We start from the raw sequence: 576,716 nt of genomic DNA, 5'->3' as shown, positions 1-576,716 counted from the left end.
TGTGTGCAGTCTTCAGCACTAGTTGTATGTATATGACCCCACTATCAGACTCTCTACTCTGTCCTATGGGGTCGCTATGAGTCAGAATCGACTTGACAGCAACGGGTTTGGTTTTGGTTTTATCAGACTTTTTCAATGGGAAAAGAATCCCTAATGAGAACTGTTGCTAAATCAAGCTTTAGTTTATCATTTCCATTTCCTGTTCTGCCATATTATTTGGTTTACTTTCTCATCTAGATTTTATTATCACACCCCAGGTAATTTCTCTCATCTTATTTTATCCTAATATTTGTTTCTTCTTTAATTTAACCCCTTAGTTTCTTATATGTAACCCCTTTATATGCCTATATAACCCGCTGGTGACCACCCAAACCACAGAAGAGTTCCCATAGTCTGACATATACAACTGAGGCAGAAGGATTTCAGATTTTGGCCTCATGAGATCTGGGCTTGAAGCCCAACTCCATGACTGACCACATCAGCATGCTTGAGCCTATCTCGGCCACTGTTTTCTCACCTACATGATAATGTAAACCATGCAGAATTGCTGTGATGATTCAATTAAATACTGTATTTGCTAAAAGCCCAACACGTAGCATGGCCCTTGGCTTGGTGTTAAGTCCTCACTGTTCCATTTTTTCCCTTATTCAGCGGTGGTGGGAGAGGGAAGGCGATGAAAAGAGGAACAAAATATTTGAAATGGAAATTATCCCATGAAATTTGGGAAACATTGCCTCTATATATGTGCCATAAAAAAAAAAATATGTGCCATAGAAATAATAAACATTATTAATATAACTCTACTAGAACGTAATCCTATTGTAGTCCAAGTTGTAGATAATTAAAAACACTGTTCAACAACCAGTTGAGGAGATTGTGGCAAACTGAATGAACTGAAAGTGTCACAAAATCAGTAAGCTTTTTAGGTCCATGAAGGTGGGAAAGGAAACCTTCAACAGCCCAGGTCACTTGGTCTGGAAACAACTTCCTGATCTGGATACGCATTATGCTACTCTTCTCAGTGGGGTAAGACTAGCGGGTTTTCTGAGGTAAAGGCCTTCCTTTGGGAATAGAAAAAGGAAAAAAAAAAAATAGAAAAAGGCATTTTTGGATAATGAACAGAAGTTTGCCATCAACTTGATGCATGTCAGATTCTCTAAAGATGAGTTATGTGCAGCAAACTCACTTCTTTCAAGTCCTGTTTATGGTTGGTTAAGTAAGCAATGGGGTGATCTGTCACCTCTGCTTTCCAGCCGGTGAGTGGAGAGAGCAACAAGCCAATGCTGATGTGAATGATTTGGACAGTAAGTAAATAAATCCCACCTTGATAAGCTGGACTCTGCTGCTGCTCTCCCACAGGCCCCAAACATTTTGATTAAGGACTGATGAGGGCTTCCCAGGGGGAGGCCAGAGACTCCACTTCACTGGAGGTCTCTGCAAATAGAACCAAATCTCATTTGTTGGGGATAGTTTAGGTGGAAGAGGGTATGTGGGGAAAGGGGTGAACCAGGTGACCTTTTAGGTCTCTTCCACAAAGGAGCCTTGGAGACAATATCCAATTCCTGTCAAAGCAACTTCTCAACTTTGGAGTATGGGTTGGGTATAGGACTTGCACCAAACTGGTGCTCAATCAATGCACTGATAGATAGATGCATGGAGAGAGGGAGGGAGTTTCAAGGTGGCTTTGTCCAAGCAATTTTCATAAACCTAATGACATTGTCTGAAAGGCAGATTACCGGAGCTGGACATATAAAATCAAAATCACTTTATTGGGAAAGGAGTACCTCTTCCCATTCAGGGGAATCTCCTGTGTTCTTTGTGAATTGTTTTTTTTTTTTTTTAAATGAGAGGTGGCAATGTTTTATTTATGTTCAGCCTTTCCCAGCTTTATACCTATTCCTAGCCATTAAACACTCTAAAACATTGCCCCAAACCAAGAAACTACTTCCTTTAAAATGTCCCAAACTAACAACTTACACATTCTTAGTGTTTTGAACTACTTCAAGTTCTTTCCTGTATTGTAGTTCGCTCAAAGCTGAGACATGTCCTTTGGCGTAATGTTTACCAACACATACAATTCACTAGACAGCCAGACAGCTTGAGTTTGAATCTTTGCTCTACACTCATCAACTGTATGACCCTGGACAATTTATTTAACTGCTCTGTGCCTCAGTTTCCTCATCTATACAGTGAGGATGATAATAATGTCTAAACTTTTGTAAAGGGTTGTCCTGAAATTTAAATGAGTCAATCTATGTAAACCATTTAGAAGAGTTAGGGTTCGCTGTTTTCTTGCAAACCACAGCAGGTTTCAAAGGAAGGGCAAGCAGGTATGCATGCTGCATTTTGACAGATTGAGAAACAAGAGATTCTCCAAGGCACACGGCAAACTTGGGCTACCTGTTGTTGTCGAGTCAGTTCCAACTCATAGCAACCCTATAAAACAGAGGGTTCCAAGGAGTGGTTGGTGGATGCGAACCACTAACCTTTTCGTTAGTAGCCGAGCTACAGCCCGGGATATCTTCTCCATTCAAGTCAAGGTTTTTCCCACCATGGTAAAAAACTGAATTTATGCTCAACTACTACAGACATCACAGGTCTGCCAGTTTGTCATCCAGTGGTGGCTTCTTGCGTGTTGTTGCGATACCAGAAGTTTTGCCATCAGTATTTCAAATACCAGCAAGGTCACCCTTTGCGGACAGGTTTCAGCTGAGCTTCCACACTAAGACAGAATAGGAAGAAGGACCTGGCTGTCTACTTCTGAAAAAATTAGCTAGTGAAAACCTCATGAATAGCAGCAGAACACTGTCTGATATAGCACCAAAAGATGAGCCCCTCATGTTGGAAGGCACTGAAAATACGACTGAGGAAGAGCTGCCTCCTCAAAGTAGAGTGGGCCTTAATGACGTGGATGGAGTCAAACTTTCAGCATCTTCATTTGCTAATGCAGCGTGACTCAAAATGAGAAGAAATAGTTGCAAACATCTATTAATAATAGGAATGTGGAATGTACAAAGTATGAATCTAAGAAAATTGGAAGTTGTCAAAAATGAAATGAAACACATAAACATTGATATCCGAGGTACTAGTGAGCTGAAATAGACTGGTAATGGCCATTTTGAATCAGACAATCACATGGTCTGCTATGCCGGGAATGACAAATTGAAGAGGAATGGTGTCATGTTCATCATCAAGAATATTTCAAGATCTATTCTGAAGTACAACACTGTCAGTGACAGGATAATATCCATGTGCCTACAGGAAGACCACCAGTTAATATGACTATTATTCAAATTTACACACCAACCACTAATGTCAAAGATGAAGATTTTACCAACTTCTGCAATCTGAAATTGATCCAACATACAATCAGGATGCATTGATAATTACTGGCAATTGCAATACAAAAATTAGAAATAAAGAAGAAGAATTGATAACTGGAAAATAGGGCCTTGGTGATAGGGATGACATCGAAGATCACATGATAGAATTTTGCAAGACTAACGACTTCTTCATCACAAGTACCTTTTTTCAACAACATAACAGCAACTCTACACATAGACCTCACCAGATAGAATACACAGGAATCAAACTGACTACATACGTCTGTGGAAAGAGATGATGGAAAAGCTCAATATCATCAGTCAGAACAAGGCCAGGGATTGACTGTGGAACAGACCATCAATTGCTCATATGCAAGTTCAAGTTGAAGTTGAAAATTAAAACAAGTTCACAAGAGCCATTCCTCCTGAATTTAGAGGCCATCTCAAGAATGGATTTCATGCGTTGAACAGTAATGACCAAAGACCAGATGACCTGTGGAATGACATCAAGGATATCATACATGAAAAAAGGAAGAGGTCATCAAAAAGGCAAGAAAGAAAAGACTGCAATGGATGTCAGAAGATACTCTGAAATTTGCTCTTGAACATAGAGCAGCTAAAGCAAAAAATGAAGTAAAAGAGCCTCACAGAATATTTCAAAGGGTGGCTCGAGAAGACAAAGTAAAGTATTATAATGACATGAGCATAAACATGTGATGAACATCTGTACATATTTTTTTTCTTTTACATAATTTGGATCTTGGTGGTGGAGGTGGTGATGGTGGTAGTGGTATTGTATGTAACATGTTGAAAGCATTGAAAGCATTTTGTTCATTTAGCTTGTAAGTGCTTTGGGAGCTAATATAGTTAAAAAAGAAGAGCGCAAGGGATGAAAGCAAGGACTGCCTGTGTTTGAATCCTGGCTCTGGCACTTGCAAACCGTGTGACCTTACTGTGTCTCAGTTTCCTTTGGGCAAGGATGGGATAATAATAATACATACCTCATAGGATTGACATGAGAATTGAATGAGTTAATTTTTGTAAAGTCCTTAGAAGTCTGACACAGAATAAGTACTCGGTAAGTGTTAGCTTGAAGCAGTAACAGCATAACCTTAGAACTTAATGCTTTTATTTTGTTAGTTGGGGCTGAAGCTACATTCCATATAGGATTTTGGTTGAAAACAACAAAAACACAGGCCAACTTAAACAAAAAAATAATAATTTAAAAGGACATTGAATAGGACGTGAGTCTTTCAATGGGAAGGACTTTCAAATAGGAAGGACATTTGGATGATGACAGCAACAATTTCCTAAGTACCTACTATGTATGAGACACTGTCATCTTTCAGCATCGTTGTTGTTGCTGTCGAGTCAGTTCTGACTCATGGCGCAGTCAAGCACTCAACTACTAGCCAAAAGATTGGTGGGTTGAACCCCCCCATAGGCATCTAATAAGGCAGGCCTTGCAATCTGCTTCCAAAAGGTCTTTAGGCACTAAACCCACTGTCACTGAGTCAATTCCAACTCATAGTGACCCTGTAGGACACAGCAGAACTGCCCCACAGGGTTTCAAAGGCTGTAACTCTTTACAGAAGCAGACTGCCACATCTTTCTCCTGCGGAGTGGCTGGTGGACTCAAACTGCTGGCCTTTCCTTTAGCAGCCAAGCTCTTAACCACTGTGTCACCAGGGCTCCTAATCTTTAGGGATCACACTACAGTTATTTCATTTGTCCTCATAAATTCCTATGAAAAAAGGTATTAGGGATTGTTCTCCTTCTACATATTATGAAACTGAGTCTCAGAAGGATTAAATGACTGTACCCAAGTTCCCATAACTATGAAAGTAGTGGAGACAAGATTCAAACCCAAGTCTGACTTACTCAAGGGTGTAGCTCTTTTATTCATTCATTTAAATATTATAGAGTGCTCACAAATGCCCAGGCAGGAGTTCACTGGTGAACACACAGGCATGATCTCTGTCCTCATGAAGCTTGCAATCTAGTGAGGGAGAAAGATGTTAATTCGGTTATCATACAAATAAATGTGAGATTGCAGCAGCGATAGGAGCTCAGAAGGAGAGATCTGTGGTACTCTGAGAACCTGTATTGAGGATTTGACCTTGACAGGAGATATGGAAGATATCCCTGAGGAAGTAAAGCTTGCGCAGAGATGAGAAGAGTGAGTGGAATTAGTAGGCAAAGACCTGGGAAGAGGGAAGAGTGATTCAGGCAGAGGAAACAGCAAAGGCTTTATGAGGGAAGGAAGCATGGGGTTGTGAGAGATTGAAGGATGCCATGGGGAGTGTCTGAAATAGGGGAGGGAGAGAAGAGGTATGATGAGAGGGAAGACTAGAGGATGGAAGGGACTGGGCTGAGTGAGGCTTTGAGGTTAATTAAGGAGTTTTCATTTTCTCCTAATATCAATGTAAGTCATTAAGGAGTTGAAAACAGGGAGATGACATGATTAAATTTCATTTCAAAGTGATTAGCCTGTCTTCAGTGGAGAGAATACACTGAGATGAGGTGGGAGCAAAAGTGTGTACTGGTTCACTAGTCAGCAAGTTATAGCTATAGCCACGGTTGGCAATGATGGTAGCTTAGATCAAGGTATTTTGAGATTTAGAGAGAAGAGGACCAATTTGGGAGAGCTTTAGGAGGTAAGAAGTTCCTGGGTGGTGCCAATAGTTAACACATTCAGCTGCTAACCAAGAGGCTGGAGGTTTGAGTCTACCCAGGGGTGCCTCAGAAGAAAGACTTTACAGTCTACTTCCAAAAACCAGCCATTGGAAACCCTATGGAGCACCCTTCTACTCTGACACACATGTGGTCACCATGAGTCAACTGATTAGGGGGTAAAATTCACACAGCTTGGTGATGGGTTGGCTATGGAAAGAGAGGGAGAGGGATGAGTTGGAAATGACTCCAGGGTTTCTGGCTTGTGTAACTCAGACAGTGGTGGTGTCCTTCACCGATGTGGTGAGTATCGGGGAGGATCAGATTTGCGAAGGGTGAACATCAGTTCAGTTTTTGGACATGTTGAGTCTGAGGACCCTTTAAGACATCAAAGATACAGTGATCTGGAGCTTACAAGAAACATCTGAGCTGGATATGTATGTCACCTATTGTGAAGGCTGGTGGGCATCTGTCATTCTTTTGGGTTGTCCAACACCTGAACCTCCTACCCATGTTTGAGAAATCACTCATCTTATGAGGCAAAGCCCACCGCCCACTGTAGAATCTGAAAAGACCAACTTTGGAGCTGACCTATAAAATTTAGATCCAGGGCCATATCACCCAAGCTATCGGTGGTCCCATAAGCTCCTGGTCTGGCTTGGCATTGAATTATCTCCTTCTGCATGGCAAGTCTTTTCTCCATTATATAGATAAGCAAACTGAGGCTCAAAGATCAAAGAGAGAGGCTGTATGTTGTTTGTTAAGGAGAATGAGCTGGAGGGTAGTCAGGAGGACTGGCTGTGCCACAAGCTAGCTATGTGGCTTTGGACGAGTCCTCCCACTCCCAGGGCCTCAGTTTGTCACCACTACATTAGGTTGTAGACCTCAGGGATCTCCAAGGTCTTATCTGCCTCTAATAGTCTCTGATACGCACTTGTCTTTAGCAGCATCTTGGAAGCCCTGGTGAAGTGGTGGTAAGTGCTACATCTGCTAACCAAAAGGTCAGCAGTTTGAATCCACCAGGCACTCCTTGGAAATTCTATGGGGGCAGTTCTGCTCTGTCCAATAGGGTCACTATAAGTCAGAATCTACTCAGCAGGGTTACAGCAAGCACAGCAGCCAGAGCAATTACCTGTTTAATTCAGACAGATGAATTGTCTTACTGGAATGAGAAAGCAGATTTTGTTTTCTGGTTCTGAATAGTCAAGATTGTTCATCCCCAAAGCTGTAAATATACTACCCAAAATAGCAAACAGTTGAGAGAAAACGAGCACATCAGCAATTTAAAACAAAGTTCCCCCTTTTTTTTCGTTAACAATACGATTTCTTTTTAATCTAAAATTTTTTTTTTAAGTATGAACTTCAGTTCATGTTGCTTATCTAGACTAATGCAATAAAATACTCCCAAGGGAGGTACGGTTACTGATAATTGAGACAAAACAGAAGCAATCTGGGCCCTGAGAGGTTTTGCCTGAATAATGGACCAGAGCTGTCCAAGAGAACTTTCTACAATGATGGAAATGTTCTATCCTGTATTATAATTCAGCAGCTACTAGTTACACGTGACTCTTGAGCACGTGAAATGTGGCTAGCGCTGAATTTTTACTTTGAATTAACATATATTTAAATTTAAATAACCACGTGTGACTCCTGACTATAGCACTAGACCAGGCAGAAGACATGTGAGGCCAAGTGGTCCTTACGCACCATGGCCAAGTCTTCTGTCCAAACAAGAAGCCCAGGTCAATCTCCATTTCCTGAAGCTAATCATTTGGAGCTTGCTTTGGGAGGGGGTTAGGGGACAGGGGCAGAATACACCCTTTCCCAGTGCTGTGTGTGGGTTTATTGATTGTCTACATGATTGCTTTTGTAAAGGGACTACCTCTGTGAACCCAGAATTAGGAACTCTGAATTTGAAGCCATTTATTAGGCTTAAATTTATGTGGTGTGAAATCTGTTAGATCATTTGCTCGTCAGTAGGTTGTCTAGAATAAAGGCCCATCTACAAAGGGTTTTCAGGGTGAGGGTCACTGGTGTAATCAGAAACATACCAACCTGGCCTCCAGCAAAAGAGTGTGGGCTTTCAAGTAAATTTCGATTTTGCAAAGTGGCCTTTTGAAGACCTTGCCATTGGTAACATTTCCTCTCTTATTAAAAAAAAAAGAGCAATTATTTTTCACTATTGTTCAACTTAACAAACAAAAAGGTAGAAGCCCCTAGTGGTTCATATTTGAAAATATGAAGTACAAGGACCTGCCATGTGGGAATGAAACCTTCAAAGCTAATAGACAGATGGTGGTTTGATTAAAATTTGGACAAATTGTGCAGCAGGGCCGAACAACCAACCCCAGCAGTCAGAGGCACAGCTGACATTTGCTGCAGCTTACGAGAGGAAATCTTCAGTCTTAGATTTTCAGATCAATTTGTTCATCTACCAAACCCCAGCCATGCGCCGCACGCAGGCCCCGAGCTAGGTTCTGGGGAAGCAAGATGCAGAAGAGAGAGTTGCAGGCCTCAGGGGGCTCACAGTGCAGGGAGAGAAAGCAGTAAACCATGTGTGCTCTCTCCTAATTCATCTGATTTTAAGAACCATCTACATTTTGAAACACAGATTTCCTGGACCCTTCTCTCAAAACATTTTGATTCCATAGGACCGTAGTAGGTCCTGAGAAGGTGTATTTTTATACAGTGTCCTTAGAAGATTCTTATTATCAGGCAGTTTGGGGGAATTTAACATATCTTACTCCAACGAGGAGCCAGAAGCCATTCTAGACCCTCTCTGTCTCTTTGTCCACATCACTAAATCTAGCAGATTACATATCCTGTCATTCCTTGAATCCATCTTTCCAGGTCCCCTCATGACTGAATTACTGCAAAAGCCCTCAGCTTCTCTCCCCAGTCACTACTCTTACCTCTCTGAATTCATTCTCTGGAGAGCTGTGATCTTTCTAGAACATGGAGTTCAAGGTGTCTCATTCTTGCTTAAAACCGTTCTGTGGCTCCCACTGTCTTGAGAATGAAGTCCAAGCTCTTAGCAACGCATCCATGGCCCTTAGTGATCTGACCCCTGTCCTCTTCCTCGACTCATTTCCACTTCTCATGTTTTGGGTGTGGGTATCATTGATTCAAGGAGCCCTGGTGCCTCAGTGGTTAAGTGCTGAACTGCTAACCAAAAGGTCTTCAGTTGGAGCCCACCAGCCGCTCTGTGGGAAAAAGATGTGGCACTCTGCTTCCGTAAAGATTGCAGCCTCGGACACCCTAGGAGGCAGTTCTACTCTGTCCTATAGGGCTTCTATCAGTTGGAATTGACTCGACAGAAATAGGTATTCCTGATTCACCTCCAAAGCTCACCTCCTATGTACTGTCTTGTCTGCTTGCCTCCGGACAGAACAAAGGAAGAGAGAAAGGAAAGTGTGAATTGAGATTGAGAACAGCATCCGGTCCAGGGTGGCCAGAGCATAGCTCAGGGGCAGGGTCACAGAGGGACACAAGCCTAGACATAAAGGGAATCTGGGTTGTGAAGGGCATTAAAGCCAGGCTGTGGAGGCTGGGCTGTATATTGTAGGAATGGGGGTGAAATGTGGGTAAGAGGAGCTTCACTTGGTAGAGGTGGGGGAACGGAAAAGGCAGCCCTAGAAGGGTCTTTGTTATTGTTTACTTATTTTTTACATTCTATTCTGGAAAATGTCAGAAAATAACATAACGAAACTATTTCTTTGTCAGGAATTAACTGTACTAGAAGCATTCTATTCATGCAAGGGACGATAAGGGGGAGCCTCAGACTGATACGTTATAATAATTATCACCGATGCCCAGGCATTTCTGCCCTTTCTCTCTAGGTAGAAGCACTCCCTCCTGACTCACACCTTCTTCCTGGGGCTTCTGCTTGATTCAGGAAACTGCTACCCAAGGAGAGAAGAAGCAACACACCTCACACTATCTCCCAAGATGCTTCTGGCCAAGTGGGCAGTACCAACATGGGCACGCTTCCACTCCATCTGATCATACAATGTCTTAAGGGCTAGGAGGGATATGTGCTGAGAGCACAAAAAATAGGGAAAAATCCAGCGGGGCTGGAGGATGGGCATGTGCTGGAGAGAGGGGGAGGGCTAGGCTGAAGAGACAAGAGCTTTCAATGCCCGGCCAAGGAACTTGGAGGCTGTAGGCAGCCATTACAAACAGACTTTAAACAAGGGCTTCAGTGACAACACCAGGCTTTTGTTTTGGGAGGAGCACCATGGCAGACTGGAGGGGCAGGAGCCTGGAAGTCTAGTCCCAGGGAATTTAGGGTAGTGAGAAGTGGTGTCACTTTAAGCCAGGGCCGTGACAGAGTTGATGGGAGAAGAATGAACACAGGTGGAAGAAAGGTAAGAAGATGAAATCCACAGGCCTTGGTGACCATGGCTAAGGGGGCAGTAAGAGTCAGCAACTGCTCCCTTCCCATAAAACCTCCAGAGTCAAGCCCCTCACCCCCTGCAGAAACTCCATTAATGCTAACCACCTGGCACCTGCCATTTGGTGGCCTGACGCTGGCCAGGCCTCCTTGGGCACCTTTCATGTGACATTCCTCCCTCCTCGGCTTTCACAGGACGAAGGGTTACTGCCTGTGGCGCTGGGAGATGAGAAGCAGGCCCCCAGGGGTGAGAAGGGGTCGGCCGGGGATGCCCCTGCAGGCAGGAGCCACAGCTCTGGTTCCCACACAAGTCAGGCACTCAGAGCTGCTGGGGCAGGGACAGGAGGTGTGAGGGCCACAGAGGGGCCAGGTGCTCCCCAGGGCTGATTTGTGCAGTCACCTCAATTTGGGAGCCCAAGGAGAGCTGGGACTCCTGGCTGCCAAATCTGTGGCAACTGGTATATCACCAAAGGGCCAGGAGAAGAACCGGGTATAGGCACTCCCTACTTCTGCAGAGCACATTTGCAAAACTGTCTGGTCTTCTGTCTCTCGAAACAACTGTGAGTTCAATGTATTAGGCATCACAATCAATGCTATTACTTTAGGGGGAAAAAAAATGTTCAGAGGTTTATTAATAATTTTGTACATAAATCTCTTACAGCCAAAGTAAACCATGAAGCAGGAAGAAAAGAGGGAAATAGGGTCAGGCAGCTAAAAAAAAAGAAAAAGAAAACCATTGCTATTGAGTCAATTCCTACTCATAGTGACCCTACAGGACAGAGTAGAACTGCCCCACAGGGTTTCCAAGCAACGCCTGGTGGATTTGAACTGCTGACCTTTTGGTTAGCAACCGAACTCTTAACCACTATGCCACCAGGGTTTCCAGGTCAGGTGAAGCCAGTTTCAAATCTTGGCTCAGGTGCTTACCTCCCAAATGACCTTGGCTTAACTGTGGACCTTTAATCCCTCAAAGGGACAGAAACGATAATACCTATCATGCCAAGAAGGAGCCATGGTGGCACAATGGCTAAGTATTCAACTGCTAACCGAAAGGTTGGCAGTTTGAACCTACTACCTGCTCCTTGGGAGAAAATTGTGGCAGTCTGCTTCTGTAAAGATTGCAGCCTTGGAAATTCTATGGGGGTTCTACTCTGTCCTATAGGCTTAGTATAAGTTGGAATCAACTCGACGGCAATGGGTTTGGGTTTTTTGGCTTATTGTGCCAAGAGTCATGAAGTTTAAATGAGATAATGGTTGTGAAAACATTTTGTGGAGTGGTAGAGTGGGGTAGGGAACTGACACCTAAACGTCAGCCATACATGAGAAGATTCACATATACTCCAGAAAAGAAAACCAAACCCGTTGTCCTTGAATTGATTCCATCCGATTCATAGCGACCATATAGGCAGAAGCATAGCTAAGGTATGGCAGGTAGGGTGTGTGCCCTGGGCATTGCTTGAGGAGGGGCACTTATGAGCAGTGTCTATTGTCATCACAGCAGTTACCGTCACCATCTGTGAGAGGTCAATCAGCAACTTAAAACTAATTGCCAAAGGCACTCTTTTCTGTAGATTGGCACCTGCCTATAGGACTGAGTAGAACTGCCCCATAGGGTTTCCAAGGCTGTAATTTTTATGAAAGTAGATTGCCACATCTTTCTCTTGCAGAGTGGCTGGTGGGTTCAAACCACTAACCATTTGGTCAGCAGCTGAGCACTTAGCCACTGTGCCACCAGGACTCCTTCACACATATTATGTCAGTATGATTCTCATAACAACACAGGTAATTATTTCCATCCTATATTATAAAAGAAACACTGGTTGTGTAGTGGTTAAGAGCTATGTCTGCTAACCAAAAGGCTGGCAGTTTGAATCCACCAGGCACTCCTTGGAAATTCTATGGGGCAGTTCTACTCTGTCCTATAGGGTCACTATGAGTCAGAATCAACTCGACGGCAATGGGATTGGGTTTTTTTTGTTGTTGTTGTAGTACAAAAGCAAAAAAGAGGAAGACCCTTAATGAGATAGATTGACACAGTGGCTGCAACAATGGCCTCAAGCATAACAATGATTGTTGAGGATGGCGCAGGACCGGGCAGTGTTTCTTTCTGCTGTACATAGGGTCGCTATGAGTGGGAACCGATTCAATGGCACCTAACAACAACATACTACAAATGGAAAAGCTACAAGGAAGTTAAATAATTTGTCCCAGGAAGTAGCAGGAAGTTTTGAATCTGGGTGTGCCTTACTCTACACCATTTCTCAAGCACTGTGGAGGTATTAATTACTGCAGAGATCCTCAACCCTAACCTTGGTTGCAGAATCCTAAATTGAGAGACGAGGCCTGAGAGGGCTTGGCACACCTGGGTTCCCATGGTTTTCGAGGCCTCTACCCACAGGACAGCGGGGAGGAATGCGAGGGTAGTGTTGGATGTCTGTGAGAATCTTCGAGTTACTGGTCATTTGGAACCATTTCTCTTTGAGGGGGTGATTTATACGTGTGCATCTCTCATTGCTTGTCCATTTGATCTCCAACCTGAGGGCTGAGTGCATTGGTGCGTTCATCCCACCCCCAACCCATGGGGCCCCCATTACCAGCCCATGGTTAGCTTGGCCTGCTGGGGCTGGGCATTGGGACAGAGTCTGACTTACGGCTGTGCTGGGCAGGCAGAAGGGACAGGGCTGGGAGGAGCAAGGATGTTCGTTAGTATTATTTCCAGAGGGCAGAGCAGTGTAGCAGAAAGAGTGTGATCTCTGAACCAGGGAAACCAAGGTTCTAATCCCAGGCCCATAATTTGCCATCTGTGAGACTCCAGGACATTTTATGTAGCTTCCCTGAGCCTCCTTTTCCTTATTTGTAAAGTGAAGGTGATACAACCTACTTTGCAGAGATTTGGGGGCAATAAAAATAGATAATGAGTCCAGAACCCTTGGTAAAGTATACCTATAGTTTTTGTTACTATTAGCCAAGAAAAGTAACCCTGTGACAATAGCCCAAACCCTAGAGAGAACATCAGACCATGCTTCAAGTTTGTATTAGTTAACTGAAGCGAGAGTTCAAGGAACTTTTTTTTTGTGGTGGCAAGTTAGTGAGTCCCATCACTGAGGACCATGAGTCAGACAGGACGAGAGCAGTGGGCCTGTAAGACAAGCCCAAGCCGGGGGGCTGGAGAACTGACTTTTGATTCTAACTCTGCCTCAGACCTGCTGTGCAACTTAACCACTCTGAGACTCAGCCAGGGTGGCAGGAAAGTAGACAAGGAAGGGGGTAAGAAGGCAGGTAAAATTCCTCCAGCCTCAGGCTAGAGAGAGGCTCTCCATGGCTAAAGCATCTGTCTTACCTGGCAAGGGTTCTCAACAATCATCATGTATTTAAGGCCTACATTATTTACAGAAGCAGGAGGGGAGCTTCACTGAGCAAAGCTAGAGCCCAGGCTGGGGATGGTAAAATGGCAAAAACTGGGGGCATAACAGCACTGGCAAAGCAGGTACCATAAAACCACCACAAACTACCAAATCAGGACCTACTGTATTGGGTGACAAATATATGGGGCACTTCTAGCCTATGTGGTAAAAATTAGGAAAAGCCCCTCTTTGCTCCAGGATAAATTTGCTCCCACTTGTTACCTTGGCTGGACACACTTGTACAGGATACAACACACACAAAAGTAGACTTCAGTCCTGCATACACAGTCTCACTTCATTCATTTGTAGCCCAGGATTGTGTCAAGACCCAGGTCTGTCCTTAACTCACTGGTGACCAGAGGTGTTGGGACAAGACGGTCCCTCCTGGCCTTTCTGGATCTGATATTCTAGGTTTCTGAGCTTTCCCATGAGTTACTAATGTCTTTGACTATGTCCTCTCTCCATGTGGCAAGCCCTTGGAGATGATAAAAAGAAGGGAAGGACCCAGTCCTTGCCTTTGAGCACTAGCAGAATTCTAGGCACAAATATGGTGTTTGATAAATGAACGGGCAGCAGAATGAATGTGCTTCTGAGCTGGGAGAGACAGAGCTAAAATATGACAAAAATAAATAGAATAATACAAGAGAGAACAGAATTCATATCCTGTGTAAGAATAAGACGGGAACAGCAGCCTTTAAGGGAGAGAGGGATAGAAAGAAGGAGACCCCCCTAACTCACTGCCTGAGGCTGCCGGATGTCACTCTGCAGGAAAGTGTGTCCCACTGCTCAGAGTCAAATAAGTGCTGGCTTCTCCCACGAAAGATGAGGCATTAGCCTTAAAGTCAGATCATTGGAAATGGGTATATGGGGAGGGGAACCACTGCTTTTCATGAGTTGAAAAACAAAATGTTGGAAGAGAGGACAGAATCAGAACTGTGCAGCTCCTAATGTGTTGGAAGCAGCAATGCAGTATTGAACAGGTTAAGCCACAAATTTGGGCTCAAGAAGCCAATTATTGTCCAAGAACAGGATGGACCTAAGGGCTGGGGAAAAAGAAAAATAACCGCTGAGCTTCTCCTAAGACTTGACGGCTGCCAATACTTAAGGCCACCCAAGGCTACATTAGCAGGAATCAATTGTCCAGTTCTGGGGAGGCAAAGATCTTGCTTCTTTCTATACCAGACAGATCACACTTGCAGCACTGGGTCAGTCTTGGTTTCCATCTTTTAGATTTTGGACATATCCAGAGCAAAGTAACCAGGAGAAAGTCTTATTAAAAGAGCAGAGGTGAAGGGGCACTGGCTCTTTTGTCTGGAGAAGAAAAGGCCTGTGGGACATATTTCTGAAGGACTTCATTGGGAAGACAGAGACTTACCTGCTTAACACCAAAGGCGGGAATAAAGAGCAGTGAAGGGAATGACAGGAACCCATATTTCAACACAGCATAAGAAAGAACTTGTAAACATTTAGAGCTGGTTCAGCAGTGGAATCATGGCCTCCCACAAGAGTGAGCTGCCCACTCCTGGAAGTAGACTTGGGATGAGTCAGTACCACTTGGAAGGCTGGAGGGAGTGTGCCTGCATGGGGTGGAGGGTGAATCCCTCTTTTTTTCTCCATCTCAGAGATTCTATGACTATACGGACTCTTCCAGTGGTGAAACTCATAGGTTCCAATATGAGCGTACTTGTCTGGATGTAGAAAACATCAGCTGCTAGATATGTCCTTTTGATGATATGGACTTTGCCCATTTGCTAAGCACATGGTGCTCAGCCTCAGGTTCAAACCAGAGGTAATGTCACCATGGAAACAAGAGCATTCTGGCCCACACCTCTCCAGGTCACTGAGCTGTCCCTCCCGCAGGAAGAAGCATTTCCTGGCTCTGGTCTCCTCTCAGGGGTCCCCGGCCCAGTATCCTGTTTCTGGTCTGGCAGAGCATCCTGTGATGATCCCTGGGGCTGCTGGCGCCTCATAGGGGAGCCAGCTACACAGAACCCTCAGTGCTGGTCACAGAAACGGTTGTGCTTGGGTCAGCTGGGGAATCAGGCAGGAACCCAGGGTTCTGAGGCAGCCACATATAGAAGAGCCAGAAGAACCTGAGGTGTACCGCTTTCCAAGACAGGAGAAAGTACAGCCCATATTCCAAAAGGGGGGCCACCAGGACTGCTAGGAAGGGGACTGACAGTGGGTGGGATTCCAGGGAAGGCCCTTTTGCCCTCCTGTCACCACCCTTATTTCTCCTCAACTACTTCTTAATAAAATTCTTTCCTTGGTATGTTCAACACTGCCCCTGAAAGAGACCCTTAACAACTACCTTCTGTATGCCAGGCCACACAATCAGTAGGACGTTAACTTGTAAGGCAGTGCTCTGTGTGGAGGGAGGCTCAGGCCTGTCTCCCCAGGAAGAGAGTAGAGTCTGAGCGTAGCAGCAGGAAGCCACATGAACTGTTCTGGGTTGGCACTGTCAGCATTGGAGTCCCTATCTGAGGGGGGTCAGTTGTCAGGTCTGAGCTTAGGGAATGTGGATTTGACTGACCACGGTATGTGGTTTGACTGACCACAGGTGTTGAAATGACCAAGCTCATTAAAGACAAAAAAATACTCTATGTTGATAGTATAAATCTTTCAGATCATTTTGTTTAACGTACAAATGGGGAAATTGAGGCGCTAATCAGGCAGGCTTTTCTTCCTTTAGGGTCTAAAGCCCATTTCATTACTTCCCTGAGCAGAACCAGGCTATGGGCCTCCATGGTATAAAAGCCATTCCTGTCTCACAAGGGCACAGTCACCCTTCCCTGCAGCTTTAGTCCAGTTCCTGATGACAGCAGCGCTTGTCCTTCTTGACTTCCCACCAGCTCTAGTACCTGGGATGGGTACCATTACTCCTGGGTAATATATTTGCCACGTAGTGAGTATTATCAGGTAGGGGTGCTGCCTTGACCTATCTCCAAAGAAAATTCCAAATCCCAGAAGAGTCCAGTGTGACAGGCCTAGCTAACCATCACCTTTATGAGGCGACCCTGCCCTAGGCCACAGAGAGGTTGCTGCCAGCCTATGGTCAGGCCACCTTTGGAACACTGCCTACCTTGGGTCCAACCATGGCCACTCTGGACAAGAACAGCCTAGCGTAGCTCCCCTTAGTAGAGGCTGTGGATAATATAATTTCATCTAAAAGGGCTAGTTCAAGCATAAACTGACATGCCCAGGATACTGCCTTACCACGTTGTTTTGAACATAAAATGGAAAGCTTTCCTCTCCCTAGTCAACAACTACTGGTCTCTCAAGATTCAAACCAGATTTTACTTTTGGAAATCTTCCCTGATTTCCAGGCCTGGTTAAATACCCCTATAACACGACCTCATAGTGCCATGTGCTTACCAATATCTTAGCATTTGTCTTAGTCTGAGTTCTCTAGAGGAACAAAACCGGTGAAGTGTATATATAAGTATATATTTACTTCAAGGAAATGGCTCACACAATTTGGCTGGCAAGTCCCAAATCCGTGGGTCAGGTGGCAGGCTGAAGACCTCTGCTGGCTCACGTGGTAGCAGAGGCTAACGAATCCAAAATTTGCAGGTCAGGTGGCAGGCCAGAGACTTCTGCAGGCTTAGCCCAAGAACCGGAGGTCAGGCAACAAAAAGAGTGCAGGGTTGAGAAAGACAGTAAGCTTTGCCAGATTATCCATTTACATGCTGGAGGCAGGCCACACCCCGAAGGAAACTCCCCTTTCCACTGATTGGCTGATCATATCATGGAGGAGATCACATCATATTACATTATGGAAGAGCAATCGGTCCAATGTCTGCCAAACCACTGAGAATCATAGCTTAGCCAAATTGACACGTAACATTAACCATGGCAGCATTTATAACCCTGTTTTAATTATTTTACTTGTCCATGCCCCACACTGTTGAAAACTTGGTTTCCTTCTGTTATCTCCAATACAATGCAACAAATGTTCCCTGAATGGTGAATAAATGACTGAACACAATAGAGGCAGAGTACAGGCCTTAGTACATAATACATAATAGATAGTCAATAAATACTATTGAACTAGAATTTTGGGTAAGTGTAAATAAACACCATGAGACACGCAAAGGTAAGTAAGATACATCTAGTCTCTGTCTTTGAGGAGTTGATACCATACAGTTAAACACATGCAGATAGCAATGACTCAAGGTGAAAGGCAGTACACATGCCACAAAGGCAATGCAAACAAGGAGTCATGGATACATGGGGAGGGACAGGTTAGTTCCAGATGAAAAGGTCAGGGTAGTTTCCTGGAAGATGTGGCATTTTATCTAGTCTTTGAAAGATTGTTAGGGTGTTAAGGAAAGCACTTGCAAGAAAGCAGAGAAGGGCATCCTAGGTGGAGGGACCAGTGTAAGCAAAGGCATAGGGAAGGAGCAGTTCAGGCTGTGTCTTGGAATGGGGGGTACTACGGTGCAGGTGCAGCACAGGCTTCATGCGAGGGAGAACTGGGGCACGTGCTGAAGTAGTCTCAGCCTTTTCAGAGAGCTCTTTCGCTTGCCCACACTTAAACTCCGCTGCTCCTTCCGGAGTTCCTGATCCGCTCGTCCAAGGCAGGCTGACTATCTCTACGTGGGTACCTCGCAGGCGCCTCAGACTCAGTATGTGCAACATGCAACTCCAAACCGGGGCCCCTATGGTGTTGGCAGCCTCAAGGAGTCGCTGAAACAGCTGTCCAGTCTCCTGAGGAGCCATCACTGATTCCTTCCTCTGATCTTGTCCATCTCCATGGTATAGCCAGAAATATCTTGTAAAAACACAGATTGGATCACTGCCCTTCTTAAAACCTTCAACGGCTCCCATTTCCCCTAGAATAATATCCAAATGAACATTGCTTGTAACCAGAATGGAGCCCTGGTGGCGCAGTGGTTAAGAGCTTGGCTGCTAACCAAAAGGTCAGCAGTTTGAACCCACCAGCTACTCCTTGGAAACTGTATGGGCCAATTCTACTCTGTCCTACACGGTCGCTATGAGTCGAAATAGACTCGAAGGCAACAGGTTTATAACTAGAATGACAATGTAATTTATTGTGTAAACCAGGGCATTTCTGAGGATGAAAGGAGCCTGTTAAGAAAAAGGCCAAGACAATTGGTGTTATGTAGAACAAATCCAGGCATATGATCATGCTACTTAGAAGGCCCTCCATGACCAGCCTCCCCTCACTCCGTTTCCATCTTCCCACTACCAAATAGCAGGCAGGTGAACTTTTTTTCATCTCCTTCAATGTTCTCTCAGAATTCTCACCTTCTTGTACACTGTTCCCTCTGAAACACACTTCCTCTTCCTCTGGTTGAGTATTTTTTCAGGGCTCTCTGAAAATGTCAGATTTTCACTTTGTCTGGAAATCCTTGTTGCTTATCTGCCTCTCTTCCCTCTAGAAGTCCCTGGGTGGCCCAAACAGTTAAGTACTTGTCTACTAACCAAAAGGCTGGCGGTTTGAACACACCCAGAGGTGCCTCCGAAGAAAGACCTGGCAATCTACTTCCAAAAGATGGGAGCCTTGAAAACCTTACGGACCACAGTTCTACTCTGCAATGCGTGAGGTTGCCATGAGTCAGAATCAACTCAACAGCGACGGGTCTTTCCTCTAAGCTACTTCTAACTTGCTTACCACTCTATCCCTGGCACAGTGCCTAGCACATAGTAAGTTTTTTTGTTTGTTTCTCTTTGCTTTTTTTTTTTATATTCACTGAGTGTTGGAATGAATGAGAGATGGGCAGAAGCCAGATCATGTAGAGCCTTGAATGCCACGTTTGAATTAGGACTTTGGGCAGCCATGTGAGCATGGGCGTGCCATTTGTTTCATTTTTCGTTATAAATAGAACTTAGGACAACCACGAGAAAGCAGAGGCCCAGGACGTAAAAACATGTGATGGATATCCAGGTGTGCTGCTAGTCCTCATGACTACTCTCTGGCCTGACAGCTCTTCATCAGCACCTGCCGTGACCCAATGAGCAGTACATTCAAATGAACTTAAGAAAGGAGGCGAAGTGCTGTAATTGACAGTTCAGAGTGCCAGGTGATAATCATTGTTCTTGAAAAGGCACCCAAATTTCACTTTTCCTGTCTCTCTTGTGACTTTACAAAGTTCAAATAAACTTGTGATTATCAACTCCACACCCAGCACTAGCGTTTCCGGCACAGGTTGAGAATGCAGTTATTACATGAGTAAGTTTCATGGGAAATTTAAAAATGCAGTTTCTAAAGCAGGTTCCTAAGAGGCAAGGGTATGGCAGAAAGAACATTGGACTTGGGAGTCAAAAAAACCAGCAACTTCTACAGGCTTCATCAGCTCCTCTGCAAAAAGGGCAAATAAGCTGCACTCTGCCTTTCTCGCAAAGCCATTATAAGGCTGAGGTGACATTTGTGAAGGCACTCTGTCTCCCCCCTTCTCCCACCTCGTCTCCCAGGACAGGTGCCATGTCACTCCAGCCTGAACTTGTGGTAGCATTCTGGTATGTAATCTACCTGGGATCATCCTCCCCTCCCAGCCTTTCAGGACATATCAGCATGCACTTGGGTTAATTAAAGTCAACATTCCTTACATTTCACTCTTTATACGTCAGAAAGCTACACTCCACGTGGATCCCAGTCTGGCTTAACTAGGTTGCCATTGCTGAACCTTTGTTCCCAATCTTTCAGTCTCTGAACAAGATTCAACATCTGTGCTCTCTGGGATCAGCTGTTCCCTCTGAGCTGGGCCAGTCCTCGCTACAAATGGGAACTAGCCTCCACGGCCTAGGATGGAGGAGAGGGGAACACAAGCAGGCCCTCTGCGTGCAGGGACAGGTCAAGGTGATGGAGTTTCTCACTGCAGTCAGAAGCCTCATTCCCCTTGGCTCCAGGGTAATGAGCTCAGTCTCAGGGCCTGAGCTACAACATGGTTCATTTCTGGGCCAAATCCCTGAAGCTGAAGGGTTTATTTTTAAGGAGAGGCAGTTTACTGTTTTCAGCTTTTCTCATCAGAAATAGTGCAATTCAGCTCAATCTGCATTGGAAGCATAATTTATCATCTCACACAGATGGTTGACTAAGGATGGGGAGCAGAATTACTTTTCATTTTAGTTCAGCAAACATTTCCTGAGCCCTGCGATGTGCCAGGCGCAGAGCAAAGCAATGGAGATGCACAGATGAGTAAGACATGCTCCTGATCCTCACAGTCTAGGTACGGAGACAGATGTACAAGCCGAGCTTTGACATCAGTCCTAGTTTGGAGTCCTGGCTCTGCCATTTACCATTGGAGGCGCCTTGGGAAAATTACCTCACCTCTTTCTTGGTAAAGGTTTGTCAATTTTGTTGATTTCTAAAACAAAAGGTTTGGTTTTGCTGATTATCTCTATTGTTTTTCTATTCTCTATTTCATTAATTTCCATTTTAATCTTTATTTCTTCCTTTCTGCTTGCTTTAAGTTCACTCCCTCCCCCTCTTTTTTCCAGTGTCTTAAGGTAGAAGGTTATGTTGTTGAGATTTTTTTTTCCATTTTAATATGGCCAGTTACAGCTATAAATTTCCCTCTAAGCACTGCTCTACCTGCATTCCTTAAGTTGTAGTTTGTTGTGTTTTCAGATTTAATAATCTCAAAGTATTTTCCAATTCCTCGCATGATTTCTTCTTAGATCTATCTGTTAATTAGGAGTTGTGTTATTCAACTTCTACATATTTGTGAATTTCCAAAAGTTATTCATTTCTAATTTCAATCCATTGTGGTCAAAGAATATACTTTGTATGATTTCCACTTTTTTTTCTTTTTATGACTTGTGTGTGTGTGTGCTTTAGATGAAGGTTAACAGAGCAAATTAGTTTCTCACTAAACAATTTACACATATGTTTTGTGACATTGATTGCCAACCCTGCAACGTGTCAGCACTGTCCTCTTCTCAATCTTGGGTTCCTCATTTCCATTCGTCCAGCTTTCCTGCCTCATCGTCCTTGCCTCAGGGCTGGTGTGCTCATATATTCTCCTATACATAGTTGTTCGTTTTATAGGCCTGTCTAACCTTTGGCTGAAGGGTGAAACTCAGGAATGACTTCAATACTGAGTTAAAAAGGTGTCTGGGAACCATACAGTTAGAGTTTCTCCAGTCTCTGTCAGACCAGTAAGTCTGGTCTGTTTTTGTGAGTTTGAATTCTCCAGCTCATTCCAGGAACCTCTATTGTGATCCCTGTCAGAGCAGCTGGTGGTGGTAGTCGGGTACCATCTAGTTGTGCTGATTTCAATTTTTTAAATGTATTGAGGCTTATTTTATGGCCTAGCATATCATCCATCCTAGAGAATGTTTCATGTACATTTGAGAAGAATGTGTGTTCTGCTGTTGTTGGGTGGTGCATTCCATAGACGTGTTAGGTCTAGCTGGTTTATAGTATTGCTCAAGTCTTCTATTTCCTTGCTGATCTGTCTAGTTGTTCCATCCATTATTGAAAGTGAGGTATTGTAGTCTTCAACTATTATTGTTGATTTGTTACCTTACCTCTTTAAACCTGTTTCCTTCGAGGAAAATAATTCCTGTCTTGCAGGGGACTACAGATAAAAGAATGCAAAGCACACAGTAGAGCCTACCATACAGTGGATGCTGGCTGCTGTGTCTCAGAACAAAGTGACAGAGTAAAGTACAGTGGTGGTGAGGGGGATTTCTTCCTGAAGTAATCAGGCAGTTCTGGGCTAAGCCACCACAGGCGTGGTCTGAAAACATAAACCTTTCTTAAAGATCCAGAAGTGGCTCAGAACCTGTTTTTGTGGCCTGATTTTCAGGATATGCAGATCTCCTGTCCAAAAAAATCTTTAAGCCCATAACTAATCCTAACATACCCTAATTTTGCTCGTTGATGCCTAAAATTCCTTCGTAGTATTTTCTTATGATAATCCATTCATCCATCCATCCTTCCAACTCCACAAATGTTTACTAAATCGCCTTCTCTGGGCCAGACCCTCCTCCAGGTTCCGAGGATACTGAAACCAGACCTGCCCTAAAGGATCTTTCCTACCTAGCACTGACATACAAGCAGGCAAATATAGGAAAATAAATGCTGTAATAAAAAAAAGTCTGAGTGGCACTAAAGAGGAAAGTGACCTGCCTGGTGGGCAAAAAAGAAGAGGTCAAGGAGGCTTCCCAACAAATGTTAACAAAACTGAAAAGAAATCATCAACAGTAGCTTGGCTTTCATAACCCCCCCTGCCCCTGCTAATCCTCTCAGGGAAGCCTCCGGGAGAAAACAAGAGGATGTTACACAAAGTGAGTCATCTAGCCTCAAATAATCGAGAACTGCAAAGGCAGAGAGTTCTTGACTTGGAACTTTGCCAACTCCAAGGCTTCAAAAACAACCATGATGAATTCACATATTTCTGTGTAAGTGTTGGTCCACTTTAACACTGAAGTCTCAGCCATATGAAATTGGAGCTTTTGGTCCCATATGCTCATGATTCTTAAAGATTTTGGTCAAGATTTTCTTGAATAAGCTAAAAGCTTATTTTTCCACTGAATGTGGCCCTGGCCTTCGTCCTACACTACACGGAGTAATAATTCTTGCCCAGGGTTAAAAGTTACTAGGTATCTTTCTGTTTTCAGTCTCAGTCTCGTCACGAAAGTTTTTGTTGCTGTCAGATAAGTTGACAGATTTTCTCTACAGCATGAAAAACAAATCAATAGCGTTTGTTATATACTCACTAGGTACACTGTAGGGAAAGAAAAGAAGTATAACTCAGAAGCCTTTCATTGGAAGGCCTTTGATTCATCCAGAAACATAGAGGGGGGAAAAAAGAGCCATGAAATAATTTTTAAAAATTAAGAGCCGTATTATAACATGAAAGGGCAAGAGTAAGAATAACATGCTAGAAGGCTTGTTGGAGGCAGAGCAGTAGACCAGAAAAGCACAGGCTCTGGGACCTGACAGACTTATCCTATAGAACTTCTACCGAATCTCTATGACCCCTGGATTTCCTTATATGCAAAAAAGACAGCACTGGCTATCCTATGAGATAGAATATAAAATACCTGGCTCATGGTTGACTCTCAAAAAGGTGATGCTCTTTTGCTCTCAAGAAGAAGGCAAAACTGGCTCAGGTCCCCAGTGACGGGTGGAATCTTGAAAGGCAAAGGGCAAGTGGGAAGACCTTTCAACAGGCACAAGCAGCCACATAATCCCAGCAGCAAGAAAAAACAAGATTCATTAAACCTGAATTTAAGTTCTGGCTCAAATGTTTACAAGCCATGTGACCTTAGGCAAATCATTACCCTCTTGCTGCCTCAGTTTCCTCATCCTTAAAATGGGAACAGTAATGAAACCTATGTTCTGGAGTTGTTGTGAGGACTAAGATGGGTAAGACACTTAGAACAATACCTGGCACATAGTAAGGGGTCAATACCTGATATGGAGGACAGTGAGGAGACCAGGCTCGATATGAATGGAGGAAAAACAGAAATAAGACTAGGAAGGCTGGGGCCACATTTGAGAGGACCTTAAGTGCTTAAGTTAGTCTGGGCTTAATTAGACAACAAAAGCCCATGACGGGTCCTTCGGCTGGGTTTAACATGGATTAATTATAAATTTTAAATGGCAGTAATCAGATGAGCTCCTATTGTACCTTTAAATTATACAGGAGGAATCTGCTCTTGAACAGAGACTCAGGTCTCCTCCTGCTCCCACCCTCCAGAATGGTATTCCTTGGAGAAAAATCGAAGGCAAAGGACAGATTACACCTGGTTGTTTTTATCAGGTAACCTCGTAATTTACAAACCCATGAATTTACTTGGCCAGCAGAAAGATCCTGGAAGACACTCACTTGGGGTGTCCATTCATTTTGGCGTTTCAAATAACTAGCCACAAGCTCTTTTCTGAAGTGACTAGGCTCATTGTCTGAGCTTCTGACTAAACCCACACATCCTGCCCTCACCCCCACCCATACCCACCCACAGGCGGGCAGTGTCAATTGGTGACCATTCCACAAATCTCCCGCATGCTCTCAAAAGGGCAACGCCATAATTCCTAGGATCAGCTGTATAAGTAGCAGGAAGACTAGTGGGCGTCAGTGATTTGTTAACATGATACTTCATCTCGCTTCATTCAGATCTGGGCTTTCAGAGACAGGCAGAATCAAAGGAAGTGACTGAGAAAAAGCATTCTGAGTTCTGGAAATGTTAATCAGAATGGCAATTAGCATAAAAGCAATTTTGACATGTGTGGAAGTTCTTTGTACAGAGAACTCCCAAATCCTGGGCCCAGGAGAAAGCTGGTGTGGTGGTCCTTTAAATGTTTTGTGACAGCAGAAACCACTGAAGCACTAGCTGTGTGGGGCCAACTCATTACAAAAAAAAAAAAAAAGCACATTTCTTGGTGTTCAGGGTACATAAAAAAAAAAAAAATCCCACAGCCTCTGACAGATGTAAGGAGAAATAATTTCTCTGAATTCTATGATTTACTTAGAAGAAAACTAGGAAGTCAGATAATCCTCAACTGACCCCAAGTGGTAAAAATACACCAGCACAAGTGTTCAGGTCTTTGTGGGTATTCATGGTGTAACCTTAGCGCCACCTGGTGTACCCAAGTGGGAAATGACAAGCCACCAAACCCACAAGAGGTTTTGTGGGTAGGCCCTACTACATCTGTATAATTTTGTAGGAAAGTATTCAAATGGTGCTGGGTTGTAAGCCAACAACAGTGGGGAAAGAAATAACAAATTATGGATGGAAGAATACGATAGAGTTTGTTATTACAACCAATAGAGCTAACACCACATTTTAAGTGGATGGTATTTAATGATATGTGTATAATCCAGTATCTCCAAATTGCTAGCCTCTTAAAAAAAAAAAAAAAATGCCAAACAAAATACCTCAAGCTTCTAACTTTGCATTGCAGGCTAGCCAGTGCCCTCTCAACTATGTCTAAGAATTTTTGGGAGTGCTTGCTAAGCCTGTCACCAAGCCTAGTTGTCACTTTTCCAAACTTTAGACCCCTGCTCCAGGTAGCTTTCTTGTCCCCTCCTGCCATTGTGACAATTTCTTGCAGGATGGGGTCCTAACCAGCTCCCACACACCCTTCAACACCACTTTGTCCAAGCACAGAAACAACCCTCCTTAATACCCACACCATACTATTGTACTGTTACGGATTGAATTATGTCCCCCAAAAATACGCATTGTAAATCCTAACCTCTAAACTTGTGGTTATAATCCCATTTGGGAGGGGGTTTTCTTTATTATCTTAATGTGGCAGCAGTAGTGTAGGCTGTGTTTTAAATCAATTCTTTCAAGATATAAAAGACGCAGATCGAACAAGCACAAAAGCAAGTAAGCAGAGAAGGGGAAAGATAGATGCCATACCAAATGAAATCTCCGAGGAACCAGAAACAGAAGCTGAAAAGAGAAAAGGCCTTTCCCCTAGAGCCTATGCCCTGAATTCAGACTTCTAGCCTCCTAAACTGTAAGAAGATGAACTTTTATTTGTTAAAGCCATCTACTTGTGGTATTTCTGTTAGAGTAATACTAGATAACTAAGACACATACCTAACCTAGTTGCTAAGATTTGAGGATATCACAATACAGAGAAAGAAAATTTAAAACTCATTATCAGACATCATTGCTCCGATATTCAGCTGGCCCTATCCTGACTCTAACCTCCATCTTGCAAATTCCCATTCTGATCAGGGTTTTCTAACCTAGGTTCCCTTCCCTGCGGCCCTGACCCACCACAAAAAAAACTGAAAAGCCCTTAACATCCAATTCTTGCCCTACAGACATGCGTCCTCTGGCTGCCTCTTCTGAGTCCTACTTTGGCAGTAGCAAATATCTGTCCTTCAACTGGGATTTGGGTGGAGGAAACAACAGGGAACATCCAACCAGGGCCATTTCTGGTGAACAGGATGAATTAAAAAGCTGGGGAACTAGACCTGAGGTAAAATACTGGGTTGAACCAATGATTTCCAAAGGCCTATAAAGTGGCCCTGTCAAAAACAATGGCAATGTTTCAAATAAAAACAAAGTGGTAATGTCTAAAACAAATAAAAAGAAAAGGCCAAATAGATACTGAAAAATTGAAGCATCCTTGAAAGCCTTGTCTAAATTTGCAAAGTGACTATTTTGAAGTGAGTTAAACTCAACTGGCTACAAAATCTACTTTTAAAATAATTTTATCAGTTTCTCCAAAATTATACATCATGCCATTTTTATCAAAGTATTTCTCTACAATAACCTCTACTACATAGTTCTATAGCAAGGGTTCCAGCTTGAGCCTAAACTGTATTTTACTTTAAGATGTATTATTAGCTTAGGCATGTGTAGAGGACATACAAAGGTTTATGACAGGACCAAGAAAAATCAAGTCAGGCTCAGTCTACAGCAGAAGTTCTCAACCATGGCAGAACATCTGCATCACCTGGGGCACCCAGGTCCCACCCCAGAACAATTAAATCAGAATTTCTGGAGGTAAAGCACAGACACTGGTTTTTCTTTTAAAGCTCCTCAGGTGACCCAGTGTGCAGCCAGCGTTGCAAACCACTAATCTATGAGGAGGGGACTAAGGTGAAAATTTTTGGTAGAAAGGCAGTGGGCCAGCACCAGAAGATAGGTGATCTAGTATAGCAAGCTTCTCTCTCTCTGACTGTCCCTCTACATCATATTGCCTAAGTCTCAGGAGGAAACCCTGGTGGCGTAGTGGTTAAGAGCTATGGCTGCTAACCAAAAGGTCAGCAGTTCAAATCCACCAGGTGGTCTTTGGAACTCTATGGAGCAGTTCTACTCTGTCCTGTAGGGTCGCTATGAGTGGGAATCGACTGGACAGCAACGGGCACGGGTAAGCCTCAGGATAAAGGACTGCAGCGAGAATAAAAGCTATAGTACCTAGTTCTCCCTAAGTGTTTCTCGACTGGACAGCAACGGGCACAGGTAAGCCTCAGGATAAAGGACTGCAGCGAGAATAAAAGCTATAGTACCTAGTTCTCCCTAAGTGTTTCTCAAACAGTGGTACAAGGACCATCTGCATCACAATCACCTGAAGAACTGGTTAAAATGAAGGTTCCCAGCTGCCACCCTAGGCGGGGTTACCTCTGTAAGTGATTCAGCTTTAACTAGAAGTCAGTCACTATCCTTGGGATCATAGCCAGGCCTGCTTGACTCTTAAAAGAAAAAAAACCACGTCTGTTGCAGTCGAGTCTATTTCGACTCTACAGGACAGAGCAGAACTGCCCCACAGAATTTTCAAGGACTGCCTGGTGGATTCAAACTGCCGACCTTTGGGTTAGAAGCCTTAGCTCTTAACCACTATGCCACCAGGGTTTCCACTTGACTCTAAGTTCTTTCAAATTCCCCTCAACTCTTCTGATCAGTTAAGAGTGTAAACTTTACCAGAAAAACTGGAGTTTTAGATGATTTTTAAATGAAAGGTGATTATTTAAAGCAACAGAACAGACAACAATAGCAAAAATTTCCCTTCTAATCCTCCCTCCAAAGGAATTCTCTATCAACTACTTTTGGAGTAGCAAAATAGTACCCCTCCCTTTCCTTCCTGTTCCACTGCACTTTTTCCCTTCTAACAAATACTCCTTTTCCATCAAATAAAGGTCACTTAAAAAAAAAAAAACCTCTGGGAGTATTTCTGAAATTGTCAGCATCTATAGGGAAATGATAAAATTATGAGAAGAGAATCTACCCAAGGTAGCCTCATTTTTGTATTTACTTACACATTTTTCTTATTTTATGTATCTCATTCAAACTGCAGTAAAGCACATAGTTCCCTTTTAAGTCAGGAGAACAAGGTGAGAAATGTGATTAAATGGTTCTATCCATATGAAATTGGCAAGGAATCAATTTTTTTTTTAATCTGGGCAGTTCTCAGTCACTGCCATATGCACTTCCACCATAAAAAAGCAAAGAAAAAAGAAAGAAGCCGCAACCTTACCTAAAACAAGTCTGGATCCTCGTTTGTAATAGAGTAGGATGTGGTGGGGGAGGGGTGTGGTGCACGGAACGTGCGGTACAGACTTTTTGCTAGGCAGCCAGCACTAATTCATACACCATAGGCGGAGACTGTAAGAAAACAAACTACATACTGCAAGTTATACTTGTTAGGTGTTGATGAGTCAGTTCTGACTCATAGGGACCCTCCGAACAACGGAACGAAACACTGCCCAGCCCTGCACCACCCTGACAATCATTGCTATATTTGAGCCCATTGTTGCAGCCACTGTGCCAGTCCATCTTGTCGAGGGTCTTCCTCTTTTTTGCTGACCCTCTACCTTACCAAGCATATGTCCTTCTCCAGGGAATGGTCCCTCCTGATAACATGTCCAAATTATGTGAGATGAAGTCTCGCCATCCTCCCTTCCAAGGAACACTTCCAAGATATACTTGTTTGTTCCTCTGGCAGTCCGTGGTATGTTCAGTATTCTTCGCCAGCATCACAATTCAAATTAATCGATTCCTCTTCGGTCTTCCTTGTTCACTGAGCAGCTTTAGCGTGCATATGAGGCAACTAAATGTATCACAGTTTGGGTCCGGTGCATCTTAGTCCTCAAGGTGACATCATTGCTTTCTAACACATATAAAAAGGTCTTTTGCAGTAGATTTGCCCAGTGCAATAATACATCATTTGATGACTTGACTGCTATTTCCATGGGTGTTGATTGTGGATCCAAGTAAAATGAAATCTTTGACAACTTCAATATTTTATCACGATGTTGCTTATTGGTCCAAAATTGTAAGGATTTGTGTTTTCTTTACGTTGAGGTGTAATCCATACTGAAGGCTGTGGTCTTTGATCTTCATCAGTAAGTGCTTCAAGTCCTCTTCACTTTCAGCAAGCAAGGCTGTGTCATCTGCATACTGTGGGTTGTTAATGAGTCTTCCTCCAATCCTGATGTCCTGTTCTTCTTACAGTCCAGCTTCTCGGATTATTTGCTCAGCATACAGATTGATTAAGCATGGTGAAAGGATACAACCTGACGCACACCTTTCCTGACTTTAAACCAAGCAGTATCCCCTTGTTCTGTCTGAATAACTGCCTCTTGGTCTAAGTACAGGTTCCTCAGGAGCACAATTAAGTGCTCTTGGTCTAAGTACAGGTTCCTCAGGAGCACAACATAATTTGTAATGATCCACACAATCAAATGCCTTTGCATAGTCAATAAAACACATCTTTTTGCTAATCTCTGCTTTCAGCCAAGATCCACCTGACATGAGCAACGTTACCCCTCGTTCCACGTCCTCTTCTGAATCCAGCTTGAATTTCTGGCAATTCCATGTTGATGTACTGCTGCAACCACTTTTGAATTATCTTCAGCAAAATTTTACTTGTGTGTGATATTAATGATACTGTTTGAGAATTTCCGCATTCTGGCGGATCACGTTTCTTTGGAATGGGCCCAAATAGACTCTCTTCCAGTCAGCTGGCCAGGTACCTATCTTCCAAATTTCTTGGCATAGATGAGTGAGCACCTTCATTGCTGCATCTGCTTGTGAAACATCTCAATTGGTATTCTGTCAATTCCTGAAGCCTTGTTTTTCACCAAAGCCTTCAGTGCAGTTTGGACTTCTTCCTTCAGTACAATAGGTTCCTGATCATATGCTACCTCCTGAAAAGGCTGAACATCTACCAATTCTTTTTGGTATAATGATTCTGTGTATTCCTTCCACCTTCTTTTGGTGCTTCCTGTGTCCTTCAATATTTTGCCCATAGAATCCTTCAAAATTTGCAGCTCGAGGCTTGAATTTCTTCTTCAGTTCTTTCAGCTTGAGAAATGCTGAGCATGTGCTTCCCTTTTGGTTTTCTAACTCCACGTCTTTGTACATTTCATTATAATACTTTATCTTCTCAAGCCACCCTTTGAGATCTTCCGTTCAGCTCTTTTATTTCATCATTTCATTCACTCGCGTTACCTACCCCACGTTTAAGAGCAAGTTTCAGAACCTCTTCTGACATCCATTTTGGTCTTTTCTTTCTTTCCTGTCTTTTTAACAACCTTTTTTTGCTTTCTTCATGTATGATGTCCTTGATGTAACCTCACAAATTATCTGGTCTTCTATCATTAGCAGTCTGGGCTTCTATCATTAGCAGTCTGGTCTATCATTAGCAGTTTGGTCTTCTATCATTAGTGTTCAATGTGTCAAATCTATTCTGGAGATGGTCTCTAGGTGGGATATACTCAAGGTCATATTTTGACTGTCGTAGACTTGTTTTAATTTTCTTCAGCTTCAACTTGTACTTGTATATGAGCAACTGACGGCCTGTTCCACAGTCAGCATCTGGTCTTTTTCTAACTGCTGATATTGAGCTTTTCCATTGTGTCTTTCCACAGACGTAGTCGATTTGATTCCTGTGTTTTCCATTTGGTGAGATCCACATGCACAGTTGCCATTTATGTTGTTGAAAAAAGGTATTTGCAATGAGTAAGTCGTTGGTCTTGCAAAATTCCATCATGCCATCTCTGGCGTCATTTCTAACACCAAGGCCATATTTTCCAACTACTGATCTTTTTTTGTTTCCTACTTTTGCATTCCAAGTTAAATTTAAGTTTGTAAAGCCATCACACAGAATTCCTATATTATTAGTGTGATATAACCAGTACAACCCTTTCTGAAAACAATCTGGTGATGATGACCCTTAAAAATGTTTGAATTCAGTAACCCCACGTTTAGGAATGTAGTCCAAGAAAACAACCCACAGATGTTCATGGCCGCATTATATGTAACATGGGAAAAATGTCTAGTCTGAATACTATAAAATACAGAATGAGTATCTCCAATCTACTGGACATTTCACTAAATGTTTTACAATATCCTGAATGAAGTGAGTTATTTTCACCATTTTTATGAACAAAGACACTAAAGTTTAAAGATCCTAAGTACCTTGCCTTCTGTTATACTGCTGGAATGGATTAGAGCTGGGATTCAAATCCAGGCCTAACACTCTGAAGTTCGCATCCTTTTCAATTCCCCTCAATGTCCATGAGCAGGAAAAGTTCAATGGTTACATAAACCATAGCATCCTCAATGGATTAGGCAGCCATTAAAGTATTTATAGTAAGAAAAATGCTAGTGTTAAATAAAGATACAAATTTATATATGCAATATGATCTAAGCTATATACCAAAGCATTTATAGGAAAAAAAAAAGGAACCAACATGTAAGCAGTGAACTTCTCTGGGAATGTGACTATAAAAAGTAGAGGGGGGGGAAATTAATCTGAAGTCTCCAATTTTTTCAAAAGATATATTAAAAATGAAGTACAGAAAAGTTTTGGTGATCTTATAACTAACTACAGGACAACTAGTTAGAATCCTTTACAATCCAGTTCTCTTCAGGCAAACATCCCTAGGCAATGAAAGCATTTGATCCTTTTATTTGGTTTTCTATACTTTCTCAAGTGGGTCTGTCCCATTAAGGGGCTCGAAGTATATGCCACATGAGCAATACAGTGAATACATAAAGCTGTTCATATAAGTTCATTAAAATTTGAAACAACCGAAGGGGGAGAAAAAAAAAACCCAAGCAAAAAACCACTTCAGTCACTGTGAAAGAGTAACTCTTTCATACGAAAACAATCAAAGCTTAAAGGTAGGGGAGGAGCAGTGAGTGGAAGACAACATAGGTAATAAGGAGGAATGTGCCATGACTCACAAAGACCTCAGGCCACATCTATTATATGTTGAAGTTGAGGCAAGTCTTGGCACTTCTGTTTAGAGAAGACCTATAGAGCTACTGACATGGGATCTATGAGTACACTTATAAATTTTTATACTATACAATGGACCAAGCTAAAGCTATGAGTCAGAAATACTAACATTTGATGGTTAACATTTAACATTTTTTGAACTTTCAAGCACCTCTAGCACTCTGTATTAGTTAGGGTAGAGGCTAATCTTCTACAACAAAGAGACCTAAATATACAATGGTTCAGGTAAGATCAAGCCACTGCAACAGGCAGTCCAGACAGAGTAGGCATCTCTCTTTGAAAGGTCACCTGGGTTCCTTCTGCCTTGCTGCTCTGTCATTCCCTAGGTGGAAACTGGATCACTAATACCACATCCAAGTTCTAGCCTGAGGGAAGAGGGAAAGAACAGATGGAAGTATGAGTCCCAGAAAGTGTACGCATCACTTGTACTCATACCGTACTGACTAGAACCTAGTCACTAGCTGAGCAATCTAGTACTAGCTAAAACTCAGAAGGTGCTATGATTAAAAGGGAGAAGGAGGCCAATCGGCACCTCTAATGGCTCAGTGACCATATCTTAAGCAGACTTTGACAAGTCTTCACAACTTTAGCATTAATATAGAGGCCTGAAGGAATCAGCATCTAGAAACACAGACTAAGAGTTAAAGGGAGGATTGATGGAGATATGCGTCAAAAAAAAAGAAAGGACAAATCAGGCCTTCAAGCAACCCCTCTCCTGGTCTGGTTACACGTGGCTTCCTCTTTTGACAACTGGTCTCTGAATAATTCCATTTGGACAGTAATTTCAAGAGGAAAAACTCAACAATCCCCTCCAGTCACCCATCTCTATCCAGCGTTCCTCTGGTCAACCCACTTGGACCTGAGAATCATCCCGAAAAAGCTGAAACTAGGAAACCCAACTTCTATTTCCAGTCCTACCAACCAAGCCATGAGGACTTGCATTTTTGTAAGGTCAACTTGTAAAACGAGGCCACGAGTAAAATGACCACGCAGACTCTTTCCAGCTCTAAGTTTTAAGTGGTTTGAATCTGAGGTTTTTATTTGTTTTTACGTCAGTTCAGAACTCACTTCTAAAGCACGGATTAATGTGTGTAAACACTGCAAAGAACTGTCATCAAATATCTTTCAGATTTGTTATAACACTTCTAGGACATCTTCAAAGAAAGTGGTCGAGAGATAAGAACGGTATCGTCATAATCATTTCACACAAACTATGAACTCGATATATTAGGTAATGGTTTTTTAGAGCTTTTATCTGTTCATACATTGAATTTCATTAAAACTTTGTTTGAAGAAAATATCTCAGTGCTAAAAGGTTTGGAAAACACCATATGAGAGACTTTAATAGCTTGTGTGCTTAAGGAAACTCTAGGACAAGAATGTTTTTTTCCCATAGAAGCTACTTTATAAACTAAGAGTCACAAAAGGCACAAAAGAGCAATCCAATTGTATTTAAATTTTCCTTTTTCCTTCTGGTATTTTAGGCATGAGTCACTATTTGAGGAAATATATTCCAAAGAACTGAGTTCAAGTTTTATACGTTAAAGACCTAGAGGAATAGTGTGGAGCCCTGATGGTGTAGTGGTTAAGCGTTTGGCTGCTAACCAAAATGTCAGCAGTTCGAATCCACCAGCCGCTGCTTGGAAACCCTATGGGGCAGTTCTACCCTGTCCTATAGGGTTGCTTTGAGTAGGAATCGAGGCAACGGGGTAGAGGAATACCAGAATAGTTTTAGCTTTATAGGTATATATCAACTGGAAAGAAAGGGTCTCAATGGGAAGGTAATCCTTCAGAAATACATCTTTACTATCACTAAGTAAATCAGTCATCAAGCCTTAGATACAGAACCTTTTCTGACTCCCTAAAAAAACTCCATGCTTCCTAACAGTTAGGAAGCATGGAGTTTTTCTACCTCGTCTTTCTACCCCAGGATCATCCAATTTTCTTTCACAGCAAGACTTTCCTCTAGTGTCAATATATATCTAGGCAACCTTAATCATCTTATGATTGTCTCCATTTAGGAGTTGTTGTTAGCTGCCGTTGAGTCAACTCTGATGTACAACAGAACGAAACAGTGCCCAATCCGTGGTGCCATCTCCACAATCCTATGCGTGAGTTCACTGTGGTCGTTTAGAACTATCTCCTATGAAATATTCTACTTTTGGGATATTCACTAGTGGTTCCACATAGGTCCTCTGCCAAATTCATATACCACAAACTCCACTTCATAAGCCCAGAAATTAAAAAAAAAAAATCAAGAAAGCTTTAAAACAAGACACAAACCTTCATGAACATATAGTACTCATCAAATTTATTATTTTCATTAGACTGCCATTTTATGAAGAATTTTTAAGACTAATGTTTCTCGACATGCAAGAATTAGCACTAATGGCTTAAGTTACTACAAGTACTGCTGCTTGGAAGCAGTACAATTGTTTCAGAGTTTTAAGACTACACACTTTCATTATGCAAATCTTACTTAGTGTATGTTAAAATCAGAAGGTTCTGAACAGCTGGTTAGGAAGGTAGCCAAGATGCAGGAAAGATGTCTGTGCCTCCTTTTCAAGGGCAGCCAACTCTTGAACTGTAGGTGCCAAAACATCCACATGGCCTTTATAGTTTCCACCTGCATCACACACAAATTACAAAGTAATATAAGTGACATGCTTGAAATAACTTGTCAGCAATACTTTGGCTCAATTATATTAGTTTAGACATTGCTTCTAGCAGTAATGATGTACTATTGGGCAATCTATCTCCCAAACTTTGAGTTTTAAAAATGTTACGTTAATTACTCAATATAAATAAATTAGGTCTCACCAACAGCTGCCTCTGTACTCCTACCTACCCTTTCTCCACTGTCTTCTTCAGTCTGGAAACTAGGTTAGCCTTAATCTTAAAAATTTTTCCAGAACAAGCTAAGGAAGGGCATTTCAGGGAAAGGGAATAATATGATGAAGGTCCCAACCTACTTGAATAAAGAATGCTAAAAGCTTCTGATTCCTTGTTTAAAATTATCCATTGTACTCATTTCCAAACAATTCCATAAAACATTCAACTATCCTCATGACAATAATACCTTGAGAAAAACAGCTAAACTGTTATTCTTTATTTACATAAGATCATGCAGTTAAAACGCTACAAGACAGGTATGGACAAAGTGCTAAGAGAATAAAAAGGAGGAAATGATTAATATGCCAATAATACACACTTAACGAAACAGAATTACTCTCTTCTTAAGCTGTAGCTTAAACGGTACACTCACACTTAAAAGAGAGTTAGAAAGAATTCAAAGCTTACCACCAGCGGCCCTTTTTTGACCATAGGTAACTTTCCCATCAAATTCATCCACTGGGACCTTTATATCTGGCTCAACCTGAGAAATGGTACAGTTCAGGTGTTCTTCTACCTCAGATAGCAACTAAGAAAGGGAGAGGAAATTAAAGCATTAGAAAAAAAAAATCATTTTGACAGAGTTGCATTTTAACAGTATTAAATGAAATCAGGCAGGCTGTAATATTTAGTATAAATGGAAGTTAGATTTCTTAAGTGATGAACCCACAAGCTACAGTTTACAAACTACAACTAACATTAAAACCAATTACTCACTATTTTTCCTTATAATAGATAAGTAGATAAAAGCTGCGATCTAACCTGTTTCGATAATTCCTTAATTCAGCCGTCTATCTGACCAATTTGAGTAAGATTTTTGTGAGTCCACCCCAAGTCTTACCTGCATCTCATTGTACCATATTGTACAGCCACCATCCTCCTTGAGTCTTGTGTTGTAACACCCCTTTCCACGGCTGCTACATACATGGTACCAAACCTGTATTACAGAGGGAAAGAACATTAACACATCTTACAGAGATAGCCTTACTCTAAACCTGTATTTTATGGTTTTCAAAGCTGAAGAAAAACAGACTACAGGTGTAGCACACTACCCAATCTTCACTACTATTCAGTAGTTCTTTCTGAGAATAAACCAAACATTTCTGTAAACTGCCTGTAACAGGAAGGAATTCCCAGCTGAAACGGGCCTGGAAAAGTGAACACTGGGAGCGCTGTGTCAAGATTCCTCCACCACTGGCTGCCTTCACGTCAGTTCTGATGCACAGCAATCCTACATGTGTGAGAGTAAAACTCTGCTCCACAGGGTTTTCAATGGTTGAGTCTTTGGATGTAGATTGCCAGGCCTTTCTTCCAAGGTGCCTATGGGCAGACTTGAACTTCCAACCTTTTGGTCAGCAGCCAAGTGCATTAACCAGTTGTACCACCCAAGGACATATCAAGATTAATATCAAAAATAAATTTCAAATGTCTCCTGTAAGGGAATAATGAAAAAACAACCAAAAAATAAACTGGTGAATCTGAACAATGGGTATATGGGTGTTCCTTATTCTTGTTTAACTTTTCTATAATTTTTTATCAAAATAGTAAGTTATTCCCTCCCCCACCAAAAAAATCTTCTATACCACCATGCCAGAGAGGGTTTAAATACTTTTTGAAGAAAATGATTACATTAAAGCTATTGAGGGAAAATTATATTTTCCATTTCCCCTTTCTAAGTTTCATACTGCTATTTGTTCATTCAATGACTACAGAGAAAAAGATACCATTAAAAAGCTCATTTATATTCCATAGGCACCTGAATTCAATTTCAATGGAAAAATGAAACTGCTTTTATTTCCAGCATCTAAAATCACAACACACACACTGAATATAGCAGAGTACTGAAAAGGTTACCTTCTCTTTTTCTGTCGCTACCAGAGAAATGGCCAGACCCATCCTGAAAGAGTTTAAAAGTCTTTATTAGATTTTATTCTTGAAGTGTGTAAGCTTAAAAAAAAAAAAAAAAATTACAGCAGTACCTTTCAGCCCTTCCTACCCTGCCAATTCGATGTACATAGTTTTGCTTTTCATCCGGGAGGGTGACATTTATAACTGTAAATAAAAACAATTTTTGCCAATTGGAATTAATTTGTAAATATTTCAAACATACTAGAGTGCTTTACTTTAGATTCTATAAAATTCAAACTATAGGCATAAAAATTCTTTTTACCATAAGGCACGCCATGGATATCAATTCCTCTAGCAGCCACATCTGTGCAAATCAAGAATCTTACATCTCCTTTCTAAAGAGATCAGAAAGAAGACAAAGGGATTTGTTAGTACCTATGCTAAAATAAAAACACAAATTCTACCTTTCCACTAAATGAGATGTTTAATAACCCATGTGTTACTACCAGATTATAGGTCCAGATGCTCATATTTCCTGGATCATCTTCCCAGTACTTCCCACCTTTTTTCACATTATGGGGCCTAGAGAAAATTATACCGGTATTATACATTGGGGGGAGCCCTGATGTTCACTAGTTAAGAGCTATGGAGTTAACCAAAAGGTTGCCATTAAATCTACCAGCCGCTCCTTGGAAACTGTAAGGGGCTGTTTTACTCTCTCCTACAGGGTTGTTATGAGTAAAAATCAACTCCACAGCAACAGGTTTGGTTTCGGTTTTTATACTCTGGGGTAAACACACTGCGGTAAACAGACGAGATTGCTTGTGGGTAGAGGCTACCGGCCCTTAGCTCCAAATGGCTCAAGCCCTATCCACCTTCGCCAAGGGCTATGCAACCTATTTGTGTGCTGCCCCCAAACAATAATAAAATGTTTTTAATTCTACAAAAACATACTGACGTCTTGCTTAAATTAATCTGTAAATTAAGTTTACTATAAATATCATTATAAGCTATTTCATCTCATTACTACATTTTTTCTCCATCTTTCTTCTTTTTGATGCCATGTGTTTTCAGTATTGAAATTCATGCTTACTAATTGAGTGTGTTTAAATTCTTGTTTGATAGTATGGATTTTGAGAAATATGATCTGGTAATACAAGCCACCAATGAGGTGTGCGGCACTGTGGCTCCAACGATTTGTGGTATAAGAATATACCAACAAGAGCTATATAAATAATTTACTGCTGGCACCTTTCCACTAGGTTACATGGGGAACTTCTGGTTTTCCATTTATGACACAGAAAAACCAAAACAAACCCATCAGGCTCCCTAACTATCACACAGGAAAGCCATAACTATGCTTGCCAGCCTTATCTCACAGAAATAAAGGAAAAAAATGCAAAAGTTTACAAAACTAACACATCCAGGAGCATCACTGAATGGAACGCTCAACTAACTCCCATCTGCTGAGCTTCACGCCTTCCAAGAGGGATCCACCTTGACACTAAATGGATTAAAAAATGGAATAATGCCTTACCTCTAAGGTCCAGAGGCCTAAGAAGCGGCTGGTGTATCTTTAACTCAATGATCTAATGAAAGAGTTAAAAATGTCTTGCAAACACTGTTTAACTTTCCAATGATGCTTCTCCTAAAAGCATCCACCTGAAAAAAATGACTAAAACTTTCTTAAATTGAAAATTCTAATTACAGTAGTGTTGTGCAATTTACCATTTATCATGGTGTAATTTTTTTTTATTTTACTATTTGAGTGTCAAAGCTGACTAAATCCTGCCATAATGAAGATGGATCAGTTAGGGCAGAAATATTTTGAAATACCTGCGACAAGAATTGCTTTAATAATGTTAACTGGGATTGATCAAAACTATATATACGTTTCCTCTTAAGGGTTAAGAAGATATAGCTAACTAAATATCAGTACCTTAAATCTTTCCAAGTTTTGCTTTCTCTCATGAGGCTTTCTGTCACCATGAAGACAAACACAGGAGAACTGGTGTCCTTTTTTATCTGGTCCTAGCAAAAAACACATTAAACGTTCAACCTTGGAAAACATTACACTTAAGACAAAAAGCCAATAAAATTCAGACTACAATATTACCACACAATTCTATGAAAATCTATACCCCAACTTGCCATAAACCAGGGTTAACACAATTTTGGTCATAGGAGAAATGTCATTAAAATGAATTCCATGTAGCATTAAATGATATTTATTTTTAGGAATATTTTAAGAGTTGCCCATACTCATCTGCTGGAGCAGTGGATAAAGCAGTACGCCAGCTAAAAAGTGTTAGTAAGGGGGAAATGTATGTGTACAGAACTCTCCTATTTCATACAAAGCTAAGAATGAAAAGACAGTCAAAAGAGATCATTCTTAGAAGAACTGAAAACAGTTTTAAGCCCATGCCCCACAAGCCTGCCCTCCTTGGCTGTTCTTAGCAACTTAGTTATCTGGTTTTCATGCTCCAAGTAGATTAGAAGCAGCAAAAGGACGAAGAGATGCCACTACAGAAGCAGGCAAAGCGATAGCCAGCCCTAAAAAAGACACTCTTCAAGACGACACAGTAACAAAAAGCAGTGTTCGAGAACATTCAGAGAAGTGGACAACAAACGGCCTTCTAAATCTCAACAGAACCTGTAGACACCACCAGGAGATAGGCTAGAATAACAATTATGCCAATAATTATTCTCCATAGTAAATTAGGTTCAATAAAATATACTTGAGAATTCAAGGAAACAGAATACATTTTGAAATATATCCACCCAAAATGACTAACACAAAAACTAATTATGCAGGAGTGAAATAACAGCTAACTGGAACTTCCAGATGCATACAGCTAAGGTTTCTTTATATTCTGGATTCAAGTGGATTGGGTAAGTATCATATATACAATGCCAATCCCTGGTCAGGATATGCGGCGGGGAGGGGAGTACAGTGATTGGGAACCTTTTACTCCTTTCCTCTAAATCCCAGGAATCTGGCATATATTGTGTTATTTCGGTTTTAGTAATGGTTTGGGAAATTTATTTTCTAGGTAGAAAAACCAAACTAAACCAAACTCCCTGCTGTTGAGTCAATTCCGACTCATAACGATCCTATAGGACAGAGTAGAACTGCCCCATAGGGTTTCCAAGGAGTGGCTGTTGGATTCAAACTCCCAGCCTTTCGGTTAGCAGCTGAGCTCTTAACCACTGGGCCACTGGGCTCCCGAGGTAACCCAAATGTTTGAGGATAAAAGAAACTAAGAATATTACTACTACTTGCTCAACAGCTCTCCTAACCACACAATCAAATCCTCCATTCAGAAACAACATGGACAGAAAGAAAATATTTATTAAAAAACAGGGACTATAACTAAAACAACAAAGTAAGTCTGTCTGCCAGGACTTGAAAACATAAATGTGCTACTGAACTGTTCCCTGTAATGAACAGTTTTAATGTGTTCTATATATAATTACTGGCTCAGACTTTTAAGTGTTGTTCCAATTTTCTGCATCCTTTTAAATTTTCTCTCTCTTTGATGTATGTCAATTATAAAGGAGATGTGTTAAAAGTCTTCCCCCACTATAATGGGGGATTTATCCATGATACCTTGTGTATATGTCAATTTTTACTTTATACATTTTCTCCAGCACTTGTTATGAATATTTTCAAATATAGAAAAACTAAAAGAATTTCAACAGTGAATAGCTATATACCCACCACCTAAATTCTACCATTAACATTTTAATATACTTGCTTTACCATATATCTCTTTCCATCCCTCCATCCTTCCATCAACTCATCCTTGTATTTCTGATGCATTTCAATGTAAACTGCAGACATCAGTACATAATTCAGTATGTATATCATTAACTGGAGTTAAGTAGTTCTCTAGTTTTTTTTTTTTTTTTAAGGTAAAATTTACATACAAGAAAATGCACAAATCTCAAGTGTACATTTGCTGAGTTTTGACAAATGCAAATGCCAGTGTAGCCCAAAGCCCTATCAAAACAGAGGATATTGAATATTACCCCGCAGAGTATCCTCATGTCCTCTCCCAGTCAATCCCTGCTCCCACCTTCCCAGGAAAAGCTGCTGTTCTGATTTTTCTCCACCAAAGATTAGTAGTGATTGTTCTAGAACTTCATACAAATGGAATCACACAGCGTATACTCTTGTGTAAGGCTTCTTTCACACAGTATAATGTTTCTGAGATTAATCCATGGTTGCTGCATACATCAACGTTAAGGAGTAGTCAGATGCTTCCAGGGTCCCTCTTACAACAAAGACCCGAAAAAAACAAGTGAATCGATCACATATATGACAAGCTAAGAGCCCTGAACATCAAACGCAAAGTTAAGAAATCAAACTGAGCAGCAGGGGGAGGAAGAGACAGTTCAGAAATGGTGAGGAGCTGCTGGACCTGACTTAGTGGGAACTGGCACCCCACAGGCCTGATCCTCCAGCAAGACCAGCAGTAGTGTTTGGGACACATTTTCCACAGCAGGTGTGAGCAGCAGAGTCTACTCAGGCCTCCAGAATCCGCAAAGAACAGTGCTCTCAGCAAAAGATAAGTGCTTGAGTCTAATTTATCATGTGGACCGAAAAGCACCCCTTTTCAAAGAACTCCTTCCCATTTATCTGATCCCTCCTCCCTCTGTTCCAGCTTCCGAGCAGGTTTCAGTGATGGTCACTTTCCCTGCACCTAAGATAGGTCATGCTGCCGGCTGTGAGCCATTCTCCCGGCCTTGGAGAAGGAACAAATTAACAAATGGGGAAAAAATAATCTACCAGCTCCCCTAAGCTGGAAACTCAGAGCAGAAGCAGCTCCTTTGCCTGGGCACGAGCACAAGCGGTCCAGTCTTTGAATAAGTTTCACCCCTGTATGGACCTGTGTGGGCCCATTTCAGCAGCGTAGGCCCTCCCTGGCACAGTGCAACAGTGTATGTGCCTGAGGTCTGACTTCAACCGTGTCAGCTGTGTGGTGGGCAGGCGGATTTTTGATGTTTGACACTGCTCTACCTATTAAGCAGGGTCCTCACCTACCCACATCAGGGGCCTGAGGACTGGTGGCTTCACCCATGCCACCTAGCCACCTGTGACAGGAGTCCAAGGAAGTGGTGCCTCCCAGTCCATACAGCCGAAAGAATTGGGTGCCCAGGGTCCGGCTGCAGAGCACTCTAGGGAACAGGGATGTGCTTTCCTCACAGACACTCGGGGGGTGGTTGTCAGCCCTCTGCCTTGCTCAGAGCATGACTCCCTGCTGCAACTAGATACCTGTGTCTACACTAATCACTCCTGTTCTTCTAAGACTTTTGGTGAGAGCCTGCACCACACACTTGGTGACCAACTACCTGGACACCTAAGCTGAATTCATACATGAAAAGTAAATGGACTCCTGGGCTCAGGTACCTGATAACAGCTCTAGCCATCTGGTGACAGGATGTTAGAGCTTCAAAGCCACCAATAATCAAACTAGCTCACTCGGGCAGCCTACTTGGGCATAGCAAAACAAAACAAAGGAAGAAGCTAGGAATTAGTAAGCAAACATAAAAATAAATCAATACAATAACTTCCATAGATGGCTTGGAGACAACAGTCAATATCGAATCACACAAAGAAGCAGACCCTGATCGCTTCAACAAGCTCCCAAGACAAAGAATCAAGGAATCCTCCAACAAAGAGATATTCCTAGAATTACCAGAGGTAGAATACAAAAGATTAATACACAGCGCTCTTCAAGATATGAGGAAGGAGGTCAGGCAAAATGCAGAACAAGCCAATGAACACACACATAAAGCAGTGGAGGAAATTAGGAAGGTTATTCAAGAGCATAATGACAAATTGAATAGGCTGCAAGAATCCATAGAGAGGCAGCAAACAAAAACTCAGAAGATTAAGAATCTGATTTCAGAATTAGACAACTCAATAGAAAGTCAGAGGAGCAGAACTGAGGATATGAAAGTTAGAATTAGTGAGATTGACGATGGAACACTTGGCACCAACACATTCAAAGAAAAATCAGATAGAAGAATTAAAAAAATATAAAGAAACCCTAAGAATCATGTGGGACTCTATCAAGAGAAATAACCTACCAGTGACTGAAGTACCAGAACAGAGAAGGAGAACAGAAAATACAGAGAATTGTTGAAGATTTGTTGGCAAAAAACTTCCCTAATATAGTGAAAGAAGAGAAGATATCTATCCAAGATGCTCATTGAAACTCACACAAGGCAGATACCAAAAGAAAGTCACCACGACATAATCAAACTTGCTAAAACCAAAGATAAAGAGAGAATTTTATGAGTGGCTAGAGATAAAGGAAACGTCACCTACAAAGGAAAGTCAACATTAAGTAGGAGTATTCCATTGTATAAATATGCCAGTTTGTTTAGCCATTCTCCTACTGATGGACACTCAAGGTGTTTTTGGTTTGGGTCTATTATAAATACAGTAGTTATGAACATTCTTGCATATATCTTGTCATCAATATATGTTCATTTATCTTGGGTGAATAGTTAGGAATTGAATTGCTAGGCCCTAAGATAGGTATGGGAGCTCTGGCGGCTTAGTGGTTAAGAATGCGCTGCTAACCAAAAGGCTGGCAGGTCAAATCCACCAATTGTTCCTTGGAAGCCCTACGGAGCAGTTCTACTCTGTCCTCTAAGGGTCACTATGAGCCAGAATCCACTTGACAGCAACAGGTTTTAATGGGTAAGACAGGTATGTGTTTAATTTTATAAAAAGCTGCAAAACCTTCTACCAAAATGATTGCTATCATTTTGCATTCTGACCAGTGACATATGAACATTCCAGTTGCTCCACATCCTCACCAAAATTTACTGTTGTCAATCTTTTTAATTTAGCCTTTCTGATGAGTATACAATGGCATCCCACTGGGATTTTAATTTGCATTTTCCTAATGACTGATGATGTTGAGTACCCACTGGTTTATACACGTAAAGTTGTATTATAAAAACAAAACTTTTATTTAAGGAGCATATAAATTAGAATCATTATTATCTTCTGTGTAGACTGAATAGTTTATTATATAGTGGCTCTTTATTTCTAGTAATTTTTTATCTTAAAGTCTACTGTGCTTCTTATTAATATAGCTAAACTAGCTTTTAGTTAACAAGAGATATTTATATATAGTCCTGTGCGCCAACGAGTTAATTCCAACTCATAGCGACCCTGTAGCACAAAGAAAAATTGCCTCATAGGGTTTCCAAGAAGCAGCTGGTAGATTCGAACTGCGAACCTTTTGGTTAGCTGTCAAGCTCTTAACCACTGTGCCACCAGGGCTCCCATACACACACACACATTTTTTTTCTCTCATTCCTTCACCTTTCAATACTTCTATGTCCTCAGATTTTAGGTATGTTCCTTTTAAATGGCATATAGCTAAATTCTATCCAGTCTAACAACCTATGTCTTTTAACAGAAGACTTCAGTCTACTTATATTTACAGTGTTTACTGATATATGCAGATTTTTCCACCATCTATCTTATTTTATAATCTCTAACCCTCCTTTTTCTTTTTTTCTCTTTCTTTCTTACCCTCTTTTAGATTAAGGAGGAAACCCTGGTGGCATAGTGGTTAAGTGCTATGGCTGCTAACCAAAGGGTCGGCAGTTCAAATCTGCCAGGGGCTCCTCGGAAACTCTATGGGGCAGTTCTACTCTGTCCTGTAGGGTCACTATGAGTCAGAATCAACTCGACGGCACTGGGTTTGGTTTGGTTTTGGTTTAGATTAAGGACTTTTTTCTCATTCTATTTCTCCCCATTTACTGGCTTAGAAGATAATCATTTTTTTATTTAATGGTTACTCTTGAAAATTTAACATGAAAGTTACTAATACTACCCTTCTCTCAAATGCAATAAGGGCCTCAGAATGCACTGAATCATCTTCACAGTAATGAAAACATACCTATGTGGGAAATCTCATTGTTTTCCTAGGGCTTATTACAGGAAAAAGCAATGAATAAACCTAGATACTTACAAGGTTCCATCACTGTTTTAAATTCTATGCATGTATCCTAGACTGTATCAACACAAGACTATGTAATAACCTTTATTAAATGAGGAAATAAACACAAGCTATTTCAAGTGAGGAAAAAGTACCTCCTCCTTGTTGCATAAAATACTGCTCCAAGTTATCACAGTCAATTTTGGTTCTACAGAAGATAATTGCTTGATCCATCTTGTGTTCCTTGATTGCCCGGACAGCATACTCCCCCTTCAGGATTTTAATAGCTTCAGACCACATCTCTTGAATATCACAACAAAAAAAAGAGAATTCGATCTCAGGTTGTTATGAACATAACATAGTCATGGACTTACTGTTTAACTTTCTTTAAAAAAAAACAACATTTTAAATATAGACAAGGACAAGAAGGAATAAGAGAAGGTGAAATAGTGAGTTAATCCACTGTTCATTTTTTTTTTTCTAATGTTAATTTTTTATGCCAACCTATGGGGTACAAAAACACCCATAACCATATCTCATAGGGGGAAAAATATACAAATGCACAGAAATATGTATCTACACCAAAACTTTGTTCTACCTCTCATGGAGAAAAAACTAATGACATTCTGCCTTGCATTAACTATCTCTAAATGCTCAAAAAATGTTTATTAAATTATTTTAACTCCTTTTTAAAAAAATAACTAATGTACTTTCTAAACACCAGCAAGTTCAAACTTGACTCTATGGAATAAAAAACCTTAACACCAAACCTAGTTAATAATTCTTTAGTTATTACCCTCCAAACTGTCTATTTTTCAGCGTGGAGCTAAGCTATAGTTATTTCTCAACTACTTAATGCAAGGTTTTAATTCTGTAATCCAACATATCCAAGGTTTCTCTGGTCATCTCTAATTGTAAAGATGCAAAAAGAACAAAACTTTTATAAGGAAAGTATATCAAGCAGTAAATAATTTTATACCATAAAATGTATTCCCAAAGGGTTGTGATACATTATTTTGAACTAATAGTGTCTCTCCTCCTCTCCAGCAATAAGGTTAGTTGCGCAAACATCTTGTAAATTTGAAGCTAATATAGGACTCAGTTCAAAGGAACCCTCTTTAACCAAAATTTCATATAATTCACATTTTAGATACTTGTCAAAGAATTCAGCCATGAACCAAATGCATTCTAATCCTTGCCAATGATTCCCTTGAGACATCTGACGTCAGACACCCAACTTAATGGACTTAATATCCATTCTTCCAGGTTCTCTGAGCACTATCTTTGTATCATGTTTCTTCATGTATCTTCAAAAACACTATGTACCTGAAACAAATTGGCTCAGCTCTGCATAGATTTATCTTCAATACATCAACATTTACTGTTATGCTTTTAAAAATCCATAAACTATTTGAAGATCATTTTGGTATCTTTTGCAAAACTGTAGCTAAAGACATTTTTGTTAACCAATTTCGCTACGTGAAGAGCCTACATAACATTCAAGGCCAGTACAAAGTCTGTCTCCAGAGAAATCTGCTGGTTTCCTACGACAGTGAGAATTATATATACATAATCCAAAATATTTGTGATTTAGATGCCAGGAGGCTAAGAACTAAATTCAGTGATTAACTACAGTAACTAATTCCCCTAAAGTGGACAGGTTCCTTTTTTATTATTTTTGCTTTGTTTTTTTTTATTTTCAATTTTCCTAATTGTTCTAATTTTTTAAGTCACCTCAAATCCTTCATGAAAGTAAGCAGGACATAAATTCAATGAAACAAAACAATTCCTTTTCAAAATCTTTGAACACAGTTTGTTGACTCTTTTAACTTACCTGGACTGTTAGCACCAGGTCTAGTGTTGTCTTTTGCGTGTACTTCGTCAGTCTACGAAAAGCAAAGAATAAAAAAAGGTAGGGGATAATTAAATAATGACTCAGAACAGGTGTCATTTTTTACAAAAGAGAACTATCTATGTCTTTTGACTGCATTCCAGGCCTGTATCTTCAGATCCATTCAAAAGAACCCTTTATTATCTATAGGTGTGTGGTGAAAAACCAATTCTAAATACAATAATAAAAATGTAAAGTGGTTTTCAGGAAACTGTGTATTTGTAATAAACATATCCTTATTATAGAAGGAGTCCCTGGGTAGTGCAAACAGTTAATAAACTCAGCTAACCAAAAGGTTGAAAGCTTATGTGTCTACCTGGAGATGTCTCAGAAGAAAGGCCTGGCGATTTACTTCCGAAAAACCAGCCATTAAAAACGCTATGGAGCACAGATCTACTTTGACACACAAGGGGTTGCCATGAGTTAGAGCTGGCACGAAGGCAACTGTTTGTTTTTAATTATAGAATTGTAAATCTAGCAACAGTGGGAAAAATAACAAGACAGCCACATGAAACTAATTTTCAGAGAGCAAGGAACATTAAGAGGACACAGCTGAGGATTCCTACTAAAATGTTACTAAGAATGAAAATCACTGTATCTGAAATTAAGTCTATATATAGATAATCCTATTTATTTATAGAAATTACATCAAAGATGCTGATGACAAAATGACAAAAATGAAAAAATCCATCACTTATCCAGTGCCTTAAAGCTCTAAGCATTCACTGACAGTGAACGCACCATCCGCCTCTCTTCTTTGGTACAATATCGAGTTGCTTTCAGCATCACTAAGAAGAATCACTAGGTTAACCTAATTTACGAGTAGTTTCTATTCTACACAAGTGGCAACGTTATCAAGTACTTACTCGAATGTGATTTTTTCCAAGCCTCTCCCAGAGTCTGTCAGTTTTGGGATTCACTGGGACAACAACATGATGTACGGTATCAGGAACGGAATCTTCTCCTTTTAAATCAACCCAAGTGGGAAAGTGCATAATCTTCTCAGACAGCTTCTTTACATCAAAAGAATGCAAAGTAGCAGAGCAAACAATCACCTAAGAATAAAAAAATCAAACTTTAAATAAAATTTTATTTTATAATAATAGTAATTTTATCACATGAATACTGACAGAGCATGTGGCCACAAAGTGTGCTAAACCTGGAATTTACAGACAAGCGCAACACCTGGCTCTAGGCAGCAATAAGCAGGGTTGTGGCTTTGGGCAGGTTAATCACCCTGAGCTTCGGTCCCCTCACTGTCACACAGAAACCTTGCCACCTATTCCTATAAGGAATACAGGTCCTGTAAGAGGTCCTACGAAAAACTAAGTCAGATGAAAAGGTTTTAAAAATTCAAAATCCTATGTTACTATCTGGAAACCCTGCTGGCGTAGTGGTTAAGAGCTATGGCTGCTAAACCAAAAGACCAGCAGTTCGAATCCACCAGGCGCTCCTTGGAAACTCTATGGGGCAGTTCTCCTCTGTCCTATAGGGTCGCTATGAGTCAGAATCAACTCGACGGCAGCGGGTTTGAGTATGTTACCATTTAATCCCCTTCTCCCAAAAAGTTTCACCCTTTTGAACTCTTCCGAAGAAGGAAGAGAAAAACACGAGTAACATTTTCAGAGATAATTACTAAAGAAGCAACTGTTTTTTAATATGTCAAGACAATTGTTTCCTTCAAACAGGAAGCAGTACTAATAGTCTGAATATAAACGCTCTGCGGGAAATAAAAAACTAGAATTTTTTTTTCCTTACAGTCTTTGCAACACCTAAGTAATTTACTCGAAAAGTCCTTCTCTCTTATTTCTAAAAGCTTTTAAGATTGTTTCTTTTGTGTGTACTATTTAATCAAGTAACAAAGCAAATGTTTTATACGGCAGTTAGAGGCACTAAAACAAAAAACTCTGACCCTGCTCACAAGCATAAATACATAAACAATTGTCTACACGTATTTTAAGATGCGTTAGTCTTCATTTTATACCTGAAGTCGTTTCCCATCAGAGGTAATCTGAGGAATCTGACTGTGAATCCTATTTATAAAATCAGAATAGCCTTGAGAAAGAAGCCCATCCTGTAGGAGAAGCAAAGAACATTAATTTTTAATCAGTACCTAAACTTTTCTTTTCCAAATCCAATGTTAAACATAAAGAAAATAATTTATACACTTACATACCCCATGTTTTTACAATAATTATTTTCAGATAGATATTTAAAGATAAGTTATAAATTCAACTTTAGAGTTCATGTGACTAAAATATGAAAAAGCTGACAAGAAACAATGCAAAAACTAATATTCTAATTTTCTAAAAGGACTTCTACCATTTCTACAGTTAACAGTTCCTACATGTCTTTAAGGATGATTTTAATTAAAACAAACAAAAAACCCTCAGTGCTAGGAAACTAGTTCATCTTGAAAATAACATGTCTGAAGAGCCTTGAACACATTAATGCCCTCTCATAGTCCACATTTCCAGCTCTGACATAAAGCAATAATTCGTAATGTGGGGAAAAAAATGTATGTACAAACAAAAGTAGACATTTGGAGTAAAAAACAAACCTACATATCTAATAATGGAAATGGTTCAATGAACCATGAAGTATCCTTACGACAGAGCACTAGACAGCCTTTAGAAATTGTTAACAAACAATCTTTCACGGAAGGCATAAATACTTATGATATTACATTTTAAAAAAAGATTTTTCCAGATTCTTCATAGTTTGATTTCAACTACATAAAGTAACAAGTATATAAATAAAAGGAATAGGTGAAACTATACCAAACTGGTTACAGTAATTATCTCTGGGTAATGGGAGCATGACTGAATTATATTTTTAATTCACCACTTTACATATTTTATCTTAAAAAACATAAACAAACTTCTTTTTAAAGCATGATTATATTTCAACATACAGCTTCATCCAGGACCAGGAATCTAACTTGAGATAAGTTCAGCTTTCCAGTTGACACCAAATCATCTAGTCTTCCCGGGGTGCCTACAACTATATCTACCTGAAAAATATCAAAAGATACACCTAGTAAAAACTGAAGAACTATCACAATTACCTTAAAATAGCAACCAACAACTATTTAGTTACAATAAAAACACGCACACTAGAACGGTCACCAAACCAACATCTCATATTGTCAAGTTGATTCTGACTCACGGTGACCCTGTGGGCTACAGAGTAGAACTGAGCTCCATAGGGTTTTCTTGGCTGTACTATTTATGGAAGCAGATCTCTAGGCCTTTCTCCCACAGTGCCACTGGGTGGATTTGAACTGCCAACCTTTCAGTTAGTAGTTGAGAGTGTCTGCACCACCCAGGGACCTAGGAATAGTCACAGTCAATGGTAAATTATGCATAATTATATAAAAAAGGCATTATAGATAACACCATATATCAAACTTGTATTTGGCTTGAATTAATGTGAAGGTTTTTGCAATTGATTTGATATCTTAACTGTTATATAGTCTTATATATAGTTTTTAAATTTTCCAAATAAATGTCAGAAGAATTTACAGAAACTCTGAAATTAAATCAGGATTCGAATCCTAGTTCCACTGTTAATCAGCTATATGACCTTAATTTAATTTCTTTCAATTTCAATTTTCTCATTTTTGAAATAGGGTAATACCTCTTGCTTTTTAAGATGCTTGTGATAATATAAGAGATAAGATACATAAAACAATGCCAAGTTTCAGATGCTGAGTAAATTTGGTTATAATTAGTAACAAAAACAATCTGATTATTCAGGAAAATGATAATTACTATTTGCCAATTGTTTATAATGAACAGGCACTGTGTTAAGTATTTTGCAGGTATTATATCATTTCGTGTTACCTCTAAGGTAAATACAAAAATAAGTATTATTACTCTGTTATTATTCCAAATATATTACTAGTATTATTTAACTAGCAAGTCTAAGTTCTACCTAGAGAATACTGTCTCAAAATGTAAAGATAAAATTACCCCCATGCATTGAGCATTCACAATTTGCCAAGCACTGTGAGAGGTACAGAGAGCAGTAAACAAAATACGATTCAGGTTTTGTATATAACCTCTCTTTTACACAGGATTCTAACCAATCATGGGAGTTTCCTCTCTCCCCAAATTGAGTAGGTTAAAGTCAGTGTAGAAACAGACATAAGGCCTCTCAGTTAAAAAAAAAAAAAAACAGGTCAGTTAGATTGGAAAAAGCTCAGAGAAATATTTATCTGATCGACACAGCACTAACTATTCCGTCAGGCCTCAGCTGCATACACTGCATAACGCTGCACGAGACTGAAACGCTCAAACAGTTCTCCTTTCTCATTCCAAAGCTGATTTTTTTCCCCAACATCAGGCACAACACAGGGCTAAAACTGAACCAGAGGATGGTGGAAGATGAGAGAAGTAGGGAATATAATAAAGGTAAGAAGAGTAGAAAGGGGACATATTATATCCTCTAAGAATTAAAATGGAATTAAATCCTGTCAAGAAAGCTATGGAATAGCACTGTCTTTACTTTGTCATTGGCATCATCAGCCATTGCTAAACTCTGATATACAACTGAGGAAAGCGTATCTAATTCCCTAAACATGAGCTGAAAAACTTAATATCTTACATGAAAAATGGGTTTGGGTTTGAGGGACCAAGATTGGGAATGAACACATTAAAACTCTTTTACATCCACTAAACTAAAATAAACATACCACACTACATGAAAACCCATCAAAGCAATATTACTCGTATTTTTTTTTTTTTAGTACTGAAAAGTACAATAATACTAATTTCAAAGAGTGATTCCTTATTCTTAACACTCCCTGTCAGGTCAAATCTGAAGTCCACTCAGCAAAAACTGAACTTGACAGAGGCATCAGTGGAATCGGGGGGCAGACACTGTTGCTGCCATGACACAGGATCAGGTGGTTTAGATTAACGAATAAGCTACACAGGAAAGAGAAGGTTGTAAGTAGAAAGTTACCTGACATAAACATGCTTTATTGAGTCCTATTTTGTATAACCTATATTTAGCTATAGAGTGGCTGAGCATAGCTGAGTTAGAATTTCTCAAACTTCTTCCCCAATCACAGGGATCACACAGTCCTTAACTTTGCCCTTGATAACTGTATGCCAGAGCACAAGCCTTTAATCCTTCTCCTTAAGATATCTGAACTCATCTTCCTCCTCACTGGAGCCACTATTTACTGTCTTGTCATTCTTCCCGAGAGTTACTGAAAAAACATCTACCCTTCTCTGCAACCCACTTTACCCCCATTTCTTCACTCAGTTTTCTCTTTTAATTATCCAAAAAAAAATGACTCTTAATTCAAGAAAACTAGAAGAAAATTCTCAGGTCCTCAAAGAGTAAACAAAAAACAAAAATTTATGTATTCTGGAATTTCGCATGAGGGATTTGTAAGAGACTAGTGCTCTATTTCTGAGAAGTTGTACTTATATGGCATAGCTGAGCAAATAAATACTCTTCTAAACTTGTATTAATTTTAGCCTCATTGGATTTTTCTTGAACCACAACAGAAGTATATTGCCAAAACACAACAACCTGTAATGTAACTTTTTAAAATTAAAAGTACAACTTACCCCATTGTCCAAAACAGAAAGCTGATCCCGGGCGGCAACACCTCCAATTATCAGAAGCTCCCTGAAATATACACCAGAGTGATAAAGTGGAAAAAGAATTAAAGGCTGCTTTACATTGTTTAAAGGAGCCGTGGTGGTACACTGGGTAAGGCTCTCGGCTGCTAACCAAAATGTCTACAGTTTGAACCCACCAGCTGCTCCGCAGGACAAAGACGTGGCAGTCTGCTTCCACAAAGATTTACAGCCTGGGAAACCCTACAGGGCAGTTCTACTATACTTCTCCCTATAGGCTGCTAGGAGTTGGAGTCGACTTGAAAGCAGTGGATCTGGTTTTGGTTTACATTGCTTGACCTGTATCCGTATCTTTTGGGAGGAAATTAAGACTGACCTTCAGGACTGGACTAATAACTGAATAAATGAAGATAAAATTGAAGTTGCCAATGACTTCATTCTACTTGGATCAACAATCAACTCAAATGGAAGCAGCAGTCAAGAAGTCAACATATTGTAGTGAACAAATTTGCTGCAAAAGATCTCTTTAAAGTGTTAAAAACCAAAGGTGTCATTTTGAAAACTAAGGCGCACCAGACCCGAGCCCACCAGACCCAAGCCGTGGTGTTTTCAATCACCTCATATACATGCAAAAGCTGGACAATGAAAGCGGCAGATAAAAAACAACTGATGCATTTGAACTGTGGTGCTGGCAAAGGATACTGAATACACCATGGACTGACAGAAGAATGAACAAATCAGTCTTAGAAGAAATACAACCAGAATGCTCCTTAGAAGTGAGGATGGTGAGACTATTATTTGCTTAATTTGGACACATCATCAGGAAAACACTAATTCCTAGAAAGGGACATCATGTGTGGTAAAGCAGAGGGTCAACAAAAATGAGGGAAACCTTCAATAAGATAGACTGACACAATAGCCACATCAATGAATTCAAAGATATTGACATCACGAAGACGGCACAGGACCGGGCAACCCTTTACTCTGTTACACGTAAGGTCGCCGTGAGTCGAACTGATTCAGTGACAAATAACAAGAGAGTAATTGAGAAAGAATCCACAACAAAGTAAGTATGAAGCAGGACAGAAACAAGCACTTCATCCAGTAGCCATATATAATGCAAAAGCTAGGTAAACTAACTGAATATAATGTGGAACTTGGAACGCAAAGAAAATTACTCCTTATCTACATATCCTTCCATATTAGGATACATTCAAAGTTCTCAAAAACCTGGTTTCAACCTCCCTTTGTAGATACATATGCTTGTATTTGTATAAATTATCTCGGCAAAGCAACAAAAAAGGGTTGCCTTTGGGAAGATAACCAGAAACTGGGGGGACAAGGTAAAAAACAGACTTACTTTTCACAGAATACCTTTTTTGGTTGTTTGAATTTTTCTTATTCCAAATACTTAAAAACTTTTTTCAGATTAAAAAAGATGGCCTCGTGTCAAAACAATTCAATGGGGAGAAACAGCATTTTCAACAAATGGTGCAGAAACAACTGGACATGCACATGTAATAAATGACGTTAGACTCCCTTCTTGTATTATACACCAAAATCAATTCAAAATGGATCACAGATCTAAATGTAAGACATAAAAATATAAAACTCTTAGAAAACATAGCAGTAAATATTCACGACCTTGGGTTTGGCAAAGGCTTCTTAGATACAACGCCCAAAGCACAAGTAACAAAAGAAAAATACAAATTGGACTTCATCAAAATTCAAAACTTATTTGCTACAAATAATGTCATCAAGAAAATGAAAGGACAACTCAGAAAAGAAGAAAATTTTTGCAAATCATTTATCTAATATGGGACCTGTATCCAGAATATATAAAGATTTCTTACAACTCAACAAATAACCCAATGGAAAAATGGGCAAATGATTTGAACAGACACTTCTCCAATGACATACAAATAGACAATAAGCACATGAAACACACTTAACATAATTAGCTATTAAAACCAGTAAAAACCCAAACCAGTTGCCATCAAGTAGGTTCTGACTTACGGCGACCCCATGTGTGTCAAAGCAGAGCTGTGCTCCACAGGGTTTTCAATAGCTGATTTTTTTGAAATTTCTTGAGTAGATGTGAACCGCCTACCTTCCAATTAGCAGCTTAGGGCATTAACTGTTTGAACCACCCAGGGACTCCTAATTAGCTATTAGGGAAATGCAAACCAAAATCACAACATACCCATTAAGACGTCTATAATCAAAAAGAGAGAAAATAACAAGCATTGGTGTGGATGCGTAGAAACTGGAACCCTCCTACATTGCCACAGCTTGTTGCTCTCTAGTCGAATCTGACTCACAGTGACCCTACAGGACAGAGTAGAACTGCCCCGCAGGGTTTCCAAGGAGCAGCTGGTGGATTCAAACCGCTGACCCTTTGGTTAGAAGTCAAGCTCTTATCCACTGGGAACCAGGGCTCCCACATTGCCACAAGGAATGTAAAATGGTGCAGTAACTTTGGAAAACAGTTTGGCAGTTCCTCAAAATGTTAAATATGAAGTTACTACATGATCCAGCAGTTCCACATCTAGTATTTCATTCAAAAACTGTATACACAAATTGTTTTGTGACATTGGTTGCAATCCCCACAACATGTCAGCACTCTTCCCCTTTCCCCTCTAGGTTCTCTGTATCTATTTGTCCAGTTTTTCTGTCCCTTCCTGCCTTTTCAGCTTTGCTTTTGGGCAAATGTTGCCCATTTGGTCTCGAATACTTGATTGAAGTAAGATGCACACTCCTTATGTGTGTTATTATCTGCTTTATAAACCCAAACCAAGCCCAAACGCATTGCTTTGGAGTCGATTCCAATTCACAGCAACCCTGTAGGACAGAGTAGAACTGCCTCATAGAGTTTCCAAGGAGTGCCTGGCAGATTTGAACTGCCAACCATAGTGATAGTGACCAGTCTGAAAGCCCAAACGGAAGAAAGTCACCACTGTGAGGCAATCTAGAATCAATCTTGTCAAGTTAAGTTTACAAACACGCTAGAAGTAGAGAAATACATTTTCTGTGCAGATGAACTGATAAAATGAATCAAACATGATAATAAAATGCTCCCTTCAAAAAATTAATTTTTACTGGTACTGTTTTGCAAACTCTAACTCTTCACAGGAAGAGACACAGAAAAAATGCCTATTTCCTTTTTTTTTAAAAATCAAATTTATCACTTACCAAATGAACTGGAGTTTTATATAGAAACTAATTGTTTCTATATCAAAGTTGGATGTATTCGCACATTCACGTGTCTACGTGCATACACACACTGAATTTCTACCTTATTTTTTCTACCTTACTCTTCTAAAATACCTCAAACCTAAACTACAGACCTTTGAGCACAAAAGGAACTTTACCTTAATTTAGGATTATCAACGTATTTCTTAAACTGCTTGACGTTATTCAGGGTTTGTTCAGCTAACTCCCGGGAGGGTTCGACGATGAGAGCTTTTGGAGCGTTGGGGAGGAACTTCGTTTGTGCCACCTGTGCACTACCTTAAGAGAAAAAAAACACTCATTCAAATCCCATCTCAAAATACCTTTATTTTTAAAACACAAGCGCAAATATTCCAATATCAAAATTCCAAATAACTGTTAAAAAGTATGGGAGATGGTCAAACAAAATGAAATAAAAAGTAAGATTCCTAAAATGAACCAAGGCTTCGCTTCTCTAGTTAAATCTACTTGGAATAATTGCATTTGACTTGGTAGCTCTGGAAAAATTATTCACTTGTTTTGTGATAAAGTAAACAAGTTATGAAATGTCTCTACTTTAAGTAATTAAAATATACTAGACAGTACAAGGGTTAAGAGTCTGAGCTTTAGAGTCAGACTGCCTGAATTTGAACTCAGCTCTACCACCTACTTGGTTTGTGACTCTGGGCAAGTTACTTCAAGTCCCTACTCTTCAGGTTCTTTGTCTGTAACATGGGGAGAGTACTGCCTTATAGGGTTGTTGTGAACATTAAATAAAATAACCCACATAAGGCACGTACATAGCATGGTGCCCTGACAAATAACAAGCACACGTTGTAACTATTAGACACCATCACCATCAAGATCTAGATCCCCAAAATGCCTAAATGAAACCAAACACTTAGAGTTTATGAATCAGGTTTTGAAAATTAATTTTACTGTGTTAAATTAAAACGTGTAACTAAGTCAGCAAGGGGGGGTGTATGTAACTAACTCACTTTAAGAAGCCTTACTGAGAATTTTCACCAATATCTCATTCTGGAGATCCTTATCCTCTCAGTTGCAATACCTGTGTGCTGCGATTTGGTAACGTAACTCTCCAGTGCTTTGGAAAGAGCAACAAAACCATCTTTTGGCGGAAACTTAAATTCTTCTTCACCAAAGTTGAATTTTAATTCAGCATTCTAGCATTAAATAAAGGAGAAAATTAAAATTCTTATCTCTAAACAATACACAAATAACAAACTAAGCAAAATAATGTATATCAAAGTAGCTTATAATCACAGCAAAATTTTTTCAACTAGCTTTTTAATTACCTTCAAAACACAGGCAGGAAAGAGGGCTTGGTTCTTTATATGTGATGGTATTTCAAATGCCAGACCAAGGTCTTTTCCTAAAAAAAAAAAAAAAGAATTTCACATGCTCATACCACCAAATCTAGCAGCCCACCTGCATTCCCGCTCTCCCTCCTGTTACCACAGATAAATTGTACTGCCTCCTCTCTAATGCCAATTCTTTCATGTCTTTACTTCCAAAATTGCCCCCTCTGCTCCTCTACATTTTTGATTATTCCCTGTCTGAGGAGTCCTGGTGGTGCACTGGTTAAGCGCTCGGCTGCTAACTGAAAGGCTGGCGGTTCGAATCCACTCAGCCACTTTGCAAGAGAAATACCTGGCAATCTGCTTTCGTTAAGAAGCCTGGAAAATCCTATTGGGCAGTTCTACTGTCACATGGGGTTGCTATGAGTTGACAATCGACTTGATAACACCTAACAACAACTGGATCATTTCTATCAGCATACAAACATACTATATAATAGCACCATTAAAGCAGATAAATCTCCCTTGAACCCACACTTCCCTCCATTTACCTTCCATTTTTCTTCTCCCTTTTGTATGTAGTAAGACTCCCTGAGTTCTCCATTTTCACTGAGTCCATTTCCTCTCATCCCATTCTCTCTTGAAATGACTCCTAATCAGGCCTCCATACCCACCCCTTGCTCCAACAAAAAGCTATTTGTCAAGCTCATCAATGGTCTCCACTTGCCAAGTTCAATGGTTAATTCTCAGTCTTCATCTTTCTAAACTAGACCCATCTGCTGCATTCCACATAATTTGTTCATCCCCACCTCCTTGAAACACTCTCTCCACCTGGACTGCAGGACCCCATTCTCTCTTTGTTCTTCTCCTACCACGATGAATCTCCTCCTCAATTTGCTAACTTCTAACCCAAGAATACCCCAGGCCTCCACTCTCTCCTGTTCTTTGTCTACTCTGATTCCCTAGGTGATCATACCTAATCCTGTGGCTTTATATATCATCTATAACTGACGGCTCCCAAAGCCATATCCCCAGGTTTAATCACTTCCCTGAACTCTTGACTTGCATATACAGCTCCTGACTTTTACTTCCTGAGTTACATTTAGTCACTGTTTTCACCACTAGATGTCTAACAGGTAATTCAAACTTAATATGTCCAAAATCAAACTGCTAGCTTCTACCTAGCTCCCTGCATATTGCTACTCCATCCCGCCTCCCAGTCTCTTCAACACAGCAGTGAAACTATCCTCTTACAGGTAAGGTCAGATCATGCCACTCCTCTCTCAAAACCCTACTGGCTTCTCATCTCACTCAAAATGAAAGCCAGAGTTTTTATTATGGCCTACCAGGCCCTGTGCGCTCTAGCCTTACTACCTCCATCGACCTAATCTACCACTCTTCCCCATGCCCGGTGTGCTCTCCTGTTGCTCAAATACCGCAAGCTCGCTTCCATCTCAGGGCCTTTGCATTAACTGTTCCTTCTGTCTGAAATGCTCTCCCAAAGGTAGCTGCATGGTCCACCACCTGACTTATTCAGACTTCTCAAATGCCACCTTCTCAGAGAAGCCTTCCCTGACACCCTATATAAAAAAAATAAAAAAACTCCCAGATTGCTATCACTCTTCACTCCCTACCCTGCTTTATACTCTCCTCCACAGCACTTATTACCACTTGACATAGTACTATTGTCTGTCTCCTCCCACCAGTATGTAAGCCCCACAAAAATAAAGATAAGGTTTTGTCTACTACGTTTTCTCAAGCCCCTACAAGAGTGTCTGGCTGACAACAAGTGATCAATAATATTTGTTCAAAAGAAAGTCAGGGAAAGAGGGAGAGAGGACTGAAGAAGAGGATGAAAGGATAAAAAATAAACACTGAATATCATATATTTTTGTTCTTAGTACTAAGACCCATGGAAAGCTTACCATTTTTGGAGAACTTGATATGTCCTTTATCTATATCGAGGTAACATCCAATGGTATCATGCATAGTGAATTCCTAGGAAACCAGAAAGTCAAATACTGTTAACAGAAAGCAAAATCTTAAACATGGTTAAAGTTCAAATATGCTACATCAGAAGTACGCTGTTGTTGCTGTGTGCCACTGAGGTGATTCCAACTCATACTAACCCTGTATGACAGAGTAGAACTATCCCATAGGAGTTCCCAGGCTGTAATCTTTTGTTTCAAAATAATGCCTTACAGTTTAGTGTAGGTTTTAAAAATGCTTATAATACATATAAGATCATAAAAGCATCTGACAGGCTTTTTAGAATCAAGATGATATTTTGGCTCATTATATATCACTATATATTTAGGCTCGCCAGAACAACTACATTTACATCAAAAATAAGAAATGAGTGCTGGGACAACAGGATTTCTACATGCAAAAGAATGAAGCTGGACTGCTACCTCACATCGTATATAAAAATTAACTCAAAATGAACCAAAGACCTAAATAAAAGAGCTAAAACCATAAGACTCTTAGAAGAAATACCAAACCAATTGCCACAGAGTCAACTCCAACTCATGGTAGCCTCATATATTTAAGAGTAGAACTGTGCCCCATAAGGTTTTCAATGGCTGATTTTTTGGAAGCAAACTGCCAGGCCTTTCTTCTGAGGTACTTCTGGGTGGACTCGAACCTCTAGCCTTTCAGTCAACTGTATGTACCACCCAGGGACTCCTCTTAGGAGAAAACATAGGGGTACATCTTGTATTTGGCAATAGATTCTTAAACATGACATGAAAAGCACAAGCAATAAAGAAAAAATTGAACGTCAAAATAAAAAAACTCTTGTGCAACCCATGTTCATTGCAGCACTGTTTACAACAGCAAAATGATAGAAGCAACCAAGGTGTCCATCAACGGATGAATGGATAAATAATGGTACATTCACACAATGGAATACTACATAATGATAAAGAACAATGATGAATCCATGAAACATCTCATAACACGGTGGAATCTGGAAGGCATTATGCTGAGCGAAATTAGTCAGTTGCAAAAGGACAAATATTGTATGAGACCACTATTAAAAGAACTCAAGAAATAGTTTAAACACAGAAGAAAATCTTCTTTGATCGTTATGAGGGTGGGGAGGGAGGGAGGGAGGGAGAGGGGTATTCACTTATTAGATAGTAGACAGGCAACACACAATAAAAGAGAGGTCAGCACAACTGGACTAAACCAAAAAAAAAAAAAAAAAAAGAAGTTTCCTGAATACAGCTGAATGCTTCAAAGGCAGAGTAGCAGGGATGGAGGTCTGGGGACCATGGTTTCAGGGAACACCTAGGTCAACTGCCGTAACAAAATATATTAAGAAAACATTCTGCATCCCACTTTGGTGAGAGGCATTTGCGGCCTTAAATACTAGCAAGCAACTATCTAAGATGCATCAATTTGTCTCAACTCACCTGGAGCAAAGGCGAATGAAGAACACTAAAGACACAACGTAATTATGAGCCCAAGTGACAGAAAACCCCCCCAAAAACCAAACCCATTGCCGTCAAGTCGATTCCAACTCATAGCGTCCCTACAGGACAGAGCAGAACTGCCCCACAGAGTTTCCAAGGAGCGCCTGGTGGATTTGAACTGCTGACCCTTTGGTTAGTAGCCGTAGCACTTAACCACTACGCCACCAGTGTTTAAATCAGAGACTACAACAGCCTGAGACCAGAAGAACTAGATGGTGCCTGGCTACAACCGATGACTGCCCTGACAGGGAACACAACAGAGAATCCCTGATGGGGCAGAACAGTGGGATGCAGACCACAAAAGAAAGACCAGACTTATTAGTCTGACTGAGACTAGAAGGACCTCAGAAGTCATGGTCCCCAGACCTTCTGTTAGCCCAAGACAGGAACCATTCCCAAAGGCAACTCTTCAAGACAGAAAATGATACTGGTAAGGAGTGAGCTTCTTGGCTCAAGTAGACAGATGAGAGTATGTGTGCAACTCCTGTCTGGAGTCGAGATGAGAAGGCAGAGGGGGACAGGAGCTGGCTGGACGCACACGGGGAATACAGGGTGGAGAGCAGTGTGCTGTCTCATTAGGGGGAGAGCAGCTAGGAGTACACGGAAAGGTGTATATAAATTTTTGTATGAGACTGACTTGATTTGTAAACTTTCACTTAATGCACAATTTAAATAAATAAAAAGTAAAAAAAAAAAAACTTTTGTGCATCAAAAGTTGACATCATTGAGAAAGTGAAAAGACAACCTACAGAATGAGAGAAAATAATTGGAAATCACGTATCTGACAAGGGTTTAATATCCAGAATATATAAAGAACTCCTACAGCTCAACAAAAAGACAACTCCATCAAAAAATGGACAAAGGACTTCAACAGACATTTCTCCAAATAAGATACACAAATAACCAATAACAACATGAAAAAAAGCTTAACATCATTAGCCATTAGAGAAATGTAAATCTAAACCACAATGAGATGCCACTCCATACCATCTAGGATGGTTATTATTTAAAAACAAACAAATAAAAACAACAACAGAAAATAACAAGTGTTGGCAAGGATATGGAGAAATTGGAACCTTCACCCATCGAAGGTGGAAATGGAAAACATTTCAGCTACTATGAAAAAGCCTGGCAGTACCTCAAAAAGTCAAACATAGAATTACCATATGACCCAGTAATTCCACCCCTAGGTACATACCCAAAAGAATTGGAAAAAGGGATTCAGATATTTGCCCACCAATCCTCACTGCAGCATTATTCACAATAGCCAAAAGGTACAAACAACCCAAGTGTCCAGCAACAGAATACATGCTACAACATGAACCTTGAAAACATGATGCTAAGTGAAATAAGCCAGACACAAAAACACAAATATAGAATCCCATTTATATAAAATGCCTAGGATAGCCAAAGGCACAGAGACAGAAAGCTGTTCAGTGGTTACCACAGGCTGCAGGAAGGGGCTGAGTTATTCCTTAACGGCTACAGATTTTATGTGTGGAGCCATAAAAAAGTTTTGGGAACAAATAGCAGTGACCGTTATACAACATTTTGAGTGTGAAAACGGTTTAAATGTCAAATTGTATGTTGTATACCTTACCACAATTCAAAAAAGAAAGGAGAATATCATATGTATCAAAGCCAAAACCCAAATCGATATGAGGTAAAAAGAGAAGACAAATTAATATACATCAGAGGGGCTAACAAACGGCATAAAATATCCACCTATTTTTGAGAATCAAGTCTATACCCACAAGTCATATCATGACTGATCATGTAAATATGCTATGTTGAAGGCAATAATACAATAACTTACCTCTCCATAATTATCAAACTGTTTATTATGGGATTTCTTTCCCGTTCCACCAAAGCCAAATCCAAACTTGTCAGTACCTGGTTTTAAAATGTGGTAAGAGTAAATATAAAGTCAAAAGCCCTCTAAAAGAGGCAAGTCTGTTTGCACTACACTACAATACCTCCATTTTGAGAAACCACAGGAAATTTTTCCCTTAAGTTTCCAAATCTTGCAAACAAGTGAACTGTTTTTAACCTACAGCGATTATGTGACACTATGGACACAAGTGACACTGCATTCCTCTTTGCTTTGCCAGAAAGAAATTCAGAATTTACAATAACTGCAAGCATCTAGGCAGCGCTCTACAGTACTTACTCATGAACACTAACTTTACGCTGATTTCATTCACGTTCTTAAACTTATTCTGCCAATTTTCTACTATAGTAATATATGCATTTTCTGTACGTTGTTCCAAATCTTTTTTTGGAATAGAGCGGGGTATACATAAGGTAACATTATTCCCATGTCCCTCACACATAAACTTTGTATGGTTAAGTTTGCATTGCTTCTGAAAATGAAATGTTAACAATCTGCAGACATAAATCAATAAATTCAGTAATTTTAGAAATACTTACCTAGGTCTAAGGAAGCCTGCATTGTAGACCAGCCAACTCTACATAATCCTTGGTCATGGCAGGATACTTCATAGTAGTGTTTCCCTATAAGGGCAAAATACTTTGAAAGTTATATAAAGTACCTCACGCACATGATTCATTTACCATGCAACTACCTTTTTTCTGAATTACAATTTCCTATGTGCCAAATGAAGAGTTTTAGATCTTTTTGTACCATTAAAAATCTCAAAGTTATTTAAAGCAAAGTCCATGTAAATAATACATTGCCACAAAGTTTCTACAAGTACAAATGCTGTCCAAATACCTTTCATTAATCCTTTAGTAGCTCTACATCCATGCCATTCCTTCACTTCTCTGCTTTGACAACAAAGACCATCAGACCCAATTGCTGGATTTGAGGGAAAGAAAAAACAAACAGAAAAACATGTCAGTACAGATTGTATAAATCACGCATTCTGAAAAAAATATCATTGAGTCTCATTAATAAGGTAATTCTTTCACTTGCTACCATGTTCCAGAAACTGACTTGCTGATTCCTGAGTGATGGCAATATCTTCCCCAAGAGTAACTGCTCTAAATCATCCCCTGGCCCTCCTCGGCCATGTCAGGGGTTAGCTTCTATAATGTTATCTGTGAACTAGGGCAAGATTTTACAGCAACAAGTCTGAATAGGAATCAATACAGCCTCTAACATGGCTTACGCTAATAACAGATGCATCACCAACACAAATATGTTTAGACAACTGTTCTCTACAGTCCTTTAAAGAAGGGTGATGCAGGTATATTTGTTGCTTTGATACGATGCTTAAATTAGAATGTGAGTGAATATTGTACTAAAATATAATAGGAACTGTCTCTGGTCTGTTCCCCCATCCATGGATCCAGAAACCATAATGCCGACATACTTGTTATTTGCTAACATGAGGACTCCACAAGATAAGGTACAAAACTCTGTAAGGTGATGATATTCTACATCATCGTCAGTCACGGTGACATCCACACAGTAGGTGCTTCTTGGCAAGCATTTAGCTTTTGTTTGTATTGAAAAAAAAAAACTATAATTTCTGCCCTGGTTCATGTCTGCAATTCATATTCAGCACCTGAGTGTCAAACAAACTTCAGAAATCATTTCTTAATGCTTAAAAAAGCACCTCATTACACACCTTACTTCACTTATCAGAGATCAAGTTATAAATTCTCTCTCATATGGGCACTGCGTTATATGAAACTTTGAACTTTTGAAGTTCTCTATCAATGGCAATATGGATTTTCATTTCTCTACTATCTCACGAGTTTACTGGCCATTTGGATTTGCTCTTCTTACTGGCTGTTTATCTTTCTCTTACCAACAGAGATAATACTTTATCAGTTATCTACTTAAGAATTCCTACTAATTTATAAGGATTCTCTATCTTTGCAAATACTCTTCCATATTATTTGTGTATTGAATTATCTATATCTTTTCCCATAATTTTATATTGGAATATACCTTTTATTTCATAATTTCTGAGTTTCCTGTTTCTTAGCGAAGTTCCTCCACTCATAAGTTGTATGTGGTTTTCTGTATGTTAAAATTTCTTCTTTCTTTTATATATATACATGAATCTTAAATATATCTAGAGTTTATTTTTAATTATGGAATAAGACATCAGTTAACTCTGGACTGTTCCAGATGGACTGTCAATTTGTGCCAGCTCCTAACAGATCATCCTTTTCCTACTGAGATGAAATGCTATTTTCTCCCTGCACGCTAATGTCTCATATATATTTGGATTTATTTCCATGATATTCCTCTGACCTATTTGTCTATTCCTATGTCAGTTCTATACTGTTTGATTGGAGTGGCTGTATTCCAGCGTCACAGCAACACGCAAGCCACCATAATATGACAAACTGGCAGATGAGTGGTGGAACTGTATTCTAACATCAGTAAATTAAATCTCCCTTTACTATACCTTTTTCAAAATTTTCTTGGTATTCTCAAGCCTTAGTAAAGATAAATTTTCTGAATTACAAAATCAACTGGAAAATCTATCTACTTACCAAAAGCAGATCCTCTGTCATACGGGTTCATTTGCCATTTGTTCAGCACTAAACAAATTAAAATAAGAAAAATTACCTACATACATGTGAAATTAAAAGCTATAAAAAGTAAAGCAAGTATCTTTTATATGATATCTAGTTCCTCTAGATTCAATATGCTTTTACACATTTGGAATATACAAGTATAACTTCTGTTTTCATTAAAGACATAACTAAAAGGGAAAATTGTAACAATACGCGAAGGATGATAACCTTATCTCCTCACTTGCTTCAGAGCATTTTGCATTAGATGACACTGATCTCTGTCACAGCCACTAGGATGTTGATAAAATGAAGTTTAGGTCATTAAACAAACTGACTTCAATCATACTGGAAATAAATGACCTTCAATATTTCAGGGTCTCATTAGTTACCTTATAATCACTATTAAAAGAAAGCAAGTCCTTTATCTTAATTCAAAACTCACAATACTTTTTCCTTCTCACTTCTGTGGGATCTACATTTTCCTTTTCTGGGACATCTTAATAGTCTATGGATAACCAAAGAACCAGATGCTGTCGAGTCGACTACGACATATGGCAGCCCCGTGTGTTGCAGAGTAGAACTGTGCTCTGGGGAAGCAGGTCACCAGGCCTTTCTTCCAAGGTGCCTCTGGGTGGGTCCGAACTACCAACTGTTTAGTTAGCAGTCAAGCACTTAACCATTTATTCCACCCAGGAGCTCCTGCTTAAAGAAAACACTACATGTTTTCTATTCAACTTGCCAAAAGGCAAAATCCTTTCTAGATTATTTCTGGTCAAAAAATATCTACCACCTGCATAAACACTTTGAATGACAGTGAAGTAAATTTCTTTTGAGATTCTCCTTTCCATTACTGTCTCAGTCTAGCTATTAGAATATAGTTTATGTTTAAACCTTCAGCTAGATTATTTCTAATTAGTCCTGGTTCTGCTTTCTAGAACAATTATCTCTCTAGAACCCTTGAATGATTTAATAGTTATCTCCTTTTTCAGTGCTTCTCCTTGTTTAAATATCTAGTTTGTTTATTCACCATAGGACACAATTTTTAGAACCTTACCATTCTTGTTCCCTTCTTTTCAATGCATTCTCTTTTATCAGCTTTTCTCATAAATGATGGCATATAGTCACAAGTTATGAAACTATTTTGGGATAGCCCAATAATCTAAATAGTTTATATTCTATTATCTAATCTCACAATTCATTGAAAATGAATCCACTCTATGAACTGTGTAACACTCATTACTTTCAGAGAAGAAAACGCTGATAAGCCAGCTCACTCCACTTTAAACTTGCTATTTTGTCACAATCCTTTTTTTTTGTATCATGAAACAAGAATGGCTTACAATGTGGAACAAATTGTGTTAAAATATAACAAATCCGTAGATAAAGATAGAATGGAATTTAGAAGCCAAAAGAAACAACACAATTCACAGATGAGGAAAATGAGGTAAGATTACATGGCACAGATAGGACCGGAAACCCTAACACAAGGGCCAATCTCTATGGAGACTAGACTGAAAATAAGAAACTGAGTTTAAGATTTACACTTTACATTTTAACTTCCTGGGCTCCTTCTCTCTTATCTGACAGGACACAAGTATGCCTCTCTTCCCTGCATAAGCAATGCTTCCCACCCATGGGTTCCTACTTACTCCATCAATTATTTGTAAAATCCTTCATACCTCTGCAAAAACTGTATCAATTTACCTTTAATACTAGGCAGATGAAGTTGTCAGGTTAAGAAAACATCAAAAATAACTAAATATAAATTCTAAAATGGCAGAATTGAACCTTTCATATCAATGTTTTTCATAAGGAGCACTACTAGCAGTTGAGGAGGAACAACTCTTCATTTCTAATGCTTTAAATCACATTTCGATGGTCCCATCCTGTCCACAGCAAGCAGAATGAAGAAAACCAAAGACACATGGGAAATGTTAGTTCAAAGAACAGATGGGTCACAAGTACCACAGCCTCCACCAGCCTGGGCCCAAAACAACTAGATGGCACCCAGCTACCAGTACTGACCATTCTGACAGGGATCACAATAGAGAGTCCTGGACAGAGAGGGAGAAAAATGTAGAAAAAAATTCAAATTCACAAAAAAGGACCACACTTATTGGTCTGAAAGAGACTGGAGGAACCCTAAGACTATGGCCCCCAGGTGCTCTTTTAACTCAGAAATAAAGTCACTCCCGAAGTTCACCCTTCAGCCAAAGATTACACAGGTCTACGAAATAAACAATAAGACACGTGAGGAACATGCTTCTTAGCTCAATCATGTAAATAAGACCAAATGGGCAAAACTTGCCCAAAAGCAAAGCTGAGAAGGCAGGAAGGGACAGGAAGACGGACAAATGGAAAAGGGGCAAGTGTTGACACACTGGGGGGACTGCAACCATAGTCACAAAACAATTTGTGTACAAATTGTTGAAAGGGAAATTAATTTACTCTGTAAGATTTCACCTAAAGCACAATTAAAAAAAAAAAAAGAAGTGAAATACTAAGGAGAGGTGATTGACAGAGCCGTTAGAATATCTGGGAAGAATTAACAATTGGTTCCTAAAAATAAGCAGATGGAAAAATAATTATTTTCTCCAAAAAAAGTTGTATAGAAAAAGAAATACAATCTAGTTTACCAGTTGGCTCTGCAGTGAATAATCAGTCATACTAAAGTACGCAGAATATTGATTTAATACATATTGTGATTAAAAAATAAATCACACTTAGAGTCCCTGGTGTCATGGATTGGACTGTGCCCCTCAAAAATATGTGTCAACTTGGTTAGGCCATGATTCCCAGTACTGTGTGGTTGTCCTCCGTTTTGTGATTTTCCTACGTGTTATAAATCATTATCTCTGCCTGTGGTTAAAGAGGAATAGGGCAGGATATAACACCCTTGCTCAGGTCACATCCCTGATCCAATGAAAAGGGAGTTTCCCTGGGTTGTGGCCTGTACCACCTTTTATCTTACAAGAGATAAAAGGAAAAGGAAGCAAGCAGAGAGTTGAGGACCTCCTACCACCAAGAAAGCAGTGCCAGGAACAGTGCATGTTCTTTGGACCTGGGGTTCCTGCACGGAGATGCACTTTGCCCAGGCGAAGGTTGATGACAAGGACCTTCCTCCACAGCTGACAGAGACAGAAAGCCTTCCCCTTGAACTGATACCCTGAATTTGGACTTCTAGCCTACTAGACTGTAAGAATATAAATTTCTCCTTGTTAAAGCCATCCACTTGTGGTATTTCTGTTACAGCAGCATTAGATAACTAAGACACCTAGTTTCCAGGGCAATGCCAAAAGAAGCTACAGATACTGACAATAAAAATGGGCAAACGCCTCACATTTCTAAAGGCCAGAGAATCAAGAATCACTGACTGACACAAAAAAGGAAATAGTAATATAAAAAAATTACCTGAACCACCAGTTTTAATTGTTGCCTTTCCCTTCTTGCCTTCCTGTTGATCTTTCAGAGTTTCATAAACTATCTGAATAACTGGAATACTGAAAGCCTATTGAAGAAACAAACATTCTCTACATTAATATTCAGGTATTAAATACAACAACAGTTTAATAATCTGTATAAAAAAAAAACTATATAGATGACAAAAAAGTTAGGCTCGACATTAAATAATTACACATATCCTACATTGTGCCCAAACACAAAATACTACTTAGACAAGAGAGTTGACAGAATAAATGAAATAGGAGCCAGATGACAGCCCAAAACAGTAAGCCAGGGGTACTGCCAGAATCAACCTAAAGAGAAAAAATATCCAGTCTAACGAGAGATCTGCCTTCATCTGCAACCTCTTCATTACCACAGCCAATGTATTAATATTTCAGAAGTGAATATAAATACTAAAGATTCTATAACCTCTTTCTCCAAAACCGGTTTAAAGGTATTCTTAAAGCCATACTCCTTTGATCTTACTTCAGAATCAGATGGCAACAAAAACAACAATAATCAACACCAGCGCTAGGCAATCAATTCATTACAGTTGGGAGGTAGTTGTTTTATTAAATATTTCAAAGTAAAAACCACTATTCAGAGCTGCTTTAAAATTCAAGTGTTTTACAAAGTCAATTTAAGTTTATCACTTACACCTGTTTTTCCACTTCCTGTTTCTGCAGCCTGTGTGAAAAGAAAGTTTACAGTTTAAGTTGTCGATTAAAGAAGTCTAATTAACATGATACCACGTAGAAATCTTTAACACTTGACTACTTGTATTTTCAGTGCCTCCAGATTACCCACGTTTTTTTCAGTCAACTCTACTGTCAATCCTGTCACTTCTCTTCCTGTTCCCTCTAGAATCTGCTCTCTCCTTCCTTTTCCCATTGCCACCATTCAAGTTTAAGCGCTCATCATTCTAACCAAATTATTACAAAAGCATCTTAACAGCACCTAATGCCTCAGAGCTACACTACAAACTGCTACCAAATTAATCTTCATAAAAACACAATTCTAACCACGTAACCTCCATGCTTAAAAACTTACAATGCTTGCCATTGCCAACAAATACCAAATTCTTTTACATGACACTTGAGAAAGTGCCCAAATAATCTGACTCAATATATATTTCCTATCTTAAGTTGCACCCCACCCTCAAACACACGTATTTTATGCTACAATCTCACTGAATTACTCCTGGATCATATCTTTCATTCCCTGTTTTTGTTGATGCTCTACCTAGACAGCATTTCTCTTACATCTTTCCTTGTTAAAAATCTACTTCCTCTAGGCAGAGTTCTTTACGCTCTTTTGAGCAGAAAGATAAGTGAATGTCTCCACCCCACCCCCTTGAATCCTGTAGTACTTTGAGTATCTTTTGCAGGTGTCACATTGTCTTGTATGACATTTAGTTTTGTATGCACCAAGCTGCCGTATTGGGTTTATGCTTCTCAAGGACAAAGACTGAATCTTCTTCACCTTTGTATTCCCCCCCAGTTTCTATACAGTTCCTTGCATACAGTACATATATCGTAAATGCTTGTGAACGAATAAAATTTGGAGAAAATATCAATTTGAAGCCTATGGAGTTCTTAAAGTACACTGTAGACAGCCCCAGAAATGTGTCCCCAGATCCCGACCCCCTTACCAAATTTTAACATACCATAAGTACATCACCTCCTCCAAGGATCAAAGGGATAGATTCTGCCTGGATATCAGTTGGGAGACTAAGAGAGACATATTTTGAAAAATTTTAGTTAGTAATAAACACATAGTTTAAAATAAGTCATCCAGTTAATTTAGAGGAGCTCTGGTGGCACAGTGGTTAAAAGTGCTCAGCTACTAACGGAAAGGTTGGCAGTTCGAACCCACCAGCTGCTCCACAGGAGAAAGATGTGGCAGTCTGTTTTTGTAAAGATTCACAGCCTTGAAAACCCTGTGGGACAGTTCTACAACTGTATCCTACAGGGTCACTATGAGTCAGAATCAATTCGGTGGCAGTGGATTTGATTTGGTGGAAAGCTAACTCACTCATGTTAAACAAAAAGCCTGTTGTAGTTGTTAGTTGCCATCAAGCTGATTCCAACCCATGGTGACCCCATGTGTGCAGAACAGAACTGCACTCCAGGGAGTTTTCAAAGCTGTGACCTTTTGGAAGCAGATCGCCAGGTCTTACTTTCAAGGCACCTCAGGGTGGGTTTGAATCCAGCACTTAATAATTTGCACCACCCAGGGACTCTTTAAACAATAAGCTTAAAAGAGAATTCTATTTGGTCAATATGACCAATCTTTTTCAGTTGGAAATATATCAAAGTTTAGAAAGCAAGCTTTCTCTAACTTAGGGACTCACGAGAAAAAAAATTTTTATTTACCCAACTTGACCCAGTAATACTTGATAAAAGTAATAACTGTTTAAATTGTAAAACACAGCTGTCACAGGTATGTTTACACTTCATGTACTTACAGCCAGTCCATTTCTTCCACAGCTTGTGCAATCTCAGGCATAACACCCATCTCTGAAAACAAAAAAATAATTTAAAAAACCACACATATTAAACTTAACATAAATCATATCGCCCTTAAAATGACGGTTCATAGGGTAAAGGCGCTGAAGCTTATCCCAGCTGTATACTACCTACTCAGTGTGGCACTGTTTAAAAGGACAAGTTTTGAAGAAAGACGAGTTTAAAGCAATGTGATCTTGGGTAAGGCACTAAGCCTATTTCCTTACACAAAGTGAGGTCAGTATTACCTACCTGCTTGGGATACTGGATGGTTAAATAATAGAAAATGCATCTGGCACTAGTTGTCACTTAATACAAAGCACTTACTAGTGAGTGTTAACCTCCTATAACTAGTAAAAACCCTGCCACCTAGGATTCTATACCAGGACTTTGGTTGTTTCATCTAAAGACAGAGCCATGTATCTTGGCTACTCAAGGACAACGTGAATACCCTCAGGGATCTAAGATAAATGAATAGACATGAAAAGAAAGCCCACATTTACTGGCAGCCATACGTCAAACTCTGGTTAACAGAAAGAGGCGCCAGGGACAAAAACTTGAGAAATTGGAAATGTCAGCTGAAGAACTGGCCTGCTCTTAATTGTACACATATTCAAATAATTCTACTTCAAGGCCAGTCCTAAGTGAGTGCATTGAGTTGTTCCTGGCTGGTGTTTGTCATTTCATCATTTCTCAAATGAACATACAGGTAGTTATACATGAAGCATTTAAATGGATTACTTAAACTTCCTTTCCAAATGAGAAATTTTTATTTTAAAGTCTGCATTTACAAAATGCAGCTTTTATTAATGACCATTATTTTAATTAAAAAAGTATATATTCCTATAAAAATGGAACAGTTCTTAAATATTCCCAAGCCCCAAAGATAACCAGTTTGGAAATTTTGTACTTCTTGGAATTGTGACAAGGCATAAATGAACTCTACAAATTGAATATATCCTTTTCCAAAGTAACCTCTCCTTTGCATCAGGTGAGAAGAATCATGCTAGCAATTAATACAAGACACGCAACACTAGTTTCCAAGGAGCACCTGCTGGATTCAAACTACTTGGTAGATTCAAACTGGGGACCTTTTTTGGTTAGCAGCCGTAGCTGTTAACCACTACGCCACCAGGGTTTCCCATAGTAAATTAGTTAATATAAACATTGATGATATGGGAAGTATAAAAATCATTTTCAAAAAAGAAGGCTCTCCTACCTCTAAATCTTCCCCAGGAAAATCCATATATGTAAATCAACCAATATCTAAAGTTGCATATCCAGGCAGACCTGTCTAACAAGTGCCCCTTTAAAAGGTCTACCTGTACTCTCTCTCTTAAAATGCAAACTGCTTGAAAACGGGAGCGATGGCCTTAAGTATGTTGCATATAGAATTCTGCAAGCTGGAATTGCTTGCAAAAAAAAAATTGTATTACATGCAGCAACCCACGGATTGCTTTGAGCAAATTTCAGGCAACTTCTTGTTCTGGTCACGTTTTCTACAAATATCACTTTTACACTTAAGGGGAAAATAGAAATAGAAATATTCTTTATTTAATTCTACTTGTGTCTTTATTTCATCATATCACAGACTCTTCTTCCAGCCCTTTGTCCTGACATTCCTGAAATTTGAGCAGGATTCCAAAAGACACAAACCCATAAAATGACAGCCTAGAATTCCCTACAGACTTTGGCTTTAAAACCTTGCTTTAGGAGAGAGCTGGGAAAAGGAAAAACAACCAAAACAAAACAAAAAACAGCAATCACTTGAGTAATTCCCCCTTGACTCCTATTATGAGACGCAATTAAAATAGTCAGAATTCCTCTCTCATGACCAGAGATTTGGAATTCCTACTATTCTTACAGGAGAAAACCGAAGAACATACGATACTATGTTATAATATCTCAAGTCATCTTAATAGGTTAAGATTATTAAAAAGCAGTAAGCCTAACTTAACTCTATGGGGCAGTTCTACTGTGTCCTATAGGGTCGCTATGAGTCGGGATGGACTCCATGGCACCGGGTTTGGTTTACTGGGTTTAAGCCTAACTTGATACATCTATTGCTATGTGAATTTAGTATATTTAAGACTGATGACAACTTAGTGAAATCATGGGCACATAAAGGAACGACAACAAAGGAAAAGGGAAAAACGACAACTGTTGGGTCAGATACCCAACCCACCGCCCTCCAGTGGATTCCGACTTAACAGTGACCCTACAGGAAGCAGACTTTAGGGCAGACTGCCACATATTTCTCCCGCAGAGCCCCTGGTGGGTTTCAATCGCCGACCTTTCAGTTAGCAGCCGAGCGCTTTCACCACTGTACCACCAGGGCTCTCTGTGTTAGATAAAAAAAAATCCAAAACCAAATCCGTTGCCTTCGAGTCGACTGCGACTCACAGCGACCCTATAGGACAGAGTAGAGCTGCCCTATAGAGTTTCCCAGGAGCGCCTGGTGGATTCCAACTGCTGACGTTTTGGTTAGTAGCCGTAGAAAAGCCAACTCAAATCCTGATTGGAATAAAGCAGGGTATGATACGGTAAGTAAACAGTTTTCCAAATTTATGCTAGACTTTTTAGTATGCATATGGATGAAAACAGCTTCAACATTTAATGTGGCTATAAAGCCGTTTAACGATAAATATAGATCGTTTATATCTGGAACTTTTATTTTTGGAAGGATTTGGGGAAAAAAAAAAAAAAAAAAACCACGATCAGAGGCAGAATCGCAATTTCCCCAACTGATGCCTCCTCTCGCCTGCTGCTGCCCAGCCTGGCAGCCCGTGATCGGCCGCGGGCGGAAAGGGGGTTCCCACCGGCCACCGCCACGTCCCAGGGGCAGGAGGCCTCGGCGTCCGAGAGCAGCCAGGGCAAAGCCGCCACAGGCTTCGCGCAGCCGCGGGGCCCCTGGCAGAAAAGCCAAGTGAAGGCTGGTGGAAGAGCGAGGGCAGAGGATGGCTTCGGCCAGCGCCTGGGCAGAAACGCACACCCGCGACACCGAGCCGAGCCGAGCCGAGCCGAGCCCCTCAGCCGCCGCCCCTGGTCCCGCAGGGCAGATCCCGAGGGGGCTGCAGCGGACAGCGCACTCCAGCACAGCGTGCTCCCCGTCCGCTCCGGCCTCTAAAGCTCCCTGCCCGTTGCCTGAGGACTGAGGCGTGGAACGAACCGCCCACACCACCCCCACCTTCCACGAACGCACCGGAGAAGGCCGCCATCTTCGCACTGTCCTCCGCACTTTGCTCACTCTCTTCCACCCTCCCTCCCTTCTCAGTGACACGCTTTGGCTGTGGCTGCGCGCGCTTCCGGCTCTCGGGCTTCTGCTTTCAAAGTCCGTGCAGGGACTCAGCCCCGGAAAAAGGGTTCCGGACATAGAAAAGACCCCAGGAACCTTCTTCCTTTCCCCACCAAGCACCCTCACCTGACCTGGCAAGCCTGCCGAAATCAACTGGACGTTGCCTTCTGTAAGTAGCCAGGACCTGTAATTATTAGAGATACTGTTAACTATGTGTTTAGAGCACCCTATACGTCATCATTATCACTTTTCCCACAGGCAGGGAAGCAGAAATGAGATGATTAGGGTTACACGATGGGTCCAAGTTGATCTGACAACAAAAGTGTGCACTTGGTTCCTCACCTCACAAAGATAAGCAGGGCTTTGAGTTGACTGATGAATTCATTGCCCAGAGAAGCAGTATTAGTGAGTACCTGTCACCTAGTAGGCATTTACTAAATATTTTCATTGAAATAAGTAATTATTTAGGTCTCCTTCTTCCCCTCCCCTCAATGATGTATCATGGACAATTTGAGTTTTATTTGACTTCCATGTCTTTTTATTTTTAAGCTCCTTTCTCTTTGCAGAGAGATAGGAAAAGTTAATGAACACTTAATCCTCCCAACAACTCTGTCCAGTAAATACTATGTCTCCTCTACAGATGAGGGCACTAACATTCAGGAAAGTTAAATAACCTGTCTTAAGCCAATCTGAACCACGTCTGCCTAAAGCTAGGGCTCATGCTCCGTACTCTCTGCAACCTGCTTCAGGATGTCAAGGAGCAGAGTGAAACCGCCATTTAAAAAATAGGAGGAATGGGCTCAGAAAGGCAAGATGCATCATGTAGGGTGAAAAGTGAAAATTCAGGAGCCATATTACCTGGGTTTGAATTCTAGCTCTGCCACTGGCTGTGTAACCTTGAAAAAGTCATGAATCTTCTCTGAGCTTCAGTTTCCAGAACCAAAACCATTGCTGTCAAGTCGATTCCAACTCAGAGCGATCCTAAACGACAGAGTAGAACTGCCCCACAGGGTTTCCAAGGCTGTAAATCTACAGAAGCAGACTATCACATCTTTTACCTATTGGTGGGTTCAAACCACTGACCCTTCGGTTCACAGCTAAGCAGTTTAACCACTGCACCACCAGGGCTCCTGAGCTTCAGTTTATTCATATGTAAAATAGGGATAAGCATATAAGCATCGTACCTATCTCATAGGATTCCTATGAGGATTAAATAAAATATGTAAAGCACCTAGCACAGTACATTGCACATAGCAAGTATTAACTCTCTTATTACTATTGCATGTAATAGGATTCCCATAAAACTCCGAAGGTCAAGGACAATACATTCAGGCCTGCAGCAGTGCACATCTCCAGGGGTCACTGACACCATTCATGATATGTTCTGTATTCTCATTGTATTTTGTATTTTAATGATACTGGTACCCCTGAGAGTTATGCAATATAGCAGTTCTGAATAGATGTCAAGTACTCCACATCCCAAAGAGATGTTCAAGACCATATATTATTTAGGATTTACAAAAGGGATTTCTAAAATCTAGCGTTAAGCCCTTAACCAATTCCCACCTCAAAAATAGGAAAGGATCAGAGGTAAAAGTCAAGAGAAAGTATTTCCCTAGATAGTGCTGTTGAAGTGCTGTGGCATTTTCCCTCTATGAAGGAAGAAAGAAGTTTCCAGGGGACCACTCAAAGAGTATTTGATCTCTGACATTTGGGAAGCATAAGGACTGGTATGACGAGCTATGGCTAGAAGGACCTGAGGTGCCAGAGCAGAAAGAGAGACAAAGGGAGAGAAGGCCTCTGTGGGAGCAAATGGCATTCCCAACAACTGACCATATCCTCCACGCTATTGGAAGCTTCTGGCTTAGAACAGGCCAAGCTGGGGATGGAGGAAGCTATAAATTCAATTAAAATTGTGAGTTTGGATAGTTACATTGGCCTGTATAGTTTAATTACAGAATTGAGGTTATGATTGTAAAGAAAGTATCCAGTTAGCTTATCATCATCTGAGAATGATGGTCAGTGATCCGAAAAGCTCTGAAACAGGCCTAAGACTTCATGTAGGACAGGGAAAGAAATAGCACATAAAGGGTTTCAAGATAACATAATGTTTTCTGCTAGGCCCTATCAAGTTCAACTCATTTAATATATTGTTTTAGTAAATACAAACACTTAATTGTGTGTGTTGTAAAATTCTCCATAATGTTAATTAGGATATAATGTGATTGGCTCCCCTCCTGGGGAAGCAGGCAAGGCCAGACAGAGAAGTGACAGGCAATTCCTCCACGATGCCACCAAACCAGAGATAAGGGGCTGGATGTGGCCCAGTACAGTCTCCTAGTACAAATTTCCTAGAGCAGGCTGAAGATTCCTGGAATCCCTCCCTGTCTTTGTTCCAAAAACCCAGCTACATAGATATTTCGGTCTGAGGGACAATTACCACCAGGTGGCGCCAAATTGCAGCTCAGGATTGCAGCTCAGGTAGAAAAGATTGGCCTGGATTGAAAGCACTCCCAGCAGGGACTTGACCTGGACACTTCATTAACTTTACATTAACCCCACATTTTGTGCTATTGATCTTTGGGACCCTACTTATCGTGTTATGGTGGAATTTTATATGTTATCCACGCACCCAGAGAGATCATACTAGGTATTTTCAAGTAAGCTGTGAAAAGACGGTTCGGCAACTGCCAAAAGAAGCTTAGGAAAAATGCCCTTCAGACATCCAGGACAGCGTAGAGAGGACAAGCCCTGTGAAGGTTTCTGTGTTTTGGCCACCAAAAGCCCAGTCTCCTTTCCCCTTTCCTTTTTCTATTATGGAGGCTAAGAAGAAAAAAATCACCTTTCCAGACTCTCTTGTAGAAACAGACTCAGTTCTGCCACAAGACCTAGTTCTGTGTACGGGAAAAAAAAAAAAAAAACAAAAAAAACCAAACCCACTGCCGTCGAGTCGATTCTGGCTCATAGCAACCCTGTAGGGCAGAGTAGAACTGCCCCATAGAGTTTCCAAGGAGCGCCTGGCAGATTCGAACTGCTAACCTCTTAGTAGCTGTAGCACTTAACTCATGAGTCGGAATCGACTCAACGGCACTAGGTTTGGTTTTGATTTGGTAGCACTTAACCACTAGGCCACCAGGGTTTCCTAGTTCTGTGTAGAGAGACATAAATGGAAGGGGGGGGGGGCAAGATATCTCTTTAAAGGGGAAAGACTTGACTGGCATGTATTCTTCTTCCTCCTGGAACATGACATGATGCCTGGAAGGGCAACAGTCCTCTTGCAACTGTGATGATGAAAAGCTTCATGCTAAGGATATTGAAGCAGAAAGATAGGAGGAGATTATACCCCTGGTGATGCGGCTGAGCTCAGTTGCTGGCCTGTGTCTGTCCCCCGCTAGATTTCTTGTGGCATGAAAATGTCTTACTTAGTTAACCAACAACCAGACCAAACCAACTGCTATCACGTTACCCCATGTGTTGCAGAGTAGAGCTGCCCGTCATGGGGTCTTTAAGGCTGAGACTGTTTAGAAGCAGATCGCGAGGGCTTTCTTTTGAGAAGCCTCTGGTGGGTTCAAACTGCCAACTTTTCCACTAATAGTTGAGTGCTTAACCGTTTGCATCACCCAGAGACTCCTTAATCAAATTACTCTTAAATTTTCCCATTTGCAGCTCAACACATTCCTAATACGTACAGAAAAGAAATAAGATGGAACACTCGGTATAGATTTTGTGAATGAATTACTCAGAAAAAAAAAATTAAAGTGCTTCAATAGAGCAATAACAACCTGTTGTGGCTGCAAGCAGGACAGGACATGTGGTCTGGGTCTTGCAGACACCATCAAAACCAGTCCTTAATGGCATCTAACTATCATTACTGAACATTTCGATCAAAGAGTCTATAGCAGAATCCTAATCAAAAGGGGGAAAATACAGAACAGAATTTCAAATTCTCATGGACTGCAGACTTTCTGGAGCCATGGAGACTGGATGAACCCCCGAAACTATTGCCCTGAGTAAATTTTTCAACCTTAAATCAAAAAAAAACCCCTGAGGTCTTCTTAAAACCAAACAATAGCTTAACTGGTAAAAAATATCTGCCTTGAACATTATACTCTTTTAAGAACTATCTGTATAGGATCAAATTGACAAGAGCAACTTGAAAGATTAGATAGGAAACTTAGGGGGCGTTGAATTTATGTTCGCTGGGGAGGAACAACTCAGAAAAGGAGGGTGAGAATGGCTGCACAAGTCTAAGAATGTAACCAACATCACTGAATTGCACCTGTAGAAACTGTTGAATTGGTCTACGTTTTGTCTGTATGTCTTCTACAAAATAAACAAAATTATTTCCTAATGACCAAAAATGAAGATGAAATGCAATAAGGGATGTGACTCTGAATTGAGCCTAAAAAAAAAAAAAAAAATCATTGCCCTCAAATGGATTTCGATTCATAGCGACTCTATAGGGAATACAAATCAAATCAGATTGCTTACTTTGTCCTTTTGTTGACACCCAACTTCCTCCCCAGTCCTATTCCAGCTGCTTCTAGAACCAGATAAAGCAAGCTGCCTGGTTCCTTCAGAAGAAGAAAGCAGCAAGAGAAAATTGTTTTAACCTAAAACAGGTTGATTAGAAAATACAATGTTTTACTACATGAACCACAAAAAGTTCTTCACAATACATGATCAAAACACACCAATAACTCCACACAAGTAGCCATAACCTTCTTCCTCCTCAAAGGTTGCCCATGAAGTTTGCCTAAACCTGAAGCCTTTCAGATCTATGTGTTAGGGAAAAAGAGGACTCGGGAGGACTTGCTCTGGATCGTGAATACTGCTATGAGTGGACCTGATATGTGACAAACTTTCCATTAGTAAGTCCTCTCCCCTTTGATATAGCTCTTAGCTGGCAATGCTTCTGAATTCACCCCACTTAGGATGGCACATGGAAATCTTGGTGGTATAGTGGTTAACAGCTATGGCTACTAACCAAAAGGTCAGCAGTTCGAATCCACCAGGAGCTCCTTGGAAACTCTGTGGGGCAGTTCTACTCTGTCTTATAGAATTGCTGTGAAGTGGAATAGACTCAACGGCAATGGGTTTGGTTTTGGTTTTTAGGATGGTACATACGGTTTTCATTGACTAATTTTTGGAAGTAGAGCAACAGGCCTTTCTTCCTTGTTTGTCTTAGTTTGGAAGCTCTGCTGAAACCTGTCCACCATGGATGACCCTGCTGCTATTTGCAGTATCAGTGGCATAGCTTCCAACATCACAATAGCACTCAACTCACCACAGTACAACAGAGAGTCAGATTCAGAAGAAAATGTGGAACGAGGGATATCATTGCTGATGTCGGATAGAGCTTGGCCTAAATTAGAGAATTCCAGAAAGATGTTTACCTGTGTTTTATTGACTATGCCAAGACATTCAACTGTGTGGACCATAACAAATTATCAATAATACTGTAAAGAACAGGAATTCCAGAACACTTAATTGTGCTCATGCAGGACTTGCACATAGATCAAGAGGCAGTCAGTCAAACAGAACAAGGGGATACTGTGTTGTTTAAAATCGGAAATGTGTGTGCTGGGGTTGTATCCTTTCATGTTGTTCAATCTGTATGCTGAACAAATAATCCAAGGAGCTTGACTATATGAAGAAGAATGTGGCATCAGAATGGGAGGAAGACTAATTAAGAACCTGTGATATGCCAAACAACCTTGCTTGCCGAAAATCAAGAGGACTTGAAGCACTTACTGATGAAAGTAAAAGACTATAGCTTTCAGTATGGATTACACCTGAATGCAAAGAATACAAAAATCCCCATATTTAGGCTGATAAACAATATCATGATAAAGGGTGAAGAAATCAAAGTTGTCAAGGATTTCATTTTACTTGGATCAACAATCAGTGCCCATGGAAGCCACAGTCAAGAAATCAAATCCACCGCAAAAGACCTCTTTAAAATCTTAAAAAGCAAAGTTGTCTCTTTGATGACTAAGGTGTACCTGACCCAAGCCATAGTCTTTTCAATTGCCTCATATGCATGCAAAAACTGAACACTGAAAAAAAGAAGACCGAGTAAGAATTGATGCATTGAAATTGTGGTACCATCAAAGAATATTGACATGGACGGTCTTAAGTAGGAACAAATTAGTCTTGGAAAAAGTATAGCCAGAATACTCCTTAGAAGTGAGTATGGTGAGACTTTGTCTTATTTACTCTGGGCACATCATCTGGAAAGACCAATTGCTAGAAAAGGATATCATGTTTGGCAGAAGTCCAGCGAAAAAGAGGGAAACCCTTAATGAAATGAGTTGACACAATAGGTGCAACAATGGGCTCAAACATACCAGAGATTGTGAAGATGGCGGAGGACTGGGCAACGTTTTCTTACACATAAGGTCACTATGAATCAGAGCTGACTAGACAGCAGCTAACAACATGATGGGACATAATCAAGCCCTCCATGTCCAGGCATCTGCTTACTTCTAGCCTTTTTACTTGCCACTCTCCTCCACAACATTTTCCCTCAAGTATATCAAACTATATAGAGTTCCTTGCATACACCAGGTTACTTATCACTGCTGTGTATTTTCTTATGCTGTCCCCTCTGCCTAGAATATCCTTCCCTTTGTAGTTTTTATTATCTACTGCTGAGTAACAAACACCCCAACACCTAGTGGCTTAATACCACCATCAATTTATTTTCTTCTAACTCTTAGAGTGAGGAATTTGGGCAAGGCTTAGCTGGGTGGTTCTTTTGCTCCATGTGGCATTATCTGAGGTTATTCATTCAGCTGCATTCAGCTGGTGTCTGAGCTGGACTGGGAGATCTGAGAAGATTTCACTCCCATGTGTGGTATTATGGATTGAATTGTATCGCCCAAAAAGATATGTTGAAGTCTTAATCCCAATATTGGTGAATATGACCTTGTTTAGATACAGGGTCTTTCTTTGAAGGTGTGATGAGTTAAGTAAACATGGTCACACTGGAGTTAGATGGGTCCTAGTTCCTTCTGAGTGGTGTCTTAAAAAAGGGGAGAACAGACATGGGAGGAGATGATATGTGAAGCTGGATCTAAAAGCCAAAGAGTGTCAAGAAACACCCAGGCCCACTAGAAGCTGAAAGAAACAAGGAAGGATCTTGCCCAGAGAAGGCATGGGCCTGCTCATGCCCTGAACACAGACCCCTAGCCTCCAGAACTGTAAGACAATAAATTTCTGTTCGTCAAAGCCACCCGCTTTGTGGTATTTTGTTATTGGAGCCCTAGGAAACTAAGATATGTGGTAACTTGGTGCTTCCATACATGGTCTCACTCTCACCACGTGGACAATTTGGACCCTCTCTCAGGGTGACAGGGAAAACAGACTTCTTACATGGTAGCTGGATCCTGAGAGGGTATGTTCTAAGAAAAGAAAGCAGAAGCTACATAGCTCTTAAACCATCCTTGGAGGTTGTACAGTGTCACTCCTGCCACATTCTGTTGGTCAAAACAAGTCACAGGAGCAGCCCAGATTTGTGGGGAGGGGATATAGACTCTACCTCTTGATACAATGAGTGGCAAGGAATTTTTTTATAGCATACCACACCTTACACTATAACATACCACACCTGTCTTCTTGGCAAACTCCTAATTATTACTCAGTTTCAGCTAAGGTAAGCACCTTGCAGCAAATGCTATTATTTGCCAATCCCATGTAGTAGATACTGCTAGTTTGCCCCAATATTTATTTCTCTTTTGTCATAAATCTCTGACTCCTAGCTAGGCATACAGATGCACAGAATAAAGACTCCATTTCCCTGTCCCTCTGGTAGCTAGGTATGGCCATATGCCTGTGTTCCGGCCAATGGCATGTAATCAAAACTGCTATTATGACTTCTGGGAAGTGTCTGTAATGTAAGGGAGATGGTACACCCTTTTTGCTCTTCCTCCTTCCTATTGGCTGGAATGGGGGTATGATGGCTGGAGTTTGATCAGTTATATTGGGCCATGATAAGAGAGACACATAGTGAGGATGGCAGAACAATATGAGAGAAGGAGCTTGAGTCCCTGACACCGTGGAGCACCACAGCAGCCAAAACTATGACTCTAAATTTCTTACATGAGAACCTTGGGTTTTCTGTCCCACATACCCAAATCTAATCTTAATTTATATACCCACACTAGTTATCTAGAGGGTCAGCAAAAAAGAGGAAGATCCTTAATGAGAAGAATTGACACAGTGGCTGCAACGGTGGGCTCAAACATAGCAACAATTGTGAGGATGGCACAGGACCAAGCAGTGTTTTGTTTTGTTGTACATAGGGTCACTATGAATCAGAACCAACCCGACGGCACCTAACAACAACAACAGTGGTTATCTATTGCTGCAAATCCAGTTACCCCAGAATTTAGTGACTTAAAAACAAGAAGCTCTTTTTATCATCACAGCTTCTGTGGAACAGGAATTCAGGAGCAGCTTGGCTCGACAGTTCCGCTCAGAGTCATTCTTGGGGTTCCAGTCAAGCTGCTGGCCAAGATTGCAGTCACCTTGGGCTGGAGCTTAAAGGTAGCTCCCTCACATGAGTGGCAAGTAGGTACTGGCAATTAGCGGGAGGCCTCTGTTCTTCTCCACGTGGCCGTCTTCCAGGGCTGCTGGATGTTATGCTATGGCAGCTGACATCCCTGTACCTCCACCCCTACCCTGAAAGCAAGCAATCCTAGAGAACAAAGCAGAATGGGTGATATCTTTCATGGCATAGCCATCAAAACCACACACTGCTAGTTCTGCAGTATTTTATTGATCACACAGTTCAGCCCTATGAATATGGAAGAGGAATAACAGTAGACAAGGATCATTTGGGAGCCACTTTAGAGGCTGGCTACCACACTTCCCTTATTCCCTGACGTACTCCTTATTTGTTCAAGTGGTGGTGGTGGTCCCTTAATTTCAGAAGAACACATGTTCATACAGCATCCCCTGGGATAAATCGTCTTTCCTCTAGACCAGCCATTGCTGTCGTTAAATTTGTTTGCTTAGCTTTCTCAGTCTTTTACAATTTACCTAACTCAGAGAGCAGTTTGGTAACAGGAAGGCTCCCATTTAAACAATCCTCTTTTTCCCCAGAATTTCCTACAGCTTTTTTTTTCTGAGCTGAGCAACAATCATTGAATTTTATGCTTTTATCAAAATCAGCTGTCAGAAACTGGCCTAGATCTATTAGAATGCAACATCACTCTCCCTGCCCCGGCATTCACCTTATGGTGCAGGGACCAGAGGGGGCCCAGCAAACAGACATAAATCCAGAGATCTATAATTCTGTATTCCCTGAAGAAGTGGCCATAAAGTCCATCACTCCAGATATACGGGGAGAGGGAGACAAAGGGCAACTCGGATGAGTTTCAGCGGGACTGTAAAACAGAAAAAGAGACTTCACTAACTGTGTCAGTCTCCTTATAAGCAAGCCAGGCAGGAACTTGATTTATGGTTGGGTACTGGCTGGCCGGCAGGCACCAATGTCACTCTCTCTCCCACACCCGCCATCTTGAGTACTCATCAGCCCCTGTGAGTGAAGCTGATGGTTCTTGGGGAAGTGGTGTTGCACTTGGAGTCTGAGCAAAAGAACATGGCCTGGAGGTTGTGGGTATTTTCAGAACAGACTATGTGCCAGGCAGATGTTCTGAACCCCGCTGTTTAGAATCTGTCAGGATCCTCGAGCCTCATTTCCTGTGGTAGAGAGCCATTTTGAGTCTGCTCACAGGGTTCAGGCTTGTTTTCTCAGTGTTCCTCCCAGTGTGTTTGCTTTACTGCACTTACTGTCTGTGAAGGTGATCTCATGTCTTCTTTAGCAGGCTGAAGCAAGACAACTTGCTAAAATAAAAAAGGGGTGGGGGAGAAGGGTGACAAAAAGGATTCTTTAAAATACTGCAGAAAACAATTCTTAATATGGAACTTTATACTGCCTGGTCATAATCTCCTGTTATGTTACAATACTGAGAATGGAAATTCACAAAGGCTGCTTCAAGGGTACCTTTGAATAGTGATGTTCCAGTTACTATGGCCATGCAACAAATTACCAAATTTAGTGACATGAAGAAACATCCACTTATGATGTTTATCAGCTCTGTGGGTAAGGAAGTTCAACAGGACACAGCAGGAATGGCTTACCTCTGTTCCACAACACCTAGCACCACAACTGGTAGGGGCTGGAATCTTCTGAAGGTTCACTCACTTACATGTCTGGTAGTTGATACTTGCTGTGAGATGAGACCCCAGCCGGGTCCGTTAGCCAACTGCGGCTTCTCCAGGTGGCTTGGCTCTCTGACAACATGCTGATTTCATTACAAAAGTGAACATCCCGAGGGCCACGTGGTCTTTAATGACCAAGCATCCCAGAAGTCAAGCAGTGTCATTTTTCTCCATTCAGTTAATCAATACAGTTACAAAAGTCTGCCCAGGATCAAGGGGAGATATCATAGCTCCTGCCACTTGAAGGGGGAGTGTCAACATTACATTGTAAGAAAAGCAAGTAGGATGGGCTATAAGTTGACATGGCCATCTTTGGAAAATGCTGTCTGTCACAAGTGAATAGATTAAGTCTACTAGTTTGGAAACCACTCTTTACTGAGGCCAGAGAATGAATAAGACATTATGTGTTAGGCACATTCTATGAGCCATTACTGACATCTTCATAAGGATCCCTTATTTACTATTGACCCAAAACAACTTATTGAGGGCCTCCTATGTGCTGAGGACTGAGGTAGTGCTGGGGATATAAATATGAATAACACATGCTACTTTGGTTTCAAGATGTTCTAACTGAGACAAAACACAGTTATAATAGAAGGAGGAAATGCAATCACAGAGATATGCTCAGAATATCATGGGAATTCAGAGTGGACAGCTAATCCAAAATGAAAGGGCCAAGGAAGGCATTTTTGAGATTATCTCTCAGATAAATCTTAATAGGTAGACTGATTTTAACCAGATGAAGAGGAATTTATGGGGGTGAAAGGAGGAGAACTTTTCCAGGTAGAAGAGTCAGCATAGAAAGTAGCCCAGGAGTGAGAAATAGAATAGTATAAGCTGTGTATTATTAGTCATCTATTGTTGTATTAACAAATTATACCAAAACTTAGTGTCTTAAAACAATAAACACTTATTATCTCACACAGTTTGTGTGGGTCATAAATCCAATAGTGACTTAGCTGGATGGTTCTGGCTCCAAATCTCTTATGAGGTTGTAATCAAGGTGTTGATCAGAGCTGTAGTCATCTGAAGGTCAGATTGAGGCCAAAAGATATACTTCCAAGGTGGCTCACTTACATGCCTAGCAAGCTAGTGCTGGTTGTTGGCAGAAGATCTCAGTTTTTCACCACTTGGACCTGTCGATATGGTGCTTGAGGATCCTTATATATGGCAGCTGTCTTTCGCTAGAGCAACTGATCCAAGACAGAAATTGACCGAGCCACTGAAGTCACGTGCCATCATTTCCACAATGTCCTACCAGTTACATGGTCTGCCCTGTTCAGTGTGGTAGGGAACTAGACGAGGGCATGAATATCAGGAGAACAGGATTCTTGGAGAGCCATCTTGGAGACTGGCTAACACACGTGAAAAGAATAAATACTTCTCCATTCCTAGGATATCAAGTTTGAATCATAGAGTGGACAGAGATAAGGCTAAAGCATTTGGGCCTGGGCTAGATCATTAAAGACTTTGTGTGCCAGATTAGGAAGATTGGCTTAATCTGGTATATCTTATTTTAATTATAATTAAAATATCAGTGGGTCTCAAATTCAGAGTGCATCATATTCACCTACAGAACTTGTTAAAAACACAGGGATGAGGTCCACCTCCAGAGTCACTGATTCAGTAAGTCTGGGGTTAGGCCAATCATTTAAATTTTCCCAAGTTTGCAGGTGCTGCTGGTGCTACTGGTCTGAAAATGACACTTCAGGAACCACTGTTATGGGTGAAGAGTCCCTGGGTGGCTGTGCTGTTTAAAGGACTGTCTATAGGGGATCAAATTGACAACAGGAACTCGAAAGATTAGATAGGAGCCTCCGGAGGTAGTGAGTTTATGTTAATGGGGGAGGAACAACTCAAAAGGAGAGTGGAAATTGTTGTAGAACTTGAAGAATGTAATCAATGTCACTAAATTGTACATGTAGAAACTGTTCAGAAAAAAAAATTAATCTTCAACTATAAATTGATTGTTTTCCCAAAAAGAATAAAATATTAAGTCCAAAAAATGGTTGGGTTTGGAACAAATAAATAATGCCCATTACTTGCAAAAAAAGAATCCCTGGGTGGTATAAATGGTTAATGTGCTCGGCTGCTAACCAAAAGGCCAGAGGTTCAAGTCCACCCGGAAGTGCCTCAGAAGAAAATTCTAGGGACATGCATCCGAAAAATCAGCCATTGAAAACCCTGTGGAGCACAGTGTTGCTCTGACACACACAGGGTTGTCCTGAGTCAGAATCGACTCGACTGCAACTGCCGTTTTTGGTTGTAGGTGAGGCAGATTTTAAGCAAGACCATGAGATGGTCAGATTTTTATTTTTATATTTAGCTTTCTGGTGATTGTGTGAAAGATATATTTGCATCCAAAAACCCGTTGCCATCGAGTCAATTCCGACTCATAGCGATTTGAACTGCTGTCCCTTTGGTTAGCAGCTGTAGCACGTGACCACTATGCCACCAGGGTTTCCATAGATTTGCATAGGCTCCATTAAACAGGATACCACAGCAGTACAAATGAAGATGTAATTGAAAATTCAACTAGAGCAAAGAAACTGTCAGACAGGAGAGGAAAGGTAAGAGAAATATCATTAAATTGACAGGGTTTGATGATTCATGGGATTTGAATGAGGGAGATGAAGTGGGGGTGGAGTAAACGAGAGAAGGAGATGAATTATTACAACTCCAAGGTTCCTAGTGCTGATAACTGGATGAGTGGCGTCAATGGAGAAGAGATTAAAGAAGGGATAGCAGTTTGACAGGATGTAAACATGTTGGATTTAATGTGAATATAGGACATTTAAGTGGAGATGGCCAGCAAATAATTGTTTATATGAGTCCAAAGCCTGGAGTAGTGATGATTAGTGTTAAATATTTGGACAGTTTAGTGGAGGGGTAGAATTTGAAGGAAATTGCAGTAGGTTAAAGCACTTACTGATGAAGATCAAAGACTACAGCCTTCAGTATGGACTGCACCTCAACATAAAGAAAACAAATATCCTCACAAATGGACCAAGAAGCAACATCATGATAAACAGAGGAAAGATTGAAGTTGTCAAGGATTTCATTTTACTTGGATCCACAATCAACGTCCATGGAAGCAGCAGTCAAGAAATCAAATGACCCATTGCATTGGGCAAATCTGCTGCAAAAGACCTCTCTAAAGTGTGAAAAAGCAAATATGTCACCTTGAGAACTATGGTGTGCCTGATTTGAGCCATGGTATTTTTAATTGTTTCATATGCATGTGAAAGGTGGACTGTGAATAAAGAAGACTCAAGAAGAATTGATGCCTTTGAATTATGGTGTTGGCAAAGAATATTAGATATACCACGAAAGGCCAGAAGAATGAACAAATCTGTCTTGGAAAAAGTACATCCAGAATGCTTCTTAGAAGCGAGGATGGTGAGACTTTGTCTCATGTACTTTGGACATGTTATCTGGAAAGACTAGTTCCTGTAGAAGAACATCATGCTTGGTAAAGTAGAAGGTCAGTAAAAGGAGGAAGACACTCAATGAGATGGATTGACACAGTGGCTGCAACAATGGGCTCAAACATAGCAACAATTGTGAGGATGGCACAAGACCAGGCAGTGTTTCGCTTCTGTTGTATGTAGGGTTGCTATGAGTGGAAACCAACTCAAAGGCACCTAATGACAATCTTTATGATTAAAGACTGCCACCTCTTTCTTCTCCCTTGGAGTGGCTGGTGGGTTCCAACCACTGACCTTTCAGTTAGCGGCCAAGCCCTTTAACCATTGTATCATCAGGCTTCTTTGTCCTCAGACTCAAATAGATCAGAATTACAGCAGCTAGGTCTCTCAGATGCAAATTCCTAGGCTCAGCCCTCAGAAATTTTGGAGCCCGGCGGAGCAAACAGAAACCCTGGTGGTGTAGTGGTTAAGAGGTATGGCTGCTAATCAAAAGGTTAGCAGTTTAAATTCACCAGGTGCTCCTTGGAAACCTTGTGGGGCAGTTCTACTCTGTCCTCTAGGGTTGCTATGAGTTGAATCGGCTGGATAGCATTGGTGGTTTTTTTTTTTTTTTGGTGGCACGTATGATTAAATGCTCAGTTGCTCACCAAAACATTGGCTGATGGGACCCACCCAATGCTCCAGTGCTCCAAAAGACCTGGTGATCTGTTTCTGTGAAGATTACAGCCCAGAAAACCCTATGGGGCTGTTCTACTCTGTCACTTGGGGTAGCTAGGAGTTGGAATTGACCCAAAGGCCCCTAATAATAGTAAGAAGTCAGGGCTGGAGCCCAGGAATCTGTATTTAAAACAAGTTTCCTAGATGATTCTGATGCAGGTGGCCCTCCATGAACCACGTTTGTAGGAACATTATTTTGGAATTGATTATTCTTTTAGGGCTTGCCAATTTGATCATGTTGGTTTCATGGTTTTATTCTCAGATGACAATCTTATTTCCCACTTTTTGAACAAGGCCATGTTTTATATTCCTGAATTCCCTTTTTAGATTTAGGAACCAAAGCCCAGAGAAATTAAATAATTTATGCAAGGCAATAGAGCTGGCCAGTAACAGAGCTGTGATTCAAACCAAGGTCTTCCAGACTCTCCAGTCTTTGGAGGAGAAGGAACTGGAAGGTTGCCCAAGTCCAGATCTACGTGCTACAGCAAAACATGGATTTGAGCCACCTGCCATCAAAGCCGATACTGAGACAGGTGTGAGGTAAGCACCAAGAGGGCTTTACTGTATATCAGTATACAAGAGACAGAGGTGAATGGGCTTCTCCAAAGTCTGTCTGTCTGCTGGAGACCACCTGGCGGGTTTTATAAGGTTAGGGCTTAGGCTTGAAGAATCTGGAGAATGGCAGTTCTCCTTTGAGTGGGGGCATGTTGACCACATTTCAGACATGTTGACCTTCTGTGGGTATTCTTTAGAGGTCCTCTGATGCCATCCTGGTTTTGGTCATAAGACAGGCCTCCGTTGTCTGGTTGTCTTGTCCCAGATCTTATTGATCTTTGTTCTGCTTGTTCAAGAGGAACATAGATTAATTTTGAACTTTATAGAATCATGGAGAATGGGAGAGGAAAGGGAGGAAACAAACCACAAATCACAAAATCACCAGGGTATGCAAAAGCTACCTTTGCAAGCCATGTAGAAACAATGCTACAATACCAGGATGTTAGGCCCCTATAATCCCTTTCTCACACTGCCCTTTCATGTGGGGGTAGAAGACATGATATTCTAGAAATGTGTACTGACAGCAAAACTGTTGAGTTTTATCTCTTAGGTTCTATGTACATTCTAGAACAATTTCTAGCATAGTAGTACATTTGACTTTAACTACTATTTTCTTACTTGGTTACTTAAGCTTGGTAAAGATTTGAGTCTCCCCTTAAATGCCCTTCATTTTTCTTGTGGTTAATTCTATCTGAACTTAATTAGGTTGCACAGCTTATCTTTTAATCATTTATCTCATATTTGTATCAGAATATAACAATTTAAATTTTAAAAACTCTTAAAGTTTTAAAACATTAAAAAAAGAAGTCTTTAACATTAGGTATACATTTTTATCTAACAGGAGACCTGAAAAGAAAAGGACTTCAATAGGAAACAGCTTACTGCATGAAATTCCACTGAAGAGCTAAAACCATTAAGACTAAGAGTCATTTAGTAATTCCTTCTCAAGTGGCTTGTAATCCTTTGAGTTTAATTTTTCTACATAGCAGAGGGTGTCTGATCTCCACATTTTAATAGCTTCTACAGTTTTAGTCAGTCCTCTGCTCTATCAAAACACATTGCCAATTACTTGTCAGCTTCATCGAACCCTTGTTCTGTTGGTTAATATTTCCACTGCAGTTTTTTTTTTTAATTAATTTTTATTAAGCTTCAAGTGAACATTTACCATTCCAATCAGTCTGTCACATGTAGGTTTACATACATCATACTCCCTTCTCCCTCTTGCTCTCCCCCATTGGGTCAGCCCTTTCAGTCTCTCGTTTCGTGCCAATTTTGCCATCTTCCCTCTCTCTCTATCTTCCCATCCCCCCTCCAGTCAAGAGTTGCCAACACACTCTCCAGTGTCCACCTAATTTAATTGGCTCACTCTTCATCAGCATCTCTCACCCCCCCGCTGACCAGTCCTTTTCATGCCTGATGAGTTGTCTTCGGGGATGGTTCCTGTCCTGTGCCATCAGAAGTTCTGGGGAGCATTGTCTCTGGGATTCATCTAGTCACATTCATATCATTAGGTATGCTCTTTTTATGAGAATTTGGGGTCTATATCCCATTGGCATCCTGCTCCCTCAGGAGTTGTCTGTTGTGCTCCCTAGCAGGGCAGACATCGATTGTGGCCGGGCACCAACTAGTTCTTTTGGTCTCAGGATAATGTAGGTCTCTGGTTCATGTGGCCCTTTCTGTCTCTTGGGTTCTTAGTTGTCGTGTGGCCTTGGTGTTCTTCCTTTGCCTTTGCTCCAGGTGGGTTGAGACCAATTGATGTATCTTAGATGGCCGCTTGTTGGCATTTAGGACCCCAGGCACCACAATTCAAAGTGGGATGCAGAATGTTTTCATAATAGAATTATTTTGCCCATTGACTTAGAAGTCTCCTCAAACCATGTTCCCCAGACCCCAGCCCCTGCTCCGCTGACCTTTGAAGCTTTCATTTTATCCTGGGAACCTCTTTGCTTTTAGTCCAGTCCAATTAGGCTGACCTTCCTTGTATTGTGTGTTGTCTTTCCCTTCACCCAAAGCAGTTCTTATCTACTGATTGATCAATAAAAAACCCTCTCCCTCCCTCCCTCCCCCCTTTGTAACCACAAAAGTATGTGTTCTTCTCCTTTTTTTCTATTTCTCAAGATCTTATAGTAGTGGTCTTATACAATATTTGTCCTTTTGCAACTGACTCATTTCGCTCAGCATAATGTCTTCCAGATTCCTCCATGTTATGAAATGTTTCAGAGATTCGTCACTGTTCTTTATTGATGCGTAGTATTCCATTGTGTGAATATACCACAATTTATTTACCCATTCATCTGTTGATGGACATCTTGGTTGCTTCCAGCTTTTTGCTATTGTAAACAGAGCTGCAATAAACATGGGTGTGCATATGTCTGTTTGTGTGAAGGCTCTTGTATCTCTAGGGTATATTCCGAGGAGTGGGATTTCTGGGTTGTACGGTAGTTCTATTTCTAACTGTTTAAGATAACGCCAGATGGATTTCCAAAGTGGTTGTACCATTTTACAATCCCACCAGCAGTGTATGAGAGTTCCAATCTCTCCGCAGCCTCTCCAACATTTATTATTTTGTGTTTTTTGGATTAATGCCAGTCTAGTTGGTGTGAGATGGAATCTCATGGTAGTTTTAATTTGCATTTCTCTAATGGCTAATGATCGAGAGCATTTTCTCATGTATCTGTTGGCTGCCTGAATATCTTCTTTAGTGAAATGTGTGTTCATATCCTTTGCCCACTTCTTGATTGGGTTGCTTGTCTTTTTGTGGTTGAGTTTTGACAGAATCATGTAGATTTTAGAGATCAGGCGCTGGTCGGAGATGTCATAGCTGAATATTCTTTCCCAGTCTGTAGGTGGTCTTTTTACTCTTTTGGTGAAGTCTTTAGATGAGCATAGGTGTTTGATTTTTAGGAGCTCCCAGTTATCTGGTTTCTCTTCATCATTTTTGGTAATGTTTTGTATTCTGTTTATGCCCTGTATTAGGGCTCCTAGGGTTGTCCCTATTTTTTCTTCCATGATCTTTATTGTTTTAGTCTTTATGTTTAGGTCTTTGATCCACTTGGAGTTAGTTTTTGTGCATGGTGTGAGGTATGGGTCCTGTTTCATTCTTTTGCAAATGGATATCCAGTTATGCCAGCACCATTTGTTAAAAAGACTATCATTTCCCCAATTGACTGACACTGGTCCTTTGTCAAATTATCAGCTGCTCATACATGGATGGATTCATATCTGGGTTCTCAGTTCTGTTCCATTGGTCTATGTGCCTGTTGTTGTACCAGTACCAGGCTGTTTTGACTACTGTGGCTGTATAATAGATTCTGAAATCAGGTAGAGTGAGGCCTCCCACTTTCTTCTTCTTTTTCAGTAATGCTTTGCTTATCCTGGGGTTCTTTCCCTTCCATATGAAATTAGTGATTTGTTTCTCTATCCCCTTAAAATATGACATTGGTATTTGGATTGGAAGTGCATCATATGTATAGATGGCTTTTGGTAGAATAGACATTTTTACTATGCTAAGTCTTCCTATCCATGAGCAGGGTGTGTTCTTCCACTTAAGTATGTCCTTTTGAATTTCTTGTAGCAGAGTTTTATAGTTTTCTTTGTATAGGTCTTTTACATCCTTGGTAAGATTTATTCCTAAGTATTTTATCTGCTTGGGGGCTACTGTGAATGGTATTGATTTGGTTATTTCCTCATCGGTGTTCTTTTTGTTGATGTAGAGGAATGCAAGTGATTTTTGTATGTTTATTTTATAACCTGAGACTCTTCCAAACTCTTCTAGTAGTTTCAGTAGTTTTCTGGAGGATTCCTTAGGGTTTTCCATGTATATGATCATGTCATCTGAAAATAGTGATAGCTTTACTTCCTCCTTACCAATCTGGATACCCTTTATTTCTTTGTCTAGCCTAATTGCCCTGGCTAGGACTTCAAGTACGATGTTGAATAAGAGTGGTGATAAAGGGCATCCTTATCTGGTTCCCGTTCTCAGGGGAAATGCTTTCAGGTTCTCTCCATTTAGAGTGATATTGGCTGTTGGCTTTGCATAGATGCCCTTTATTATGTTGAGGAATTTTCCTTCAATTCCTATTTTGGTAAGAGTTTTTATCATAAATGGGTGTTGAACTTTGTCAAATGCCTTTTCTGCATCTATTGATAAGATCATGTGGTTTTTATCTTTTGTTTTATTTATGTGATGGATTACATTAATGGTTTTTCTGATATTAAACCAGCCTTGCATACCTGGTATAAATCCCACTTGATCAGGGTGAATTATTTTTTTGATGTGTTGTTGGATTCTATTGGCTAGAATTTTGTTGAGGATTTTTGCATCTATGTTCATGAGGGATATAGGTCTAAAATTTTCTTTTTTTGTAATGTCTTTTCCTGGTTTTGGTATCAGGGAGATGGTAGCTTCATAGAATGAGTTGGTTAGTATTCCGTCTTGTTCTATGCTTTGAAATACCTTCAGTAGTAGTGGTGTTAAGTCTTCTCTGAAGGTTTGGTAGAACTCTGCAGTGAAGCCGTCTGGGCCAGGACTTTTTTTTGTTGGAAGTTTTTTGATTACCGTTTTAATCTCTTTTTTTGTTATGGGTCTATTTAGTTGTTCTACTTCTGAATGTGTTAGTTTAGGTAGGTAGTATTTTTCTAAGAATTTATCCATTTCTTCTAGGTTTTCAAATTTGTTAGAGTACAATTTTACGTAGTAATCTGAAATGATTCTTTTAATTTCATTTGGCTCTGTTGTGATGTGGTCCTTCTCGTTTCTTATTCGGGTTATTTGTTTCCTTTCCTGTTTTTCTTTAGTCAGTCTAGCCAATGGTTTATCAATTTTGTTAATTTTTTCAAAGAACCAGCTTTTGGCTTTGTTAATTTTTTCAATTGTTTTTCTGTTCTCTAATTCATTTAGTTCAGCTCTAATTTTTATTATTTGTTTTCTTCTGGTGGCTGATGGGTTCTTTTGTTGCTCACTTTGTTCAAGTTGTCGGGACAGTTCTCTGATTTTGGCTCTTTCTTCTTTTTGTATGCTTGCATTTATCGATATAAATTGGCCTCTGAGCACTGCTTTTGCTGTGTCCCAGAGGTTTTGATAGGAAGTATTTTCATCCTCATTGCTTTATAAGAATTTTCTTATTCCCTCCTTGATGTCTTCTATAACCCAGTCTTTTTTCAGGAGGGTATTGTTCATTTTCCAAGTATTTGATTTCTTTTCCCTAGTTTTTCTGTTATTGATTTCTAGCTTCTCTGCTTTGTGGTCTGAGAAGATGCTTTGTAATATTTCGATGTTTTGGATTCTACCAAGATTTCTTTTGTGACCTAATATGTGGTCTATTCTAGAGAATGTTCCATGTGCACTAGAAAAAGAAGTATATTTTGCAGCAGTTGGGTGGAGAGTTCTGTATAAGTCTATGAGGTCAAGTTGGTTGATTGTTTTAAGTAGGTCTTCCGTGTCTCTATTGAGCTTCTTACCGGATGTCCTGTCCTTCTCCGAAAGTGGTGTGTTGAAGTCCCCTACTATAAATGTGGAGGTGTCTATCTCACTTTTCAATTCTGTTAAAATTTGATTTATGTATCTTGCAGCCCTGTCATTGGGTGCGTAAATATTTAATATGGTTATATCTTCCTGATCAATTGTCCCTTTTATCATTATATAGTGTCCTTCTTTATCCTTTGTGGCGGATTTAAGTCTAAAGTCTATTTTGTCAGAAATTAATATTGCTGCTCCTCTTCTTTTTTGCTTATTATTTGCTTGATATATTTTTTTCCATCCTTTGAGTTTTAGTTTGTTTGTGTCTCTAAGTCTAAGGTGTGTCTCTTGTAGGCAGCATATAGACGGATCGTGTTTCTTTATCCAGTCCGTGACTCTCTGTCTCTTTATTGGTGCATTTAGTCCATTTACATTCAGCGTAATTATAGATAAATAAGTTTTTAGTGCTGTCATTTTGATGCCTTTTCATGCGTGTTGTTGGCCTTTTTATTTTTCCACATACTTTTTTGTGCTGAGACGTTTTTCTTAGTAGATTGTGAGATCCTCATTTTCATAATGTTTAACTTTATGTTAGTTGAGTCGTTACGTTTTTCTTGGCTTTTTTCTTGAGTTATGGAATTGATATTCCTTTTTGTGGTTACCTTATTATTTACCCCTATTTTTCTAAGTAAAACCTAACTTGTATCCTTCTATATCGCCTTGTATCACTCTCCATCTGGCAGTTCAATGCCTCCTATATTTAGTCCCTCTTTTTGACTATTGTGATCATTTATCTATTGATTTCCATGATTTCCTGTTATGTGTATTATTTTCTTTATTTATTTATTTTTTAGAATTAATCTTACGTTGTCTTTGTGCTTTCCCTATTTGAGTTGTGTTGGTATCAGGACGTTCTGTTTTGTGACCTTGTATTGTGCTGGTACCTGATATTATTGGTCATCAGGCCAAACAACCTTCTTAAGCATTTCTTGCAGTCTTGGTTTAGTTTTTGCAAATTCTCTAAACTTGTGTTTATCTGTAAATATCTTAATTTCTCCTTCATATTTCAGAGAGAGTTTTGCTGGATATATGATCCTTGGTTGGCAGTTTTTCTCCTTCAGTGCTCTGTATACGTCGTCCCATTCCCTTCTTGCCTGCGTGGTTTCTGCTGAGTAGTCTGAACTTATTCTTATTGATTCTCCCTTGAAGGAAACCTTTCTTTTCTCCCTGGCTGCTTTTAAAATTTTCTGTTTGTCTTTGGTTTTGGCAAGTTTGATGATAATATGTCTTGGTGTTTTTCTTTTTGTATCAATCTTAAATGGGGTTCGATGAGCATCTTGGATAGATACCCTTTCGTCTTTCATGATGTCAGGGAAGTTTTGTGTCAGGAGTTCTTCAACTATTTTCTCTGTGTTTTCTGTCCCCCCTCCCTGTTCTGGGACTCCAATCACTCGCAAGTTATCCTTCTTGATAGAGTCCCACATGATTCTTAGGGTTTCTTCATTTTTTTTAATTCTTTTATCTGATTTTTTTTCAGCTATGTTGGAGTTGATCCCCTGGTCCTCCAGAAGTCCCAGTCTACATTCTAATTGCTCGAGTCTGCTCCTCTGACTTTCTATTGCGTTGTCTAATTCTGTAATTTTATTGTTAATCTTTTGGATTTCTACATGCTGTCTCTCTATGGATTCTTGCAACTTATTAATTTTTCCACTATGTTCTTGAATAACCTTTTTGAGTTCTTCAACAGTTTTATCAGTGTGTTCCTTGGCTTTTTCTGCATTTATCCTAATTTCATTTGTGATATCTTTAAGCATTCTGTAAATTAGTTTTTTATATTCTGTATCTGATAATTCCAGGATTGTATCTTCATTTGGGAAAGATTTTGATTCTTTTATTTGGGGGGTTGGAGAAGCTGTCATGGTCTGTTTCTTTATGTGGTTTGATATGGACTGCTGTCTCTGAGCCATCACTGGGAATCTAGATTTTCCAGGTAATCAGCTAAAAAAAAATGCAGTCAGATTCCTATCTGAATTCTCCTTCTGCCTCAGGGTATTCGGATGTTAATGGAGCCGCCTGGGGAGGGTGGGGGAGGGATCAGAGAGCTAGGTGTGTAGCACCACAGAATATAGAGCTGATCCCCGCGTTCACGCTCCGCCCCCATCCGCCAGAATCCCGGCAGGACGGCTCCCTGGCTGGGACACTACTCTCCCCGCTCCAAGATCAGTCACTTCCGGGGATTTCTTCCTCCGGTGCGCCACACCGCTTGCGTGAACTGAGTGGGCGTGGCCCTCGCGAACAGCTGGGCCCGCCCCCGGGGTCTATTCAGGGGAATGCGCTCACACCCCGCCCCGCCAAGATCACAGCGGGATGGCTCCCTAGCTGGGACGCTGCTCTCTCTGCTCCGAGAGCAGTCACTTCCTCCCGTAGATTTCTCCCTCCGGTGCACTGCACTGTTCGCGCGAACTGGGTGGGCGTGATCCTCATGAACGTCTGGGCACCCCCCCCGGGTCGCTTTAGGGAAATATAGGTGATCCCCACACTTGCGCCTCGCCCGCCTCCCGCCAAACTCCCGGCGGGATGGCTCCCCGGCTGGAACGCTGCTCTCCCTGCTCCAAGATCAGTCACTGCCTCCCGGGTGCTTCTCCCACCGGCTGTGCCGCTACGCCGCCCGCGCCAACCGGCTAGACTTCCTTCCGGGATGGGTTCGGGGGGGTAGGGCTGGGCCCCTTGTCTGTGCCGTCTGCCCCCCTGGGCTCTGCCCCAGCCCGGGCTCCGGAGGTCACCTGCCTGGTACGCTGGCTCTTAGTTCTGAAAATGATCGCTGTCTGCCCCTATTTGTTCATTCTCCGCCTCTAAGTCTGTGTTTGTTGTTCAGAGTTCGTAGATTGTTATATATGTGATCGATTCACTTGTTTTTCTGAGTCTTTGTTGCAAGAGGGATCCGCGGTAGCGTCCACCTAGTCCGCCATCTTGGCCCCGCCCTCCACTGCAGTTTTTAATAGATGAAACTGAAGGACAAATTTAAGGACTTGGCCATAATTTCAATACAATAGTAGGAAAAAATCGTAGCTCAGAAGTGGTCTACTCATTGAGGAATTTTCCTTGAGCCTCTATCGTTTTGCTGGAGAAAATAAATGATTTTTAGAAGTTGCAATTTCTCTTTGAAACAAGAAGAGTTAATATATAATTGCACCAACACATGCAACCATGAAGAATTCATGCAGTCAGTAAAAGGTTATTCAGGGCCTACCTTCAAGCTGGTTTACAGAGATAAAAAGCCTTTGTCCCTGTCCACAAAGAATCAGAGTAGTTTGGTTTTATAGTTGTCTTTTGAATTATTACTGTTTATTTGAGACTTCCAGGCCTCCCCAGTCTGTGGACATGAATCCTAGTCATCGTAATATGAACATCTGTACTTTCACTGGCTCTTGCTCCCATTTGGTGACACAGGACCCTTAGTCATTTGTAAACTCCTACCGGATATTTCTGGGTCGCCGCAGAGGTCTCTGATACATGCTCTCAAACAAGTCCATTCCTTTTACATGCTGCCGATCTTTTCCCATTGGAACCACTGCTAATCCGTTGTCTGTGGTCTGTGCTGTCTGCAATTGGCATGCTGTCTGTGGCAAAACTGGAGGGAATGCCTTCTCTCTTTGTTTTTCCCCTCTGTTAGTTTCAGAGTGTTTCAGGCAATTTGTCAGGCAAGACATCCTGAGAGACTCCCACAGACACCAAGAGTGCTAGCTAAAATATGAAAATAAAAACACAACTTCTTAAATTAATGGATCAGTTTGTAAGAAAGAAAGGAAATCCTGAGAGGCCTGGAAAAAGGCAGACAAATCCATGGAAGAAAGCAAGCACTGAAGTCACCAACTGCTCTAGGGCATTAAGCCATCCAGATGGCCAGGGCTTTGATGTGGCTGTAAATAGAGGTGGCGTGGGATGGGAGGCTAGGGACAAAGCCTTGAGCTTTGTAGGGAGGGGAGTTTAATCACTGATCATCCTACAAAAAGTTAGGACACATGAACAGCCACACAATTAGAAAAATACCCCATATAGCAGAGGTAGACAGCAAATAAATTTGTCTGCTCAGCCTTGAATCTAAGGAGATATATAAGATCTCATTTGAGAATTTGTGGCCATAGCCTGACCCTCTTGTACATTTGGGGCCTAAATTTATACTATTTGTATGGTATGAAATAATTTAAAACTTTTAATTTAAAGTAGATGTAAGTTTCACAGGTGTCTTACAGAGAAGTAAAGGTAAGTCTTCCCTGAGGGAAGGCATCCTTCAACTTGGGTTCAAGAACTGCCCGTGATATAATTCCAAAGCACGTGAGCTAACAATATAGTACACACACACACTCACTCACCTACTTCAATATGTAAAAAACAAGCTACCATGAGCAAGAGTCAGCAGAAAAAAACAAATAGATCCTCAAAGACTATAGGTATTAGACATATCAAGGAGAGAATAAAAATTATGTTTGATATGTTTTTAAAAGCAGAAATGGAAACACAAGTAAGAAACTAACAAAAATGACCAGCATATTTGATTTTTCAAAAAGGAACTTCTAAAATTTAAAATATATCTATCTATATATAAATATATGATTTTTACATATTAAAATTTTTACATATTAAAAATCATATATTTTTACATATTAAAAATCATAATATTCTTACATATTAAAAATCATATATTATTTTTATATATTATATATAGATATATTTTTAATTTTAGAAGTTCCTTTTTGAAAAATCAAATATCCTGGTCAAAAATACATGTGTGTGTGTATATATATATATATATATATATATTCACCACTTGTCTTGCCAGTTTGTCATACTGTAGTGGCTTGTGTGTTGCTGTGATGCTAGAAGCTCTGCCACTTGTATTTCAAATACTTACAGGGTCATCCATGGTGAACAGGTTTCAGTGGAGCTTGCCGGGTAAGATAGACTAGGAAGAAGAACCTGGCCATATACTTCTAAAAAAATTGGCGAGCAAAAACCCTTATGCATAACAGCGGAACATTGTCTGTTACAGTGCTGGAAGATGAGCCCTTCAGGGTGGAAGGCACTCAAAATATGTCTGGAGAAGAGCTGTCTCCTCGAAGTAGAGTTGAACTTAATGACATGGATGGAGTAAAGCTTTAGGACCTTCATTTGCTGAAATGGCACAACTGAAAATGACAAGAAACAGCTGCATATATCCATTAATAATCAGAACATGGACTGCACAAAGTATGAATCTAGGAAAACTGGAAGTTGTCAAAGATGCAACAGAACATAAATATCCTAGGCATTAGTTAGCTGAAACGGACTGGTACTGGCCATTTTGAATCAGATAATCATATGGTCTACTATGCCCAGAGTGATAAATTGAAGAATGGCATTGTATATTTTGGCAAAAAGAACGTTTCAAGATCTATCCATATGCCTAGAAAGAAGACCAGTTAATCTAGTATTGATATTTACGAACCAGCCACTAATGCCAAAGATGAAGAAATTGAAGATTTTTACCAACTTCTCTAGCCTGAAATTGATCCAACATGCAATCAAGGTACATTGATAATCACTGGTGATTGGAACTTGATAGTTGGAAACAAAGAACCATCAGTAGTTGGAAAATATGGCCTTGATGATAGAAACATTGCCAAAGATTGCCTGATAGAATTTTGCAAGACCAATGACCTAGTCATTGTAAATACCTTTTTGCAACAACATAAACAGTGACTATACACAGTACACATGGACCTCGTCAGATGGAATACAGAAGAATCGAAGCGACTATATCTGTGGAAAAAGATGCAGAAGCTCAATATTGCCAGTCAGAACAAGGCAGGCGCTGACTGCAGAACAGACCATGGAACAGACCATCAATTGCTCATATGCAAGATCAAGTTGAAGCTGAAGAAAACTAAAACAAGTCTGTGAGAATGAAAGTACATCCTTGAGTATATCCCACCTGAATTTAAAGATCATCTCAAGAATAGATTTGACACATTGAACACTAATGATTGAAGACCAGACTGTTGTGGGATAACATCCCACATGAAGAAAGCAAAAGGCCATTAAAAAGACAGGAAGGAAAGAAAAGACAAAAATGAATGTCAGAAGAGACTTTCAAACTTACTGTTTAACATAGAGTAGCTAAAGGGAATGGAAGAAATGATCACATAAAACTGAACAGATGATTCCAAAGGGCAGCTTGAGAAGACAAAGTAAATTATTATAACGAAATGTGCAGACCTGAAGTTAGAAAATCAAACGGGAAGAACACACTCAGCATTTCTCAAGCTGAAAGAACTGAAGAAAAAATTCAAGCCTCTAGTTGCAATATTGAAGGATTCTACAGAAAAATATTGAACAACATAGGAAGCATCAGAAGATGGAAAGACTGGCTAAGGCCGGGCAATGTAAATAAGCTGTGGGTGCCTGTGCAGCACCACCCTCAGTGGGGCTCGAAAAAAAAGAAGATGGAAAGAATTGGCCGACATTCAGCCATTTCAGGTGGTAGCATATGATCAAGAACCAGTGGTATTGAGGAAGATGTCCCAGCTGCAGTGAAGGTATTAACGAAAAACAAGGCTCCAGGAATTGACAGAATACCAACTGAGATGTTTCAACAAATGGATGCAATGCTGGAGGCGTTCACTCATCTATGCCAAGAAAATTGCTACATGGCCCAATAACTGGAAGTGATCCATATTTGTGCCCATTCCAAAGAAAGGTGATCCAACAGAATGTGGAAATTATCAGACAATATCATTAATATTACATGCAAGTAAAATTTTGCTGAAGATAATTCAAAAGCTTTTACAGCAGTGTATGGACAGGGAATTGCCGGAAATTCAGGCCGGATTCACAAGAGGATGTGGGATGAGGGATATATTACTGATGTCAGACGGATCTTGGCTGAAAGCAGAGACTACCAGAACAGTGTTTACCTGTGTTTTATTGACTATGGAAAGGCATTTGGCTGTGAGGATAACAAATTTTGGGTAATATTGTGAAGAATGGGAATTCTAGAACACTTAATTGTGCTCATGTGGAACCTGTGCATAGACCAAGAGGCAATTGTTTGAACAGAACAAGGGGATACTGTGTGGTTTAAACTCAGGAAAGGTGTGTGTCAGGGTTGTATTCTTTCACAATATTTATTGAATCTGTATACTAAGCAAAAAAAAAATCAGAGAAGCTGTAGTATGTGAAGAAGAACAGGGCATCAGGATTGGAAGAAGACTCATTAACAACCTGCGATATGCAGATGACACAACCTTGGTTGCTGAAAGTGAAGAGGACTTGAAGCACTTGCTGACGAAGGAGAAAGACTACAGCCTTCAGTATGGATTACACCTCAACATAAAACAAAAACCTTCACGACTGGACCAATAAACAACATCATGAAAAATGGAGAAACGATTAAAGTTGTCAAGGATTTAATTTTACTTGGATCCACAATCAATGCCCAGTGGAAGCAGCAGTCAAGAAATCAAATGACATATTGCATTGGGCAAATCTCTGCAAAAGACCTCTTTAAGTGTTAAAAAGCAAAGATGTCACTTTGAGGACTAAGGTGCCCCTGACCCATATCATGGTATTTTCAACCACCTCATATGCATGCAAGGAATGGACAATGAGTAAGGAGGACAGAAGAATTGATGCCTTTGAATTATGGTGTTTGCAAAGAATATTAAATATACCACGGACTGCCAGAAAAACAAACAAACCTGTCTTGAAAGAAGTACAGCCAGAATGCTCCGTAGCAGCGAGGATGGTGAGACTTTCTCTCACGTACTTTGACATGTTACCAGGAGGAACCAGTCCCTGGAGGAGGACATCACTTTTGTTGAAATAGAGGATCAGCAAAAAGAGGAAGACCCTCAATGAGATGGATTGACGCAGTGGCTGCAACAATGTGCTGAAGCATAGCAATGATTGTGAGGATGGTGCAGAGCTGGGCAGTGTTTCGTTCTGTTGTACATAGGGTTGCTATGAATGAGAACCAACTAGATGCCACCTAAAAATAACATCAATTATATATATACACAATTGAAAGAAAATATTTGGTGGAAAAATTAAACACAGGCAAAGGTGAAAATTGAATTACTGGACTGCAACTTATCTGAGGAAATTATACCAAATACATATCAAAAAGACAAAGAGATACAAAGCATGATACAGACATTGTGGCATACAGAGAATAAAATAGTCCATCGCGTGTCTAAAAGAATGGTGAACAGGCAATATTTGAAGATGTAATGACTAAGAAGCTTCCTTAAGTGATTAAAACAAATGAAAGGAGGATGGAAGAACTTATATTCTAAACCTCTAAAATTTACCCTTTGTGAGACAAGGCAAGGTTAGAAAAGAGAATGGTGTTTGTGTGTGTGTGTGTACATGTATGTAGTGTACATGCATATGCATACGTGACTATTGTGTAATTTAAGATTATTGTACCATGTTACTCCAGTGGTGTAGTGGTTAAATGCTATAGCTGTTAACCAAAAGGTCAGCAGTTTGAATCTACCAGGCACTCCTTGGAAACTCTGTGGGGCAGTTCTACCCTGTCGTATAGGGTCACTATGAGTCAGGATCAACTCAATGGCAACAGGTTTGGTTTCTTTTTTGGTTTTACTTCAGTGGGAAAAATTTTCTCTTTACTCTGTCGAATACTTACTTTGGCCTTCTCTACCTTAATTTGATAAATTTTTCTTTATTTGCTTTATTACACTGTAGTTTGGAAGATTTTTTTTTTTCTTAAATATACAATTAACGGTAAGTTTTTCTACAAAAATATGATGTTTTGTAATATCTTAATCTTCCTCCCAAGTCAGAAGGAACTTTATCACACCATTTATTGGATGCCTGCCTCTCATAGCCCTTGTTTGTGCTGTCTAAAATGGCATATTTATGTTTTTTTCCCAGTATTTTATTATGACAGTTTTCACATATAGCAAAGTTGAAATAATTTTCAGTGAGTACTCATATACCCCTCCACTTAGATGCTATCATAAACATTTTACTGGAGTTGTTTTATAACCTATCTTTCCATTTGTTCATTCCTCAACCTGTCCATCAATCTATCTTATTTTCTGATGCACTTCAAAGTAAATTGCAGCTTACCTAACTTTGTTTTTAAATACAGTAAACAAAACTTAAAAAGAAAACAAAAAAGCTATCTTCACTTTAAAGTCAGTAATTGATTAATTTACCAATGTGTTTTTACCAATTTCTTTGCTCACCCCTTGCACTTGCTCCTGCTTTTTGCATGTGTCACTGTGTTTGACTCTGATAGGGCCTATCCCACAATTTGTTGTTCTATGCAATTTTTAAGTGAGGAAATTGGGAAAATATGGCCTGTTTGAAGAGTGTAGCAAATGAACTTTAAGGGGCTGGAGATTGCTTCCAGGCTAAAAATATGCATGAACTTTATGGTGCCTATTTTGGCTACTAAGAGGTATTACGGGAGTCCCTAGGTAGCACAAACAATTAAGCATTGGACTACTAGCTGAACAGTTGGTGGTTTGAACCCACCTAGGGGTGCCTCAAAAGACAGGTCTAGCAATCTGGTCCTGAAAGGTCCCAGCCTTGAAAACCCATGGAGCAGTTCTCCTCTGTACATATGGAGTCACCATGAGTTGGAATTGACTCACAGCAACTAACAACAGCAACAGAATATTTATGGAAGGCTTGGTTAGGATTCTCCAGGCTTTCTAGAGGAAATACAGTTTCTTAAAATGTACAATGTTCTCAATGTTATTTTATTATTATGATTAAAAAATATATTCTTCATAAAAGTTAATATACTATTCGGTCAAGCACAAATGTGTGAAGCCTATAATAGATAGCATTTAAATGCCCCAATTCAATTTTATTATGCAATATCAAATTTAAAATGGAAACAACTTTGTGTAATGAACTAATCTCTTTGGTCTCTAATGCACAGAGGTATAAAAGAGTTAAATGCTGAATCATTAATGACTTTTGGCTTAATGTGCTTTGTAGCTGATAGGAGATAAAATGCTGAGCTTGTGCAAAATGAATCTCTCAGTGATGGTTCTACCTGGAGAATTAAGGGAAAATTATTATAATAGTGTGATTCCTTTATGTGAGATACTGTTAAGTAATTTTTGCCTAATTCTAAACTAGAAATGTCTGTGCCCATCAGCAAAGTAAATGAGAATTTATTTCAGGTCCGTTGAAGGATACTTGATATGCTGTGAGTATAGGAATAAATGGGAAAATTTTTCTATTTTTTCCTTCCATTCTGCAAAGACTTATCAAAACATCAGATCACTACTCTTTAAAATGGGTATATCATAGTACCTTCTCTACTAATATTTGAACACTAGAAAAAAATTGTGTTTCAATTCTGGCTTCAGTATTACCAGCTTATGACCTTTGTTGGGTCACACAATGATTCAGAAATCTGTTTCCTCATATATAGGGATATTAACCCTTTCCTTGTAGCATTGTAGAGAGGAGCAGGAACAAGGTATAATAAAGTACCTGGCAGTGCTTTTAGCACAGTAGATACACAAAATGTAACTATAATTTTTATTAATATTATTATACCAATTTTGGAATTGTTTAAGTTTTCAGTTCAGTCTTATTTCCTTAAAGGGTTCACAAAGTTACTGTTTGTGTTGGTTATTTGAAAAGCATAATTAATAGTTCTTTTTTAAGAATGACTTGTTCATGACTTAAATTATCTTCAAACCACAGATAGACTTTCACCTAAACTAAGGAGTGGCTTAGATGACCATGGGTTAGATGACACAACAACCAAACTCTTATATGTAATATATTTAATTTTCCCCCTTTTCCCTGACAGAATAAGTCAGTAATACCTCAATTCCACATGTTGGTACGCCTGGTCCTCCAAAACGGTTGATTTCCACCGTCAACCATCTATGTCCTCCATCTACACCTACTCCTCACCTATAGACTATGTTTTTATCTGACATTTCACATTTCTATCAATAGTAAAATTTCTACTATCTATTTTGTGCATTAACGATATACGTCCAGCAGCAATGTACGCTGAGGTGTAAGGCAAGAGTAACAGTTACCATCGAGAGAATGGAGGCCCTCTGGACTCAATGGGTCCTTGTCTTTCTCTTGTAAGAATACACAGAGGAGACAGTTTTGGGTTCAGCTCTAACAGGTTTATTTTACTTGTGACAAGTAAAAGGAGTCAGCGGGGGCTTATGCCTCTCTACAAGACTGACTCAAAAAGGGAAGCAAGGCTAGGGCTTATATGGGTTTGGTGGAGGCAATAGAGTAATGAATATTTAGTGGGTTTCTTTCAAGGAATGGGTAGTTATAGTTCTCAGAATGGCAGTGCATACTAATTAGTTTGCACAGGCATCTGGAATCTGAGATGGAACCAGCAGATATTCAAGATGGAGTCCCCTCGGCAGCCCTTGGCATCACTTATTATGGGATATAGTGCAAGTGTACTGATTTTTGGCACTACATTGCCATCTTTGGCGGGCTAAGGAAGGTTAAACAGTGGTCACACTCTGGTCTTCTGTGTATGCAGAGCCTGTAAAGGGGGAAAACCAAACGCACTGCCGTCGAGTCGATTCTGACTCATAGTGACCCTATAGGACAGAGTAGAACTGCCCTGTAGAGTTTCCAAGGGGCACCTGGTGGATTCGAACTGCCAACCTTTTGGTTAGCAGCCGTAGCACTTAACCACTATACCACCGGGGTTTTCGTAAAGGGGGAAGGGACTAGAAAAACACTAAGAAGGAGATAGTAGTTCATGGGCTGTTTCAACCTTATCTCATGTTGACAGGGTGTGGTTCCTGTTTACCCAACTCCTAGGTGGTAATCTTTTAACAGCTCTTTTGTTCTGCCAGCACAGTTAACCCTATCTGTCTCATAACTAACTGGCTGGCTGTGATAGTTAAGGTTGTGTGTCAATTTGGCTAAGCCATGATTCTCAGTGGCTTGGCAGTTATGTAATGGTGTAATTTGGTACTTATGTAATGTTGTGGTCATCTTCCATTTTGTGATCTGATGTAGTCATCTTCCATTTTTGCATAATGCCGATTTTTGCGTATCAACCTGGTCTTTGGAACTTTGCCATGTTGATAAGTGAGGGGTGGATGTATTTTATTTAAAAATTCCTTAGCATAAAATCCTCTGTGACATGTTGTGTTGTGCTGAAAATAGATAGCATCTGGACCTAAAGAACCGTGTTTGAATTTTGGCCCTGTCATGCACTGACTCTGCGATCTTGGATTTCTCTAAGCTTCAGTTTCTTTATTTGTGAAATAAGGATCAGAATCTCTCTCCCCATTTCTGTCTGTCCATCTCAGCAGTGGCTGTGGGGATGAAAGAGTACTATAAGCCAGGAATATGATGCATGCTTTATTAACTAATAATTTTAGCCTGTCATCTCAGAAGCAACATTGCAGACATCTATACACTTAATTATACATTCTAAATTAGGTAAATATATAAAATCCACTAGTAGAAATGTTAAGAGAGGAGTGGTTTCAATCCACAGAAACTCAACTGAAACTAGATAAAACATTAAAGGAAATGTCCTGGCTTACTTAACTGGGAAAACAGAAACACACAGATGTCATTTATTACAGGCATGCTTATATCAATTATATCAAACTCCCTCTTTCATGCTTGCTCTTGTTCTAGCTCTTGTTCTTGTGCTCACTCTCTCTCCACCTCTCTTCTCTCTTTTGTTCTGTCTCTCATCTGGTTTTCACGATGTATTGGTTTCATTAGAAACCCTGGTGGCATAGTGGTTAAGTGCTATGGCTGGTAACCAAGAGGTTGGCAGTTCAAATACACCAGGCACTCCTTGGAAAATCTATGGGGCAGTTCTACTCCGTCCTATAGGGTCGCTATGAGTCAGAATCAACTCGATGGCAGTGGGTTTTTTTTTTTTTGGTTTATTGGTTTCATTCTGTTATCAAACAGATAGACTTTATATGGTAGAGAAGATGGCTGCTGAGAACCCCCAATTTGTATTCTTCAAATTATGTGACCCCAAAGTCAAGGTGCCTTTTCTTCTACTTCCATCTTTAAAAAAAAATGCCAGGGAAGCACTTTCATTGGTCCACTGTCAAATCACTTCCCCACTTTCAGCACAGTCCTTGAAGTCAGAGGAATGAAGGTCTTTGATTGGACAGGCTTAGGTCACAGGATACAAAGTTTGGGGGTTGGCAGCCTCACTACAATCACATGACTTGAGTGAAGGAAGAGGGGTTTGAATAATTCCCCAAAGGGCACGAAGGGTCTGACCAGACAAAAATGATAGCTGTCATTACAAGTGTGAGGGAAGAAAGGAGAAGAGAATGATAGTGAAGAGACTTACTGTCTGTCTTAGTCATGTAGTGCTGCTATAACAGAAATACCACAAGTGGACGGCTTTAACAAAGAGAAATTTGTTCTCTCACAGTCTAGCAGGTTACAAGTCCAAATTCAGGGTATCAGATTTCTCTCTGTCGGCTCTGGAGGAAAATTTCTTGTCCTCAATCTTCCGCTGGTAGAGGAGCTTTCCAGGTGCAGGGACCCCAGGTCCAGAGGACGTGCTCTGCTCCCAGTGCTGCTTTCTTGGTGGTATGAGGTCCCCGACTCTCTGCTTGCTTCTTTTTCCTTTTTATCTCTTGAGAGGTAGAAGGTGGTGCAGGCCACACTCCAGGGAAACTCCCTTTACATTGGATCAAGAATGTGACCTGGGTAAGTATGTTATAATCCCACCCTAATCCTCTTTAACATAAAATTACAATCACAAAATAGGGGACAACCACAGAATACTGGGAATCATGGCCTAACCAAGTTGATACACAGATTTTGGGGGGACATAATTCAATCCATGACACTGTCCATACGAAACATCAAGGCCTCTTCGTTAGATCAATGGCTGTGCTGTTTAAGACAAAGGTGATCATCATCCTAGTTTGTCCAGGACAGCCTTGACTTATGCCTGTTGCCCTAGCATAATTATTAATACCACCCCCTTTCACTCTTAACAGTCCCAGCTTAGACAATTTACTATATTGTCACCCTAAATAAGACCACTTAGCAATTTGGTTCCAGCTGCCCAGTCTATTCCAAGTCAGCCTACTCCTTCGACCCGGTTCAGCTGAACTTGGATTTGAACTTTGATCACTACTCTGCCTTTTATTTTCCAACCTAGCATCTGATACTCTACATTTGTAGCTCTCTTCATAACATCCATATTTTTCCCACCTTCTTTTCTTTTATTGGTCATCTCATATTCTTCCCCTTCTGAGAACTGTTCTAGATTTTAAGTACCATAATGGGGATAAAAGTTTAATAAACTGCCCATCTGCACAGAGCATCTCTGATAATAGAATCTTCCTTCCAGGAATCGCTCCAAGGTAATGCACAGTCGCCCTCCAAATAGTGTAGTTTCAGCCTGTACTTTTGCGTCTTCAGAACATAAGCTCCTAGAGGTCAACGAGGCATGGCCGTGTGTTTCCCGCTTGTTGTACGAATTTTTGATAAATGGGATAAGGGTGAAGATGGATAAAAGTGTAACAATGGTAAAAGCAAAAAAAAAAAAATTCTTAGTACTATAATTGCTTGCTGAAAGTGAAGAAGACTTGAAGCGCTTACTGATGAAGATCAAAGACTTCAGTATGGATTGTACCTCAAGATAAAGAAAATAAAAATCCTCACATCTGGACCAATAAAAAACATCTTGATAAACGGGGAAAAGACTGAAGTTGTCAAGGACTTCATATTACTTGGATCCACCATCAATGTCCACGGAAGCAGCAGTCGAAAAATCAAACGACGTATTACATTGTGCAAATCTGTTGGAAAAGACTGCTTTAAAGCATTAAAAGGCAAAGATGTCACTTTGAAGACTAAGATGTGCCTGACCCAAGCCATGGTATTTTCAATTGCCTCACATGCATGTGAAAGCTGGGTAATGAATAAGGAAGAATTGATGCCTTTGAATTATGGTGTTGGCGAAGAATACTGAATATACATGCATGGACTGCCAGAAGAACAAATGAATCTGTCTTGGAAGAAATACAGCCAGAATTCTCCTTAGAAGTGAGGATGGCAAAACTTTGCTTCGTAGTTTGGACATGTTATCTGGAGGGACTAGTTCCTGGAGAAGGACCTCATGCTTGGTAGAGGGTCAGAGAAAAAGGAGGAGACCCTTAAGGAGCTGGATTAACACAGTGGCTGCAACAATGGGCTCAAGCATAACAATGATTTTGAGCATGGCACAGGACCGGTCAGTGTGTCATTATGCTGTATATAGGGTTGCTATGAGTTGGAACCAACTCGACAACACCTAACAGCAACAATGTAATTGCAATGGTTCCTCTAACACACCACCTGAGAAGGAAGCATCCTTTGCCAGCTTGGCCAGCTATCTCTTAGCTGTGGTAGTGCTGGTCAGTGGGGGTGTGGTGAAGAGAATGGATGAAGCAGAAAGCAATCCAAATTTCTACCCAAGAAAGGATGGAAAGGGAAGGAGAGTAAAGGGTCAAGTAAAGGAAGGGTGCAGGAATTGGTGGGGCAGTACTGAGGCAGTGTTAACTGCAGGGCTCACCCTTCACACCGTGTTCTATGTGAATGGTGTTCCTACCATGTCATATTTTACAGCATTCTACGTGCAGTGTGCTCTCTGGAGTTCTGCAACTTGTCAGCCCTAGTGGAGTAGGGTGAGGAGATGTTTGCAACTGGGGTTTAATAAAAAAAAGACACAGCTGCTGTGACGAGAGATACTTTGGGGAGACAGTATATAAAAAAGGTTTTTTAGAAAGTCTTCATTTCTTTATATATATATGAATGAATAATATATATATTAGTCCTAATATAATACATACATACAATATACACACATATATGTATACATAACCAAAAACCAAAACCAAAACCAAACCCAGTGCCGTCGAGTCGATTCCGACACATAGTGACCCTATAGGACAGAGGAGAACTGCCCCATAGAGTTTCCAAGGAGTGCCTGGTGGACTTGAACTGCTGACCCTTTGGGTAGCAGCTGTAGCACTTAACCACTACGCCACCAGGGTTTCCAATATATACATATTCCTCTGCTATGCTTTGTGCCAAGCACTATTATAAGCTCTGGGGATATAGCAGTGAACCAAATAGACTACCCTGGCCTGGAGTAGCTTACATTGAATAAATATAATAGAAAAGTAAATTATATAGCATTTTAGATGATAAGTGTTATTAAAAACATAGAGCAGGTAGGGGGGATCTGGAGTTGGGAAAAGGTGTTGGCAAATTTAAAAACGAGCAGTCAGGGTAGGCTTCAGAGAGAAAGATGACATTTGAGCAAAAACTTGAAATGAGGGAGAGAGCCGTGCAATTATCTGGTAGGAAGTGCTCCAAGCCAAAGGAACAGCCATTGCAAAGTCCCTGAAGTGGAGGTTGTCTGGCCTGTTCAGAACAGAAGGAAACCAGTTTTGCTGAAGTAGTAGGGAGTTGGGGGGAAGGAGCAGGAAATGAGGTCAGAGACTAAGGGTGAGCTGGCAAATAAGGTAGGGCCTTCAAGTCATTTAACTTTAAGAGATATGGGGAGCCATTAGAGGCTTGTGAGTAAAGGCTTTAATTGAATCACTGCCTAATGCATCTTGATGGATATTATGCAATATAATTCCCTCAAGAGATCTTCAGAATATGCATTTCTTTTGAATGCGACACAGTGCTAAGATCAAATCAATGAACAAATGAGAGCATTTCAGCTCTCTCCCTGGTCTACCCTTAACTTATTATTTCAACTTTATTGCCTCTTCCACTCCCTCCCTTTCTCAACTTGGTGTGGGGAGAGAGCCTGCTTACCCTCTCAATTATATTTTTTGGCCTCTGTCTTTGCTCACTCCACTTGAAATGATTTTCCCAAAACTCCATTTGATTCAAATTCTACCCATTCAGGTCCCTAGGTAATGCAAAGGGTTTGCACTCAGATGGTTACTGGTACTGGAAGGTTGTCGGTTTGAACCCGTGCAGTGGAACCGCAGAAGGCCTGGTATTCTGCTTCTGTTAAGATTTTGCTGCTGTCAAATTGATTCTGACTCATAGTGACCCTACAGGCAGAGTAGAACTACCCTTTAGTGTTTCGAAGTCTTTAAGTCCTTTTTTTTGGGTTAAGTCTTTATGGAAGGCGACTGCCACATCTTTCTCCCTCAAAGTTGTTGGGGGGTTAGAACTGCCAAGCTTTCAGTTAGCAGCTAAGCACTTAACCACCGTGACATCAGGGCTCCTTTTGTTAAGATTACAGGCAAGAAAATCCTATGGAGCAATTCTACTCTCCAACACGTGGGGGTTTCCATAAGTTACAATCCACTTGAAGGCAACTAACAACAACAATCAGATACAGGGTTCCAAATTCTACCCATTCTAGAAGCCCTTCCAGACTCTGTGGCCTTCACTGGCTTTTCTGAGATCTATAGTATTTAGGATTTGCATCATTCCTTTGATATATTTGGTTGTGTTCTCATGAAGTCACTGGACCATCACTCCAATCTGATATTTAAACAAATTAAATTGAAAGAATGAATCTTGGGAGAGCATGCAGTTAGTTTGGCTTTAGAGGTATGCTCTGCCTTACAAGCGAAACAAAAGATATTTAACAAGTAGAGTACAGATAACAGTTTCACGTCAGAGCAAAGGCAGGAAAGAAGGTGAGATTTACAAGAGTGGCAATTAACTGTGAAACTTTCTTTACATCAGTTTCTAGTCTAACACAGATCTCTCATACTCCATACATTTAAACTAAGGCAGTATTTCTTAAATGAAAAGTATAAACAATTCCGACATGAAAGTTTAGTGATATGGAAGTTAGTGATATAATTGCAGCTGGGCCAACTTGATTGGAATCTTTGGATACAGAACTGACCATTAGTTCAAAAAACCTGTTGCCAACAAGTCAATCCCAGCTCATAGTGACCCTGTAGGACAGAAGAGAACTGCCCCATACGGTTTCCAAGGAGTGGCTGGTGAATTCCAACAGCCCACACACCTTTTGGGCAGCCGAACTCTTAACCACTGCACCACCAAGGTGTCGACCATTAGTTAAAACAAAACAAAACAAGACAAGACAAAACCAAACCAAAACAAAACACACCCGTTGCCATCAAGTCGATTCTGACTCATAGCGACCCTATAGGACAGAGCAGAACTGCCCCATAGGGTTCCCAAGGAGCGCCTGGTGGATTTGAACTACCGACCTTTTGGTTAACAGCTTAGCTTTTAATCACTAGCCACCAGGGTTTCCTACCATTAGTTAAAACCCAAAAACCAACCCCCCTGCCGTCAAGTCGATTCCGGCTCATAGCGACCATTAGGGAAGTGTAAATAAACTGCGTATTTAGCTAACAGAAAAGAGATAATGCCTAGGGGCTTGCTGCGGAACTTCTTTAAGGTAATTAGAACAATGTTTTTGAGCTCTGTTATAACAACCGAGTGAAGGTTTTTCTAAGGCCAGCTGTGGGAACATTCTTAACATAAACACAACTCAGCTTTGTTTTTCAAAGGGGCAACTTTCACAGAAGCCTAATGTTAGCCTTATGGTTACTGACACAGTCTGCAACAATGGGCTTAAGCAAAACAATGATGGTGAGGATGGCGCAGGACCGGGTAGTGTTTGGTCCCCTTGTACAGAGGGTCGCTACCAGCCAAAACCAGCTCCACGGCGCCTACCAACAACAATGGCCATCAGGAGTGTAGAAGTAAAGCCCTCAGTTTAATTTCCGAATGGAGTGCTTAATTTTAGTTCTGAAATCTCCCCAGTTAGACTTACTGGCACCTCAAAATTTAAAAGTTCCTCACACGGCTAGATGACTTTTTCATTTAAAAACCAGTGTTTTAATCTTTCAGCGTGCTAGGCAGCAAATACATAAATGAACCTCAGTACTTCAGGGAGGTGCATTAAGATTTCTGCCTTATAGAAGCAGAGTAGGAAAAAAAAATTTTTTTTTTTTCCTACTCAGAGTGTGGAAAAAAGAGTGGATAAGAGAAATTCCATGCCTTGGCTGGTCTCACAGATTAACAAAGTGCAACAGGACCGTGATCCAAGCTGTATACCTTCCAATAGGCTTTGCTGAATCTACCCTAGAGAGGGACCTTCAAGATTCTCCCCTTTTCCGCTGGTTGCAGTAGTCACGGTCCTCTCTGTTCACAAAAGGGTTAATCTAGCCTTTCCTTTCCGCGTCCCACTACACTCCCGGCCCCGTGAAGCAAAAACGGCCGCGGCTGGGAAAGCTTGTCCACTGCGGGATGCCGTAGTGGCACTCTCTCAGCTGCTACTGTCCCGGGCGAACATGGCGGCCCCCGAGTCTGGGCCGGCTTTGATTTCGGGCACCGCATCACCGGAGGGGGAGGAGGAGACAATTCTCTATGATTTGTTAGTTAATACCGAGTGGCCACCGGAGACAGAAGTACAGGTAACCTAGGCTCATTTAGGACTGCGGGCAGCTTAACGCGGGCACTGCGCGGACAGAGCCACGTAGCAGAAGCCACGTAGGGGAGTCGAGTTGGGTGAGCGTAGGAGCTGGGCTGGAGCCTGTGCGGTCGTCCTGGCAACGCTGCCTCGGGCTAGCGCGTGGGCGGGGGGGCGGGTGGGCTGCAATCCCTTAGGGGGTCCCAGCGATTCCTTTTGTGCTCGGAATTCGGTTGTCGGGAGGCAGATTATCGTGCTCTGGGCTACGTACCTTCCCGTTCTGTTTCTCAGTTTTCGCTGCCTGGACTTGGAGGGGAGGCCACATCGTTGGACCTGAGGGTCCTTCTCGCATGGAAACTCTTGTTGATCCTTTTCCGCGGGCTGCCGAGGGCTGGTCAGGACTGACAGTCATCTTCTGTGGCAGAATTTTTCAGGATCCGACAGTAATCTTAACATCTGGTGGGCTGCCGCGGAGCGCGGGTTCTAACCGTGGGGCTAAATTGCGCTACTTCCTGTGTGTTTCAGCAAACACGAGTTTGACAATTGTGTGTGTCTGTCCATGTCGGTGTGCCCGTGTCTCAGATACTGTCCTAGGCGCGGGGGTACAGAGACGAATAAAGCTTACCTGCTTTCTTGGAGATTGCAGCCCAGAGGGGAAACAATAAACATTTCTCATAATGTAGTGTAATATGCGCAGTAACAGCCGTGTGTGAGTAAAATGCCTTCGGAATGAAGAGTTTGGATGCTTTGCTAGGGCATGAGTTAGTGGGGTTGGTCACTTGTGAAACGGATCTTGGAGGTATTAGTTGTCCGATAAGGAGAGCCTCCCAGGCACAATGTGAAGACTTGTGTGCCTCCAATCGATTCTGACTCAAAGCTACCCTGAAGGGGTGAGTGGGCGAAGAGTAAGAACCACGAATCCACACTATTCAACGAATATTTGACTGCCTAACGTGCAAGTCACTGTTTATCTGTGAGGATGCAGGAAAGACATGGTGCACCCTGGAGTTCTCTTTTAAAAACATCTTTTTAAGTGTTTCTTTACTGGAAAAACTACTCATTCTCCCTCTCATTTTCCTGTAAGGTTTTTGGTTCTTTAACCGTCTTCCCACTGGTGTTTCTGCTTGTCTCAAATAATGTGTTTTGTAGGCGGGCAGAGATCTGCATATATTATTTTTCAAGTATTGACTTAGTTTTTTGTCTTGAACAATGTTAATGTTTTGTAGGGTGTGCAGCTAAGATGCTGCTGCTGTTCCTGTTGGTTGGATCTCTATCCAATTTCTTGGATCTTTTATAAATTTCCATTCCTTTGAACTAGGTAGTTAATTACAATAATGTTTCAGGATATTTATGTTATGAATTAATTAAAAAAACTGCATCAATTTACATTGGAACCTCATAACACTTGCTTTTTTTTTTAGTACTTATATCGATTTCTATAGTCTATTGACTTAAATTGTTTTAGCCCTTGGAAGGCAGCTTCATCTCATTCATCCCTCCCAAGGACCAAATTGTGACTTGCATGTGGAAGATCAATTCATGTTCAGTGAAACTGTCTTTCTGTTTTTTTCACTGTATGTATAGAATCACTCAGAGTTGGGATTGACGCACGGCAATGGGTTTAGTTTTTGTTTTGGTACTTATTTTATATCTCTGTTGTACCTTTCTTAACAGCATATTCATGCGTTTTACTCATTGTTTGCAATGCCTAGTGTTGTTTAAACTACACATACAAAAAACCCAAACCCAGTGCCATCAGTGTTTAGTATATACTTACAGAATTATGCAATTATTTTTCTGTGAACAAAACTTAGGCCTCTGCAGTCCACGCAAATTGGCTTGTGCTGAACTGGCAACCTGGTACGGTCTTTGCCCTTGACAGCTCATGTCTTTGGACTGCATTTTGATTTGGAAACAGTTTCCAGTCTCCTGCCTCCCCTGCAAGGTTCATGATGATATCTTCCTATAACTCTGCCATGCTCACTTGAAATCCCACCGTCCCCAGGCCTGAGTCTACTTTTTTTTGTTTCAGTCCATAAGTAGCTTTTAAATACTGCAGTCTTGAACCCAATACTCTGAGTATAAGAAGCACAAGTTTACATGCGGTATAAGTATTACTGGAAAATCCCCAACTGAAAGTTTATTTATTTATTTTTAATAATTGCAGCCTAGAGGCAACCGAAAACATGGTGCATCCTTTATCATCACAAAAGCAATTAGAGGTAAATACAGCTTATTTATTTTTACACCTATGATTATATAGTTAACAGCTTTCCTCCCACTATGGTTGTAACTTTGCTGTTTGAGAAAGTTTAGGGATTTTAAAATGTGTTCTTTAGATTTCTGATGTACTGAGCCTGATAAGAGTAGTAGCATGTGTGTTACTTGAGCTTAATTTATGTGTATTAATTTATACACACACACACTCATTTTTAATATGACTTGGAGCTAAAAGTACAGCCTGAGTTTAATGATAATGGGTGCGTTTTCTACAAGGAATAAAGAAGATTAAACTCAATATGAATCTCAATATCTATGGACATTGAAGGTAAAAAGACAGCGAGAGGCCATTTTAAGTGGTTTACATGATATTTCAGATACATCTGGTCAGCAGTATTCTTATAGAAAGAACAACATAAATTTGATTAACAAGGGCATTATTTTAACTTCCGACAGATTTTACATATGAGCTGACAAATGTCTGAGAAAGTATTGCATACTAGCCTCGTTGAGCTAGAGCTATGAGGGCTTTAGGTGCCCTGGTGGCACAGTGGTTAAGAGCTCACGCTGCTGATCAAAAGGTCAGCAGTTTGAATCTACCAGCAGCTCCTTGGGAACCGTATGGGGCAGTTCTTCTCTGTCCTGTAGGGTTGCTGTGAGTCGGAATTGACTCAATGGCAATGAGTTTTTTTTTTTAAATGAGGGCTTTACGTATATTAATTAATGGAATCCTTTCACAGGACCAGAAAGATGGGTACTGCTACTGTTTTTAGATGAGGAAACTTGCCCAAGGTCATTTGAAATTTGACTGTAGGACTTTCTGGCTCCAAAGCCCATCCTTATTATTGAATTTGAACTGCTTATAAAGAGAACATTCAGTTTCAAAGGGTTAGAGTGTTTTAAATTAACTCTAATTTTATCTTCTGATACAGGAAGCACTAGCATATTAATTTTTCATGATCACGAATACTTTGAACTTTTGAAACTTTAGAAAATGTATAAAAGTAATAACTCATTTTAGAAAATTGAGAAAATATAGGTAACCACAGATTACAATGAAAAAATTGTACCTCATCTCACTTCCCAGAGGTAATCATTGATATCCTTCCAGACCTTTTTCCACTGATGTGTGTCTAACCGTGTACACATGCGTGCATTTTAAGTGGAAGCATATAAAACATTATTTTGTAACAGGCTATTTGAGATTTTGTTTCCCACAGACTTCCACATTTTAGGTATTTGTTTTTAAAAATCTTTGCTATTGATAGTAAAATGGTAGCCTGTTTTAATTTTTACACAGATACTCTGGCTTTAAAGGGTGATTGCTGTGACTTCTAATCCAGGATTTTATTAAAGCTTCTTAGATTAAATTTAACACCTCAAATCACTTTTACTTTTTGTACTGTTTGGAGACATTTCAAATTTTTTAATAAAGCACAAACTTAGAACTTAACATAAACAAATATACGACCTTGTAAAGTTATGGTGTATACTAGGTTATATTTATTTCTCATATTTAAAAGTTGTTTTCTCCATGTTTTGTTTTGTAATGACTCAGTCTACAGTATATTTTAAATTTCTGGCCAGTAAATCTAATTGGAAAATAATTCTTTAAGGACAACTAATTTATAATTGGCTTTGCTATTTCTTTTTACAGATCGTTTATTATTTTTACGCCAATACATCTGGTACAGGTGAGTCTTCAGTTCCTCAGAGAAACGGTATGAGCATTAAGTACAAAGAATATTATCCTGTTTATAATTTAAGTTTTCATAATTGAATCCCAGATCATGATATAGATGCTGACATTCAGGTGAACCCAGTTTATAAAACAGACATTTCAGACTTTGGCAGAACCTGACAATGTATCTCAGTAGGTTTAGGGTAATTTTTGTTCCCCCTGTCATTATTAAGAATATCTCTTGACTTCTGCTTTCTCTGATGTGTGTCCTCAGCCTTGTCTTGAAGGCCCACCTGCTGGATCTGTAGCTTGCATAGCTTTTAAAAGACATTTTTGTTCTTATTGTTATATTGACCCTCTTGTGGTCAATATTCAATTGCTCTGTGTCAAAGAAAGTTCTTTAGGTTTCAGTTCTTGGGCACTATTAAGTTCTTTTTAGTATTAAATATATTTGCAGGCATGGTGCTAATTTTCAGCTTTAAAACGAAAAAGAAAGAATTGTTCTGAAAAAGGAGATAGTTCTGGTTGTGTAGGAATTTTTATAGAATTATTCACCACAGATTGCCTTTTCCTTGAGGATATCTAATCTTAAAAGTTCCAGAGATAATATAGTTTATAAAAAAGACCTTTGGTTTTTATCTAGGACTAGCTCCAGTGTTTTTCTGCTTTTACTCTATGTATGTGTATATATATACATGCCCATATCTACATATTTACAATTTTTTACTTGTTTTATATTTTGGGGAAAGTGGGTATGATAGGGTAGAAAAGTGAGTGAGGAGAGAGGGTGGCAGAAGACAAAAGGGAGTATAAGAAATAGGCTTCTTTTTCTGAGCTTGCTGAACGTAATAGCTGCAGCTGGCTAGTCCTGCACACCCTTGATAAAAACCAACCAAACTTTTTGCCGTTGAGTCAATTCTGAATCCTAGTGACACTATGGGACAGAGTAGAAGTGCCCCATAGGGTTTCCAAAGAGTGGTTGGTGGATTTGAACTACAAACTTTTGATTAGCAGCAGATCTCTTAACCACTACACCACCAGGGCTCCCATGCCCTTCATAGGGCAGGTATACTATATGTTTGCTCAGTTTGCTGCTTGAGAGTCAGTTCTCTTGGTTATCTCTGTGGAAGGAGAACTCAAAAAGAGTTAACTGATAGAAGCCTCATCCTATGCGTAAGCACCATAAGATCAGACTTAAGTAGTTATCTTTCTGTCTCCCTTTTTCCTGAGCAATTTATTTCATTGAATTGGCCATGTTCATCATTGTACAGGTTGTGAATGTACCACAAAGTGGTTATCTAATCTCCCTCATGATGTGTTACTTTAAAAAAGGTTGTAGTTCAGTTTTTGCTCTTGAATTTGTGGTAATTAAGCCTAAAAGTTTTCGGTCCAGTATTTATTGTTCAGTGCCTTGTTTTTTGAGTATTTTTTTAAATTGCGAAATATAAATATACTGAGATTTACAAATAATAATATATTAACCTGTATGTGACCTTATCTCATGTAAATTAAAACAGTTGTTGATATTTTGCTATACTTACCTCAGGTATCCTCTCTCTTTTTATGCAAAATGTTAAAGCTCAAATCCTGTCTTCTGAGTCCTTTTTTCTCCCTTCTCCTCCAGAGGAAACTGTCACCCTCACGTTGATGGTAGCATTCATGTACATGCTTAATACCTGTATTGTAAAATATTTCTGTATCTCTTTTTATAATTTTGTTTCTATTGTTGAGAATATACACAGCAGAACATACAGCAATTCAACAATTTCCAGTGTACAAAATTCAGTGACATTGATTACATTATTTGAGTTGTGCAACCATTCTCACCCTCCTTTTGCTAGTGTTCGTCCCGCATTAACATAACATCACTGTTTCCTAAGATTCCCATCTAATCTTTCAAGTTGCCATGGTCAACTTGATGCTATATAGATAGATCTTAAAACAGCACAGTGCTCCAGGCAGGCATTCTTTACTGGTTAAGCCAAACTATTGTTTGGTTTTGAGAAGACCTAAGGGGATATTTTTGGTTTAAGGTTTAAAGAAGATCTTGGGGCAGTAGTTTCAGGAGTTCATCCAGCCTCAATGGCTCCAGAAATTCTGGAGTCCATGAGAATTTGAAATTCTGTTCTGCATTTTCCCTCTTTTGAACAGGATTCTAACGTAGAATCTTTCAGTAATGGTAGCCAGGCACCATCCGGGTCTTTCTGATCTCATGGCAGAAAAGGCAGTTGTTCACAGAGGCAGTTAGCCACACATTCCATTTCCTCCTCCAATTCCTGACTCTCTTCCTCTGCTGCTCCAGGTGAAGAGAGACCAATTGTTATGCCTTAGATGGTCACTTGCAAGCTTTTAAGACCCCAGGCACTACACAATGAGCTAGAGGTAGAACAGAAGTGCTGAACATGTTACTTAGGCCAGTTAACTGGGAAGTGCCACGAAACCATGACCCTAAACCTCCAAACCAAGGAACCAAATCCCATGAAGTATTTGGTTGTGTATAAGCAGCCTCAAATGCTCTCTTTGTTGTTGATTCGTGTCAGATAATACGGTTTCCAAAGATATTTTCCATTCGGTAGTTTGTCTTTTCGCTTTTTTGGTAAAGTCTTTGATGACCAAAAGTTTTTAATTTTTATGAGGTCCTATTTATCATATATTCTGCTGTTTGTGCTTTTGCTATTATATCCGATAATCTATTATGAAAAGCTAGGCCTAAGTTCGTGTCCAAAATGCCCTGCTGGGCAGGAGCTGCGTGAAGTTAGGCTGGCGGAGGCAGTGTGAGACAGTGGTGGTGACAGCCCTTTCACTGACCTGAGCGATAACGATGAGGTGGAGGTGGAGGACTAACAGAATGATGAGGACTCAGAGTCTTATTTCTACCCTTGCCCATTTGGCAATAACTTTTCTGTCACCAAGGAAGATTTGGAGAATGGAAAAGATGTAACACCGTGTCCTAGCTGCTCTCTCATTTTAAAAGTGATTTATGATGAAAATCAATTTATGTATGGAGAAATAGTCCCAGCCCCTTCCTTCCACCAACAAATAATTAGTTAAATGCTGAAGAAGGCCTTAGGAATCCAAATCTTGAACAGTTGGGAATGAGCCAAGATGGAAAAATCAAATGCAAAATTACAGGCCTCTTCATGGGAACACTTTTTTTGGCTTGCTGTTCCGTTAGAGTGTGGATTCTTTCCGTTGACAGCTACTTTATCTTTAATTAAAGAAGCCAGCCATGACGTGGCATGCCTGGTTTTCATGCTTATGACTTTGGATTACAAATGTTCCTAATTTTCCATCTGAATTTTAAAGGGAGATAATTTCAAACCAATACTTTCTTTCTCTCAGTTTCATCATTTTTATATTTGAAACCTAATTACTTCAATATCTGATAATTGCATCACCTACCTCAAAGTCATTGGCATTCCTTAACAAAAAAGGACTTGATAATTTAGATTATTAGAAGTAGCCCTTCCTTTGAAATTTGACACCACCTTCCCTGTTCTAATCTTAAGAATATTAGCGTCCTTGTCAGGGCTGTGCTTCTGGTTCCCGCACCCAGCCAGCCTTCTCAGTCTTGTCATTAGGAAAATGTTCATGTTCTAATAAGCATGCCTTGTCTGTTATACTTCAGGCATAGAGAGCTGAGTGTGGTATTAAAAAGAAAATACAGTGAGTCATGATTTCTTCAGAGCTGAAAGTTAGTTGGAAAAGAAAAGTCAAAAAGTAAAATGATCAAAGAATGCAGAGTTTTCTTGTCAATAATCTGTACATTCCTTGAAAATCAGGCAAGATAAAAAGCCAAGGGAAGAAGGAGAGGAGCCAGACATGCCAACTTAGTAAGTGAAATGCTTGCGTCTGCCAGATGGGAGCAAGTAATATTTCTACGTCTGGATTTTTGTTTGCTTGTTTTTTAGAAAAGGCTGATGAAGCTGCAGTCCAGCTGGAGGTTAAGGTCGAGTCTTTATGATTTCAGCATTATCACAGTTTCAGGTCACTGCTCCTGAGAGGTGAAGCATCTGTAAGAACTCTTCCATTTGCTTAAGATGAGCTTTTCTGAGTACATGTGCACTTCTAATGAACCTATAACCTAAATCCAAACCAAACCCAATGCCTTCGAGTCGATTCCAACTCATAGCGACCCTATAGGACCGAGTAGAACTGCCCCATAGAGTTTCCAAGGGGCACCTGGTGGATTCGAACTGCTAACCTTTTGGTTAGCATCCGCAGCACTTAACCACTACGCCACCAGGGTTTCCGAACCTATAACCTGGAACCAAATACTACATAAACCCTTACAGAGAAATATTGCCCTGGAGAAAAATAAATACATAAACATAGGCCACCAGCCTTCCTTTAGTGCAGTGCTTAGAGTAGCAGAAATTAGAATCACATATGGAAATTTGAAAATTCCCTTTAACTTTCTTGTGTGTATAAAAAGTGAAAAAAAAGTATTGTCTAGCAGGATGTATAAGGAATGACCCCTGCAACTAGAAAGAAAAATGACTTGACAGAATATGAACATTCTGTAACTGATTGATAAGTGTGCTGCACATACTCGCTAGCAGTTAAAGTAAAACAAGGGTGTGGCCTTTTGTTTGTCTGCCAGCAGCCTGGCTATGTTTAACCATTAGGCAGAGACAGTAAATCACTGGAAGTTGTGTGCTAGAATGCTTGGGACATTACCAGAAGCATCTATGGCATATTCTTTCTTTTTGCATACTTTTTTTTTTTTTAATAATTTCTATAGTGCTTTAAGTGAAAGATTACAAATAAAGTCAGCCACTCACACAAAAACCCATATACGCCTTGCTACACACTCCCAATTACTCTCCCCCTAATGAGACAGCCCACGCTCTCCCTTCACACTCTCTTTTCTTGTCCATTTTGCCAGCTTCTAACACCCTCCACCCTCTCATCTCCCCTCCAGGCAGGAGATGCCAACATAGTCTCAAGTGTCCACCTTATCCAAGAGGCTCACTCCTCACCAGCATCCCTCTCCAACCCATTGTCCAGTTCAATCCATGTCTGAAGAGCTGGCTTCGGGAATGGTTCCTATCCTGGGCCAACAGAAGGTCTGGGGGCCATAACCACCGGGCCTTCTAGTCTCAGTCAGACTGTTAAGTCTGGTCCTAAGAGAATTTGGGGTCTGCATCCCACTGCTCTCCTACTCCCTCAGGGGTTCTCTGTTGTGTTCCCTGTCAGGGCAGTCATCGGTTGTAGCTGGGCACCATCTAGTTCTTCTGGTCTCAGGATGATGTAGTTTCTGGTTCATGTGGCCCTTTCTGTCTCTTGGGCTCGTAATTGCCTTGTGTCCTTGGTGTTCTTCATTCTTCTTTGATCCGGGTGGGTTGAGACCAATTGATGCATCTTAGATGGCTGCTTGCTAGCGTTCAAGACCCCAGACGCCACTCTTCAAAGTGGGATGCAGAATGTTTTCTTAATAGATTTTATTATGCCAATTGACGTAGATGTCCCCTGAAACCGTGGTCCCCAGGCCCCTGCCCCTGCTACGCTGGCCTTTGAAGCATTCAGTTTATTCAGGAAACTTCTTTGCTTTTGGTTTAGTCTAATTGTGCTGGCCTCCCCTGTATCGTGTGCTGTCTTTCCCTTCACCTAAAGTAGTTCTTATCTACTATCTAATTAGCGAATGCCCCTCTCCCACCCTCCCTCCCTCCCCGCCTCGTAACCACAAAAGGATGTTTTCTTCTCAGTTTAAACTATTTCTCAAGTTCTTATAATAGTGGTCTTATACAATATTTGTCCTCTTGGAACTGAGTAATTTCACTCAGCATAATGCCTTCCAGGTTCCTTCATGTTATGAAATGTTTCACAGATTCCTCGCTGTTCTTTATCAATGTGTAGTAGTCCATTGTGTGAATATACCATAAATAATTTATTCATTTTTCTGTTGATGGGCACCTTGGTTGTTTCCATCTTTTTGCTATTGTAAACAGTGCTGCAGTAAACATGGGTGTGCATATATCTGTTCGTGTAAAGGCTCTTATTTCTTTAGGATAGATTCCAGGGAGTGGGATTGCTGGATCATATGGTAGTTCTATTTCTACCTTTTTAAGGAAGCGCCAAATCGGTTTCCAAAGTGGTTGTACCATTTGACATTCCCACCAGCAGTATATAAGTGTTCCAATCTCTCTACAGCCTCTCCAACATTTATTATTTTGTGTTTTTTGAATTAATGCCAGCCTTGTTGGAGTGAGATGAAATCTCATTGTAGTGTTGATCTGCATTTCTCTAATGGCTAATAATCGTGAACATTTCCTCATATATCTGTTAGCGACCTGAATGTCTTCTTTAGTGAAGTGTCTGTTCATATCTTTTGCCCATTTTTTAATTGGGTTATTTGTCTTTTTGCAGTATCATGTGGATTTTAGAGATTAGGAGCTGATCAGAAATGTCATAGCTAAAAACTTTTTTCGAGTCTGTAGGTAGTCTTTTTACTCTTTTGGTGAAGTCTTTGGATGAGCATAGGTGTTTGATTTTTAGGCGCTCCCAGTTATCTAGTTTTTCCTCTGCATTCTTAATAGTGTTTTGTATACTGTTTATGCCATGTATTAGGGCTCCTAACGTCCCTATTTTTTCTTCCATGATCTTTATCATTTTCAATTTTATATTTAAGTCTTTGATCCATTTTGAGTTAGTTTTTGTGCATGGAGTGAGGTATGGGTCTTGTTTCATTTTTTTGCAGATGGATATCCAGTTATGCCAGCACCATTTGTTAAAAAGACTGTCTTTTCCCCTTTTAACTGTTTTGGGGCCTTTGTCAAATATCAATTGCTTATATGTGGATGGATTTATGTCTGGATTCTCAAAATTCTGTTCCAATGGTCCATGTATCTGTTGTTGTACCAGTACCAGGCTGTTTTGACTACTGTGGCGGTGTAAAATCAGGTAAAGTAAGGCCTCCCGCTTTGTTCTTCTTTTCCTATGGCATACTCTTGATGTAATGAGAAATCTCCTTGCTAGGTGGGACGCTGACACCTGCAAGTAACCCACAGCTGCTCTGCAGAAGCTCTTGGAACTAGTGACTGCTCAGATGAACAGCAGGATAAGTGAGGTCTGATTAGAATGAGCCATGAAGAGAAATGAACTCAAGTGTTAATGGCCTTGTAGGTATTGATAACATGTTAGTTCCATCTGCTGATGTTAAATTTCAAACAAGGAGACCCTCAGTATAGATCTATTCTGAGCATAGGATAAGAAAAAAAGTTGCCGAAGTCCAAACATCCCAGGAGAAAAGAAGCATAAACAGCACTAGCAATGGGTGTTCCATGATAAAGTGCAACAATAGGAATGATTTTGTCTCCAAAGCAAATGAGTTACTAAATTTGTGAACTACAAAAGAACACATCAGGATTCAGTCCTTTGTTAAGCTGCAAGTGAAGCCAGGGTCTTTTCACAGATAAACTAGAGTTCTGTGTGAGGTTTGTGCCTTTTTTTACCTAACACGTTTCTGGAGCAACTCACAACTGATTTGTAATCCAGACTCTGTCTCTTACTGGCTCTGGAATTTTTGGCAAGGCTAGTGTAGCCCTGATCTGTACAATTAGGGGCCTGGATCAGGTGATTTCTAAGCTGTCAGTTATATATTGTTGGGCTTAGTAGCGTGCAGGAACAGAAACGGCAATTGAAACCTGTATAACCTCAATCTAACTAAATCATGATTTACTTTGAAAGACACTCTATGCTTCAATAACTTGATGCTGTCACACTTTGGAGTTTGAAAATTATAAAGTCAACTGGTTCTACATTCATTTTGGTGTGCACACTCAAAAGCATTTTTCTTGGACAGCGCCCAACATTTTTTGATAACTATAAATACTAATTTATTACCAGGATAAACTGTTTTGGCATGCTAAATAAAGATAAATCTAAAACAAAAACAAACAAAAAATACCAGGCCTGAGAGCATTGGCTGTGCATTTTCTTCTAAAGAATTTGTGGTTTTACTTTTCACATTTGGGTCTTTAATCCATTTAAATTTGTTTTTGTGTATTTTTTTTTTTTTATGAGGCATGAATCCTGTTTCATTTTTCTGCATGTGGCAGTCCAGTTTTCCCAACACCATTTATTGAAGACACTTTTCATTCCCCATTGAATGAACTTATTATACTCTTGTCAAAAATCAGTTGACCATAGATATGTGGGTTTCATTCTGGACTCTTAATTCTTTTCCATTGTTCTGTGTGTCTGGTGTTATACCAGTACCAGCCTGTTTTGATTACTGTAGCTGTAGTTTTGATTACTGTAGCTGTATAGTATGTTTTAAAATCTGGAAGTATGAGTTCTTCTATTTTGTTCTCTTTTAACATTGCTTTAGCTATTCGGAGCCTCTTGCCATTCCATATAAAGTTGAGGATAGGTTTTTCTGTTTCTGTAAAGAAGCCTATTGGAATTTTGATTAGGATTGCATTGAATCTATAGATCAGTTTTGGATAGTATTGACATCTAATCTTCCAATCCATGAACATGGGACATCTTTCCATTTATTTAAGTCTTCTGTAATCTCTTTCAACAGTGTTTTTATAGTTTTCTTTGCATAAGTCCTTCATGTCCTTGATTAGATTTATTCTTATGCATTTTATTCTCTTAGAGGCTATTGTAAATGGTTTCCCTAATTTCCCTTTCAGATTTCTCATTGCTGGTGTGTAGAAACCCAACTGATTTTTATTTGTTAACCTTGTACCTGGCAACTTTGCCAAATTCTTCTATTAACTCTAGAAGTTTTCTTGTGGGCTCTTTTGGAATTTCTGTATATAGGATCATATCTATGAATAGAGAAAATTAAAAATTTTCTTTTCTGTTCTGGATACCTTTTATTTGTTTTTCTTGTCTTATTACTCTGGCTAGGACTTCTAATATAATATTAAATGGAAGTGGTGAGAGCAGGCACCCTTATCTTGCTCTCAGTTTCAAGGGGAAAGCTCTCAATTTTTCTCTATAGGTGTAATCATGGCTCTTGGCTTTTTATATATGTCCTGAATCATACTGAGAAATTTTCCTTCTATTCCAATCTTCTTTAGAGCTTTCATAAAGAAAGGGTGTTGGATTTTGTCAGATGCTTTTTCTGCCTGTATAGAGATGATCATGTGGTTCTTTTCCTTTGTTCTGTTGGTGTGGTGTATTATGTTGATTTTTTAATGTTGAACCATCCCTGCATTCCTGGAATAAATCCCACTTGGTCATGGTGTATGACTGTCTTAATATGCTGCTGGATTCTGTTTACTAGTATTTTGTTGAGGATTTTTACATCTACATTTAGAAGGGATATTGGCCTATAGTTTTCTTTTCTCTGTGAGTTATCTCATGATTATTTGTATTTTAAAGAATAGCATATATACACTGTATATATTTTACTGATACACTTTTTCATTCTGCTTTGTGTTTTCTAGTTTCCCTAATTTGCTGTTTTTCCTCCATGGGATTGTGTTTATTTATTCCTCCTCTCCATCTTTTCATGTGTTAGCCCTCGATTTAGAGTGTCTGCAGACTTTCACTTATGGTGGATTGTTTCCTCATGTCTTTTATAACGGTTTTATTGTGAGCTTAAGCTTGGGAATTCTTGCATCACATGCAGTTGCAGTCCAATCTTGCATATGTTGCAGGCTTGGAATTTTGACTTATCATAGATTTCACTTCTGTCCCCCATAGACCAGAGTCTTAGGCAAAGTGAGATTCCTTAATGTCCCTCTGGGCCCAATGTGAAGTTTGTCTAGTCTTCTTTCACTTATGGTGCAGTCGTTTGAGAGTCCTGGCTTTTGCTGGAGTTTTTTCCAACCTCTGTCCTTTCTGTGGCCAAGGCTCACTTCCTGTCCCTGTGTGTAAAGACCTTCTCTTCTCTTGTGATCCACTCTAGTGTTAATTCCTTTCTCATTTTTAGCACTTGGATTTTTCCTTTTTTTTTTTCTTTTCTTGTGAGCTTGGCTGTATATTAGAATTTGTTTTTGGTATAATTGAGCCAGAATTTTTACGTGTTCATAGTAGGAAGGGTTTGGTGTAAGTTCACTCTGCCATGTTACTGACACTGTAGATATCTTTTCTTGGAAAGGACATGCAATTTATATTTTTGAAACTACCACCATGTTTTCTGAAAATGGAGAAATGTATGTGGTCAAATTCCAGTTATCATATGTTGGTAACTTGGTTTTCAGTTTGTCAATATTCCGATTTTATATTCTAATGGAAAAAAAAAATCTTCTGTCTATGTAGATATAAATGCTGTTTATATTATTTATCTATTTCTATGTGTTTTTGACAATTAGGTTTTGAGCTAGCTAATGTGTTGTGCTTTCAGCCCTGCACCTTTTTTGCTCCCAGATGGACTGGTTCGCTTGGTTAATAAACAGATAAACTGGCATTTGGTACTCGCAAGGTAAGCGTGTATAAAATTCATATAATGTTTCTCTACCTGGGTTAGCTTTTAAATTTCATTATGGACATTAATTCTGGGGTCCTTTTAGCTTCCAGTCTTGATTTTTATTGTATAGGCCCGTATAAACCAATCCAGTCATATGCAGTACTTCTTCCCATGACCCTCACTACCAGAGCTAAGTCAGTTTCACAAGTTAAAGGGCACAGTCCTCCAGTCTGCCAAGTCTGCCCAGTGCCAGCCACAAACTTGGGCTCCCTATGATGGCCTCACTTCTGACCTGCTGGCTACAAATTTGAAGTTTTGCTGTACCCCCTCATGATACAGGCATAAGCCTGGAGGTCCCCAGAACCCTCCTTATTTCTGACCTGTTGGCTCTCACAACTCTCTCAATTTCAATAATTTACTAGAATAATAATAACTAATAACAATTTCAATAATTTACTAGAATAACTAATAGAACTGAGGAAAGTGCTTTACAGTAATGTATAGCAAAGTTTTATTATAGCAAAGAGGACACAAATGAAGGGGCACGTAGGGTGAGATCTGGAATGGTTCCTAGTGTGAAGCAACTCTGTCTCAAAAAAGGACATGGTACATTCCCATGTGCATGATGTTATTACCAGCCAGGAAGCCCAGCTTCTGTGTCAGGAGCCTTCATTGGAGCTTCATTACGTAGCTGTGATTGATTGCATCATGCCCATTTCCCCTGAGGTGGGTTGATATCATATTTTGGATCTTTCTGGCATGGGGAGCCCCTATCTGAGTGAGCTCATTAATATAACCTGTCAGGTCTAGAAGGAGTCCTGGTGGTGCAATGGTTAAGTGCTCGGCTGTGAACTAAAATGTTGATGGTTGGAACCCACCAGCTGCTCCGTGGGAGAAGAGACCTGATGATCTGCTCCCGTAAATGTTACAGCCTTGCAAACCCTATGGGGCAGTTCTACTCTGTCATATAGGATCGCTATGAGTCAGAATTGACTCGACAGCACACACAGCAATATCAGGTCTGGAGCCCCCTTTGATAACAAAGACCTGGGGAGTTCTAAGATTTTAGAGGTTTTCTGTCAGGAACCAAGGACAAAGACCAAATTCTTTGGGTAAGTATAATTGTAAACCCCAAAATACCCTTCATCACATATAATTAGTATTCTTTAAAAATGTAATTCAAACTGTATTGAATCATTTTCATGCTTCTGTACTCATCTAATTATAAGGTCAAAAGATGGATAATTAAAGCATGTGAAAAATTAAAGATAATTTTAACTGTTTAAAATAATTTCATAGGTATTGAAGACTGCTGCAGATATTCATAATACAATTTTTTTTCCCTTTCTCCGTGAAAGCAATGGGAAACTTTTGGCTGCTGTTCAAGACCAGTGTGTGGAAATCAGGTAATTGTTAATGTTATTCATACTTGGGATTTCATTTGAGAAGAATTTACTTGATAAACGGGAACTACGATTTTTTTAAAGAGGTTATTTAAAGAGTTTTTCCTATTAACTCAATTTTGCCAAGTATCAAGCACCAACTTAGGTCAGTTAAAAGGTGAAGGATCTTTTGCTTTCCCAGAGTAGCTCATTTGTCTTCCTATTTCCTCAGATCACCTTGCTGTCTTCTGAGAAATTTTGCTTTCTTAGTTTTTTTTTTTTTTAGGAGATGAGGTTTATCTTCAAGAACTCTGGAAATCACTCGTTTAACTAGTTATTGCCTAGTCGACCAATCGAATGCTAAGGAAGGTGAAAACGCTTCATTGCTTTAAAGCTGTAGATTGAATATGGGCTTGCAAAAGACCAAGGTTACATCATACTTAAGACCAGCAGTATTCCCCGTCCTGTCAGAGACTTTCACTGGTATTACATGCGCATCTAAGAGCTGTCTCTAACTGGGCCTTCTGTGTATTTTATTTTTTAGTGATTTCATCAGTTGTGAAAGAAAAGCAATTAACTCAGGCAAACTAGTTTGTTCTTTGGAAAATTAGCAACAGCAGACAAAACAAAAACGAGTTGTTTTCAGTCAGTTTTGACTCATGGTGAACCATGTTTGTCACAGATGAACTGTGCTCCATAGGCTGACTTTTTTTTTCTAATTGTATTTTAGATGAAGGTCTACAGAACAAAGTAGATTCTCGTTAAACGGTTACTACCCATACTGTTTTATGACATTGGTTAGCAACCCCATGACATGTCAACACTCCCTTCTTGACCTTGGGTTCCCTATTACCATCTTTCCTATCCCCTCCTGAGCAGGCTGTTATTTTTGGAGGTAGATCGCTGGGGCTTTGTTCTGAGGAACTGCTTAACCACCAACATTTGTGCCACCCAGGGACTCAGAGGAGATGCTCTAAAATTGAGTGTTATTCCTTTTTCCAGGAAAGACTTAATTTTTGGTTATCAAAAAAACAGTGAGGTAGAAATTTTAGGATCCCTAGATACTACTTACAGAGTTTTTGTGCTGATTCATTATTTTTGACCAAAGATAGTATTAGTGACCATTCACTTGTTGTCACACTGATTTTAGCTTTCTGTTTGTGATATTTCTTTTTATTTAAGTAGAGCTGGACCCCTCAACTTTTGGGGGAGTAGACAGAGAGTTTGCCCCCATCAGGGCATCAGCTTCAAAAGGGGAGGCTTTTGGATTCTACTTACGACTTTTCAGGGTAGAAGCGTTTGGCAGTAATGTTGGCCATTTGGAACTACAGTGCGTAATTTGACGGTACTGTAATAGTTTCCACTGTTTTTTAAACAGTATCATTAAACACTGATTTAGCCAGATTTTGAACTTGTATTATTCATGGAAACAATATTTAGTTTGTTACAGTAACTTGAAGTGTATCTTTTTGAGAAATGTACTCATGGTGTGACTGATTTATAAACAGTAGTTAATAGTCAAAATTAATTTCCATCTTTTTCCTACAAAAGAAAAACATTAATCAATGATTGTAGTTTTAAGGGCAGAGTGTGCATGTGGGGGTGGGATTGATAGTCAGGCCCAGGAAAGAATTTGACTAAGAATTTCATGGAACTTGTTAATGGAAAAAATTTTTTTTAATGTAGTTTTATTTATTTTATTGTTGTTGTGGGGAATATACACAGCAGAACATATACCATTTCAGTAGTTTCTACATGTAGTACTTAATGACGTTGATTACATTTTTGAGTTGTATAAACAGTCTCACCCTCCTTTTCTGTGCTGTTCCTCTTCATTAACATAATTCACTGCCCTTTAAAGTTGCTATCTAATTTTTCGAGTTGCTGTTGTCAATTTGATCCCATATAGATAGTTCTTAAAAGAAAGTAATGCTCAAGGTATACGTTTTTTACTAGGTAAGCTAAGTTATTGTTTGGTTTTAAGAAGACTTCAGGGGATATTTTTGGTTTAAGGTTTAAAGATTATCTCAGGGTGATAGTTTCAGAGGTTCATGCAAACTTCACGGCTCTGGAATCCTGGAGTTCATGAGAATTTGACATTCTGATTTTCATTTCCCCCTTTTGGTCTGGATTCTTGTATGGAATCTTTGATCATATTGCTGAGTAATGGTAGCTGGACACTATCCAGTTCCTCTGTTCTCATGGCAAAGGAGGCAGTTGTTCATGGAGGCAATAAGCCACACATTCCATATCCTCCTCCTATTGCTGACTGACCTTCTTCCGCTGCTGTTACAGGTGAATAGAGACCAACTGTGCCTTGGATGCCCGCTTGCAAGCTTTTAAGAGCCCAGGCACTATGCATGGAAGTAGGAGGTAGAACAGAGGCACTGCACATATTATTAGCCCAATTAACTGGGAAGTCTCGTGAAACCGTGACCCTGAACCTCCAAACCAAGAAACTAAATCCCATGAGGTATTTGGTTGTACATAAGCAGCCTCAGGAGCTACTCTTTTTTGGTCATTGTTGTAAATTAATCTATCACATAACTTTTGCCAATTCAACTTTTTACAGGTGTACAACTTACTGAGAGCAATTATAATAGTCAGCTGTGCAACCCTACCCTTAATTGATGCCTTATTTCCATTACCGTTAACCCCGCCATTTCTTCCTCCTTCCCACTCCTGGTAATGTCTAATAAACTTTGTTCTCTATGCATTTGTCTTTTCTCATCTTTTTATATAAGTGAGGTCATACAATATTTGTCCTTTTGTGATTGACTTATTTCACTCAGCATAATGTCTTCCAGCTTGATCCATATTGTAGCATGTATCAAGACCTCATTTCTCCTGCTGGTTGAATAGTATTCCACTGTACGTATGTACTACATTTTGTTTATCCATTCATCTGTTGATGGGCGTTTAGGTTGTTTCCCCCTTTTGGCTATTGTGAAGGTGTACAAGTCTCTGTTTGAGTCTGTGCTCTCAGGTCTTTTGGGTATATACTTAGGAGTGGAATTGCTGGGCCCCTTTTTTTTATGGTAGTTCTCTGGTGGCAGGCGGCATAGTGGGTAAGAGCTACAGCTGCTAACCAAAAGGTTAGCAGTTCAAATCCATCAGGCGCTCCTTGCAAACCCCACAGGGTAGTTCTACTCTGTCCTATAGGGTCGCTGTAGGTCGGAACTGACTTGACAACAGCAGGTTTGGTTTGGCTTTATGGTAGTTCTATTTTTAGTTTTTTGAGGAACTGCTACAGTTTTCCACAACAACTGTACCATTTTTGCATTCCCACTAGCAATGGGTAACAGTTCCATTTTCCTCATATTCTCTCCAATATTTATTATTTCCAGTTTTTTTTTATGTTAGCGGGAGTGAAATGGAATCTCATTGTGGTTTTCATTTGCATCTCTCTGATGGCCAGTGACACTGAGCATCTTTTCATGGGTTGGGGGCCATTTTAATGTCCTCTTTGGTGAAATGTCTATTCAGTCCTTTGCCCATTTTATGGTTAGGTTATTTGTCTTTAAGTTGAGAAGTTTTATATGAATTTCGGTTATTAGGTTCTTGTTGGGTATATGTTTCCGAAGGTATTCTCCTAGTTGGTAGCTTTTATTCCATTTTTTTTGTAAAATCTTTTGATGACCAAAAGTTTTTAAAAAATTTTTATGAGATCCCATTTATTTGTCTTTCGCTGTTCGTGCTTTTGTTATCATATCAGATAATCAGTTGTTGAAAGCTAGGCCTGGACAGCATTGCCCCTGCTTTTTCTTCTAGGAATTTTATGGTTTTCATCTCTAGGTTTCCCAATTATATTTAGGTCCACTGCTTTGCACAATTCCAGGCGGTGCCGTTTCTAAAACTGCAATGTGAATGGGGTTTGGGTGTGCAGTGCCAATTACACTGCTTGTACCTTGGAGGCAGGAGTTGTCTTTTATTCCCAGTACTTTATATTTCCTTGAGCATAATTGGTGCTTAGTTGATGTTTGACGAATAAGTGCAGCATTTGCAGGTGGAATAGGGAAGCAGATGCTGAGAGGGCATTATGGGGCAGAGCCTACTGCATTGCTCAGAGTTGTCACTCAGTTGCTTTTGTTGAATGGATATCGACAGACATGCTTACTTTCTAGTGACCTGAAGGAAAGTGTCTTAATTTGAGCAAAGATGTTGAGTAGTTATCAAGGAAAAAGGGAGAGATAGATTCCAAAAGTAAACCCTGTGAGCAATAGCTGTCCCTGAATTTTTTTTTTTTTTTTTAAATTTTTATTAAGCTTCAAGTGAACATTTACCATTCCAATCAGTCTGTCACATGTAGGTTTACATACATCTTACTCCCTTCTCCCACTTGCTCTCCCCCTATTGAGTCAGCCCTTCCAGTCTCTCGTTTCGTGCCAATTTTACCTTCTTCCCTCTCTCTCTATCTTCCCATCCCCCCTCCAGTCAAGAGTTGCCAACACACTCTCCCGTGTCCACCTGATTTAATTAGCTCACTCTTCATCAGTATCTCTCTCCCCCCCACTGACCAGTCCTTTTCATGCCTGATGATTTGTCTTCGGGGATGGTTCCTGTCCTGTGCCATCAGAAGTTCTGGGGAGCATTGTCTCTGGGATTCCTCTAGTCGCAATCATACCATTAGGTGTGGTCTTTTAATGAGAATTTGGGGTCTGCATCCCATTGGTCTCCTGCTCCCTCAGGAGTTGTCTGTTGTGTTCCCTGACAGGGCAGACATCGATTGTGGCCGGGCACCAACTAGTTCTTCTGGTCTCAGGATATTGTAGGTCTCTGGTTCATGTGGCCCTTTCTGTCTCTTGGGTTCTTAGTTGTCGTGTGGCCTTGGTGTTCTTCCTTTGCCTTTGCTCCCGGTGGGTTGAGACCAATTAATGTATTTTAGATGGCTGCTTGTTGGCATTTAGGACCCCAGGTGCCACAATTCAAAGTGGGATGCATAGTGTTTTCATAATAGAATTGTTTTGCCCATTGATTTAGAAGTCCTCTCAAACCAAGTTCCCCAGACCCCAGCCCCTGCTTCGCTATCCTTTGAAGCTTTCATTTTATCTCGGAAACCTCTTTACTTTTAATCCTGTCCAATTAGGCTGACCTTCCTTGTTTTGAGTGTTGTCTTTCCCTTCACCCAAAGCAGTTCCCATCTACAGACTGATCAATAAGAAGCCCTCTCCCTCCCTCCCTCCCCCCTTTGTAACCACAAAAGTATGTGTTCTTTTCCGTTTTTTCTATTTCTCAAGATCTTATAGTAGTGGTCTTATACAATATTTGTCCTTTTGCAACTGACTCATTTCGCTCAGCATAATGCCTTCCAGATTCCTCCATGTTATGAAATGTTTCAGAGATTCGTCACTGTTCTTTATCGATGCGTAGTATTCCATTGTGTGAATATACCACAATTTATTTACCCATTCGTCCGTTGATGGACATCTTGGTTGCTTCCAGCTTTTTGCTATTGTAAACAGAGCTGCAATAAACATGGGTGTGCATATATCTGTTTGTGTGAAGGGTCTTGTATTTTTAGGGTATATTCCGAGGAGTGGGATTTCTGGGTTGTATGGTAGTTCTATTTCTAACTGTTTAAGATAACGCCAGATGGATTTCCAAAGTGGTTGTACCATTTTACAATCCCACCAGCAGTGTATGAGAGTTCCAATCTCTCCGCAGCCTCTCCAACATTTATTATTTTGTGTTTTTTGAATTAATGCCAGTCTAGTTGGTGTCAGATGGAATCTCATCGTAGTTTTAATTTGCATTTCTCTAATGGCTAATGATCGAGAGCATTTTCTCATGTATCTGTTGGCTGCCTGAATATCTTCCTTAGTGAAATGTGTGTTCATATCCTTTGCCCACTTCCTGATTGGGTTGTTTGTCTTTTTGTGGTTGAGTTTTGACAGAATCATGTAGATTTTAGAGATCAGGTGCTGGTCTGAGATGTCATAGCTGAATATTCTTTCCCAGTCTGTAGGTGGTCTTTTTACTCTTTTGGTGAAGTCTTTAGATGAGCATAGGTGTTTGATTTTTAGGAGCTCCCAGTTATCTGGTTTCTCTTCATCATTTTTGGTAATGTTTTGTATTCTGTTTATGCCCTGTATTAGGGCTCCTAGGGTAGATCCTATTTTTTCTTCCATGATTTTTATCGTTTTAGTCTTTATGTTTAGGTCTTTGATCCACTTGGAGTTAGTTTTTGTGCATGGTGTGAGGTATGGGTCCTGTTTCATTCTTTTGCAAATGGATATCCAGTTATGCCAGCACCATTTGTTAAAAAGACTATCTTTTCCCCAATTGACTGACACTGGTCCTTTGTCAAATATCAGCTGCTCATAAATGGATGGATTTATATCTGGATTCTCAATTCTGTTCCATTGGTCTATGTGCCTGTTGTTGTACCAGTACCAGGCTGTTTTGACTACTGTAGCTATATAATAGGTTCTGAAATCAGGTAGGGTGAGGCCTCCAACTTTCTTCTTCTTTTTCAGTAATGTTTTGCTTATCCGGGGGTTCTTTCCGTTCCATATGAAATTAGTGATTTGTTTCTCTATTCCCTTAAAGTATGACATTGGTATTTGGATTGGAAGTGCGTTGTATGTATCAATGGCTTTTGGTAGAATAGACATTTTTACTATGTTAAGTCTTCCTATCCATGAGCAGGGTATGTTTTTCCATTTAAGTGTGTCCTTTTGAATTTCTTGTAGCAGAGTTTTATAGTTTTCTTTGTATAGGTCTTTTACATCCTTGGTAAGATTTATTCCTAAGTATTTTATCTTCTTGGGGGCTACTGTGAATGGTATTGATTTGGTTATTTCCTCTTCGGTGTTCTTTTTGTTGATGTAGAGGAATGCAAGTGATTTTTGTATGTTTATTTTATATCCTGAGACTCTTCCAAACTCTTCTATTAGTTTCAGTAGTTTTCTGGAGGATTTCTTAGGGTTTTCCATGTATACGATCATGTCATCTGCAAATAGTGATAGCTTTACTTCCTCCTTACCAATCTGGATACCCTTTATTTCTTTGTCTAGCCTAATTGCCCTGGCTAGGACTTCAAGTACGATGTTGAATAAGAGCGGTGATAAAGGGCATCCTTGTCTGGTTCCCGTTCTCAAGGGAAATGCTTTCAGGTTCTCTCCATTTAGAGTGATATTGGCCGTTGGTTTTGCATATATGCCCTTTATTATGTTGAGGAATTTTCCTTCAATTCCTATTTTGGTGAGAGTTTTTATCATAAATGGGTGTTGGACTTTGTCAAATGCCTTTTCTGCATCAATTGATAAGATCATGTGGTTTTTGTCTTTTGTTTTATTTATGTGATGGATTACATTAATGGTTTTTCTGATATTAAACCAGCCTTGCATACCTGGTATAAATCCCACTTGATCAGGGTGAATTATTTTTTTGATGTGTTGTTGGATTCTATTGGCTAGAATTTTGTTAAGGATTTTTGCATCTATGTTCATGAGGGATATAGGTCTAAAATTTTCTTTTTTTGTAATGTCTGTACCTGGTTTTGGTATCAGGGAGATGGTAGCTTCATAGAATGAGTTGGGTAGTATTCCGTCTTTTTCTATACTTTGAAATACCTTCAATAGTAATGGTGTTAAGTCTTCTCTGAAGGTTTGGTAGAACTCTGCAGTGAAGCCATCTGGGCCAGGACTTTTTTTTGTTGGGAGTTTTTTAATTACCGTTTCAATCTCTTTTTTTGTTATGGGTCTATTTAGTTGTTCTACTTCTGAATGTGTTAGTTTAGGTAAGTAGTATTGTTCCAAGAATTTATCCATTTCTTCTAGGTTTTCAAATTTGTTAGAGTACAATTTTATGTAGTAATCTGATATGATTCTTTTGAGTTCATTTGGTTCTGTTGTGATGTGGTCCTTCTCGTTTCTTACTCGGGTTATTTGTTTCCTTTCCTGTTTTTCTTTAGTCAGTCTAGCCAATGGTTTATCAATTTTGTTAATTTTTTCAAAGAACCAGCTTTTGGCTTTGTTAATTCTTTCAATTGTTTTTCTGTTCTCTAATTCATTTAGTTCAGCTCTAATTTTTATTATTTGTTTTCTTCGGGTGCCTGATGGATTCTTTTGTTGCTCACTTTCTATTTGTTCAAGTTGTCGGGACAGTTCTCTGATTTTGGCTCTTTCTTCTTTTTGTATGTGTGCATTTATCGATATAAATTGGCCTCTGAGCACTGCTTTTGCTGTGTCCCAGAGGTTTTGATAGGAAGTATTTTCATTCTCGTTGCTTTCTAAGAATTTCCTTATTCCCTCCTTGATGTCTTCTATAACCCAGTCTTTTTTCAGGAGGGTATTGTTCATTTTCCAAGTATTTGATTTCTTTTCCCTAGTTTTTCTGTTATTGATTTCTAGCTTCATTGCCTTGTGGTCTGAGAAGATGCTTTGTAATATTTCGATGTTTTGGATTCTGGAAAGATTTGTTTTATGCCCTAATATGTGGTCTATTCTGGAGAATGTTCCATGTGCGCTAGAAAAAAAAGTATATTTTGCAGCAGTTGGGTGGAGAGTTCTGTATAAGTCAATGAGGTCAAGTTGGTTGATTGTTGTAAGTAGGTCTTCCTGTCCCTGAATTTTTAAGATACTTGCTGTCTCTATTCCACACATACGCATATATGTGTGTGTATATATATGTGTATGTGTGTATATATAAATATAAATGTTTTAACCATGGTGAAGAACACATACAATGCAAGACTGGTTGCAGTAGGAATGGTAGTAGGCACATGGTAGGTGTTCAGTAAATATTTATTGGTTGGATTAGAAAATAAAATGTAATTATAGTAACTGAGGTCATATTGGATATCAAGAAGCAGTTATAAATAAATGGTTTTTGAAAAACGAAAAATGAAAAGTTGACACACAGTTTAATTTTTGAGAGATAGCTCTGTCTTCTGCAAGATAGTACCAGGGCTGCTGTTTCCCCATTTTATTTTTGTACCAGGTAGAAAATGATACCAATCATCTGTCCTAATGTGGACTACTTAGCCTGCTTCTGTAGGGGGCTGTTCATAGGTAGGAAATGGCTTCTTCTGAATTACTACTTGAATTTGTAATCTGGCAGCAGTTATGGATTATAAGTGGCTAATACATGTTTTCTTCTTTCCTAAATAGTGAAATAATAATTTATTAATTAAAGGTTGTTACAGATAACGGGAACTAATTAGAAACCATCGCAGACTCCAACAAAAGGCATTAAAATAAGGGACTCATAAAAATGGCATAAAAATTTTTTCCACCAAAGTTTGCTCAGTTGTTCTAAGCAATGGTTTTGTGAAGTTTGGACAAAACCAAGTTTATATTCTCCTCTCTTCCCTTTCCCAATAAAAGAAGCAGCTATTATTTAATGAGTATATTAAGGATGAAAATAATGAACATTTATTGAGATCTAGTTCATGCTAATTTATACGTAATATCTCATTTAACCCTTTTATTAAGCTTTGATGTTGCTATTACCTATCCCATTTTATTAAAGAAAAATGAAACTCATGTTAAATATTTTGCCCATGTCGCATAGACAAAGCTGAAAACAGGTCAGCTTCATTTAAAGGACCTTGTTCTTTTTGCTTTACTCCACTTGGAGGCTGAACAGTTCAATTTTTTGAGGAAATTTTATTTCCATATTTATAATTGGCTTTAATTGTGATATAACATAATATTTTAAGAAATGGCTAAAAACATGAGAGCCTTTGAAATTTATTTTAAAAGTAAAGCTTAGTCATTCAGAAATATTAGAAAATAGAGTTAAGGGGAAAGAAGGAAATAAACATTACCCATAATTCTACTATCCAGAGTCAACTTCTATTGACGTTTTGGTGTGTATTCTTCTAGACTCTTATATATGTGTGTGTATTTATAACATTTACTGGAATAATACTATACATTCTATTTGATACTTTTTTCTGGATAACTTTTGAAAATTAATGTATTGTGAACATCTTTCCATGTCACATATTGTAATTGTATAGTATTCCATTGAGTTCATATAACCCATACCCCCAATCCTGCAAAAACAAACAAACAAAAAAAACTCACTGCCATCGAGTTGATTCTAACTCATAATGACCCTACAGGACGGAGTAGAACTGCCCCATAGGGTTTCCAAGGATGTAAATCTGCACGGTAGCAGACTGTCACATCTTTCTCCCATGGAGTTGCTGGTGGGTTCAAACCACTGTGACCTCTCAGTTAGCAGGTGAGAACTCAAACACTGCACCACCAGGATTTCTTTGAGTTCAATAGCAAAATCTAATTAATTAATCTACTTATACTAGGTATGTTTTTCTCTTTTATAAATTAGACTGCATTAAGATGCTTGTTATCTGTGTATATTTGTAATTATTTCCTGGGGATAACTTTGTAGAAGCAGAATTACTAGGTTAAATGCCATGGACATTGAGGTTTCAGATACATGGTTTACCAATTTTCATTCCTGAATTTTTTTTATAATAATTATACTACTTTTTAATAATAAATATACTGTTATGTATTTCAAAATCTCAGATTTTAAATAGGTCACTGATAGAAATATAAACAGAAAAAAACAAACTCATCACTGTCCAATACATAACAACCTTATAGGACAGGGTAGAACTGCCCCCGAGGGTGTCCAAAGCTGTAGATCTTTACAGAAGCAGACTGCTACAACTTTCTCCTGTGGAATGGCTGGTGGGTTTGAACTGCCAACCTTTTCGTTAGCAGCTGAGCACTTAACCACCATACCACCAAGCCTCCCTGATATAAATATGGTCACCTATTAAAGCTTAGTGATTTATTAAAATAAGACTTTTTTTCCCAGGTGATCAAATTTTATAATAGGGTTCTTAACCAGGATCAACCTATGGAGCTTTAAAAAAATATATTGGGCTCTTCTTTGTTTCCTAGTGCTATTGTAATATAATACCACAAATTGGGTGTCTTTAAAGTACAGAAATTTATTTTCTCACAGCTCTGAACATATCTTGGCCATGCCAATTCCTTCTGTGAACCTCTCTCCTTGTTTCCAGTGTTCGCTGGAAATCTTTGGCATTCCTGTATATAGATGATCCTCACATAGCATCTGTCTTCTCCTGTGTGTGTCTCTGTGTCCATTCTGCTCTTTTTATAACTGGGAAGTGATTAGATTTAGAATCCATCCTACACTGTGTGATCTCATTAATATAACAAAAGGAAAACCCAATTTCCAAACAGGATTGCATCTATAGGTACAAGGGCCAGGAATTCAACACGTATTTTTTGAGGACACAGTTTTCGATCCATAACAGGTCCTATTCCAGATGTACTCAATCAGAGCCTTTGGGAATGGGGACTAGACTTCAGTATTGTATTAAAAGGCTACGATTAGATTGGTTGTCAAGGATTTCATTTTACTGAGATCCACAATCAACACTTATGGAAGTGGCAGTCGAGAAATCAAACGACATATTACATTGGACAAATCTGCTGGAAAAGACCTCTTTAAAGTCGTAAAAACCAAAGAAATCACCATGAGGACTAAGGTGCACCTGACCCAAGCCATGGTATTTTCAGTTGCCTCATATGCATGTGAAAGCTGGACAATGAATAAGGAAGACCAAAGTAGAATTGATGCCTTTGAATTATGGTGTTAGCGAAGAACATCGAATATACCGTAGACTGCCAAAAGAATGAACAAATCTATCTTGGAAGAAGTACAGCCACAGTGCTCAAGGCCGGTGAGACTTCATCTCATGTACATTGAGCATGTTATCAGGAGGGACGAGTCCCTGGAGAAGGACACCATTCCTGGTAAAGTAGAGGGGCAGCAAAAAAGAGGGAGACCTTTAAGAAGATGGATTGACACAGTGGCCACAATAGTGGGCTCAAACATAGCAATGATTGTGAGGATGGCACAGGACTGGGCAGTGTTTCATTCTGTTGTGCATAGGGTTGCTGTGAGCAGGAATTTACTCAGTGGCACCTGACAACAACAACATAATCCTACACAATGTTTATAGTGTTACCATGGTAAAACTGTTGTGTTAATTTTGTACATATTTTGCAGGTCAGCAAAAGATGATTTTACATCTATTATTGGGAAATGTCAAGGTAAGAGTTTCCAAAACGTTTTAAAAATTAAAATTTCAAGTCTGTAATTGCTATAGCGTTTCTAAAGAGTCAGAATAGATATTAAATATGTATAATCAACAATCATTATGACTATTAAAATAAAAATATCTTTACCGATTTAGCTACTGCCTCTACTGTTTTGCTTTAAGTTGTTCATTTTGGAGGGAGTGAAATTCAAGTTGTGTTTAAAAAAATAATTAAGCCAGTTTCAGGCAGGGCTTTGAGCTGAGTTATTCAGGTTTGAACCCCTGATGACAATTTCCGTTTCTAACAGGCTTGCAGGTGCTGCTAACACTTATTGTTGGGTCTAATTCTGAGAACCACTAGCAGAGCAGATTATTATATCTAAGAATCACCTGGGAATCTTGTTAAATGTAGGTTCTGGTTCCGTATATCTGGGGTGGAAATGCAATTTCTCAGGAGGGGTTCAAACTGGAATGAACTGATTCAAAGACCTAGTTTCAGGATAGACTATTTGTAAGTTTCTGTAGATAAAAACAGAAAGAAGTATTTAGTTGTAAGTCAAGAATTGATCAGAAAAAGATTAGTGACTAAGTCTGGGATTTGTTCACTCTTTGCTGTGTTTAGCGAACATTTACTAAGTGCCATTTATGTATATGAATTGCTTTGCTTGATTTTGGGGTATGACTGAATAAAAAGGCCTAGTCTCTTACCTCATGAGTATATGGACAGTCAAGTATGTAATTATAAACTTTGACAAATCCGATGGAGGAAAAATACAGGTCACAGTGAGAGATTTTAATCAGAGGTGTGGGGGATGTGAGATGAGATTGTTGAGAAAAAGTGCCATTTGTAAAGCAACCTTAAGAATGAGTAGAAGGTAGGGGCAGTTGAGAAGTCTGCAGGAGCAGTGGGAGAAAAGGCAGCAGAGAACTTTATAGGAGGAAAAAGAATTAAGAGGGTGATATTTGGTAATGCATCTATTTTTGTAATTTTGTTTTTCCTGTGGTTTGTTTACAGGACCATCTGCCTCACCTTATGTTAGTTTAACAGTATAGTTGTTATAAGAGTAATGATTAGGTCATCCTGATAAAGACAAAGATTTATAGTGCTCTTACTATTTTTTTTTTACTATATGTCAGGCACTGTACTATTAGAATTAGATTGTAAATTATTTGAAGGAAAGGCTCATAGCTTACTCAACTTTTTATTTTTATTCTAGTGCTTAGTATGGTGCCTTACACATGGCAGGCACACAAGTTTTGGCCCTTTCCACTGGATAATGGCATTTGGGAGTTACTCAAATGCATGTATGACTAGAATATATTTGCCTGTTTCTTGTTTTATAATTTGAGATATTTATGAGAGTATATATATTTATTATGTGTAATATATAAATATATGAGTAATTGTCACTGTATTCATAATTTTTATTCTTAATATACACACATATGTGCATATATACCATGACGTAAAGAATAAGAGTAGATAAGATATCCACCTTCTCTGTTTTTATTAGTATTTTTTTGAGAATAATAGAAGGGGGAGTAGTGTTGAAGTGTGAAATCTCTAAAGCTTGGGACTGTAGTAGTTTCTGAATTTACCTTATGTCTCCTGACCGGTACTTCTTAGAGTAGACCAGACCTGGGCTTAAATGTGTAAGAATCAGGAAGTACTCAGAAGAGTAATTTGGGGCTATTCAATTAGCTTTCTCTCTCTGCTGCTTTTTCATTGGGTGAGAGCTTGGGGAGCCTGAGATAGACTTCTGAGGAGCATGCTCAGAATGTCGGAGTGATTCAGACATACAGGAGTCTTTTGAGATTTGAAATTAGACACCCACTCTTAGCTAGTAAGTAAACCAAGAAATCTATAATTTAATATGAAAATGGGAAGCTTAACCTTCTATATTTCAGACAAACTGTAATATTTGCTAGAGTTTTTAATGTGTATAGTTAATGTGGCTGCATGGATGAGATAATAATGCTATAAGAACTAATGTTTTATTTTGTTGGCTTCTGAATGTGTGAATTTATGACCTTAATGCTGCATTAATGGCTTCTTTCCATTCCATATAATGTGAGGTAATGATCATTTGCTTATTATTTGACTCATCTTTATGGGAATAAGTCCCACATGCCAAATGATATTTCATGTGTATGCCTGGAGAAAAGGAGCCAGATTGTTGTTAATGCATTTTTGAAACTACATATCGCACAGTCGGCAAAATAAAATAGGAGCAATTTGGTTCCACTTTGATATTTTTCAATTATTGTTTTATAAAAGATATGCCATTTGAGAATGTTATAAATGTGAATTGCAACTTGTTTTGGCGCTGTTTGCTGGGCCATAAATAGTAATTCAGTCCTCTGTTTCTATCTTGAATAGTGACCAAAAAATGGCACAGAATTCATGGTTTTTGGAGCTGGACTATGTTACTCACGAGATTCTTCTCATATTTCTAATTATAAGATACCATAAACCAGAGCTTCCCACTGGTAAGCAGCAGCTTGCCTAGAATGGGTCGTAGGTGTGCTGAGATCCCATCAACCCTCCAGTAGCTGGGTGGGCCCTTTGGTGGCCTGAGTTCAGGCTGGTTGCCTTTGGTTTTTAGCAGCCTCATCAGTTTATCCTCAAGTGCCATACAAATGTGATTTCCTATGTGTAGCTTGACATGGAAAAGTTGGGAAGCATAGGCTATTTGAAGCATCACCATCTTTTCATGTGAAACATTTAATTCCAGAACTCTGACTCAGAAGCCTTAGATTATATGATGATGGTTTTTCACCTTTTATATTTTTAGAGAAATTATTTTATTATCGAAAAAATAATAATAGAAGCTTTATAAAATATAAATGAACAAAATATAGAAAGTTAACACCCAGAGTTAAGTACTATTAATTTTGTCATTTTCCTGTAAGTCACTGTCACTGTAGATATATTCCATGAAAGTCTAATGTTTTGTAATGTTTCCTTCGCTTAAACAAAGGTTGTTAACTCTTTTTTAGGTAGAAGGTTAAGAAGACCTTCTTAAAGTATCTTTTGTGATATTTTCGTTAGGCTGTAGGTCTCTCAACTACCCAAATCATCCAGTAGGTACCTATAAACCTGATATCTGAGCAGCGAGCAACTTAGTGTTATACGTGGTACATAGTGTTATACATGATACATGAACATAGTGTTATACATGATATCATAAGCAAGGGAAAGTCATCATCAGACTTTTATGTGGGTAATTATGTAAAACATAGGCAGCAGATTATTATATCTGTGCTTATGAGAAATATTGAAAAAAAATTTTTTTTTCTAGATTTAGTTTTCTTATAATGTCTTATTATTTTTTAATATAAGTTTTATCCTTTTACTGTCTTTAGGATCTGTAGTGATGGCCCTTCTTTTGATCTTGATATTAGTAATTTGTGTTCTTTCTGTTTTCTATTGATCAGTCAGGCCAATGTTTTATCAATTTATTAATATTTTCCAATATCAAACTTTGGGTTTTGTCTCAGTCATTTAGTGCTGCTATGACAGAAGTACCACAGGTGGATGGCTTTAACAAAGAGAAGTTTATCCTGTCACAGTCCAGTAGGCTAGAAATCTGAATTCAGGGCACTGGTTCCAGGGGAAGGCTTTCTGTCTCTGTCTGCTCTGGAAGAAGGTCCTTGTCATCAGTCTTCCCTTGGTCTGGGAGCATCTCGGCACAGGAACTTCAGGTCCAAAGGACATGCTCTGCTCCCAGCACTGCTTTCTTGGTGGTATGAGGCCCACAACTCTCTGCTTGCTTCCTTTTCCTTTTACCTCTTGTAAGATAAAAGGTGGTGCAGGCCACATTCCAGGGAAACTCCGTCTACATTGGATCAGGGATGTGAGGTAAGGGTGTCACAATCCTACCTTAATCCTCTTTAACATAAAGTTACAATCACAAAATGGAGAACAACCACACAATACTGGAAATCATGGCCCAGGCAAATTGATACATTTTTTGGGGAACATAATTCAATCCATGACAGGTTTCATGAATTTTTTTTCTGTTGTTTTCTTTGATTTTTTTTTTCGTCTTTATTATTTCCTTCCTTCTACCTACTGGGTTTACTTTGCTCTTATCTTTCTGTCTTAAGATGGAAGTTTAGATTATTAACTTTAAACCTTTTTCTTAGATAAACATTTGAATCTGTTTTATTGTAGTCAGAGAACATTGTACAACATGATTTTAATCTTTTAAATTTACTGAGGCTTGATTTATGGCCAGATGTATGGTCTGCCTTCACCAGTGTTCCATGTATACTTAAAATAATCTGGCTTGTAGGTATGATGCAGTTATTAATTATAGTGTTATAGTATTTAATTAGGCTGTTGTTGTCATTAGGTGCCATTGAGTTGTTTCTGACTCACAGCAACCCTGTGTACAACAGAACGAAACACTGCTGGGTCCTACGCCATGCCCACAGTCATTGTTATGCTTGAGCCCATTGTTGCAGCCACTGTGTCAGTCCATCTTGTTGAGGGCCTTCCTCCTTTTCGATAACCCTGTACTTTACCAAGCATAATGTCCTTCTCCAGGGACTGATCTCTCCTGACAATATGTCCAAAGTGTGTAAGATGTCTCACCATTCTTGCTTCTAAGGAGCATTCTGGTTGTACTTCTTCCAAGACACAGTTGTTTGTTCTTTTGGCAGTCCATGATATATTTAATATTCTTCGCCAACACCAAGATTCAAATGGGTCAATTCTTCTTCTGTCTTCCTTATTCATTGTTGTCACGGGCATATGACGGCGACTGATAATACCATGGCTTGGGTCAGGCACACCTTAGTCTTCAAGGTGACATCTTTGCTTTTCAACACTTTAAAGAGGTCCTTTGCAGCAGTTTTGCCCAATGCTATGTGTCTTTTGATTTCTTGACTGCTAATTCCATGGGTGTTGATTGTGGATTCAAGTAAAGTGAAATCCTTGACAACTTCAGTCTTTTCTCCATTTATCATGATGTTGTTTATTGGTCCAGTTGTGAGGGTTTTTTTTTTTTTTTTTTAATGTTTAAGTGCAATCCATATTGAAGGCTGTGGTCTTTCTTTGATCTTCATCAGTAAATGCTTCAAGTCCTCTTTACTTTCAGCAAGCAAAGTTGTGTTATCTGCATAATGCAAGGTGTTAATGAGTCTGCCACCAGTCCTGATGCCCCAGTCTTCACGTAGTCCATCTTCTCAGGTTATTTGCTCAGCATACAAATTGAATAGGTATGGTGAAAAGAAGTGAGTGATAGAGATGTTCAAGTTTTATATATCCTTACTGATTTTCTCTCTAATTGGCCTATGAATTGCTGATAGAGGAGAGTTGGAATTTTCAACTATAATTGTATATTTGTTTATTTTACCCTTTAGTTTTGTCAATTTTTACTCTCTATCTTTAGAAGCTCTTGTTTTTAGGTACATACATATATAGGATTTTTGTTTTTTTTTTTTAACCTTCTTGATGAAATGGCTCCTTTATCATGATGAAATGTCCTTTATCTATTGATGCTTCTTATCCTGAAGTATATTTTCTCTAATATAGCCACTCTTGCCTTGTATTTAGCATTTTCGTGGTATGTCTTTTTCTCTCCTTTTACATTTAATCTGTGTATTTGTATTTAATGTACATTTCTTATAGAAATCATGTGATTAAATCTTGCTTTTTTTCCGGTCTGACAATTTCTGTTATTTAGTTGGAGTATTGAGAACATTTGCATTTAATGCAACTATTGATTTGGTTGGGTTTAATTCTGTCATCTTGATTATTTGTTTTTCTATTTGTCCTATCTATCCTATTTTCTTGTTTTTCTTTTCCTGCCTCCTTTTAGCTTACTTGAACTTTTTAAAAATTCCATTTAATTTCCACTGTGGGATTATTAGCTGTACCTACTTGCTTTACATTTTAGCGTTTGCTTCAGGGTTAACAAGATATAGTAGCACCTGGGTGGCAGAAATGATAAAATGCTTGACTACTAACTGAATGGTTGGTAGTTTGAACCCACCAACAGGCACCCTGGAAGAAAGACTTGGTGACCTGCTTCCATAAAGATTACAGCCAAGAAAACCACTTCCTGGCAGAAGGGAGGGTTCTCGTGGGGTCCACTGAGAATAGAATTCAGTATTCATTATTTTTTTTACCCTTGCCCATTTTCATTTTTAATTTGGGTAAATGAGCACTGGATTGAAGCCTCCTTTAAAACTTGAGTGATTGTTACGTATCACCACAGTATAAGTCACTGGTGAGGAAGTTATGAATAAGGCAGACAATGCAAAGTAGACGAATATAAAATTAGTATTTGCGATAAGGGCTGTGAAGGAAATGAAATAATTGGAACAGCAGAGAATAATTGGGTTTAAAGGGACTTAGACCACTTAGATAAGGTAGTCAGAGAATGCCTTTCTAAGGAAGTGAATTTAAATTGAGACCTGAAAGGTGAGAAGGAGCCAGTCAAGGGCTCTGGGGAAGTGTTCCAGGCAGAAAAAAACGGGATTTTAAGATCTCTGATGTAGAGCTTGGCAACTGGGCAGACTTAATGGACTGGAACCATTGCAAAATGTGAGAGGGCATTGTCTTAGTCATCTAGTGCTGCTATAACAGAAATACCACAAGTGGATGGCTTTAACAAAGAGGAATTTATTCTCTCATAGTCCAGTAGGCTAGAAGTCCGAATTCAAGGTGTTGGCTCCGGGGGAAGGCTTTCTCTGTTGGCTCTGGAGGAAGGTCCTTGTCATCAGTCTTCCCCTGGTCTGGGAGCATCTCAGTGCACAAACATCAGGTTCAAAGGATGTTTTCTGCTCCCAGCACTCGTTTCTTGGTGATACAGGGTCCTCGTGTCTCTCTGCTCGCTTCTATCTTTTATATCTCAAAAGAGATTGGCTTAAGACACTATCTAATCTTGTAGACCTCATCAATATAACTGCTGCTAATCCATTTTATTACATCATAGTGATAGGATTTATAACACATAGGGAATCACATCAGAAGATAAAATGGTAGACAGTCATACAATCATACAAGGGAATCACGACCTAGCCAAGTCGATAGATATTTTTGGGGGAAACAGTTCAATCCATGACAGGCATTAACACTGTCACTGTGAATGTGTAAATTGTCAAGTTGCTGGTAGACTGTTACTATCAGCTTTTTGAATATTTTTGAAACAACTTCATTGACACTTGCTTTGTAAAAATCTGCACTGTTCATCCTTCTCCAAAAACATACAGGCAGCTGGAAAAATCCAGTGATAAAGTCTTTCTTTTCACATTGTTATGTGAAATTTATCTTTTTTAATGAAAACATATCTTTATCTGGGTCAAAACACATGCTGAGTTTTTTGCAGCTACTAGTCATAACTTTTTTTTTTTAGTCATAACTAGATGTAATAGTAAAGGCAGATCCCCTCCAGGTGGAACGAACTTCAGACAGATACAGAGTGTGGTGCATACATCTATTTATGCTGTCAAAATGAAGTAAGAGGAGAAATCTGTTACCATAGGTGAAGCGGTAATAATGGGAAAATGTTTGCTGTGTTTCCTCAGCTCAAAAATATTTTTCAGGGCATTAAATTGTCCTCTTGCTGGCTTTTATGTAGCAACTGTACATGTGCGGTGTTCTGTTCTTGTGGTGTTAATCATTTTGTGCCTATGTCTTCTTCCAAGTTGGATTTTTTAAAGCTGTTGAAAGACAGGGACCTGATCTTTTTCATCACTGAATTCTTATTTTTAAGAATTGCTTTTTTGTAAGCAGTGTTTTGTTACAAATTATATTAGACCCTCCTGTGTTAAGGACTGCTTAGATTTTTTTGCATGCTTTTTACCTGTTGATAAATAGTGAAACTGAGAAGACTCCTTGATGTCTGGTATAATTTCCACATATACAGAACATAAACTGCAGAGGTAAAGAGATGTCTGAATTCTGCACAGTTCTTCTATCAGGTGGTGAGAAGACTTCAGTTAGGTATAATTATTTGGCAGTCTTTATAGGATGGCAAGCCCTTACCATTACCTTGCTTTGTTAGTATAGGCTTTTCTGAGACACTTATACTTCAATCAGTAGCGAAATATTAATTAATCTCTTTGTGTTCCAGGTGCTGGGATGGCAATTTTGAATAAGACATTGTCTCTGATTTCAGGGGCTTCAGAGACTTGTAGGGGAAATAGTCATGTAAAAAACATGATATGATTTGACAAACGCCATGAAAGACATAGGTGCAGCGTATTTTGGAGCACAGAGAAAAGAGCAGTCAATTTGGAAAAATGTGAAGGGAGAGGAGGTAACAAAGTGGATCTGGTAGGCTGGGTAAGATTGGAGAAGAGATAGAGGAAGCAATATGTTTCGAAGGCACAGAGATTTGAGTGTGCATGGCTAGGTTATTTGTCAGGTAGTTGTGCTATGGGTAGCTTACTGTTGGGTGATAGAGGAAGTGGTAGGAGGTGGAACTGGAAAACTATGATGGGCTTTTCATGTATGTTAAGGAATTTGGACTTGATTCTTTTGAAAATGGAGAGCCGTCAAGAATTTTAAGGCAGCAGCAGGACATGTTGTATTCAGCTTTGTAGTTTAGAAAAATATCTTCGAATGGTATGAAGGAAGGATTAGAGGGAAAGAGGCCAAAGGCAAGAAGACCAGTTAGGAGGCTACTGTAAGAGTCTAAGTAAGAGGTGATGAAACTTGAACTGAGATATTAACAGAGGGAATAGAGACAAGACCATGAATTTCTGAAACATTTTTTGAGACAATCCTATGGTTAAATCAAAGTTCTGGCTGAAAGGTATTTGTGTTGTAATGAATGTGCACTGTTTGGGAAGGGAGGACACCTAGGTTCCAGGCTTTGCTCTGCTCTGGACTCTTGGCGTGACCTTAAATTCCTTGATTATTTGGTGTTCTTACTGGTAAAGCAATGGTACTGGTCCTACCTATTTCTTCATTTCTGGGATTCTAATAAAGGAGAAGTTGAAGCAAAAATAAAAGCCAAACTCAGACAAATGTGACACAGTTTTGAGTTTCACAGCCCCTTTTCTTCTTTTGCAGCTGACTGCCTTTCTATCCATTGGTGCACTGAAAAGCTCAGGACAGAAAAAAATCCAGCTATTGTGTTATCAAGATGTTGCTTATCAAAATATCATAATCGTGTGTTTGATTCATCTGCTTGTGTATACATATGTATATTTTTTCTTCTCATTCCTTCTTAATACTGTTTTCATCATAATCCTACCATGTATCTCCGTAGCATTTGTATTTGATATTTTTAAAAGATCTCAGTTCACATTTTCATACTTAGCTTTTAGAGGAGCTGAACTCATTGTATTGAACTTATTTTCTGCCAGTCTTTATGCTTTTGATCTCTATTTCATAAGTATTTTGAGATATAATACTCCTGAGCCTTTACCAGATTAGGTCATGCTCGGTATTCAGCAGACCACTGATGTCAGTAAGCTTTGCTTTTAAAATAAATGAGCAGAATTTCCTATTGTTCATATTCCCTGCTCTTGCTTGAAGTGGGTTTCAGAGAACTATCCTGTTCAGCTGAAGCTTTAGAGACCCTTAGGAGATGGTGTAATGTAGTTGAACACTGACTTCAGTTGCAATAGCTGTTAGTGTTAACTGTATTTATAACGTACTGTTTAAAAGCACCTCTTTTCTTTGCGTTCTAGTTCCCAAAGACTCGAAACCCCAGTGGAGACGAGTGGCGTGGAGTTATGATTGTACCCTGCTAGCCTATGCTGAAAGCGCAGGAACTGTGAGAGTGTTTGATCTCATGGGAAGTGAACTCTTCGTCATTTCCCCTGTACGTAAATACGTTAAACTGATAGCATATTTTTTTCAGTGTCTTCTAGGTGTAGTTACTTGAATGAATGAATTTGAAGAGAGGGTAAACTCAAATATAAATCAGAATGATAAGCTCTGAATTTGTTCAAAATCTAGTTAAGAGATCTAGTTACTTGAAATATTCTCTCTATGTTGTAATGCACTCTCTGGATGTAAACAGCTGTTCCTAAAACATGGTAGTAAGTAAATAATAAAGGTTCAGACAGCTGTTAAAAAGTTCCAGTGAGGGAAAGAAATTAATGGGTTATTGCAACAGGAACAGCTTTCAGTGGGGTTAGAATTTAAGTAACTCTAAAGGGGATAGAAATTGAAAAAAAGAGTGGGGAAAAAAATTAATTGCAAGGTTCCTAGGTGGCACTAAGGGTTTATACTTGACTGGTAACCTAAAGGTTGGCAGTTGGAACCCACCTAGCAGCACTGCAGAAGAAAAGGCCTAGTGATCTGCTTCCATTAAGATTTAAAAAAAAACAAAAACCAAAAACCAAACCCGTTGCTGTTGAGTCGATTCCAACTCATAGCAACCCTAGGACAGAGTAGAACTGCCCCATAGGGTTTCCAGAGAGCACCTAGTGGATATATATCCACTAAGATTAAACCAAACCAAACCAAATCCGTTGCCATCAAGTTGATTCCGACTCATAGGGACCCTGTTAGAGCCAAGAAAATCCTATGGAGCAGCTCAACTCTGTAACACATGGGGCCACCATAAACTGGAATCGACTCGATGACAACTAACAACACCAAGAACTTGTATTTGTATAGTGTTTTATACTTTATTAGTGACATTGGTATATAATACTTATTTAATATTTATACTAACTGTTTGAATTTGGTTGAGCAAGTATATTATTGCAATTTAGATAACCGAGATGAGTAAAGTGACTTATCCTGTGGTAATCCAGTTAACAAGTTTCTCCTCTGTGAATCCAATGCTGTGTAGTTTGTATCTTTCTTCTGCAAATGAACAAGGTACAGAGGTAGGTAGAACAGTGATTCTAACTCTGACTGCATCTTAGAATCACCTGGGGCCCTTTATAGAGAAAAGCAAAAACAAAACAAATTATTGGCTTGCTTGGGCTCTGCTCACAGAGGTTCTGATTTGATTAATTTGAGTGGGGCCTGGGCTTTAATAGTGTCTACAATTTCTTCATGTGATTCCAATTAGAACCACTGGCCTAGAGAATGATTTTTGTTCAGAAATGAGTGGAAAAACTCAAAGTGCATTGGGCTCCTATTAAAGAAGTTCTTGGGAACGGTCTTTGGTCATCTAGTGCTCCCATAACAGAAGTACCACAAGTGGTTGGCTTTAACAAAGAGAAATTTATTTTCTCACAGTCTAGTAGGTTTGAAGTCCAAATTCAGGGCATCAGCTCCAGGGGAAGGCATTTTCTCTCCGCTCTGGAGGAAGGTCCTTGTCCTCAGTCTTCCCCTGGCCGAGGAGCTTCTCAGGTGCAGGGACCCCATGTCCAAAGGACGTGCCCTGCTCCTGGTGCTGCTTTCTTGGTATGAGGTCCCCAACTCTCTGCTTGCTTCCCCTTCCTTTTATATTTTGAGAGAGAAAAGGTGGTGCAGGCCACACCCCGGGGAAACTCCCTTCACCTTGGATCAGGGAGGTGACCTAAGTGAGGGTAGTGTTAGACTCCCACCCTAATCCTTTTAACATAAAATTACAATCACAAAATGAGGACAGTCACAGAATACTGAGAATCATGGCCTAACCAAGTTTATACAGGTTTTTGTGGGGACCTAATTCCATCCATGACATTCTACCCTTTGCCCCCCCATCACATTCTTTGATAATTTCAACAGGAAAGTGATCACAACATTATACAACTGCCAAAACACTGAGAATCATGGCCCAGCCAAGTTAACACACAATCTTAACCATCACAGGAACCAAACTAAGGAGCTTTCTAGATCAGTTCTAATAGAAATGCAATGTGAGCCATATATTTGATCACATACGTAATTCAAAAAAATTTCTAGTAGCTGCATTAAAAAGGAAGAAACAGGTAAAGTTTATTGAATAATATATGTTTTTTGGTTCAGTATATCCAAAATATTATCTTTTCAGCATGTAATCAGTATAAAAATTACTACAATATTTTACATTCTTTCTTTGGAACCAAGTTTTTAAATTTGGTGTGCATTTTATTCTTACAGTATATCTCAATTCAAAGTAGCTACATGTGGCTAAGTATTGCATTGTGTGGTTCTAGATAACAAGGAGCCGTTCAGGGTTGATAAACTTTATTATGTGTATTTCCTAAGGTGCACGTGCCTTTACATCTTTATAGTATAGCTTGATATTTAGTTGGTGGAGAAATGGTCACATTTTTTTAGATGTCCTTTCCTTTGACTAAGGAGCCCTGGTGGTGCAATGGTTAAAGCACTTGGGTGCTAACCAAAAGGTCGGTGGTACAAACCCATCAGCCACTCCATGGAAGAAAGATGTGGCAGCCTGCTTCCTAAAGATTTATAGCCTTGGAAACCCTGTGGGACAGTTCTACTTTGTCCTGTAGAATTGTTACGGGTTGGAATGGACTTGACGGTAGTGGGTTTTTTTGGGTTCCTTTGACTAAGTGGAAACCCTGGTGGCATAGTGGATAAGAGCTACAGCTGCTAACCAAAAGGTCGGCAGTTCCAATCCCCCAGGTGCTCCTTGGAAACCCTATGGGCAGTTCCACTCTGTCCTATAGGGTTGCAGTGAGTCAGAATTGACTCCATGGCAGTAAGTTTGGTTTTGGTTTTTTTGACTAAGTTGCTGATTAGGCAAATGGAAAGTACTTGGGAGGCGTTTTTTGCATAGATTACTGCTGGCAGTAGAAATCAACATTTGGAGACTTATTTCTGGAAATAGGCTGGCAGTATTCTTTGATGTTGAATGGTGGTGTTACTTTTTTTTTTTAATTTTTTTGCAATGGAAGTTCAATCCAAACAGAAATTTACCTACCTAGGTGAACACTCAGAGGCTGGTGTGGTTCTAGCACAAGGCTGGGTGGGCTGGTCTAGACCTGAGTGTACAGTTCTAGGCATTTTGTATTGTGAAGTTCTTTAGTAAACAGACCAATTCTGGGACTGTCTTATTTAAAGTATACCTGGCAAAGCCAATGTCTTAGATTTCCTTCAATTCTGTGTGTGTTAATTTTTATCTAGTACTGTTTCAGTAACATAACTCCCCCTCTTCTATAGGCATCTAGTTTTGCAGGTGATTTGAGCTATGCCATCGCTGGCTTGATATTTTTAGAATACAAAGCAAGTGCACAGTGGTCTGCAGAACTCTTGGTCATCAATTACCGAGGAGAACTTAGAAGTTACCTTGTAAGGTAAAAATGTACTTTGCTGGGGAAGTGTTTGTTGAAATAATGTTTGTTTCTCTGGTTTAGTGTCAGATTTTTTTTTTTCCTCCAGTATGAAAAGCTACAAATAAAGCAGAAAAGTGGAAAGCGTTGTATATTGAACACCCACGTGCTCCCATCTAGGTTACACATTAACATTTTACTGTGCACGCTACATCACACGTGTATCCCTCTATCCAGCCATTATCAGTCTTATTTTTTGGTGCACTTCAGAACAAGTTGCAGACAGCAGTACTTAAATACTCTAACATGCCTATCGTTAATTATAGCTCAGCATTTTGTTTTCACAGTGTTCTTTGTTTTGAGGTAAAATTTACATTAAAATTACAAAGAAATGCACGTATCTTAAGTGTATCATTCACTGAGTTGTGACAGATTCATACACATGTACAATCCAAATTCCTCTTGCCATTCAGAACATGACCATCATGCCAGAAAGGTAACTCATGCCCCCACATCTCTGTCCTCACCCACCCCCAGAGCAACTACTATTTAAATTTTTTTTTTCCCACATCATAGATTGGTTTTGCATGTTATAGTAATTCACATTAATGCAATCATATAGTCCAGGTCTTTCTTTGTTCAGCATATTTTGAGATTCATCCATAGTGTTATGTCTATCATTCGTTTCTTTCTTTTTATTGCTGAATAGTATTTTATTGTGTGATTATTTTACAGTTTGTTTTTCCATTCTTCTGTTGGTGGACCCCCACGTTTCTAGTTTGAGGCTATTATGAATAAAGCTGCTATGACCATTCTTGTACAGGTCTTTTATGAATATATGTTTTCATTTTTCTTGGGTCAGTATCTTACAGTAGAAGTGCAGGGTAAAAGGGTAGATGTAATTTCTTTTTATAAGAAGCTGCCAGACCTTTTTCTAAAGTGGTTGTGTCATTCACTTCCCACCAGTAACGTTATGAGAGTTCTGGTGGTTTCACTTCCTTGGCAATATTTGATCTTGTCTACCTTCTTAATTATAGACATTCGAGTGGGTGTTTAGTGGTATCTCATTGTGGTTTAATGGTGTTTATTTTTTGTTTTCCTTACTAAATTTAGTGTTGAAACAAATCAGAGCTACCAAGAAAGTCACAGTTTCAGCTTTAGTAGTTATTATCCTCATGGAATCAACACAGCTATTTACCATCCTGGCCACAGGTAAGCAACCATTTATTTTCATATTTAATGGAGTATTAGGTGGATATAGAAATCTTGGCAGAAATTATGAGAGAAGAAGCAGTCAATTCTGAGTCTTGTTTTGGCTTCTTCATTTCCTTTTTTTGTGCATAGTTATCTTGAATATTTGTAATATTGTTGTAGTCATCTTCTGATGATTCATGCTTATCTGTCTGAGCCACCTGGGGCACTGGGGAGTATTCAGTGAGGAATTTCTTCTCTCTTAACTCTCTGAACCTCCTTTTTGTTATCCGTAAAATGAGGACAATATCTAACTCGTAGGGTTATTGAGAGAACTGGTAAAACATTGCATATAAACTGCTTTCACATAGAAGGCTCACAGTAGACATTACTTTCTTTCCTCTTTCCTTCCATGCAAGTTTGGGTTGCACAGCTGCTTCCTACAGCTATATTCCATTCTTCATATATGCCACTCCTCTATGTATTTGCCGTCTATACTGAGAGCTACTAGAAACTTTTAGCATTTTCCACTTCTGCTGATTTCTCCCTTTTTATTATTGGAGAATGAAATTTGCGTGTATTTTATAAATTAGCCAAGCTAACTGTTTGGTTCTCTAAATGGGAAGAGTATCACATTTTGAGTCAGACAAACCTTGCTGGAGTTCTAATTTGGGGACTTAACTCTGTCTGCTGGTAAGTTCTTAAACTCTGACCTTCAGTATATATACTTTTGAAAGTCTTTTTGACTAAAAATTGATAACATTTTCCTATTCAGTCATAGTTGTCTTCTTGTTTTTGTTGAGATTTTTATTATTAGGAAATTTTAATACCATAAAGAATATGTAAGGCACAAAAAATAGTAATAAAATGAACCTTTACCTGCTTAGCATGTGGCTGAAGAAATGGAACATTATCAGTAGCTCTGAAGCTCCCTGTGAGCTGAGTCCCTCATACTGTCCCCTCTGTATCCCTAGAAATAACCACTGTCCTGAATGTGTGCTTAGAGTTTCTTTATAATGTCCATAGCCATATTTAGTTTCATTTGTTTTTGACTTTGTATAAATAGAAGACATGCATACAAGTGTTGTTTTGTGATTTGCTTTTTGATGCATGTTGCTCTAGTTCATTTTTCTTTTTTTTTACATTTTGGCTCTGTATATAATTAAAAAAAATTATTGTGGTAAAATATATATAACATAAAATTTGCCATTTTAACCATTTTTAAGTGTTCAATTCAATGACATTAATGACATTCACTGTGTTGTGCAGTCATCATCACTACCTATTTCTGAAACATCACCCCAAAGAGAAGCTCAGTACCCGCTAAGAAATAACTTCCCATTTCTTTCTCCCCTCAGTCCTGTTAACCACTCATCTACTTTGGAGTCTATGCATTTGCCTATTCTAGATATTTCACATGAATGAGAACAAGCAATATTTTTTCCTTTGTGTTTGACTTACTTTACTTAGCATAATGTTTTCAAGGTTCATCAGTGTCGAAGCATGTATTAGGACGTTGGTTCTGTTTATGGCTGAATAATATTCCATTGTATGGATATACCACATTTTGTTTATCAGCTCATCTGCTGGTACACGCTTGGGTTGTTTCTACCTTACGGCTGTCGTGCGTAATGCTGCAGTGAACATTGGTATACACATATCTGTCGGAGTCCCTGCTTTTAGTTCGCTTGGCTATATACCTAGGATTGTAATTGCTGGGTCATATGGTAACTCTGAGGTGTCCTGGTGGCATGATAGTTAAGCACTTGGCTGCTAACTGAAAGATTGGTGGTTTGAACCCATCCAGCCAAACTCACCCAGCTGCTGCATGGGAGAAAGACCTGAAAATCTGCTTCTGTAAGATTATAATCTAGAAAACCCTATGGGGCAATTCTACTGTCACATGAGGTTGTTATGAGTTGAAAACGACTCGACTGCACCAACAACAAGAACAACATTATAGTAATTTTATGTTTAACTATTTGAGGAACTGCCACTGTTTTCCACAGGGGCTGCACCATTTTACATTCCCATCGCCAAGAGATGAGGATGCCAGTTTCTCCACAATCTTGCCAATACTTGTTATTTTCTGTTTTTTTTTCTGTAATAGCCATCCTATTGGCTGTAAAGTAATTTTGATTTGCATTTCTCTAATGACTAATGATGTTGAGCATCTTTTCATGTGCTTATTGGCCATTTGCATTGGAGGATGTACTACAATATTTCTGTTTGGTTTCTTTTTATAATTTCTCTATCTTTTATTGACATTTTTGTTTTGTTAATGTATTATTTTCCTGATTGTTTTCAGTTCTTTGTATTTTCTTTTAACTCTTTGAGCATATTTAATACTGTTGCTTTAAAGTCTTTGTCTAGTAAGTCCCTTATATAGGCTTCAACAGGGGCAGTTTTTGTCACTTATTTTGTTCTTTGAATGGGCCATCTTTTCTTATTTCTTTGTATGTTTTGTGATTTGTTGAAAGTGGGACATTTGAATATTAAATTGTTATGACTCTGGAAATCAAATTCTCCCTTTTTCCCAGGGCTTCCTTTTTTTTTTTTAATCGTTGAAGATTATAGTAGTTGATTTCATGACTTCTAACTCTTTTTGCAAGGATTACCTTCCTGGTTGTGTGTAAACACTGAAGTCTCTGTTCTTTAGCTTGTGATCAGCTAGTGTTTTGACAGAAATTTCCTTAAATACCAAGGGAGGATAAAAAACAAAAACAAACAAACAAAATAATAAACCTTTCCCAGTATTTGCAGATTGGCTCTGTGCCGGGGCATCCTTTCAACACTTAGTCAAGCTCTCACTGAGCCGAGTCATCAGCCTGAGGTGAATCCTTAGTTGTCTTACTTTCTGTGCCCAGGTATGCTTTACCCTAGGTGCATGCGTTGCTTTCTCCATTTCTCTCTGTATGCTGTGCTTTGGAATGTCCTAATTTACCAGAGAAATTCTTCCTCTAGCTTCTCTTTTCAGTCCTTAGGCATTTATTTTATGCCTTAATCATACTCTTTAGCTCCAGGTTGTAATAGGCAGTTACAGCCTTCAGACATCGCCTACCATCCCTCTGTCCTGTGTGACCTCTGAGACAGGTTAAACCCAGAGTACCTTACTTAAGGCTTTAGGCAGCTTGCAGACAGATGAGAAAAGACACACAATATTTGTGAATACAGCCTCCTGTACTCCTTTTAGAGTCACAGACCAGACTCCTTCTATAAGAATGTGACCACTGCAGCTGTAAGATGGCACTGACCAGGGGAGGGAGTGGGGTGTGACATGCAGATAAAAGCTTTCCTATCATTTTGAAGTTTCCTTTTTTTGATTCAGCATTCACTTAGTTGCTGTAACCCTTTGAATGCTTTCCAAAGTTCTTACAAAATTGGTTCTACCAGTTTTTACTTGTTTTTCTGTGTTTTTGTGGTGGACGGGAGCATGGATCTACTCATTCTTCCGTCTTGCTCCAGATCAATTTTTAGTTTTATCCTATTTATTTTAACTACTATTAGAATATTCCATTTTATGAATATACTAGAACATATTTATCCATTCTCCTGTATATAGAAATTCGGTTTATTTCCAGGTTTTTTTTTTTTGCTGTAAGAATAGTATTGCTGTAAGAATTATTGTACTCGCCCCTGACGCATGTGTGTAAGAGTTTGTGTAGGGTCTATAAGTAGGAATGGAATGGCAGAAATGTAGGGTAAGTGCATTTTCAACCTTGCTAGTTAATGTCACATGCTTTCCTGAGTGTTTGTACCAATTTACAGTCCCATCAGCAGTGTATGAGTTTCTTTTGTTTCATATTCTCATTACTACTATTGATATTTCACATTCTCATTACACTATTGATTTAAATTGCTGATCTGTTGGATATAAAAGAATATCTCATTGTGGCATTAATTTTTATTTCTTTGATTACTTATGAGGTTGAGCATCTTTTCATATGTTTTGGTCATTCATGCTTCCACCAACTATGAAATTTTTTTTATATCTTCTTTTTTTTGGATGTTTTGTCTTGACATTACTTATATAATCTAGGTATTAATTCTGGGTTGATAATATGCATGATGAGTATCATATCCCAAGATGTGACTAACATGTCTTTTTTTAATTTTGTATTTATTACCTTTATCAGTTACATTTGCATCTAGTTTTGAATTTCAAAGAGTTCTAAAAACTGACTTCTGCACCCAGTTTTTTGCTTTTCAAAGATAACTACTTTTAGCTATTTCAGTTGAATCTTTTGGTTGTTTTCATACAACTAAATAAATTGCTTTTATTGTTACTTCCTGATTTTCCAGTTTTACACGTTATCTATTGACATCTCTTTACGGAAGATGAGTATTTAATTCCTCTTCCTCGCATCCCCAGGCATACACACACTTATATTGCCCTCATCGTCCTGTTATATAATTTTGTAAGATGAATGCTCTGTTTGCATTATTATGATTATGTAGATGGTATTCACAGCTGAGACACAAAGCTTCTGTAGTATTCTATGATGGCATTTCCCATGTCATTTATTTATTCATTAATGCATTAGATAAACATTTATTGATTTCTTAGTCTGCCATGTACTCTTTTAGGTACTTGGGATGTATCTTCCTCATGGAACTTACATCTAGAAGGAGGGAGACAGATAATAGATACACCCACTCATCACCCATCGACATGGTTAGGTTACAGAGACCAGGTGCTTATATGAATATTGACATTATGTGAAAATGAAAGATGATCACATCAGATCACAAAATGGAGGATGACTACATCATTACAAACTGCCAAATTATATCATTACATAACTGCCAAACCACTGAGAATCATGGCCCAACCAAGTTGACACATAACCTAAGCCATCACAGCCAGCGTAACTCTTGCCTTGCACCCTGGCGTTCGTTAGTTTCAGATGTATGTAATTAATGTGCAAAATAGTTGGATAGTAGATCTTTTACTGTTGTTGTAAATGCGAAATATTAGATAATGAAATAGTTCATAAGTGAGGAGTAGATGTAATGTATGTGAGAAGCTGTTAAGTGGTATAGGAAAAAATTATCAGGGTAAGGAGGATGGGAGAGGCAGGGTGGATAGTGGGGTACAAGTTGCAGTTTTAAATAGGTTGGCTATGTTACTTTCATTAAGAAAGTGACATTTGAGCAAAGACTGTGAGAGGTGAGGGCATTTAGTTATTTGAATATCTGGGAGAAGAGTGATATATGCAGAGCTTATAGCCAAAGCAAAAGTCCTGAGTTGGGAGTGTGTCTGGCATTTTTCTAGGGACAGCAAGGAGACCAGTTTGGCTGAAGTAGTGTGAACGACAAATAGAATACTAAACTGAGGTCAGAGAGATAATGGTGGGTACCAAATCATACAGGAGCTTTTCAGGCAATTATAAGACCTACTTGGTAATGTGGAAACCCTGGTGGTATAGTGATTAAGTGCTACGGCTGCTAACCAAAGGGTTGGCAGTTCGAATCCATCCAGGTGCTCCTTGGAAACTCTGTGGGGCCAGTTCTACTCTGTCCTGTAGGGTCGCTATGAGTCAGAATTGACTCGACGGCACTGGGGCCTAGGAGACTTGGTAATGTAGGAGTTAATAATTATTTTGTATGTTTTGCAAGTTTTTAAATGTATTTATTATGGATTTCATTCTAAACTCACCCCCACTAGTATAAATGTACTTTCATTGGCGTCGTACACATTAGGTATACTTTATTCTGTCTTCATGCTTAATAGCTTGGCTTGATAGAATTTTCCCTTAGATTTTCAGGGTGTTGCTCTATTGTTTTAAGTCACATGACATTTATTACTCTTAAAGTTTAACTTTTTGGTTCAGGATCTAAGCAGTTGAGGGAATTTTTTTGGTTCTATTTAAATAAGATTTTTGCAAAGTTAAATGTATTACCAAACCAAAGAAGGAGGGCCTCCATTTGATCTGCAGTTGTATACAACTCTTGATAGCAGTCATCTTGGTGATGGATGACTGAATTAATGTTTTTGAATGAAAATTGTTATAAAGCAAGGAGTATGTGTAAATGCCCTGTCATACATGACAAAAATATTGCTAGGTTGTTTATATTTTTCATTACATGGTATTTTTAAATGAAAGAAGTTCAGATATTCATCACATTTGTATTTGTTTTTGGTTTTTCTAGTAATGTGAGTTTATGATATTTTTCATCCACAAAGATTATCTAAATGTGAAATAAATCAGCTGGAGTGGAATTGGGATAAATTGATACTATGTAAACGCAGGGTTTTATGAAATTCATCATTTTGTCTGATGCTGAAAACACTGTTAAAGAAGAGAAATTGAGATGGTAAATTGGGTCCTATGAAACAAAAATTAATTGGAAAACTTTGGAATAAGCCCTGTGGATTTGCTGGTTTTGGCTATTTTCACTTTCATATGTCCTGACTCCCAGACCAATGAATATATTTTATGCTCCTCAGACACTTGGACTGTCTAACCTTCTAGTCTTGCTCCCCCTTTTCTCTGTCCCTCTAACACCTCCCAACCTTCTGTTTTCTGTTCTTATTTGCATATCAGAATACTGTTTTTCTTACTTGCAAAAACCTTATTATGTCTATTCTTTCTTACTTCTTTTTCAATCTTTTGGTCACCTTTAAAATTTTAGTACATTCTGGGTATTGTGCTTGTTGGTGGGCATTCAGATGTATTCCCTGCCCTCTTTGAGTTTATAACCGTGTTCAGGAGTCATATATTTACAAATAAGGGCATTTATGTGAGTTCAAATAAAAGCCTTTATGTAGTTTTAAATGTCACTTATTGTTTTCAACATTATATAACACCTTTTTAAAACATTTTATTTCTTATTTCATTGTAAATTTCTATAAACAAAATCTGACTTATTCGGCTTTGAATCTCTAATAGTTCTTGATAAGTACACGTTAATAATTAGTTTGAAGGGATCTACCTCTGGATCCTAATTTACATCTCAATAAGGTCAAAGAGGAAACCCTGTTGGCATAGTGGTTAAGTGCTAAGCTACTCTGACTCACCGGCACTGGGTACTGGGTTTAAGTTCAAAGACAGAAAACATACCTTCTCTCTTAGGAGCCACCATCCTTTTGAGAAGCCTCCAATGCTCAAAATTTTTGAAACTCTTTGATAAATTTTAAGTGTGTAATTCAGTGATTTTAGTAAATTTATAGAATTGTGCAACCATTACTATAATCAGTTTTAGAATATTTCATTTCTCTGTAAAGAGCCTTTGTGCTCGTGAGTTTCGTGGAAGGTAAATCATACTTCATGAAAGCTGTAATAAATAAGTCAGTAAATAAGAAAGAAAATAAAGGTCTTCATTTGAACACTTTTACCTTAATGTAAGAATCTTATGTTTATGTTAAGAAAGATATTCATGTTTCATAAGTCTATTGGGAAGTACACCCACTCCTCACTTAGCAACATGGTTAGTTTCCAAAGACCAGGTTTTTATGTGAAAATCAGCATTATGTGAAAATGAAGGACGACCACATCATCACAAAATGGCTACATCATTACATAACTGCCAAATTACTACGTAACTGCCAAAGTACTGAGAATCATGGCCCTGCCAAGCTGGCATATAACCTTAACCACTGAGTGCGCGTTACTCTTGCCTTGCACCTCGGTGTTAATTACTGCCCAATGTATGTTGTTAATTTGCAAAATAGTTGGATAGTAGATTTTTTACTATTGTCGTAAATCCAAAATATTGGATAACGAGATAGTCTGTAGGTGTACTGTGACTGATTAATATAATGTATATCATGGTATGCAAAGGAAGAAATCAAGCATTTGGAGAATTATGTTTTTTTTGTTGTTGTTGTTGTCAATTCTGGTTTAGGCCGAACACAAATTCTACATAAGAAATATGAGACAACATTTACTGGCAATAATAAACTGGGTGTCAGTATGCTTTAAAGTAAATTACAGTGGGATAGAGTGAACTGACTGAAGAGTTAGGTAATTGCATTCTCCTAAACATGCCTAGGAGAGGCTCTGAAGATGGAATAGGTCATAGTTTTTAGAAAGACTATGTTCATACTTTCATTTGTTTGTTTTAGGGGAGACTGGGGTGTATTTTTATGTAATGGCATGCTGAAGTGTAAAGGGCTATGCTTTGTATATAGTGATCTGGTCATAAACAGTTTCTGTTCAACTGCTAACCTAAAGGTTGGTGGTTTGAATCTGCCTGGCAATACTGTGGAAGAAAAGGCCTGGCGATCTACTTCCGTTAAGATTTCATCCAAGAAAATCCTATGGAGCAGTTCTTCTCTGTAACACACAGGGTCTTCATGAATTGGAATCAACTCGACAGTAACTAACAACAACAACAATCAGGTTTTCTCTTTTCTTCTTAAATAAAACATCAAGCATTTTAAATATTGAGTTTTTACACTGGTGAGATAAATGGGTATTCCGAACAACTAGCTAGTACCTAGAGAGGATCAAAATGTTTATAGTGTGAATGAATCCTCAGATGACATGATGGTAACTTCACTGGCAAAAAAATGGAAGGAAAACAATCTTGGGAGTAGAATAGGAAGGGAGGCTGCAGAGGGGCCACAATTTCTCCTTAACACATCACCCTTTTCTAGGGGAATGTAACTTGGTCCTGCACATGTTTAAATTTTATACTGTGGAGAAGATAGTTGAAATGTAATTAAATGAATTGTCTAAATTCATGAGAGATAAGAATCAGGATCAGCACAAAGCTGGTTCCTATGAAGGAGAGGTCAAGTATGTCGCCATCTTCCCACTTCTTCATTATTTCTGGCACCATCCGCTCTCCCCGGTATTCTCTACCTCTCTGCAAGGTTCAATAATTCATTCCAGTGGCCACACAAAACTCAGAGAATATACTCACAGTTAAGTGGTTTATTAGGGAAGTTAACAGGCTACAACTCAGGATCAGGATCAACTAGGAAGTAACAGGAATAACTTGGGATCAGTGTCAAGAAGCACACAGGCAAGGTCTGGAAGGGTCCCCGAAATGGAGTGCTAATCCCTCCCTTCTTCAGTGTAGGATAAATTTTGACCAGGACAGCTTTCAGTCTCTTTTTGCTGTCAGGCCTCTCCGGCATTGAGCCTCTCCGCTGTTGGCCTCTCTGTTGCTAACTGGCCCAGCTCACAGCCAGTGTAGCAGTTTGTTCCGCTCACTTAGCTGCTGTCTGCCACCCAGCCTCTCCACCATCAAATCTCCACCACTAAATGATCCAGTGCACAGCCAGTGTAGCAGCTGGTTAGTGTTCTTAGCTGCTTTCTGCTGTTAGGCCTTTCTGCTGTCAGGCTTTTCTGCCGCTGGCTCTCCATCATCAGCCTCTCCACTGATAACTGGTTCAGCTCACAGCCACTATAGCAGCTTTGGGGCCACTCACCTCCCACGTGGCTCTGCTCCTCTGCATTTCTCAACCAGGAGGCCTCAAAACCTCTGCATTTCAGCAGTTTATATAGCCTGCCCTCATAAGCTATAAGGCTTGGCCTCCTTCACCAGACCAGAGTTCGGCCAATCTTCAGTTACCCATGAGATGTTAATCAACTCAGGTTTTATTATTACCAGATAAAAGTACCAACCATCAAGTTGTTTACAGCTTACCCAGGAAGTGTCAGTCAACCTGGACAAAAGTAACAATCTCTCTGGGGTAGAAAACTGGGGCAAAAGTAACTTCTCAGGGCTTAGGGGAAAAATCTCGCAAGTTGTATTTCCAAAGAACCAAGGCAAAAGACCACATAAAAGAACTCTTTTAACCACAATATTGTTAAGAGTTCTGTACCTTAAAGGTTTTATGTGAGAACATGGGCAAATTTAGCTCTCCTCCTATGAGGTGTGAGTTACATCTAGACCTGTGAGATGCTTTTGGAAGCTCTTCAGTGGACTTTCACAGTCATTGCAGTGCTATGAAATTGCCTGTCTTGCTCTCTAGCTCCTAAGGGCATACGTATTCTGTTAGAATCAAGGCATTGACATGTGAAATGATATACTCTGGTGACAGCTGGAAGACCAGTTAAATTGCATTAGGACATTTTTTATAAATCCTAACTAGATAACATTAATAGTTTTATTGAAGGATTATGTCTAGAAAGGGAATGAATTCTTTAGCCATGATCATCACTAATTATCTCCCACTGCAGTGAGAGTCCTTTTGGCCTTTGTAATGTAGGGGTTATTGGCAGTTGAGAGATTAATGTGCAGCATTGTACCTGGGAAGTGTGAATGTCGGTCATTGAGTCGACCTTGTATTAGGGAGTTTTTCATTTTGCTTCTCAGTTTCTCGTTCCTGCAGCATGAGAGAAAAATCTTTCTCATAAGCTCAGGTTGGTTTTTGGCAGACAAATGAGGAGGCACTGTTGTCTGTAGAGCTGCGTTTTCTTAGTGAAGGTGGAAACCTTTTTTGCTGTTGCTGTCGTGTTGGCTTTGACTCATAGTAACTCTATAGGACAGAGTAGAACTGCCCCATAGGGTTTCCAAGGCTGGTAAATTTTGTGAACCTTTTAGTTAGCAGCCGAGCTCTTCTTAATCACTCTGCTCTGCCACCAGACTCCTGGAACGCTTGTGTTAAAAACAACAAGACTTTGACAATTAAAGACATGGAGTATTTATTAAAACAGAGAGATGTTTCCAAATGTGCTGTTGCAAAGTGGATTTTTTGCTCGTATGCTATATACAATATTGTGATAAAAGAATGTACAGTTGGTTCTTTGAAGGTTATACAGTAGTGCAGAAGAGCAAATCACATGGAATACACAAAATCCTAAAGGTACAGGTTTTGGGAAAATAACTCAGAGGTTAAACATCTCCCATCTGTTACTCCAAAGTGAGCAGGATCCTTGGGAAAACAGGAAGGGGCATCCTTGAGGAATTAATGAGGTTGGTTTGCAGGGGAATATTTAATGATAAGACATCCAGGAGTCTTGGAGTGTTGTCCAGGCTTTTGGGGAGTTGTTTAATTTTAACAGGTGTGACTTGAAGGACTAGCTGAGCTCCATAAACTAATTTTTTTGGTTTCACAGGCATTTGTTTCTGGGGAGGCAAGGAAATGGAGAGTTATGGCTATATCCTGTGATCTGTTTTAAATCCTTCTTGTAGCCTGGCTAATCCAGAATATGTTACAGATAGGTACTGTTTTAGTGGAAAAACTACAAGTCTGTTTAATTACGAGTTTTATTACAGTGATAAAAACATTTTGCAAAATGGGAAACACAGTGCCAGAATAATCTGAACAGAGTGCTTCACGGGCTGCAGTGGTACAGAGGGTTATGAAGGAAAAAACTGCAAACAGAAAGGTACAGTGAAAGCATTTTTGATTGGTTAACATTTGTAGAGCGTAGACAGAGGGTTAGAAAGGTACATCGTTTTGTAAGGACTTAGGCACAGGTTATAAAAACATTTTTTTGAGAGAGAGCGAAGTAGGCATTTTTTCAGAATCCAGTGACCACCAAAGTCACATGTTTCCTGGCGTGTAGACACCTGTAGCCCAATTTTTGAGGTCAGCAAAGCCAAAGGGTTTCTGAGTAATGGCCCAGGGGAGCAATAATGGAGTTAGATCTGCATTATACTTGGTGGGATCTGTTAAAATATGGAAGCAGAGAGTTTGTTGAAAGAATAAAATGATCACATGTGAAAATGCTAGGTATTCTTATGCTCAGGGGAGAAAAGGGTATTGATACAGAAAAGCTGTGTTTCAGTTTAACAGTTCATCTTAACTGTAAGCACATCTCTCTGAAGCTTAACAACTTGTTGTCTTTAACACCTATGTGAGCAAGCCAAGGAAAACTGCGTTTTTCTTTAGAACTACTCATGTCTAGGTTGAAGGTGCAGTGGAAATTTTACAGAAGTGACAGGCTGCACTATATGACAGAAGTTACTTCTAAAAATCCAAAATGGAGTCTCTTAGGATAATAAAGGATTTGACCTAGACTTTAGTGAGAAGTTTCAGTCATATAAAGAGCCTGGCTTTGGAATGCTCTGTCTTAGTGCACATGTCTATCACAGAAATATCTCGGTTCTTAGCAGCCTCCACTTGACTACCTGTTAAGAAGAGAAAAATGCATTATTAGCTTGATCCTTTTTTGCCCAGCATTGAAAAATATAATTTGAAAATCAGCTTTGAACCCATCCACCACTCTTTGGAAATTCTTTTGTAGTAGGGGCTAGTTCTCATTATGCCATAGTTACATTTAAGGGGACCTTTGAAGACCTTTGGAGGAGCCCAGGTAACACAATGGTTAAAGCACTCAGCTGCTAATCAAAAGGTCAGTGGATCAAACCCTCCAGCCGCTGTGCTGGAGAAAGATGTGGTATTCTGCTTCTGTGAAGATTTACAACTTTGGAAACCCTATGGGGCAATTCTACTCTGTCCTCCTATAAGGTTGATATGAGTTGGAATCGACTTGACACTAGTGGGTTTGGTTTGGTTTTAAAGACCTTTGTCAAAGAGTAAAATTTCTAAGCCTTTTGAAAGTAAAAGCAAGGAGTTTTATTTACGGAATATGGTGAATTGAATCAGACAACACCTTAGCAAAATTGCAAAGTGCTCCAACTCGTTGGAAAAGGGACAAGCTTTTTATACGATAAAGTGGAGTGGGAGTATGTGGCTACTATCATGGGGGCTTGGGTTTATACATGGCTACAAGACAATAACAAGTATAAATCTTCTAAGGTTGGCTGATCTGTCTTCTAACACAGACTTTCTGGAGCCAACCTAGCAAGTGATTTTCTACATATTTACCTATACATTTTTACTGGAACAAGCTGCACAGACGTTTTTCCTGGGACCATCTTGACAAACATTTCATCATTAGCCATATTTTGTCCCTTCCATTGTGACAGTTTTTATTCTTAGGAAGGCAGAAAAGAGGACTTAAAACAGACTAAAGTTTAATTGAGAAATGGAGCTTTGACCTAGGTCAGTCATTTTCCAGTTATAAGGACTATACAATCTCTGTGTAAATATTTATGGAAATACAGTATGGGCCAAGTTGAATTTCTTATGGTAGGATTGATACTATCTGTTGCCTGTTACTCTTTGGAGTGGAGAACTGAAAGAAGACTGTTGAGTTATTTTTCGCTTGTTTTGTAGGACTAATATTATGTTTGATTGACAAATAGAAAAAAAATTAAGTGTATTTTTGAGGTAATACAATGTATACTGGATTAGGAGACAGGAGGCCTGAATTATTGTCTTGGTTTTTTAGTATTATATTTTTGTTATGGGCAAGAGTACTTGTATCACTCCTATCTTTCTCACTCTCCAGGATATGACTTAGTATTTATTTATGTAGTAGGAGTTGGTTTAGTTGGCTGACAGATTTTTTTTCCCTTCGTTAATGCAAAGTATTGAGCTCTCAGTAAAATTCTGTTGTGTTTGATGATAATAAAAGAATTGTGAAAATAAAATAAGGACAAAGTAGAAGTCCTTATGTATTTAGTATTTTAACTCTTAAGTAAATTTAAAATTTCACGTCAGTCGCGAAGTCTATTAAAAGTAAAAAATGATTCAATAGTTTTAAAGCCATTTATAGCCTTCAAATTAGTTGGGAAGTTAATTGCTTTTAATAAGTGCTTTTGGTTTGGAATATTGATACAAAAATCTACTAAGAACAAAGCCTTAAAGCGTCTTGGGGATATCTAAGAATCTAAATTAGTATGTTCATTAGTATTTTTATTGAATGGATTCTGTTTGCTAGGCCTGTGATTCTTAACAATGTATGAATAACATAATCACCTGTTGAGGTTTTAAAAAATATGTGCATACCTAGGCCCCACTCTCAAAGACTTGACAAAGTACGTTTGGGATGGGATCCTAGTATCTGTTTTGTTAAAAATTCCTATAGGTGATTGTGATATACCTTCCACCACCCTTTGAAAACTCTTGTGCTAAGGCTCTGGGAGATTAAATAAAACGAATAGGATGAGGAATAGGATATGTTCCCTGTTTCTGAAGTTGTCCTAATGAGGGATAGCAATACATTTTATTTCAGTTACCATCTCTCTTCTGTTGGTATCGGCTGTCTAGAGTACTTGGTTAAGAGTACTGTGAGGTCAGGTACGGGCCATCAGAAGGTGAGATTGATGTATGACACAGTTTTAGAAGTAGGAGAATTGAGTATTTTTCTTCTTTTGTCTAGCCATGTGAGGTGTGTGTGTGTGTTTGTGTGTATTTATTCTATCACTGTAAATATTCATTGGAAGCCTACTACATGCCAGTGAAACTCCTTAGACATTTTCTGGGAATAGGTACAACAAAAATGAGTAAAACATAAGTTCATGACATGAAGACTTGGTACTCAGAGAGAAGATAGGTAACTAGTCAGCAATGTAATAAACGCACTGGTAGAGTGACGCACAAGGTAACATGTAAGTGTAAATGTTCAAACAAGGCTTACATTAATGCAGAGGAGGATAGCCCACACGGTTTCTATAACTTAGTGTTTCTCTAGCAGGGTTATCTTAGGACATTGTCTGGGTTCATAGACCCAGAAAACTGCCTTTGTCAGCTTGCAGAGGGTGTATTACCCTCAGGAGCTAGCCAAACTTAGAAGACTGATGTTAAAAAAAAAAAAAAAATCAGTGAGCTAATTTAATATTTTATTTTGAAAAGTATAACTCATGCGAACCAGCCACTTTTTTTGGCAGATGTACATGGGAAGTCAAAAGTTTATTTAGTAAGCATGGACAGAAAAAGGAGAGTTACAGATTGGGATATTTCCTGACATTCAGTGGAAGTGCCTGGTTTGCACATGACTACAGTAAGGACATAAGGAGCCCTGGTAGCACATTGGTTAAGTGTTTGACTGCTAACTGAAAGGTTGGCAGTTCTAACCCACCAGCCACTCTGCAAGAGAAAAGACCTGGCGATCTGCTCCAGTAAAGATTGCAGCCTAGGAAACCCTACGGGGCAGCTCTACTCTATCTTACAGGGTCGCTGTGAGTAGGAATCAACTTGACGGCCCACATCAACAGTAAGGATAGCTGTCAGGACAACACCATGAACTAGAATCAACATAAAACTGATTCCTACGAGGCAGAGGTCAAACATACCTCTGCCTTCCCACTTCACCATTATTTCACTTTATTTCTCCTTTGGGTTGGATAATTCACTGCACAGAACTCACAGACTATATAGGATACAATTAGGGATGCAACTGAGGGTAAACATCAGGACACTCAGGATACAACTCAGGGAAAGGTATACGTACGAAGTCTGGGAATGTCGCTAAAGCAGAGAGCGCATCTCTCCCCTCCGTAACCAGGGTAGCTTCAGATAAGCCCCCCACTGGAACAGGCAGGTCTCTCTCAGGGTGACTGTCCAGTAGCTTTCCTCTCAATCAGGACCCCTCTGCCCTTAGGTTGCAGGGTTTTTGTAGGCTAGTCCATGTACTCCTTGTTAATAACAAGGAGGGCTCCCTAATCAGTCTGGGTAAAGGTCAGCTACAGGGTATGTGTAAATTTATTGGTCCTTGCAAGTCACTTAATCGGATACTAAATTGACCAATTCTCTTCAACACTGTGGCCCGACCAGTCATTTTGGGAGGATTACAAATCCAGGCCTAGGAAAGCCTTATAAGGGAAACTTATTGCACCACAATAGCCTTGCTGGTAGAATTTTAATATTCATGTTCTACTTGTTAAAAAACTTTTAATGGACATATATATTCTTTATCTTAACAGCTAAAGAATGTATGTGTGAATATGTATGTTCAAGAAACCATCCACATGTAATACTGCCAACACTCCCCCCCTGCCAAGTTTGGCTAGGGACAAGTAACAAGCGCATGCACTCAATCTGTATGATCCTGTTTTCTCAGGAACACCTGCACTTCCAAATCTTGTGTCTGGCGTCTTGCAACCCCTATGACAGGAATCATCATCTTTGCCTTGGCAGCTAGGAAATCACTTCATTTTAGATGTTATTTTTCATTTCACTTACCCTGTGTGTCTTGTACTGTGGTATGTATACATGATGTTTTTAGGTAGTACATGGACAAACCTTTTTTTAATATATTTTTAATTTGTGTTTAAAAAAAAAAAAACTTGGTATCACAGAGAACAGTGATTATGACATGGCTGAATTAAAAAGAAAAGTGTGTTGACTTTAAACAAATGGATAGAGAAAAATATGTTGTGAATAACTCTCATATGCCAAAAATCATTTGAAAGAGGTACAACAACAGTGTCGGAAGTTTGGGAAGCACTGCCTAGTCTGCATTCTTTACCTTAGTTTTATTTTCATTGCTAGTACATAGAAAAACAATTGGTTTGTGAGTACTGATCCTATATTATATCCTACAATGTTGCTGAGCTTGTTTATTAATTCTGATAGTTTTTTAGTGAATAACTTTGGTTATTTTTTGGTCTTATTTTGTTTTTATTACCTACTATATATTATTATTATGGTGACCTTACCCAAACTCATGGTTTTTAACCACTTAAATGTGTATGTGATATCTCTCAAATCTGTATCCCGGAATTTACTCCTAGGCTGCAGAGTTATTTATCCACTGCCTATAGACCATTTTTTCTTGGAGAGCTCACAAGTTTCTCATACTTGTTATGTTATAATTGTATTCATCTTCTTTGCCTCCAAACCTGCCTCATGCCTTGTATTCTCTTATCTTGATATATGGTATTTCCATCAGTCCAAAACTTGAGATTCACTTCAGTAACTCTCACCTCATTCTTATGAATCTTTGAGACTTGTTGGTTCTTCCTTAATGTCTAAAATCTATCACCTCTTCTCCATTTCCACTCTCACCTTATAGTTGAGGCACTCATCACTTCTTATCCCATTTACTTAAAGTATGTTCCTTGCTTTCAGTCTGATCCTTCTCTAATTTGTTTTCCATTTATTGCTAGAAAGGAATATAGGTCTTGCAGTACAAGTCTAATTATCTGTGTATCTACTTAAAAATTCTTCTCTGATTCCCTGTAGCCTACAGGATAGAGATAAAACTTTTTAGCTTCGTATAAAAGGCCCTTCATGGTTTGGCCTTTAAGCTCTCTAGCCTCCTATCATCTCCCCCTTCTCCCATTATATTTTCTTTGCTGTAGATCAGTGGTCACAAAATGTTTTCACATGGTAAATATTTTAGGCTTTATGGGCCATACAATCTCTGTTGGAGTTCTTCAGTTCTTTCATTGTGTTATGAAAGCAGCCATAGACAATATCTAAATGAATGAGTATAGCTGTGTTCCAATAAAACTTTATTTACAAAAACAGGTAGTAGGCCAGATTTGGTCTGGAGGCTATAGTTTGCTGACCTCTGCTCCAGATAACTCTAGACAAATGTAAATTCTTGTATTTCTCCATACGTTTTTGTTCTTTAAAGCCTTTGTGCCGTCTTACTTTTTCCTTTGTTTCAGATGTCCTTGTTGTCTTTACGTCTGTCTTTCTACTGTGGAAACCCTGGTGGTATAGTGGTTAAGTGCTACGGCTGGTAACCAAAAGGTTGGCAGTTTGAATCTACCAGGTGCTCTTTGGAAACTCTGTGGGGCAGTTCTACTCAGTCCTGTAGGGTCACTATGAGTCGGAGTCAACTCGACGGCAAGGGATTTGGTTTCCTTTTGGTTTTATCTACTGTATCATGTTGGTTGGGCTGACCCTTTAGACTCAATCTTTATGCTGTTAAGAATAAATGAATTAATTTCATTCTACAGGTTGTTATCTCCCTTGGGGCAAAGACCCTGTTTTAGAACTGTATCTCCAGTGCTTAAGACAGTGCCTTGCATGACGTATCTGTCAGTATATTTTGGCTCAATTGTTAAACTTACTTGGCTTTGCCAAAGCATGTAAAAAAGAAGGCAATACTAACACACTAGAATATAAAATTCATAAGGGCAGGGACTTTATCTGTGTTATTTGCACCTCTATTTTTAGCACTTTAAAACAGAGCATGGCACGTAACAGGTGCGCAGTTAATGTTTGTTGAGTGAATGAGTGAAAGCCTGACTTTGGAAGAATTAGAATTTAAGAGCTCAGATGGAACACGTATTAATGGAAGGCCTGAAACATGCTTTTTCAAAGTTTCTTTAGGTGATATTACAGTCATATTAATCTAACATATTAATCTACAAGACTGTAAATTCCATGAGGGCGGGGAAAACTTGGTTTCCTTATGTAGTATCTTCTACTCTGCTAGGACTAAAAAAAACAGTGGCTTGTAAATCTTAGGTACTCCCTAAATTGGTACTGAATTTACTTACATTGAAGTTAAGGTTATAATAGTGAAAGAAACTAGTTTTGTGGAGCCTCTCCTGATTACTAGATACATATAAAAAATAGAAAATTGTATACTGAATCTCAGTTTTCATAATTCTGGGAAATGGTATCATAACCACTATTGTGTAATTAGAGAAAATAAAGCGAAGAGACTAAGAAGCTTTCCTAAGATGGCACAGCTATTAAATGACCAACTCATGTTTTTCACATGATTTCCACATCCAGTATGTTTTTTTCTGTACCAGAGGCCAGCAAACGATGGCAGACGGGCCACATGTGGCCTGTTATCTGTTTTTCTACAGCCTACAAACTAAGAGTAGTTTTTACATTTTTTAAATGGTTGAAAAATAATGAAAAGAATATTTCATAATGCATGAAAATGATATGACATTCAAATTTCAGTGTCCAAAAATAAAGTGAAACACAGTCACACACATTATTTACATACTGTCTATTGAGTAGTTGAGAAAGAGATCATAGGACTGATAATCTAAAATATTTACCTGAACCTTTTTAGAAAATGTTTGTTGACCGTATTGTATACCATCTATCTAGGTGTGGATCCAGACTGCTTAGGAGGTTCAAAGCTAGGCATAGAACTTTATAGATTTTCCCATCTCTTGATTTTAAATTGTATTTTATGGAATTTACAACCAAGTAACAACCAAAATGAAAAATGCAGTGCTGACGAGGTGATTCCAACCTATGGCAATCCCATGTGTGCAGAGTAGAACTACTTCATAGGATTGTCTTGGCTACGATTTTATGGAAGCAGATGGCCAGGATTTCTTCCGTCACGCCAATGGTTGGATTCAAACTGCGAACTTTAGGTTAGTGGTGGAGTATAAACTGTTGTGCTATGCAGGGACCTCTTAAAACCAGGTACCACTCTATTTTAAATACATTAAATGCTCAATTATCAAATTGACGGGAAAATGAAGTAATGATTTCATTACTGAACTAAGCAGTCTTGAGTAGGGCTTTTTCTATCTAAGAAAAATTCTTGTCTTTTTTAAACAACTAATCATTCAGTATAATCAGTTTTCTCAGATCATCCTTAAGTATGTGTTGACTAAACAGTCTGATTTTTTTGGACCTCACCCTAGACCTACTGAATCAGAAACTTTGGAGGAACAGCTAAGCAATTTGTGTTTTAACGAGCGCTCCAAGTGATTATGATGCGTACTCATGTTTGAGAACCACTGATGTAAATAGTCATGATTAAGTATGTTTACTTCTTATAAGCACTTTATCTAATAAAAGCAGAATTTTAAATACTAAACTAGTAAGATTTCTGTAATAAAGAGTGTGTAAGATGTACTAAAACGAATTAAAATTGGAAACATTTCAATTGTCCTGAGAGAGGAATGACTTCCAGCCATGAATTAACAGGAGACATTCTTTGAGCTTTAACTTGACATGTATGGTCTTTTATTTTGTATTGTGCTGTTTCTTTTTTTAAAAAAAAATTATTAGGCTTTAGGTGAAAGTTTACAGAGCAAATTAGTTTCTGATTTGATAGTTTTGTAAAGTGTTCCATGGCGTTGGTTGCATTCCCCACAATGTGTCAGCATTCTCCTCATTTCCATCCAGAGTTCTCTGTTTCCTTTTGTCTCATCTTTGCTTTTGGGCAAAAGTGATCTCATATACTCGATTATTCTAAGGAACACATTCCTCTCAGGTGTTAGTGTTTAGTTTACGGGCCTGTCTGTTCTTTGACCAAAAGGTGGTCTCTGGGAATGGCTTCCGTTCCAGGTCCGAAGGGTATTTTAGGGCCATAGTCTTGGGGATTCCTCCAGTCTCTGTCAGACCAGTAAGTCTGGTCTTTTTTGTGAATTCAATTTTTTGTTCTTCAGTTTTTCTCCCGCTGTGTCCAGGACCCTCTGTTGTGATCCCGGTTAGAGTGGTCAGTAGTGGTAGCTGGGTACCATTCTAGTTCTTGGGGTCTCTGGGTCATGTACCCTGTGGTTGATGTGGTCCATTAGTCCTTTGGACTAATTGCTCCTTTGAGTCTTTGGTTTTCTTCACTCCCCTTTGCCCTGGACAGCAAGAGAACAATAATTGCATCTTATACAGTTGCTCACAAGCTTTTAAGACCCCAGGCAGTGCTCACCAAAGTAGGGTATGCAGAATATTGGCTTTATGAACTATGTTTTGCCAATTGATGTAGATGTTTTCCGAGCCTATGGCCCTTTGCCTTCGAGCTTAGGAACTTCATTCCCTGGAGTTTCAGTGACCGTGCCCCTAGTGTGCTCTATTGTTTATATTAATATACAAGCAGCACCTACAATTGTGTATGTAGAAATATGCGCAACCAAATCTATATCTGTAAGTGGGTGTACTCCCTTACATCCTCCCACAGGTCTTTAACATACCTATCTACCAATGTATCCATTTGTCAATTACTGTTTGTTAATGTTATTGTTGCATCATTGTCTATGTTACAGTAATTATCATGAAAAAATCCAAATCTCTTGCCACTGAGTCGATTCTGACTCATAGTAACCCTATACAAGAGGGTAGAACTGCCCCATAGGGTTTCCAAGGAGCACCTGGTGGATTTGAACTGCCAACTTCTTCTGTTCCTCTCAGTGTCATCCTTTACCTTGTTTATGTTGTGCTGACTTCCCCCATATTGTGCATTGCCTTTCCCTTCAGCAGTTATTAATGCTTGTATTTTATCTTGCTGGTAATTTTCCCTCCCTCCGTCTTTCATCCCTGGATAGTTTTTTATTCTGTGTAGAAACATTTTCATGTTATTTTTATAATAATGGTCTAGTACAATATCTGTCCTTTTGTGATTGGCTTATTTCACTCAGCATAATGCCCTCCAAATTCATCCAGGTTGTGAGATGTTTCCTGGGTTTGTTGTTATTCTTTATTGTTGCATGTATAGTATTCCACTGTGTGTACTACAGTTTGTTTATCCATGCGTCTGTTGATGGGCACTTTGATTATTTCCATCTTTTTGCTGTTGTGATTAAATGCTGCATTGAACATGAGCGTGCATATGTCTATCCATGTGATGCCTCTTACTTCATTAGGGTATATACCTAGGAGGGGGTTTGCTGGATCATATGGTATTTCTAGCTTTTTTAGGAAGCGCTGTGCTATTTTTCGTAGTGGTAGTACTATTTTATATTCCCACCAGCAGTATATAAGAGTTCCAGTCTCTCCACAACCTCTCCAGTGTTTGTTATTTTGGTTTTTTTTGTTAGTCGCCTGAATGTTTTCTTTGGTGAAGTGTCTTTTCATACCCTTTGCCCATTTTTTAATTGGATTGTTTGTCTTTTTATTGTTGAGGTGTTGAAATTTTCTATAAATTTTAGAGATTAGACCCTTGTCAGATGTGTCGTAGCCAAAATTTTTTTCCCAGTGTGTAGATTCTCTTTTTACTCTGTTGGAGAAGTCTTTTGATAAGTACAAGTGTTTAATTTTTAGGAAGTCCTATTTATCTAGTTTGCCTTCTGCTGTTTGGGCATTTTTAGTTATGTTTGGTATTCTATTTATGTCATATATTAGAGCCCCTAGTTGTCTCTATTTTTTCTTCCTTCATCTTTATTTTTTTTGGTTTTATATTTAGGTCTTTGATCCATTTTGAGTTAGTTTTTGTGTATGGTTGGAGGTATGGGTCCTGTTTTATTTTGCTACAGATAGACATCCAGTTTTGCGAGCAGCATTTGTTAAAGAGACTGTCACTTCCCCATTTAATGCCTTTAGCCCTTCGTCAAAGATCATCTGTCTACAGGTGGATGTATTTATGTCTGGGTTCTCAGTTCTGTTCCGTTTATCTATGTGTCTATGATTTTACCAGTACCAGGCTGTTTGGACTGTTATAGCTGTATAGTAGGTTTTGAGATCTGGTGGTGTGAGGCCTTTTTCTTCTGCAATAATGCTTTACTTATCTGGACCTCTTTTTATTTCCATATAAAGTTGGTAACTAGTTTTTCCAACTTGCGAAAGAATGCTGTTGGATTTTGGATTGGGATTGTATTATATTTGTGGATTACTTTGGGTGGTATTGACATTTTCACAATGTTAAGTCTTCCTATCCATGAGCATGGTTTGTTTTTCCATTTATGTAGATCCTTTTTGTCTTCTTGCAGCAGTGTTTTGTAGTTGTCTCTGTATAGGTCTTTTATATCCCTGGTTAGATGGATTCCTAAGTACTTTATCTTTTGAGGAGTTATTATAAGTGGTGTTTTTTTTCCTGATTTCCTTTTTGAAGTTCTCTTTGTTGGTGTAGAGGAATCTAACTGATTTTTGTACATTGATCTCATATCCTGCTACTTTGTAGCATGTTAGTTAAGAGCTTGTCTGTTAACCAAAAAGTTGGCAGTTTGAATCTACCAGCCGTTCCTTGGAAACCCTGTAGGGCAGCTCTACTTTGTCCTGTAGGGTTGCTGTGAGTTGGAATTGACTTGACTGCAATGGGTTTGTTTGTTAGTTTTTTGGTTTCTATTCGTTCTGGTAGTTTCTTGTGAATCTTTGGAATTTTTTGTGTATAGGATCATATCATTTACAAATAGGGATAGTTTCACCTCTTCCTTTCCAATTTTGATACCCGTTATTTCCTTTTCTTGCCTTAATTGGTCTAGCTAGGACTTCTAGCACAGGGTTGAATAAGAGTGGTGATAAAGGACATCCTCATCTGGTTCCCGTTCTCAAGGGGAATGCTTTCAGTCTCTCTCCATTGAGAATAATGTTGGCTGTTGGTTTTATAGAAAACCCCTTTTTTATGTTGAGGAATTTCCCTTCTAATGTATTACCAAGAGTTTTTATCTGGAATGAGTGTTGGACGTTATCAGATGCTTTTTCTGTGTTGATTGAGATGACCATGTGATTCTTTTCTTTTGCTTTATTTATGTGGCAGATTATGTTGATTGATTTTCTAATGCTGAACTGTCCTTGCATACCTGATATGAATCCTAGCTTTTCATGATGTATTATTTTTTTGATATGCTTTTGAATTCTATTGGCTAGAATTTTTTGTCCATATTCATGAGGGGTACTGGTCTGTAATTTTTTTTTGTGTGTGTGTGGTGTTTTTGCCTAGCTTTGGCATCAGGGTTATGCTGGCTCCATGGAATGAATTTGGGAATATTCCTTCCTTTTCTGTGCTCTGAAATAGTTTGAGTAGTATTGGTGTGAGCTCTTACCTGAATTTTTGGTAGAATTCTCCAGTGAAGTTGTATGGTCCAAGGCTTGTTTTTCTTGGGACTTTTTATTTTTTTATTTTTTATTATCTCTTCAATATCTTCTTCTGTTATAGGTCTGTTCAGTTTTTCTAACTCAGTTTGTGTTAGTTTAGGTAGGTAGTGTGTTTCTAGAAATTTGTCCATTTCCTCTCTGTTTTCCAATTTGTTTGAGTACAGTTTTTTATAGTATTCTGTTATGATTCTTTTTATTTCCATTGGTTCTTTTGGATTGCCAGCCATCTCATTTCTTATTTGGGATTTTTGCTTCTTCTTTTCTTTTGTCAGTTTGGACAGTAGTTTGTCGATTTTATTGATGTTTTTGAAGAACTAATTTCTGGTCTTGTTGATTCTTTCCATTGTTTTTCTGTTCTCTGTTTGATTTATTTCTGCTCTAATCTTTATTATTTCCATCCTTCAGGTGGACGTGGGCTTTTTTTGTTGCTCTCTTTATATTTGCTTGAGTTGCGAGGTTAATTAATGTTTTGATTTGGGCCCTTTATTCTTTTTTGATGTGTGCATGTATTGCTGTAAATTGACCCCTGACCAATGCTTTGCTATGTCCCAGATGTTTTGGTATGTTGTGTGTTCATTCTCATTTGATTCTAGGATTTTTTAAATTTCATCTTTGGTATCTTCTACTATCCAGTGGTTTTTAAGCAAGGTGTTACTCAGTTTCTGTGTTTGATTTTTTTCCCTTGCTCCTTCTCTTATTAATTTCTACTTTCATAGTGTTGTGATTAGAGAAAATGCTTTGTATTGTCTTGATGTTTTAGATTTTATTGAAGATTGCTTTGTGGCCAAAACTGTGGTCCATTCCGAAGAATGATCCATGTGCGTTGGAAAAGAACATATACTTTGCTGCTGTTGGGTGGAGTGTTGTGTATTTATCCATGAGGTCGAGTTGGTTGATTGTGTCATTTAGATCTTCTGTATCTTTGTTGAATTTCTTCCTAGTTGTTCTGTCCATCATCCAAATTGGTGTATTGAAATCTACTATTGTTGTGGAACTGCCTGTTTCTCTTTACCATGCTGTTAGAGAATGTTTTATGTATTTTGGAGCCCTGTCATTGAGATCGTGTATATTTATTAAGGTTATGTCCTCTTGGTGGATTGTTCCTTTAATCATAATATAATGTCCTTTCTTACGTTATGGTGAATTTTACCTTCATGTCTGTTTTATCAGTGAGTAATATTGGCAGTCCTTCTCTTTCTTAGTTATTATTTGCTTGATGTATTTTTTCGAACCTGAGTTTTAGTTTATTTATTCCTTGTTTCTAAGGTGCATCTCTTATAGACAGCATACTGATATGTTGTGTTTTTTTTTAATCCATTATGCCACTCTGTATCTGTTCTCTGGTGCATTTAAGTCATTTACATTCAGTGTTATTATCAATAGGTATGCGTTTACTGCTGTTACTTTGTTGTGCTCTTTTTGGTAATGTTGATCTTTTTTTGTTCCGCTTAATTTGCTGTGTTGAGTTCTTTCTGTTTGTGGATTTTCTTTTCATTTCTTTCGTTGTTGATTTTGTGTTTACTGAGTATTTTTTTTTTCTTCTTTTTATTTTGATGAGTGAGTTTGCTAACTTTCTTTGTGGTTATCTTGAAATTTACCTTTATCTTCCTAAGTTTAAAAGTCTTTTTTTTTTTTTTTCTTCATACTGCTTTGACTTCCTCTCCATATGAAAGTTCTATAACTACACCATCTATTTCCCCTTTTTATTGTGATGTTTTCGTCATTTATAGATAGTTGTCCCTGTTTTCAGTCTTTTGGCTTTGTTTTATTTTTGAGAATTCTTTTCTGGGTTGTATCTGGCTGATGGTGATCTGTATTCTAATCTCAGGTTGTTGTCTGATGTTGGTTCTCTGTTCAAAGGACCTCTTTATTATTTCTTGTAAAATTCATCTGGTTTTTATTAATTTCCTTAATTTCTGTTTATCTTAAAATGTCCTGATTTTACTTAAATGCTCTAATTTTATTATTTGAGACATAATTTTGCTGGATATGTTTCTTGATTGGCTGTTTTTTTCCTTCAAGTTTTTATATATGTCATCTCATTGCCTTCTTTCCTGTATGGTTTCTGTAAAGTAATCACAGCTTAGTCTTATTGGTTCACCTTTGTAGGTGACCTTTTGTTTTTCCCGAGCTGCTCTCAGGATTCTTTGTCTCTGGTTTTGGCAAATTTGATTATGATACGTCTTGGTGACTTTCTTTTGGAGTCTATCTTTTATAGTGTCTGTTGTGCTTCCTGGGTGAATATCTTTTTGTCTCTCATGATACTATGAAAGTTTTCTACCAGGAGATTTTTTCCAGTTCTGTGTGTATGTTTTTTTTGCCTCCTCCTGTTCATGTCAGTTTTTCCTCCTTAGGTTTTCTTCATTTTTCTTCATTGTTTTTTTCTGATTTAGCCTCAGACAAATTGGTGTCAGTGGTTTTTTCCTGTCTTTCGCCGATTCTGTCTTCCATTTGGTTCATTTCTGCCCCTGTGTCCTTCTATTGAGTTGTTTATTTCTGAAAATTTATTGTTAATCTTTTGGATTTCTAATTGCTATTTATGTGTGGTTTCTAATTGTGTGTTTATTTGTCGTTTTGTTCTTACGTTGTTTTCCTGAACTCTTCTAATGCTTTGTCTGTATTTTCCTTTGTTTGAGAACGCTATGTATTAGTCTTTTGAATTCCTTATCAGGTAGTTCAGAAACCCTGGTGACGTAGTGGTTAAGAGCTATGGCTGCTAACCAGAAGGTCGGTAGTTCAAATCCACCAGGTGGTCCTTGGAAACCCTATGGGGCGGTTCTACTCTGTCCTTCAGGGTCGCTATGAGTTGGAATCGACTCGACGGCAATGAGTTTAATTTGTTTTTTTTTTGTATCAGGTAGTTCCATTGCCGTTTCTTCCTCCGAGAGGTTTTCTGGTTTTTTATTTTGGTTACTTGTTGGAGCCATCTTGTCCTGCTTCTTTATGTGATATGATTTTTCTTTTCTTTGTCTTTGAGGCATTAAGGTGTTGTTATATTTATTGTATGTTTATTTACTGTGTCCTGAAATTTAGTTTTGTTTTGATTTATCGTAGTAGTTTGGATGTGTATGCTACTCCGGTTGCTAGTCTTGCTGCACTGGAGCCCTCCCACCTGTCTCCCGATGTGCGAGGCAGCAGCTGGCTGTGTGAGCATGGGCCACTGTTCGCTGGTCTTGCGGGACGGCTGAAATGGAACTGGCATTGCTGGTTGGGTGATGTGTCTGTCTGGCCAGTCCCCTGGGCGTGAGTGCAGGGAGTGTTCTTACTGGTTGCTGGGGTGGGTGTTGTGTGTCCTCTGCTGGTTGCTGGGAGGTCTGGTCAAGGGTGCCCAGTTGGTTGGTCACTGAGTGGGTGGTACGGAAACTCTTACCAATGGTTCCAGGCAGGCAGGCCTGCATGGGGTTGTTTGGAGCAGACTCAAGTCTCTGGTTGTGGGCATGGGTGGTGTGAGTGGTGAGTCAGGGTGGATGCCGCCAGTCCACTGGTGCCCAGATGCAGAACGTGACCCTGTCTGCTAAACTGCAATGTGGGGAGAGTGTGCTGCTGCTCCTAGGGCCCCCAGTGCAAGCGGCTTGAGGGAGTGGGATGCGCTGCTGGTCTGTGGGCCCTGGCATGGGTGGCTGGTCATAGAAGCTGGTGGCTCCTCTTCTCAGGCTTTCAGTGTCAGTTGCTGGGTGGAGCAGTGTGTGCCACCGGTTCATAGACCACCAATGCTGTGGCTGGGTGTGGGCGCAGGTACTGCCAGTCCTTGGGCCCCCAGCACACTTGACTGGGCAGAAGAGGGGATGTCGCTGGTCCGTGGGCCCCTGATGTTGGAAGCCAGATAGAGGCACAAACACTGCCAGTCTGCTGGCCCATGCTTGAGTGGCTGGACTTAGGAGGGGTGCTGCCAGTCTCTGGGCCCCTGGCACGTGTGGGTGGGTAGAAGCGGTGATGCTGCTGGACCGTGGGTTACTGGTGTGGCAGGCTGGGCTGAAGAGGAGCCGCTGTCTGTACACTGGCTCCTGGTGTGGGTGGCTGGGTGGAGAAGTGGGCACTGCTGGGTTGTGAGCCCCCGGTGCTATTGGGTGAGTAGAAAATTGGGTGCTGCCAGTCCAGGTGCCCCTGGTGCAAGTGGCAGAATGAAGGAGTGGGCATTACTGGTCCAAGGCCTCCTATTCAGGAGGTGGTGCAATGGTTGGTGCTTCCAGACTGCAGTCATTTGCAGGGAGGTGATAGATGAAGGGGTTGAGGGGACACTGCAGATGTGTGGGTCTACAGCACAGGGGGCTGTGGGTGTGTGGTGGGTGAGGTGAATTCACACAACTGCAGGGCAGGGAGCATTCTGTCTGCCTCTTGACGTGGATGTAGTGTTGTCACTCTTGCTTGGCTGCACCACGTGATAAGGGCTTAGGCTGGGAATGCTCCTTGCTTAGTCTCTGTATGACTGCGCCGTGCAGGCTTGGCTGGCAGGGCAGTGGTAATCTGTAATTCTTTGTGTCTGCTCTTTTGTGCTGTCTATCCTTCCACTTGGCACTTGGTCTGATTCTTCAGTCTTGCTTTTGATGCTTAGGGTTCCAAAATTTTCACGTATATTTGATTCACTTGTTTTCTCAGGTCTTTGTTATAAGAGGGACATCATAAGGTGCCTGACTACGCTGACATCTTGGACTGCTGTTACACAGAGTCTTGAGTATATGTTAATTTTTGGACCTGTTTTTCTCCCTCCCTCCTTACCCCTTCACCTAACTTTTTTGCTGATTGTATGCATTGAGCACATTGGCCATTGAGCAGAGTTGATATAGAAGTGTTGCACCTCTGTTTTTGAAACTTCCTTCTTTGGCTTTATGACGTTTTAAGCCACTAGATGGCAGATTCTTCCAACAGTTATTAGGTTGAAGTAATTTCTTTTAAAACATTTATAATTGTCCTTGGAATCACCTTTTAGTGTGACTTTCAAGTGTCACAGTTCATCACTATTCCTGTGATGTTCGTGATATCAGTACGTTGTGATTTTTACAGGGCGTGTATTCTGGCAGTCTTCCTTTTCTCACATAGCCGTGACCACCTCCTTGTTATTGCCCTTGCTCTTCTCTGTTCTTTTTCTTTACTCTTCTTCATCTAATTCCTTCCTTTTGGGTTTTTTTTTTTTTTTTTTTTTGCTCTGTCAGTGACAGTTTATTTTTGTTGTCTCATACTTATGTTCCTGCTTTGAGTTTTAGACTCTTAGGATATCAGAGCCGGAAGAGAGCCTCATCCATCATTTGGTTCAACACCTTTATTTCTCAGGTGGGGGAACTGAAACCTGGAGAGGTTAAGCCAAGGACTAGGAGTATGTCTTATTTATCTTTGTGTGCCCTATTCACCTACTCCTCGCTTATCAACTCTCTCATTACCCAACATTTTGCATTTATGACAAGAGTAAAAATCTTCTGTCTGACTGTTTTGGGCATTAAGGATGACTCTCTGGAAGTAATAAATGATGAGGAGTGAGGGGAAGGTAACGCTGGCTATGATGATTAAGCTTCTGTGTCAACTTGGCTGGGCCATGATTCTCATTGGTTTCAATGTCATGTAATGATGCAGTCATCCTCCATTTTGTGATCTGATGTGGTCATTGTCCATTTTTGCGTGATGCCTGTTTTCACTTAGCGACTTGGTCTTTGGAGCCTGACCATGTTGATAAGTGAGGAGTTTTTTTGCATAGCTCCTGAAGAGATATCTCTTGAGTAAAATGACTGAGAAATGCTGTGAAGGATACAAAGATGAATTCGACACAGTCTCTGTGCTCAAATCTTTCGAACTCTAGTAATGGAGGTTATCTGTTATAGAAGGTAGAATGTGATAAAGTGTCCAGGAAATGAGAAAGATTAACTGTTTTCTATTGTTAATGACCCTTTGAACTAGGGCTTTAAACCTGTTCAGTTTGACTCAGCCATGACCAAGAAGTAAAACTGGGACAGACCCTAATTTTTTTTTTTTTTTAATAACTTTTATTAAGCTTCAAGCCAACGTTTACAAATCCAATCAGTCTGTCACATATAAGTTTACATACATCTCACTCCCTACCCCCACTTGCTCTCCCCCTCTTGAGTCAGCCCTTTCAGTCTCTCCTTTCTTGACAATTTTGCCTGCTTCCCTCTCTATCTATCCTCCCATCCCCCCTCCAGACAAGAGTTGCCGACACAATCTCAAGTGCCCACCTGATACAATTAGCTCACTCTTCATCAGCGTCTCTCTCCCACCCGCTGACCAGTCCCTTTCATTTCTGATGAGTTGTCTTCGGGGATGGTTCCTGTCCTGTGTCAACAGAAGGTCTGGGGAGCATGGCCGCCGGGATTCCTCCAGTCTCAGTCAGACCATTAAGTTTGGTCTTTTTATGAGAATTTGGGGTCTGTATCCCACTGATCTCCTGCTCCCTCAGGGGTCCTCTGCTGTGCTCCCTGTCAGGGCAGTCATCTATTGTGGCCGGGCACCAACTAGTTCTTCTGGTCTCAGGATGATGTAGGTCTCTGGTTCATGTGGCCCTTTCTGTCTCTTGGGCTCTTAGTTGTCGTGTGGCCTTGGTGTTCTTCATTTTCCTTTGCTGCAGGTGGGTTGAGACCAATTGCTGCATCTTAGATGGCCGCTTGTTAGCATTTAAGACCCCAGACGCCACATTTCAAAGTGGGATGCAGAATGATTTCATAATAGAATTATTTTGCCAATTGACTTAGAAGTCCCTGCAAACCATGTTCCCCAGACCCCCGCGCTTGCTCCACTGACCTTTGAAGCATTCATTTTATCCCGGAAACTTCTTTGCTTTTGGTCCAGTACAATTGAGCTGACCTTCCATGTATTGAGTGTTGTCTTTCCCTTCACCTAAAGCAGTTCTTATCTACTGATTAATCAATAAAAAACCCTCTCCCACCCTCCCTCCCTCCCCCCCTCGTAACCACAAAAGTATGTGTTCTTCTCAGGTTTACTGTTTCTCAAGATCTTATAATAGTGGTCTTATACAATATTTGTCCTTTTGCCTCTGACTAATTTCGCTCAGCATAATGCCTTCCAGGTTCCTCCATGTTATGAAATGTTTCACAGATTCGTCACTGTTCTTTATCGATGCGTAGTATTCCATTGTGTGAATATACCACAATTTATTTACCCATTCATCTGTTGACGGAAACCTTGGTTGCTTCCAACTTTTTGCTATTGTAAACAGAGCTGCAATAAACATGGGTGTGCATATATCTGTTTGTATGAAGGCTCTTGTATCTCTAGGGTATATTCCTAGGAGTGGGATTTCTGGGTTGTATGGTAGTTCTATTTCTAACTGTTTAAGATAACGCCAGATAGATTTCCAAAGTGGTTGTACCATTTTACATTCCCACCAGCAGTGTATGAGAGTTCCAATCTCTCCGCAGCCTCTCCAACATTTATTATTTTGTGTTTTTTGGATTAATGCCAGCCTTGCTGGTGTGAGATGGAATCTCATCGTAGTTTTAATTTGCATTTCCCTAATGGCTAATGATCGAGAGCATTTTCTCATGTATCTGTTGGCTGCCTGAATATCTTCTTTAGTGAAGTGTGTGTTCATATCCTTTGCCCACTTCTTGATTGGGTTGTTTGTCTTTTTGTGGTTGAGTTTTGACAGAATCATGTAGATTTTAGAGATCAGGCGCTGGTCGGAGATGTCATAGGTGAAAATTCTTTCCCAATCTGTAGGTGGTCTTTTTACTCTTTTGGTGAAGTCTTTAGATGAGCGTAGGTGTTTGATTTTTAGGAGCTCCCAGTTATCTGGTTTCTCTTCATCATTTTTGGTAATGTTTTGTATTCTGTTTATACCTTGTATTAGGGCTCCTAGGGTTGTCCCGATTTTTTCTTCCATGATCTTTATCGTTTTAGTCTTTATGTTTAGGTCTTTGATCCACTTGGAGTTAGTTTTTGTGCATGGTGTGAGGTATGGGTCCTGTTTCATTGTTTTGCAAATGGATATCCAGTTATACCAGCACCATTTGTTAAAAAGGCTATCTTTTCCCCAGTTAATTGACACTGGTCCTTTGTCAAATATCAGCTGCTCATACGTGGATGGATCTATGTCTGGGTTCTCAATTCTGTTCCATTGGTCTATGTGTGTTGTTGTACCAATACCAGGCTGTTTTGACTACTGTGGCTGTATAATAGGTTCTGAAGTCAGGTAAGGTGAGGCCTCCCACTTTCTTCTTCTTTTTCAGTAGTGCTTTGCTTATCCGGGGGTTCTTTCCCTTCCATATGGAATTGGTGATTTGTTTCTCTATCCCCTTAAAATATGACATTGGAATTTGGATCGGAAGTGCGTTAAATGTATAAATGGCCTTTGGTAGAATAGACATTTTTATTATGTTAAGTCTTCCTATCCATGAGCAGGGTATGTTTTTCCACTTAAGCATGTCCTTTTGAATTTCTTGTACTAGAGCTTTGTAGTTTTCTTTGTATAGGTCTTTTACATCCTTGGTAAGATTTATTCCTAAGTGTCTTATCTTCTTGGGGGCTACTGTGAATGGTATTGATTTGGTTATTTCCTCTTCGGTGTTCTTTTTGTTGATGTAGAGGAATGCAAGTGATTTTTGTATGTTTATTTTATAACCTGAGGCTCTGCCAAACTCTTCTATTAGTTTCAGTAGTTTTCTGGAGGATTCCTTAGGGTTTTCTGTGTATATAATCATGTCATCTGCAAATAGTGATAACTTTACTTCTTCCTTGCCAATCCGGATACCTTTTATTTCTTTGTCTAGCCTAATTGCCCTGGCTAAGACTTCCAACACGATGTTGAATAAGAGCGGTGATAAAGGGCATCCTTGTCTGGTTCCCGTTCTCAAGGGAAATGCTTTCAGGTTCTCTCCATTTAGAGTGATATTGGCTGTTGGCTTTGCATAGATGCCCTTTATTATGTTGAGGAATTTTCCTTCAATTCCTATTTTGGTAAGAGTTTTTATCATGAATGGGTGTTGGACTTTGTCAAATGCCTTTTCTGCATCAATTGATAAGATCATGTGGTTTTTGTCTTATTTATGTGATGGATTACATTAATGGTTTTTCTGATATTAAACCAGCCTTGCATACCTGGTATAAATCCCACTTGATCAGGGTGAATTATTTTTTTGATGTGTTGTTGGATTCTATTGGCTAGAATTTTGTTGAGGTTTTTTGCATCAATGTTCATGAGGGATATAGGTCTATAATTTTCTTTTTTTGTAACGTCTTTACCTGGTTTTGGTATCAGGGAGATGGTGGCTTCATAGAATGAGTTGGGTAGTATTCCGTCATTTTCTATGCTTTGGAATACCTTTAGTAGTAGTGGTGTTAACTCTTCTCTGAAAGTTTGGTAGAACTCTGCAGTGAAGCCGTCCGGGCCAGGGCTTTTTTTTGTTGGGAGTGTTTTGATTACCGTTTCAATCTCTTTTTTTGTTATGGGTCTATTTAGTTGTTCTACTTCTGAATGTGTTAGTTTAGGTAGGTAGTGTTTTTCCAGGAATTCATCCATTTCTTCTAGGTTTTCAAATTTGTTAGAGTACAATTTTTCATAATAATCTGAAATGATTCTTTTAATTTCATTTGGTTCTGTTGTGATGTGGTCCTTCTCATTTCTTATTCGGGTTATTTGTTTCCTTTCCTGTATTTCTTTAGTCAGTCTGGCCAATGGTTTATGAATTTTGTTAATTTTTTCAAAGAACCAGCTTTTGGCTTTGTTAATTCTTTCAAATGTTTTTCTGTTCTCTAATTCATTTAGTTCAGCTCTAATTTTTATTATTTGTTTTCTTCTGGTGCCTGAGGGATTCTTTTGTTGCTCACTTTGTATTTGTTCAAGTTGTAGGGACAGTTCTCTGATTTTGGCTCTTTCTTCTTTTTGTATGTGTGCATTTATTGACATAAATTGACCTCTGAGCACTGCTTTTGCTGTGTCCCAGAGGTTTTGATAGGAAGTATTTTCATTCTCGTTGCTTTCTATGAATTTCCTTATTCCCTCCTTGATGTCTTCTATAACCCAGTCTTTTTTCAGGAGGGTATTGTTCATTTTCCAAGTATTTGATTTCTTTTCCCTAGTTTTTCTGTTATTGATCTCTAGTTTTATTGCCTTGTGGTCTGAGAAGATGCTTTGTAATATTTCGATGTTTTGGACTCTGCAAAGGTTTGTTTTATGACCTAATATGTGGTCTATTCTAGAGAATGTTCCATGTGCACTAGAAAAAAAAGTATAATTTGCAGCAGTTGGGTGGAGAGTTCTGTATAAGTCAATGAGGTCAAGTTGGTTGATTGTTGTAATTAGATCTTCCGTGTCTCTGTTGAGCTTCTTACTGGATGTCCTGTCCTTCTCCGAAAGTGGTGTGTTGAAGTCTCCTACTATAATTGTGGAGGTATCTATCTCGCTTTTCAATTCCGTCAAAATTTGATTTATGTATCTTGCAGCCCTGTCATTGGGTGCATAAATATTTAATATGGTTATGTCTTCCTGATCAATTGTCCCTTTTATCATTATATAGTGTCCTTCTTTATCCTTTGTGGTGGATTTAAGTCTAAAGTCTATTTTATCAGAAATTAATATTGCTACTCCTCTTCTTTTTTGCTTATTGTTTGCTTGATATACTTTTTTCCATCCTTTGAGTTTTTGTTTGTGTCTCTAAGTCTAAGGTGTGTCTCTTGTAGGCAGCATATAGTTGGATCGTGTTTCTTTATCCAGTCCGTGACTCTCTGTCTCTTTATTGGTGCATTTAGTCCATTTACATTCAGGGTAATTATAGATAAATAAGTTTTTAGTGCTGTCATTTTGATGCCTTTTTATGTGTGTTGTTGACAATTTCATTTTTCCACATACTTTTTTGTGCTGAGGCGTTTTTCTTAGTAAATTGTGAGATCCTCATTTTCATAGGGCTTGACTTTATGTTAGTTGAGTCGTTACGTTTTTCTTGGTTTTTATCTTGAGTTATAGAGTTGTTATACCTTTTTGTGGTTACCTTATTATTTACCCCTATTTTTCTAAGTAAAAACCTAACTTGTATTGTTCTATATCGCCTTGCATCACTCTCCATATGGCAGTTCAATGCCTCCTGTATTTAGTCCCTCTTTTTGATTATTGTGATCTTTTACCTATTGACTTCCATGATTCCCTGTTATGTGTATTTTTTTTTTTAATTAATCTTAATTTGTTTGTTTTTGTGCTTTCCCTATTTGAGTTGATATCAGGACGTTCTGTTTTGTGACCTTGTGTTGTGCTGGTATCTGATACTATTGGTTCTCTGACCAAACAATATCCTTTAGTATTTCTTGTAGCTTTGGTTTGGTTTTTGCAAATTCTCTAAACTTGTGTTTGTCTGTAAATATCTTAATCTCTCCTTCATATTTCAGAGAGAGTTTTGCTGGATATATGATCCTTGGCTGGCAGTTTTTCTCCTTCAGTGTTCTGTATATGTCATCCCAGTCCCTTCTTGCCTGCATGGTTTCTGCTGAGTAGTCAGAACATATTCTTTTTGATTCTCCCTTGAAGGAAACCTTTCTTTTCTCCCTGGCTGCTTTTAAAATTTTCTGTTTATCTTTGGTTTTGGTGAGTTTGATGATAATATGTCTTGGTGTTTTTCTTTTTGTATCAATCTTAAATGGGGTTCGATGAGCATCTTGGATAGATACCCTTTCGTCTTTCATGATGTCAGGGAAGTTTTGTGTCAGGAGTTCTTCAACTATTTTCTCTGTGTTTTCTGTCCCCCCTCCCCGTTCTGGGACTCCAATCACCCGCAGGTTATCCTTCTTGATAGAGTCCCACATAATTCTTAGGGTTTCTTCATTTTTTTTAATTCTTTTATCTGATTTTTTTTCAGCTATGTTGGTGTTGATTCCCTGGTCCTCCAGATGTCCCAGTCTGCATTCTAATTGCTCGAGTCTGCTCCTCTGACTTCCTAGTGCGTTGTCTAATTCTGTTATTGTTAATCTTTTGGATTTCTACATGTTGTCTCTCTATGGATTCTTGCAACTTATTAATTTTTTCAGTATGTTCTTGAATAATCTTTTTGAGTTCTTCAACAGTTTTATCAGTGTGTTCCTTGGCTTTTTCTGCAGTTATCCTAATTTCATTTGTGATATCATTAAGCATTCTGTAAATTAGTTTTTTATATTCTGTATCTGATAATTCCAAGATTGTATCTTCATTTGGGAAAGATTTTGATTCTTTTGTTTGGGGGGTTGGAGAAGCTGTCATGGTCTGCTTCTTTAAGTGGTTTGATATGGATTGTTGTCTCCGAGCCATCACTGGGAAACTAGTTTTTCCAGAAAATCTGCTAAAAAAAAAAATGCAGTCAGATGCCTATCAGAGTTCTCCCTCTGGTTCAGGCTATTCAGATGTTAATGAAGCTGCCTGGGGAGGGTGGGGGAGGGAACAGAGAGATAGGTGAGTAGCACCTCAGAATATAGCCAGAGTTGCTTGTCTTGCTTGGAATGACTATTATATCTGAAATTCCTGCGGGCGCGTCGCCTATGTGTGCTGGCTGTGTGGAGATTGCCCCCGGGGGGTCTGGCCCGCTGGAGTCACGGTCAGATCCTCCGCTTCCAGCCCCACACCCAGCGTCAAGGCTCCCCTACTGGGACGGTGCACTCTCGACTCCAAAATCAGTCGCTGCCTCCCGGGGACTTCTCGTCCCTCCAGCCGCGTGGCCGTGCTGCCCCCGAGAACCAGTTGGGCCTCCTCCCGGGGTTAGTTCAGATGGGTGGAGCAGCTCCCTGTGCTTGTGCCGTGACCGAGTGTCCTGGCTGGGACACTGTTATCCCCGCTCCAATACCAGTCGCTGCCTCCCGGGGACTTCTCCTACCGGCTGCGTCCCATGCCGCCCACGCGACCCGGCTGGTCCCCTTCCCGGGGTTAGTTCAGGGGGGTGGAGCAACTCTCCGTGTTTATGCCTACCTGCGTCCAGTCCATATCCCTGCGGGACGGTTCCCCGGCTCGGACGCTGCTCTTTCTGCTCCAAGACCAGTCACTGTCTCCCGGGGACTTCTCCTACCGGCTGCGTCCCACGCCGCCCGTGGAACTGGCTGGTCCCCCTCCCGGGGTTAGTACAGGGAGGTGGAGCAGCTCTCTGTGCTTGTGCCGTACCTGAGTGGTACGCTGGCTCCAGGCTCTGGAAACAATCGCTGCTTCCCCGTATTAGTTCGTTCTCCGTCTCTAAATCTGTGTTTGTTGTTCAGGGTTCGTAGATTGTTATGTATGTGATCGATTCACTTGTTTTTCCGTGTCTTTGTTGTAAGAGGGATCCGAGGCAGCGTCTGCGTAGTCCGCCATCTTGGCTCCGCCTCTGACCTTAATTTTTAAAATATGGGCGATCTGGAACCATGGCTGGAAGAAGAACAATGATGGGTTGATGCCCTGAGATGGGATAGTCGGAAGAGGCATAGTGAGCCCTTTCAGGAACCTGATGCTTGAGACTGGATTAATGCCAGGACTGAAGAGAGTGACACGTATTCATAGTGGCATGGTTGGCTGCTGTCTTTGAGTGGGACATCGCTGTTTCTGACTGCGCAAAATCTGATTGGCAGGAGATTTGGTTGCTATGAAACACATGCATTCCCTTGTTTAGTCAGAGGAAGATTTAAAGTGTTAAAGTGTGGAAAATGTTAAAAAGCAAGGATGTCATTTTGAGGACTAAGGTGCACCTGTCCCAAGCCATGGTGTTTTTAGTTATCTCATATGCGTATGAAAGCTGGACAATGAATAAAAAAGATGGAGGAAGTATTGATGCCTTCGAATTATGGTGTTGACAAAGAATATTGAACGTACCATGAAATTCCAGGAGGAACAAATCAGTCCTGGAAGAAGTACAGCCAGAATGCTCCATAGAAGTAAGACTTCAACTCACTCACTTGGACATGTTATAAGGAGGGTCCAGTCCCTGGAGAAGGACATTATGCTTGGTAAAGTCGAGGGTCAGGAAAAACGAGAAAGACCCTCAACGAGATGGATTCACACAATGGCTGCAACAATGTGTTCTAATATAGCAACGATTGTGAGGATAGCGCAGTACTGTGTTGTACATATGGTTGCTGTGAATTGGAACTGACTCAGCGACACATAATAGCATCAACAAGGGCTTCAAGCCATAACTTTTCCGATTCTGATTATGGTTCTGGTTTACTCAATTTTTAAAAATTCAGGTCTGTTCTGGTGTTGCTTTCTCAGCCATAATTGAACCTGGAAGACTTGGCTACAAGCCCTGTATTGAATTTCTGCCCTGTGACTTCCTGCTTGCCATATATAGGCAAGAAGCTCTGCGTTTCTTATAGTTCTTCTGAACACACCATTAGGACATTCATCTTTGTGCTTTTGTACGTGCTCTTTCCTTGGGCTAGAATGTTCTTCACAACCACTTTATCTGCCTGGAAAATTGTTTAAAAAGTAAACCTTTTGGTGGTGTTACTTTGGGAAAAAGGTTTATCCTTTAAACCTGTTCTTTTTTGGAGAATACCAGAAAGATGTTTACCTGAGTTGTATTGACTATGCAAAGGCATTCGACTGTGTAGATCTTAACAAATTATGGATAACATCATGAAGAACGGGAATTCCAGAACACTTGTGCTTATGTGGAACCTGTACACATACCAAGAGGCAGTTGTTTAAACAGAGCAAGGGGATACTGCGTGCTTTAAAATTGTGAATGGTGTGTGTATCCTTTCACTGTACTTGTTCAGTCTGTATGCTGAGCAAATAGCCAAGAAACTGGATTTAAAGAAAAAAGAAAAAGACAGCATGAGGATTGGAGGAAGACTCATTAATAACCTGCAATATGCAGACGATAAAACCTTGCTTGCTGAAAGCAAAGAGGATTTGAAACACTGATGAAGATCAAAAACTACAGCCTTCAGTATCTAATATGCCTTAACACAGAGAAAACAAAAATTCTCACAACTGGACCAATGAACAACATCATGATAAACGAAGAAAAAGATTGAAGTTGTCAAGGATTTCATTTTATGTGTATCCATGAGCAACACTCATGGAAGCAACAGTGAAGAAAGCAAACGATGTATTTCATTGGGCAAATCTGCTGCAAAAGAACTCTTTAAATTGATAAAAAGCAAATATATCACTTTGAGGGCTAAGGTGCACCTGACCCAAGCTATGGTATTTTCAGTTGCCTCATATTTGTTTGAAAGCTGGACATGATTTTTCTGCTCTTTTCCACAAAATTTGTGGTTGACAATTAGTCAAAAAGAAAATATCTCTGTCTCTGTCACCCTGTTTGTCTCTCTTTTTTTGTTAAGGAGAAGTGAAGTTTTGTTAACTCCCATACATCATGTGTTTTTTGGGGGTGGGCTATAGAAATTATATTGATGTCTTTACAAAAGAGTTTAGAAACATTTGCTTATAAAATATAATTCTGGATTAAATTATTTTCTGAAGTATTATCTATGACCTAATTTCTGTAAAAATCTAACAATTTTTTCAGTAGAAAATTGCAGAGTTTGAAATATAATCATTAATGTATAAACAACCTCAAAATGTCACAAAACAAATTACATGCTTATTTCCTTTCAGTATTTGAGTGGACTTGTAGGTTGATGCAAAATGTGAAAGCCAATTCACTGAATATTTTCTCCTGGACTTTATTAACTGGAAACATATATGTATATAATTTGGAATACTATATGCCATTCTTTTGAAGTAAATAAAAGAGAGAGAGAGAGAGAGAAAGAGAAGTACAGAGAATGATGTAATAAGCACCCTAAGTGCCCATTGTTCAGAATTAACATTTTTTTGATCTTAAAGGTATGTATGTTATGTATACATGCATGCACATAGATATACAGATATATAAAATCTTTCCAATTTTTCAGTGTTATACATAGTGCTGCATGAAATATTCTTTTACCAAGAGACTTATATACTTTTGCAAGAATTTTTCTAGGATTTCCTTAGAACAGCGTTTGTAGAGTTGTTGAGAGTGTGCATTTATTAGATGTTGTCATACTGCTCTCCAAAATGATTATTCCAATTTGCAATATTAACAGTTTATGAGTTGTTGTGTCCCTAAGCATTCCCAGAAGTCTCCAGGTGGTACAGTTAAGCCCTCAGCCTCCAAGCAAAAGTTTAGAGGTTTGAATCCACCCAAATGCATCTTAGAAGAAAGGGCTGGTGATCTACTTCTGAAAAATCAGTCATTGAAAACCCTGTGGAGCGCAGTTCTACTCTGACACACAGGGGGTCACATGAGTTGCAGTCGACTGATGACTGACGGAAGCTAACAAAAAAATAACGAGCGTATCAGAGGGCTGTTTGTGTAGATCTGTGTTGTTTTAATCGGCATTATTGGCATTTGGATTTCCCCCTTTGTAGCTTACCATTGCTTATTGTTTATCCATTTTTCTTTTGGACTGGTTTGTGGAAAATCTTTATAGAATTTGTCTTCTAATACTGTATTAGTTTTATGTGTTATAAATAACTCACTGTGTGATTTGTCTTTTCATTTTATGGATAGAAGGTTTTAATTTTGTCATATTCGAAGGAGAATGTCTTAATGACACCATGGTAGGAAAGAATTTACAGACCAAGATGCACAAAGCCCAACTCAAGGGGAAGGGCTAGTCATTGTGAATTAAGTTGACTCTTCTTAGAACTCTGCTCTCCCATGTGAGTTTTCTGTTTGTCTAGTTTCATTAAATCAGTTTGTTTAGTTGTATGAAAACCTCTGTTGGGATTTTAGTTGAAATCGCATTCAATTTATAGATTGGTTTAAGAAGCATTGGCTTTTGTGTGTGTGTGTGTTTCTTGTGGAAGTTTTCACAGGAAGTTAGGTTCCCATTTGACAATTTCCACACAAATTGTTCATTGATATTAGTTACATTTGTCACAATTTGTCAGCATTCTCTTTAATTGTGTCTGCACCCATCCATATGTGCTCAAGCATTTCTACTTTGGTTGTGATGTGCTCACTGTATCCACATTTGGTGCCACTTTTCCCATCACCAAAAATAACAAGTCGCTATGATCTAAAGCATGCTTTCCCCTCCTCCCTACTGTCCTTGGTAACCACCAGTGAACACTGGTCTCTCTAAAAAAAAAAAAAAAAAAGTCTCTCTAGTCTATATTTATCTGTCTTGTTTTTATATAAAAGAGGGATCATTCGATATTTGTCCTTATATGCTTGACTTATTTCACTTAGCATTACATGTACATCCATGTTATAATGTTTCAGGGACTCGTCACTGTTCTTTATGGTTGTGTAGTATTCCATTGCATGTATATACCACAGCTTGCTTATCCATTCATTCCTTCATGGGCATTTAGGCTGTTTGCATTTATTTGTTATTGTGAATAAAACAGCAATGAATGTAGGTATTCATATGTCTATTTGTGTCATTATTTTTAGATCTCTAGTGTGTGTACCTAGGAGTGAGATTGCTGGATCATAGGGAAGTTTTATTTCTAGTTTTTTAAGGAAGCTCCATACCATTTTCCATAGTGGTTGTACAGTTTTACAGTTCCATCAGCAATACATAAGGTTTCCAATCTCCCTACGTACTCACCAACATTTGTTGTTACCTTTTTTTTTAAATCAGTGACATTTTAATCAAGGTAAGATGGTATCTTATTGTAGTTTTTGACTTGCAGTCTATCTCATGGCTAATGGGAGCCCTGGTGGCACAGTGGTTAAGAGCTCGGCTGCTAACCAAAAGGTCTGCAGTTCAAACCCACCAGCGAGTCCATGGAAATCCTATGGTGCAGTTCTACTCTGTCCTGTACAGTCGCTGTGAGTTGGAATTGACTCGACCACAATGGATGTTTTAGTTTTTGATGGCTAATAATCGTGAATATCTTTTCATATGTTTGTTGGCTACTTGGATGTCCTCATTGGTGAAGATTCTGTTCGTGTCCTTTGCCCATTTTGTGATTGGGTTGTTTGTCTTTTTGTTGTTGAGTTATTACAGTTCTATAGATTTCAGAGATTAGACCCTTATCAGATAAGTCATTTCCAAAGATTTTTTTCCCAGTCTATGGGTTGTCTATTTATACTTTTAATAAAGTGTTTTAATGAGCATAGGTTTATAATTTTTATGAGATCCTATTTATCTGTTTTGTCTTCTATTCATGGATTTGTTGTAGTGTTTGTAATCCTATTTTTATGAAAGATTAGGTCCCGTAGGTTTCCCCCTATGTTTTCTTCCAGGAATTTTATGATTTTGGGTTTAACATTTAGTCCTTTGATCAATTTTGAGTTAATTTTTGTATATGGGTCCTGTTTAATTTTTTCTGCAAGTGAAAATACAGTTTTGCAAGCACCATTTCTTAAAGAGACTGTTTCTGCCCCACTGAATGGACTTTGACCCCTTGTCGAAAATCAGTTGTCCATAGATGTTTGGGTTTAGTTTTTAGTTCTCAATTCTGTTCCACTGGTCTATGTGTCTGCTGTTGAACACATACCAGGCTGCTTTGATTATAGTGGCTGTATAGTATGTTTTGATATTCAGGAGTGTGAGGCCTCCTGTTTTGTTCTTTTTCTTCAATCTTGCTTTACCTGCTCAGGGTTTCTTTCCTTTCTGTACAAAGTTGGTCATTACTTTTTCCATTTCAGTAAAGAATGTTGTTGAATTTGTATTGGGATTGCATTGTATCTGTAGATCACTTTAGGTAGTATTGACATTTTCACTGTATTGTCTTCCAATCCATGAGCACGGGATGTCTTTCCATTTTTGCAGGTTTCTTTATTATAAAATTTTCAACATATAAGTCTTCTATGTCCCTGGTTAGGTTAATTCCATGTTCGGTGAAAAAAATTAGCATACTGTGCTTATGAAAATAACTCCAGGGAGGAGGGCATGTTTGGCAAAGAAATCGTAGAAGGTGTATATTATTTGCTTAAAGTTGTGGTATATAGTACTTGAGAAGAGAAATTTCATTTTTCAGTGAAACTGCTCTATCCTGGCTTTTCGGGGAATTAGTTGAATTATCAAGCAGTGTTGTTATTTTTATTATAATTATTGCTTACTGATTTTTTCTAGTGGATGTATAATGAATCAATATTTTATGTTCGAAAAAACGTGATTAAATTCTGAAGTCTCATTCAAAATTGCGTGTTTTCTTTCAATTTATTCAGAAAAGTTTTTTCTAACAACTTATTTTTTGAAAAAAAAATTTCTTCATGGAAAACTTGATGTGCAAAAGTAGAATAGTATAATGACTCTTTGTACCTATCACTTAGTTTCAGCAGTTATCAACTTGTTTTATATGTACCCCAGCCATTTCTCCACCCACTGTTCTCTGAATTATTTTGAAGTAAAATGTGTAGATCAGCGTATTTCATCTGTAAATATTCAGTGTGTATTTCTAAAAAATAAGAACTCTAAAACATACCTTTATCCCATCTAAAAATGATTAACAATAATTTGACAATATCTTTAAATATCCAGACTGTGTTTTCTTTTAATTCATTAATCTGTCCTCCATTATCTCTCTGTCTCTCTTGTTTTACTCATTCACTGCTTGCTCTTTTGCTTCAGGTGCGTGTGTGTGTGTGTGTGTGTGTGTGTGTGTGTTTTGAAGAAACCAGGTTATTATTTCTGTAGTTTCTTACTGTCTAGATATTGTTAATTGTATCTGCAGCATTATTTAAAGTGTTCTTCTGACATCTGTGTTTTCTGTAAATTGGTAGTTAGATCTAAAGAAATAAAATAATTTTTATCTGCACTAAATAAAGTACTGCAAAATACAGACTTTTGAAGTTATTTTAGTGTAAAAGAACCGTTTTAGCAGATTGAATAGTCTAACCAAGTATACTGATAATACTAGCTTGACTTTGGCTCCAAAGTGAACTGGGTCAATTACATGGTAGGTCTGAGGATTTGCCTAGGGCAGAAACACACTTGTGGGTTGCTCCAAGCCATCTTCTCAAAATTTGTCGCCTGTGATTTACTGTCATGTAAACTTGTTCCTCATATATAAAGCAATAGGAAAAAGGCTTTGAATGAAGGCCCATGTTGTGTTTCTGTGAGTAAAGTATATGAACATTACTTTATGAACTTTGAAACACAGAGTTCGTTTAAATTCCATGGCTGAACCTAGAAGGATTTTATGGAAATTTTTAGATCTGAGAGTATGTGGTAGAGTGAGATTTTTTTTGTTGTTGTGGTTATTGGTATGAGGAATAAATGTTACAAAGCAAGTAGCCAAACGAGAACTGTTTTTGGAATTAGAGTCCGACAGGTCACCTGTTTTTTGGAGCTGGGAAAGAAACACGGTGTATTAGTTTCCTGTTGCTGCTGTACCAAATTATCACAAACTTAGTGTCTCAAAACAAACTTAATTTTTTATAGTTCTGGAGATCAGACGTCTGTAATGGGTTTTATTGGGCTAAATCCAGGTGTTAGTAGGGCTCTGTTCCTTTCTGGAGACTCTAGGGGAGAATCTGATTTCTTGCTATTTCCAGCTTCTAGAAGCTGCTAAAATTCCTTGGCTTGTGTCTCCCCCTCTATTTTCAGTGCCATCAATGGCCAGCCGAGTCCTTCTCACGGTGCATCATTCTGACACTGACTCTCCTGCATTCCTCTTTCACCTTTAAGAACCTTCGTGATTACGTTGGGCCCACCTGGATAATCTAGGTTACTCTCTGTTTTAAAGCCAGCTGATTTGTAACCTTAACTGCATCTGCAACTTTAAATCCCCTCTGCCATGTGTATTAGTTTCCTTCTGGGGTGCTCTGTGGGGGAGCCTGCTCCATGCTTCTCCTCGGGCCTGATGGTTTTCCTCACTCCTTTGCATTCAGTAGGTTTCGGTGGTTTTCCACAGCCCTTGGCATTCCGTGTCTTGTAGACGCATCACTCCAGTCTCTGCCTCTGTTTTCCCATGGTCATCTTCCCTCTACATCCGCCTCTCAGGGTTTCTTCTCCCGTTTTTATAAAGACACCAGTCATACTGAGTCAGGGCCCACGCTGCTCCAAAATGACCTCATGTTAACTGCAGAGAATCTGTTTCCAATAAGGTCGCGTTCACATGTACCAGGTCTTAGGACTTTAATGCACTTTTGGGAGAACACAAATCAACCCATAACACCACATAAGGTAACATAGTCACAGGTTCCGGGAATTTAGACATGGACGGCTTTGGGGTGGGGGCCTAATTTTGCCTGTCACATATGTTGCAGAATTAAAGAGGACTCCCCTGGGCACACACCTCTACTGTAGTATTGAGAGCTCCTGATGTTTCATTATGACGTTTAAAATTAATTTTAGTTCATGTAAACATGAGTCAGTATTGTGATATGCCAATTCTAAGGAACTTATAAATTGTAATTGTACCCTCATTGCATTCAGTGTACTGCTATAGTTAAAACATTCTTATCTGGGTGAGGCTATACATCTGTTTATTGAAGCCTATTGATGTTGATCCATATATTTTCTTAAATGTTTTGCGGCCAACCTTAAAACATTTTTTTCTCATTCCTAAGTTCCCATCTGAGTTTTAGGTGCTCAAAGTTGTTTAATTAAGCCTTATACCTGCATAAATGAATGTGAAATGCTAACTGAAAAGCTACCTGATTTCTTTTTAGTTTCTTCTAAAATTTTTTTTTCTAAATTTATTTTGTCATTGTTGAGAATATATGCAACAAAACATCACCAAGTAGCAGTTTCTACATGTAGAATTTAGTGACATTGATTATCTTCTTTGAGTTGTGCAACAATTCTTACCCTCCTTTTTGAGTTGTTCCTGCCTCATTAACATAAACTCACTGCCCTCTAAGATTTCTATCTAATCTTTTGAGTTGGTGTGGTCAGTGTGATCCTATATAACCCACGAAAACCCACTGCCATCGAGTCGATTCCGACTCATAGCGATCCCATATAGACAGTACTTAAACGAGCATAATGCTCAAAGTAGACCTTTTTTACGAGTTAAGCTAAAATGTTCAGTTTTAAGATGACTTCAAGGGATATTTTTGGTTTAAGGCTTAAAGATTATCCCAAGGCAACAGTTTCAGGGGTTCATCCATCCTCCATGGCTCCAGAAAGTCTAGAATCCATGAAAATTTGAAATTCTGTTCTGTATTTTTCCTCTTTTGGTCAGGATTTTCTATGGAATCTTTGATCAAAATGTTCAGTAATGGTAGCTGGGCACTATCCAGTACTTCTGGTATCATGGCAAACGAGGCATTTTTTCTTGGAGGCAGTTAGCCACATATTCCATACGCTCCTCCTATTCCTGACTATCCTTCTTCCTCTGTTGCTGCAGGGAACCAATTGTGCCTTGGATGGCTGCTTGCCAGCTTATAAGACCCCAGGCACTCATTGAAGTAAGAGGTGGAAGAGAGGCACTAAACATGTTATTAGGCCAATTAACTGGGATAGCCCATGAAGCCATGACCTTAAACTTCCAAACCAAGAAACCAAATCCCATGAAGTGTTTGCCTGTACATAGCAGCCTCAGCAGCTACTCTTTTTTTTTTTTGGTTATTGTAGTAAATATATGTCACACAGCTTTTGCCAGTTCAACTTTCTACAGGTGTACAACTTATTGATAGCAATTACAGTAATCCCTGTGCAACCCTATCATTAATCAATTTGATATTTCCATCACCATTACCCCATCTTTTCCCCCTCCCTCCCACCCCTGGTAACAGCTAATAAACTTTTATCTCTGTACGTTTGCCTTTTCATGTCTCTTTATATAAGTGAGGTCGTAGAATATTTGTCCTTTTGCAATTGACTTATTTCACTCAGCATGATGTCTTTAAGCTCCATCCATGTTGTGCTATGTATCAAGACTTCATTTCTCTTACTGGCTAAGTAGTAATGTACCACCTTTTGTTTATCCATTTATCCGTTGATGGGCACTTAGGTTGTTTCCACCTTTTGGCTGTTGTGATTGGTGCTGCAGTGAACATTGGTGTAGAAGTCTCTGTTTGAGTCTGTGTTTTCAAGTCCTTTGACATACATCTCGAAGTGGAATTGCTGGGTCATATGGTAGTTGTATTTTTATTGTTTTGAGAAGCTGCTGCACTGTTTCCCACAATGGCTGTACCATTTTTCATTCCCATCAGCAATGGATAAGGATTTCTAATTTCCCTACATCCTCACCACTTCTGTTGTTTTTTCACTCTTAGCCATTCTAGTAGAAGTGAAATGGTATCTCGTTATGGTTTAGATTTGCATCTCTCTGATGACTACTGATGCCGAGCATCTTTTCATGTGCCTGGTCACCATTTGAATAGCCTCCTTGGTGAAATGTCTGTTCATGTCCTTTGCCCATTTTATGATTGGGTTATTGGTCTTTTTGTTAAGTTGTCAAATTTTTATCTATATTTTGATTAATAGACTCTTGTTGGATATATGGTTTTCAAAGATATTTTCCCAGTTGATAGCTTGTCTTTTTCTTATTTTGATAAAGTCTTTTGATGAATAAAAGTTTTTAATTTTTCTGATGTCCCGTTTATTTATTTTGTCTTTTGCTGTTTGTGCTTTTGTTATTATAGTAGGTAATAAGTTGTTGAAAGCTAGGCTTGACAGCGCTGCCCCTCCTTGTTCTAAGAATTTCATGTTTTTTTTTTTTTACGCATTTAGGTCGTTAATCCATTTTGAATTTGTTTTTGTGTATGATGTGAGGCATGTATCCTGTTTGATTTCTTCTGAAATATTTACCTTCTATGTTTAGTATGTAGTGATTTTAGTTTAGCTTTCTTTCTGAAGGTGAATGTTTCTCCTTTCTTTGTTTTGGTGTCATGTTCATATTTGTAATTTACCAGTTCCTTTCCTTTTTAGACTTTTACTGGTTGGTGGATGTGAAAATGCTGAAGCGGGCCTATCAAAAGCTTCTAGCTGTGGCCTTTCTGCCTGGAGAGTTCTTTCAGGATCACCTTATTACAAGCAGGTCACCAGTAGTGGAGATAGAGTTGTTGTGGTAAGCATTTCACTTTACTAACACAACTTAAACAAAAAATAAATACTTTGTAAGATGTGGAGAAGGAAATAATTTGTTTTAAAAGAGGAAAGTGCATTAATGCTAGTCAAATTTTAATACAGGTAGCTCCTGACTTACGACAGGGTTCCATTCTGATGACTCCATCATGAGTTGGTTCTGACGTAAGTCAAATCCGTGTTTTTTTGTTTTTAGTTTTTATTATTACCTCTTACATGGCAGTGTTTTGAACACTAATTGTGACATTGAACATCTGCGAGTGAACATCTAAGATGATAAAATCAGCAAATTGCACTGCACCGTTGTATGTAGTACATATTATTACTAATGATAAGATGTACAAAAAATAAATAACCAGACGACCATAAGTGTAGTTCGTTTTAACTCAATTATGTCGTATGTTGGGGACTACTTGTACTTCTTGTAACTATCAAATTTACAACAGCATGTTGTATTTAACTTAGTCTCAGTTTTTAATAACTATATTTCAAGATATTAGAAAACAAACTACCTAGCAGTAGTCCCTTTATTTACAGAAACTTATTTAAACATTAAGGTGTCAGAATTGACTTGACAGCAATGGGTTTAGGTTTTTATTTTTGGTGGTACAATGGTTAAGTGCTCAACTACTAACTGAAAGGTTAGTGGTTTGAACCCACTCCGCGGCTCCACAGAAGAAAGACCTGCTGTAAAGATTACAGGCTAGAAAACCCTATGGGGCACTTCTACGGTGTCACATGTGGTTGCTGTCAGTCACGTGGACTCAACAGCATCTAACAACAACAATAGCGACACTTTGTATTGCTGTTGCTATATATTAGCTCATTTGATACCCACCAGCCCTTTGAAGTAGATATTGTTACTAGCCCGAGTTTATTGATGAGGAAAGTGAAATGTAACTAAGAAACTTGCTCTGGCTACCCAGCTAGCAAGTGGTGGAACTGAAGAACAAAAAATTGAGTAGGAGTTCCCCTTTTAAGTTCTTAACTACTGTGATATACTTTCTTCCATATTTTTCCATATTTATATGGACTGTTTCTCCACCCAAAGCCACTGGGTGGCACAAACTGGTTAAGTACTTGAACTAGTAGCCTTAAGGTTGGTGTTTCAAACTCACCCAGAGGCACCTCAGAAGACAGGCCTGGCTATCTGCTTCTGTAAGGTCACATGGAGACTGTGGGGCAGTTCTACTCTGCACACATGGAGTTGCCATTAATTGGAACTGACTTGATGGCAACTAACAACAACATTTTTCCATCTACCCATCCATCCATTCATTTGTTCTATAAATATTTATTAAACATCTGTTTTGTGCCAGGCATACTTTTAGACTGTAATAAAAAAAAATAGTATAGGCTAATTTCTGTTATTATACTAAAAGCAATCACATAAATAAACAAATGAGAAATCCTGAAATTTCACTGACTTTTTTTTCTTTTACCACTGTGTAATAAAATGAAAGTTCATTTATTCCTGGCAAAGTCTACTGTTGGTACCATGACTCTCCTGGGCAGCTCAACCTTCAAATATCTAGGCTGATAACCTCTTGAGGTTCCAGTATTTCAATTTATGGCTTTATGAGAAGAGATGGCCAGAACATGGATAGGTACTTTTTATTTTAAAATTGTTTTTGTTGTGGTAATTATATATATAACAAAAACTTTACCTTTTAAACATTTTTTTACATGTGCAATTCAGTGACATTAATTACCTTCTCGTGTTGTGCATCCATCTCCACTGTGTTTCCAAATGGACAGGTGCATTCTCCTGTCTTAGACCAGATGTGTTATCATTTCTGCTCGCAGTTCATTTATCACAGATAATCATGTGGCACCTCTTTACTTCTGGGAAAGACAGTTTTCTGTGGATCCAGGAAGGAAAGAATAACTAATTTTCTCTACAGCAACATGTAAAAAAAAAAAGTTGGCATAGTCTTGCTTATGAAAATACATCATGGGGGAAGGGAGCAGTTGGCAAACAAATGTAAAAGGTGCACGCTATTGCGTAAAAATATGGTAATACATTGTCTGGTACATAGTGGACACTCATATTTTTTGGGTGAGAGGGAAAACCAAGAAATTAAGGTAGAACACACATAAGTGGATATCTTAAGTTGTTTGTACCTATAGTGAGTATATTTCTCCATTAGTTCTATCTTAAAATATATTGATTGCAAAATAACCTTCTAAAACATTGAAGGATTAAAAGTTTTGGTGTTGAAAAGAAACTGATATAGATGTACTTTTGAAAAGAAACCTTTGGAAATTATAGTAAATGTCCATTATTTACTTATTTATTTTTAACCCTTACCGTATGCTGAAATGTTTAAATGTGGATTTAGCCTGACAAAGTAGTGGTTGTTTTTTTTTTTTAAATGAAGTCACCTTATTGGTTTATATGGCATCAGACCTTGAAATAGTTTATATTTGTAGATCAGTTTATATTATAAATATCAATATCAGAATTGTGCTTTTTCGTTTTCCTTTCATTCATTCTCCATCTCCTCATTCTACTGCTCACTGATTCTCTCTGCAGTACCCGTTAAGGAGGGCAGTTTAAGTATTATTAGGTCTCTTTCACAGATAAGGCGTCTAAGCCTTGTGACATCATAAGGACTGACGGACTATAGGAAAGGAGATGGAGCCAGATCTTCTAGTTTTTATTTAATACCTTTTACTCCAACTATGCAATAATATACTTACCAGTGGCGTTATCAGATTTATGCCATCAGTCCCTGATGAAGTGGAGAAACGTGTGGAGCAGAACTCAGATTCACGTAAAAAGACCAGACCATTAGGTCTGACTGAGACTGGAGGAACCCCCAAAGCCATGGCTCCCGGATGCTCTGTAACCCAGAACTAAAACCATTCCCCAAACGTACTCTTCAGACAAAGATTAGACTGGGGTATAAAACATAAAATAATACTCATGAAGAGTGCGTTTCTTAGTTCAGTCAGATACAAGAGATCAAATGGGCGGCTCCTTTCCAGAGGCAGGATGAGAAGGCAGGAAGGGACAGGACCTGGTTGAATAGACACAACAAACCCAGGATGGGAAGGGGGAGTGTGCTGTTACATTATGGGGATTGCAACTAATGTCACATAACAATATGTGTATAAATTTAAAAAAGTGTATGTGTATACGTACAGACAGAGATATAGCATATGTGGCAAAATGTTAGTAACTGGTGAACCCAGGTGAAAGATATACTCGTTTTTAAATTGTATAATCAGTTCACCTTTTCTGGTACTATGCAGGTTTTCAAAATTAAAGGTCGCAGAAGAGGGGAAAAAAAAGGAAAAAATTCGTAAGTGTAGAAGTGCGAGGAGAGGTACATTAGGCCAACTGTGCAAGTCCTTTCCAGAAGAGTTGAATCAGGTGTGCAGTATTCATGACACAGTGGCCCGTCAAAGGGAAAGTCACAGAGTACTGTTACATACAAGAAAGCTTTTTTCACCTTGAGTTCTTTGAATTCTTTCGTTGTGCTTTCACTAGCTTCTTACTGAAGTGTTGGAATCTGCTCTGCTAAGTATAGGCCTTCCCTCACGGACCCAAAGCTTTGATGCTGGAGTCTTTGTAGAAGAAATTTGCGTGTGCGCTGACAAAATAAGTAGGGGAAAATATTGAATTGCAAATTGAATGATCTGCTGTATGATTAACTTCTTGAAATGCCGTGCGTGTTTTTAAATTACGTTAGTGGTTTTTAAGTGCGTTTGCAGCTGAACTTGCAGTCGTTCTGTGTAGCCTCCTCCCACCTCAAAGTAATTATTATTGCCTGTTTATATTTTTAAGATCAAAGTAATTTGAGGTTATAGGATTAGTTTCTTTTGTCAAGTGTCAGATGTTGTTCTCATTGAACCTCTTCTTACTGTTTATTTCAGGTTGCTATCGTGTCGAGGTAGATATTGACTGAAAAATGCTGCTGATACATATTCTAGTCTCTTACTAGGCTGCTAGGTTGTAAAAGAGACTATGCAAAATTCAATATGTGCACTGACCAAAGTTTCCAAATTAAGGTTAGTGTCATCTATGTGAGGCAGGTTTATTTACTCATTTGTTCAATGTTTAATCACTGCTCCAGGAATTAGGGACATAAAGATACTGGTAGCAGCCCTCAGTGGTTTACTGTATATTGGAGGAGACAGCCGTGGCCACAAATAAGTGCCGTAAGCTGTAACGGATACCTGGATGGAGTTCAGTAACTGGAGAAAGGAAGGAACCCCGGTCCTGGAGTCAGAAGGCTGGCGTTTGAATTCCACCTCATCACTTACCACTTGTGTATTAAGACTTTTGCCCAGATCAGAAGACATAATTTGTGGGAAAGCACTTGATAAACTGTAAAATGATATACTAGTGTTAATTATTATTGTCTGTTTATATTTTAAAGATCAAAATTTTATAAAAAAGTATATAAAATAAACAAAACTGGCTATTTTTCATGTTATTGTAGCTGTTTTTTCAGTGTAGAATATTGTTTTGACAGTCTTTTTAGAATTCTGTTTCTTTAAGAAACCCTATTTCCCTGAGAAAATAGAAGGAATCAGAAGAATACTTTTATATGATTCCACTGCCTGCTTGCATCTGTGCCTATGTATTGCATCTTTTGCTGATACAGATGCAGTGTCCTTGCTCAAGTGAGACCAACCCCTCCATTTGTCCATTAGATCCCACATTCTTATGTATTGAAGGATATTTTTTTCATGAGTTTTTTTGCAGTCTATTAGATCGTTTGTTTTTTTGTTCTTGAGTTAGAAGAATTATTTATATATTCTTGGTGTTAAACCCTCATTAAATACATGATTATGAAACATTTTGTCCCATTCTGTAGATTGTCTCTTCACCTTGTTGATAAAGTTCTTTTAATTTTGATGTAGTCCAGTTCCTTTTTGTCTTGTTCTTGATGCATGTCAGAAAGTAGTGCTTGTTTATGCCTCAAATTTTTAATATAATATGCTTTATGGGTGTTGGTTTGTAACTACGGGTTATACATAAGTCTGTATGCTTTCAGTCTGCTTTTGTTCACCCCAGAGCCTTGGGTAGGGTTAGACTGAAGGTGTAGGTTTTGATAGGAGCAATGGAGAACACACACTGGGATTTGGTGATTTTTCTCTTTTTATTTGCAGTTATTTTGTAGTTTGGGTTATCCTCTACCTTTAAGTTAAATTAGCAATGTTTGTGTGTGTGTGTGTGTGTGTGTGTAGATTTACTTTCCATTGTTTTTGGAGGAAGTATTGGGAGATATATAACTAGGGAGTCACTAATGTCTTCAGCTACCCAGAAGTTCTGGTTGGAAAAATTTTATCCTTTAACCTCTTGCTTTTTAAAAATTGAAATAAAATTCACATAACATAAAAATTAACCATTAACCATTTTAAAGTGTGCAGTTAAGTGGCATTTAGCATATTTACTCTGTTGTGTAACCATCACCTCTGTGTAGTTCTAAGGCATTTTCATCACCCCAAAAGGAAACTCTGTACTCATTAAGTAGTCCCTCCCCATCCTATCCTTACCATCTGCCTCTGGAGACGACTAGTTTGCTTTCTGTTTCTATGGATTTACCTATTCTGCATATTTCATATAAGTGGAATCATAGAATAAGTGGCCTTTTATGTCTGTCTTATTTCACCTAGCATAATGTTTTTGAGGTTCATCTAAGCTGTATCATGTATCAGTACTTCGTCTTTTTTTGTGGCTGAATAATATTCTGTTGAATGGATATACCACATTTTGTTTAGTTAGTCTTAATTGTTTGAACATTGAGTTGTTTCTACTTTTTGTCTATTGTGAATAGTATTGCTATTTCTTTATTTAAGTTTTTTTTATTATATCCATCCTCCTTTCATAGGTATATTTCTTAAACCAGAAGACAAAAAAGAACTGAGTCTTTTGTTACATTAAGTTATTTCAAACGATAGTTTCTACACTTGATCTTATGGAAACCCTGGTGATGTAGTGGTTAAGTTCTACGGCTGCTAACCAAAGGGTCGGCAGTTCGAATGTGCCAGGCGGTCCTCGGAAACTCTATGGGGCAGTTCTGCTCTGTCTTATAGGGTCGCTATGAGTCGGAATTGACTCGATGGCACTGGGTTTGGTTTTGGTTTTTTTGGACACTTGATCTTAGCCAAGAGGCCGAGAAGCAATCAAATACTAGTTTCTAAATAATGATTTTTTTTTTCTGGTATTTTTTCAAGTGTAGGATCAATTCTTTGATTACTAAAATTTCTGTTGGCAGTTTTGAACGTTTCCATTGTAATGTTAGAATAAAATGGTAACCTGGAGCAGCCTTATTTGAGAAGTGCTTGGAGTGAATTATAATTTGCCTAGATTGTACTAGACTTGTTATTTATGTACTTGTAAGCATTTCACCGTGGATATATTAGATGTATTTTCTAGGATTTTACCACTTGGTGGATTTTTTTTTTTTTTTAACAAAATCAGAATCTCACCAAGATTCCTGACAGCTATTGGTGATTTTCTTACCATTTCTTAAAATACTAGATTTTTTTTTAATAGTTTTCTTTGTGTGATAAAAGGCCTTTATACACTGAGAGAGCCTTCTATTAATTTTTCTTTGTATGATATGTTTATTTTGTAGGTACCAAAGACTCTGGGATTATTAAGGATATTAAGTGTCAAGTTTTACAGTCGCCAGGAACAAGAACAGGTAATGCAAACTGGCTTAACTTTGTGCTTCTTAGACATTTTCACCCGAGTTCCTTTAATGGCAAAGTAGAATGAACCTTGAATATTCTGTATTTTTCTCTGGGTGTGTTCATAATCATGAACCCTGGATGGTGCAAACAGTTAACACACTTGGCTGTTAATTGAAAGGCCTGAAGTTTAAGACTACTCAACGCACTTCCTCAAGGAACTTGCAATATAATGGGGCAGACAGACATAGAAGTAGTTATAAAACAGCATTAGGTTATAAAATGTATAAAATCATACAAGTTAAAATGTATAATCTAATTTATAATGTAATACTAAGTGCTGTTAAAGTACAGAAGAGAGAACATTCATTTATAGGTGAAACTTAGTTTGAACCTTGAAGTAAGAGTTCACCAGGCAGAAAGGGAAGAGTAGGCATTTCTGACAGCACATGCAAAGTCATGAAGTGTTGGAAAACACTCTTGGGAGGATTGCAAGTATAGGATCCATAGACTCTTGTTTTTTGTACTCCATGTTTATTTTATTTAGCACATTATAGTTGTAGTAATATCCAATAATCAGATGAAACGTTGGCGCACTCACTTGTCTATGCCAAGAAATTTGGAAGATAGCTACCAAGCTAATCGATCAGAAGAGATTGATATTTGTGCCCATTCCATAGAAAGGTGATCCTACGGAATGTGGGTATTATTAAACAATATTATTAATACAACACGCAAGTAAAATTTCATTGAAGATAATTCAAAAAATGGTTGCAGCAGTACATCAACAGGCAACTGCCAGAAATTCAAGCCAGATTCAAATGAGGGAGTGGAACAAGAGATACCATTGCTGATGTCAGATGGATCTTGGCCGAAATCAGACTCCAGAACAGGCATTTGACTGTGTGGATCATAACAACAATTTTCAGAAAAAGAAATATTTGGGGACAGCATTCATGACTCTTTTGTACCAGCTTCTCTATATAATGGATTTTGTATGTATTGGTTGATTTGGTATGTCGATAGATAGACCTAACTCTTCCTTCAGTGTAAGAAAGACCATCTTTATTTTTGCTGTCACTTCCTGGGAGCTTCACATTGTTTTTTACCTTGACTCTTACTTACATTTTTTTTTTTTTTTTACTTACTGTTTACTCTTTTTTGTGTGGAATTTAGCTATTTCTCATTGATGTCAGTATCCTCTGTGATTGAGCAGAAGAAGGAAGGAACAAGCAACTAATATCCTTGTATTTTGGTCCTTCTTTATGACACACTGTACTAGAATCCTTAACTGTTTGGACTTTAAAGCAAAAACAAAAACAAAAGAAAAACATCTTTGAACTTGGTACTCTAAAACCAATGCCTTAAAGTGAATATGTGAATGTTATGTTTGTATTTTATTTGTATGGAAGTTCTTAGCCCAGAAATCATTGTGAGTCATAGATTTTTAGTGCCATAATTTTAGAGCTGAAAGGACTTGCAGAAATTATCTAGTAATTTTTCATTATTGCAGTTATTTCTAGCTTACCAGTATTTTCATGTGATCTCAGTGTAAGCTTGCCTGACTAGCATTATGATGCCTGTTTTATTAATGAAGAAATTCAGTCCTAAAGAGAAATGGCTTACCCAAACTCACTTACCTAGACAGCATTAGAAATGGATTTGGGCTTGAATTGGCTCTTAGTCTAATGCTCTGTTTCTGCTATCTCGTGTGGCCTCTTGACTAAATGCTTAGCTGGAGAATTGTAGAAACGGAACCCAAGATATGTTGTACTTAAAAGTAGCCCAGATTATAACTTATTATCTCAGAAAAAAAGTTCTGTTTTTCTAGTCAAGTTTGGCAGCAATTATATTTATTTTTTAAAATGTGTACCTCTTTACTGATTTTTTAAAAAAGGGCTTTCCTTTCTTACATGGTAATCATTTGGTTCATATTTAATTCATTGTGCTCTCTTCACCTATATTCAGATTATAAAGTAGCAACACTGAGATCAGAGAATATTAGAGGTAATTTATGTACAATAGTTAAGGCGGTGATTGTCATATTGTAGGCAATCAGTGATAGTGTGGTTGCCTGTTACCAATTTGTTAATTTCTTTATAGCCATAATTATAGAACAATAAATAGTAGTCTGCATGTTCTTTTTAAATTGTGGTTTAGTATACCCAAAACTTCTACAGTTCAAAATAATCAGGTGCTAGTTGTCTGGCATATATTAACTCTTAAAAGGATATTAAGAATCAGAATTGTTTATGCTCTTCTATAAAATTTTTGACTGGGGGAAAAATACAAAGAATTTTTTTTTCCTTCATTATTTTGCAATATTTTTCTCTCAGTTTGTTAGCTAAGTCTTGAGGATGACTCTTACTGTAAAATATAGATTTTTGTGTTCTTTGTCAGACATTTAAAAACAGCAGGCCAGACTGTCTAGTAAATTCCTTGAGGGCAAGGACTTACGTTTGTTTTGTTCTCTGCTGATGCCTCAGGATATAAAATAGGGCTGGCATATAATACACCCACTCCTTGTTTATCAACATGGTTAGGTTCCAAAGACCAGATCGTTATGTGAAAATTGGCATTATGTGAAAATAGAGGATGACCACATCAGATCACAAAATGGAGGATGACTAAATCATTACATAACTGCCAAATTACCTCATCATATAACTGCCAAACCACTGTGACTCATGGCCCAGCCAAGTTGACACATAACCTTAAGCTTCACAACCAGCTTTTCTCTTGCCTCACACCTTGGCATTTGTTACTGTCAGACGTACATCATTAATGCTCAAAATAGTAGGCTAAAATTTTTTTTACTCTTGTCATAAATGTGAAATATCGGATAACGAATAGTTGATAAGTGAGACATAGGTGTATGTATTATTTAATGTGTAATATTTAATGAATACTTGTTGAATGTTGGAAGAGCAATGCTTACAAATTCACCTTTTTTTAAAGCTTATGCTGTAGAATTCAGTACTATTGTTTTAATATAGCTTGTACATTTGGAAGGTACATGAAGTAGTCACTAATTTTTAATTGTTCTATATAGATTACAGGCAGTTGAAGAAAATGAGGTAATTTCAGCTAATCTTAGTACAAAGATCTGATATTTAACATTTAAAAGGATCTCTGTTTTGTAAAGGACAGTTAAGAAGTTTTATTGCAATGTTTCAGAGTAGGCACAATTCCTACTCTAAATATTGGTGCCAGTAGTGGAAGGGTTAAATTATTGTACTTAATTGAGAAAAGATAAGTGAACGTTTGAGCTAGTGGTTTAATATAAATGATAAGTGGAAGTGGAAGTTAAAAATCACGTTTACCTTCTAATTTTAATAGTAGTTTTATAGTGTTATATTACTACCCAAAAGATTCAAAGAAGTAAGAGGCAAGTACCTTTAAAACGTTTTGGGAAAAGATTTGAGGCTGAGAGGGACGTAGATTTGATAATACAAAGTTAATTAAAAGGGCCATAAATGAATTACTAGTGAAGGACGACAATAGTATGTTCAAAGTGTGCTGCATGAAAGCTGTTTGTAAGCCACCATTTACCATGCCCCATGCTGTCTACCAGATGACGCTAACTTACCAAGACTATCTTTCATTGTAGTTAAAACTTCATAGCATAGACTGATAGTAAGTTGTATTCACTGTTTTCTGTTAAGTCATACTTCAATAATGCATGTTCCTTTCTGTTTGTATTTTAATAATCTTATGAGTTTTTTCTAAGAGATCACTTCTTGCCTTCTCAGCCAAATAGACTTAAAAAGATAGTATTCTTATTTTAAAGTAATAAGTACAGATATTTTTATATATTTTTATTATCTTATTTAATATTACAGCCATCCTACAAAGTGTAGAATTATTCTTCCAATTTCATAGATTAGAAATAGGTTAAAAAAGTCAAACCTAGATATGTCTGACTTAATGTCTGTGACATTTTGGGAGTATTACATTACTACCATGTTCTCTTATGGACACTCCATAGAGGAAAGTTGAGGTAACTTTGTAGAGAGTAGGTAGAGATAAAGCAAGTTGGTGAGCTGCCTTCTGTTTTTATAAGAATTTATGTGCATATTATTGAGTAAATTATTTTACTTATCACCCATTATTGCAGTCAGAATAGCTACATAGTGTCTATGGGGGAAAGCTTTGGACTATTTAGGGAGACAAGAGTTGCGATTTATTTAAGAGTAACATATTTACATATGGTTCTAAAATTTCAGTTCTTTAAAAAATTTTAGAACAGCCTTTTTAAAGTCTTCTGATATAATTGATTCTCAGTTATTCTAGCTTACATAGAAATTCATCTTGTCTGTACTGGTAAAATATAAGAAAATCTATATTTTTCATCATTAAAAACAAATTTAAATATCTACTCATTGTTACTACTGTTAAAACAAAAATCATATTAAGGCAATAATAGACATTGATTGAAGTTTATTTAATATATAATTTGCAAGTCAGGGTAACATTTAATCTAGAGAATCAAAAATGTTCCAAAGAGGAAAGAACTTCCAAAGACTCTTACACCCCATCATCCAGACATTGCCATGGAAATGGGATCAGAGCAGTGTTTACATAATAACAATTTACCCTAAAACACAACTTTTAGTCACCCTGGAGTTTCTGTTTGTTGAAACTGACTGCACATAGATAATTCTTCAAAAGAGCACAGTGTCTAAGGCAAAACAGTCTTAGCAATTTACCTAGACCACTGTGTGACTTGAAGGTAACTTTTAAAAAGCCAGTCTTCTTAAGGCTCAAGGTCCAAAGATCACTTCAGAAGATGGTTTGGGGAGGTCACTCCAACCTTCCTGGAACACAGAAATTTGGATTCCAGGAGAATTAAACTCTGTTTCTCACTAGGAAAGGTAGTAGACAATGCAAATTAAAGGTGTTCTATGTTGGGATGCTATAAACAACAGCTCCTTGATGTATGGAATATGATTATTTTAATCCAAGTTTAGTTTTCAATCCCATTTAGTGCCAGCAGTTCCTAAACTGACATCTTTAGCCAGACCCCTCTGCATCTCAGATTTATGTACTCAGCTGCTTACTTGACGGCTCCAGTAGGATAGCTTCCAGGCATTTCAAGCCTGACATTTCCAAAACCAAATTCTAATTTCTTCTCTTCTTCCTATTGCTAACCTGTTTCTCTCACAGACTTGACTACCTAGGTAATCCACCCAGCTGGGTTGGTCAAGCTGGATTCTATGATAATTAAATATATAATATAAATATATCTAAATATAAATATATATTTATACATATAAATATTTATACGTACAAATATAACATATAAATATATTCTAGTTTTCATGCTTAGAACAACCTTATAATGCTGTTAGATGCCCTGAAGTCCTCTCAGACTAATAGTGACCCTATGTAAATCAGAATGAAATGCTGCCTGGTGTTATTTGTGTTTCATAGAGACAAAAAGTCTCCATTATGTGTAGTGGTGAACTAATATGCTTATGGTGACGTAACTATTACATGGCAAAACTATATTATATATTCTCGGCCAACATTTCATCTGTTGAAATGATGTTTAAAATAAAAATGACATTCATAGTTGAGGAATATGAAAGAAAATCACAGACACATTTTAACCGAAGTGAAAATGGCAGCTGTACCTAAATTTTATTGCTTTTATAACTACTTAATTCAAATGGAGGAACAGAGAACAAGATTATTATGCACTTATGCTAAGAAATCTTAATACAGTATGAGGGATTGCAGCTTAAATGTTTGAGGTTTACTTTTATTGTGATGTATAGTTTATTGAAAAACCATCTCTTGCTATGCACTCTGGAGTTCCCTCCCTTGCCAGCCAACAGGCATTCAGACTGCCCAATACCACAGACTGTTCACAGAATTTAGCATGGATTTTCCACAGTACTTATTGTGGCTTGAGATCTTGTGCCACGTTACTCTCAGGGTAATGAATTACTCCCTGGGCCAGATACTCTGGGTGCTATAGGCTTGCAGAAATATTTCTACAAATACAAAGCAGAGCCTCTGTTTCAGAAGGAAAACGCCATCTTTTTTGAAGTAACAAAAATGACTTATTCATCACTGATTGGCTATGATTCAGTTGCTGCGACTAACTGTATAGTCTTACTGTGCATTTATATGAAAGTTAAACAGATGACTTAGGACTTCAAAGAAATGTATACTTAATGTGTATAGATTGGTGAAATATTATGTCTGGAATTTGCTCTAAAAGACTTTAGGGGGCAAATTCCTGGGGTGGGGGTGTTGAGTGGGAAAGGATAAATGAAACAAGCTTGATATTTGTTGAAGGTGGTTGTTGGGCACATGGGTATTCATTATACTATACTTTCTACCTTTGGGTGCTAGTGAAAATTTCTATAATGTTTTAAAAAGGAATATTAAGTTTGTAGTATGGGTATCATTTTATCAAATGAAACTAAAAGGATAAAGTACCCCACATTAAAAGCAAGTGGTAACATTTTAGTTAATACATTTCTTGCTTAAGTTTTAAATAGTAAAAAGAATAAAAGGAAAGAAAAAAAAGTATGAAAAGAAAATGTAGCATATTGATTTCATTATTTTTCTGGTTACAGTGCTGTTATTCAATTATTCATGTTATACATTTTTATTGTGCTTCAGGTGAAAGTTTACAGCTCAAGTTAATTTCTCATACAAAAATTTATACACACTGTTCTGTGACATTAGTTGTAATCCCCACACTGTGACAGCACATACCCTTCCACCCCAGTTCCCTGTGTCCATTCGACCAGTTCCTGTCCCTTCCTGCCTTCTCAGCCTGCGTTTGGACAGGAGCTGCCCATTTGGTCTCGCGTATCTGATTGAACTAAGAAGCACATTCCTCACATGTATTGTATTTTGTTTTATAGTCCTGTCTAATCTTTGTCTGAAGGGTGGGCTTTGGGAATGGTTTCAGTTCTGGGTTAACGTTGCATGGGGGCCATAGTTTTGGAGTTCCTCCATTCTCTGTCAGACCATTAAGTATGGTCTTTTTATGTGAAATTGAGTTTTGTTTTTGTTTTTCTCCTGCTCTGTCCAGGACTTTCTGTTGTTACTCCTGTCAGGGCAGTCGTTGGTGGTAGCTGGGCGCCATCTAGTTCTGGTCTCAGGCTGGTGGGGTCTCTGGTTCATGTGGTCTTTTAGTCCTTTGGGCTAATGTTTTCCTTGTATCTTTGGTTTTCTTCATTTTCCTCTGTTCCAAGTGGAATGGGACCAATTGATGCATCTTAGATGTCTGCTTGCAAGCTTTTAAGTCCTCAGATGCCACTTACATATATTTTTTGTTAAAGAGATTCATAAACTTTCACCTTGTTTTCAGCATGCCTTACATGGAGTTGTTTAGTGGAGTCTTTGTATTACTTGGGAGTTACCATACAGATAACGCATGACTAATTATTCAGGTGATCAAAACAATAAAATATTCGTGACCATTATTCCTGCTGAGGAGCATGCATGTGACTACTAGAAAGGCCATGAGCCCACCTGATGATGATGATTATGGTGTAGTAGAAGTGACATAGATTTAGATTAAAGACATCTGAATTCTAGCTTAGGTTCTATTATCTACACTTTAATGATCTTGGTCAAGCATCATAGCCCTTTTGATCTTAATTTGTTCCTGTATAAAATCAAAAGATTGGGCTGAGACATCTTGAGAGTTCTTTTATTTAGCTAATAGAATTGATACCTTTGAATTACAGTATTGGGGAAGAATATTGAACATACATGGAGAATGAATAGGTCAGAAGAATGAACAGGTCTGTCTTGGAAGAAATACAGCCAGAATGTTTCTTAGAAGCAAGGGTGGTGAGATTTCATCTTACACACTTTGGACATGTTATCAGAGTGGAGCAGTCTCTGGAGAAGGACATCATGCTTGGTAAAGTAGATGATCATCCAAAAAGAGGAAGACTCTTAAGGGGATGGGTTGACACGGTGGCTACAACAATGGGCTCAGGTGTAACAACAATTTTAAGGATGATGCAGAACCGGGTAGTGTTTCATTCTGTTGTACACAGGATTGCTATGGGTTGGAACTGACTGGATGACACCTAACAACAATAGAAATCTACACTTCTGAGGCCCACCTTACACAAAACCACAAAGCTTATTGACTTTAAAGGAAGATGCCGGTTCTTTCATTTTTTCCTAGCCTTATCTCCATTGCAGAAGAAGGGTTGTTATATATTTAAAAGTTTGCTTCAAGTACTTGTATTTCTTCTCTCTCCTGAGCACTTGTATTTTAATCTTTTTAACTTTAGTTCAAGGATTCTGGGATAAACCAAAACCAAATCCACTGCCTTTGAGTTGATTCTGACACATAGAGACCATATAGGACAGAGTAGAACTGCCCCATAGGATTTCCAAGGCTCTAAATCTTTATGGAAGCAGACTGCCAGGTCTTTCTCCTGGAGAATGGCTGGTGGGTTTGAGCTGCCAACCTTTTGGTTAGCAGCTGAACACTTAACCACTGTGCCACCAGGGCTCCTTAGGATAAAACCAAACCAAACCTGTTGCTGTTGAGTCGATCACCGATTATATCTGGTTAAAGTAATTTTAGTAATCTTTTCAGCTATCTATCATCCTACAATGTTCTTCACCCCTTGAAATTGTTCTGTTATTCTTGCTGGTTAATGTGTTCTAGTCATTTTAGACTCCCTGAGGACTTAAACTCAGATGTCTATAGAGGGTAGGCAGATAATATACATTAGTGAATTGAGCCAGGTGTAATAATTGTGATTTTTCAATCTAGTTGTGATTCATTTTCAGTTCTGCAGCTGATTTTTACCTTAATGGCGGGGGGTGGGGGGGGGGGCTTTGGCTAACTGGAAAGCTTACGACTTTTCTAAAGGAGCATCAGCTACTCACTCGGTTCCACCAGATGATTGCCATTTGGGGATGTGGGCCCTGTGTTGCTAGATTTTCTAAATATTCAGGGGAAATGTGCTGATGGGCTGCCATTTTCTGGTCTCTGTTTTAGTCTTTGTGGGCAAGCTACTTTAGGCCTTGTCCTCAGTAGATGCTTGAATGGGAAGTAGTTATTTGTCCATTTAGTGTTTGTTCGATTCTTCTGATTCTGTAGTAGCTGGTAGGCTAGGTGAACATTCCAGTGCTCGTATGGTTTCTCTTATGTGGTCACTGAGAAAACCTCGTATTCTAGTAGGAAAGGACTGATGGAGATTATTTGGACAAGTAGGATTTATACAAACAAGCCTTCTGAGTACCCTTAGGTTGGCCATGTAAACTCAGTGTTACAAAGCTTCTCTGTTCTGTGGCAGCAGTTGGTTTCCTTAAATTGGGTAGTTTGACAGTAAATCTGGAAGATCTCAAACATCCATAGTGTACCTTAAAGCAGAAGGAACACTTTACTTCCTGTGCTTTCTATCCGTTCCCATTACCCTTTGGCCCTCTCTTCCTCTAGCTATCTCCTCCTCCTCTCTTTGTCCTTCTTTTCCACAGCATGCATTTTTAGTCTATCCATAGCACGTCGCATATCCCGGGCGTTTTGTAAGTGTAACCTCTTTTAAAGACATGGTCCCAGATTTTAAGGAATCCACAATCTAGTCAAGAGCATCTTATTAAAGGTATTGAGAACTGATGGTAATTGATGTAGGATATGAAGAACTATTTTTTATAAAATTTGTGTATTTGGGTTTGAGTTATATGTTGTTTATAACACTGTAAAACAGATAAAACTCCTTAAGGGTAGGAGCCCTGTTTCCATATGCTGGAGCACATTTATAGTGATATGAAGCAGTTGGAACCCTTAATTATTAAAAATCATGCAAAACATCGTATGCTTTAAGAGTTTTACTAAATTCTGGAAGTTATTTCTATTAGGCTACAAGTCTCTTGCTCTGACCTTATTATAATTATTGTATAGGATGGGATCTTTAAGATGAGCCTTTCTCCAGATGGGACTCTCCTTGCAGCCATTCACTTCTCAGGGAAATTAAGCATCTGGGCCATTCCATCTCTGAAGCAACAAGGGGAGTGGAATCAAAATGAGCAGGTATGTATTTTGGTAATGATTTTTCTCAGAATGATACCCCCTTAAGGGTGAGTGCTGATTATTCTAATTTTATTTTGTTGATGATTTACTGTATTTTGTTGTAATTTGTTTTGTTGATAATTTACACGGATATTATTTAGTTAAATTACAATATCAATATAGTAGGACAAATTAAGAATAGATCAGCACTGTATACTGAGTTTAATTTACATTGCAGTGCACTCTATACACTGAGTGTAATCTGTCCATGTCCTTCTCTGTTTGTTTTTGTTCGGTCATTCCACAACTTCAAAATGGAGATGTTAGTTTTTTCAGCAACGGTCAACTAATATGATGGAGGATTTGGAGGGACTCCTATTTGAAAACAAAGTCAGCATTCTAAAGGAGTTACAATTTTTCCTAAGTCTTGGAATTCTTTTTAATATGGTGTTTAGTTAAGGCTTGAATAGAGTTACCTTTTCTTCATTCCAAAGTGGGTAGCTAAGATATAAAAAGAGATGGAATTAATTTTTTTGTGTCTTGGAATGACAGGTTTTAAGGTTCAAATGATTTAGCTGTTTATAACAGGTAGGATCAATATCCACTGTAATTGAAAATCACAACTGGAAAGTAAGGTCAGCTCATTTAACGCCATGAATTGCGACAGAGTGAAGGTTTAAAAAAAATGGAAAAAAGCTTTCCTCAGCTGAATGTAATTTATGTTATAAATCTTTTACTTTCTGACGATTATTTTGCATTTTGGCAATCTAAGGTTTAATTCCCTTTCCTCTCACCCCATCCCCTTTTACTGTGGAGGTATCCTGCTACTAGCTTGGTGAATAGTTCTCAATTTTGTGTAAGATGGAAGCATATTTCTTGAGTGATCTCAATGGAGTAATGACTTCTTTCAGAATTCTTTTTTTTGTTGTTTCATTTCATCAAGCTGCACTATTAAAATAATTCTTATGAAGTAAACAGATTTTTTTTTCCCAGAATAGCAGGGGAAAAGAGAAAGTGGCTCTACGTTTTCTTATTCTATTCACAGACCTAAATTTGTTTTAGCTATTTTTTATCTTTTGACTTATCCACAGGCTCATTAAGTCCCCCTCACCTCCCCTCCCCCAACTTCCAAGCATTCACCTTCAATTTAATATGGTCCCCAAATCTCTGCCACTCCCTCAGAGTTACTGGATCCAGTTAGATTTGTTCTAACTGGAATTACGGCTAAGTTGACTTACCTCTTCTTTGTAGGAGTAGCTCGACTCTCAGAACTGTTCAGCATATTTGGTTAGGCATGTCAGGCAGCAGAACTTCCACCAGGCTGTTAAAGAACTGGCTGATAATTGCAGTATAGACTGATTTGTGTGCCATATAGTTCATACTGCTTGTACTTAGTGAGGCACACTACATGAATTTTGTGTTTTGCATCCATATTCAAAATAAAGACATTATTCAGGTAATTCATCGAAAAGGTAACTTGCATTCTTCACGGCTGTCACTATGTAGTGATAAAGTATTCAGCTTCTCTTATTTGGGAGGATCTTGCTGTTCTCACCATGTGTGGGAAATTTCACTTTTGGGAAACATGTTTTTTAAATGGTGAAAACTTTGAATACAAAGGTATTTTCCCCCTTGGGTTTCTGTTTTCCTAAATTATTTTCATGCACCTAAGAGAAATATTGATCAACTTCTAAAGCACACTAATAACTCATTTTGTGAGTGTCCTGGAATGTTATACACGCACCATCAGGGCTATTCACAGCAGCGCTGATTAGTATGCTGTTTTGTTCGCCGAAAATAGTGGATATCCTTTTTGCCTGCAAAGATAAATTGCATCTGTTGTAGTGGTACTTGTTGGCATATGCTCAACTTTGTGACTGGTTAGGGACTTTTTTTTTTTTTCCGGCGATTAGTAGCTCGTAAATTGTTCTTGTAATTCGTTAATCTTTTCTCATTAAGGTTATTCATTAAGTAGATTCTTTATAGTGCTTCTATTAAAAAAAAAAAACAACTTCAAAATTCTTTTAAAAAACCCTCAAAGCTTGGAAATGGACAGAGTTGTTTGAACAGAAATACCCTGAGAACTTAGAAGGACAGTTTACCAGGAATTGATGTAACCTAGTTGTTGCCTACACAATCCTCAGATAGAGCTTTTGGCTTTTAAGTGAATCTTTTGGCATTTAAGTCAATCTCAATCAGGAGAAATGCAATTTGATTCTCAAACTAGATGTATCTTTTACTACAAACTTACCACCTTGTTTTAGAGCTTATATGCCCATTTCTTCTGATTTGGTTGGTATATATTATTTTCCATGAATGCCTGTATAAACTGGAAAAAATAGGTTTTGGGGCTTGCAAAACTGAAAACCTGACTGTAGAGCTGGGTGATGCTGTTTTGCAGGTAGTGGTATCCTTTGCTGAGGGAGGCAATGGCTTAGCTGTAGTTACTGAACCTCATCGGGCTGTCACACCACTCCCACTGCTGCTTAGCACACTGCCTCATTGGAGTTCATCACATCACAGGCCAGCGACCCCCAGCCCTCCCTTTCACCTTGTTTCTCGGCACATAGAGAGACTGTAGGGGAATACAACAAACTGTCCTCTGAGACCCCAGTCAGTGTTATCCTCAAAAGGAATTTTGGTGCCAAGATGGGAACATAGAGGGACTTTAATTTTATCCATTCTTTTCTTTAAAAGCGTAAAATGCAAGCCCCTTCTTTTACCTGTCGTCTTTGCTAGTCTCATGATTATGCTGCTTTATACTTGCTTCCTGGGCCCTCCTATTCCTGCTTTCTACTTTTGTCTAACCCTTTCTGCTATGCTTTCTGAACCTTTATTCCATTGTAAGCAAACTCTTAGGAAGTCTCAAACTCTCCACAAAACACTGTTTTTGTTTTTGTTGTTGTTAAGTAAAGCAGAAATAACCTGTTTATAAAGCTCAGCAGGATTAAGGTACATGTATACGCTACTCTTGTAGCTTTTACAAAATTTCTTCTAATAACATCAGGTATTACTTATTGAGTACTTACTTTGTTCCAGGATTTTACAGCAAGGAAATAGAAGAGCCGAGATATGATTTCATATTTCTCCAACTTTAATGTCATTCTGTTTCCATGAATATATAGGAAAATAAATACATTACAAAAGGTACTGAAAAGTAGAACATATTTATTAGGCTAATGAATGTCAGTGTGTCTTGCACATATGTTTTTCCATAATACTTGGTATGTCATTAGTTAAATAACATCCTGCTATTTGAAAGGGCCGAATTTGAAAGACCAAATTTAAATGTAATAGGGAGGTTAGAATTGCAATTATTATTATTTTTTTACATTGATTATTTCTATTTGATGGTCTTTAAAAGCACACAGTCAAACCTTTTTCTCAGTGGATGAAACACAGATTTTTTTCTTCCTTCCAAATGTGTTGACCTCTTGAGCTAGTCAATGTGTACCAGGTATTGGAATAAATAATTGATGTAGCCTCTCATTGGTAAACCCTTGGCTGCATAATAGATATGTACAGTACTTATGATACAGTGGGGCATGGGGGTGAAAGTGGTAATTCTTTTTCCAGCAAGAGGAATTTTAACAACCATACTTTGCCTAAGTCTTTTACTTACGTCCTGGGGCTTTTGTTGTTGTTAGCTGCTGTGGAGTTGGCCCCTGACTCATGGCAGCGCCATGCACAGTGGAATGAAATGGCGATCGGTTGTGGATCAGACTCATGAGATCCACAGGGTTTTCGTGACCTGGTTTTCGGAAGTAGATCACTAGGCCTTCCTTTCTAGTCGTCTTAATATGGGAGTTCTGTTGTAATCTGTTGAGCATCATAGCAACATGCAAACCACTGATGAGACAGGTGGTGGCTGGTATGAGAATGTGTTGGCCTGGAATTGAGCCTGAGTCTCCTGAATGGAAGATAAGAGTTCTGCCACTGAACCACACTGCCTCATTCCTGGGGATTCATTACACTAGATTTGGGCATTTTAGATTTAAACTTTATTTAGAAGTCATTAAAATCTAGTGTACTTGAGTAAATGCTATAAAGCTTGTATGTAACAGTATTGTAAAGAATAAAAAGAAAACCTAAACCTGTTGTCTTCAAGTTGATTCTGACTCATAGTGACTTTAAAGAGTAGGCTGTTACTATATTCATAATAACATTTAATGGTAAAATAATAAAATTCTACTATTTGTTGAATTTCTGTTGAGTACCAGAGTAAGAAATACAGTAAGTTGTTCTTCCCCTTAAGACATTTATAGTCTTACAAGGAAAATAATAAATAATTAAAATAATAATGTTTTAATATTACCAAAAGATAAGCTCAGAGGAAAGGCACATAATTCCACTGGTGATGTCAGGGAGAAAGATTGCTGGAAATAAGTTACATTTTTATAGTTGTTGTTATTAGGTGCTGTTGAGTCAGTTCCAACTCACAGTGACCCTACGTACAACACAATGAAACACTGCCGAGTCCTCTGCCATTCTTACAGTCCTTGTTACGCTTGAGCCCATTGTTGCAGCCATTGTGTCAGTCTGTCTTGTCGAGGGTCTTCCTCTTTTTCATTGACCCTCTACTTTACCAAGCATGATGTCCTTCTGCTGGTCCCTCCTGGTAATGTGTCCAAAGTACTTGAGATGACGTTTCACCATCCTTGTTTCTAAGGAGCATTCTGGCTGTACTTCTTCCAAGACAGATTTGTTTGTTCTTCTGGCAGTCCGTAGTATATTCAATGTTCTTTGCCAACACCATAATTCAAATTTTTGTAGTAAGGCTTTGCTATTTGCAGAACATTTTCATTTGCCTCATAACACAGCCTTTTAAAGTAAAATATGTTTTTATACCCATTTTAATAGATGAGAATAGTGCTAAAAGAAGTTGATTTGAGATCACCAAGTGTTGACATCAAGATTCCATTTCAGTTTAGGTCTGACTTTACAGGTTAAGCCTTTTTCAGAGCGTTCATTTATTGCGCTTATGTTTAAAAATTCTTTTATCAGGGCAAATCAGGTAGAAGCGTACAATATTAATGGAAAACAAGGGAGAGATACCCCTTGGAGTTTATATGAATAGCACCCCGAGAGTTGTGCAGTTCATCATGTGGAGACCCTGGAAATGTACAAATATGAGTAAGTTACAGGTATAGCATTGCCATTTACCAAGAGTAACGGTTTCACTGTTGGGTGTACTTATCACTGGAGTTCTTTGAAGAGACGACCAAGACCCTGAAAAATACTTACTCCTTGTGGAGGCAGCTGCTACTCTTTTCTCATTCCTCTAACAATATTCAGGTAACCTTAGGTCAACCTGATAGGAAACGGCCTTGCCTCTCTTTATGGCTACTCTAGGAACTGAATGGACAAACCAATTTTTTAAAAAAAGATTATATAGTACCGTAATATGTAGTGTCTATTCACCTTATACTGTTAGCTTGAACATTGTCTGAGAAGAAGCTAATGTTACGGCTGCCCCATACAACCTTAAACCCTTTTACCAAAGTTGTGACTCCGCTCATTGGGGGTTTTCTTCGTGTAATTTGCCACTTTATTAGTTTTCATAATGTGCTTAGTATGAGTCAGTATTTTCTCTGTAAAACCTAATGATTAGAAATAGTTGTGGGAGTGCCTATTCTGATTTACTTCCACCCAGTTTTGAGTTGATTAAATGCTTTGGCTTTCATTGTCAATATGAAAATCCATCTGGCAAGAAATCTGTGAGTATTAAATTTTGTTCATGTTTGGAATGTAGTACAGTTGCTTAAGTGATTTTCATTTCAAATGTTTCCCATATGTTATGCTTACATCTTTACATCTTATTTTTAGCCTTAATTTTTCTCTCAAGACATTTTATTATTTGCCTATTTGTACTTTGTGTCTGGTGGTCACCAACTTATCTTTTCCATTTTAATTGTATTTTCTCTTTAGACACATAGTAGGTGTTGGACTGAGTTTGTTAAATGGATAAATCAATGACAGATAAGTGGCAAGATGACAGTTTATCTAATTAACCTTTACGTAATCCACAGCTGTCTTCCAACTGAGCTCCTTGGGAGTAGGTACTGAGTATGTATTTCATCTACAGGATCTGCAGTTTGGCATATTAAATGCTAATAAATGTGGAATAAATAAATGTTTGAAATGGTGATTTGAAGCTGTTGGAGGCAGGGGCTTCAATATATTAATATTCTAGTTGTTAAAAAAAAATCAGCAAATCCTTAAACCTAAATAAAACAGTGTGTTAGCCATAGTAACCCTTCTGTACAAAATCTGCACTGTGTGCTTTCATGTGGGCTGTGGAGAGTGTGATGGTCCTGCTGTGGAAGAACCAGCCTGTAGAATGTGTATCAGATGCCCTAAAGCACGGGCAGACTATCAATGTCCTCACACCTAAGAGTCCTTGGAGTTGAAGGATTGTCAATCTGGGACAAGTTAAGTAGTGTGAGGGGAGCAGTGGGGATGTCAGCTGAGAAAGCAGTGAAGGCAGCTGTCAGGAATGAAATGTGCAAGATACTAGTCAGGCAGGCTACCTCTGTCTGAAGTAGAGTGAAATTTGTAATTTGTTTGGGCTTTTTTCCTAAATATACCATGCAGGTAATTTCATCCTACTTCCATGCATTGTGAAGTTAAATCTTTAACTCAAATACTTAGAATGAATCTGCTATGGCAGAAATGCTGACAGGTAAAATCTAATGTCCTGGGTACTTCAGTTCATCTTCTTTCCTTGAATAAACTTAGCATTTTGCTACCTCTGTGCTTTTGTTTATTTTATGCTCTTTTCCTGAAATGTCTTCCTTCACCTATTTTTCCACATCCAAATTACCCACTATTAGAAGCATATCACTATAAGGCTTTCTTTGTACCCCTTAGGCCCCCTTCGGCATTCTCAATCCCATGTTCACAATTCTCTCTTCTTCTTTGATAACTCCTAGGACTTGTGTTAATACCTCTCTTTGGGCAGTTACAAACTTGACCTTGAGTTATCGTTATTTATATTCATTTCTTAGCTCTCTACTTAAATTGTAGGCTGCTTGACTGTGGCACTTCTGATGTCTATATTCCTTTTTGTTTTTCCCCTATCTCTCACAGTGTATTTGGACAGTGTTTATTGACTAGCAGAAGAAAACACACTTTTGAGAGGATACAGGAAGACAAGAACTATACCAGCTAAGTTTTCTATAGCTTAGATGTTCTGAGATGTTCACAGTTCAAGCCATAGCACCTTGGTTCTATTAGCTTGGTACTGCCTGTTCGTGGTACTCCTTTCGGTCATTAACTTGGATGATAAAGAGCATACTTCTTATGCCGTTGAGATTGTTCCTTGTCTTTTCTGAGGACTTTTTGTCAAATTACATTGTGATCTATACATCCTTAAACTTACCCAAGGTTGAATTATGGTCCTTGTTGTTTTACTGTGATAACATACATGTGACATGGAAACCCTGGTGGTGTAGTGGTTAAGAGCTATGGCTGCTAACCAAAAGTTGGCAGGTGCTCCTTGGAAACCATATGGGGCAGTAATACTCTATCCTGTGGGGTCCATGTGAGTCAGAATTGACTCGACAGTAGTGGAGTTTTTTTTTTTTTTTTTTACAGGTAAAATAAAACTCATAGTTTTAGCCCTTTTAAAGTATACAATTTAGTGACATTTAGTACATTGACAGTATTGTTGTATAACTGTCACCTCTATCTAGTTCCAGAACATTTTCATCACCACAAAAGGAAACCCCCACTTCCCCCCTGCCCCCGCCTCCATCCCTGACAACCACTAATCTGCTTTCTGTCTTCATGGGTTTGCCTATTCTGGATATTTATATAAATGAAGTCATACAATCTGTGCTGTTTTGTGTCTGGCTTTTTTTACTTAGCGTAATGCTACTGTGTTAGTTATCTAGTGCCACTGTAAAGAAATATCTCAGCTGGATGGCTTTAACAGAGATAACATTTATTCTCTCACAGTCTAGAAGGCTGCAAGTCTGAATTTTGGGGTGCTGGCTCTGGAGGAGGGTCCTTGTTATCAATCTTGCCTGGTCGAGAAACTTAGTGCAGGGACATGGGTCCTAAAGAGAAAAGCAGGCAGAGAGACTGAGGTCCCTGCCCCGCATCTCTCTGCTTGCTTTTCTCTTTTATATCTCTAAAGAGATTGATTTAAGACACAGCCTAATCTTGTAGATTGAGTCCTGCCTCATTGACATAACTGCCTCTAAGCCTGCCCATTAACATCACAGAGGTAGGATTTACAACACATAGAAAAATCACATCAGATGACAAAACGGTGGACAGTCACTCAATACTGGGAATCATGGCTTAGCCAAGTTAACACACATTTTTGGAGGACACAGTTCAGTCCATAACACCTACTGATTAATGGTGTTCATTTGGGTTGTTTGTCTTTTGTTGTTGAGTTATAAGAGTTCTTTATACATTCTGGATACTTGACCCTTAGATTTATAATTTGCAGATATTTTCTCCTATTCTTTGGTTGTCTTTTCACTCTCTTGATAGTGTCCTTTCCTGTGTAAAAAGTTTTTAATTTTGATGAAATCTAATTTATCCCTATTTTCTTTCGTTGCCGTATCTAAGAAACCATTGCTAAATCCAATTACAATTAAATTGACTCCTATGTTTTCTTTTAATAGTTTCATAAGTTTAGGTTTTTGATCCATTTTTAGTGGATTTTTATATATGGTGTGAGGTGTCAGGTTCCAATGTCACTTTTTTTCGTATGGTGACCCAGTTGTCCCAGCACCATTTCTCGAAGACACTGTTCTTTCTCCATTGAATGGTCTTGGCACCCTTGTTAAAAATCAGTTTACCATAAATGTGTGGGTTTATTTTTGAATTCTCAATTCTATTCCAGTGACCTGTACGTCTGCCTTTATGCCAATACAATGTTTTGATTACTGTTCCTCTGTAGTAACGTTTGAAGTCGATAAGTGTGAGTCCTCTAACTTTTTTTTTAAGATTGCTTCTAACTTTATTTTCAAGATTGCTTCTACTCTTCAAGGCCCCTTGCAATCTCATGTAAATTTTAGGATCAGCTATTGTTTTTCGAGGGGCTTATGGTTGTTTTTTCTTTTTCTTTTTTTTTGTCACAACCTACTTGCTTTTTAGTTGTAGGAAGAACAGGATGTCAAGAGCAACATTTTTACCAAGTTGGTATAAAAATTTAACAGGATCCAGATACAGTTGTTTACACTGACAACTGACAATTAGAGTAAAATTTCAAAATTCAAGCAGCAGTTTGAATCGTGTTTCTTGAAAAATGAAAACAACACCCACACAAAATAAGTATTCCCCGCGTGATCCACAGGCCCCGGGTGGGGTCCAGCCTTGGGCTATGGAGGCTGTTCTGCTCCCCCAGTCCCCTGTATCATAGGCACATCCAGGAGCACAGTGGGCCCAGGACCCTTGGAACTGGGGTGCGATTACCTGTGCATTTCTCCTGGGCGCCTCGGGGACCAGGCCCTTCCTTGGCCTGCCATGCAGTAGGCAGGAGCCAGACCCTGTCCCTGAGAAACAGGCTCCAAGGGACTTAAAGTTTTATTCCATACTGACCTTGTGTACTCCGGAATGTAAGTAGGGAGCCACACGTGTTAGCATATAATTAAATGGTGGTATGTATAAAGTGCCGTTTGCACATGTAAAGTGGTAATTTTGAAGCATTGAGAAAATTCTAAAGTGCCTTACTAATGGTCCAATAATAATTTAGTTGATTACTTTCAATAAAAAAAAAAATAGTGTGTACTTTATTGTATTCTGATTCTTTGAAGTATAATCCTTTTATGATTAAGTAAATGAAGAAACTCTCATTTCTTTTTATGCTTTATAAAAGATTTTTTATAATTTTTTTTTTCTGATAACGTTTAAAGAAATATATCTTGTCTGTGACTACTGAGTGATTTATCATGGTAGTGCATAGTAGGAAGTTCTTTCAACACTAGGAAGGAGTTATCTATTTTGATACTCTAAAGTGTGAGCCACTGATAAATTGGTAGTAAAATATTTCTGCTTATTTTGTTATATTAGATGAAAAAGCACATTTAGGTTTATTTAGCTGTATCATGGCTTTCTTCAGATATAAAATTTCAAATTAACATCCAAATTATTTTTGACTGGTCTTTCTCCATAGTACTACAGGTTTACCCCACTATTTGAAAGTAGAACGTTCCTATGAAACCTTTCATAAGCCAAAGTGGCATAAAGTGAAGAAATAATAATTTATGTGAGAAAACTTTTTGAGTGTTCCTAGACCCAAAAAATAACCTACAATCATACCAAATAACAGGAAGAGGAGGAGGAGCAGGTGGCAGCTGAGGAAGGCCAGGAGGAGACCATGGGGTGGGGGGGCGGGGGGTTGCTGGGCTTTCTGACCAGGTTGCACGTGGCCCCGCTGCCTTGGACTACAGTGCCCTGGACCGCTACCCAGACGTGCTGCGCTCTTCAGGCTGGTAGCCCTTAGAGTTTCCGGACTGCTGCTAATCTTGGGGGACTGGTGCCCCCCTAACACCACCGCCTGGTTTTCACCTACTGGGCCCAATGTCAGCAGGTGTGCAGGCCCTTAAACCAGCTTTTTACGTACAGTGATGCTATTTTCGCTTTTCGTAAAAGTGAAAATCCTCTTCCGGTTTCTTTCTGTTAGGAAAATCCTCTTCCCGTTTCTTTCTGTTAGGAAAGAAGTGGTGTAAGGCAAATTTTTTTTTTGGAGAGGGGTTGGGGGAACTTGAATAATTCTGGAGATTAAATAATTAACAGCCAGGAGGTTCTCTGGCAGTAACTTAATCTCAATTGTTTTATTATATTTGAGAGATCTTGATATGTCATTATATCTTAAAGCTGGGCATAACACTGTGTTGCCATGAGATTAGACTAGAATATATTCAGTATGAGAGTTGTATGGTTATAATTTTTACTTAGTAAATTGGCGGTCTTAAAAAGTGAGAACTAAGAGGTAGGGTAGAGATCACCCATTCAGCTCTCAGAACTTTGGAAACCAAGGCCTGGAGGTATGCTTAGTTTACTAGTGCAGGGGCAGGACCAGTATCCAGGCCAGTGTTTATTGACAACAAAGGAGCCATTATATCCTGAGTACGTATGTGTGTGAGTGTGTGTATAATGAATTCTCAGTGTATCTTAGTTTCATTTGTATTAATTTTCTACTTGATATCTTACTGTTCTTGTGTTTGCTATTCTCTTCATTAAATTGAGCCACAGTACCTGCATGTGCACATTTTAAGCATAAGAACAGTTGGCTTTTCAAGACTATTAATGAGAAGGATAAATTTTGGTTAGGTGTAATTGAGACATAAAAGTAAAGCATCATCTCTGTATCTTATTAAAAAAATAATAAATCCACAGATCTTGATGATTTTTCTCACAGTTTTCTTCCATGGTTGTCTCAGTCATGTACTATTTTTCTTATTTAGCCAGGCTACGATGACCTTAATCCTGACTGGAGGCTCTCTACTGAGAAGAGAAGAAAAATAAAAGGTGAGTTGTATGAAATATGATCATGAAAACCTTATAAGACTCATAACATACAGAGGTCTCTAGATACCATAATAGTACAAAAGATTTCTCTGCTTCACTTTGGAAGAAACAGGAAGATTTCATAGAATTGGGAGCGCAACAGATCTGATTTTCTTATGGTCAGGTGTTAACCTGATAGACCTTCGCCCAAAGGTGAGGTCAGAGCCCAGGGCAAGCAGCGTGGGTCTCCCCCGACGAGCCAACTTGAAATGATGCACCAAATTCAAAACTCCCAAGTTTAGTTCTTTTCAAATGCTTTTGGGAAAAATAGCTGAAAGGCAATCAGTCCTCAAAGAATATACACAGAGTTACCTCTCAGGGGTGGGAAAAAACTCCAGAAAACAAACCCATTGATGTGGAGCCAACTCACAGTGACTCTTTAGGACAAAGTAGAACTGCCCCATAGGGTTTCCAAGGTTGTAATCTTTACGGAAGTGGACCATCACGTCTTTCTTCCATGAAGTGGCTGGTGGGTCTGAAGTGCTGACCTTTCAGTTAGCAGCTGAGTGCTTGTCTACTGTGCCACCAGGGACTCAAAGGGGGAAGTAATTAGGGTGGGACTTTCGCTTTTATGTTTCCATGTTTAAAGACTCTTTTTTTTTTTTTTTAATGAACATATGTTATTTTTATAAATAGAAAAAAAATGAAGATTTGTGTATAAATAAAAGTAATAGTAATTATTTAATTGGTAGATTAAAGTAAAATAAAAAAGAACATTTGAAGGGTTATTTTGAGTAAATGTTTCCTTTTTCTTCTGATGAAACTACCAACATTAAACATCCTTGCATGTTTAAGTGTCTTCTATAAAATCCATGTTAGTTACAGGGTTGAAAATCTATCATAGTATGTTTTTAATTCACATTTAAAGAGCATTAAAATATTGATTCATTAATATCACGTATCATACTTTGACTTAATCTACTTTTGTTAATTAGTTATGTAAAACATTCATCCAGAAACATTTTCTGGAAAAAATAATTTGTCAAAGCAGAAGGTAGAAGTCTTATTTACATGACCTGACCCTTTTCCTTCCTACTTTTTACTTAACTGTACGCCTAAGTAACGTTATTTTTCACTTTTCTTAAAATTTCTTATTTCTATGAATTGCCTTAGGGTTAAATTAGAGAAAATGTTTAGTTGTTACGGTCTTTTTTAAAATTAAAGTGAGTTATCATGGTGTTGAACTATTTTCTTTATCTCCTTAGTCTAATGTTTATATACATATTTAAATACATGTATTACCTTTAAAGCTTATAAGATCCTTTGTAGTATAAGTGAGATAAAAAAGTAACAAAATTATGATAAATATCATGCTCTTTTTTTCTGAATGCCTCAGTTTGATGAACCATAATTTATTTTTGTCCATGAAAATTCTTTCTGTCCTTGAATGTTTTTTCTTCTGATTGATTTGCAAATTTTAGAAGAAGTCACTAGAAATGATTACGTATCTCTTATTTTTTTCCAAAAGTATACTTCTCCCATAGTGTTTATGTGATATGTGAACATTTTCCAAAACTTTTGAAATTTTATAATATGTACTATTTGTACACACTGTTCGAATCTGCCAGGTACTTCTTGGAAACTCTTTTGGGCAGTTCTACTCTGTCTTATAGGGTCACTATGAATCGGAATTGACTTGACGGCAGTGGGCTTGGTTTTTGGTTTACCTTTAAACTTATGTTGAAAAGGATACGATATCTCTCTCCTAAATATATTAGTTTCTTGAGAGAAGGACCTTAATTTGTTCACCTCTGTATAGGGTTGCCATGAATCGGAATCAACCTGATGGCAATGGGTTTGGTTTTTTTTGGCATATCCTTAGAACCTTGGACTGTTTTGGGCAGGTTGTTAGCACTTAGATATTCATTAAGTGAATTACCAGTTCGTAACTCATAGTTGAGTAAAAATTTGAGCAATGACTTGTTGTTGTTACTTGTCATCCAGTCGATTCCGACTCATGGTGACCCCTTGTGTGCACAGTAGTGTGGCTCCATAGGGTTTTCAAGGTTGTGACCTTTTGAAAGCAAATCTCCAGGCCTGTCTTCCGAGGTGCCTGTGGTTGTGTTTTGACGGCCAACCTCTTGGCTGGTTGCGCTTAACCTTTTGCGCCATCCTGGGACACAGTATACCCTTAAAGGCCCAAATAATGTAGGTCAATATGGTTTTGAAATGGAATATTGGACTAAATATGGCTCTATTTAAACCATATTTACAGAAGCATTTGTGCATGTTTGCTTTCCTCTCAATAGATAAAGAGTCCTTTTACCCACTGATAGATGTAAATTGGTGGTCAGAGAGTGCAGTTACTTTGGCTCGCTGTTCTGGTGCTTTGACTGTTTCATCTGTGAAAACTTTGAAGAATTTACTGGGAAAATCCTGTGAATGGTTCGAGCCATCACCTCAAGTCACTGCTACCCATGACGGAGGATTTTTAAGTTTGGAGGTAATGCTTTCCCTTTTAAAGCAGTCAGTGTATCTGAGAGTAAACATGTATTTCACCAAAAACCGAGAACCTCATTTTTTATTTTAGTCATCCCGTGATATAATTTAGTGTTTACAGATAAAAATCAGTGATTGGAATGACTCATTGAGTGCAGTATCAAAGGAAAAAAACAAAACATTGTTTTAAAAAAAAAAAAAGAACAGTGACAAATCTGTGAAACATTTCTTAACATGGAGGAACCTGGAAGGCATTATGCTGAGTGAAATTAGTCAAATGCAAAAGGACAGATATTGTATAAGACCACTATCATAAGATCTTGAGAAATAGTATAAACTGAGAAGAACACATTCTTTTGTGGTTACGAGGAGGGGAGGGAGGGAGGGTGGTAGAGGGTTATTTACTGATTAGTTAGTAGATAAGAACTACTTTAGGTGAAGGGAAGGAGAATACTCAATACACGGAAGGTCAGCTCAACTGGGCTGGACCAAAAGCAAAGCAGTTTCTGGGATAAACTCAATGCTTCGAAGGTCAGCAGAGCAAGGGCGGGGGTTTGAGGACTATGGCTTAAGGGGACTTCTAAGTCAGTTGGCAAAATAATTCTATTATGAAAACATTCTCCGTCCTACTTTGAAGTGTGGCGTCTGGGGTCTTAAATGCTAACAAGCGGTCACCTAAGATGCATCAATTGGTCTCAACCCACCTGGAACAAAGGAGAATGAAGAACACTAAGGTCACACGATAACCATGAGCCCAAGAGACAGAAAGGGCCACATGAACCAGAGGCTTACATCATCCTGAGACGAGAAGAACTAGATGGTGCCCGGCCACAACCGATGACTGCCCTGACAGGGAGCACAACAGAGAACCCCTGAGGGAGCAGGAGAACAGTGGGATGCAGACCCCAAATTCTCATAAAAAGACCAGACTTAATGATCTGACTGAGACTAGAAGAATCCCGGCAGTCATGGTCCCCAAACCTTCTGTTGGCCTAGGACAGGAACCATTCCTGAAGACAATTCATCAGACATGGACAATGGGTTGGAGAGAGATGCTGATGAAGAGTGAGCTACTTGTATCAGGTGGACACTTGAGACTATGTTGGCATCTCCTGTCTGGAGGGGAGATGGGAGGGTAGAGAGGGTTAGAAACTGGCAAAACTATCACGAGAGGAGAGACTGGAAGGAGGGAGCGGGCTGACTCATTAGGGGGAGATTAAGTGGGAGTATGGAGTAAGCTGTATATAAGCTTATATGTGACAGACTGACTTGATTTGTAAACTTTCACTTAAAGCACAATAAAAATTATTTAAAAAAATGACACTGAAAGAATGAAGAAAATTTATAGTTATTCTGCTTTCTATAAAGCATTTGATTATTCACTGAAGTTGTAGGTCATTACTTTTTCTTGTATTAGTCATCTTAAGATATAGTAGGGTATTACTACTTAAGAAATACAATCTTTAACTTATTTCCACGGAAGTTTGGCACCACAAGAACTTTGGTTCTTTTTAGTAAGAAGAGCTTATTTATCATGACAGAAGACTTGAGGATAGAGGCTAGTACTTTGGTCGTTTAAAATTCTTATTTTATGTCATCCAGTGGTAGCAGTTTTCAGTAGCTTTCACATCTATGCAGATTGACAACCATGTTTACCCCAGAGTTTGTTACTGAGTCTTAAGATGTTCTTTAAAGAGAACTATGGGTTAAAATCCAAGCCAATTCAGATTGAAAACTTTGTGAAGCTGCTCGACATGTATGAAAGAGGAGGAGAAAGAGGTATCTCAGTAAAGGAAATAAATACCTTTGTGTTCATTTTCTAAATAGATGAAATAAAAATCATCATTTTTCCACAGCAGATAAATATGAAAGTAAAAGAAATTAATATTCTCAGCTCCTTTATTTCTCTAAAAAATATTACAAGGCACATATTTACAGGACCATTATTATTAAAAAAAGCTTTAGTTTTGGACCTGTGGTGTTGATACCATGTATGAATAATTTGGAAACCCTGGTGGCGTAGTGGTTAAGTGGTATGGCTGCTAACCAAAGGGTTGGCAGTTCGAATCCACCAGGCGCTCCTTGGAAACTCTTTGAGGCAGTTCTACTCTGTCCTGTAGGGTCGCTATGAGTTGGAATCGACTTGATGGCACTGGGTTTCGTTTTTGGTTTATGTATAATTTAGCAACTGTTGATGTGTATGTTTGTTGTTTTGGTTCTTTGTTTTTCATTGTTAGTCTTAATCAGATGGCTGATGTAATTGATTTATTAAACAAAAAAACCAAACCCATTGCCGTGGAGTTGGTTCTGACTCATAGCGACCCTATAAGACAGAGTAGAAGTGCCCCATAGAGTTTCCAATGAGCGCCTGGTGGATTCCAATTGCCGACCTTTTTGGTTAGGAGCTGTAGCACTCAACCACTACGCCACCAGGGTTCCATTAAACCAGAGGAGAACTAAAAAAAAAAAAATTTCTTTGCTGTTATTACCTCTAAAAACTTGTCTTTAGTTCCACACAGGTAATTTAACATCTTCTTTTTCAAATTTTTAGTGTGAGATTAAACTTGCCCCCAAAAGGTCTCGCTTGGAGACTAGGCCTGGAGAAGAAGATGAAGGAGAAGAGGATTCCGATTCTGATCACGAGATGTCTGCCAAGGCTCGCTACTTTGGTTACATAAAGCAGGGCCTTTACTTAGTGACTGAAATGGAACGATTTGCACCACCGCGGAAACGCCCACGAAGCATTACTAAAAACTACCGCCTTGTGAGTTTGAGATCTACAACTCCAGAGGAACTTTATCAGCGAAAGGTGAGAGAGTATCATATTATTATCGATGTTTGATGGCATCGAATATTTTATTGAGAAAAAACTAAATTTTTTTTTTAAATCAGGAAAGAAATTTAAAGAGGGATTATGAAAGCATAGATGTGTTAGAAATATCAATATCATGAAAAGCTTTTGAAAATAATATTGGGCTTTGTACCGGTGTAGTCAGAATAAAAACTGGATAAAAATGAGTTCATTTGGAGTGGGTTAAAGACTCATTATCTACTTTATGGCTTTGTTAGGTTTTTTTTGCTGCTCTTTATGTGGCCTTTAGCTCTCACCTTATCTATGTTTACGTGCAGTTGTCTACTCAGATTACAGATGGTGAGGGGTGAAGTGCAGAGAGTTATTTTATAATTAGAGTTTGCTTGGGAAGCGTTAGGCCGGCACTGTGTGTTGTAGTTATTTGTTCTGTTCCTGAAGTGTCACGGGAGGATCCCCAGGACCAGGAGTCAGGCTGTCACACTTCTACAACTTGTTTTGCCGTCATATCGGACAATTCACCTTCTGTCTCTCATGTTTCTGGTAAAGTGCTAAAAGAGGTATCTCTCAGCCCCTCAGAATATTTGTGAGCTTCTGGCTCTGCAGTGTATGTGGGAATAATTAGGAATGCATACCGTGCCGCCAAGGGATTATCACTGTTCGTGGATCACTCCATTTTAGTGACACTGAATAATTCAGAAATGTAACGTTCCTGTTTCCATTTCCTTGCCTAAAGATTGAAAGTGAAGAATACGAGGAGGCCTTGTTCCTGGCGCGTACCTATGGCCTGGATACTGACCTGGTATATCAGAGGCAGTGGAGGAAGTCAGCAGTCAACATTGCTTCAATTCAGAATTACTTGGTATGTTTAAATATATTGGTAATATGGTAAAGGATTGACTCTAAAAGGATAAAGAGAACTCTAAAGAATATGCTGGGGCTGAAGGAGAGTCCCCCAGGAGGGAACAAACTTAGAACGAAGGGGTCTCTTTCCCAAGGCTGGGTTTCAGACCTCATCGGAGAAGCTGTAATTGCAGCACATTGGGTGGATAAGTTCCCTGAGTTGCCTTAGGCCATAGTCGCTAGTCCATAGTTGCCAAGGTTGGCAGATACGAAGTGAGGGACGTGAACATCACTGGATGTCCCCCCACCTACGTTGTTCCCTGCCACAGAATAAGAAGAAAAGAATCAAAGCACACCAGCCCCAGAAATGGGGTCCTCTTCTTCTTCACTGGGTCTCTAGCACCCCCTGTTGACAAGCTGAATGTTGTGTTAGCTGCAGAGGAGAAATGTGGCAGAGCAGGGTTAGAGGGTAGATTTGGAGTTGGGATGCAATAAATACATAACAGCACATCAACTTTATCCAGCGTTTGTTCCTTTTCTGCTTCAATCCCATGAGTGCCCCTCTGCTACCTGTCCCCCATAGTTAAAGCTGTTAATAAGCCTGTCAGTTTTGACCCTTGATACCTTTGTGAGGAAGTAGTTGGATTCATAGCATGCTTCTAAAAATGTGTGTCTTCTGCTCTGCCATTTAGAAAGGAAAATACCTTTCATGTTTAGGAAGATTCTAAGAAATGTTGGGAAAACTCCATGATAATTATTTTACCTACAAATTTATATACATGAGTAACTAAAAATAAACAAAACATACTCTAGAAAATTCGTACGGAAGAAGTTGACGTTTTGACCAAACAGAAGGATAAACTGTTTCTATAGGTAAGGTATCAGAGATGAGAAAGTGTGAGAGACAGAGAAAAAAAGGAAGAGAAAGTTGCTTGAATTTGTTTTGGAAATCAAAACACCAATCCTGAATTATATTTCTTTCTTCTTTTGTGACTTAGGACCATGAGACCATGAGTTCACACATACCCATTTATTGGCATTTCCTGGGAGCACAATAGTAGAGACTAGACATAGTTCCTCAGGAGCTTACCATTGTTAGGAGAGGCAAAGCAAGTAAAATTTTATTGATGGAAAAATTTTAATTCAGCTAAATAGACAGTTAAGGGTTAAACAAACAAAAACAAACCAACCAACAAACAAAACATTATGCTAGGGACAGTGAGAGGGTATAGGAGAGGCATAAATATGGCCTTTACTTTTAGGGAGCCTGTAATCTTACTGAGAAGACAGTAGTTATAAATCAAAGCAAACCTGTTGCTGTCGAGTCGATCCCAACTCGTAGCAACTAGTGAAGATGTTTTGAGTAGGGATTTGAAAAGATTTTAAAATAGGTCTTCTAGAGTTAGAGGTAAGGAAGGCATTCTTAAATGTAGGACAAATGGTACCAGAACATTGAAAAAAAAAAAAATGAGCATTGCTTATGAAGCCAGTGACCAAATCTGACTTAACTCACTACTGTATCACAATGAGTTCAGTGCCTGGAACATGGTAGATACTCAGTAAATATTTCTTGGTTGAATAAATAATGTCTGTAAGTAAACCAATCTGCTGGAGCTGCCATTTGATCATAATGAACACTGGGAAATACAATGGAAAGATATTGAGAAGATGTTGAAACCTTATGATGACTTTTAAAATCTTTTAGATAAACGGCAGCTGTTGTGCATTTTTGGAAACCCTGGTGGTATAGTGGTTAAGACCTACGGCTGCTAACCAAAAGGTCAGCAGTTCAAATCCGCCAGGCGCTCCTTGGAAACGCTATGAGGCAGTTTTGCTCTGTCCTATAGGGTCGCTATGAGTCGGAATTGAAATCGACGGCACTGGGTTTGGGTTTTTTTTTTTTTGGTTCTGGAGTTTTGGCTATGGAATTACGGAGGAAGATGATATAGAAGGTGAAGTAGAGCGGAAGGAGAATGGTGGTGGGGAAACCCTGTTAGGGGCAAGGGACTCTTGCAGTGTCCCAGGTGTTAATGTGTTGATGGTTTGGTCTGGTAGGAGGCCGTAGGTATGGAAGACAAGAAATGAGTGTAAGAGTCATTTGAAGAAAGAATTGGTATGATGGGAAGTGTAAATGAATATACGGTGTGAGCCAAGTCTTATTTTAAATTTATAACCATAAAGGCTCTTTCCAAGAGGGCAAGTCAGGGATTTTGAGTGTGGTCTGAGGAAATGGCGGGGGCGGGGGGGCGTGGTGGACAGAACCTTGAGCTTTCCGAAGAACGGCGTACGATGGGTTTTCTTCTGATTAGCTTATCATCTGCACTGTGTAGTATATCTCATGATCAAATAAATACAGAACCTTGATATACTATGCCTAGTTAGTTTTGATTCAAAGCCCAGCATTAAGTGAAAGATGCTTGTTACAGTAAGATATATCTTCCTGTCTTTGTGTTCTGCTCTATTATACATTTCAAATGCAAACCAGAGACCACTGTAAAAAGTTGGAAAGACCTTTTATTACCAAAGAAGACTACTGAGCTTTGTTTCAGCGTGGCTCATTAGAAGAAGAAAGACAACAATTGCGATCATATTCCAGGCATCCAATTCCAATCAGCATTAGGGAATTAGCTTTATTAGGTTGAGCTTCTCTTGCAGCTTCCTGTGACCAACTACTTAAGTAGCTGTATTATTTCAGATATTGCTTTATAATTGTGAAAGTCAGGTGTTGTAAGATGTCATAGATTCTCTAATGCCTCTGTTTTTTATTTTCTTCGTATCCAGAGTAAAATAAAGAAACGATCCTGGGTTCTTCATGAGTGTTTGGAAAGAGTTCCTGAAAATGTGGATGCTGCCAAAGAACTGCTTCAGTATGGATTAAAAGGCACCGACCTGGAGGCTCTTGTAGCAATAGGGAGAGGAGCAGATGATGGCAGGTTAGTTTTAGAAAGATTTTAATTCAGAAGCAAATGTGATTTTGTGAAACTTTTGAGATGAGACAGTAGAACGGGCAAACTTTTCTTGATGTTATTCTGTTATGAAGCAGTTGTTTTCTGTCAGTGCTTCCTTATCTGAGGTCATAGCGTTCTTTCCTATAAGTTAAATATGTTTGCATACGATAGCTTGATGCTGAGGAATGATCAGGTTCTACAGACATTATTAAATGCTGGCCATTTCCAAGCTGTGGCTTAAGGTAGGTACTTGGGTTTTCTTACTAGTCAGATGAAAGACCCTCGGCAAGTTTAAGCTTCAGTTTCCTTATCTGTGAGACAGTACCTCTTCCACAGAATTACTGTGAGTGATTAAATTATGCATCTTGTGAAAGCACCTCATAAACTTTTAAGCACCATACAAATGTCAGTTAATAATAATAATAAAGTTATTTTATAAGAGTCATTGCTCACCAGGCATTTGGAACTTTTTTCAAAATATAAATGTGGTAGTGTATCTGATAATCCAAATGGAACTGCCACTCATTACTGATTTAAGATCCTCAGTAGAAGTGACTTAAACTGTAAACTCTGTTGACAACATTTTCTGCATCGGCCACTTTACGTTGGTGAATGTAACTCCATATGCTTTCCTAAATAGGCTTTATTGATTTTTTCATTTCTGTCTGTGATGATTATTGATGACTTTTTGCCCATTTCTTGGATGTAATCGCTTTGCTTACAGTAGCAAAAGTATTCTTTCCAGTCATTATTGTTTCTATTTCTGTGGAAATCACGTTAATAATAGAATCAGTACAAGCGGGAAAATTAGATTTTCACTGCATGAACTTAAAAAAATTAATCTATTAAATCTGTTTTTTCCCTTGCAGATTTACATTACCTGGGGAAGTAGATATTGACAGCATCTCTTACGAGGAGCTTTCGCCTGATAAAGAAGAGCCTTCCGAAAATAAAAAGGCAAAAGAGCTCATGAAGAGACGAGAACTGCTTAAATTAGTGAACTTTTCAAAGTAAATGAGTTGTTACTGTTCACTTGGTAAAGCAGTTTCTTTAAAATTACTAGTCATTTCATTGTGTTCTTTATTAGTAATAGTTGCTTTAATTATTTCATCAACTTAAATGCATTTAATATTATTTTACCCTTCTACTTTTGGATACTGTCCCATTAGTTACGGGCTCAATGGAATATTATTTTTATTCTGTTTTAACTCCCAGAGAAACATGCTTTTATGTAAATATAAGCGTCCTAATACAGTTATTCAAACAGGTTAACACTGGAACAAAAGGAACTTTGCCGTTGTAGACTGAAATTATTAACCTACTTAGATCGACTTGCAACATATGAGGTAAGGAATAATTTTAATCAAACCAATTATATTCATTTGGACTGTCATTATAAATGCTATGGCTGTCTTAATATCTGATGTTCTTGTGTGTTAGAACTATTTATATGGAAAAAAATAACTTCTTAAAGAAGCAGTTTCTCTTGGTGTCATGGATTGAATTGTGTCCCCCCAAATATGTTTCAGCTTGGCTAGGCCATGATTCCCAGTATTGTGTGGTTGTCTTCCATTTTTTGATTTGATGTAATTATCTTCCATTTTGTGAAGTTTCATAAATCATAACCTCTATATGTTAATGAGGCAAGATCAATGTGGGGCATATCTTGAGTCACAGCCTTACAATAAGGTGTGACTCAAGTCACACCATTACTGAAGTCACACTTTTACTTGAGTAGTATCTTTTATCTTACAAGAGTGAAAGTAGAGAGAAGTGAGCACAGAGGAAAGGGACCTCATTATAACCAAGAAAGAAGAGCCAGGAGCAGAGCACGTCCTTTGGACCTGGGGTCGCTGTGCTGAGAGCTTCCTAGACGAGAAGATTGACGCCAAGACATGTTGATCTCCAAGGGACACCAGGCCCACAGATGTTGAAAGGAGACAAGGACTTTAGAGCCAACAGAGTGAGAAAGCCTTCCCTTAGAGCTGGCACCCTGAATTTGGACTTAGCCTCCTAAACTGTGAGAAAAGAAATTTCTGTTATTTAAAGCCATCCACTTGTGGTATATCTGTTACAGCAGCACTAGATAACTAAGACACTTGGATACCACTTTTGGTGAGAATTAGAGATGGTGAAGGTCAGAAATTGTTTCATTAGAGTAGAGAATAGAAATGCTTTAGCCATTTTGGTGCATCTGTGTTTCCTGGATTTATAGTCCTTTTTGTTTATTTGTATCTGACATTTTGATTTCAAACTAATGGCATATAGCTGCCTCTAATATCAAATTTGAGTATAGGCTTTGTTTTAATTATCTAAATTTGGATATTTTTGACTGGTTTTATTTTAATGATTTGTTAGCAAGTTGAATTTAGTTGGTTAAACTTTGATCCTACTTAGGGCCAAAATTAAGACACTTGAATTTAAAAAAATATACTTCCTAAATTGGTTCTTCAAGGAAAGAAACCCACGTTGAACATTTTGTTATCAGCTCTGTGCTCTAAGACCAATTTAGATATTGTTAAAGGTGTAAGTGGAAATGAGCAACATTTCCATAAATATATATAGTTTAGATTGTTTTTTAACATGATCCTGATAAATGAAGCTGCCCAGATTTTAAAATAAATTTCTAACTATTGAAATTGACTTCACTTGGAGGTTAATTCTTCAGTCTGAGCTACATCTCACTTTCATGGTTGTACCTTTGTCAGCTCTCAGAATAGGTACTTAGTAAATGTCACATCTAATGATGTGGTAGGTGCTTATCACCAGTATAATGGAGGTGGTTAGTACTTTTGACACAGGAAGGATTTATTGAACAAAACAGCATGATTATAGATATTGAGTAGAAATGGGATCTAGAGCACAGGCTGAGTTTTGAGGCTTTTTTTGGAGCAGCGATACATGTTTTCCATTGTAACTGGAAGGCAGGAAAAACATTGGTCAGTTGCAGGTAGATTTGTACTTTTACTGGGCTGGAAAATAAGGGACTTCCCATCTAATAGTGTCCATTAAAAGTATAATGTATGAACCAAAGTTTTCACTGAGAAAAGAGGCTGCACAGAGACCTCTTTAGGGTGTTGAAAAGCACAGATATCGCTTGGAGGACTAAGGTGTTCCTGACCCAAGCCATGGTATTTTCAGTTACCTCATATGCATGCGAAAGTTGGACAATGAATAAAGAAGGCTAAAGAAGAATTGATGCCTTTGAATTATGGTGTTGGTGAAGAATATTGAATATACCATGGCCTATGAGGAAGATAAACAAATCTGTCTTGGAAGAAGTACAGCCAGAATGCTTCCTTAGTGAGGATGGCAAGACTCATGTACTTTGGACATGTTGTCAGGAGGGACCAGTCCCTGGAGAAGGACATCATGCTCAGTAAAGTAGAAGGTCAGCAAAAAAGAGGAAGACCCTCAATGAGATGGATTGACACAGCAGCTGCAATAAGGGTCTCAAACATAGCAATGATTTGCGACAGTGATTCAAGGCCAGGCGCTGTTTTGTTCTTTTGTACATAGGTTCACTATGAGCTGGTACCAACTTGATGGCACCTACTAACAATAACAAGGGCTTAGTGGAGTCCCTGAGTGGTACAAATGGTTAAATGTTTGGGTTCTGATTGAAAGGTTGGTGGTTCAAGTCTACTTGGAGGCACCTGGGAAGAAGGATCTGATAGTCTGTTTCCAAAAAAATCAGGCATTGAAAACCCTATAGAGCACTACCCTGACACACAGAGGGTCACCATGAGTTGGAATCCACTTGATGGTACTGGTTTATTGTTGTTTTTTAAGGACTAAATGGGAAGTTATCTAGTGCTGCTATAACAAATACCACAAATACCTGGCTTTAAAAAACAGAAATGGGTTTTCTTATGGTTTAGGAGGCTAGAAATCCAAATTCAGGGTGCTGGCTCTAGAGGAAGTCCTTCTCTCTCTGTCATCTCTGGGGAAATGTCCATGTCTCTTCAGCTTGTTTCCTGGTTTCTTGGAGATCTCCATGTGGCTTGACATCAGTCTTCCCCCATCTCTGCTTCTCTTGCTTATTTGTTTAATCTGTCTTATATCTCAAAAGGGATTGACTCAAGACACACCCTACACTAATCCTGCCTCATTAACATAACAAAGACTACCCATTCTCAAATGGGATTATAACCACAGGCATAGAAGCTTGGATTTACAACACATATTTTGGGGGGACACAATTCAATCCATAACATCAGTAAATTAATTCAGCCAACAAATATTTGTTGGTTACTTATCGAGTAAAAGGCAGTGTGCTAGGTGTCTGGGATTCAGCAGAAAAGATGACAGACATGGCCTTTTAGGTCATACATTGTAGTGAGGGAAACCTGTACTTGCAGTTTCCACAGCTGACTATTTGTCTTTTGTCCCTCAGTTTGGGTGCCACTTCTGGGAAGTTTTCTCTGCCTTCTTAGAACTAGTTTTGACACCCCTCATGTGTGTTCCCCCTATTTTCCATTTGCTTATTTGTCTTTCCTACTAGTTTGAAGCTACCTGGGGGACAGGGAGAGTGTATTGTTCATTTTATTAGGGGTACCTATCACAGTGCCCCTAGCACATAGTAGACACTCAATAAACACTTGGTGAATTTATGAATGGTTAAATCTCACTTTCCATAGATCACTCTGCCAACAGCAAAATAAACCTGTTCTCATACAGATGTTCATAATGCTTGGCCATGTATCACTTACTTATTCGTTTGTACCAGATGGTTGATGTTGGTGGTCCTACTGTAATTAATTTGATTTTTTACTGCCTATTTCATTTTCTTTGGGATTAAAAAAAAATTATAAATATGGCCATTTTCAAATAAGATAAGAATTCAGGTGCAGTACTTCAGTTAACTAACTGCTGATAGTTGTAATTAATTAATTCAGGCCTTATTTGTTTAGGCGGGCATAGTTGTAAAGATTTTTAATATTTTCTTGTGACCCATATTTAAAAGCCTTTTCATTAAACCACTGTTCCCCTCAGGAAATTCTAGGAGTGCCTCATACGTCTGAACAGAGATATGATGCTGAATTCTTTAAGAGGTTCAGAAATCAGAATATTGTTCTCTCAGCAAGAACTTATGCTCGGGTAATTTCTTTTTCAAAGTAAAATACCTATGATTATTAATACTCTAAATCTTTGAACCATGCAGTTAATGTTATTATATGCATGTACCATTACATATCCTCCTTGTTACAATATTGATACGTATAAGGAAATGACATAATATTTTAAAATTATTTTTCATAATTCTGAGTTTTAAAAATAAAATTTACAGTGTTAGGTTCAGAAACTTAATATAGACTAGGAAAAATCAGGAACACTTCATTCAAATCACTTCTTGTCAGAATTGCATAAAAAAATTAGCTTCAGGTTTTTGAATGTTGTTATACAAATCCAATCCTTTATTTCTAAGGTTAACATTAGAAATTTGCCCTTTGCCTTTTGTACAGGAGAGTAATGTACAAGCCCTAGAAATTCTCTTCACTTATCATGGCTCAGACCTGCTTCCTCACCGTCTTGCGATTCTTTCCAACTTCCCAGAGACCGCTTCTCCACACGAATATTCTGTATTGCTGCCTGAAGCTTGGTGAGTATGTTAACTGAATTTCACCTTCCTTTCTAAACAGTACTAATTTTTTATTCTATATTGTACACCTTAAATTAAAAAAAAATTTTTTTTTTTAATGTAATTTATTTTAGCTCTGATAATAAAATTATTTTCACCTTGTTTTTAAATGATCATCGTTGGAACTTTGGTGTTAATGATGACGGCCAGTATTTACAGAATAAGTGCTATGTATTGGGTACATACTTATGTATTGTCTCCCAAACAATTTTAGTGTTAGTCCTGTTATTACAGAAAACTGAGATTTACCTTGTGTAAGTAAATGTAGGATTTGAACTCTTACTTAGAGAGTCATAATTCAATAAGTATTAAAAATATAATTAATGAACTACTTATTTTGTACTATTCTTAGTACTGAGAAAGGAATTATTTGCTTTTATCAAAGTGAAGAAAAAGAAAAAGGTTGGGATGCCCTTTTCATTTTTAAGTAATTTCTTGTAGATCTATATTAAAAAAAAACAAAAAGCCTGTTGCTTTTGTTTTTTCTAGTCCATTTTGGCTCAGTGACTCAATAGGACAGAGTAAAACTGCCCCATATAGGGTGTCCAGGGAGCAGCTGGTGGATTCTAACTGTTGACCTTTTGGTTAGCAGCCTGAGCTCTTAAGGACTGTGCTACCAAGGCTCCCCGTAGATTTATAGTGACATGTAAACGTGCATTTATCAATACTTTGAAATGTAATTATGTATCCTTATTGTTCTCTGTTTCTTTGCAAAATAGATCTAATCTGAATTGAAATGATCTTGTATGCTGCAAGTTGTTACTACAGAGAAAAGACTTATAGTCTCTTAAAATATTTTTTCCTTTTTTTAAGGTAATTTCTCAGATTTGAATGCATTCTTGTTATTGTCTTCTGATAATTGTTCAGATAAGCATTTGACTTTAATCTGAAATTTCATAATTGGCTTGCAAAATAGTTGTGCAAGGCCTGACACTATATATAGTGTCTTTGAATGCCCTCTGGTTCCTCTATGGGTCCGCCACCAGAACTGATAGTAAATTGTGATAAATATTTTAGGTATGAGATTTTTGGTATGAAATGAGGGTATCATTGCTGATGTTGGGTGGATCTTGTCTGAAAGCAGAGAATCCCAGAGAGATGTTGTTTTAGTAGTCTAGTGCTAGTATAACAGAAATAACACAGATGAATGGCTTTAACAAAGAGAAATTTATTCTCTCACAGTCTAGTAGGCTAGAAGTCCAAATTCAGGGCATTAGCTCCACGGGAAGGCTTTCTGTCTCTGTTGACTCTGGAGGAAGGTGTTTCTCATCAGTCTTCTTCCCCTGGAATAGGAGCTTCTTGGTACAGGAATGCCGGGTCCAAAAGATGTGCTCCGCTCCCTCTCAGAGCTGCTTTCTTGGTGGTATGAGGTCCCCATGTCTCTCTGCTTGCTTCTCTCATGTATCTCAAAAGGGATTGGCTTAAGACACAATCCGATGTTGTAGACTGAGTCCTGCCTCATTAACATAACTGCCACTCATCCCATCTCATTAACATCATAGAGATAGGGTGGAGAACACAGCAAAATCACATCGGATGACAAAATGGTGGACAATCACACGGTACTGGGAGTCATGGCCTAGCCAAATAGACAGACATATTTTTGGGGGACACAGTTCAAACCATAACAGATATTTACCTGTGTTTTATTAACTACGCAAAGGCATTCAACTGCGTGCATGAATCATAACAAATTATGGACAACATTTCGAAGAATGGGAATTCCACAACACTTATTTGTGCTCGTGTGAAATGTGTACATAGACGAAGAGGCAGTCATTCAGACAGAACAAGGGGATACTGTATGGTTTAAAATCAGGAAAGGTGTGCATCAGGGTTGTTTCCTTTTACCATACTTAACCCCATCTGTATGCTGAGGAATAATCTGAGAAGCTGGACTGTATGAAGAACGCGACATTAGGATTGGAGGAAGAGTCATAAACAACCTGCAATATGCAGATGACACAGCCTTTCTTGCTGAAAGTGAAAAGGACTTGAAGCACTTGATGATGAAGATCAAAGACTACAGTCTTCAGTATGTATTACACCTCAATGTAAAGCAAACCAAAATCCTCACAGCTGGACCAGTAAGCAACATCATGATAAACAGAGAAAAGATTGAAGTTGTCAAGGATTTCATTTTACTTGGATCCACAATCAGCACCCATGAGAAGAGCAGTCAAGAAATCAAATGACATATTGCATTGAGCAAAACAGCTGTTTAAAGTGTTCAAAAGCAAAGATGTCACTTTAAGGACTAAGGTGCGGCCGACCCAAGCCACGGTGTTTTCAGTGGCCTCGTATGCATGCAAAAGCTGGATAATAAGTAAGGAAGACCAAAGAAGAATTGATGCCTTTGAGTTATGGTGTTGGCAAAGAATATTGAATATACTATGGACTGCCAAAAGAATGTGCAAACCTGTCTTGGAAGAAGTAAAACCAGAATGATCCTTAGAAGTAAAGATGGCAAGACTATGTCTCACATACTTTGGACATGTTATCAGGAGAGATCAGTCCCTGGAGAAGGACATCATGCTAGGTAAAGTAGAGGGTTAACAAAAAAGAGGAAGGCCCTCAACGAGATGGATTGACACAGTGTCTGCAACAATGGACTCAAGCATAACGATTGTGAGTATGGCACAGGACCGGGCAGTGTTTCATTCTTTTGTATACGGGGCCACTATGAGTCGGAACCAACACAACGGCACCTAACAATGGTAACAACAAGGACTGTGGTGGTTCTTGTGTAGTGAGTGCTCTGAAAATGTTTGCTGCTTGGATAAATTTGGTCCATCCCCTGCCCATTTAAAAAGGGATTAAAGTATGTGCTAACAGAAGTTCATTCACCTGTTAGTTTGGGAGGAGCTCCTGGTTAGTGTTTTAACAGTGACCTGAAAGGTTCAATTGCTATTTTAGCCCATTTTTAAAGGCTACACCCTTTCATCCTAATGAAAGCTTGTTGTATTTGCACTGGAGACCTGGGTCACTAAGATGTATTTACAGAAATTGTTATTTCCTTTTTGAGGAGATGTATTCTTTGAATTCTTGGCATTCATTTGTAAATTCATGGAATCCTTTGGTCAGATGAACAGTGTCAGATTTGTTTGGACACGAATGCTTTTCTCTCACTCACCGTTTGTTGAGCTCCTTATGTATACCCAGCACTGGGATGAGTAAAATGGTTTATCTTCAGCAGGAGTTATCAAGTATGCTTTACAGATCAATAGAGGTGCCTGTTTACAGCATCATGCTGTATATGCTATGTAGACTATGTTTATGTACTGAGGAAGAAGCAGGAGTTGTAAATACCCTCAATAAATCTGCAGTTTTCTCAGTGGCAGCGTTTGAAAACTGGTAGGATGATCTTGCCACATCTTCATTTACTGCCTTGAACTTTCTGTGTGTACGCCTTCTTTTTCCGAGAGCATACATTGCTCAGTGGCAGATTTTAAACCATACTGTGTATCTACAGCAGTCAAAACAGGCTGATACTGGTATAACAGTAGACACATAGACTGGTGGAATAGAATTGAGAGTCCAGAAATAAACCCACGTATCTGTGGTCCACTGATTTTTGACAAGGGTGCTAAGAATATTCTATGAGGAGGAAGAGTCTCTTCCATAACTGGTGCTGGAGAAATGGGATCTTCACAGGCAGAAAAATGAAGCAGGATCAGTGCACAGAAACAAATGCGGAATGGTTTCAGGACCTAAATGTGCAAATAAACGGTAAAATTTTTAGAAGAAAATGCATGGGCAACGCTGTCCGGCCTAGGTTTTACAATGGATTATCTAATATAATAACAAAAGCACAAACAACAAAAGACAAAATAAATAAATGGGACCTCATAAAAATTAAAAACTTGATTATAAAAAGACTTTACTAAAAAAGTGAAAAGACAAGCTACTTCATATACTTTTTAAACATCTTATTTTGGAATAATTTTATGTTTACGGAATAGTTATGAAGCTAATATAGAGTCCTGTAGACCCTTCTCCTAGCTTCTAGTGTTAATATCTTACATAACTAAAGCACATTTGCCAAAACTAAGAAATTAATACTGGGACAGTCAGTTCTGCTGCAAGATGACATATATATATATAAAAATACATTCCTGAAAATCACTGTACTATATAAAATTGTGCAGTAAAAAGTATAGGACTCCTGGGAAAAATGTAGGTAGTGAATGACACAACACTTTAAAGCTTTGTTCAGTGAAACAAAGTTTCAGACAGTAATAAAACTCATAGTCCAGTTTTTTATGTTAGATGGTTACATGTTGTTGTTGTTAGGTGCTGTCCAGTTTGTCGCGACTCATAGCAACCCTGTATGTACAACAGAACAAAACACTGCCCAATCCTGCACCATCCTCACAAGTGTTGCTGTGTTTGAGCACATTGTTGCAGCCACTGTGTCAGTTCATCTAATTGAGTGTCTTTCCCCTTTTTGCTGACCCTCTACTTTACCAAGCATGATGTCCTTCTCCAGGGACTGTTCACTCCTGGTAACATGTCCAGAGTACGTCAGATGAAGCCTCTCCATCCTTGCTTGTAAAGGAGCATTCTGGCTATACTTCTTCCAAGACAGATTTGTTCATTCTTCTAGCAGACCATGGAATATTCAATATTCCTCGCCATCACCACAGTTCAAAGGCATCAAGTCTTCTTTAGTCTTCCTTATTCGTTGTCCAGCTTTTGCATACATATGAGGCAATTGAAAATACCATGGCTTGGGTCAGGTGCACCTTGATCCTCAAGGTGGCTTCTTAATTTTTGAGTACTTCAATTAGAGGTCTTTTGCAGCACATTTGCTCAATGCAATACGTTGTTTGATTTCTTAACTGCTGCTTTCCTCGGTGTTGATTGTGGACCCTTCAGTGTTTTCTCCATTTATCATCATTATGTTACTTATTGGTCCAATTGTGAGAATTTTTGTTTTCTTTATACTGAGATGTAATCCCTACTGAAGGCTGTAGTCTTTGATCTTCAACAGCAAATTCTTCAAGTCCTCTTCACTTTCAGGAAGCAACGTGTGTATTGTTTGCATTTCGCAGGTTGTTCATGAGTCTCCCTTCAATCCTGATGCCGCGTTCTTCTTCGTATAATCCAGCTTCTTGGAGTATTGCTCAGCATATAGATTAAGTATGGTGAAAGGAAACATCCTGATGCACACCTTTCCTCATTTTAAACCACACGGTATCCGATTGTTCTGTTCGAATGACTGCCTCTTTCTCTGTGTACTTATTCCACACACGTGCAATTAAGCATTCTGGAATTCCCTTTCGTCATAATGTTATCTTTCGTTTGTTATGCTCCAGAGGGTCAGATGCCTTTGCGTGGTCAGTAAAATACAGGTAAACATCTTCATGGTATTTTCTGCTTTCATCCAAGATCCACCTGACATCAGCAATGATATTTCTTGTTCCATGTCCTCTCCTGAATCCAGCTTGAACTTCTGGCAGTTCCCAGTTGATGTACTGGTACAACTATTTTTGAATTATCTTCTGCAAATTTTTACTTGTGTTTGATATTAATGATACTGTTAGTTTTCACATTTCATTGTATCACCTTTTTTTTGGAATGGGTACAAATATGAATCTCTTCTAGTCGGTTAGCCAGGTAGCTGTCTTCCATATTTCTTGGCATAGATGAGAGCTTCCAGCATCACATCGTTTCTTGAAACATGTCAATTAGTATTCTATCAATTCCTGGAGACTTGTTTTTCGCCAGTGCTTTCAGTGCAGTTTGGACTTCTTGCTACAGTATCATCGGTTTTTGATCGTGTGCTCCTACCCCCTGAAATGATTGGACGTTGACCAATTCTTTTTGATATAGTGGCTCTGTATAGTGACTTCCAACTTCTTTTGATGCATCCTGTATCATTCGGTATTTTGCCCCTAGAATCCTTCAGTATTGCAACTTGAGGCTTGAATTTTTTTTCTTTCCGATTCGTCCAGCTTGAGAAATGCTGAGCATTTTTATCCCTTTTGATTTTGTAACTCCAGGTCTTTGCACATTTCATTATAATATTTACTTTGTCTTCTTGAGCTGCCCTTTTAAATCTTCTGTTCAGCTCTTTTACTTTATCATTTTTTCCATTGGTTGAGTGCTACAGCTGCTAACCAAAAGGTCAGCAGTACAAATACACCAGGAAATTCTGTGGGACAGTTCTACTCAGAAACTCTGTGGGGCAGTTCTACTCTGTCCTGTAGGGTGGCTATGAGTCGGAATCGCCTCGGTGGCAATGGGTTTGGTTTTGTTTACTCTGCGTTCACAAGCAAGTTTCAGAGTCTCTTCTGACATTTATTTTGTTCTTTTTTTTTTTTTTTTAAACTCTTTTTAATGACCGTTTTCTTTCTTTGTGTATGCTATCCTTGATGTTATCCCACAACTCATCTGGTCTTCGGTCATTTGTGTTCAATGCATCAAATCTGTTCTTGAGATGATGTCTAAATTCAGGTGGAACACACTCAAGGATGTTCTTTGACTGTCATGGACTTGTTTTAATTTCCTTTCACTTCAACTTGAACTTGCAAAGGAGCAATTGATGATCCGTTCTGCAGTTCGCTCCTGGCCTTCTGACTGATGATATTGATCTTTTCCATTGTCTGTTTCCTCAGATGTGGTCAATTTACTTCCTGTGTATTCTATGCAATGAGGTCCATGTTTATAGTTTTGCCGTTTACATTGTTGAAAAAAGGTATTTGCAGTAAAGGAGTCGTTGGTCTTGCAAAATTGTATCATGTGATATCTGGGTTCCTTTCTTTCACCAAGGCTATCTTTTCTCGCTGTGGATCTTTGTTCTTTGTTTCCAGCTTTCGCATTTCAATCACCAGTAATTATCAGTGCATCTTGATTGCTTGTTTGATCAATTTCAGACTGCAGAAGTTGGTAAAAATCCTCAATTTCTTCATCTTTGGCATTAGTGTTTGGTGCATAAATTTGAATAATGGTAGTATTAACTGATCTACCTTCTAGGCGTATGGCTGTTATCCTATCACTGACAGCGTTGTACTTTAGGACATGTTCTTTTGACATGTGACAGTGAATGTGACGCCATTCTTCTTCAATTTGTCATTCTCAGCATGGTAAGACTATATTGTCTGATTGAAAATGGCCAGCATCAGTCTATTTCAGATCACTCATGCCTAGGATATCTATCTTCTGGCATTCCATTTCATTTTTGACAACTTCCAATTTTCCTTGAATCATACTTTGTAAATTCCTTGTCCCAATTATTAATGGATGTTTGTAGCTGTTTATTCTGATTTTGAGCTGTGCCACATTGGCAAATGAAGGTCTCGAAAGCTTTACTCCATCTGTGTCATTAAAGTTGACTCTACCTTGAGGAGGCAGCTCTTCCCCTGTTTTATTTTTTTTTTTCCAGCTTGAGGGGCTCATCCCACAGCACTGTACATACTAATACATTCATACACAGTAATACTAATACATACATACTAAAATATGGCACTTCACCTTGAAAAAGACCAGAAATTCAGTTGTGGAGTAGACATCAGAAGTGTTGCAGCTTGTGAGTTATTGTGAAGTAGAAGAAGGAGGATTTTCTGAAATCTGACAAAAAATTGTAACAGCATGGGTGTGACTCATAACACACAGATGAACTGAGGTAGCTAGTAGATCATTGGGGGATGTGTATATATACGTATTCCTATGTGGCTTGGTTCAGCTGAGTAGCCTTTTCTGTGTTCACCTAATGTTTCTCACAGATGAAATTATACATAAGCAAATGTGCAATTTTTGTTACACTTGTTCCCTTATAGTTTTTTCAATCTGTTGGAACACATTTTCAAAACAAGCATTATGGCAGAATTGACCTTAAAATACTATTTACTAAACTATAGATTTATTTGAATTTCACCAGTTTAATACTGATACCCTTTTTCTGTTCCAAGATCCAGACCAGGATACTATATTCCTTTTAGCCTTCATTTTCTTTTAGTATATAGAAATAAGCTTTTCTTGTCCAACATCCTGTCAACCATAAAATTTTTTCACACTCATATTTATTAGATAATGAAAATTGATACTCATATTTACATTCATGGATTATCTCTAGAATCAACAAGATTGTATTTTTTAAGTATGTATTTTAGGATATTATAGTATTTAAAATATTTTATTGTGCAGTTGGCAAAGTTGATGGAATTAGAATATTGAGAGCACCTCACTTTTTCTGTCAATCTGGGATAACTGTTACTATAGTTGCTTTGACAGTTTGCTTGTAAATTTCTAAATTTAATTAGATTATTTGGTGATTCAAAGTTTGCCTATGAAAAGCGTGCTACAACATGCAGATGGACTGTACCTAACTGATCCTGAAAATGTTTTTCAGATTTTTTTCATTTTCTTTTCCTAGTTTTTGATTGTTTGGATTAGCCATTTAACTTATTGACACGTTTCTAATCCTTCTTCACCTTTGGTTCCACAGTAATTTCTGACGTTCATTAGGGCAAAAAATAAAAAGTGGCTGAGTGTAAAACTTTAGGTCATTAGTTGTTTATATCACATGGGATGGCAGCCTAATCTTATGTGTATACATAGTGCCCACATTCAAAAACTGATACTTCCCTAGAGCATAAAAAAACCCTTCCACTTGCCTTCACGGGGAATGACTCTTGCAGAATACTGTGATAAGTCGAATGACTAACGAATTGGAGGAAGCATTCCTGTCTGTAACCTGAAGGCCCAGACCTCTCTGTGCTGTGCATACTTGAATGTTTGTCCTTTTTCTTTTCTTTTTTTTTTAAATAGTTGCTAACCTAAATATTTGCTGCTTCTCTTAGGCTTTTCTCCATTTTGGGCAGTCTTCCCCACTTGATAATACAAAAGAAAAATCCGGGTTCCATAGGAATCTTTCCATTCCTAAAACTGGGACGTGTCATTGAGTAAATAAGTTATACACCTTTTCTACTCACTGATAAATCTTTGTCATTCATTCACAACTAGAAAGCCTTTTTGTGACCAATTTGGAAATTATTTTTCTGTTTCTAGAAATTGCTGCTTTCCTGTGGCAAATTTTTTTTTTTAAGTGATCAGACTAACACAAATATCTTAATAAAGTATTATAAATATAGTACATGCATAAATGGTTAATAAATGTTGAATGAATAAATGGTTGTTATTTGAAGAGATTTGGAAAATACCAGAGCTTAGGGTGGCAGAGGTAAATCGGATGCTGTGAAAAATCTCTTTGAAACTAGATCTGGAAAGGAAACCTGTCTTTGACTTTCTGAGATTGAATCTAAGATGATATACTGATGGTGTTTCCTTGCATTTCTCTTGAGAGTGAGTAGATCTTTTTTGCATTTGTAAATCATGTTTTTGGCTTTACATATTTTGACTGATTTGACCATGATACACTTTTAGTGAAACTAGTATTACAATTGAGTGAGAGTTAGGGTAGGTTGCTACCTGATGGTCATGTTTCTATTTATCCTGTCATCAGTCTTTAGTAAAGGAAGAAGATGAATTCTAGTTCAAGACAGGAGGTTACATCACTATTGCCTGACTCCTTAAGGAGACGTTCTTCATCTTTTGGTGATAAACAAGGCATCTGAAAACTGGAGGAAACTTCTAATATCTCTTTAAATACTTTATTTTCTAAATCTTTGAATAGATAAACATATAAACTTTTCTGTTATTACAGCAACACAAATTTGTTGTAAAAGCAAAACATCAATAAGCATTTTATGAAAATTCCCAGCAGGACAAATTGGCTTTATGTCAGTTGCCTAACAACTTAATTATTAAATAAGAACATTATCTTTAAAATAATCAGATGACATTATTTCAGTTCTTTATAACTGAAAGGTAGATGGATGTCTACTTTTTGCTCTACTGTCATTTTCAAATGGCTGATCGGTTTTTTTGTGACCCTTATGTGCTTTATTGTATATATGAATATGTATGTAATACATACAAACATGTATATACATATGCCCACAAATATATATGCACATGTGTGTACTCCCATATGCCTTTCCAGAGACATAGAGCATACACGTCTTCCTGTGTAACCACTCACAAGTTCTTTGCTTCTTACTGTTGTGTAATTGTATGTGTTACAGCGTTTACCATAGCTGTGCTTTATTTTTGCAGACCTCTTGGTGTCTTCATTTACCTTGATCTAATTGTGCTGACTTCTGCCATGTTGTATGTTGCCTTTCCCATCACCAGAATTAACACGTGTCTAATACCTAGTGATTCCCCCTCCCTCCCACTCCTATCTCTGGTAACCATCAAAGAACGTTGCATTCCGTGTGTATAGTTCTCTTTGACTTTTTATAAAAGTGGTATCAGGCAATATTTGTCCTTTTGTGTTTGACTGATTTCACGCAGTGTAATGCCCTCTAGATTCATCCATGTTATGTTTCATGGACTCCTCATTATTCTTTATTGTTGTGTAGTATTCCATTCTGTGTACGTACCACAATTTGTTTATCCATTCATTTGTCCATCGATGGGCACTTAGGTTGTTTCCATCTTTTTGCTATTGTGAATAATGCTGCAGTGAACATGGGTATGCATATATCTATTCATGTCACTGCTCTTGTATCTCTAGGGTATATATTTGGGAGTGGGATCACTGGATCATAAGATTATTTCTATTTTTAGCTTTTCGAGGAAGCATCATACTGTTTTCCATAGAGTTGAATCATTTTACAATCCCAGCAGCATTGTATAAGAGTTATAATCGCCCCACAGCCTCACCAGCATTTTTTATTTCTGTTTTTTTGATCACTGCCATTTTTGCGGGTGTGAGATGGTATCTCATTGTAGTTTTTCTTTGCACCTCTCTAATGACTAATGATCTTGAGGATTTCTTCATGTGTTTTTGCCTGCGTGAATGTGCTCGTTGGTACTGTGTCTGTTCATGTCATTTGTCTATTTTTTTATTGTATTGCTTGTCGTTTTGTTGTTGAGTTGAAGTTTTCTTTATATTTTAGAGATGAGACTCTTGTCAGATAATGCCGTTACCAAAAATTTTTTTCCCAGTTCATAGATTCTGTTTTTACTCTTTTGGTAAAGTCTGTCAGTGAGCATGGAGCTCTGGTGGCAAAGTGCTTAAGAGCTCAGGCTGCTAAGCAAAAGGTCAGCAGTTCAGATCTACCAGCTGCTCCTTGGAAACCCTACAGGGTAGCTGTACTCTGTCCTATAGGATTATAATGAGTTAACAACTTGATAACAATGTTTTTTTGTTTGTTTGTTTTCTAATCAATCAGCATAAGTATTTAATTTTAAGGAATCGTGGTTATCTATTTTATCTTCCATTGTTTGTGAATTTTTACTTGTGTTTGATAGTGTTTTTATGTCAAAAATTAGGACCCCTCATTTTGTCCCTGTGTTATCTTCCAGGAACATTATAGTTTTAATTTTAACATTTAGGTCTTTGATCCATTTTGAGTTAGTTTTTGTGTGTGGTGTGAGGTGTGAGGTGTGAATCCTTTTTAATTTTTCTGGAAATGTATATCCAGTTTTGTTATCACCATTTTTTAGAAAGACTGTCTCTTCTCCATTGAATGGACTTTGACCCTTTATCAAAGATCAGCTGCCTGTAGATGGATGGATTTACTTCTGGGTTCTTCATTCAGTTCCATCGGACTATGTGTTTGTTGTTGTACCAGTACCATGTTGTTTTGATTACTGTGACTCTGTAGTAAATTCTAAGATAGGGAAGTTTAAGGCCTCCAATTTTTTGTTCTTCCTTAACATTTCTGTATCTATTTGGGGCCTTTTTCCTTTCAGTATAAAGTTGGGGATTAGTTTTTCCATCTTGTTAAAGAATGTTGTTGGGATTTGGATCAGGATTGTATTATATTTATGGATTGCTTCAGATAGTAATGAATTTTTACAATGTTAAATCTTCCAGTCCATGAGCATGGAATGTTATTCCGTTTATGTAGGTCTCTTTTGGTTTCTTGCAGTAATGTTTTGTTGTTTTCCTTTTATTAGTCTTCTGCATCCCTTTTTTATCCTTTTGGGGTCTATTGTCATTAGCATTGTTTTCTTGATTTCCTTTTTGGAGTTATCTTTGTTAGTGTAGAAGAGCTCAACTGATTTTTGAATGTTAACCTTGTTCCTTGCCACTTTGCTGAACCCTTCTATTAGTTCCAGTAAATTTTTGTGGAATCTTTGGGATTTTCTACATAAAAGATCATGTCATCTGTGTATAGAAACAGTTTTACTTCTTCCTTACCAACTTGGATACCCTTTATTTCTCTTTCTTGCCTTATTGCTCTGGCTAGGACTTCTGGTACAATATTGAATAAGAGTGGTGAAAATGGGCATCCTTGTATCTTTCCCTTTATTAAGGGGAATGCTTTCAATCTCTCTTCATTGAGAATAATGTTGACTGGGACACTATCAAGAGGAATAATTTGTGTGTAATAGGAATTCAGAAGAGGAGGAGTAGATTCTTGTTGGCAGTTCATTTCTTTCAGGATTTTATATACGTCATCCCATTGCCTTCTTGTTTGCATAGTTTCTGACGAAAAATCAGGGCTTAGTGTTATTGATGCTCTTTTGTAAGTGATATTTTGTTTTTCACTAGCTGCTTTCAGGATTTTTTCTTTGTCTTTGGTTTTGGAAAGTTTGTTTATGATGTGTCTAGGTGCATTTCTTATAGGGTCTATTCTCTCTGCAGTTCATTGGGCTTCTGGGATGGAACTCTTCTTGTGTTTCATCATATCTTCTGCCAATGTATTTTCATAAATTCTGTCTGTAGTTTTTTTCTTCCTCCTCTTTTGGAATTTGTGTTACATGTAAATTATTCCTCTTGATGGTGTCCCACATAACTCTTAGACTTTCTTCATTTTCTTCATTCTTTTTTCTGATTTTTCCACAAACAAATCAGTGTCAAGGGATTTGACCTCTATTTAGCTTATTTTTCCATTGAGTAAATTCTACTTCTGTGGCCTTCTGTTGTGTTATCTATTTCTGATATTTCATTGTTACTCTTTTGAATTTCTGTTTGTTGTTTTTGTATGGTTTCTAATTGTCTATAGAGTGTCATTTTGTTCTCGTACTGTTTTTCTGAATTCTTCTAGGGTTTTTTCTGTGTTTTCCTTAATATCTTTGAGGATTCTAAATATCAGTCTTTTGAATTCCTTTTCAGGTAGTTCTATTACCGTTTTTTCCTCAGGAGGGTTTTCTTTCCCTTTATTTTGCTCACTTGTTTGAGCCATCTTACCCGTTTCTTCATATGATTTGTTACTGTCTGCTGTATCTGAGACATTAAGGCATTATTTATTTATATACTTAATGATTGTATTTTTTTCTAGTTTTTTTGTTTTGATATATCAAGGTGGTCGGGTGGGTATGCTCTGCTGGTCACCAGCCTGGCAGCATGGAAATACTTGCCACCTATTGCTGGGTGAGTGTGGCAGGGGGCTGGGGGTGCACAGGTGCTACCCGCAGTCTTTGTTCTGGTGGCACAGAAGTGTGCGCTCACACTTGCTGGGACAGCGGGGGTTGTGGGTGGCACAGCCACACGCCATCGCCAGCTGTTAGCCTGGCAGTACAGGAGCACGCTCTGCCACTCGCTGGGTAGGAAGGCTGGCAGTGGGTGTGACAGGTGGCACAGGCATGTACTTTAACCAGTTGTCCATTTGGCAGCATGGGAGCGTGTGCTTCACTTGCCGGGTATGTGGGGGGTGGTGGAGGTGGCAGGTAGCATGGGCGTTTGCCCCCACAAGTTGTCTGTCCAAAGGCACGGGAGTGTGTGCTGCCGCTCATCAGGCAGATGGGATGTTTGGATGTGGTGGATGGGGTGGGTGCTTGCCGCTGCTGGTTGTCGTTCTGGCATTACAGGATGCACGTCACTGCTTGCCAGGTGGGCAGAGTGGCGGGGAAGTGGAAGTCTGGGGTTGGCACTTACCATCACCAGTCACTAGTCTGGTGGCATGGGAGCATGCACTGCTGCTCGCCAGGTAGGTGGGGTAGCTGGGGGGAATGGTGGGTAGGGGGGAAGGGTGAGCTTGTACCACGGTCCCTGGCCAGGTGGCATGGCAGCGATGGAGGGGCTTATGGCGCTGGTCACCAGAAAGGCAAGGGAATGGGGAGTGTGCTCCTCTGGACACAGGGCATACTCTTGATAGGCTGTAGCCAGTAATCAGGACTTGGTCCTGACCAAATGCAAGGAGGGAGGGGACTTTCCAGAGTCTAGCCTGATGAGGGACGTCTTTCTGACACTCCATGGATATACTGCTTCATGTGCCCTACCCACCCTAATGGTTGAGGACTGCCGCTGGTGAGTAGTCCTGTTCCTGGTTCCTGGCTCCCTCCCTGCTCTGTGGTTGCAAGGATCCATGGAGCTCTCACCTGCCTCCCTGTATTTTCCCTTCCTAGATTCGGTTCATGTCCTGCTCACGTTGCTTCACTCTGGGTTTGTGTACACAGTTTCTCTGTCTTCAACTAGTGATTCTGTGAAGTTGCCTTCTTGTGCTCCTCTCCTGGCATCACCGCTCAGTTTGTCTCAAGATGGCCCCGTTGTGCTGGTTCTGCTATCAGGGTAGCTCCTATCTGTAACTCTCCTCGTCCACGATTTTGTCCAGTTTCTCCTGATTGGTGTTTGATCTAATTCTTCACCTTCCTTTTGATGCTCAGGGTTCCAAAATTGTCATCTGTATCTGTTTCATTTGATTTCTCAAGTGTTTGCTGTAGGAGAATGGTATGGTCTGTCTGTCTAAGCTGCCATCTTTCATCCCTGCTAATCAGTTTTGATATTTTATATTAGCTTGTAGATTTTGCAGAAGTGAAATTATTTAAACTTTTTCATTGATATCAAAGTTGACTGTAGGCAGCTTTCAATTCAACAGGTAAATTATTGTTTGGATGACTTTTTTCCTCCTAGAAAGGTGTTAGAAGACAGTTTTCATAGTTTGATAGATACTCTAGAAGCTTTTCTGTCCTGTAGGAGGATGAGTACATGTGAAAATAATTCAAAGATTTCATTACATTATTTCATTTTCATTAAGAACTGTTTTAACAAGATGGATTTTGTTTTATTTCAATAAAAATTTAGGGGATGTTTTTGTTTCATATAAAGGCATTACGTTAGATTGGGTAGGTAGACACAGATATGAATGAAATGTGGTCCCTGTCCGAAGATAATTTATAAGCTGGTAGGGAATATCAGGCAGGTTAGATATAAATGAAACTGTATCATAAAATCAAGTGTAATTGTGTCATATGGGGACTATAGATAGAGTACAGTGAGACTGAGAGATGGGAGAGATTATTTTTAGTTGCAGAGGAGATAAACCAGGAATACTTTCTTGTAAGAGGCAAGGTTTGATGTGGTCTTTGAAGGATTAGGAAGTTTGAATAAGAAAGAGTATTCTGAATAAATATGTAACTTGAAGTCATTCTATCTACTCAGTCTACATCTATATCATAGTATGTATTCATGGAGTACAAAAGATGTTACCAATTAATTTGTTAGTTGAAAACAATTACTGCAAAGGACTCGTAAAAACCCAGTGCCATCGAGACAGAAAATAAAAAAGTAAAAGCGCTCCTTGGAAAAGGACTCCTAATATAAATTTCTTTTTACTTTTTTTTTTTGGTAGCCAGTCCTATTCTTTTTTTTTTTTTAAATAATTTTTATTGTGCTTTAAGTGAAAGTTTACAAATCAAGTCAGTCTCTCAAATATAAACTTATATACACCTTACTACGTACTCCCATTTACTCTCCCCCTCATGAGTCAGCCCACTCCCTTCTTCCAGTCTCTCCTTTCGTGACCGTTTTGCCAGTTTCTAACCCTCTCTACCCTCCCACCTCCCCTCCAGACAGGAGATGCCAACACAGTCTCAGGTGTCCACCTGATACAAGTAGCTCACTCCTCATCAGCATCTTTCTCCAACCCATAGTCCAGACCATTCCATGTCTGATGAGTTGTCTTCGGGAATGGTTCCTGTCCTGGGCCAACAAAAGGTTTGGGATTCTTCTAGTCTCAGTCAGACCATTAAGTCTGGTCTTTTATGAGAATTTGGGGTCTGCATCCCACTGTTCTCCTGCTCCTTCAGGGGTTCTCTGTTGTGCTCCCTGTCACAGTCCTGTTCTTAAGATTTTTTTTTTCCCTCAAATTCTTAAAAAATATGTTTTTTGGGGGCATACTTTTCTCACCATGATGTTATTGTTGTAATGAAATATTATCACAGACTTTAGCTTGGATGATGAAATAATTATGGAACGATTAGGGCATTGTGTTCACTTTTTTGGTTCTCAAGGGAAACATAAAAGTGTTTTTTTCTCGCCTTTGAAATTGAAAAGCTGACTAGTTACTTAAAAAAAAAAAGCGATTCCTATATATATGCAGCTTATTTTTGAGTTGCTATGAACAGAGAATGCTACATTGACTTTGTATTTTGGGCTTGGAATAGGTTTTTGACCTTCTGTGGTGATTGTCAATAGAGTACAGAGTGCTTTAAAAATGGGGTATGTATTAATTGGCAGTTTCTGTTGTCCAAGAATAATGGACTGATAGTTATAACAGGAAGAATGATTACTGTACTCAGTTGCCTGGGAGTGGGCTCTAGGGCAGGCAGTGGGCCTAATTGGTTTGCATAGTTCCTGGAATTTGGACACTAGATCTTGAAATTAGTTCTTGTCTTCCTATTTACTTATATAAAACTGGGTTTGGGGTAATTTCTGATTAAAAAGTAGAAATGTAAATCATTTCAGAGTAATTTTTATTGAGCCTTAGAAAGTGTGTTGATATTTGTATTTGTTACGTCTGGCTCTCTGAAAAATACTAGAAAAATGAAGATGTACTGATTAATTAATTAATATTCTTTTTTAATTCCACAAACGTTGCATGATTATGTATGGCACATTTGTTTTTTAGTTTACTAACTAATTTTATGTTTCATATATAGTTCTCACAAGAAGTTTATGAGAGAAGCAGTTAATTTGAGAGGCATTAGTCAATTATGTCTTGAAATAAGGAATTATTTTGAAAAAGGAATTACTGAATTATTGTTTTAGTGTAGATGCAAGTGTTGTGAAGTGTTTTCAGTGTGGTTTGAAACACTTTAAAGTTTGTGTTCATTTGAAGTTAAGAAATCTTTGAGTGGGTACTTTTTTCTTTTTAACTGACATGCTCTCCTAAGAATTGTTACTAGATTCAGCATTGCCTTGTGATACCAAATGAGATGAGATTTTTCTTCCATTATTCATTGTCTTCCAAACTTTAAATACCTTGAGCAATAATTTTAGAACATGTGATCCTTAAGTAGATTATAACATCTCTTCTGGATGGTTGAATTGCCTCAGGGAAATAGTCCCTATAATTCTTTTTGATCACACAACGTCTTTCCCAATCAAGTCTTCATTAATATGTAAATGTTTGCTGTAACAACAGTGAATCTCTCTATTGTACTGTATTTAATTAACATAAATGACCGTGTGACACTTTTCCCAATTTCTGGTTTAGGGAAGCCTGCCTAAACATTATTTTAATAAGTCAGATTTTATTAAGAAACACATTCATATTTTGTAAACAAAATATGTACATTATTTTAAGCTCACTTTTGAGGTCAGTGTGTACTCATTTAATCCTACGAAGTTCAAATAACATGGATAAGAACTCTGAAAAAATTCATGAGATAGGTAAATATTGGCATCCCATGATGTGATGCTGACACATACTTCATGTTGAGTGGTAGTAGCATGGTACGCTGGAAAGAGCAAAGCCTTTAGGTGACAAACACAGGCATATGATTTTTCTTGGTCCTGATATTTGCTAGCTGTGTTATTTTGGGGATGTCTCTTAGCTTCTCTGAACTTCAGTTTTTTCATGTGCATATTGAAGAAATCGTAGAAATGGTGTGATGGTTAGATAACCTAAGGGATGGATCATCTAGCCTAGTTCCCAGCATGTAATTGCAGTTCAGTGTATGGTAATGGTGGTGGTAATAGAGGATATGGTTCAGCAGTACCAGCAGATGTTGATAAATATGTCATATTACAGACACCCTTTGGTTTTCAGGCACGTTAAGTAGGCGTGCAAAAGATCGATGAATAAAAAGAATGCAAAATTATAGGGAGTATTTTTCCTTGGTTATACTAATGCTTTGATGTCTTATCTGGGACAGTGATAAGAGCAGTCTGAATAAATAATCATGATTACATGTGAAATTGATTAAAAAAATTATTACTAAATTTTTAATGAAAAAGCTTGCTCAGGGAGCATTGTTTCAAAAGAAGTTGAGGCTTTCTATTTAACTTTTTATTGAATTATTATATATATACAGAAAGCTTGAACAAATCATAAATGTACAGCTTGATTTATTTTCACAAAGTGAGCAAGATCAAGAAACAGAACATTGCCAACATCCCAGAAGCTTTCCTTTTATCCTTTTCTATCCACCTCATCTAAGAGAAACACTAGCCTGACTTCTAACATGACAGATTAGTTTTGCCAGTTAAGCAACTGGAGTGGTTTAGGAGGACTGTTTAGCCTTTGGAAAATACCTGTTTTAACACTCCGAGAGTAAAAAGAAGTATTCTTACTTCTCAACAAAGATCAGAGATCAAATTGAATGCTTATCTTCCTTTTCTAATACTGGCTGTATATTGGCATCTTTTGGGTTTTTATATGGAGCCCTAGTGGTGCAGTCATTAAAGCACTCGGCTGCTAACTGAAAGGTTGGAGTTAGAGCTCGCCGGCAGTTGTGTGGGAGAAAGATGTAGCAGTCTGTGTCCATAAAGATTAACAGCCATGGCTGGGAGCCCTATGGAGGCGGTTCTGCTCTTCCCTGTAATGTTGCTGTGAGTTGAAATTGACTCTATGGCAATGAGTTGTTTTTTTTTTTTTTTTTTGATACTTAAATTGTGTTTCTTATAGGCTGTTTCATCCAACCTGTCAATCTTTGACTTTTAATTGGCTGGCTTAGGCCATTTGTATTTAATATGTGGTTCAGTATGGTTCAGTTTAAATATACCATCTTGATATTTGTTTGGTATTTGTCTCATTTATTCTTTGTTGCTCTTTTGCTCTTTTCCTGCCTTCTTGTATTCTTATGATTCCATTTAATCTCTTTTATTGACTTATTAGCTATACTTTCTTTTGATATACACACACACATATTTAGTGTTTGCTCTAGGGTTCATAGTATTAGTCTTTTAACTTGTCATAGTCTGCTTTAAAACAATATACTAGCACTTCCTGTATAAGAAACTTATAGCAGCATTATTCTATTTTCTACTTTCTTTGTAATATTGTTGTCATGCATTTAACTTTTACATATGCTGTAAACCCCACAAAACATTTTTATATTTTTGCCTTGAACAATCGTTTTGTTCTAAATTTAAAAAGTATTTTATGTTTATGCACATATTTACCATTTCTGATGCTCTTTTGCTTTGTGTAGATCCATATTTTTATTTGGTATCTCTTTCCTTTGCCTGAAAGACTTTCCTTAACATTTCTTGTTGTAGTGCAGGTCTGCTGGTGAATTATTCTTTCCACTTTAGTATGTCTGAAGAAGCCTTTATTTCACCTTTGTTCTTAAAGCTATTTTTGCCAAGTATAGAATTCTAGGCTGATAGTTTTTTGTTTTTTTTCTTTTAGTACTTTGGAAGTATCACTCTTTTGTCTTCTGGCTTGCATTGTCTTTAATTAAAAGTTTGCTGTCATTCTTCATTGTTTCTTTGTACATAATGTATCTTCTTTTCTATAGATGCTTTCAAGATTTTCTTTATAACTTGTTTTCACAATTTGACTTTTATGTATCCTGGTGTGGCTTTCTTCATGTTTATTTTGATTGTTGTCCATCGAGTTCCTTGGATCTGTGCATTTATAGTTTTCATCAAATTTAGGAAATCTGTGTTCATTATTTCAAATATTTTTTCTGCCCTTCCTCCTTATCGCCAAAACACACACTGTTTGTTGGGACTTCAATAACATTACATGTATGTTAGCTACTTGATCTTGTCCCACAGCTTATACTCTCTTTTTGTCATTTTGTTTTTCTGTGTTTAGTTTTGGATACTTTATTATTATATCTTAAAATTTACCAGTCTTTTGTACTTGAAGTGTTTGCTATTAATGCCATTAGTGTATTTTTCTTTTTTTAACTCAGATATTATATTTTTTTATCACTAGAAGTTAGATTTGAGTCTTTTAATTTTCCTTGTCTGTCCTTATCATCATCATTGGTGTCATTCATGTCTTGGTATATTTTATTTTTTTATTAAAAATTCTTTTTTCTTTATTGTGCTTTAGGTGAATGTTTACAGCTCAAGGTAATTACTCATACAAAAATTTATACACATATTGTTTTGTGACATTAGTTCCAATCTATACAATATGATGATAGCACACTCACCCTTTCCACCCCGGTTCCCCGTGTCTATTCAACCAGTTCCTGTCCCTTCCTGCCTCTGGACAGGAGCCGCCAATTTGGTCTTGTGTATCTGCTTGAACTAAGAAGCATACTCCTCATGTACATTATTATTATTATTATTTTTCTGTATAGTCCTGCCTAATCATTTTCTGAAGAGTGGGTTTTGGGAGTGGTTTCAGTTCCAGGTTAACAGAGCATCCGGGGGCCATAGTTTCGGGGGTTCCTCCAATCTCTGTCAGACCCTTAAGTCTGGCCTTTTAGTGTGAGTTTAAGTTCTGCTCTACACTTTTCTCTCACTCAGTCCAGGACTCTCTGTTATGTTCCCTGTCAGGGTGGTCATTAGTGGTAGCCGGGCACCATCTAGTTCTTCTGGTCTCAGGCAGGTGGTGTCTCTGGTTTATGTGATCCTGTAGTCTCCTGGGTTAGTATTTTCCTTGTGTCTTTGATTTTCTTCATTCTTCTTTGCTCCAAGTGGGATTGGACCAATTGGTGCATCTTAGACGGCTGCTTGTAAGCTGTTAAGGGCCCAGACTCCACTTACCAAAGTGGGATGTGGAACACTTTCTTAATAAACTTAGTTATACCAACTGACCTGGATATTCCCTGAAACTATGGTCCCCAGGCCCCATTCTTGGTGTATTTTAGTAAACTGATTTCCTTTCTGGTTATGGGTCATAGTGACCTGCTTACTTGTACACTTGGTCGTTTTTGATACAATGCCAAATAATGTGACTTTTACATAGTTCAGTTGGGTGCTAGATATTTTTCATTCCTAAAAGTATGGTTAAGCTTTCTTCTGGGATGCAGTTACTTGTAAACTCTGATCCTTTTGAGTTTTAATTTTTATCTTTGTTATGCAGGCCAGAGCAGCCTTTAGTTTAGGGCTGATTTTGCTTCGTTACTGAGGCAGTGCTCCTTTAAGTACTCTACCTGATGCCCTGTGAGTTAGCGGGTTTTCTACTCTGACTGATCGGAACAGAAACTATTCCCGGCCCTGTATGAGGTCTAGTGATGTTGTTTCTACTTCTTTTGTGTGGTTCTGTCCATCCTTGGGCAGTTTCCTCAGATGTACGCACTGATCAGTATTTAGCCAAAGACTGGTGGAAAATTCTACAAGGAACTTTGGAGCAATCCTTCTCTCATTGCTAAATCTCCCTTCTCTGATACTTTTGTCCTGTACTTTGTAGCTGCTTTGGCCTCCTCAAACTTCAAACTCTGTCTTCTCAACTCAGAAAAGTGGCCAGGCTTGTTTGTGTTCCCCCCTCATTCTGCTGCAGCCTAGATATTCTTTCTAGGCAATCAGTTGGGACACTGTAGGGCTTACCTTGTTTATTTTTCTTCTTTTAGGAATCACTGTCCTGAAGTGCCTGGGGCCCTGCTATTTCATGTATTTTTTATTTTTTAGTTGTTTTTGAGCTCGGTTGCTTACCAAAAGGTAGGCAGTTTGAACCCACCGGATGCTCCTTCGAAACCCTGTGGGGCAGTTCTACTCTGTCCAGTAGAGTCGCTATGAGTCAGAATTGACTCGATGGCAATGGGTTTTTTTGTTGTTGTTGTTGTTGCTATTTAATTCAAGAGGGTAAGCCCTGTTCCTGTTGCTGTATCATGGCCAAAAACAGAAGTCTTTTAGTTTTTTTAAATAGTTTTTCTCATCTGATTTTCCTTTTGTTAACCTGCCCCCTTTAGTTTTATCTCCCTAGGTGAGTCATTATCGCTGTTATGGAGGATACTTGTCCCCTCCCATAATGTATTGATTTACTTAAACTTTAAGTATTCCATGAGTCATGTTACTGTATGTCTGTAAGACTGGCTTCTCTGTATAGTTGATATAAATGAACTTCTGGATTTGTAATGGTTAAAGGCTTTCCTACTCTGACAACTACAGAAAGTGATCTAGAGATATCGGATAGGCAGTATTGATTTGATGTCCTCCCCCCACTAGGTATTTTCGTAAGAGCCACTATGCCATTTGTTTTTACATGTTGCTGTAAAAAATTAGCATAGCACACTTACAAAAATACCTTGCTGGGGGAGGGAAAGGTTGGCAAACAAATGTTGAGGGCACACGTTGTTTGTGTAAAAATATGGTAACCAGGGCCTGTTTCTATTCCAGGGTCAGTTCCCCTCACGAATTCCTGTATTGCCTATCTACCTGTGAGCTTGTGTTCTAGCAATAGCAAAATATTTTAACATTGGTTGAACTATAAAAAAAACCAAAAACCCAAACCATTGCTGTTGAGTCAATTCTGACTCATAGTGACCCTATAGGACAAGGTAGAAAGCCCCATAGGGTTTCCAACGAGTGGCTGGTGGATTTGAAATGCTGACCTTTTGGTTAGCAGCCTGAGTTCTTAACCATACATTAAAACCAGATTTTTCCATCACTGCTAACAACAAATGAACAAAGCTGCAGTGTATTTGAGAGCTAGAGATGTTCTTTTTCTGAATTGCTATGCCAGAGTTTCTCTGTCAACTAAATATGTTTGAGAGAGTTGACAATATATGCTGATTTTCATTGGCATTTGTGGGTGGTTTCTAAAAGAGATAGCCTTATATATATCCCACTACTTCCTTGAACCCTTGAATCTCATCCTCATCTCAGAGCCATTTTTTCCTCTTTGACTACCAATAATACTTTTCATCTCACATACCAATTTATATAACAGCTATTTTTCTGATCTTTTTCCTCCTATTTTATGTTTTTTTTAGGGCACAAATGATGCCTGATGTATCTTTTTTTTTCCTTACAAACTTCAGGTGCTCAATAAAGGTGTATTGATGAATGAATGTTCACTGTAAGATAAAGAATCTGTATATAAAAAAATACGAAATTCATTCTCTCCAAACTCTCCAATGTTTTGTTTCCTTTCTCTATATATAATGTCTGGTTTAAAATTGAGCCTCATCAGCAATCGAGATGTGTTAGAATTACTCTCACTGCAGATACTTAGACCATTGTCTTTCACACCACAGCCTGTGGAATTTTCACTCGAGTCTCTCGCTCTTCATTTCTGCAGTCTGAAATACACTTTTAATAGTGTAATTTGGGCCTGTACTCAGATAACTCATGAGGAAAAGGCTGTAAATAGCCTTGTGCAGCAGTATCTTATGGAAAACAGCTGTTTCTTCTTTGTTTTTTAAAAGCTTACTGGATTCCACATCTCTGTGCTTATGCGTGCTTGTACATGCAGGCAAAGAATTACCTGTGTTGTATAACACTGCAGTGTTGCTGATGGCGTAGTTTTAAGATAGGGAGGTATGCAGTTCATTTTAGAAATTTTGCGTTAGAGATGTTGAAAAAGCCTAAGTCATGCTGTCTTAATGTTTAGCCACAGGAAAAGCATCTTGATCTAGACCTGTAAATATCTTTGTGGTGTTGGGGTAGTATTTTTTTTTCCAGTTATTATATCTGTTCATCCATCTGTCCTTCTATTCATCCATCCATTTGTCGAAGAATTAACAAAGTTAGAATGAAAACCAGGTATTACGGTTAAGTATACAAAGGTGTCTTAAGCTTTCCAGGAGCTTATAGCCCAGTAAAGGCACAAGACATATAAATAAATAATTGTAAGTCAGTATGATGACTACAATAATAGAAATACCTACAAGATTTAGTAACACGGAAGAAAGTTTGATAAACTTGGTCTGGGAACATCATAGAAAGTTTCTTGGATTAGGATCTTGAAGTAAAATGATCAGTTTACCACTTTGGATTGATCTAAGTATTTGAAATTTATAAAGTAGATTCATAGCTATCAATTTACTTATATTCATTGCAGTGGTATGAACCCCATTTTTCCCTTTATCTTTTATTAAGTCTGCTGATTCAAAGTAGTAAATCTCATCACAGGGAAATAAAAGGTCAACAATTTGGTTACCTTTTTTGAAAACTTTGTCTCCTGTGTTAAGAATTTTCCTGGCTGAATTAGCTCTCACTCTTTTTATGGAGACAGATTATTTACCTCTTGGTAATCTTTGTTATGACCCAGTAGATGTTGTAAAGCTTTTCAAAATGAATCATTTTATTTCTGATATGAGAAAGGCAATATAAAAATGAACGAACTCTGTCCATTGAGACAGAGGTTACAAAAAAGACGATTAGAGCCATGAGAATTTGGTAATTTATATTCAGACTTCTAATTTCTATCTTACAGCTAATACTTATATTCCTTTTAAAATTTGTCTAGTGTCTGGATCATACCAGACAAATTTAAAAAGGAACAGTTAGGATTTCAAACAAAGTATAAAATAGTAACTTTAAAGTGAGAAGAGGATATTATGTATTTTACTTATAAAACAAAATGGCCTTTGTCCCCATTACAGTTGATTTAGTTTGGATGGTAATTTTTTCTTCATTTAAAAACAAAAATTATAGTAATATATATATAACAATATTTCCCATTTTATCCATTTTTAAGTGTACAATTTAGTGACATTAATTACATTCACCATTTTGTTCAACTATCACCACTGTCTGTTTCCAAAAGTTTGTCATCACCCTAGGAATAAAGCTAGCATTCCTTCAGCAATAACTCCCTTTCCTCCCTTCCCCCAGACCCTGGTAACTGCTAATAAACTTTCGTCTCCACGCATTTGCCTTTCTAAATATTTTATATAAGAGGAATCATAAAATAGTTGTCCTTTGGTGTTTGACATTTTGCTCAGCATAATGTTTTCAAGGTTCTTTCCCCATGCTGTAGCATGTTTCAGAATTTCATTTCTTTTTATGGCCAAGTAGTATTCCATTGGAGCCCTCATGGCTCAGTGGTTAAGATTCTGGCTGCTAACCAAAAGGTCAGCAGTTTGAATCCACTAGCAACTCCTTGGAAGCCTTATGGGGCGGTTCTGCTCTGTCCTGTAGGGTTGCCAAGAGTCGAAATCGACTCGACAGCAATGGGTTTAACATTCCGTTGTTTAGATATACACATTTCATTTATTCGTTCATCTACTGCTGGACACGGATTGTTTTCACCTTCTGGCTGTTGTGAATCATGCTGCAGTGAACACTGGTACGCAAGTATATGTTTGAGTCACTGCTTTCAATTCTTTTAGATATGTATCTAAGAATAGAATTGTTGGATCATATGGTAATTCCATGTTTAACTTTTTGAGGAGCTACTTAACTGTTTTCCATGGTGACCATACCATTTTACATTCCCACCAGTGATATATAAATATTCCAGTTTTTATACCACCTCACCAATTTTTTTAATTTCACATATATTATGGGAGAATATGCAATTTTGATGTTTATCAAGGCGGGACATTGATTAAAATAGTTTGAGAAACATATAAAGTAGTTTGAGAACAAATGAAAAAATCCAACATTTTTCTTCTAACGAACACTGCCTTGGTGAACACAGTTTAAAGACAGCATTTTCAGTATGTGTGTTATGGATCATATTACTTTTCTATCTATTTAGATTAGGTTAATGTGCTGTGTTTATAGTTTTCTGTTTTCCTTTCTGAATACCGAATGTCCACATTTTTTTTCTTACTGCATAGTACAACTTGGTTTTTGAAGTAGAAGTCCCTCATTGCCACCATTGGAGACTTTTCCAAGAGTCAGATTAGCACCAGGATTCCTTTCTTAAAGAAGTCTGCTAAAAATTATTTGGTTGATTTGATTAATTGAGTCGATTCAGACTCATAGTGACCCTGTATGTACAACAGAACGAAGCACTGCTCAGTCCTGAGGCATCCTAACAGCTGTTGCTACGCTTGAATCCACTGTTGGAGCCACTGCATGAATCCATCTCATTGAGGGTCTTCCTCTTTTTCGTTGACCCTCTGCTTGACCAAGCATGATGTTCTTCTCCAGGGACTGATCCCTCCTGATAACATGTCCAAAGTGTGTGAGACATAGCCCTGCAATGCTTATTTCTAAGGAGCATTCTGGCTGTACTTCTTCCAAGACAGATTTGTCCAGTCTTTTGGCAGTCCGTGGTATATTCAATATTCTTCTCCAACACCACAATTCAAAAGGATCTGTCTTCTTCGGTCTTCCTAATTCATTGTCCAGCTTCCCTATGCATATGAGGCTATTGAAAACACCATGGCTTGGGTCAGGTGAACTTCAGTCCTCAAGGTGACATCCTTGGTTATCAACACTTTAAAGAGCTCTTTTGCAGCCGATTTGCCCAATGCAGTGTGTCTTTTGATTTCTTGACTGCTGCTTCCATGGGTGTTGGTTGTGGACCCAAGTAAAATGACATCCTTGACAACCTCAATCTCCTCTCCATTTATCATGATGTTGCTGATTGGCCCCGTTGTGAGTTTTTTTTTTTTTTTTTTATGTTGAGGTGTAATCCATACTGAAGGCTGTGGTCTTTGATCTTCATCAGTGTGTGCTTCAAATACTCTTCACTTTTTCAGCAGTCAGAGTTTTGTCATCTGCATATTGCAGGTTGTTAATGAGTCTTCCTCCAATCCTGATGCCCCATTCTTCTTCATATAGTCCAACTTCTCAGATTATTTGCTCAGCATACAGATTGAATAAATATGGTGAAAGGATACAACCCTGACACACACCTTTCCTGACTTAAACCATACGTATCCCCTTGCTCTGTTCGAACAACTGCCTGTTGATTCATGTAAAGGTTCCTCATGAGCATAGTGAAGTGTTCTGGAATTTCCATTCTCAGCAATGTTATCCATAATTTGGTATAATCCACACAGTCTAATGCCTTTGCATAGTCAATAAAACAAGGGTAAACATCTTTCTAGTGTTCTCTGCTTTCAGCCAGGATCCATCTGACATCAGCAGTGATATGCCTGGTTCCATATCCTCCTCTAAATTCAGCTTGAATTTCTGGCAGTTGCTTGTCGATGTACTGCTGCAGCTGCTTTTGATTGATCTTCAGCAAAATTTTGCTTGCATGGGATGTTAATGATATTGTTCGATATTACCACATTCGGTTGGATCACCTTTTTTTGGGAATAGGCCAAATAGCTGTCTTCTAAATTTCTTGGCATAGACAAGTGAGCATTTTTATCCCTGCATCTGTTTGTTGAAACATCTCAATTTGTTTCCATGAATTCCCAGAGCCTTGTTTTTCACCAGTGTCTTCAGTGCAGCTTGGAGTTCTTCCTTTAGTACCATGGGTTCCTGATCATATGCTACCTCCTGAAATGGTTGAACATCAACCAATTTTTTTTTTTTTTGGTATAGTGATTCTGTATATTCCTTCCATCTTCTTTTGATGCTTCCTGCATTATTTAATAATATCTCTGTAGAATCCTTCAATATTGCAACTTGAGGCTTGAATTTTTTCTTCAGTTCTTTCAGCTTGAGAAATGCTGAGCATGTTCTTCCCTTTTGGTTTTCTATCTCCAGGTTTCTGCACATGTCATCGTCATAATTTGCTTTGTCTTCTTGAACTGCTCTTTGAAATCTTCTGTTCAGCTCTTTTACTTCATCATTTTTTCCATTTGTTTTAGCTACTTGATGTTCAAGAGCAAGTTTCAGAGTCTCTTCTGACATCCGTGTAGGTGTTTTCATTCTCTCCTGTGTTTTTAATGATCTCTTGCTGTTTTCATGTATGATGTCCTTGATGTCATTCCACAACTCATCTGGTCTTTGGTCATTAGCATTTAATGTGTCAAATCTGTTCTTGAGATGGTCTCTAAATTCAGGCGGGATATACTCAGGGTCATATTTTGGCTCTCATGGGCTTGTTCTAATTTTCTTCAGTTTCAATTTGAACTTGCCTATGAGCAATTTTAGGTACAGGTGTGAGCAATTTATGGTCTGATCCACAGTCTGCCCCTGGCCTTGTTCTGACTGATAATACTGAGCTTTTCCATCATCTCTTTCCACAGATGTAGTCTATTTGATTCCTGTGTATTCCATCTGGCAAGGTCCATGTGTATAGTCGCCGTTTATGTTGGTGAAAAAGGGTATCAGCAGTGAAGAAGTCGTTGGTCTTGCAAAATTCATTCATGCGATCTCAGGCATAGTTTCTATCACCAAGGCCATATTTTCCAACTACCGACCCTTGTTTTTTATTTTCAACATTTGCATTCCAGTCATCAGTGATAATCAGTGCATTCTGATTGCATGTTTGATGAATTTCAGACTGCAAAAGTTGGTAAAAATCTTCTTTGGCCCTAGTGGTTGGTACAGAAATTTGAATAATAGTCATATTAACTGGTTTTCCTTGTAGGTATATGGATATTATCCTATCACTGACAGCATTGTACTTCAGAATAAATCTTGAAATGTCCTTTTCAATGATGAATGCAATGCCATTCTTTTTCAAGTTGTCATTCCCCGCATACTATACTGTATGATTGTCTCATTCATAATGACCAATACCAGTCCATATCAGCTCCTAATGCCTAGGATATTGATGTTTATGTGTTCCATTTCATTTTTGATGATTTCCAGTTTTCTTAGATTCATACTTTGTACATTCCATGTTTCGATTATTAATGGATGTTTGCAACTGTTTCTTCTCGTTTTGAGTCGTGCTGCATCAGCAAATGAAGGTCCCGAAAGCTCGACTCCATTCATGTCATTAAGGTCGTGTCTTCTTTGAGGAGGCAGCTCTTCCCCAGTTGTCTTTTGAGTGCCTTCCAACCTGAGGGACTCATCGTCCAGCACTGTATCAAGACAGTGTTCCTCTGCTATTCATAAGGTTTTCACTGACTAATTCTTTTCAGAAGTAGACTGCTGGGTCCTTTCTTCCTAGTCTGTCTTAGTGTGGAGCTCAGCTGAAACCTGTCAACTGTGGGTGACGCTGCTGGTATTTGAATACTGGTGGCATAGCTCCCAGCATTACAGCAACACACAAGCCCCCACAGTATGACAAACTGACAATCGCATGGGGGAACAAATGTATAGAGGCAGGAATTTTCAGGGGTTTACAGGGGTAACAATAAGGAAATCAGTCTTCCTGTGATTTGGGGTCTGCACAGGCATAATTTGTGCTATTCTTTGGAGATATGAATGAAAGGGAGATAAAGGATTCTTTTTTTTCCCTTTCTAATCCTTATATTCAAAATCCATTAACACTGTAGCCTTACTAAGGGCCAGGGTTTATAATGTACATTGATAGAATTCATGAGGATTGCAGTGCTTTTGTAGTTGATAAATTCAGATGTCATATATTTTTGTTTTTGCTGGAGATGGGTTCTGGTTTATTTACCAGACCAAAGGAGATTTGTCAGGGTCTGGCTGTTTTTAAGTAATGTGAAATAAAGGCCTTCATATTATTTTCTCCAGTGATTCTGTATCAGTCTAAGTAAAAAAGAATGAGATTTACTGGATATTTCTCATATTGCTTCCTCTTTGGCAGTTGTAGACATATAGTTTTGGACCTCAACTATATGTGAATAGTCTTCATCAATTCTTATTCTTAGTCCTAAGGTCTTTTACTGTCATTATATTTACCGTGTGTTCTTCTTCACTGAATGAAATAGCGGCAACCCTGAACGTATAAGTTAATTTATTACTATAAATGGAAGTTGTAATTTACCCATTTTAAGTTCAGGCTGCCAAATAGTTGGATGCTAGCTACAAATTTGCGGAACCGAATGACACCCCAGCTTTCTGACCTTCTGGCCAGTTCAGGACTGGTTTTTTCCCCACTCCTTCAGGATACCAGTCACAAGCTTCATAGTCCACACAACGCCCTTACTTTCTGACCTGCTGACTTCCACTGCTTTTTTGTGTTTAATAATTTGCTAGAATGACTCACAAACTTCATAGAGCATTACTTAGGCTACAAATTTATTGTAGACAAAAAGGATACAAATATAGAGACTCATTGGGTGAAGTCTGGGAGGGTTCCCAACATGGAGCTGCCATGTCCCAAGGGACATGCTACCCTCCTGAGAGCAGATGTTCTTGTCAACCAGGAAGCTTTCTGAACCTCCATGTTCAGGGCTTTTATTGGCCAGTCCTGTGTGATAGGCTAAATCATGCTTCATGAGACTAGTTGATATCAGCCTCTCAGGTGAGTCTTTTCTTGTCTGACCAGCCTCCACTTTCCAGCACAGAGTCTTAGGTGTGGCCTTGAAGTGCAAGGCACCCCGATTACTCTTAAGAGTTATTTCTCTGGAGCCAAGGACAAAAGACCAATGTACTTAGGGTAAAACTAGGACCTTTACCCCCACAGCTGGTAAGTTTCAGGATACCTTATTAATCCCTGCTCTGTTTCCAGAGTTATTTAATAATAAAATTGAACCTCATTGATCCAGAAGAGAATTCTTAATGATGCCTTTGGACAGTTTTCCTAACTTGGTGTTCTCAGTAATAGCTGACTTTTTCATTTGTTTCTCATTTAGTTTCATATCAGCTTGACTAGTTCCTTGATGGTAAGCACAGTGTAGTTATACATGTCAACCCAAATTATTATTATTTTTTTACTTTATTTACCAGAACATTCTCTTTTATGCTAAATAATAGAAATAAATATAACTCTACATCTCAAACACAATGCATAAAAGGTGGCAATTAGTAGTAATACACTATTTATCCTTTTGTTTCCAAGACATAGCACACAAATAAAAGAACTTTTAGAAATTTATTCTTGATAAAATTTCTTTGAAATAAAACATTTGTATTTAGTGTAAGAAATAATCGGTGAGAAAATTGTTGCATATAATAGAACTTCTTATGTTAACTAATTATCTGCTAAGAGATAAATGTTACCTTCTAATGAAACCAGCAAAGTTTATTGTTTGGAATAAAACAATGGGCAGGGTTCTGCTTATAAAGAATCCTAAAATTAAGCAAAAGCAGCCGTTGTTTTATAGAGAGATAATTTTAGTTCACCATGCACTTGCTTTTTTAAGTGGGGATGATGCATTTAGATTTTAAGACTTCTCACTAACGAAAAAGATGAAATAAAGAATGTATATGTAAATAATATTATATATTTATAGAATAGATTCAAAATGTAAGTTTTTCAGCTCACCAAACTTTCTGTAGTTTTACAGAATTTTTTTTTTAACCATAATTTCACTTACCTCATTTAACAATTGGCTTATATGACTAATGTGTTTTGAACAGAATTAATAAGAAAATGTTTTATATGAATATTATTAAGTATTCTCTCATACTACTTACATTATGAGAGAATGAGTAAGAAATTTGACCATTTTTAAAAAGGTGTTTTTAGGTGCCATCGAGTCGCTTCCAACTCATAGCAACCTTATGTACAACAGTACAAAATACTGCCCAATCCTGCACCATCTTCACAATTGTTATGCTTGAGCCTGTTGTTGCAGACACTGTCAGTCCATCTCGCTGAGAGTCTTCCTCTTTTTCTCTGACCCTCCGGTTTGCCAAGCATGATGTCCTTCTCCAGGAACTAATCCTCCCTCATAACATGTCCAGAGTATGAGAGAGAAAGTCTCACCATCCTTCTAAGGAGTATTTTGGTTGTACTTCTTTCAAGACAGATTTGTTCTTTCTTTTGGCAGTCCATGGTATATTCAATATTCTTCTCCAGTACCACAATTAAAAGGCATCAGTTATTCTTTGATCTGCCATGAAAACACCATGGCTTGAGTGAGGCACACCTTAGTCTTCAAGGTGACATCTTTCCTCTTATAACACTTCAAAGAGGTCTTTTGCAGCAGATTTGCTCAACGCAGTGTGTCTTGTTTTCTTGACTGCTGCTTCCATGGATGTTGATCGTGGATCCAGGTAAAATGAAATCCTTGATGATCTTAATCTCCTCTCCATTTATCATGACATTGCTTATTGGTCCAGTTGTGAAGATTTTAGTTTTCTTTATGTTGAGGTGTAATCCATACTGAAGGCTGTGGTCTTTGATCTCATCAGTAAGTGCATCAAGGCTTCTTCACTTTCAGCAAGCAAGGTATAATGGAATGTCCAATTATCTAGATAGTAAATATATGCCATTACTGGCATAGCTTGCCTTTCTGACAGTTTAATCATCTGGATTAAGAAAGCATTCTTGTTCTCACTCTCAAATCTACAGATTATCTATAAATGTACCTCCTTGATATATCTTTTTTAATGAACAAACTATCCATTTCCATTGCTATATTCCAATTTCAATTTTTGTGATACCTATGAGATTACTTTAAAAAATATATGTTGTGCTGTCAATCAATTAATTCAGTAGTCACATTTCTTTTTTAGAGCCTGCTAAATGACAGGCTCTATTTTAGATGCAGAGGGTACAGCAATACACAAAACAAACAAAAATCCTGCCCTCAAGGAGCTTCTATTCCAGCTGGGGAGAAGGTCCTGTTTATTTCTTAAATGCTGCCATTTCAAGCATGGTAAAGAACTTATGGTGCTTTGTTCTCCTTTTAATTTAGAAATAACTTCCTTTGTATAAACATCTTCTGAGAAAATGAAAGTGCAGAAAGAAGGTTGTTTATTTGTTTTATGTAAATGTTGGTGATCAGACCTAAGATTAAGCCATATTTGATAGGTAGTTTTATGAGATGGATTGACACAGTGGCGGTAACAATGGGTAACAATGGTTGTGAAGATGGTGTAGGACAGGGCAGTGTTCTGTTCTGTTGTACAAGGGGTCACTATGAGTTGGAACTGACTCCGTGGCATGTAACAACAACTACAGTTTTATGAAGAGATTCGTAATCTACCTGTGTTGAGATTGATTTTCTTTATACCTTAGTTTAAATGTATGCTTTAAATATGCACAGGAATGGTACTTATAGGATTGTCTGTATTTAAACTTTGGGAAGGAACAAATTACTTTCTATTTGCTGCTGCACAAATCTGACTTGATGGCTCTTAATGATGTTGCAAGGTGGTGGTGGAAGAGAAGATGGATGTGGTTGGGGATATGTTGTATCCTTGTGTCCTTTCTAGAAGCAGTGTAGTATGCTAGTTAAGAGTGTAAGCTTTGGGTTCAAGCTGTCTGATTGTGTTCAAGTGCTGACTGGCTCCATCATTTATTAGCTTTGTGAGGATGGTCAAGTTAACTTATGCCTCAGTTTTTTCATTGTAATAGGAGAAAGACTATTGTTCAAATTTACACAGCAACCACTAAGGCCAACGAAGAAGAAATTGAAGATTTTCACTCACTTCTGCAGTTAAAAATTGATCAAACATACTATCAGGGTGGATTAATAATTACTGGCGACTGGAATGCAAAAGTTGGAAACAAAGAAGAAGAATTGGTTGTTGGAAAATGTGGCTTTGGTGATAGAAATGATGCCAGAGATTGCATGATAGAATATTGCAAGACCAACAGCTTCTTCAATGCAAATACCTTTTTTCACCAACATAAATGGTGACTGTGTACGTGGACCTCGCCAGATGGAATACATAGGAATCAAATCGACTACATCTGTGGAAAGAGATGATGGAAAAGCTCAATATCATCAGTCAGAGCAAGGCCAGGGGCTCACTGTGGCACCAGCCATCAGTTGCTTATATGGAAGTTCAAGTTGAAACTGAAGAAAATTAGAATAAGTCCTCGAGAGTCAAAGTACGACCTGGAGTATATCCCACTTGAATTTAGAGACCATCTCAAGAATAGATTTGATGCATTGAACGGTAATGACCAAAGACCAGACAAGTTGTGGAATGACATCAAGAGTATCATACATGAAGAAAGCAAGAGGTCATTAAAAAGGCAGGAAAGAAAGAAAAGACCTACATGGGTATCAGAAGAGACTCTGAAACTTGCTCTTGAATGTCAAATAGCTAAAGTGAATGTAAGAAATGATGAAGTAAAAGAGCTGAACAGAAGATTTCAAAGGGCAGCTTGAGAAGACAAAGTAAAGTGTTAAAATGACATATACAAAGTCCTGGAGTTAGAAAACCAAAAGAGAAGAACACACTCGGCATTTCTCAAGGTGAACAAAAGAAAAAATTCAGGCCTCGAGTTGCAATAGCAGAGGATTCTATGGGCAAAATACTGAACGACACAGAAAGCATCAAGAGAAGATGGAAGGAATACACAGTCACTATACCAAAAAGAAACGGTAAATGTTCAACCATTTCTGGAGGTAGCAAATGATCATGAACCAGTGGTACTGAAGGAAGAAGTCCAAGCTGCACTGAAGGCATTGGCAAGAAACAGGACTCCTGGAATTGATGGAACACCAATTGAAATGTTTCAACAAATGGATGCAGCACTGGATATGCTTATTCGTCTGTGCCAAGAAATGTGGAAGACAGTTAACCTGGCCTACCACCTGGAAGAGATCTATATTTATGCCTATTCCAAAGAAAGGTGATAACAACAGAATGCAGAAATTATCAAACAGTATCATTAATATCACACACAAGTAAAATTTTGCTGAAGATCACACGAAAGTGGTTGCAGCAGTACATCGATAACTACCAGAAATTCAAGCTGGATTTAGAAGAAGATATGGAACTAGGGATGTCATTGCTGATGTCAGTTGAATTATTGCTGAAAGCCAAGAAAATCAGGAAGATGTTTATATGTATTTTATTGAGTATGCAAAGGCATTTGACTGCGTGGATCATAACAAATTACAGATAACATTGCTAAGAATGGGAATGCCAGAACACTTAACTGTCCTCATGAGGAGCCCGTACACAGATCAAGAGGCAGTCGTTCGAACAGAACAAGGGGATACTACGTGGTTTACATTGGGAAAGGTATGCGTCAGAGTTATATCCTTTCACCATACCTATTCAACCTTTGCGCTGGGCAGATAGTCCGAGAAGCTGGACTATATGAAGAAGAATGGGACATCAGGATTGGAGGAAGACTCATTAACAACTTGTGTTATGCAGATGACACAACCTTGCTTGCTGAAAGTGAAGAGGACTTGATGCACTTACTGATAATGATAAAGATCAAAGCCCACAACCTTCAGTATGGATTACACCTCAACATAAAGAAAACAAAAATCCTTACAACTGGACCAATAGGCGACATCATGATAAACAGAGAAAAGATCGAAATTGCCAAGGATTTCATTTCACTTGGATACACAATCAACACCCATGGAAGCAGCAGTCAAGAAATTAAAAGACCCATTGCATTGGGCAAATCTGGTGAAAAGATCTCTTTAAAGTTTTAAAAAACAAAGATGTCTCTTTGAGGAATAAGGTGCACATGACCCAAGGCATGGTGTTTTCAATCGCCTCATAGGCATATGAAAGCTGGACAATGTATAAGGAAGATGGAAGAAGAATTGACACCTTTGAGTTGTTGTGTTGGTGAAGAATATCAAATATACCACAGAGTGCCAAAAGAACAAACAAATCTGTCTTGGAAGAAGTACAGCCAGAATGCTCCTTAGAAGTGAGGATGATGAGACTTGGTCTCACATACTTTGGACATGTAATCAGCAGGGACCAGTCCCTAGAGAAGGGCATCATGCTTGGTAAATTGGAGGGTCAGTGAAAAAGAGGAGGACCCTCAATTACATGGATTGACACAGTGGATGCAGCAATGGGCTTAAGCATAACAACGATTATAAGGCTGGTGCAGGACTGGTCAGTGTTTCGTTCTGTTGTACATAGGGTCGCTGTGAGCTGGATGCACCATGACAGCACGTAACAACAATAACACAAGAAAGATTATATTGCTTTCTGTATTAGGTTGTTAGCATAAAATGAGGTATTGCATGTAAAAAAATTTGCATACTCTCTAATCCATAGTGAGAGATCAACAAATGTTAAAGATTATTGCTGTTGGTCATCAGTGGTGATCAGCACATTCAGAATTGAGCCATTGGTGCTGTGACTTGAAAATGCATGTAAAATATTGTATTAACCTTCGGACTCTTCAGGCCTGAGTTGATCTCTGAGCAGAACTTGTCTTTAATATGTATTTTGGTAAAAAATAGATATTCTAGTCCACTTCTGTTCAGTGAAGCTTAACAAGGCTTTACAACTTTCTTGTCTTTAAATATCAAACAAGTATTATTTTGCTGAGGATCTCACACCATTGCAAATCATTTTGGTAGGTATTCTTACAGCTAATCAGTACTTTGTATGGAAAGTGTAAATCTCAAATTGATAACAGTTTTCGGAAATTCTTTTAAAAAACCTTTTGTGTGGCTTAAGGAGCCATGTCTACTTTTTTTAGAGAAGGCAATAATAGCTTGTTGGTTAACTTTTTTTCCCCCGTCCCTCAGTTCATTGCTATAATTTATTCTTATGTTAAAAAGAGTGAACATTATCATCTTTGTTGTATCCAGATGTTATCTTTTTTACTTTTCATTTCACTATCTGTTACTGACATGGAAGAAAATAATATAGTTATTTACTTGTTGACAAATGAAATAGTGTGTTTATGGCATCTCTTCTAAATGACCACTGGTATGATTCTAAAAATTTAAAATGTGAACTCAGGCACCATCAAAAATATCTCTTTGGTATATAGTTTGCTAGGCTACCATTACATGCTAGTTCAAAAGCAGATAAAATAATATGCTTTTCAAAATATGGTTTAATAAACCTCCCATTGTATTTACCTAGTGGGGAACCTTGACCTTGGGGCATGTATCCCAGTAATAATTACAAGAGGGGTTGCACCACCCTCTCCCAGACCTTTTCAAACATTGCTGCTCTAAGACGTCCCATGACATGGCTTAGCTGGTTTTCCTCTTCTGCTTTAAAGTGCTCCAGTGGTCTAGTTTTACATGAAGACCAATAGCTTCACCAACATAATTTTTAAACATTTATGAAGCGTTTCTAGTAGAAAGCATTTCATAACCTAGTAATATAAGTACAACATAACCTAGTAAGTAAGAAAGTACAATCCTTTTTTCTGTGGCTATTACAAATTTTAGGAAAATACTGATATTAATACTCAAAAATGCGAGAGAAAATGTTTTATTGAACTATAAAAGCAAGACAATTGAAATTTGTTCTTAAAATTTTTGTCTTCATTCTTAATTCACAATGGTTCAGTTGTTTTCATGGATTCATATGATGTTAAAGCTAAAAGAGTCCTTAGAGATAATGTTTGAAGTACTTACTTTAGAAAGTCATGTGCCAAAGACTACATAGTTAATTAAAAGACAGATTTTATTCCTATTACCCATGCCTTCTGATCCATTGTTCTATTGTTATACCATATTATCTTTATCTCATTTTCCCGTTTTCATGTATTAATTCCAACTAATCAGGTTTTATCTTTGCTTCCTTTAGAGCCTCCTGTCATGTTATAATATTTTTTAATCAGCAAGACCATTGTTCACTCTTGATATTACCTCGTTTTCAGATATTTGCTTTCCAATGTAGGTTTTTTAATTTAAATTGTAACTATTTAAATTTCAATTAATTGATATTATGTGAAATCATAATGTACTTTCTTAGTAGCAGTAGCCACATTTCAAGTGCTTAATAGGTGTATGTAGCTAGTGGTTACTGTATTGGATAGCACAGATATAGAATATTTCTATGATCACAGCAAGTTTTATTGAACAGCACTACTGTAGATTGTAAGCCTTTTGAGGGTCAAAGCAACCGCATTGCTGTCGAGTCTATTCCAACTCATATAGACCCTATAGGACAGAGTAGAACTGTCCCATAGGGTAGACGAGGAGTGGCTGGTAGATTCACACTACTGAGCTTTTTTGTTAACAGGTGTAGCTCTTAACCACTGAACCCCCAGAGCTGCTTTTGAGGGCAGAGGCCATTTCTGTTGGTCTGTGTACCTTGGGGTGTGCAGAGTCGGCTCTTGATAGAGGCTTTAGAGCATGTGCATGAACATACTCTGTTACTGTCCTATTGTTTCTTGTCAGAATTGTTGTTTTGAATTCTCCTGTCTGCCTAGACCATTTTGTGATTTAAGGGAAATCACCAATTCCACATTTTCTTTTTACTTAATTAATTGTATATGTTGTTGTTGGGTGCAATAGAGTGGATTCTGACTCGTAGCCGCCCTATAGGACAGAGTAGAAATGCCCCATGAGGTTTCCAAGGCTGTAACCTTTACAGAAGCAGACTGTCACATCTTTGCCCTGCAGGGCCGCTGGTGGGTTCAGACTGCCAACCTCTCAATTAGCAACTGAGCACTTTAGCCACTGTGCCACCAGAGCTCCTTAATTGTATATAATATGTGTTATGTACCATTTTACATACTGTAACAGGAATCTTGGTGATTAGGTTATAGAGACTCGTGTTTCATTATATTCTTCTTCGTGTAGTCAGTCATTGGGATTACATGCATTTTAAATGCTGTTGTATTTTTTTTTTTTAAGTTGTACCGCTGACTCCTTGGTGATCATTCCTTGGCATGAACGTAAACACCGGGATAAAGATTGGTGCGAGGAGTCTGAGTGCAGGTAAGTATGAGCCAGCTAGAGGCCTCTTGAGTTCTTGGTGCGGTGAATGAATAGATGGCTCTGTGATGGTGGTATGTGAAAGGTGATTTCTTCCTTGACGGTCATCCCTGATGTTGAGAGTTTGTGCAAAGTTTTTAAAAACTACTCTTGGCTTAGTTATGTTAAAAATTTTTCCTGGGAAAATTATTGAAATGCTGTAAAGGAATTATTTTTAAAATGAATCACATACAATTCTTTTGCTTTGAGATAATCTCTTTTTGAACTTGACATATATATATTTTTTATAGTTGTAATCATGGTGTGCATACAATTTTGTTCTTGATTTAGTTTTAATTTTCATTTTTATAAGATTTACCTTGATGAGAAGCCTGAGAACTTGGAGTCATCAAATACTGCAGAAGGGAGTCGGGGGAAGTGAGGTGCATGGGGCTGTATGTCCACACGAGGGGCGTTTGAATTGAATTCCTTCACTACTGAAAGTGGTGTAAACACTCCTTCACTGTCTCTCATTGCATATTTTTCCCATGTGAGACTAGAGATTTATTTCTGGACTCAGGAATTGAACCAGAGAGCCTCCAGATTGAGCCAGAAAGCTTCCAGATTCCTTGTCTGAGGCTGAGTTCTCTAGAGAGCAAAACCAGTAAAGCATACAAATATATATATAGATTTATATCAAGGAAATGGCTCACATGGTTGTAGAGGCAGGAACATCCGAAGTCCGTGGATCAGATTAGAGGTTTCTCCTGATTCGTGTAGCCATAGGGATTGGGGAACTCAGTATTGGCAGGTTGGAGAGTAGGGCTCTTGCCTACAGGTTGTGAAGCTCTAGGAATCCTAAGATCGGCGGGCAAGACCACAAAACTTCTTCTGACTCACATAGCTGCAGGGCCTGGCAAACTCAAGATCAGCAGGCCTAAGAGTAGGGCTTTTGCTCACCGGCTGTAAAGATCGACGAATACCAAGATTGGAAGTCAAGACTGCAGGAAGCTGCTAGCTCAAGTCCCAAGAATCGAAGGTTAGACAACAGCAGCCAGCTGCAGGATCCAGCGCCAGCAAAAGCCAAAACGTTCCCTTATATTCGGACGCAGGCCACAAGCCCAAGGAAGCTCCCTTTCAACTGATTGGCTATTCATAGCAGATTCCATCATGGGGGGTGATCACATATCACATCTCAACAATGAAGCAATCTGAACATTATATGACTGCCAAAACACTTAAGAATCATGGCCCAGCCAAGTTGACACACAGTCTTAACCATCACATTCCTGGGCATCAGGTACAGCATAGGGTGAGAATGAAGCAGTGGGGTTGATATAGGGACATTTAGTGAAAATCTATTTTCTGAACGCTGAAAGTCTATTTCCCTTCTCTACTTCTTGTTCCCAGAATCCACTCTGGTAGGCACATACTCTCAGGAAAAGTTGGGAGAATAATTTTGTGGAGAAATAGAATAGCCTCTGAAAAGAGGGCTGTAGATGCTGAGATTTGGGCCCACAAGGGTCTGTGTGCTAGCAGATCATATGAAGCCCACCAATCAATAAACCTTTGCACGCCCTTGGAGCTTCCGGGGTATCTGAGGCTAGATCCCAGCAGGTAGAACAAATGGACAGGAAAGGCAAAACAAAGATAAAAACTGAACAGAGTGATCATGCAGAAAGAAGAAAACTTCAAAAATTATGATTAATGTTGCCTTGGAGAGAAGATACTGTACTCACGAAATAACAACAGGATGTTATAAAAATAGGCTCAGAGAACTAAAAGAACTTTGAGAGGGAAAAAAAAAGGTAGTGGATATACAAAAATTAGAAGGATCGGAAGATAAAAGCAAGGAGCTTTTCTAGAAAGTAGAACAAAAACACGGAGCTAGAAAGTGTAAAAAAATGAGTCTATTATTTAAAGAACAGTCATTCCGGAAAGAGACAACATAGTTTATAGAAAGGAGATTATAGGAAATAATTCAGTTACCTAGAATTGAAGGTTATGAATTTCCTGATTGAAATGCTTGCCACATATGCCATTATGACATTCCAGAAAATCAGGGACACAATCTTCTAAAGAGAAAAACATACTATATAAAAGGAATTGGGAATCCGAATGATCTTAGATATCTCAAGAACAACACTAGATGCTAGAACACAATGGAGCAATCCTTTTAAAATTTTGAGGGAAAGTATTTTTTGATCTAGATTTCTATATCCGACCAAATCATCGATTCCATAAGAAGTTAACTATGTAAGATCTCATATTTACTACCCTTGTATACTTGAGGGAATGCATATTTCAAGGAACCACTGTAAGATGTGTTTTATTAAAAAGAAGGAGTAAAAAGAGGAGGAAGACATTGGATTCAGAAATGGGCAGTAACATGCACAGTGGTGAAGGGAAGGCCCAGGATGCCAGCGGTCCTCCAGGTAGGAGAGCAGCCACTCCTGATTCTGGAGGAACGTGGATGGCTTCATGAGCCAGGTCTCTTGGAAGAATTTTAGAAACGGAACTGATAACCTGTCTGACATTTTATCATTTGGAAAATATTATTTATAGTTTGCTATTGTTAGATCTTGAGCATTTGAAAATTAGCAATGGGTGCATATAAGGAAATGGGAGAGACAAGGAGACAACAGAGAGTTATTAACTCCAGAAAAAGTTGTTCAAGAAGAGGAGTACTTAATATACCACTTGGCTCAGCAGTAGATGATATTCACTTACTCATAATATGTGAGTAAGTAATGGGGTAATCTCAATTGTGACATATCCACAATAGGTAGAAGAGGTATAGGGGGAGTGGGATGGCTGTGGCATAAACATCTAAGTAATGTCTAAAGTAGCTAAATCAGGAAGTAGTAACAAACATATATTGTTTAGACACATGGAGGTAAAACCAGGAAGAAAGCTCAAAGTCTTGAGCATGGTTGCTGGAGGATGGTGTAGAGGGTGGCAAGGATGGTAGCAGTGGGCATTGTGTAAGGGATCATTATTTATTTATATGAGTCTTTTCATACTTTTGGATTTCAAAAACTGTGTGTATTATCTGTCTAAAACGTAATAGGTAAAAGACCTATCCAGTAGAGAGGTCCTTACAAGTGAAATTTGGAGGCTCTGTTTATGTTAATGGCCATTGTTGGAAGTTTCCCTTCATTTCATTTCTTTTTACATTTTTCAATACTGAGTTAATGGGGGAACCCTGGTAGCAGAGTGGCTAAGAGCTCGACTGCTAACCAAAAGGTTGGCAATTTGAATCCACAACCTGCTTCTTGGAAACCCTCTGGGGCGGTTCTCCTCTCTCCTATAGAGTTGCTATGAGTTGGAATCCACTTGACAGCAACAGGTTTGAGTCAATGAAATATGTAACTCTTAGTTACTTTTTTTATTTCAATGAGTTTTAGTCTACTGCAACTGGATGTCCTTCTGTGCTTTTGTTCTTAATATAGTTTATAAAAATTTTTTTAGTTTTACTTTCACTTCTATTAAAGTTATATGTATTTACGTATACATTAATAAGTTAGTGTTCCACAAAGCTAAAAGCAGAAATCAGAACACTTTGTTTCTCTTATCCCCCACATCCTCATCCCAAAAGCAAATACTTTCAGTTTGTTTAAATGGTTATTTTTGTATTTGGCGTAGTGGTTAAGTGTTACGGCTGCTAACCAAAAGGGTGGCAGTTCGAATCTACCAGGTGCTCCTTGGAAACCCTCTGGGGCAGTTCTGCTGTGTCCCGTAGGGTTGCTATGAGTTGGAATTGACTTGACGGCAACAGGTGTGGTTTGGTTTTTTGGTTCTGTATCTCTGGACAGCATAATTGTGTAACTACTTCTTGATTTTTTAATATTGGCCATTATCTGTTGACTTTCTAGAATGGAAGATAATGATTTAGTTTCTTGTCCTGCTGTGAACCCTACTCCTCCTTTATACCTTTAAAAGAAAAAAAATCTTTTACTAACGTACCAGTGGGGTTTCAGGAGTGTAGAATTTAATGCATGGCATTTATCTGCCATATTTTGGTAGAAGTCCATATTTAGCTATTGTAATGAGAGAGTGAAGAGGTTGATAAATTGAAAAAGGTGGGGATTAATGGCAGTGGATATGGTGGTAGACAAAGTTACAGTGGTATTGTTGGGCACACAGATTCTTTCTACGTTCTGCTTTTTACAGAGTGGCACTGGCAGAGTGCCTGACCCATTCATCTGATAATTCCCTTTCTCTTTAGACTGTACGTTTTTACGATTCGAACACACAGTTAAAAGGAATGAGGATATTTCTTCTCAGATCAACCACAGAAAGCTGTCTAAAGAGTAATACATAAATACACATAAGCAAAATATGCCTTGCCTGAATTTCCAAAACTATCAAAATGTAACGCTAGGAAGACTTTTGTAGAGAAAACGATCTTGAAGATGATGCAAATTTTTTCAGTAATACAGGCCATATCTTACTACTTATTTAATTTGTGTCTGTCCTTCGCTAGGTTCAAGGATACTGAAGGAAGAAATACAGATATAGCCTCTGTCCTCATGAAGTACATAATCTAGCAGGAAAGATGCTGCCACTGCTCTAATTACTAATGTGATGAGTGTTGTGAAAGGGAAGTGCAGGGTGTGGCGGGAGTGTTTACTAGGGAGACCTAACCTAGCTGGAAGTCAAGGAAGTTTTCCTATGAAAGTGGTGTGAAATCCAAAGTTTGAGGAATGAATAAAATTTAGCTCAGTATAAGGTGAGTTTGGCAGATGAGAGGAGGGAATGTTTTAAGCAGAACTTTGGACTCATTTGTTCCAGTTCCAAAGCCTGCTGAGAATTTGCATTTCTAACTCATTCCCAGGCTATGTTCATGCTGCTGGTTAGAGACTGATTCTGAGAACCACTAGTAGAGCAGTGGTTCTCAAAATTTTCTATACCTAAGAATCACCTGAGGATCTTGTTAACATGTAGCTTTTTATTCAGTATATCTGGGGTGGAAATGCAAATTCTCAGCAGGGGTTCAAACTGAAACAAACCTATAGATGATTTTTTAAAGGAGCTCATTACTCATGAGTGATAATTTGTATTTTATAAGCGAGTCTGTTAATTTAGCTAAAAGGTGACTTCAAGGGGTAATTTTGGTTTAAGGTTTAAAACAGGGCTTTGAGCCAGTTCGTTCCAGTTTGAACCCCTGCTGAGAATTTGCATTTCCACCTCATATATACTGAATCAGAATCTGCATTTTAGAGCCCAGGTGATTCTTATGTATGCAAAGGAATCACCTGGGGATTTTCTTGAAATGTAGATATATACATAAGAATCACTGAGGGCTCTTGTTAGACTGTAGATTCTGATTCATTATATCTGGGGTGGAAATGCAAATTCTGAGCAGGAGCTCAAACTGGGATGAACTGATTTGAAGCCCTGGTTTAAAGTGTATCTCAGGGTGATAGTCTTGGGAAGTCCTGTAGTCTCAACCAGTCCAAGAGTCTGGACTTCTTAAGAATGTAAGTTCTCTTTCACATTTTTGTCCTGTTCTGTAAGGATACATCTATTGTGGCCCAGATCAGAATGGTCATTAGTGGTAGCCCAGCACCATCTAGTTCTTCTGGCCTTTGAGGTAGATGAGGCTGTGGTTTGTGTAGACTATTAGTCCTGTGGACTACGTTCTTCTCTGAGTCTTTGGTTTCCTTCTTTCTCTTTTATTCTGGACAAGTAGAGACCAATAGTTTTACCTTAGATGGCTTCTTGCAGGCTTTGAAGACCCCAGACCCTACTCATCCCATTGAGATGTAGAACATAGACTTTATGAACTGTATTATGCCACTTAACTGAGTTGTCCCGCGAGACTGTGTTCCTAAGCCTTCAAACCCAGATAACGGATCTCATGAGATGTTTGGCTGTGTCTAAGAAGTATCCATAACTGTGTCCCCTATGTAGTTTATTATGTATGTGGATGCAGACACATGTACACACATCTGTTTGTATCTATGCCTCTAGATACTTCTGTCAGTGCACATACATTTACCCACGTTCATACTCATTTGTCTGTGTACATACTTGTGAAACCACACACGTATTTTTTGGTTGCCATTGGTCCGTTGCCTATTAGTAACAATTATAATATCTGTCACTTACTACCTGCTTACTTTAGATGAATGAACGTCCCTAGTGGAACACAACATTCTTCCATATGTTCATCAGAAATATCTTAGTCTAAGTTCATTTCCTTTCTTTTTAGGGCTTTAATCATAGAAAGCATTTGGTCAGGATAGTCCTTAGAAAAATTTCTCATAATTTGTGATCTCCAGGATGTTATGTTATCTCTACGTACATTTCTCTAGGTGCTATTGATTTATCACATCTGATGGGAAATGGTACAGAGTAATTCTCCACAGTGCAGATGTCACTGCATTTGCTGATGCCTGACGAAGTATAGTATCCACATAAATAAGGAAAATTTCCTGTTATTTTTATGAATGTGGAAAACAGGTTTTTTGGTCATATTTGAGTTGGAATCACCTGGGGATATTTCCCTAAAATAGGCATGGCTGGGCCATCAATGGCGATTTCGATTTAGTAGGCCTGTGCTCAGCACCCAGCCATGTGCATTTTGTAGAAGCTTCCCAGGGTGATATTGATTTTGTTAGTTATATTTGATTTATTCTGTGGTATAGGTGTTTTGGTTTAGTATCCATTCTTACTTTTTAAACAAGGAAAACCAATAGGAAAATAAATTAAGCATGCTAAAACTGTCCCGTTTATCTTGTAAGTGTGCACATGCATATGAGAAAACACACACCCGCTTTGTCTCTGTGGCCTGCTCTCTCCATCTCTGTCTCTCTCACAAAATTATCCTTTTTTTTTTTTTTTTGCAAAATTCCAGTCAATTATTAATTGCTCTTTTGTGTTTTGCAGAATGGTGGTTGAGCCAAGTCTCCAAGATGAAAGTGAATTCTTGTATGCTGCACAGCCTGAATTACTCAAATACAGGACATCTCAGCTTGCAGTCGAGAAGGTTACGGAATGGTATCAAACCCGAGCGGAGGCAATAGAGCACTACGCCCGACAGGTGAGGACAGTGTGACGGCTGTTGTCCCGGAATGACAGCAGCGCTGCTTTGGATGCTTTGAGCTTAGTACATGTAGTGGATGCGGACAGTAGTGCCAGGAATCATGTATGTAATTTGCAAGGAAAGAAATGGGTATTTCTTAGGACTTTTGTTCATTTATCTATTGCCTCAGAAGGTTTTGCAGCTCTTTTGGGGTGCTTAAAACAGCAAATACATATAATAAAAGTTGTCCTTTAAGATGTAAGCTGCAAAATGTGGTATGCACAGTTCTACATTTTCTGTATTTTTAATAGGTTTACAACCACATTCATTGAAAAGATTGTATCAATCCAAAATTGCTTGATTGGTCCCTGTCATGTTATAGCAATACAGTTGATTGTTATTTTGCCTTTTCAGAACCCTGCTTGAAGCTCTGTTCCTAATTATATTTTCCATAAAGTCCAAGCCTAATATGTCTCAGTTCATAGGTGCGTTTACTTAGATGCATAACAACTACTTGAGGAAGGGGGTTTGGAAGAGAGAGATGAGGATTGCACTGAACTGTAAGATACCTCAGTACTTACCGTGACCCTGCCTAACAGACCACGTGACTCTGGGCATGTTTCCTACCTCTCTGTACTTTGGTTTTCTCATGGGGTTAGTTCTTGTACCAGAATTAATAAGAACAAATGAAAATGTACATGAGAGAACATTAAAAACTCTGCCAGTTGAAGTGCTCTATAAATGTAAGAAATAGTTATTTTCACTTTACAGAGCCCCCAGAACAAGCAAATCAGAAAAACAAACCAGTTGCTGTTGAGTCAGTTCTATCTCATGGCACCCCATGTGTGCAGAGTAGAACTGTCTTCTCATACGGTTTTAAAGGCTGTGACCTTTCAGTAGCAGATTGCCAGGACTTTTTTCCAAGGCACCTCTAGATGAATTCAAACCCCAGCCTTTCAGTTAGTAGTCAAGGGCTTAACCATTTGTGCCACCCAGGGATGCCGTCTTATAAAACAGAGGTTGATAAGTCAGAGCAAAAAGTAGCAGAATCCAATTTGAAATGCAACTCATCGTCAAGCCAGTGGATGACATTTCTCTCTATTTTCAGTCTTGACTTTGGACCACTTGTTCTACCATCAGTTTTTCATTTGACACGAAGGGTGATTCCAGAGGGTCTGGTGGAAAAAATAATACATGCCCTTTGTTTAAATTTCGACTTACTGAGTCTAGCATGGCCCCGTGTTCCCATTTGATAGTTTTTTTAGTTTCCTGTCTAATCTAATTTCTATTTATAGTATTCATAGAATTGAAGACAAATTATTTTCTGTTACTGTTGGGAGTATTCTAGATTGCCAAGAACACTTATGACTGAAGGTTTTGGTTTTCCAAGTTTCGAAGACGGCTAAGGACCGTAGTGCATTTGAAAATGTTTAGAATCCTAAAATACCAGAATGAAAAGAATCTGTTGAGATGGTCTAGCCTAATTCTCTATGTTACAGGTAGATAAACTAAGATCCACAGAAAGGAAGATGACCAGCTTTCACAGGGACATACAGTGACAGAGCCAGAACAAATCCAGATTTTAATATAATCTTTCTTATAGAGTCTTTGTAAAAATGATCAGTTACACAAATCTTAATGACTGAGAGCAAGATTTATTAATCTTATAAAAAAAGGTTATTCTCAATCCTCAGACTCAGTATATTTTCTTTAGCAAACATTTTGCAATGGTTCCTTATCATCCTGATGTGAAAATCATAGACATTGTATAATTTACAAAAAAATTAAATTAACTGCAGTATACAGGATAAGTAATGTATGCTTTGTCATGATTATTACACTAGAAGTAAGTCAGTGTGAAATCACTTTGAATACCACAGCTGCACTGCAGGCAGGTTCAGGCACGTTGTATTGGTGAGTTCACCACCACAGACGGCTGTCAGTGATGTGGATAACTCATGATGAAGGTTTTAACAAAACATAGTAAAATCCTTTGATTTATATGGTAACCGCATTCCAGGAAAATTCAGTGTAACTTAAACCATACAAAAAAATTTTGCATAAATGTTAAATAATACTTTACTTACTCTGTGTGATAAAGTTGACGTTAGATCCGTAGTCTCTTAACTCGTTCTTCAGCTCATGTACGTAGCTTTCTGAAATTAAGGACTATGAGCAGTCTAGAAATAATTTGTAGATCTCTTGAGTTCTTTTTGAGTAATTAGACGTAATGATAAAGAAAAAAGAAAGATTTTCGGTTGCTTTATTTTGTTGGTTTGTATTTTCTCACCTTTTTCATTTATTTTAAAACATCTATAATAGAGGTTTTTTTTTTTTTATTGAAAACCTCAGTTATACATTGATGTTCCATGTGGCTTTTGCTACAATTAAAGTGATAATCTGACATAGTTTTATCTTTTTCATTTTTAGAGATTTAATTGATGTGGGACTTCTTTTTCCTTAGTGTCTACAAATGCCTCCAGCAAAACTTGTTTCTCAGTTTAGGAAAATATTTTATGGTGGTGAATTTTATCCAGTGAGGGCTTGGAGTATGCAGTATGATTCTGTAAGTTCCACCAGAGCCTAGTTTCATTAATGTCAGTAATTTGATTTTAAAGAAATTTTTACTTAAGTGGAAAAGCTATGCATTCAAAGATGATACTAGAAAGACAAATCTGGATCAGAAAATTAGTGTATTACAGATTGCTGATGTGCTTTGTATTCAAAGTATTACTTGCACAAAGTTGTGTTTTATGTACCAAGTTTTCTTCATGCTTTCTGAAAATTCACCTGTTTTAGTTTTTTTTTAATTCACCTGAGATAGAATATAAGTCTAATTGTATCCTTTCAGGCATTAACTGTATTAAGTAAATAATAGTAATAATAATCTTACCAGATTATTCCTGTTTTCTTAGGTTACTACTGTATGCCTTTCCTGCCTATCCTTTTTCTCTCATATTTCTTCAAACGACTCTTTCCAATTGGAAATGGATTTCTCCTTATATTCACATCATCTTTACCTGCCAGTTCCTTGGTCTTTGAAGGGCTTTTTGGTGGGCCGTTGATACTGCCTGGCATTTCTTTTTTTTTTTTTTGCGTCTCAAGGCTGGGTTTTTCTCCTTATCCCCTGCGTCAATTCTTCATCCTACTGCTTGTACCCCATTTCCCTCGTCATTCTCAGGAAATGATTTTGCTTTGCATTTCTTCGGAATTTGAGGATGCGCTTCCACATGCACTGCGTTTTCCAGCTGTTCGCAGAGGAAGAAGCCTCTCTTCTTTTGTCCAGAGTACTTTACCTGTACGCTGGATTCGGTACTCCCACCTGCGCAGGAGTGTTTGTCAGTCATCACTTTTCTCTCTCCTGCGTCTTTAACTGCTTCTTCTTTACCGCTTTCTCTTTCTTTCTTTTTGACATGTAAATACAAGACCTCAAATCATTTCTATGTTGCTGTTGTTGTTAGGTGCCATCGAGTCAGTTCCGACTCATAGCGACCCCACGCACAACAAAACGGAACACTGACCGGTCCTGAGCCATCCTTACAACCGTTGTTATGCTTGAGCTCATTGTTGCAGCCACGGTGTCAGTCCACGTCGTTGAGGGTCTTCCTCTTTTCTGCTGACCTTGTACTCTGCCAAGCATGATTTCCTTCTCCATTCTTTCTTTTTTTTTTTTTTGTATTCTATAAAAAAATTTTTTGTGTGTGTTATAAATACAAAAAAAAAAAAAGTGTAATATTTTACTCTTACGGCTTTTGTTTCGCTATCTCCATTTCGTAACAGCACAGAACAGCTCAAGAAATAGCCACTCTGTCCTTTGTAATCACTTTCTCAATTTGTGTTCACGCCTCATTTTCCTAGAGTGTGGCTCTTCCTACTCCTCTGCTGAAACTATACTCAGTAAGGCTACCAGTTCATCCCTTAATGCCTAGCTTCCTTCATTTGTTATTTATCATCATTATCCTTTGACACTATTCACTACTTCCTTTTTTCTGAAATCTATTTAGGCTTTTGTGATACTGTTTCAGGTTTTTATTGCCCTTTTCTTAACTATTCATTGTTCATTCTTCCTGGGGCTCATCTTCTTTGCGTTGTTCCTTAAATACTGCTCTTCCCCAGGGTGCTACTCTTGTCACAGTATGACCCATTCATACCCTTCTATTCAAATATTACTCTACAATTTGTGTGTTGACAATTCCCAGGTATCATCTCCAGCTAAGGACACTGTCTTGAGGTATAGAGTTTATTTGCTTGTATTTGGACCTACTATTAGGCATCTGCATTAAGATACTCCACAAGCACTTCAGAGTCAACACGCTCAATATAGAATTAATTTTCACTTTCTCGAGTGAGTTGTTTTTGTGTTTCTTTAATGAAGAACAACACATTCTGTCCTGTTGCTTAGATGAGAAAACTTAGACATCATTCTAGATTCCTCCTTCCTGCTTCCACTCCTCACCTGCTCTGAATAAATTTGGTAAATTCTATACCCTCAATTATCTGTTACACTTTTCTTCCTGTATGTCTTCAATACTACTGCTTTAGTTTTAGCTACTTGTTATATTTTGCCCAGTGCATAGAAAGTTTTCAAATATTTATTCAATGTGAGCAAATGAGTGAACAAATTTGAATGGGTGAATCAGTATATTTCTGTCAGGATTCCTCTGTTAGTAGTTGCAGTTCTCCTAACTGGTCTACCTACTTTCAGTCTAGTTCATTTCCAATTCATCATTCCCATTTCATTCATCATTCATTAAATACTTACTGAGTATTCTTTCTAAGTGTAAATGGCGTGCCTCAGTCGAAAATCCTTTAGTAGTAGTGCATTTCAGGATAAACTGCAAATTCCTTAGCCCAGCAAACAGCATTCTTTATGATCCGACCCCTCCCTACTATTCTAGCTGTATTTCTCATCACTTCACTTCATACTCTTCTTTCCGGCCAAATGGGACCAATGGTACTTCCGTAACTCAGTGTCCGTCTCTGCTTTCCATGCTGCTCTGTCACTTATTCTTCCTTCCTTACTTAAAAAAAATGCCCACTAATTTCTTAAAGCTCATTTGAAGTGCTCCCTTCTCTGGGAAATTTTCTGACACTCTCAGGTTAGGTTAAGTACCCTCTTCTTTGACATCCTAATCGTGGACAGCACTTACTCATTTTACTTCAATCACTGATTTACCAGATAGTCTTGCCCTACTAGATTAAGATACCTTTGAAAGAAGAGACCTCATTTTACTCAGCTTTGCATTCCTAAAGCCTAGAATGGTGCATGACTTACAGTAAGCTCTCAATAAATAATTGTTAATCTAAGAGTAAGAAAGTTAGCTATTCTAGTATGAGGGATTATGGGTTTAGGCCATAGTCGTCGTTTTTGCCATCAATCAGGATTTGTCATTTCGTTAATCTGGTCAAGTGCTAGCGGTAAAATGCTGTCTACTGAATATCTATAGGTTTGGTCTAAATGAAGGCTCAAGATTTAAACTGAGGCAGAGAAAGTGTCTCTACCAGAGTTAGTCATTCAGCAAACAATTTTTGAATGCCTTCTCTGTGGGAGGCACTGTAGAGGTTTAGGTACTGAACAGAAATATAAAAGCAAAACCTTGGAAATAAACTTTCTTTTTGGAACAAAGTGGTATAGTGAAAATAGGATTAATTTGACATTATAGCTAACTAGCTATGCTATTTTTTTCTTCCTGCTAATACAGTGTTGTGAGAATTAAGTAGACAAATATATGTAAAACTGCTTTGTAAATTGTAAAATGCTCTACAAATTTAAGATGGTTGTTTTCTTCTTTATCTTTAGCATTTCTTATTGTCTGATCCCTTTGAAACAGTGTGATACTGATAAATCTAATTTTTTTTAGTAAATAAAAAATGTATACTACTGACAGTGTGATTTTATAAAAGATGATTACATGGATAAGATATGGTACTTTTTACTTTATGTGCAAAGGGTATAATGTTAAGACTGTCACTTTTCTGTTTTAGGTTGACTGTGCATTGTCACTTATTCGGCTTGGAATGGAGCGGAGTATTCCTGGTTTGCTGGTTCTGTGTGATAATTTGGTTACTCTGGAAACATTGGTTTATGAAGCTGGGTGTGACATAACCCTCACCTTGAAAGAGCTCCAGCAGATGAAAGACATTGAAAAACTAAGATTACTGATGAATAGTGTAGGTTTTATTTTAACAATCTTTTTAAGCATTCCCTATGTACTTTGAGAGCCAAAGATGAAATGTGCTCTGCACTTGAGAACTTAGTAATGAAGAAAAATTTCTTGATTGTTGTGAGATGTTGTGGATAAACTACGAATGTGTCCAAACTGTTTTGGCTGATTTTATACTTTTCTTGCCATTTCTTCAGATCCATCTGTACAATAATTTTTTTTTTTTTTTTTTTTTTAGGTCTAGCTAGGCGTATTTTTAAACTAGCTTGTATACCAGTAACTGTTTCTATTCCTTCACTGTGTTAAAATCCCCAATTATGTGTCTAGTTCAAGGATTTAAAAAAAAAGAAAAAGTACTGAAGTCCAGAAGGTTGAGTAATTGTCTGAAGGAAGCATCTTGACTTCAGGGTTAAATATGTTTAGGAGAATTTGCCCAGCATTCTTAGATTATTCTTGGGTCAACTTGTACTTTCTTCTCAGTCGATGTGTGGTTTTTACTAAGGCCACTGAACAGTAAGACACTTTTGAAGTCTTGCTAGCTGTCAGACAATGTTCTTCCTATTGTTTTGCTCTTTGGCAGCCGTGTTTGAGTGGGGTGGGCTGGATAAAGGGGTGGAGTCACAGCTGCATGAGGTGCTCTGTTTTCTCTTTTGACTCCTCTCTCCCCCCATCTTCTCTATCTTACACTTTCTTTTTCATCCTCTTCTTTCTTTTCTTTTTCCCTCTCATCATCTTTGTCCCTTGTATCCACCCCTTTCCTCTCTTCTTTTGTCCTTACTTTCCCTTTTTCTCATTAATTTCTTCTCTAATTGGTAATTGACCTTGTGAAAATTGACTGTGTTATAGGTAAACCAAAACCAGTTGCTGTTGAGTCTGTTTTGATTCGTGGTGACTCCGTGTGTCTCGGAGTAGAACTGCACTCCATAGGGTTTTCAGTGGCTGAGTTTTTGAAAATAGATCACCAGGCCTTTCTTTTGAGGTGCCTTGGGGTGAACTCGAACTTCCAATCTGTCGGTTAGCAGTTGAGTTCATTAACCTTTTGTACCAACCGGGGAATTGACTCAATGGCGACTGTGTGTTATGTATAGGACCCCTTTTAAGAGATTTATTCTCCTGGAATAATTAAGAGAAAGAATTGTGTAATTGTAGGGATACTTAATAGAATTATCATTGTCATTTGGAGTATTGTGAAGGTGGATGTAAAGGGAAAAAAAACAAAATGGAAGAGGAAAAGAAACAGAAATTCTCAGCCTTTGTGGGTGAAATGATATTCTCAAGTGGTTCCTTTTCTGGAGTTTCTTCATACTTGTCTGTCTGTTTCTGTTGTCTACTTTTCTGTTTCACTTTTTCAGTTGGCCTATGGCCTGTCTCCTTCTTTGACTTGTTTTAATTAACACACACTCACGCACACACCCACAGACACACACTTTTTTTGGATAGAACTTCTCTATGCACTGAAGGACCTCATGAATGAGGAGGAAGAGGGGGAGGAAGGAAGAGGAGGAAGAGTGGTATGTTTATCTTCCAGAGCTGGGCTTAGGCTGTTTGGGACCCTAAGTATATTATAGGACCACAGTGATTATTGCTGCTATTAGCTCTACCAGCCCCTGGTAGAAGGTGATCCTCTTGCTACTTATCAGTTTATATATGAGTGATGAGCTGGAGTGCCTGTTATGGACAGTGATGGGCTTTCACTGTTTAACATCAGTCTCTCTGTCTCTGAGCATTAGGACTTGTTGTCTAGGATAATAAGCTATTTAATTTAACTTATTTTGTTTGTTTTGGTTAATCATATTTTCAGTGTTCTGAAGATAAGTATGTGACAAGCGCCTATCAATGGATGGTTCCTTTTCTTCATCGCTGTGAGAAACAGTCTCCTGGTGTGGCTAATGAGCTATTAAAAGAATATTTGGTAACTTTAGCTAAAGGGGACTTAAAATTTCCCCTGAAGATATTCCAACATTCCAAACCAGATGTAAGTAGAAACTCTAACTTCTTAAAAAATCTGTACACATTTTTTCCTACAAAATTTGGTTTTGTTTATTAAATTTTTAGAAGTTCATAAAATTATGTTTATTTTGATTAGTTTACTCCAAAGTTTGGTGACTGTGTACTGTATGTTGGAAACTGTTATTACCAAGAAGGCTAATACTTGGTAGGTATTGAATTCTCACTGTATGCAGGTACTTTACAAGTGTTAACTCATTTAATCCTTATAACAATCTTACGAGGTTTTGTTAGTTGCTGTCAAATCAGCTCTGACTCAGGGCAGCCTGATGTATAACAATAAAATGTTGTTGGGTCCTGTACCATCTTCATGATAGTTGATATGTTTGAGTCCACTGAGCCTAATGAGGTAGTTTTAGTATCTTAATATTACAGGAAAAGAAAATACTCCTTATATTTGCTTGAGACTACTACATTTATAGCTCTCTATTTCTTAAAGATTCAAATTGATGTTTATATTCATTGGTGGTAAAGTCATTTTGTTAAGTGCTGCATATTTTTGTCTTAATCATCTAGTGCTGCTATAACAGAAATACCACAAGTGGATGGCTTTAACAAGAGAAATTTATTTTCTCACAGTCTAGTAGGCCAGAAATCCAAATTCAGGGCATCAGCTCCAGGGAAAGGCTTTCTCTCTTTGTTGGAAGGTCCTTGTCATCAATCTTCCCCTGGTCTAGGAGCTTCTCCACGCAGGGTCCCTCGGTCCAAAGGATATGCTCTGCTCCTGGCGCTGCTTTCTTGGTGGTATGAGGTCCCCCACTATCTGCTCGCTTCCCTTTCCGTTTATCTCTTGTAAAAGGTGGTGTAGGACACACCCCAGGAAAACTCCCTTTACATTGGATCAGGGATGTGACCTGAGCAAGGATGTTACATCCCACCCTAATCCTCTCTAACAATCTAACCTTGCCTCATTATCCACAGGCAGAGATTAGGATTTACAACACAGGAAAATTACATCGATCACAAAGTGGAGGACAACCACACAATACTAGAAGTCATGGCCTAACCAAGTTGACACATATTTGGGGGGGACACAATTCAATCCATGACAGTTTTTCAAAGTAAATGGCATCTCAGTTTAGCTTTAGGTCACATATGCTATTTTAAGAGGCAGTGGCTCCCCTCCCATTGGAGAGGACTCAAGCAGGATGAGGTAGTCGGTCACTTGAGGCACTGCTTTTGTAGTGAGGTTCCAGCACTAGATTAGGGTCGAAACAGGTGCCATTTTAGTTCTCTCTCAATTTAAAGTCTAAATGATTCTGCTTCCATGTTCTAGTCCTTGTCAGTAATCTGAAATCCAGTAAGATTTGTGGTCTTAGACCAGTATAATCAAGGTAGAAAGGGAAGAGCTTCCAGTTAGCCCTAGACATTTTTGTTTGTTTCAGAAAGGGTTGTCTGTCAGAAAGATGTCTGTTCATTGACTGTTTAAAGTTTTCCATCTTTTCATCAGCAGTTTGCACTTAGCATTCAGACTTTAAATTTGGGGTGGGTTACTGCAAGTAGAAGGTAAGCTGCTTATGACAGCGGAATACCATGTGAGAAGCAGGATGGATTGAATATGAATGTTTTATGAGGAAGAAAGAAGTGACTTTAAATTCTTTACAGTAATCTTGTTTGTGATACTTCCTTACAGAGTCTTGTAAATCCTTTGTATATAGTCAGCTTTTTGTTGTTTTTACTTGGCAATTTAGCGTGTGCCTTTTGAATAAAACATATGGCCATTTGCCTTTGTTGAAATATGTGAACATCAAACCACAGAACAGTGATGTTGCTGGGCTCTTCCTTTCCAATCCAACCTCTGTATTTCTGTCAATGTTGTCTTTCTTCAGTGCAAATTTGATGTCATGATCTATCAAAAATCTCCAATGATTTACCATTGCATAATTATTATTATACAGGGTAAACGTTGGACTCTGTATTTTGGGCCCTTACAGTCTGCTCTCAGCCGGTGTCGTTAGCCTCATTTTCCTCAGTGAACTTACTGGTCCACTCATGCTGAACTTTCCATCCCTTCACCCTGTCAGCTTCTATCATGGCTCTTTGCCTTTTTGTGGGCTGTTGCCTGTATTTGGAATATTCATCTTCCTCTGCCATATTTAACATATACTTGCCTGTCCTTTAAGATCCTGCTCCTTACGATTCCTTCTGCTGTGAAACCTTTTATGACCTATCTGTGTAATGACAGGGCTTCGTCCCTGCCTCTGTTACAGACCTTGTCATACTTCGTTGCACTTATTTGCTCACTTGTTTGTCTGTCCCCCCAGACTCTTAGTTTCTGATTTGTTTTATCTCTGTGTCCCCTGTATCTCATTCATTTCCTTATTACCAGACACTATCACAGTGTCTAGTAGAGATCAAGTGCTCAGTAAAGTTTGTCAGGGCAAATGAATGAATGAATGATTACAACTAGGTTTTATTATGATTGTTTAGATCATTTGATTACATTTGTTTGCTTTACTGGGTGAGATTGTGCTAAGAGCATTGTATTTTTCTTGACCGTTTACAAAAAGAATGTACCTGGATCTGCCATGGATCACACGTAAAGGAGCAATGATTCTGTATCAGAGAGCTGAGACTAAGTCACACTGCATTAACAGAGGACCTCTAAATCTTGGTGTCTTACAGCAGCAAACATTCATTCTCACAACTGTGCATGACAGTTGCAGGTGGGCTTCTGCTATCCATGCCTCATTCATTCAGGATTGAGGCTGGAAGAGCAGTTCCCTTTTCTGTCTTGTGGCACAGGAAAAAGAACAGCATAGATTCACACAGTAGCTCTTAAAGCTTTAGCTTAAAAGTGGCTCAAGTTACTCCGCTTACATTTCACAGGCCAAAGAAAATCCCATGGCCACAACTTGGGTTAATGGGGCGGGAAAGAAGAATCCTCTGTTAGGAAGAGGGGAGTGAAAAATGGGGAACAATATGCAGTTGACCAGATAAATGATACAGAAGCTGACACTGAAGCTTAGCCTGTGCTGGAAGTGCCATTGGCTGCCAAATTTGTCTTTTTAACTATCTCACGTGCCTCCAGTTCTTCCTCTCTTTTATGAATCCTGAATCACTCATCTCTGATTTTAAGGCATTGCTGTTTGCTTGAATCTTCCTTTGAGAAGTGACACTTGTGAGGAAACTTGGGCTAGTCCTGGATAGAGATGACTTGGGAATAAGCTCTTCTGTCTTCTCATATTGTTCTCTGCCTTCTAAGCTAGTACTTCTTGAATGCAGCTGTACATCAGAACCATGTGGATACTTTTTTAAAATACAGTCTTCTAGCCCAATCCAGATATAATAGTTAGAACCGAGGGGGTAGGGCCCTGGAATATGTATTTGGCAAGTTATCCAGTGATTCTGATGCAAAGCTAGGATTAGGAACAATTGATTTTAAATGTCCATTTGTTCTTTTATTAAGGGGGAATTCTGTACATATTATAGCTTTGTTAGGTAAGTCTTTTCATTTCTTTTCTGATTACATAATTCAACGGGAATTTTTAATTTCCAAATAAGCTTTTTTAATGTTTATTGGAGAATATTTAGAAAATACTAGTGCTCATAGTGTTTTGATAAGGATTTATGAATTGTTCCATGTCAAGTGCTTAGAAATGATACCTGGCATACAGTAAAGCATGAGGAAAAGTTTGCTTCTTTTATTATTAATAATGCTTATTGTTATTATGTCCTACTTGCCTGTTTCACCAGTTTGCCACTTTGCAGCCTTGGATAACTCTTTGTCAAGTGTTAATGTCAAATGAATAATACATGTGTTTTCTTAATACCTTGAAGAAATGTCTGTAAATTATTTGACTCAATCACTCTAGAAAACTATTTCCCTGGCAGCCCTGAGCGTTTCTTTTTTACATCCATTGATTTCTGATTTTTCTACTGAGAAAATGCCTTTGGTTGACAACTTCCCTGCATCACATTCCTATCTGTTTTGTGTATATTAGTGCATTTTTTAATGAAATGTTGAAAACCAGTAGATCATTATTATGGCGATTATATGGCGATTATTTCAGACTTATATTGTTGTTGAAAATGGATCTAAGACAGTACTTTCAAACTTTGATTTCGTTTTCGTGGTGGTAATAATATAGGAACTTTACATGTATTAATTTATTTAATCCTCACAACAGCCTTATTAGGAAAGTATTGTTGATGTCTCAGTTTTATAGATGAGAAAAGCAAGGCACAAATCTGTTAAGTAGCTTGACCACAAAACTAGTTATGGGCCACATCCAGGATTTGTACCATGATAGTCTGGCTCTAGGACTCTTACTTTTAACCACATTGCATAAATTGCCTCTATAACCTATAATCAAATAGAAAACTTAGAAAAAATATATCAGGTTTATTTTTATAGCCCAGAACATAATCCAGGTTTGGGAATCTGGGGTTTGTTGTGGGAAATGGTGTATCCTATACAGAAATTGACCCAAAACAGCTATCTTTCTGCATCAGAAATGTGGAGTAGATTCTTTTGTGATCTGTGTATGACTGTATTACAATGCAGCTTCTTTTGAATAAAATGTCATAAAGTGTATTAAAATGAATAATATATAGTATATATATAATTATATATAATGCACATTGAAAAATAATAGGTTCTAACATCTGTGAATGTTAAGGAACTTTATAGATTTTTGTAAATGAGACACAAAAATTTGCTTTAGGGTTAGAAATGTTTTTTACTGAATTGGTTTTTTAATTCATTGTGTTTCTCCTATCTACTTTATCTTGAATGGGTCATAAATTGAAGAGTCTGTTTTCAGCAGATGCAAAGTTTATGGGTTACAACTCATCTTTTCTAGCTGATTCTGTAATTAAAATGTGATTTCATTTAGAATTATTAAAGACCCCTAAAGTCTGTAAGTAAAAGAAAAACCAAGATTTGTTTCTGCAGCTGATGAATTGCACTATTTAATATTCTGTTGATAGTGGTACTAGAATATGGAAAAACGGACTGTAAATCTGTTGACATTCAGCATACATGCTTTATTTTCTCTAGCTACAGCAAAAAATTATTCCTGATCAGGACCAGCTGATGGCAATAGCACTAGAGTGCATCTATAACTGTGAACGAAATGACCAGCTCTCTCTTTGCTATGACATATTAGAATGTCTGCCACAAAGAGGATATGGGTAAGAATCCACAGCGTGAGAGTCTTCATTTTTTTTTTTTTTTTAATTGTGGTAAATATTTTGGTAACAAAACATTTACCACTTTGGGAGTCTTCACATGTACAGCTCAGTGACTTTAAATGTGTTCATCATGTTGCTCAACCATGGCCCTTAACCAGTCCCAAACTTTTCCATCTCGCTTAAGAGAAGCTCGTTGTCCTCTAAGAGTTGTGTCTTCCTTTCCTCCTCCTCCTAGCCTGACCTTGGTAACCTGTAATACACTTGCATCTCTATACACTTGCCTATTTTAGATAGTTTGTTTAAATGGGATCGTAGAATGTTTGTCCTTTTGTGAATGACTTGTTTCACTCAGCATAATGTCTTTAAGGTTCATCCATGTCATAGCATGTATCAGGACTTCGTTTGTCTTTCTAGCTGAGTAATATTCCATTGTTTGTTGTATCTTTTTATTTTGACATTTAAAACAAAAATGTTGCCTTCACCCCCAGAAAGTTTATTGTAGGGTTTGGGGAATATGACAGAAATATAAAGAATATTATAATTGCTTAGAAAATAAATAAAACCATATGCAATTCTGTGGCCTAGAGAAACTTTTGTTTTTCTACTAGTATGTGGAAAGTGATTGTAATTTTGTTAACCTTAATAATCATTAGAAAACAAAAGAAAATATTATTTTTTTTAATTAAAAAAAACTATTTAAGTGGATAGATAGTGATATCTTGGTATTAAATTATGTATTAAGCATTTTTCATGTTTATAGACTAGTATTTCTTTTATGAATGGTTTGTTCTTAACCCTTGTGGTAATCTTTTTAAGTAGCATTGTATGAATATATATAATTTTTAACTGGGGTTATGTTTAAATGGAAATTTATGTAACTTTCTTTTAGATTATTTAGTTACATGCAAGTAAAATTTATATTTTCTTAATGGAAGCCAAGTAATAATCATTCCTTTAACCACTCTTAAAATCTAGTAAATATTTTAAATTTCTCTTCTGGAGAAGTTAATAATTACACATGAAAGAGCACTGAATGAAAAAATCAGGGACCCATTTCTAAGCCTTTGTGACTTCAGCAAGATCACTTAACTTCTCTGGTCATCAGTTTCCTCATTCACAAAATAAGATATTTAGGCAGTAAGGCCTCCTAGCTTTCTGTGTTTTCTTTTTTTTTTGCTCTATTTTTCTCCTCTCTCTCTTTTCTCCCTTTCTTCTTTCCTTCCAAAGAATTTGGGAAATGATTGATAGAAAATCACCAATTTTGCAACCTTCTCTGAAATAATTGTTTCATGCAGTCATGAATGGTACTGAAATCAGGTACTGATTGATGGAGACAGGATATTTGCGTTGTTACCACAGCATTACCCCAGTGACTAATTTTATTTTTTTTAATTCCAAGGGGAAATTTACTTTAGTAAGAGTAAAAGCCTGACTGCCATCACCTGACCCAAACTATCAAATGTATCCTCACTTAGAATGTGGTAACTTGGTACGTGTACCTCCCGGTGTGATGCAGTATGAAGTGCCCAGCACGACAGCATCCCTTATGAAGATCCTTGCCGAAAGCGTTTCCCTGGATCTGATTAAGCCTTTAGGGTGAACTTCTGGTTTACAGTAGATCCAGGAGTTAGAGGCACACATTAAACAACACTGTGAATAAACAGATACAGAATGTGTGACACTCTGCTGTAGTCAAGTGGTCTGGTCATTCTGGAAAAATGAGTGTCATGAGGTAAAACAAATTGGCGGGTTTGGGGTGGGATATTATCCCCTCCTTTTTAAATACAAAGTAAATACATGAATATAGTTGAAGTCAAGGTCTTGTAAGATTTGTACGGATAAACAGCTATTTGCAGCCCTGCCGTTCCCCATCTGTGGAGACCTCTCTTCGAACAGCAGACATTTGCATGTCCTTTCGATAATTGTTTTCTTCTTGTCTTTGACTCCCTCCTTTAAAAGATTATGCTCATGCTGCTACTCGCTCATTTTGCCATTTTAGGTGACTGTTGAATTCTTTTTATGGACGTCTGTCATTTCCTCATACTCGCTCTTTTCAGTGTAATCAAAGCTATATCATTATCGTTATGTAAATGTTATTTACGATAGCTAAGTATAATTGTTTTCTTTTTATGCAATTTTTTTTCTTTCTTTTTTAAGTATAATTGTTTTCTTTTTATGGAATTTTTTTGTTTCTTATTGCTTGAAAAATGTCCTTTTTTGTTGTCTTTTTTCTTTCCACTTATCTCCTTTACTCTTCTGACCAAACTGTAAAACTCCTTTCTGTGGTCAGATATAACTAAGAATCTCTCAGTACCTTTCCTTGTTCATTTCTTCTTTCTCTCTCTGTTTTCATTTGGAAACATTCTTCTTGGAACTGCCCTTTCTCTTGTTGTATGAATTGATTGTTCTCTATATCCACTGCATAGCTGTTATCCAGATACTTCTGTTTGCCTCTCTTGTGTTGCATGTTGTAGTCCTTGGCAATTTGTTATCTTCTCCTTTCTTCATTTAGTCTGTGTTTTTGATGGCATGGAGACATTCTTTCTTAAGACTGTAGCATGTCAGAAAAAAAAAATCCTAATTGCAACCTCATACTTGATAAAGGTTTGGCTATATATGGAATCTACTGGTACATACTGTTTAGAAAGAATTTTGTAGTTAAAAAGAATTTTTGAAAGGTTTAAAATCCTTTTCATTGTGAATTTTGAAGGCCTTGCTCTTGTCTTCTCCCTCCAGTATTTTTGAGAAGTCCAATAACATTTTGAATATCAATACTTTATGAGTGGTTTTTACTCTTCTTGGAAAATTTCAGTATCTTCTCTCTCATGTTTTGAAATGTCATAGGGATGTATTTATTATGGGTCTAAATCCATTGTGTTTTTCACTTAATAGTTTATTTCAATCTGGAAACTAATGTCCACCATATCTTTGGGAAATTTTCTTATATTTTTCCCTTGATAAGTTTATTTGTACTTTTTTCTTCCCTCTTTCCTATCCTCCCTTCCTTTCTTCATACGACCCTCCTAGCCATAAACTCCTATTATTCAAATGTTCGATGCCCTGAATTTCTTATTTAATTACCTTTCTTTTTTGTTTATGTATTTATTCACTTCCTTTTCTATTCTGCTTCCCACCATTTGGTCTTTTGTTAAGTGAACCAGGTGATTTCTTCAGTTTTATCTTCTTACCCACCTTTTGACTCTTTAAATTTCATATTTAAATTCCAGGAACATTTCCTTTTTCACTTAAAAATCATATCCTATTCTTGTTTCATAGATACATAGATACATTTTCTTCTAGTCACTGCATTATCCTCACCCCCACCCTGATCTCTGATTTTTCATATTCTGTTTGTTTGGGTCTCTGGCTCTTGGGTTAGGGACTTCCCTCCGTGTCTCATGACTCTCGACCATTTTTATTTAAGGCACTAAAAAAACAACTAGAAGCCTTGGGTTTGTGGGGACTAGGCTTGTGTTTAGGAGTAAGTGTGTCTGTGTGAACCATGGGCCTCTGAGAACCATGGACCTCAGGGACAGTGAAAGATAAAGTTGATTATATTGATAGATTTTGAAGCCATATGTCCTTAAAAAACCCCACATCTGTTACCATCCAGTCGATTCCAACTCATAGTGACCCTGTAAGACAGAACTGCCCCATAGGGTTTCCAAGTCTGTAATCTTTACAGAAGCAGACTGTCACACCTTTCTCCTGTGGAGAGGCTGGTGGGTTCGAATTGCTGACCTTTACATTAACAGCTGAGTGCTTAACCACTCTGCTGCCAGGGCATTAGACACTTCAACCCAGGATGGCACTAGTCAAATGGCTTCTCCACCAAAGATGGCAACAGAAGCAGAAAGCTGCTCCTCAGCATCTACCCTAGAGAGCAGAGTAGTGGGAAGCTTCTTCCTTAATGGCTCAAGTGGGAAACTAGATGAGACAGGGAAGTTGTTCTTCTGTTAGCTTGATGCCTCCTACCTTTTTGTTCCTGAATCAATTGGGTAAAGTCATTTACTTGCAACCGAAGTGTGTAGTTTATTTTCATAAATGTATCAAACTTTGTTTTTCAGTAAGATCAAGTAAGTACATATATAAATTACAGCTTATTAATTTTTAAATTATTATTAATTTTTAGACAGTAATTTCCTTCCATGAAGAGATAGTCATGGTATCAATGGAAAGATGATAGTAAAAGAACAATTTTGATGTAGACATTACAGTTAGGGAATACTTGTTTTCGAAGAATGTGAGGGCTAAGAAATTCCTTTTATGTATGTAGGATCCAAAACCTTGTCTTAACTTCAGGTGAATGATTCTGATCTACCAGAAATTTATTGTAGCACTCAAATGTAAATACAAAAATTAGGTTGATACTTTTTAATTATTCCACTTATTTCTATTCTTGTATTTTATTTTGATGTGTAGGATAGTTTGTCTCCTTTGTGATTACCTTAATATTTACCCCGATTTTCCTAAATTTAAACCTAACTTTTATTTCTTTGTGTCACCTTGTCTTCCTCTCCATATGAAAGATCTATGACTACACATCTTTGTTCCTCTTTATTGTTTCAATGTTGTCTTCTTTTAAATAATAACATCGCTGCTTCCCTGATTTGAGCTTTTTTTTTAATCTTGATTTATTTTTGTGATTCCCCTGTCTGGTTTGACATCTGATTGCTCTGTCCAGTGTTCTAGTCTTGGGTTGATACCTAATATTATTGATTTTCCAACCAAAGAACTCCCTTTAGTATTTCTTGTAGTTTTGGTTTGGTTTTTACGAATTCCCTAAACTTCTGTTTATCTGGTGTCCTAATTTCACCTTTATATTTGAGAGACGGTTTTTCTGGATATATGATTCTTGGCTGGCCAATTTTTTTCCTTCATTACTTTATATAAGTTATCCCATTGTCCTCTTGTCTGCACGGTTTCTGCTGAGGAGTCAAAGTTTATTCTTATTGACTCTCCTTTGTAGGTGACTTTTTGTTTATCTCTAGAAGCTCTTAAAATTCTCTCTTTGTTGTTGGTTTTGGCAAGTTTGATTATAATATGTCTTGGTGACTTTCTTTTAAAATCTACCTTATGTGGAGTTGAGTGAACATCTTGGATAGATATCGTCTCATCTTTCACAATATCAGGGAAGTTTTCTGCCAGCAAATCTTCAAGAATTCTGCCTGTATTTTCTGTTATCCTTCCCTCTTCTGGTACTCCAGTCACTCGTAGGTTATTTCTCTTGATAGAGTCCCACATGATTCATAAGTTTCTTCTTTTTTAAAAAATACTTTTATCTGATTTTTCTTCAAATATATTGATTCCAAGTGCTTTCTCTTCAAGTTCACCAGTGCTGCCTCCCACTTGCACAGTTCTGCTTCTCGGACTTTCTATTTAGTTGTCTAAGTCTGTACTTTTGTTGTTAATCTTCTGAATTTCTGATTGCTGTCTCTGTATGGATTCTTGCAGCTTATGAAATTTTTCATTATGCTCTTGAATGATCTTTTAAGTTTCTTCAACTACTTTATCTGTGTGTTCCCTGGCTTGTTCTCCGTATTGCCTGATCTCCTTCCTAATTTCCTTCCTGATGTCTTGAAGAGTTCTGTATATTAATCTTTTTGAATTCTGCATCTGGTAATTCCAGGAAGGCACCTTCATCCAGAAGATCCCTTGATTCTTTGTTTTGAGAGCTTGTTGAAGCAATCACAGTCTGCTTCTTTATGTGATTTGATATTGACTCTTGTCTCTGAGCCATCTAAGTTATTGTATTAGTTTATTTTTATGTTTGTGAACTAGCTTGATTATTTTTTTTGCCTTTGGAGCTCTGATGTCTTGTCCCTAGATGGCTAGAGCTGTTGTCAGGTATATCAGTCTAGGAATCAGTTCACATTTCTTCTGTGAGTTCAGCTTAGGTGTCCAGGTAGCTGATGATCAAGTGTGTGGTACAGCCTCTGTCCTACAGTGTTAGAGGGGCAGGGGTATTTGGTGTAGGTACCAGTATCTGGTTGCAGCAGGGGGTCATGCTCTGAACAAGGCAGGGGGCTGAGAATCGTCCCCCAGGTGTCTCTGAGGAAACAGCATCCCTCTTCCCTAGAGCGTACAGGTGGGTGGGTTCTGCAGACGGACCATGGGCACCCAATATTTTTAGTTGTAAGGACTGGGAGGTACCAGTTATCTTTGGACCTCTGTCGCAGATGATTGGGTGACCAGAGTGGAGTCACCAGTCTTTAGGCCCCTGATGTGGGTAGATGAGGACCCTGTTTAACAGGCAAAGTGGTTTCAAACATCAGTCACCCACCTCTCCACCACGGAGCTGAAACAGTTGTAATCTGCCAACAAGGGCCTGTTCTCCTGAAATAGGCCAACACAGGTCCTTGCAGTGGGGAAAGGCATTCAAAGACCACAGACCGTTTATGCCTAGACAGGAGCGGCTTCTTTCTTGAGCTCCCCCAGTTAGTGGAGCTGGCAATTTATCTTTTCCCCCAGTTGCAAATTTATCCCTTCTCCAAGGCTGGGAGGATGGCTTCAGGCGCTCAACAGGGTCTATCTCAGGCCCAGGGAAATCAACAGCCACTGAAGCTGGCTTGGGGGTGGGGGGGACAGTAAAATATACGCAAGTACTTAGCTTTTGCCAAGAGCGCCATTCTTCTTTGGTTCTGGAGGTGTGAGTAGGCTGTGTGGCTGGCTGCTGTTCCCTGAGGAAACTGTGGCTAAATGCTACTACCAGCCTGCCGCAGCCGCTCCCAGGAATGGTGCCTGAGGGATCCCAGCGATTCAGGTCCAGCAACTCCTCTCCACTTCTGAACCATCTCTCCCTCCCCCTGCTGCTCAGTCCGTTTTCTAACTTTGCCTTTAAGGTTCAGGGCTCCTAAAAATTTTTTTTTTTTTTTTAGGTTGTCGTAAATATAATTTTTTCACTTCTTTTTTCGGGTCTTTGTTTTAAGAGGGAATCGCAGGAAGCGCCTGGCAATTCCACCATCTTGGCCCTGCCTGCTCCACTTATTTCTTAATGGTTATATTTCATATTAATAATTTTCTAAGCAATTTATAATTATAAATTAGCCTAGTATTAAAATATCATGTTTTGAAATATTTTCATTTTTGTTCTTCATGTCAGGTTCATCAGTTTATGTTCTTCCAGTTGTTTAGTTGTCTAATTGTTAAATAGTTGTTATTTACAAAACAGTAAATTACATATACCTGTATATTTGGCAACCCTGGTGGCGTAGTGGTTAAGTGCTACGGCTGCTAACCAAAGGGTCGGCAGTTTGAATCTGCCAGGTGCTCTTTGGAAACTGTATGGGGTAGTTCTACTCTGTCCTATAGGGTTGCTATGAATCAGAATCGACTCAGTGGCACTGGGTTTGGTTTTATATATATAAACATGGAAACCCTGGTGGTGTAGTAGTAAAGAGCTACAGTTGCTAACCAAAAGGTAGGCAGTTTGAATCCACCAGGCACACCTTGGAAACCCTATGGGGCAGTTGTACTCTGTCCTATACTGTTGCTGTGAGTTGGAATCGACTCAACGGCAGAGGGTTTGGTTTTTGGTTTATATATACAAACACACACACACACACACACACACACATTTCTTGCCATTTAGGGAATGCATAATCACTCATACAATTATTGTGCATCTCACTAGGCAACATATTCTACCTAGCTGAAGAAAATCATTTTTCATTATGTTTGTAAATATCAATTCACAAAGGAAGATCACTGTGTTCTTTAAAATTGATGTCCTGTTTATTGTAGAGCTACAAAGTGATAATTTAAAAGAATATTGCTGAATGAGGATGCTAATGGAAATTAGCTCTGACAAATGACCTTTGAAAGAGTTTAAGTGGAATATGCCCTCACTTATCACTCTAGTCCAGGGCCTAAAACTTAGTTTTCAAAGATGGTGTAATCTTTGTAAGTTGCACTGAATAATTGCCAGATAGATTTGTGCTATGGCAGAGTGGTAGTTTAAAAATGAGTCAGACTTTTGTGTTAAAGTTATGACATTTTTAATTTTTCAAGTCCAGATAAAGGGTTTTATTTGGGCCTTTTATTGATAAGTCCACAGTCAGCACCCACAGAAGTAGCAGTCAGGAGATCAAGTGACGTATTGCATCGGGCAAATCTGCTGCAAAAGACCTCTTTAAAGCGTTAAAAAGCAAAGATGTTGCCTTGAAGACTAAGGTGCGCCTGACGCAAGCCATGGTATTTTCTGTCTTCTCGTATGCATGTGAAAGATGGACGATGAATAAAGAAGACCAAAGAATTGACTCCTTTGAATTATGGTTTTGGTGAAGAGTATTGAGTATATCAGGGACTACTAGAAGAAAGAACAAATCTGTCTTGGAAGAAGTATAGCCGAAATGCTCCTTAGAAGCGAGGATGGTGAGACTTCACCTCACATACTTTGGACACATTGTCAGGAGGGACCAGTCCCTGGAGAAGAACATCATGCTTGGTAAAATAGTCAGTGAAAAAGAGGAAGACCCTCGATGAAGTAGATTGACACAGTGGCTGCAACAGTGGGCTCAAGCATAACAATTGTGAGGATGGCGCAGGACCGAGCAGGTTTTCATTCTGCTGTACATTGGGTCACTATGAGTCGGTACTGATTTGATGGCACCTAACAACAACAACATTAATAAAGCCCTGAGAACTTGCTGGAATTTATTTGGATAATTGATTAGAAGGCACCTGAGAATAGCAGGTGCAGTTGTTCTCAGTTGAAAGGTTCCCACAATGGGTTCAACACAGCAGTTGTCTAGGTTGAAGGCAAGTCTTTATTACAGTTACTTAACTCCTCTGCCAAATGCCTGTGTCACTTGTAAATGCGTTGTGCCATACAAAATCTGCCTTACCAGCCAATTTTTACTAGTTTATAATCTTTTTCATATCGTGTCTCCTATTTCCCTGTCTCCTTTCTTCCTTAGAAAGAATTTGTGTTTTTACTTCTACTTCCTGCTGGGGATTAGCTTTTTGATGGGTTTCCATCTATCTGGTTTGTGATACCTTTGACTAAGAGGGAATAATGATATGGAGGAACTTCTCTTAGGATGTAAAATCCTAATGAAAACTCCCCAAGGAGTCACCGAGTGGTGTGGACAGGCCTAGGAGAAAGCCAACATGCAGGGCTGTACTTCCTAATCTGTTTCATTGGTTAAAAGAACTGTGATAAATTATGGCTCAATCCAACAGCAGTGGGTTTGGTTTCGAGTTTTGTTATTTAAAAAAAGACAACAGGTGATGTATAATTTTTTTTTTTTTTTTTTTATGCCTTTAAGCTGAACAGAACTGAGAGTACCTTAAAAAATAGTTCTCTATATCTGGCCAGTTTATAATAGAGAATATTATTCTACTCCAGTATTTTTTTTTATCCTCATCTCTTCAGAGATATCGAATGAATTAAAGAGATCTGAACTGAACAGAACTGAAATTTTACCAGGACAGTGGAATATTGCTATATATTATGTAGAGGGGAAACCCTGGTAGCATAATGGTTAAGAGCTACGGCTGCTAACCAAAAAGGTCGGCAGTTTGAATCCACCAGGCATTCCTTGGAAACCCTACGGGGCAGTTCTACTCTGTCCTATAGGGTCACTATGAGTCAGAATCGACTCTACAGCAATGGGTTTTTTATTATGTAGAGGAGAAACATCTTTTTTTTTTTTCCTTCATTTAACTGAGTTATATATTTTATTTAAAAAGCTACTACTAAGACTTAATTTTAATATATTTTTAAATCCCTTTAGTGAAAACACAAAGGTGACCATAGCTCTCCATGACATGGTAGACCAACTGGAACAAATCCTCAGGTGAGAAGAATGCAATCTTTTGGCTTTATGCTGGTTAAGAGTATCTGTCCCAGAAATGTTACATTAAGTCTGCCTAGTAGTCATTGTTTTTAGTTTGACCTCATGCTTGTTTGACTCTCTTAGGTGTGAATTTTCTCAATAGCAAATGGACAGCTAGCTTATTACAGCAGAATGGTAAAATAATAACATATGCTGTGAAAACTTATAGACCTGAGTTCAAATCTAATTGTTGCCAGTTACTAGCTGTGTGATCTTTGAGCCCGGGGTCTTCTTATCTATAATATTTAACTCTTGAGATTATGAAATTAATATTAAAGTAAGCATTTAAAGTGCTTCACACATAGGAGGCATGGAAGAAATGTTAGGTCCTGCAGCATTTATTGCATCTATGAGAAAACACTGTTTATGATACTCCTAACTTTCCTTATCTGGCCGCAGTATGTTTGATTGAATATCTGGATTGTATCATAGTGTAATAGAGCCTTCATGTAGCTCTGTAGTAATATTTCTTGCTGTCATAATGAAATATTGACCTGTCTCTTTGGAATATTGAAATTTTCCTGATTTGCCATTTAGGAAATCCAGCGTTTACTAGTATTTATTTTTATACGTATGTGCATAACTTTAAATATTTGTATTAACAATAACATTTTAAGAGAAGTAAACTTTGTTTTTGTAATATATAATTATAGAAATTATAGTTAACATTTTAGTAATGATATTATGTATACTAAAATATAATAATTTGGAGTCTGTTAATTAAGAATTTGGTTCATTCCGATTAAGGGATTTTAGTATAAAAATGTTTCAAGTTGTAGTTAAGGGAACAGAATGTGTTTGTGTACCATAATATGTGAATATAATGATGACTTTGCTGTTCAGTTTCCTAAGGACCTCTGTTCGTTATTACTTAGCCTGATTCTTGTTAGTTTGTGTTCTGAAGGTGATATAGTTGTTATTTCTTGAAAAAATAATCAAACTTTTTCCTATTATAGGTTGGCTCCTGCCTCTCCTCCCTCAACTTCTTTGAAAAATTCACTATGATTTGACTACAGGGTAGTGGGTTGAGTCAAGATGGATTCATTTCTTAGGAATTTCATAGTTATTACAGTTTCTCTAGTGAAACTGAAAAGAGATATCTCAAAAAGCTAGTAAAATCAGCATAATTTATTTCACCACATGTCTGGGGGTATAAACAAGGGTATCATCCGTACCTCAAGGAAACAGGAACATCCTGTAGGCTTCTGATACTCAGGTGTTTTACTGTTCAGCTTAATTTAATTTTCTAGAACTTTTTATTCATATTCCACCTCATTGCCAATAAGTAGTTGATATTTTATCATATATAATATTGGGTAACATGACTCATGACATTTATCTTCATGAAGTAGTATTGAATTCTCTTAAGTCACTCTAAAGCCTAGTAGTATTTGATTCATAAATGTGAGATTTGGTGAGACAGATGAGGCGTATGTATAATACTAATGATCATAGGATCAAGAAGATTCATATGAGACCAGAGAATTTGTTACATATGTTGTGTTTTTATCAAATGGATTTTTGAGGGAAGTTAAGCCTGATGCTATTTCTTAGGTCCTCAAAAACTAAAATTCTTTTTCTTACAGGTTTCTTTGAATCCTTGCCTATAACAGAACAGTCAATAGGATTGTTAAGAGTTAAAACTGGGTTATTGAAATGATAGATTTTGCTTGTTTTTAGAGTAGAGGTAAATTGCAAAAAACAGATTTTGAGATAGAGATACTTAGCCCAGTATATTGTAATAAAAGTCAATGTAGGAAATAAGATTTGATCTGTAATTAACTTCTTTCTGAGAATTGATCTAATATGTAAAATTAGGTCAGACTGTGTGCTCTTTTTTCTTTTTACTGAATACTCAAGTGTTACTTCTATGTTTAAGGTTCTTTTATTTTCTTGGTTTGTAGCAAGACTTTAAATAATTCTTCTTTCACTTATAGTGTTTCAGAGCTTTTGGAGAAACATGGACTTGAGAAACCGATTTCATTTGTTAAGAACACTCAGTCTAGCTCAGAAGAGGCACGCAAGCTGATGGTTAGATTGACCAGGCACATGGGTCGGAAGTAAGTAATAAACAAAATTAATGGAAACTTATGTATATGATTAAAAAAAGTATTGTTCTTTATCTTTTTTGGATAGCTTCATTAGTTAAAATTGTCCAATGATAAACTTCACATATTTAAAATTTTCACATATGAACCGATGAATCCATCATCACAGTCAAGATAACGAGCTTACTCATTTTCTACAAAAGTTTTCTCTTTCTTCTTTATATTCTGTCCCTTCTATTTTCTCCGCTTCATAGTCCCATCCCCTTCCTAGGCTACTACTGATCTAAGGGTCGCTATGAGTCAGAATCGACTCGACAGCACTGGGTTTGGTTTTTGGTTTTAGGAGTAACAGATATTGGGCACAGTTTCATGGTGTATGTAAAGCAGGTAGGCTCTGAGTGACTAAAAATCTGCCCATTTGAGCTATTTTAAAACAGTTGGAGGTATATAAATTTGAATTTGGCACAAGCATACTTTTTTGCACTAATGGGCCTCAGCTTGATATGAAGAAGTAAACAGTTTGGGTCCAATACACAAATGTTACCCGTGGCTCAGTTATGTAGCAATAAGCATATGCTTTCATTGCTCTTGGATAAATACTTAAGTGTAGAGTGGCAGGATCATATGGTAGGAGTATAGTTAATGCTTTAGAAAACTGCCAACTGTTTTCCAAGGTAGTTGTATTATTTAAATTTCCAACCAGTTGTGTAGGAGAGTTCCACTTGCTCCACGTCCTGATCAACACCTGGTATGGTCAGTCTTTATAGAACATTTTGAGATCTGTCCTGAAGCACAACTCTGTAAGTGATGGGTGAATATCCTGTGCCGACAAGGAAGACTAGTTAATATGATTGTTTTTCAAATTTAGACACCAAACACGAATGTCAGAGATGAAGAAATTGAAGATTTTTATGAACCGCTACTATTTGAAATTGATCAAATATACAGTCAAAATGCATTGATAATTACTGGTGATTGGAATGCAAAAGTTGGAAACAAAGAAGGATCAGTAGTTGGAAAACACAGTTTCAGTGATAGAAACAACATCGGAGACCCCATGGTAGAGTTATTCTTTGGAAATACTTTTTCAACAACCCAGTGTATGACTGTAAACGTAGATATCAGTAGATGGATTACACAGGAATCAAATCGACCACATCTGTGGAAGGAGACAATGGAGAAGCTCACTGTTATCAGTCAAGATAAAGGAGTTGCCCCTCTGCAAGTTCAAGGCTGTGGTTCATGTGGTGCATTAGTCTTTTGGACTAATTGCTGTCTTGTGTCTTTGGTTTTCCTCGTTCTCCTTTGCTAGAAATGTAATGGGACCACTACATGTATTTTAGATGGCCACTCACAAGCTTTAAGACCCCAGGTGCCACTCACCAAAGTAGAATGTAGCACATTTTCTTTATGAACTATGTTATGCCTAAATGTCCTCCAAGACCAGCCTTGGCCCTAGTAACTCGATCCCTCAGGTGTCTGGATCTGTTTTCGGAAAGTTCTATGGCTTTGCCTTGGTCAGGTTGTACTGACTTAATTGTGTGTTGTTCCCCTCACCAAAGTTAACACTTGTAAAGAAGTTGCATTAGGGAGTTGTAACTTAATTTTTCTTTCTCTCAAGGATCTAGACTCTGATTCTTACTCTTATGCCACAGTTTATTAATGGATTTTTTAAAAAAGGTATGTTGGTATATAGCCTTCATATAGAGAAGTACACAAATCAATGTGTACCACTCAATGAATTTTCATAAAGTGAACTTATACCCATGTAGTCAGCACTCAAAGAAATACTTTTACTATTATATGACTTTGGGTTCTCAGAAGAATATCCCAAGATGACGATGTTAGTGTAAGTTGTTTATTTGGGAGGTGACTCCATCAAGCATCAGTAAGAGAATGGAGAGGTGAGTTATGGAAGAAAAGAAAGCCAATACTAGTTGCATTATATAATCAAGTGCAACTATCAACTGGGATCGTTCTTACTGGAGACTCCTGTAAGAAGGTGTAGAACACACTTTAGAAATATCTGAATGACAGGTAAAGCAATTGGGAGTGTGTATCTACTGTCTCATGCCTGTCATTGATGGCAGATTTCAGGGATGTTAACTCCTTTATACTTCAGCATACCTGAGCATGCTGTTTTGGTAGAAGTGCTCAGACAGATGTCCTCGGTGCTTAAATAGGAAGCCATCCATGTGAATGGAATAGTTAGAACTGAGCACGGACAGTTTGTGCAGTAATCAGTGTTCTACAAGCACTGTCTCATGCACCTTCCAACCTTTACCTTCCTCTAAAGTAGCCACTGTCCTGACTTCAGTGTACTATATATAGATGAACTTTGCCCTGGTTTTCTTACTTCATATATATGACATTATACATTATATACTGTTGTATACTGAAAGACAGGTATGTACAATAGTATTCATAGCAACACAATTAATAAAAGGCAAAAACAGGAAACAGTCTAAATTTCCATTAACATAAAAAACATAAACAATGTTTGGCATATTCATAAAATGTAATACTTTACAACAATGAGAATGAGCAATCTAAGGTTATACCAACAACATGGATGAATCTCACAAATTTAACTTTGAGAGAAAGAAGCTACATACAAGAGTATATAATGTATAATCTCATGTATATGAGCCATTTCTCTTAAAAATATGTCCTCAGGCCTGGAATTGCTAAGTCATAGGATACGCCTGTTCAACTTTAGTAGTTTCTGCCAAGTAGTATTTCAGAAATTGTTTAACTAGTTGATATTTCTCTCAGCAGTGTGTAAGAGTTACCATTACTCCACAACCTCACTAATACTTGATATTGACATTTTTTTCTTCCATTTTAATCGTTCAGGTAGGTTTTTTAGTAGTATTTCACTGTGTTCTTAGTGTGTATTTCCCTAATGACTGATGAAGTTGGAACTTTATAACAGAATCAGAACATCAAATACATAGGAACAAGTTTATCGTAAAATGTACAAAATATCTATACAGATTTACACCACTACCTAAACATAGAGTGTTCCTGTGAAACCTCTCATAAGCCAAAATGGCATAAAGTGAAGAAGCAATTACCATTAATTTATATGGGAAAATTTTTTTGAGTGTTCCTAGCTCGAAAAATAACATACCAAATCATACTAAATAACACATAAAACCTAAAATAACACTAACATAAGTCCACTCAAGCAACAGGCCTTCCATTTTATCCATTACTGGATGCTGACTAAGAGAGACTGCTTTGCTACTAGCAGAACCAATAGTGACTTTGGCAGCTTTCAAGATTCTCTCTCTCTGCATGTAAGTACTACGAATGGTGGACGCGGGCAAGTTGAGTGCATGCACAATGTCTTTATTCTGTTCACTGAGACCAAAATGCTTAATTACGTCCAGTTGTACACTAAATGTAGCATCCTTACGAGCTCTTAGGCTTTTCTGATACATTAAGACACATCTTGCTGACAGATACACAGAATAAATTGAGATAAACTGCAGATGCTTATAGACACAGTTCAAACTATGGTGGCTTGATGCTAAGATACTGAGTGCAGCTCCTGGGGAAAGAGCTTGGCGAAGCCACCCCTGACTGCTCAGGGTGCACGCTGCCTCTTTAACAGCTTGCTGCAGAACAAATGCTGAGCGGTATTTCTGCTTTTCACCTTTTTTTCGTAAAAGTGAAAGCCCTCTTCGAATTTCTTCTGGTTAGCGAAAACAGGTCCTAATATAGGTCTTTTGTAAAAGTGAAGTGGTGTAAAGCAAAGTTTCGAAAAGCAGGGGATAACTATACTGAAAATTACAAAACATTATTGAAATAAAGAAGATAAAAAATAGAGGAATATATCATGTTTATAGACTGGAAGACTTAGTAACGTGAAGATGTCAATTATCCTCAGCCTAATCTGTTTTTTTCCTTATTCCCAGTTAAAATTCCAGCATATATGTTAAATTGAGAGCTGCATAATATAGAATCTTTGTTCATACCTAGCATGATGACTGGTACATAGCTGGTGCTCAGATAATATTTGTTGACACTCTTAATGAAAATCTGATGAGTGAATGGCTTATTTTTTTACTGTTATTGCTTAAAAGTGTCTAGTGAGTATTAGGTACTTAACCAGCGTTTCCAAATGAATGTGTGAAAAAGTGAATAACATGAGAAGAGAAAAAAAAAATTCAACTAGAATGTATTTTTTTAGGTTTTTTTTTTTTTTTTTTTTGTCTTTTTCTATATTGTCACCATTGGAAGCAGAACATTCATTGTAATGAAACTAGAAATTTGGCTAAGTCCCTCTGAAAGTTTATTTAGAGCCAGTTACAAGAGAATGAGGAAAATTGAATGCCTCAGCTAATACACTTCATATTCTTGCATTTATTTAGAATTTTTTGTTTAGTCTTACTTTGTGTTAGTATTGTGGTTGATGTCAAGCACATAAAGAAGAAAGAGATATAATCTCTGTCCTGAAGTTATTTATGGTCTGGTGGGAGATATACTTCATGAGATCAACACTAACAGAATACTTATAAAGGCTATAAGGTAACTAACAGATAACTTTATAGAAAAATTGACAACAGATTTGAATAGATATCTCAGAGGATATACAAATGGCCAGTCAACAAGTTAACACTTTTTTAACCTATTATATTAGGCTTCCTGGCAGGGGCATTAGCAAAGGAGTAAGTAGAGAGGAACTCCTGGCTTTGAGGTTCTTGTGTGACATTAGGTAGAAGTGGCTATAATGACCTGCAGCTTAGGAGGGAGGTCAGAGATGGAGTTACGGATTTGAGAGTGATCCCCGTAGATGTACAGGGAGTTTAGAGTCTGAATCATATCACTCAGGGAGGTTATATAAAAAATGTAAAGAAGGCTGGGGGACAAGCTCTCTCAAACACCAACACTTAAGCACTAGGTTCACCGAAAGTGGGTTTCAGTAAAGAGAACTTTTCAGGAACCTTTTATACATATTTTCCTTACCTAATTTCATAGGATTTAAAGTTACTGTTTAATTCAAATATCAAAAAATAAATAAATAAAAATCCACTGGTAACAAGACTTTATATTTCTTCCTATCTTGTAGGAAGCTTTGTTTGACTTCTCCAAGGAGAATTTAATTCTTCTTCTAAGAAATTTCCCAACATTTTGTATCTGCCTTTCTTACGACTTCCATTTCTGTCAGTAGTATGCTATGATTATGGAAATATGTGCCTTATATTTCCTACTAGTAGTAATAAGCTTCTCAAGGATAAATATTGTAGCTACTAATATCTAATATGGGAACTTAAATATCATAGACCGTCTCTCAGTAATTACTAAATGAATAATTTAGAAGGTTTTGACTAGGTTTTTTTTTACAACTCAAAACGAATTGGTAATATTTCCAATAACACGCTGACTCTGGTCTGGAACCTACTCTTCAGTAGGAAAGACTTGTTGCTGCTCAATTACCTGCTGTCTTTCCATTGAGTCCTTTAAATGTTTCTGAAGTCCCTGAAATCAATTTCTACTCATGGTGATCAGCTTGCTGTGATTACTTAAGACAATATGGTTCTCTTTTTCAAAGTAGTCAACTTAAAATGGAACATAATAATTTCATGTATGCTACCATGGCTTGGCCCTCAGCACTTATAGGATATTTTCATGAATATTATAAATGATGGCAAATCTTATGGAGTCTGTCACAAATCAAGTTTTACCATTTTGGGTACAATACCATTTCTCTGGAAAACCACCTCCATTCTGAAGCTTCAGCTAATACCTTATGCTCATGTTCCGGGACTACTCTGTTAATTTGCAAATGTCTTATATAGTTCCCTCAAGTTCTACTCAGTGGTTCTTATTTACTGACTGTATCCTGAAAACAGCCTTGTATATGTTTTATGATTTAATTAAAATTTTCTACTTGCTGCTAGCCATGTGTGAGAAAATATTAATGCCTTCTGTTCCAATGTCACTGGCCTTCAGAAGAGCAATTGGGATGTGAGAACTTGAATTCAGCTAGACAACATTTAGATCTGATTTTATCAAGCTGCTACAAGATGGACACTCACTCCGTCAAACTTTCTGCTACTTCTCTGCCTGTAAGCGGAGTCTGAAAGACCCTTCCAATTCTGGGAAGGACATCAAAAGAGTTCACATACCAAGATCTAACTAATGGAAAGATTTCATGGATTATCCTGGACTACTTGCAGATATAATATAGCAGTGTGTTTGTGTGTATGCATGTTGAAAAATGTGTTCTTTGCTGCCTTTTTTGCCAATGGAACAAGAGAAATTGTTCACTTTGTGTAATAAATATAAGTTGCCATAGGCAAATGACGCTTATGCTTGTTAAAATTTTTAGGAGAAAAAAATTCCTAAAGACTAGATTTTTCACAGGAATGATCCCAAATGCGTGTTTTTTTTTTTTCCAAAGCAATAACTATTAAACACATACAGTCTGTTTGCCCTGTGTTTAATGAATAGTATTTGTAGATAGTACTGATTTTTAAAGACATTATAAAAGGTAAGAAAAAAATGGATGTGTGAGAAACATCAATTGAATTGTTTATCTGAAAAATCCAAAATAAAAAACAAGTCTGCTCTTTTCAAATAATGAGTTTCATGATTAAGTAGAACTCCAAGACTAGAAAATGAGCATAAATGATGATTCCAAACATATGTATTCAACAAAGATAAACTCTGAGAAGCAGCGAGAATTAAAGCATATTCTCCCTCATACTAGACAATATTAGTAATTGTGTGTGTGACTACAGAAAAAACAACAAAAAGCATGTTTGTAATCTTTAGTGTTTTTCATTCATACTTATTGAACACCTATTATATAACAGAAAAATGAGAGATCTCTTCATATATTCTGGCTTAAGTTAATCTGCATGATATATTGAAAAGGACTCTGAAGCTTAAAGATTAAAAAAAAATTGAAATCTGTACAAATAAGTGAGGTTGTTTATATACTTAGGAACATCTTGCTTCAGTGCCTACGTTTTATCAAAATTAATCTTTTTCGTTCCGTATAGTCGCTCTGTGAGGTGGGTTTTGAGCAAGGAAACTGCAATTCATGAACATTAAGTAATAACTTGCTTAGGATCACACAGCTAGTATGTGACTGGGTGAAAATGTTAATAAAACCCTTTCCCCTGCTCTAGGAGAATCTATAATCTGGAAACGAACGTCAAATGGCATTCGATCAACTATATTGCATAAGCTTCACTGCTTATGGTAAAACTGATCCCTGACTGGTAAATTGAATCTGAACTGTAGGATGTAGAAATGAAGAAACGCTTAATAGAGACTCCATGCTTTGGCCTTTTCTAAGTTTGGTGAATGGCATGTCCCTTGAGGGGCTCCTGAAAGCTGTGCCTATGGATTTGTTATAAAAGATACTGCCTCTTGTGGGACATTAGGCTTCTTCCTAAGCCAGACAGGGCAATTCCTGCACCTACTGTCTGTGGCTCTGTCTCCTTGCACTTGGACTATCACCTGGGAAGAAGACAAACCCGGGAATGTTCTGTGGACTCTGTGCCTGTGGCCTGCTGCAAGAGCGCCAACTGAAAGAAACAACCAATGCTGCCCTGTTGACAGACGGGTTGTTGATCTATAAATTGATGCCAAGTGTGGCCTGTGGTAGCCTTAGCAGTCTGACTGTTCAGTTGAAGTTAAGAAGACCCCCTTGTGAGGGTTGAAGAATGACAAAGATGGAATTTGAAGCCAATTCTCCTGTCATCAAGTGCTTTTTCTGCTATGTCACAGCTGCTTTATCTTACTTTGCCTTATTTTACCTTAGAAACTCACAGCTTTTTACCTTTGCCATTACCGTTTAATACTAGTCTAACTTTGTGTCTAGGCAGCCTATGACAGAGGAAGCTTTGGCAGCATTGGTAATATTGTGGTGTAACTGCCCAACTTTTCCCTCTATTTTTGATCCAAGTTTTTGTATTTTTTGTTTTTTTCTTGTAAATTCAAATGAGGCGTGTTATTTGGGAGTTTATGTGGCACATAGAATACCGGCACCAATTTTTTTTAAGTCTGGCCAGTTGAAGAGAGAAGTTTCATGAATTCTTTTTCTCCCACCCCTCTTTTGCCCCCCAGGCAGCCTCCTGTCACTGAGTCCCATTGGAGAACGCTGCTGCAAGACATGTTAGCTATGCAGCAGAGTGTTTACACATGTCTCGATTTTGATGCTTGCTTTGAGGTAACTGTATATGTAATTTATTTTAACTTAGAAATTTTGGTAGTTACGGTTTGCTTATTGGTAACAAGAGTGATGATCATAAACTTCAATATAATACTATTGAATAATAGCTGATGGTTGATTAGTGCTTTATAGTTTATTGAGCACCTCTATACCTAATCTATCTTCCCTATCTAGGTTCATTGCAGTACTATCTGTTAAGGGGTTTAATCCTCAGCTAGACTCATATTTGACTCCTTTCTCATTTCCATAGTTTTTGTAGCCACTGAAACTTACTAAGTATACCTGAGAAATGTCTTTCAAATTTGTGCTGTCTTCTCTGTACTCTGCTACTGCAGGTTCTCATCATCTCTGCCAAATTACAGTAGTCCTCTAACATGTCCTCCTACTCCAGTATTTATTTCTAGATTATTCCAATTTAGAGTATTTAGAGCATTCTAAAGTAAATTATTTATTCTAAAATAAATATTGTCACCCCCTCTTAAAAATTGTTGCTTGTTCCATATCAGCAATCAGAAAAACCCATATGTTTTAGCATGGCGTGGAAAGCCCCAGCAGATTCCAGCCTCCCTGTCCACTCTCATCTTTGTCATCCTCCACCATGATTCCTATGCTCCAGCTCTGTAAATCTGTCATGAATCCCTCCACACACCATGCTATTTCATGTTTCTGTGACTTGGTATGCATTGTTCCCTTTGTCTAGAATGTCATATTTCTCTTTCCTTTACTTGGAAAATTCTTGGTAAGTTTGCAGGACTCAGCTCAATGACTATGTGTCCTGGGATGCCATAATGGTATTGTAACTTAGTGGTATTGCAGCTTTTCTTCAAGATGCAGTTACTTGTTTTGTATGTGTGTTTCTTCTACTTGGCCATGAGCTCCTAGGTAGTGTTATCATGTGCTTCCTCATATTCTCCAGTCTATTATATCATGTCTGGAACATAAAGTAAAGGACACTTAAGAAATGGTTGTTAATTGGCTAGGAGTGTAACCCAGGGGGACTTACTCATTATTTTGGAAGTTATGTGTGTTACCAATAAATTAGTCATGGTTTGCATCAAAAAATGATCCAACTAGCCCATTTTTAGTGAGATACAGTCTAAAAGAGGTTTCTCATTTGAATTTTGTTATTAAATAAGCCAGGCACAAAACCCTGTTCTATAACAAAGCATGACTCATTGATGAGAATTATAAAAATAGGTCTCTATTTTGTGAAATCATCTAGTATTTTAATTCAAGGTGATTTTAACAAAAGAGTGCTAAAATAGATTGGTAAGAAATGAATGATTTTATATTTGAATTCAGTTTTTTAAAATCTTGAATGAGTGTAACATTCATTTTGATGATTACAGTCTTAGACCACGTACGACTGCTGGTAACTTCCCCTTTTGGATCTAAAGTGATGCTTGAAATCGTATTTCAGGGCAAAATAATGTGTATGCACATGAGTTCCAAAGCAGAACCGCTACTAGTGTGTCTGATGTAGTGTTTTTAAGTTGAAGTGGCATTATTTTGTTTTCTTGTTTCTGATTTTATTCAAAAATTGACAGCAAGCATATTATATATTTGAACTTGCTCCTGTGGGGAGTAACCTATTCCAACAACTTAACAAATTATTATAAAACATATTTTAACTTTTTTAAAATTAGGCTTTAGTATTTTAATGACTCCTGACCATCAGTCTCTCTCTCTTGAGAAAACATTTGAAAGTCTACTATAACAGTTTTCAAAGAGTTCTAGAAGATGGGAAATTAAGATTTTAAAAAACTTAAAATTTTAAGTATTATTTTATTACCTTTTAAATTATGCTATGTCTTACTGACTTTTGGCCATTAGGTTTTGTTGTTCTTAAAAAATAATTTGAAAGCTCAATAATACAATTTTGAAAATGTTACATGAAGCTTTCTGTACTGCCCGTAGAACAGAAATCTGTGTTCGTTACAGCTAAACATTTTGAGCTGAGTAAATTGGATTTTTTAATGTTGGACATCGACTCTTTATGACTTACTCGAATATACCAAAGGAATAGGGAAACTGTCAAAAGTAGGTGATTTATGTTAGACTTGGAGCAAGCTGTTTTCATCTGTCATGTATAAATGATTAGGATTGGTCATTGATAATTTGTTCTCTGACACACTATTTTATAGCTGATCCCCATCAGGTATTTCAAGTAAGACTTGTCTAAAAATGCCTTCCCAAGGAAGCCTAGACACAAAAATAAAAATAAAGAGACCCTATGACAATTGAATGATCTTAATTATAAGGAAACTTGCTGCTCCAAAAAATTTCCTTTTTTTCATATATTGGCCCTATTTCTGTGCTACCCTCATTGCTATCCAACATTGGAGTTATAGAGAAGGACATTCTTGGGAAAGTTCTTATGTTAATTATGTATCAATATTATTAGTGTAAGTTTAAAAAAGAATGTTTATTTTTCTGTAGTAAGTATATAAATTTCAATTACAGAATTTTTTATTAATTGATACTATTAGTATAGGAGAACACAAGGATGTTTTACATGAATGCCTTCCATCAGTGGCTCATTTTATGTAAATAGTTTTTAGTTTGCACGTTAGAGACAAGCACAATGCTATATGGGTATGTTGTGGTTTTAATAGTGATTAGGTAGAAGTATAATTTTGTAGCTTGCCAATTAGTTTGTAAGACCAAATTCAGATGCTTTCAGCAGTTCTAAATTGTATATATCATATTTAAGATTTTCTTTTAAATATTTAATAGCCATCTTGCAATGAAAGTATTATATAGTTCAACAGGCATGGGCCCTGATGGAGTGTGGTAATTAGTGAATATGAACTTTAGGTGCTTAACTGAAGTTTTCATTGTAACACGTTAAAATGTTATGCTTATTTTTGGTTCATTGAGTGAAATTAATTTTTCTCCTTCCAAAAGGGTGGTATTTTTTTTTTTTTTAAATTGAGGTGAAATTCACATAACATAAACATAACCATTTTAAGGTGTACAATTCAGTGGCATTTGGTACATTCGTAGTGTTATGCAAACACCACTTCTAGGATGGATGTACTGTCGATTCTTGTTTTTTGTGGTAGTTATATTCTGTTAAGTTCCCAGGGACACTGAATTAGTGAGTACGGAACCATTGCTACAGGGGAAATAAAGGATTAAGTTCCTGTGAGCCTGTGGCTACAACATTTTTATCTACTGATCAATAGATAATCTTATTTTATGTGTGTTTCCGTTTAAAGAAACCTTATTTAATATACTGTATATTGTTGATTCACTGAACATTGAACTCATGGAAACAAACACCACTATAGCTCATGGCTGAACAAAACTTACTTAACACACATATTTTCTTTGTCAGGCACATCACAGCCTTCTTGCATTTAGGGGATAATACACAGCCCTTCAACACTACGCTTGAGAGCCATTTTAAACACAATATCACCAACAAAAAGCATGAAACTGTGAAAAATGTGGCACTAAAGAGAACGTGAAAAGGACACTTGTTTACAGTGCAAGAGCTGAAACAAGAAGGCGGAGTGTTGCCTTTGTTAAATTTTTCACTTTGTGCACCTTTGCAAATGACTACGAAAGCACTGCGAGTATTGATTTTGGGATTACAAATAAATTTGAATGAATAGGCAAATTCACAAGTAGAGAATTTGTAACAAATGGGGATCAAATGTATTTTTCTACAGATTTATTTGAATTTCAGGGCCTTCATTTTATTGAGAACCAAATCATTCTCTTTAGCACTAATTTTAGATTCTTCCTTTCCCAGATATTTACTGAAAGTCTTCTATGCTCCAGTCACCTTGAAAATATCCACCTGGCTGGGCAGATGATGCATTGCACTGCTTGCTCCATAAATCCACCAGCTAGTGTAGCCCACAAAGGAAAAACCCAGTACAGGGTCAGTTATGAAAAAAGTATTGACTTGGTTTTGGCTGCTAGCAGAGAGTACTTCAATTCTTCTACCAGCCTCACTGATAGCTGCATGGATCTGGCCAGGTAGAGTAACTGTTTTCTTCCAAAAGCTCAATTGTTGTTTTTTCTTTAATTTACAAATACATTATCACAGGTGCCAATTAGGATGTAGTTATTATTGCTGGTATGTAGAAAAAAAACTAATTATGTTATGGAAATTCCTTAGTTTCCTCTTGACCCTTCTCCATTATGCTTTTTCAGAGCCATTCTTGCTGATTATTTGTCTGTAAGGTTTTACTTTTCTTCTGTTAGAAGAGATTTGTATGACAGGCTGCAAATTCAAGTTCTGCAAATTTCGCGCATTAGGGTGGTATCTGTCTTTTTTGCATGACTTCTGCTCTGTTAAGAGACAAAGAACCTGATTAGATGATAAAACTCAAAAGTTCCTTCCAGGTTGAAATTTCCACACTCTGAATTCGGTTCCTCCCTGGCCTGTTGTACTGGTATTTTTGTCCACTCTTATTTAACACAACAAAGAAGGCATGCCATAATCTGAATTCTCACATTTAAGTATAGAGAATTACACTGATTTTTTTCTAGAAGAATTTTTTCATGATTTAAAGTTAGTTTTTATAAAGCTAATTTTTATAAAATTAAGAGTTCAATACATATTGACCAAGAAATCAGATATGGATCACCTCTATTCTAATGACTCTTAAAAGCTTCAAAAAGATAACCTTATTCAAAGTTCCAGATGTTGAAAGGTAGTTTTGTTATGCCTCCTTTCACTTGCCATCTGACCAATATGCTGGTGTTCTTACCACTAGCGATTTTCCAATGTTCTTTTTGTAGTATCTAGTCCATTTCATAAGGAGGCCAGGGGGCACAGGGCACAATGGTTAAGACCTTGGCGGCTAATCCAAAGGTCGGTGGTTCAAACTCCCCAGCAACTGCAAGAGAAAGGACCTGGCAATATGCTCCCGTGAAAGATTACAGCCTAGGAAACCTTACGGGGCAGCTGTATTCTGTCTTATTGGGCTGCTGTGAGTCATAATCAACTCGATGACACAACAACAACAAATCCACTTCATGTGTATTTCTCCATAAATTCAGATACTGGAAATCTGGATCTGTTTTTTCTTTGTCTGAGATCTTCTTTCTTGGACCCTGCTCTACTTTTCTTTGCCTAGAGCTGAGCTAATCCTCATTAATTTCTAGAAACATAGTTTTTTTCAATTATTTTTTTCCTCCTCTAGGCAATTGGCAATTTTACCAAGGGCCTGGCTTTCTTGTGTAATCTTTGAATTTTTATTTCTTGATAAAAGAAATGAAAGAAAACTGGGGACTTCTTTCGCATAAAGTGACTATGGTTTCTGGCAGGTTACTTCTTTGCTTTTTTCTTACTGTGTCCCATTTCCCAACACTGAACACTCTAATTTTGTCCTGTCTTCTCAGATTTTCTAGTTAACAGTCTCTAAAAAGATTCTGCATTTTATTTGAGAGTGAATTCTCTACTTCTTATTTACGTAAAATGAGACTTTTGAGCCTGTGCATTCTGAAATCATTTGTTGCATATATACTTGTATATAATTTTACAAAAATGAAATATTATTATACATTCCTTTTTATTGCATGTTCCTTCAGTTATTTATTATGCTAATAGATCTGCATCATTTTTATAGTTTTTTTAACATTGTGTTCAATAGCTGTACTATATTTCTCCTGCCCCTTTTGGCTGGTTTTGAGTTTCCCTCTTTTCATTGCACGAGAAGCAGTGGCGTCTAGAGGTTAAGAATATGTGTTCTGGAGCCTGATGCCTGTGTGTCTCTGTAGCCTTGGTCAGCTAACATCCATGTACTCTGGCCAAGTTATCAGGGCCTCAGCTTCCTCATTTATAAAATGACCATAATAGGGATAACTTCGCAGGTTTATTGCAAATGTTAAATATGTAAAGTGTTAGAACTGTACCTGTGGTATAGAAAGTACAAAGTACAATTGCTGAATCAAAGGGTAAATACACATGAAATTTTGATATGCGTTGGCATGTTACCAGTTTATTGCCTATTAATAGGGCACTAAAGTGCCCCTTCTACACACACTGTCAGTCTTTCTGATTTTTTTTCAAAGTAAACATCTGCGTTTGCACTTTTTCTTTGAAGCTGCATCCTAGCCTTCACTTATTTTCCTGCTGGGCTGTTCCCCTTTTTACTATTGATTCTTAAGGGCTTTTTATATGTAAGCAACTTTTTCCCTTTGCCTGTCCCAAATGTTTCAAATATGTTGCTCAGTTTTTACTATATGATTTATTTATTCAAATTGCTGTTCAGAATTTTTTTTTAAGTATCATTCTTTTTTTACGTAGTTCCTGTCTTTTGTGCCATCCTTTAAGAGACCTCTGAATTCTCAGGACCATTAAAATAGTTGCCTGTATTATTTTTTAGTACTTTGATGGTTTTATTTTTTACATTTCAATTTAAGGCCCATTTATAATTTATTTTGATATAAAGATTATGGTGTAGCTGTTTAGCTTTATTTTTTCTCCCAATGTGACAAGCAGTTGTTTCGGCCCTAGCAAAACTCTAAAGAAACTTTATTGTTTTTCCACTGATAGCTTATCTCAGAGAAAATCCTATTTTCTGAAACTGTGTTATTGAACTTGACAAAGTTGTTTAACGTAATTAGTCATTTTTTTCTTTTCTCCCAAAGGATTGTATTTCTCTTTCAGATGATGAAAACATCAAATAGAATAACCTTTCAAACTGGAATTTGTGTTTGACCTAAATCTTTTGGCAGGTGTTTTTCAGAAATTGTTTCTTAAAAGGCACATTCTGTATTTTTCCCTCATTCCAGCTCTTTCTCTCTCAAAAAGCTACACCTTAATTTTAAAAAGATGCCATATGTGCATAAGTGGAACCAAGTTGTGACCTGCAAGGCCAATGTATTTAAATGTTCATAGTTACATTGAATAGAGAAAATAACCCATATATTCTTATTGATCAAATTGTTGTTAGTTTTTTTTTTTTGTTGAGGAAGTAATATATATACAAGATAAAACAAACAACCCAAAAAGGATATATATTGGTAGTGTCTCTCTTCTCAATCCAGTTCCCTTATCTCTATCCCTCAGCTATTTTTTTTTTTTAAATCAGTTTATTGGGTAGGTTTCTGAAATATTTTATTAAATATTGCCTTCTTTCTTTAGTCACATGTTTAAAAAGAACCTGTTACCATTTATATAAGTGCTTACTATTTATATAACTTTCTGTACCTTGCTTTTTTCACTTACAGTCTATATTGGAGGTTTTTCCATATGAGTACAGATAGGTTTGTTTCATGTTTTCTGATAGTTGAAGAATATTGAACTATTTGACTTGTTCATTTACTGCATTAGTTACCGATTTGGTGGACCTTTTTTTTTTTTTTAATAACAATGTTGAGTGAACACCCATAATTACACATTTTTTGGACATGTGTGAGCCTATCTGTAATATAAATTCCTAGAACTGAAATTCCTGGTTTCAAAGTAAGTGCGCTGAAAATATTCATACTGCAAAGAGGTTATACACCTTTTACAGTTGAATCAGCAGTATCTGTGAGTGCTCAACTGATAAAAATCCTGTAATTTTGCAGGAACAAACAAGGTTGATTATCTATTATTCGGTGATATGATGCATGTTGAGGCAAAGATATGTTCATTTAGATCTGATCTGTGAGTTTAACATTCATTAGTCCTCCATGGCCTGGTATTTTTTCTTCCTTTCAAGTTTCATATCTAAATATTCCTCTACTAGCGCTTTTCAAAAAATAATTTTATTCATTAATTCAAGTGTTTATTGAGCATACGCTCTCTGATTTAAAAAAAAAAATCTGTTTAAAATACTAATTCTTAGAGTGACAGTTGTTAGATTAGCAAATCACTTCCACCTATAGTTCATCTCAGTACTACCAACCAGTTACCAACTGATTCCTCCCTATTGATCAGAAGAATATCCCTTGTTTAGTTTAAGTCATTTCTTTTTACTTTTGATTCACAAAATGTTCAAGATGTTCCTGTTTTTCTGAGAATATCTGAATTCTTCTTCTTCTTTTTTTTTTTTAAACCCTTTTTAATATACTCATTACCTTTAGAGTCAACAGTAAAATGAACACTAAATGCAAGTTAGGATGCTTTGGTTTATGTCATGACACCATTATATACTGTCAATGTAACTGTCGGCAAATTACATCATTTCTCTGAGCTCAGTTTTGTCTTCCTTCAAAAGCAGATGATGACCACATTTTAGGCTACAAAGCAAGCCCTAAAAAAACCCAAAACATTGAAATAATATAAATCATTTTCTCTGATTACAGCACCATAAAAAGTAGAAATCAATAACAGGAATAGCAAGGAGAAAAAAATCAAATACGTGGAAACTGAATAGCGCCTTGCTAAAAAACCACTGGGTGGGTAATAGAAGAAATCAAAGATCAAATAAAAAAATTTCTAGACTCATTTGAGAGTGAAAATATATCTTACCAAAACCTTTGGCTTCCACGTGTCCAACAAGGATCTTATCTCTAAAATCTGTAGGAAACCTCAACATCTCAACAACAAAAAGACAAACAGCCCATTTAAAAAATGGGCAAAGCTTATAAACAGACCACCAAAGAAGACATTCAGACGGCTAACAAACATGAAGAAATGCTCCTGATCATTGGCCATTAGAAACCAAACAAAACACGTTGCCGTTGAGTTGATTCTGACTTGTAGTGAACCTATAGGACAGAATAGAGCTGCTCCATAGGGTTTCCAAGGAGCGGCTGGTGTATTTGAACTGCCGACATTTTGGTTAGTAGCTATAGCTCGCCATAGCTCTCAATCACTGAGTCCGCAGGGCTCCCATTAGCCATTAAACCGGTTGCCGTGGGGTCGATTTTGACTCATAGCAACCCTATAGGTCAGACTAGAACTGCCCCATAGCGTTTCCAAGGAGTACCTGGTGGATTCAAACTGCTGACCTTTTGGTTAGCAGCGGAACTCTTAACCAGTACACCACCAGCATTTCCATTAGCCATTAGATGCAAATCAGAAGTACAATTACATACTATCTCACCCCAACATTATTGGCATTAATTAAAAATAATAATAATAAATGTTAGAGAGGTTGTAGAGAGATTAGAACTCATATACTGCTGGCGGGAATGTAAAATGGTACAACCACTTTGGAAAATAGTATGGCACTTCCTTAAAGATCTAGAAATAGAAATACCATATGACCCAGTCCCACTCTTAGGTATATAACCTAGAGAAATAAGAGCCATGACACAAATAGACATATGCACACCCATGTTCGTTGCATTATTTACAATAGCAATAAGAGGGAAACTACGTAATTGCCCATCACCAGATGAATGGATTAACAAACTGCAGTGCATACATACAGTGGAATGACACACGATGATAAAGACGAAGCGGTGAAACATCTCACAATGTGGATGGATTTGAGGACATTATGCTGAGTGAAATAAGTCAATCGCAAAAAGACAAATACTGGATAAGACTGCTATTATAAAGAAACGAGAAAAGGCTTGCACGTGGATTGTGCAAGGGATGGAGACTGCGTAGGGGAGAGAAAATTACCAAATAGATAGAAGACACATGTTCGTACCGGTGAAGGGAAAGACAATACACAATGTGGGGGAAATCAGAGAAACATGACCAAGGCATGGAAGAACACTAAGAGGAAGGCAAGAACAAGTGGCAACAATGGTAATTACTGTAGCAAAGACAATCCTGCAACAATAGTATTAACAAACACTAATTTACAAATGGGCATATAGGTAAATATATCAAGAGGTGTGGAAGAGTATAGGGGAACACACCCAGCTGCCGATACAGGTTTGGTGGTTGATATTTCTACATACATAACTGTAGGTGCTACTCATATGTTAATACAGACAATAGACCACACAAGGGGCATAGATATAACTAAATACCTTGCACGACCAAGTACCTAGGCTCAAAGTTGTAGGACCATAGACTCGGGGACATCTGTGTCAATTGGCACAACATACATAGTTAATAAAGACAAAGTTCTGCATCCTACTCTGGTAGTAGTGCCTAGGGTCTTAAAACCTTGCAAGCGGCCATCTGAGATACAGCTATTGGTGTCTTACTGCCCCAAGCAAAGGAGGATTAATAAAACCAAAGACTCAAGGGAACAATTAGTCCAAAGGACTAATGGACTGCAAGAACCACAGCCTACATGACCCTGAAACCAGAAGAACTGATGGTGCCCTGCTACTACTACCAACGGCTCTGATTGGGATCACAACAGAGCCCCAGACATAGTGGGAGAAAAATTGCATAACAGAAAAAATCACACCCCACACACACACGCGCGTGCGCGCGCACTCATGCACGTGCACACACACAACTTACTGGTCTGTCAGAGACTGGAGGAGCCCCTGAGACTATGGCCCAAAGGCACCCTTCTAAACCAGAACTGAATCCATTCCTAGAGAACACCCTTCAGCCAAGCCATAAACAGGCCCATAAAATAAACAATAACAACAGAGAGGAACGTGCTGCTTAGAACAGGCAATCATCTGAGATCAAAAGGACAATATTTGCCCAGAAGCAAAGATGAGAAGGCAGAAAGGGGCAGCCATTCAGGATGCAAGCAAATGGGGGGAGTGCCGGCACATTGTGGTGAAATGGAACCAACGTCATGGAAAACTTTAGTACAGACTGTCGAATGGGAAACTAATTTGCTCTGTAAACTTTCACTTAAAGCACAATAAAAAATAAAATAAAAAGAGATGATATTTGCCTGCCTCACAGGCTTGCTATGCAGATTTGCAGATTAAGGTAATAGAAAGCATGTAGCAGAGTGCTTGCCTGTCCTAGCTTTTTGATAAATATTTGTTGAATCCCACATTGTTGACTATAGAAAGATAACTTGACTGAACACCGGCTACTTCTGCTTTCTAAAAATGTATCTAATTTCTCCCAGGTGCTGCTTACAACTGATAACAGATAGACCCAGTGCCATTCAAGAGGAGCTGGATCTTATCCAAGCTCTTGGATGTCTTGAAGAGTTTGGGGTAAAGATCCTGCCTTTGCAAGGTGAGTTTTCTACTTAGTGTTGCGCTATTAACTTATTTTGTGTTAATTTATTAGTGTCCCTGGTGGCTGCTAACCAAAAGGTCAGCAGTTCAAATCCACCAGACGCTCTTTGGAAACTGTGGGGCAGTTCTGTTCTGTGTAGTGTTGCTAGGGGTCAAAACCAACTCGATGACAATGGGTTTAGTATTAAGGATACTGCACCCATGGAAACTAGCTATTATACTGCTCTGCTTCTCCATTTAACAATATTCATATTGTTTTTATAACTAAAATAAAATTTTTCAACTGAAGAGTAACTTTGATCATTTAATCCACTAACAAGAGAGTCCCCACTCCCTACTGTATTCTTTCAAATGAAACATTTTAAGTAGAAGCCCAAAATAAATAAAAAACAAAGCCAATGTTTTATCATTCATTTTTTTAAGTTCACGTTTATGACATTAAAAAAATAGTATTTGTAACAAGTAGCAGTTAAGTTATTGGATAACAACATTTAAACTGAAGGATTATAGAGGAGAGTTTCTGATTTACATCTGTTCACTTTTGGTATATAGTTTATTTCCATATTTTGTTTCAGTTGCGTTAGTTATAAATGACAATGGAAGAAAGACCTGGTAGTCTACTTCCAAAAATCAGCCAGTGAAAGCCCTACAGGAGATAACAGGCCTATCCACAGCTGATCATGAGGAGAGTGCAGGACCAGGCAGTGTTTCCTTCCATTGTGCATGGTGTCACCATGAGTTGGGGGCCAGCTCGATAGTGGCTGACAACAACATAAATGATAGTAGTTTTTTCTCTTCTTTTTAAGCTGTCCTTTGTTTTAAAAAGAAATGATAAGAAGTTCTCATTTAGAGTTTCATTGCTGGTTGTATCTTAACATTGCTCAAGGTCTTTTACCTAAATGCAAAAGCTCTGAAGGTAGTATCCAAAACAAAAATCCTGTTACACAGTTTTTGTTATCGTACACTTTATTCTGTAAGGACACCATCTCATAATGTACCTGAGCCTTACCTGCCTGTTGTTGCTGAGGTAGATTTCTGTTGCTTCAGACCGTAGACCTCAGTGCGATAAGTGAAGAGGGTATGCTTAGCTGGCCCGCCATGTCAACTGTTATCTTTATTCTTAACTCTTAACTCCGTGAATGTTTGGACTTGGTGGGGGAAACATAGTTGAGTTCCTTCTGTCTCTGTTTTCTGGTAAGAGTTCACCAAAATTGTCTCTCCCCTTTTTTATTACTGTCTTTTAAAAAGCATGATGGCTTGTTACAAGATCTGTGATGTCTTTGTCCTCTGCAGTGCTTTCAGTTGACTGGACCTTAGGGGATCTGAGCCAGTAGAGACACTCTCATGTTTTGTTCTCATTGTGGTTTGACTGAAAATGGAAGTTCTGTTCTGTCAGACAAACTTATTAGACTTGAAAGAGGTAGTATTATTGTTAACTTGAATATCATTGTTTGGAAAGAATTTGAACGTGATTATAAATATCCTGTAGCATCTTAAGCGAGTATTATATAAGGTGATTGTTAAATCACTAGAAAATTTTATTCAGTTATACCGTTCATGTGAATTTTTAGCTCAGAGCTTCTTAAAATTATGAAGATTAGTGTTATTAAAAGGCATTTTCAGTTTATTCTCAAGCGTCTTAAGTCATTAAGTACTTCCCCTCAAACACTTATGTATTTAATTGCATTTTCAGTCAGTAGAGAGTACAGAGTATTACGAAACTTTCACCCTGCGTATAGATACTGAAAAAAAGACATGTTTATGCATAGTTTTTTTTTGTGTGTGTGTACCTGCTAATATTTAACTTCAAGCAGATTGATACATTATAATTTTTTTCTTATTGTTCCCAAATGCCAATGAATTTTGAAATATGAAGTTGACTACTGATTTTCTGTGGTGCTCAGTTGACAGTATTTTTGCTGTTAATATTGATATTATATATTGCTGAGTTTGGTTATCTACAACCAAACCTGCTATCCTGCTATAGCTTCTGAGGAATTTCCTGACTGAGGAGTGTTTTTAAAAAGACAATTACATTTGTATCTTGACAGTCTTTCAGCTTGATGTATTGGTTTGGAGTTTCCTATTAGAATGACTGTCAGAAAACCTTCTGGATGTAGAGATGGAGTATTGCCTTTGCACACTGTTGTGTTTATCCTATGGATACAGTTTAGGCTTAAGCTGCTTTTATATTCATCAGGAATACTGGCCAAACAAATTAACTTGATATTTAGAAATTTATGATTCAGGTATTCTCATTTTAGTCAATGTACATAGTCCACTTTGTCACTTTGCTTTGCTTCGAAGCCTTCTTTGCTAGCACTGGAGGAATTGCCATTTCTCATGAAGTCAAGGCTAGTTGTACTAGACGAATTAATGAGTTACAAGAAAAGACGAAAAGAAATATGTAAAAAGATTCCTTATATACAAGTCCCCTGTGAAGTGCTGTACGTGTTTATGTGTGTGTGCATCTCCCTAATAACTTGGGTGTTTCTGTTGGTGTAAATTTTCCTTAATATTCAAGGGAGTGGATTTAGGCTATTTCAGCCATCCCACATGTTCTTTCTATAATAGGGCAAGTTTTTTTAAACTTAGGACATTGTGGTTAAACCCAGCCTAGGGCCAGATTGCCTAGGACTGAATCCCAGTTCTGCCATTTATTGCTGAGTAACGGGGGGCAAGTAAGGTAACCTCGTTTTGTGTTTCAGTTTTCTCATTTACAAAATGGGGATGCTAATGAGCACTTAATACAGTTGCTTATAAGGAATAAGTCTATGTGAGTACAGCACTTGGAATGTAGTAAGGGCTCTACAAGTATCAGCTATTATCACTCTTGTTATTGTTTTGAAAGTATGATGTTAGAATTAGTATGATCTACCTGCCTTCTCTTTCTCCCTCCTTCTATTTTCTTCATTCATTTCTCCCTTCTTCCTCCCTCTGATTCTTTCCCTCCCTCCTGTACCATCTGATCATTTCCCTCTTTCTACTTCTCTTTACTCCCATTCAATAAACATTAATTTAGGCACTTACTCTGTACAGGCAGTCCCAGGATTATGAAAGTCAGACTTATGTACAACTTGTACTTGCCCTTTAAATTATGGAAATTTGCCCTGACTTTGAAACGAATGAACCAGCCCCTACTCGCAGCTTCATCACAATCACCTTCACTTGCCACCCATGCAGTTTTTAGATAATAGAAAAGGCCTCGAGCCTTTTCTTGCACTAAAACCAGAAACCCATTGCCGTCAAGCCGATTCCAACTCATAGCGACCCTATAGGACAGAGTAGAACTGCCCCATAGGGTTTTCAGAGAGAGGCTGGTGGATTTGAACTGTCACCTTTTGGTTAGCAGCTGAGCTGTTAACCACTAGTCACCAGGGCTCCTTTCTTGCACTAAAAAAAAAGTGAGGCTAAATCAGGGCTTTGAACTGGTTCCTTAAGGCTCAAACCCCTGCTGAGACTTTGCATTTCTGAACAGTTTCCTGGTGATGCTAATGCTGCTGGTTAGGAACCATTTCTGACTAGCACTGGGTTACTAGTAGAGCAGTGGTTCTCAAAATTTATTATACATAAGAATCACCTGTGGATCTTGTTAAACTATAGATTCTGACTCAGTGTATTTGCAGTGGAAAGGCAAACTCTCAGCAGGGGTTCGAACCAGAATGAATCGGTTCGAATCTCTGGGCTAAACAAGAACCGTGTGCACCTGTTCCGATTTACCTACAAATTCACCTTAAAGACACAGGAATGGATCTTGTTTGTAACCTGGGGACTGCCTATATTGAAATACTGAAGTGGATAAGGCACAGTTCTTGCCTTTGAGGATGTGGCACACTGATAATAAGACAGCTACACCAGAATTTCGTGTGTAAGTTTAAATTCTGGCCTTGCCACTTAGAGTTGTATGACCTTTGGCAGCTTAATGTTTTTAAGCCTCACCTTCCTTAAGTGGGGATAATAATAAAACATACCCCAGATAGTCCTAAAGGACATCGTGAATCCTTGTATTAGAGAATTCATAAGTATTTCTGTGAATATTTCAGTAGTAGTAATATTAACAATAGCTAATATTTACTGAATTACTTTTACATTCTCAGTACTTCACATGCATTCATTTAAAAAAAAAAAAGAACTCTATGAGGTAGTAGCTGTTGTTTCTCATTGTCAGATGATCAAATCAAGACACAGGTTAAGTGAGTTTCTTAAGATCACTCAGCTTGTTAGAGGTGGAGCTACGATTTGAACCCAAGTAGTCTGACCCAAGACCCTGTGTTTGTAAATAGTAGACAATACTGTACTGATAAAGAGGTACAAAAGTAAAAGATTCTTTGAGAAAGAAATTCTTACTTGTCTTTCTCACCTGTCAGTATATCACCTTCCTGGCCTACATAATTTCAAATTTGTAGTTCAGCAGCATCACAAATGACTGTATGTGTTGTGCACTTTTCATGTCCTTCATGAGAGACTGAAACTGATCTTTTACATTTGTAGTTTGGTAGCTATTTACTGTCCTGCTTTGTGAGTTTGTGATGAGAGTGTTGGGCGTGTGGGTAGCTGTTCAGTACATGCTAATTATTTTCTATTTACTTTTTATATTTGTGACGTATATGTTTATAGGAAACCCTGGCGGCGTAGTGGTTAAGTGCTATAGCTGCTAACCAAGAGGTTGGCAGTTCAAATCTGCCAGGCGCTGCTTGGAAACTCTATCGGGCAGTTCTGCTCCGTCCTGTAGGGTCACTATGAGTCAGAATTGACTTGACGGCAGTGGGTTTGGTTTTTTGGTTATGTGTTTATGGAAGAAATTTTTTTTTGTTTACATTTGAGATATATTTGTGAGATCCACCGGGAAATGAGGAATCATCAGTTGCTAAAAGATACACATCTGCACATCCTTTTCATGTTCAGTAATTACACTTTGAAAAGGAAGTTTAGGAGTCCAACTCTTTCTCCTTCATGGAAAAATAATAACATCAAAGACTTAAATTTATTTAACTGAGAGATCACATTTCAAAATGTAATTAAACATGCCTTAAGATCAGCAGTAACAGAGAACTGGTGCAGTGATTGTCCAGAGGCTCAAAAAAGCAAACACATCAATAAATAAAAGGAAAAGTCATTTGATGATGGTAGTAGAAGTCTGTTAGAATTGTACTTTCTAAATGCATTAATGTACTTGAAATAGTAGTAGTGCGTTTTGCTTAGAATAACAAGGAGACGAAGAACCGCACCTGAGTATTTTATTAAATGGAAGTTTAGAGAAAATAATAATCCGTTGTCAGAAGTGGTTTCAGTTCTCCATCCTGGTTTGACTGAGCTACAAAGAGTGTGGAAATGGTAACGAAATCAGTTTACTGAGAATTACTAAAGCCAGAGCTTTTCTAAGAAGACAAGATTCATCAAGCAAGGCCATAAAGGGAACTATGAAAGCCTGATTTTTATGCATATAGAGTGATATCTATGTCAAATTTTGTTTTGCAAATCAAATTAGAAGTATGTAAAAAGTACTTGTCTAAAAATCAGGATATTGAATTGGGAATATTACAAAAGTGATTCATGTTTTGTTAAATTGGCATACAAAAAAAATTTTTTTTGAGAAATTAATTAGAGAAAATTTTGAAGGTGCTGTATCAGTCAGTTTTTGCTGGAGCACGCTACAGTGAAGAAACAAAGTCTCAGTGGCTTATTATAACAGGTTTATTTCTTGTGCACAGTTCATGTCTGCTGCGGTCAGCGTCAGCACCACTCCGTGAGACGGAGCATTCTCATAGCAGAGGGAAAAGATCAACAGTGGACGCATGCAATGACCCTTAAAGCTTTTGCTCAGAAGTGGCGTGCATTGCTTCCACTCACATTTCATTGCGCAAAGAAGTCATATGGTGAAGCCTCATGTTAGTGGGACAGGTATTTGGGATATGAATAATTGTAGTGGATAAATGGGAAAAATATGCAGTTTGTAGCAGTTCTGCTCAGATTGTAGATACTGGCTATAGTGATTATGAAGTAAATAACTGAAATCTACATTTACCTTGTACACACACACACACACATGTCCTGGTGGCGCACTGGTTAAGCATTTGTCTGCTAACCAAAAGGTCAGCAGTTTGAATCCACCATTCACTCCTTGGAAACCCTATGTGGCAGTTCTACACAGTCCTTTAGGGTTGCTCTGCATTGGAATCAACTCAACGGCAATGGGTATGGGTTATATATACGTGTGTGTGTGTCTGTGTGTGTGTGTGTGTATGTACATCAAACCAAACCAAACCCAACCCACTGCTGTTGAGTCAATTCTGACTCATAGCGACCCTGTAGGACAGAGTAGTACTTTCCAATAGAGTTTCCAAGGAGCACCTGGCAGATCCGAACTGCTGACCTCTTGGTTAGCGGCTGTAGCACTTAACCACTACACCACCAGGGTTTCCATATGTGTGTATGTGTGTGTATATATATGTATATATGTAAAATGTAGATTTGTTATTTACCACATAATCACTATATATATATGTGTGTGTGTGTGTATATAAATATTTTGTGTTTTCAGTGAAAGTTTACATAGCAAATTAGGTCCTCATTTGACAGTTTCTACACAAATTGTTCAGGGACATTAGTTACATTTTTCAGTGTGTCACCATCTTGTTTAATTGTGTATTGATTGTTCCAATTCTAATACTCTAGTTTCCCTGCCTTCTTCTCATCTTTGCCTTAGGGTAATTGTTGACCTTTTGGTCTCATATAGATGTGTTCTTAATGGAGCACCATACTCACGAATAATATCCTGTATTTTGTGTGCCAGTCTGTTATTTCACTAAAAGATGACCTCAAGGGATAGTTTTTATCAAGGTTTAAATAGTATCCCAGGGTGATAGTCTCAGGAAGTTCTTTAGTCTGAACTGGTCCAGTAAGTCTGGACTTTTTAAGAATTCGAGTTCTGCCCCATGTTTTTATACCATTCTATCAGGGTCCATCTGCTGTCACCCTGATTAGAATAGTTGGTAGTGGTAGCCAGGCACCATCTAGTTCTTCTGGTCTCAGAGTAGATAAGGCAGTGGCTTGTGGAGGCTATTAGCCTTGTGGACTAGTTTCTTCTCTGAGACTTTGGTTTCCTTCTTTGTCTTTGCTCCTAATGAGTAGACACCAATGATTGTATTTTAGATGGCTGCTCATGAGTTTTTAAGACCCCATCCACTGCTCACATCACTGCAGAATGTGAACTTTGTGATGCCAGTGCATAATCTCTTTAACAAAAGATTGTTCAGCCACACCCTTGGTGCTGTTTCCAGAACACACTATCTGGGTAGGCTGAGAATTTTCCAAATTAGTAAATGCTGGTTCCTTTTAGTTTAACAGTTCCTTAATTTGTTTCTTTCCTCTTGCAATTTACTCTAAGCAGCAAGAAGAAACCATGCTGCCCCTTCAATGCTTTGATTGGAAATCTCCTCAGCTATATCCGAGTTCATTACTTATAAGTTCTACTGTCCATGCATCAGTAGGACATAGTTCAGCCAAGTTCTCTGCCACTTTATAACAAGGATTGCTTTTCTTCAGTGTTCAGTAATATGCTCCTCATTTCTTGCTAAAGCCTCACCAGAAGTACTGTGACATTCATACTTCTACCAGCATTCTGGTTGCTCAGTGGTTAAAGTAGTTGGTTGTTTACCAAAAGGTCAGCAGTTCAAACCCACCACCTGCTCTGTGGGAGAAAAGGCCTGGTGATATGCTTCCATAAAGATTTACAGTCTTGGAATCTCTCTAGGGTAGGTATGAGTTGGAATTGACTCAACAGCAACGGGTTCGGTTTTGGTTTGGAAGATGATAGAAGCTTTCTCTTCTGTGCTCCTCATTTGCAACTGAGCCCTCATCAGTATCGCCTTGACATCCATGTTTCTACCAACTGTCTTTTCAAGGCAATCTAGGCTTTTTCTATCAAGTGCCTCAAAAATCATCCAATCTGTACTAATTACCCAATTTCAAAGCAACTTCTGCATCTTTAGGTATTTGTTACAGCAGTACCCCACTTGCCAGTACCGCAGTCTGTATTAGTTTCCTAGGGCTGCTGTAACAAATGACCACAAAGAAGGTGGATCACTATAGGGTCACTATGAGTCAGAATCAACTCAATGGCACACAGCAACAACAAAGTGGATTAAAACAGAAATTATTCTCTCACAGTTCTGGAATCTGGAAGTCCAAAATCAAGGTGTCAGTAGGGCCATGCTCTCTCTGAAGGCTCTTGGGAGGAATTCTTCTTTTTAACTTCTTTTGATTGCTGGCAACTCTTAGCATTCCTTGGCTGTTGGCTGTATCACTCCAGTTTCTGCCTCTGTCTTCATATGCCCATCTTCCCTCTGTTTGTATCTATGTGTTTCCAAATTTCCCTGTCTTTATAAGGACCCCAGTCATTGGATTTTGGGCCCACTCCAATCTAGTATGACCTCATTTTTAATTGATTACAGTAGGTTCACATTTATAGGTACCAGGAGTTAGAACATCAACATACCTTTTTTGGGGACACAATTCAACTCACAATATATGTGTGTGTGTGAGAAGAGAGAATGAGAACAGGCTTGCCTGATTGCATTCATGTGTGAATAGAGCAAAATATTTACAGTTGGTTAACCTTGGTAAAAGGAGCCCAGGTGGCACAAGTGATTTGTAGTCAGCTACTAACCTAAAGGTTAGCTTTTCGAACTCACCCCGTAGCTCTGCAGAAGAAAAGGCCTGGTGATCTCCTTCCATAAAAATTATATGCTGCGAGAAAACCCTATGGAATGTTTCTACTCTGTAATACATGAGGTCGCCATGAGTTGGGCACCAGCTCGACAACAGCTAACAATAACAATCTTGGCAAAAGGCATAGAGGAGATTTTTATACTTTGAAATTAAGCCACGATTAAAACTTACCCCGCAAAAGAGAGTCCATTCCAAAGAACAGCCACCACCTCCCTTCTTTATCTCCCTCAACCCCTTGTGCCCCCCTCTTAACCACCTAGAAAAAGTTTTTGGAAAACATGGTGTATGGGGAATAGCCATGGGTTTATAGAAATTAAAGGAATGAATGTGTGAAAAACAAACATTTAGGGAGCTGGATTGAATTTTAGTCCCATCACTTTTTCATTGACTTTGGTCAAAGTGCTAAACCTTTCTGCACCATAGTTTCCTCCGTTGAGGGTAATAATTGTACCTGCCCTTTTTTTTGTAGGGGTCTGCCTTGCAGGGGTTAATATACAAAAAGCATCTACAACAGTGCCTGGGACATAGTATTCATTTTATGTCAGCTGCTCTCATTATCATTGTTTCCACTGTTGTTAGAGTTACTAGGAAGTGGGGGGGAGTGGGCAGCCTCCCAGGCAGTGCCATGCTTATTAAAGGTAGACACTTCTACCTCAAATAAATACCATTTTTTTTTATTCTGTGCATATATATACATATCCTTTAATTTTTTTTCTCTTTATTTTAAGTGCTATGAATTACCTTGTGTTATGAATTGGTTTATTCAGACATGTTTTATTTTTCTAATATCTGGCTTAAGTGAGAGAATTGGGCCTATTGTTGGAGAAAGTAATAAATTAGAGCAGTGAGCACTTTGAGAACTCCTACCCTCTCAACTAGGGTGACGCATTGGAGATAGCAAATGGGTGTTTGGAACACGGAATGAGTTTGGTGGGATGAGATGGAGGCAGGGGCTGGTGTGACAGAAAATAGGTGAAATTTTCAAGGACAAATACTGCCTTCTTAAAAAATTTCCCTAAGGCCTGACATGGTACTTGAAAAGATAACATATTTTCCTAGCTTTAGAATTGCAGTTCATTTGCTGAGCTTTGGAAGTTTGGTGATAAAGGAAAGATCCATGTATATTATTTATTCAGAAGCAATAATAATTTTAATTTTTTAAAAATTGTATCTTTTACTTAATTCTCATTGATCTGGACACTAATACAGTTTTCATTTTGTTTGGTTGCTTTAAATTAGAAAAGTACTAATACCTTGGTTAAGAGATACAAGTCTATAATATGTTTTTCTTTTGTAGTACGATTGTTCTCTGATCGGATTGGCCTCATCAAAGAATGTATTTCCCAGTCCCCCACATGCTACAAACAAGCAGCCAAACTTCTGGGCCTTGCAGAGTTGCTGAGAGTAGCTGGTAAGCCTGTTGAATGATAAACTGCAAGATAAGATTTTTATGTTATTCTTTAAATTATCGTAGGTAAACATCAGAATATATGCTTATGGGTGTCAGGAGAGCTTCTTTTTGGAAAGGATAGTCTTTCTGGAAAGATTGGCATGTTAAAAATTTTTTTTTTCCACCTGTATTGAGCTTCTGGGACCATCTGCCCTATAAATGAAGACAGGCTTAGTCAGGGAGCCATAAAGTGGTTGTGAGATCAGGAGTTGAAATCATTGTTACCATTTTTACTAAAACCAAACCCGTTGCCGTCTAGTAGATTCTGACTCGTGACAACCTTATACGACAGAGAACTGCCCTATAAGGTTTCCAAGGCTGTAAATCTTTATGGAAGCAGATTGCCACATCTTTCTCCCACAGAGTGGCTGGTGGGTTCAAACCATTGACCTTTAGGTTAGTGGTTGTGTGCTTAACCACTGCACCACCAGGGCTCTTTCCATTTATACTGGAATGCTTAAATATTAGAACTAGCCAGTCTTACCAGTTCACTTTCAGTGTCCTAATGTGGTTTGTGGTTTTAAACCTGAACAATTTGTTAGAAAACTTCGTGTATTTACTATTTGCTGGGTTTTTCATGCTATATTATTTAATCCTCGCATAAATGTTGACAGTGATGGTATTCTTCCCACTTTACAAGGGAATTTGAGGATTGGAGAAGTTAAATACCTATCTTGCTTAGCAGACCATGGCTTTCAAGGAAAATCTTTCTTACTCTACGTTTCATGTTCATTTAACCACATAATGTCAGTGATAAAATACTCCTTTCACTGTCTGTTTCCAACCCCTACTGTACTGCTTCTCAGTTTTATTTAATACTTTTTTTTTTTGTACTTTTGACGTAGGCAGAATTCTACAAGAATGATTGGTGACCATTTGTTCAGCAGTCAGTGGACTGACGTTGTGTTAGTCCAAGCTATATACATATTACAGACTAATGAATAAAGGATCGATGTGTATATTTTAAGCTATTAAAATTGTATATATTAATGTATTTAGTGAATACATTTATTAATGTTTTAAAATTCTAATATATAGATCTCTTCTTTAAGTCTCTAGTTTCAGTAAATTTTAGTATGTTGGTTGTCCTTTTCTAGTGTGATTGAAACCATAGCATTAGCATCTTGATCTTTGAACTTGTAACATATTTATCAAGGTGACAATACTGAGATTGGAGCCAGTCAACCATAGTGAAGCATCTTGAATGACTTGAAGAACATTAAATGTGGAGTCAGAAGGCTGGTTCAAGTCCTGACTATGTCTCATACATTTGCTAAATTAATTTAGCTTCAGTTTTGCTCCTGGAAAATAGGAATTTTTTTTACTTCACATATCAACTTATGAGACTTAAGTGAATTAATGCATATAGTATTTAAAAAAAAAAACAAAAAGCACTTTATAAACCCCTGAATGTCGTAAGGATCTGCTTCGCGGAGGCTATTGAAGTAGCTCAGGGATGCTGTTATGGATTGAAGTGTGTCCCCCCAAAAAGATACGTTGAAATCCTAACCCCTGTACCTGTGACTCTTTTTGGAAATGCGGTCTTTGAAGATGTTATCTGTTAAGTTAACGTGAGGTCATAGTAGAGTAGGGTGAGTGCTCATGCTATATGAAGGGTGCTCTTATAAAAAAGAAGTTGCGCAGGGAAGGCAGCCATTTGAAGATGCATCTACTGCACAAGGCACACCAAGACATGCCCGAGGCTGCCAAAGCAGGAAGAGACAAAGAAGTTCCTTCTCCTACAACTGAGAGAACGAATATGGCCCTGCCCCTGCCAATGCTCTGAATTGGGCTAGCCCTCCTGGCATCCATTACTGTGAGACAATAAATTTCTGTTCTTTAATGCCACCTACTGTGTGGTATTTTGTTACATCAGCCCCAGGGAACTAATACAGATGCCATCTGCACTTCTGTATATCTATTAGCATTAATTTCCTTTATTGTTTTTTGACATGTTGACATACTGCTGTTAGTTGACGTCCAGTTGATTCCGACTCATGGAAACTCCTGTGTGCAGAGTAGAATTGCTCTGTAGGGTGTTCAAGGCTGTGACCTTTCGAAAGCAGATCACCAGGCCTGTCTTCCGAGGTGCCTCTGGCTGGGTTAACCACCAGCCTTTCAGCTAGTACTCGAGTGCTTAACCATTTGTAACAACCAGGGCTACCCTGACACGTTGACATAGTAACAGGAGTATCGGTCGAATATATAAATTTTTAATGGAAGTAACAGTCTTCTTCAGTACCACAGAGCAGCAACTATGTAGAATATGTGGTATTTACACCTTTTTTTCTTTTATTGCAACTGTTTTAATTCTAATATTTGGAACCATTTCAACTTGGCCATGTTGTTATTCCCTAAACATTAAAGTTGAGTCTGTAGTACAACTTAGGAAACGCTGGTGGTGTGGTGGTTAAGTGCGACGGCTGCTAACCAGAAGGTCAGCAGTTTGAATTCACCAGGTGCTTCTTGGAAACGCTTTGGGGCAGCTCTACTCTGTCTTGTAGAGCCGCTGTGAGTCGGAATGAACTGGACAGCAGCAGGTTTGGTATTTGGTTTTTATAGTACAACTTTATATAGGAAACAAATACACCTGCTCCTCACTTATTGATTATCTCCTCACTTATCGACTATCTCGTTATATGACATTTTGCATTTACAGTAGTAAAAAATCTACCTGACTACTTTGCGCATTAATGAGGAGCCAAGTTGAGAGGGGGAGGAGGAGGAGGGCAAGGTTTATGAGAGGGAGCGAGCCTGGAGGGCCTCTGGTGTTGGTATTACTGAGGTGGGGCAGAGGAGCAGGGCTGGGTCTGCACCAGTGCTGGGCGGGCAGGTGGTGTGTAGGAGGTGGGGTGGCCAGGTCTTGAGGAGATGGTGGGCAGCTTAAAAGTCTCTGCTTCCAGAGAGTCCTGTCTGCCACCTCTGGAGCCTCCACTGGGCCCAGCGAAGTGGGAAGGTGGAGAGGTGGAGGCCTGGAGCACAGCCAGGTGATGGCAGGCCCCTACTGCTCCGGAGGCCATGTGGGCAACCCCTGACCACTACCACCACCACCCCCGACCCTCCCGGGCTCCACGGTGGTGGGGAAGGCATGGTAGGGAAGGGAGTCCACCATGCCACATGTGTCCTGAGTGGCACCTAACGGGGTGAGCGACCTGGGGGACACCAGTGCCCGAAGAGTGGGCGCACCGGACTCTTGCATAATGCCAAATTTTCGCCTAATGACCTCGGTAAGTGAGGAGTAGGTATAAGTATGCTGCAACATAGGATATGATGATGGTGTATGGTTTATGTTAACAAATTTTATAGAACTAAAAGTCAGTGCTGATTTTTCCCTGCGATATTAAGGAAAGGTCACAAAAGCAGTTGACATTTACCTGAAGCATAGGGTACTCTGGTTATCTGTTGCTGCTTTACAAACCTCCTAAAAATTTAATGACGTAAAATAACATTTATTTTTAATCTCTTCCAATTATGGATATTGACTGTGCTCAGCTAGGCAGTTCAGGGTCTCTTTATGCATTTGTAGTCATATAGTGGCTAGGGATGGAATTATTGGATTCCTGAGCCTAAAAGGCTGGGGTCTGGAATAGCGTGGGCTCCTCAGGTTTCCCTGTGTGATTTCTTCTTGAGATCTTTTCATATTGTGGCCTCAGGGTACCTAGACTTCTTATATGGTGGCTAAAGAGTTCCCAATGTCTGTGATCCAGAAGAGACCAGCAAAATTATATGGACATTTCTAATTAAGCCTTGTAATTCTGGCAGCTTCATTCCATTGCATTTTATTCATGGAGGCAGTCACGTAGGCTCACCCATGTTCGAGGTGAATATTTATAGATTCCATCTGAGAGCGTGACCGGGGCTAGGATCTGCTTCCAGGGTGGCACACTCACATGATTGTTGGCAGGAGGACTGAGTTACTCACTGGCTTTTGGTAAGAGGCCTCAGTTCCTTGCCACATGCACCTTTTCATAGGACTTTCTTGAGTGTCCTCCCAACACAGCAGCTGGTCTCTGCTATAGAGAGTGATCCATGAGAGAGCAAGGAGGAAACTGTAATGTGTTTTATGACCTAGTCTCAGAATTTACACACTGGCATTTCCATCTTTTTTCTGTTTGTAAGAAGCAAATCACTAAGTCCAGCCTGCACTCAGGGGAAAGAGAAACTCCATTGTGAATGGAGTTCCAAATAATTTGTGAATATATTTTAAACTGTTTCAGGTACTCAAAGACCTGTTGTGCCATGTTAACCTTCTCTTCTTCAGACCAAATATCTGAATCATTTTCTTTGATAGAGTTCTAGTCTGGCCGTAATCCTGGTTGTTCTCACTAAGAATTTATTTTTGTTTGGTTTTGATATCTCTATAGACTCATTCTTTATAGGCCTTTTTTTTTTATTAATATATTTTTCATTTTAACCACCTGCACAGATTGAAACTTCATGGAATTAAAACAAATATTTGAACTTTGGATTTCAAGGTGACTGTTTGACTTGTCTTTATATAGAAATTTATATTGGCAACAATAATTCTCATTTTATTCTTTTGCGCTTATCTCATTTGCTTCTTATTGTGTTGCTTATAGGCAGAGGCATGAATTTTATTTTGAAAGTGAGGAAGCTGAAAAATAGAGAAGTTCAAAAATTTGTTGAGAATTTCACAGTAAAGAAGATTTTGGCTCTAAACCCTTTACCCTTATTCTGCCTTTCCACCTTTTTTGACTTTGGATGATGGTAGTTAGTGGACCTTTTCTCACTTCATTTCACTTGCCAGACTTCTGGATTGTTCTCAGAGAAACTCATCAGATTTTACCACATTTCTTAATATGAAATTAGATGTTAATGTAAGAGAAAGCAATGCATCCAATAACTCTCAAAACTCAGTGCCGTCGAGTCGATTACGACTCATAGCGACCCTATAGGACAGAGTAGAACTGCCCCGTAGAGTTTCCAAGGAGCGCCTGGTGGATTTGAACTGCTGAGCCTTTGGTTAGCAGCCATAGCACCTAACCACCACGCCACCAGGGTTTCCAGATGCATCCAAGAGAGGAGGTTATAAATGAGGAACCAAGTAGTTCAGATGCGTGGTCTATCAGTCATGGTTCAACCAGAGAAGTAGAACAACTAGGATATATACATATTAAGAGATTTTTTACAAGTACTTAGCTTTCATGATAGTGGTGGGTGGCTAAGCAAATCTGAAACCTGTAGGGCAGTCAGTCATTAAGGGAAGAGCAGGAGCAGGGTGGAACTCCATGGGCATGGACTGAAGCTGTTGTTCACGGATGGAATTTCTCCCTCTCAGGTCTCCCATCTGATTCAGTCAGACCTACCCAGATTATCAGGATAAGCTCCCTTACTTAAAGTCAGCTGATTAGGGTCTTTAATTACATCTGCAAAATACCTTCACAGCAACACCTGGGTTAGCATTTGATTGACTAACTAAGGACAGTTAGCCTAGTCAGGCTGGCACGTTAAAAGAAGGGGGAAAAAAAAAATTACACCTAGCCTATTCCTTTTTGTTTTAAGGTATTCTGAATAAATGCAAACATTTCAAGAGTGTTATGTTGCAAATTATATTATGATGTGATGTTTGGGTTTATTATCGAGAAACTTACATACTGTTTCATTTCCTCTCACATGTAATAGGTTACTAAAACATGAGTGCATTTTCGTATTACACCATTTCTTTGTTTAGAACCTTTTTAGACTAAATTGGACCAGTACTTGCCTTGAATTTACTTTTAACCTTTGAAGTCCAGAAAGAAGACTAATGGGAACATGTTTTAGAAGTTTTATTCAATTCTTTCTTTGATATATTTTTTTCCTCCAAACCATATTGTAACTTAACCTTTTTCATGGAAAAACTGAAAATAATTTTAAGGTTTCATAGCTTCATTAAAATATAAAAGACTTTTTACTTTTTTTTAGCTTAACAATCCAAATTGTATTTATATTGTAGCTTTGAATTATTTGTCTTAAAATTGAAAATTATATTCTTTATTGAATATATGCCCATTTCATTGAGGTAACATTTTTTGAGCCCTCTTTCTATTCAGTGGTATAGTGGTTGAGAGCTATGGCTGCAGAATATAAGTCGGAATCAACTCAACAGCAATGAATTTGGTTTTATTATGTACATGGCCCGGTACTAAACCAAAAAACCCAGCGCAGAGTCGATTCCGACACATAGTATTGTAAATTCAACAATGAACATGCCTTGTCCTCAAAGAGCTTAAATTCTGATGAGGGAGATAGGTTATTAAAAATGATAATGACAATAAATTGTTATTAAGAGAATAAAACATAAAAATGTTGGAGGGAACCTAAATCAGGTATTTTATATGGAAAGGGTGCAGCAATATCAAAGAACGAAGCAACATCCAAGCTTGCCTCTTAAAGTTCTTGGAAAAATAATTTAAAATTTTTGTGTTAATGTGAGCTGAATTTTGGTATATATTCTCAGAACCTATATGTTCCTTATGATAAATAAAAGATGAGTACTGTCAGTGAAAGTATATCCATTTTACTTTGTATTTAAGGTTTTTTCCCTCTTACATTGGTCATGTATTACTTGTAATTTTACAAATAGACCATCCACAGAACAAGGTGTTAAAAACGAAATAATAGCAAACATGTTTAAATTACCAAATTCTTAGAAATGAAGGTACTATGAACTATCCTCTTATAAATGAGATTTTGATGGATTTATTTAAAAAATGATTTACCATCTAGTACGTTAATATATGCAGGTAGCTTTTGTTAGCATACAGAAAGGAAAACGGTCTTGTCCATTACGGAGTTTTAATTTGACATACCCAAGATAAATGTGTATTAATTTATAGTAATTGTACTTAAAGTAAGAAAATGTATCATTCCTTGCTTATTGGAAACTTCCTTTCATTCCCTCAGCCTTTAAAGATGAAAAAAGTGTATTTTAATGCAGGCAGTTTACAGTGATTCTCTTTGCACAAGTGAAGTTATATAAGGCTTAGTTTAGGCAGAATTAAAGTATGTTTTCCATTATCCATCCTGTGCATACGTCTGTGTGGTTCAGACGCGTGAGTGCTCAGGACAGCACTTGTAGATTCTAAATCCTAGCTGAATTACTGAGGTGAGCGATACCGCTTCACTGCTGTCACGCATTCGCTTAATCTGCTGCTCACGGTTTCCCAGGCCCTTTATAACCTGCTTCCTTTTGGGCACGTGGATTTCTTCTCTTTCTCTTAACCTCAGTAAAACCGAGACGCCTCTGTAGGTTTGTAGACCACTCCAATTTAGAATTTTCTGGTTTGATCAACAGTATGTTAATTAGGAATGACATTAATCAGTGGTCTCTTAGGGAAAAAAAAAAATTTTTTTTCTTCTCTTCGGGAACTTCAGTCTTAACGTATTGGAAGGTCAAAGTTGCTGTGACCTTTTGTGCTTTAATCTTTTAAAAATCAGTTTTAATAAGAAATTATTTTTATTTTTGAATTAATTTGAAAGACACATTAGTTAGCTCTTTTATCGGTTGATACTGCCATAATCATTAAACACTTGCATGTTCTTCCAGGTGAAGACTCAGAAGAAAGACGAGGACAGGTTCTAATTCTTTTAGTAGAGCAAGCTCTTCGTTTCCATGACTACAGAGCAGCCAATATGCATTGTCAGGAGCTGATGGCTACAGGTGAAGTAGACACCTTATTTAACACTTAGCTCATGTCCCCTTTGTATGATGAATAATGAAAAGGTCTGTTCTGAAATCTTTTGGCCTGATTGGCAAGCCAGCCACATTTTGTTTATAAGGTTTGAGAAAACGTTCATGAACACTGGCAACGTCTGCATGCCATGTGCTTATATGTTATAAATACTTTATTCAGATCAGGGGCTGTATTTTATCTGAGACATTGGTGAGCTTTTCTTTGCCTTTTAAAAATGTGCTCATAATTTCAGGAATAATTTTTATGTAAAATATTTTAATGCCATTTCACGTGTTTAATATATAAAAGAAAATTTAGATTTTTTGACGTATTTACCATCTGTCACTATGTAGCCAGAGCTTCTATTCTTTGTTTTTTTTTTCTTTCAGGTAACACAGCACTTTTCAAAGTAATGTTGAGAAACTGGGTAATTTGCAAACCTAAAATTTTCCTTTCTGAAGTTTACATTCAGGTTTTTGGAGGACAACCAGGTTTTATTATGGAATAAGTTCTCTATTAAACAGCACATTTCCAAGTAGGGTAGGATAGACTTCTCATGGGCTCCCTGTTATACGACACACTTCCTGTGGCTATGCCTGAATATATGAAAACCCAGACACATTTTTTTTTTTACCCACCATCTGTACTTTATTAGTGAGTGATTAAAAGCCCATTGCATCACTTCATGATAACACAGGGAACCGTACCGTTACGATGTTTACTTTGTTTATGTGTGCACGTGTATGTGTGTGTATGTCATATATACTGCATTAGATATAAAAACATTTAGAAACTGGAAAAAAATAAAAACTTCAACCTTCATAGCCTCAGCATTAGAAAATAGGTTTCATAAAAGAGCTGTGTTCTATAATATTAACCAACCGATTTTTCAGTATTATATGGTTTTCTGGAAGACAGTTATTGTATTGATCCAAAATTGTTTATATAGCTTTGTAATAATTTGATTTCTCTAAGGGTGGTGCCTGGGTTATTATATTTAGGGAAATTATTCTGGAATGAGGTTTTTGTACTTAGAAGAAAAGAAAAAAATGACCTTATTCCACTTAGAATGCCTTCAGATAAGAATAAAAGTATATTTTAAGGATTCTGAGAATAATATTGTGTGAGAAAAAAATCTCTGCTAGGAGTCAGGGGCCGCCGTTCTACTTTCGACCCCGTCCTTGAGCCTTTACCATCTTTTATACACTGAACGATTCTCTGTAAGTTTCCATCATAACTTCTCTTTTTCTAGTACTTACCAGTTTACAAAGTGCTTTTAAATACAAATGTTATTTAATTCTTTCAGTAACCCAATGAGGAAGGTATTATTTTTGTAATAGTGAAGCAAGTGTGATGCTTGAAAGTTTCTTAAACTCACACAATTGCAGGATTGGGCCAAAGCTCAAGTCTTCTGAATTCAGATACATAGCTTTTTATTCAGCATCAAAACTCAGTAGATTATTTGTAGTCATTGCCGGTTTAAAATTTAATATGCTTTGTGGGAAAAACTTGTCTGGAGTAGCACCAGACCTACCTAATCTTTCTTTTCTCTTAGGTTCTTATGATTTTCTGCTTTTATAATAATGTGCATCAGCTAGTGACTAGGATTTTGCTTTGGTAGCACAAGACCTGAACAGAAATCCATTGCATTTCTCATCTTAGATTTGCAATTTTTTCTCTTCTAGAAATCAGCATTTTTTTCTTGCCAATTTTGCAGGTTATTCTAAAAGTTGGGATGTTTGTAGCCAGTTAGGACAATCAGAAGGCTACCAGGATGTGACCACTCGTCAGGAGCTCATGGCTTTTGCTTTGACACATTGCCCTCCTACCAGCATTGAAAGTCTTTTGGCAGCTAGTAGCTCTCTGCAAACGGAAGTGAGTGTTCCCGATAAAATAAATCCTGAATTGCATTTTGTGGGGTGTGTGGATCTCAGATATGTTATATATCTATTTACACATATAGATATAAAACAATATAAGAATTTTATCTTATGGAAGAAAATAGCTTATCACATATGTGAAAGAAATTTGAAAATATCCAGATATAAAATACTGTTGTTGGCCTTCTTACAGTAATGAAGAAAAGGTAGAAGACAGGTTTTAGGAAAACAAAGTTATATCAGGAAAATTATTGAGTGTAATGGAAAATATAAGGAATGGTTGTGTAAAATATATTTGAAACCTTACGAGTTAAAGCCCATAGTTCTCAAAGAAAGTTGCAGGGTGTATATATGGGTTTGTCATTCTCTGTCTTTTGGAAACGGGGGATTTGGTTGGGTGGCTGCTAAATTTCCTAAAACACACATGATAAAGCTGCACAAGGGAGAGTTGTCCAGCTAAAATGCTGGTAATGCCCTTGTTGAGAAACACTGCAGGTAAGTGAAGAGATTCTGGAATTCACATACTCATCTCATAGTTGTTCATTGCTTTGTGTAGCAGGCTTTTCACAGTTGATTCCCACTGTGAAGCCATTGCTGAAGTCCTGAAGTAAACCTTTTCCTAACTAGTGTTGGTTACGGAATAGCATTTTTTTTTTTTTTTTGGTCTTCAAAAGAGTAATTTCTTAATTTCAAGTCTTCATTGTGAAGAGAGGCAAATTTAAAAGTACAACTCCTTTTTCAACAAGATATAATATATCCCATTCTTGTTTCAGATTTTGTATCAAAGACTGAATTTCCAGATCCATGCAGAGGGAGAGGAAAATATCAGTGTTTCACCATTTATTAGTAAAGCGCTACAAGAGGTAAGATGAGAGAGAGGGAAGAGACTTAAAGGTGGGTGTGAACTGAATGGAATAAGAGCCATCTAACTTGGGAACCTCATGTGTGAGAGTGGTTGTGTGTGGATATTTCTGTGCAGACTGCTTTTCTTTTAAATTTTTTTGGCATGTGAAATATGTCATGCAGAAAAGTGCACAAACCAAAAAATGTTCAACTTGATAAATTATCCCAAAGAAAACACTCATGTAACCACCACACCACATTACCAGCCTTCAACAATTCCCTTCTACCTTCCCCAATTTAATTTGTAGCTCTTCTCTCTCTTCCCAGAGATCACCACTGACCCCATTAATCCTGATTATCAATCAGATCATTGTGGGTTTTTCTTTTCCCTTGTTTTAAATATTTTTAACACCTAACGTAATAATTTTTAGCACCTCTCATATTGATAGTTTAATTTCACCTGTTTTTGTACATAGTAGACCTAGTTAAGATCAATATCATTTTTGTGAGATTCATAATGTTTATTCAGTTTTTAATGCTGTGTAGAATTAATTGCTATATGAGTGTATTACAGTTCATCCATTCTGATGTTGACTGACACTGGGTTGTTTTCAATTTTGGCTATTAAAAATAAGCTGCTGTCATCATTTTGTACATATCTCTAGTGCCCACGTGCACACGTTTCTCTTAGGCATATACCTAAGTTGATGTTTAGGATATGTATATGTTCAGCTTCAGTAGATAATCCCACATGATTCTCAGTGTGGTTGTACTGATTTATGCTCTCAATAGTAGTGTATGGGATTGACAGTTACTCCAATTCTTACCAATACTCAGTGACTTCGTATTGTTAGTTTTCCAGATTTTGCCATTCTCTTAAGTGTCTAGTGATTTCTAATTGTGATTTTGATTTGCATTTTTTCCAAATACTAATGAGGTGGAGTTATAATGAGAAATCCTCATTTACCAGTTCAATTCTCTTCCCTATTTTCTATTAGATTTTTGTCTTTTTCCCTATCCTCGTTGAGATTCTGTGATAAACTTTGTCTAAACCAGTAAGTGTGATTGTGTCTCGGCATAGTCTATCCAGTAGAGAAAGGGGCAAGTGTATATCTGCACTGACATTTTGTCTTCTGTTGGTCAGAGTTTTTCCTGTGGGATTTAACTTTTCATGACTGTTTCTAGCAACATAGAGTTGGCATTTTATAAGAAGAGTAGTCCAGTTTCTGACATTCTAGCTGAATAAATTTAGAGGTGATAATCCTTTTTATAAATTTTTTTTTCCACAGGATCCCTTTAAATGGTAAGCTTCCCTTTCAAAGTGTAAAATGTTGTTCATTTTTCTAGTAATTTTAGAAGACATCTGTTGTAATTTTTTTTTCTTTTAATTCTGTGTATCCATCTCGACAGACTCATTAGTATTTGTGTACTAGATAGTTGCTTCCAGAGCTCTCTGATATAAAGCTTCAGTTGTGGAACCTACTAATGGACTTAGGGCCAATGTCTTTTGCTTTTGCCCAGAGTGCAACATGTTCAGCCTCTCATTTCCTTAACTCTTTTATGTCAAAATTCATCCTGACAAACATCCTAAATATGATGTGTGTCCCCAGTTCACTGGTAAGTGATTTGAGAATCTCAAAGAAGTTTATGAGGACTTTTTGTCCTTAAAGATTTTTCTCCTGTTCCTCCTCCAGTGGTGACTCTAGGACAGTGCTGACCACTAGGACTTTCTGCAGTGGTGGAAATGTTCTACGACAGTGCCGTCCAGTACAGTACCCACTAGTTTCACATACCTCTTGGGCATGTGGAATATGGCTTGTACAACTAAGTAATTAAATTTTTAATTTAATTTTAACTTAAATAGCCACATGAGGCTAGTGGCTACAAGATTGGACAGTACAGCTTTAGAAAGATCAGACGCCCAGTGGAAGATTGTGTTCTGCCATTAACACTGAAGGCAGTGGACTTTATTGGTTCTGCTCCTTTCATAGATGGAATCCATAGCATTTTCAGGAATTCTAGAGTGGTGTAGATATATTTTGATCTTTGGCATGTTTTGACTTGTTATAGTTTTAACAATTAGTTATTATTTGTTTTACCTCATTGGATGTGAAAGCACATTAAATTTTATGTTGTTTTCTACAAGGGATTCAGAGCAATTCTTACATTAGCCAATATTCCCTAAATGTTCTGTGTATTAGGAAGAATTGGTAAATTTTACTGTCTTTCAAGGTCCAGTTGAAGACCCACTTTTTTTTTTTAAATAATTTTTATTGTGCTTTAAGTGAAAGTTTACAAATCGAGTCAGTTTCTCTCACAAAAACCCATATACACCTTGGTACACACTCCCAGTTACTCTCCCCCTAATGAGACAGCTTTCGCCAGCTTCTAACCGCCTCCACCCTCTCATCTCCCCGCCAGGCAGGAGATGCCAGCATAGTCTCAAGTGTCCACCTGATCCAAGAAGCTCACTCCTCACCAGTATCCCTCTCCAACTCATTGACCAGTCCAATCCATGTCTGAAGAGTTGGCTTCGGGAATGGTTCCTGTCCTGGGCCAACAGGAGGTCTGGGGGCCATGACCACCAGGGTCATTCTAGTCTCAGTCAGACCATTAAGTCTGGTCTTAGGAGAATTTGGGGCCTGCATACTTCTGTTCTCCTGTTCCCTCGGGGGTTCTCTGTTGTGTTCTCTGTCAGGGCAGTCATCGGTTGTAGCCGGGCACCATCTAGTTCTTCTGGTCTCAAGATGATGTAGTCCCTGATTCATGTGGCCCTTTCTGTCTCTTGGGCTCATAATCACCTTGTGTCTTTGGTGTTCTTCATTCTCCTTTGCTCCAGGTGGGTTGAGACCAATTGATGCATCTTAGATGGCTGCTTGCTAGTGTTTAAGACCCCAGATGCCACTCTTCAAAGTGGGATGCAGAATGTTTTGTTAATAGATTTTATTATGCCAATTGACTTAGATGTCCCCTGAAACCGTGGTGAAGACCCACTTTTCATGAGATATCCCTCATCTAAAGTTTTGTATCTTTTGAACCTCTGATCCCTCCACTTGTTCAACCACTTTTCCCACTCAGCCTGTTTCTCCAGCCTCTTCTCTTCTCTTCTCATGTCTCCCAAGCATGTAATGTGTTCTGTTCACACTGAGCATATCTCCTAGTCTTTAAGAGGCTATTTCACACCTTTATTACTATTAGAGTTTTCTTTCTGCATGTATTGCCCCTCTTATCTTCTGCTTTGGTAATCGTTCTTACCCTGATCCCATCTAAAGTATCGTTTTTTTTGTAAAATTTTTCTTGAATCCTCTAAATTGCTCCCTCCTCTGTATTCCTCAAGCATTCTCACATCATCTGTTTTAGCACTTGTATGATGTGGTTGGGTGTTGTATGGTAACTGGGAGTATGTGATTTTTCCTTGTGCTGTCTCCATAGAGTGCTTGCCACATAGTAAGTGTCTAGTAAATGTTCAATAAAGCTCAGTTGAAAACCTCCACTGCATAAAGATTAATCTGTGGGAAAAATGAATTTTAAAGTATTTTTTAGCTTAAAAAATAAGAAATTTTCCATCTAACTCATATGTGTGCTCTATGATGACTGTTGAAGTCTTAACATATTTTGGCCAATGTAAGGGATGTATTGTTTTTCTGTTCAGTATAGAATTGCAAAGTACTTCTGTTAAACTAAGTTGTACAAGTTTATTCTGAACCCCCACACTTCTTTATAAAATTCAGGAGGAGCCTTTTATGCTTTTTGAGTTTCCTGTTTTCTCCTTCTGCAATGAATTAGAAAGTATCAGTCTGGTCGCATGGTGGCTTCTTTGGAGTAGGATGTGCTGTGTTACCACAGGTGGGCACATTTTGCTCCATTAAAATCTCTTTAGTAAATGAAGGAAACCACTATCAGGCTTCTATGTGTTCCACTTATCAAGGAAAAGGAATTCTTCCAAAATGATTGTCTTTTGCCTTTTTTTTTAGATCCTTAAAAGCTTTCCTGTCTTCCTTTGTCCTCCTGCAGCAAGTTTTAATAGATCTAGATCTCCCAAAATGAGTTCTAATTCAAGCCCTCAGTGAACACGTTATGGCTCTGATTCATGAAGCACATTTCAGAGGATTATAGCTACTATTATTAGATTAAAATATAGTGCTTAGCTATAAGATGCCATGTGTTACACATTAACAGTAGATATAATAACCACATTAAATTATAACTCATAAATGAGAGCTGACTTTGTGTAATCTTCTTAATACTCAAGACTTACATTACTTCTGTTGTAAAAATAATGATTTTTATTTGTATATTCAAGCAAAATAAAGATGTAACTGCTATGCAGTGGTACTTGCATTAATACAAATGGAACATAAAAGTTTGAAGATATTGCTGTTGTCCCTGTGAACAAGATTTTTGTTTTTTTATAAATAGAGCAGAATGCATAATTTTGAATAACCAAAATTACAGATCGGCAGTTTCTTGTTAATGCTGGTTATTATGCTTTTTAGATATAACGGTATTCCACCACTTAGGGTATTTTAACATTTTGTTTCATTAGTATTGGTTATATCACTTAGCCAATGGTGTTTTCCCCAGATAAATCTAATTAGAGTTAGAAATGAATTATATACAGAGTTCTCATTAAAAAATCATTTTTACTCTGGGAAAAATTGTTATGAATACTTAAAGTGGCTACAGATTTATACAACAGGACTAATTAATGTTTAGAATTTAAGCTTGGGCTAAGCATAGAGCTATTTCGAATTTATAAAGGGATCGTTTAGAAATCTTTAAATAAAAGCAAGCAAAATGGTAGTTATATTTCTATATCATGGCCAACCTTTTCTTTATCCGTTCTCCAGATGATGGAAATTTGGGTTGTTTCCATTTGTTAGCTATTAGGAATAATATTACTATGAACATTTTGTATGAGTCTTTTTATGAAAATATGTTTTCATTTCTTCTGAATAGTTGCCTAGGAAAGGAATTGCTGCGTTGTCTGGTAAATTTATGCTTGACATTTTAAGAAACTGATAGTTTTCCAAAGTGGCGGTACCATTTTACACTGTCACCAGGAATAGATGAGGGTACGTTTTCTCCATGTCCTCACTAATACTTGTTACTGTCTTTTTTTATCAGGGCCATTCTTATGGGTGTGAGTGGAATATCATTATGGTTTTGATTTGCGTTTCTATAGGAGGGAGTAGAACTGCCCCATAGGGTCTCCAAGGAGCAGCTAGCTGGTGGATGCGAACTGCTGACATTTTGGTTAGCAGCCTGAACTCTTGACCATGCTGCCACCAGGGCTCTAATAACTGATGACATTGAGAATCTTTTCATGGGCTCGTCTTTTTTGGTAAAATAACTATACAAATAAAAAAAAAAAAAATAGTTATTCAAAAATTGCCCTTTTTCTTTTTCTTCTTTTTTAAAAAAATCTAGGTTGTCTTCTTATTGTTGAGTTTGTGAGATTTCTTTTTACATTATGGATACAAGTTCTTTATCAGATATATGGTTTGAAAATATTTTTCTATCAGTCTGTGACTTGACTTTTCACTTCCTTAATAGTAGCTTTTGAAGTACAAAAGATTTTAATTTTGCCAAAGACCAGTTTCTCAATATTTTCTTTTATCACTTGTGCTTTTGGTGCTATATCTAAGAAATCTGCGCCCAACCCAGGGTTCCGAAGATTTATTCCTATTCTTTTTTCTAAGAGTGTTACACTTTTAGCTCTTACATTTAGATCTGTGATTGAGTTAATTTTTATGTATGGTGTGAGGTAAAGGTCTAAGTTCATCTTTTGTGTGTGACTATTCCCAACCCTTACCCTGTCATATAGGGTCGCTATGAGTCGGAATCGACTCGATGGCACTGGGTTTTTCTGGGTTATTCCCCAACCCTATACTTATTTCATACTTAAGGAACAGATAGTTTTCTCAGATATGAACACTTTTATAGATGTCCTAAGTTCTAAAATCTACAGTTTACCCTGTAAATGATTTCAGGGCAGAGAATGCCAAGATCCAAAGAAACACCATTGAACCTTACAGAATGCACACATGATGTTTTGCTTGTAGTAACTCTTTGATAGATATTTGTGAAATGAGTATTTGATTTTAAAAATCAAAGAGTTAAAACAGAGCCCTAGAGCCTCAGAAGTGGGAGAGACCAGTGCAGAGTCAGGGAGGGTTAACACATTTCTATGTCTAGCTACCATGTTCCTAATAATGTACCCCAGGTGACTTGTAACATCTGCTATTTTTTTCATTAACCATATTTTGTCATTGATTCATTAACTTTATTACTTACCTAAAACCTTTGACTATTTTGTTGTTCTTACATAGGCCAGTACAAAGCAATTTCTTCCTCACTTTGTCCATTTCTTCTTATATATCTGAGAAAAAGCTGGATTGTTTATCTTTCCCTCTAGGAATAGTGAAACTTTTTATTGTACAATCGAGTCTTGATCAAGAAATGAACCCACTTACCTTTTAATTTCTTCGCAGACTCCATAGATTTACTGGGTGAGGAAAATGCTACCCAGTCCTTGTTTCTTCCCTCCCGTTCTTTTTTTTTTTTGTTCTTATTCATGGGGAGAAAGATTAGCCAAAAGAGTGATAGACTTCTTTCTTCCTGATGGGCTGCTTAGGTGGGTGTAATGTCTGGCCTCCATATCAGAAAGATAGAACCTCAGAGGTCTAGGGCTCCAAAGCCAAAGTGTGATATTGGTGCTACTACTAATCTAGAATGGTGCCGTTAGGGCAGGACTGGTGGTTTTGTGTGGAAAGTGTAGTACTCAGGATACGGTCTATTTGGGGCTCCTGTGAAAATGCAGGTGTGCACACACACACACACACACACCCGACTTCGTTTTTCTCCTTAGCTCTTACTATAACATTTTCCCAATGTACTTCTCTGGCATGCTTTATATTTATTTTCTGCCTATCTCTTTCTGGAATGTAAGCTCTTTGAGGCAGGAAATATGTTTGTTTTCCTCCTACTGTATATCAGTCTTAAACAGTGCCTGTCACAAATTGAGCTCAGTAAATATTTGTTTACAAATGAATGAATAAATGAAGAAGCTAAGATGTGAATGTGATGGGTGGGGATAAATTCTGTTATTACATGGGGAGGAATGTTTGAATGGGATTCAATTTTGTAAGTTCTCAGTTCATTGGTGATTACTTTTATGCAGTGAGCATTCTTCTTCTCTATATAGCCTTGAAATTGTACAATTTTATATAATGAATGCTTGGATACAGAGGACTCTGTGTAGATATCACATCAGACATCACCCTTCTAAAAACCTTCCCTGATTCTACATGATACTCCCACAACCCTGCCTGAACTCCATCTTATACTCTACCCATCATCAGGCTTTGTTATCTTATCTACTGTACAATATAGCAAATTTTCTTATTTGCCTTTCTTCTCTACTGTGCTGTGAGTTCCTTGAGAGCAGAGTCCACATCTTAATCATCATGGTAACCCTATTGTCTAGCACCAGGCCTTTAAACACGGTAGGCGTGCCAGAAATATATGTTCAGTAAATTTATTTTGTGGGTACATCTAGAATCCAAAATCATTTACAAAAGTAATTAAAAAAAAAATTGGGCATGGAAAAAGGAAATAAAAAATACATAGCACACATCTCTTTTTCCAAAATTTAGGTTTCTTAGCTTGGGTCCAGAATGCTAGAAGATCCGAGAATGGCCTGGAGGTTCCCAAAGCCCCTGGAATAATATGCCAGATTTGATGTGTCTGTTTCTGGCTTTGTGGGTTCACATCTGTGCATATGAATACATTTTTCTGGTGAAAGGAATTCATAGCTTTTGTGGCTTTGTGGGTTCACATCTGTGCACGTGAATACATTTTTCTGGGGAAAGGAATTCGTAGCTTTCGTCGTAAGTGTGTAGGGGTCCATGACTCCCAAAAGTGAGAACAGCTGAGTTATAGCCTTTCCCATCTTAAAAGCTGATAAAATGAAGCAGAGTCAGACTTCAGAGTGATTTATTCTATGGGTTTTTTTTCTGTTGCTCTTTTTGACAGCTACTGGCAAAAGTAACATTACGAGTAATAAGGATTACATTCTTAATATTTTGAGTTCAGGATAAAATTTGCTAGATTATTGGATTATTTAAGGGCACGTTGGAGGGGAAAGGCTGAACTCAGCTTAGTCTTGGTTTGTGATCCTTGCCTGGTTTATAAGTACTACCAGCTCAGTTTGCAGTAGACAAAACAGGTTTCTCAGAAATATTAACCATTATATTACCAGATGCAAGAGAAAGCAATTCCTTAGCTAGATTATTTATCATAAGAATTAATCAATTAAAAAGTGAGCCAGTCTTAATATATGTTGAACTGTTCTTGTTCCTGCAAAACTTTTGGTAATGGTATTCACTGCACCAAAATAATCACCAGTTACGCCCTCTCGAAATTCTAGAGACGAATCCAAAATGAAAACGGGACGTGAAGTCCTCTGTGAATAGCACTTAGCTGCTGTAGATACAACGTGAGGCTTTTGAAAAATGTATCTTCAAACGTTTACATTGTGCAGCAAAACGATATCCTTGCATGTATCTACAAATCCAAACCGTGAATAGAGCTTTTCACATACTCTGAGGATATAGTAATGAAAAACCATAGTTTCTGTCCTTGAAGAGCTCACTGTCTAGTTGGGAAGATGAACAAACAAAAAAATCATTTTAATGTATTACAGTTCATGCATTAAAAGTATGTATATAATACTGTGAGTGCGTAGAAGAGGGGTAATACTTTTTCAAGGAAAACGTAGGAGAACATCTTCGTGACCTTGGAGTAAGCAAAGATTTCCTGAATACAAACAAAAGTGCTAATCACAAAATTAAAAAAAAAAAAACCTGATAAATTGGACTAACTTAAAATTAAGAACTATTAACCATTAACTATTAAGACAATGAAAAGGTAATCCACAGAGTATAAAAAAAAAGTTGCCATTGAGTTGATTCCTACTCATAGCAACCCCCAGGACAGAGTAGAACTACCCACAGGGTTTCCAAGGAGCGCCTGGTAGATTGAAACTGCTGACCTTTTGGTTAGCAGCCTGAGCTCTTAACCACTGCGTCACCAGGGCTCCTATCCACAGAGTAGTAGAAAATATTCAGAACGCCCATAGTCGGTGGCAAAAGAATGAACAGATCTGTCTTGGAAGAAATACAACCAGAACATTCCTTAGAAGCAAGGATGATGAGACTATGTATCACATACTTTGGACATGTTATCGGGAGGGATCAGTCCCTGGAGAGGATATCATGCTTGGTAAAGTAGAGGTCAGCAAAAAAGAGGAAGATCCTCAACAAGAAGGATTGACACAGTGGGTGAAACAGCGGGCTTAAATATAACAGTGATCGTGAGGATAGCGCAGGACTGGGCAGTGTTCTGTTCTGTTGTACGTGGGGGTTGCTATGAGTCAAAATACTCCGTGGCTGCGTTTTTTTTGTAGTTTTTGTTTTTAAGCAGTAGCAAACTGGTTAAATTGTAAGTATTGGTTAATATAACTTAAGAACATTTCCCTTTAGAAGTAGGGATAATACTCACAATGTGTTTCTAGAAGTCAAGTATCCTGATATGATGTGTTAGTTTTCTGTTGCTGTCATGATGTTACCACAAACTTAGTAGCTTAGAACAAGGCAAAATTTATTATAGTTCCCATAGGTCAGAAATCTAGTGGGTTTGGTTGGGTCTGTGCTTAGAGTCTTACAAGGCTGAAACCAAGGTATAGACAGGGCTCTGTTCTTTGCTGGAGGCGTGAGAGGAAAATCAACTTCCATGCTCATTCAGGTTGTTGGGAGAGTTTAGTCCATTGTGGATATAGAACTGAGGTCCTTGTTGCCTTGCTGGTTGTCAGCTGAGGATTGTTCTTAGCTTCTAGAGAGTTCTCACATTTCTTGCCTTGTGATTCCCTTTGTCTGTTGTCAAAGCCAGCAAAGAGGTATTGAGTCCTTCTTGTGTTTCAAATCTCTCTTGCTTCTTCCTCCATCACATCTCTCTGATGCTGTCTCTGACTCTAATTGGAAAAAGTTCTCGGCTCTAAGGATTTAGGTGATTAGACTGGACCAAAAAAAAAAAAAAAAAACCCAATGCCATCAAGTCGATTCCGACTCATAGCGACCCTATAGGACAAAGTAGAACTGCCCCATAGAGTTCCCAAAGAGGGCCTGGCAGATTCGAACTGCTGACCCTTTGGTTAGCAGCCGTAGCACTTAACCACTATGCCATGGTTTCCACTTAGATAATTCAGAACTCTCTATCTCAAGGTCTATACCATTAATAACATCTACAAAGTCCCTTTTGCTGTGTAGTGTGTCAGTCACAGATTCCTGGGATTAGGATGTGGACATCCTTGAGGGACATTTATTCTGCCTGCTGTACATGGTAACCGTCATGTTGATCTAAAACATTACATTTGTTCTAAGTATGGTCATGTGTCATATAACGTCTGTTCCGGCAACGTCTGACTGCATATGTTACCGGAGAATACAGCCTCAGTTCTTGTCTTCGGTGTAAGAAAGAATTCAAACAAGCAAGGGGCTTTATTAGTTAAGAAAAAGAGGGTTAATAGCGAAAGTACACTTGACCAGAGAGCGTCAGGTGGATTGCTCAGACGGAGAGTCTGAGAGCCCTGATAGTTGTTTTCTTAGGGTTTTGTATGCTTTTTCTCTTACCTCTCCCTGTTAACGTTTAACAGCCAAGTCAGGGACCCCTATAGAGATGATTTCCTTGGCTTATTGTTTAATTATCAAGTTAGGGACCCCTATAGGGACTATTTCTTTGGCTTATATGGACCATCATATTGAGGAATGTCACCACCCCCTGTCTCTTTTCCTTCCCGAGTGTAAGCTCTCCCCCTCCCCCTTACACATATAGTCCATGGTCCCATAAGGTTTTAAGAGTTCAGAAATCACTATTGGAGAATGGAACGTAGTGGACATAACAGGACGTAGTGGATGCAACAGCTCTCTGTAAACAAACAACAGCTTTCTGTAAACAACACTTGTGTCTCATGTCTCTTATATACAAAGCGATTGCTCTACCAGGCATATAATGGTATAGTAAATTGTAAAGAGAGGTTCTTTGCCCCAGCAAATAATACAGTGTTCCCACAATGTCCAATCACATAACATCCTATTTCACAGAATATGTCATGGACATTAAACAACACATGATTATACTTGTATTGTGATGATGTCATGGTAATTATTGAGTAATTACATGATTTATTTATTTTTATTTATATATTAATGAATGATGTGTTATAGACAAATAGCCAAAGTAAGCCATCCTTCTATTAATGGCTAAAAGACTTTTAAAATTGAAAGACTGGGTCTTACTGTGTCTTTCAAGTAACTGAGATACTAAGAAAAAAGTAGAAGTAGACACTGAATCAAGAACTTCCCTTTTGCGGAACAAGTAGTATTTTTCTTTGATCAGAAGCAGATGTAGTCAATGTCATTTGTATTTAAAAGACTGCTAATTGTTAATGTATTGATGTTTTTCTCAGCATGTAATCTCTCAAATTAGTAAATGGAGAATTAGACTTTTAGCTGATTGCTTCAGGATTGGCAGGAGTTCCACATTATAAACCTTTTAAACACTATTAATCATGCATTTGTTTGGATGAAAAATAGTGCTTTTTAACATTTCAGGGTAGATTGACTCCTTCCTACCTTTGTCTGGTCACTGTAGCATTGTTAAGATGAATAGTTTTTTTTTCTTAATTAATCTAAATAAATACTTAAAATGTTTTGTCAAAGAAACACATGCATTGCATTGTTGGGCTATTATATTGGTAAAAAAAATAAACCATTGTTTGCTTTATAAATATTTCTGAAAGTTTAATCAATTAATGTACTATGATAGTTTTTCTTTCCCAAATACTGTTTTTTAAATGTTTCAGGGAGGAGCAATATGCTATATCTAGTGGAAAGGTTAAATAGTTTAAAAACCTAGTAAAATAATACCTCCTTGAACATATCTCCTAATGAAAAAAATTTGTGGTAGTGTCTATCATATTAAAAATATCCATAATACCTCATTGTATAACAGTTATGAAAGGAATACCCTTTTAAGACCTGTGGCTAATCTAAGAGACGCCCTTGGTAAGTTCTCTTTTATAGGCCCGAAGGTCCCTAACACCGTCAAATTAATGGCTTTGCCTCTCTAATTGGAAAAACATGGAATCGATAAACTGTGACTATTGAGTAAATTATTCTGAGACCTGTACATTTTTTTTTCAAAAATATAAATTCACATGTTTTAATAAGTGAAATATGTAGTGTTTCCAAAATTTATGTGAGAAGATTCTATCCCAAGTTGTTCCAACTTGTTAATCACTGTTGCTATGGAACAGGAGACTTCCCTGTTGTATTGCCGTCACGTCATATGGAATTACGAATGGCTTTTACTATCACAAGTCATTGCTGACCCAAAAGAGGTTATAGAAGAGATCACAGTATCTATCCATGTTAAGCAATTCTCTGGAAATGGTAAAGGACCTCTAAATATCCCCAGAGAAGTAGGTTTGGGGTTTAACCTAGAGGATTCCAAACTTTCTCAGTTCTTAGTCTCATTATGTCTTGTCTTTTCACTTTTCTTCCTTTTAACATTATTCAGGTGCTGCAGTGTGATTGGTACCATTCGTGATTCTGGGGAACAACCATGAACAAAAGAGCCAAGCTTCTTGTTCTCAGGGAGCTGACATTCTAGAGAGAAGTGGGTGGGCAGAAAACAAACAACTAAACAGATGAGCAAGGAAATCTAAGACTGTGTTAAGTGTTGTGGAGTCAGTAAAAATGGATGATGCAACAGAGTGGTAGGGCTCCTTTAGATTAAGCCATTGGATTTGTGATACTTAGAGTTTATGCTACAGAATATTCCCCTTAATTTTGTTCTGGCACTTATTGTACTTTGTTTCACATTTGAAAAGCCTCTCTCTACCTGGGTCCTAAATTCTTTGATGAAAGTCACCTATTTTTTATTTCCCTCCTGTATTCCTTATAGTGCTAAACACATAGACAACCCTCAATGATTATCTTAGTTACTTCTCTCTAAATTTTTGTTTGGAAAGTGAAGATAATTATGTTGTCTTTGTGACTGTGGCAGAATATTATAGGGAATGAAAAGGTGACATGATTCTGAGTATGTGAGAAAGTAGCAAAACCAGACCTTTTTTAAGAAACATTTTCTCATTCTCAGGGCAACATATGTTTACTTAAGAAAATTGTAAAATTCAAGAGTTAAAAGGATAACAAGTAAAATCATCTGTATAACTCTTCCTACCAGAGATAGTTCTTGCTGTCATTTTGTTGATATTCTTTAAACATATGTGCCTAACTCTGGTACTGAAAACTCAGAATTCACATGGTCCAGTAAGATTTCAGTTATCTAGAGCCTGTGTGCTGCCAACTTAAAAAAAACAAACCCATTGCTATCAAGCCAATTCCCATTCATAGCGACCCTATAGGACAGAGTAGAACTGCCCCCATAGGGTTTCCAAGGCTGTGATTTTCACGGAAGCAGACTGCCACATCTCTCCCATGGAGTGGCTGGTGAGTTTGAACTGCCAACCTTTTGGTTAGCAGCCGAGCACTTAACCACTGTGCCACCAGGGCTCCTGCTGTGAGCTTAAAAAACTTAGTAGGTGTTTAATACTTTTTTTTTTTTTTCTAATAAGTGATTTTTTCTTTTCCTAGTTCCCTTCTCCTGTTGCTGGGGATCCCTTGTTTTCAGTTCCCTTGGGTGAGCCGTTTAGGACTGCTGCTTCGGCCCTAGATTTCCAGTGGTTGTACTTTTGCTTTCTTTCTCCTGAGTTTCCTGGCCCCTCGTGTGGCTCTCTTGGACAGAACCTCAGTCAGTCCCTTTCTGGCCTTTCCTCACAGGCCCAGATTCAGTCCATGGGAAACACTCGTGCATCCTCTGTCCCAAAAGACTCTTATTACATGGGCCAATCTCAAAGCAGCTGCCTTTCCGTCTTCTGTTGGTAGCAGCTGATTAGACTTTGGATTTTTCAAATATGTGTCAGGCTTCAGTACACTGCGTCTCTCAAGCTCATATCTGAGTGTTGCCATTAGGCATGAGGCTACTGGGGGCCAGGGGGGTGTGGAACAGAGACTTACCTGAGTGTGCTCTTCCCCAAAGCTTGTCCCCTAATCTCCATCTGTTTTAACAGTCTCTCTTCAATAGACTGGAGGTGGAAGCCCACTGTTTTTGACCGCCATCTTTGTAGGTCCTGAATTAGAAGTGTGCTTTATTTTAGAAGGTATCTCATTTCTTGAAAAAGTTAGGATAAAATTAGTTATTGAATTCAAAAAATTTTATTTGATAAAATATTTGGAACAAAATAGTATTTCCTTTCACGTTTTTTGTTACTGACAAAGGTGGATTTTTATATTTGTGTATCTTCATATATAAAGACATATTTTAAAAGAGTCATTTGTCACTCTGTGCTCTGTTTTTAAGACCATGTACATTTTTGACTCATTTTTGCCATTTTTTTTTTTTTCAATCATAGGATGAAGTAAATGTTCCAGGCACCAAGTCTTCTGACCTGTTACACTGGACCACTGCTACCACCATGAAAGTTCTTTCCAGTACCACGACTACTACCAAGGCTGTGCTGCAAGCTGTCAGTGATGGACAGTGGTGGAAGAAGTCTTTAACTTACCTTCGACCCCTTCAGGTAGGCAATACTGCTGCTACTGCTTTTTATTTTTTTAAATCAGTTGTATGGTTTATATCGGCAGCAGTGCTCTTCAATTGTTTTCACTATTGTCACATTTTTTCTAGATTATTGAAATAATCTCTTGAGTACTCTTTGCCTCCCATCAGATAGGAAATGATTAGTCCATTTTATGTAATGTAACATACTCCCAGTTTAGGTAAGATTTGGTTTACATGTCAGAGTTAAAAAATTGGTGAGACAAAAAGGAAAATGATTTTATTGATGCTTACTCGCTTTTGCTGTACTTTTATAGGCCAGTAGTCCAGGAAGAGTGCTGGGAGCCAGTTTGGGGGGTCTGAGCAAAGAGAACAGTTTAACAGATTCATTCTTCCATTTTGGAAGCAGAGGTCAGGACAGGCAGTAGAGTGAGTTTTGCTTTCTTTGACATTTCAACCCATTGCTCCCTTGCTGTCTTCTCTGTATTCTCACGCTGAAATCCATTAGTGCTAACAATAAGCAACTAAGAGGAAAAAGAAACATAGGTCTTTTTACCAGTTCATCCCAAATATTCATTGAGTGTTGTTTTCATTCATTCATTAAGTGCTTACCAGGCATTTTCTTTGTGTAAATACCATGTTAGTCACTACAGGAATGCTTTAGTCTCATTTTCTTCCCCTGTGAAATTTATATTTCAGTGGGAGAAACAAACAGCATATTTATGTAATGTAATGGCAGGTGGTAATGAATATTATGAAGATAACTTAAGCAAGGTAAGGGAATAAGGAATGCTACTGGGAGAGTAAAATTCTTTTTAGATAGGGAAGTAATGTTTCTCAGAGAAGTTGTTTTGAGCCGAAACCTGATTGAGACAAGTAGAGCAAGTACAAAGCCCCTGTGGAGGAAACATGCCTGACATCTTTGTAGAACACAAAGGTGGCCAATGTGGTAGGAGCAGAGTGAGCAATGGGGAGAATGGGAGGTGATGAGATCATAGAGGTGGTCGAGAGACCATATAAAACCTTATAGACTGTGAAAAGAACTGCATATTTTATTCTGAGTAAGATGGACAGCTGTTGGAGAATTTTAGGCAGTACAGTTGTGTGATCTGACTTTACCTTTAATGAGATGAACTGTTCTGTGGAGAGCTGACGGTAGGCGGTCAGTAGTAGAAGCAAAGAGACAGATCTCTATTACAGTCCTCCAGGTGAGAGATGATGGTGGTTTGGACTAGAGTAATAGCAGTGAAGGAAGTGGGAAGTGGTTGGTTTAGGGGTATATTTTGTGGATCTGCTTCTGATCTGGATGTGGGCTATGAATGAGTGAAAGGGGAGAATGAAAGGGGAGAACCAAGGGTGATGGCCCAAACACTTGGTAGATGATGATGTCACTTACTGAGATGCTGTATGTTTATCTTTGGGGTAAGTCCATATATCTCTTATTGCTGTATATATCACACTGGATTATAGTTACTTTAATGTTTCACCTGTTGGACTTTGAAGTGTTTAAGGGTTTATGTTTTAAAGTGTTCAACACCATCCCTAATATATAAACCCCTCACTGTTGAGTCAATTCTGACTCATAGCAACCCCATAGGACAGAGTAGAACTGCCCCATGGGGTTTCCAGAGAGTACCAGATGGATTCAAACTGCCGACCTTTTGATTAGCAGCTGTAGCTCTTAACCACTACACCACCAGGGTTTCCATGCCTAATATATAGTTTTAATAAATATAGACTGAAATTTTTATCATCATCTGGAGTGAATTCATCGTTTTACCAGACTGTGGTTGGCATAAAATAAGTGCCCAGTAAACTTTGGAGGAATGGGTGAATGTGTTTTACTTGCTGTCCTAGTAAGGAGCTTTAGAATCTATTTGTAAAGAGCAAAACATAAAGATAATTAACCACACTAGGGATACTAAAGTACTTGCCAATGAGGAATGCTGATAACAAGTCTTAAAGGCATTCGTGTGGGTGTCAAAGATAAGTTGCATTGGACAATGTTAAACAGGCGAGAATGACTTTATTCAAATAATACTGTAATAGGGGAGAAAGACCAGAACTAAATACGAACTCAGCTCCATTGAAACAAAGGGCAGCAGGGCTTTTAAGGGCTAGGATAGACTAATGGCACATTACTGGAGGCTCTTGGCGGGGATCGATCAGTGGAAAGGGTGAGTGATTTATTAAGTTAGCAATTAGGGCTGTTTGGCTTGAGATCCTTTCTTTTGCTGTGATTAGGTTACCTGGATCCTGTAAGAATAGGGAGAGGGGAGGAGATGAGGCAGGAAGAAGCCTGTCTAAAGTTTAATGAAGTCTAGGGAAACATTAAGGCCATCTTGGTCATAACCTTGGTGGCATAGTGGTTAAGTACTACAGCTGCTAACCAAAGGGTCAGCAGTTTGAATCCGCCAGGCGTTCCTTGGAAACTCTATAGGGCAGTTCTACTCTGTCCTATAGGGTCTCTATGAGTCGGAATCAACTCAGTGGCACTGGGTTTGTTTTTTTTTTTTTTTTGGTTTTTTTGGTCATAACCTGTCTCATATATGGTCTCAAGATAGGCAATAGCTAGTCCTTAAGAGGACTTGACAGCACCATTTATCACACATAGTTCATCCTACGTTCACCTGGTAATTGGGACATCAGGAAACAGGTGTCTTTCCTAATTTACTTTATCCAAGGGAAAAATAAACTTCTCACATCTTATTGACAGGAGATGGTTTTGCAGCTTGGAGCAAGGTGCCAGCTGAAGTTAACCTCCTGCCCTCCTGCAGAACCTGAGAAAAGGGTGCTATCTTCCCTAATGATTGCATTTCAATGAGAAGGCTCCCAGGTTCTTGAGGAAACATTCTTGGGTTGGAAAACTGTCAAGGGATTTATTTAGGATTTATATACATACATTTCAAAAGGAGCCCTGGTGTTTCAGTGGTTAAGTGCCTTCAGCTGCTAACCCAGAGGTTGGCAGTTCGAACCCACCAGCGGCTGTCCAGGAGAAAGATGTGGCAGTCTGCTTCCATAAACATTTACAGCCTTGGAAACCCTATGGGCAGTTCTGCTCTGTCCTTTAGGATCACTATGAGTTGGAATCGATTTAACAGCAATTTTTTTTTTTTTTTTGATACACATTTTGAAAGGCACAGAGAAAAAATTTACAAGTTTTCTAAAATAAATGCTCTGAGAAAAGGAATCAGGAGATCTTTCCCTTTTTGCACCAGGGAAAACTTTTTCTTTTTTGAACTGTATTTGCCCGTACAGCATCCGTCTGTCTTATCTAAGTGATGTGGTAAAGGGTGATTCTGTGCAGTAAGTCATTTTTCCGAATACAAAGGGTGGGGTGAGGCGGGGGCAGGGAGAAGTATTTCCTAGTCTGTGCTGTTTTCCAGGATCACAGCGGTCAGGTAAAATTCAACATTGTCACAGGTGATAGTTGTGGAGGAGGTGGGAATAATGAAAGGGGCCCAGTCACGTTGCCTTGGTCTTGCCTGGATCTGTTAAGGTTTCAGCAGGTGAGGCCTGAGCTGGGCCTGGAAGGACAAGTAGGATCTAACCAGGTAGTCATGTCTGTGAATAAGAACAGCAGAAGATAACGTTTTAAAACACATTTGGGGCCAGATTGTGGAACACCTTAAATGTTATACCACATCGTTTAGATTTTATGCTGTTGGCTGTTTGCATTGTTCAAAGCTACTAAAGGCTTTTTTGAGCAGGGAGGCAGCATGTACAAAATGATGTTTAGAATGATTACCCTGACTGCTGTATAGAGAAGTGGCCATGCGTATGACACCGATTGATGCAGTGTTCCTGATTCATTGATGTCAGAGTGACTGGGAAAACCACAAGGCCCTGCAGGGTGGGGTTCAAGTGCTATTCTCTGAATGTAGCTCTTAGCCTTACATTCTCTGCTGGGTATCTGTGTCACTCTGACACTCTCCTTAGTTCACAGAAAGCTATTCAGTGTCTCCAGAAATTAGCCTCTCTCTCTGTCTTTCTCAATTTTCCTTTATTCAATGTTCTTCACTTCACTCTATTTAGGGGCAAGAATTTGGTGATGCGTCTCAAATTGGAAATGTAGCCAATGAAGATCTAGAAAAACAAGGCTGTCACCCATTTTATGAATCTGTTATCTCTAATCCTTTTGTCACTGAGGTAAGGACAGTGTGCCTAAGCATAAGATTAAACTGTTATGCTGTTGTGAGCATTTAAATAAACAAACAAACAAACAAATAAAACAAACAGGAAATTTACCGAAAATGTACTTTTTTTTCTTGGGTCTTGTTTGTTTTATGCATTGGTTTTCTGTCATTTGTTTCACATTTATTATGACATTTCATGAGATTAAAATGTATTTAAAGTTTTATGTAAAATAATATACTTTAGTAATAAAACCTGTTGCCATTGAGTTGATTCTGACTCATAGTGACCCTGTAGGACAGAGTAGAACTGCCCCACTGGGTTTTCAAGGAGCAGCTGATGGATTCAAACTACTGACCTTTTGGTTAGCTGCTAAGCTCTTAAGCACTGTGCCACCAAGGCTCCAATTTAGTAGTAAGAGGTTATTCAGGTTACCAGAAGACAGAAAATGGTGTTTTTTAATATATGTTCATAGAAAAAAAATTGAATATATGTTCACCACCCTACTAAATGGTGTAACTGCCTCTTTTGTCTAGTCTGAAGGAACCTATGACACCAATCAGCATATACCAATAGAAAGCTTTGCAGAAGTATTGCTGAGAACCGGAAAACTGGCAGAGACAAAAACTGAAGCAGAAGCATTTCCAACAACAGAAGGTGAGAAAGCAGGGTCTAGTTCCTTGACAGTGTGTGACCGGTATTAGGAGAACAATAAGTAAGCAAGTATGAATGAATAAGAGTGGGGGGAGGGGCGGGTACTTTCCATCATTTTGAATCACTTAATACCATCCATCATTTGTTTGTTCATTCATTAAAAAAAAAAAAAAAATGTATTGAGTACGTACTATTTTCAGGATATTTACTAATACTGAGGCATTAAAAGGATAAATAATATAAAATTCTTGTGCTTATGTTGATAATCATGTAAAGTGATTTTCAGTGAATGATACAGAGTAAAGTGTTCAATATGTATTCATTTCTTTCCTGCTTTTATAGGTTTAATAAGAACATAAGTATTTAAATCACAGAACATAGATGCATAGTGCATCTTAAAAATTTTCTTCATGGTGGCATATCTTTCAGTGTAGAATTTTTTGAAAAGAAGTCAACGTATGCAAGTTTAGCAAAGACAGCTTATCGTTTGCACTATCTTTTTCTTTGGCCCCATTACTTTTTTTTTTTTTAAAGTTTCAGTGTGGTTTCCTTGACTGCTTCCTTTCAGATCTCTGTCTGCTCTACTATCATTAGTAAATTTCTCAAAATTCAAAGGCTGCTAAAGCTCTAGTTATTTTGTCTATATTCCAGGCATCATTAAGAAGTAAAAGGAGGGAGGGAAAAACAGCTTTATTGGAAGTCTTATCCATAATTTTACTTAAATATTATTGGCCTCCCTTAACTGCCAGTAAGCCTGGACTACGCCGTCTTTCATCTGAGCACATTGCTCTCTGGAATAGAAGTCGAGTTCTATTGTGGAAAAGAAAGGGAAAATATGTACTGGGAATAGAATTACCATTTTTTTCTGATGCTCTAAATTATTTTTAGATATTTTTTCTTTCAATTAATGCTTATTTGCAGTTGAGAAGAGGGGAGGCAATTACCACCTCTCCATGCTCTCTACAGGGCCTCTTCAGTGGCCGTTAAGTTTTTCTTCATTTCTGAGATGCATGCTTTTTTACATCTTAATCATTTCTGAAATCAGTATATCTCACAGTTGATGTATACATTTATTTTCTCTCCAGAAAGGTGTTGTTGAATTCGTGTACATCTTACAATTGATACTGAGTATTTATAAAGAGTACAGTTGCATTGTTGCTCCCCCTTTCAATTTTTTTATTACTTTTTCAATTTTAATATAATATCAGTTACCTATGCATTAGATTATGATTATCAAGGTAGTTTGTACAGGTAGAACCTGAGACCTTAAAGAAAACATTGGGGTAGATGTGGAAGCATTACCTGTTGATTGACATAATAATGGGTCGAGTTAACAACCAGGAAGTTTGCAAAAATTAGGTCATATAACATTTTCCTTTATTATTTACCTTGGAAGGTATGGAAACCTTGGTGACGTAGTGGTTAAGTGCTGTGGCTGCTAACCAAAAGGTCGGCAGTTCGAATCTGCCAGGCACTCCTTGGAAACTCTATGGGGCAGTCCTACTCTATCCTGTAGGGTCACTATGAGTTGGAATCAGCTCGACGGCAGTGGGTTTTTGGGTTTGGAAGGTACGCATATGTAAATATGAATATCTCCAATATAGGAATTCATAAAAAGGTAAACTAAAGGAACTATGTGGTAAAAGTCTGAAAGATGGATGCCATCTCAGAGTAAACCCTTTCAAACTAATTTCCACAGCTTATTAAGGTTTTTGATGTTTCCAGAGTTGCTTTTGAAGAGAGGTAGAGAGTACTTGATCATCAGGCCCTATTGAGGCCTCCCATTTCTTAGGTCCCTAGAGTACTTGACCATCTTTACTTAGAAAAAGCATCAAAATGATCTTGAAAAATAAAGCAAGTTGCCTGGTTTTCTTGAGGAGCTGTGTGAAGTAAGGGAAGCATTACTTGATAGTGAATCAACGGATCTCCCTCCAGTTCCCTGTATAACCCTGTGTACATTATTCATTGAAGGGATGGCCACCGAGCACCTGTGAGCTAGGTACCATGCTAGGAACTTAGAATATAAAGTTGAAGAAGACATGGTCCCTATCTCCAAAGGGCTTACAGTCAAGATGGTGAGACAGACAAATTTGCATGTCACAAGGGCTGTGATAGGCAAACGCGAGAGTCAGTGCAAGCTGAGTGAAAAGGTGGTGTGAGTAGAGTTTCTGGAGCTGGAGTTTGACCTGGGTTTTGAAGAACGAATAAGAGTTATCTAGATGAAGAAAACAGGGAAGTTAGGAGAAAGGTGAATCAGGAGAAGAAGAATGGACATATGTTAACAAGAAGGCATAAAATTCACGGTAGCAATGAAGATAAAACATCATGATTTTTCAGGAATTTGTGAATTATAACTAGTGAGGAGTGAGGAAATGGGGCAAATGTAGGCAGAGGAAGAAATACAAGGCTTGTGTGCCAAGTTAAATCCTTTGAACCGTCTACTGAAAGCTGTAGAGATTTCAAGCAGAAGACTATTATTCAGTTTTTTCTTTAATTCAGTTTCCATATCAGTAAAATGGGCATAACAGCTTGTGTGTTCCTTCACAGGACTGTTGCTCTCTAATTACATCATGGCGGAGGTCCCCCTTTTGCACCTTTGCTCAGACTAATCCTGGCCTGCATTACCTTCCTTGCTACCAACTTGTACTTAACCTGTTGCTCTTGAGTCGATTCTGACTCCTGGCAATCCCATAGGACAGAGTAGAACAGTCCCATAAGGCTTCCAAGGCTATAGGTCTTAACAGAAGCAGACAGCTACATCTTTCTCTCACAGAGTGGCTGGTAGGTTTGAACTGCCAACCTTTAGGTTAGCATCCAAACGAGCACTTAACTACTTACACCACCAGGGCTTCTTACCTTGCACTTAGGTCAATTCAACTAAGATTTCACCTTGTTTTCAGGCCTAACTTAGTAGTTTCCATCCTGGTTACATGTTACAATCATGTTATTGTTGATGTTGTTGGCTGCTGTGCAGTTGGCCCCAGACTCATGGTGACCCTGTGCACAATGGAACAGATCACAGCCCAATCCTGCGCCGTGTCCGTGATCAGACTGTTGTGGTCCATAGGTAGAATCAAGTAGGCCATTTTTAAGAAATACAGAAGCATGAGCTCCGTTGCAGACCACTTATTTCAGAATCTCTAGAGTGGGACAAGTATCAAATATTTTTTTAGAGTTCCTTAGGCGATTCTGTTGTGAAACCATGATTAACGCCCTTTGGAACGTTTCCCTGATGCTATTAGATTTTCCCCAGCCATCAGGATCCATTCTTCAAACTGTGAGACACTTTCTTACCTGGCAGTTGGAGAAAGTTAGGTGTACTTTTTAAGCCTACATCTGGTTTCTTCAATTTGAAAAACAAACCCTGAATGCCATATCTATTTTCTAAAACTTTTTCTGCAACTTGGGGGTTGCAGAAGTATGTATATCATCCTTTGTAGTGTCTGTGAGACTTTAAAGGGAGCCATAGGGGTTTTCTCTCTGTCCAAGTGTTTCTTCGAATTGCCTTTTCTGACAATCAGATATTAATATTCCGCCAAGGGAAAGAATATAAACCCATTAAAGAATTTAAAAATAATTTCAAATATTATTTTTAAATTCTTTAATTTTTGGAACACTATTGCTATGAGTTGGAATCAACTCGAGAGCAATGGGTTTGGTTTTGGGGTTTTACTATGTATATTAAGAAAGGAATTTTTTTAAATTTAGAGATGTTTCTAACATTTGAATTTATAATTATAAAGTATTTCCACATAAAATACACTATCATATTTGCTACCTTTCGGTAATGCTAATATATCTGAAATAGATATCTTTAGGTATTTTATAATATAAAGTACTAGTCAGAAACGTCTCAAAATTGAAGACTGACAGGCTAAATGACCCAAATTAAAAATCATGTTAAAAATGTGCACGTTAACTTTGCTTCAGAAGTAGGTCGTAATGCAAATTAAACTTCCCAACATGATCAGACTCTTTAAAATTTTTTAATAAAATTGATGAAAAGATTTTTATGGAGACTAGCTGAAGAAAATTGATCATTATTTATTTAGCTAAATGAATGATTTAATGGCTAATGATTTCCAAATCAATAACATGGGCAGCTTTCCTCTGTGAATTTAGTTCCGGAATTAAATTTATGATAGAGTGCTTCCAGAGGCCCTTATTTTGCACAGAATTAGTGCTTGGAAGCTTAGGCATAGATTTCATCTGATTTTGACTGTGTAAACTTGTTTAGAAAATGCATTGTATTCAGGCTTTGAGAACCAGCATTGCAAATTAAATTCATACACATTGCTAAACGTAAGGCAGGGTTTTTTCGTTTGTTTGTTTAATGTATCTTAAACGGTAAAGATCCCTCGTGGTGAAGTGGTTAAGCACTCACCCGCTAACAGAAAGATCCCTGGATGGAGCCCACCAGCAGCTCCACTGAAGAAAGATGTGGCAGTCTGCTTCTGTAAAGATTACAGCCTTGGAAACCCTATGGGGCAGTTCTGTTCTGCCCCATAGGGTCGCTATGAGTCGGAATCAACTCAATGGCAGTGGGTTTTTGGTTTAAAGTCACTATGACTCAGTCTGCAGCCAGCGTGACATCTGATGGGTCTCTGTGAAACCGTTTTTGGTCTGTCTCTCTCATCTCCTCTATGATAATTTTGTCAAATTACATTACATGGTTTGTAAATTCAAAGATCCAGAAGCTTCCTGTGTGGAGTTTGATTTCTACTTTGCAAGAATCCTTTAATCTCTGTGAGGGCTACTGAAAAAGATCTGATGGCAAGAGGTGGAATGGGGATTGATTCTCCCCCATCGGTTTCCTTTAACAATAGAGTTGTTAGAAGGGCTCTGGGATAGACCCTGGCATTGTAGAGATAAACAAACTGTGATCCTTGAGTGGGAGAAAAAGGTGGCATGAGATAACTTCCAACAACAAATTCTGTTAAGGATTAGGGCAGGGGCACGATCCTTTTCCTTTTCAACCAGGGGAAGATATGGGATGGTAGTATACTTGAGGCCTGTGATGCTTTCAGTCTTGGAGCAGCCAGGAGGTCATGGGCTTGTTGGAGCCAGAAACTCAACTGGCTGCAGTGCTAGAGAGGAGGTCTATTTGTCCAGAAGTACCTATCCCGGAGCTTGCTTTGGGGAATAAATAACTGACAGGCAGCATGAGTATTTGACACAGTTATCAGAAAGGTTTTTTTTTTTTCTGTTTTTTTCACCCAATGTTTTATCAAGAAATTTTTCAAATACACAGAAAAGTTGAAAAAAAAATTCTGTAGTATAGCCCTGTATCTCCTCCACCTAGTTTCTACTGTTAACTTTTTACTAAACTTGCTGTAATATATCTGTCCGTCCCTGTAGCTACCAAATTTATTTTTTGACACATTTCAAAGTAGGGTAGTAGCAGACATCCCTGAACACTGCACTATGCATAACTTTAACTGCAGTTAGTATTTGTTACTTTTTTATGATGTAAAATTTACATACAATGAAATGCAAAAATCTCAGTATACCACTGGATCCCTTCTGATAAATGCAACCCCTGTGTAACCCTGACTCCTGTTAAGATGCAGACGTTATCATTATCCCAGAAAGTTTATACTTCTTCCCAGTAAACATCCCCCTTATACTTCCTGGAAGGCAATCAGTATTGATTTTTTTTTCCCCACTGCAGATTTAGTTTTGACTATTCTAGAACTTAATTAAATGGAGTCATGCAATATGTATTCTCTTGCACAAAATTTAAAGTGGAAGCTTTGAGATTCGTATATTCCATGTGTTGTTAGTTTTTTTTTTTAGTTATTAATGAGTAGTATTCAGTTGTATCATACAGCACATTTTATTTATCCGTTCTCTTGTTAAGGGACACCAGGGTTCCCAGCTTATGGCTACTGTGACACGTCCGCTATGAACTCTTTTCCACAAGTCTTTTTGTGGACGTCAGTTTTTATTTCTCTTTGGTAGAGTCTAAGAGTGAAATTGCTGCGTCGGAGATTCTTTGTTTGCTTAGTTTTATAAGACACTGGCAGAGCTTCCTTACTTTCCAGCTCTCATGTTTGTTTGTTTGTTTTTTTCTGCGATATTGAAGACCGCAGGTTTTTTCTCTTGAGTTTTTTCTGGCCATTGTGGAACAGACAGGGCCCTACCTCAGTACAAAAGCTGTGAAAATGGGAATCTCACCAGTGCCATTCATTCTTCCAAATGACAACTACACTCCAGTTTTTGTCTTTTTTTGGTAGTCTGCAGTGGCTTCTGATGTTTGCTTTTTATATTTTTATTCAGAGTTTTTAGCTTAAGTTTTATTCAGAGTTATTTTTATTCAGAGTTTCTAGTTTTCATCTGCCGGAGGGTTGCTCCAATAAAAGAAAGCAATCATAGAAGAATTAAAGTACAGTTAGTAGTCTGGATTTCACTGGTTTCATCAGGTGACAGTGGGACTAAAGTCTGAGCCATACTTTCCCTGAAAGGGGATATCGAAAGCCATAGTGCCTTTTACTTTGGATTAATTTTTGAGTAGTCAGCTTATATGAATAAAGACTTACCTTTGACGGGAATTTGGGACTTTCCCCAACTTTAAAAGGTTTCCTTCATCTTGGGAGGTTGAAATAGACCTCAAGAAGCCTCTAGGGAAATGGACCAAATGGATCTTCAAGTGGGAGAATTACTCCAGCTAAACAGCAATTATGATGGAAATGTAAGGACTAGGGTTAAAGTGGGGATTTAAAAAACGCATGGCTGGAAAAACATACCTTGCTCAGGGATAGGAAGACTTAGCATTGTAAAAATGTCTCTTCTACCAAAAGCCATCTATATATACAATGCACTTCCGATCCAAATTCCAACGACATTTTTTAATGTGATGGAGAAACAAATCACCAACTTCATATGGAAGGGAAAGAAGCCCCGGATAAGTAAAGCATTACCGAAAAAGAAGAACAAAATGGGAGGCCTCACTCTACCTGATTTTAGAACATATTGTATAGCCACAGTAGTCAAAACAGCCTGGTACTGGCACAAAAACAGACACGCAGACGAATGGAACAGAATTGAGAATCCAAATAGAAATCCATCCACATACGAGCAGCTGATATTTGACAAAGGCCCAGTGTCAGTTAATTGGGGAAAAGATAGTCTTTTTAACAAATGATGCTGGCATAACTGGATATCCATCTGCAAAAAAATGAAACAAGACCCATACCTCACACCATGCACAAAAACTAACTCCAAATGGATCAAAGACCTAAATATAAAATCTAAAACGATAAAGATCATGGAAGAAAAAATAGGGACAATGTTAGGAGCCCTAATATGTGGCATAAAAATATACAAAACATTATAAAGAATGTAGAAGAAAAACAGATAACTGGGAGCTCCTAAAAATCAAACACCTATGCTCATCCAAAGACTTCACCAAAAGAGTAAAAACACTCCCTACAGACTGGGAAAAAGTTTTTAGCTATGACACTTCTGATCAGTGCCTGATCTCTAAAATCTACATGGCACTGCAAAAACTCAACTGCAAAAAGACAAATAACCCAATTAAAAAATGGGCAAAACATATGAATAGACACTTCACTAAAGAAGACATTCAGGTAGCTAACAGATAAATGAGAAAAAGTTCACAATCATTAGCCATTAGAGAAATGCAGATCAAAACTACAATGAGATTTCATCTCACTCCAACAAGGCTGGTATTAATCCAAAAAACACAAAATAATAAATGTTGGAGAGGCTGTGGAGTGATTGGAACACTTATACACTGCTGGTGGGAATGTAAAATGGTACAACCACTTTGGAACTCAATTTAGTGCTTCCTTAAAAAGCTAGAAATAGAACTACCATATGATCCAGCAATCCCACTCCTTGGAATATATCCTAGAGAAATAAGAGCCTTTACACAAACAGATATATACACACCCATGTTTTTTGCAGCACTGTTTACAATAGCAAAAAGATGGAAGCAACTAAGGTGCCTATCAACGGATGAATGGATAAATAAATTATGGTATATTCGCACAATGGAATACTACGCATCGGTAAGGCACAGTGAGGAATTTGTGAAACATTTCATAACATGGAGGAACCTGGAAAGCATTATGCCGAGTGAAATTAGTCAGTTGCAAAAAGACAAATATTGTATAAAACCACTATTATAAGATCTTGAGAAATACTTTAAATTGAGAACACATTCTTTTGTGGTTACAAGAGTGGGGAGGGAGGAACGGTGGGAGAGGGCTATTTACTGATTAGGTATTAGATAAGAACTACTTTAGGTGAAGGGAAAGACAGCACACAATACAGGGGAGATCAGCACATTTGGACTAAACCAAAAGCAAAGCAATTTCCTGAATAAATTTAATGCTTCGAAGGTCAGCAAAGCAGGGGCAGGGGTTTGGGGACTGTGGGTTCAGGGGTCATCTGAGTCAATTGGCAAAATAAAATCTATTAAGAAAACATTCTGCATCCCACTTTGAAGTGTGGTGTCTGGGATCTTAAACGCTAGCAAGCAGCCATCTAAGATGCATCAATGAGTCTCAACCCACCTGGACCGAAGGAGAATGAAGAACACCAAGGGCACAAGGTAATTATGAGCCCAAGAGACAGAAAGGGCTACATGAACTAGAGACTACATCATCGTGAGACCAGAAGAACTAGATGGTGCCCAGCCACAACCGATGACTGCCCTAACAGGGAACACAACAGAGAACCCCTGAGGGAGCAGGAGAACAGTGGGTTGCAGACCCCAAATTCTCATAAAAAGACCAGACTTAATGGTCTGACTGAGACTAGAAGGACCCCGGTGGTCATGGTCCCCAAACCCTCCTGTTGGCCCAGGACAGGAACCATTCCTGAAGCCAACTGGTCAGACGTGGATTGAACTGGACAATGGGTTGGAGAGAGATGCTGATAAGGAGTGAGCTGCTTGCATCAGGTGGACACTTGAGACTGTGTTGGCATCTCCTGCCTGGAGGGGAGATGGGAGGATAGAGGGGGTTAGAAACTGGCAAAATAGTCATGAAAGGAGAGACTGGAAGGAGGGAGCAGGCTGACTCATTAGGAGGAGAGTAAACGGGAGTATGGAGTAAGATGTATATAAGTTTATATGTGAGAGACTGACTTGATTTGTAAAGTTTCACTTAAAGCACAATAAAAATTATTAAAAACCGTGTTACAAAAATATTATAAATCTTTATAGATACAAACTATATTTGCAATGAAATAAAAGCCATTGAAGAAAAGTAAAAAAAAAAAAACATAAAACATGGCAATTTTGCAATAGCTATGAAAATTACAGTTGAATGTATTGTTTGACCTAGTAATCCTGCTTCTAGGCATTTATCTTATGAATGTGTTCACTCATATTAAGACATGGCATATGTTCATGCAGCACTGCTTGTGATAACAGAAGATTGTCAATAGCCTGATGTTTAAGGGAAAGATTCCTATCATATTTTGGTTCTATATCCTTTCTTTGCGGACTAACTGCCTTTCTGAGCCTACGTAAAACTGAGATAACAGTAGCTCTCTTGGAAGATTTTTTTGACACTTAGATGTTCATGACAAACATCTACCTCATTTCTGGCTCATCAGAGTAGACATTTCAAAAATTATGGATATTTTTATAATAAAATTAATTTATCATCATAATTATTAGGATATAAAGGTATGCAATGACAGAGTGTTTGTAACATAAGTAAGTTCATTGTGAGACTAATTTGGCTGATGTATAGACCAGAAACTGTTGTTGTTGTTGCTAGGTTCTGTGGAATTGGTTTTGACCCATAGTGACCCTGCATATAACAGAACGAAACACTGCCCAGTTCTGTGGCATCCTCACAATCGCTGTTATGCTTGAACCCATTTTTGCAGCCACTGTGTCAATCTGTCTCGTTGACGGTCTTCCTCAGGAATAATGGTAATTAAAAGCACAAATTAAGGTTGACACAGATTTATGAAGACCTTGAGTGCCAAATAAGGAGTTTTAACTTTGGTCATTTAGGGGATGAGGAACCAATAGGTTTTCTGTGTGTTTGTTTTTGTCTTTGTTTTTTTTTAAGCTGGAAAATGACACGATTACATAGTGTTTGATTTAATATGGAACTGCTTTTTGAAGAATGGATTGGAAGGGGGAAGACAGCAGCAAGTAGAGGAGGGCAGTTGTTGAAGGAGTCCAGTTTTTAAACATTGAATGCCTAAATGAGAGTTTATGGCAATGAAAATAGAAAGTATGTTTGAAACAGTTTTTTGGAAATAATTCAACAGGATTTGATGACTATTTGATTATTGGGAGGAAAAGAAAGGATAATGTCCAAGATGGCATAGAGGTTTCAAATTTGGCTCATTGGGAGAATAATATACTATTTTTAGAAATATGAAAGATATAGGTAAAGAATGATTAATTTGGGGAATATTTTAGTGGCAATATTTAACAAGTGTCTGGTAGTATAAATCTTGGGAGATGGGTCAAGCCTAGAGATAAAAGATTGGGAAAACCCACTAGTGTGACAGTTAAAATTAAGGACAGAGGTGAGCTCTCCAGCAGAAAGAATATGAAATGGTGTTAATAGATGATGGTGAAATAACCTAACATTATACCCACATTGAACAATCAAGGAGGAGTTAGAAGATCTGATGACATAAACAGAGAAGAGGATCATTTGGGGAACAGTTACTGGAAAACTCAGTGTCCTTGAAGCCCACAGAGAGAATATCTAGCGGTACCTAGTTCTACAGTGAGAAGAAGAAGAGAGAAAAGGCCACTGGTTTTGGTGACCATTGGAGGGAGAAATCAGTTAGGACAGAGGGATGGAAGCCTGTTTTTAGGGTCTTGCGGAAAGAATGAGTGTCAAGGTTGTAGATGCAGTTGGGGCAAACCCCTTATTGAATTTTAGCAATGAAGGAAAGGAGAGGACTGTTGAATTTGTTAGAATGGATAGGTGTCAGGGAAGAGTCGTTTTTCCCAAGACTAGGGGATTCGTTTGTGTGTTGGCACAGGGCAAATAGAAAAAAAGGACTTTTTGTAACTTGAAATCTTCTTTTGTTTAAAAAAAAAAAAAAACTTCTCCCATAAAGAGGTTATGAGGAATCATGAATTCAAGTGATTGTTGAGGGCTCAGTGAAAAGAAGCTAACGATAATATGGTCGTGGAAGTATATCACATAATCAGGTGGGACTGTTTAAGTCTGCTGTTTTCTTCTTAGCGAAATTAGTCTACATGCTTAACTGCAGTGATTGTTAATTCATTAATAATTATGATTTATATAAAACAGAAGGTAATTGCCTCTGCTACCGCTGTGGTCTTTAGTAAGGGAAGAACCTATTATCCATCATTTTTAGGGGGGAGATTAACTGAAGAACGGAAATAGCTAAAGGAAATCATTTGATTCCTCAAGTCTGAAGTTTACAGAGAGAGGAAGGGAGCTTACTGAGTAGTTTCTATATGCTAGAGGGATACTGTGCATTTTACATACTTTGTTTAATACTAATTTACATATGAGGAAAATAAGACTCAGATCCACAATCCAAAATGCTTCAGAAACAGAAAGGATTGTTGGTAATTTGTTTGGCCTCAAAACCTGAAGGAAACTTCTGTGAGGATGTTTGTTCCCTCAATTAGTGTGTGTATGCAGCAGAAATATTAATATCTTTGATTATGGGCTACTCCTAGATCATATGGTGGGTATCGTGTAATAGATGACATATGTACAGCATTAAAAAAAAGAAAAATAGTTGCCATGGAGACCCCGTGTTTGTCAGAGTAGAACTGTGCTCCCCAGCTTATATCAGTGGCTGGTTTTTTGGAAATAGATCGCCAAGCCTTTCTTCCAAGGCATCTCTGGGTAGACTTGAACTGCCAACTTTTGGTTAGCAGCCAAGTGCATTAACGGTTTGTACCATCCAGGGACTTCCATGTACAGCATAACTTCCTAAAAATAAAAATTCTGAATACTGAAGCACAAAGTCACACAGTAAATTAGTGATGGGCTGGAGCTTTGATCCCCTCTCAGGCCTTTCTGTTGCTAAGACAGTTTCCTTCCCGCAGTGGCATTCTGCCTGATTTTGTAGAGCAGAGAGTCGTTGTGTATTTATAGATCTTGTCTTAGGTGTGTATATGAAATAAAGCCTATGGGATACTATTCCCTTGGAGAACACATTTGTAGGTAAGGGTGATGGTTTTTAATGCTTGGTAAAAATAACAATGATAATCCTTTAGATTTCTCTGTCAGGGCAGTTTTTGTCATTACTTTTAGCTCATGGAGGGTAACTGTCTATTTGTTTCTCTTTTGCCTGAGATATGCTTTGTATTCAATTATGTATGTTGAAGAAATGCTAGTGAACATCTTGTATATCTATGGAATAATACAACTGCTTTTCAGATGAATCTCCTGGAACTTATACATCCAGTATAAGATCCTCCCCTTCAAATATAACTCTTGAGGACTGTGCATTTATTCCAGCTATGTTACCATTGCTCTTTTTTGTTGTTTTTGTTTTCTGGTTGTTTTTGTTTCCTTCATGGTCTACAGCATAGTCTTGAAAATCTTCAGTGGTAGCATATTTTCCTCCTTCGAGGGTGCTTTGGTTTTTGGAAACAGACAAATGCACGTTAAATGATGGGAAAAATCAAGTCAGTACTATGATTAAAAAAAAAAAAAAAACTGTGACCGGAGATTTTCAGTAATAGGGCTGATTTTCCCAGATGGGGCTTAGGGTTAGGTCCTCTGATGTGGAAGACTCCTGAGGGTTTTCTTTGAAGAGATAGTATGAATTTTGAAGAGTAGGTTTAGATATGCTTGTTTCAAACTTGGCTCTTTTGGACATGAAGAAGGGGAGTTTTCTGAAGAGAATTAAAATGGAGGGGAAAGGAAATCTAGCTGAGGAGACAGTTGGAAGTCGTAGAAGATTATAAGAAAGAAAACAGAGAAAAATTATTAGTATATGAAATAGCTGCCTTCTTCCCCCTCCAAAAAAGGATCCTGAAGGTCTGTTAGGAAGATACAGGATGGTAGAATATATATTATACCCAAAAACCCAGTGCTATTGAGTTGTTTCCGGCAGACTTGAGTCAAAATGTAAGCCGTGTGTGTGTGTATCTGCATGTGTATTTTCGTTTTTTGAACTGTAAGTAAATCTTTCTCAAATAGTGCATATAGTTCAGCAAATTAAGCTTACATGTATTCTCATACTTTATCTTTTGGCATCTAAAATTTACACCTTCATCCTTTAGTTTTTAGTAGTCTTCTAGGGTGTATTTGACAATCTTATACCTCTTTTTTGCTCTCAGACTTATTTGCGCAAATTTGATTTGGACCTTTCGCATTGTATTTTTAAATTATTTATTTAGGGGCTTTCTCTTCACCAAGCCTGTTTATTCCTAAAGGGCAGGGACTCTTAATTCTTTCTTATCTTAGGTCAATGTCTGGTTCAGAGAAGGTTCTCAGTCAGATTGACTGGAGGAATTCATTTGGAATGGACCTGGAAACTAGTAACTTTCGATTAGAAAGTATTTTTAAAACTGTGCAATTCCTTAGGAGGCCTGAGGCTGACTGGTGGTCCGTTTGGTTTGTAAGGTTTGGAGAACACAAAGGAAAGGAGTATTTAGAGAACTGATAATCTCTTTTTACAGTCACGGTGGAATAAGCCCTTTTTTTCTCCCCATGTGAACCATTCACAGGAAATTTTGAGTTCTAGGCTGGCTGTTCCTAACCCCAGCCCCATCCCTACCACCCAGATTATCAGCTAAACTCAGATTATATAAATGACTTATATATTATAGGAAATCCTGGTGGCACAGTGGTTAAGAGCTACGGCTGCTAACCAAAAGGTCAGCAGTTCGAATCCACCAGGCACTCCTTGGAAACCCTATGGGGCAGTTCTGCTCTATCTTATAGGGTCGCTATGAGTCGGAATCGATTCAACGGCACTGGGTTTTGTATATTAGCCTAAGTAAGACACTATTAAGAACCTAAGTGGCACAGTTTGCACTCAACTACTAACCTAAAGGTTGGCAGTTCGAACCCACCCAGGAGTGCCATGGAAGAAAGGCCTGGTCATCTGCTTGCATAAAGATTACAGTCAAGAAAAGACCCTATGGAGCAGCTCTGCTTTGTCATACATAGTGACACCAGTATTTGGAATGGATTTGACAGCAACAGATTTGATTTTTTCAGTTAGTTAGGAAGATAAATCTCCAGAAAATAATCATATGATGCATTTCCAGAGTCAAATATCGTTTATTTTGGACTGTTTGCAAACTGTTCTCCATCATTAATGCAGATCATCACAGCCTGTGTTCCTTGAAAATAAAGGGTTTACCTCGTGATTACATTTGACTAACTGGTATTTGTCACTAAGGCCCTAAATGAATGAAATACCTCCTTATTAACGCATACTGTGTACAAACACAGGCTTTATTGGCAGTGTACTCTTTTTATTGAAGTTATGACATTGACAGATTACTGCTTGTATAAAAACTTATGGAAGAGCATTGTTAATAGTTGGGGATCTTTGAAGACATCACATAAGCAAAACGAGGGGCTGTTATTATTGTTTTTTTTGGAGTATGATGAAGAGAGATATTCTTGGAAGTAGCAAAACAGTTTTTTTCATTATTGTAATAATCAAAAGATTTATCCTAAATTTGCACTCACAAAGCTGTTCTGTTGCCCTGATCTTTAGTACTCATGTGACCATCTTTTGCATTAGCTATCATTGATATACATAGTTTTCGTAGCACTGTCCTGGTCTTTAAAACCAGTAAGTTAGTTCTGAGAAGCCCTCCTTACGGATGTGTTTGTGCTTAGATATTGCAGCTGCCCTGAAAAGATTTCCTCACGTGTGAGTAACGAACAGCACCCTTTGTCTGAGGTAAGGCAGGGTAGTGTTTGGCGTAGTTCCATGTGATCTGTATTTCAGTGGTAATGAATACACTTCAATAAAGGGTCCTTTGGAGCTAATATCTGTTGAGATCATACAGGACTAAGAACATGGCACTTAGTGACTATAAATGTCAGATATATCCCTAAGCAAATTAATGCATTTTTTCTTTGTTTCTGCATTCAGTTCTCTTACAGCTAGCCAACGATGCTTTACCAAACGACATGACCTTGGCTCTTGCTTATCTCCTTGCTTTGCCACAGGTAAGTTTACCCTTACCAATAAGAAGAACTTAAAAATGAATGAATGAAATATCTATGCTGGGGATTTTTCATCAGTGAAATTGTTATTAATATGTTTTAATTCCTTCTAATAGTTTTTAGGTGCTGAAAGTCAGTGCCCAGGGAGTGAATTCTAGTGTCAGCTTAAATGCCAATCTTGAAACTTACTTTACTGTGCATAGGATCTGCCTTTAGTGTCTTCTGAATTTTAATGAGGCCACATTAAGTTGAGCTTGAGTTGGTATGTTGATAGGATGGAAATTTTGAACCAAAATCCTACAGTAATGACTAGGAATGTAATGATTTATTAAAAGCTTGTTAATTTCCTTTCAGCCGCTAATTCTATCGTGTTCCCTCTTAGGTGTTAGATGCTAACAAGTGCTTTGAAAAGCAACCCCACTCGGCTTTATCTCTCCAGCTGGCCGCGTATTACTACAGCCTACAGATCTATGCCCGCTTGGCACCATGTTCCAGGGGCGAGTGCCATCCTCTTTACAGGGTGAGTCCTCATGGTTTCCACTTTATTAATGAGCAAAGTTAAAGCTTTTATAAAATAATCAAAACATGCATTTACCTCTTTGGAGGGACCGATGTGCTTTGTATCCAGAAGGCTTTCCCGGTGGCAGACGGCCGCTGCCTTTTCTGTGTTAGACGTAGTTGGTTTTCCAGGCGTCAGTAAGAGGTAGAGTCTCTGATATTTATTGTGAATGCTGACTCTTTCTCTTAACTTTTCTTTCATTTATTTTTACAAAGTTCTTAGGGAAGGCTAAAGTGGTAGGGAATGCTGAATGGAAGATGGCTCTGTCTGATTTAGGTAAGTGAGCAACATAATTCTATAGCAATGCTGCGCTGTTGTTTTTTTAAGTCAGAGGTGAGAGTAGTAAATGCATAGATGAAATGTTGAAACATACCTACTTGCCACCAAGCTTCAGGCCTCTTGTATATAACTTTATTGTCAATTTCTGAGGGACAGCACCTGAGTGTAGCCACACATCACGTGTACTTCTTTAGTCAACACAGAAGTGTTGCAGGTGCTGCTATAAACTCAGAGCTCTCAGCTCTCTAGGTTTACTTGTATAAACCGGTTTTCATTATTGGCACTGGTAAACAGTCTCCTTTGTTTACTGGACTATTATAAGAACGTGATAATTTTAAGAATAGATACAGAGATAGATCAGTTCTTCAAATCCACCAGGTGCACAAATCCAAGGTCCTGATGATTGAGGCAGGATTCCTGCTCCTCCTGCCTGAAGCATATCGTGTAAGTAATTCCACATACGTATCACAGTTTCAGCTGCCTCAACCGTCCAGGACATATCTAAGAACCTACAAGTGCATGAAAACAATCCATTTGTGGCAAACGTCTATGGCTTTTATCTCTGCAATTTTTCTTTTAAAAAAGCAAGGGAGTGGGTACACCATCCAGGCACGGATTAATCCCCCAGGGCATCATCAGTATTAGGTGTGTATAGTTCTTAGGCACGCTTTTATTATTATGATAATATTTGGCCACGAAACAGGAATTTTTTTTTTCTTTTATAACCAGTTACTATAACTTTTTTTAGGGAACCAAGACTTTTTTTTTTTTTTTAATTTAAAGTAGCTATTGACTGCTTTATATTTTATCCGATACTCTAGTAATTTATTCTGTTTTTATATCCCAGGTATGTTTTTATGCAGAACAAGGAATGTACATTGACCGACTGTGTTATAAATTGAGAAAATGAAGCAGTTATATAGGTGTAAGCTTGGCAAGTTTATTTCTAGAACAGTGTACTTAATGTTTTTTTTAATTACATTCATTTGAATGTCTGGCAAAGGATGCTTGTGGCATGATTTCTGGCATTGGCTTCTAAATATCCCGATCTTTTCACTAATGCTGCGTATGCCAAAGAATTTGCTCTAAAACTCCAAGTATGTTGAAACACAACGAAGCTTTACTTTGACTAAAAGCATTGTGCCTTGCTGTAGAACTTGATGTTTTTTCACAAGTAGTATGGGTCCTCAAAATATTCTTGACTGAGATTTCTAAATGAATGCTATTCATATGAAATCCAAGTGCTGAAATGGGGGCTCCCTCTTTCATTCTCAATATAATTTGGGCATAGTGGCATAAGGAAGCTGCTGTTCAGGGTCATTGCTTCAGGAAACAGCATCGTATCTATATGGGAATAAACCACAAAAACCTAACTCATTGCCGTCGAATAGAGTCCAACTCATAGTGACCCTATAGGACAGAGTAGAACTGCCCCACAGGATTTCCAAGGAACAGCTAGTAGATTCGAACTGCCAACCTTTCGGTTAGCAGCTGAGCTCTTAACTACTGAGCCACAGGGCTCCCTATGGAAATAAAAAACCTGTTGCCATCAAGTCGATTCCAATTCACAGTGATCCTGTAGGACAGAATAGAACTGCCTCATAGAGTTTCCAAGGAGTGGCTGGTGGATTTGAACTGCCAACCTTTTGGTTAGCAGCCAAACGCGTAACTACTGCTCTGTAGAGTACCTCACTAGGAGCCAGTAAAATCCATCTGGCCCAGTGATAATGCCTCAGCCCATGATTTCTCACTGCTCAGCTACCCCAGGCAGAAACGGCCTTGAGACAACCATGGCCAGGTCACAAGCCAGCTACTTCTGTGGGGGCTTCTTGGCAACTTGTGGAAAGCATTTGATTGTTGGTGTGAAAGGAGAAATGAAGAGTTAGAAAGATTTTTTCTTTTTTTCACATCAAGATCCAAAAACTCTTCCATAGAGACAGATGTGTTAAAGGGGAATGTGGGGAGAGTTGAATACCTCTCCAGCTTGTTTTCTTCTCTATTCCCAGAGACATCACCTTAATCAAGGCTTCCATAGTTCTTCACCTAAACTACTGTAGCAGCCTCTGTGTTCGTTTTTGTTACTTTTATATCTTTTTTTTTTTCACACATCTGCCAGAGTAGTCTTTCTAAAATGGAGGTCTGGTCATCTTACTCTCTGCCTAAAATTCTTCATTGGTTTCCATTGCCCTAGCAAGGTCTGCATGTCCCCCATGGTCTGTTATCTGTCTGTATCTCCAACTTCATCTTTCTTTGTTCTAGCCATATCAAACTATTTATAATTTCTCAAACATCCTGTACATTCTGCGTCTTCTCTTTTCCTGCCTTTAAAAATACTGTACCCTCTGCCGAAACTGTTTTATCCCACCATTTCTCTGCTTAGCTACTTTGTTTAGGTGTTATCTCACCGAGGAAGCTTTCTAAAGTACACCCAAGCTGTGTTAAATATTCTTCCCTGTGTTTTTGTATTGCACTATACTTACCTCTATTATAGCACTTGTACTCTATTATTTTGAGTTTATACACTTCTCATCTCACTAGATAATGAGCTTTTTGAGTGCATTGTCTGTGTTGTATTTATGGCGTTCCCAATGCTCAGAGCAGGGTGTAAAATAAAGATACCAGACACTAAACAAATGTTTACTGGGTAGATGACTGAAAATTAATGAATAATTTTACAGTACTTATGAGATAATAGAATTATTTGTGTATGTGTGTGTATTCATCAAATATTTTTCAAGTGCTTATGTCAGTGCTGGTGACGTAGTGGTTAAGTGCTACGGTTGCTAACCAAAGGGTCAGTAGTTCGAATCTGCCAGATGCTCCTTGGAAACTCTATGGGGCAGTTCTCCTCTCTCCTATAGGGTCGCTATGAGTCGGAATCAACTCGACGGCACTGGGTTTGTTTTTTTTGTTTTGTTTTGGTTATGTCAGGCAGGGTTTTAGATACTGAGGAAACAGTAGAGAACAAAGTATATAAAAATCCTTGCCCCCTTTGATCAAGCACCCAATAGATGGATTCTGGTCAATGAGAGGAAAAATGTGGACCAGAATTACAAATTCTTATAGAAAGCTTTCTTACTGGACTCAACTGAGACTGGGAAAACCCGTGAATCTATTGCTCTGAGATAGTTAGTCTTTAAGCCTCGAACTGAAACTATCCCTTGAAGTCATCCTTAAACTAAACAACAGTTTAGCTCAGCTAATAAAGAATTTTTGCCATGAGCAGTATGTTCTTTTGAAGAATTGTCTGCATGAACTCAAATTGATAACAGAAACTCTAAAACACAGAGGAGAAGTTTAGGGAACAGAGAGTCTAGTAAGTTCATGGTGGTAAAACAGTATGGATGATGACACAATGTGAAGAATGTTACCAGTGTCATTGAACTGCACATGTAGAAGATATTGAATGAGTTATGTTTTCTTATGTATATTTTCACCAAAACTAAAATAAAATAATATCCCTGCCCTTTAGGGGCTTATATTCTTTTAAGGAAAAAGGTATCATAAACAAATAAATGAAATATTTGCTATGTTACATGGCGATAAGAGCTATGAAAGCATAAAGCAAAGGGATAGGAAGTGTGTGTGTGTCTGTGCGTGTCTGTGTGTATGTGTGTGTGTGTGTGTGTAGTGTAATTTAAACAGTGTCAGGAAAGACCTCAACTAAGAAGGTGAGCTTTGTGTGAAGAACTAAAGCCAGGACCATGCTGATACCAGACAAAGGGACCAGCAGTAACAAAGAAATAGAAATGTCACTGTGCTTCTCTGTGCACATGTGGTATTTTTTTCACAAAGTTTTTGATATGGTATTGAAAATTTGCTGTACAAAACTAAAGACAGAGAAAAGTTGCTTGATTCTAGAGCTAAAGGACAGAAACGTAGTCCTTGACCAGATTTCATTATCTTTTCCTATCTCACTAAGAAAGTGTCAGGAGGAGGTGTGACAGCAGTAGTCAGCTTGTGCACTTTTTCTTTTGAAATTGCCAAAGGATAGCATAAATATCAAACTAACCATACAAAAGCACTTGGCTGTCTTAAAGCACCTTTCACATTCATTCTGCCATTTAATCCTCAAAGCAGCTGCATTTTGCAGAAGAGGAAACTTCTTTGCAGAAGATAAGACTCAGAAAAACTTGGTTACTTACTCAGGGTTACCCTGGTAGAAAGTGACATCCTGTCACCTGGAGCTCCTGATTCCAGTCTTCACCTGCTTTTTACTTGGACATGCTACCGCTCCAGCTTTGTTTCAGAAGAAGTGGTGTCACTGTTTTTTGGACCCAAGTGATCTTTCTGGCATGTGAGTCTAATGGAAAATCCCAGAAGGATGTTTTAATGTGCTCTTTCATGCCTACTGGGTAAAATCTAAACACTTGTATGTGACAGATAAGACTCAGTGAACTGTCTGGTCCTTCCTTACCCTCTAGCCATGTTTCCTGACACTGCCTCTTTTGATAATTATGTCCCAGCTGTACAGGCATTATATTTCTCCGAGTTTAACATGTTTTGTCATGCCTCTGTGCCCATGCAGTTGTAAATCCCTTCTCCTCCCTGCTATTGACTGAGTTCAGATGAGCCTCCTCTGTGAAGCCTTCTCTGATTCCTCAGCAGATATCCTGCTACTTTCTCCCATCTCTCACTGCTCTTTCCATCTACACCTTCATTGAAGCAGTTCTTTTAGGGTATTGTAATTGATGCATATCAATTTTTTTTTTAATTGATGCGTATCAATTTCCTCTCAGCGTGGTGACCTTATTTGAGGACAGGAACTGTATATCTCTGTATGTCCAAGCCCTGATCCACCCGCTGTAGTTACTCAGTGATTGTTCATTGGCATGTAAATTACTTCAGGAACGTTTCAACTGCTGTGCATTAGGACACCCTTCAGGCTGCAGTTTTTCTGTTTTGAGTCCTGACCCACTTGGATTAGAAGGAGTCACAGATGGGCACAACAGCGGGATGCATTAAATGCACAGAGTTTTTTTTTTTATTATTATTTTTTATTGACGACCTAATTACTCATTATGTGAATCTTTTCAGCGTCTTTCTCTGCACAGATCAGGACCACAGAGTTTGGAGGTAAATATTACAAACTCCTGATGAATCATCTTTCAGTTTCTTGCCTACACGTAATAGCACTTGCTGAAGCTTAGCTTTCACTCAGTTGTCAGTTCAATCTGTTTCTAATTCTACAGTCTTTTCACATTTTCTCTTTCCACCCCCTGTAGTTACGGGCCACAGGAACAAAAACTTAGGTAGATTACTAGGTTTGATTAAAGTATTGATATAATTTGGGCAGTTATTTTGGATAAAGGCCAATGCAGCTTGAAGGGAAGCACTGTCCTGAACCAGCCAGCAGAGGCTCCTTGAACTCAGAGGCTTTCCTACATGAGCTTTGGAGCAGCCTTCCTCTGCCACATTTTCCTTTGATAATTGCCAAATAGTTGGAGAGAAGTTTCTCTTCTGTCCTAATCAGCTAGTTTTTATGTTTAAAAAAGAATGCATGCGTGCCCAAAAAGTGCAAATGGTGTAAATAAGTCAGCATTTCCTTTTGTATTCTTTCAGAAATAGCTTATGGATAGTCATATTTATGCAACTGTTCTTCACACAAGTCTGAGTAAGCTATACACATTGTTCTGCGACTTGACTTTTTTCACTTATGTCTTTCTTACCTTTGTAGCTATCATTAATGCATCGTGAAGTGTGATTCTCCAAGCCTTCTTTTAAAAAAGTTTTCACAAGATGAAATCAGTTAAAAAATGGAAACATGTCCTTTAAGTTTTATATGCTAGGGAAGCAGAGCCAACGGGATGATTTTCAAAACATTATGGTAGACTATTTCTAAAATGTGTTTTTTTTAACTACTAATTGAAAATACAAAGTAGAAAATTATCTTAAGCAAAATAAAAGCCCTGGAGGGGAAATACACCACCTGTTTAAAACTTTTCAAACAATGTTACCAAGAAATGAAGACCATTTTCCAAGAAATGGAGACCATTAAACCAGAATGAATTAACTCTACTAGTGAGCAAGTAGGTTAAGTCATTGAGCATTCTGTCATCATGAATATTTATGTATATTTTGTTTTTACAGGAACCTGACCATATTCTTTTTAAAAATATTGTATTTTATTTACCCTCCTGAAGAACTATGTTGCCAAGCTTTGTGGGGGGTGGGGGGGGGATAATTTAACTCTCCAAACTTTCCTTTTAAATTCCTAATGTCTTTTTATGTTTTTAGTTTTTTGCAGCCTGTGACGTTTCGTAATATCACTTTGAGTACTGACTGTGGAAAATTTTAAAGCTCTCCTTTATGACTTTATGTCTCTCAAAAGCTTCGTAGAGGCTAAAAGTACCCCTAGATCATGTAATTGGATTTAGGTGGGAAAAAGAGGGAGGCTTAAGTGTACCCTCAACAAAAAAAAAATTAGTAATTTTCAGTGTGAGGCTGGATTTAGAGCATTTATGAAGACCTGCTCAGAAAAAACGGCCTGTTGTAGTAGAGAGCACACTAAGTGAGCAGCCAGGAGGCTTGACTATAGCTGTGAATGCCTGGGCCACACTTTGATCATCTATAAAACAGGAATAGCAGTCCCCTGCACGTCTCACTGGGTTGGTGTGAGGATCAAGTGAAAATAGATGGGAAAATGCTTTAGAAACTTAAAAATGTTGTTCCCTTGTGGGGGTGAATGATTGAATGCATGAAATGAAGTGTTGGGGTAAAGAGGGGATACTTTGGGATATTTTGAGAAAATGATGATAAATTTCATAAGAAGCATTTTTATTAAATAAAATTTAAATAGAATATTGCAAGTGTCTTAGTTATCTAGTGATGCTATAACAGAAATACCACAAGTGGGTGGCTTTAACAAGCAGAATTTTATTTTCTCACAGCTTAGGGGATTGTTGTTGTTAGGTGCTGTTGAGTTGATTCCAACTCATAGTGACCCAGTGTACAACAGAACGAAACACTGCCTGGTCCTGCACCATCCTCGTAATCATTGCTGTGTTTGAGCCCATTGTTTCAGCCACTGTGTCAATCCATCTCATTGAAGGTCTTCCTCTTTTTCACTAACCCTCCACCTTACCAAGCATGATGTCCTTCTCCAGGGACTGGTCCCTCCTGATAACATGTTCAAGGAACGCTCTGGCTGTACTTCTTCCAGGACAGACTTGTCCTTCTTGCGGCAGTCCATGATATATTCGGTATTCTTCGCCAACACCGTAATTCAAAGACATCAGTTTTTCTTTGGTTTTCCTTATTCATTTTCCAGCTTTCACAAGCATAGGAGCTGATTAAGAATACCCTGGCATGAATCAGGCACACCTTAGTCCTCAAAGCGACATCTTTGCTTTTGAACACTTTAAAGAGGTCTTTTGCAGCAGATTTGCTGAATGCAATGCATCATTTGATTTCTTAACTGCAACTTCCATGGGCGTTGATTGGGGATCCAAGTGGAATGAAATCCTTCACAACTTCCGTCTTTTCTCCATTTATCATGATATTGCTTATTGGTCCAGTTGTGAGGATTTTTGTTTTCTTTATTTTGAGGTATAATCTTTACTGAAGGCTGTAGTCTTTGATCTTCTTCAGTGCTTCAAGTCCTCTTCACTTTCAGCAAGGAAGATTGTGTCACCTGCATACCACAGGCTGTTAATGAGACTTCCACCAATCCTGATGCCATGTTCTTCTTCATATATATTAAAAAAATATATTAGGAGGCTAGAAATTCAAATTTAGGGCACTAGCTCTAAGCTAAGGCTTTATGTTTCTCTTGGCTCTTGGGGAAATTCCTTGTCTCTTTTTAGCTTCTGTTCCTCAGTTCCTTGATAGTCTTCGTGTGGCATGGCGTCAGTCTTTCCCCTTCAGTGCTTCCTTCTCTGTGTCTAGTCTGCGCTTTTTATATTTCAAGGGTGATTGACTTAAGATGTACCCTTCATTGATATGATATCATTAACATAAGAAAGAGAATCCTATTCCCAAATAGAATCACATCTATAGGTATAGGAGTTTAGGATTTACAGTGGATATTTTGGGGGAGACACAATTCAATCCATAATAACAACTAATCATAACCAGTAAAGTTCCTTGAGGAAGGGATAGAAAGTAGTAGTGATAATGATAATAAAATAATTTGCATGGAGAGCTAGAACTTACAATATAATCATCCATTCAGTCTCATTTAAACTTTATGCAGACCCTACTTTAGTTTTAGTAATGGAAAACCTGAAGTTCAGGAGGGAAAACCAGTAATCCAACTTTTTTGATGTCAATTCCTATGTTGTTTTCTCTCATAACTTATTTTACTTTTCGGGGGGAATTCTTTGTGACAAGTTGTCTCTAATATGTTATGTTTTATACAGTAAGTTGAAGTATTGAATATTAGCCTTCCTATACACGTAACAAATATTTGATGATCCATAAACTTGAAGACTCTTAGAAACCTTTTAGGTAGGAATTAACTGAATGCCTGTATACTCCCCCTCCTCCTTCCATCTTATTAGAACAGAATTTTAAAAAGAGGAATACTTATATCAAGGAGTTGAACAGAAAATGGTATTTTTGCTCATGATTCTAAAACTCTTCTGTTTTCATTGGAGAAGAAGAAAATGAGAGGCTTGGCAATACAGAGCAAATCACCTCTCCAGTCGGACACCTGCCTTTGTGTGTCCTGTATGTGCATTTGTTTACACACATGTAGCATTTATGTATAGAAAGGATAAGAGGAAGAAGATATGCATGAAAAAAGTCTTACCTAGATGTGATAGAGTGAGAATATTAGAATTCATCATTGAAAATTGACCAATTATAAAAGGACTATACTGTCAAGTCTTATTTATATTTAGTGGGAGCTTCGTATACACTGTTTTGTGTCAAGAAGTACCAACAATAAAGGATGGTTCTTAGGAGGCATTATGCTTGGGAGTCATATCCCCCCCAGCCCCCACCACTTACCAGCCACATGGTCTGAGACAATTTACTTAACTCTTTTTTGTTTAATTTCACAAAGCTATAAAACGGAGATGATACTAGCAGATGCCTAGCCTATAGTGTTATTAGTATTAAATGAGATTCAGTACATGTCTGTTTAGCATACTACCTGGTCCATCCTGAAGACTGAAATATTAGGTATTATTCCTTAAATATTTCTTAGGAAAAGTGAACAATTTTGATACATTAAAAATATGAAATTAAAGTTACCCATAGAGGGGCTAGACAATTTCACCTTAGTAAAGCAGAACAGATAAAGTTGTTTAAACTGTGTAGTAATCTATCGGCCATAATTTATTGGTCTGAAATTATATTTTTAACAAAGAAATCAATATTTTCTGACTATCTAGTGGAGACATAAATGAAATGGCATATAGACTCTCCCCAGTTCCACACCTGGAGGGATTTATAAGAATTTATTTTATTTTAATGGTTGAATTTTTATACATCCATAGGGTTTTCGTCCTAGAAGGGTGATGATCTGGTGATATTCCTTGGTTTCACATCCGAGGAACCCGAGGCCCAGGGCAGCCAAGAGAAGGAGTTAATTGCTCCCAGAGCTTTTGGTTTGTGATTCTACAATGGTGCTTATATTCAGATGCCTTCTGAAAATTGGTTGCTTGTACATCTTTGTCAGTTTTTGTCAGTTACTAGTTTTTAATTCCTTGAAAGTAAGCTCAGATTCCAATTTGCTTTTACATAACAGTGGAGAAAAGAGTGCTTTAAAATGCCTTATTTGTTTCTCACAACAAACCAGCAGGAGGGCATGATTATTGACATTCTTTTAAAGACGAGGAAACAGATACAAAGTAATTTGCCCCAAATTACATCTTTATACTCAGGAGTAGAGTTTACATTTGACTCCTTGGGTGATGCAAATGGTTAATACACTTGGCTGCTAACTAAAAGGTTGGAGGTTTGCGTCCACCCCCAGGCACCTTGGAAGTAAGGCCTAGTGATCTACTTTTGAAAAATCAGCCATTGAAAACCCTATGGAGAACAGATCTGCTCATGACACTCATGGGGTCACAGTTGACTCGATGGCAACTGGGAATATAAACTGTACTACTGACTTAAAAGCCACAGCTGTTCAATGTGTCCCCATTTTACGAAGCACCCGATTTGCTCAAGGCACACTACTATGCTCTGTAGTAGACAAATACTTGAAGTAGACATGGTCCCTGTTCACAGTCAGCTATAATTTAATATTTATAAGAGAAAGCAATGGGAAGTAAATTATTTAACAGAGGTACAATTAAAGTGTGATTGGCATATCCCTTTGAACAAGTTCCATGTTCCCATTTATTTGTCGAGCACCTGCTTTATGCCAGGGCTTGGTTTGTGTATTTTACTTACATTATCTTTTAGGTTTTTCACAACCACGACAGCTATGTAATATTATTGGCATTTTATAGATGAGGCAGTGAAGCTCATAGTTTAAATAACTTGCGTAAGGCCACGCAGCTAAGTTCTATCTGCTTGTGCTTATTTCACTATCCCAAGTCATTTTCTTTATCAAAAGGAAATAAAACACTATTGTCACAACATGTGAATATTAAGGTTGTATCTGAAGACTTGAAACTTTCTGCAGATTAAAGGAAACCCTACATAAATTTTAGTACTAGTAATTATATTCATTATAGTTGTGTTCTGCCATTTTGGAGATTTGCTCTTCATCTAGCCTTGGGATTCACTTCATAAATTGCATAAGTTACATTCATTTCATAAATTACGATACAAAGAGAATAGAGATGAGGATGTGTTATATGATTCAGGTCAACTGAAAAGTATGTAGGCCACTGTTGCCATACAGACACTAATCCTGAAGATGAGAGAAAGCAAAACATCAAAAATGAATGTGAACCCAAACATCTATTTTCAACTGATTTTTGTCAAGAGTACTAAGTCCGATCAATGGGAAAAGAAGAGTCTCTCCAATAAATGGTGCTGGGTAAACTAAGTTTTCTCACACCATACACAAAAACAAATTTAAATGGATTAAGGACCTAAATGTGCAAAAATTCTTAGAAGAACAAGTAGGGCAACACAGGCATAACTTTCAATAATGTATTATCTAATATAATTACAAAAGCACAAATAGCAAAAGACAAAGTAAATAAATGGGAACTGAAAAAAATTAAAAAATTTGTTCATGAAAAGCCTTTACCAAAAAAGTGAAAAGACAAGCTACTGACTGGGGGAATACCTTTGGAAACCATATATTCGACAAGAATCCAATAACCAAAATGTATATGGAATTTCAACAACTTCACAACCAAAAAGACAACCCAATCATAAAATGGGCAAAGGACTTGAGTAATATTTCACCGAAGAGTACATTCAAATGGCCACCTAACACATGAAAAGATGCTCAGTGTCTTTAGCTGTCAGAGAGATGCATATCAAAACTACAATGAGATACCAATTAACTCCCACTAGAATGGCTAAGATTTAAAAAAAGCAAAAACAGAAGATAACAAATTTGGCGAGAATGTGGGGAAATGGGAATCCTTACCCATTGCTGGTAGTAATGCAAAATGGCACAGCTGTTGTGGAAAGCAGTGTGGTGGTTCCTCAAGAAACTAAAAAGAGAACTACCATGTGACCTAGCAATTTCACTCCTAGGTATATACTCAAAAGACTTGAAAGTAGAGACTCAAAAGGAGACTTTGTACACCAGTGTTCGTTGCAGCACTATTTACAATAGCCAAGAGGTGGAAACAACCTAAATGCCCATCGGCAGATGAACGGATGAACAAAATGTGGTACATACATACAGTGGAATACTACTCTCAGTCAGTAGGAGAAAGAAAGTCTTAATATATGTTACAGTATGGATAGAGCTTGAAGACAGTATGTTGAGCAAAATAAGCCAATCACAAGAGAACAAATATGACCTCACTTATATAAAAAGACAGGAAAAGACAAATGTATAGGAACCAAACTTTATTAGTGGTTACTAGGGGTGGGAGGGAAGGGGAAAAGAAGGCTAACGGTGATGGAGATATCTCATTGATTAAAGGTAGGATAGCACAACTGATTATGGTAATTGCTGTCAATAAGTTGTATACCTGCAAAATGTTGAATTGGCAAAAGTTGTGTGATAGATGTATTTACAACAATGACCAAAAAAAAAAAAAGGTAGCTGCTTATGTACAGCCAAATACCTCATGGAATTTCATTCCTTGGTTTGGAGGTTTAGGGTCTTGGTTTCAGGAGACATCCCAATTAATTGGCCTCATAACATGTTTAGTGATTCCGTTCTGCCTCCTAGTTCATTGCATACATAGTGCCTGGGGTCTTAACAGCTTACAAGCAGCCCTTCAAGGCACAACAGTTGGCCTTTATTCACCTGGAGCAACAGAAAAAGAAGAGTCAGGAATAGGAGGAGGGTATGAAATGTGTGGCTAATTGCTTCCATGAATAACTGTCTCCTTTGTTGTGCAACCGGAAGAGCTAGATGGTGCCTGGCAACCATTACTGAACGTTTTGATCAAAGATTCCATAGAGGAAACCTGATCAAAAGGTATAAATGCAGCATAGAATTTCAAATCTTCATGGACTCTAGACTCTCTGGAACCATGGAGGGTAAATGAATCCATTGAAACTCTTGCCCTGGGATAATCTTTAAACGTTAAACCAAAAATATCCCCTGAAATCATCTTACAATTGAGCAATAGTTTAGCTTGGCTAATTAAAAAAAAAAAAGTCTGCCTTGAACATTATGCTCTTTTAAGAACTATTTACGTGGGATCAAATTGACAACAGCATCTCAGAAGATTAGATAGGAACCTTAGGGGCAGTGAGATTATGTTAATGAGGGAGGAACAACTCAGGAGAGTGAGAATGGTTGCACAACTCAAAGAATGTAATCAGTGTCATTAAATTTTACATGTAGGAACTGTTTAATTGTTGTATGTTTGCTGTATATATTCCCAACAACAACAACCACAAAATAAAATTTAGAAAAGAAAAAAAATGAATGTGGAGTGAATACTGTGAGAAGCCTTGGGAGAATGAAGGTGGTTGATTCTGTAAGTAGTAGAAACAATAGCTTGGTATATAGAGAAGGTCATTGACCCACAGACAGAGATAGGTTGGATGGTTAAAGCCTTTCCTTCAAAGTGCTTTGGACAAAGTTCAGGCTGAGAACTTTATTCTGAAGCCATAGGGTCAGAGTATATATGAAGAAAAGCTTTCTTGTATTGGTAAAGATGAATTTGCTGGTGGAGTGCAAAACTGTGGCATTTGGAGCTCTGTCAAAAGACAAGTGCAGAGGTACTTTTGTCACCCTAAAACCCTCATCACTGGATATTTGTTCTTGCTCTCTCTACAACTGAGCCAAAATGTGTTAACTAGATAAAGTGTGAAAGCAGAGCACACTCAGGGTACCAAGCAAATATAGATGGGCTGGCTGGCTTGTGAGCAGCATCCCTGTACCTGATAACTGCAAAGGTGTCTGTGCCAGTGGTGGGGGGTACAGGATGGTGCCCCAAGAGGTTTGGACAACAGATAGAAAGGGAGTTGGGTTAAATGTCAGCCAAAGAGGCACCAACAGCTAAGGCATAGAATTTTCTTTGCCTAACTCCATTGCCAAAAATAACATACCTATGTAGATGATTCCGAGATCACTCTGTAATTGCCTTTACCAACCTACTACTACTACCCATTGCTGTTGAGTCAGTTGAGACTCATCGTGAGCCTATAGGATGGAGTAGAACTGCCCCACAGGGTTTTCAGGGAGTGGCTAGTGGATTCAAACTGCCGACCTTTTGGGTAGCAACCTGAGCTCTTAACCACTGCACCATCAGGGTCCCTTTAGATTTGCTCTGTTCACTCTCATCTTTCCTCCCAGCTTGCCTGTGATTTTGATAAGATGAAATCTTTATCATTGTGTTTCTCTGCTCAAAAAATTTTAGGAGCTTTTTATTTCCTTCATAATACCGTTAGACTCCTTAATATAATATTAAAGACCCTTCTAGGCCTGGCCCCTCCTTGCGTCCCTAGTCTTATTTCTTGCCTTGTTCCATTGAGATTGAATAGTTCTGTAATGCATGATGTTCTTTCTTGCCTTTATACCTTAGCACATACTCTACCCTTTGCTGAAATCTCCCTGCCTATTTTTTGCTTCGACAGCACTGAGTTATTTTTTGTTTGGTTTTTGCTTCTGGTACTGTGTAGTTAGCCTAGACATTAACTACCAAGATTTTCTTGACACTCACCCAAGTCCTACTTCTCTCTATTCCCAAAGCACCCTGTCTTTACTTATGTCACACCATTTTACAACTGTTTCCTTGATTGTCTCTCCTAATAGACTTGAGTTCCTGGAGGAAAGGGAATCACGTGTTCTTAGTACATCTCTTGGTACATAATAAAACAAAACAAAATAAATCCAAACCCTTTGCTGTCGAGTCGATTCTGACTGATAGTGACCCTATCAGACAGAGTAGAACTACTCCATAGGTTTTCTAAGGCTGTAATCTTTATAGAAGTAGACTGCTGTACCTTTCTCCCATGGAGCAGCTGATGAGTTTGAACCACTGACCTTTTGGTTAGCAGCTGAGTGCTTAACCACAATGCCACTAGGGCTCCTTTTGGTACATAATCCCACCAGCCCAGTGCTGTTGGACTGAATAGGTGCACAAAATATTTGTTGAATGAATGAAAGAGGAATGTCTTGTAGTTTACTTGTGGAAGAGCTAGTATTCAAACCCAGGTCTTTTGACTTAAGTTACATGTGTACGGTTTTTGAAAGTAGGACTTAGTGTGTACCTAGAGGTAGGGGAAAATACCAAGTATAGTAAGGTTGACTTTTTCTCAAATCCACCTACTAGAATCCAGGGAGATTTCTTTAATTGATTTTTATCAGTACTCCCAGATTGTTCCTTCATAGAATCAAGAGAGAATGTCAGGCTAGGTTTGGCAGTATAGACTTGACATTGACAAATCTGTGTAGCTCAGACTAATGGCTTACATGTTAGAAATACTGACAGCTTACTATAATTAGGAGTACATTTCTCAGAACCAAAGGTAGATTCTGGAGCTTTTTCCTAATTTGCTTGTATTAAAATATGTAGCATGCCTTTCCAGAAATTGGAACTGATTGAGTTAATGCTGTTCGAGTATTAGACTTCCTGTTAAGTAATTCTCAAATCATAGCTGAGCTGCTGTTGCTTCGTTGACATCCAGGCCAACTTTAATATAAATAAATGTGGCCAGTTAATCACTTATTCGCCTTTCCTGTCAGCTGTTGAATTCTGGATTTTGTTCTATTTGAATAATTTTATTGTTGTTGCAGAAGCTGCTAAAAATTATAGCACAATATCTCATTGAGTCCCAAATTGAGCAGGGTAAAAGTTAGTTAGATACTTTCTTATGCAACTAGAAGTATTCATGATTTCAGGAACCGGGTGGAGATTTTTCCCTGACTTCTCCTTGGAGGAAACAGTCTTCTCCTCAGCTGTCTAGGCATTTATAATGTAATTATTAAACTGTAGCTCTCTTATTGAGAACACTTACCATGGGCAAAAGAAAATTTATCCACAGGCAGTGATGATGAAAATTACTTCCAGGGTGAGTCATTATAAATGATCGAATGGTTGGGGAACAAATCTGCCTATCCGTTGATGTAGTTTAAAAATCAAGAATATATTATTTTTCAAGTTGGTGGAGGTTTTAAGGTGGAAGAACAGAGCAGAAGTCCAGAAATCTGCTTCTAGATTTAGTTCTGCATCTTGTCTTCTGCAGTGTGCAAAATAGGTAAAGTGCCACCTCAACAACTGACTTCTCAGGACAGATGTGAACTTTGAATAAATGTCAACAGCGTGAAGGGCCAAACAAGTGCCCGGTAGACATGGTCTTCTCTTTGTCACTAACTTGTGCATATTTGTAAAATAATTTTTTTCATGCCTTTCACAGGCTGATCCCAAAGAACTAATCATGGTGGTCACTAGGCACGTGACTCAACATGGATGCGAAGCCTGGCCTGAGGACCTCATCTCATTGACTAAGCAGTTACACTACTACAATGAACGTCTCCTGGACTTCACTCAAGCTCAGATCCTTCAGGGCCTTCGGAAGGGGGTGGATGTGCAGCGGTTCACTGCAGATGACCAGTATAAAAGGGAGACTATCCTGGGTCTGACAGAGTAAGGGATACCTTTGTCTCATGAAGGGCTGGGTTTAAAATACAGAAGAGCAAGTTGAATTATCAAGACTATTAATCAGCATCCTTTAAAGACTTATATTCATGGTTGTTATAAACTAGGACTTTCCCTACTTACTGCAGTTATATGAGTCATGTTGTGTGTCTTCCCAAATAGATCAGTAAATGGAGACAACATTTTGAGCCTGCAGATTTGAATAGTAAGGATGGGAATTTAAAAAAAAAAAAAATTTTGATGGCCTGATTCCAAAATCATTACCACGTTTGGGGTGATAGAGTATGACCAGAAGTGAAAAGCATAAAGTTTTATTGTAGAAATTTAAAAAACAAGATTGCCTTTTATTCTTGGCTGGAAATCATTTTTCAGAGTACGTGGCAGTTCAATTTCTTCTATATGTTAAAAATTTTAGGTACGGTTTACTTAATACCGGAACAAAGGCTCAGTGTTTTGGCCTCAGGATATCTCTGTCTGTCTCGGGCTTATAGAAAAAGAGGAGCTAACCAGCTGTAGCAGTCCCTCCTGTCAGAGGCCCAGCAATGGCTGCCTTTTTTTTCCTGTTCTCCCTTACCCCTTCCAAGAGACGAGCAGGCCCTTGTGTGAGCTGACAGTATAGTTCAGGGCCCAGAGAGAGGAGTTCCTTTCTGAGTTTGAGATCCCCCTTGGGGTAATCCTGGTCTGCATTTTCTATTTTAGTAGTTCAGTACTAAACTTACATGTCAGAAGGTTTGGAAAGCATGTTCACTTACAAAGGTTAAGTGAAGGTGTTTTGTTTTTAACACCACAGTTTGTTGAGTGCTTACTGTGAGTAAGGCCCCATGTTAGGTGCTCTATACACCTTATTTTATAAATATCTTTTTAATCCTGAAAGATAACCTTATTGAGATAAAATGTTATTCCCATTGTGTAAGAAAAATGAGGCTTAGGGATATTAAATATCTAATGCAAGTTTACATAGTTGGTAAGGACCGCAACTATGATTTTAACTTAGATCTGTCATGTATCAAAGCTATCACATCTTTGCCACAGCACCGTCTGCCCTCCATACATGGCTTTATTGCATTCTCAAGGAAGCATTGGCATGCAATTGAGTCTAGGCTTCCAGCCTTTGATACTGAGGTAAAATCGTGCCTACATTTAATGGTTATTCCTTTTTCTTGATAAGTTTCTTTAAAATCACCAGGATAGTCCTGGTATGGTAGTGTCAAATGCTCTTTTTAAATCATTATTATTTAAATCCTTGAGAAAGTGGCAAAATAGCCCTGGTACCCTTTGATAATTTTAAATTAGCCTGGGCTTCTTTGCTACTATTAGAAGATACCTAAATTCTCTTTCGAGTAAGGGAGGCAAAAAATAGATCATAGAATGGTAGTAGGAACAGCCTATAGCTGATCTCAAGAAGAGAAACAAGGAATATTTCTTTCCCTCTGTCCTCCTGGATGTTCATAATTTCATAATCAATGTTAAGTTTAGGTGTCCAAAGAGATCATTCAATCCAACCTCCTCATAGTTTGGAAGAGGACTCTGAGAATCAGAGAGTCCTAGAGAGTTGCTCAAGGTTTTTTTTAATTCCAAGTCCAGTGTGATTTTCCTTGGGGCATTTTGTAATCCTTGGTCCCGTGCTCATGGTTTCCTAGAAGAGGATTACTATGTAGAATAAAAGTTTATAAGGTAAGGCATGCCTTACTTTGTCAATTACATTTTGCTAGGGTTTCTGTCTTTTCTAAGTATCCAGCTTTCATATGCTACTTGAAATATGTCCTAGAGGACAAATACATGCTTCTGATAAATATATAATAAATATTCTCCACAATCTGCTACTTAGAAAAATATACAGCCGTCTTTGGATGGCTTGTTTAAAACACCTCAGATTTTCCATGGGCTTGATGCCTTAGCAGGTCTGATTTGGAGATGTGATTTCAATATCCTACATGCAAGGATCCTTGAAGGACCTTCCTCCCATATTGCAGCTCTGCCTTCACTCACACATAGTGATGAAATGAGGATCCCTTGAGAATAAAGCCGGTTACTAATTTATCGTTTTCTACTGTGTGAGTCTGGCACGTTGCTAGGCACCACATACATGCTCAATAAGTGTTTGATAAAGAAAGGAAGGAAAGAACTACATGACATCATGTCATCTTCATTCCCTGCCTGGCCCCTGAGAATGTATTATCTGTGACATACAGACAATAAAGAACAGATACAATGTACTTACAGAAAACAGCTGCCAGAAAAATGAGTATCAACTAAATAAGAAAATAAAGAATGGCTACATTTTGGACTGGATTGATTTTTGTTGTAGGGGGCTGTCTTTTGAAATTTAGAATGTTTAGTAGCATCCCAGGGCTCTACCCACCAGAGGCCAGTAGCACTCTCCCCCTCCCCCCATTTGTGGCAATCAGAAATGTCTACATATGTTGCCAGTTGTCACAGGGAGGTGGGGGACAAAGTTATACTCAGTTGAGAACCACTGTTCTAGCTAATGCCTCAGTAAATTCAAATGGACCACAGTGACAAAGGAGCATTAAAATTCCTTGGAATTCTTTTTCCTGGATTGTTGTGAAATCTTATTAGTTACCGTACTGACTGCACCCCTCTCAGTTGGAGAGCAATCTTCATGAATGTTTTCTTTTATTTATTTATTTATTTTATTGTCTTCGTGCTGTAGATGAAGGCTTACAAAGCAAACTAGCTTCTCATTAAATAATTAATATACATATTGTTTTGTGACATTGCTTGCAAAACCCAGGACATGTCAACACTCTCCCCTTCTCGGTCGTAGGTTCCCCATTACCAGCTTTCCTGCCCTCTCCTGTCTTTTCGTCATTGCTCCTAGGCTGTTTCCCTTTAGTCTCATTTTGTTTTATGGGCCTGTCTAATCTTTGGCTGAAGGGTAAACTTCAGGAGTGACTTCATTACTGAGCTAAAACAGTGTTCAGGGGCCATACTCTGGGGGTTTCTCCAGTCTATGTTGGGTGAGTATTTGCTTTGCTGATTAAGGTAATGTGTTTCTTTTCTGTCCCTTTCCTGTGGCTGATAAACATTCTTCAAGAACACTTGAGGAAAATGTCTACAGCATCGCTCTTTCTCTGGCACAACGTTATAGTGTGTCCTGTTGGGAAGTTTTTATGACCCATTTGGAGTTCCTGTTCACTGACAGTGGGTAAGCATGCAATTCATATGCAAGTTTATTTATTTATTTATTTTTTATTGAGCTTCAAGTGAACGTTTACAAATCAAGTCAGTCTGTCACATATAAGTTTACATACATCTTACTCCATACTCCCACTTGCTCTCCCCCTAATGAGTCAGTCCTTCCAGTCTCTCCTTTCGTGACAATTTTGCCAGCTTCCCACTTTCTCTATCCTCCCATCCCCCCTCCAGACATGAGATGCCAGCACAATCTCAACTGTCCACCTGATATAATTAGCTCACTCTTCATCAGCATTTCTCTCCCACCCACTGTACAGTTCCTTTCATGTCTGATGAGTTGTCTTCGGGGATGGTTCCTGTCCTGTGCCAACAGAAGGTCTGGGGACCATGGCCGCCAGGATTTCTCTAGTCTCAGTCAGACCATTAAGTATGGTCTTTTCATGAGAATTTGGGGTTTGCATCCCACTGATCTCCTGCTCCCTCAGGAGTCCTCTGGTGTGCTCCCTGTCAGGGCAATCATCGATTCTGGCCAGGCACCAACTAGTTCTTCTGGTCTCAGGATGATGTAGGTCTCTAGTTCATGTGGCCCTTTCTGTCTCTTGGGCTCTTAGTTGTCATGTGACCTTGGTGTTGTTCATTCTCGTTTGCTCCAGGTGGGTTGAGACCAACTGATGCATCTTAGATGGCCGCTTGTTAGCATTTAAGACCCCAGATGCCACATTTCAAAGTGGGATGCAGAATGATTTCATAATAGAATTATTTTGCCAATTGACTTAGAAGTCCCCTTAAACCATGGTCCCCAAACCCCCGCCCTTGCTCTGCTGACCTTTGAAGCATTCGTTTTATCCCGGAAACTTCTTTGCTTTCGGTCCAGTCCAATTGAGCTGACCTTCCATGTATTGAGTGTTGTCTTTCCCTTCACCTAAAGCAGTTCTTATCTACTAATTAATCAATAAAAAACCCTCTCCCTCCCTCCCTCCCTCCCCCGTCATAACCACAAAAGTATGTATTCTTCTCAGTTTTTACTATTTCTCAAGATCTTATAGTAGAGGTCTTATACAATATTTGTCCTTTTGCCTCTGACTAATTTCGCTCAGCATAATGCCTTCCAGGTTCCTCCATGTTATGAAATGTTTCAGAGATTCGTCACTGTTCTTTATCGATGCGTAGTATTCCATTGTGTGAATATACCACAATTTATTTACCCATTCATCCGTTGATGGACACCTTGGTTGCTTCCAGCTTTTTGCTATTGTAAACAGAGCTGCAATAAACATGGGTGTGCGTATATCTGTTTGTGTGAAGGCTCTTGTTTCTCTAGGGTATATTCCGAGGAGTGGGATTTCTGGGTTGTATGGTAGTTCTATTTCTAACTTTTTAAGAAAACGCCAGATAGATTTCCAAAGTGGTTGTACCATTTTACATTCCCACCAGCAGTGTAAAAGAGTTCCAGTCTCTCCGCAGCCTCTCCAGCATTTATTATTTTGTGTTTTTTGGATTAATGCCAGCCTTGTTGGAGTGAGATGGAATCTCATCGTAGTTTTAATTTGCATTTCTCTAAAGGCCAATGATCGAGAGCATTTTCTCATGTATCTGTTGGCTGCCTGAATATCTTCTTTAGTGAAATGTGTGTTCATATCCTTTGCCCACTTCTTGATTGGGTTGTTTGTCTTTTTGTGGTTGAGTTTTGACAGAATCATGTAGATTTTAGAGATGAGGCGCTGGTCTGAGATGTCATAGCTGAAAATTCTTTCCCAGTCTGTAGGTGGTCTTTTTACTCTTTTGGTGAAGTCTTTAGATGAGCATAGGTGTTTGATTTTTAGGAGCTCCCAGTTATCGGGTTTCTTTTCGTCATTTTTGGTAATGTTTTGTATTCTGTTTATGCCTTGTATTAGGGCTCCTAGAGTTGTCCCTATTTTTTCTTCCATGATCTTTATCGTTTTAGTCTTTATGTTTAGGTCTTTGATCCACTTGGAGTTAGTTTTTGTGCATGGTGTGAGGTATGGGTCCTGTTTCATTTTTTTGCAAATGGATATCCAGTTATGCCAGCACCATTTGTTAAAAAGACTATCTTTTCCCCAATTAACTGATACTGGTCCTTTGTCAAATATCAGCTGCTCATACGTGCATGGATTTATATCTGGGTTCTCAATTCTGTTCCATTGGTCTATGTGCCTGTTGTTGTACCAGTACCAGGCTGTTTTGACTACTGTGGCTGTATAATAGCTTCTGAAATCAGGTAGAGTGAGGCCTCCCACTTTCTTCTTCTTTTTCAGTAATGCTTTGCTTATCCGAGGCTTCTTTCCCTTCCATATGAAATTGGTGATTTGTTTCTCTGTCACCTTAAAAAATGACATTGGAATTTGGATAGGAAGTGCATTGTATGTATAGATGGCTTTTGGTAGAATAGACATTTTTACTATGTTAATTCTTCCTATCCATGAGCAAGGTATGTTTTTCCACTTAAGTATGTCCTTTTGAATTTCTTGTAGTAGAGCTTTGTAGTTTTCTTTGTATAGGTCTTTTACATCCTCGGTAAGATTTAGTCCTAAGTATTTTATCTTCTTGGGGGCTACTGTGAATGGTATTGATTTGGTTATTTCCTCTTTGGTGTTCTTTTTATTGATGTAGAGGAATGCAAGTGATTTTTGTATGTTTATTTTATAACCTGAGACTCTGCCAAACTCTTCTATTAGTTTCAGTAGTTTTTTGAAGGATTCCTTAGGGTTTTCTGTGTATAAGATCATGTCATCTGCAAATAGAGATAATTTTACTTCCTCCTTGCCAATCTGGATGCCTTTTATTTCTTTGTCTAGCCTAATTGCCCTGGCTAGGACTTCAAGCACGGTGTTGAATAAGAGCGGTGATAAAGGGCATCCTTGTCTGGTTCCTGTTTTCAAGGGAAATGCTTTCAGGTTCTCTCCATTTAGAGTGATATTGGCTGTTGGCTTTGCATAGATGCCCTTTTTTATGTTGAGGAATTTTCCTTCAATTCCTATTTTGGTGAGAGTTTTTATCATAAATGGGTGTTGGACTTTGTCAAATGCCTTTTCTGCATCAATTGATAAGATCATGTGATTTTTGTCTTTTGTTTTATTTATGTGATGGATTACATTAATGGTTTTTCTGATATTAAACCAGCCTTGCATACCTGGTATAAATCCCACTTGATCGTGGTGAATTATTTTTTTGATATGTTGTTGTATTCTGTTGGCTAGAATTTTGTTGAGGATTTTTGCATCTATGTTCATGAGGGATATAGGTCTGTAATTTCCTTTTTTTGTGATGTCTTTACCTGGTTTTGGTATCAGGGAGATGGTGGCTTTATAGAATGAGTTGGGTAGTATTCCATCATTTTCTATGCTTTGAAATACCTTCAGTAGTAGTGGGGTTAACTCTTCTGTGAAAGTTTTGTAGAACTCTGCAGTGAAGCCGTCCGGGCCGGGGCTTTTTTTTGTTGGGAGTTTTTTGATTACCGTTTCAATCTCTTTTTTTGTTATGGGTCTATTTAATTGTTCTACTTCTGAATGTGTTAGTTTAGGTAGGTAGTGTTTTTCCAGGAATTCATCCATTTCTTCTAGGTTTTCAAATTTGTTAGAGTACAATTTTTCGTAATAATCTGATATGATTCTTTTAATTTCATTTGGTTCTGTTGTGATGTAGTCCTTTTCGTTTCTTATTTGGGTTATTTGTGTCCTTTCCTGTATTTCTTTAGTCAGTCTAGCCAATGGTTTATGAATTTTGTTAATTTTTTCAAAGAACCAGCTTTTGGCTTTGTTAATTCTTTCAATTGTTTTTCTGTTCTCTAATTCATTTAGTTCAGCTCTGATTTTTATTATTTGTTTTCTTCTGGTGCCTGATGGATTCTTTTGTTGCTCACTTTGTATTTGTTCAAGTTGTCGGGACAGTTCTCTGATTTTGGCTCTTTCTTCTTTTTTTATGTGTGCATTTATCAATATAAATTGGCCTCTGAGCACTGCTTTTGCTGTGTCCCAGAGGTTTTGATAGGAAGTATTTTCATTCTCGTTGCTTTCTATGAATTTCCTTATTCCCTCCTTGGTGTCTTCTATAACCCAGTCTTTTTTCAAGAGGGTATTGTTCAGTTTCCAAGTATTTGATTTCTTTTCCCTAGTTTTTCTGTTATTGATTTCTAGTTTTATTGCCTTGTGGTCTGAGAAGATGCTTTGTAATATTTCGATGTTTTGGACTCTGCAAAGGTTTGTTTTATGACCTAATATGTGGTCTATTCTAGAGAATGTTCCATGTGCACTAGAAAAAAAAGTATACTTTGCAGCAGATGGGTGGAGAGTTCTGTATAAGTCAATGAGGTCAAGTTGGTTGATTGTTGTAATTAGGTCTTCGGTGTCTCTATTGAGCTTCTTACTGGATGTCCTGTCCTTCTCCAAAAGTGGTGTGTTGAAGTCTCTTACTTTAATTGTGGAGGTGTCTATCTCACTTTTCAATTCTGTTAAAATTTGTTTTATGTATCTTGCAGCCCTGTCATTGGGTGCATATATATTTAATATGGTTATGTCTTCCTGATCAATTGTCCCTTTTATCATTATGTCATGTCCTTCTTTATCCTTTGTGGTGGATTTAAGTCTAAAGTCTATTTTATCAGAAATTAATATTGCTACTCCTCTTCTTTTTTGCTTATTGTTTGCTTGATATATTTTTTTCCATCCTTTGAGTTTTAGTTTGTATCTCTAAGTCTAAGGTGTGTCTCTTGTAGGCAGCATGTAGACGGATCGTGTTTCTTTATCCAGTCCGAGACTCTCTGTCTCTTAATTGGTGCATTTAGTCCATTTATATTCAGCGTAATTATAGATAAATAAGTGTTTAGTGTTGTCATTTTGATGCCTTTTTATGTGTGTTGTTGACAATTTCATTTTTCCACATACTTTTTTGTGCTGAGACATTTTTCTTATTAAATTGTGAGATCCTCGTTTTCGTAGTGTTTGACTTTATGTTTGTTGAGTCGTTACGTTTTTCTTGGCTTTTATCTTGAGTTATGGAGTTGTTATACCTCTTTGTGGTTGCCTTATTATTTACCCCTATTTTTCTAAGTAAAAACCTAACTTGTATTGTTCTATATCGCCTTGTATCACTCTCCATATGGGAGTTCTATGCCTCCTGTATTTAGTCCCTCTTTTTGATTATTGTGATTTTTTACATATTGACTTCCGTGTTTCCCTGTTATGAGTATTTTTTTTTTTTTAGTTAATCTTAATTTGTTTTTGTGATTTCCCTATTTGAGTTGATATCAGGACGTTCTGTTTTGTGACCTTGTGTTGTGCTGGTATCTGATATTATTGGTTTTCTGACCAAACAATATCCTTTAGTATTTCTTGTAGCTTTGGTTTGGTTTTTGCAAATTCTCTAAACTTGTGTTTATCTGTAAATATCTTAATTTCTCCTTCATATTTCAGAGAGAGTTTTGCTGGATATATGATCCTTGGCTGGCAGTTTTTCTCCTTCAGTGTTCTGTATATGTCGTCCCATTCCCTTCTTGCCTGCATGGTTTCTGCTGAGTAGTCTGAACTTATTCTTATTGATTCTCCCTTGAAGGAAACCTTTCTTTTCTTTCTGGCTGCTTTTAAAATTTTCTGTTTATCTTTGGTTTTGGTGAGTTTGATGATAATATGTCTTGGTGTTTTTCTTTTTGGATCGATCTTAAATGGGGTTCGATGAGCATCTTGGATAGATATCCTTTCGTCTTTCATGATGTCAGGGAAGTTTTGTGTGTCAGGAGTTCTTCAACTATTCTCTCTGTGTTTTCTGTCATCCCTTCCTGTTCTGGGACTCCAATCACACGCAAGTTATCCTTCTTGATAGAGTCCCACATGATTCTTAGGGTTTCTTCATTTTTTTTAATTCTTTTATCTGATTTTTTTTCAGCTATGTTGGAATTAATTCCCTGGTCCTCCAGATGTCCCAGTCTGCATTCTAATTGCTCGAGTCTGCTCCTCTGACTTCCTATTGCGTTGTCTAATTCTGTAATTTTAGTGTTAATCTTTTGGATTTCTACATGCTGTCTCTCTATGGATTCTTGCAACTTATTAATGTTTCCACTATGTTCTTGAATAATCTTTTTGAGTTCTTCAACAGTTTTATCAGTGTGTTCCTTGGCTTTTTCTGCAGTTATCCTAATTTCATTTGTGATATCATTAAGCATTCTGTAAATTAGTTTTTTACATTCTGTATCTGATAATTCCAGGATTGTATCTTCATTTGGGAAAGATTTTGATTCTTTTGTTTGGGGGTTCGAGAAGCTGTCATGGTCTGCTTCTTTATGTGGTTTGATATGGACTGCTGTCTCCGAGCCATCACTGGGAAACTAGTTTTTCCAGAAAATCCGCTGACTGGGACGCTGGCTCCAGGCTCCAAAAATAATCGCTGCTTCCCCGTATTTGTTCGTTTTCCATCTCTAAATCTGTGTTCGTTGTTCAGGGTTCGTAGATTGTTATATACTTGATCGATTCACTTGTTTTTCCGAGTCTTTGTTGCAAGAGGGATCCGAGGTAGCGTCTCCCTAGTCCACCATCTTGGCCCCGCCTTCGCAAGTTTATTTTTAATTAATTCTTTTCAAACTATTTTAGAAGTCTTGAAGCTGTAAGGTATAATTTCAGCTTTCCTTTCCAGTTGTAGTAGACTAATATCTTTGTAGGTTCTCTCTTCATGTACTTTTGATTCACCAGTATTGTAATAATAGCCTATTAGTTTTTGCTTTTCAGTAGTAATAGCCCTGAATTAGATACTTGACTATTCATTCATTCAAAAGTTTTTGTTGAGAATCTATAGCATGCTAGGCTCAGTACTAGATACCAGGTTACAATGGTGAGCTAAAGTAGACATCCTAGCTGTGTTTGAATATACAGTTGAGTATGGGAAACAGATGATAATCAAATAATGACATGGCAAGTGTGAAATTAAAACTGTGACAAGAACTGTGTATGAGAGCCTAATTAGGGAAGAGCCTAATTAGGAGAATTTGTCCTAGGTAGAGAAGGCTTTCCTGAGAAATAATGCTTGAGCTGAGACCTAAGGATTGAGTAGGAATTAACTACATTTCAAGGAGAAAAGAGCTGTTTATAGGTAGACAGAACAGGAAAACAGAGTGCTGTGATAGAAATGAACTCAGTGAGTATGAAGGCCTAACAGAGGGACAGTGTGAGTAGGACCCTGAGGGTCAGGGGGAGCATGGTGTGAGATGATACTGGGAGAAGCATAGAGCCAGACCATGCACCAAGACTCTGTAGGCCCTATCAAGGACTTTTTTTTTTTTTTTTTCCTAAGAGTAATTGAAAGCTATTTAAGGATTTTGGCGAAGGACAGGGCATAGTGATAAGTCACATATGCATTTTGAAAAGATCACTGTGGCTACTGTTTGAGAAAAGGTTTTAGAGAGGCCAGGATAGCCATGTATAAACCGATTAGGGATGCTGTGAGAGTAGTAGACTACATGACCATTAACCATAGCTTGGACTGCAGTTGTGAAGGTAAAGAAGGAGTGGTGAGAATGGGTGTCAGAGATATTTAGAAGATGAAACACCATATTTTTCTCAACTAATGCACGCCTTCTTACATTTGTTTGCCAGCTGTGCCCTCCCCCACGAGGTGTTTTCCTAAGTGCACTATGCTAATTTTTCTACAGCAACTTGTAAAAAGCAACAGCAACATGAAAAAAAAAATATGTCATAGCGGCACTTATGTAACTACCTCATGGGAGGAGGGCACTGTTGGCAAACAAATGTAGAGGCATGCGTTAGTTGCGAAAAATACAGTGGATAGTACTTAATAAATTGAATGTGAGGGTAAACTAGATATGAGTGTGTGTCAAAGGGGAGATGTCAAGAATCATCTCCAGGTTTTTACTTGGTCAACCTGTTAGATATTGACATCATTCAGCAAGATAGGGAATATTTATTCGATAAAGGTAAGGTATTTTGATGGGAAGAAGAGTAAAAGGCCAGGGCATAGAACAGTTATACACATCCAAGAGGAAAGGTCAAGTAGGCAGTTGGCTATTATTGGAATTGAAAAGAGAAGATGGAGCTGAAAATACTGATTTAGGAGTCATATGTATGTAGATGATAAATAAGCTGTGTTGTGGATAAGATTGGTTTAGGAAAGAATATAGAGTGAAAAAAGGAGAAAGACTTAAGACAGAGCCTTGAGACCCTTGCTCATTTAATGGTAGAGTAAGAGCTACCTGCGAAAGGGACAAAAAAGGAGCAGTCAGAGAGGTAGGAAGAAAAACAGGAGAGTTCTTATGATAGGGAAGCCATGGGAAGAAAGAATTTAAAGAAGGGGAGAGAATATTGAAGGGCGTCAAATCTTGCTGGACAGTCCAGACATGCTTGTCATTTAACATCTTTAATTTTTATAAATTAACTCTGAAATTTTAGCATTCTAGATTTTAAATATTTATCAAATTGTTGCATGGGTGATAGCATTATCTATGATAAACATTGCACTCATCATTTGTGAGGCTCAGTAATATGCTCAAATAAATGTTGCTTATGGTATGTAAATATTGGCATTTTATTAAAGATGCTTTTTTCTTTCATTAAATGTTACATAAAAGGGTGTCATATCTGTATAAACAGGATGCTTCATTGGTCTCTGAATATATTATAAATTGTCAGGCAATTGAGTGATGTGCAAGACTGTTCATGGCGTGTCATTTTACGTGAGAGCACTGTGATTATGCAGCTGCATGGCAATTACAAAAGCAGGAAATCATTCCCTCCTGGCATCATTATTTGTGAGTGAAAAAACACCTAACATTAATTTATCAAGAGATATTTGGTGGTACTAGCCATTTTTTGCTGAAAGGGTAGTAGTTTACCCTTACCCTTATTTAGTTAAACTTGAAAACATAATTATTAGAAATCAGCCTGGTTAATATGATAGAAATTGCCCATCTACTTGTTGAGTCAGTACCATTTTGAAATTAACAAGTCAGAGTCACAGGAAAAATAAGTTCTTTCCCTTAGGGTTTTGTTTTACTATTTAAATTATTATTATTATTTACGATGAAGTTCATTTTCCATGTAATTTTAAATTATCCTTCCTCTTGGTTGATTTTAGAGATATTACCTACTCCGGCACATTTATAGGTAAGCTCATTCAGACAGGTTTGGGCGAAGTTGTATTATGCAATAGAGCATAAGCTTTCAAATCCAGAGAGCTTTTAGATCAAATCCTAATTGTCTCACTTTCTAGCTGTGTGTCCTTAGACACACAATAATTCACTTCTCTGAAACTCATTTTCCTCAACTATAAGTAAGGAATAATAAAAAATAAATGACTTACTGATAAAATATCTAACCTACAATAGCTGGCATGTGATTGGTGCTTAATTAATGCAGTCATTTCTATGATTCCACTCCTTTAAAAATGAGGTAATTCTCATAAACACCAGTACTTGAATTCCTCGTCTCCCTTTTTCACTTACTTCAAAACCCTCACCCCTAGTTTTAAATAGCAATGATGGCTTTGAGGGGCTGTAAGTGCCTAGAATCAGTTCCAAGCCTATGACTTGGTTGTACTGGGGTATGTTCATCTGCCCAAGCTCAGAATGCATTAATCACTGACTAGCAGACTTGGTAGACACTTCCGTAAATCTTATAGACAACATAAACAAGTTTATGTGTGGCTTACTGGTAAGGGCATGGATTTTGGAGTCAGACCAAGTTTCAAGACCCAAATCTATTGCCCATACTCCGTAAGCCACCAGCTATGTAGCATTGACCAAATGTCTTTATTCCCTTGAGTCACAGCTTTCTCCATTATAGGGCCCATTATCCTTACCCTTCAAGGTTGTAAAGATTAGAGAAAATCTGTAGGAAGTATGTAACCTGGTATCTCTGTAGTACTATTTTGATTATTCCTGTGTGTCTTTAAGTTTTAGACACAGGATCATTTTGAAATGCCAGAGGATGCTTCTAGCTGATAGAGTAGTACTGCATTTATTTATTTACTAAGTATTACGTTTTTGAGTACTGTGTTGCAGGCACATTTTAAGTGCTGAACAAGACAGACACATCCTTGCCTTCATGGAGCTTATATTCTAATAGGGAAGGCTCCCCCCTCCCACCCCCACCATACAAACAGCCAGAAAATAATTGCAAGTTGTAGTAAGTACCATAAAGGAAGTGTACAAGGGACAGGTAGATAAGGCCTCTCTTGGGGCATGAAGAGAAAAGAGTTCATTATTTGAAGAATGAAGGAGAGGGCATTTCTACACAGAGGGAACAGCTTGGGCCTAGGTGCTGGGGCAGGACAGATCTTGGTGCAGAGTAACTAAAGGGAATGCATTACAGCAAGAACATAGTGAGCAAGTAGGCACTAAATACTAAACAGGGACCACACCTTTTCACTGTCAGGCTTGAAGACATTTCACAGTGTTTCCTTCTTATTTAAACAGAAGATTTGTAGGCCAAACATGTACACTTTCATTTACTCTAGTATCTAGTGTTGATTACCCAAGTGATTTTGCTTCGGTGGCGGAGATCATGATATCAGCTTCTCCTGTGTCATTTAGCTTAGTGCTCATAAGCTATGACCACTATTAGCATAACTTTGCATATCTGATTATTGAACAACTTTTTTTCAAGTCAGTGTGGATATCATTTATAAGATACGTGCTTTGTAGGATGGTTGTAAGAATTATCTGAGACCATAAGGTGCTTAGCACATGGTAAGTGCTCAATAAATGATGCCTGTTCCTGTTTCTGTGCTATGGTATTTCTTAAAATATTTTTGTTAAACAGGAAGTAATATGAGACTAAGTATTGAAACCAGTCTTAATCAGAATTGACAATTTTATGAGAAATTTAAAGGCTTAAATGGTCAGGGAAACCCTGGTGGCATAGTGGTTAAGTGCTACGGCTGCTAACCAAAAGGTCGGCAGTTCAAATCCTCCAGGTGCTCCTTGGAAACTCTGTGGGGCAGTTCTACTCTGTCCTATAGGGTCGCTATGAGTTGGAATCGACTCGACGGCAGTGGGTTTGGGTTTGGATTTTTAAATGGTCAGAGTTCTTGTGAAAGAATTGGAGCCTGTTCACATGCCTTTCGGCATCACCATCTTGTACATCATAAAACGCTCCATAAAGACACTAACAGAACATTTGTACGCCAAGAAGTACCCAAAAAAAAACCAAACCCAGTGCCGTCGAGTCGATTGCGACTCATAGCGACCCTATAGGACAGGGTAGAACTGCTCCATGGAGTTTCCAAGGAGCGCCTGGCAGATTCGAACTGCCGACCCTTTGGTTAGCAGCCGTAGCACTTAACCACTACGCCACCGGGGTTTCCTACACCAAGAAATAGATTCCAAAATATGCATTATTGATTCTTTCATCAGCTATCTGGATGACTTAGAAAAAGTTAATTAAATTCTATTTTTCAGTTTGCAAAGATACTTGGTCAAAATGTTGGAAAACTGAAAAATGCCATGATTATTTTGACTCTACTTTCACTGACTAATTACGTGTTCGGTAGCCAGGCAGTGTTTCAAATCAAGCCTAGTGCATCACGTTCATTCTGAAGCGTTTATTTGGCACATAGCTTGAATCGTTTCCCTCAGGTAAGAATTTTACTTGGAGGGTTTCACAGGAGTCAGTGGTGAAGATGCCACTGTTTACTCATAATGATAGTCATTAATTTGGATTCGTATGTCTTCATATTTTTAGGATTAGTCTGTGGGGAAAAGTCTACAAGCCACTACATCTGAATTACACACAAAATAAATTTCAGGAAGAAAATACACACTGTATTGCTTCATTGAGCAGAAACAGAGCTGAACTTAAAGGACTCGGCTTGGAAACCGTCTCCACTTCTTACTAGTTGTGAGATTTTGGTCTGAGCCTCAGCTTCCTTCATAGAATAGGAATAATCAGACCTTCCACAGAGGGTTCTTAGGAGGATTCAGTGAGGTAATAGAAGCACTGGCAGGTTATCTATAAATATTGAATTCCTACCCTGTCTCCCCCTTTTCCTCTCTCTTCATCCTCTCCCAGCACCCCTCCCCCTTTTCCCCATCCCACCTACCTTCTTCCTTCTACCCTCCCTCTTCCTTTCTACGTATTTGTCAGTCTCAAATTGAGTGAAGAAAGAAATGTGTTTAAATAAATTTGTTTTTCTATAAGTATGTAAGTCTTTTTGATACATGCTGTTCTTGAATCACATTTTTGAGTGATTGGCACCTCAAAGCCATTACAGCACCCCTTAATCACAAGATTAGTACTAATAACTTATTCCTTGAACATCTAACACAATTAATGCTAGTTCCTTCCTGTAGTTCAACGATGAAAGTTAAATATGCACCATATGTAGGCTGCTTTATAGTTAAAACTTGGTTCCGGAAAAGGCACTTAAAACAGTTTTTAAGGGTAACCATTAATTTGATAAGTAAAAAGTCCGCAGTGGTTTCATAGTATTCCCTCCTGTTCTTCTGAATGTGGGTTCTTTGCAGTTGTTTTCTAAGCAGAGGTTTCATTTCTTGTTCTAAAGGGAAACTAACTGCTTCTTTCAGTTGAAACTATTAAAATGAGTTATTGATTACTGGCATCTATAAAAGATCTTAGCATGTACTGAAGAGGGAGGTTTTGGTGTTTATCATGTATTAGGAAAGGTATTCCAGTATCTGTCTTGACAAGATAATTAGGTAAAATTGCACATCAGACATATGGAATTCTAGGCACAAAAGAATAAATGGGTGGGTAAGGGGGAAAGTAATGTTGATTGAGAGAAACTATATTCAGAATCAAGTAATGAGCAGATGAATTAAAAAAATGTTATGATTTAAAATTGTTAGGCTAACACCCGGTTTCTCAGGGTAGTAGCAGTGAAGTTTACCAGGAGAACTCTTTTATTTATTTTGTTGTTGTTCTTGAGAATATACACAGCAAAATGCACACCAGCTCAACCATTTCTATGTGTGCAATTCAGTGACATTGATTACAGTCTTGGAGATGTGCAAATGTTCTCATCCTCCTTTTCTGAGTTGTTCCACCCCCATTAAGTAGACTCACTTCCCTGTAAGGTTAGGAGAACTCTTTTAAAGATTATTGCTGCTGAGAGAGAGAACTAATATCTATATTACAGAAAGGATCCCGTTTTTGAAGTGGTTGTTAGTGTGGGCACCTGACCATTGTTAGTCGATGGCAGGCTTTGATATGAAAAAAGCACACTCTGAGTGTGGAGAGATCTGGATGTTTGGCCTTAACTTCTCCACACACTAGTTTTCTCATCTTTAAGCTGTTAATTACTATGAGTTGGATGTTAATTACTATGAGTTGGATCAACTGGATGGCAATGGGTTGGTTTACCTAGCCATGGTAATTTGCATATTAAATGATTTAAATATCAAATAAAACCTCTATTGGACATGTTGTTCTGTGTACAGTTTTTTGTCAATACGAATCATCTTAATAGGATTGTAAAGTTTCTTGTTTACGTTTTTAATATACTGTCTTCAAACTTCGTCTAGCTAATTTCGAAGGAACACCATTATTCAAGTCACTTTTATATAGCAGTATGTGAATAGCAGCTTTTAGAAATGGTATTGCATACTTGGAGTAGTGATAGAATTGAGGATATTTCCCGACCAACCAGCCATTTATACTCACTGTTTCTTGTGCGTGTCTTGCGCTTTTGTAATATTTTTATTCGCATCATTTCTGCTTTATTCCTTTTGACAGTGCCAAGCTCAAGTACTTTTTCCATTAAGCCTTCCGTTATCACTGATTTCTTCCTCCTCTGAAGTCAGAGCTTTTAGTGATCCTATTTTCATTTGGAATATAATTGTGTGCCTTTTGTTAATTACAGTAATACTGTTGTTTTGCATTGTTATTTAACTCTAAATATTTATGACTCCACTAGATTTTTTTCCCTCTGGATGAAAGCTCTATATTGTAAAATTTTATATCCTCCCCAGTGCTGAACACAGTGCTTTGTACATAGAGGATACCTAATTTTTTGCTCACCCACCCATCTGTTTGGCATCCGTAAGACACGTATTGAATTTTTTCTTTGGTGCCTTGGTACTCAGTGCTTGGTACTGAGAAACTAAAGATAAAGATGTGACATGATCTGTGCCATCAAGCAGCACGTGGCCTAGTGAGAGAGGCAGTCGAGTAAATAAGTAGTTAAAGTATGAGTACCATCATAGAAGGGTACTCAGCATGTGTCAGTAGTTCAGAGAAGGAAGTAAGGGATATTTTTATAGACGGGGCTTTCTCATAAATGCTTGACTTGTATTTTAATAAAAGAGCAGGATTTCTCTTGAAGTGAAAGTAAAAAAGAGCAGTTTTTAAATTATTTGGTATTTTGACTTTATGGATGCCTTGGTCATTCCAAGTATTACGCTCATAAGAAGGTTCTTAAAACACAGTTTGTATTAAATTTATTTACATAAACCAAACCAAAGACACATCTTTTGGCGTTTTTTAAAAGTAATAATTCCAATAAATAGAGAACATATTTCAGAGAAGTTAAAACTACACCTACTCCTCACTTATCAACTATCTCATTAGCCAACATATTGCATTTACAGCAGTAGTGAAAAACCTACTTTCCAACTATTTTGCGCATTAATGATGTACATCCGGCAGTAACAAATGTCAGGGAGCAAGGCAAGAGTAACTCTGGCTGTGCTAGTTAAGATTATGTGTCAACTTGGCTGGGCCATGATTCTCAGTGGTTCGGTAGTTATATAATGATGTGATTTGGCAGTTATGATATAGTCATCTTCCATTTTTTGTGATCTGATGTAGTCGCCCTTCATTTTCTCATAATGCTGATTTTTGCATAACAGCCTGGTCTTTGGAACCTAACCATGTTGATAAGTGAGGAATGGGTGCATGTAAAATCTAACTTTTATGCTGCCAGAAGTCTTACTTGTTGTCCCCAGATACTTTTGATGATACTTCTGGTATTCCTGGAAAGTGGTCATTTCTTTTAGTGTGGAAATCTGCCTGAAAGACTCTTAAAACTAGAGAACGTGAAACCTCTTTTGCACAAGGCATTGGGATTGCATTGGACTAGAGGTACTATTGTCCAGTCAAGGGAGAAGTACAAGACCAAAAATTAAACCCTTAAAAAAAAAAAAGCCAACAAAAACACCTAATTCTTTTTTCACGGTTTAGTTTTATTTATTTATTTTAGGTTTTTTTTTGTGTGTGTGTGTGTGCTTTAACTGAAAGTTTGCAAATCAAGTCAGTCTCTCATACAAAACCTTATATACACCTTGCTGTACACTCCTGGAAACCCTGGTGGCATAGTGGTTAAGTGCTATGGATTCTGACCAAAGGGTCGGCAGTTGAAATCTGCCAGGCGCTCCTTGGAAACTCTATGGGGCAGTTCTGCTCTGTCCTACAGGGTCACTATGAGTTGGAGTCGACTCGACAGCACTGGGTTTGGGTTTTTTTACATACTCCTAGTTGCTATCTCCCTAATGAGACAGCACACTCCTTCTCTCCACCCCGTATTTCCGTGTCCATTCAGCCAGCTTCTGTCCCCCTTGGCCTTCACATCTCCCCTCTGGACAGGAGCTGCCCACATAGTCTTAAGTGTCTACTTGATCCAAGAACCTCACTCTTCACCAGCATCATTTTCCATCTTATAGTCCAGTCCAATCCGTGTCTGAAGAGTTGGCTTTGGGAATGGTTCCTGTCTTGGGCTAACAGAAGATCTGGGGACCATGACCTCTGGAGTCCTTCTAGTGTCTGTAAGACCATTAAGTCTGGTCTTTTTATGAGAATTTGAGGTCTGCATCCCACAGCGCTCCTGTTCCTTCAGGGGTTATCTGTTGTGTTCCCTGTCATGGCAGTCATTGGTTGTAGCTGGGCACCTTGTAGTTCTTCAGGTCTCAGGCTGATATAGTCTCTGATTTATGTGGCCCGTTCTTACTCTTGGGCTCATACTTACCTTGTGTCTTTGGTGTTCTTCATTCTCTTTTGCTTCATGTGGTTTGAGACCAATTGATGCATCTTAGATGGCCGCTTGCTTGCATTTAAGACCCCAGACGCCACTCTCCAAAATGGGATACAGAATATTTTAATAGATTTTGTTATGCCAATTGACCTAGATGTCCCCTGAAACCATGGTCCCCAAACCCCCGCCCCTACTACGCTGGCCTTCAAAGCATTCGGTTTATTCAAGAAACTTCTTTGCTTTTGGTTTAGTCCAGTTTTGCTGACCTCTTCTGTATTGTGTATTGTTCTTCCCTTCATCTAAATTAGTTCTCATCTACTATCTAATTAGTGAATTATCCTCTCCCTCCTTCCCTCTCTCCCTTCCCCTTCTCGTAACCATCAAAGAATATTTTCTTCTCTGTTTAAACTGTTTTTTGAGTGCTTAGAATAGTGGTCTCATACAATATTTGTCCTTTTGCAACTGAGTAATTTCACTCAGCATAATGCCTTCCAGATTCCTCCATGTTATGAAATGTTTCACAGATTCATCATTGTTCTTTACTGATGCATAGTATTCTGTTGTGTGAATATACCATAATTATTCATTCATCCGTTGATGGGCACCTTGGTTGGTTCCATCTTTTTGCTATCGTAAACAGTGCTGCAGTAAACATGGGTGTGCATATATCTGTTTGCGTACAGGCTCTTACTTCTCTAGGACATATTCCAGGGAGTGGGATTACTGGATTGTATGGTAGTTCTATTTCTAGCTTTTTAAGGAAGTGCTAAATCAGTTTCCGAAGTGGTTGTACCATTTGGCATTCCCACCAGCAGTGTATAAGTGTTTCAGTCTCTCCACAACCTCTCCAACATTTATTATTTTATGTTTTTTGGATTAATGCCACCCTCTTTGGAGTGAGAGGGAATCTCATTGTAGTTTTCATTTGCATTTCTCTAATGGCTCATGATTGTGAGCATTTCCTCATGTATCTGTTAGCTACCTGAATGTCTCCTTTAGTGAAGTGCCTATTCATATCCTTTGCCCATTTTTTAATTGGATTCTTTGTCTTTTTGTAGTTGAGTTTTTGCAGTAACATGTAGATTTTAGAGATCAGCCACTTATCAGAGATGTCATAGCTAGAAACTTTTTTCCCAATCTGTAGGTAATCTTTTTACTCTTTTGGTGAAGTCTTTGGATAAGCATAGGTGTTTGACTTTTAGGAGCTCCCAGTTATCTAATTTCCCTTCTGGTGTTTGCACAGTTCTGGTAATAACAGTTTAACTTTGAATGAATGTTTCTATTAAATTACAAAGATGTCTAAATCAGGAGGAACAGATATGTTTTTATTCAATTGGGATTATACAGAGAAGTCAAGTGAAAGTGTAGTTATTTACCCTTTCCAACTTCAATTTTATTTGAATGTAGTGTAAAATTTAGGCCTATTGAGCATCAGTTTAAGACTGTTGGTTACAAAACTTATATCTAAAAAGTTTGGGTTGTTTCCTTCTCTCATTGTCTTCTAAATTCCTGAAGTAAGAAGTTTGTTTACATTTCTGTAAAAAAGCACAGATTTAAAATTGGTATTGTTATGTGAATAAATGATGTATAGTGGAAGCTGGACAGATCTGTGTTCGTATCCTGTGCTTACTTCCTATCTATGAAACATTGGACAAGCCTCCCAACCGCAGTACCTCTTGTATGAAGTAATGCCTACTTAAAAGTTTGCTGTAGACCCACATGAGGTAATGGGTATAATACAACAGTAGGCATTTAACCCATGCTTGCTTCCCTTTATATAAGCTGCCTGCATCCTGGTGGTTTACTATCCCTGGTTAGGCAGGAAGAAGGGACTTAACTGTAAAAAGTATCTTCTTAATGGGTTAAAAAAAAAAAAAAGTGCTTTGTCTAATAAAGGAACCAAATCTTAACACAGTTTCTTTGTCTCTTAATTTCAGTTTGTCCACAGTAGAAATTGAAAATCGAGCCCAAGCTCTTCATCTTTTTGAGACTTTGAAGACTGATCCTGAAGCCTTTCACAAGCACATGGTCAAATATATTTACCCCACTATCGATGGCTTAGATCATGAAAGACTTCTGTATTATTTTACCCTTCTGGAAAACTGTGGCTGTGCACATTTTGGGAAATATGCCATTAAACCAGACACCCACATTCGACTACTGAAGAAATTTAAGGTAGTTGCAGCAGGTAAGATGATCATTTCCCTGCTTGGACTCATTCTTTTTATTAAATTTAAGGATTCATTTTCTGTATAGAAACTTGCTCATGTCTGTAGCTGGCATAAATCTGAAACCACAAAATTTTGAAGCTAATTAACTTCAATTATTATCTTTTCCTTTTCCTACTCCGACTTGCAGTTGGGGGAATTAAATACCAGAGAAATTAAGACACCTAGTGAAAGTCACACAGTGACTTATGGTATAAAAGAAAAACCAAACCCGTTGCCGTTGAGTTGATTTTGACTCATAGCAACCCTATAGGACAGAGCAGAACTGCCCCATAGGCTTTCTGAGGAGCAGCTGGTACAACCAATCTGCTGACCTTTTTGTTAGCAGCTGAGCTCTTAACCACTGTACCACCAGGATTCCAACTTATAAAAAAAAAATACCTGGTGCTAAAATTGAAAATTTTTACTACTGCCTCAGATGCTTTTTTTTTTCCCTACTCACATTAAATAAGTTCTTGTCAAGTCAGTTGTGACTTATGGTGACCCCATGAGTATCAGAGTAGAACTGTGCTCCATAGGGTTTCCAGCGGCAGATTTTTTGGAAGTAGATCAGCAGTCCTTTCTTCCGAAGTGCCTCTGGGTGGACTTGAACCTCCAAACTTTTGGCCTGCAACTGAGTGCATTAACTATTTGCATCTCCCAGGGACTCCTTACTTCCATTAGTTATATTTTATTTATATAAATGACAAGATTGAGACACTTAGAACAATGACAGAATTTCACTTCAGTGAAGCCTATATGTTTAAAATATGTTTGGAAACCTTAAAAATAACAGCCTTTGAATCTCTGATAAATTTTAGATATCTTTAGGATAGTGTCAATGTATCTTTATGCTCATAACTGAGAAATTAAACATGTTGATACCTCTGAAATCTGTTTGATATTTTATAACTTGTGAAATACAAATCTGTGTTTATTTGCTGTTTATAATAATTGCAAGAGTTCATTTATTTCAGCGTACCACTTATTCACTGAGAACCAAAGTAGACACCGGCCTAGATAAAGAAGATAAGGATTAAGATTCAGTCCCTATTTTCAAGTAGTTAGTGAACTGAGCAGATAAATAGCAAATGAATAAAGTGCAGTTTGCTGAGTATGTGGATAGAGGAAAACACAGGGGCTGTTGGGGGTGGTGGGAGGGGCCTGGAGAGTCAAGGAGATATTTCCCTCCCTGTTGTATGAATGAGAAAGCTGAGACACAGGAGTCGAGCCACCTGTCTAGGATTACACGGCTGGTTTGGGTGCAGGCTGGAACTAAAACTCAGATCTTTTAACTGACAAGCTAAACTAGCATAACTAAATTGGTAGATAAATCTATTAATTCAACCCCACGAAGGACTGTGTGTTTTTACGTTGGAATGAAATACTCACCTACTCTTTTTTTTTTTTTTTCTTTCCTATAGGTCTTAATTACAAAAAGCTGACAGATGAAAACATGAGCCCTCTTGAAGCATTGGAGCCAGTTCTTTCAAGCCAAAATATCTTATCTATTTCCAAACTTGTTCCCAAAATCCCTGAAAAGGATGGATGTATGCTTTCCCCAAGCTCTCTGTATACCATCTGGTTACAGAAGTTGTTCTGGACTGGAGACCCTCACCTCATTAAACAAATCCCCGAGTCCTTGCCAGAGTGGCTTCATGCCTATGATGTCTGCATGAAGTACTTTGATCGACTCCACCCCAGTGACCTCATCACTGTGGTTGATGCAGTTACATTTTCTCCAAAAGCTGTGACCAAGGTAACCAAAAACATAGCTTAAAGTAGATTGAGTTCATTAGAAGAAATGAAAATTGCTCTTAAATTTGGTACATTTTGTTTTTATTTTCTTTCTTGAAATGGGAAATGATTATAAATGTTTGGTGTTTCATTTTTTGCTAAGCATAAGGCGTTTTAATTGGGAAATCATTTAGACTCCTTGTACACCTAAATCAGACATGACTTTTCTAATTTACCTATACATTTTATACATGTTATACCCAAACACCCAACCCGTACATGTTATAGTCCTCCTAATATGTAATTTTATAGTAAATAGACCATCTTATTCCTGTTGTTTCAAGGAGGAAAATAAGGACGATTTCCTAAGTATGAAAAGAACACGCATTTGGCGTCCCATAAACCTGGCGTGAACTCGGAGCCTGCTTTTTGTCAGCTCTGTGGTTTAGCCTCAGAAATCTCTGTTAGACTTCTGCCTCCTTGAGGCAGAGGCTATGGCTGAGTAATCTGTGAATTACTTCACCTGCTCTTTAGGTTAGGAGACTAAGGCTTAGTGAGGTTAAGAAACTAGCTCATTTGGTAATAGAAGAGCCACCATTTGAGCTCGCCCCAGGGCCTTTGCTTTTAACCACTGAACCATACTGCCTCTGAGGAGTCATGAGATAGAACAAGCAGCTACAGTCAAGGGACTTGGAGCCCTTCTAGGAACTGTGGAGTGAAATGGGACCAGAGAGCCCCAAGCATTTTCAGCCTGAGTAGAGCAGCCTGTCATGGGAATATGTCCAGAGCAGGGCTGAGTCTAAATGAGAAAGGCCTCACAGGAACCTGGTAATATATGGGAAAAGGTAAGAGTCCAAACGAACATTGGTTTAACATCTCAAAGAAAGAAAAGTGGTTCAGAGTCCAAGGAGTATTAGCTCTGGGGGAAAGGTATTGAAGGGAAGAGACTGGACAAAGTACAGAATATGAAATCTAAGGAAAGAGCTCCAGAGGTGGAGCCTGCAAACTGGGTAAAGGGGCTAGAGAAGCAAACAGGCCAGCATGGAAGATGGAGCATTCTTCATTTTAAGGCAATTTTCCCCTGAGGGAGGTTTTAAATATTTTAAATAAGGGCTGGAACTGATTCTGTGCTACTAGCCAAGGCTGTGTGGTTATTCTGAGCATGTGTATAGAGGTGGCCTGGCAGGTCTAGACTTTCCAACAACAATTATATATCCATAATTAAACTCTTAAGAGTAGGACGTAGGATCACCTCAGAGTTTTAGTTGTTATTTATGATATTTTAGATGATTTTAAATTGTAACATATTCTCATTACCTTCGTTTCTTGATCTTATACCTTCAAGATGTACACTAAAGCCACCTGAAAATATATGACACGGTTGTTTGTACACTGTATGTATACATATGTACATTTTTCCCCCTGAGGAAAAGATGCATTGCTGACCCGGTAAAGACTGAGTCACTTAATTCATGCATTGCTTTCTCTTAGCTCAGATGGTATAAACCTAAGCATAGATATTACTGTGAATTATCTCAAAGGTAGTTTCTACTGAAGTTACAGCGAGATGACACAGATAAAGTTAAAATTAGTTTTACACCTTTAGTCTAGCTTTAATACTTTTCCTCATGTTAACAATTGGCAAGCTTTTAATTTTCCATTTGGAGAGGAAAAAGTAAAGTTTAGATAACAGATAACCTGCATCTTTGAAATCACATTAGAGAGTATAAAACTCAATTGAGATACAAAGCACACGTGTCAGAGGACGCATTTGGAAAAGAAAACGCAGCTGCACTTGCCCAAATTTGTAAAATGCCAGCTGTTTCCACAGCTTGTACATGATGTTAAAAATGTAAAATAAGTGTGTACTATTCATACACAGTGTGCAGTTTTCAAATGTGTGCCCACATTTAATTCCGAACCAAACTTTCAGAATGAACTTGTAAGCTAATTATAATTTGCATAACAAGAACAGTATGTAAGCAATTGTTCACATTCTATAACTCAGGGAAGCATAGTCCCAAGACTTGTATTTAGTACCCAATCCATGGTAAATCATACTAGAGAAGGTTCTTTACCCTCAAGTATTCATTTGCTATTTGCATTACCAGAATTATAGAAATTCTGGGGAAAAATATTCACGAAACGTTATGTCAGGTAGACAGAGATTGAATTGGCATGGTATTTGAGGTGTTGCGTATGCAGAAGGGAAAATGATACAAACATTTAAAGTAAATTTGCCCCAAATCTAAATTGTTTGCTTTGGTTGAGTCAGGTTAGAGTTGCTCTCCACTTTTCCAATTCATCAGTCAGAAACTGATTTTTGTAGAAGGGACAGAAAGCAAGTTACCCATTGCCATCGAGCCGACTCTGACTCATAGCAACCCTATAAAAAAAAAAGCAGAATAAAACTGCCCCATAGGGTTTCCAAGGAGCGACTGGTGGATTCAAACTGCTGACGTTTTGGTTAGCTGCCATAGCTTTTAACCACTAAGCCACCAGGGTTGGGAAAATGGTAAAAGAAGCTGAAAGGCAGGTGAAAAAACTTCTTGCTTGGTTCACACGTGAGTGGGAGCTTGTATGTAATGTCAGCTTTCATGTTTTATGCATTCTACTCGCTTTCAATTGCTGGTATAGCTACATCCACAGATAAATACATGGAAAATACTCTTTTCATTTATGTAATGCTATCCATAATTTAATTTGCCAACATCCTTCTTTAAAAGCCCCGGGTAATCATAGAATTAGAAGAAGCGTTAGAAGTATCTTGTTCAGTGCTTCTTAACTTGGAATTGTATAGGTAGTTACTACACTTTCTGATACATAAATCAAATGCATATGATATGGATTCAGATTGATTCATAAAATATTTGGATATTTCATACGTGACATACACGGTATTAGTTGTCATAGACATTAAGGTATAAAAGACATGTCTATTAAAAACATAAAATGAAGTTGTCTTTATTTACAGTAAAATAATTTTTAAATTATTTTAATTGAGAGGTACACTCCCCATGAAATGGAAATTCTTTGAAGGCAGGGATGGTGCCAAGCCAAGTCCAAGCCCAGTGCCATCAAGTCGACTCTGACTCATAGCAACCGTATAGGCCAGAGTAGAACTGCCCCATATTGTTTCCAAGGAGCGCCTGGTGGATTCGCACTGCTGACCCTTTGGTTAGCAGCTGTAGCATTTAACCACTACGCCACCAGGGTCCGTTTACGTCTAATTCTCCAGTTCCAGGCACAGTATAAAGTAAATTGTTGTTTAAATAATTATTACCATAGATTAAAAAAAAAAAAAAACATAGATTAATGGTCCTCAAACTTTTTTTATTTCAGAATGCCTTAACAGTCTTAAAAATGATTGAGGATATTAAAGAGCTTTTGTGTATACAGGTTATATCTATTGATATTTTTCATATTAAAACTTAAAATCAAGAAATTATAAAAATATTTATTAATTGATTTAAAAATACCAATAATAGGTCCATCATAGGTTAATATGAATAGCATTGTATAATGAAAAATAACTATATTTCCAAAACAACAAAAACGTGAAAAAGAATGGCATTCTTTACATTCACATGTCTGCCTTCATGGAACACAGCTGAATTCTCATGTTTACTTCCGCATTCAATCTCCTGTTGTTTTACTCGAAGTAAATGAAGAAAATCCAGCTTTATGAAGATATAAGGTTGAAAATGGAGGGTATTTTAATACTCTTTTCAAATAGTTTTGGGCACTGTTCTTTGATACTACACCAAAACTCAACAAATGGTAGATTCTTAAAGACTAGGTACATTGTGGAATCTGAAATCATATTACTGAACTTTTTTACCCCATTACATTAAAATCTGTTGGCCTAGATTGCATTTTCAATGGCTGTTACATATGCATGATTTTGTAATAGACTATATTAGTTATTTGGAAAATATTGGCTTGCTCAGTTACCCAGACCTTCCAAATGTTGATAGATCTTATTATACAGTATCAAAAATAATCACACATACTAATCTGAGCACACATCTTACCAGTTAAATCTTTAAGTAGTGGGAAGCTATCAGACTTACTCACAGTGGTGTATACAAGCTTTCTAAAATTCTAATTCTAATTTTTGCTTGAAAACTTTGAATTTTATCATTGGCACCCAATACTAGGAATTGTTTTCCTTGAAATGACAAGATCACATTGTTTACTTTGGAGGAAATCTCTGCCAAATAACCAAATCTAAATAACCATAGCTTGCCTGTCAGTTGTTCTTTCAAGCAAAAATGGTGCTGTGTGCAAAAATCAGCTACTTCAGCCCACAACTCAAATAATTGCACAAATATTTTATCCTTATCATACTTCCATATGCAGCTAAGTGCTTTATGTATACTTCTCATTTCCTCACACAGAATATTAAAAACATACGCAGTGGTTAATGGGTGGGGCCCTCAAAGGATGAGATTTAATAAATTAATACTGCTTCATGAAGAACATTCTTAAGTGAAAATGAAAAATACAATGACTCAGTATAGTTGATGCCACTTCCTTCATTTTTGCTAAGGCCCCAGCAGTTTTACTAACCGTTGCTTTTTTCAATAGCAGTACAAACGTCAACTCAGTGAAAAAAGCAAGTAATGTCTTAGCAGGAATAATTTGGAGCACTGTCATAGATCATTGTTCCCCAAACCCACCCACCTTGGATGCCCACATGAAAGATTATTTCAACTTCTAAGTATTTGTAATATAAATCAGAATAATGTTTATTTTTGGTAAGTGCGTAAAGGGTTGTCTTAAAATTTCAGTTTCTTAAAATACTAATTTTTAATCAACTTTCCAGATATAGAAGTGTTAGAAGTAATTTGAAAATATAAAATGGAATGTGCTCATGTTGATGTCATTACATCACACTTTCAATTTATGAACTGTGCAAGGTATTTTATTTTTTCTATGAATTTTAGCCTTTATCATTTTTTTTTTTTTTAACTAATACGTTAATCAAGCTTAACAGGGAGTACTCTGGGAGAGAAGTGTAAGAAAGGAGAATAGGCTTGGAGCAGGGGTGCAGTTTCTAAGGGATCTTCCTTAAACCTTGTATTGTCAACTATTCAGAGGCCAAGATATCAGATCAACAAGGGGTGACCTTTCCGGGGCCTGTACACAGGAGGACTGATGATTAATCATGGTTCCTCCTCTCCATCAAAGTCCCTCCTATATTAGTTTTCTACTGCAGCTGTAACAAACTACCAGAAATTCAGCAGCTTAAACCACAAATTCGTTGTCTGTAGGTTGGAAGTCAGACAAGGGCTTCCCTGGGCTAAAATCAAGGTGTTGGCAGGAGCGTTTTCCTTTCTGGGAGCTCTAAAGGAGAATCCATTTTCTTGCTTTTTCCAGTGACTAGAGGCTACCCTCATTTCTTGGCTCATGACCCCCTTTATCATCTTCAAAACCAGCAACATTGCATCTCTCTGACCTTCATGTCTCCACATCCTTCCTCCTGACCAAAGCCAGGAATGGCCCTCCATTTTTAAGGATTCATGTGATTAAATTACAGTCTACCTGAACATCCAGAATTACTCCCCCGATTTCAGGGTCCACACCCTTAATCACACTTGTAACATCCCGTTGCAGTGCAAGGTTAACATATTCACAGACTTCAAGGACTAGCACATAGACATCGTTGGGAACCATTATTCTGCCTATCATGCCCCTGCAGATAATGAGTTTTTAGACGTCTTAGTAAAAGGCCTGGAGTTAAAACCTAATGGAAGAGTAGTAAATATCACTGAAAATTATCTAACTCAAAGCTGAAAAGTACTATTTTATATATATATAGGGGTGTGTGTATGTGTGTGTGTACACACATACATTTTTGTTTCTCCGTAAATAACAAACTGACAAATGCATTGGTTCTCACTCATGCCGACACCATGTGTTATAGGGTAGAACTACTCCATAGGTTTTTCTTGGCTGTGATCTTTACGGAAGCACATTGCCAGGCCTTTCTTTCACAGTGCTGCTGGGTGAGCTTGAACCACCAACCTTTAGGTTAATAGTCAAGCACAAACTGTACCACCTAGGGACTTCTTTTTACTTTAGTGCCAAATAAACCATATTGTAGTTGCTCAAATATATATTAAGCCATATTCATCTTTATAATTGTTAGAGTTTATATTACAGCAATAAGTGAAGATTCTATGATTTATCTTCATAATTTTTTAGATTAAAAGGTTATGTATTCAATCCACATTTGTCTCAGAAGGCACTGCATTTCTGAAGCCCCTATTCCGAAGTGGAGAGTGGCATATCCTAGCCTTTTTTCCCCCTAAATTTCATGGTAATCATTGTTGCTCTTTTAAAATCATACCTCAACTTGGCTATGAAGGTGTTATAACATGGTTACTCAAGGTTACAGGATAACTAAATGTTAACTCATAATTTTTTTTTTTAAATCTTATAGTATTTTACCCCCGATCTCTGGTTTTAGTTTAGTCATCACTGGATTCCTTTGATTCTGAATGAATGAGTTTTATTCATTCCAGATCTATTCAGGAAGTGTTTATTTGAGTATCTCTTCATTGTCACTGCACTAGGTGCTGGAAGCAAATAAAAGACTGTTCTTGCCTTTGAGAAGCTCAGAGTTTATTGGGCAAATGTATGCGTGCATACCAAACTAACTGTAATTGAATGTAAGGAATACTGTATTAAGACTAAGGAGACCTAGTAGCTCAATGGCATAATGCTGCTAACTGAAAGGTTGGCGATTCAAATCTACCCAGCAGCACCACACGAGAAAAGACCTGGTGATCTGCTCCCTTAAAGATTACAGCCTAGAAAACCATATAGGCAGTTCTGTCTCCTGTGTCCTATAGGGTCGCTATGAGTTGAAAATTCACTCAGCGACACCTAACAACAACACAACATATTAAGAGTATTAATAAATGCTGTGTGAGTATGTAGGAAGAGTCAATTAAATATTTATTAAATGCTTTGTATGTTCCAGGCATTTTTGTTAATAAACCTAATAATGATTATTGCAAGGGTTTTGAAATGTGCTGTATATACTCCTCTCGTCTGACCTTCAGATAGCCTGCCTGTATTACTATAGTTGTAAACATTGTCCTTCAGTTCCTATACTTGAATGTCTTTGCTTTTAAGGAGCTACTGTCTTCTGTTTTCCAAGATGAGAGTTTAGTTCGATAAGCAAATCCTATCTTGACAAAAATATGGAAAGCAAAGAGCTTAGGAGATAAGCATAGATGAGCAAATCTAAAAGGGAACTGTTTCTTCCCAATACGACTATCAGAGGCACAGAATAAATGGGGTCAGGTAGAATATTTGAAGGGTAGAGAATAAAATTTTTGAAACTTGATATATAATATAACATAATTTACTCATACATAAATAAAATTTAGATAGTCCTGAGGAAAATGCCTTTCTCCTGTTGTTGTTGTTGTTAGGTGCCGTCGAGTCAGTTCTGACTCATAGCGACCCTGTGCACAACAAAACGAAACACAGCCCGGTCCTGCGCCATCCTTAAAATTGTTGTTATGCTTGAGCTCATTGTTGCAGCCACTGTGTCAGTCCACTTTGTTAAGGGTCTTCCTCTTTTCCAGTGACCCTGTGCTCTGCCAAGCATGATGTCCTTCTCCAGGGACTCATCCCTCCTGACAACATGTCCAAAGTATGTAAGATGCAGTCTCACCATCCTTGCCTCTAAGGAGCGTTCTGGCCGCACTTCTTCCAACACAGATTTGTTTGTTCTTTTCACAGTCCATGGCGTATTCAATATTCTTTGCCAACACCACAATTCAAAGGCATCAACTCTTCTTCGGTCTTCCTTATTCATTGTCCAGCTTTCACATGCATATGATGCGATTGAAAATACCATGTCTTGGGTCACAAGCACCTTAGTCTTCAGGGTGACATCTTTGCTCTTCAACACTTTAAGGAGGCCCTGTTTTTTTTTTGCAGCAGATTTGCTCAATGCAATGCGTCTCTTGATTTCTTGACTGCTGCTTCCATGGGTGTTGATTGTGGATCCAAGTAAAATGAAATCATTGACAACTTCAATCGTTTCTCCATTTATCATGATGTTGCTCATTGGTCCAGTTGTGAGGATTTTTGTTTTCTTTATGTTGAGGTGTAATCCATACTGAAGGCTGTGGTCTTTGATCTTCATTAGTAAGTGCTTCAAGTCCTCTTCCCTTTCAGCAAGGAAGGTTGTGTTATCTGCATAATGCAGGTTGTTAATGAGTCTTCCTCCAATCCTGATGCCCTGTTCTTCCTATAATCCAGTTTCTTGGATTATTTGCTCAGCATACAGATTGAATAGGTATGGTGAAATGATACAACCCTGACGCACACCCTTCCTGACTTTAAACCAATTAGTATCCCCTTGTTCTGTCCGAACAACTGCCTCTTGATCTATGTAAAGGTTCCTCATGAGCACAATTAAGTGTTCTGGAATTCTCATTCTTTGCAGTGTTATCCATAGTTTGTTATGATCCGCACAGTTGAATGCCTTTGCATAGTCAGTAAAACACAGGTAAACATCCTTCTGGTATTCTCTGCTTTCAGCCAGGATCCATCTGACATCATCGATGATATCCCTGGTTCCATGTCCTCTTCTGAAACCATCCTGAATTTCTGGCAGTTCCCTGTCGATATACTGCTGTAGCCGTTTTTGAATGATCTTCGGCAAAATTTTGCTTGCATGTGATATTAACACACATTTGGTTGGATCACTTTTCTTGGGAATAGGCATAAATACGGATCTCTTCCAGTCAGTTGGCCAGGAAGCTGTCTTCCATATTTCTTGGCATAGACGAGCAAGCACCTCCAGCGCTGCATCTGTTTGTTGAAACATCTCAATTGATATTCCATCAATTCCTGGAGCCTTGATTTTCACCAATGCCTTCAGAGCAGCTTGGACTTCTTCCTTCAGTACCATCGGTTCCTGATCACATGCTACCTCTTGAAATGGTTGAATATCAACTAATTCTTTTTGGTATAATGACTCTGTGTATTCCTTCCATCTTCTTTTGATGCTTCCTGCATCATTTAATATTTTCCCCATGGAATCCTTCACTATTGCAACTCGAGGCTTGAATTTTTTCTTCAGTTCTTTCAGCTTCAGAAATGCCGAGCATGTTCTTCCCTTTTGGTTTTCCAGCTCCAGCTCTTTGCACGTGTCATTATAATACTTTGCCTTGTCTTCTCGAGAGGCCCTTTGAAATCTTCTGTTCATTTCTTTTACTTCATCAATTCTTCCTTTTGCTTTAGCTGCTCGATGCTCAAGAGCAAGTTTCAGAGTCTCCTCTGACATCCATCTTGGTCTCTTCTTTCTTTCCTGTCTCTTCAGTGACCTCTTGCTTTCTTCATGGATGATGTCCTTGATATCATTCCACAACTCGTCTGGTCTTCAGTCGCTAGTGTTCAGTGCATCAAATCTATTCTGAGGTGGTCTCTAAGTTCAGGTGGGATATAGTGAAGGTCATATTTTGGCTCTCGTGGATTTGCTCTGCTTTTCTTCAGTTTCAGCTTGAACTTGCATATGAGCAATTGATGGTCTGTTCCACAGTCGGCCCCTGGCCTTGTTCTGACTGATGATATTGAGCTTTTCCATCATCTCTTTCCACAGATGTAGTCAATTTGATTTCTGTGTGTTCTATCTGCTGAGGTCCATGTGTATAGTCACCATTTATGTTGGTGAAAGAAGGTATTTGCAATGAAGAAGTCGGTCTTGCAAAATTCTGTCATTTGATCTCCAGCATTGTTTCTATCCCCAAGGTCATATTTTCCAACTACTGATCCTTCTTCTTTGTTTCCAACTTTTGCATTCCAATTGCCAATAATTATCAATGCATCTTGATTGCATGTTCGATCAATTTCAGAGTGCAGCAGCTGATAAAAATCTTCTATTTCTTCATCTTTGGCCCTAGTGGTTGGTACGTAAATTTGAATAATAGTCGTATTACCTGGTCTTCCTTGTAGGCGTATGGATATTATCCGATCGCTGACAGCGTTGTACTTCAGGATAGATTTTGAAACGTTCTTTTTGATGATGAATGCAACATCATTCCTCTTCAAGTTTTCATTCCCAGCATAGTAGACTATATGGTTGTCTGATTCAAAATGGCCAATACCAGTCCATTTCAGTTCACTAATGCCTAGGATATCGATGTTTATGTGTTCCATTTCGTTTTTGATGATTTCCAATTTTCCTAGATTCATAGTTCATACATTCCAGGTTTTGATTATTAATGGATGTTTGCAACTGTTTCTTCTCATTTTGAGTCGTGCCACATCAACAAATGAAGGTCCTGGAAGCTTTACTCCATCCACGTCATTAAGGTCGACTCTACTTTGAGGAGGCAGCTCTTCCCCAGTCATCTTTCGAGTGCCTCCAACCTGAGGGGCTCATCTTCCAGCACTATATCAGACAGTGTTCTGCTGCTATTCATAAGGTTTTTGCCAGCCAATTTTTTCAGAAGTAGACTGCCAGGTCCATCTTCCTAGTCTGTCTTAGTCTGGAAGCTCAGCTGAAACCTGTCCTCCATGGGTGACCCTGGTGGTGTCTGAATACCGGTGGCATAGCGTCCAGCATCACAGCAACACACAAACCCCCACAGTACGACAAACTGACAGACACGTGGGGGGACCTTCTCCTACAAGACATGAAAGATAGAAATGATTCTCCTTTTAAACTTTTTATGTGGTATAGATGCATCAAAAGTTGATAATTTGTCCTACTTCCCTTTTTCTATCTGTTAGAAGTAAAAGAGTTCCTAGCTTCCTAGGGAGGTTGATTGATTTTCTCATTTGTTTTAGGTTCTTCTTTTTTTTTTCAACTATGCCTTCTTGTTAATTTTTTTATTCATTAAATGAATATTTATTGAGTGCTAGGGTAGGCAGCCTCTAAGATGGCTACCAGAGATCTCCACCTCCTAGCATTTAAATCCTTGTGAATCGTCTCCCTTCGAGTATGGTCCGGGCTTACTGGTTTCCTTCTAATGAACAGAATATAGCAGAAGTGATGGAATGCCACTTGCCAGCTTAGGTTACAAAAAAAAAAAAAAAACTGGCTTCCATCTTCGGCACTCTCAATTTCTCTTGGATCGTTCTCTTGGGGGACCCCAGCTGTCGTATTGTGAGGCAGACCAGCAGACCTGTGAAGAACCCCACATGGCATGGGACTGAGGTCTCCTAGCTACCATGTGAATAAGTATAGAAGTGGATCTCCTTCACATGTAAAAAATAAAAACAGAAAACAGTGAAGGCACCAGATGAAACTGCAGTCCTGGCCAACAGCTTGACTGCAACCTTATGAAAAACTTGTGTCAAAGGCATCTAGCAAAGGCACACCCAGATTCATGATTCAGAGAAACTGTAAGATCATAAATGTTCTTTTAAGCTTTTAAATTTGAATAATTTGTCATACAACAATGGACAATCAATACCAGTGCCTACTACATGGCAGGAAACCCTGGTGGCATAGTGGCTAAGAGCTATGGCTGCTATCCAAAAGGTCGGCAGTTTGAAACCACCAGGCACTCCTTGGAAACCTTCTGGGGCAGTTCTACCCAGCCCTATAGGAGTACTGTGAGTCAGAATCAACTCAATGGCAACCAGGTTTACTACGTGGTAGGAATTATTCTCAGTGTCTGGTTTATAGCACTAAACAGAATAGGCAGACATCCCTGACATCAGGGAACATACACTAGGGGAAGTTGGAAACTAGACAATAAACAAAATGATTAAATTCATATATATGTGAGATGGTAATATAAGTAAAAAATAACCGGGGAGAACTCAGGAGTGCAGGGCAGCAGAACTGTTGCTATTTAAATTAAGATAGTGCAAAAGACTTCACTGAGAATGCAACATTTGAGCAAAGGCCTTAACTAAGTAAGGCAGCAAAAAAGCTATTTGGTTATAATGGACAAGATGGAATAGGACATGAAAAGTCCTTGAAGAGTGCATGCTGGGGCTACTCGAGGAGCAGCAAGGAGGCCCTGGTAGCTGAAGTGGAATGAGAGAGGAGAGTAGTGGGAGATGAGGTCAAGTCAAAGAGGTCATGGGAGATGGGGTCAGTTTGTATAGAGCCTTGTATGAATGAGAAGCCATTGGAGAGGTTTACTCTGACCTGGCATTACAACACAATCGCTTTGCTGCTATTTTGAAGCTAATGGAGGGGGTAATGGTAGAAGCAAGGAGGCCACTCAGGAGGCAATTGCAGTTATCCAAGTAAAAGATGGGGGTGCTTTTGGACTAGGGTGGCAGTAGGAAAATGGTGAGGAACAGTCAAATTCTGGGTGTGAGAGATAGAGCCAAAGGGATTTGCTGATAGACTTGATGTGGGTTATGAGGGAAGAGTTAGTAATCCAGGATGGTATCAAGATTGTTGGCCACCAGGGCTCCTTGTGTAGAGGGAGTGATAAAAATCAGAAGGCTGGATAAAATTCCAAAGGGAGCAAGTAGATAGGGAAGAAAAGAGGGTAGGAGATGAAGCCCCAGGGCATTCCAGTATTGAGAATCCAGCAGAGGAGAACCCAACAAGAAGTCTGAGCGGCAGCAGCCGATGACGTAGGAAGAGCACACGGAGACAGTGTTGTCCTGGAAGCCAAGTGAAGAAGATGTGTAAAGAAGGAGGAAGTAGTGTACTCTGTTAGATGCTTTGGACTAGTCAGGTAAGGTGTACATCTTTAAATTTATCAACATGGCATTGGTGACCTCGACAAGGGTAAGTTTGCCATATTCTGAAACATTGTTCTTAGTGTGCTGTTGACACAACAACTTTAGCTTCATTTTACAAATTGATTTAGACTTTCGCTTGTTCACTATACTTTAAATAATCTGATTTAGAGCAGATAGCATTGTGTGGGGAGGTGAAGCTAGAAGGACAGCTAAGAGACAACATCAGAAATACTGTGGTGTATTTCTGTGGGGACAGCAACCTGGGCATGGTTATATGTGTAAAGTAGTTGAAAGGAGAAATTGACCTGACCTGGAGATCAGCCTCAGCTTTCCCAGCACTCCATGGATGTTATTTTTAAACATATGCGTGGCTTAGAATGAAACTGTAGCATTGTGCCTGTAGTAGCATGTGCAAGCTTGGAGACCGAAGGAAGGACATTCACACTTTTGTCTTTCCTGGCACAACATACCAGCAGACTCCATGCCTTAGAATTATGTGATAATGTTGTTCTTTCAGGCTGTAAGGAACCGACCCACTCTGGTTACTTCATTAACGGAATGTTATAGTAAGAATAGGAGTACCTGGGTGGTGCAGACTGTTAAACACTGGGCTGCTAGCCAAAAGGGGACCTAGTATTTCCAAAAGTTTGTCATAGTCATCCAGGCTGCATGTGAATATTGGCATGTTGTTGGTGTTGTTAGGTGCTGTCAAGTCGATTTTGTCTCATAGTAATCCTGTATGACAGAATGGAACTGCCCCATAGGATTTCCTAGGCTGTAATCTTTCCAGGAGCAGATTAACAGGTCTGTATCCCATAGAGCCTCTGGATGAGTTCAAACTGTTGATCTTTCAGTTAGCAGTCGAGGGCTTAACTATTGTGCCACCAGTGCTCCTGAATATTGGCATAGATTAACCGTATTCTCCTAGCCACATCTTCATACCCAGCCTTCCAACCAGGCACTATAAGAGGAGGAAGAGAATATTTCTTTGTAATGTTATTCTGTCAGTTGTCAGTGCTAGCCTATGAAGTAAATACTTTCATCCCCCTTTTAACAGATAAAAAGATTAAGATTCCAGAAAGTTAAATAACTGCCCCCAGTGTCTTACGAGCTACAGGTGACAACACCAGGATTCAAACATAGGCCTGATCTCAAGGTTTTGCTTTCTGCTACCTCTTTTGCCAGAGAAATTTGGCTGCAAAAGCCCATCTGTGGTGATGATGATTTTTGGCCTGACTGGCAGGCTGAAAACTCATTCCCTATTTGTGCTTTGAAAATTGTTTCAGATTGACTAAGGTAATAATTTAGTAAGAGAGACTGAAAATTGGCCGAAAGACCATGTGAACAGTACAATCATAAATGATAATGCCTTCTGCTCCTGAGGAGGAGTCTGGCAGGATGCTGAGCTGTTGGTGTGTTTCTGCAGCCTTTGCAGGCCTCTTCATTAATACACTGGAAGGAGGAGTACACACTCCTTCCTGTGAAGCATGTGGGCTCTAAAAAAAAAAAATCCTTAGGGGGTATAAATCTTGAGGAAGACAGGGGAATAAATAAACCATCTCAGAATAATGTGCAGCAAATACCAAAGCATATTTTAACATGAAAAAAGCTGTGGAGGAAGATGAGTCTGAAAACAGCCTCCCTACAGAAATGCTCTTCTCTCTCTGGCCAGCTCCATAGTTCTGCAGTTGTTCATTATTCAGCTGTAAATCTTTAGTGACATGGACTCCCTTTACTCCTCCACTGTTCGTCTTATAACCTCCCTCTTTTGTAATTCCTATTTTTTTATTTTATAAATACTTACTCCAGCCTGTGCAGTGAAGACATTTATAAGAAAAAGCCATGTCCTGTCCTCTCAGCTGGTACCTACTGCTTTCTCAAGTGTTGGTACCTGTGGAAAGATCCTGTCGAATTGCATCTGTCACAGGACACCAGTTGTTTCTCCCTACTTAGTAGCCATGGAGGAGTCTTCACAGATGAAGATATTAAACAAATAAATCAATGAAGAGTCATAATTGATATGATAGATGATCCGTGAAGTAGAAGCAGAAAGTTAGAACTGGTAAATACTTAAGTTGGTGGAGCCAGGGATATAGCCAGGAAAGGCCCCAGATTAGAGGAGGTATATGAGTTGAGTCTTAACAAAGGAGGATATTTGTAATGGATCCACTGAAAAATTGGGGAGAAACATTCCAGATAGATTGAGCAGTTTTAATAAAGGCAGGAAATAACCTAGTACCTTCGGTTATCTACAGATAATATGGTATCAGTAGAAGTACAGGGATGAGGCTAGAAAGATAAGGAAGGGGCTGGTAATGAAGACTCTTGTGTATCTGGCTAAAGAATTTAGACTTTATCCTGGGAATGGATCTATATACATGAATTTTAAGTCAAATTTATTGTCAGATCTTCATTTGCATTTCATTATCAAAGATTACTTTGGTAATGACTGGAGAAGGGAGTAGAAGGCACCATCCTGGAGACAGGGAGACTCCAAGTGTGAAGGCCCTTGAAGTATTTTTTGGGTGCGATGATGGTGGACCAAACTAAGGCATCAGCACCAAGGACACTCTATTTGTGATAACTGTTATAGTACAGGCACGCGTACTATATGTATCTATTTTCATAATGCATTTTAAACATCCCTTGAGCAAATTTCACAGATTTTTTTTTTTTAACTTTTTGTTCACTGAATCACTTAGCAAACTTCCTTAATTATAGTGCTTTTTTTTGTACCAGTATATATGGTCTGATGAGGGTTTTTTTTCATGCCAACTTTATGTGTAAGGAGCCCTAGTGACGTAGTGATTAAGAATTCAGCTGCTAATCAAAAGGTCGGCAGTTCAAATCCACCAATCACTCCTTGAAAACCCTGTGGGGCAGTTCTACTCTGTAGGGTCACTATGAGTCAGAATCTCCTTGATGGCAGTGGATTTGGCTTTTTGTTTTTGTTTTTGTTTTGTACATGTAAAAGACTATGAAGGATAGATAGCGTTTTGATTACTAGGTATTAAAAATTCTCATGAGGGAAACACAACAAAACTATATTAAATAAACACCCCAGAAAAACCTGGAAGTTTCATACTTCTGCAACTTTATTTGCATGTAGCCTCTCAGCTTGTTGAATTGAATTGAATCTTGGTAGATCCTGGAGATATTCTGAATTCTTTTAATGGTGTCATGGTATTACAGAAAGAGACAGGCTTATAGTCAGACCAGCCTGAGTTCTCATCCAGGCTTAGCCACTTAGCATGGCTTTGGGAAGAATTACTCTCTCTCCTGAGTTTTCTCCTCTGTATAAACGGGAATAATCACTACTATGTAATATTTTTTTTTATATAAATATGTGTAGATTTAGATAAAATTACTTTCAGATACAAGTAAAACTTCAGTTAAAGCTGGGCGTAACTGGCCAGGGAATTTACTGGCCTGTGTAACTCGGAGGTCCAGAGGTGTGGCTGGCTTCAGTGTTGGCTGATTCAGCAGCAGGTGGCCATCAAGGAGCCACTTTCTTTCCGTATCTTTCTCAGCTGTCTATGGCGTTAGCTTCCTCATAGGGCTCTTTGCTGTTGTGGTCATGAGATGATGACCAGCGGTAATTGGGGCTACAGTTGCCGTTGCTTCCTAATTTACATCCCATGAGATAGAATGAGAGAGCTCCCTACAAACAGCAAAGGAAAGTTCTGAGCTTTATTCTGGTAAATCGTCCCTGAACTAATTCCTGTGTCCCCTGGTATCCAAACCAAACCAAACCTGTTGCCACTGCTGAGTTGATTCTGACTCACAGCAACCCTATAGAACAGAGTAGAACTACTGCCATTGGCTTTCCAAGGAGCGGCTGGGGGATGTGAACTCCTGACCTTTTGGTTAGCAGCCAAGCTCTTAACTACTGTGCCACCAGGGCTTCTGGCCCCTGGTATGCTAGGTGCTAATTTGGGACATACGAGTTTTGTGGAAGAGAGAGAACAGCAATGGTGCAACCACGTGATAGCTCTTAAAGCCTGTGCTTGAAAGTGACACCTGACACTTGTACTCAGCATTTTATTGATTAAAGCAAATCGCATGGCCAAGCCTGGTAATGATTTTTCCACAAGGAGGCCAGCAAATGCTTGGGAAAAACAAAGCAACCTGCCACAGAATAAACACTAAGTGATACTGATAAGTTCCTCTTTTCCTGGGGTTTATAGTCTCGGGTAAGATAAGCAAACATGCCAGTATGTAGAGAAACAAACAATTATGACTTCTGAAAAGTGCATGGAAGAAAATGAACAAGCAGTTGAGCAAGAGAGAATAACAGCAGATACCTGATTTAGATAGAATAGAGTAGCCAGGGAGGTTTCTTTGTGTAAGTTGTATATCAGTTAAGGCCTGAAGGTTGTCACTTGAGTGGCTAATTCTAGACATATCAGATAGCATATGCTAAGACCTGTGGCAAAAAAGCATTTTGAGGAAGTAAAAGAAGGACCAGTGTGGCTAGAGCATAGTGGGCAAGAGGAAAGAATTGCTCAGGATGTAGTTAGAAAGATAAGCAGGTTATAGAAGGCCTTCGAGATTAGTGATTTCCTCTGGAAAGGGTATTCTGTAGTCAGTTCTGTTCTGTAGAGTGGGTCACTGAGTTGAGAAACTTACGGACAGCAGTAATTGCTTTTCAATACTTTTGCCCATCGTTTTCTCATTACATATAATAATAGAACAGGAATAATAATGCAATAAGCATAGGGTAAGAATGCATTTTTTCAATCTGCTTTCTTCAGTAGTACCTACCCTGCAAAGAATTATCAGTATATGAAATTTAGCCCTTCTATGGATTTCTAGCTTTTGATGACTTGGTTTTGATAGAAATTCAGTGGATCTAAAATGATCTTAATAATAACAGTTTGTGTTGTATAATACATGCATGCATGGGAGAGAAGATTTTTAAACGGAAAATGTGATAAATGCTTTCCAGTTTGGTTAAAACCTGTACGTGCAACTATGGAGCAACAGTGGATGGCTAGTAGTATTCATTACTGATTGCAGTAAAGTTTTACTCGTTTTTAGCATTCTTCATGTCCCTCTTCACTAAGAAAAAGGTGACCTTCAAGCTCTTGAATATTTAGGAAGGTATTAGCCTATGTCATTGCTAAAAGCAAGTAGTAAAAAAGATAAGGCCATTTACACTTTGCCAAAGAAGAAGAATATTTCTGTAGTTATTGGACAAGGGAGATGGCAGAGATAAAGTGGCCTCTGTGCCCTGCATTATTCATGTTTATTATGTAAACAATTGATATTTAATGAGCAGGGCATCATTATAATGTTGAGGGTTTTTGTTAAGCATATAAATGAACATGACAAAAATGTGTTCTTATTTTTTCAGTTTGAGTATCTAATTAAAAAAAATTAGCTGTGTTAAAATACTTTAAATTTCTCAATTTTCATTTTAAGTGGTATAATATTTAAGGTACTGTTTCATAGGATTGTATTTATAATTTTTAGTGCTTAATATGTTATACTAAGCACTGAGAATAAAAAAGAAATTGAATAAGCTATGAGTCCTGTCCTGTTGAGCCTCACAAGTGATGAAAATAGGTGTGTAAATCGAACGTAACGGTAGCATTCAGTGGCAGCACAGTGGTACAGTGATGAGCTGATTTTATTAGTAAAACCAAGGGATTCATTTTTAAATGAAGTGAATTATATATAATTCAGATAATTTAATATCTTATTTATAGCTCAGAGGCTTGCTTGCCCCTGCAAGGTATCATGTCATCATGAGAGGAGATTTACAGGTTTTTTACAACCTATGGGATCCATTCATGGATCCTACAATAAGTTTAGATCATTGGATCAGCCTCAAAAAAAAAGAACTGACTAGACAATAGATAGAACAGAAGTTATCAAAATGCATCTCGCTGTATTTAAGAGTTGTATTGTTTCGTGAAACTGTTGTTTGCTTCTAATATATGCGTGTGTGTGTATGTGTGTGTGAGAGAGAGAAAGAGAGATATGGGGTTTTGGCATACAGTGTATCTCTTACTGTAGTTCTTATTTGAAAAAGTTTGAAAGTTGTTGGGTCCACTGACAGGCACCTGGCTACATACATCGGGGAAGTGCATGCTCCGGGAGCTAGCATAAAACAATGTATTAGTGTCTGTCTTGTTTTCCTAGTGCTGTTGTAACATAAATACCACAAGTATATGACTTTAAAAAAGCAGAAATTTATTCTTACCAAGTTCTAGAGACTAGGAATCTGAATTCAGGGTCTTGGCCTTATGGATTTCTCCCTTGTCAGCAGCCCTAGGGAATTCCTTGTAGATCCTCACACAGCCATCTGTCTTCCCCTGAGGGACACAACTTAATCCATAACAGTGTCTTTTACATATATTTACATACATCATTTACAACCAAAACCGGCTTCTTTCAAACAAGCACTCTTCCTTGTCTAGACTTACAGCGACCTGCCCACTGTCAACTCTGCCTCCAGTCCCAGGAAGCACCTCCAGCTGTCTCCCATATTCACCACCAGCTAAGTGTTGGTTGGGTGACTTGGAAGCTGAAAGTCCCCAGAGTTTACAGTAGTGGGTCACAAACTTCCATTGCCATTAGAATTAACCTGGAGAAAAAAAAAAAGAAGCCTGTGCAAAATACAGATTTCTTTCCACCAGCGCCAACACCTTCCCCAACCCTACAGGTTGAGTCAATAAGTCTAAAGAGGGTCTAGGAATTTGCATTCATAGCCCTCAGTGGATTTTGATGATCATGGTCTAAAAATCACACTTTGAGGAAATGTACTCTAAAAAAATTGACTTGAAACTTTTTTTTACTGATGTACCTAAAAGAATTTAAAATAACCTGGTTACCCCCTCACACACTTGTTATCTAAAATTTTTATCATAATTTTAAATGATTACAAAGGAGGATATAATTTCTAGCATATTTTAAATATTGGCATTTAAAATAAAACTGTTAAGTAGCTCTGTTTCTATCCATGCTCATCTACATAACGGGGATTTGATGTTTACCACTATCTGTTCAGAAAATACAAGAACAGGTACATCTTTAGTAGTCAGAAAGATTCCATATTTCCTTTTGCTCAAACTCTGTTTCTTTCATAGAATTTTATCATAATGCAGTGCTTTATGCTGAAAAGTCTTGTTTCTCAGCATCAAAAGTAAGCATATAAATAGAAAATAACATTCAACATTTTTCTGATTACCATAGGGCTCTAAGCTTTAAAAAAAAAAAAAAATTGTGAATTGAGGTATTTCCATTATCTCAGTATAAATTTGACCATAACAACATAAATGTGTTAAAATTCTGATAAATATTAATTTTAAAAAAAGTAAAGTATATTTAAAGTGTGCATCTTAATGAGGTGGGTAAGGCTTTAAATATTGTTTATAACTAGTTTATGTGTCTTTGGATGACTAATATTACATATTGCTAGATTGAGATTTGTTCAACATCAATTTTCTTTTTCTATTTTACATTTTTATAGATATGAGTACTTAAAAACCTCATTCACATAAATAAATAGCTGGGGAAAGAATTTTGTCATAGCAGTACCACTTGATTCTTTGAGTGCCCTTCAAGTTTTAGGCCAAAAAGCTTATAGCAATCTATCACTAAAAAGTATTTCTAGTGATTTATCAGCTGACAACTCAAGTCCTTCATAAATGTTACAAAAGCAAACAATTAGAAACCTTGTGGCATGCAAGAAGAAACCTGTTATCCAGTCATTGGAGTTCTGTTACATACCAATATTTTGAATTGTCCCTTTATTTGGTATCCTGGAGCTTTTTAGACCCCGGGACAGTGTTTCAGGGTCAGATTCAGGAAAAATGTGAGGCCCATCTTTCTTGTAATAAGTAGAGGAAAACTGTTGTGAAAGGGGACTTGAAAAAGAGAACAGGCTTGACACCTTGCCTTCTGGCATTTCTCAGGAAGATCAGTTTTAGGAAAGAGTATTTAGAGAAGATAAAAATTTAGAAACTGACTTCTTTAAAACTATCCGTGCTTGTGTACCTTTTAAGAAAGCTTTTTGTACTGGAGGTTCACGTACCACAGTTTGAAGACCACTAGTCTAATGTCTAAAGGAGAACATCTAAGTTTTCCAACATGGTATACTTGGTGACCTCAGCTGTCGCCGCATCTCTTGTCCTATAGGACACTCCCTTGCTTGAATGCGTACATGCCTTCCATTTACTCCAGCAAGAGCTTTTCTTTACTCCTAGAACAGTGATTTTCCAGGTTTGGCATGGGAGTGAGAGTGGAAGAGGAAGAGTATCTGGCTTTTCCTGGCAGTGGGATTGAAGAGTAGCTAAGGGGGATTCAAACTCTTGGGAAATCTTCATCTTTTTCTAAATAGTATTCTCCCTCTTTTCTTAAATATATTGCTAACTGATGTTCTGGATCCACTCTTTCCACCACCATGAAACTCCTTGAAGTAGTGAGCAAGTGTTTTTTTTTTTTTAATATTATATCCCACAGGTGGTTTGGAATATTATAAAAGGCTGAGAGCCACAGAACATTCTGTTTTATAAAAGCCATCGTTTAATCACTCTTGCTGGTCTCTCTGCCCAAAATCCCGCCCTTATCCCCTTCTTCCACCTGAACTCTTGTTCATCCTTCAAGTCCTGGTTCAGTTTTCACGTCCCTTTTATAAAGACGTTTCTTGGCAAGACAGTAATTTTCTCATTATGCCCACATACTTAATTTATATTTCTATCACATTTTATAAATATTCATTTCTGTGCTTGGCCTTCCATTAGGATCTATGTTCTTCGAAGATAAGAGGTTGTGTCTTAGTTTACCATTATATCCCCTGGGCCAATAGGCAGGCCTAGTACATGGTAACTGTTGAAGTGTTTGAACATAAAAGGAGGAGGCAGAGATGGAAGGAAGCAGAGTGAGTTTTCAAATGGCAACCTAAAAAGAGAATAAATCTGTCTGTTCTCTGTTAGTAAAAGAACTTTTTTCTATCTCCCAAACTGTCTAGGATGTTAAAAATGTATGAATAATCTAATTTTGCCCTTGGCCTTACCGTTACTTTATTTATTTGCTATTAGCAATATAAATAGTATGTAAACCCTGATTTTTAGCCCTTCCATCTATAGGTATCAACTGGGTTTTAAGTCACCTGCCATTTTCTAAATATCAGCCTTATCTTTAAAGTTATGGTAAGCTCTTTTTTAAATGGAAAAAAAAAAAGTGTCTGTGAAGCAAGATTTATCAGCCTTCAAATAAATGTAGATGATAAAAGTTGTCTTAGTGATTTTCGACTCAAGCCATTATCTGAAAACTGGAGTACTGATTGTGTCACTTTCCTGTCTAAAACCTTTTCGTGCCTTCCCAGAGCCTGCATGATAAAGTGATCAGCCTGGTATGCAGAGCCCTGCACCTTGTAGCCACTGAATAATTCTTCCTCATTCATTGGAAGGCCTCTACTCACACTGTGCATTCCAGCTAAGCTGATATACTTCCAGGCTCCTGGCTTGCTCCTTTGGAATGGTCGCCCCTTCAAATTCTTCTTTTCTCATCTTTATTCCCACTCACTCTCCTTGGAGATACCCTCCTTCAGCAAACCTTTCTTGGCCTTCCCTGGGCTTCTGAGGGCTTCCATAGCTTTGTAATTATCATGCTTCTTTGCAATTGCCTTTTACTTCTCTGTGTTTTTGACTAGACTTTGACATACCCGGGGACCTGGATGTGATTTAAATTTTCTGTGTCGCCAACACCCAGCCCAAAACCAAACGTACAGTGTGTCCTCAGTGGATGTATATTGAATGAATGAATGAACTGAATCACCAGTAGTTTGTTACTTTGCCTCTTCCTGCATGATCTCTCACCATGGACTGGCATTGTCCTGTTGCCATATATTTGGTCCCGGTTTTTGTTTGTTTCAAGTCTTAAAATGTTCTTTTGCAATTTTAGTCTCCTAGGTCCCTGTTACAGTATGATCCACAGCTGAATCCTTATATTTCAGATTCCTTAGCTAGACTGACATTCAAGGCTACTCAACAAAAGTCATGAGGGATCAATAAGCTTAATTATAATGTGGATCCTTGGCTTAATTTGCCACTGGGTAATGACCAATTTTTCTTGGTTTATAACAGTAGTTATATATGTATGTTTGAAGTGACTTTTTTAGGAACAAGATACTAGAGAGACACTGGATAATTTGGAAGCTGTTGGAGTATTCTAGACCATGAGTATCTAGGGACATGTTGAAAACATGTAATTTCGTTGTGCTTTTAAACATTCTTTTTTAAAAAATCCTATATGGTGATCAGAGTTCTTCAGTAATTTAGCAGCTATTTACTGTTCCTCAACAATGTGCTAGACATTGTATTAGCTGCTAGGAATACAGAAATTAAAAAAGCCATTTCTGACCTAATGGATCTCATTGTGTAGGCAGGAAGACGTTCAAGTAACCAAAAAATTTTATGTACTGTGATACATTTTTGGGTACAGAAGATCACAGAGTACTTTAGGAACACATAGAAGTGGATTGTAACCTCAAAGAAATTTATGTCAGGGAAGGCTTTCCAGAAAGTGAGCTCCTGAACTGATTCTGGAAGGACAGGCAAAGAGGCTTGAGAAAGCATAACATGTTCTGTACACTAAGGTAACTGTAGTTTCCTATTTTTCTTTGAAATGATTCTCTCACAGTGTGTTTTTAAATGGGAGCCTAATAGTGCAATCATGTGTAATTAATTGTCTTCAGTATACACATTGCCTTCAGTGGGGTCTCAATCCCTGTGTTTCAGATTCCTTAGCTAGATTGGCATTCAAGGCCCCTTAACAACTGATTCTCAGTCCAGCTTTCCAGTATCTCTTTTTAATACTATAATTCAGGAATTAGCAAACTATGGCCTACAAGCTAAATTCAGTCCACTGCCAGTTTTTGTACAGCCCTAAGCTAAGAATATGTTTTACATTTTTTAAAAGGTTATAAAACCCAAACAAACAAAACCCCATCTAACTGCAAGGGGATTGAGAAATACTGGGGAGTAGATGGTATGTTTGGTGAGCATCACTGTCTTCCAAAACTCACCTTTTTGTTCACCAAATGTTCTTTCCACCATAGAACACTCTTCTCACCCGCATTTAAGAGAAAGAATCCAGGATCCACCCAGTCACACCGTGGAGCTCAGAGACTGGGTAACACACAATAGTCTGTATACGAGGTCCAGCTATGACCCAAAGACTATGAACTAAAAAGACAAATCCTCTGCTTCTCTTCCCCCATACCTGCCCCTACACACAGTTTAAGATAGTGAACAGGGACAAGATAAGTGCCATAAACAATGCTCACAGCGGAAAGGGAAGAAATAGGAGATACTGCTTAAGGCATTCTGAGATCCTGCTTTGCAGACTTGGAGGGCTTCCCTACCCTTCACCTGGGTTATGAGACTTAATTAGGCCTTGATTCTGCTTTCTCCAGGAGCCCCGTTGTCCTTTGTTGTCCACAGCCCCGGGTTCTACACTCTAGGAGAGTCTTTCCTACTTTCTTCTTTGGGCACATGTGGAGTGAGTTCTGGAGGCTTGTGCCCTTTTCAAAAGCTGCGCAGCTTTCTCAGCCTGCCTAAGGAGGGTCGGAGGCCTGAGCATTAAGTTTTGAACAGTCCCAGTCATTTTTAGTCCAGGCTTATGGTTTCTTTGACAGCACCACTATCTTAGAAACCTAATAGGGTTCTTATTGATTTGATTTCTCTCAGCAACACATGCCCTTAGCCACACCTACAGGTTTGGTTGGGTTTTTGTTTTGTTTTTTTAAGACATTCTTCTCAGATGTGCTGTATATCTTTGCAATATCATCCCCATACCTCTGCCTGACTTAAAAGGGGGCCACCTTAAAGCTGGCAGCCTTCTAGGGGAGGACCATGTCATTAACTGGATCTCTGCCTTGAGGTGTTTTGTCCAGTTGAAAGAATTTATTGAGTATCGTACCATTGGTCTTTCCATGAGGCAGTTTAATCTTCAAAAGCTTTTACCTGACATTTGTCACCTAAGGCTTTCTCACTCTTAGGTCTTACTACTGGGCCTGGAATTGGTAAGTTTTTCAATGTAGCAAGGCTCTAAATTTCTAGATTTTCTCTTGGCTTTTTCTTTCCTGCTTGCAGACTAGCCCATGTTTTCCTCAACTCATCTCTTTCTTTTAATACCCACAGCAGCCTGTAACATCCAACGCAGCTACTAGTGTTAAAGTTTTTCTAGAGCCACAAGTAGAGCCAGAAGTTCATTAGAGGGTATGATCATGCTTGTTACCACAGGCAACAATCTTATCACTTTATTATAGCATAACATGCATTACATGCGTTTACCGTCTATAATATCCTCAAACCAAGTTACGTATTGCCTTACTCTTGATACCAATTATTGTGTGTCGAATAGGCTAGGGTATATATAATCCCAGATCTCCATAGCTTCTAATTCAGTATGAAGCTTCAAAGTCACGTAGGTTCCAGGCTGATGGAAGCTCTACCGTTTTGTCTTGGCGCCATCTTCAGCCTCTGCTTTCCTCACTTGCCATGGCTGGGAGAGACTGAGAGACTGGGAGACTAGAGAATGATACATGTGGGCTTTTTATTTCACTGGCTCAGAAATGACCCACATGACTTCTGCTCAGATTTCGTTATCTGGAACATGGTTCATCCTGACTGCAAGGGGGTTGGCACCTGTGGTGGAGTAGGTGGAGTGTTTGTGTTCGGTGAGGTATATCTGTCACATGAAGCGTCCAGTTAAGACCGTTGCAGTACTCCTTATGAGAGGTGGTTGTGGTTTGGAATAGTGTGGTGGCAGTAAAGGTGGTGGAAAGTGGTTAGAGTTTAAAAAAAAAAAAAAAAAAAGATCTATACTGACGTTAAATCCAGTAAGACTTGCTGATAGATTGGCTGTAAAGAAGTCATGGATGATTCGTAGTTTTTTCTCCTTTCTACTGTCTTATCTCCCATACTGGATGTGATTTCTTTGTGAGCCTGGTTCATGTTTTTACCCCATTTTCCGATAGGGCCCAGAACAGAATAGGTGCTTAATACATATTTTTTGAATGGTGGGACAATTTAGCCACTTCTTTTTATTTTATAAAATTCACATTATTTTTGGAAGCAATTACTCGTTGTTGTCAGGGAATGTCTTATAAAATAATCTCAATTGGTTATTATAGTAAAGTGTGTGAATGACATGTTAATGCTATAGGCTTAAGTAAAGAATGTTAAGAATAAAGATACAGTTAGGTTACTTGGGATGGTCAAGAAATTGCAATTTTTCTTCCCTCAGGTACATTTCTTTAATCTTTTTTCCCTTTTACTTCTGTTCCTTCCATCATAGAATAGTTGAAAATAATAATAATAATACAAATCTACTAGATGTAAATTCAGTGTTAAAATTATATCTTTTTTTTTTTTAATTAAATTTTTCATTGTCCTTTAGGTGAAGGCTTACAGAGCAAATTAGTTTCTTGTTGGATAATTAATGCACATATTGTTTTGTGGCCTTGGTTGCCAAGCCCAAAATTATATTTCTGAATCACACCCTTTCACAAAGTCAAGTGGTAAAAAGTTTGAGTTAAATACAGTGCCCAGCCATGTACAAGCCCTTACATCTTTCATTATGATACCATTCTACTGCTTAGAGGCCCCTGCTATCTCAGGAAATTAACTTAGGTTATATGTGTTTATGCTCTATATTCTTAATAAGTGTCAGGTTACATTTAGTTATTTTTAAATATGGGCCAAAGATAATTTAAAAGAGATTAAAAAAAAAAGTCTCGGCACTGAGATGATGAAATCAAACAAGTTTAACTCCCGAAAACTTCACTCACTTCTCGTGACCAACAACAAGTTTTTTAGAGCATAGGGTTCCTTTTCAGGCCCAGGTGTATTAGTGCTAAGGAGACAGAGAAGTTGTAAATTGCAAGAAGATGGATTATTCTTCCATTTAAGCTAGATACTGAAGTACGACTACGAATTTGCGTTGTGAAGAAGAGGGAAAAGAGCATTTCATTGAGACGGAACAAAACCTGTACAGTAATGGCTCCAGGAAATGATGAAAAGTTCTGTGTGGCTGGTGCACAAGCAGTGGGTTACAGTTATACCATGAGACCCCCCAGATTGTTAGCTTGGGGCCAGCTTGTGAAAGTTCCTGAGTACCATGCTGAGGACTTTGGGGAAGCTTCTAAAGGTTTTTCTAAAAGGGAATTACATGACAAATTTATTAGACAAAAATACCAACAGGTGGAAGATAAACTGTGTAGTGTATTAGCTGGTTGGATTACAATTCAGTTTCCATTTATTGAGTACTTACTGTGGGCAAGGCACTGTGCTGATTGTTTTACACATTATCTCATTTATTTTCTTAAAATGGTATGAGATGGCATTTTAGCATTTTACAAATGAAGAAACTGTGGATTGAAACAATTTATCAAGTTGCCTAAAATCATCCAGCTAGTAAAAATTAAAACACCGGTTTTCTGATTTTTCTCGTTTTTGCACTTACTATACTTTCCAGGGTTGGCTGACAATATCATGCTGGGCTTTGCATAACCAAGATCCTGTCTACATAAAGGGATCCTTTATTTCTGCCATGACCCTACTTCCTGCACATGTGAATTATTGCCTGCCCCAACCCAGTCCCTACTTGTCTTCCAAGCCCCTAATCAGCTAGGAGAGTGTAAACATTTGGCCAACTGGTATGGCCAAATAATTTTTCAAACCCACATTTCTTAGGAAATATAGGTGAATAGAAAGGAAAGAGTCACTGTACTGTATTAATCCTTATTCATCCTTGATTTTGTTCAGCATTCAATCAGCATTTTCTCTAAAATACACTTTCCCAGTCTATGAGGATACACAAATGATCAGGTAGATGTTGTGTGGTTTATAGTGAAAGAGGAGCACTGACTTGGTAACCAAGGGACCTGGATTCAGATTTTCCCCTCTTTTACTCACATGATGAGCCAAAACATCAGTTGACCTCCCAGTGCTCAGTCTTCCATTTAGATAATGGAACAGTTCTGTTGTTGTTGTCAGTTGCTATCTAGTGTTGTAGGGTGAAAACAGCACAAAGATTAGTTAAAGCAAATAAACTTTTATTCAACATATATTCAAAAAGGCAAAAGTAGGAAATCAGGCAAGCATGCTACCAGAGCCATAGATACCCAAGTCCAAGGAATATTACAGCCTAGAAAAGAGTGGGAAAATTGATAAGCATGCTGCTAAGAGCTATGTCTGCCCAAGTCCAAGGAACATTACAGAGTTCTTGTAAGTCCAGCTCCAGCTGGGTTGCATTCTCTTTGCTGAAGTACACAGAATAATGATTCCAATATTATTTCCTAAATCACTAGTTGGCTCCAACTCATGGAACCTTATGTACAACAGAACGAAATGTTGCCCAGTCTTGTGCCATCTGCATGATCATTGGTATGTTTGAGTCCATTGGTGTGACTGTTGTGTTAATTCATCTCATCGAGGTTTTGCCTCCTTTTCCCTGACCCTCTGCATTACCACACATGATGCCCTTTTCTAGTTGATTGGTCTTTCCTGATGATATGTCCAAAGTAAGCTAGCCAAAGTCTCTCAGTCCTAAGGAGCATTCTAGCTGTATTTCTTTTGACACTGATTTGTTCATTCTTCTGGCAATCCATGGTATAAGGTACTCAGAATTCTTCACTAACACCGTATTTTGAATGCGTAAGTTCTACTGTCTTCCATGTTCCTCGTTCAGCTTTCACATGCAGATGAGGCAACTAAAAAGACCGTGGCTTGGGTCAGGGGCATCTTAGTCATCAAAGTGACATATTTGCTTTATAAAGCTTTAACAGGGTCTTTTATACAGATTTGTCTGATGCGATACCCCATTTGATTTCTTGACTGCTTCTTCCATGAACATTGATTGTTGATCCAAGTAAGATGAAATCATTGACAAATTTTATTTTTTCTCCATTTACCATGATGTTATTTATAGGTCAAGTTGTGAGAAAATTTTGTTTTCTTCACATTCAGTTGTAACACATACTGCAGACTCTAATCTTTGGCCATCATCAGTAAGTACTTCAAGCCATCTTTGTTAAAGAATAGTTGTGTTGTCTGCATATTACAGGTCGTTAATAAGCCTTCCTTTAATTCTGATGCCATGTTCTTCTTTATATAGTCTGACTTCTCAGATTATTTATTAAACATACATACTGAATAAGTAAAATGAAAAGAAACAACCCTGCCACAATCCTTTTCCAGTTTTAAACCACGCAGTACCCCTTGTTCTCTTCAAACAACTACTTCTTTATTCATGTACAGGTTCAACATGAGCACAATGAAGGGTTTTAGAATTCTCCGTCTTCATAATGTTACTGATAATTTGTTATGATTCACACAGTCAAATGCCATCATGTAGTTAATAAAACACAGATAGACATCTTTCTGGTATTCTCTTTCAGCCAAGACCCATCTGATATCAGCAAAGATATCCCTTGTTCCACATCACCTTCTGGGTTCGACTTGAACTTCTGACAGCTTCCTGTCAATGTATGGCTGCAGCCATTTTGAATTATCTTCATCAGAATTTTGCTAGCATGTGATATTAATGATATTGTTCGAAAAATTCTGCATTGCATTTGATTGCCTTTCTTTGGAATGGGCACAAGTATGAATCTCTTCCAGTCAGCTGGCCAGGTAGCTGCCTTCTAAATTTTTTGACATAGACAAGTAAGCACTTTTAGCATTCCATCCATTTGTTGAAGCATCTCAGTGTTTCATCAATTCCTGGAGCCTTGTTTTTCATCAGTGCCTTCAGTGTGGCTTGAACTTCTTCCTTCAGTACCAGGAGTTCTTGATCATCTGCTACCTCCTGAAATGGTTGAACATCAATTGATTCTTTTTGGTACCAAACCAAAAAATCAAACCCGCTGCCGTTGAGTCGATTACAACTCATAGTGACGCTATAGGACAGAGTAGAACTCCCCCACAGGGTTTCCAGGGAGTGGCTGGTGGAGTCAAACTGCCGACCTTTTGGTTAACAGCCAAATGCTTAACCACTATGCTGCTGAGGCTCTCTTTTTGGTACAGTAACTGTGTATTTTCTTCTGTCTTCTTTTGATACTCCCTATGCCATCCAGTTTTTTTGCCCATATAATCCTTCAGTAATGCAGTTTGAGGCCTGAATTTTCTCTTTAGTTCTTTCAGCTTGAGAAATGCCAATCATGTTCTTCCCTTTTGGATTTCTACCTCCAGGTCTTTGAATATTTCATCACAATACTTTTCTTCATTTTCACGAGCTGCCCTTTGAAATCTTCTGTTCAGCTCTTTTACTTTATAATTTCTTCCGTTTACTTTAGCTGCTTGGTGCTTAAGAGCAAGTTTCAGAGTCTCTTCTGACATCCATTTTGGTCTTTTCCTTCTTTCCTGTCTTTTTAATGACCTTTCCTTTCTTCGTGTGTGATGTCCTTGGTATCTTCCTACAAGTCTTCCAGTCTTCAATCTTTAGTGTTCAGTACATCAAATCTGTTCCTGAAATGGTTTCTGAATTCAGGCAGGATGCATTCAAAGTCATACTTTGGCTCTTGTGGACTTGTTTTGAGTTTATTCAGCATTAACTTGAACTAGCACTTGAGCAGTTAATGGTCCATTCCACAATCGGCCACTGGCTTTGGCTTGACTAATGATGTTGAGCGTCTCTGTTGTCTTTTTCCACAGATGTAGTCAACTTTATTCCTGTATAATCTATCCGGTAAGGTCCACCTGTGTATTTACTATGTTGTTGAAAAATGTATTTCTGATGAATAAGTCTTGCAGAACTCTAGCACGTGATCACCAGCATCATTTCTATCACTAGAGTTTGAATCCACGAGGCACTCCGTGGAAACCCTATGGGGCAGTTCTGCTCAGTCCTATAGGGTTGTTATGAGTCAGAATTGACCCGATGGCAACGAGTTTTTGAGTTTTATTCCTTCTTTGTTTCCAACTTTTGCATTCCAATCACCAGTAATTATCAATCCATTTTGATTGCATGTTTGATCAGTTTCAGACTGCAGAAGTTGGAAAACATCTTCAATTCCTTCATCTTTGCCATTGATGCCATAAATTTAAGCGACAGTTGTATTAATTGGTGTTCCTTGTAAGCATATGGATATTAACCTATCACTGACAGCGTTGAATTTCAGGATAAATCTTGAAACGTTCTCTTTGATGATAATGTAACGCCATTCCTCTTCATCATTCCTGGCATAATAGATTGTTGGATTCAAAGTAGCCTAGACCAGTCCGTTTCAGCTCATTAATTTCTGCGATATCTTCAAGCATTCCATGTCATTTTTGACAACTTCCAATTTTCCATGATTCATGCTTTGTACATTCCACATTCCAATTGCTGATGGGTGTTTGCCACTGTTACTTCTTATTCTGAGTCATGCCACATCAGCAAATGAAGGTCCCAAAAGCTTTATTACTCCATCATGGTTGATTTTACTTTGAGGAGGCAGCTCTTACCCAGCTGTATTTTGAATGCCTTACAGCTTGAGGGACTTATCTTCCAGCACTATGATCTGACAGTGTTCTGTTGTGATCCATACAGTTTTCTTTGGCTGACTTTCGGAAGTAGATTGCCAAACCTTTCTTCTTAGTCTATCTAAATCTGGAAGCTCTGCTGAACGCTGAAACTTGTCCATCTTGAGTGGCCCTGGTGGCACAGTGGTAAAGATCAGAAAGGTAGGCAGTTCGAATCTACCAGCCGCTTCTATGAGGCAGTTCTCTTCTGTCCAGTAGGGTTGCTGTGGGTTGGAATTGACTCAACAGCAACAGGTTTATTTTTTGTTTTTGTATGGTTTCCAGAATCATAGCAACATGCAAGCCTCCACAGTACCACAAACTGACAAATGCATGGGGAATACTGTTCTAGGATCCTGTGTTTTTAAATTTCAGTTTATTTGGGAAAAAGAGGCAGTAACAATATTTGTCAGTCAGTAGTGGCTTTTTTTTTTTTTTTTAATGCCGTAGATGCTTAGAGGCAGCAGTCTATTCAGAAGTAGGAGCTAGAGAATTTGTTTTGAAGCTGCATTTACAAAGTAAGCACCTAGCTACAATTCAAAGAAAATAGTTTACTAAAAATACCTTTTTATCAATACATATACAGGATTAAGCAAATGTCAGCTGTCTACATTAAAAATATTAATTGTATATTGAGTGACTTAGAGAGAGCAAATAGAAAATGGAAGGTTGGGAGAGGTTTATTTCCTAATGTGGTCACTATTCCTAATTTTCAGAATAGTCAGAGACATACAGTGACGAATTTCATGAAATAATAGCAAAAAATAAGATTTTATCCTAGGAATCTTTATCTGTTTTTATTTAAATAAATAAATAAAAACAATACAAATTCATCTGAGGAGCAGATGACAGGAGACTAAAACCCAGGATTCAAAGCAACACAAATAAGTGGGGTGTAGGAAACATCCAGAAGTGCTCAGAGGTATGTGGTGTCTCCATCAAGATGGATAAAATGTAGACTTTATTTTGTATTCTAAAGAGTGAGCTTAGTGTTTTTAATATAATTAGGAAAATAGAATCTCTGTGTTACTGCTGAGGGCACGGAGGCCGTCCAAACTCAATGAGTCCTTGTCTTTCTCTTGTAAGAATACACAGAGGAGACATTTTTGGGTTCAGCTCTAACAAGTTTATTTTACTTGTGACAAGTAAGAGGAGTCAGTGGGGGCTTATGCCTCTCTAAAAGACTGACTCGAAAAGGGAAGCAAGGCGAGGGCTTATATGGGTTCAGTGGGGACAGTAGAGCAATGAATATTTAGTGGGTTTCTTTAAAGTGGCGGGTCCCTCTCAGAATGGCGGTGCATACTAATTAGGCAGCATGCACATCTGGAATCCAAGATGGAACCTACCGATATTCAAGATGGAGTCCTCTCAGCAGCCCTTGGCATCACTTATTATGGGATATAGTGCAGGTGCACTGATCATCTGCACTACATCGCCTCCTTCCGTGGGCCAAGGAAGGTCAAACAGCGGTCACGCTTTGTTCTTCTGTGCATGCGGAGCCTGTAAAGGGGGAAGGGACTAGAAAAACATTTAAGAAGGAAGTAGTAATTCATGGGTTGTTTTAACCTTATCTCATGTTGACAGAATGTGACACATGTTTACTCAACTTCCAGGTGGTAATTTTTTAAAGCTCTTCTATTCCTCCATCACAGTTAACCCTACCTGTCTCACCCACATACCTACACAGTGCCTTTCACAGTCAGAATTCAATAATTGAATGAACGAATACAGCTTTGATATAGAAACTTGGGAAAGTAAAAAATAAAAAATTGCTCATAATTCAAACACTAATTTTTTTTTTTATTCAGCCACGGCACATGTATAGTTTAAATTTTAATGTAAGTGTGGTATAGACACTTAACCACTACAGTTTTATATGATAAGCATTTTCCTCTTGCTATACTGTTTTTATAACTGTAATTTTAATGGCCGCTTAATATTTTATCCAGTAGTTTATTATAAGCTAGTTAACATTACTTATTATCAGATAATTACATTGCTTTTGAAGTTTTACCTTCATAGTTGTATTCTAGTTAGTCTTCATGCCTGTAATTTTTCTCTTCTTTTGAATTATTTTCTTATAATAAATGATCAGAGCTATGAACTTGATTGTAGAAATAACTTCTCAGTTTTTCAGTGTAACCAACAATCTGCATGACTACTGGTTTCATCACAGCATTAAATTTAAAATCCATTTTTATTAATATACAATATTTTTACACAAATAAAGCACACCTTCTATGTTTGTTTGCCAACCAGACCCTCCCCTGATGAGGTATTTTCATAAGTGCCACTATTCCAATTTTTTGTAAAAAAAATTAGCACATAACACTTAATGTCTCGTAGGGGAAGGGCGCGGTTGGCAAACAAATGTAGAAGGCATGCATTATTTGCATAAAAATGTGAAAATCGTACCTCACTGTTGTTTGTTTTCTTTACAGAAGTAAAGCTACCTGAACGGAAGTTTTACTCATTGATTAAAGTTGTATAAATTAGATTTTCACTCATTAGCTATACATGTATGTTAATGTAAGGCTGGTTTATCTTGCTGTTACATCTTTTTTTTTTTTTTTTTTTTAGCTTTCCGTGGAAGCACGTAAAGAAATGACTGTAAAAACTATTAAGATAGTCAAACATTTTATTGAGAAGCCAAGGAAAAGAAATGCAGAAGAAAGTATTCAAGAAACTGGTGATTCTGAAGTTACCTATGCAGATACTTTGAATCACCTGGAGAAATCACTTGCCCACCTCGAAACCCTCAGCCATAGCTTCATCGTTTCTCTGAAGAATAGTGAGCAGGTAATGAAGTGAAAACTCAGTCTATGTGCCTGCTCGCTTGGATAGTATTAGTATATACTGTCATTTACTCTTTAAAGTCCAATAGTTTTGATACGGTTTTCAGTCATGTAGAGATCCGTGAAAAATGTCCTCAAACATTTGTCCTTTAACCTCTTCATTATCATTCAATTATCCGTTCAATTTTTACTGCTTTATAAAAGGATTTAAGCCATTTGACACAATTGATACTTGGGACAAGAGACATGATGGGGTAAGAGAAGTAGATGAGGGGGAAGGAAATGCAAACCCCTCATTAAAAGCATAAAGAGAAGAATTTAGAAGTTTAATAACAGCTTTGTTTCATTTGGTATTTTTCAGTGCCCGCTAGCCTGTCTAATAAATAGCATTAAATAATGGTCTGAGCAACATAGATGGCTTTTTGGGAACAAATTTGCTTTTACAGTGTTGGTTTTATCCTGTCGATATTTAAAATGCTACAATCGGTAATTGTAAGAATTAGGGTAAAATTTTAATTTTCAAGTATAAGTGACCTATTTATTAGTATAAAAAATTGTTAATTCTCTTATTTTTTAATCAAATTCTGTACTATGTTCAATTCCAGAGAGGTGACATTCCTCTCTTTCTAACAAGTGTTGTCTTTCAGTGGCTAGAGTAGTGTGCATGGGGTCAAGCGGGGGTATTAACAAAAACATCTGTTCGTTTCAGTTAGGCTGTGATTTAAAGATGCCGTGTGACTATATTGGAATGCCTTTCAGTCAGAGAAGACTCTTTTGGTTCCTGAACAGAACATTGTTGTTAATTGCCATTGAGTCAAATTTGATTCTTACTTGATTTTATTAAGGCGCCTTTCATAGCAAAAGATGAAAATTATCTTCAACCCTGTACATTTGGTAGAAGCTTGATTTTAACATTCTTATTTTAATTATATACCCAATTTAAAAAAAAAAAAATCTTATACACGCATGAAGGTTAGTGCAGTCAAAGTGAAGGAATTTTGACCTTATGGAGCCCTAGTTCCCTCTCTGTTAGATGAGGATGCTAGTAATTGCCCTGCCTAACTCACAGGGATTTTTTTTTAAATAGAAAATTTCAAAATGGGGGGAGTAGTAAAATGAAGATGAAACCCTGTGTGTCCAGCTGTCACATTCAACAGTTACCAAAACAAGACCAATCGTACTTCATTCATACTCTTACCTATCTCCCCTTCACTCTTGTGGATTGTCGTAAAGCAAATCACAGTCATCTTTATATTTTATGGAAAAATACTTCGATATATATCGCTAAAGGATGCATTTTTTTATATAACTGTTACATTAGCATGATAAAAATAATCGTAATTATTTAATATCATCAAATACACAGCTAATGCTCAGGTTTTTACATTGTTGTTTTCAAAGACAGTATATTCAGGATTACTTGGTAAACTGTAAAGAGCCTGGAGAGTATTGTTATCATTAAGTGATCATACTTGGTATGCTGAAAAACAATGATTATGTCCCATATCTTGAATTATTTGTTGTAACATTTAGTTTTTACAGGTACCCTGAGAGAGGAAACCCTGGTGGCACAGTAGCTAAGTGCTACAGCTAGCTGCTAACCAAAAGGTTGGCAGTTCAGATCTGCCAGGCGTTCTCTGGAAACTCCATGGGGCAGTTCTGCTCTGTCCTATAGGGTCGCTATGAGTCGGAATCGACTTGACAGCAGTGGGTTTGATTTTTTTTTTTTTTGGTTCTCAGAGAGAGGCAGAAAATGTGGCACGGGGGAAAAAGTAGAATTTTGGATTCTAATCCTGGCTTTATTTATTGCTAGCCATGAGACTTTGGGCCCATTACTTAACATCTTTGATCTTAGTCCTTTTCAGAAACATAAGACTGAAACTACTTGTGTGGTCCACTACATGGACAATACCTGGGTTCCTGTAATTGATGCTCAAAAGATTACAACTATTGTGTGGTCATAGTGAATAATAATAATAAAGTTGTGCTTGTTGAGTATTACTTTGTGCCTGACATTGTACTAAAGACTAACATATTTTCTCACTGAATTCATTCACAAGAACCTATTGTCTACATCCTTATTTTACAAATAGTAAAATTTGAGATCACAAAGGCCCGGTAAATACTAAATGGTAAAGCAAGGATTTGAGCTCAAGCCTGGGTCAAGCTGGAGCCTAAGTTCTTACTACCTACTACATGTTCTTGACGTGGCATTAACGGTTGTAATGTATCTGGTTTGAGAATCTTCTAAATATGTTTCACTATGTACATGTATACGTGTTTAATTCCTATTTGACATTTAGGTGTTGAATACCTTGTCTTTCCAGGAAGCGCTGCAGAAATACAGTAACCTCTATGATCTGTCCCGATCAGAAAAAGAGAAAGTTCACGATCAAGCTGTGGCCATGTGTTTAGATGGTCAGCCTCTAAGAATGATACAGCAGCTGCTAGAGGTGGCTGTTGGCCCCCTTGGCGTCTTGGCCAAGGACGTAGTACAGAGCGCGATAACCAAAATAATTTGCGCGTTAAGGTAAGCTACAGCATAGTCATTGAGGGAAAGCCTGAGGTGATATTTTGCCAATAATTAGTGCCTGCCTCATGGTTGTTATGAAAATAAAATAAGATAATGTCCATGGAAGCATTTTGTAAACTCTGGAGTATTTTACAAAAATGAGAGATTATTATTAGAGTTCTCAAAGTCTTATGTTTTAAAATGTCTTGAGCATGGAAAACCAGGAAAATGGTTCATCATTGTTAGGAAACTAGCTGACTTCTGGTTGGAACCCCCTCCTCCCCTCTTCACCCTCCATAAAAAAGAAATTATTCTTGAAATAAGGGGAAGGCTGAAGTGGTGGGAAGGTGTCAGAGTGCCATGTGACTTAGGTGTAGTTTTTCAGATCTGACCTTTTCTAATTCCCCTTCTTCGTGGCAGTGGAAAAATTGTTCCCAGAAGGTTCTTTTGAAGTAAGTAAGGTAAGGTCAGTCATACAGTGAAGCAGTTAGTGTCTTAGGACATTATTTACCTGGAATTAATGGCATAAAACTGGCAGTTGAGAAATTTTCCTCTTGTGTTGATATGCTTGTGTCTTTGTAGGAATGCATCCAAGAGGATTAGAAAAGAGGGAAAAGTTAAGCTAAAAAAATAATGAGGCATCAAGTACTTAACTGTGAATAATGCAATTAGGCTAAAAGATTTAGTTGTGTTTAATTTATTCTCCTTTTAAGCATTCTTTGTAATTCTGTATTGCTCCTGAGGAACTTTTTGATTAAATGCATGTCAGTTTTCTGCAGCTGAACTGAAATCAAATGAGCCTTTATCGGTTTAATTACCCTAGCTTCATATAGTTTCCTCCTTAATGCTCTGAGGTATTTCGTAAATTTATTTAGAGAGACTTGAAATATCATACAATAGTTTAGAAAGAACAAATGCCAAATTAATAAAGTGTTTTTCTATTATTAGCTCACGATGATTTTGTTGTTGCTGGGTATGGTTTAGTTAGGGTATAGTATGACTCTCCTCTTTCAAATTATGACAGATTCTTGTTTGCCACATTTTATACTTTTGATTCATAGTCATCATTTTGTTGTTTTTTTAATCAACCTGTAGCTGAAACTCACAACAAATAAACATTTTGAAAAGTTAGTGCTTTGATGAATTTGATTTATTTCCTAAAAATTACACATTTTCCTTACTAATTAAAATAAAACATGGCAGGTGATAGTCTTATACTTATAAAATTATGACATAAATTATACTTCTCTCTCTTTCCCTGCATATGGTTCTATTACTAAAGATTTGGTTCTAATCTAATAAATGGTATGCTTGGCACATAGAAGACATTCCATAAATGTGGACTAAATCATTCAGTTGTGGAAGGAGAAGGAACTTGAATTCAGCTACCTCTTTTTCAAAGGAAAAGAAGTTGCTGTTGACAAGGTCCATAACATTTACCTCTTAGGAAGCAAGTAAAATTTTAGTAGGAACAGAATGACAAAGGCGTGAAAGTAACAGAATCAAGCAGTTGATTTAAATCATGTAACTTAAATTATTTGAAAAATTCACTAGAGTTGCAGATACATACTTCTGTAAAATGAGTGCAATAATAGTACCTGAACTGTAGGGCTGGTGGCGTTATTACATGGCCGAAGGTATGTAAAGGACTTAGCAGTGCCTGTTACCTAGGAAGTACCAAATATATGTTAGTTTAAAAAATAAAAGATCAGCTGGAGAATTTAGATCTACTGCTTAATGTAGCTCATAAATTCAACGTGCAGGGAATGTTTTTTGAATGACAGAATGCAAGTAGATTATGTTATCCTCTTGATGAGAAAACACACATATATTAGAGTGTGAGCTCCTTGAAGACAGAAAGTGTTTCATTTCCATACCCTGAGCTCATAGTATAGGATTTGGTACATTTGTAGACTGCATATGCCTCAAATGGCTATGAGCTGGCAGTATACTCTCCCAAAATCCAGCTGGGTTCATCTGAGTCTAAATGCAAAGCTTATTTCTGAGCTTGAGCGACCACTTCTGAATCAGTTCTTCTCTTTCCTTTCACAGTGGAGGCATTGCTGATCTTGGTGGGCCACGAGACCCGCTCCAAGTCTTGGAAGGTGTTGTTGCAGCAGTCCATGCCAGTGTGGAGAAGGGGTAAGAACAGGACAGAACAGTGTGTGAATCCTTACTTAATGGTTTTTTTTAGAGCCTTAGAATTACCTTCAATATCCATATTTGATGAGACTTCAAAAACTAAGCAGCCTTTTTAGGTGTTGCATAACTAAACAGTGTTCTCAGCTCATATGTGGAGACATAGTTTCCTCAGCTCTGTGCTGACCCCATCAGCTCTGGCAGGACACTCACCTTGTCTTCTGAGCCTTGTTTGCAATGGAGATCACTGGCTTTTCTTAACATTTTCATCTGGAGGCCAGGGAGAAGAAACTGTTTTGAGCTTCTTAGAAGAAGAGAGGATTGTGTCTCCAAGGGGTTAACTGTATTAGTTAAATATGGAAATTCCTAAAGTGTGTATCTATTAGACTTTGAATCCTTATATAAGCTGGGTGCACCTTATCTGAAGACAGACTCTACAGTCTAGAAAGGTATGAATGTGAATGCTCTAATGCCATCTTTAGAAAGAATCCAGTCACTGTGGTAATGATAGGAATAATAAGCCAAAAAAACCCAAACCCAGTGCCATTGAGTCAATTCCAACTCATAGCAACCCTATAGGACAGAGTAGAACTGCCCCATAGAGTTTCCAAGGAGCATCTGGCGGATTCGAACTGCCGACCTCTTGGTTAGCAGCCGTAGCACTTAACCACCACATCACCAGGTTTTCCACAATAGCAATAATAGCAACCCCGTATTAACCAATTACATATAACCCTTTTCAGAGTTCAAAAGATCTTTCATATGTTTAATCTCCATGTCTACCCTGTAAAGCCTCTACTCAAGTTTTTTTTTTTATTGAAAATACAATAGTAATGAAGAAATGTTTCAGAAAACTCCACATAGTTTCATTCAGTTATACAGTTTTTTATTTACGTATTACCTTTCAGTTATTGTTTGGGTACAGATAGATTTTTACATAGTTTCAATCAAAATGTGTAAGCGCTTTTATAATCTACTTATTATTTTAGCACTTTCCGTGTGTATTTGCAAGTTTAGTGATTATTATTTTTAGTATTTGCATATGCTGTTGCCATTTTCATAGGAGGACATGAAGGCTTACAGAGAGAAGTTGATTTACCCAGGGTCATACCAAACCCAAACCAAACCCATTGCCGCCAAGTCGATTCTGACTCATAGTGACCCTATAGAAAAAAGTTTAACTGTCCCATACGGTTTCCAAGGAGTGCCTGGTGGATTCGAACTGCTGACCTTTTGGTTAGCAGACGTAGTTCTTAACCACTACACCACCAGGGTTTCCAACCCAGGGTCATAGAAAATAGCACCTGGTTCCACCCCAGCTCTAAAGCATTATTTGGTACTCAGATGCCATTATAATATATTTCCCTGTGTTGCTTCGTGCCCAAGATTTGATTGAAAGAATAGAGGATAGGCTGTGTAGGTGAATACAGAGAGCACTGCAAGCAGAACCTGTTACTTACCCTACCTTTCAACTTGCAATTTTCCTAAACCCCTTTGCTTGTGGGTCTTCAGGTAAGAACATAGCTGTGGCTGTGCTGATTTAGGCCCGTTATTATAAAAAGAAATTTAATCTCTGGGCTTACTGTGTGCCATGCTCTGTGCTAAGTCATGAGAGGTTAGAGATGAAAGGTACAACCTCGAACCACAAGGAGCTCACAATCTCGCAGGGCAGACAAGCTTTCCTGTGGTTGTAGAAACTATATCACAGAGTGGTAAGTACTCTGCAGGAGCCCTGGTAGTGCAATGGTTAAGGGCTTGGTTGCTAACTGAAAGGTTGGAGGTTCAAACCCATCAGCTGCTCTGTGGGAGAAAAGACCTGACCATCTGCTCCCATGAAGATTACAGCCTAGGAATTCCTGTAGGGCAGTTCTACTCTGCCCTGTAGGGTCACTATGAGTAGGAATCGATTCAACAGCTCAGCACTACAAGTGCTATATAGAAAGCAGAGTGGCAGGAGTGATTTATTTTACCTGGAGAAGTTAGGGCAGGATGCGTAAGGGGTGATATATTCCTATCTCTATGAAATAAGAGTCTGCTAGAAGGGCGAGTGGATAATGGATTTCCAGGCTGAGGAAATGCCTGAGCAACTACAGATGCAGGTAGATACCAGACCAGGAAGAGATACTACAGGGGGCAAACACTGAGCCACCCTCCTGTAGGAGACATAAAGCTACTACTGTTCTAGTCATAGCTTGTCAGTCGTTTCTCAGCTAGTAACCCCTAGTGAGATGCTGTCAGCAGAGCAGCTTGTTTCAGGTGATGCTGAATTTGGAACCTGGCCTCCTATGATGAAAGGGATTTTAACAGGTACCGTTTTAAGCCCCTTCCAGTGGGGTCTCTAAGGCTTGTCTCACTGGAGACATCTCACAAAGATTAGAAGTTAGTGTTTTGTTTTGTTTTGTTTTCCAGCCAAATATACAGAAGAATCCAACTTGGGTCTCTTGAATACAGACTATTTTTTTCAGCTGCAGTTTCCAAAGAGGAAAACGTTAGGGAATGGGGAAACAGAACCAGATCTTACTTTCTGATCCAGCAACACAGAATAGCAAAGGATTTTTAACAACAACAGAAAAACTTTTTTTGCTTAAAAAAGAAAAAAAGGACAAAATCAAATTTTTATTCCTGACAAGTGTTTTTTGAATCTGTGCATTTAAACTTGATACCTTTGCTTCTTTATAGATAGGTAGATAGTTGTGAGAAAAAAATGACCAAGATTTAGCACTAGATTTCCCTTCCCAACAGTGTGTCTGGCAGAGTCACACAGGACTTTCATTTTCTCTCCTCCAGTTGGTTCCAACTGGGGTCTTTGGAGGGACATGGGGATTCAGGCTCCTTTAAAGTAACCCACTTAGGTTCCTCACGACTTGGCCTGACATGACTGCCTAACTTCTAGAAGCCATGCTAAGCCTTATGTGTCCCCACACCCTCCCTCTTGTTGACATACCACGCCATCTTCAGCCCCAACCCTGAAACCTTAACGTCCAGTACCCTCCATAGTGTCTACTTAAGTAGTAAATCACTTCTACTCATGCATGTTTTCAGCTGTGATGTATACATATACATTCGCATCTTCTTGAGTATGCATACACCCAAAACCAAAAAATTGCCATCAAGTCGATTGCGACTCATAGCGAGTCTGTAGGACAGAGTAGAACTGCCCCATAGAGTTTCCAAGGAACGCCTGCTGGATTCGAACCGCTGACCTTTTGGTTAGCAGCCATAGCACTAAACCACTATGCCACCAGGGTTCCCACATGCATACACCATCCTGTAATATTTCTGGCACAGAGATTGCATAGAAAAATAAGAATTTTAGTTTGTGTATTAATGCTGAAGGAGCCCTGGTGGCATAGTGGTTAAAGCACTCAGCTCCTAACTGAAAAGTTGTTGGTTCAAACCTATCAGCGGCTCCTCGGGAGAAAGACGTAGCAGCCTGCCTCCATAAAGATTTACAGACTTGGAAACTCTATGGGTCAGTTCTCCTTTGTCCTGTAGGGTCGCTATGAGTCGGAGTTGACTAGATGGCAGTGGGGTTTTTTTTTTTGTGTGTGTGTGTGGTTAATTTTTAGACAGTTTATGCCATTATCAGCATGTCTTACTTTTTATATTGGTATAGATACTGTTCGCTTTTCACCCATAAAGCCCCCTTTCCCTATTTCACCTGTGCTAATTTTAAACCACATAAAGCTTCCACGCCCGCACAGTCCACTAGTGGAACATTCAGGCACCTGTACAGACAACCACCCTGTTCATGTTAACTGCACTCTTGCTTCCAGGCATCAGGGTTAAGTATTCTGAGATTTTGAAATAGTGTCAAAAATCTTCTTTCACATCTACAGTTAAAGATAAGATTCAGGTAATTAATTATTCAGAGGCTTATGCAAATTAAATATATTTTATAGATGGGTATGCTTTTTTCCTGTTAACGTATTCAATATCTTCCTATTTTGAGGATATAATAAAAATTCTAGTTCATGTTCAGAATTAGTTTACTTAAAAGAATAGGTTTTTTTTTTTTTAATTAAACAGCTAAAATAATAATGTTCTAAAATAGTATATCATTGAACTTAGAAATAAGAAAATACTAGTATTACTCATCCGGGGAAAAAAAAAGTCCCTGATGAACACTCTCTGCCAAGCCCTTTGAAGGATGCAATTCAGCAACTCGTTTAATCCTCAGAATAGTTTTATCATATAGATATTATTTTCATTTTACGGATTAGGAAATTGAAGCTCAGAGAGGTTATGTAACTTGTCCAGAGCGATATAGGAAAAACGTGCTATGAATCTGTCTCACCACACAACATCTCCTGATGTCACTGAGCCAGCAATCTAGTGTAAGGTAGTGCTTCTCAGACTTTATTCTGCATAGGAATCTCCTGGTGTTCTTATTAAAATGTGGATTTTGATTTGGTAGTTCTGGGATGTGGCCTGAAAGTCTGCATTTCTAACAAGCTCCCAGCTGATACCTAATTCATGAATTGAATTTTGGGTAGCAAGGTCTATAAGACGTTGCTTTCCTCAGCGTCCTCTTCCATTGCTTCTCTGCCTTTGCTTTCTTTTCTTTTCTCTTTCCAGCCTTCAAATACCTTTTCAAAATTTCCTAACAGGAATGACCCATAAACATCAACCAGTTTATTAGTGATTCTCAAAAGAATGTACAGAATTAAATTGACTCGGAAAACAGTTAATTAATGGGGGATTCCTTTGTGTACTATTCAAAAAGGAAGAAAGATTTTTTTCAAAACTATTGAACGTTGTTGGGTTTTGTTGTTTGTCTTAATTGCTACTTAACCACAGTATCCCTTCAGCTGTCTTAAAGCTTCACGTACATTGAACAGTGTCAGATAATTCAGACTTCATTGAACTCTGGTATTACCTAGGGATTTCCCATTCTTTTTAAAGTAAAGACAAAAAGAAAGCCCACTTGAGTAAATTGATTCAGATTTTGTCTTGCTCTTCGTGCTCTGTGAGGCAAAGGAAATCACTCAGCATTCTCTAAGCACCCACAGTGCATGAGGCATTAGGTTCTATGATCCTGAGCCCTTCTGAAAGTCATGGTCACAAACCAAGAAGGAAGATCCACTCTAAAAGCTGCAGTATTTCTTGGGGCCACCGCAGACCGTATTTACCACTGCATGGCTGCCATTTTTGCCTTGTTACAGCAAGATGTGTCCATAGTTTCATTGATAAGTGAACCCAAGGAAACTATTCTGTATTAACATGTATTTGGGAGCAATCACAAACGTTAAGAATTAAGATTGGAATTATGTACGTACTAAAATTATTGCCTTTCTAGGAGTTTTTCCTTTACTATAACTTGATAATTACAATTATTTGGGGGGAAAAAAAGAAAAGCCACACTTTATATACTACTACAATGCCATTAACATGGTGTGTATTCATTTTTCACGGTTCTCAATTCTTCTTTGCCAGTTGCCCTTAACTGTTTCATGGGAGCTGACAAAGAGATAACATTGTCCTGGGAGCTGTCCACCTTACCCACTTCATGTGTTGTAAGAAGAGTGCGCTTAATATGTGGATCCATTGATTGAGGCAAGGAGCCCATGTAGAATATGAAGATTTGTGTCTCTCACTGTTAGCTCACTGTATGTTCACTTGCTCACTCCTTCATTCCTTCCATTCTTAGTCTAGCATCATACAGATCAGAGTTTACAAACGCATTTCCTGCTGAGGCCAGTCAGACAACAGAAATGAGCAAGGTAGGTTAGGCTTAAGAGATGGTAGGAAGTGGTAGAGCCTGAAGGCAGCTGGAGAGCTTACACACGGCTTGTCAAAGGAGGCCACTGCTGGCCCCAGCCTGTTGTTGCCATGTATCCAGATCACCAAGTATCTAAAGAGGAGCCACCCTGCTTTGTGTGTGTGTACACGTGCACATGCGTATGTGGAATTTTAAAATATTGGCGTGTACTGCACAAGCCAACTCAGAAATTTAGCTGCCAGGTTTTAAACTCAAAATAGAATATTGGATAAAGTGACCTCATGTTCTCTTCAGGCCCTCAAATTCTATGACATTACCTTGTCTTTGCAAGAAATCTGGAAGGTCAGTGTGTTTTTCTTGTTTGAATGCAGTCTTTCCTTCCCTGTTCTGAAATAAAAACAATAATTTTATTTTGTGTAGTGCGTCATGATTTATAAAGTGCTTTTCATAGTTAGGTATTTCATGTTTTTATTTACTATCTCTCTGATTGTACTTAACCATTTAAATTTCAGATTAGTTGATTTAGGTATCTGTATGTCACGCAAAATCTAAAAACTCTTTCACCAAGGATTAGCTTATTTATATTCTTAAAATCTGTCTTCTTTGCTTTGCATTCAGTAATTGCCTTTGTTTCCCTGCCATTTCTTCCATTCTTTTATATTGTCATAAATACCCTCCCATGCTGCAATACCCAATAGAGAAATGTAGATCAACGCTCAGCCTCACCCCAGAACCCCGTATCCTCAAATGAATCATTTAATAAATATATTTTTTGTTGTCGTTATTGTTGGTCTTGTTGTTATACTACTTTATTACAGGCGATTCCTTATCTTCTGTGCCAGAATTGCTTGTGTGATTCTGTATATGTGTGTGTGTGTGTTCCTTTTATTAATTATTTTTTAAATAGTAAATTGCCATGTGTGGTATAATAACTTAAATATCTTTATGATATGGAAAAAGGTAGAAGCAGTTACCTATGTATTTTTAATAAAATGATGGGAGTCTTTCCCTTTTGTCTATTTTGTGACTTCTAAGTCATTTGTGTAACTTTTATAAGAAAGTAAATGTGTTTGGAAATAATGTTCCCTCTTTATTTGTAAGCTCATTAAATCCTCTCCTTGCTGTCATAAAATACTATAAAAATAGAATTTCTTTCCTTATTCTCATTCTGGTCTTTTATATTATAGAAGTCACAACTCCTTATTTTTTAGCTGACTTTTTATCTGGAAAAATTTCAAACCTATAGAAAAGATGCAAAGATAGAAAAATGACTATCCACATACTCTTTACCTTGATTTACCACTTATTCACATTTTGTTGTAATTATTGCTCTCTCTCAGACTTTCTCAGTGTGTTGTGTATTTGCTGGACCAAGAGAGTTATTATGAATTTTAAAAACTTAAGTTGAAATGAAAATGCAAATTATTTAGCAGATAGAAACTTCAGGAGGTGGTGCCTAGTGTATAAAACCAAAAACCAAACCCGTTGCCGTCAAGTTGATCCCCACTCATAGCAACCCTATAGGTCAGAGTAGAACTGTCCCATAGTTTCCAAGGAGTGCCTGGTGGATTTGAACTGCCTATCTTTTGGTTAGCAGCCAAGCTCTTAACCACCTAGCACTTAACCACTAGGGCACCAGGCTAGCAAGACCTAAATGTCCTTGATAACTTTTTCTAAAGTGCTGCCTTTCATTTCTGCATGGGTCCTACTGAGCACCAGTATTCATATGGATATGTATTGGCACTTATCTAGAATATGGAGCTTCTAGAACAAAGTCCTATTTTAGGAATGAATTCTCATGATTTTATTATGTATTTGGACTGTTAACCAAAAACCAGAGCGAAGTCCTCCAAAATGTCAAGTGTTATTAACTGGAGAGTAAGTTCTAATAAAAAAAGTGTAACTCAATTTAGTGACTTGGAAAACATTATAATAATAAGCTTTCTATATCTTCACTGTATGAATAATCTTAATCTACTACAGTGTTCTGGAATCTGCCTCCGGTTTAGTTGAGTAGTGTTGTGTAATGATTGACAATGAAATCAGATAGTCTATAAATTGAAATATTGGCTCCACTATGTACTGTGTGACCTTGGATAAGTTATTAAGCCTCTCTGTGATTCTGCTTCCTCATTAGTAAACTGGGGATGGTAGCAGTATACATGAAAAAGATATTTATGATTGATATAATTCATGGCACATAGTAAACTTTTAATAAGTTATTAATAATGTTTTCATTCTCATTACCTCTTTCAGGTCCTTGGTTATTGCTGGAACATCCAACTGGTCTTCATGACTCTTGCCTCTTCTCATTCTACTTTTTTTTATTTCTATTTTCGCACTCAGGCGAGAGGTTCAAAAAAATTAGCTTCATATTATGTGAAAATCTACCTTTGACTCAAGGCCAAGAATGGGCTTTAAACTCCTTCCCTTCATCAGTAGGGCCTGAGCCTGCCCCAGCTAGCACGCCTCTCCAGTCAGTAACCTGACTATGATGTTTCACTGTTCAGAATCATCCATCATTCCCACCCCATACAAATAATGATAAAATGTTTGCCATTAGTTGAAATACGTAGTTATTTGCCAGATACTGTTATGTGCATTACATTTCTTATTTTATGTATTTATTTGATTCTTCACAACCACATGAGTTAAATATTGTTATCCATCTCTGATTTACAAATAAGGAACTGAGGCTCAGAACCATTAAGTGACTTCCTGCTCAAAGTAACCCTATTAGAAAGTGGTCAACTTGGGAATTGAATCTAGGCCTGTACTTTTACAGTGTTAAGCTACTCTGCCTTTTCAGTCTTATATTGAAGTTCTTGGTTATCTAGGTTAACACTCTCCTACCTCAGTTCTTTCTCTAATTTGCCACATACACATCTGTGCTTTAATCCCTCCCTGAGCGTACAATGTCCTTTGAAATCTTTTGCCCCCCCCCCCTTTTTTTTGGCTGTTCTCTTTGTCTGGATTATATGTTTCCCGCCTTTGCATTTACATACATGCTGCTTATCCTTTATGATCCTTTTCAGATACCACATCCCCTATAAAGCCTTTCTTGATTCTACTCACTCCTACTGTAATTGTTCAAATTTGTGTATTAGTAATTTGGAGAATAGTCACTTTTAAAGTCTTTTGTGCCATTGTATTATTAGTTCTTTGAATGCAGAGACCTTATCAGTTTTCATCTCTGTATCATTAAATACAAAAATAGGGCTTAGTAATGTTGATGATGATTGCTATTTATTAAGTACCTCATCTGTACCACTTACTATGCTAGGTGCTTTATATACATTGTCTCAGCTTCACAGACTTCAGGAGGCATATTCTTAGGACCTTTGTCTACCAAACTAGAAATTGGAATAGCTGACATTCATGACTTTCTCCACAGTTGTTAGGAAAGGATGGGGCCAAGGTCACAGTTCGGTCCATCAGATTCCCCCCACCCCCCAAAAAAATTCTTTGCACATAGTAGATATCCAGGAAATATTTGTTACATTCCACTGTTCTTGTACCCCCCTTTTGCCTTTCTTGATATATAAAAGATGCTCTTTGGTAAAAGTAACAACTGGCTTTGTAAATTTAGGAAATGCTTAAGCCACTGTCCACAACATTTTATACTTTCTTCATAATGAATTCTTTTATTTGATATAAATTACCATAAAATTTGACAGATTTATTATTGAATACATACTAAGAGACATATTCGATGACATATTCAATGACTATAGAATTTTGTTCTTAGATGTTTTTAAAAAATTTTTTGAAGTCTCCTTAAGGGCATGGATTTTAGTTTAAGGTAGGTTAGTCTGGCACTCAGTCTAGGTGATTTATTGTTGGAAGGCTCATAAGAACGTGGTTACAACAAAATCTTCTGTATAATTCAGTGGCTTAGCATGGATCTCTAGGGCTTAGCGGGAGTGAGATTTCTATGTGGATAATCTGTTAAAAGCCATTGAAAGTGATTCCTTGACATCATCATCAAATAAGTTGTTTCCCTGGAATGGCCTGTTTGGGATTACAAGAGAGGAGATTCCAAATAGTTGTACAAAATGTTTTCGACTCTGACTCCTTTTAGATTCTGCAGTTATGTAATTACGAATCATTCATATTTGATCTTAGGGAAGTATAAAATTTGATATTCTAACCCTATATTGAAATTCTAATCACAGTGAAAAGGCAGTATACTGTTGTGGAAAGAACATGGGCTTTGGCGTCATACTTCATTGTCAGTTATAGATATTTGTGGGCATATTATATCACACCCCTAAAGCCTATTTCCTCATCTATAAAATAGAATTTATAGTACCTTCTTTGCTTGGTTATTACCAACTAGTAATAGTATATATAAAATTTCTAGAATGGTGCTTGGTACTATTGGTATCATTAGTAGAAATAAACTTTGAATTCAGAAACATAAATTACTAGCTAAGGGACTTACTGGTTAATGATTTTTTAAATTTCAATATGATACTCATTTTAATATGATATTTTAAAAATACATTCATTTTACATAAGTTTTAAATACCTAATATATAAGTTTTAAATAACTAATAATATGCCATTTAAGACCTAAATTTTTCCTCTCAAGAGGAAAATAATAGTCATCCAACAAACAAATATTTAGGTCAATGACTGTATTTGATTACTGGGGGTTGGGGGGGACTTACGAGTTTATGTCTAACCCTTGACTTTGACTTACAGAGAAGAGCTAGTTTCTTCTGAGGACCTGCTAGAGTGGCTGAGGCCTTTCTGTGCGGATGACAACTTACCCGTGAGGCCCCGCATCCGTGTGCTGCAGATCGTAGAGCAGTCCTTCCATCTGACTGAGGAGGATGGCAAGCTCCTTGTGTTCTTTAGGACAGAGGCCATTCTCAAAGCTGCTTGGCCCCAGCGACAGGTAAGGGAATGCCTGATTGATTGGTTATTATGTATTTTCCTATTAACAATAATTAGCCGTCATTTCTAAGTTACTTCAAACTACTTTCGAGTGTATAATCAGCCTGGTAATTCAGACTTTTCCAATAGGTCTGTCAGTGTAGCTGTAGGCATACATCGTTTTATTGCACTTTGCAGATACTGCATTTTTTACAAATTAAAGATTTGTGGCAACTCTGTGTCGAGCAGGAAACCCTGGTGGTGTAGTGGTTAAGTGCTATGGCTGCTAACCAAGAGGTCAGCAGTTCAAATCCACCAGGCTCTCCTTGGAAACTCTATGGGAAGTTCTACTCTGTCCTATAGGGTCGCTATGAGTTGGAATCGACTTGACGGCGGTGGGTTCTGTGTCGAGCAAGTCTATTGGCGCCATTTTCCCTACAGCATGTGCTCATTTTCTGTCTCTGTGTCACATTTTGGTAATTCTCGCAATATTTCAAACTTTTTCATAATTATTATGTCTTTTTTTTTTTTTAATTAATTTTTATTAAGCTTCAAGTGAACATTTACCATTCCAATCAGTCTGTCACATGTAGGTTTACATACATCATACTCCCTTCTCCCACTTGCTCTCCCCCTATTGAGTCAGCCCTTTCAGTCTCTTGTTTCGTGCCAGTTTTGCCGTCTTCCCTCTCTCTCTATCTTCCCATCCCCCCTCCAGTCAAGAGTTGCCAACACACTCTCCAGTGTCCACCTAATTTAATTGGCTCAGTCTTCATCAGCATCTCTCTCCCCCCCGCTGACCAGTCCTTTTCATGCCTGATGAGTTGTCTTCGGGGATGGTTCCTGTCCTGTGCCATCAGAAGTTCTGGGGAGCATTGTCTCTGGGATTCCTCTAGTTGCATTCATATCATTAGGTGTGGTCTTTTTATGAGAATTTGGGGTCTGTATCCCATTGGCCTCCTGCTCCCTCAGGAGTTGTCTGTTGTGCTCCCTAGCAGGGCAGACATCGATTGTGGCCGGGCACCAACTAGTTCTTCTGGTCTCAGGATAATGTAGGTCTCTGGTTCATGTGGCCCTTTCTGTCTCTTGGGTTCTTAGTTGTCGTGTGGCCTTGGTGTTCTTCCTTTGCCTTTGCTCCAGGTGGGTTGAGACCAATTGATGTATCTTAGATGGCCGCTTGTTGGCATTTAGGACCCCAGGCGCCACCATTCAAAGTGGGATGCAGAATGTTTTCATAATAGAATTATTTTGCCCATTGACTTAGAAGTCTCCTCAAACCATGTTCCCCAGACCCCAGCCCCTGCTCCGCTGACCTTTGAAGCTTTCATTTTATCCTGGAAACCTCTTTGCTTTTAGTCCAGTCCAATTAGGCTGACCTTCCTTGTCTTGAGTGTTGTCTTTCCCTTCACCCAAAGCAGTTCTTATCTACTGATTGATCAATAAAAAGCCCTCTCCCTCCCTCCCTCCCTCGCTCCCTCCCTCCCCGCTTTGTAACCACAAAAGTATGTGTTCTTCTCCATTTTTTCTATTTCTCAAGATCTTATAGTAGTGGTCTTATACAATATTTGTCCTTTTGCAACTGACTCATTTCGCTCAGCATAATGTCTTCCAGATTCCTCCATGTTATGAAATGTTTCAGAGATTCGTCACTGTTCTTTATCGATGCGTAGTATTCCATTGTGTGAATATACCACAATTTATTTACCCATTCGTCCGTTGATGGACATCTTGGTTGCTTCCAGCTTTTTGCTATTGTAAACAGAGCTGCAATAAACATGGGTGTGCATATGTCTGTTTGTGTGAAGGCTCTTGTATCTCTAGGGTATATTCCTAGGAGTGGGATTTCTGGGTTGTATGGTAGTTCTATTTCTAACTGTTTAAGATAACGCCAGATGGATTTCCAAAGTGGTTGTACCATTTTACAATCCCACCAGCAGTGTATGAGAGTTCCAATCTCTCCGCAGCCTCTCCAACGTTTATTATTTTGTGTTTTTTGGATTAATGCCAGTCTAGTTGGTGTGAGATGGAATCTCATGGTAGTTTTAATTTGCATTTCTCTAATGGCTAATGATCGGGAGCATTTTCTCATGTATCTGTTGGCTGCCTGAATATCTTCTTTAGTGAAATGTGTGTTCATATCCTTTGCCCACTTCTTGATTGGGTTGCTTGTCTTTTTGTGGTTGAGTTTTGACAGAATCATGTAGATTTTAGAGATCAGGCGCTGGTCTGAGATGTCATTCATAATTATTATGTCTTTTATGGTGATCTGTGATCAGTGGTCTTTGATGTTAGTATTATAGTTGTTTGGGGGCACCACAAACTGCACCCATATAAGACAGCAAACTTAATAAATATTGTGTGCGTTCTGGCTGTGCCACCAACCAGCTGTTCTCCCATCTCTCTCTCTCTCCTCGAGCATCCTGTTCCCTGGGACACAACAATATTGAAATTAAGCCAATGGATAAACCCTACAATGACCTGTAAGTGTTCAAGTGAAAGGAAGAGTTACATGTCTCTCATTTCAGATCAAAAGCTAGAAATGATTAAGCTTAGTGACCAAGGCATGTCGAAAGCTGAGATAGGCCAAAAGCTAGGCATCTTGTACCAAACAGTTAGCCGAGTTGTGAATGCAAAGGAAAAGTTCTTGAAGGAAGTTAAAAGTGCTACTCCAGTGAACACATGAGTGATAAGAAAATGATACAGCCTTATTGCTGATATGGAGAAAGTTTTAGTGGTCTGAATACAAGATCAAACCAGCCACAACATTCCCTTGAGCCAAAGCATTATCCAGAGCAGGACCCTAACTCTCTTCAATTCTGTGAAGGGTGAGAGAGGTGATGAAGATGCAGAAGAAAAGTTTGAAGCTAGCAAAGGTTGGTTGATGAGGCTGAGGTAAGAAGCCGTCTCCATAATATAGAAGTGCCAGGTGAAGCAGCAAGTGCTGATGTTGAAGCTGCAGCAAGTTCTCCAGAAGGTCTAGCTGAGATCATTGATGAAGGGGCTGCACTGAACAGCAGATGTTCAGTGCAGATGAAACAGCCTTGTACTGGAAGAAGGTGCATCTAGGACTCTCACAGCTAGAGAGGAGAAGTCAGCACCTGGCTTCAAAGGACAGGCTGACTCTCTTGTTAGGGGCTAACGCAGCTGGTGACTTTAAGTTGAAACCAGTGCTCATTTACCATTCTAAAAATCCTAGGGCCCTTAAGAATTATGCTAAATTTACTCTACCTGTGCTCTATAAATGGAACAACAAAGCCTGGATGACAGCACATCTGTTTACAAAATGGTTTACTGAATATTTTAAGCCCACTGTTGAGACCTACTGCTTAGAAAAAGGATTCCTTTAAGAAATATTACTGCTCATTGACACTGTACCTGGTCACCCAAGAGCTCTGATGGAGATGTACAAGGAGGTTAATGTTGTTTTCATACCTGCTAACACAATATCCATTCTGCAGCCCATGGATCCAGGGCTAATTTCAATTTTCAAGTCTTATTATATAAGAAATACATTTCATAGGGCTATAGCTGCCATAGCTAGTAATTCCTCCAATGGATCTGAGCAAAGTAAATTGAAAACCTTCTGAAAAGGATTCATCATTTGTCATGGATTGAATTGTGTCCCCTCAAAATATCTGTCAACTTGGCTAGGTCACGATTCTCAGTATTGTATGATTGTCCACCCTTTTGTCATCTGATGGGGTTTCCCTATGTGTTGCAAATCCTGTTTCTATGATGTTCACGAGATGGGATTAGAGGCAGTTATGTAAAGTCATTGTAGAAGCTTAGTGTACATTTTAAGCCAATCTCTTTTGAGATATAAAAGCAGAAGTGAGCAGAGAGACATGGGAACCTCATACCACCAAGAAAGCAGTGCCAGAAGCAGAGTGCATTCTTTGGACTTGGGGCCTCTGCGCTTGAGAAGATCCTTGACCAGGTGAAGATTGACAGCAAGGATCTTTGTCCAGAGCTGACAGAGAGAGAAATCCATCCTCTGGAGCCAACATCCTGGATTTGGACTTGTAGCCTACTAGACTGTGAGGCAATAAATTTCTCTTTGTTAAAGCTGTCCGCTGAACAAAGTGGGAGACCTAATACCACCTGATTTTATGAGCCCAAGAGACAGAAAGGGCCACATAAACCAGAGACTACATCAGCCTGAGACCGGAAGAACTAGATGGTGCCCGGCTACCACTGATGACTGCCCTGACAGGGAAAACAACAGAGAATCCCTGATGGAGCAGGAGAACAGTGGGATGCAGACCTCAAATTCTCGTAAAAAGACCAGACTTAGTGGTCTGCCTGAGACTAGAGGGCCCCTGGATGTCTTTGTTAGCCCAAGACTGGAACTATTCCCGAATCCAACTCCTCAGACAGGGATTGGACTGGATGATAAGACAGAAAATGATACCAGGGAGGAGTGAGCTTCTTGGCTCAAGTAGACACATGAGACTGGGGAGAACACTTGTCTGGAGGTAAGATGAGAAGGCAGAGGGGCATAGGAACTGGTTGAATGGATACGGGGAATACAGGGTTGAGAGGAAGAATGTGCTATCTCATCAGGGGGAGAGCAGCTAGGAATACGTAGCAAGGTGTGTATAAGTTTTTGTATAAGAGACTGATGTGATTTGTAAACTTTCACTTAAAGCACAATTAAAAAAAAAAAAAGCTGTCTACTTGTGGTATTACTGTTATAGCAGCCCTAGATGACCAAGACACCATTCTAGGTGCCATTAAGAACATTTGTGATTCATGGGAGGAGGTTAAAATACCAACATTAACAGGAATGTGGAAGAAGTTGATTGCAACCCTCATAGATGACTTTGAGGGGTTTAAGACTTGAGTGGAGTAACTGCAGATGTGGTAGAAATATTAAGAAACCTGGAATTAGGAGTAGAACCTGAAGATGTGACTGAATTGCTGTAATCTGTTGATAAAACTGAGCAAAGCAAGTGGTTTCTTGAGATGGAATCTACTCCTGCTGAGGGTGCTGTGGACAACATTGAAATGACAACAAAGGATTTAGAGTATTACATAAATTTAGTTAATAAAGCAGCAGCACAGTTTGAGAGGATTGACTCCAATTTTGAAAGAAGGTCTAGTGTGGATAAAATGCTATCAAAAGCATGCTACAGAGAAATCTTTCATGAAAGGAAGAGTCAGTCAATGTGGCAAACTTCACTGTTGTCTTTTTATAAGAAATTGCCACAGTCACCCCATCCTTCTGCAACCAACACCCTGATCAGCCAGCAGCCATCAACATAAAGGCAAGACCCTCCATTAGCAGAAAGATAACGACTTGCTGAAGGCTTAGATCATGGTTAGCATTTTTTAACAATAAAGTGTGTTTTAATTAAGGTATGTGCATTGTTTTTTAGACATAATACTGTTGCACATTCAATAGACTACAGTATAGTGTAAACATAGCTTTTATAGGCACTGGGAAACCAAAAAATTTTTGCGACTCGCTTTATTGCATTGGTTGGAACCTAACCTGCAGTATCTCCAAGGTATGCCTTTATTTAGTAATTGAGTAAGTACAACCAAGTTTATTTTACTTTTCCATATGTTTGAACTTGCATATGCACAGTAGATGATGTCACACTCACTTAACATTTATGTATCACTTTTCACAGGATGTATGATAGTCAGGATTTTTCACCGTCTCAATTAATTTTGGTGGCTCATTATTTTCCCAGAGAAGTGCAGATCTGAAGAGAAATGCAGTAAGCAGTGTAGCTAATTCATTTCTTTCATGCTCTGCCCAGGTACTAAAATTGCCTTTCATGTACCTACATAGACATAATGTAGCAGAGATACGGGATTTTAGTCTTTCCGTACCATCCTTCAATGCTCACTCAGTCCGTCTCCTCTCTGGAACCTTCCCTGACTTCTTGAAAATTTTAAAGCCCTAGAGAACCTCTTAACCATCTTTTGGATTTCTTTAAGTATGCTATGCACATACTCAGAGCTTCAATGCTTGTTGATTGAGTAAATGAGAATGCTAATTCCTAGCATTGGAGTTTGGCTGAAATTCTAAATTGGTGTTTCCTGTGGATATAGGAATCCGCAACCTCAATAAAGTGCATTCGCACGCACAGCAGGCCAGCATGTCAATAACAGTTACAAAACAGAATTTCTCAGATAATCTAATCTGCAAGAGTTTTCTGAAGTCTGACTCCAACTTAATTTACCTCTAATTTTAAAACTCTGCTTTATAATTTATATTTATGTCTTTATTAATACATAATAAGAACAATGAAATTTTTTTTAATGAATCAAACATTAAGATTATCTTGGGACTCATCTCAGAGCACTTTTATATCTATCGTCCTCAATTTTCCTCTGTAAGATGCATAGATAAATATTATCGTTTTTTTTTTTTTTTTTTTACTCTTCAGAGTTAGAGAAATTGAAATCCAATAAAAATGAACTTATTAAAGATTCTCTAGTTACAAAATTGCTAAAATGGGAAAAAAAAAAGTCATTAATATCTGAATAATACTCTTATTAAAGCACTGTGACCTTACCCTGGTATTTCTCAACAACTTGCCTAAAATTATATCAAGAGACTGCAAATAGCGTTTTTTAAAAAACAAAGTATGAACACAAATGCAATAGGCTATAAAATATATTCAAGGTACCTGGCGTAGTAGAAGTTAAAGGTTTTCTTTTTTCAGCAAACACGAAGTTTCATCTAACCTCTCTGAGGTAAGCATTCCATTAGGTCACATTATTTTTGCCATATGGAACTTAAGGTTCTGACTCTCATCTGGAAGTAAATATATGTTACTACTGTTATGTACTTTCCTGACAGAACCTCCATTTTTTAAATTCTCAAACTTGCTCAATTTCATCTTTCCTGATGACTGGAGTCTGACAGGACAACGAGGGTAGTTTTCTTTGGTTGGAGGCCACACTTCATGTTATGTCAAACATATGTATTGAAACTATTATGAAACAACATGGAAACTGGGAAGGGGGGAAACAACCATCTTATATGCTGTATGGAAACACTAGAATGGAGACTTTGATATTCGGATCTAGACCCTTCAGAAATAATACAAGCTTCTTTCAAGCTTCTCTCAATGTTCCAGTTACTCAAAGAACAAGTTGCAGCTTTTACAGAATTTAATGATTTCTGAATATTTTTTGAGATTTTTATTTCTTTATAGCTTTATTTTTATTTATTTATAGCTTTATTTTTCCCATAATCAGAATTTAAGGCAGCTAAGTTTTTTTTTTTTTTTAAGACTTCGTTCAAAAAAAGACTTTGTTACTCACAGCAACCCTATAGGACACAGTGGAACTGCCCCAGATGGTTTCCAAGAAGCAGCTGATAGATTCAACTGCAGATCTTTTGGTTATCAGCTGAGCTCTTAACCACCAGGGCTTCAGACTATAGTGGCTTAATTATCCTATTTATTTATAGTCTCTAAAAGATAAATGAGTGATTGTCTCGTCCTCCACCTTCTTTAGCAATTAAGTATTTCATGTCATCCTGGAAATGCTGATTCAAATCTATTTTGGAGGGCAAGCACATTTCATGGAGAACTTGATCTCATTAATTGTAAATATAGTCTTGCTACTTGGAAAATGAATGCAGAAAAAGTGTGATTTCAGAATGGAAGCACCAACAACTTCTGGAATGTGACAGGACTATGCCCATAATTTAAATTTGAAATAGTCTTCTTTACTGTTTTTCAAAACGTGTTATTTAAATGAGTTTAGACTTGAAAGCAGAGAATACCACAAAGATGTTTACCTGTGTTTTATTGACTATGCAAAGACATTTGACTGTGTGGATCATAACAAATTATGGATAACATTATGAAGAATGGGAATTCCTGAACACTTAATTGTACTCATGAGGAACCTGTACCTAGATCAAGAGAAAGTCCTTTGAACAGATCATGGGGATACTACATGGGTTAAAGTCAGGAAGAGTGTCCATCAGGGTTTATCTTTTCAACATACCTATTCAGTATGTATGCTGAGCAAATAACCTGAGAAGCTGGGCTCTATGAAGAAGAATGGAGCATCAAGATTGGAGGAAGACTCATTAAAAACCTGTGTTATGCAGATGATACAACCTTGCTTGCTGAAAATGAAGAGGACTTGAAGTACTTTCTGATGAAGATCAAAGACCACATCCTTCAGTATAGATTACACCTCAACATAAAGAAAACAGAAATCCTCACAACTGGACCAATAAGCAAAATCATGATAAACAGAGAAAAGATTGAAGTTGTCAATGATTTCATTTTACTTGGGTCCACAATCAACACCCATGGAAGCAGCAATCAAGAAATCAAATGATGCATTCATTGCATTGGGCAAAACTGCTGTAGAAGACCTCTCTAAAATGTTGAGTAGCAAAGATATCACCTTGAAGATTAAGGTGCACCTGACCCAAGCCTTGGTGTTTTCAGTCAACTCATATGCATCCGACTCGAAGGCAGGCACATAACAACAACAACATATGCATGTGAAAGCTGGACAATAATTAAGAAAGACCAAAGAAGAATTGACACTTTTGAATTGTGGTGTTGGGGAAGAATATTGAATATATCATGGACTGCCAAAAGAATGAACAAATCTTTCTTGGAAGAAGTACAACCTGAATGCTCCTTGGAGGCAAGGATGGTGAGACTACATCTCACATACTTTGGACATGCTATCAGAAGGGGCCGGTCCCTAGAGAAGGACATCACTCTTGGTAAAGTAGAGGGTCAGCAAAAAAGAGGAAGACCCTCAATGATGCACATCTCATCTGCCCTCAGTCACTTGCATTAGTCTTCATCACTGTATCCCAAACACCTAGAAGACCCCAAAATATTGAATGCATGAGCTTCCCTTTTCTTCACTTTCTGTCTTTCCTTTTTTTCCAGTCTCAAAGGTACTTTAGGCAATATAAGAATAGAGATGAGTTCTTAAGGAGTAAAGATAAGAATAGATAATGATATTGCAATGTTCAGTTACCAGAAAACGTAGAACTGCTACCTTCACTGTGGCTGGTAATCCTCTTAGGCAGACTTTGCATACATCAAAGATGGACTTAATATTTAATTATCCTCGAGGTGCCCAAAGTAGTAGTCCCACAAATCAATGTGTTGCTGGGAACTCAGCCAGCTCCTGCAAAATTAAACACAGAGTCTGTGGAGCCTGCTACCTTGCTGGTTCTCAGAGACACGGCAATTTCTACTTTTCTAATGATTAGTTAACAGAATTAAAAATTCAGAGGCCCTCATTTTTCAACAGTTTGAGAAGCTTTCGTTTCCATTCCAGAAATGTGCCCCAGCTGGGGGAGAATCCTGGAGAAAGGTGAGAGGGGTGTGTTGTGTTGTGTTAAATCCCTCGGTAGAGTTTATCTGAGTTTTTCAGGCTTTGTAAGTTCATGAAGATATGGGTCAAAGTACTGATGTTCCCTAAAAAAAAAATTTCCATACCCTGTCACCGTAAACTCTTTTTTCCATTTTTATGTAAAAGAGAACATGTGGCTTAGTTTGGCGGTTTAAAATTTCAGCCTCTTTGAATTTGTGGTTGTAAGGGATCACCAGAAAGAATTAGCTTAAGACTACTGCTAGCCTCATTATAAATTCATGTATTTTGCCTGTTTTGAAACATGCAGGGAAATATTAACCCTTGTGGTCAATTTTGACTTTATTTGCCAAAATATTAACAAAATATGCATGTCTCTGTCAGGCAGAGGCCAGGCATAGAGCAATAGCAGAGATTCAGTATGCAAAACTCTACTTCCTTTCTTTCAAAAAGTTTACCATTAACTTAAATGTCTTCAAAGCTAAGGCTCACTGACATAAATGATTTGCTTAACCAAACCTAAGATGATAATATTTGATGTTTAAAATGTGTGTGTGTATGCACATATATGTACAAGCACACCCACACACACACAATATCTATCCCTAGTAGCCTTGAAATCACAGATTCTTAGAACCAGAAGAGACTTTGAAGAGCATCCCATTTCAGTAATCACGTTTTAATGGAAAGGAAGTAGATGTCCAGAAAGAAGAAATAACATTTTTAGCTTAAATGTCACCATTCTAAAATGAAAAGTCTAAATTAGCTATCTAAGTCTCTATTTTATCACCACTTTAACTCACATATCACTATATTCTAACTTCTGTCTTTCTGTCTACTTCCTACATTCCTATTATATGACCTGTTTCTCCTCCTCTTATGATACAAATTCCATGAGAGCAGGGATCACACAAACACTCAATAAATATTTGTTGAATAAATGAATATTAAATAAATAAAGTATCCAGAGTCACACTTTCAGTCTGGTGTTCTTGCCATTAATGATGAAGGATTAAACCATGCCACTTCCTCCTTATATGCAAGCAGATTTTTTTGCTTGGAATAATGGAAAGAAGATTTCCTCACAGAGTGATCTAGTGCTTTTAGATTAATACTGTTTTATATTAGTTTTCCGTACTTTGCTGCTGTATGATTTCTGAGTAGGCAGTTGCTTCTCAGGTAGAAGCAGATAAGTCAGAGCCATGTTTGTCCAGGCATGAGCAAGGAGCTTTGAAATGTTAGATGAGAGCTCAATGTGCCTTTTTGCCTGAGATGGCGAAAGTTGAGAGGGTATCTGTATTAATCTGTCCTGCAATTATTTGGAGACCTTGAGAGTCTTTCTCTATGAATGGTGGGTTCTTGTCTTTAAAGGTTTACCCTCTTGTCACTGGTGTCATTCTCTCATTGGGGGGAAGAAAATGGGACTGTGGGGTATGTACTATGTACACATACTTATTTAATTTTTAAAACAGGCTTGCACAGTGGTTGCCATCCTTGGTGTTCTAGATGAGGTCACATAACCGCACATGGTTATCACAAAGCCTCTATTCTTGGCCCTGTACCACACTTCTTCCTGTATGCCAGAGGAGTATTTTCAGTACTAATATTTGGATAGCACTGACCTACCTAAAGCATGCTCAGTTGGGTTTTTCCTCTTTCTGCTGTTAACTTTACCTGAATTGAATTTGATAAAGAATCAGGAATCAGGAGTTTGGGAAGTAGCAAAGAGAACAAAAATCATTGCTTCATCTTTCAGCATTTTGTCACTGTCTCAATACTTGTTGTCATTATTAATTGCTTTCAAGTTGTTTCCCATGTCATGGCAACTCCATGTGTTACAGAGTTGAATTGCTCCTTAGGGTTTTCTTGGCTTTAATCTTTATGGAAGCAGATTGCCAGGTCTTTTCTTCCATGGTACTTGGTTGGGTGCAAACTGTCAACCTTTAGGTTAGCTGTTGAGCACAAACCATTTGTGCCACCTAGGGACCTTCTGTCTCAATACATAGACTTGTATTTTTTAACTACTGCTTAATTTAAATATGTTTTAAAATGCCATGCTTATAATCTTAAAAAGAATAGAGTAGAGGGACTCTCACTTCCTAATCTCAAAACATATCATAAGAAAGCCACAATAATCAAAACAGTCTGGTATTGATATAATAGTAGACATATAGACCAGTGCAATAGAATTGAGTGTCCAGAGTTAAACTCATGCGTCTGTGGTCAGTTAGCCTTCGATAAGGGTGCTAAATCCATTAAGTGGGGAGAGAATTGTCTCTTTAATAAATGGTGCTTAGACAATTGGATTTCCACCTGCAAAAGATTAGAGTTAGTCCATACCCCCAACCATAGATAAAAACTAACTCAAAATGGATCAAAGACATAAGTGTATGACCTAAAACCATAAAACTCTTAGAAGAAAACAGGAGCAATGCTTCGGGAGGTAGTCTTCAACAGTGGATTCTTAGATATGACACTGAAAGCACAAGCAACAAAAAGCAAAATAGATAAACGGGATCTCATCAAAATTAAAAACTCCTGTACATCAAAAAATAGACTGCCTGCTCAATCAAAAAATAGACTGCCTGCAGAATGAGAGAAAAATGTTAGAAACTATATATCAGATCAAACCAAAACCAAACCCAGTGCTGTCAAGTCGATTCCGACTCATAGCGACCCTACAGGACAGAGTAGAACTGTCCTATAGAGTTTCCAAGGAGCGCCTGGCAGATTCAAACTGCGACCCTTTGGTTAGCAGCTGTAGCATTTAACCACTATGCCACGAGGGTTCCCATATATTAGATAGTGTTTTAATGTCTGGAGTATGTTAAGAACAAATTAACAACAAAAAGATAAACAACCCAATCGAAAAATGGACAAAGGACCTAAATAGACATTTCACCAGAAAGGATATACAGATGGCCAATAAGCACATGAAAAGATGTTCAGTGTCATTAGCCATCAGGGAGATACAAATCAAAACTACAGCGAAATGCCACTTAACTCTCACTAGGATGGCTAAGTTTTTTTTTTTAAAAAGTGGGAAATAACAAGTGCTGGTGAAGGTATGGAGAGTTCAGAACGCTCATCCATTGTTGGTAGGAATGCAAAATATACAGCCATCCTGGTAAATGATGCAGTGGTTCCTCAAAAAGCTAAATATAAAGCTGCCATATGATCCAGTAATTCCACTCTTAGGAACGTACCTAAGAGACTTCAAGTAGCATCACAGACAGACACATGTACACCAGTGTTCGTTGCAACATTATTCACAATAGCCAAAAGGTGGAAATAACCCAGATGTCCACCAGCAGATTACACGAATGGAGAAACAAAATATGCTACATACATACAGTGGAATACTACTCTGCCGTAGAGAGAAATGGAGTCCCGATACACGCCACAGCATGGATGAACCTTTATGCTGAGTGAAATTAGTCAATCACAAAAGAGCAAATATTGTATGGTTTCACTAATACGAATTAGTTAGAATAGGCAAAGGTATAGAGATTAAGGTTTAACAGAGATCACCAGGGATAGGAGGTATAGAAGGAGGAAGGAATCATTGTCTAGGTAGCATAGAGTTTTTGTTTATGGAGATGGAAATTTTGGCAACAGATGTATGTGATGGTTGTGCAGTGATTGATGCAATTGGTTTTATTGAATTGTACACAGGAAGAATGTTGAATTGGCGTTATATTTTTGCAACAATAAAAAGTTTTTAAAAGCCAAGTCTAATAACTGTTGTCTGAACAAAGCATTATGTGAAATAGTCATCATATATTCTTCAAGCTTATTCTATGCTATTCACTGTGCCACACTCTGGAATAGAAAAACAGACATGGCAATAAGTAGTACAGTATCTGGGATCTCCAGCCACACAGAACTGGATCCAAATCCTAGCTTCACCACCCACTAGCTCTGTGACCTTGGAAAGGTTACTAAATCTCTTATAACCTCAGTTTCCTCATCTGTAAATTGGAAATAACATAGAATTATTATGGGAACTAAATGGAATAATGCATGTAAAGCTCAACTTCAGTTCGAATAAATGTACCTCACTGGCATGGGGTTCCAATCCAAGGGAGAACATAGATCTATAAATAAATACATAAATACCCTAAAGTGTTTAGGTACCATGATAGAAGTCTGCATGGGGTTCAGGGGAGGACGTGCAGCCGTTCTGTCTGGACGCAGTGAGCAAAGACTGCTCTTAGGAGGTGATATTTGCACTGAGTTCTGCACAGCTGGGTATGGTTTGAAGGCAAGTGCTACCAAAAGAAGAACTGGAGAAAGAAGCTGGCTAGATTGTGGAGGGCCCCGTGCATCATGCTCACTAAGGCAGCATGGATAGGTGTTAGCGCGGAAGCACCATGATCAGATTTGTGTTTTATGAGAAACCCACTGACTTCTGCTTTAACAATGGACTAGAGGAGTCTGGCTGGAGGGACAGTAGGTTTGGATTCCAAAAGCAGTGCTAAAGTTGAGGCCCTGAACTTGGAGATAGAAGAGGGCAGAAGAGAGAGCGTCAGGAGTTAGTACCAGGGGGCTTGCTCACTGTTTAGGTGTGGGAAGCTGAGGAAAAAGGAAAGCTTAATGATCCTGTGATTTTTTTCTTAAGTGACTAAGTTGAATGGTACCACTCAACTCACTAGGAAATACAGGAGGGGAAGCCAGCTTTGTGGAGAAAGATAATAAGCTGAGGATAGCCATTAAGTATGTTTTAATCCTGAACAATACTTTATTTGGGGGAGTAAAGTGAGGTGGGGAGACTCTGTTTATCCCGTTCACCAAGGCAGCCTTTCTTTATAGACTTACATGTGTTTTAATTAATAGTGACCACTTCCTTGGAGATGTTTTAGCAAATGTCATGGAATTTAACAAATGTCATGGAATGGGGTCTGCTCTTCTCCTGGGTTCAGGTCAGTTCCATTTGTGCTTTGTAGTAGAATTAATTATCCTTAAGTGCCTTTTTCTTAGAGGTGTGATAACCTCAGCAATCATGCTCATTAGCTAACATGCTACATAATAATAATATTGTCTCTTCAGTTTCTCTTATAGGTTAGAAGGAAAAATTGAAAGAAAAGGAAGAAAAAAAAAGCAGGAAAAAATAAAATATGTGAATGTTGGGGAGTAGTACGGGAACTGGAGTAGCTCTGGATAATTTTTTAAATTAAATTTTTATTTTGAAAAAATTTCAGACTTACAAAAAAAATTATATAAACTATACAAAGAATTTTGTACACTCTTCACTCAGATTCACCAAATATTAACTTCTCATATGACCACAATTAACATTGATAGACTAGTATTACCTAATTTACACTCTATTTTAATTTTGCTTCTTGTTCCACTAATGCCTTTTTTCTAGTCCACATCCAGTCCAGGTCACACATTGCATTTAGCTGTCATGTCTCCTTAGCCTCCTTTAATCTGGAACATTCTTCAGCTTTTTTGTCTTTGTCTTTTATGACCTTGACATTTTTGAAGAATACTGGTCAATTATTTTGCATTGTCCTCCAATTTGTCTTCATCTGGTATTTCCTCATGTTTAAATTCAAGTTTGCATTTTTGGTAAGAATACCACAGGAGTGATGTTGTATTTTTCTTAGTATATTGTCTCAGGAGGCACATGATGTCAGTTTGTCCCATTACTGGTAATGTTAACTTGATCGCCTGATTAAGGTGGTGTCAATCCTATTTGTTCTCCATTAATGATTATTTTCCCCTTTGAAATGAATACGTATCTTGTGAGGAGATACTTTGAGATTATTTAAATACCCCATTTCTCATCATACTTTCACCCAGTAATTTTAGCATGTATTGATGATTCTTGCCTAAAATAATTAGTACTGTGGTGTTTGCCAAATGACGATTCTTTTCCTATCATTTGTTCTCCCCCATTTATTTATCTATATCAGTATGAACTCAAGATTCTTATTTCGTTCTACGGTTATAATCCATTACGATCATTATTTATTTATTTATTTTAGCTCAGATTATCCCATATTTGGCCATGAGGAGCTCCTCTTCAGGTTGTATCCTGTATCTTTTTGACATGGGCTCATCATTTTTTGAGCACTGCCTTACTTCCTGTTAACCATAAGATGTTTCTGACTTACTGGACTTTCCCTGCCCAACCCTGGATTTAGTCATTGGCTCTAAGGAGCTTTGGTTGTTTTTGTTGAAGGATGGTATTTAGAAACCAAGACCTGGGTATACTCACTGATTCTGTGGCATTGAAGCTTCTAGATCCTCTTAGGGACAGCACTGAGAAAAGTGTGTATATATATATATATTTTTTTTCATAGACATACATGTATATATCTGTTTCTTTATGTATCCGTATAAGTTCGTATTAATATCTCCAATTCCAATCCAACACCAGAGAATTAATTTTAGCCTTCTCCCTTATTTGTAAATTCCTTTTTCTGTGAATGAGAACCTTGGAGCTCATTATTCCCAATACATTTATTTATTTGCTTAATTTCAGAATACACACATAAAGTAGTTTTACATCTGCCAATTCATCATACTCCTATGAAAATCAAGTTTACTGGCTAGAATATATTTGTATATAGTTCGTATTTTCTTTAGCCTTAGAATAATTGTAGTCAAAATTATTGTTTTTGAAGGTTACTTCTTTTTATTTCTCGCTCTGATACATACACACATCACCTTCAGTATAGTTGTCTTATTCATTAATAGTACAGTTAAGTTCATTTTTTTCTATTTTTATTACAGTTTTTTGGTTCCCCCATTCTTGTTTATTTTAATTTATTCCTATTTTTGAATGTATGAAATATTAATATAGTATGGAATATGAGAATTCTTTCTCTGAGATTTGGTGTTTTTCTTTTTTACTTACGGTAATTTGAACTTTGGGCAGTCTTGGCCTATTACTGTGCTGAATGTAAGGAGTTTTGTGTATTTTGTTTGTTCTTTTTTTTCTTTCTTTCTTGGAAGTTATATAGGAAGACACATACCTCAGTGGCCTTCATTTTCTTTGGTTACCCAGATATCTCTCTGGATAACTTCTAATTAGAATAAAAATTCAGAGTCAAAATAAAAGCTCTGAAAGCTACAACAAAAATCCTTCTTCACTTAAGCTGAGAAGATTCAAAGTACTGTTAGTTTTTTAGCCCTTCCATGGCTTGGTGTATATGTCACATCATTTAAATGTCATAATAACCCTCTGACAGTGATCTGATCGCTTCATTCTACATAATGAGGAAATAAGCTCAGAGTAGTTTGTACCATATCTCAGTGCTAAAAAGTGGCAGACTGATGTATGATAATGAACTACCAGTGTTAGTAGCTGCCTGTAGCACAGTAAAAAATGACTACCCTGCTTTTAATGTTTAACCTTTAGTAATATTTCCACAAGTTTTTTTATTTTCTATTTAATTAAACCCATAAATACCAGTTTTTTTTTATTTTTTATAAATACCCACAAATGGACAGGATCATAATTTATGTCCTGTTTCTGTTTCCTTGCCTACTTAATAATGCTGCTTATTGAGTACTTACAGTATACCAGGCACTGGTGTAAGTACTGCTTAAATCAGCGAAGAAGAGACATGATCACTTATTTTCAAGAGCTAATTACATGATTGGGGAATCTGTACTTTCTCAATATTCTGTAATTCCTTCCACCATCATATACCTCGCTCACTCCTTACCCAGGAGGAGTCTCTGAGATCTGGAAGAGAATGGGTCCATAATTTAGATCCATTGTACAAATTATTTAACTATTCTGAGCCTATGTTCCTAGTATCCAGCACCATGCCTGCACAGTGTAAATGCAGACTAAATCTTTGATGAATGAGTGGGCTGCAAATTTATCACCTGTCTTACACCATCTTCAGTGAGAACAGCCTCCAATTGCTTCCCACCCAATTTTGTTTTAATTTTCCCCCTTTTACACGTCAGTTGGATGTTCTTGATCCCCGATCACAGAATTCTAAATGAATAAATCTGCCCATCTCCTTTGGAGCTGTTAATTTTTTTTTTTCTTCATTTTATTATCATTTTTTGAGCCTGAAGAGCCCTAATCTTTTTACTCAGTCTTTCTGGGTGTTCACACCCACCCCACTTGATCCTCTGCCCTTTGAGTTTGTTAGCCTAAAAGCTTATGACTGTGTTTTTGGTCTTCTCAAACTTTGACTTCCCTTCACTGGAGATCTTGGTTAGATCCAGTGAACACAACAGACCATATTAGCCACCTAAAACTTTATATAAAAAGTAACTTTAACAGACAGGGTTCTAGTATTGCTAGAGATCAACTCTTGTTGCCTTCTTTATTTCTGTATATCTATCAAAGCAGGGTTTTTTGTTTGTTTTGTATTTTGAAGTTCTGCAGAGAAGGACACCACAGTATGACTTCATTGTGCTCATTAAAGGAATTGCAGGATTATTTTGTAGCTTGAAATCATGTCATCAAATGTGTCTCTTAAAAGCAGTCTAACAGTTCATTCACTCAGAGGGAAGATAAGATACGGTGATTGATAGTACTACTCCCAACAATAATCCTTTCTATGTTTATAATTATTTCCTAGTCAAAAAGTACTCCTGTATGCATTAATATCTATTTCCTATTCACAGATATCTGAAGATAAAATAAGCTACTGTCAATGCCTGTAGGAATGTACAGATTTCAGGAGAGGTGCCTTAATTTAAGATATTCATGTCCATTTTCAGCAGCCACAGAGAATTTTAAGGTTAAACTGTCCTCATTTGAGATGATGCAACTAAGCCTCCTTTTTCAAGTACAGTGACTCTGTGTCTGATAAGAAGGGTGCAGCTTCTTGACAAATTGAGTTACAGCAAGAACTAAAGTCACCTAATTCAATGAGGAGAGAAACGTAGCTTTGACATACAAAGGAAAAGAGGTATTCTTATGTTTGAGTCACATTTGATATTTGCTCTTTAAAATTCTGTGGTTTACTTAGTGATGTCTTTATGGCATAGTCCCTCACTATGTAGGTATCTGTGAAATATTGGGTACTTCACCTTCCAGGATTTTGTTTGACACTGCCTGGGAAAAGAACCAGAGGTGTTAAAACAAGTATATATTACTTTCTAGTTTACTGAGAGAAGAGAAAGAGTAAAAGAAAATATAGTAAAAAAAAAAAAAAACTTCTTTCAAGTTTTACTAATCTGTGGAAGACATGCTTAAGAATCATTTAAAAAATACTATATTTATTGTACAAACTGATTAGATTTAAAAAAGAGATACAAGTTAACTCACAACCCCATTATCTTAAAACATCCATATTTCTTTACATTCTTCTTCTGCCCTGTTTGGCATATAGACATAGTTCTTATTAGACAGAAATATATGGCTAAAATTAAAAAAGAGAATTAATTAAATGGACTAAGTAAATGATAAAAGAATATTTATAAAATATGTGAAAATAATTCTCTTTTGTCTAATTATGAATGCTTACCTTTTTAATCTTAGTTTGTCAAAATTTTTTAAAATAAACTTTAGTAAGTATTGTTTTCAAAGGAAAAAATATAAATTCTTTCATCATCCAGAAAGCTGTTTAAGACCCTTCATCTAACACTCTTCTGAAGAACAGAGTTTGGTATTAAGAGACTTTAGTGGAATGTGTTATAAACATAACACATGGCTATTGGGAAACAATTTCCCATGAATCTTTCCATTTCTGCAAGCCTTGCAAGCAGAGGCCCTGGTATCTTTGTTCCAGACTGTCTTTTCAAGGATATTTGTAGAACAAAAAGCCTTGGAAGATAGAGATAGTGTCTCCATCCAGAGCAAAAGTAAGGCAGCTTGGTGGCCAGTTTAAAAGATTCAGATTTCCTAAGCCAGGGTTTTCCTGTAACACAACCTACTGTACTTGCAGGTGTCACTGATTCTCTGTGGGCATTGGAGATCAGGGAACTGGCAAAAGAAAATGCTGATACTGTGACTGCTGCACTTGCTATGAATAATAAAGACCTTTGTCTCTGTCCCAGGAGTCCCTTGCCTTCTGCCAGAATCCATTAAACTGTGGCAGGTTAACCCTATGGGGCAGTTCTACTCTGTCCTGTAGGGCCCCTGTGAGTCAGAATCCACTCAACTGCAGCCGCTTTTTTTTTTTTTTTAATTTGTATCGTGCTTTTAAGTCAAAGTTTACAAATCAAGTCAGTCTGATATAAAAATTTATATATACCTTGCTATATACTCCTAGTTGCTCTCCCCAAATGAGACAGCACACTCCTCCTTTCCATCTTCTATTTTCATGTCCATTCAGCCAGCTTCTGACCCCCTCTGTGTTCTCATCTCACCTCCAAACAGGAGCTGCCCACATAGACTCATGTGTCTACATGATCCAAGAAGCTCACTCCTCACCAGTATCCTATAAAAAAAAATATAATTCCTGTCTGAAGAATGGTTCTTGTCTTGGGCTAACAGAAGGTCTGGGGACCATGACCTCCACTCCAGGGTTCTTCCAGTCTCAGTCAGACCATTAAGCCCGGTCTTTTTTTTTTTTTTTTAACTTTATTGTGCTTTAAATGAAAGTTTACAAATCAAGCCAGTCTCTCGTATATAACAGTATGCACATATTGCTATTATACACTCATAGTTGCTGTCCACCTAATGAGACAGCACACTCCCTCTCTCCACTCTCTGTTTTTGTGTCCATTTGGCCAACCTCTGACCCCCTCTGCCCTCCCATCTCCCCTCCAGACAGGAGCTGCCCACATAGTCTCATGTGTCTACTTGATCCAAAAAGCCCACTCCTCACCAGCTTCATTTTCTATCCCATAGTCCAGTCCAATCCCTTTCTGAAGAGTTGGCTTTGGGAATGGTTACTGTCTTGGGCTAACAGAAGGTCTGGGGACCATGACTTCCAGGGTCCTTCTAGCCTCAGTCAGACCATTAAGTCTGGTCTTTTCTCGAGAATTTGAGGTCTGCATCCCACTGCTCTCCTGCTCCCTCAGGGGTTCTCTGTTGTGCTTACTGTCATGGGAGTCATCGGTTGTAGCCGGGCACCATCTAGTTCTCTTGGTCTCAGGCTGATGTAGTCTCTGGTTTATGTGGCCCTTTCTGTCTCTTGGGTACATAATTACCTTGTGTCTTTGGTGTTCTTCATTCTTCTTTGCTCCAGGTGGGTTGAGACAAATTGATGCATCTTAGATGGCTGCATGCTACCATTTAAGACCTCAGACGCCACTCTCAGATGGGATGCAGAATCTTTTCTTAATAGATTTTATTATGCCAATTGACCTAGATGGCCTCTGACACCATGGTCCCCAAACCCCAGCCCCTGGTACTCTGGCCTTCAAAGCATTCAGTTTATTATTTCCTTTTGGTTTAGTCCAGTTGTACTGACCTCTTCTGTATTGTGTGCTGTCTTTCCCTTCACCTGAAATAGTTCTTGTCTACTATCTAATTAGTGAATACACCTCTCACTCCCTCCTTCCCCACTCTCCTGACCATCAAAGAATATTTTCTTCTCTGTTTAAACTATTTCTCCAGTTCTTATAATAGTGATCCCATACAATATTTGTCCTTTTGCAACTAATTTCACTCAGCATAATGCCACCCAGATTTCCCCACGTTATGAAATGTTTCACAGATTCATCATTGCTCTTTATTGACGTGTAGTATTCCACTGTGTGAATATACCATAATTTATTTATCCATTCGTCTGTTGATGGGCAGCTTGGTTGCTTCCATCTTTTTGCTAATTTAAATAGTGCTTCAGTGAACATGGGTGTGCATATATCTGTCCGTGTAAAGGCTCTTTTTTCTCTAGGATATATTCCAAGGAGTGGGATTGCTGGGTCTTATGGCAGTTCTATTTCTAGCTTTTTAAGGAAGCGTTAAATTGATTTCCAAGGTGGCTGTACCATTTTACATTTCCATCAGCAGTGTATAAGTGTTCCAATCTCTTCACAACCTCTCCAACATTTATTATTTTGAACTAATGCCAGCCTTGTTGGAGTGAGATGGAATCTCATTGTAGTTTCGACTTGCATTTCTCTCATGGCTAATGATCCTGAGCATTTCCTCATGTGTCTGTTAGCTACCTGAATGTCTTCTTTAGTGAAGTGGTTGTTCATATCCCTTGCCCATTTCTTAAATGGTTTATCTTTTTGTAGTCGAGTTTTTGCAGTATCACTGAGATTTTAAAGGTCAGACGCTGGCCGGAAATGTCATAGCTAAGAACTTTTTCCCAGTCTGTAGGTAATCTTTTTACTCTGGTAAAGTCTTTGGATGAGCATAGGTATTTGATTTTTAGGAACTCCCAGTTATCTAGTTTCTCTTCGGGTGTTTGTGTGTTGTTCGTAATGTTTGTATATTGTTTGTGCCATGTATTAGGGCTCTTAGCGTTGTCCCTATTTTTTCTTCCATGATCTTTATCATTTTAGATTTTATATTTAGGTCTTTAATCCATTTTGAGTTAGTTTTTGTGCATGGTGTGAAGTATGGGTCTTGTTTCATTTTTTTGCGGATGGATATCCAGTTATGCCAGCATCATTTGTTAAAGAGACTGTCTTTTCCCCATTTAACTCACTTTGGGCCTTTGTCAATTATCAGCTGCTCATATGTGAACGGATTTGGGGACCCTCAATTCTGTTCCATTGGTCTATGTATCTGTTGCTATACGAGTACTAGGCTGTTTTGACTACTGCAGTGGTATCGTAGGCTCTAAAATCAGGTAGTGTGAGGGCTCCCACTTTGTTCTTCTTTTTCAGTAATGCTTTACTTATCTGGGGCCTCTTTCCCTTCCGAGTGAAGTGTGTGATTTGTTTTTCTATGTTGTTCAAAAATGCCGATGGAATTTGGACTGTAATTGCATTGTATCTATAGATCCCTTTTGGTAGAATAGACATTTTTACAATGTTAAGTCTTCTGTCCATGAGCAAGGTATGTTTTTCCACTTACGTAGGTCTCTTGGTTTCTAGCAGTACTGTCTTGTAGTTTTCTTTGTATAGGTCTTTTACATGTCTGGTAAGATTTATTCCTAAGTATTTTATCTTCTTGGGGGCTACTGTAAATGGTATTGATTTGGTGATTTCCTCTTCAATGTTCTTTTTGTTGGTATACAGGAATCCAACTGATTTTTGTATGTTTATCTTGTATCCTGATAATCTGCTCAACTCTTCTATTAGTTTCAGTAGTTTTCTTGAGGATTCATTAGGGTTTTCAGTGTATAAGATCATGTCATCTGCAAACAGAGATACTTTTACTTCTTCCTTACCAATCTGGATGCCCTTTATTTCTTTATCTAGCCTAATTACTCTGGCTAATACCTCCAGCACAGTGTTGAATAAGAGTGGTGATAAAGGGTATCCTTGTGTGGTTTCTGATCTCAAGGAGAATGCTTTCAGACTCTCTCCGTTTAGGATGATGTTGGCTGTTGGCTTTGTATAAATGCCCTTTATTATGTTGAGGAATTTTCCTTCTATTCCTATTTTACTGAGTGTTTGTATCAAGAATGGGTGTTGAACTTTGTCAAACACCTTTTCTGCATCAGTTGATAAGATCATATGTTTCCTGTCTTTTATTTATATGATTGTTGTTGTTAGGTGCCGTCGAGTCTGTTCCGACTCATAGCGACCCTATGCACAACAGAACGAAACACCGCCCTGTCCTGAGCCATCCTTACAGTCGTTGTTATGCTTGAGCTCATTGTTGCAGCCACTGTGTCAGTCCACCTCGTTGAGGGTCTTCCTCTTTTCCGCTGACCCTGTACTCTGCCTAGCATGATGTCCTTCTCCAGGGACTGACCCCTCCTGACAACATGTCCAAAGTATGTAAGACGCAGTCTTGCCATCTTTGGCTGTAAGGAGCATTCTGGTTGCACTGTTTCCAAGACAGACTTGTTCATTCTTTTGGCAGTCCATGGTATATTCAATATGCTTTGCCAACACAATTCAAAGGTATCAACTCTTTTTCAGTCTTCCTTATTCATTGTCCAGCTTTCACATGCATATGACGTGATTGTAAATAACATGGCTTGGGTCAGGCGCACCTTCGTCTTCAGGGTGACGTTTTTGTTCTTCAACACTTTCAAGAAGCCCTTTGCAGCAGATTTGCCCAATGCAATGCGTCTTTTGATTTCTTGACTGCTGCTTCCATGGCTGTTGATTGTGGATCCAAGTAAAATTAAATCCTTGACAACTTCAATCTTTTCTCCGTTTACCAGGATGTTGCTTATTAGTCCAGTTGTGAGGATTTTTTGTTTTCTTTATGTTGAGGTGCAATCCGTACTAAAGGCTGTGGTCTTTGATCTTCATCATTATATGATGGATTACATTAATTGTTTTTCTAATATTGAAAATCCCTGCATACCTGGTATGAACCCCACTTCGTTATGGTGAATTATTTTTTTGATACGTTGTTGAATTCTCTTGGCTAGAATTTTGTTGAGGATTTTTGCATCTAAGTTCATGAGGGATATAGGTCTGTATTTTTCTTTTTTTGTGGTGTCTTTCCCTGGTTTTGGTATCAGGGATATGCTGGCTTCATAAAATGAGTTTGGGAGTATTCCATCCCTTTCTATGCTCTGAAATACCTTTAGTAATAGTGGTGTTAACTCTTCTCTGAAAGTTTGGTAGAGCTCTGCACTGAAGCCATCCAGGCCAGGGCTTTTTGTTGTTGGGAGTTTTTTAATTGCCTTTTCAGTGTCTTCTTTTGTTATGGGTTTATTTAGTTGTTCTTCCTCTGTTTGTGTTAGCTCAGGTAGGTAGTGCATTTCTACGAATTCATCCATTTCTTCTCGGTTTTCGAATTTGTTAGAGTACAATTTTTCATAGTAATCTGATATGATTCTTTTAATTTTAGTTGGGTCTTTTGTGATATCGCTCATCTTATTTCTTATTCAGGTTATTTACTTCCTCTCCTGTTTTTCTTTCGTCAGCTTGGCCAGTGGTTTATCAATTGTGTTAATTTTTTCAGAGAACCAGCTTTTGGTCTTGTTAACTCTTTTAATGTTTTTTCTGTTCTCTATTTAATTTAATTCTGCTCTAATTTTTATTATTTGCTTTATTCTGGGGCCTCACGGTTTCTTTTATTGCTTTCTTTTTGTTGTTCAAGTTGTAGGGATAATTCTTTGATTTTGGCCCTTCTTTTTGTATGTGCGCATTCGTTGATATAAATTGACCTCTGAGCACTGCTTTCACTGTGTCCCAAAGGTTCTGATAGGAAGTGTTTTCTTTCTCATTGGATTCTATGAATTTCTTTATTCCATCCTTAATGTTCTCTGTAACCCAGTCGTTTTTGAGCAGGGTATTGTTCAGTTTCCGATGTTTGATTTCTTTTCCCTGCTTTTTCTCGTATTGATTTCTACTTTTATGGCCTTAGGGTCAGAGAAGATGCTTTGTAATATTTTGATGTTTTGGATTCTGCTAAGGCTTGCTTTATGACCTAATGTGTGGTCTGTTCTAGAGAATGTTCCACGTGCGCTAGAAAAGAAAGTATACTTGGCTTCTGTTGCGTGGAGTGTTCTGTATATGTCTATGAGGTCAAGTTGGTTGATTGTGGCATTTAGATCTTCCTTGTCTATATTGAGCTTCTTTCTGGATATCCTGTCCTTCACAGAAAGTGGTGTGTTGAAGTCTCCTACTATTATTGTGGAGCTGTCTATCTCGCTTCTCACTGCTGCTAGAGTTTGTTTTATGTATCTTGTGGCTCTATCATGGGGTGTATAAATATTTAATGTGGTTATATCCTCCTGGTACATTGTCCCTTTAATTATTATGTAGTGTCCTTATTCTTTGTAGTGGATTTAACTTTAAAGTCTATTTTGTCAGGAATTAATATTGCCACTCCTGCTCTATTTTGATTGTTGTTTGCTTGATGTATTTTTTTTTCCATCCTTTGAGTTTTAGTTTGTTTGAGTCCCTAAGTCTATGGTGTGTCTCTTGTAGGCAGCATAGAGACAGATCGTGTTTTTTTTTTCCCATTCTGCCACTCTCTGTCTTTTTATTGGTGCATTTAGTCCATTTACATTCAGTGTAATTATAAATAGGTAGTTGTTTAGTGCCGTCATTTTGATGTGTTTTTGTGTGTATTGTTGACAGTTTCTTTTCCCCACTTAATCTTTTGTGCTGAGTAGTTTATATATTGTCTTTTCCTCTTATTCGTTGTTGATTTTGTTTCTGCTGAGTCTCAATTTTTTTTCTTGTATTTTATTTTGATATGTAGGTTAGTTAGTCTCCTTTGTGGTTACCTTAATCTTTATCCCTATTTTTCTAAGTTTTAACCTAACTTTTATTTTTTTATATCGCCTTGTCTTCCTCTCCATATAAAAGATTTATGACTGCATTTCTTAGTCCCTCTTTATTGTTTTAATGTTGTCTTTTTTTTACATGATGACATTGCTGTTTCCCTCTTTTTAGCATTTTTTTATCTTGATTTTTTTTGTGTGTGTGTGATTTCCCTGTGTGAGTTGATATCTGATTGCTCTGTCCAGTGTTCTAGTCTTAGGTTGATATCTGATATTATTGATTTTCTAACCAGAGAACTCCCTTTAGTATTTCTTGTAGTTTTTGGTTTGGTTTTTACGAATTCCCTAAACTTCTGTTTATCTAGAAATGTCCTAATTTCACCTTCATATTTGAAAGACAGTTTTGCTGGATATATGATTTTTGGCTGGCGTTTTTTTTCTTCAGTTCTTTATATAAGTCATCCTATTCCTTCCTTGCCTGCATGGTTTCTGTCAAGTAGTCCAAGCTTATTCTTGTTGACTCTCCTTTGTAGGTGACTTTTCGTTTATCCCTAACTGCTCTTAAAATTCTCTATCTTTGGTTTTGGCAAGTTTGATTATGTTTTGGTGACTCTCTTTAAAATCTACCTTATGTATGTGGAGTTCAATTAACATCTTGGATAGATATCTTCTCATCTTTCACAATATCAGGGAAGTTTTCTGACAGCAAATCTTCAAGAATTCTCTCTATTTTCTGTTATTCCTCCCTGTTCTAGTACTCTGATGACTCATAGGTTATTTCTCTTGATAGAATCCCACATGGTTCTTAGTGTTTCTTCTTTTTTTTAATTCCTTTATCTGATTTTTCTTCAAATATATTGGTGCCAAGTGTTTTATCTTATATCTCACTAATTCTGCCTTCCATTTCCTTAATTCTGCTCCTCTGACTTTCTATTAAGTTGTCTAATCCTGTAATTTTATTGTTAATCTGAATTTCTGATTGCTGTCTCTCTATGGATTCTTGCAGCTTATTAAATTTTTCAATATGTTCTTGAATAACCTTTTTAATTTCTTCATCTGCTTTGTGTGTTGCTTGGCTTATTCTGCATTTTGCCTGATGCCTTGAACAGTTTTGTATATTAATCTTTTGTATTCTGCATCTGGTAATTCCAGGAAGGCACCTTTGTCCAGAAGATCCCTGGATTCTTAGTTTTGAGAGCCTGTTGAAGTGATCACAGTCTGCTTCTTTATGTGATTTGATATTGACTGTTGTCTCCGAGCCATCTATAAGTTATTATATTAGTTTATTTTATGTTTGCTTACTGTATCCTAGCTTCTTGCTTTGTTTTGTTTCATATGCCCAAGTGGAGTGCTTGAGTGAGCTAGCTAGATTATTTTCACCTTTGAAGCTCTCACATCCTTTCACCAGATGGCTAGAACTGTTATCTCATATATGAGCCTAGGAGTCGATTCACTTTTTTTGTATAGATTCAGCTCAGGTGTCCAGGTAGTTGGTCATCAAATGTGTGGTACAGACTGTGTCCTACAGTCTTAGAGGGGCAGGGTTGATTGGTGTAGGTACAGGTATCTGGTTGCAGTAAGAGGTCACGCTCTGAGCAAGGCAGGGGCTGACAACAATCTCCCGCATGTCTGTGAGGAAAGCATGTCCCTGTTCCCTAGAGTGCACAGGTGGGTGGGTTCTGCAGACAGACTGTGGGGACCCAGTGCTTTTGGTTGTAAGGACTGGGAGGTACCAGTTTTCCTTGGGCCTGTGTCGTGGGTGGCTAGGTGACGTGGTTGGTGCCACCAGTCCTTAGGCCCATGATGTGGGTAGGTGAGGACCCTGCTTAATAAGTGAAGTGCTGCCAAACATCAAACACCCACCTCTCTACCATACACCTGAAACAATTGCAGTCTGCCAGCAAGGGCCTATTCTCCTGAAATAGGCCTGCACAAGTCCATGCAGGGGTGAAAGGTATTCAGAGTTCACAGACCATTTATTTATGAACAGGAGCCACTTTTGTCCTGAGCTCCCCTGCTTAGTGGAGCTGACAGATTATCTTTTCCCCCAGTTGTGAATTTATTTGTTCTCCAAGACCAGGAGACTGGCTCAGGATGCTCAGCAGGACCTACCTCAGGCCCAGGGAAATTGACAGCCACTGAAGCTGGCTTGGGGTCTGAGGACGCCGTAAAATATATGCAAGTACTTAGCTTTTGCCGGCAGCGCCGTTTTTCTCAGGTTCTGGAGGTGTGAGTAGGCTTACGGCTGGCTGTTTCTCCCTGCAGATGTTGCATCTGGAACGCTACCACCAGCCCTGCTCTGTTCACTCCAGGGAATGGTGCCTGAGGGTTCCCATTGATTCAGGCCCAGCAACTCCTCTCTGCTTCTGAACTGTATCTTCCTTCCCCTGCTGCTCAGTCCGTTTTCTAACTTTGCCTTTGATGCCCAGGGCTCCTAGCTTGTCATAAATATAATAGTGTCACTTGTTTTTTGTGTGTCTTTGTTGTAAGTGGGATCACCAAAAGCATCTGACTGCTTCGCCGTCTTGGCCCTGCCTCCTGGTTTTTGGTTTTTCAGTAGGATAAAATCTTTAGTTTGTCAGTAGGATAAAATCTTCACAAAGCCTTGACAAATTATCTCGTTCTAAAGATGTTACTTTCAGAATCAACTCCAAAGAACCAAAGAAATAAGTCACAGTGGCAAAGGATCTCTTCCTTATCATTTTCATACTCATAAGATGTAAGGGATAAAGTCTGTTCATTTAATGTTCAGGTGGGTGGTTGGCCTGGGGGAGTAGTGGTACAGAAACTTTCTTTCTCAGAAGTATGAAGTCTCTTACTTTTTTTTAAGCAGTGGAGATAAGCCCACATCTCTTATCGCTTCTAGTAAAAGCAGAACTGAAATTCTTGATAGACAGCTCAGATAATAAAAAAATTCAGTAATGATTTCACTGTGGAGGGAGAGAATCAGAGACCCCTGGGAGTCACCAGTTCAAAGTGAAGGGAAATAACATTGAGAATTTGTCCAGCACCAAGCACTCTTCTGGGGCCCTGGTGGCACAGTGGTGAAGAGCTTGGTTTCTAACTAAAAGGTTGATAGTTGGAATCCACCAGCTGCTTCTTGGAAACCCTATAGGGCAGTTCTACTCTGCCCTATAAGGTCACTATAAGTTGGAATCAGCTCGATAGCAGTGGGTATTTTTTTTTTTTTTAGGCACTCTTCTTGATGCCCTCCATACTTTATCTGCTTTAATTTTTCTAGTAACTCTGTGAAAAGCCTCCCCTGTCTCCCTGTCATGTTATTGTTGAGTGAATTAAAGCTCAGGTATGTGTAGAGTCACACAGCTAGAGTTTTTGAATAGAAATGTAGACTTAGCAGCCCTGCTTCCATACATTCCTCCATTAGAGAATTCTTGAGAATGCTGACATCCCTCCATTTTACACTTACCAGTATCTCAGAACTATAGATTACCAGAGCTTTAAGAAACCTTTAGAATCACCATCTCTGACAAACATTTTCTCCACTACCATCTCACATTCCACCAGGAAGAGGCTTTCTAAGATCTTATAAGTAGAAGACAGCAAGTCTTTCATGTTGACTGGTCACTATCTGTGTATTTATTTATGTTAACTTTGCCAGTTGAAAATGTCTTACATGATGAACATATTCCTACTTGCTATTTACTGTGGACATAAGCTGCTACTGTAGGTTCACCGTCACTGAGTATGAAACATTTCATTTAATTTTTTGCATGTTATCTTCCTGTTTTGTTTAATGTTTTGTATCAAATATCTAGGTGATAGCTCAGAATCTCCTAGATATGTTGGATCTGATTCTGACCATTTTACTTAATTTCCAAAATTTCTTCTGTATAAAAGTTATTTTTTGTCCTATTAAAAAAAAAAAAAATCTTTGGAAAAAAGTTTCACATTTAACCTCTGTGATAAATAGAGGCAGAAAGCTAAGCATCTAGTGTAGTGACTTGAGTCTCTGGGTAGTACAAACGGTTAAACACTTGACTACCAGCTGAAAGGTTGGCAGTTTGAACCCACCCAGAGATGCCTCAGAAGACAGGCATTCTGCCTCCAAAAGCTCTACTCTGCACACATGGGGTCGCCATGAGTCAAAATCAACTCAACAGCAACCAACAACAACATGTTGTTATTGTGTGCTCTCAAATCAATTCTGATTCAGAGGGACCCTATAGGACAGAGTAGAACTGCTCCATAGGGTTTCCAAGGAGCGAACTGCCGACCTTTTGGTTAGCAGCCTGACCTCTTAACCACTTCTCCACTGGGGCTCTTCAACGACATACCCAGTAACCCCAGTGCCATCGAAGGCATAAAATGATATCATTTCCTTATCCTTGACTTTGAAGGGACATCTCACGAGAAGTCTTTTTCATCTTTTTAAATTCTCTCTCTTGTCTGCTAACACAAAGGAACTAAAATTAGTATTCACGATACTTTACACATATGTGATGTTCCCAAGCCCCCAGTAGTCCTCATGTTCTGGCCCCAGCATACTTCTCTCACCATATCAACCACAATTCACCTTCACTTACCATGAACTGTTCCTCAAGAATCCCTCCATTGACTTCTCTCATTTCCACCCCCAGTCTTTTCTCCCTCACCTCTTCATATCCAAATTCTACTCTTCCTCAGAGCGATTCTCAAATGCCACCTTGCACACAAACTTTTTCTGATCTCTTGAGATCAAATTAGCTTCTCTTTTGTTGTAACACTGCAAATTATGTTTCTTAAGGCCTTCATCAAACTGAATATGTTATAATAAAAACCTTCTTAACTACCACGTGAGTCAATTACTTAAGTATGTTAAAGTGGAGAATATAAAAAAGGATATATCTGTACCTCAGACATTTTATGTGAAACTAAAAAATATAAATGAGCATGTATTTACCAAATATTTACTGAAGAGGTAAGGCCTTTGCTTTGAAAAATTCAAAAACTATAAGCTCTTTTTTTATTTTCAGTTTAAGAACTTGCAAAGCAATTCTCCTACATTTCCGTGATTTTTCCCAATATTGTACAGCCGTTCTGCCTACACCCAGCACTATAACAGTGTTTTATGTAACCAGTCTTATTGTTTTTCCCACATCTATAGCAATTTTTTATGTGACAAGCCTGAATTAAATTTTTCTAAAGCTTTCAGCTTAGTTTTCAGGGCTGAAAGTCTTTGTTTTTGCACTTAAATTTCATCAGTTTATATAATGTTGAGTTAAATTACATGACTTAGAATAACAAGTTCAACTGGCATAAACAGGTTTGAGAAGAAACATAACTGACTGTTAGAGAGCTTATGGCTCAGCTGGTGTGCACGGTGTGCAAACTTACTGGAGAGTGTCCTCCTCACCTTACGCATTCAGGGTGCCGTCTACATCAATATGTTTACAGACTCTTACAACTACATGGCAACCACCTTTGGGGATCAGAGTGGAGGTATGAACCAGGGGGTATTCTGGTATGTTCTTTTAAATGAGATTATCTTTTGCACTTGAAGAAGGTTAAAGAAATTGTCTCAGGATACAAGATATCTAAGGTTTTCCTTAAATATTGAAGTTACTGTGTTTGCAGAGCAACGACTTAATACTTTCTTCATGTAATATTATATGCCTATCTAAATGAAGGAAACCTTGGTGGCATAGTGGTTAAGTGCTGTGGCTGTTAACCAAAAGATCAGCAGTTCAAATCCACCAGGCGCTCCTTGGAAACCTTACGAGGCAGTTCTACTCTGTCCTATAGGGTTGCTATGAGTTGGAATCCACTTGATGGCAATGGGTTTGGTTCTATCAAAATGAAGAAAGTAAAAATGTCACTTTTATGTGATTATTTTTATATGTCTCACAACGTAGGAAGGCAACTAATTTGCTCAAACTGCTGATCTCCATAATCTACTTCTCATGAGAAATGCCTTTCCCTTTGAATCATATCTATATATATTCGGTAAACCAATTGGTGGTTCTAAGAAAGGCTAGAAGGAAACATAAAGAAACGGATTAAGTCCTGAGCAAGGTAAAAGTGGGAGAAGAAATAGTAGATCAGAAATTAGGACACTGGTCATTATAAGGAGTAAATTGGGGCAAGATTTTTAGAACTAAAGCTGAGAATAACATGGGAGGGCTAGAATTTCCCCTTCAAGTGGTATATTATAAATGGGGGTAGCAATAGCTCCTCAGAAGACTCACTCAGGAGGTAAGAAAGTGTCTCCTTAAATTGTGAGTTCACTAACCTAGTCTAGAATTAAGTATCTTCCACTGAATATGTTGAAAATTTTATAGTTACTGACTTACCAAAATGGTCCATATTTTTCTTTAGAATATAGGTTATTTTTAGACAAGTGGTTCTCAAGTATTGCAGTCTCAGGAACTCTTCACACTCTTAAATAAAGCATTATGGACCCCAAAGAACTTTTGTTTATGTGGGTTATATCTATTGATATTTACTATATTAGAAATTTAAAATGAGAAAGTTAAAAAATGTATTTATTATTTAAAAATAAACACGTTATATGTTAAGATTAATAACATTTTTGAAAAGAACTATATCTTCTAAGACAAAATAAATTTTTAATTTTTGTTTCATAATTTTGAAATCTTTTTGATATCTAGCTGAAATAAAGACAGCTGGATTCTCATTATCTGCTTCTGTGTTCAATCTATTGAGTTAATTTTGTTTTCCTTGAAGTATATAAAGAAAATTTAGCTTAAACAGATATGTAGTTGGAAAGGGGAGGAGCTTTTTCCTATAATTGTGGATATTCTTTGATATTGCATCAGAACTTTATAAGTGATTGTTCTTGAAGGTTTGTTAAAATGTGCAGTTTGAAGCCATATCAACAAACTTTTCATACTGATACCAAGGGGATAAAAAAATCCATTGACCTGTCTTATACTTTCAGTGGCTCTTTTAACCTTGCATGATTTTGTAATACGCAACAATCATTTGAAAAATTTTGGTTTACTAAGTTATGCAGATCTTCCAAATATTGACTCATTCCATTACATGATATCAAAAATTCACATTCATTATCACCATGTATTGATTTTATGAGAAAAGTGTTTTAACTTACTGAGAAACTGTCAAGTTCATGGTGGCAAACACGAATTTGTCAGAGTTCTAATTTTGTCTTAAAAGTTCAAATTTCATCATTGGCAACAAATACTGTCAGTTGTTTTTCTTGAAGTTATTGGCTCACATTGTTCATTTTGGGGAAAATATTTGCCAAATATCCAAGTCTGAATAACAATAGTTCATCTGTCATTTGTTCATTAAAGTAAAAATGGTGTCTTATGAAAAAAGTGGGCAGTTCAACTCACAGCTCAAAAACACAGTGGTTTTCCTTGAGACAATCATCATACTTCAATATGCAGGAGAGGTGTTTTATGCTTATTTCCCATTTTATCACAGAATATTCAAAAGATATGTTTTTAATGTTAAATGAATGTTATTAACAAAATTTAAATTAATAAATCAAATTATAAAATTAATAATTTTATTAGACGTTCCTAAGTGAAACTTTTTTTTTTTTTTTTTAAACTGTGAGTGTGTGGCAGTGAAGAATATAATGACCACTCCCACAGTTTGGTGCCACTGCCTTGATTCATGCTAAGGAGCCTGCTGTTTGCCAACCAGGCCTTTGTACCATCAGTGCAAATGTCAACACAGTGAAAATGGCAAATAACATCTTAGTATTAATTTAAATGTAGTTTTGATCTTGCAAATATTTACTGATGATCTACATTTTGTATTGGCAATAATACAGCCAGAAAGGTGACCGTTTAACTCTTGAGAATTCAATAAGGCAAGATCCCTTAGAGTTTAATGTGGAAATCTTTTTTTGGTTAGAATCCTTTATTGTCCCCACTTTCAAATATCATTGACTTGAGCATCAGGTGGTGTTATAATTTTTGTTCCAGTCGTCAAATATGATTTATCAGACTCATAAGGAAAAGGATAGTCTGTTCTATTTACCCATTTCTCTGCCCTTTCCATTCTTCCTTCTGATGCTTCAAAGTTCCTTCTGTTATTATTTCCTTTCTGTTTTAAGAACTTCTTTTAGCCAATCTTTAAGGGTGGAGCTGCTAGCAACAGATTTCTTTTAGTTGTCCTTTGTCTGAGAGCATTTCTGTTTCCCTCTTATTTCTAAAAGATAGTTTTGCGAGATATAGAATTTGCATTTGGGAGTCTTCTTTCAGCACTTGAAAAATATTATGGCATTTTCTTCTGGCTGCCGTGGTTTCACATTTGAAATCCATTGTCATTAAGATTGCTGCTCCCCTATAGGTAATCTCTTGTTCTCACTGCCAGCTTTCAAGATTTTTTGTCTATAGTTTTCAAAAGCTTAATGGTGGTGTGTCTTGGTATAGATTTCTTTGAGTGTGACCTTTTTAAGTTTAGCTCAGGTTTTTGTATCTGGAGGTTTGTATGGGCTCTCTTCATTTGTTTGTTTGTTTAACCTCTTTTCTCCCTTTTGTTCAGTTGGGTTAATTCTGTTTTTCTGCCCTTAATTTCTCTAGTTCTATCTTCATTCAGCTTTATTTGACTATTGAGCCCATGCAGAGATTTTTTTTTTTTCTTTTATTGTATTTTTCAGTTCCCTAATTTCCTTTTGGTTATTTTTGTAACATCTGTTTTTGTTGTGGTTGGGATTTTTAATTTTTTTATTTGTTTCAAGATTTGTAATTAATGATTGAAGTATTTTAATGATACTTTAAAATACTTGTTAGATAATTCCAACATCTGGTTCATGTCAGTGTTGGCATCAGTTACCATATTTTTACACAAATATTGTGCACCTTTTATGTTTGTTTGCCAACTATTCCATATCATTGTTTAAAAAAAAATTGGCATGACCACATTTACCAAAATACCTAGGGGGGAGGGGAAAGTGGTTGGAAAACAAAGAGAAGACACGGGTCATTTGTGTAAAAATACAAGTAATTGTCTTTTCTCATTCAAATTGTAATTTTCTTGATTCTTACGTTGACGGGTGATTTTTAGTTGTATTGTGGACATTTTGTCTGTTATGTTAGGAGATTCTAGGTTTTATTTAAATCTTTTATTTTATCCAGCAGTCACCCTGTTTAGGTTTACCATGCAGGTCTTGACTGACTTTTGTGGGTTGTACTTCCAACAGTAGTTTTATTTTCAGAGATTTTGTGGTGTTATTTTGATATGCTTGTTTTATTTTTTCCCATTGGGTCTCCCACTGGCCCCTGGTGCTGCCTAAGGGAATAGAAAGGACTCCCTAGGCAGGTGCTCTACACAGCACTTGATGGAGAAGAGTGTGGTGGCATCCCTTATCAATAAACCCAGATGAGGCTCCAGATGAGGCCAGAGAGCCTTGGGACCATGGCATTTAGTACTGGGCCACTAGTTGTGACTGGAAGCCTTTTACCACCTTTGTCAGTAACTCTTGGTGTAAAAGAGGAGTCTGAAGTCTAATAGGGAAAGAATATGCTTCCCTGGCCACCTCTTATTTTCAATTAGTCTTCTTTGCCCATGGTTTTTAGCTCACCTGTTATCAGAGGCATACCCACTGAATCCAGGGGAAGAGTGAGCTTACCTGGGGATCTCTTAGGTTGCCAGGTCAGGGGTCAAGAAACACTGAGCCTGGGTGGCCATCTTCTGTTGCGGGGGGGAATGCAAGACCCCCTGCTACATTGTTGTTCCTTCAGTTTTGGGTCCCAAACTAATCTGACTTTTTCTTATCATCTTTCAGAGTCCACCTTTGGTTGTTTCTTTCATTATATCCATGGTTTATACTTGTGCTTAGCAGAGAGCAGCAGGGAAAAAGAGGTCTAAGTCACTTTTTGAGACGAGAAGTTTTCGGCATGTTTTTTATCTTTTATTTTCCTTTACACAAAAATTGATTTTGAACTTTGGTGTCCAGAATTTATTGCAACAAAAACCTCAAAGGATATGATAAATAAAATAATTTTAACATTTCCTTATTAAATATTTTAATAAAAAAAAATACATAGACACAAATCCAAGATTAATGCTTCTTGTGTATCAAATATATAATGATTGTCCAACAAAGTATATTCCTTATTGTGTGTATAAAAAAGATGTGCTCAAGTTCCATTTTTAGACCCCTTTTCTTTTACATAAAGCAGAGCTTTTTCAGCTGCCATGGTAGAGAACTTAAAGCTGCATTCTTGAGAGAGAAACCATTTGAAATCCTTCATGATATGAGGGAGTATGCAAATGTACATACACAAAGTGGATAATTTTTTTATCATGTTTTTCACATTTGTATTTTAAATACACTTTGGAATGATTGAAATTATTGGTGGACATTCAGAAGAAAATGTTGCCTGACAAAGATACATTCTTAAAAATCTGTATATGCTAGAGTCATGGTTTCATGGGACATCCCAGGTAATTGGCCTAATAATGTGTTTAGTGCTTCTGTTCTACTTCCTAGTTTGTTGTGTAGTGCCTGAGGTCTTAAAAGCTTCCAAGTGGCCATCCAAGATACAATAATTGGTCTCTATTTGCCTGGAGCAACAGAGGAAGAAGGAGAGTCAGGAATAGGAGGAGGAAATGGAATGTGTGGCTAATTGCCTCCATGAACAACAGCCTCCTTTGCCAAAAGACTAGAAGAACTGGATGGTACCCAACTACCATTATTGAACGTTTTGATCAGAGATTCTGTAGAAGAATCATGATCAAAAGGAAGAAAATGTATAACAGAATTTCAAATTTTCACAGCTCTAGACTTTCTGGAGCTGTGGAGACTGGACAAACCCCTGAAACTGTTGCCCTGAGGTAATCTTTAAACCTTAAACCAAAAATATTTCCTGAAGTTTTCTTAAAACCAAACAATTATTTAACTCAGCTAGTTTTAGTAAAGAAAGTCTGCCTTAAACATTGTGTTCTTTTAAGATCTATATGGGATCAAATTGACAACAGCAGCTTGAAAGGTCAGCTAGGAAACTTAGGGGGCAGTGAGTTTATGTTAGTGGGGGAGGAACAACTCAAAAAAGGAGGGTAAAAATGGTTGCACAACTTGAATGTAATTAATATCACTGAATTGTAGATGTAGAAGTTGAATTGGTATATGTTCTGCTGTGTATAGTCTCAACAACAAATAAATTCTAAAAAAAGAACTACACAAGGAAAAAGAAATGAATAAAAAAAGAAGAAAAAGTCCACAGGCCACAAAAAAAGAAAAAGTCTGGGTACAAATGAGAAAGTTGCTATACAAAGAATTTTATTAACAAACATATTTTTTAATGGAAACTATTATTTGTACACTAATATAAAAACAGACATATAACAGTTTAATTTATTTTTTCTTTTCTCTTTCCTCCCCTCATGATACAGTTCATATTCTAAAAATGAATAAGCTATTAAGGTTGCTGAAAAGAAACAAATTGAATCTAAATGATACTTAAAACATGAATAATTTTTTTCTTATTCTGTTCCTTTTCATGGGATGCATCCATATAGAAAATAACCCATATAGAATCTGCATTTCACATAAAGTAGAAACTTCCATGTTACAAATTATAGTGCAGTAAATTACAGAAACTGAAATATTGGCACTGCGAGGAACATCAGAGACTTATCATTCAATGGTTGTTCAATATTTTATTGTGCTTTAGATGTAGGTTTACAGAACAAATTCGTTTCTCATTAAACAATTAACACATATACTATTTTGTGACATTGGTTGCCAACCCCACAATGTGTCAGCACTCTTCCCTTTTCCACCTTGGCTTCCCCATTACCAACTTTCCTGTCCCCTCCTCCCTTCCTGTCCTTGTCCCTGGGCTGGTGTGCCCATTTAGTCTTGTTTTATTTTATGGACCTGTCTGATCTTTGGCTAAAGGGTGAACCTTAGGAGTGACTTCAGTACTGAGTTAAAAAGGTGTCTGGGGGCCGTACTCTTGGGGTTTCTCCAGTCTCTGTCTGACCAGTAAGTCTGGTCTTTTTTTGTGAGTTAGAATTTTGTTTTGTATTTTTCTCCTCTTTGTCCAGGTCCCTCTTTTGTGATCCCTGTCAGAGCAGTCAGTGCTGGTAGCTGGGCACCATCTAGTTGTACTAGACTCAGTCTAGTGGAGGCTGTGATAGTTGCATGTTCAGTTTTTTTTTTTTTTTTTAAGCAGAACTCAAAACAATTTATTTATTTTTTCACAAGACATGTCAGAGCCTTTATCCAGCTAAGACGCATTGTGAATCTTTTTTTTTAATAAGAACATTTTTTTAATTGTACTTTAGATGAAGGTTTACAGAACAAACTAATTTCTCATTAAACAGTACATATATTGTTTTATGACATTGGTTAAATAACGCCATGACATGTCAACACTCATCCTTCTCAACCTTGGGTTACCTATTACCAGGTTTCCTGTCCCCTCCTGCCTTCTAATCCTTGCTGCTGGGCTGGTGTGCCCCTTTAGTCTCATTTTGTTTTATGGACCTGTCCAATATTTGGCTGAAGGGTGAACCTTAGGAGTGACTTCAGTGCTGAGTTAAAAGGGCGTCCGCGGGCCATACTCTCAGATTTTCTCCAGTCTCTGTCAGGCCAGTAAGTCTGGTCTTTTTTTGTGTGAGTTAGAATTTTGTTCTACTTTTTTCTCCAGCTCTGCCTAGGACCCTCTACTGTGATCCCCGTCAGAGCAGTTGGTGGTGGTAGCTGTGGTAGTTGCATGTTCAATATTTTTTAAGCATAAAAACTTTTCTACAAATAAACTCTTATGTAAAAACTCAAATTTCAATGCAAGGAAAAAATGTCAGCCATTTAACAGCCCTTTTCCCAGCTTCAGACTTTAAGGCACGTCCTCAAAACTTCTGAGACTTAAGAAATTTTTGGAGCCCATTTTCCACATAAGGAAAATAAGGCTCAAGGAGGGAAACTTCATTGAAGTTACATAATCACAAGGCATCATTTGTCTAGACATAATGTCAATAAACATGCCATCTCTGGGTCCTTTTTAGTAATTTCCCTCTTGACACCATTTTTTTTTTTTTAAGTCGTACATCTATCTCCATTAACAAAATGAACAAATATTTTATGGTAGCTCCATGAATATCTGATACCAGCCTGTTGCCACGTGTTTGTCAGTTGGTTGTACTGTGAGGGCTTGTGTGTTGCTCTAATACTGGAAACTTTGCCACTGGTATTTCAAATACCAGCAGGGTCACCCTTGGTGGACAGGTGTCAACTGAGCTTCCAGACTAAGACAGACTAAGAAGAAGGACCTGGCAGTCTGCTTCTGAAAAAATTGGCTGGCGAAAACCTTATGAATAGCAGCAGAATATTGTTGATATACTGCCGGAAGATGAGCCCCTCAGGTTGGAAGGCCCTCAAAATACAACTGGAAAAGAGCTGCCTCCTCAAAGTAGAGTCAGCCTCAATGATGTGGATGGAGTCAAGCTTTCAGGACCTTCATTTGCAAACGTGGCATGACTCAAAATGAGAAGAAACAGCTGCAAACATCCGATAATAATCAGAATGTGGGATGTATGAAGTATGAATCTAGAAAAATTGGAATTTGTCAAAAATGAAATGGAACACTTTAAGATAGATACCCTAGGCATTAGTGAGCTGAAATGGACTGGTATTGGCCATTTTGAATCAGGCAGTCATATGGTCTACTATGCCGGGAATGACACATTGAAGAGTAACAACGTTGTGTTCGTCGTCAAAAAGAACATTTCAAGATCTATCCTGAAGTACAACACTGTCAGCGATCGGATAAGATCTATATGCCTACAAGGAAAACCAGTTAATATGACTTATTCAAATTTATGCACCAACCAGTAAGGCTAAAGATAAAGAAATTGAAGATTTTTATCAACTTCTGCAGTCTGAAATTGAAAAAACATGCAATCAAGACGCATTAATAATTATTGGCAATTGGAATGTGAAGTTAGAAACGAAGGATTGGTTGTTGGAAAATATGGCCTTTGTGATAGAAACAATGCTGGAGATCACATGGTAGGATTTTGTAAGACCAATGATTTCTTCATTGCAGATACCTTTTTTCAGCAGCATAAATGGCGACTGTACACATGGGTCTCACCAGTGGACTACACAGGAGTCAAATCGACTACATCTGTGGAAAGAGATGATGGAAAAGCACAATATCATCAGTCAGACCAAGGCCAGGGGCCAACTGTGGAACAGACCATCAATTGCTCATATGTAAGTTCAAGTTAAAGTTGAAGAAAAATTAGAGCAAGTCTAGACAGCCAAAGTACAACCTTGAGTATATCCCACCTGAATTTGGAGACCATCTCAAGAAGAGATTTGACTCATTGAACACTAATGATTGAAGACCAGATGAGTTGTGGAATGACATCAAGGACATGAAAGTAAGAAGTCATTAAAAAGACAGGAAAGAAAGAAGAGACCAAAATGGATGTCAGAGGAGACTCTGAAAGTTGCTCTTGAACATAGAGCAGCTAAAACAAAAGAAAGAAATGATGAAGTAAAAAAGCTGAACAGAAGATTTCAAAGGGCAGGTCGAGAAAACAAAGTAAATTATTATAATAAAATGTGCAAAGGTGTGATAGAAAACCAAAAGGGAAGAACACATCCAGCATTTCTCAAGCTGAAAGAACTGAAGAAAAAATTCCAGCCCTGAGTTGCAATATTGAAGAATTCTACTAGGAAAGTATTAAATGATGCAAAAAATGTCAATAGATGTTGGAAGGAATACTCGGAGTCACTGTACCAAAAAGAACTGGTCGATGTTCACCCATTTCAGGAGATAGCATATGATCAAGAACTGATGGTACTGAAGGAAGAGGTCCAAGCTGCACTGAAGCCATTGACAAAAAACAAGGCTCCAGGAATTGACAGAATACCAGCTGAGATGTTGCAACAAACAGATGCAGCGCTGGAAGCGCTTACTTGTCTATGCCAAGGAATTTGGAAGTCAGCTATCTGACCAGCTGACTGGAAGAGACCCATATTTGTAACCATTTCAAAGAAAGGCAGTCCAACTGAATGAGGAAATTACTGAACAATATTACTAATATCACACACAAGTAAAGTTTTGCTGAGGATCTTTTAAAGCCATTGCAGTAGTTCTTGGACAGGGAACTGCCAAAAATTCAAGTCAGATTCAGAAGAGGATGTAGAACGAGGGGTATCATTGCTGGTATCAGATGGATCCTGGCTGAAAGCAAATAATACAAATACCTGTGTGTTACTGACTATGCAAAAGTATTCAGCTGTCTGGATCATAACAAATTATGGATAACATTGTGAACAATGGGAGTTCAAGAACACTCAGTTGTGCTCGTGAAGAACCTGTACTTAGATCAAGAGGCAGTCATACAAACAGAACAAGGGGATATTGCATGGTTTAAAGTCAAGAAAGGTGTGTGTCAGAGTTGTATTCTTTCACCATACTTACTCAATCTGTACGCTGAGCAAATAATCCAAGAAGCTGTACTCTATGAAGAAGAACAGGACGTCAGGATTGGAGGAGGCTCATTAACAACATGCAATATGTAGATGACACACTTTGCTTGCTGAAAGTGAAGAGGACTTGAAGAACTTACTGATGAAGATCAAAAACCACAGTCTTCAGTATGGATTACACCTCAACATAAAGAAAACAAAAATCCTCACAACTGGACCAATATGCAACATCATGATAAAGGGAGAAAGGATTGAAGTTATCAAGGATTTCATTTTACTTGGATCCACAGTTATCGCCTGTGGAAGCAGCAGTCAAATCAAAGACGCATTGCATTGGGAAAAGCTGCAGAAGATGTCTTTAAAGTGTTAAAAATCAAAGATGTCACTTCAAGGACTAAAGTATGCCTGACCTAAAGCATGGTATATTCAGTCACCTCATGTGCATGTAAAAGCTGTACAGTGAACAAGGAAGACTGAAGAAGAATTGATGTCTTTGAATTATGGTGTTGGAGAAGAATATTGAATATACCATGGACTGCCAGAAGAACGAACAACTCTGTCTTAGAAGAAGTACAGCCAGAATGCTCATTAGAAGTGAAGCTGATGAGACTTTGTCTCCCATACTTTGACAGGTCATCAGGAGCGAAAAGGACATCATGCTTGGTAGAGAGCGGAAAAAGACGAAGACCCTCAAGGAGATGGATTGACACAGTGGCTACAACAATGGGCTCAATCATAACAATGATTGTGAGGATGGCACAGGAGTGGGCAATGTTCCGTTCTGTTGTACGTGGGGTCGCTATAGTCAGAATGGACTCAAGGGCACCTAACAACAACAACAGTATGCTAAAATATTTTATAACCAACATATTGTCTTCATTCATTCATATGCCCATTCACTAATTTGTTCGTTTACTCAGCAAGTAGTTAGGACAGTTGGCCCTCAGATTCAAGCAATCACAGATCGAAAATATTCGGGGGGAAAAATTGCATCATTGCTGATGTGTATTATATAGTTAGGACTGTGGTGGTTGCATCTGTACTGAACACGTACAGACTTTTTTTTCTTGTCATTATTCCCTCAGCAATGCAGTATAACAGCTATTTACATAGCATTTCCACTGTATTAGGTATTATAAGTAATCTAGAGATGATTTAAAATACATGAAAGAATGTGCATAGGTTATATGTAAATAGTAGGCCATTTTGTATAAGGGACTTGATCATCCATGGATTTTAGTATCCGTGGGGGTACTGGAACCAATCCCCCATGGATACCAAGGAACAACTATATACATCTACTTTATATCAGGCATATTTTGAATAACGGGGATAAACCAGTGAACAAATAAAAGTCTTTCGTTTCAGGACACTTACATTCTTATGGAAGAAGAAAGACAATAAACAAATAAATATATGTCACATAGTTGTTAAGTCCTAAGAAGAAAAATAAAACAGGGTGCGGGAGATAAACTGAGAGTGGCACTAATTTGGTTAGAGTAACTAAGCAAGACCTCCCTGATAAGATGACATTTGAACAACTTAAGGGAAATGAGGAAATGAACCATATAGATTTCTGGAAGAAACATGTGGTAGGGAGAGGATACAGATCAGTGTTCCTGAGGTGGGAATGTACATGATGTATGCAAAAACGCCAGAAAGGCCCTTGTGGCTGGAGGCTAGTTGAAGGAGGTGAGGTCAGGTAATGGATGTCTTCAGTTTGAGATTTTTTAACATTTTTCCATAAGTAGTCCAGAGAATTTTCCCAAACTCTCAATTAGTATACCAATTTAAGTAATATAAAGCTTATTCTTGGTTACTGAGTTCTCTGCGTTTTTTCAAAGTTCAGAACACCCTAATCTGATTATAATTGTGTCCTGACTCTGCCATTTGCTAGCCATGTTATCTGGGACAGGTGAGACTGTTTCCTCATCTGTAAAGTGAGGTTCATACTGCCAATGCTGTCCTCTGCACAGAAGTATTGTAGGGGTCAAGTGACTTACTGTATTAGAAATTGTTTCAAAAACTACAAAATGCTTTTTGATTATTATTTCATGGAGAATGGCATGGCACTTTAAGGCAGGTTTTGGGAGATCTGATTGGTCACTTTGTGAACAGGGCTTCCCATTGTGACAACCAGTACTTTTACAGCACATATCAATTTTTGTGTAAATACAAAATTTATGGTGTGACTTTTTCAGATCACTCTTTGGGATCAGAGCCAAAGTGTCCATTAAATTAAATCTTTTGGGAAAGTACTAATGCAGACAATTTATCAAATATATAGGTGGCCATCTAGTCTCATTATCCTTTCAAGGTATCATCATCTGAGTCTTATGAAATGTCTGTGTACCCAAATGTAGAGAATCTGCATTAAGAGAGGTTATGAAACTGGAGAACCAGCACTTGGCTTGCTATTATATGTGAAATTACCTTTTAACATAAAATAGTCAAGCATTTTCATCCACAGAGGTGTTGAAGATATGAGTTGTTTTAGGATTGCCGCAATGTAAAAGTAACATCATTCAGTTAGTCAGTGAGAGAAAAAAAATGAGTACTCTGTATGTGACAGAAACTTCTTTCACATTAGAGACAGAGATGTGAATAAAAGATTTATTTTTATTTGTAGCAAAAAAAATCATATGATAAGTACACTATAATAAAATCTTTAATTTCAAATTAGAGGAATTTTCTAGACAATATGAAGGTAAGTACTCACAATGCAGAAAGTGACAATGAAAAATATACTTAGGATAATTTAAACTTGAAAATATTCAGCTAATGTTTATATAGTGAAATATTAAAATTTTAAATCAAACCATTCAGTATTTTCACATAACAAATATCAAATTCCTGTAAGCCAGTGCTATGGAAACCTGCTTGTTTGAAATTTCGCTAAAAGGATCTTAAGAACTTTCCTGTGATCTTGTTTTAAACAATTTTTAACATAAATATTTGAAATTGAGTAGGGCCAAGAGCTTTTGAAGGTTCTTGTTTGTTTTTTGTATATTTGTTTTGGATTTTGTTTATCTTCCCTCAGCACGTCATAAAAGTTTCTCAAATAACAATGTTTAATCAAAATAATCAAATTAGAATTCTTAGGTAAACCAATTCAGTAGGCTTTGCCACTAGTTTCAAGTGTGTGTTTCCACGTACACAGGTAGACGTAACAGACATTGAAAATGAAGAGAACCGCTACTCTCTCTTTACGGAGCTCCTAGAATCCAGTTACCATGAGGTTGACTTTCAGCACTTGGTTTTACTCTTGCAAGCCTGGCCACCTATGAAAAGTGAAGATGTGTAAGTATTAACATAAAGTTAGCCTAACTAGCTTTCCTTTGTCTAGGCTTTTGTTCTAAAAATGCAGTACCTTCAAAAGAGCCAGTGAAAGGATAATAATGTAGTCAGTATTTGCCTTTAAAGGAAATGAAATTGTTTTTTGTTTTTTGTTTTTTTGAAATACTACAATGTTTTTCCATTTCTCCTTGCTCCTGAACCCAAATATATTATTCAAGAGTCTCAGGCAATGCTTAGTAATAGCATCCTACTTATGATGTCAACAAAACAATTGTGTCCCAGTATTTTCAGCCAAGAATTTTTTGGACTGCCTTTTAATACATACAGCTCGTAGTGCTAACTTGAGAATTTGTATGGAATAAATGACTAATTCTCATGTATTGAAAACATACAACATTATGTGTAATTTACATGTATTATCAACGATTCTCACAACAAACCTACAAGAAAAGGTAATGTTACAGATAATTGACATGCAGAAGTTAAATAACATCGGGCGTCATACAGATAAGTGAAGGAGTCAGAATTCTAACCAATTTCTGGCTACCTTCACAGCCCATGTTGTTCCATCTCTGTCCTGCTGAGCTTGCAGCTGCCATTCATAGCTGCATGGGGTTTTCATACAACTTCCTGTGCTGTCAGCCACATAACTTACCCTTAGCCTTTGGAAGAAGTGGCCAGATTTCCTCGAAGCACATATGCTGGCTATCATAAACTGCTGCTACTTGTTGGCAAAAATTACGAGTTCCAGTGCCTGTATTCCAAATGTCCATTTGCTCCAGGACTGGGCTTGGTCCCTTGGGCCAGTGCGCTTCTCCACACTTCAGAAGTTAAAAATGATACTTGCCTGAAAATAAATTATTCTGTGAGCAGCTTAGCATTGCTGAAGAACATCTGAAAAAGACTCTACCTTAACTCTAGAATAAGACTGTTAGAAATTTCTGAAGCTAACCAAGGAGAGTGAGTGTTGTTTTGTTTAGTTTTGTTTTTCAACCAAGTGTTTTTAGAAAAGAAAAAAAAAAAGCTTAGATCTCCATTATTTTTGACGGAGACAGCATGCTGGCATGTACTTTTAAGAATGGATTATTACCTTCGCTGCTTGAAACTATACAATATAGGCCCTCATATCGTAAAACCTTCAGTTTTACTTGTGAGAGCACGTAGTTCCCAGCTGTCTTGGAATAGCTACTTCAGGAGCTTGTTGATGGCAGATCCCTGAGTCCCATGCTGGACTTCCTGAACCCAGTGCTCTGTAGTGGACCTGAGAATCTATTTCTAAGCAGACTCATAGATGATAATATAAAACACTGACCATTTAAAGCCACTCACTTTTTCGTGGTAAAATATACCCCAAAAAAGCAAAATCAGCTTCACTTAAACATGTAATGCATTTGTAGAAACAAAAAAAAATCTTAGTTCTTAAAGGTACACTCTTATTTTTGTATTCACATATGAAATATTTGTAAATTGCTAGCCTGTGTTTCATAAAACTATTAAATCATTAGAAGCAGAACAAAGCATCTGCTGATTTCTTCTGCCTAAGGAGTACTCAGAGGGAAAGTAAAGTTGTCCTGTCCTACTGCATCCTGACTCAAACTGGTGCTCGCCATAGGAGAATGTCTGAGGGGATCCTTTAAGAGGGTCTTAAAAATACTTTTCAGACAATCCAGTGTGTGACTTTGTCATTTCCAAAATAACCAGAGAGAGAGAGAGAGAATAAGAAAGAAAAAAAGAAGGGAAAAAGAGAGAGAGAAAAGAACAGGTAGTGTGGTAGTGATTGAATGTCATCAGTAAATATAATAAGGTTAAAAACAAAGACATTTGCTTGACATGACTGCTAATTTACTAGTACCAACTTTGAGACTTCAGAGACTATGGTTTTGCATTTTCAGTCCCCTGGTAGGAGAAGGCATAGAAAGGATAATAGATTTGTATTTATGAAAGATTTCATAGCTTTCATCCAGTGTATTCCTGTTCTTATTGTTAGCTTCTATCGTGTCAGTTCCAACTCATCATGACCCTGCGTACAACGGAATGAAACTCTTCCTGGTCCTGCGCCATCCTCACAGTCATTGCTGTGTTTGAGCCCATTATTGCAGTGACTGTGTCAGCCTATCTCATTAAAGATCTTTCCCTTTTTCACTGACGGCTTTACCAAGCATAATGTTGTTCTCCAGGGACTGGTGCCTCCTGCTAATATATGCCCAAAGTATGTGAAACGAAGTCTCACCATCCTCACTTCCAAGGAACATTCCGTTTGTACTTCTTCCAACACAAACTTGTTCGTTCTTCTAGCAGCCCATGGTGTATTCAGTATTCTCCAATACCATAATTCAAAGGCATTAATTCTTCTTCCGTCTTTCTTATTTATTGTCTAGCTTTCGCATGCATATGTTGTTGTTCTTAGGTGCCGTCGAGTCGGTTCCGACTTACAGCGACCCTGTGCACAACAGAACAAAACACTGCCCAATCCTGCGCCATCCTTACAGTTGTTGTTATGCTTGAGCTCATTGTTGCAGCCACTGTGTCAATCCACCTTGTTGAGGGTCTTCTTCTTTTCTGCTGACCCTGTACTCTGCCAAGCACGATGTCCTTCTCCAGGGACTGATCCCCGCTGAGAACATGTCCACAGTATATAAGACGCAGTCTCGCCGTCCTTGCCTCTAAGGACCATTCTGGCCGCACTTCTTCCAAGACAGATTTGTTCATTCTTTTGGCAGTCCGTGGTGTATTCAATATTCTTCGCTAACACCACAATTCAAAGGCATCAACTCTTCTTCGGTCTTCCTTATTCATTGTCCAGCTTTCACGTGCATATGATGCAATTGAAAATACCATGGCTTGGGTCAGGCGCACCTTTTAGTCTTCAGGGTGACATCTTTGCTCTTCAACACTTTGAAGAGGTCCTTTGCAGCAGATTTACCCAATGCAATGCGTCTTTTGATTTCTTGACTGCTGCTTCCATGGCTGTTGATTGTGGATCCAAGTGAAATGAAATCCTTGACAACTTCAGTCTTTTCTCCGTTTATCATGATGTTGCTCATGGGTCTAGTTGTGAGGATTTTTGTTTTCTTTACGTTGAGGTGTAGTCCATACTGAAGGCTGTGGTCTTTGATCTTCATTAGTAAGTGCTTCAAGTCCTTTTCACTTTCAGCAAGCAAGGTTGTGTCATCTGCATAATGCAGGTTGTTAACGAGTCTTCCTCCAATCCTGATGCCCTGTTCTTCTTCATATAGTCCAGCTTCTCAGATTATTTGTTCAGCATACAGATTGAATAGGTATGGTGAAAGAATACAACCCTGACGCACACCTTCCCTGAATTTAAACCAATCAGTATCCCCTTGCTCTGTCCGAACAACTGCCTCTTGATCTATGTAAAGGTTCCTCCTGAGCACAATTAAGTGTTCTGGAGTTCCCATTCTTTGTAGTGTTACCCATAGTTTGTTATGATCCACACAATCAAATGCCTTTGCATAGTCAATAAAATACAGTAAACATCCTTCTGGTATTCTCTGCTTTCAGCCAGGATCCATCTGACATCAGCAATGATATCCTGGTTCCACGTCCTCTTCTGAGACTGGCCTGAATTTCTGGCAGTTCCCTGTCAATATACTGCTGCAGCCGTTTTTGAACGATCTTCAGCGAAATTTTGCTTGCATGTGATATTAATGATATTGTTCTATAATTTCCACATTCAGTTGGATCACTTTTCTTGGGAATAGGCTTAAATATGGATCTCTTCCAGTCAGTTGACCAGGAAACTGTCTTCCATATTTCTTGCCATAGACGAGTGAGCACCGCCAGCGCTGCATCTGTTTGTTGAAACATCTCAATTGATATTCCATCAATTCCTGGAGCCTTGTTTTTCACCAATGCCTTCAGAGCAGCTTGGACTTCTTCCTTCAGTATCATCGGTTCCTGATCATATGCCACCTCCTGAAATGGTTGAATATTGACTAATTCTTTTTGGTATAATGACTCTGTATTCCTTCCATCTTCTTTTGATGCTTCCTGCGTCATTTAATATTTTCCCCATGGAATCCTTCACTATTGCAACTCAAGGCTTAAATTTTTTCTTCAGTTCTTTCAGCTTGAGAAAGGCCGAGCGTGTTCATCCCTTTTGGTTTTCCATCTCCAGCTCTTTGCACATGTCTTTATAATACTTTGTCTTCTCGGGAGGCCCTTTGAAATCTTCTGTTCAGTTCTTTTACTTCAGCAGTTCTTCCTTTTGCTTTAGCTGCCCAACACTCAAGAGCAAGTTTCAGAGTCTCCTCTGACATCCATCTTGGTCTCTTCTTTCTTTCCTGTTTCTTCAGTGACCTCTTGCTTTCTTCATGGATGATGTCCTTGATGTCATTCCACAACTCGTCTGGTCTTCGGTCACTAGTCTTGAATGCGTCAAATCTGTTCTTCAGATGGTCTCTAAATTCAGGTGGGATATATTCAAGGTCATATTTTGGCTCTCGTGGACTTGCTTTGATTTTCTTCAGTTTCAGCTTGAACTTGCATATGAGCAATTGATGGTCTGTTCCACAGTCAGCCCCTGGCCTTGTTCTGACTGATGATATTGAGCTTTTCCATCATCTCTTTCCACAGATGTAGTCAATTTGATTTCTCTGTGTTATCTCTGGCGAGGTCCATGTGTATAGTTGCCGTTTATGTTGATGAAAGAAGGTATTTGCAATGAAGAAGTCATTGGTCTTGCAAAATTCTATCATTCGATCTCCGGCATTGTTTCTGTCACCAAGGCCATATTTTCCAACTACTGATCCTTCTTCTTTGTTTCCAACTTTCACATTCCAATCACCAGTAATTATCAATGCATCTTGATTGCGTGTTTGATCAATTTCAGACTGCAGCAGCTGATAAAAATCTTTTATTTCTTCATCTTTGGCCCTAGTGGTTGGTACATAAATTTGAATAATAGTCATATTAACTGGTCTTCCTTGTAAGTATATGGATATTATCCTATCACTGACAGCATTGTACTTCAGGATAGATCTTGAAACATTCTTTTTGACATTGAATGCAACACCATTCCTCTTTGAGTTGTCATTCCCAGCATAGTAGACTATATGATTGTCCGATTCAAAATGGCCAATAACAGTCCATTTCAGCTCACTCACGCCTAGGATATCGATGTTTATGCATTCCATTTCATTTTTGACGATATCCAATTTTCTTAGATTCATACTTCGTACATTCAGGTTCCTATTATTAATGGCTGTTTGCAGCTGTTTCTTCTCATTTTGAGTCGTGGCACATCAGCAAATGAAGGTCCTAAAAGCTTTACTCCATCCACGTTATTAAGGTCGACTCTACTTTGAGGGGAAACCCTGGTGTCGTAGTGGTTAAGTGCTACGGCTGTTAACCAAAGGGTCAGAATTCGAATCTACCAGGTTCTCCTTGTAAACTCTCTGGGGCAGTTCTACTCTGTCCTGTAGGTCGCTATGAGTCAGAATTGACCTGACGGCACTGGGTTTGGTTTTTGGTTTTCTACTTTGAGGAGGCAGCTCTTTCCCAGTCATCTTTTGAGTGCCTCCAACCTGGGAGGCTCATCTTCCAGCACTATATCAGTGTTCCACAGCTATTCATAAGGTTTTCAGTGGCTAATGCTTTTTAGAAGTAGACTGCCGGGTCCTTCTTCCTAGTCTGTCTTATTCTGGAAGCTCAGCTGAAACCTGTCCTCCAAGGGTAACCCTGCTGGTATCTGAATACCGGTGGCATAGCTTCCAGCATCACAGCAACACACAAGCCCCCACAGTATAACAAACTGACGGACATGTGGGGGGCATGCATATGAGGCAATTGAAAATACCATGGCTTGGGTTAGGCGCACCTTAATCCTCTAGCAGACATCTTTGCTTTTTAACACTTTAACGCCTTAAAGAAGTGTTTTGCAGCTGATTTGCCCAATGCAATATATCTTTTGATTTCTTGACACCTGCTTCCGTGAGTGTTGATCATGGAACCAAGTAAAATGAAATCCTTGACAACTTCAGTCTTTTCTCCATTTATCTTGATACTGCTTATTGATCCAGTTGTGGGGATTTCTTTATGTTGAGGTGTAATCTATACTGAAGGCTGTGGTCTTTGATCTTCATCAGTAAGTGCTTCAAGTCCTCTTCACTTGCTGCAAGCAAGGTTGTGTCATCTGCATAACGCAGGTTGTTAATGAGTCTTCCTCCAATCCTAATGCCCCATTCTTCGTCATATAGTCCAGCGTCTCAGATTATTTGCTCAGCATACAGATTGAATAAGTATGGTAAAACCATCCAGCCCTGATGCGCACCTTTCCTGATTTTAAACCATGCAGTATCCCCTTGTTCCGTTTGAACAGTTGCCTCTTGGTCTATATACAGGTTCCGTATGAGCACAATTCAAGCATTCTAGAATTCCCATTCTTCGAAATGTTATCCCCAATTTGATTTAGAGATTATGATTTTTCGTTTTCAGTCCCTTGTTAGGAGAAGGCACAGAAAGGATAATAGATTTATAGTTATGAAAAATTTCTTAGTTTTCATCCTGTGTATTGCTAGCTGATGAAAAATACATTTTTATAATTTATTTCCAAAGCCACATTACCTGCTGGTGTGTGTTCTGCTGGCAGACCAGCATTTCTCCTACAATAAGACAGCCAGCCTCCTATAGGAAAACCCAGGACAGCTGAATTCAGACTTTGAAAAAGGAGAGCAGAGGGTTAATACTTGAACATAGATTCTTCAGTCAACCAGACATTCTCATCGAGATTCGTTTGTACCTTGAAATAAGCAGTATTCTTTGTCATCACAGATTGTTTGTAGGAGCGGAGATACAAAACCTTTGCCACAGTCTCAGTATTGTGAGTCCTCTTATCGTTGTGGCACTTGAGCTTTTTCTTAGGGGGCAAGGAATAAAGTCCTTTCAAGGGAAGGACCAGCCTTAGTTGTTCAGTGTCTAGAATCTGGTGATGTGCTAATGAAACAACAGACTCTTAATAAGTAGTAATATTTTTTAAAAATTGTTGTAAATAAAATTATTATTCTGTTCATGGAGCCATGGAATGAACTTGTCTATTGAAATGCAAATTGTGGTATTTTAATGAAACATGGGATGGTGGCAGTCGGAGAAGGGAAAGAAAAGGCATTCTATGCTTTTATGTTTCAGAAGTAGGAAAACAATATGAAGCAGGAGGCGCGATCTCCGTATTGCTTGTCTGTTGCTTCCTCTATGCTGTGTCCCAGGCTGACCTCTGACATCCATTACCGTTTTTGTGATTTAGTCCCACCCTGGCCCCATTATTATAATAATGATGATACGATCAACAAGAGACAATATTTATGTAGTAAATACTAAGGCATGCCTTCTATTAATAATGATACTACACAATTATTTATATCATTCATTGAATAAAGCAACCCTTCAAGGAAAACATTAAATCTTATCACAAGTGAGAAAACTGAGGCCCAGAAAGGTTGAATGTCTTCTCCAAACCATACAACTAGGCCTTGTGTGTTTAGATAACTTACCCGAATCACCCAAGTAGTAAATCAAGCTTAAGTCTCTAGCTTCAAAGCTTGTCTCTTCGAACTTCCACCAGCTATTTCCATGGTACTCAGGTGCTTGTTGATACACGATAGGGTGCTTTTTCTTCTTAGGGTGTTATCTTTTCTACAAGATAGACTTGTAGGACTACACCAGCTAGATTTGGATTGCAATTTGCCATAAGCATTTTACTTCAGAAAGTGAGATTTCTTTCTTTTTTAAATTTCTTAATCACAGTTGTGATAGCTTTAATCATTTCCAGTGCCTTGCATTTTTCTCCACTAGAACCAGTCTGAGCAAAAACTCATGGGTGAGACTAGCTACCGTGATGTTAACCAGATGTACGGCAGAGAACAAGGAAAGACTGGGAAATGAAGTTCTGAAAATATGTCGGTCTTTATATAACACCACACAGATGCTTCCTGCACAGGTGAGTGGACTTTTCAAGTGTTTTTACTGGGAGTATTTCTTTTAATGTCAATACTCTTTAAGTAATATCAGAGACTGAACTTGAGAAACAATTAGCTTAAGTCGCTACTGGTAAATGCCTGTAATTTGTAACAGATCAAATGAAGAAAAGCAATGCTGAAAGAATATTTTGAGATGTTTTTCTTTTTGTTATAGCTCTGAAGCAGTATTTCTGTTAAAATTCACAGAGTATAACTCAGTTTTCAGTTCCTACCAGATGCCATTTTATGTCTAACTCCAGTTTATGTCCCAGAGGATCACGGTAGGTCAGGTGTTACCTGTCTGAACTGTGCCAGGTGGTTTAATAGTAGTAAGCTTTAGCATTCCTCTCAGCAGGTAACTAATTACTCTGATTTTTACATACTTTTTTTGGCCACCAGTATAATGAGATTATATAACCCCAGTATTTACTCTCTGCAAAAGCATGGTAAAAATTCAGCCACCTCCATTTTGACCTTTGTTTCCTATTTAATCCCATACTTTGATGATCACAGAGATAACTGTTTGGTATATACTTCTAATATATTTTTATATATGCATAATATATATAAAAAATATATATATATATACATGTAACATATGTAATTTCATACATTTTAAAATAGCACATCTTAGTTATGGCCCCTGCTGTGGATTCTGCCTCAGCAGCGCGTCGTTTGAGCAGTTTACCATGTCTTAAATTTAAACATTTAGATAATGAATTTGTACCACATATGAGATAAGCATGAAAATAAAATTGTAAATACAATCCTTTGAACCCTAATTGTAATCGCTCAAGAAAAATATTCTCAGTATGAGTGCACAATTAATTGTTTCCTGAATGAGGGACTGGCTAAGTGGTTTTTGATTGAATTTTAAAATATTTCATCCATTTAAAAAAATCTCCCCACCACCAGATTGACAAAATTTTTATATAAAATATTTAAATTAACCAACACCAAAAATAACCCCCTCTTATTCCAATGGTAGTTATTTGGCCTGTGTGTGCCATGATCTGCCCTGTATCAGCTACCCAGGTCTGTCAACATGCTCTCCTAAATTGTGAGCACTAGAAAGTATCAACTCTCTTCCACCCATGGTGCAGTTCAACACACTGCCTAGAGGAGGGACTCAACATAGTTTATGACGCCCTCCAAGGTAAGTGCTATGAATTGAATTGTGTCCCTCAGAAATATGTGATGTAAATTCTAAACCCCTATACTTATGGAGGATACCCTGGTGATTTAGTGGTTAAGAGCTATGGCTGATAACCCAAACATCGGCAGTTTGAATCTACCATGCGCTCCTTGGAAACCCTATGGAGCAGTTTTACTCTGTCACAAGGGCAGTGAGTTTGGTTTTTTGGTTATATTTGTAGATGTAATCCTATTTGGGAATAGGACTTTGTTATGTTAATGAGATGCTATCAGTGTAGGGTGATTTTAAACCAGTCACCTTTGAGATATAAAAGCAGATTAGGCACAGAGGAGGAAGCACAAACAGGAGGGGAAGATATGCGCCACATGAAGTTAGTCGAGGAACCAAGGAATAGAAGCTGAAAAGAGACAAAGACCTTCCCCCAGAGCTGATAGAAGAAAAAACCTTCCCCTAGAGCCAGTACCCTGAATTCAGACTTGTAGCCTCTTAAACTGTAAGAAAATAAATTTCTGTTTGTGAAAGGCACCCACTTGTGAGATTTCTGTTGTTGCAGCACTAGATAACTAAGACAGTAAATTACATCTGTTGTTAGTTCTGTTGAATCTGGGTTAGGAAAACATTATTTGGGATGTAGTAGTTTTTTTTTATTATTATTACTATATAACAAGCTGGTGGTAATGGTAATAACTGAAGTTTGCTAGCACTATTGTGCTCTTGCTTACGTTGTCTCATTTAACCTTCACCACCACCTTGTAAGGAAGCTCCGTGATCTCCATTTCATAGCTGATGACATAGAGGTTCAGAGGGCAGGGATCTTGCTCCAGATAACTCAGGCTTGAATATTTGAAAAAATAAATACTACCATTTAAAACATTCTTACTTTAGTGAATTTAGCACGTATGAATACTGAATGCCTGTCTTAACGCTGTTTTGTAAGTTTTATTGTCAGGCTTTCCCTGTACAATAATACTGCTTTCAAGAATGGCCCTTAGAATCTGTAACCTATAATCTACTTTATCAGTGCTATAGGCATACGGTTGTTAGGATCTCTTACAATTGCCTATTGCTGTTGTTGTTAACTCATGGTGACCCCATGTGTGCAAAGTAGAACTGCTTTTCATGGCTGTGACCTTTTGGAAGTAAATCACCAGGCCTGTCTTCCGAGACGTTTCTGGGTGGCTTCAAGCCTCCATCCTTTTGGCTAGTAGTCGAGCGCTTAACCATCTGTGCCACCCAGGGATTCCTTATGATTGTCTAGAGAAGCTTTCTTTAAAGTATCCTCATTGGTTTGGTTTTACTGTAATTACTTCTGAGTCAAGGAATGTATGTCAGCAGACAAGATGGCCACTGCATCTTTGACCCTGACATCATACCATTGCCAGGTGGTCAAGGTTCAGTAGTAGTTATTCATGTCATCTTTTAGCCACCTGAGGAGAGATACTAGATATCTGAATGTCCATAGCAGTGGTACCCCCGTACCAGCATTACCTTTAAAGTCTAAGCAAATTTTCTACGACATAGAGGGAAAAGTATGTTCTCCTTTTCCTTGATTAATATGTAACAAGTTGTGCTTTCTGTTTCTTATTAAAAAATAAGAGTTGGTGGTTAAATTAGAAGTTAAATACCTGTGATGATTCAGCTCCTGAAACACATTAATATGTTGAGGCGATCTCAGAATCATCTGGTCTGTAATTCTTAAGTGTTTTTAGGGAATCAGAATAGATACCACCACACCTTAAGCACACGTGTATTATAGTACTCCTGACAGACGCCATAAGAAGGATTTGCTTGCCTCTCCTCCTTATTTCCAGGACTGGGAGCTCCTTACGGCCAGGGAACACCACACATAGTTCACCAGAAGGAGTCCTGGTGATGCATGAAGTTACACTTGTTTCTCATCCTGACTCTACCTCAAGGTGCTCTGTGACCAGGAGCAAATCACCAAATGCCCTGCAGCTCTGTTTTCCAGCCTCTAAAATAAGGGGGTTGGATTAGATGATCTCAGAGATCACCTCTAGTTCTGTCTCTCTATTACACAAGCTCTCCAGGCTTGTAAGGAGAATAAGCTGAGGCTATCTGTTTATACTGTTCACCTACAGCACATATTTACTACCTTTTGTAAGTCCATAATTCTCTCAGGGTGAAGGGACAGGTACTGGATTTAATCCCACTTTGAAGTAGGCCGTTACCACTTCTCTATTGCAGTTTGAGGAAATAAAAGATGACGTTATCAAGTTCTGTTCCCACAGTGTTTTTCCTTATGCTGCCTCAGTTCTGCCCTTTAATTACATACGTTTATAGATTTTTTTTATCAGGATACCATGATATAAGAAACTTTGAAAATGCTATGTACTATTTTTGTTTATCGCCAAATGAGCTCAAATGTGAATTAAAAGTGTTAGAAAGGAAGGAACATCATCATAAAACAGTGGAAATGGCTTACTATGTTTATTTTACCACATTGGAAAGTTACACAGTTTAACTTCAGAGTTTTATAATGTTTCATATCACCATGATAGTAATATTAACCATGGTTCATTGTTTTATTTTTAATCCAGTACCTTTTGCTGGGATGCTCTGTGGTTTCTGGAGTGGGTATGCCTAGTTGTTTATGACAGGGTGATTAAATGGACTCACTTTCTTCACCCCACTAAGCTCCTGTGTTTATAGGGTTTTCTGTTTTTCATAAGTCTTTAGGCCTTTTGTGACTGATTGTTTGCTGTTGCTTATGGTGCTTGTTTACTTATGGCAGTGATGGTTGTGCTGAGGGCTGATATCCCCAGCAGGATAAAATCACCGTTTCACACAGGTCATGTGCCCCACAATCTTGAGAGGTACGTTTTCCTCTTCTCGGCTTGTATCCATGGCAATATTTGAAGCATCCTTAAGAATGGGGAATATGTAGAATAATAAATTGGCTTGAAACAGATTCTTGGCATTTACAGATTTAAAATTCCAGGTCTCAGCTATTTGTGACTGACCCTGAAGGTCTCTGATTTCGCTGAGGCCCAGCAAGAATCTGAGTCACGGATGTGATGGGACTGTTGTGTGGGAGTAAATCACTCAGCTAATGAGTGAGCCTAGCTCACCCCCCAGCTTCAAAATCTCCGCGTGATTGTCCTCCCTCGTGGTTAAGGCACTTTTGATAATGTCAAGAGCTTGGTTTTTAGAACCAGACAACATTCATATTTTTCAGCCTTTCTACCCTCTAGTTTCCTCGTCTGATTAGTGGGAATGATAAGCACACCTATAACAAAGGATTTGAGGAGAAAACTGTATGAGATGGTGCATATTAAAACAGAATTACAAGCAGGTAGTATCTAGCTGAAGGAGCCCTGGTAGCACAGTGGTTAAAGTGCTTGGCTGTTAATGGATAGGTTGGCAGTTTGAGCCCACTAGCTGCTCCGTAAGAGAAAGATGTGGCAGCCTGCTTCTGCAAATGCTACAGCTTTGAAAGCCCGTATAGGGCTGTTCTGCTCTGTCTTATGGGATCACTATGAGTTGGAATCCATTCGACAGCAGCAGGTTTTGGAATGTTCACCTGAGAGCAGCTTCAGTTCTGCCAGGCAGAGATCGCTAAGCTAAGATGCATAGTCAGTGCCCTGGAGCTGAAGCTGTGGGCCTAGCACAATCTGAGAGACTTTGGGAAGCACACTGACTGAAACAGAGGCCCACTATAGCTACCAGCTCTACCAGGTGCAGTGTGGAGTCCCAGCTGATGTGGAGCTGTAGAACCAGGAGTACCAGTAGTTGCTGAATGTCCAGGCCTACTGAAGTGTGAGAGCTGCACGTTTGGGGCCCCCTAGAGACTGAGGACAGCAGGGTGCCCTGAGCCATGACCAATGCAAGCAACAGCCCATTGGGCCTTATGACAACAATGCCTGCACACCTTGTGACCCATGATCCCACTGCAGCCCTGCAACACCTGCAGGTGCTATATACTCTGAGGCTAACAGGAGGGTTGCAAGAGGATGGAAGGACCATTGGCAGACCAGTCCTGCTTCTTGGACAGCCATTGGCCATAAGAATCATACTCCGGTGCGTCACTATAAATCGCAGTCCAGAGGGAGAACAAATGCCCAGGGTGTGGCCCCACTCTGAGTCCAGGTGCCCTGAGCCTCTTCATTCAAGGATTCTCTCTTGTAGTTATTCTGTGTCTTCATGGTCTGACAGGTTTGAGCTGGGAAGGTTTCATATGAGATATTTTGTGGTTCTCTTGCCACTTTCACCTTTCTTGCAGTTCCCAAAATCTCTTTGTAAATCATCTAAAAAGCTTTCTTCTTGTAAAGCAGGAAAAAATAAAATTAAAAAAAATGGAGTATAGTGTTTAGTATTTACATATAGAGTGAGCCTTTAGCCAATAACCATTGGATAAGAGAGAAAAAGTACACAGTAGTTCACATAGAATGAATTCCTTCATTCTTGGATGTCCTTGCCTGGCTGTGTGCCACCTGACCCTTACACCTGTTCAGAGGGGTGTGTAGGTTATTTGATAAATGCGTTCATTAATGCTAAGATCAGCCAACTGTTAGACCTAGTCTAAACATCGTAAATTACTGAAAAATAATTATTTACCAATTACTGATGACTTATTGAATAAGTAAATATGAGAGTTGAGTGGGAATCTTTAAATCTTTGCCTATTGGATAATTAAGGTTTACTCATCAAACAAATACGTACTGGGGAATTTAAGTGGAACTCATTCAGCAAGCGTTTGAATGGTTATTATTATATCCCATTACTTTTAGGGATAGTATATACCAAACAAGTTGGAAATACAGAGAAGGAAAAATATTCTTGTTCTCAAATGAGGCAGCTAGACAAATGAATAATTACAATAGTATAAGATGATAGATACTTTAAGAAAGTATTTACAAAGTACAGTTGGAACATAGAAGGAGCATAGAAAATCTACCTGAGACAAAAAAAAAAAAAGGCTTTGGAAAGGAGGTAGGATTTTTCTGGGCCTTTTTAAGCAGAGCCTTAGAGAGCAAGGAGGGGTTAATGAGACAGAGAAGCAGCAGAGGCTGCAGAGTGTGCAGGGGCCCACAGGTGTGAGTGAGTCTGCCACTTTGCCGCTGCACCTTCCCGCGGGGTAGTCACAGCCGTATGTGGCTATTAAAATTCAAGTAAAATAAAATTCGGGTCTTCAGTTGCAGTAGTCACATCTCAAGTACTCAGTAGCTGCATGTGGCTGGTTGCTATCGTATTGGACAGCACAGACACAGACCATTTCCATCGTCCTGGGCAGCACTACTGTCCAGAATCTGTGGGTGCAGGAGAGGTGCTGTGAAGGCTGCAGAGGAGGGACGCAGGAAGGAGTTGGTACATGGCAGCTGGGCCAGATTGTTAGGCATGGGAGTTTATATTTCATCCTCCCAAATATTTTCTGCTGTTTTGGCATCCTAGCTTAAAAATCTGCATCTGTATTTGGTACAGATTCTTGGTGAGACTTCTGTGTCATTATGTGCTATAAGTTACACATAGTACTTTTCTGAATTAGTAAACATAGTGCTTAGAATATGCGTTTTACAAAATGGTTACCCTGCTGATATGGATCATTGTCACAGGAGTTTCTGTAGCACAACCTCCCAGTCTGAAATTTGGAAGCCTTGCTGATTCCCAGTATTATTATTATTACTATTATTATTTGAAAAAAAAATTTTATCCTAAGCTTTAAATAGGAGCTTCTTGTGTCATCCTTATTTTATCTGCTCTTTACAGTATTGTAAAGAAATTATGAACATATCATAGACTGATGTTTTTCTTCTCTGATATGCCACTGTTAAGTGGCACAAAGAAATCTCAGACCCATCAAAGACGGTGATTCTCACTTCTTTCAGAAAGAACCCTGGCTTTAATATAATGAGGTCACACTCACTGTCTGGTCCTTGGTCCCGGTGTCCCCTTCTTTATGTTACAGCTAACATCAGGACGCCAGAGTAGCATAGCTCAGCAGGGAAGAACAGCATGCAAATTTATTTTTTATTCCTTTATACTTCAATTGTGAAGGATTATCATTTGCTATCTTATAAAAAAAAAAAGTTTGCTCTGTGATGACAGGTTCAGCCAGTATAATAAAAGACTGAGAATAACATTCAGATACACCTGTGGAGATCCAAACACATTTTCATTTTTCTTGATCACAGAGAGTTTTCATGAAGACGGAATATCTTAAGTATATTAAACATTCAATTCACCTTGACACAAAAATTATAAACAGGTTTTTAAATATTTAATATGCTGATTTCTTTTCTTACGTGTTAACCAAATGTTAATAATAGTAACAATTCATAAAAGTTTTTACTATTTACTAAGCATCTACTACATGCCAGGTATTGTTTCATTATATTCATTAACACTAGTTCTCACAAAAACTGTAAAGTAGATACAACTTTTTCCATTGTGCTAGTTTAGGAAAATAAATGACAATGCTGTGTCCGTACAGTGGGATATTACGCAGCTGTTAGAAGCAGTGCAGTAGGTGAATATCTGATACCTTAGAAAGATATTCATAATTTACTGTAAAGTGAACGAAGCAGACTCCAAACACTGTGTTCAGCATGATCCTGTGTGTGCTTTATGGGAAACACACAAACACACGCACACACTCACAGAAAAATTTATGGAGAGATACAGGTGGAATAGCACCAGTGATTACAGGTGTTCCCTTGTGTTCTCACTCACGTCACATGACTTCTGGTTCCAGTGTGTCAAGGAGCTGTGCTTGCTGATGCTGAAGCAGTCCCTCCTGCTGCCGCCCCTGAAACTGCTCCTGGAGAGCCAAGATGAGAGTCTCCGTGCTCTGGCACTGGAGCAAATCACCGCTGTCGCGCAGGTACGCCCGGTCGGACTTACTACTTTTTACACTTCGAAGAAATGAATTTGCTTTTTCATTCTCATAAATAATCGCCGTTATTTAAAACTACTTTATTTACAGCATTCTCTGACCACAATAGCTTTTACGGCTGTGTCTAGGAACTATATATTTCTTTATTTTATAAGCATTTGCTAAGCTCCTCCCATGAGCCAGATTCTGTGTCTAGGTGCTAAGAATACAAAACCAAATAACAAAACAGTTTCTCTAGAGAAGCAGTATATTAATTTCTTTAAGGAAATGTCAGAGCAGCCAGACTCTTCAACACGGTTTTTAATAATACTGATCCCCTTGCCACTTTAAAATTTGGATCTAGGGAATTCCTAGCATAATGTGAGTTTTCCTTTCCTGGATGTATATGTTTGGTCATCTACTAATTAAAGGTGAGACAGTGGCTTCAAGTAGTGTTTCCTGGCACCGTCTTAAATCTCAGACTCTTATTTTCTCTGGCAGCCTAAACCTCCTTTGAAAGCAGCTTCTGGTCTTGAGGAGTGATGTACAAGAGTCAAGTCTTAAAGATGTTTTGAGGTGTCTTGTCTTGTTATCAGGAAGAAACCTTTGCTTCTCTTTTTAAATTTTATACATTAGAATTAGTTCAAGGGTTTACTTTAATGAATTCACATTGTATGATCCTTACTAAACCTTCCGTAGAGAGACCATTCCTTCATTTGAATTATTTGTATGTGTGAATGTGGTACACATACACTATACACACACACGTAATAGATACATACGTAGGAGTCCCCGGGTGGCACAAACAGTTAAGCACTTGGCTACTGAAAGGTTGGCGTTTGAGTCCACCCAGTGGTGTCTCAGATGAAAGACCTGGCGATCTACTTCTGAAAGGTCACGTTCATTGAAGTGCCTGTGGAACGTGGTTCTACTCTGACACACTTGGGGTCACCACGAGGCAGAATCCGTGTGTAAATCATTTATACTTCAAAGAAAGAGTTAGCACATGTGCATACTGTATTTTACACAAATAACGTGCACCCTCTGCATTTATTTGTTTGCCAGCACTTATGAGAGTGCCTTGCTGGCACTCTCATAAGTGCTGCTATGCTGATCCTACATATTGCTTTGAAAAAAATTAGCACAGCATGATTATGAAAATACCTCACAGGGGAGGGTATGGCTGCAAACAAATGTACAAGGCCACATTATTTGCATCAAAATACTATAAATATATATGTGTGTGTGTATGTATATATATATGTGTATGTATAAAACCTGTTGCTGTCGAGACGATAATGACTCATAGAAACCCTATAGGATAGAGTAGAACTCCCCCGTAGGGTTTCCAAGGAGTAGCTGGTGGGTTCAAACTGCTGACGTTTTGGTTAGCAGCCAGAGCTCTTAACCACTGCACCGTCAGGGCTCCTGTGTATGTATATGTACATATATAGTTTTAGTTATTGTTATTAACAAAACTGTAACAGAATGTCTTATAGGGACCAGAGAGGGAAGGAAAACTGTAGAGCAAGGTTTTATGCTTGCCGTGTAAGGCAGTGATGAGATTGGTAGAAAAACATCAAGAATGTAAAAGTTTGTTAATGACAAAAGATATAGAAAGTTACATAGATGGTTACAGAGAGTAAAACGTAATTGTATTTGGAAATAGCCATCATGAACAAAATGAGAAAAATACAATGACTTTTTCAAAATAATGTAAAAGCTACTGTGAATATTTTGTGAATACACTCCATTATCACTGATTATTGCATAGTAACAGGGGTCTCTTTAGGAACTGGACTGAAGTAAGCAATCGAATGAACCTATGTCTTGGTAGGCTCTGTGTCTATCCATGCTAAGATAAAAGTTGCATAACCTTGGGAATTTACATGATACTGAGAATTACAGAGAGGTTTTTTTTCTTAGTCTATTCTTCCTTATAAATCCAAGAAATCTAGAAGAGAAAACTGAAGAAAATTGGGCTGCCATGTTGAGTGCCTGATTTCCCCCACCATCATGCGCTCTATGAGTATCTCTGTTTGGCATTGTTCCCACTCACATTTGCCATGGGTCTCTTCTAGAAAAAAGCAGTGATGTATATAATCCATTGCCTTTCTCTATTCATAGAGCTCTCTTGGTGTACTCTTCAGTTCCATAGACAAGTATATCAGTTCTCATTTTATGGGTTCTTTATCTCAAATGCATCTGCAGCTAGAACTTGGGCTCCCTAACTAGTCTTTGTACCCACACCTCACCCCCTCCACACACACACAACATAAGAAATGAAATGGGAACATTGTAACATCCAGATAGTTTTTTAATGATACTGATTTACCTGCATAAAACTTTGCAACTTCAGTGTTGTGCTGCATTACACTAAGCCTGTGGGTTTCACTACCTTGCAGGTACTGGTGTTCCTTTGTCCTTCAGGTACAAAAATCAAAGCTAGAGGCATAAAGTGTTGAGATGAGTTAACTCTATACCATATTGAGACCCTCACTTTTAGGAATTCCATAATGAGACATAACTGTAACTTCTCTATGTTGAGTGTTATTGTTAAGCTAGCTCGTGCCTTTAAAATGTGTCACATAAAAATGCTGAATATCTTCAGACCTTTCGGCATCTTCCAAAACTAAACCAAGTCCATTGCCGATAAGTCCATTCTGACTCCTAGTGACCCTATAGGACAGAGTAGAACTGCACCTAGGGTTTCCAAAGAGTGGCTGGTGGATTCTAACTGCCAACCTTTTGGTTGGTAGCCGAGCTCTGAACCACTGCACCACCCGGGCTCCTGCATCTTCCAAGGACCTATTTAAAGTTTTGCAGAGTTTTCAATTATTTAAATATTTTTAACTGTTTATTTTTAGATAATTTTAAATTCACACTCAGTTTTAAGGAATCATACAGACAGATTCTTCATGTTCTTCACCCAGAGTTCCCCACTGCTAACATCATGCTCGTAACTATAGTACAACATCATAACCAGGCTACTGATATTGATATGATCTAACCTATCAACTTCACTGAGATTTCACTAGTTTCATATGCACTCATTTGTGTGTGTGTGTGTATAGTTTTATGCAATTCTATCACTATAGATTTGTGTGACCACCACCACTGTCAAAATATATAATAGTTCCATCGAGAGGATCACTCATGCTACCCTTTTATATCCACAGCTACCTTCCCCACCGCCCCTACAACTCCTGGCAACTATTAACCTCTTCTCTACCCCTATAATTCTGTCATTTCAAGAATGCTATATAAATGGAATCATACAGTGTCTAAACATTTTTTAATAACAGCTTCATTGAGATATAATTCACATACCATACAATTCACTCGTTTAAATGCACAATTCGTTTTTTTTTAATTACGTTTACAGACTTGTACAACTGTCACCACAGTCAACTTTAGAGCATTTTTATTACCTCAAAAGAAACTCCTCTCTCCTTCCTACCCCTCAAACTCCCCAAGCTTAGGGAATCACCAAGCTACTTTCCATCTCTATGGATTTACTTATTTTAGAAATTTCGTGTTAATGGAATCATGTAATATGTGGTGTTTTGTGACTGGTTTCTTTCACCGAGCATGATGTTTTCAAGGTTCATCCATGTTGTAGCATGTGTTGGCGCTTCATTTCTTCTTATTGCCAGATAATATTATATTGTGTGGATTTAACACATTTCCTTTTTCTGTTCCTCAGTTAATGAACATTTGAGTTAATGTGTGTAATACTGCTGTGAACATTCACGTACAAGTTTTGTACGGGCATGTGTTTTCCTTTCTTTTGTGTATTTACCCAGGAGTGGAATTATTGGGTCATATGGCAAGCTTCCCATTTTTTAAAGAAATGTTTTTACTTGTTTTGATTATATAGACATTTTATTTGAACCAATTCAGGCAATTGGCATTTTGGGCATGGGGTCACCACGAGTCGCAATTGACTCAACACAAAGTGTATTAGCATTGAAAGGCTGTGACCCCAGGGTTTGACTTAATTCATTTCAGCTACCTAGAGGGCCTCATTTTTATCAGTCCACCACTTTTATCTCTCCTGTATTTGGACTTTATGATTTTCAAAATGCTTTAATTTTTAGCTTCTCATTTTATATCCTGAAATTTCCCTGTAGATGAAAGGCTCATACACCGCTGGAAAGACTGTAAGTTGGTACAACCATCTGGGAAAACCAGTTGACAGTATCTGCTAAAACTGAACATAGACACAACCTATGATGCAGAAATTCCATTCCTGGAATTTCCAGAAAACAATGTTTATATCCACCAAAAGACCTGTCCTAGAAACAATATTCATAACAGCCCAAAACTGAAAGCAATGCAATGCCATTAATAGTAGAATGGATTTTTTTTTAAGTGTACTATATACCTATACATAAATGCTTTAGAATACTGTATAGGAATGGAAATGAACAAACTACTGATACACACAGCAAATGAATCAATCTCACAAACATAATACTAAGGAAAAGGAGCCAGACACAAAACCTTGTAATTATAATGTTGAGAGAAAGAATTCAAGCATGACTTTAAGAAATGGTCCTGAGTCACCTAGATATTCACATACAAAAGAATGAAATTGGAACCCCATCTCACATCATACATAAAAATCAACTCAAAATCGATCTTAGACCTAAAACTATAAAATTCTTAGAAGGAAACATAGAAATAAAACTTTGTGACCTTGTGTTATTAACAACAATGATTTCTTAGCTTCAATAACAAAAGCACAAGCAACAAAAGAAAAAATAGATTAATTGGACTTATCAAAATTAAAAACTTTTTTGATTCAAAGATACCATCAAGAAAGTGAAAGACTAACCCACAGAATGGATAAAGGATTTGGAAATCATGTATCTAATAAGAGGCTTATCCAGAATAAAGAGCTTTAAATTCAACAATAAAATGACAAGTAACCCAGCTGAAGAATTGACAAAGGATTAAAACAGACATTTCTCAAAAAATATATATATATACAAATGTCCAATAAGCACTTGAAAAGATATTTAACATCATTAACTTTTAGGGAAATGCAAATCAAAATTACAATGAGACACCATTTCAAATTCACTAGGATGGCTAGAACCAAAAAGGTAGAAAGAAGTGTTGGAGACATCGGAACCCTCATTCATTGCTGTTAGGACTGTAAAATGCTGCAGCTGTTTTGGAAAACAGGCGTTCCTTTAACAAGTTAAGTGTAGAGTTGCCATTGCTGTCATTGCTGTTAGGTGCCCTGGAGTCGGTTCTAACTCATAGTGACCCTATGTAGATAGAACGAAACACTACCCAGTCCTGCGCCATCCTCACAGTCATGGCTGTGTTTGAGCCCATTGTTGCAGACACCGTGTCAGTCTGTCTCAGTGGGGGTCTTCCTCTTTTTCACTGACCCTTTACGTTACAAAGCGTGATGCCCATTTCCAGGGACTAGTCCCTCCTGATAACATGTCCAAAGTACGTGAGACAAAGTCTCCCCATTCTCAATTCTAAGGAGCATTCCGGCTGTACTTCTTCCAAGACAGATTTATTCATTTTTCTGGCAGCACATGGTATATACAATATTCTTCCCCAACACCATAATTCAAAGGCATCATTTCTTCTTCATCTTCCTTATTCATCGTCCAGCTCTCTTATGTATATGAGGTGATTGAAAATACCATGGCTTGGGGCAAGTGCACCTTAGTCCTCAAAGTGACACCTTTGCTTTTTAACACTTTAAAGAGGTCTTTTGTGGCAGATTTATGTCATTGGATTTTGTGATTGCTGCTTCCATGGGCATTGGATGTGGATTCAAATAAAATCACACCCTTTACAACTTCAGTATTTCCTCTGTTTATCATGATGTTTCTTATTGATCCATTTGTGAGGATTTTTGTGTTCTTTACGTTGTGTAATCCTTACTGAAGGCAGTAGTTTTTTTTATCTTCGTCCGTAAATGCTTCAAGTCCTCTTCACTTTCAGCAAGCAAGGTTGTGTCATCTGCATATCACAGGTCATTAATGAGTCTTCCTCCAATCTCGATGCCGCATTCTTCGTATAGTCCAGCTTCTTGGATTATTTGCTTAGCATACAGATTGAATACTGTAAGTATGGTGAAAGGATACAATCCTAATGCACACCTTTCCTGATTTTAAACCACACAGCATCCCTTCGTTCTGTTGGAACAACTGCCTCTTGGTCTATAGACAGGTTCCTCATGAGCACGATTAAGTGTTCTGAAATTCCCATTCTTCACAAAGTTATCCATAATTTGTTACGATCCACAGAGTGAAATGCCTTTGCTTAGTCAGTAAAATACAGGTGTACATCTTTCTAGTATTCTCTGCTTTCAACCAAGATTTGTCTAACATCAGCAATGATATCCCTCATTCCATGGCTTCTTCTGAATCTGGCTTGAATTTCTGGTAGTTCCCTGTTGATGTACTGCTACAACCATTTTTCAATTATCTTCCACGGAATTTTACTTGTGTATGATATTAATGATACTGTTCTGTACTTCCTGCATTCTGTTGCATCACCTTTCTCTGGAATGGGCACAAATATTAATCTCTTCCAGTCAGTTGACCAGGTAGCTATCTTCTAAATTTCTTGGCATAGATGAGTGAGTACTTCCAGCATTGCATCTGTTTGTTAAAACTTGTCCATAGGTATTCCATCAATTCCTGGAGCCTTGTTTTTCACCAGTGCCTTCAGTGCAGCTTGGACTTCTTCCTTCAGTACCATCGTCTCTCTTGATCATATGCTCCCTCCTGAAATGGTTGAACGTCAACCAGTTGTTTTTGGTACAGTGACTCTGTGTATTCCTTCCATCTTCTTCTGATGGTTCCTGTGTTGTGCAATATTTGCCCATAGAATGCCTCAAAATTGTGCCTCGAGGCTTGAATTTTTTCTTCAGTTCTTTCAGCGTGAGAAATGCTGAGTGTGTTCTTCCTTTTCGGTTTTCTGACTACAGGTCGTTGCATGTTTCATTATAATACTTTATCTTCTCAGGCTGCCCTTTGACATCTTCTGTTCAGCGCTTTTATTTCATGATTTCTTCCTTTCGCTTTAACTACTCTACGTTCAACAGCAAGTCTCAGAGTCTCTTCTGACATCCATATTGGTCTTTTAATGACCTCTTGCTTTCTTCATGTATGATGTCCTTCTGCAACTTCTCTGGTCTTTGGTCATTAGTGTTCAGTGCGTCAAATGTGTTCTTGAGATGGTTGCTAAATTCAGGTGGGATATACTGTAGGTTGTACTTTGGCTTTCGTGGACTTCTATTAATTTTCTTCAGCTTCAACTTGAACTTGCATGTGAGAAATTGATGGTCTGTTCCACAGTTGGCCCCTGGCCTTGCTCTGACTGATGATATTGAGCTTCTCCATCATCTCTCTCCACAGATGTAGTTGATTTGATTCCTGTGTAATCCATTTGACAAGGTTCATGTGTATATTCACTGTTTATGTTGTTGAAGAAGGTGTTTGCAATGAGGAAGTCGTTGGTCTTGCAAAATTCTATCATGCAATCTCCGGCTTCTTTCTGTCACCAAGGCCATATTTTCCAACTGCCTATCCTTCTTTGTTTCTGACTTTCAAATTCCAATCACTGGTAATTATCAATGCATCTTGATTGCGTGTTTGATCAATTTCAGACTGCAGAAGTTGGTAAAAATCTTCCAATTTCTTCATCTTCAGCCTTAGTAACTGGTGGGTAAATTTGAATAATAGTCATATTAATTGGTCTTCCTTGTAGGTGTATGAGTATTATCCTATCATTGACAGTGTTATACTTCAGGATGTGTCTTGAAATGTTCTTTTTGATGATAAATGAGATGCCATTCATCTTCAATTTGTCATTCCGGCATAGTAGACCATATGAACGTCCTATTCAAAATGGCTAGTACCAGTCCATTTCCACTCACTAATGCCGAGGATATTGATTTTCAAATGTTCCGTTTCATTTTTGATGACTTCCAGTTTTCCTAGATTCATACTTTGTTACATTCCACATTCCAATTATTAATGGATATTTGCAGCTGTTTCTTCTCATTTTGAGTCCTGCCGTTTTAGCAAAAGAAGGTCCCAAAAGCTTTCCTCCATCTCCATCCATGTCATTAAGGTCGACTCTGCTTTTGAGGAGGCAGCTCTTCCGTAGTCGTGTTTTGAGTCCCTTCCAACCTGACAGGCTCATCTTCCAGTACTATGCAGATAGTGTTCCGCTGCTATTCATAAGATTTTCACTGACCACTTTTTTTAGAAGTAGATCGCCAGGTTCTTCTTCCTCGTCTGTCTTAGTCTGGAAGCTCTGCTTAAACCTATCCACCAGGGGTGACCCTCCTCACGTTTGAAATACTAGTAGCATAGCTTCCACCATCACAGCAACATGTGAGACACCACAGTACAACAAACTGACAGATGAGTGGTGGAGAAATTGCCCTGTGACCCAGCAGTTCCACTCCTAGGTATGTTTCTAAGAGAAACAAAAATGTATATCCACACCAGAATCTGTATTTGAAGGTTCATAGCAGCATTACTCATATTAGCCAAAAAGTAGAAACAACCCAAATATCCATCAATTAATGAATGGATAAATAAATTATGGGTATTCATAGAATGGAATATTATTTGGCAATTAAAAAGGAATGAAGCACAGATTCATGCTACAACGTAGATAGACCCTGAAAACATTATGCTGTGTGAAAGAAACCATTCACAAAGGACCATTTGTGCTATTTCATTTATAGAAATGTCCAGAAATTAAATCTATAGAGACAAAAAGTAGATTCATGGTGGCCTAGCATTGGGGGTTGAGGGAGAACATGACGTGACTGCTAATCATTGATGGGCTTTTTTTGGGGTGATGGAAATATTCTAACCTTAGATAGTGATAATGGTTGCATAAATATACAATATTATGTATTTATACTAAAAACTACTGAATTGTGCACTTGAATGAATTTTATGGCATGTGAATTATATCTTAATAAAATGTTTTGTTTTTTTTTTTAAAGAGTGCGTACCGTATGATTCAATTATATAAAAGTTATAAACAGGATAAAGTAATCCTCGCCTACTGTGTTAAGTTTGGTGGTAGTTATTTTTGCAGAGGAGAGGGGAGTAGTGACTGGACAAGGATGGCAGAGGAAGAGTTTCTGGAATGCTAGTAATGTTCTAATTTCTGTTATGGGTAGGGGTTACCTGATATGTTCACTTTGTAAAATTCACCATGCTCTACACTTATGAATTATACACTCTTCTGTATTTGTCAATAACAATGTTTACTATAAAAAGGGCAAGAAGAGCTCCCAGAGGGCTAGGAAAGGCTGCCATTATCACTATTTTTACATGTGAGGAAATGAGTCCCAGGAAGCTGTTTTCCCAAAAGAACACAGCAAATTAATGGCAGAGTCCAGGTTATCAAAAGATATGAAATTGCTCATAAAATTTTAAACCCCATTATTCTAAAATAAGAAATTAATTTATCATTGCTCTCCCAACATTAAACAATCGTGTTACACTTTTCTAAAGAAGTTTCAGTAGGTATTTTTGTAGGAGACCTGTCCAGCTATTTTTAAATCATACTTGGTATTCCAGTGAAAAACAGAAAACTTTTTAAATTTTATTTTGCTATTCTGTCTACCCATTAGTAGGAACCTGTGCTCATCAATAACTTCATGTTTCCCTGATATTGGTTGTTGACGGTAGTTCCTGTTGGCATCAAAAAAAAAAAAAAAATCTGGCCAAGGGGCTCCTCTGATAGGCAATACCTCCCATACAGTGTGCAGATCCAAGTGGAAAAACGCCCCCACTTGCTTGCTGCAGATAGCATGTATTCTTTCACTATTTGTCGTAAGATACTGACAGCTTTATCGGTGTTTACAGTTAAAAGGATGGTGCTTAAATGCTGATGCCAGAGATTGTACTGGCTTTTCCTCCAGTAGCAGTACTCATTTCTTTCTCTAAGCTTTTCTGAAATTGCAAACCTCTGGTGGACTCAACGGCACTGGCTTTTTTTTTTTTTTTTCTGGTGTTTAGCATGTAACCTTTTATGAATGGCCAACAACCTCTTTTCTGGACCAGAAATAGGAAGTTCTTCTTTGAAATTATATTGTTGATGAATAATTAAAACCCTTGTACAACACAGACTGCTAGATTACCTTCTCCATCAGCCTCAGTGAGATTTAGAACTCACCTTCAAAACCTTATTCTCTGCATGGATACTCCTGCTGTTGTGTTTGAATCACATGTCTCGAATATTTGCTATTTAGGTGGAAGTCTCTTGATTTGTTTTAGCAAGTTGAAAATTTTCAGGTTTGGTGATTTCAGATGTGTGGTGGCTGTTGCTCTTCATTGCTTGCCTCTCTTTTGTACTGCTCCATGCCTCCACCCCCATGTCCCAGGAGTCGTCCTGGGCTACCCAGACCCCAGTCTACAGTGCTTGTTAAAAGAGAAACTCATGGGCCTGTAAGGGAAGTCTCTAAGACCTTTAGCACCGAATTAAACCTTTCATCCTGATGCTAATAATAACTACTGTCTTTCAGTTACCACCCTTTGCCAAGCATTATAATAGGAACTTTATCACTTTATCTTCTTAATATTCCTGTGAGAAGATATAATCCTGGTTTCACAGATGAAAGCACTGAAACTCAGAGGTCATACAGTTAGTAAGCAGCCAGAGCTGAAATTTAAACCCCAGGTCTAGCTTTCAAAGTCCGTACTCAACCATATTTCTAATATAATTAGGAAGATGTCTAGAATATTGAAAAAGGGTTATCTGTACAGAGAAATGAAATTATTGAAAGCATCTTGAACCATATGATATTAACACTGAAATGGACTAGAGTTAGTCTAACAACCTACCGTGTTAATCCCATTAAGTTACCCAGCCGTACTCATAGGGTCGCTATGAATCGGAATCAACTCGATGGCAACAGATTTGGTTTTTGGTTTAAGTTACCCAGGATCTGGTAGAACACTGCTTGGAGTGGAGAACTTGCCGCCTCCTTGGGTGCTCTGTGCCATTTTTTGATAGATCTCATGATAAGATAAGAAAGTACCTTCAAAGAAGTTGGCTTCCCTTTATCTTTTTTTAAACAGCTTTATTGAGAAATAATTTACATGCCATACAACTCACCCATTTAAAGTGTATAGTTCAGTGGTTTTTAGTGTATTCACAGGTATGTGTAACCATTACCACAATTTTAGAACATTTTCATCACCTCAAAAAGAATCCCTGTACCTTTTAGATATCACCCTCCAGTCTCTCCACCCCACCCACAACAACTAATCTACTCTGATTGTATAGATTTCCCTATTCTATTCCCATCCCTTTCAAATGAATGGAATCATATAACATGGGGACTTTTGTGACTGGCTTCTTGCATGTAGCATAATGTTTTCAGGATTCATGCAAGTTGTAGCATGTTTCATTACTTTATTCCTTTTCATGACTGAATAGTATTTCATCATATGGATATACTGAATTTTGTTTATTCTTATTCATTGACAGATTGGTTTGTTTGGGTTGTTTCCACCTTTTGGCTGTTATGAATAATGCCAGTATAAAACATTCGTGTACAAGTTTTTGTGTGGACATATATTTTTTTTTTTTTTATATTTTTATTTCTCTTAAAAAAAATTTTTTTTTTTTTTTTCTTTTAGGTATATGTATTTCTAGGAGTGGAATTTCTGGGCTAGTAACTATGTATGTAATCATTTGAGGAACCGTCAGACTGTTTTCCAAAGCAGCTGCACCATTTGAAATTCCCACCAGCAGTGTATGAGAGTTCTAGTTTCTCCACATCCTTGTCAACACTTACTGTTATCTCACTTTTTTATTCTAGCCATCTTAGTGGGTGTGAAGTGATATTATGGTTTTGATTTTTGTTTTCCTGATGACTAATGATGTTGAGCATCTTTTTCATGTGCTTACTGGATATCTATATATTTTCTTTGGACAAATAGCTATTTAAATCTTTTGTCCATTTTTTAAAAATTGGGTTGTCTTTTTGTTGTTGAGTTATAAGAATTCTTTATATATTCTAGATACTAGACCCTTGTCAGATATATGCAGTCCTTGGGTGGTGCAAACAGTTAAGCACTTGGCTGCTAACCGAAACGTTGGAGGTTCAAGTCCGCCCAGAGTCACCTCAGAAAAAAAGCCTGGAAATCTGCTCCTGAAAAATCTGTCATTGAAAACCCTGTGGAGGACAGTTCTACTCTGATACACATGGAATTGTCATGAGTAGGACTATCCTCAGCTGCAATGGTTACCAGATATATGACTTGTAAATATTGTCCCCTATTCTGTGGGTTATCGTTTCACTTTCTCGATGATATCCTTTGAGACACAAAATTTTAAACTTTTCATCTTCATCTTTAACATGTTAATCCTTCTTTGTTCTGTCCTTTCGAGTTGCTCAGCGTTAGTAAGATCCTTCTTCCACATGATAGTCCTTCACATATTTAATAAATGTGATTGTTATTCCCTTTAGTCTTGTGATGAAGGTACTGGAACCTACCAACTCTATTTATACTGACCAGTGTCCAGGTTGGAGGGAGAATCTTGAAGAGTCTCAGAATGCTTGCTTAGCTTGACACATTTGTACAAAATCAAGAAAACCTTCCTTTCTTCATTCCCTTTTTAAACCTGTCCAGATTCCCTCTTGCTTTAACCTGTATAATTACCCTGGAGCAATCCCTCAGTGTTGCTTTCTCATGTCCAAATTAGTCTAACACACTTTCCTTCTTTTCTTGAGGTACCATGATAACATGGAGATTGAGTTGGGGCCCTAACAACCTTATTTGGTGTCTGCCAGTCCTTCCTTGGTGTTAAACCTAATGGTTTTCTTCTCAGTATACCTAAACTTTGTCAGGCTTAAGCGATCCGGTTCAAAAAACCAAATATCTTACAGATTGCAGTTGGAATTAAACTGCTTTTTTCTCTTCCTTTTTACCTGTTTTTATAGTCACAGTTCTTTTGACTTTTTTGGTACCAGGCCCTTTTTCTCAGAATTTTGAGCATATCTACTAACTTCTAAAAAAAACTTGTATCATTTTAATCTGAACATGCTAAGATATATCAGTTTCACCCATTGTCTTTCACCCCTAGCCTGTGGTCAGTCTTCTTGATGAAGGAAGCTCTACAGGAGCACCTCTCAGCAGTCTTAGCTTGAATGCCTCCAGTGATAGGCAACTCCCTTCTACAGGTTAACTTATTTGATTGCTAAATAGCATTGATGGTTATTTGACTTATGTAGTATGAACAGACATGCTACACAAACACCTGTTGTACACAGCTTGGTACTCTGTGTGGGACTAAGGAATGGGTAGGATGTTCCTAAAGAGGAGATAAAATATCAACTCTGTTATTATGGATTGAAATCCCCCCAAAATATGTGTTGTAAATCCTAACCTGTATGTCTGTGGTTATAATCTCATTTGGGAATGGGTTGTCTTTGTTGTATTAATGAGGCAGGATTAGTGTAGGGTGTATCTTAAGTCAATCTCTTTTGAGATATAAAAGAAATCAAACAAGCGAGCAAAAGAGAGATAGAATGAGAGAGGTACTAAGACACATGGAGATCTTCGAGGAACCAGGAAGCAGAAACTGAAGAGATAAAGACCTTCCTCCAGAGCCAACAGAAAGAGAAAGCCTTCCACTAGAGCTGATGCTCTCAATTTGGACTTCTAGCCTCCTGAAGTGAGAAAATAAATTTCTGTTTGTTAAAGTCATCCGCTTGTGCTGTTTCTGTTATAGCAGCACTAGATAACTAACACAGAATTTGGTACTGGAAGAATGGGGTGCTACTCCAACAGATGATACCTAAATTGTGGAAGCAGTTTTGGAATTGGGTAATTGGTAGAGGCTGGAAGAATTTTAAGGTGCCTAATAGTAAAAGCCTAGATTGCCTTGAAGAGACTGTTGGTATAATTATGGGTGTCAGGGCAGTTCTGGTGAGGGCTCAGAAGGAAGTGAAGAGAACTATAGAGAAAGCCTCTGGCATCTTAGAGAATACATATGGCACCAACAACAGAGTGTTGCTAGAAATGTGGGGATTAAAAGTGCTTTGTTGAAGCTTTAAAAGAAAATGATGATCATGTGATTGGAGAATGGAGGAAGGGCAGTGCTTTTTATGCAGTGGCAAAGCATTTGTCTGGATTATGTTCAAATGTTTAGTGGAAGGTAGAACATGTAAGTGATGAGATTTCTAAGCAAGATCTTAAAGGAACTGCATGGTTTCTCCTTGCCGCTTACATTAAAATGTGAGAGGAAAGAGATGGACTTAAAAGTGAACTGTGCAAAATGCAAAGAGAACTTAAAAATTTGGAAAATCCAGTTGTACAAATTAAGGATACATGTCCTACATGTCCTAAAGTGTTCACCAAGGATGTGGCCACACAATCTCTTGTTAAAGAGATTAAGTCTATAACTGATGGCTCTAACAACTACCACAGCAGAAAACCTATCAGCTTAGAACAAAAGGAAAGAACTCTGTCTGCCTTTTGGGATTGTACAGCAGGAAGCAGGCCAAAGGAGCTACATCTGTTGTTCTTCAAGAAAAGAAAAGGACCATCCCTGGAGCCACTTGGAGATCAGCAGAACTGTTGGAAGGGAACACAAAAATCAGGGCCTTCCAGGTTTCAAAGGATGGGGTCATGGTCTCCTGCATCTCAAAGGAAGGGTGAGGCCACAGCCTCCTAGGTTTCAAAGAGTCAAATCTTCAAGTTGGTTTTGGAGTATGGGACTGCCATTAGCGTGTACCAGGGGGGTGGGGCCACCACCCAAAGCTGATGGGGCTGGGCTGCCATGCCCAAGGGGCAAAAGAACAAGGCCCTACCAGGGCCAAGAGGGTGGGGTCGCCACTCAGATGGCCTAGGAAAATAAACCAAGAGAGCAGAGATTGCCATCCCAGAGGGTCCAGAAGGTGGAGCTGAATCCCAGGGCCAGCGGGTGAATCCCAGGGCCAGCGGGCTTCTACCCAGAATCCAGAGAGTACAGCCAACACACAGAGTCTGCAGGATGGGGCCATTGCCTAGGTAATCTCAGAGAAGAGAGGATTATTTTCAAGGCTTGAGAGCTAATGTGATTTGTTCTGCTGGGTTTTGGACTTGCTTCGTGCCTGTTATCCCTCCAGTTTCTCCCATTTGTAATGGAAATGTCTACCTTTGCCTGTTCTACCATTGTACTTTGGAAACCGATAATTTGTATTCTAGGTTTCACAGGTTCACAGATGAAGAGGAATTTTTCCCCAGGGTGGAATACGCCGAAAGTCTCACCCATATTTGATTTAGATATTCAGATGAGATTTGGGACTTGGAGTTGACTTAAGACTTTTGGGATGATGTAATGGGGTGAATGAGTTTTGCATGCGTAAGGACATGAATTTTGGGGTGCCATAGGGCGGAGTGCTATGGATTGAGTTATGTCCCTCAAAGTATATATTGCAAATCCTAACCTCTGTGCCTGTGATCATAATCTCATTTGGTAATGGGGTGTCTGTTATATTGCTGAGACAGGATTAGTATAGGGTGTATTTTGAGTCAGTCTCTTTTGAGATATAAAAGAGATTAAACAAGCAGAAGAGAGATGGGGAAGATAGATGCCAAGACACCCGGAGATCTCCAAGGAACCAGGAAGCAGTAGCTGAAGAGACAAGGACCTTCCTCCAGAGCCGACAGAGAGAGAAAGCCTTCTACTTGAGTTCATGTCCTGAATTCAGACCTCTTGCCTCCTGAAATGAGAAAATAAGTTTGTGTTTGTTAAAACCATCCACTTGAGGTATTTCTGTTAATGCAGCACTAGACAGCTAAGACACTGTGTTTTAAGGAATTATCTCGTGGAGAGGTTGACATATGAAATAATAGCATAAGGAATTGAGGTAGGAAGAGAAGAGGTACAAAGTGTGGAGGTGAACAAGCTTGGATTTTCAGGTTCCCTTTCACTGCTAGATCACAAGCTAGATGATTTGTCCTCATTTTGGCTTCAGAAGATGTGTCTATCAATTCCCATGCTGGGAGTGAGACTGATGGGTATGCTGAGGAAACGGAATGTGGATATCATTCAGATACATGTAGGGAGAAAAAACTATCTGCGGGCATTTTTATTTTTCCAAGTAGATGTCTGTGTTGCCCTTTTTGTTTTTCTGCCCTTGTAGTTAATATTTTTAATCACTTTTATTAGTAATAATATATGTAAAAATGAGACAGATATCCTTCCCTAAAGTAAACAGTGAAATAATACTGAACAATCTTCTTTAAAGTAATTGAAATGAGGCCTTGCATACATTCTGCTACTGGAATTTTAGCTACCTCATTACTGTAATTACTCTTAGCTCGGTATAGATCCATAAAATCAAAGATTTTAATTCAGAGAAGGTTCATTACCTATTGTTGAAACAGGAATTAAGCAGATAACATTTTAATGGCTTGGAAGACAGTAATGCCTTGTGCTTCAATAGATTTCTTCCCAAAGATCTGCAGAGTTTCATTTATCCTCAAAAATTAATCACTAACAGAAAGAAATAATCACCGACAGAGATGGCAAGGCTTTTCCTCATTTGATGATATGTGTAAAACCCTGTGTAGAAAATCTTGTATTCTTGATGTTTGACTAATAGTTGCAGCTATTTGCTGAACGTGAACATTTCAGAGCATAGATTCTCTTCACCCTTTACAAGTAGTCTGTATTTTAGATGTGGAAGCTCGGGGCTCAGAGAGATTGCCCTTAACAAGGACACAGCTGTGTAGCAAAGGAAGCGAGGTGGGAAATTGGTCTCCAGCGCTGTCTTTTCACAGCACCAGATTGCCTCTCACGCTAACTCAGAGTTATTCGATTAAGAGAATTAAATCCACTAATCCTCCTGGACTTGTCTCATATTTATTTCAGACATCCAAGTCCAAAAATAACAGAATATATTCCCTCTCTCAAGTGTGTAAATCACCGATCAATCCACAGACTATGTACCAGAGTAAATTCCCGATGAATTAAAGAATGAAAAAAAGAAAATAAAAAAGAATATGTGTGAAATCTTATGAGGAATTATAACTTCTAAGGTTTGAAGCAGTAGACTAGATCACAATTGAACAAGATCCACAGGTTTAACAATATAAAAATGTAAAACTTCTATACAACAAAAATAACCACAGCAGAATTCCAAATGACAGATTCGAATCCTCATTATAACTAAAATAAAAATGTATGTTTAAAGTATACAAAGAGCTCATTCACATGTGAAAGAAAGATGCCACAACTCTAGTAAAAAAGCAATGGAGTTAATCTTTCTCACACACAAAAAAAACATTAAAAATAAGAAACGTATGAAAAAATATCCATCCTTGTACATAAACAAATGAATTAAAATTAAAGTCGCATTGATTTAGCAAATGATTTTGTTTTTAAAGTAAGGATACCCAAAGCTGAGAATTTTCTGCTGAAACACATACTCATATTCCTACACTCATATCATCATGTAAACTGGTACAGTTTGAAATTATTATGAAATTACCACTTACATTCATATTCAGAACCCAAAAAAAGTTTCAAATACTTTGACCCAGTAATACTTCTCTTAGTAATTTTCCTAAGAAAATAATTCAAATAAGAACATATGTGCATAAAAGCATGTTTATTGTAGTGTTTCAATAATAGCAAACAATTAAAAGCAGCTGAAATATTTTTAGCACGAGAAGTTAAATAACTTGTTACATCCACTCAGTAGACTATTTTGCAGCCATTAAAAATTTTAAGAATGAAAACCGTAAAATATTTTTTTAATTTTATGCATAATGAGAAAAAGTAGAATACAAATTGGTTTGTATTATATGATTGATTTTGAAAATATATGGACAATTAAGGGAGAGGAAACGATGGTAAAGTCATTTCTTATCATGATGAAGTGAATGTTTTTTTTTTTTTTTTCTTTTTTCAAACTGTTTCCACTTTTTTCTTTTCAAAAAGAAAAATATAGTAGGTTAGAATGAGTAATAGGTGGTAAGACAGTAGCAGGCTTGTGTGGCAGATAGTCGCAGATTTTGAGTGCCCGAAGTTAGAATTTTAGTCAAAAACAAGATAAATGAAGACAAATTTTAGCTTAACAAATTAACCTAGCAACTCAGTGGTGCGGTGATAATGCCAAAGGGCCTGAAAATGCTTTGGGATGCCAGGCACTCTGGGTACTGAGGAGAAGAGTTGAGACCAGGTAGTGAAACTCTGAGACAGGCGGTATGGTGTGTGGAGAAGAGCACTCTCGGCTCTCGGACCTTGGGCGATTCATTTCTTCTCTGACCCTCAGGTTCTTCTTCTTAAAATGCACTTCTTGGAATAGGTCATTACAGAGGCTATCTCTTAGCTCTCTGTATTATTTTATTACCTATTCTGACCCAAATATGTACAGAATAATTGTCTATGAAGTATTTTTCTTGTAAATGGCAGTTGTAAAGCCTACTCTGGCCATCTTTTCCTCTTGCAGCAAGCCAGAGCTGGTTAGAAAGTCAGAGAAAGGAAGTAAAGTCAGCTCCCCTGTATTTTCTAGTACTTGATTACAAGAAGCTAAACCAAAATTTCTCCCCAGACATTTCTCTAGCCACTGCCCAAACTCAGCTATCTCTGATACTACCTTTCTTTAGGGAACCTTTGAGAGGAGCCAGGGCCAAAGGAGAAACATTATATTTAGTTTCCATGACTTCGGCCTTAGGTTTTCTCAACCAGGTAATAACAAATAGCTTTTGGAGAAAGCAGATAGTTTACCCTGCCCTTGCCCTCACCCCATCCCTGCTCGTCCACCCTTAACTGCCGTCCCGCCAGGACGTGGGCAGGTATCTGAGAAGCTGGGCACATCCAGCCAGAAACTTATTTTACAGATGCCATTGCACCAGAGGGAGATGCAGACATGGAAGAGGAGCAATAGAAGCAGCAGCTGCAGGCACGGACAGAACCCTGTCTCTTCCCTGAGCTGGAAAAAGTCCATCTCTCCCTTTCTAGACGTCCTTTAGACCCCACAGGGAGGGTCAGTGAGGCCACAGAAAGAATAATAAAGGTGTTCTCGCATAGAAGCCTTATTCGGGGCAACAAAGAAAGTATTGCCCTGCAGTGTTTGGATTCTGAGCCTTTTATCCTTATATGTTATCAAACATTTGCCTATAGCATCCTGGCATACACTCTCATCCTTCCTGGAGGGGTAGGTGGAGGGATTCTTTATTTTTAATGGTGAACCAAAATAACAGCAGGCACAGGAACGAGTGTGCGTACGTGCATACACCCTGTGTGTGTGCGTGTGCATGTGCGTGTGTGCAGGCAGCAGGGTACAATGAAGGAATTCTGGCTTTGGCATGATTCACATATTCACATGCTCGTCCACAAATCTGGCTGAGCTGCTAGCACGTGACCAACACCACTGTAGGCACTGGGGAATGCAGAAGTGAACAAAGAAGATATGATCCCTGCTCTGGAAGAGGTTATGTTCTGGGAGGGGAACAAACAAGTAAACCAGTCAGAGAGGTGTGGGCTCCTAGTCCAGCCTCACCGTTTAGCGGCTATACAGCATTGGACATAGGACTTTAACCTCTTGGAACCTCAGTTTCTTTATAAAATGAGGTTTTAGCTGTCTTCCAGGGATGTCTAAGGCTTAGAGGCAAAGTGCCTAGTTAGGATGTGGCACGTGGGAGGTACTCAGTAAATGAATGGTAGACGCGATTATAATGCGAGCAGAGTCTCCATGGGGCTGACATTCTTGCTAACTTGCTATGGAGCAAAAGAGAAAGGATGAAGACAGATGGAAAGAAGACATGTAGAACTCATAAGAACCCCCCAGTGGGAGTATTAAAAGTTCTTCTGCCCCTTTTAGCAGAAAAGTGTCAGTTGCTTTCTCTACTGTCTAGCCTTTAAAAGCAAAACAAAAACACTAACTTTAGTTCAACCTAAGTGTCTTCCTGAGTCAAAGGTGAGCTGTGTGCATGAGTGCTCATGAAAAGAAAGGCCGAAGAAAAGACGCTGGGGATTTTCAAAGACACACGGCAGTTCTAGGGCCTGGCACTATCTGGACTCTTTGTAGAGGAGGGTCTTTATCATGTAACTTGTACTTGTGCAGTTTACAATAATGTGATTCAGTTTAATAGTATAGATTCATTCAGCCATTCAGCCAATGTTGATTAAACTGGATGCTGAATTAGAAAGATGGCAAAACCTCTGTGCCCTCAGAACCGCCCAGTCTGGCAGGGGAGACAGACATACAAATTACCATAACACAACAGGAAGAAGAATATGGAGGGAATATCTTGAGAATATGGAGGGAGGAGTAATCTGCTTAGCCAAGAAAGTTAAAATGTCACCAAGGAGATGGCATATGATGCTTATGCAGGGTTTTAAAGGATAAGTAGGCTATAGGAAAGAGAGACGCTATCTGATAGTGGGCAGTCACTTGTATTCTCATAACTTCTTTATGTTTTCATTCAGAGCATGTTGATTGTAATTCAGACACAGTTGACTTTCTCATCTGCAGCAGCCTCTCCTCACAGCACATGTTAGACGAGCATGCTGTGTACAATTGTTGGTCTAAACATTAGTTAATTGGCTTTGAAATGCCACGTTATTTCTGAGGTTCCTACAACTAAAATTATTAAAAGTACATAGTGACAGTAAGAACCTGTCATAAAGCTGTTTTATGACACCTCAATGTAAAGGGGAAGCTCTGAATTTTGATACATGGTTAGTGTGAACTCGATTGCTTGTAAGAATACAGACAATAGTATAAAACAGGAGAATAAGTATAAGAGCCGTGGAAAAATTTACATAGATTAGGAAGATAAGATTAGAGAGAAAGATGGTACAAACAATATGCAAGCCCAAATTGCCTATAAAAACTTTTTTTAAGAGTAAGCTTGGTACTGAGCTCTCTGGAGGCTAAAAGGAGAACAACTTAAAAACCCACCATTGATTACCCTGTTTATATCATTGGTGTTGAGGGACATATTATTTACTCAGGGGACTAGAAAATAAATTTTCCAGTTCTGAAAAGAATTTTTTCATGTGGATCTACATATGGCAGAGATTTTGGGTTAAAGAATACGGATCATTGTAAAAGTACAAATTAAATGGTAAAGGTTGTCAAGAGCACAGACTTTGAAATCAGACTGACCTAAATTCTTATTCTGGCTCTACTGTTCACTGTAGACTTCAGTTTCCTAATCTGTAAAATGGAGAGGTAAAAGAGCTGACTTCATTGGGTTGAATTGGAAGGACTCAGTGAAATGATCTATGTACAATGTTTGCACAGTTTCTGGCACTTAAATGTGGTAGTTGTAGCGATGATTCAAGAGACGTGGCTATGTCTTATGTTAAAAGGAAACAGTGTCTGTCATCCCATGTCTGTGATCTCAGAGATGTTCCCGTCCTACATGCGCTTTTAGGAACAGACACTGTTAAACCTAAGTAAAAGTATGATGGTGAAGGCAAAAAAGCAATCTGTAACAAACCAAGAGTGTAATGAGCCTGGTGTAAGAAGAACTAACCAAAGGCCACTCTCATGTTTTGCCTGTCTTATTTCTTGAAGGTGGATGATTCAAACTGTGACCAAGAACTTCTTTCCCTGCTCCTGGATGCCAAACTGTTGGCGAAGTGTATCTCCACTCCCTTTTATCCTCGTATCGTCGACCACCTCTTGGCCAGCCTACAGCAAGGGCGTTGGGATGCAGAGGAGCTGACCAGGAACCTGTGGGAAGCCGGCCATGAAGCTGAAGCCGGGTCGCTCCTCCTAGCCATAAGGGGAACTCATCGAGCTTTGAGAACTTTCAGCACAGCCCTCAGAGCAGGACAGCACTGGGTGTGAGTGTGCCTTCCATAGGCCCAAAACACAATCACTAGTCTCCCAGTTCCTTGGGGAGAAGAACACCCAGAGCCAAATGCTCTTCCCAGAAGCAACATGTGTACTAGTTAATTGTTCCAAGTGATTCCAGCAAATTGCAAATAAAGCTGTACATAAATGATGAGCAAGCTTCTATTTAAAATTTGTTTATATGTCTTATAGTGACAGCTTTCTTACGGATTAAGGGAGACTCTTCCCCCCCACCACCATCTCTTTTTAAATGCCTTGTCTCAACAGAATGCAGTTATCAAAGTACCTAAAGCTGCAGTTCAGAAAACTAGACGTGGTGGTAGGGAGGGTTGTATTAAGAAGGGAGAGAGTAATGGAGAAGTAAATGGTTGGGGCATCTGTCGAAGATGAGGAGGAAAGATGGTCTGGGTTCAAATCTCAATCATGTAACCTTGAGCAAATTATTCAATCTCTCTGAACCTTAGTCCGTTATCTATAAAATGACAGTTGCATTATTTATCTCACAAGGTAGTTGAGTATTCTATGAGGTTGTGTGTGAAAGGCTCTGTCAGATACACAGTGAGGGCCCAATAAATGTTAATCTCCTTCCCCTCACTGGTATTACAGTAGGAGTGTGTATATATATGAATTATGACTTTAAGACACAGTTCAGGCCATAGTCAAATGATCAATACCGACACATAGAAGCTGCCTACACTTGAATAAGGGCCACCATAACTTACCAGAACCAAAATATTCAAGTTGACAAATGTCATATCTGTAAAACTATATAGCCAGGTAGGTGGGGTAGCAGAGCTGAAATATACATAGGGGAGGATTGACGTATTGGTGTTCACTAATTTGCAAGTAGCCAGTTATAGCAAGAGTGTGAATACCAACACCCCTAGGGAAACCAACTACAGAAGGCATGTTCCCTACTGTAGAGGATAAGAACTCTGGTTCTTAACTTATGGGCACTTGTCCCCAGTGCAAAAGTGAAGATGGAGGCTGTGGCTGGGTGCTCTGGCCTTAGCTGTGGTGAGAGTCTTCACACCAGGTCCAAGGTACAGCAGCAGTATGGGCAGCATGGGGAGAGAGAGGAATCCACACTTACATGGGGACTAACAGGTCATCAGAGGCATCCACCTTGAGCCCATGGTGGACTCTTTACCCTTACCTAAAGAAATATTTGCTTGGAGGAGTGAAGCTGGCTGTGTATTAATAGAAAAGCTTCATCTAGATAAATGATTACTATTTCTAGATAGATGAGAGAATTTTATGTAAGATAATCCTTGGGTATCTGGAATACGTTTTTAATAACTCAAGCAATTTGAAAAGGCTACCTTGAGTCAATTATCATATTGATATGTCAAAGCCGATGGACTGAATGTGACAAGGCTCACTGTAGGTCTTGGATGTATAGCGTGTTGAGCCTGGGAAAGGCAGCCTAGTCTGCACGTTTTCCTCCGAATTGGGCTGACCCTCTATGCCACTTCACCTTACAGTCTATCAGCATCATCAATATTGGCTTCACTTCATTTCTAGTCCTACAGGTGTAGCTACAGAGTCCTCTCACAAGCTTTGATCATTTTTGAAGAAGACTTGTTAGCATAATACTTTTCTGACTTCTGACCAGTTGTCTATTCCAAGATTGAGTTTCTTGTCCAAACCTTCAACAGCACCTAGAATTGGGGAATCACCTGTACAGGGTTCTGAAAGGTTTCTGAAGAAAGGGAACAGCATTTGTCTCCCAAGTTAGGTGACACCTGTCAAGAGACAGAACCGTTACCAGAGAATAGCCTTGGTTCTTGTCTTTGGTGTAGGAAAGAATTCAAACACTGAGACAAAGAGTGTCAAGCAAGCAAGGGGTTTTATTAGTTAGCAGAGGGTTAATAGCAAAAGTACACTTCACCAGAGAGCTTTCTTAGGGTTTTGTACCCTTTTTCTCTTATCTCTCCCTGTTAACATTTAATAGCCAAGTCAGGGACCCTTACAGAGACTATTTCCTTGGCTTAACGTTTAATTACCAAGTTAGGGACCTTATCAAGTTAAGGACCATTTCCTTGATTTAAGGTTTGATTACGTAGGGACCATCTTATTGAAGAATGTCACCACCCCGTCTCTACTTCCTCCCGAGTGTAAGCCCTCCCCCTCCCCCTTACAGATCCATAAGGCCAGAAACGCCATTCTAGAAAATGATGGTACCAACTGTACCAGATGGTATTGATCATGTCACCTCCAGAAAGCGTGAGCACTGCAAACTTGGGTTTCCTCTAACCTTACACCTGACTACCATCATTTCAGGCAATCAAAAACATAAAGTAAGCAGTATTCTGAGATAAGAGAGTCTACGTTAAAGGAATCCATCCAGAGAGCTTCAGACTGCGACACTATAGATTCCTATGTTAGATAGGCCTTAGAAATCTGACTTTATAGATTAGAGAACAGAAGCCCAGAGAGCTGAAATGATTTTCTCAAGAAAACGGTGAATTTTAGGTTTCCACACTCCCAGCCACCACTCCACAATGCTTATTAGGAGAGATTCCCTCATATAAACTACATTGTCCTGTCTCATGTCCTGGCTTACCAGTAACCAAATTTGCAAGGCTATTTGAGCAGCTTTTCTAAAAAACAAAAGCATGAGAAATGAAGTTCACTCCAGATTCACACTTAATTGTATAAATACTCTAGAAGACTGAGTTGGTCTTTGTTGGTATTTATGATGTTAACCATGAATGTTAGATAGAGAAGTAAGACAATATCTCTCTTGCTGTAAAAAGTTCCTAACGGTTACCACCCAAACCTTTCCCATTGAAAATAAGAATAAAAAAGGATGGACTGACCCCCATTCTCGTTAGATCTATTGCTTTGCTTGGCTAGAAAGTGAACCCAAGGGTGAGCCAGTGTAAAGAGTGAGCCATTGTATCAGAGCCTAGTGAACTCTGGCTCACTAGTCATCTGTGAGACTTGAAATAAGCCACTTCATCTCTCTGAGCCTCAGTTTTCTCATCCACAAATGAGGCTAGTAATGCTTCTCAGGATATTTTTGCTGTCAATAAATGATGCTGTTGTATCACTGCCATCCAAGGTCTCTGTGTCCTGCTGCAACCCCATCTGCCAAGGGATTCTTCTCTGCAGCTGGGGCTGAACCATGCTTCAGCTGGAGAAATATCCCCTATACGTATACAGCCCAAACTTTAAATACATGAACTCATTTAATCCTCACAGTAACTTTATATGGAAGTACAGAGAGGTTAAGTAATTTGTTCAAGGTCACAAAGCTAATAATGGAATCATGATGCAAACTCAGGTAGTCTGATCCAGAACCTAGCCCTTTCTGCAGTGCTATATTAACTCCATTCATTCAGAACCCAGATGAATTTCCAGGAAGGCATTTGAAAGACACTGCTCTGTTTTCCTTCCATTCATGAACTGATAATATGGCAAAAGGTAGCCGTGAAATGGCCTCTGACTCTTTCCAAATGCTTGCTTGTGTCCTAGCTTACAAAGGTGGGGCACACTTGATCTTCTCTTTGTTCAAGACTTGTAATGCAGCTATGTCCAAACTCCATTCCCTCCATTCCCCACTTATCATAGAATACCTAGGGGCCATCGTTCTAACCTGTCCTACTATCCCACGTTTTCCAGAGGGTATATGTAGATTTGACAGCCATTAACACTGTTCTTAGACAATTGTTACTAGGACATCACAGTTTACTAAAACGAGGGAGATCAATGGCTTCTAAAGTGTCCATATCCATATTGAAGATCATCTGAACCAGTGCCTATCATTCATGGCTACGTATTAGGATCACCCAAGGAGAGTTTAAAACATACTGATGACTGAGACCCCCACCCCAGGCCAATGAAATCAAAATGTCTGAGGTTAGAACCTAAGCAGCTCCCCAAGTGATGCTGAAACACAGCCAGTAGGGAGAATCAGATTTATGTCATTGTTGTCTCATCTTTTGTTGTTGACCATGTCTCTGCCTCCTTTTCCTTTTTCCTTTCATTCAGAAGGCAAGTGGGGAAAGTAAAAAGACCCAAACCTGACTCCTTTATTCCCTATTAATCCTATTCTGGAAAAGGAGGAAGCTGGAGTTCTTGGAGTGATCTGTGAACACCAGTTCTCTCCTTGGCCATCACATCTGAGGAGCTGGTTTAAAAAGAAGGGATCCCTCACGAAGAAAAGAAAAGATGCAAATAGCCAAAATAAAAAATGAAAGAGGCAACATTACAACTGGCCCAATAGAAATAAAGAGAATTATGACAGAATATTATGAACAACTGTATGGCAACAAACTGGACACCAAAAAACCTGTTGCCATTGAGTTGATTTCAACTCAGCAACCCTATAGGAGCAAGTAGAACTGCCCCATAGGATTTCCAAGGAGCAGCTGGTGGATTTGAACTGCACATCTTTTGATTAGCAGCCGAGCTCTAAAACCACTGTGCATCAGGGCTCTAACCAACTGAATAACCTAGGTGAAATAAAAAAATTCTTAGAAGCACACAACCTACCCAAACTGACTCAAGAGGAAGTAGAAAGTCTCAGCAACCTCATAACAAGTGAAAAGATTGAATCAGTGATCAAAAACCTCCCAATAAAAAAAAAAAAAAAAAATCCTGTACCAGATGGCTCCACTGGGTGATTCTACCGAACATTTAGAGAATTGACACCAGTACTGTTTAAACTCCTCCAAAAGAAAAGGAAGGAATGCTCCCTAATTCATTCTATGAAGCAAACAACCCCGATACCCAAACCGGCCAAGGACACCACAAAAAAAAGAAAACTAGAAGCCAATATATCTTATGAATATAGATGCAGAAATCCTTAACAAAATATTAGCAAACGGAATCCAACAAAATATTAAAGGAGTCATGCACTGTGACCCAGTGAGATTTATTCCAGGAATCCAGGGATGGTTCAACATTAGAAAATCAATCAATGTAATACATCACATCAACAGAATGAAGGAAAAGAACCACATGATCATCTCTATGGATGCAGAAAAAGCCTTTGATAAAATCCAACACCCTCTCTTGATGAAAAGATTAAAGAAGATTGGAATAGAAGGGAAATTTCTCAGTATGATTCAGGGAGTATATGAGAAGCCAACAACCAACATTACACTTAATGGAGACAGACTGAGAGCTTTCCTCTTGAAATCAGGAACAAGACAAGGGTGCCAGCTCTAATTTCTATTCAATATTGTGTTAGAAGTCCTAGCCAGAGCAATAAGACAAAAAGAAATAAAAAGTATACATATTGGAAAAAAGAAGTAAAATTGTCTCTATTTGCAAATGATTGATTGATTGATCCTGTATATAGAAAATTCCACAGAGTCCATAAGAAAACTTCTGGAGCTAATAGAGGAATTTAGCAAAGTTGCAGGGTAAAAGGTCAACAAATGGAAATTGGTTGGGTTTCAAATACCAGTAATGAGAAGTCTGAAAGGGAAATTAGAGAAACAATTTCCTTTACAGTAGCATCTAAGAAAATAAAATACCTAGGAATAAACCTAACCAGGGACATGAAGGACTTATACAACCAAAACTATAAAACACTACTGAAGGAGATTAAAGAAGAATTAAATAAATGGAAAGATGTTCCATGTTCATGGATTGGAAGATATAATATTATTAAGGTGTCAGTACTACCCAAAGTGATCTATAGATTAACACAATCCCAATAAAAATTCCAACAACCTTCTTTACAGAAATAGAAAAACCAACCCTCAACTTTCTATGGAAAGCCAAGAAGCCCTGTATAGCTAAAACAGAGCTGAAAGAGAAGAACAAAGTAGAACTCACACTTCCTGATTGGAAAACATACAATACAGCTATAGTAATCAAAACAGCCTTGTACTGGCATAACAGTAGACACATAGACCAATGGAATAGAATTGACGTAAACCCACACATCTATGGTCAACTGACTTTTGACAAGGGTGCTCGGTCCATTAGATGGGAGAAGAAGAGTCTCTTCAGTAAATGATGCTGGCCAGAGACGTGTCCAAGGATGTTCACAGCAGCGTTATTTGTAATAGCCAAAACTAATAAATTGTGAGGTAATCATAAAATGAAATTCTCTGTAGCAAGAAAACTGAATGAACTACATGTAATTATTCACAAAAAGACAAATGACTCTCACAACCATACTTTTGAATAAAAGAAGCTAGATATATACATTTATAAAAAATATAAGTAATAAGTAACACAAAAGTATAGTGTATATATATATAAAATGTTTGATTCCTCTTCTAAAATGTTCAAACATAGGCAAACTAACCTGTGGTGTCAGACGTTAAGGTAGAAGTTACCCCTGGGGAGGAAGAAAAGATAATTGTTGCAAAGAACATGGGGGTGGCTTCTAGGGGGCTGGTGATGTTTTATGTCTTGACCTGAGTATGGTTTACACAGAGATTTGATTCGTAAGGTTCCATTGATTTATGTTTGTGCATTTTTCCATTTGTAGTTACACTGCATTGAAATGTTAAATAAGAAAAAAGGAAATGAAAATACATAACAGTGAGTGAGACATAATGGAAAAGAACAAAAAACGGCTGTTAAACTATAGGTATACCCTTAAATAAATAAGTGATGCTGGGAAAATTGAATTTCCACACACAGAAAAATAACCAGAATTCTTGCCCCACACCATACACAAAAGAAAATTCAAAATGGATTAAGGACCTAGATGTGGAAATTAAACCAAAAAATTCTTAGAAGAACAAGCAGGGGCATTGCTGTCAGACCTAGCTTTCAAACATAATAACCAAATCACAAACTGCAAAAGACAAAATAAATAAATCATAAAAATTTAAAACTGTGTTCATCAAAAGACCTTATCAAGAATTGAAAAGACAAGCTACAAACTGGGAGAATATCTTCAAAAACCATATATTCAACAAGAACCTAATAACTAAAACATATATAAAACTTCAACAACTTAACAACAAAAAGACAAATAACTCAGTCATAAAATAAGCAAAGAACTTGAATAGACATTTCACCAAAGACGACATTCAGGTGACCACCAAACACAGGAAAAGAGGCTCAGCGCCATTAGCTATCAGAATGATGCAAATACAAACCACAAGGAGATACCATTACACTTCCACTGGGATGACTCAGATTTTGAAAAAAAAAAAAAAAAGAACAGAAAATAACAATGTTGGTGAGGATGTGGGGATACTGGAACCCTTATCCATTGCCTGTGGGCATACAAAATGGTACAGCCTCTGTGGAAAACAGTATGGTGGTTCATCAAAAAACTAAAAATAGAACTACCATATGACCCAGCAATTCCACTACTAGATACATACCAAAAAGACTTGAAAGCAGAGACTCTAAAAGAGACTTGTACACCAGCGTTCATTGCAGCACTATTCACAATAGCCAAAAGGTGGAAACAACCTAAATGACCATCAACAGATGAATGCATAAACAAATTGTGATATATACATACAATGAAATTCTACTCAGCCAGTAGAAATGAAGTCTTGATACGTACTACAGTATGGATGAAACTTGAAGACATTATGCTGAGCAAGATAAGCCAATCACAAAAAGATAAATACTGTATGACCTCACTTATATAAAAAGACAAAAAAAAAGGCAAATATACAGAGACCAAATTTTATCAGTGGTTATGAGGGGTGGGAGGGAGGTAAACAGTGACGGAAAAATTGCATTGATTAAGTTTAGGGTCACATAGCCAATTATTGTAATTGCTGTCAATAAGTTGTACACTTGTAAAAAGTTGAATTGGTAAAAGTTGTGTGATAGATATATTTACAACAATGACCAAAAGAAAAGTAGCTGCTGAGGCTGTTTAAGTACAACCAAACACCTCATGGGATTCGGCTCCCTGGTTTGGAGGTTTTATGGGACATCTCAGTTAATTGGCCTAATAACATACTTAGTGCTTCTATTCTATCTCCTAGTTCATTGCATAGTTCCTGGGGTTTCAAAGGCTTGCAAATGGCCATCCAAGGAACAACAGAGGAAGAAGGAGAGTCAGAAATAGTAGGAGGATATGGAATGTGTGGCTAATTGCCTCCATGAACAACTGCCTCCTTTGCCATGAGACCAGAAGAACTGGGTGGTGCCCAGCTACCATTACCAAACATATTGATCAAAGATTCCATGGAATAACCCTGACTACAAAGATCATCCAAAGGACTAATGGACCACATCTACCATGACCTCCACCAGACTGAGTCCAGTACAACTAGATGGTGCCCGGCTACCACCACTGACAGCTCTGACAGAGATCACAATAGAAGGTCCCAGACAGAGCTGGAGAAAAATGTAGAACAAAATTCTAACTCAAAAAGTAAGACCAGACTTGCTGGCCTGACAAAGACTGGAGAAACCCTGAGAGTATGGCTTCAGACACTCATTCAGCTCAGTAATGAGGTCACTCCTGAGGTTCACCCTTCAGCTAAAGATTGAAAAGGCCCATGGAACAAAACAAGACTAAAGAGGCACACCAGCCCTGGGGCAGGGACTGGAAGGTAGGAGGGAACAGGAAAGTTGGTAACCCAGGGTTGAGAAGGGAGTGTTGACATGTCATGAGGTTGTTAACCAACGTCATACAACAGTGTGTGTACTGTTTGATGAGAAACTAGTTTGTTCTGTAAACCTTCATCTAAAGTTCAATTAAAAAAAAAAATATTAAAAAAGAACCCTGATCAAAAAGGGGAAAATATAGAACAGAATTTCAAGTTTTCATGGACTCTAGACTTTCTGGCACCATGGAGGATGAATGAACCCCTGAAATTATTGTCCTGAGATAATCTTTGAACCTTCAACCAAAAATATCCTCTGAACTCTTCTTAAAACTATAGTTTAGCTTAACTAGTAAAAAAGATCTGCCTTGAGCACTGTGCTCTTAAGAACTATCTATATGGGATCGCATTGACAACAGCAACTTGGAAAATTGGGTGAGAAACGGGACAGTGAGTGTGTGTTAACAAGGGAGGAAGAACTCAGAAAAGGAGGGAGAGCACAGCTCAAAAAATGTCACTGAATTGTACACGTAGAAACTGCTGAATTGGTGTTATGTTTTGCTGTGTAAATTCTCAACAACAACAAAATAAATGACATTTAAAGAAAAAAGAAGGGATCCAGTTTAAAAAAGGAATGAAAAGTCCTCTGGGTTATTTTACCTGCAGCTAAATTTAGACCTGGAGTTGAGGTGGTTTCCCGAGTCAGCTTGGTTCCTTGTGTCTGAATAGCAGCAGCCCTGCGATACAGGATATGTTAAGTTTCCCTCTTACCTTGAAAACGGGGTCTTACCTTTTTTTGAAAGAAAACTCATTATGAAAATGTAGCAGAAGAGTATTCAAATCCAAGTTCGCCCTATTCTTTGGAGAGAGGTTGCATTTTTCTCTGGTTAACTGTAAATGCAGCAGATTCTTCCTCTCACATACCTCCAACGGCTGGGGATTCAGTATCTTCTTATAACGCCAAACTCATTATAACTGAAAATGGCTTATAAAATGAGAAAATAGGAAAATAGCCTAACGGCTGTCCCAGGGCTTAAAAGGAAGAAAGGGAGCCTTCAAGTTTGAGTACCCACGCGTTGGGTTTTCTCTCCACCAGCAGTGGGGGTTATCTCAGCTTGGTTTCCTATTATTTTAATGAATCCAGAGCTCCTTGGCTTGAGACTAACACCACATACTTGAGCTTTAGTGTTGGAACCAGTTCACAGCTGTGAGCCAGGAATGAAGCGCATCAGACTATTGCTACCGAAGTGAAAAACTAACTCCGATTTTGATACTGGTGTCTACTACTGGAGTATGAGTGTCTCCGCCCCAAAGACTCCCAAAATCCTGGGACACAAAAGGCAGCTTTCCAAAACCAGAGCCCTCGACGATGATCAGGTGGTGAGGGAAACCATAGGGTATGTGGTTCAGGTGACCATAGGGGATGGGGGATTTGAAGGTGGGGGTTACCCTCATGCTTGCCCACCTAAAGGGAAAAGGCCAGATGGGAATTTTCACTCTGCCGGTTGATGGAATTCATATTGTCTTGGCAAGCAAATTGCCTGTTTCTAGGGCAACATGATTTAAGAGAAAGCACAAAGATTGGAGTTGAAGGTTTCTGTCTGAGTGTCAACTTGGCTAATTCATGACTCTGGGCAACTTCCCTTCTTGGTTTTCTCTGTATCTATTTCCATGATACACCTGGGCTTTGTTCTGAGGCTCAAATTTCTTAGGGCAGTGCTTTCTCAAGTGCCACTCAGACAAAAGACAGGGATGGAGAAGTCAGTGTCAAGAGTAAGGAAAGTGGCCATAGGAGACAGAATCTGCGGAGAAGGTAGGTCACAGGAGTTGGCCATCTCTACATCTTGGGGCCAAGGAGTGGTCTCTGAAACCCTAAGGTGACCTCATAATTCCCCTTCTGTTCTCTGTTTATCTTTCTTTTGGTGCTTGTATTATCGAGGACTCACCACTACCTCTTAGCTGGGCTGAGTACACCCAGAGTTCTGTCTTTCTGGAAAGAAGGCAGTCACTTGGTTTGCAGAGCCAGAAGGAAACTAGAACAGGCTTCCCAGAGCCTTAGAAAAGCTGCCAATGGCTGAGCTGGATTAACTTTCCTGCCACTTCAAGTTTCCCCATCTGTGGCAGAGCTAAAGGCCAGGGACTCAATGACTGGGCTCAGGGTGGAGGTGACCCTGTCCCTGGGACAGAAATGCCACACAAATTATGTCAGTTTTTCCCTTAGAAAGGAGATTGATTTTCTCCTCTGGATATTTGAAGTTCTCCTCAACATTGCTAGCTACGTCTCAGAGTTCTCCATGCTACATTTGTTTCCTTCATCTCTCTTTGTTCAAGTTAGTCCTAGAATTTAAACTTATATCTTCCCAGGAGATGAGAAAAGGCATCCTCCTGTCATTTGATAAATTTCCTTGTAGCCAATTTTTTTTTTTTACAACTCCTTTGCTTTAATCAGAGGACATTTTGCTCTTTGCTAGTACTAGCAATACAAATAACGTAAGGTATAATTTTTGAGCATCGTATGTGTGCAAGGTCTTTTATATACATTAACAACCATGTAATGCTCCAGCAAAGACAGTAGATATTACCCACCGTTTATGTATGAGCAAAGCAGGCCAGAGATGTTAGTTAACACGTCTAAGATCTCTCTAGGAGGGAGAGCTAGGATTTGAACTCATGTCAATCTGACTCCAAAGCCCAACTTTTACCACATCTCCATACTGCTTGAGAATTCTGAATTTATGTGTCTTGTTAATAATAGTCTTAATGGCTTTGATAAAAGGAAGTCTACCACAGTCAAGGGGTCAGCAACCAATTGTCTCCTTGTATAGAACAGATAAGGCACAAATGGTCTGAGCTTGACTGGGGAACTGAAGGTTGGCAGCTTGAACCCACCCAGAGGCACTGCAGAAGGAGCTAGCAATCTGCTTCGGTAAAAATTACAGCCAAGACAACTATACTGGGCAACACATGGGGTCGCCATGAGTCAGAATCATCTCAACACAATGGCAACAAATAGAACAGATAATCCCAAATGTATCCAGGGTTTGTTAGACAAAGTTCTCTGAACTTCTTATTAAAGTGGAAGCTTTGTCCTGACCTAAAAAAGTCCTGACCTAGAGAAGGGATATTCCAGTTGAGAAAAAAAAAAAAACTAGTTCTGGGGGATCTACAATTACAGTTAATCTCAATTCCAGTTCTCCCCATACTTGGAAACTTCTGTCAGAGCTCAATTAGTGTGCCAGTTTAATCTTTCCAAACTTTCCCTGCATAGTAAATTTAAAATATTAGATCTGGGAGTAAATTGGCAGGTTGGGAATTCCCTTTGTCAGCGGCTTGAAGCAGAGAGTTGTAGATTGCTGGAAACTTCGAGGTTGCCTAGGCCAGCCTCCCACCTGCTCCCTTGCTTCAGTTGCTCTGACAGATGCCTCACAAAGCAGCTTGTTTCCAGAGATGCCAGTTTTCGTTGTTCACAAGTTCCTTCTTTTATGAACTGCAGCTTTTCTCCTCCCAGCTATCAGGTCTTCCCTAGGCCTACCAGAGTGCATTTTACAGGCATTTCTGGCTTGCAGGGGACCTTGTCCTGGCTCCCTTGAGCATCATTGAGCCCTACCTTTCTCTGATCACCTTCTGCTCACAAATTTTAGGTCCAAATCCTTCCTTCCCTGAATGCTTCTTTAAGCTATGCTCTCTACCACTGTGGCAATTGAAATCCCCGCTCCTTCCCCACCCTATCTTCACCTAGGTCCTATTCTATCTATCTGGTCTCCTTACTGCCAGTCTCTATAGCCCAGTGTCCCCTCCCTGTAGCCACCAGAGACATCTTCCTAAAACAAATCTCTAACCTTATTCAACATCTACAGGATAGCTCCTTAGCATGATAATCAAAGCCTCTTTCATCATGTTTGGGATTGGGCTATTTAGGTAACCTTGAACATCTTTGTAGATAATCTTCACCATAAATTTATTACTAGATATTATTCAAACATACACAGTTTATAGAGCATGGTGAAGCCAGTAGGCGGCAGAACCGAGATTTGAACTTGATGGTTTCTCAGGTTTAAACTCCTACTCTGTTTACGTGCCCCAAGCTGGAACCATGTGTTTTTTTAAGCAGTAGTCATGTGTTTTTTGAGCAGTAGTCAGATCATAACATCTTGTTGTTTACAGTTTTCACCTATTCCAAAATGTAAGACTGTTCTATGACCATTTCTGATAGAAGAAAGATTCTGGGCTCTGCATGGCTTGTGCCCAGAGCCTTTCAGCAAAGCCCCAATTAAATCTGAGGAGGAGAGCAGAGCGTCTGCCGAAGGAGTTCCCTCCACAAATGCAAAACTTGGGAGAAGAAGCCTTCAGTGCCACTGCTATATTTCAAGCATCCTGGGCAGGTTCTTCAGAGCCGCAGACAAAGGTCTCCAGTGCGGTCTGAAAGATTCCCTTGAATATGACCCTGTGGACCCATTTCAAGTTTGTTGTTGTGTGCTGTCAAGTGGATTCTGACTCACAGTGACCCCATAGGGTCTCCTAGGCTGCCCCATAAAATTTCTTCGGCTGTAATCTTTATGGGACAAGATCACCAGGTCTTTTCTCCCAAGGAGCCTCTGGTAGGTTTTGAACCACTGACCTTTGGGTTAGCAGTCAAGTGCCTAAGCATTGCACCACGAGGGTTCCTTCATTCCAAGCTAGGGGACATAAAAGGATGTAAACAGAGAGAAGTGGGGCCTGTGAGAGACTTAGGTTGACAAGGAAGAGTGAAGGAAATACACCAAGGCTCAGAATCTGGGTGTAAACTCAGGGCTCGTTCACGTGTTCTTGTGATCCCCAGAGAACAGACTTGGTTTGGGGAGGAGTTTGATTTTTTGCTGCATCCTGTTAAGGAAGTACTCTTGCCTAGTACTCTTCTATTCCTAAAAGACTTCTAAAAAAATCTTTTTTTTTTTTTTTTTTTTGCTTTTTAATTAGAAATGATTGGATGTTGAATTTTATCAAATGTACTTTCAATATTGGGATAATTATATTAATGTTCTCCTTTGACTACTTGAAGAGATGAATTAAATTAATAAGTTTCTTAATAGTAAACCATTCTTACATTTCTTGAATAAGACCTCGGGGGTTATGATGAATCATTTTGTTTAATAGACCACTGGATGTGATTAGTATTTCATTTAACGATTTTAGTTTTTCATAATCGGTGAGATTGGCTTATACTTCTGAAAAATCAACCACTGAAAACCCTATGGGACACAGCTCTGCTCTGACACATGTGGGGCTGACATGAGTCAGAGCTGACTAGACAGCAGCTGGTTGGCTTCGATAGTGAGGGG

The 576,716-nt window shown here is 38.4% G+C and overlaps 2 protein-coding genes across 11 annotated transcripts; one reads left to right on the top strand and one right to left on the bottom strand.

Annotated features, from left to right (window-relative positions):
- Positions 1 to 25,164: 25,164 nt before the first annotated feature.
- On the bottom strand, positions 25,165 to 74,409 carry DDX1 (DEAD-box helicase 1). 2 transcript variants are annotated; one of them, XM_023550432.2, is made up of 27 exons: positions 74,332 to 74,409; positions 71,090 to 71,141; positions 70,289 to 70,352; positions 69,280 to 69,309; positions 68,590 to 68,686; positions 65,155 to 65,202; positions 63,416 to 63,499; positions 63,112 to 63,195; positions 62,498 to 62,574; positions 59,131 to 59,203; positions 57,203 to 57,279; positions 56,956 to 57,070; positions 56,048 to 56,186; positions 52,665 to 52,725; positions 49,994 to 50,092; positions 49,064 to 49,153; positions 47,946 to 48,134; positions 47,023 to 47,074; positions 45,344 to 45,490; positions 39,158 to 39,249; positions 37,541 to 37,613; positions 37,350 to 37,422; positions 37,225 to 37,267; positions 36,212 to 36,307; positions 35,779 to 35,899; positions 34,958 to 35,104; positions 25,165 to 32,843 (listed from the first exon to the last, which is right to left on the bottom strand). In XM_023550432.2, exons 1-26 carry the CDS (start codon positions 74,345 to 74,347, stop codon positions 34,974 to 34,976), a joined length of 2,223 nt encoding a protein of 740 aa, XP_023406200.1. In that variant the 5' UTR covers positions 74,348 to 74,409; the 3' UTR covers positions 25,165 to 32,843; positions 34,958 to 34,973. The 2 variants fall into 2 exon arrangements, with proteins under 2 accessions (XP_023406200.1, XP_010590231.1); XM_010591929.3 differs by lacking the exon at positions 25,165 to 32,843 and having other exon boundaries at positions 34,392 to 35,104.
- A 39,678-nt stretch (positions 74,410 to 114,087) lies between these two features.
- On the top strand, positions 114,088 to 564,079 carry NBAS (NBAS subunit of NRZ tethering complex). Of its 9 annotated transcripts, XM_064295041.1 has the most exons (53): positions 114,088 to 114,251; positions 116,415 to 116,469; positions 118,125 to 118,161; positions 128,455 to 128,532; positions 129,876 to 129,923; positions 141,921 to 141,964; positions 151,606 to 151,739; positions 152,641 to 152,757; positions 154,973 to 155,106; positions 156,196 to 156,294; positions 203,426 to 203,564; positions 210,178 to 210,246; positions 220,131 to 220,259; positions 231,665 to 231,728; positions 234,017 to 234,210; positions 236,758 to 237,015; positions 237,752 to 237,877; positions 240,640 to 240,791; positions 241,676 to 241,816; positions 242,074 to 242,152; positions 245,802 to 245,906; positions 246,272 to 246,408; positions 284,968 to 285,051; positions 291,922 to 292,075; positions 298,043 to 298,228; positions 300,023 to 300,196; positions 305,231 to 305,364; positions 315,102 to 315,164; positions 317,141 to 317,263; positions 325,340 to 325,442; positions 329,206 to 329,435; positions 336,347 to 336,459; positions 346,489 to 346,602; positions 354,191 to 354,304; positions 356,035 to 356,192; positions 356,971 to 357,060; positions 371,577 to 371,744; positions 375,758 to 375,871; positions 376,393 to 376,513; positions 391,571 to 391,647; positions 392,027 to 392,164; positions 408,389 to 408,618; positions 411,689 to 411,799; positions 429,669 to 429,919; positions 431,363 to 431,697; positions 465,461 to 465,679; positions 468,003 to 468,205; positions 470,240 to 470,329; positions 480,756 to 480,951; positions 524,983 to 525,122; positions 532,929 to 533,073; positions 540,958 to 541,086; positions 562,622 to 564,075. In XM_064295041.1, exons 1-53 carry the CDS (start codon positions 114,129 to 114,131, stop codon positions 562,895 to 562,897), a joined length of 7,245 nt encoding a protein of 2,414 aa, XP_064151111.1. In that variant the 5' UTR covers positions 114,088 to 114,128; the 3' UTR covers positions 562,898 to 564,075. The 9 variants fall into 9 exon arrangements, with proteins under 9 accessions (XP_064151111.1, XP_064151112.1, XP_064151114.1 ...); XM_064295042.1 differs by lacking the exon at positions 375,758 to 375,871 and having other exon boundaries at positions 562,622 to 564,077; XM_064295044.1 differs by lacking the exon at positions 540,958 to 541,086 and having other exon boundaries at positions 562,622 to 564,076.
- The last annotated feature ends 12,637 nt before the right edge of the window (positions 564,080 to 576,716 follow it).

Source organism: Loxodonta africana, chromosome 12, assembly GCF_030014295.1.
Source record: "Loxodonta africana isolate mLoxAfr1 chromosome 12, mLoxAfr1.hap2, whole genome shotgun sequence".
Taxonomy (NCBI): Eukaryota; Metazoa; Chordata; class Mammalia; order Proboscidea; family Elephantidae; genus Loxodonta; species Loxodonta africana.
This window is presented reverse-complemented; position numbering and strand designations above follow the sequence as displayed.

What these genes read in the sequence shown, in the direction of transcription:
- DDX1 (XM_023550432.2), bottom strand. An exon ending in AGTTTGATAATTATGGAGAG is followed by an intron (nt 59,204 to 62,497) that starts GTAAGTTATTGT and finishes CTGGTTTCCTAG; the next exon opens with GAATTCACTATGCATGATAC. An exon ending in TTCCTGCCTGTGTTTTGAAG is followed by an intron (nt 57,071 to 57,202) that starts GTAATTAAAAAG and finishes ATTTAATGCTAG; the next exon opens with AATGCTGAATTAAAATTCAA.
- NBAS (XM_064295041.1), top strand. Translation starts at nt 114,129, where the DNA reads ATGGCGGCCCCCGAGTCTGGGCCGGCTTTGATTTCGGGCACCGCATCA. An exon ending in ACTATCCTGGGTCTGACAGA is followed by an intron (nt 408,619 to 411,688) that starts GTAAGGGATACC and finishes ACATTCTTCAAG; the next exon opens with AACACTTGAGGAAAATGTCT. An exon ending in CATGCCAGTGTGGAGAAGGG is followed by an intron (nt 470,330 to 480,755) that starts GTAAGAACAGGA and finishes TTTGACTTACAG; the next exon opens with AGAAGAGCTAGTTTCTTCTG.